The sequence below is a fragment of the Python bivittatus genome, unplaced genomic scaffold, assembly GCF_059951505.1.
Source record: "Python bivittatus isolate LINGU-HERP-01145 unplaced genomic scaffold, Pbiv_v1 ctg000480_np1212, whole genome shotgun sequence".
Classification (NCBI taxonomy): Eukaryota; Metazoa; Chordata; class Lepidosauria; order Squamata; family Pythonidae; genus Python; species Python bivittatus.
Window position 1 is genome coordinate 83,460,971 of NW_028277075.1, and position 527,109 is coordinate 83,988,079.

At 38.6% G+C, this 527,109-nt stretch overlaps 4 protein-coding genes across 7 annotated transcripts; 1 reads left to right on the plus strand and 3 right to left on the minus strand.

Annotated features, from left to right (window-relative positions):
• Nucleotides 1-1,583: 1,583 nt before the first annotated feature.
• ADCY5 (adenylate cyclase 5) lies at nucleotides 1,584-244,145 on the minus strand. Of its 3 annotated transcripts, XM_088146444.1 has the most exons (23): nucleotides 241,383-244,145; nucleotides 88,474-88,623; nucleotides 85,641-85,762; nucleotides 65,646-65,757; nucleotides 65,377-65,504; nucleotides 57,493-57,651; nucleotides 55,820-55,961; nucleotides 48,462-48,602; nucleotides 43,733-43,755; nucleotides 39,300-39,444; nucleotides 36,545-36,642; nucleotides 27,584-27,671; nucleotides 21,993-22,109; nucleotides 21,159-21,317; nucleotides 19,074-19,249; nucleotides 11,043-11,075; nucleotides 9,319-9,451; nucleotides 8,323-8,586; nucleotides 7,230-7,434; nucleotides 5,054-5,178; nucleotides 4,454-4,529; nucleotides 2,862-2,963; nucleotides 1,584-2,059 (listed from the first exon to the last, which is right to left on the minus strand). In XM_088146444.1, exons 1-22 carry the CDS (start codon nucleotides 242,388-242,390, stop codon nucleotides 2,899-2,901), a joined length of 3,669 nt encoding a protein of 1,222 aa, XP_088002570.1. In that variant the 5' UTR covers nucleotides 242,391-244,145; the 3' UTR covers nucleotides 1,584-2,059; nucleotides 2,862-2,898. The 3 variants fall into 3 exon arrangements, with proteins under 3 accessions (XP_088002570.1, XP_088002569.1, XP_025026529.1); XM_088146443.1 differs by lacking the exon at nucleotides 1,584-2,059 and having other exon boundaries at nucleotides 2,549-2,963; nucleotides 241,383-244,144; XM_025170761.2 differs by lacking the exon at nucleotides 1,584-2,059 and having other exon boundaries at nucleotides 2,549-4,529; nucleotides 241,383-244,143.
• A 12,495-nt stretch (nucleotides 244,146-256,640) lies between these two features.
• On the minus strand, nucleotides 256,641-282,133 carry HACD2 (3-hydroxyacyl-CoA dehydratase 2). Its single transcript, XM_007419937.3, has 7 exons — nucleotides 281,910-282,133; nucleotides 279,091-279,208; nucleotides 278,172-278,190; nucleotides 275,497-275,585; nucleotides 265,158-265,279; nucleotides 262,955-263,133; nucleotides 256,641-259,077 (listed from the first exon to the last, which is right to left on the minus strand). Exons 1-7 carry the CDS (start codon nucleotides 282,068-282,070, stop codon nucleotides 258,995-258,997), a joined length of 771 nt encoding a protein of 256 aa, XP_007419999.2. The 5' UTR covers nucleotides 282,071-282,133; the 3' UTR covers nucleotides 256,641-258,994.
• Nucleotides 282,134-291,790: 9,657 nt separating this feature from the next.
• Nucleotides 291,791-496,715, minus strand: MYLK (myosin light chain kinase). Of its 2 annotated transcripts, none has more exons than XM_025170519.2 (32): nucleotides 496,518-496,715; nucleotides 451,374-451,543; nucleotides 427,696-427,900; nucleotides 425,893-425,941; nucleotides 422,442-422,607; nucleotides 419,371-419,536; nucleotides 413,950-413,986; nucleotides 408,135-408,697; nucleotides 406,641-406,844; nucleotides 405,979-406,113; nucleotides 398,990-399,142; nucleotides 380,786-380,923; nucleotides 377,127-377,324; nucleotides 373,353-373,599; nucleotides 367,704-367,784; nucleotides 366,285-367,336; nucleotides 355,264-355,380; nucleotides 351,213-351,284; nucleotides 336,833-336,883; nucleotides 335,013-335,140; nucleotides 329,953-330,106; nucleotides 320,925-321,227; nucleotides 315,581-315,619; nucleotides 315,404-315,497; nucleotides 312,787-312,990; nucleotides 307,698-307,915; nucleotides 305,189-305,312; nucleotides 300,440-300,592; nucleotides 298,308-298,431; nucleotides 297,377-297,506; nucleotides 295,038-295,169; nucleotides 291,791-294,205 (listed from the first exon to the last, which is right to left on the minus strand). In XM_025170519.2, the coding sequence occupies exons 2-32, from the start codon at nucleotides 451,533-451,535 to the stop codon at nucleotides 293,970-293,972; spliced, it is 5,835 nt and encodes a 1,944-aa protein (XP_025026287.1). In that variant the 5' UTR covers nucleotides 451,536-451,543; nucleotides 496,518-496,715; the 3' UTR covers nucleotides 291,791-293,969. The 2 variants fall into 2 exon arrangements, with proteins under 2 accessions (XP_025026287.1, XP_025026257.1); XM_025170489.2 differs by having other exon boundaries at nucleotides 380,786-380,926.
• Nucleotides 496,716-516,975: 20,260 nt separating this feature from the next.
• Nucleotides 516,976-526,182, plus strand: LOC103061405 (CD151 antigen-like). Its single transcript, XM_007419936.3, has 6 exons — nucleotides 516,976-516,987; nucleotides 517,853-517,927; nucleotides 519,460-519,555; nucleotides 520,949-521,098; nucleotides 525,676-525,759; nucleotides 526,050-526,182. Exons 1-6 carry the CDS (start codon nucleotides 516,976-516,978, stop codon nucleotides 526,116-526,118), a joined length of 486 nt encoding a protein of 161 aa, XP_007419998.2. The 3' UTR covers nucleotides 526,119-526,182.
• The last annotated feature ends 927 nt before the right edge of the window (nucleotides 526,183-527,109 follow it).

The window sequence follows — 527,109 nt, forward strand, 5'->3', positions numbered from 1 at the left end:
GGGCTTTCAATACCATCAGTCACAGTATCCATCTGGGTTGGCTATGGAAGGTGGGAGTGGGAGACACTGTATTACAGTGATTCACTTCCTTCCTCAGGCTCACTCTGTATTGACAGGGTAGAGATCGTGCCTGTGGCCCCTCATTTTGGGATGCCTCCAGGCTCAACATTCCCCCTCTCCTTTTTAAAATCTACATGAAACCACCGGGTGAAGTCATCTGTCAGTTCAGGGTCTGGTATCATCAGTATGCTGATGATGCCCAGTTTTATCTGTTGATAAAACAGGTGAAGCTGTTGATGTGTGGACCCAGTGTCTGGAGTCTTTTCAGGTCTAGCTGGGGCAGAACAGACTTTAGCTCAATCCTGACAAGACTGAATGACTGTGGCTGTTTGTCCCCCACCCCAGGTCAGGGATGATTTCATTGTTGTTTTTGGCTGAGGCACCATCACCACCACCCCTTTGAAACTGGTGTGCAACTTGGGTGCAATTCAAGTTGTTGATCATCACCTATCAAGCCCTTCATGGCACAGGGCCTGGATGTCTGACGAACTACCTCTCTCCAGTCTGATAAATTCAGGCAGAGTGGGTGTGCTCCAGGTCCCTTCTATTAACACTGTCATCTTTGGGGACTGAGGAAGCATGACTTCTCTATCGTGGCCCCCACCCTCTGGAAAAGCATCCCCCAAAAGATAAGGACAGCACCATCCCTCCTGGTGTCCCCCAAAGCCCTTAAGACTTGGCTTTGGTCCCAGGCCTGGGATTCATGTATTTTTCGGGCCCCAGTTGTGGTTTTCTGTTACTTTTATGACTGTTTCAGTCTGGGCTGTCTGTGTTGTTTTGTTTTTAACTGTTTTTACTGCTTTTGGATTTTGTAAGTTGTCCAGAGTCTCCTGGAAAAGGCAGCTATAACAAATTTAAATAAATAAACAAACAACAACAGAGAACAGTACAGGAAACAGCAGTCCATCAGTGTAAATAATGATAATGACTTCAATATCCTGGAAGTATAAATGTTCATCTGAAGCTCACATCCTGGGCACAGAGAGAACTGCTCCTGTCTGTGCTCCTGCCCTCTGAAGATGCCGGTCACAGATGCTGGCGAAACGTTAGGAAACAAAACTTCCAGAACACGGCCACACAGCCCGGAAGACCCACACCAGCCTTCGTATGCCGGCCGTGAAAGCCTTCGACAATACATTCTCACAATTTTTTATTGATAGAGGAGATTGCTGATTAAAGGGTATCTACAAAGTATCTTCAGACACATCAGGCATCTGTATCTTTTCAAAGCATGAACAAAGATAAACTTAATAGGGTTATTTCAAGACATGTTCCCTTCCAGTAGGTACAGTTGAATCTTATGATGACAAGAGATATACGGTCACGTGAATAAGTACTCCCCATTGAAAGTGTTGATCTGTTCAACACATTTCAACATAGAGGCATGCATTTCTGAAGCCATCCTTCTAGTTCAATATATCATCTTGATAAATATTTGGGAGGTCAAAAAATAAAGTCCAGTTGTTATTTTAACACACAACGACAACTTAAAATTCTTAGGGTTTTTTTATGAGCTAATAATGAAAAACCAGAAAAGACTGATTGACAAGTGAAACAGTGTTTAATATAGTTGTTAAATTAAACAGATTGCAATTTCCATGGGAAATCCTAACTGTATCCATCTTGCAAGAGCCAGAATAAAGAGTGCATACCCCCTGAAATGACCATGACACAGTCAACAATCACAGTCAGAGATACAGGCAACTGAAAATGTCATTGACAACACAATCGCGCAAGGCGGTCTGCTCAAATGTTAATGCACACTTCAAAGCAGGAGGCCAACTTAAAAAAATGATCCTATATTGTGCTATTAATTAAATTTTGGAAGTGGTAAATGATGCCAGAAAGAAAAGGTGGAAGGTAATGAACAAGCTGCAGTACCGTGTAAATAAATACCTTTAGAAATCAGTTTTTGTTTAAAGGTTAAAAAATATATAGTACAAGGAGAAACTTGGCAGTTTTCTACAAACCAGGCTGTGATATGGCTCCAGGATGTGCCCTAGTGGAAGGGAAAAGAATGAACATAAGGTAAATGAGATACTACCAAGTTCTTGTTTAAAAGAGCTCCACATGACAATTATGCCAAGCAATTTAATAAATTAAGAACATGGACTTTATTTAATTTTTTGGTCAAAATTAAGAGCCCCTTCTCGCATGTGATAACTGTTAGCAGTAGCCATTCAGCTTATTAACATTACTGAAAGTCTGTCTTGGAAAGTGGAAAAAAATCTGTCAAAAGTTATTAATCATTTTGGAGATAGCCAGGTTTAATATCAATTCTTTTCCTGTGCTAAAATATAAAAATATACAATTTCTATGCTTTAATATTTTAATAAAATGTAAGGGCATTTAAAATTCATGATGAATTCATTTATAAATGCATTAACAGTCCCTCCCTTTCTTAAAAGTTGTTCAACAAGTTAGACCACCCCCGCATCTGCAATCAATTTTGCTTGGTTATAGGAAAAAAAAAAAAACAACGAAACACCTTCCCAAACCCTTTGAACTAAATGCCATGTTCAGTGAATTAAAAGTAGAATTCAACTCCTCACCTCTCCATGACAGCAACATTTCTAGACAATATTCCATGGCAATTCTATATACATTAATTAAATAAACCGTTAAGTATGTTTAATTATTTTTTTTCCTTTTGGTTCTTTGGATATTGGAAATGGCTTTTATCCCAATATCCTTCACGTATATTTCAAAAGCTATTTCAAAATTGGAAATGCATTTTATGTTTCACATTTATTTGGGCTAACTCTTGCTTTTCTTTGTCTTTTTAGCCTAAGGTTTCATACCCTTCATTTCTTTTTAAAATTTTATCCTGGAGCCTCTTTAAAGTATTACTTCTGCTTGCTTCCTGGGCTGTACAGAATTTGAAAACTGCCAAGTCTGCAACTCTGAAAAGAACAAGAAGAACATCCACAATTGTATAGCTTATGTACACCTCCCAAGATGCTGTGCGTAGAGCCACCAGCATCGACACAAAGACGTGTGCACCCAGCAAAAGGCTCCCCTCTGCCTGCTAAATTAAGAGAGAAACCAGGGCTGGAGGAAAGACCTCTCTCCCACTGGTCAGCTCTCAAGGAGACCGAAGGGACACAACCTGGACCCCCGTTGCCCCTCTACCCACCAAGCAGATGATGACAGGGAAGGGAATGTGTGTCAGGTGCAATCAATGATGGTGTGTGCATGACTGCATCAAGATACTTCTTCTCTTGCCCCACCCAAAAGATGAAAGCAGCTGTAGCAAATGTTAAGTGCTTGCTTAGACTGCTAGATGTGAGTCTTCCCTCTTTCTACATTTTCACACAGTGGTTGCGTGTGCCCCATTATAGCAGGTACACAAGCCAATCACTGTTGCACAACTGGGATGAAATTTTAATACATAAAATTTTCAAAATATAGAATTTTGGTATATTTATTAGTGTCAGTGTCTCCCATATTACAAAATACAAAACCTCCCAAACCAATAATCCCAGACGTGTCAGAGAAATCTCCCTGACCAAATACTTTGTGTTAACAGCTAGTCTTTCATGTGTGAACCAAAATGCACCAACAGGAGTGAGAAGGTCTTTTCATTTAATAAATACATATGAAAAATTCTTTTTCCTCACTTTAAACAATTCCTCTGTCTCCTTTAAATATACCTCTCTTGCTAAAATGAGGAATCCTCACATTTGTGTAAGGGTAGGGATAGCAAGAGTACATAACAAGGCAACTTTTCCATTTAAAAACATTACTGATGGCATCATAAAAAAGGCCCTTTGTAAAGAGTTACAGTGGGCAACATCTTTAATTTTAAAAGCCCACTCAAACAGCTAATATAAGAACAGTGGCACATTCAAGGAGCTGACAGCACAGACCAGAAATAGTATGGGAGTGCACAGCCTTTCCACAATAATGCTGTTCGTTCTTGTTTTTGTTTTTTCCTTTTGTTGCAATGAATCATACTTTCCTTCCACCAAGTAAAAACATTGTGTTACTTCAAATAAATACTTAAATAGTTTTAAGTCCTGCGTAGCAGCCACAATGAAGATCTCAAATCCACCTCTTCATCTCCATACTCCATTAAGCATAAATCTTTGGTCAATTCACTTAACGCTTAATTTAGGAAAAAGATCTGCAGCAGTGCTAGGTGACTTCCGAATTGTGTGCTATGCAGCCCAAGCTGTGTTTCTTTTTCCTTTTGCACACAATCCTACTAAAAAGGCATCACATGAAATACTCAACTGTGCCTTGGATTAGATTCACTGTTAAACAGCGAAATTTTCTCCAACTTGCTATTGGGTTTGAATCCCATGGAGCCATTTGTAAGTCTTTCTTGCCCACTGTCGCTAACTTGCTGGTGGGCCTTCATTTAGGAAGTAGGTGGTCATTTCTCCTTTACCTTTGACTTTCACAACCCCTCGGCATTCTAGTTGGTAGTTGTTGACTGTTAAAACCTGATACATATCTGTAGTTACCTGCAGAGTATTCAAAAAGAAGAATCAGAGTTCAGCCCCCTCAAGCCCCTTCTTGTTTAAGTTAACAATTCAAGTGAATGGTTGCACTTACGGAAGCCATATTAAAAGTTTATCTGGGATTATTGGAGAGAAAACTTTGCACTCTAATAGTGTTCACGGTACAGAAGCCTTTGCACTCGCCAACACATTAGAGGGAATTAGGGATTCTTAAATAAGGCATGTAACTGCTGAAATCATGTTCCATTTCTCCATGGAAGCAGAGGTTGAGGAACTGATGCTAGTCTAGTCTACTAGGCTTAAAATCTACTGTATTCAACAGAGCTTAACTACCAAATGCCAGGCGTAAGCATTCAACCTAAACATAGAGTGCTAGAACTATTAAAAGGAAGGTATAAAGTACAGAGGGAAGGCAGCTGCATCAAATGTATGCTGAAGAAGCTTCTCATCTCTTACTATTAAAAGTTATGTAAATGCTCCTGCAAGCAGAGTTTGGAAAGGTAAAAAGAGGTATCAGGAAGACTCACCTGAATCCTATCGGGGACTCCTGTACTGTCCATTCGACTAGCTACATTCACAGTGTTTCCCCAAATATCATACTGGGGCTTACGTGCACCTATGACCCCAGCTACTACGGGACCAATATTGAGCCCTAGAAACAAAGCAGTAAGGAGTTAAGACTTCCATAAATAAACTGCTGCTCAGAAAATCACACCTAGAAACAAAACAACCATCACCAGATTTTATCCCCAGGCCTCAACTGACCAGAGCTAAGTTTTGAAGAAGTCACCTTATAACTTCATGTAGATAAAAGAGGGAAAGGAAGCTGTTTGGTGCACACCCTTCTTTCATTTATTTATTTAGCTGCTAGCTACTAGTGTAATTTATATGTTATTTGTAGATACTCATTTTCCCACAAATATTCTTTAAAACAAATAATTTAACAAAGAATAAAAGGGAGAGAGAGAGAGAGAGAGGAGGAAACAATTTGTACTTTGACATTAAAAATTATAAACACTTGGAAACAAAAGTCACATTCTTGTCCCACTGACTTCAGTGGAAGCATTAAGAATGTTCTTAAATCTTTTCCATCAGAATCAATAAGGACTGGACTCTGGCACAACCCCTAACATGGTGTTTCTGGAGCTAATTTCCCCAAGGGTGCGCCAGTTCAGAAAGGAAATCACATCTTGAGATTCCCATCCTGCCCTTTAGTAGCCTTTAGGTCTCTGAAACGTTCTGCAGCTCTTATTTTTTGGCTATCAGTGCAAGCCACAGGAGGCAAATGTGGAGAAGTATTCTGTAGAAATGTCTGAATTGTAGAGCCATTATTTTTCTTGCCTCCAGTATGTGCCCCAGTGACAGTGAGAGCAAACTATGCCAGCTCTGGAGATCGCACAGTAAATTTCTCTCTCTGGAACATCCGTGTGAAGGAAATAGTATAAAGGGGGACATGGAAAAATGATGATGATGAATGACGATGACGACGATGATAAAAAAAACAATTCAAACAGCTTTGCATTTTTGGTCCCAGTGAAATGCAGGGCTATTAGGGTGCAGTTCCAAACTTACTTACTGTTGTTTGGAACTGCACCCACAATGCGTCCAGCCAGAAGTTAACTCACAATAAATTCAATGGACAAACTCACAAGTAAATTAGTGTAGGACGGGCGGCGGGGTAGGGGGAGAGAAAGAGAGATTGTGGGTTCTCCATCTCTGGAGTTTTTTAAGAAGAAGCTGGACTGCCATCTCTTGAGGATGTTTGAATTCTCCTGCATGTTCTCCTACGTGTTTCAGAGGACTGGACTAGATGCTCCTTCTGGTCCTTTCTAACTCCACAATTCTGTGGTTCTGTGAGAGAGAGATCTACAGCAATGTGGAGAAAAGTGCCTGACTCACATGGTGAAGGACTATGAATGCACAAACGCTCCATATGGTGGATGTAATGCATTGTCACCTTAGCACTACCAGTTAAGAGTGAGGCAACTGCCCTGATGGTTGAAATCTGAGGAACTTCTTTTTGAATATGAATCCCTTACAATACACATTGGCAACTCCCAGGTATGTGGCTTTCAGTCACTCCTCCTGTAGGGTGCTGTTCCCTGGAAGCTTCCTGATTTCCCACCATTGACTGCCTGTTCAGCCATCAACTGAGCAGTGGAGAAAAGATGGCTGTTCTGGCCCTGCCGTTAACAGTAGCAGGATAGGGGTCTTCACGTGGATTAGTACAGATCCTTTGGACACCACCACCCAAACTCACTCTCTACTGTCACAAGGAGTGTCTGCTGTTCCTACTGCAGTGAGGGAACCTTTGTCTTCACACCAGTGTGCACGCTGGTGTGGAATTCTGGGAGCTGAAAAGATTACTGATCCCTTGCCCATCCATCATCTGTTTATTCTTTATTAGATATATCTTTCTATCTAGAATCATTAATGCACATAACTACTGTACACCAAAGAGCACAAACATTTTGTGGGGTGGGAGGGGGGAGCTTTGGCTTTCCCACTGTCAGTTGGACATGTTATAGAACTCGCATAAGCCATAACTGGCAATGCCAACTGAATACAAGGTCAAAAGAAACAGCATGAATGATTACCTGCATTCAGTAGCTTCAGGTAAAACATGGCATTTGCCTTTTTAATCACAGAGGGTGGATTCATGAGATGAATTTCTGGAGCATAAAGTACAACCACAATATTTACCTATTTTCATCTGGAAATTGTTGAACGAATGCTCATTGATGTATTTCATTTGATCCATTAGCCTCATTGCAAAGTCTGCCAGGGCCTTGATATGTGTTTTCCCCACCTTGTCATAGGTGGAGTCGTTAAGGCCTGAAGCAGCCATATATGTGCTGCCTATTGTTTTGATCTTTTCCAGCTGTCGAAATTGGTCTTCACTTATTATCTGCAAAGCCAGGAATAAGGGAGGAACACGTTTATTAAAAAGGAGACGCGTGCAAATCAATCTATGCTCTATAAGTGATCTACGCACAATCCTAGACACTCCATGCATTAACTTGCAGATGACACAGTCCAGCATGGTCATATTTGAAAAGAAAATCAAGAACTATTTGGATCCTGAAGACAGACATAGCGATGGTGGCCCTATATCCACTTCTTCAAAACAACTTAAAAAGCAGCTATGGTTTTGCCTTGGGATATGAAGTCATAGGATCTGATGCAGTATTCTAGCTCAGCTAAAAGAGGCAATTTATATTAAAATTCATGTCTGGCATAAGTACAAATGATGTGTTTCAGTGCTTGCTATCATACACAGATAACTGAGTTAAGACTATTTGCACTTTTAATCATATGGCATAGATTGATTATTCCCTGATACTGTGATTCCTTCCCTGCCAAAAAAAAAAAAAAAAGGTTCAGGAAAAAACATGCTAGCCATAATTAACAGTTTCCTAACAAGCGGACATACATGTTTCAGCTGTCTTGGCCAAATTCCTACTTGCCCCACGCCATGGTACCAGGGGCCAAGTACTTTAAAAAACTATGTACCCATGACATGCGTCCATCAGCTGAAATAGGAAAACTCATTCCATGAACTCTGAGAGTTTTGAGGAGCCCCAAACATACATAGTCTTTATGACTGTAGGGAAGGTTCAACTAATTTTTTGCTTTGATATCTAGGAGAGCAGAAAGTTAAAAAAAAAATTGTCACTTAAAAAACCTGAACCTAGACTCCCAAAGTGTCAACAGCAATATTGTGTGGATCAGGATATTTAAACAGAGATAGCCCCTCAGCATAAAAGAGACCACTGTTCTTCTTTAATTTGCTCACCTCATCAAAGTCAGCAATGATTTCATTGAGGAGCCTCAAGCACTCCACTCCTTCATTGTTGGCCTCTAACTCAACGTAGAATTCTGAGAAGTTGCTGATGGAAGCAAACATGACAGCCACACATTCACATGACTGGTAATACAGTTCGTCATTTCTCCGCTCCTGTGCAAGAAAGTGGGCTGCTACATCCTTTGGCAAGATATTATGGAGAAGCCGTCTGTTGTAGGCCTGCAGCTCCTCCATCTCCTCCTTTTCTTCAGTAGCCTGAGGAGAGAGACAAGGAGGTGGTTGCAAGCGAACTCCGTTTATGGGGCAAAGGGGCTGGAAATAAACATGCGTGAGATGCAATAGACTGGTATCCACAGGATTGTATGTCAAACCTCACTGGGTTCTACGTTTAAGCATATTTAGAAGGCATATTACTGAAATGACTAGCTCTGTCCCCAAAACTGAACTCTCACATATTGGATCTGATTTAGTTTGGTGATCTGATCAACAGGAGTGGAATTCTATGAAGAAGAAATCATCAACAGGTGTTAGTAAAAGCAGCAAATTTTCCAAGATCATTATCCTTCAGACATAATTTAATCATCAAATAAAATCTCCTACAACTTTTGAAAATTACTCCCCCTGAATTACAACACTCTTTGTTTACTCAATTTACAATATTGAGGTAACACTTTCCCCCACAAAAGTTCCTAAGGCAATCTAGGAAATACGCCTGTCGGTATTCTTGATCTAAACTATACCCACTACACCGAGCTAGTGCCTCTCAGCCCCCTGTGGATTACATGCAGCAAGATATCTGCGATCCTGAAATGGAAAAAAAAAAGTTCCCGTAAGTTTCCTCTGAGCTGACAATTCTAGCTCTGATTTATGAGCACAGGAGCACGACAATAACAGCATGAGCAGCAATCAGTTATTCATGATAAAAGGGTACGCTAATAGAATATTAAGCACATGCATGCAAGAACATGTGCATGCAGACATACACACCTGCAGTTTCCAAAGGAAATCGAGCCTCGCTGTGGATTCCACCTGCTGTGCGTGTAGATACACCGCCAAGACAAAGACAGTGATCACAACAGGGGTTACAATCTTCAAAGCAACCCTGGACACGTTGGAAGGACTATACAGGAAACAAAATACACAAATCTGACAATATTATAACGTAATGGTCACTCAGGCATAAAGAAAAGAACGCAAGCAACTTCATAGCTGCTCGCAGGCAACAGGTAAAACAGATGCTATCCGGCTATCAGATGGAAGCATCTGGCTCCCTTCATCTAGGCTTGGAAGCTAAATGGCATGTCATCTGCTTAATATTGGATGGGAGACTACCAGGGAATACTGGGGCTGTAAGGCTCGACTGGGAAGTTTAAAAAAAGAAAATCCTGGAAGAAGGCAGTGGGAAACCACTTTTGAACTGTTGTCAAAAAAGCTGCACAGTTGTGTCCATGAAATTATCAGAAGCTCAGCTGAATTCAAAGGAAGCTTTACATTAAAGGTACAAAGTCAGTAATAATGTTAATACACTATGGATAAAATACTGTGGAGTCCTTGGGGTTCTCTGAGCTTGGTTGTTTCCTTGCAAACGTTTCGTTACCCGGCTAGGTAACATCCTCGGTGCTAGACTGGGATGGGGTTTGCTCTCTGTTTATATTCAGTAGTTTGCCCTGTCAGTGTTGGTGGGGGTGTGGTTTTCTCCTTGGTAGTTCCTTGGTTAGAATGTTGTTTGCTGCTTGATTGTTTGTCTGGTGTTAGTCTTGGTGTTAATCTCTGCTTATCTGGGTGATGACTGCTGGCAAGGAGGTGTTCTGGTCTTTCGTTTTCCTTTTTATTGTCTCTTGTGAATAGTGTGCAGATGTTGCTTATCTCTATGTGCTTGTTGATGGCTGCCTTGTCTGAAGCTACACATATTCTCTTCTATCGGATAAAATACTACCAGGACAGCATCAAGCATCTGGGGATCTATCATATTCTGTGATGGGAAAGCCTCAGAACATCCAAATCTAGGGAATATTCTCTACCCTCAGCCTCCATGGCTCTTCCAATGCAGTAGAAATTTAGGTAAACTCAGTTTTCACTCTTCATTGCATACAAATACCAACCAGAATAAATTGAGAATGAGCCATTAGGGTGTGATCTTTTTTCTCTCTCCTTGTTCTTGCCTATATTGAGCTCAAATATCTTCCGCTTTTAAAAACAATTAGTTCATGGTGGGTGCATGGGGTCAACTATGGTTAATCCTGACCTGTGTTTGAAACTGGGCCCCAAGCTCCAGCAAAGTTGGATACTGGTGAATTATTAGCAGTGGTGCAGAGAGCAAGGGGGGAAAAAATCTTTGTTTATGAAAAGGCAAAGTAATGTATGATTCCCATCCACAACCTTTAGACAGTTATACATATGGACATCTTTGTGTGTCATCCTTAACTATAAAACAATTGAAACAGGGTTAGAGACCCTTTGGTACTCCATGTTGCCAGATTAAACCTCCCAGCATCCCTCATCACTGGCAATGCTCCCAGAGGGCTGGGAGTTCAATTTGTCCACCTTCTGAGCGCCCCTGGTTGCCTATCCTGGTTTAAACAGTGAATGTAAGCTGCTAGAGCTGCAAGTGCAGCATCCTGAATGCCACAGGTCTCCACCAATACAAACGTCCACAGATTCCACCTCATTAATTGCTGAACATGCAACTGCATCGTCCTTCATTAACTCACCATATTCCATTCTCAGTCTCATTGGAAAACACACTAAAAGAACAAGAAAAACAGATTTTAGACAAGCCATAGAGAACTTTACTTTGCCTTTATACATCACTGGCCCCTGCTCTTCCGTTTCAATTTCGGATATCCCGTTCTAGGGTATTGCTTGCACGGATAGGAGTTGGAGTTCTGAGCCAGGATAGATCTCATATCTTCTTTCAGCAACTGCTGTATCTTAACCTTGCCCCCCCCCGCCCGCCCGCCGGCAGAATGGGGATAAACACTCTGGCCTACCTGTTGTGATGCTGTGAAGTTTAAACCCAAAGAAGTGCAACACAAACAACAAGAATTGTTTTTAGCTATATGTTCCCTTCTTTCAGTTAAACTATCTTTTTCTCTTGCATCAAATAAATGACTATATCCTGACTGCTTGTGAGTACACTGCATGTACTTCCTAGCACATGCATGTACTTCCTAGCCACATGAGTACACTGCATGTACTTCCTAGTACACTGCATGTACTTCCTAGCCACACACGAGCACACAACTCCCGTGCCTGGAACCAATTCACCCAACAAAAGAAAACCAAACCAAACCAAACCAAACAGCATTCTTTCCCAAGCCCCATCCATCACACACACAACCATACACAAATTCAAGCAAAAAAGATACCTCTCCCATAAAACACTTGGTCAAAATACAGACATCCTATAAAACATTAAAAATACAAGAAATCCTGCCCCCAGCCCCCCTCTTTTTTTTTTCAAGAAAATTTAAATAAGGGGCTGGTTTAAAAAAAACAAAACACATCCCCAATGAATCATATAATGTCTGGGCCACTCATATATTCTGGGTATAAGGTTGGACAATTGCAACATCAGTTTTTATTCTTTCTAACCCAATAGGATGCTGCAGTGAAATCACATACAGCAGCTCGGAACTGTCTATCTGCCCATTAACAGGGTAACTCCCCAAAAACTGAACAGGAACAAATTTGGGATGCAGGGAGAAGCTGGCAAAAGAGAGTTTGGGTTTGTAAATGGGCCAAATCTAGCTACAGGCTACAGAGAAAATCTGCCAAAAAATAATTCCCCAGGAATCCCTATGAGAGATGCATGTAGTGACTGCTCTATTCTGACCCCCTTCCTCTTCTCCCACCCCCTCCCCCATTCCCATGATCCAGAGTGGGGTGTTCACAACCCACCTCCAGCTTCCCAGGGTACATATAAACATAAATGCACACAAATGCAACACTTCAATACACAAAAGAAAGTAGTGACACTTCTTATGGTCATGGCTGGCAAAAAAGTTGGGAATTATTCCAGAAACCATGGTCTGTATGCTTCCCCTACCTTGTTTTTCTGGAAGCATCCAAAGTTCCATTCAATTTGATATGCAACAAATTAGAAAAGAAGAATACATTTAGCACAGGAGTATAACGTGCAACTGGTCCATAAATAATATCACTTCTTCAGTTTTTCACTTTGGACACTATGGGGAGCCATAACCACTTCCAAAGAATTTGTTCTGTGAGTATGTGAGTATAGGGGATCTCTTCTGTACCTTTTGGGTTTAATTTTGGTTGAAGTGAGGATTCACTGCTTAGTGGGAAGGATTAGAAGGAAAATTACAGAGACAGATAAGATGTCATGTATCTATGCTGCCTAGCAAATCAAGCAAATAATTCCAATGATGAGTAAACCCAAGAATATGTATAGCTAAATAGGCAGGATGTATCAGTTATGAAATATTACATTTACAAAATCCCTTTTAAGGCCAAAGTATTTCACTTAATTATTTGGAAAATGTCATGTGGACCCTTATACCTATCAAGCTATCATCTCGTTCAGTGGGAGAGCGCCTTACAATTTAGTTTCTTCATATTTCAGGGGTAGGAGGTTATATCTTCCTGGAGATACTTCTTGTATCTTGTCACAAATTTAAAAGACTTTGTTATGGTAGAGTCAAACAGCTGTCCCTCCCAGCAAAGGAAATTTGCCATCAAATTAACACCATTATTGTTCCAATTCTTCCAGCTCAAATTAATTTTCTAAGTTTAACTTACTTTGTCTTTCTACTTAGCGTCTGTCTGTCTGTCTGTCTGTCTGTCTGTCTGTCTGTCTGTCTGTCTGTCTGTCTATCTATCTATCTATCTATCTATCTATCTATCTATCTATCTATCTATCTTGCCTGGACCTTGCAGCTGCTTTTCCAGATACAACTCCAAGTGCTTTGTTGTAGGGTTACAACCAGAGCTTCATCTGCATGGATCAGCTTTTCCTTATAATCAGAGAATTGGAAGGGGGCATTCAGGCCTCAAGAGTCCAATCCTCTGCTCAGCGTAGGAAAGGAAGCCTACATATTGAGTAAATCTGTACAAGGACAGAAGAAGAGGCATCTCTATGTAGCTAGCGTTCCCCACAGTTAGGTGGATCAGGAATCCATATTAATCCAATTCATATTAATTCAATTAATACCACTTCCTCCTATTTTCCACATAGCCATCATCCTGTATAATGGTAGTAGTAGCATTTTTTATTTAGAATGAGCTTATAACTAAGTGTGGTAAGACCTCTTTAAGGGATGCAGTGGCGCAGCGGCTTAATGATGCTGAAAGTGCCGCTCAGAAATGTGCCGCTCGACACTTCAGCGGTTCGAGCCCAGCTCCGCGCAGCAAAGCGAGCTCCTGCTTCCTCCCCAACTCCTGCCAACCCAGCAGCTCTAAAACTTACGTGAATAGAGAAATGGATACTCTCACCCTGGTGGGAGGAAAAATGCTAGCGGTGCCTTGCAAAGGAGACGGGACCAGTTGCCGGTAACGTGGAAGCCGCACACGCCCGAAAAAGGTGTGAAGCAATGGAAACCCTGCCTCCTGCGCTCGCCAGCTGGGCTCTGCTCTAGGAAGAAGGCCCTGGCAAACCACTTCCAAAACACCTTGCCTTGAAAACTGCAGGGACTCGTCCAGGCAGTCGCCGCAGAATCGGTAACGATTGAGTGCGGATAAAAATAAATAAATAAATAAGACTTCCCTCACCATAACAAATCTCTGTGAGGGGAGAGAATTACCGGTCCCAAATCACCTAGGGACTCTCTATGCCGGAGGGTGGACTAGAACATGCCATTCCTAGTTCAACAGCTTCACTGCTACACCACACTAGATCTCAATATAAGAACTGGGCTCCCTGGATCCAGGAATAGGCACACCTAAAGCTGTGCCTGGCTGTTCTAAATGCTTCCCACAAGCCACAAATGGCATGCTAAGAGGTGAGTCCTAGCCATAAATGGAGCTTTCAGAGGAAAAATAATTTAATAAGTAGCAACGCTGCAGCTCCAACATTTATTTCTGGGAAAAACGTGCTTATTTACTTCACCTTATTACTGACATCTTGACTGTGAGGTGATGCAAGTAATTGCTTCAAAGTGCTCTACTTTAGCCTCCTCCCAGCTTATCAAAATTCCTTGCACTATAAAATGTCTAAAAGATGGCTTGTTTTCAGATTATTCTTTCAAATGACTGCTTCTAATCTGCCATGGATTTTCTCTTATAGGAAGAGAAAAATCATGTTCAGGTGGATTATCTCAGCAAAGCAATTAAAAACATGGGGGGGAAAAACCCATTGTTGTGATTCAGACCAAGAAAGCTTTTACTTTCTTTTCTTTTTTGCTGGGTTACTCATTTAGAGAGTTCAATCAAAATGGTTATTCAGGGTATTTTAAAGGAATTATGAAAATAATAAGACATTACTGAGCTAAATTATACCAATAACAGTGGGGTGGCTAATCACTGAATGAATCAAAGTTCTGCAGGGTAGAGAGGCCAGCTCTAATGAGTCACTAGTCAAGTTAATGAGTCATTAGCACATCCAGGCAACACAACCCAGTGCAACACAATCCATATTTTTAAAGTAAGCCCCTCTGTGTCGAAGGAGGCTTATTCCCAAGAACTGTACATTTAGAAGGTGTCTTTGCGATCACCTAATGTCAATTGTAAAGAAATCCTGCAAGCCCAGTATCACCCACAGAATTAGAATTTCCACCCCTAGTATTAATGCTGAATTCTTACATACCTGGCATTGGAAACCCTGGCTAGTCCAAGTAACATTTATGGAAACAAGCCTTTCTCTATGGTGCCTTGGGCAAAATGCTGAGACCCAGTCTTGCCTACTCCAAGCTGGCTTGAGAGTGGCGTGAGACAGAGCCAGATAATCAGCCTCACTCCAGATAACTCCTGCCAATGTTATAGGGAGCCATGGGAACACAGCCACGTTGCAGGGATGCCCGCATGACTGCCGCCACAGCACCATCAGATGTCAGTTTCTGAATTGGGTGTGTGCAGGATGCAGCTGTGTCAGTTTAACCAAATATTAGACACTGGGCAACAGTACTCAACTGTCTGCATGTTGGAGACAAATTCACCTTAGGACCGGCAGCTCTGAAGGTCAAAATGTAGGAAAAAAATGTAGACAATTTAACCTTGAATAGTTCATCTCTCAGAGCTTATCTTAAGAACGTATTTCAAAGTTGGCCAGGACCTGACCTGACCTGACCTTCCCTTCCTGAACTAGATATTGCTGGCTGGCCACCAAGCCACCAGCAGCCTTGTCAGACTGCTCAAAATCAAATGGGAAGAAATTAATCCTCAAATGGCAAAACAAGCCTTTTGTAGCCAAGCTCTGGAAGCCACCCCATGCACCAATCTTTCATCACTTCACTGAGAGAAGAATGGAAGGGGTGACCCATATTTTCCATAGTAAACTTATATTCCAACACCCTGCCTCCTATGGGCACTTAATCCCAAGGGTGGTCCCCTTTCCCATACAGTGTACAAGAGCCTGTGGCTCGGATTTAAGGCTAGGGAGTAATTACTTTGCCTGCTCTGCGTCTTACATTCATATAGTTCTCTTCACAGATTTCTTTCTTATGACTCCCAGTGACACATGTCCGCATAAGGACACTGATCCCCACCATGACATTCCCCATGGGTCATGGGGATTCACATCCTTGAGTGGCAGACATCCTAAAGAGCCACTCTGGAGCAGTGGATGATATGGTTTCTCATATGTATTGCCCCATCCCCCCACTTAGTTGCCCTTGGTTTACTAATTGGCATGGGATATGGCCTCCCATACAGTACAGTTCTACATGCAATAGGTGAGCCACTTGCAACATCCTATTCAGGTGGCTGCTGGGGTCTCCTGGACCACTTGGGTTTGGCCTGTAGCTACTGCAGGCTTTCTTGAGAAGCTGCACCTGGCATTTGCATTTGGACTGATGGGATATACCTCTAACAACAAAGTGACAGGGCTGTAGCCTCCCTGCAATCCATATGACAGCACAGAGCCCTTCCCATAGCAAACTGCACAGCATTCCCCCACAGCTCCCCAAGCCAATGATAGCCATATTTTTCAAAACACAAGGATCCAGACTCCCACAGTGTCCACCTCTTGCTAGGCCAATGGGAACATCGGTCCCCTAGACCCAGCTGCAGCTGTGCCTCTCTTGATTCTAGGATATTTGGGATCTCCCTTTAGCCTTTCCATACTCCCTTCCCAACACATCTCTCCTCTGCTCCTCAGATGGAAATGGCAGGCCAAGGTTGCACCAGTATCCTGGAGGTTCTCAGCATGACCATTTCTACAGCATGAGGCAAATCATGATTTAGCTCCAGATTGTGCATCCTCCTTACCATCTGTGAGAATTTGGAGATGTATTGCTGAATAATGCCACCACTTTGTCCTCCAAAGATACCATGGCAGTTGCCATCTGGGTAGGGAGGAGATTTAGACCCTTTACCTGAAAACCTTTGGGCTCATGGTGGAAATTTCCAGGAGGAAACTGTGATCTATCCCTATCTGGCAGAGATCACTGGGGACCATGATTTATGTGTCTCATACAGATGACTGGGGATAGGTGTGGTGTTTCCTGTTTTGCTAGCCATGGCCTGTTGGCCCTGGTTGTGCATCTTGGGCATCTAGGATAAGTCCTGGGTTGAGCATCTTCCATAATTCCATAATTGTCACATCAACCAGTCCCACCCAGTCAGGCAGAGACGGCATGTTGCGGGTCCCATCAGCGAGAGAATGTTGGCTGGCGGGGCCCAGGAGGAGAGCCTTCTCTGCCGTTGCCCCCACCCTTTGGAACATTCTCCCCCCAGAGATGTGGCAGGCCCCTACCCTACCGGCCTTCCAGAAAGATTTAAAGACCTGGCTCTGCCAGCTTGCGTGGGGTAATAACAACCTTACCCAATCCTGGGGGTGGCTAGCGCCTTGACGCTCCCTGAGTGACTGCCAATTATTCTTGGATTTATTTATTTTCTATTTATTATTGTAATTTTGAAATTTTAATTGATTTTAGCTGTTTTGTAAACCACCCAGAGTCATTCAACGAGATGCGTGGTGACAAATTTGATATATATAAAAAATAAAAAATATATTAAAAAATAATTCTCCCTTGCTCTTCTTTCTATAGAACCTTATGCCCATCAAGTTTGTTGTGATTTAAGGAGTGCCTCTCTCCTTTTCTATTCTTTTTCTCCCCCATTAAAATCTTTGCTTTCCTTGCAAAAAGCACGGGTATTGTTTTTTCCCCCCTATGGATCAATTCCAAGGTTGGGGAAGGGATAGTAGTGGTACTGGCAGGGACTCAAAATGCGAATGGGTGGGTAGGTTCTGGAAGCCTGGGAAGTCTACGGGATAGGGCTTGGAGTGAGTGGCTGTGTTCCTTTTCTCCATTTTCCCTCCCTTTCTCGTCTGCACCTCCTGCTATCTGCCTAACCAGTATTTTCCTGGTGCTGGGGGCTCTTATTCCCCACAGTGATGGCTTTTGACTCAGACAGCATGACTGTGTGCTGCCAGAACCCCTGGAAAAAGATTCAAGAAGGTCAGTAGCTAATTGGGTTATGTAAGTTGTGGGAACAGGGCCATTTAGAAAATGCACCCAAAGACTAGAATGAAACTACAGGCACCACAAGCAGCAACCCTATTTACAGAAGTAGGTACTGAGGACTAGTGTCATATTGTAGAATGAAGCAGTAAAAGTCTCTAGCAGAAGGGTGTGTATCACTCCAGGAGGAAAGACTACATTTACGAATGCTTCTATATATTTAAAACAAATCATATGAACAAATTGCTTACAAATAGAAAAAAACAGGTGGCTGTTTGTAAGTTTTGAGGAACTTTTTAAAAATTCCTCATAGTTGTCTGAAGTGACAAATTGACTTCATCACTTTGGGATTCTACCATCTTGTTTTGCGTCTTGGGTGGACTTCCTTACTCGAAATACTCAGAATATACTACTCCATCTTTGATACAAGTAATAATAATTAGTATTAACTATTGTAATTTGTTTTAGTATTATATAAACAGCATCAGTAGTTAATTCAAATGTTGTTACTTGAAATAAATCTACTGGATTTAACCTACTTGTTTTCAGATCAACACAAAACACAACAGTAACATTTAATTAGTACTAAGACATTCTGGGGACAGACCTGTTAGGTATTTCATCTTGCTTTGTCTTATGTTTCTTTTTCAGGTCCCATTTCTTTGAAATAGGACCCAAGACACAGAAAATAAGCTCTGTTAGTAGGTAGAATTAAGAAATGAATCTCCCATTTCGTTACAAAATATACACATTTCATTTTCTTCTGAGAGCCCAAACTTGAGCAAATACAGTAATGGCACAGACATTCTAGATGGCAATAAAACAAAAAACCTGTGGGATGAGCCTTATTAATGTGCAGCGGAGAACAGCATGTGAAATGGTAACCCTGGTTCTGGACTATTCCACTTCAGATAGCAATACTTCTCCATATGTTAAAAAAAAAATTACAACAATTTTCTAAAATATCTGGATTTCTATATGCGTTTTGTTTTTTAAATGGAGTGTTTAGTCATAGGCATCCCTACTTGTCAAACGAAGTGGTTCAGTCAAGATTAAAATTATAATATATAAAACATATCAGTTCACATGCTTGTTTGGGAAAATGACACACCACCAACCCTGGCCACCTTCCCCCTGCCCCCCGGATTCTGTATGTTTACCTACATGGCGTTGGCTGTAACCAGAAGATCTGCATTATCGAAGAGGGTTAGCCCTGGCACTTCCACAATGAGGACATATATAAATTCAATAATCAACATCAAAATGAGTTTCCCAATGCAGCTGATCTGAAGGAACACCGAGCAGGCCAGGAGGGTCAGTAAAACACTGTAGGTAAAGTACTGTGTGAGAAGAGGTTGGGAGGTGAGAAAGGGAAAAATGAAAACAAGAACAACAGAGAGGGAAAAGAACTTCAGTAAACTAAAGGTCAACTGAGAAGAATTGCAAAACATTGTTAAGAAGGAATAATATCTTAGCTGCAAAGGAAGGCTCATCAGTTTCACGGGTCTCTGTCCTAAGGCCAGCACAGGCCAACAAACGGAGCATCCAGGAGGCCTGTGCAACCTGATCTGAGAAACCAAACTGAGTTCACTGGACAGAGAAGACGCCTCTCTGACAACTCCGTGAACAGGCTGCTCCTTCTCCCCACCTGCCCCCACCCCCCTTCCTGTACACACAGCAGGGGAGGCATCAACCTCCAGCATATCCATCTAGGCAGCTGACAAGCGCTGCTGCTGGCACAGAAAATAGGGTGTCTTTTTCTTTTTTCCATCAGTAATCGAGGAAATGACACTAAGATTGTTTTTGAAATGACTTCTAAAACTAATGAGCGTGTACAACTGCAAACAATCACACAGGCAAGTATAACAAAAACACATTTTAGTCCCTAGAACAAAGTAATGAGTTTAGAGGTTTATTTACTCATGTTTTTTCTTTGAAAAAAAAAACAGGCTGAACTGCTCTCCAATAAAATACAGCATTAGCCCATATCGCCAAATGGTGATATAAAGAAATAAGGGATACATTCTTCACTGTCAGAAAAGGGGCATCTCTTTTAAAATCTTACCCTTCAGCTCTGTGAGATATGGGCGTGTCTATACACGTATGTATGCATGTCTTTGTGTATTTATACGTGCATATACAGTACACTGGGTGCTTTGCAGCATGCAGGGACACAAATGCTTCTGCAACTCCTTAAAGCAGCTTGGTGTTGGATTTAAAGGCAAACGTTGCTTTAGACTGCATGTGGATGCAAATGTGGCACCTGCTTGAAGCTCCTTAAACCAACTATGTCTTTTGCTGGGATTATGCAGCAGTTGCAGAAGGCCAACCTATGGTCCCCAGAAAAGATGCAGCTGCTTTAAGAGTTGCAGACAAGTGCTACATGTGTGTCCCTGCATGCTCCAAAGCAACTGCTGTGCGGCTCCTTAAGCCAAACCTAACTTTTCCCAGGTTTGTGCAGAAGTCCCTAAAATACCCTCACACACATGGAATGCACTGGAGTCTTTTTACATTTAGCAGATTGAGACTGCAATTCTATAAGTGGCTATGCATACATGCCCCCATTCTTTCTGATGGGACTAATGCCCAAGTAAGTGTTTGGAGGACTGCAATCTTCGTACACATAGGAGGGAATCTAGCGAGGCCCTGCTGAATCTCCCCTCCCATGGTGAGCTCCTCCCCCCACCCCCACCCTCAACCTCTGCAGGCAGAGATACACAGAGAAACCTCTGTAGTGCAACTGGAAGAGCATGCTGCGTTTGGCAGTGGGTTCTGGAATGGGGATGCCTGAGAGCCCAAGCTCTCCTAGCAATTGTGCTTTTGAACATTACTCAATAATCTTGCTTTACAAAATTATTTATGAATGCATTCAAAGTTACCTAAAAGGGTGCATGCCCTACCACTCAGCAAAGCTCCCAGTTCATTGCACAGAGAAAAGCAGCAATTCAGAAGAGAGCTATGCTAATGCTTTCCCTGTGGTGTCCTAATTTGCGAGGCACAGTCCAATGACATGCAGGAACATTCTGAAATAGGATATTTCACTCCTCGGTCTGAAGATGAAGGTCCTACGACTTCATTCTAGGTAACATTAATGATTTTTCCTGAAGATCATACACAGAGGGATTCAGAGACGAGAGGCAGAGAAAACTGCAGAACTCCAAGCCCTGTTTCAATGAAGGATCCCACGAAGCAGCTGATACCATTTTTACCCAAAACAAATGCACCCACGTTACAGCACAAAGCAAATACCTCTGGAAAGTTACAGTTTGGCTGGGAAGTAGCACAGAATCCTTGGGTGGTTTCCAGGCTATAATTGGAATAGCTAATATGGCACAAGTTCACCTCAGGAGGAGTGAGGTTGTACTCCGCAGCTATACAGTCGGCAAGGTCCACAGTACTACAGGTGAACTGGCAGAAAGCAAGAGAGAAATATGAAACAACGACAATTCCAAGGGGAACCCCAACTAAGCAAAGCAGCTCTTTACCCCTCACAGCCTATGGCTGTCTGCAGAGGGAGCTCTTTATACCAATGCACTTGAGAAATGAGAAAGTGGACAGAGAGAAGTTTTCTTCTCATGGTATTAAAATCTAGGGTCCTCCCTTGAAGGTAAAATGTGGAGAGATGAAGAACAAACAAAAGGGAGCATTTCTTTACACAATGCATAGTCAGATGGAACTTGCTGACATGAAGGTGACCCTTTTTGTGGTTTTAAACAGGGACTAGAGAAGTTTTTGGAGGACTGATACATGGCCACCAGTTTTCAAGAAAGTCTTCTAAAATCAAATCACATGTCAGTTACTCAGGAGAGTAACTGTGGGTAGGGTGCTATGAGGTTTATTCTAACAAGTGCTTTGGGGCAAGGAAGGAAGGTATGTACAAAGCAAATTTTATTAATCTTTTGTCTAACAAACATTAAATCTAATCAATTAAATATACTGTATACAATTATTCTATACTTTTTTAAATTAATAATTACCAACCTATAGCAACTTTTTGAAAAGACTCTCAGGTCTTGCTCTTCAGCTTCTGCGGTACTAATAATTCGCACTAAAGCTCAACCAGGAAAGGGAAATGCAACATACCATGTTGACAAAGGCTGAGAGGAAAACCAGTACAATGGTGAAGATCCCAACAAGGGTGTTATTGGTCCTGGACTGAACAATCTTCCGTGAAAGAGTCTGGAGTGGAACTGGAAACAGCTGAATATAGGGGGGAAAATGGATATTTAAAACTATGGTTTTGTACAAATATCTGGCACCCTGAAAAGCTACAGGCATTAATGTTAATTCCCAAGAATGAATTAATGGTCAACTGTCTCTCTTCACGCCCATGTAATTTTTGGAGCAGGAATGTATAATTGCTTGAGTAACTTGTTATATTGACCTTATTGGTCAATTATTATACCTGATAGATATAATAGCTTTTAGGTGAAAAGCAGAGAATGGCACCCAAAATTAAGAATATTGTATGATCAGGCCTACCCTTGTTTTCAGTATGTGCATCAAAGCCTAATCTCAGAACAGATATATCAACTTGTATATGCTTATGAAATCTTCAGCATTCTCTTTAGCACTCTGTTCTGTTTCCAAGGTTGCAAACTATTTAGATATTTCTTATATAAAAAGGGTGAAGGAAGATCAAGGTTAGGTGGACAATGAATGCAAACAAAATAGTGAATTGATGATATGGATGCTGACAAATGAAAATGCCCTAAAACCTTAGATGTATCTGAGGCATAGAACAGTTAACTAGGATTAAATCTGATAATCCTAAAAATTGATTGATACATTATCAAGGGTACAAAAGTGGCTCAATAATGATCAATATTATCCTGAATAAATAAAGTTCAAGGAATTTTGACAAATGAATTTTGGATCCCTGAAGTTTATGTGTGCTGAGGCTCTTATCCTTGTATGCCTGGACAGTCCTGTTTTCCTTTGGTTCTTCCTCTTCCACTCCCCCACCTCACTCTTTCTCTTACTATCACTAGGTTTTTTTGTTTGCTGTTTTTTTTCCTTCAAATCTCCCACACACATTTTTTAATGTCACAAATCCATGGAGACCAAGCAGATACTTTAGGCCTCAAATGCGAATGCAGAAATTCTATAGAAGTTAAAAGCCTCCCTGCTGAGTGTTAATTTCAGCTCATCTTAGTCCTCTCCGCTGCCATTCCTAGAGAAAAATCTGAAACAAAAGAGAAATAGCAGCTTCCTTATCCATCACTATTATTTCATCAACTAGCTTCTAAGCAAGTTTCCTTTAAAAAGAGAGGAGAAAAACCCACAACAGGGAGAAATGCTTTGTAGAATACTCTTTTAGCAATGACTAACCCACTGACCTCCCCCTTTTTGCTCCTCTCCCTTTTTTTTTGCACTTAGAGAAGGACTTTATTTTCCTTCAGACACAAGCATCATTATGAAACTCCTTTCATCAAAGGAACACTGAGTTGCTGGCAACTCTTACAAACAGAGTGAGAGGGAAACAATCCACAGCCATGTTGACTATTTTTAAGTTGCTACTTTCCCCTGCACCCAGTACAAAGAATGTCCATCTGTTTTCTAGCATAGGCAGTGGGATGGACTGGAAAGGGGGAGTCCCCAACACAGAAGATACAGAAGAATATAATATAATAAGATACAACAAAATGCAGTACGAAACTGATTATGGTGATGATGAAGATGACGATAACAACAACAACATCTGACAATACTCTTGTGATTAAACTAAGAGTGTAGCACAACAGCTCTTACTGTTATGGATGAATCACAGTGAAGTGCCATTTTACATTGGCAGAAATAAAATAAATCATGCACTGTACTGAAAGCAAAATTATTATCAGTACTCCTTAAAAGTACTGATAACCTCCTTAAGTATAGGAGTACTTTTAAAACCTCATAAGTCTTCTACAATCTGGTGCCCTCTAGATGTGTGGGACTACAACATCATTGCCCCCAAACCACACGCTATGAAGAGTGCTGCTCTTCAGACTACCACTGAACTCTGAAGCAGGTCAAATATGAAATAATGGATTAAAAAATCAATAAAAATACTTTTATTTATGATTCTTGCTGACTGATGACATTTGAAAACATAATACTTCAAACCTGGAAAATAAGTCACTCTTTACTTCTATCTGAGAACCTAACCGCTTATCATTTGATCATTTGGTGATAATTTTTCAAAATTGCATAACTGGGCAGAATACATTAGAAAAGAAATATGAAAGCAGTTTCATCATACAAATCAGCATTTTATTGTTCTGGAAGTTACAATGAAGGAGAAGTCTATTTGCATGAAGCACTAGACCATGCAGAGAACAATGATAATTTAGGATGGGAATGTTTTACGGAAAGGGTTAAAACGCCAGTAATGGATTCCAAGGTTTGGCAGTGACTGATTCAAAGATATGGAAAAATATGCAAGAAGAATGGAAGGAGAAGAAACATGAAGGTAGTAAACAATGAGTTCTGCAGCACTGAGGCAGGGTGCCACGATTCTGAGACTGAGATTTTGTCTCAGAAACGTAGGACCTAAATCAGAGGGGGTCACCATCAGGACTGTCTATATCAGTGTTGTCCAAACTTGGCCACTTTAAGATGAGTGGACTTCAACTCCCAGAATCCCCCAGCCAGAATTCCCCATGGCTGGCTGAGGAATTCTGGGAGTTGAAGTCCACTCATCTTAAAGTGGCCAAGTTTGGACAACACTGGTCTATATCAAAATGCTTCTGGATACTCAGACGATAGTTCAGAGTCTAAGCATTTAAGTTAACATGCCAAGGAGCTGTAAAGATCATAATTTTAACTGTTAGGTTTGTCACTGGGTGTTTCATTAGCAATTATTAGCCAGAGTTAACAGTTTCCCACTGACTTTTTTCTGTTTGTAAAGAAAATAAAAAATTTCAAGTTCTGGCTGTATTCTGTATAGCAGACGAAAGGGAAGGGACTGATAGCGCCTGCACTGATCGCGCCTCCCGCTGATGCAAATATTTGTATTTTTGGAATGATTTGGAAGGAGGGGCCACTTTGGCACCCTAAGCCAATGTCTACTTGGCTTTAGCCTGAAGCCTGCCATGCTGATGGATGATACATGGACACATAGAGCCTCCCCTCTCCCACAACTCCCATACTCACAAAGACACATGGACACATACATAAGTATCATTCCTCACATATACAACCTCCCTCCCTACACATAAATGGAGTGATTTTCTAATAAATGCTTTCATACAACAATGATAATAATATGATATAAAATTAAAATAAAAAAGGCCTGGACATCTCTATTATAAATAAAACAATTCCCCAGAATTTGACCAAATTGCTTTAAAGCCCTCTTTCTTGATTTTTAGTTTAAAAAAAGTCAAAAGTTGGCAAACAACACATATCAGCAATGCATTGCTGCAAAGCAGGTTTAGATTTATCTTTCCAACATTGTATATTTATTATGTTGGCCATTCCCCAGGCACAGTTCTAAATATCCTGACAAATGCCAAATATAATCAAGAAAAGCATATGAATGACTGAAAAGTAATCTTTCAATAAACTTTTGAAGTTATAGTAAAAATCCTATGGATTTCAGCTCCAAATATGGCAACAGTAGGACAACACCAAACCATGTGAATTGATGTTCTAAGAGGATGGACGTTGCTTCTAATCTATCAAACATTCTCTGAGAAAATACTGTTCTCATATATGAGGATAGTATTTTCTATTGTCTCAATCTCATTTGAAGATCAAAAGGAACTAATTTCACATTTTAAAATCAATCTTCTACTAATTTACAAGAACAGGACCTATAATCTCCTATCACTTAAATATTTTCTTGTTTGGGAACATAACCTTCACTCCGCAAAAGCCATCTGCAGAACTGGTGCTGAACTGTGATGAGGTCAGTTATTAAGTACTTGGGGGATAATCATATCAACATATGTAATTAATTAAATTACGCTTAAAATTAATCAAAATTTAACCCTGACTTAATCCCTTGCTTTCCTATTGTTCCTATTGTTTGAAATATGGTCCCCAATATGTTACTCCCTAGCATAGTCCTTTTCCATCCAAACTCCTGTTTTAGAATGAATAGCTAATGGGTCCTGCCAAACAGACCCCTGAAATCACTTTTCCTAAAATACAAGAAACATATCCAAAGATGTTCTCTTTTCACAATTGCTACTTAAAAAAACTCCAAGTAGATGATACTGTTACTTCTACTAAACATTTGCCACATTCATGTCATCAGCCAGTTCTAGTGGTCAAGGAAGAAAGTGACTATATTTTTTAGACACACTTGGTAACATTTACATATGATCACTAAAGAGTATTCATAATTTGCTTTGCATATAATTCAGAGATTTCATCCTTTTCAGAATTCAGCAGTCAAGCTGGTTTATATCAAGCCAGTGTTGCAATAATTACACTGACTGCTAATTCATTTCTTGGATATAATGATTACTGACAAAGTCTAGCTTGCTTAGGTCTGAGTTACCTGCAAAGAGCATGTATTTCTACATCAGGGAGGGGAAAACTTTGGCCCTCCCAGCAGCTGTAGCCAACATGGCCAATTACAAAGGATGGTGGCTAATTTTATTTATTTATTTATTCCTTATTATTTCAATTTATATGGCCATCCATTTCAAATTCATGACTCTAGGCAGCTGATGATGTTAAAAGAACATTTTAAAAAACAGAAAAAAAAACACATAAAAACAGCAGCTGGGGTAAAAACAGAGTCACCAATCACAAGTCAACATAACCAATGCCCAGGCTTAGCTGAGGCTTTTTTATACAGAAGTAGTTTTATAATATCTTTATTTTGCATATTTTCTAAACTGCCTTGAGAACCTTGCTAGTTGGTTATCTATTTATCTATTTATCTATTTATCTATTTATCTATTTATCTATTTATCTATCTATCTATCTATCTATCTATCTATCTATCTATCTATCTATCTATCTATCTATCTATCTATCTGCATATTGCTGTTTTTATTGCCTTGTTACTTTCTGTTTAATTGTTTCACTACTTTTTGTTCACTGCCCTGAGTCTCAGAATTGGAGAAATCTACAAACATTGTTAAACAATCCATTTGGAAACTATATACATATAATCTAAATCAGTTTACAAAACATGCTGCTTCCAGAAGATCAGGCAGCAAACAGCCACATAAAAGACTCATAATTTTATTCTTTTAGCAATAAATGTCCAATAGGTTTAATGGGCCTTTTTTACATTATAAACAACTCTAAATCCAAAAAAGAGGGTAAGGAAAAGGAGAAAATTCCAAGCCTACCCCCTCTGGAAAAGTCTTTGCATTATATCACTATATCACTCCAATGCTCAGCTGCCAAAAAACTAAATAAATAAAAATTTGTGAGTTCTGGATGCAAAAAGATCCCATGTCCCACTCCAAATAAGAGATCTCAAGTATCTTGTAGGAAATGTATTTTGGTTTTCAGAAGTGGTTGAAGAAAGCTTATATAAGTGAACCAATTAATAAGCCTCTACTAATATTAATCTACAGATTCCACCTGAAGTTCCTGGCAGAAGGACAATGAGAAAAATGTAATTTTTTGCAGGAAGTCAGTGTGGTGATTTCATTATATAGTATATCACTAGGTTTCAGCCTCAAAATGGGCAATTAATTAAAACAATGCATAAGGGAGCAACTCACCTTTAAACAGGAGTAAATGACTGAAACAAACACTACTGTGGTCAATATCACAAAACAGGACAGGTAAAACGCCAGCATAAACACTGAGCTGAAACCAGAAAACAAAGTCAGGTGAGATATATATAACTACAAGTCAATTGAATATAGGCTTTTGTAGACAGAGAACTATATATACACACAGCAGCTCCCCTGATCCACATCCCTCCAACTATGTTGGTCTACAGCTTGCATTATCCATAAATCAAATCAAATCTTTATTACAGTCATAGACCAGCATAAGGAGGGTGTGGTACAGTCAATTAAAAAGCATAGAAGATACATCAGAATCTAAAAATAAGAAAGAGGAAAAAAAGAAAAAATATGAAAAGCTAGAAGATATTAAAACAGAAAGAGTGTGTGTGTGTGTGTGTGTGTGTGTGTGTACATAGTCTATAAGAATCTAAAAGAAGGGGTAGAAGCATTAGATGGGTGTCAGGGAGCATCAAAGGTTAGTATGTGGAAGACTATATCAAATTACAGAGCACTCTAATAATGGCAGACTAAGCACTCATTAAGTTTAGTTTGTTACAGATCATCATCTGATGAATTTTGAGCACTGCTGTACAGAACCTGGCAACATTGTATGTTGTAGTGGGGTTGGTATCTGAAAGCCACAGGGAGGTGTAGAATTGTCCTGTGTGCCCTGGGTATTTATGCAATAATGGTGAGATGAGGCTAATACTGATGTCTCTGTGTACAGGCACTGGAGAAGCAAGTGCTCTGTTTCTGTGTGTCCAGAGTCATAGGGGCATTGTTTCTCTGGGTAAGGGATCTTCCTATATTGGCCCTCAAGGACAGCTGAGGAGAGGGCATGACATCATGCCAGGGTAAAGGCCCTCTGGTGTTTAGGGACTTGGAGTTTAGTTAGGTACATCATAGGGAGGCAGAGTACCTGTTGGATTCACTAGCAATAAAGGTTGGGGTCCTGGCTAGATCCAATTAGCGCTCTGTGTCTGCTATATGCTGTTTAATGGGTGCGTTGGCCTGTCGTATCCCATGCTGAGTAGAAGACCTGGAGAAAAGCCCAGGGATGAGATTTCAGTTCCCACTGCCTGTTTCCATATGGATTGAAAATCGTCACTCATAGTTAATTGGGCAAGGCCAAGAGGAAAAAAGGGTAGTCTGAGCCAAAAGTTGAGTATGGTTACCTACACTCTAGCTTCCACTTTCACAAAGCCTGTCCCTAGTCACAGGATGGCAATAGAGACACAGTTTGGGACATGAAGGACTGATCCTAGAAATTTGGATTCTACAAGTACTAATGGTGCAAAATTGGAGCAGGGGCCCAGCTGGGCACCATAAAGAAGTTCTGCTATTGGCTTGGCTGCAAATAATTTAAGTGCTGCGGGTATATAGTGGCCACCTTTTGTCTTAAGGAATTTAAGGATGGCAGATGAGCTCCTCTGTGCATTTTCAGCAACGTAATACCTATGGGCCGACAGAATGAAGGACTACCCCCAGAAATTTGAAACAGGAGACCTGCTCAATCTTGTGGCCATCTATGTTCCAGGAGTGACTCTTGGGCCTTTTGGCAAACGCCATGATTTTAGTTTTCTGATAACTGATGTCTGGCTGGGTCTCCTTGCAGTACTGTGTTAGTGCTTTCAGTGCTCTTTTAAAGCCAATAGGTGTTCTTGAAAGTATTGCTGCATCAGCAGAACAGAGATGTGTCTTCCAGCAAGTTTTGGGGAGTAAAAGTTCATGTTGTGGAGATGGCCCACCATACAGTTGATTGCATTATCCATACCCAGCAAAGCCAGGTTGGGGAAGGTTAGGGTAGAAACCTCAGAGCCAATCACAGACCTTGATAAATTATTAAACCAGTCAGGAAGCTCCATCTTTTATAGGAAATACCATTCTGCTTGGGAGATCACTGTGAGACTGAAATTATATTTTGCAATTTCAGTCCTATTATGCATTTGGCAGTAAGGAAAACCATAAACCTGAATGGCAGCGTTGTAAATTCAATGATAGAAGCATCTGCAATCCAAGCAACATACTCAATTTATACTTCTCTTAATCTTGAAATCATATTATATTCCATACATCAGGGGGAAAAAATCATTCTCTCTCACTCAACTTGAAACTATTGGGAGGCTTTTATATAGAGTAGTTCCTTCCCCTCCCTGATCACCATGAGTGTTTGTCAAAAGAAATGGACGAGAAAAACATATACAAGGCAGTACCAATCATTTCAATGAGTATGAACATAATTCATTTTTACAAAGGGATTCGAAACAACCGGTTACTGTTGAGAGACTGCCTGGGTGGTATTTTGTAGCCAGCCGTACCTACCTTCAGTGAATGCCATCCTATTTCCCCTCCTCCCTTGGATCCTCCTCCTTGCAGACATTGACGGTGTACTGTTTTCGTAGGGTTATTGCTGGCTTGCTTTTTGGTTGCCCCCCTTGCTTCTCTTGGTCAAAACTTTTTTCTACCACTTCCTTTTCATGCATGCCCTCTTCATTTCCAACAGCCCAATCCTGACTATCGTAGCTATCATGACTCAGCACCCAAGTTTCTTCAGAACCATATTACATTTGTATGCTAGAAAGGCTCAGAAAAAAAACAGCTTCTTTTAATAATCTGTCCCTTGTTTAATCTCATGCATGGACTTGGATACAGATAAAACAGAATTTTCTACCACAACACTTGACAAAAAGTGATGATTCAAAGGAACGTTTAATGCCTTTGTGACCAACAAATGTAATACTGCTTCTAGTGCCTGTTTCAAATTCTCTGTTATACACTTGAAGTCCATATTCATGTGGATCTACAATTCTTTGCTTTGCCAGAAGTTCAATTTCACTGATGGGTTGGGAGATTTTCTGCTACAGGTTGATCTTCAAAACATTTTCACAAAAGGATCACTTGGGGAAACTGAGCTGGAAAGAAAGTACTTAAGACTTTCTCTATGGTACCATTTTCCCCACTGCAATGGCTTTCCCCTCGTACACAGGGGCAATTCCCTAAAGATACAAATAGCAGCATTATAATTTAAGAGGATAACCGCTGCATCTCTCAACACAGCTTCCTTAGAGCAGCTCAGCTTTCTGCAGCAGTCTTCAGTTTAAAAGAGAAATAAAGGGGATATGATCTAAAAAGATGGGAAAGGAAGGATAAATTCTGTAATGTAATTAAGAGAATGGGAAAAACTCAGTTCGCTTTCTTAATCAGCAAGAATCAGGTTGGTCATGACAATACCATTTTCCTTGGTATTTTACACGTGCTGTCCATTACAGAGGCATCTGCAGCAAGAATCAAACCAGGGGTAGGAAGCCCTTCAGATGCTGCTGAACTGTAATTACCCAGAAGCCCCAACCAGTATAATAAATGGCAGGGGATGCCATGTTCAATGACACATCCTTGAACTGAAGTGTTGTAGGGGCAAGAAACTTCCCTTTATATATCCTGTTAGACAATACTTCATTGGGTACAAATTCTTTGCAGCAGATGCAAGATTGGACAAGCTGGCAATACTGTATTCCTATTTCCCCATCATTCCTTCTCCCTACTCTAAAAAAAATGCCCATAGAAAATCGAAAGGATACCAGAGCAAAGGTACAATGTGGTTGCGTGCCACAAGTAACTTTGCTGCCTTCAGATGCATTTCTAATGACCACTGGAGCTAAACTATATATTTAATTTTTCTTTAGAGTTAACTGCCATTTCAGTTTTGAACATCATTACTATATATGAGTGTAAATTTTATCCTGACAATTTTTCTGACTGATTATGTATAAAATCCACAAACAAAACAGGCTTACAGTGGGGGAAAAAAGTATTTAGTCAGCCACCAATTGTGCAAGTTCTCCCACTTAAAAAGATGAGAGAGGCCTGTAGTTTTCATCATAGGTATACCTCAACTATGAGAGACAAAATGGGGGGGGGAAAATCCAGAAAATCACATTGTCTGATTTTTAAAGAATTTATTTGCAAATCATGGTGGAAAATAAGTATTTGGTCAATATCAAAAGTTCATCTCAATACTTTGTTATATATCCTTTGTTGGCAATGACAGAGGTCAAACGTTTTCTGTAAGTCTTCACAAAGTTCTCACACACTGTTGCTGGTATTTTGGCCCATTCCTCCATGCAGATCTCCTCTAGAGCAGTGATGTTTTGGGGCTGTCGCTGGGCAACACAGACTTTCAACTCCCTCCAAAGGTTTTCCATGGGGTTGAGATCTGGAGACTGGCTAGGCCACTCCAGGACCTTGAAATGCTTCTTACGAAGCCACTCCTTTGTTGCCCGGGCGGTGTGTTTGGGATCATTGTCATGCTGAAAGACCCAGCCACGTTTCATCTTCAATGCCCTTGCTGATGGAAGGAGGTGTTCACTCCAAATCTCACGATACATGGCCCCATTCATTCTTTCCTTTACACGGATCAGTCGTCCTGGTCCCTTTGCAGAAAAACAGCCCCAAAGCATGATGTTTCCACCCCCATGCTTCACAGTAGATATGGTGTTCTTTGGATGCAACTCAGCATTCTCTCTCCTCCAAACACAACGAGTTGAGTTTAGACCAAAACGTTCTACTTTGGTTTCATCTGACCATATGACATTCTCCCAATCTTCTTCTGGATCATCCAAATGCTCTCTAGCAAACTTCAGACAGGCCCGGACATGTACTGGCTTAAGCAGGGGGACACGTCTGGCACTACAGGATTTGAGTCCCTGGCGGCGTAGTGTGTTACTGATGGTAGCCTTTGTTACTTTGGTCCCAGTTCTCTGTAGGTCATTCACTAGGTCCCCCCATGTGGTTCCGGGATTTTTGCTCACCGTTCTTGTGATCATTTTGACCCCACGGGGTGAGATCTTGCGTGGAGCCCCAGATCGAGGGAGATTATCAGTGGTCTTATATGTCTTCCATTTTCTAATTATTGCTCCCACAGTTAATTTCTTCACACCAAGCTGCTTGCCTATTGCAGATTCAGTCTTCCCAGCCTGGTGCAGGTCTACAAGTTTGTTTCTGGTGTCCTTCAACAGCTCTTTGGTCTTGGCCATAGTGGAGCTTGGAGGGTGACTGTTTGAGGTTGTGGACAGGTGTCTTTTATACTGATAACAAGGTCAAACAGGTGCCATTACTACAGGTAACAAGTGGAGGACAGAGGAGCCTCTTAAAGAAGTAGTTACAGGTCTGTGAGAGCCAGACATCTTGCTTGTTTGTAGGTGACCAAATACTTATTTTCCACCATGATTTGCAAATAAATTCTTTAAAAATCAGATAGTGTGATTTTCTGGATTTTTTCCCCCATTTTGTCTCTCATCGTTGAGGTATACCTATGATGAAAATTACAGGCCTCTCTCATCTTTTTAAGTGGGAGAAGTTGCACAATTGGTGGCTGACTAAATACTTTTTTGCCCCATTGTACATTCCTTCTGCCGTGCAGCCTCATCCATAATTCAACTACAATGATTATCAAGCTCAGTAACATTAAAGCTAACCTTGTGAAAGCCAGCAGGGCTTCACATTTTTTTTTTACTACAAAGAGCACTTCCACTTGCTAATTTATTCACCAGTTTCCTGGCATTCCTGCTGATTATAATGAAATGATCACTGCAATATTTGCTAAAAAATTAAACTTCAAAGCCCCCTTTAAAGCATATTCAGAGCTGTAAAGCATCGATTCCCCTATCGGTTGAGCAACAAACAGTGTCACTCCTATAAACCGTTTTTGGGGCACCGCACTTTGTGCCCACACTCCCTCCTTATTCCTTCACTACTTAGGAAAGATATCAGAGTTTCTAAAAGCAACATTTTATTTTACAACTGACCTGATGTTATATGGCTGAAATATTGCTCACAATAAAGTATAAAGCCAGGTATTTCTTCTAAGAATATAAAACTGGCAAGAGGGAAAATGTAGGTAAAATATTTCTTTCTGGAAAACTCTACTTTATTGGGCAGAACCTCTTAGATCTGAACAGGGCTCTTATCAAGGATGATAATGTTGTTGCTCCATCTGCTCTTAGAGAGCTTTTATACTAATTTAATATACAGTACATACCCTACCCATGGTTGGGAGTGGTACCTCTATCAAGAAGGGTCAGGAATCTTTAACACCTCCTGTCAGTGCCTTTAACAAACCATAGCTTCTACACGTGCCAACTAGAAATCAAGACAGCATCATGGGTATAAAACCAATGCCAGTTTGTATGGGAGAATGCAGCTGAAGAATCTTTCCCAACGATTTACCATTCCCCAAATTCCCAGCCAACTTGGCCAATAGCTCGTATTACTTGAAGTGGCAGTCGTAACATATCTGAAGCAATGCAAGTTGGGGGAAGCCTACTTACATCTTCCCGCCTGCTCGCCTGTCTATCTTCAAGATCTCTTTGAGTCTGGTGCCTGTCTTTTTATCAGGGTTAAACTGCAGTTATTTGAAAATGACTATTTAGGTCATGAAGCTTAAGGTTAAACCAGATATGGCTGTGGTTTGAATGATCTTTGTTGTTGTTGTTGTTCAGCCAGTCAGCTGAACTCTGGCTCTAAAGGACTGGCTTGAAGATTGCAGAAACAGAGCTTGTTTAGATTTGCAGTGCTATCAGTAGTGAATCTGAAGCAGCTACCCTAATCGAATGTCCTACATTTCTCATAAATTCCACTCAACGCGATTGCTGCAGTTCCAAATCTTGATAACTTTTTGGGAAACTGGGAAAAGTGATATAGTGGGACAACTGAAAAAAATCAGCATTTTTATTTAGTTGAATTTGAATAATCCATTACCGTGATTTTTTTTTTTGGTGCCTTCAAGTCAGCCTTGACTCCTGGCGACTGCCTGGACTAGTCCCTGCAGTTTTCTTGGCAAGATTTCAGAAGTGGTTTGCCCTTGTCTCCTTCCTAGGGCTGAGAGAGAGGGAGTGGCCCAAGATCACCCAGCTGGCTTCATGCCTAAGGCGGGACTAGAACTCCCAGTCTCCCGGTTTATAGCCTGGTGCCTTAACCACCACACCAAACTGGCTCTCTATTACCATGATTACTTCCATTTATTTAATATTTTTCTTCTTTATCTAGATTCACATCATGAATTGTGGGCAACTTTTGCAGGGCTCTGAACTAAATCCAGAGCTTTGCAGAGTCTTCCGCATAACCATATGCAGGTATGGCTTCAAGCCCAACTTCCATCTAATCCAGTTATAGGGAATCTTTTACCTCAAGATCCCTTAAAAATTAGTTTTGTTACTTATTAATAAATATATGCTTATTCTGTTTCCATGAAGCTATCTTGTATCTTCTGTTATAATTGCCATGCTATTTTAAAGTCAGACAGGGGCACATATTAATAAATTACCATCCATAAACACATAGCAGTGCAAGTACAAACAGGTGTCTATTTTGTTTTTTGACAGAATGGGTTATGGAAATAAGTCCAAACCTTGTCTCAGCAACAGATGCCCAGGACACATTTCCTGTATTGCATAAGATGGGTGGGAGCACTCACAGGCAAAATAGCAAGTATTCTTGTTTTTGTGATTGCTGGGGCAGTTTCTATAAAAACTCAATAAAGTGCCAAGTCCTGTGAAAGTCCTCATTCGACGGATATCACACATCTGTGATATAAAGGCTCCAAGATGGCTCAACCAGAAGGAACCACTTTAGTCCCTTTTAATCATAGATTCAGTGCAGAGATCAGCCTGAATTTAGCTGCAAGCTTCTTTTAGATTTTCTTTTAGTTTTCCTAGACGAAGCACTCTAGAATGTAAGTGATACATTTTTGATTACTGCAGCATTTTGAACCAGTTCTGCCTTTTCTTGTGCTGGACCTTTTGCCCCAAAGATAAAGAGTTCACAGTGATAGTTAAAGGCCTGTGAAGTTTCATGGGTAAGGTAGGGCAAGTATTCTTGGATACCGTCAGCTTAAGCTGTTTTCATTTCCTCCCAACAACCTTTCCACTTTCCTGGCAACCACTTTTCCCACCTCTTTCCTTCTTCAACACCCCTCCCCTCCCACATTTTTCTCCCTCACCACAACATCTCCAGCGTCCTTAGATGAGGAGGGTCAGATGGGAAAAGGGTTGGACTTGTGAAACCTCTCCCCCCATGACCCTGGCATTCCCTTTAGGAAAGGAAAGAGCCTCTTTGATGTACGACTAATTTATCTCCCTTTCCTGAAACCAGCTTGGAGGGGATCAGTTCCATGCAACAGCATGCCTTCTTCTGAGATGTTTTTTCAACTTTTGATCCAGCCTACAGTGCCAGGATGTTTTGGTAGCATCTGATCCAAGTACTAATCAGGTCTTTACAGCAGTCCCACCCAATCCGAAGCGCTCAAGATGTGTTTGCCTACAAACAGTCTGAATATACAGATGAGGTGACACTAACACAGCTGCTTCTGCCTCATGTATTCAAAATATATATAGATTAATGTCTGCAAGAGACTTCTAGAGAATGTATCTTGCACAGTGTACAGTAAAACTGAACACCAGCCAAGCAAAAGTTCCAAAGTCCAACTTTTTGAAAAGATCTATTTATCAATTAAATGTTTTCAGATGGAAAGATTCCTACAGATTCTAGCCATCTATGACCTGTACCTACTTTTATGGTTCTTGCTTTTAAAATGTAAGCTGCCCAGAGTCATATGGAGTCACCTGGCCTCTACATTAAACAAATAAAAATAAATAAAGGAAGCCGTTCACAAGTATTTTGGCCCTACTCCAGATGGCACTGTGATAGCAAGCATTATCCTGCCATATACATATAAAATGCTAAAATGGTGGGATCCTGTGCTGCTCATTTTGGACAACTGTGCCACTGGGATTTAGCAGCAAAGACAGAGGGGGTTCAAGAACCATAGAAAGGGCTTAGGGGCCACCAGTTGCTACCCAATCTTGCTTTAGTGCAACAAACCCAGAGATAGATAGATAGACAGACAGATAGATGAGAGATGTTAGATTAGCAAAGGTACAAAGATCTACTTACTGTGGCACTATTGTGATCTGAACAAAGCAAATGAAGAGGAAGACTAGGGAAGCACAAGCCACATATGCACCAAATCGATCATCTACCTGTTTGGAATACTGCAATGAAAGAAACCATTCCATTAACAAACATTCTTAAAACTCCCATTCACGGGCATAAATTTATGGCCCACTAGATGTTGTTGGATCCCAGTCCCCACCAGCTATAGAAGATCAATAGTTCTTCATGTTTTTATAGGGATGCTAGAAACTGTAACCTAGCAATTTTAGAAGAGCCACAGGTTGTCTTTTATTACTAGCACTTCTTAGCAGATTTGGCTTGCTCTATTGACTGAGCTGTTAGGACACCAATGAAAAGGTTTCAGATTGATAGCAAGGATTTCTGAAACAATCATCTTTAAAGGCATTTGAACTGCTTAGAAAGAAGAACAAAGTGTATAAGCCAAGTATATCTAATGCAAAACCTCCTCTTTTAAAAACTTTCTGATCATTACCTTCACTGAAAGGAGGCTGTTTGTTGTGAATGAAAAAGTAGTTGTCAGGGCCAATTCTGAAAAGAATAATTTGAACTAAGGGCTAAAATATACATGAAAATAACAAGCCCAAGTCTTGAAATATGTGTCTGCCCAAATCTTGTGGAAGGTCATGATAACTAGGCTTCTGGGTGAGGTTCTATGGCAGATTAGACTTCTCTGAAGTAGTGGAGATGGCGCTGTGACAGTGAACGGTGGCCAGCAGTAATTTCCGGATAAAGGAGAGACCAAGACATCGCCCACCTGCACCCCAGGCAGCTGCTCCTCATGAGAAAACTGCAGGATGGAAGTCTTGCAGTCTTTTCATGAGAATGGCCGGAAGACGAAGGAAAAACGGTGCCTTTGCACACGCAACACACAGCCTTTTAAAGGGCACTACGTTTGACCAAACCCTCACCTTCTTGATCACTTTTGGATATAATCAATTTACAGTTGAAAAGAGGCCTTTGAAAACAGCAGGACAAAGAAAACAGCCTCTGGGCGAGTTAGACTTCCTTCTGAATTAAAGAAAGTAAAATAAAGAAGAAATAATACTTCAAAAGACTTTAAAACAACAGCAAAGAGCTTAACAAGATTTTGACTAAGAAAGTTATAAACGGATAAAGGGGGTTGTATAAATTTGAAAGATTAACATTTTGGTATAAGTGCTTTTGGTGTTATTTGGAATTAATCAAATAAACAGACCAGACCTTCCTGGAAATGTTGGCTGTTTGACATCAAAGGGAAAGACAATTGGTGAAATTTACAAAACAAGGAGATAAGTGTAACATGAGACAGACCATGTCATTAAAACTATGGAAAAACAGATTGGGACTAAAGCTTTAAGTATGTAGAGAAGGCGAATGAGGGGGGGGAAAAGAAGCTTGCCTTTTATTTTCATCTTTGTAATTGAAAAGCTGCAAAGTATGGTGAGGGAAGGAGAGGATCATTAGAACAACTGACAGAAAAGGAATTACTCCACAAATATTATAAAAAGTGTTTGAAGAGATGGGAAAGCAGGTATCTGAATCTGTTAAAAGTGAGATGGTAGCTTTTGAAGTAAGAATGGAAGAAAGGTTTGTAAAGATGAAAGAGAGGATGAAAGAAGAAGTTACCAAAAAAATTGAAGAATCTATAGGGCAACTTATGGGAGAAGTTAAACAAATTAATGACAAATAAATTTTAGAAAGTAAAACAGAAATAATAAATGGAGAGATGGAAAAGTACTTAGACAATCTAGCATAACTAGAATTGAGAGAAAAAGAATTCTGCTTGAGACCCAGAGCAGTTCCAAAGGATCCTGGAGAAGACACCAGAGAAAAGATTGTACAATCTTTAACAATTTTTTTGCAATGGGATGAAGATGATATGGAGACAGAAATTGACACTCTATACAATCAATATGTGATTTGCAAATTAAGAAATGTACTAAGAGACTAGAGATCAAGTTTTGCAGCAGCATTTTACTACCAAATTGAAGATTAATAATGCAGATGAGATTGTACTTAAAGAAATCCTGATCAGAATACTGTGCAAATGAAAGGAGTACTCTTTTTTTAATGACAAGTTCAAACAGAAAGATACCATTTTGATGGGATAAATTGGAAGGAGTGATCTTCACTTTTAAACAACAGAGGTTCAGACTGAATTCAGTGCAAAAAGCAAGAGAATTTCTAGAAAAGTTTAAAGGGGAATTGAAAGAAATGCAAATGGAAGTGAAAAAGAGCCCTAAGCAACTGACACAACAAAAAACTGAGGAGGAGACCACCACGTTAGGTGCTACAGGTATTGACTTTTCTAAGTTTTGGTATAAATATGGATTTTAAATGCCTAATGTGGAATGTAAATGGAGCAAATGCTCCTCAAAAAAGGAGAAAATTATTTCACTATTTTAAAAAAATTAAACAAGATGTAGTTTGTTTACAAGAAAGACACATTAGAAAAAAGGATGCAAAATATTTGATATGCAAAAGTTTGGGTGAAGAATTTATTTCAGCAGGAGTCAAAAAGAGAAATGGAGTTGAAAGTGATCCCTTCTGAGGAAAAAAAAAATCAGTACCATTAGTGAGGTAAAACTGTGTTTTCAAATGGAAGGAGGTTCTATACATTCCATTATGCACCTCTTTTGGACATACATGCAATTAACCCAGAACTATGTTTAAACACACTGATTTGCTACCATGATGACTACTTTGGCCCTTGCTAATGGATTTCACAGACCCATACATCCTTATGGAAATTTACCTTTTTCTCCAAATCAAGCTCCCTGAATGTTAACAGAAATTTGCGAACGTGCTCTGAACGTAGCCGGTCAATGCTTCTTGCATCAATTGCGCGACCTAGAAACTCATCCACCTCATCTTCTGGATTCATGCTTTCCTGGATATTCCTGGACAAGAGAATAAAGTAGAGGCCAGTTAAGTGGTGTTTACACAAAAGAAAGTTTCTCAAAGTTATTACCTAAAGATGATCTGACTAGAACTTTCCAGATGTAACATCCCATCCTCAAGAACAGCTCTGCTATGTCCCATTCTATAATTTTCTGGCTCCTTTTTCTACAGCAGAGACAGAGCACCCAGCCCACTCAGGGGTTGGAAAAAACATGGGAGAAATTCATACAAGAAGCAATAATATTTATAACCAAATTATATAATTTAACATATGACTCCTTTATTCCGACTTTTCTTCCCATGAGTTCTCTTTTGGGGATGTCATTCCAAAACTGACAATGGAGGTATCTCCTCCTATAGGTAGTAATATCAATTTTTTTTCTAGGCCTGCCTCTGGAGCAAGTAGGAGAGAGGAATATCCTGTCTTTGCTGTAGAAAAAGGACCTTCATGATAAATTCAATATACCATTTAATTAATTTTTTTAGCAAACTGGCAAATCATACCTGCAACAAAACACTACAGGTAGTATTCAACTTACAACAGCAATTGGGACTAGAATTTCTATTGCTAAGAGAAGCGGTTGTAAAGTGTGACCACATCACTTAGCAATGGCAATTCCTGCAGTCCTGGTTGCTGTCATTAATGAATCCCACGGTTGTTAGACAAGGCAACTTCCTGCTGGCTTCCCACAACCAGGTCAGTGGGGAAGCCAGCAAGAAGTTGCAATTCCCAGGTGGCTCACCAACAGGCCGGCAGGCAGGTAAGTGGCTGCTATCTGGAGGGTGTGAGGGAGATGCAGAGGCTAGATAGAGGAGGGTGTGCAAGGGTGGGTGGGGAGGTGCGAGGGAGGTGCGGTGAGGCTGAGGGAAGGTGCGTGGGGGTGTGAGGGGGGTTGTGAGGGAGGCATGGTGGGGGTGCACGAGGGTAGTATGGCGAGGGTCAGGGAGGGTTGAGCAGGGCTGCACGAGTGGTGGGGGAGGGGCGACGAGGCTCGGGGAGGGTGCACAGGGGCGCACAAGTGGCCGGTGCAGCACGAGTGCAGAGAGGCTGCGGGTGGGTGCATGGCTATGGGAGACTTACCAGAGTGACTTGCAACCTTCTCTGCCTGGCTTCCCCATTCATTTTCTGCAGAAGCTAGCAGGGAAGGTCGCAAATGGCGATCACCTGAACGTGGGGTGCTGCAACCGGTCATAAGTGCAAGCCAGTTGCCAAGCTCCCAGATTGTGATCATGTGACCATGGGGTTGCTGGGATGGCCAGAACTCCAAGACTGGTTGTAATCACCATTTGTTCAGTGCCATTGTAACTCTGAATGGTCGCTGAATGAACGGTTGTAAGTTGAGAACTACTTGTACAGTGAATCCTCACCCCCTTTAGCCATACCTCCCCCAGGATACTGTAAGCTGTAAAGTACACAAACAGATCAAGGCACTCCAGCACTCATGCACAGTTAAATAATCTAATTAAGGATTTCTGTAACTACTTTTATTCTGAAGACATCTTTTGTCAGGAAGGACAAAGGGTTGGGCAGTCTACATTCTTCACTGGTTTGGATATAGTAGAAGATATTAGAAGGCACATCCATTACACACTGTAGATAATTTAAAACATACTACCTTACCCTTCCATGGAACCTCTAAGAACTACTTTATTCCTAAGAAGGTGGTAATTTAGCGCAAACCACAGGAGGTTTTAATAAATGGTAGCCTGGCTCAGTTCTTCAATTATTCACTATAGATTCCCAGAGCCAATGTAGCATTCTCTACGTTTTTTTTGGCATTTTCATAATTAAAAAAAATGTTTCTAACAAATATCTTTAATTAGGAAGCCACACTTCTGATTATTTTGGAGTTCTCTGTCTCTCTGCCATCCTTCTCCCACGTTAGATAACTAGTCTCTGAAATTTGCCAGCTGTCATTGCAAATTTAGTTGGCACACATTAGTATAGCCAGCAGCAACCCAAACATTCAGTGTGCTGTGTTTATTAAAGTCAGTTTTATTTTCATAAATCCGGATGAAGTAGGTTTTCAGAGAGGTAATCCCAGGTAGAGCATTCTCCTGGGTAATATGATTTAAAACGTGTAAGTCTTATTTTTATTAAGCAAGAAATTTTAATTCAAATCAAGAAGAATGTTCATGTCACAACAAAGATTTTTGGTCTAAAAACACTGAATTGGATTCAACATTGTTCCCTTTGGTAGAAGCATTCTCCGATTTTTGGAAGGCAGGGTATTGCCATAGGAAGGGGAAATCTAAAAAGATCACCTCTTCCTCCTTTCTGCCAGAAGAACTGGTCTATTCAGACACCTTCTGCAGTCTGAATGAGCCCTTCCATCTGTGAACAGAAGACCCTAGTTTTAAGCCAACTTCTTTTTTCAAAATAGAAAAGACTGCTACATTAAGGCAGTCTAAATTGGCATCAGTTCCTAAACAGAGTAAATTTTTAGAGGAATTGCTCTTGTTAACAATAAATTAGCAAAAGAAAGGTATGTTTCCGGGAATGTTTTCCGGGAATTAAAGTTCCTGTAATGGCAGTTACCATACTATTTACACATCTTTTAGCATGAAACTAAAGCAAATGGAGAATAATGAAGGGAAGGGATAAGTGGAAATTTTTTTATTACAAAAAATGTGTTCAAAAATATATTAAAAGGAAAAAATATAACTATATTGACAGTATTGATCCTAAATACACGCTTTTAACTTCCCCCTTTAGTACCATAATTTTGAGGCACCTTAATGTTGTTGTCAAGAGCCAGTTTGGTGTAACGCTTAACGCATCAGAAACCTAAGTTCCACTGTAGGCACCAAGTCAGCTTGGTGACTTTGAGCCAGCCCCCCTCACTCAGCCCTAGGAAGAAGGCAAGGGCAAAGCACTTAAAAAAAATGTTGCCAGGAAAACTGCACAAACTTATCCATGTAGTCCACAGGAATCAAAACTGACTCAAAGACATAAAATATAATGTTACTGTTTTCTTTCATAAATTATATTATGTTTTGTAATCCATCTCTATAGTTCCTTATGCAAACTGTGACTGCTTTTTACTTCTATGGGTAAGCTCATATTCCCTAATTTCTCAACCAGCAGTTTTTGAAACTAGCCAACAATAAGCAAATACAATGATTGGTTTTGTATTCTAGGCTTTTCCAGCATGTCTTGCCAATTATAATTTTGTCAGAGTGCCAAGGATGTTTTTGTTTTCAAATTTCTTTAGGCTTTCTCCATCCAAAACTACACTGCGCCCCCCGCAAAAAAAGAAAAAAAGAGATGCTCTAGTCTTGTGGTGTAAATATGACCCTTGACATTCATGGAAATTAGTATCATGACAGACAAAACAGTAAAGGGGGAGGATCTGTTTATTTAATTTCTTGTAGCACCCTTATTCTCATAGTCACATAGCTCTAGAATCTGGGGAACAATAATTAAATTACTACCCTTCTCTTCCACTTTGATCAGAAGTAGCCCATTTACTACAAGCTCATCATGCTGTCTCCAATAAATTACATCTTAGAGGCAAATTTAAAAACAATTGTATAAATTGAAAACTCCAAGCTTCACACTTCCAAGATGAAATAGTCTTATGCACACCATTTCTGCAGCCCTTTACAGTCTATAATCAACAGTCAAGATGCAGCATGTCCAAATATATAAGAATATGCAGAGAGGAATTCTCATTCTATATGTTTCCTACCCATTCATTCATTTTTTGTGCACTTTGAGGTTGAGCTAAGACTCTAGATGTGTCACAAAGGAGGGATGGAATGAAAGCAAACACTGCTTGGTTACCATCTTGAGATATAGCCTTTAAGCATGTAAAATTACTTAATTTGATTACACCAACCCAAGCTGTATTTTGAAAACCAAACCAGCTTTTTGAAATCAAGATTAGTTGAACAAATAATACATTGCTCTAGTTTAACATTAAACAAAAGAGGGACCAGCATTATTTGCAAAACAAACTAGTAGTTTGCCCAAGGCAAATTCTTTACCACTACTACACTTTGATCTTCCTCTTTTTTTTTTTAATGTTTCCAGATATCAGCCTTTGATTGTTCATGTATTTAACAGATAAATTAAGAATCTGCATGATTAGCTATTAAAGCTACATTATAGAATAGAAGATAAAATTAGTGGCAGGATGATATGATGTGTTCTGACATCTAACAAATATTTAAGGAGAAAGATATGGCAAATAAAGACACAAAAATGAGAAGGTATTCTATTTTGTAGAGTGACAAACTTTAAACGTTTCAATAAAAAAGAATAATTGATGTTTTTTCTCTTACTTGTCTTTTGGATCTTCAAACCCCTGAAAAGAAGATAGGAAAATGCTAATTAGCCAACAGAATGACAGTGAATACATTAGAGTTAATGCAAAAACACTTAGGGGACATCCATTTGTAACATCATGCTGATAAGTGTCTTGCCAAGAGTATGCAGTATTATCCATTCCAGGGCAGGGCAGAGAACTACTTGGCAAACTTCAACGTAATGGAACCAAGTTGCTATCTCAGTCTGTTGCTATGCAACATCTGCAGTTATTCTAAGAGGATCATCTTTTCTCCAAAACACTATACTTCATTTTTTTTTCTTTGCTGTGTGTAGTTAACAGTTATCTGCCTAATGTTAAACAGATAAGAGTATGGATATCCCTTTTTAAAAAATCTGAAATAATCACTAGTATGTCAGTCAACACATGCTGATCAGAACCAATTTAGGAACTTAAGAAAGAAAAGTGTAGTTGTGGTGTACACAGCTAGGTGACAGCACCTCTCTAACATTGACTCATCTCACAAAGATAAAACCTGGTTAGTATTTTGACAAGAAACTACTAAGGCTTCCTAGAACTGTAGACTGGACTGCAAGAAAAAAAAATCTCAGAAGACGGTAATGGCAAGTCATTTCCATAGTTTTCCTTCAGGAAAGTGATTCCACGTTTTGAATGCACAAGGAATCAATGTGGTGTCTAGAGGCATTAAAGAGTAAGCAGACACTTTTTCCAGGGCACCACCCTTCCTAACAAGCACCTTGTTTTTTAACAAAAAATATCTTGAACTGTATTTACTGCCATTCTACTGTTCTCAAAACATTTACCTGACTTCAGATACCTTTCATTTTTATTTTTTGAGACACTACATGTTTTGACCTTATTTTGTTTGACCTTATTAATCATACTTTCCAAGGGACTGCCAGGGTAATAGCCATCTCCAAATTCTCTGTAATCTCAAATCTTGGTGACCTATAGCTTATGTTCCAAAGAATTTATTTTTAAACATTTTATTTTTCCTGGGAAACACCAGTTCCCCAAGATAAACCTCTTCCTTATGTATATATTTTTCTTTCATATGGTTTTCAGGGCCGATTTTTAACATTTTAATCTTAACTTCACTTGTATTATATCGGCATATTATCATTAAGCACACTGAGTGCTATTTTTGATGGAAATAGCTAATTGTACCTAAAAGATAGCCAAAGAAACAGTGAAGTGGAAAGGTGGAGGAAAAAAGCAGAGTTTGACAGTATCAGAATAAAATTGAAAATTCCATAAATAAAATTCCAAGCAGTACTCTTGTTGGAATATAGTTGACTCAGCAGCTCTTCTTTCTCTGGCTGGTGGAAGATGCCAGAACGTGATTCCACTTATTTTTGTAGTATAGGAACCAACACACAGAGTCAAGTGCCTTTCTAGATTTTGTTGTATGCTGATGTGTATTTATTTTGTTTCCAAGAATTAAATTAGTAATCCTTATACACCATACAAATACATGGGGTATAAACTTGCTAATTTATAATCTACAATTGAATGGAGTTACAATATTCAGACATCCAACTTAGCCTACAACTTCTTCCAGCAGTAAAATTCTTCCCATTGCTAACTGGGCAATAACTATATCAGGGCACTTTAGAACTAATAAATTCCTAATGTCAGAAAGAGATAAGAATAATTATTTTTAGCTCATTAGTTTATATCTACTCTAAATGAATGCCTTCCTTTTCTTAAAGCAGGATGGGGGACTTATGACCTCCAGATGTTGTTGAACTCCCACAGTCCCTTAACACTAACAATGATGGCTAGGACTGCTAGGAATGACACAGCAGCAACCACTGGAAAGCAAATGTTTCCTTGTGCCTCCTTTGTAGATTTTCATGGCAATAAAGACAGAAACTAAAATGAAGGAAGGTGGTGCTTTTTATATTTTAAGATAATTTTAGCAAGGTACAGATACTCTTGAAAAATCAATTTGTTGAACAGAACTGTCCAGGAGAGGAAAACTGAATTTAGAACATTATTAGATCCCTTTGTTTAAAAAGAATCCTGATGTTTCTCCTATTCTAAAAGCAAACTCTCACTGTATATATTGTGCCAATCAGTTTGCTGGGTACAGCAAACTGGCTGCATTTTGACTAGCCCTTAAGTTAGTAGTAGAATATCCTAAGGTGCCAGTCTCTAAGTTCCCTTGGAAATAGCAATTGCACTTCTTGAAAGATAATCCTATCAAGTGCCTGGAACTCCTCCATTATTCAGAACCTAACTGGATGCTGAACAGAGATGCTTTGCAGTTCACTGGGAAATTCCCCAAGCACTGTTTGGAAACCTTCTGGAGCTATTAGGTACCTTGGGCAGGCCACTATAACTTGTCCAATTTCCATGTAGAATATGTGTGTTCAGTTAATCCTGTGGTCAGGAGGAAGCTATTTGTCCTTTATAAGGGACTGACAGAAATGTCCCCCAGAACCAGATTATGTTTTAACTGCTCAGAGGTAAGAGGCAGATCCAATATGTAGCCAGTCATGTGGCCTGGGCCAGTGATGACCATGAAATTCTGAGTTGCCACAGACCCCAGAGAGGGGAGGTTGAAATCACCCAGGATTAATATCCTGGCCAAATTTACAGCTACCCCCACAATGAAATCCAAGAGGTTGGGAGGCAGCACTGCTATGCAACTGAGAGAACAGTACAATAGCAGCATCCAGGTTGTCCCTCTGGCCTAGCCTCATAAATATGCTAGCTGTACACCACTGTTCCTCAAAACTGCCAGGGCTCCTGGTCCAGTTGCAGTCACATTGTTTGAAACTCCTGAATTACGATCAGTATTGAAATGGGTTTTGGATTATTTTCAGTCTATAGTCTTTTTTTAATATACAGTTAAAGCTTTTTGCTAAGGTAGGTATTAGTTATTTGCAAGTATTTTGGGATAAACACTTTGTATACTCCATATTGATAAATCAATGACTGAAAAACCCCTTTTGGACTCTTTGTGGGAAACATAAAAAAATGAAATTATGATATATGGATTTGATGATTAGTAAAACTAATAGATAATAAAAATGAATGTTAAGTTGAAATCTTAGAATTTAATGTATGTTTTATATCTGGTGTAAAAGAAGTCAGAAGTCATTCTTTTTCTATATTTCTGTTTCCTTCTTTTTCTTTACTTTTCTACACTTTCGCTTTCTCTCTCTCTTTATTCTTTCTTCTTTTCTATTCCTCCTCTTGATTTCTAGTTCTTGTTAGTTTTTATCTTTTTGTATTTAAAAATTTAATAAAGTTATTATATAAAAAATATCTACTGCAAGGTACAGTGAATATATATCCTGTAAAATCATTTTCTAACCAAATTTCAAAGATGCATTATTAAAAGGGAAATCAATTTATTGGGTAAAGCTTTTATTAATGCATAGTTAATATGCCAAACAAAATGGACTTTATGTGAAATAATTGAATCTCATAACCAATAAAGGCTCTTGTGAAACATTTTAAATTGATCAGACATTCCTTTTTTTTTTAAGACTGTATTTCTGGAAATAAGCATCCTTATTTTGGACAATTCTGCTATGCAACAAGTAACCAGTGGATTTACCATCTTATTTATGTCTCTAAAGAAGGCAGAATGACAACATATTAATATTTTGTGAACTAAGCTGCAAGAGATGTTGTTGCCAATTGTTCTAACAATGATTCCTGAATAAATCATGGATATAGTACATAAGCATATTACATGCCTTCAAAATCAAACAAGAAGTTATCACCCATAAAATGCCTATTTTATAACTAAAGTGCATCTAGCAGATCCCCACAATATCTCAAAGGATGGACTAGTAGATCAGGACTGACTAGCTGTAATGCTAAACACAGTTTTATTTTATTTATTTATTATCAATCAAATTTATACACTGCCCATATCACTATATGAGTGACTCTAGGTGGCTTACAAGTAAAAAAGCGATACAGCTACTAGTTAAAACAAAACTTACTGGGCACAGAAGGAGCTATCTCTAAGTTAATGGGCAATCTGTACACAAGAAAACTAAATCCACCATTTTCTGTTTAATTCAGATGGTTTTCTCTAATTACCTCCTTGATGAGTTGATCTCTAAATTATGATTTCTGTAGTACCAGCTACAGGGTGAGATACGCATATGGTGGATGGTATCTCAGGTGCTTGCCTCTTTGGTTTTTTTTTCAATACCCTAATAAAATCTCTTCTATTGTTTCTTTTGATGCTTTCTTCATAAATATGGTCATTCAAATCACGAACCATACACTTGATGCAATTTACATCTCAGAAATTATTTCATGCAATTAATTTAAGCAAACTCCTCTCAGTCTTAGCTACCCATTTGCAATAGGTGTGATAACTGAGAATGAGTGTGGTTGTAGCAATTTCTAAACTTCAATTTTCAATTAATTGTCACAAGGCAATTTCTCTAGAAGCTCCATTTCAGGAAGCTAGCACAAGGATAGAGATATTGGCGGTTGGGGAGAGAATCACCAGAAGCACTATCTGGCAACTTGCATACATAAAGGTTAGAAACTTTACCAAAATAAATACTTCTTTTAAAAAAGGTCATGAAATGGAGTAATAGAACAGAAACCACTTTAATAGGGGAAGGACAATTCTGAGAAACTGAAAATCAGGGAAATTTTGGCATAGTATTGAGGAATCCATATGCAAGCTTAACATACATTGGTCAGCAGTGGTAGTAATATTCCATAGATCTGAACATCCTTACCATTCTTTTCATCTCTTTAGAAACTTGACTGGTGCTTAAGTGGTTATAAAAGGAGCGATCTACTCCCCAGTGTGGTGGGTTGTGACCAATGGAATTAGTACGTTGGCGATTCATTTTGGCTATTGTTGCTTTCTCATCTTTCTAGAAAAAGGAATAGAGATAAAGAATTAAATTTTCAACCATTACAGTGGCCTATGAGTTCATTTCAAAGAGCTGAAATTCAACACATCTATAGGGATTAATTTGGGAAAAACTGCTAAACTTTGCTTCCTAATTTGTCTTTAACCCCCATCTCCACTATAATGGCCAAGGTCTATAAGACCAGATATTGGTAATTTAGTTTATTTTATTAAAAGATTTATATGGCCACCCATCTTATACACCACAACGCTGCCTGGCTGTCAGCCCTTCAAGGTAGTCCAGACCAGGAAACCAAAATCATGACTACTGTAAGGTTACAGTAAGAGAATCTTGCAAGTCTGAAAGTGCTTCCCCCCTCCCTGCCTTTATGTTCCAGAGAACTAGGGAGTGTCACTTCTGAGATGCCTTCTCAAGTTACATTTCTGGTTTGGACTCAGATATCATTTATCAAACCACTGCCTAGGCTGCAGCTCTTCTTCCTGTCTCTCAAGATTATTCTCATAGCCCATCACATTGGCTCACAAAACAAAGATAAAAACATCACACAATAAAACCATAACAAAAACTCCTGGCACCCCAAAGGCAACGCTCTCCCATACTTCAACATTCCACTTTACTGGGCTCCAGCCTCACGCTACCCTAATATTCGAGGGAAGAGCCAGCTCTTCAAGGCCTTCCAAAATTCTTCTGATCAGATTAGTAGCATCTTATATAGTGTTAGCCAAGTATTTCCATATGATTACCAAATACAACATACATTATTATAGACATATCATAAATCTTAGAATAATGGTAGAATGCTTGGTGGTTGCACAGAACATAATGGACCAGCATGGATGGAAAGGTTTTGCATGCATAACAATATTTCAATTCAACTGAATGCTTTGGAACAATGTAGATTTTTTTTTTTCTGTTTGGATTTATACTTTGCAGAAGAAAGGAAGAAAGGTTTGTTGTTGTGGTGGTGGTGGTGGTTATGAAAGACTAAATGGATCAGAGTATGAAAAATGATTCTTGAAGACTCTACTTTCCACTCAGGAGCTGAGCTTGATTCAAGGAAGTTTTTACCTTGTGTGACTTCAAAATAATTCCTCTTTGGCCTTATCCCAAGAGTTATTATTTCACCCCACTGAAATATTAGTAAGTATTATGATCCTTGTTTGTTCAGGATTTAGTTTTATGCATTCAAGGATGCAAGATACATATGGAAAACAGTGGATTATACCATCAATTTTGATTTTTTATCCATGAAAAGTTTATGTCATGGAATAATACTGGTTTAGAAACTGGTAAAAAATGGAGAGGTGAGGTAAATTAGACCACTCATATTATCTTAAATCAGTTTAGATATGCCGAAGCAGTTTAAAAAAACATCCTAAAATGTGAATTGATTTATCTCAGAGTATTAATTGACCATTTATTCCATTTAAATATGCATATGCATATACATACACATAATTTACTTTTGGTTCCAAATGCCATTGGAACTTCTTAGATTCCATATCTTTAAGACCTATTTTTATGAAATGCTGAAACTGATATTGACTTTTTGTGTAAAGAGCTGGAAATGCTGTTTCTGTAAATTAATGGTAGGTTGTACTAAAATCCGCAGTTCTTAAAATGTAGTTAGTATAATAAGAACTGTTTTGTGATATCTCAAACTATGTTCAGTTCCACCTTGCTGTTAGAGATATAATTAGCATTTACAATAGTAACATGGACTTAGTTGCCCTACTATTTTTGTCTGAAATTCATAAGATTGTCAATACGACTTTAAAGTGATTGCAGTTCATCAAAGACACATATGTTCTCCTTGACTAACTCTTCAGTATTTGAAATTTATCAAGACATCCATAATGACGAATGATTTACACCTGGGGAGAACAACAAAACAATTATGATACATTATTGGAAAACTAAATCCACACCTGCTTGAAATAGCAGATTGCACATATGCACTGTTTCTCAAAATGTGATTTAGTTTTTTTTTTCAAAAGAGAAACAAAGAAGAAAGTTCAAATTATACGTTCAGATTTTTTTGTTAATGAATTTTGCCTATAATATGAATTTCTAGGCATTTCTTCATTTATGGTTGTCTTGGAAGATATCATTTTTTGTTTTCTTTTCACCACAAGTATACTGTTGTTATTACTATTATTAATTCTTTTAACATCCCTTTTCTTGAGATGTCCAAAACATTTTAAGTTTGCAATGGACTGTTCCAAGCTCAAAGTGACTCTGTTTCAAAGTCAAAATAGGGCCATGAAATGGTGGGAACAGCCAGTTTTGCCCTCAAAACGGGGCATTTCAAGCCCAAAATATTTCAAATGTAAAACGTCTTATGAACCCCTAGCCTTGTCTACTACACCAGAAAAAACTTTGTACTCATGTGTACGTGTGCATGAGAGGGAGACTGGGAAGATTCTAAGTAGGGAAAGGAGACAGCAGGGAAAGAGTTGAGAGAACTTTTCATTTGTCTTCTGAGCAAGAGTGCAGTTTCTACAGCTACTTCAAGTTTAAAACAAATGAGATAAATATACATACAGCTAGTTAATTCTCAGTTCACATAAACACTGTACTATACAATATACACAATTCTTGAATTAATTGTGGTATATAGCATATTCTTTACATTTTTAGAGAACAGATTTTAGCTTTGATTTCATAAACACAGCTACATTTAACATTCACAGCTTTGGGTTGGGTTGTCTCTCCAAATCCTGTAATACTGAAACATATTACCATTGCTTCTCTACTTTACAGTATAATATCATGGCCATGGCCAAGGAAGGCAGGATATGTAGGAAAGGGCATCTAAATCAGCACAGAGCTACCTCTATTTTTTGAGATACAGGTAGTCCCCGAATTAAGAACGCCCAATTTAAGGATGACCCATAGTTAAGAACAGCGCCTACTGTAGCAAAATATAAGTTAAATATACAATGATTTGAGTTAACTACACAATAGTTTGAGTTAATTACACAATACTACTTGTGCAGTATTTAACAATAACACCATTCCAGCTTACATACAAATTCGGCTTAAGGGCAGACCTTGGGAACGGAGCTCGTTCTTAAACTGGGGATTACCTGTTTACAACTTGGAAACTTTTTCTTAAAGTACAATTTCTTAATCAAAGTTACTCAGGCAAATTGGAAACTCAGTACAGTACAGACTAACCCAATAATGGTATCTCTGTTGAGTCCTAACCAACTGGGGGCTAGGGGGTGGGAGAGACAGACTGGATAATTACTATTTAGTAATATCTAGTAATAGTAATCTGGATAATTACTATTTAGTAAAACTATCTATCTAAATAGATAGAAGAAATTTGATAATAGGACTATAAAATTTGATATCTCAAATGTTTCAGGTTATAATCCTATGCAAATTGATGTAGGATACTTGGGGATGAACAATCCCTCTAGAGTAAATTTATGTAAGATTACAGTATCAATTAACCAATCTGGGCATTGATCCGATTTTCAAGCTCCTGTTTGCCCAAGTGGAAATATGCTTATGGGAAAGAAAAGCACTGATGTGTGGAAGAAAGGCCACACAGAGCTGGAAAACCTGCACCTCCTGTCTCTCATTACCTTTGTGGACCCACCCTTGTAGTTCAATCAAGCCAGCCCTTTAGAAAGGAGCTCAGCTGTACAGGAGTCATTGGCACTGAAAGAGAGGATCAAGAAGACACAGAGAAGAAAGCAGAGCATGAAGAGGAAAGGAAAAGGAGGCAGAAAGCAGGAGAATGCTGGTAGAGTAGTAGTAATGAAGAACAACATGAGAAAGTTAAAGAATGACGAGCTTCCAGAACAAAGGCCCCAAACACTGGCAACTCATTCAGCAGAGCTCAGACTGCTGGCAAGTACCTGTATTGCTCAGTGGCCAGCAGCAGCCACTTCCACAGGATACAGAACAGAGGTGGCAAAGTTGTATAAAGAGCCTTGGTACTAGAGGACTCAGAAGAAGGGCTTGAGAACCAAGCAACATGTCTGAATCTGAACAGTAGCCAAGTAGCTGAGGAAGAGGATAGGTAAGCCCCTGAATATCCCACTTAGTAGCTGGACTAAGCACCTGACAAGACAAATACTGCCACTTTAGAACAGCAAAACTGCACACATAAGTGATTTTAGCAATGGCTGGATAGGGAAAAGGCAGCAGTGAAAGAGAGTAACTTTAGATGTAGGTAAGAAGTTGAGCTAAAGCAGAACACAGTACAGATTATAGGATTGAGGAGACAGAATGCAGAATAAGGTTTGGAATAAAGTAGTAGACTAAGTACTAGTAAAAGATTCTTAACACCATAATAGGTAAGATGTAGTACTGCAAGTTTAAGAACTTTGTGTCTTTACTACAGAAAGGATCTTGGCAGATCTTTACATTTTCATTAAATTATCAATGATCCAAGCCTTTGCTGTATATGGGAAATCAAATCCTTCCAAATTTATGGAAGGATGGATTTTTGGTGTCTCCCGCTAGCATACGATTCAGGATAATGTAAACTATTTCTTTGTTTCCTATGTTAGAATCTGGAGGTACTGAGGTCTTTAGAAGGGCCAGGTTTTTATAGTATGTCTATGTATTACTTATGCAGATGATGATGATGATTTACTTTGGAAGTACTGTAGGAGAAACACCAGAACAATTTCACCTATGGCATACTTTTATTAAAATAATCTAAATGTGGCCACAATAAAACAGTAAAGTTCCAAACAGCAATTTACAGAAAATCCTAATCACACCTTTTCACTTTTGTAGCACTGTATTAGAAGTACTGTCTAATCTATAACAGCTCCAACTGCAGACTACTTGTGCCAGAAAATAAGAAAAACATTGGACAACCACCAACTTAGAGGTTTGGGGATTCTAAAAATACAATAATATGAAATCACTTTTAGATTATGTATTTGGTTAACTTTTTTTTATGTTGAAATAGCCACAGTGATTTATTTTACATTCCTAACCCATCTATTTCTGCCCTCCAGCTAAAACTGATTCTAAATCTACACATTTCAAAAATATATCTCATTAGATGCCAAAAAAGGAAGCAAAAACAAATCACTATTCTATGACTGAACACTGTTTAGCCAGGCATTTTGCAACCAGTATTTATATAAAAAATCTGAAGCTTAAACACTACTGATTGCTTGCTTTATGTAATGAGAAATGGAAAATGGGGAAGCTAGTGTTAGGAAGGGAAAAATCCCTTACTGCAAATCTATGTTTACTGATTGTTCTTATACGGAGTGAAACTAAGACAAGACAAAACCGGGGAGGGCAGGGGGGAAAGGCTCACGTATGTTGCTATGGTAAAATAAGAGAATAACTATTCAAGCTAATAAGAAAAACCTTTGCATGTTCTGGGTCATGAATGGCTCTTGGTGTACTTGGTCTACCACTCAGTCAATACACTATGGGAAAATGTCTGCAGCTTGTGCAGGTCAAGCAGCTTGCACTAAATAAAACTCACTCTGCAAACTTGCCAATGTTGCTGGGAATTGTAAAACTTGTTTGCAAAAGCCTTTTCAAAATCAGTTGCTGACAAATGTGTTCATAATTCCCTTGAAAAATGTAGTGCAGTCCCCTGTAGCAACTCATTTTGTCCAGTGTAAGAATTAGAATTTGGAAGCTTACTTACTCCAGTCCTAAAACTGATGTCACCTATCTTTTGAAGAGGGTACTGTATTTAGGACTGAGAAGTCAGTTACTTCTATCGGAAAATGGTAGCGAGTTTCAGTCTGGACTTATTGCTGTGATTACCAAGATGCAAAATCAAATATATCAGGTTTATCTTTAAGTGTTTGAAGAAGTATCTGCTTTAAGGACTTCAAGTCTTTTCCAACATAATATTGCAATATTTATAAAAGTCACAGTGTTCAGACAGATTTTTTCCTCCCTTATACAAAGGGAAGGATGCCTTCAAAAATTCTGAATAATTTGCCTGGTAGCTTATAAGTGCCCAAACTATTTATGAGAGGAAACGTAGGATGCCATCTAAGAAATGTTTTCACATGCATCACTGAGAAGCAAGCATGGTTGAGAAAAAAGAGTACACTTTAAGCAGGGCCCAGAGATCAAGGAAGGCCCTCACAGCTTACAAACCTATACCATTAGGGAAGCAACAGAAGTCATGCTTGAGGTTATTTATGGAACTTCTTTTCCTCTACCTATGTGCCTTTTGTCCTATCTTGGGAGATTTCTTGGAGCCAGTCGTATTATGGTAGAACAAGTAACATTCAGAGTAGCAAGTAGCCTTTTTTCTTTTCCAGAAGAGACTGAACATGCACATGAAACTAAATAAGGTCATCACTTTAGAAGAAAGATTTATATATTGTGAGGCAATGTGCTTGCTCAACAACTAGAAGTCCCAGAATTCCAGAACATAAGATTAGCAAGTGAAAACTCTGTCAGAGATAATGGAAGCTACAATTGCTGGTTCAATTTATATTGGCACTCAGTTTATGTAAACATCTCATGCAAAAGAATTGTCCTCTATTGTGTCTGCAAATGAATCACAATCTTTATACAAGAAGAATGGGGGGGGGGGGAGGAATTGTAGGAAAATATTATTTATAAAACTAAATAAAAGAACACAAATTTCTCCAAACTATTTGTGGGTAACAAAATAGGGATGGAATGCTTTGTCAAACACTTTGAGAATGTAAATTTTCCCAACAATAAGTAGGAAAAAAGGAATATATTTTTAAAAAGTATAATACATATTGACTCACTTATTACTGAATTAAACTATATTGCTCATCTTTATTGGTTGATGAATGTTTTATACTAGATTTATAACCCTACAAATTGCAAAATAAGACCTGAAATCAGAATGATTTGGTTTTAGAAGAGATGATTAAAACTGGAATGAAAGCTTAAAATTTCACCATAAGGTGTCACATGTTTAAATAATTTAAAGAAGAATGTCAGAGCTTTCCGCTTTGAGAAGGAAATCTCTGTAAAATAATATAAAATATTAAGTCCTCAATTTTCTTGGGAAAGGTGAAGATTGAGGAGTTGAAATAAAAATTGCCTAGGCTAGATGGGATTTGTCAATTTGCTGCTCATCCAGGGGACACAAGTTTCAGAAAGGATGCCCCATCTAAAAAGACTCATAGGGACATATACAAAAACTTGCTATAATCACTCATCATTTAGCATGCCGCCACGTGCAGTTTGAGTACAACTCTCAGACAACCCTGCTTGGTTCTTACCCGTTTTTGGCTGCATCGGACAATGAGGAAAGTCTCTATACTATGCTCCTTGAGGTAAGCGTTGCGTTCTCCTCCAAAGCCCAGCTCCACCTCATAATCACCATTCAGATAGTTCAGCGTAGCTTTTGTTATGTGGATTCGCCTTGATTGCAGATGAAAGACAATCACATTGTAACATCCATTTGTTAGTAAAAGAAATCAAGTAATAAACATTTTAGAATGGGGTAAGATTGTGCTGAATTCCTACACTGCAATTACATATTTTTTTTACCATGAGAATTTTTTTTCATGGTAGAGGGCAAAACTCCTAATATGGGCAACTTAAAAGAAAACTTTAGAGCTACATTATTTATTTGTGTTGGTAAATTCTTCTTCATGGTAAAACACTTATATTTTACAAGTTCAACCTAACACTCACCAATACATATCAGCGAATCTCATATATAATAATCAGTGGTTGACTGCCATTTGTAACATTTTCTGCTATCTTGTCAGGAAACTCCTAAACCTGTCTTCTCTACCAGGTCTCTTCCAGATGTCCCGGACTTAAACTCGTATTAATCCCTAGGCAATACAGCTTCTGCAGAGCTGTAATCCAATACATCCAGTGGCTGCCAGGTTATAGAAACTTGGTCTAAACCATCAACCAACTTTACTATCCAGCTGATATATCTATGAAACCTAGGAGCAACATCATCTTGGTTCAATTCTGGTAGTATGTCCAGGGGCGGTCTGCCTGTACCTCACTTCAGGTTTTCACAGAAAAGGTAGATCCATTTTTTTTTTTTAAAGTCTTAATTGAAAAAAAAACTGAACTTAATTGAATTTTAATACATAGCTTCTCTGTATCCTTTTAAGTCCTTTGAGTTTTGAGCCAATTTTTACTTTTCACACATATTTATTTCTTCATTTTACTGGCCTTATAGGTTGCTCTGGTCATGAATTACTCCAAACAGCATACATCCAAATGTACTAAATTGGGTTATAACAGAATATATATCAAAACAGCTAGTGCTGAAATGAAATAGTGTGCAAGTATGATAACTTTTTGCAAATGTTTTCACAAAAACATCCATTCTGTTTTTGTGTTTGCTTTCCTGTATCTATTCAGCCTGAGTGCAAGGAACATTAGTTCCTGTTGAATTTGAATTGTAACTTTACACGTGGTTAAATCTGGTTACCTACATGGCACCACTGCATTCAGAGTAATGCCTGATTGGTTGGAATTGCTTTACTCTGACTGAAAGAAAAAAGATTGAAAGAGTAGATCAGAGAAACAAGCTACCATAGGTAAGTAACTAAGTGAGCAAGTCAATTTTTTCAAACAAGTAAACAAATCCCACATTTTGCCTTTTGAATGCCTTTTGCAAGGATATTCGAATGGGAAAATGTAGCACAAATCTATGTTTCATGGAATGTTTCTCCAATTAAAGGAAATGCCTGAACTGCTGGTTTATAAAGGGCAACTCTGAGACATGTGTTTCAGTTTCCTTAATTTAGTAAGCAGAAGATTTAGAAGATTTAGAAATGGGAATGTGTGAAACCGTGATTTGGTCTAGCAATTCTTCTGAGTGGACTTACACTGTTTGTATACAGCCAGGTTTTCCTCTCATCTGATACATGGACAGATGGGAATATTTGCACTGATCTGCATTCTGACCAAGAGTTCTTACCCTGCTTTGCCACCGGCTTCCATGTGATTGGCTAACGTGACATCATTTGACCACACATCAAACTGCCATTTCCTGAGGCCCAAGACTCCACAGTGAACTCTCCCGCTGTGGATTCCAACTCGCATATTCACATTGACGCCCGTCACTTCTCGCACTAATCTGAGAAAAGATGTAGGGATAAAGAAAGCCCATTCCTATACAAACAAAGGAATGTAAACATTTATAATATGCAATTTTGCCTGAATATGCTTAAAGGCTGCGATTCAACTAAATCAGGCAGAAAAAATAGGATGGCAGGCTAGCTAGACAAGCAGGAAGGAGGTGTCCTCAGATGAAGCCAGTGTGCTTTCAGCTGGCAGAGTCAATGGTTCACAGGGGTGGCAAGGATGAAGCAAAAAGCACACGCTAGCCTCTGGTTTCCATTTCAAAGCCAGACAAAACTCGCCTGTTCTAATGAAGTGTAATAGCCATGTTGCAAAGGCAGAAGGAAAGTGATCACAGAGCTCTATTTGTTCACACAGCCCCAGGCATCAAACTTTCCACAGATGAAACACAATGCATATGTGAAATATTTGCTGCAGTGTGATATATTTGGAGTTCTGTTATAGTCGACCAACAATGATTTCTTCTTTAGTTGTTCCAACAGGCTCCAACGTTAAAGAGCTCATAAGGTTGCTTCCAAAATTATCATGGGCAGTCTTTGTGGGATTTTGTTTTTGAGGATAAATGTTTATTAGGAGGAACACAGCAATTTAAAAGAAAATTACATCTCAGGATTAGGGAGGAGTCCGTTAGGATGACTCTTGCTCTTGGAAGACCTGCTTAGTTGAAACTGCTGTATTGTATTGGCCAGTGCTAATATTGTGGGACAGCCCAGGGTGTAACAGTCCTTTTCGAAGGACAAAACAGATCTCGTAGGCCAGATTCTTTAATTAGTCAAGTATGACAACTTTGTGACCATAAACTGTATCCTTACATTCTCTCCAGATCCTGCCACCTTCTTGCAATTTATTGATAGAGAAGACATGGGAGTTTAATGTTCCAGTTCTTAAGCCACAAATGGAAAACTTCTAGACCCCAGAAAGCATATGACCCCCATCTTTTTTTTGACTCCCAGGACACCCCAAAAATGTTCTGCCAAAATGTGAATGACTTTGGGCAGTATTTTTCCCTTAGAAAAAGGCATGAAAATAAGTGCTTTAAGCTTCTGGTAGTCTTTACACATAAAATCTTTTTATGTATATAGTTGCCAAAGAGTTAAGCATAATACAGTTTGCTAAAACAACAGGAACAACTACAAACCCAATCTCCCAGAATGGCCTAAAGAGGCTCAAAAATGTTGCTCTTCCTTCTCCTACAATGATGCTCTTTCACTGCTAAAGCTCAAAAAGGCCCCCCAGGAAAAAAAAAACCTTAAAAAAAATCCTTGACTGCAAAAAGATTTTGTGATCATGCCTTAAACATTTCCTATAAGAATTTGGGGCAATATAGTGGCTAACAGGGCAAACTCAGAATTTTGTACAAATTCAATACAGTGAGCTCCCTTAGCGGCCATGACCATTTCAAACATGATGGGTACATCAGAGGAGCACGCCAGCTTTCTTAGTCTTAGGATCTCCAACAATGCATCAGTTATTGCTGCAAATGCATTACACGAAGCGCAAGTCCTTGCAACGATGGGATTATAGGAACTGATGCAACCTACCTTTGTGCTTCTCAGTTCAGAGAGGAGGCGCAAAGACAAGCATGTAAACCAAGAATTCATAGCAGGTCCCTCAAACACAGCTTAATCCTCTTTTCCCCAACTGCGCAATTTGAAAGATAGCTATATACACTAGTGACCGCTGGTTTAATTGTTAGTTTCATGCTTCGGATGGATGATCTTTACCCATTAATGCATTATCTTATTAATAGCACAGTGACACTTGAATAATTTTGAAGATAATTTCTTGGTGACATTGTGGCTGCCAGCCAGTCCCTGCTGTGCACTGGCTTCTGCTCTGTACTCCAAGCCCCATGTTTTCCAGAATGCGGATCTGAAAAGGAAATCTATGGATGAACTGAACACCACAGAATCACTTCCAAATGAGCTATTTTCATTGTCACAATATGTTCTTCATGTGAAAGAATATTATTATATTATATATTATATATATATTATATATATAATATATATATATATAATATATAATATTATATATAATATAATATAATATTCAGAATGGCTAGTGTATACAGTAAAAAAATGGTGCGAATTAGTCTTTGATTATGGATAGATGGGTGCTCCTTGTTTATTTGCTGTATTTGCATGAGCAGAGAATATTATTATTACTGCTATTATTATTGTTATTAATTTATCGCAGACCTTTTGCATGAACAAAAATAAAACAGACTGGGAAGAAGCAGAAAAATCAGGGAAATTATTGGCCACTTGCCTGAAACATGTGCAAAAGTAATGACTTTAATGAGGGATTGTTTGGAAACAATTTACAGTGATTATAATGAAATTAATCCCCATTTTTTTAACATTTTGAATGTTATTAAAAATTGTGTTTTGCAGATGTTGATATAGCTAGTGAGCAGATTTTTTTTTAATGTAACAAATCTTCAAGAAATCTCAGATGTGTTGTCAGGTAATTGAGTTGCACCCCAAACAGTGCAGGAAATCTGGAAAGGGTCCTGGGTCATATAGAACAACAATAGAGTTACATAAAAAATTAGGGAAAAAGTATCCCCTATACCTTTGGAGATATTTCAAGCATTTTATGAAAATAAAGGTCTGCCAGTTTCATACTATGATGTTTACATCACTGTAATTTTGAAAGCTGGCAAGGACCCTATCCATTGTACAAGTTATCATCTAGAATCTCTGTTAAATGTTGACACTAAGATTTCAAGAGTTACATTGGCAAGAAGATTACACAAAGCATTCCCTCTAACAATTCATCCTATACAATCTCACGAAAAAGCATCATGCTTCAAATAATACAGTACTTGGGGTTTAAATAATAGCTTTGCATGCTGAGAAATGTGCATCAGCTGGGTTAGCCACACTGGATGCAGAAGACTTTTGATTTGATTCAAATCAAGTTTTTGGTTCAAATGTTGCAAAAATTGAGATTTGGATTACAATATATTATTCTAATCCATCTGTTTATATAATTACTAATGGGTGCATTTGGCCAGTAATTAAAATATATCAAATATGTCCTTTATTTCCTCTAATTTTAATTTGATGCTGGAATCCTTGGCATGCCTAATAAAACAAATTGGTGAAATCCAGGGAGTCTAAATTTAAAGGTAAAATGTTATATGCAAATGATCTTTTTCAATGATGATGAAAAACTTTAAATGTATAATTATTATTCTAGGTAAATAATACTTGGAGTAAATGAAATATTATACCAGCTAGCAACAGTTTCTGAACAAATATATTTTGTTTGTTGTCCAGAGTCTATTACATACCTGGACATTATCTCCTGGAAAATATCCTGTTTAGGGCATAAGAATATTTCAATATTATTACTCAAATGAATGAGGATATTAAAAGATGGACGAAAAATACCCAAAGGTTTGTGTGGAAGAATATTGTGAAAATTAATTTTGCACCAAGACTGATATATTATGAAAGGAATGCCTATATTCCAGTTAAATATTTTAAATATATTAATAAATTAATGACCAATTTTTTTATGGAAGCAAAAAAAATCTGTTCAAGTACAGCTGTCTTATAATGATTGTGCTTTTAATTTTGTAGTTCTAAATAATGCCACCAGGCATATTTGTTAACCACAATCAAGTATTGGAATGAAAATGATATTAACTATTTATCATTGTGGGCTCAGCTTGAGTGTTACTACTAAACACCCTTGTGATCCAGGAAAATTCTTGGTATTAATCATAGCAGGAATTTGGTTACTGTTCCAGCAATCAGACACATTTGAGCCTTATTGGGCAGAAAATTTAAATTTGATATTTTTTCTCGTGAGAACATGATACTCTGAAGCAATTCTTATTTAAAAATAGCTGGCAATGCTTTTAAAAAAAACATGCACCAAAAATGGAATTTTTACCCTTAACCAACTTTTACTAATGGTATCTTTAGCATATGAGATTTTACAAAAGGAACACAATTTACCTAACACAACAGAATGGCAATATATATAGATAAAACATTTGATGTTCATCAGCAACATTGATAGGCTCTCATAAAGCAGCACTCTTAACATCCCATCCCAAGTTCTGCTCCTTTGGTGTGCATGTGATGTCATGATGCATATAGAAAAGGGGCAGGGCTTGTGTCAAAATGCTGCCTCCATCGCCCAGATCCCCATTATGTCCTCTATGAGTTGCTGCTTATTTTTGAAAACAAATAATCTGTGGATTGAAAAACATAACCCCCTGCCATGGGAGCTCTTCTTAAACTACAGTTATAGCATACATTTGTCATTTGAATTTTTTGTCTCCCAAACAGAAAATTTAACCTCAAGGTTTATTTTATTTGGTTCTATGCTTTTCCTTTTTTATCCCAAGGAGCCTGAAATAAATAGTGTCTTGCAATCCCATAGCTATGAGGACAATAATCTCAAATAAAGATCCAGTTTGTGCACTTGGCCCACAATGATCTTGCCATTGTCACTGCAGAGAGACTTCAGTAGTTAGTGGCATGATTAATCAATGAATTAATTATACTGTTCTCCTGTCCACCGTTTAATTCAGGTAACAGAGATATAAGAGCTTCCTAGATATGGCAGTATATCATCTGAGTATTCCTCTCCCTGCCCCAAAAAGGCAGTGGAAAAAACTTCTCACAACAGAGCTGTAAGTACATCCTACTTGCTATGTATTCTAAGATGGAGGAGAACTGTGCCAATCGACTTCTCAACACGGCAAAAGAATCATCAGCAGGTGACAGTATAAAATAGACTTTTGACATTCAGGGGACACTTCACCCTCGTAAGGCATCGTTTCTTCTAACTTGTAGAACAAAGAAAGAAATGGGCCTGCTGGAAAAGTTATTGTTAAGTCAAAGGAGGGTCAAAGGAGACTGTAGAATCCATCTCTCTCTCTCTGCTCCACTATGACCAAATTAAATAAGATGCCTTCTACATATTTAGAAATTTTGGGAGATGCATCTGATCAAGCCTGGCCCTAAGACAATGTCTTGGCTTGCTACACAATGCAAATGTCTCTGTAGTTTAGGGAGGCTGTTAGTCAAGTTTGTGGCATTTGCAAAGACTTGCACTCTGTTTATAACAAGAGTTGGAGACAGGTGTGGAAGAGTACTCCATTCTTTGTTTACAAATTGCCCCTTGTCAGCTTTCAAAAACCAGGTTCCCACTTTGTGTGGGATGAAAAGTATTTAACAATCTTTACCTCATTTCTAAATCTGAAGTGAGAGACTTTCTGTTCTCGCTACCTCCTCCGTCTTCCCTGATGAAGAGAGAAGGCTTCTCAGACAAACGAAGGCAATAAAGACTAAAAAGCTGAAGTGGCAAGCTTTATAATTGCTGGACCTTTTAGGAAGCTCTTTATGCTCTTGATAAATTAATGCAGCATTATTTTGCCTTGTAAGCTTTCAGCAATTAGTTGATAAAAGTGTAAGGATTTAGAAAGCTATCAAATTTTCTTTGAACAGAAACCTACAATGTACCCTGAAATAATGGGTGCAACAATCTGGGTGCTTCCACATCCTATTAAAATGGAAAGTAAGCAATCAAATGCTTGTATTAGATTAATTTCAAGGTACCTTATGATATCCAATAGCTTAATAGGTCAAAACAACCCTAGTGTCTTCCCCAGGTGATGGAATTGCAACTCCCTGCTAGTGTGTTTGTATGTGTGTGTGTATACACACATACACACACACAAACCTTTTGAGATTCAGCATGCACAGAGGACATTCTAACCTTGAGGCAAATTAATTGGGGGTACCCTATCATTACAGAGGTACCCACCTGGAAGCCAGACTATCTGCAGTTTCTCTAACTCTGCTTTCAGAAGTAGATCAGACACCTGAAAATGTTGAATTAGTGTGGCTCATGCAAAGTGGAGCAAGTTGTCACTTATGCAAACCCTCACAGCTCCAGCTAGTACAATTTTTGCTAAGTTTCAGAGTAGAGGGGAAATCTGGATACTGAAGTGGAAGAAGGTTTTAATCTCACTGTGATCCGGATTCAGACTGGCATCTGAATTATATCTATATCAGGAGGGAAGCTTCTATTGGTGACAAAGTTGTTACCAATGTAACATTTGAAGAAATGGATATGAGGCAAGATCATGATTATTATTGATATTAGGACTTTTTTTACATTTATATCCTTCCTTTCCTCTAAGGAACACATAAGTAGTCACCCCTCATTTTTATTTTCATTATAATAATCTTTGGAGGTAGGTCATAGTGAGCTCCAAGTCATCCAGTAAGATCTATGTTCAAGTGAGTTTTCTCCAGCTCCAATACATCACTTTAACTGCTACATCACATCACTGTACAACATTATGGAAAATAGTGCCAACACCCATTTGCATTGTTAATGAATCAGCATTCCAATTGATGCTGCTATTAAAGATCGGTCTATACCAGTCCTCCCTAATCTGGCGCCTTATGGTGTGTTGGGCTACAACACCTAGAATTCCTACCAGGCATAGGCATTGCTGACTGGGAATTTTGGAAACTATAGTTTCAACACATTTGGAGGGTCCTGGATGTTCAGTGCTGGTCTATACAAGTATATTCTGGGGTCAAGTCATTTTTTTCACTCAGCTATAATAGCAGCATGCATCTCCCTGAAACCAAAACAGAAAAAAGAGGATGATCCCAAAGGGTAAAAAGTTAAATGTGACACCTTTAAGATGCACTGGTAGCCGGTGTGGTTCCAGGTGCAATTCAAGGGACTGGTTGCAACCTTTAAAGATCTTCATGGCTTGAGACCTGGTTACTTAAGGGTCTGTCTTTCCCTGGTTGTTTCTCTAAATATTTCCTTTATAGTATTAATATTATGATTAATGGATATACACTTCAAGCCAGACCTCATCACACTGATAGTCCAATAACAGTTATAGGTGTGGAGCCAAAACTGCAAAGCTTTTTGTCCATGTCTGGGACAATGCTGATAAGGTCACTTAGAGGAGTGCAACACTGCTATTGCATGTAGAAACAAATGACCATTTTAGTGTGACTTTTGTCATGGCAGTGGAATCAGGAAAATTGCATCACTACCAGAAGGGGCCACTTAGGGCTGTGCAACTCCCTACTCATGCAGGAATCAAACTTAAAGTACAGGTAGTCCTCACTTAATTATTACAATTGGAACCAGCAACTCCATCACTAAGCAACGCGGTCATTAAGCAAGACATCACATGACTGTGACTTGCGATTTTATTGCCTACTTCTCCATTGACTCTGCTTGTTGGTAGCCAGTTATGAAACATGCAAACGACGAACACATGACTCTGGGACGCTACAACTGTTATAAATGCCCGCCGGTTGTGAAGGGCCTAAATGTTGATCATGTGATCGCGGGGGACACTGCAATGGTCGTAAGTATGAGGACCACTCATAAAGTTACTTTTGCAATGCCGTCGTAACTTTGAACAGTCACTAAACAGGGCAGTCAATAAGCGAGGACCACCTATATTCTAAACAAATTACTGTCCAGTTCTTGCTTGAACATACCTACAGAAAGGGAACATAATAATTATTATAATAACAGGAGGAGATGAGTGAAATATGATGAACTTTGTTCCATTGTTTCACCTTTGCCGTTAAATGGCTTTCTATAACAGAGAAGTTAAAATGATTTACACAATGTAAAATTAATTTGGCATACACAAACACTCATTTGATATTTGGTCATTGTTCCACCTTAGGGTATGTGTACTTACGAAATGGCCTCTATCATATCCATTCCCATTTCAACACAGCAGTGTGCATGGTCTGCTCTGGCCTCAGGTAATCCAGATACACAGTAATAGCAATCACCTAAGATTTTTATACGTAAACAGTGATTCTCCTGCAAAACAGGGGGGAAAATGCAGTTTTATTTCAGGATGCAGGATGTTGACAGGCTGCCTTTGCAGACAATAGATAATTTGCAGTAGATCAAAATAGGACACCTCTATAATTGAGGAGGAGAAGGATGAACCCTACTTACAGCGGCAAGCTTATCAAATCTGGCAAAGAGCTCATTCAACGTCATGACCAGCTCCTGAGCAGTACACTGGGAAGCGAGACTGGTAAAACCCTCAATGTCTGCAAAGAGGATGCTGTGGGAGAAGGAATGGGAAAGAGAAGAGGAAACACAGACATGGTTCAATAAAAGATACTTTTCTACTCATTTTTATAGATTCTCCTTCATCTCTAAAAGCACAGATCTGGTGTCTGATGGTAGTTCAGGAGGGACATTTATAATGTATATAAGCCTCCTGGTCAATGCATGCTTTATATCTGATGCAAACTCTGTATGTGAAGAAGTCTCATGGTAGGAAACAATTTGCAGACATTTGATTGATAGAATTGGTTGCAGATAATGGAAGGGCAGTTGTTTGCTCTTTGCTGTACAATTTCCAGCCTAAAACAGTAGGGATGCTCAGCTTTTTCTAGATGAGGGTCGCACTTAGCTTTGGAGGGCATTTGAGGGGCCATATTCCAAAAAATAGTTTGTTAGGCCAGAGCACAAAATTAAATTGATTGTATTTTATTCTCATTTATGTTTTCAATATATATAGATATACTTAATTGTTTTTGGCCTCTGTCACATTAACAGTTACAATTAATTAATAATTCTGGAGGTTTCTCAAAACTGCACCCAGGGTTTTCATGTGTGGCTTGCATCCCTGACTATACAGATAGACAACATATATAGCACACAGCTTCAAGACAAAATTTTATACATTATCTCCAAATTCTCTGCCTCATATGAAATATACCATATACACCCACATATAAGCCCATCCACAGATAAGATGCCCCTCAAAATTTTAACCAAAATACCATGAAAAATGCACCAACTGTGAATAAGTTGACCTGCATTTTTCATGGTATTTTGGTTAAAAATTCAAGGGTCTGCTTATCCACGGATGGGCTTATATGCAAGTATATATGAGATATATGAGGACTTTAAAAATGTATTATCATATATACTTATGGATAAGCCCATCCATGAATAAGCCAAACCCAATTTTTGGGGTGTATTTTGGCATCTAAAATTATTGGCTTATCCACAAGTATGCAGGTGGTCTTTGCTTAACAACCACTCTTTCAGCAACCGTTTGAACTTACGATGGTGTTGAACGAGTGGTAGTTACAACTGATCCTTGTACTTACGTCAGTCGCAGTGCTCCCACAGTCATGTGATCGCGATCCAGATGCTCAGCACCTGGCTTGCAATTATAACATCGCAGCGTCCCGCAGTCACATGATTGTCATTTGCGACCTTCTTCAGTTTCAGTGCTTTATTCGTCATCATTATTATTAATTTAGCCTTTTTATCTTTGTAATGTCTGGTTTTTATAACTTTTAATTATGTATTTTTGATTTTAGTTTGTTGTAAGCCGCCCAGAGTCCCCCGTTGTGGGGAGATGGGCGGGGACAAGTCTATTAAATAAAATAAATAAATAAATAAATAAATAAATTTTTTATCCATCCACCCATCCATTCAAAAGCAGCAAACATACCTAATATTCCTGCCTCCTATTTTCCCCACAACACCAACCCTGGGAGGGTGGTTGGGCCAAGAGAAAGCGGCTGACCCAAAGTCACCCAGCCAGTTTTCATGCCTAAGGCGAGACTAGAACTCTCAGTCTCCTGCTTTCTAGGCCAGCACCTTCACCAATTGTCCCTGTCTCTCATGCCACAGCAATCATCATCATCATCATCTAACCCTAAATTTTTTATCAGGATTAGGGAAAAAAAGTCATGAGGAGGTATAATGCAAAAAAATAAATAAATAAAATCACCAGATTTTAAAGTATCTTAAAAGCTGTTGTAGACACTCTCCCATAATGGGAATTTCTCTGTTTACAAAACAGCCACCATAATGGAAAGAGCCAGGCACAAAACAGCTATGTATTAGCAGCCAAGTCAATTGGTAGTATCCCATCATCTTTTCTATTCTTTACTATCCCAACTTATCTTTGACATTTTTCTGAATAAGAAATATATTTCTGGGCTGCAATAACCCACTATTTTTATTAAGAATGATGTTGCAGCCTATGTGATCCAGAAACATTCTTCTGAAATAACAATGATACTTGAATCTCACACTTGTCTTTTCTGTATATCAGCTTTACATTTAATCTTTGTCCATATTTTAAAAATCTTAAGAAATAGTCAGAAGCTGTGGTTATCAAGATCAGTACTTGCAGACACATAGGGAATTCCAGCATTATATAAACACACATTTTGGGAGTAACAACTCATTTTTTACACATTATCAAAATACAAAATTGCTGTACATAGAATACAAGCATAAATAGATGTCACCACCATCCAGCAGAAAGTTAAGGTAGATGGCTAACATAGCAACATAGTATATTTGATATCTGATTTAATAACATTAACTCGAATATTATGTGCAGCTACAATAATCCGGATAATATTAAGGGTCAGAAAATAAAACTCACCCAACTTCCATTTAAGTGACTCACCTAACTGACCACCACTAGATTCTTCAATACCCTTTCCACTTATCACTGAGTCTACAACGTGAAGTAACACTTAAACTTGCAATTCACAGGTTAATGGATAAAACAATTCCACTCATTCTTTTCAGAATAGTTATTATTTCTAGTGAAGTAATTCTCAGGAGACTACAGGTAGAATTTATCCACAGAACAACAGTAATGTATGCATGTATGTATGTATGTAATATTTCTCCTGTCCTTGAGATGGGAGGAAAATATGTTGATATGAAAACCACTGCCCCAGAGCCTATTTTTATTGCACTGCAGCAACAAGGCTAGAAGTGTTTCTGCCCTTAAAGAATGCAACCTAGGGTACCATCAGAACAGAGATTGGTGAAGTCCTTTCTCTTCCTACACAAAATCACATATTGGCAGGAAAACCAACCATTGACAGCTAGTCTGAACATATGGTAGGGAAGATGTTTAGAGGCTGAGCAACCATTTTTCTTTTGTAGATATTTTCTCTTAACAATTCACAACATCCTTATCATGGGGAGAAGTCAGGCCACCTGGGGACCTGACCATTTGTCTTTTTAGGGGAGCTAGCAAAAGCCCCAACCATGGGGATATTGACCTCTTGAGGGGCTTGATTTAATTAACATAATAATGTAATAGCTCAGAATATCAAAACAGTGAAATATTTTATTTTAAAGATTTGTATGGCCGCCCATCTTAAAACACAGTGGGTGATTCACAACAACTGGACCATGTGTTTTCAAAAATACAGTGGGGCAAAAAAGTATTTAGTCAGCCACCAATTGTGCAAGTTCTCCCACTTAAAAAGATGAGAGAGGCCTGTAATTTTCATCATAGGTATACCTCAACTATGAGAGAGAAAATGGGGGGAAAAAATCCAGAAAATCACATTGTCTGATTTTTAAAGAATTTATTTGCAAATCATGGTGGAAAATAAGTATTTGGTCAATATCAAAAGTTCATCTCAATACTTTGTTATATATCCTTTGTTGGCAATGACAGAGGTCAAACGTTTTCTGTAAGTCTTCACAAGGTTCTCACACACTGTTGCTGGTATTTTGGCCCATTCCTCCATGCAGATCTCCTCTAGAGCAGTGATGTTTTGAGGCTGTCGCTGGGCAACACGGACTTTCAACTCCCTCCAAAGGTTTTCCATGGGGTTGAGATCTGGAGACTGGCTAGGCCACTCCAGGACCTTGAAATGCTTTTTACGAAGCCACTCCTTCGTTGCCCAGGCGGTGTGTTTGGGATCATTGTCATGCTGAAAAACCCAGCCACGTTTCATCTTCAATGCCCTTGCTGATGGAAGGAGGTGTTCACTCAAAATCTCACAATACATGGCCCCATTCATTCTTTCCATTACACAGATCAGTCATCCTGGTCCCTTTGCAGAAAAACAGCCCCAAAGCATGATGTTTCCACCCCCATGCTTCACAGTAGGTATGGTGTTCTTTGGATGCAACTAAGCATTCTCTCTCCTCCAAACACAGAGTTGAGTTTAGACCAAAACGTTCTACTTTGGTTTCATCTGACCATATGACATTCTCCCAATCCTCTTCTGGATCATCCAAATGCTCTCTAGCAAACTTCAGACAGGCCCGGACATGTACTGGCTTAAGCAGGGGGACACGTCTGGCACTGCAGGATTTGAGTCCCTGGCGGCATAGTGTGTTACTGATGGTAGCCTTTGTTACTTTGGTCCCAGCTCTCTGCAGGTCATTCACTAGGTCCCCCATGTGGTTCTGGGATTTTTGCTCACCGTTCTTGTGATCATTTTGACCCCACGGGGTGAGGTCTTGCGTGGAACCCCAGATCAAGGGAGATTATCAGTGGTCTTGTATGTCTTCCATTTTCTAATTATTGCTCCCACAGTTGATTTCTTCACACCAAGCTGCTTGCCTATTGCAGATTCAGTCTTCCCAGCCTGGTGCAGGTCTACAAGTTTGTTTCTGGTGTCCTTCAACAGCTCTTTGGTCTTGGCCATAGTGGAGCTTGGAGGGTGACTGTTTGAGGTTGTGGACAGGTGTCTTTTATACTGATAACAAGGTCAAACAGGTGCCATTACTACAGGTAACAAGTGGAGGACAGAGGAGCCTCTTAAAGAAGTAGTTACAGGTCTGTGAGAGCCAGACATCTTGCTTGTTTGTAGGTGACCAAATACATATTTTCCACCATGATTTGCAAATAAATTCTTTAAAAATCAGACAATGTGATTTTCTGGATTTTTTCCCCCATTTTGTCTCTCATAGGTGAGGTATACCTATGATGAAAATTACAGGCCTCTCTCATCTTTTTAAGTGGGAGAAGTTGCACAATTGGTGGCTGACTAAATACTTTTTTGCCCCACTGTATCAGAAGAGAGAATGCACCCAAAAGAAAATCATTCTTAAAGAAAGACAAAAGCCTTCTTATTTCAATGCACTTTATTGTCCTAGCATAGTTTTAATGGAAAGTAAATTCAGAGAACTAAGAATCTAAAGAATTAAAATAATTGAGTCATACACTTTTCATTAATCTATTTCTTCTTTGGGGATTTGTTAGGTCTCAGCAAGAAGTAACAAAATCTAATAATAGTACTAGCTTCAGAAATCTTTTAATAAAGTAATAAATACATTTGGAAGAAATTGTTTATTGTTATAAAGTCTTAACTTATCAGTTCAGGAACAGTCCAGACATCTCAGTCAATGGGTTGGAGCTTTGCAAAGGACATTTCCCCACTAGTGATTTAAAATACCTTCATAGTATCACCCAACACATATAAAGTGGGTCTTCATTGCTGTTATTTTGGCATAACAATTATTAAGTTAATTGGACAGGATCTCCCCTCACCTGGGAGTGTTTGGTTTTGAATGTGAATGTTTGATTGGATGGAGGGACCTTTGCCCTGGATCAGGGACTCCAAGGGCCTGGAGGTATTGGGGCCTGGCACCCCCAGGGACGATGCAGTGGGCTACACTATCAAGGTGGTGACAGGTAGGGGACGATATGGCGGGAGCAGGATGGCGGGCCATCTTTGGGGAAGACTCCCCCGGTATGTGCTACCGGTGGTATGTTCTGGCCCTCCTTGCTCGCTCCCAGGCCCTGACCAGCAGGTTCATAGGGGCCCTGGCCTCCAGCTGCTGCTGCTTTATGCCAGGTCAGTTAAAAACAAGGCCCCCCTCATATGTGACTTGATCACTAAGGAGGGGGCGGACCTGGCATGTATTACCAAGATCTGGCTGGGGCCCGGGGGGGGTGCCCCTCTCAGAAATGTGCCCAGCTGGATTTACAATGTGGCACCAGCTGAGATGCCAGGGCAGGGGAGGAGAGGTGGCTGTTGTCATCCCAGAGTTTCTGGTGGCCTTCAGGGGCATTGCTCCACAAGTCTCTGCCTGTGAGACACTGTTTCTTAGGTTGGGCTCCCGCAAACAGTTGGGAGTGCTGCTACTGTACCAGCCTCCCTGCTGCATGGCAACCTCCCTGCCTGAGCTGCTGGAGGCCATCTCGGGGCTGGCGGTGGAGTTCCCCAGGCTTATGGTTCTGAGGGACTTCAACTTGCCATCCCTGGGACGGGCCTTGGAGGCGGCTGGGGAGTTCATGGCTACCATGGCAGCCATGGGCCTGCCTCAAATTGTGCGGGACCCAACCCGAGACAGTGGCCACATGCTGGATTTAGTTTTCTTGTCGGAGCAATGGCAACGTGATCTGAGGGGAGATTTACAGCTTTCCCTGCCGTCATGGTCAGATCACGTCCTGGTAACCCAGAGTTTCTCCTATGCCAACCCCCTCCGCAGGGAGGCAGGACCCATGTGACTGGTCTGCCCCCAGTGCCTGATGGACCCGTCAGGATTCCAAAGGGAGTTGGGGAGTATTCCCGTGAATCTGCTGCACGGTCCAGCAGAGGCCTTGGCTGCTGCTTGGAACAGGGAGGCAGCTGGGGCTTTGGACAGGATCGCGCCTATGCAACCTCTCTTGCCACATCGGCCCCGACACTCCCCGTGGTTCACAGAGGAGCTGAGGGTGCTAAAGAGGGCCAAGAGATGTCTAGAGCGCCGCCGGAGGAAGACAAAGATCGAATCCGACCGAACACGTGTTAGAGCTGCTATCAAGGCCTACATTGTGGTGATAAGAGCAGCGAAGCGCCAATACTTCTCCGCCCTTATCGCATCTACAGAGTGCCACCCAGCAGCCCTGTTTGGGATCACTAGATCCCTCCTTGGTAAGGGGGATCTGGAGATTCATTTGCAGGGCTGCATGGAGGAATTTTCAGAGCACCTGCAGGATAAAATCACTCGGATTCATTCCAATTTAGACTCTCAGCATGGCGCAGGGTCTGGGGAGATACCAGGGGATCATTCTTGCCCAGTTATCTGGGAACGGTTTGATCCTGTTGTTCCTGAGGAAGTGGACAGGATCCTCCAGACTTGTCATCTGGACCCACGCCCCTCCTGGCTGGTGAAAGCAGCTCGGGAGGTAACATGTGGTTGGATCCAGGCAATAGTTAATACATCCTTGCAGAAGGGAGTGTTTCCAGCACCCTTTAAAGAGGCGTTGGTGCACCCACTCCTCAGGAAGCCCTCCCTGGATCCTACCATACTGGACAATTTCCGTCCAGTCTCCCACCTCCCCTTTTTGGGGACGGTGGTTGAGAAAGTGGTGGCTTCACAGCTCCAAAGGGTTCTGGAGGAAATGGATTACCTGGATCCTTATCAGTCAGGTTTCAGGCCCGGTTATGGAACGGAAACAGCATTGGTCGCACTTATGGATGATATCTGGTGGGAGCAGGATGTTGGAAGTGCAACCATCCTTGCTCTCCTTGTGTGATGGAATGGAATTATGAAGGCCAAGCTCAAGGAGACAAACATTTTCTTAGCTCGCCAGAACCGCGTGGGAAGAACAAGAGGATGAGACTGGCACCTCCCTGAGGAATTCACATTGTTGTGGCTGGAGGACTTTGGGAACTGGGGTTTTAGTCTGGGTAGATTGATGTCAGGCCTAGGAACTCCAAGAGACAATGCCAATTCAGTCCAGCTATGTTTATTAGCTACAACCTCTAGCAAGAATCTTCCCAGACTAAAACCCCAGTTCCCAAAGTCCTCCAGCCACAACAGTGTGAATTCCTCAGGGAGGTGCCAGTCTCATCCTTTTGTTCCTCCCACGTGGTTCTGGTGAGCTAAGAAAATGTTTGTTTCCCTGAGCTTGGCCTTCATAATTCCATTCCATCACACCTTGATCTCTCAGCGGCTTTCGATACTCTCAGTATCCTATTGAGACAGCTCAGGGAATTGGGGGTGGGTGGCACAGTCTTGTGCTGGTTCACCTCCTTTCTTCAGGGCCGATCCCAATCGGTGGTGATAGGGAGCGAGAGGTCCCATCCTCGGCCCCTCCTCTGTGGGGTGCCGCAGGGTTCGGTTCTCTCTCTGGTCCTTTTCAACATCTACATGAAACCGCTGGGTAAGATCATCCGTCATCATGGAATGAGGTATCATCAGTATGCTGATGATACTCGATTATATATCTCCATCCCTGGTGAGGTAAGTGATGCCGTGACCGCCCTCTCACAGTGCCTGGAGGCTGTAAGGGTCTGGATGGGGAACAACAGGCTCCAGCTGAACCCTGGTAAGACGAAGCGGCTGTGGGTTAATGTATCCGGGACTTTGTCATTGTTGGTGCTGGATGGGGTAGCACTGCCCCAGACAGACCCAGTGCGTAATCTGGGGGTCCTCCTGGACTCACGGCTCCTGCTCAAAGAGCAGGTGGCAGCCGTGGCCAGGAGGGCTTTTGCACAACTTTGGGTTGTGCACCAGTTACACCCTTTCCTGGATCGGGATGCCCTTCGAACAGTCACTGATGCCCTTGTTATCTCCCAGATAGACTACTGCAATGCACTCTACATGGGGTTACCCTTGAAGAGTATCTGGAAGCTTCAGCTGATCCAGAACGCAGCCACCTGAGCTATTTTTGGAGTCCGAAGAAGGACCCATATAACACCATTGCTCCGTGAGCTGTACTGGGTACCGGTTTGCTCCCGGGTCCAATTCAAGGTGTTGGTTATCACCTCTAAAGCCCTACATGGCCTGGGGCCAGGTTACCTGAGGGACTGCGTCTCCCCTACAACTTCAACCCGTCCCACCCGATCACACAGAGAGGGCATGCTCTGGACCCCCTTGACAAAAGAACTCTGACTAGCGGGGTCCAGAAGGCAGGCCTTCTCTTCTGTAGCCCCCGCCCTTTGGAACATCTTGCCCCCAGCGGTGAGACAGGCCCCCTCACTCCCGGCCTTTCGGAGGGGTTGAAGACCTGGCTCTGCCATCTGGCCTGGGGTGGGGAGGGAGGTCATCAGATGCGGGATTGGCTATCCCCCTAGAGGCCTGGTGTTGCTGCCTTGAACCATCGGCCTCCTGGATTATTTTCCTTTTATTTTTGTAAACATGTGCTGTTATAAATTTTAATTCTATATCTATTTATTGTTTTAATATGTTGTGAGCCATCCAGAGTCCCTCATTGGGGGGAGATGGGCGGGGACAAGTTAAATAAATAAGTAAGTAAGTTGCTGGTGGGAAATGACTGGCAGGACAATGGCTTTCAATACATTTATTCTCTCAGTAAAGGATTTAAAGAAAAGAAAGACACTGGCTAAGTTCATTCATAATTCTTATTCATAATAAGTCAGGTTGCATTTAACCATGATTTGTTACAGAAACCACAACTGGCTATAATTATGCAACACCCTAAGATAAAGCAAAGCTGTATTATATCCCAGTAAGATAGGTGAAACCAATCACAGAGTGACAGCCTAACCCTGTGTATAATTACTTAGAAGCTAGTCCCGTTTTATTTAATAAGGCTAAAACCAGGACAGTGTGCAGTGAAATGCACACTGAAGGTAAAACTTATAGAAAATGCTTCATTTATCTTTATTTGAATTAAATGTTCATTTATCTTTATTTGAATTAAATAAAATCAATAAATTATGACTATTACTTATGTGTTTAATTATTTTTCCTGTTACGTTAAGAATTACAATTTAACAGCAACTTTGAAGGGATTTTCATGCTGTACTTAAGTTTTTCAGGGGCCACATAGGGCCCTAAGGCATCAGGACAGTGTGCAGTGAAATGCACACTGAAGATGAAACTTATATTTTGAACTCCTTTATTAAAAATATGTCAATCACTTCTTGTTTACATAAGCTCTATTCAGCTTTCATAAATAAAAGCTTCTAAAGACTTATAATCTATTAATTCGTCTCATCTTTTTAAAATCCATCTAACTTAAAAACAGGGCACTTAAGACATCTATAAAATGTATTTTAAAACCCACCAAAATCAAAAAATGGTTCAGCAAACAGTCTGAAAATCCTGGGCTCATCCTCTCTAAGGACAACCCAGCATCACTTTCTGCCCATAAGAACCTCAGCAGCTACAGTAATAATCATTTTCTAAAACTGTAGCCTTAGGTTATAAAAATATTGCCTGCGCCCCGTTGTCCTAGATAGCAGGACAGATCTCTAGCTTTGTTCAACACAGCTTAAATTGCCTATTTACAGCTATTAGCCTATAAGGCATATTTTATGCACAGCAAAGTAATAAATACATAGATAGCTGCATCAATAGCCTCATCCTGTAAATATATCCAGCAATATACTTGTGCAACATCAGTTGCACCATTTTTTGGCTATTTTTTAAATGACACAGAATAATGATCGGAGGGAGAAAATAAAACAAAAAGAAGGAAAGAAAAAACAGTAAGTTGATCTGGAAAACTGCTTCGGCAGGCTTTCCAGATTGATGTCAAGCTCTTTGAGGTTTGTAAACTCAGGAAAAAAAAAAAACAGTTGGGACTTCTGGAATGATTTTTATTGCTAGCAGGTTAATGTAACTTGAAAGCTTGCCAAAGCAATTCTCCAGATCAACTTATACCTAGTGTAATTAAGGCAGAGTTACTCTGAGTTGCTTTATTCCGGTTCCGCCTCTCCTCCCCTGGATTAAAGAATCTTTTCTGTAATGGTCATACTTCCTCCTCCATGTTCGCAGGATCTGTTAGACATTCCATTATGGTTATATGAATGAGCCCTAAATCTTGTCAAACTGACTTATCTCATATTTTGATAGGGTAACTTCCTTAATAGTTGGTTGGAATGCTGTAGATGCAATACAGTGCAATGCAATGCAGTGTGTCTGTGTGGGTGTGGGTGTGGGTGTGTGTTTATAGACTAGAAACTAAATACTATGAAAAATTATTGAAGGAACTGGGATTGTTTAGTCTTGAGAAGAGAAGACGGAGGGGTTTATGAGAGTTATCTTCAAATACCAGAAGGGATGTCACACACAAGAACTTCAAACCTATTCTCCATTCTTCCAGACATGAAATGGATTTAAATTAAAGAAAGCCAGATTTTAAATGTTAGAAAACACATAATAAGAGCATGAGCTACTGAACAGTGAAACCAATTATCTATAGAAGTGACTATCCTTCATTGGATTAGTGCTCTCAACAAGACCTCTTTCAGGTCAAAATATTGCAACTTGCATTTTTATGGATTTCAGTAAGGCTTGGAACATAGCAGAATGTCTTTTCCAGTTGAACTGAACATGCTCTCAGTATGTGTTCCCTAATGAGGGTACAGAGGAAAAATCTTGTGCCTCAACTATTATTTTTAAGCAGGAAATCTGAGGAACAGAAGGAAATAATAATAAAATAACTTCTATTCTTTACTACTGAGAAGGAAAAAGCAAACAAATCACTGGGCTCATATGGTAACCATTCCACATTCTGTAAAAATTTAGACCTGAAGTTGTTGATCTTCTCAAACCCAAGTCATCTGGTGAAGCTAAATTTGGGAGAGCAAAAGCTGTTAAAAGAAGGGATTTCTGCATACCACAAATCTTTCAGCGGTGGAATTCTCAAGATATAATGATAGCTACCAATGTGAACAGTTATACAAGGGGATGAGACAAATTCCCAAAGGGTAAGGCTATCAGTTATACTAATATGTTACCTTCACGACTGCTGGGGAAAGTGAGAGGACTTTACTACCCCATGCCTTGCTTGTAGGCTTCTCAGGTATTTGATTGGCAACTTGTGAAAACAGGGTAAAGACTAGTTGGACTTTGGTCTGATGTATCCAAGTTTTATGTTCTCACATGGGTAATGGTTGTTGTCATTCCTCAATTCTTATCTGGTTGATCTTGCCACAACAGGAGGGAAGAAAAACGGGCCCCTGGCCTCCCAATCTATCCTGTCAATTCTGAGAAATAAGATTGCATCAGTTCTTAAACAAATTCACCATCTAAAGCCTGATTCTATCAAAATCCTATTGAAGCCAGATTTTATCAAACACAGCCTGCCCCATTCAAGTAAAATGTATCTGAAATACTCTGTAAAGAAGCAAAGGGCCAACATCACTTCAAGGAAAGAAAGAGTGCCGAAGAGCAAATAATTCTGACTGAATAACTGGCCCAGTTTCCCCAATAATACCCTGAACAAAAATAGAAACCTATTGACATACTAACGCTAAGAGTTTTATTTAGAGTGCCAGAGAACAACAGAATCCTGCCGATTCAGCCTTGGTTAAGCAGCTGAGTGTTGTGGAAGTACCTTACACCTTTCTTATTCCTAGTGCTGACAGGAATAGTGTCAGCAGTTTCTGCTCTTCTTTTTTTAAAGACCTGCATGGTAAAGCTAAAAAAGGCTGTTAAACAAAGCAAGGACTTCCAGAGTGGGCTGCTTGAATCCTCAGAAGTGCTGTGGATGCAAAAACAAATGTACCAACAAAAACAAAAATAGGACCTAGGTTGCTCAAAGTTAAAGGGGGCGGGGGGACAAAATGGGCAACATCTTCCCACGCCTTTATTTTCCATTTCTTCTCCACAAGGACTGTATTACACAAATACTTTGTTTTTCAGAACATTTGTATCAGGGAGAAGGAGAATGATGAATCCAGAGGCTCAAAGTTCAGTTAATAATCCAAGACACTTCTCAGAATCAAGACACAAGGGAGAAAAAAATGTTCTTTGTCTAGGCTTCACTTCCATTTCCATGCCAAGCCTGAAAGGTCACCTACAGTCACTCACTCTGGAACCTCCTCTCAAGGACAAGAGGTTGTCTTAATTATTGCAACTGATATTGTCAGTCTATTCTTGCCAGCAAGAGTGGTTTCAGCAAGAAAAATGCCAGAAAGAAAAGGTCCATGACAAATGCCCTCTTGACAAGGAACTCTGAGCATGGCAGGAACTCCACTTCACCTAAGGTCACACAGGAGAATCCTAGCAGACCCTTTTCTCTTACTGGGTTCAAAGAAGAAGCTCTTACTGGGTTCAATATCACTTTCAAGCAATGATGCACCAAGTACAGCCTATACTCTTCAATACAATTGCCAAAAGTGCTCCCGCTTTGCTGTTGTTTAAGTACGCCCCTAAACCCCCCAAGCCGAAGCCTCTCTTTTCTCTGATGGATTGTATGCTAATCAGACAGTATGGGAGTGCATTATGTACCTGTTCTCCTCCACTGCCATTCTTGTGAAGAGGGTGTAGGAGACAACCCACAAGGGGCAAAATATAACCTAACTCAGTTCTAGAATGATGATGCCTGAGATGAGAATGGCTTTTCTAAAGGGTTAAAGGGCCAATTCACACATTGAATTAAACGTAAGGGAGTCATGAAAACTCTACAAGGGTAATGGTCTCTATGGTTGCAGAAGATAAAAGATCAGAATATAAGATCTGTCTCGAGACCTTCTGAATCTGAGCCTAAGGGACTTTTATTGAACCACACAGATATTCTTTCCACTCAAAATGTCACACTGAGCTAGGATTTAATTTTGTTGATTTCTTTGTCCAATTATCTGCTTAGAAGCAAATTATTTTGAAATTTAAGCTTTTGAAAGCAATCTGCTCACATTTGGTTTGATTCATCTTGGTCTTTCTGTTATTCAATAGGGGTATTTGACATTTAAAAGCCCGCAGAATTAGCCAAATTCTACCATCCTTCTACAACTTTTAAATTGAAACAACACCACCACCATTCTCAGGCCAGGAGCCCCTTCCAAATCTTAATGACCTCAAACCTGACAGATTCGTTTTCCCCCTGACAGTTCTTTGCTACCATTCATAGTTAATTCACAGGTAAAAATGAAAGAAAAGCTCTCTTGCGGCTATATTAGTGGAAGTCACAGCTCCTGCATTTCTGCAGCAGGGGTGATTTAAAAATAAAGCAACTCTCTGACCAGCCAGCAAAGTACCAATCCTCTTGTTAACTGCAGTATTTCTCCTGTTCATAGCTTGTCACATCCAATTCTTCAGTTCAGTCACCCCAATAATTTCTTTGTCTTGCCACTTACCCTCTCCCCCCCGCCTAAGTCCTTTTTCATTACTATTTTTACATGTATGAGAACCACTGCAGTCTGTATGCTTCCAATGCTATGCTATAAGGTCAGAAGATCTATGTCACACAGCAAGAGACAATATATTGATTCACCATCTGGGGAGGCTTATGTTGGCATAGTAGAAACAGACATTTCTCATTTTCCAGTATTACCACCTTTCATCTTCAAAACACTTTAAATTTCATGTTTATTATTAATAATCAAATCTATTATTGTGACATTCACAAACTTCACAGACCATTGTGGGTGAAGGACATTGTGTGAAGGACAGCTAGTGCAAATTATATTCATGGAGCCTTCTTTAAAAGCTGCTGGATTCCTGCATGACCACCCAACTCTGATATATCATCACTTTGCACTTGATGTTATTTTTACTACAATCCAACACTTAATAATTTCCTGAATATACAATTGTCTCTTGCTTACTTGAAGGTCTTAGACCTCTCTATTAGAATCAAAGTCATGGGAAAGACAAAGACAAAAAGGCTCATATATCTGAAGGCCACAAAATTCATACAGAGAAGAAACTGCAACACCAGTTTCTATTAAGATCCATGTGCGTGGAAGATAAAGTCCAGTTTGGATACTGCTGTTGGTACTAAGTCTATTCTATCAAAACACATGCCTCCACTGCTTGGATAAGTTCAGTGTGGCACATCCATAGGATGTTGGAAAGGCTATTATTGATACTCAAATCTTTTTATTGGGGTGGCACAGTCCAGCCAAGACTGTAGTAATACAGTCTTACTTGGCGAAAAGGTCCAATACTGTATGTATCTTCTTAAAACCTATATTTAGATCAAGTTTTAGATTGTATCAAGACTTAGTCATATTTAGAATACAGGTAGTTCTCAGGGTATTATTATTATTATTATTATTATTATTATTATTATTATTATTATTAATCAGGTAGTCCCCAGTTAACAACTACCCTATTTAGTGACTGTTTGAACTTACAACGGCACTGAAAAAGTAGGTTTATGACCAGTCCTCGAACTTACGATGGTCGCAGCATCCCCACAGTCACGTGATCACAATTTGGGCACTTGGCAACTGGTGCGCATTTATGATGGTTGCAGCATCCTGTGGCCATGTGATTGCCATTTGTGACCTTTACAGCCAGCTTCTGATGAGTAACATCAATGGGGAAGCTGGCAGTAAGTCGCAAGTTGTGGTCATGCGACGTTGCTCTTAATGACCACAGGTGATTTACTTAATGACTGCAGTGGAACTAACATTGTAAGTCAGGCGTGGTCATGTGATGTTTCACTCAATGACCATGTTGCTTAGTGACAGAGTTGCTGGTCCCAATTGTGGTCGTCAAATGAAGACTACCTATATATTCACTGGAACTTAGGTCTGTCAAGAATAATATAAGATCCACTAATTTAAATCTATCTACTTTCTTTGGATATACCTCTGTTTTAGTGAAGAATCAATATCTGGAGATAAATAGGAAGACAACTGGGATAACAATTCATCCAACCTATTTTTTCCATTTTATTTTTTCAAATATATGATTGCAGTTTTCTCTCTTGCACTTTTGAATACACATTGATCAGAGCAAGCTATACTAAACTCAGTTCTTAGGAAACCAGAATGGGCATTGAGAGGGAACATTTATAAAAGAAACTGAATTGCAAGTGCTCAGGGATCATGTCTGCTCTAAGTGTTGCGCTGCATTTTAGGAACTGGATTCCCCGTTCAATTTTTTCTGGAGCTCATTGTTAGCTAATTAACTATTACAGCAATCTGTATGCTTCCTACTCATTGGACTCTATGCAGCTTATAGTATTAAAGCATAAAAATACTATCCATCCATCTATCCATCCACATCTTCTGCTACTACTGTCTAGGAAAGGCCCTCCATTCTGAAGACCACACAAAAAAGGTCTCTTTTCATCCTCTGCCTAAATAACAAAAGGGTAGAGGCCACAGTGACCTCAGGGGGCAGAGGATACCACAGTGAGGAGACTGCTGCAGTGCTCCTGCTCCCTTGATCTCTCTGGAGGGTGGATATCCATAGTGCCTCCTCCTGGCTAGACCATGCTCGGCTGGCAGATTCTGTCTGAACAGAAGGTAACAAGAACTCAAGCCATATACAGAGTTTTATAGATGGCCACCAGTACCTTCATTGGGTTTCTAAGCCTACTAAAATAAATAAACCAGTTAGTGCCATTTAATAATCAGGCAGCTTCACTCTGTGCCAGCTACAACTTTTGAGTCATCATCAAGAGGGGCCCATAAACAATGAATTGCAGTATAACTGTGAGATGGTTAGGGGATGAGTCTTCAGAATTTCCTGGTTCAGGAAAGATTGCAACTGAGACCAGGGTAACACTCAGATAGCATGCCTGGTCCTTCAAGAATAATGCTATCCCGTCAGTCCAATAGATGAAACATCCATGGATCCAGAAGGCACCTGTACCAAAAGCAATTCCATTCTGCTTGGGATTCAAGCGAATTCTGAGTCTGAGTCTTCTCTACCCCATCCAGTCCCTCACAGCCTCCAAGCATTGGGTAAAGTCTTCCAATGCTTCTTGTGACAGCCTTGATTAGAGATGTAAAGCTGGATAACATGAGCATAATGATGACACCTGATCCTAAATTGACCGGTAATCTCCCACATTGCTTCCTAGAGAAGTTGAAAAAAATGCAGAAGATAGCCAAGCTCTGGGATATCCCACAATGGTGTGCTTGAGAATTCTCTCTCTCCTCTGCCAATGACATTGAATAGAACCACTCCCTCAGACACTGCCAAAACACTGACCCCAAGCCTTGCAGGTGGCTTAAAAGGATGCCATGGCCAATGATACTGAATATACCCATGAGAGATCTGAGAGGACAAGGAGGGTTGTACCATTCCCATCCACAGATCATCCACAAGAATGACCAATGCTCTTTCCTTCACATGGCTGGTTGAAGGGCAGTCAACAGACATTCCTCCCAGAGGAATGTCACATGTTATTTTTTTCCCCAAAGATATGTCATGCTTTTTCACAAATGACTTTTCTTCTCATAAATGCTTTCTATAATGTCATGTAAACTCAGGAAGCAAAACTCCGGCACCAGCACTACTCTAAAAATGCTTCCTTTGACAGTAGATGGTTCTTCATCTTCTTTTAATAAACCTTTGAAGCTCCTTTCAAATCTATTATAAAGATTGCTGTTAGGTGCAGGTGCCCTTTGAAACAATTTTCTCTCAAAACTGTTCAGGGTTTTCTTCCATCCCCTTAAAGGGAAAATAAGGAGCAGAACCAGTGATTTCAGTGAAGACTATCAGGCAAGCTATGGCCTACAATGTAAGGTCATAATTATATGTCCAAGCACGACGGAGAGCTGCTGCAGAATGGTAATAATTATAAAAATGTTAAGGTACCTTTAACTTTCCCTTTGAGCCTGCCTGGAATTTAAGTTCAGTGCCAGAGATCCCCCTTCAGGCACCTTCATCGGCAGAGTTAAGATAACTGGCACCCAAAGAAGGGCCTTTCCAGTGATGGTGTGCTGGGGAAGCACATGGGGTTGTGATGCATCACCTAAAGTCCACTCACCTGGGGCTGGATACAGCCCAGAGCTCCCACCCTGGTTTTGCTCTTGTTCTACTCCTCCATGCATAGGAAGCCCCTGTTAGAGTCAGTGAGCAGAAAGAGACACTTATTCTGCGCTCTCTCAAGTTTCTTCTAAAAATGCCTTACCACACAGACATTTTAATTATTTCATTTTGTAGCTCAGAGAAGAGGAATAATGGCTGTAGAATTATGTCTGAGGAAAGCAAAGTTGGAGCAGAGCTATGGGTGTTCAGAGTGCAGAGTCCAATCTTCATGTAGCATCTGCTCTGGGATATGATGGGCCAGGGCCACTCCCTATACAGGCGTGGGCTTCATAGCATTGCTAGAGAACTAAACTAAGGGCATATATTTAGCTTGTGTCATTCATTCTCTTCCCAAGGTTCAGAATTCCAAACAAATCACAATGCTTTCACAGAAGTAACAACTGAGAAGAGAAGAAATGATGAGTATGTGGACAAACGCCTGGCTTCTGAATGTTTGCTCAAGCTGGTATCTGTTTTCCAAATTACTGGGAGTTACTACTCTAACAATTCAAAACGTTCCTCTGAATAAAAAACTAAAACACGTCTTCTACAAAAAATAAACTGAACACTGAGTTTTGTTTGTACTGGATAAACTGAATTTCTGAAGAATCATTCATACCTCCCTGCAAAGAAAGCTACTGAAATTGTAAGCAGATAAAAGTTCTTAAAAGCCTATGTTAGTTCTTTGGGATACATCAAAGCCTCTAGGGGAAGGAGGATGAAACTTAGGATTTTCTACTTATATGCTGACTGCCTCATAAACAATCTTATGGCAAGTTACAAATCTGCATATGTAGACTAAGATAAGCACACCATGAGCAAGAATATCTATTTACTTTACTTGAGTTGTAAATTTTATCCTTTGGGTGGTTAAGACTCAAGCATTTTGTAAGAGCTATTATCTTACTGTTAGCATAGTTATCTAAATATAATAAATGATTTCATCAGTTTATAATGAGGCCTTTGTACTGGCTTATATTATCTTTCTCAGCTATCTTCTTTCTAATGTCCTATGAATGGCCATGTTCTCATCTCTGCTTTTCAGTAAGTTCCTCCTTTTAAAAGGAGTTGTTTGCTTGCCTGGCATTCATAAATATGATTTAAATGCAGTGAAGGTGCTGTCTGAAGGCTCTGATGTTGGTGGCCTAATTTCAAATCTAGCATAAAGATGCCAAACAGCTGTCAATCTGGCATTAACCACACCAATTAGGGCAGGCTATTTCTAATTCAAAAGCATAAACAGTAACGCATGGATGAGCTGTGCTGTGCTATTTTGACTTCAGCTGACTTCTTTCCAGTCAGTTTGATGAGACTAAAACAGTAAATTCAAGCATATCTATTTGAAGAGTTTGAGTGCTGGTACAGAGTTTCTTCATATGCCTCTTTGGAACCTGGCCAGTTAAAACCAAGCATTCTAGTTTTAGCATTTTACAAATTAAGATACTCAGATGGATAAATGATACAATCACTGCTTGCTAGGCAAGGAAAATGTCTCCTGAACACCGCCCAAGTCAAGGAGATTCAAACACTTAAAAAAAAAACAAACTAGCTATAGAGTCAGGTTTTTCCTTTCTACTTCTTTCATACAGAAATTCCTCAGTGCTTCACATCTTAAGTTCTGTGGATTTTGCGGGTTAAATGTATAGGATAAATAATGGACTATAAACCACACAAATGTATGTAGTTAAATGAAATATGCACACCCTGCACCTGTGTGATCATTCACATAAAATTGATAGCAACAAAAGTTCTGTTTCCCCAGGTCCCCCCCCCCCCACATTTCCCCAGTCCATGAATTAGAGAAAGAGAAAGCTAGTAAATGCAGCACCAATGGATTCAACTCAAAGCCACCAGTCAGAAATTTATGGTTCAGCTTGATTTTAGCTTAGTACGTTGTACTGTATGAACTCAGCCACTGTAGTTTGTAAACCATAGTTCATGGTTTAACACCATATTTGAGCAAAACTAACCAGGGTTGATCTGGTCTTCCCATGCAATTTTTCCATGCAAGAGATATCTTGTTCTGAATTGTGATTTATAGTTTAATACTTGTAACAAGTCAAGAGATGTCAAACAAAGAGGAACTCTTGAAATAGCTGTGCCTACCTCCTACTTTGGAATATAAAATATGCAGCCTGGGAATGTCCAACCTGAAGCACCAGGGCCACAGACATTCCCCCAAACACTTGGATGTGGCTATCCAAGGTCCTTTTAAAATTCCTGACCAACTTGTAATTTTTAATGTGACAGAAGATGGAAAATATTAAACACATAGGAAGTAATCACATTAAATGTACTTTACATGGTTATGTTTGTTCCTGTCCCTATCTACTTTTTAGAATGTGATTCCTGGCATGCAACTCAAAGGCCACGTGCAGACACTCTTAGTGTGTGAAGAGTTGTGCACTCCTGGGATGGGATAACAAAAACTCAGCAGAGGACGTGCATGTTGTTTGCCCCCATTTCCTTCCTTTTTACAAAACTGCTATGTTGAGTTATGGATGCATCCCACTCCTTTCCCTCTGCACATACCTGACATTGTCATGCTTCTGGATATAAATTTTATGAAACATCATATCTTCTTTTTTGGCATTAATGTCAGCTTTCATCTCCATGGCAACATGGCGAGGCAGTACAGAAAGCAGGAGACGCTCCTGTGGAATCAGACAAATAAACCAGTTAAAACACCTGCTCCTGCTTCCATTTACAACACAAACATGCCTCTCTTTGAAGATCATGCTAGCAAAATGAAACTATTATTTTGTGATAGAAACACAGAACCAGATGTATTCCCATAAAGCCTGTACTTATCAAGTCATCTAGGATTCTGCTCCCATCAGTCAATAAGCAACATCAGGGATGTCATACAGAAAGGAGTTTCTTCCAGTTCCAGTTAGGATGGCCAGCTGGCCCAAGCCCCCAGCTCCTATGTGAAATCCAACTTTCTTATGTGGCTGCAAGTCCAATTCCTCATATTTGTGAGGCCTTATCTATACTGTATATACACAAGAATACAGATAACTTCAAGTATTATGAAGAAGAAGCAAGTCATTACTTAGGTCCACTTCTTGAATTTATTGTGTACAGCATAAAGCCCAAAAGTCAACTCCTTGCATAGTGAGATGATTATCAAACAAACCATGGGATTACTTCTTTGTATGCTATAACATATAGTCACCTTCAAAAGTTTAGGGACTCTTCATCAAATTATATGTTTCAATGGATGAATAGAAGCTGTCACAACCTCTACAAAGTTAAACACAGCATCTTTCTGCAAATTTGAGTACTGACTTACTATGTATCTGCAATTGTTTACAGAATCAAAGTAAGAAAATAGCAAAAGTTTGGACACCTTACAGTCAGTATTTCATAATACTCGTTTGGCAGAAATAAGAGTTTTCAAAAGTTTCTTTTAGCCAGCTTAGAATCCTTCTGTTCTTGATTTTGAAAGCTTTTCCACTCTCCCTTGCAAATTTTTTTCCAACTCTTCCTTGCTAGCTCAGAAATGTTCTCTGGCCTCCTTGCATGTGCTCCTTGTTTGAGAACTCCCCACATCTTTTCAAGAATGTTCAAGCCTAGGAATTGTGAAGGCCATTCCAAGACCTTTATGTTTCTTTCCTGTAAGTACTTCATGTTTGATTAGAAGGTATATTTTGGATTTTTGCCTTACTGAAATATCCAATCTCTTTTCCATTTCAATTTCTTCACTGACTGTGGGACCTCCACATCTAGGACACATTGATACTTTGAATCCAAACCATCACTGAATCCATTTTTCCTTCCAGCTGCTCAATATTTCTTGCGTCACTGGCTGCCACAAAACCCCACAACATAATAGAGTCCCCACCACCACCACCATTTAATAGGTGATAAGGTTTCTTGTCTTCAAATGCATCTTGCATGGTTGTGGGCAAAAACAATTTTGTTTCATCAATTCAAAGCACTTTTTCCAAAATGTTTCAGATTTATCAAGATTTTCTTTTGAATGCTTTAAACAATGGCTTTTGTGATAAGATAAAGGAAAAGGTTTTGTCAACTCTCCCATGCAGATCAGTGTTTTATAAGTAACACTGTACTGTAGACCCGTGGACAACTATTCCAGTGTCAGCTAAACCTCCCAGAAGCTTGTTTGTAGTGATTTGTGGCTATTATTTTGCAGATCTGACCAGTTCTGGCACATATTTTTCTTGGTTTTCCAGATCTTCCCTTGATTTGAACAGTTCGATGTAGCTTCCATGTCTTAACAATATTTCTCCCAACTGAAATTGCTAGTTGGAAGTATTTAGACATTTTTTATAGTCTTCCCCGGCTTTGTAAGAGTGAATTATTTTTATTTTCAAATGCTCAGACAGCTGTTAAGAGGAGCCCATGATTGTTGAAACCAGAAAGAGAAGCAATCCAACCTGAGAAGTTAGAAGGGTCAGAGTATTTATTTACCTGTGATCTGGCTAACTGTAGGTTTAATGACTAAATCACCATTTTGGTTCTCATTATCAGGCTTATAGTACAGAAAAAAGAGCACTGAATTAACTGGAACAGTGTCCTATTTCTTCTGTATTCACTGTTTTATTATTTGGAATCCATAAAGAAGTGCACCTAAACAGTAAGTATGCATTCAAATTTGAAGAAAGACTTTGCACCATGTAGAAGTTGTGTCAGCTTCAGTGAAACATACAATTTCATTGGGGTAACCAAACTTTTGCATGCAATTGTAAGTATGACGAGAATCTGCTCCCTATGCTACACTATAACTATCTATGTCCATGGCATCTTATACTCTATGATAGCTTGTACTGGCTCACAAGAGCCAATTGTTAAATTTTCTGAAATTTGGAGAGCTGGTTGAGAGCACAGCTGAACCACAACATTTAGGGCGGAGCAGTGCTGTGGTGGCAATGGGGCTGGCAGAGCCGGTTGTTCTATGCTTACCAGCATGCTACTGGCCACAATCCAGGAATGTGTTTTGGCTAGTCACCCAGCACGGGCATCTACAAGGGAGGTGTCACAATCTGCAAGATGGTAGGTACAGTATTGTGACAGAAGACCCACCCTTTTTGTACACATATGCTATGCCAGTTCATCTACAAGAAGAGTGGGGCTTCCATTGCCATGTCATACCCAGCATCTTGCAGAGTTTGACACCTTTCCTCCCTTTGGATACTGCTGGCACCCAAGGCTGAATCCAAACTTCACACTGGCCACCTATCCATGTAGTTGACTGTTCTAATCTGGTAGGGACATTAAAGTTTCCAGGTCTAACTTGGGCTTTGCCCATGGAGCCTATAAACTCAGAGGCAGACTCTAGAAACTTCACATTTTCACTGTTAAATGTATCATCATCATAATCATCATCATCATCATTTACCTGCTGCTGGTTTTCTCTCTGAGAATGTAGGCGAGCTTGAATGCATTCCCTTGTTTCCTGAAAGGCCTGTCTTTGGGACACTTCAGCTGGATAGTGAGTACACACTCCTACAATGTTTGTGCAGATGAAGATGAGGATGTTGGATACCAGCTGCAAGGGCCGTATGGGTAGGGGAGAAAGACAAAACAAGTTATGTTTTATAAACCAATATAAGAATAGATACAATATAACTCTATATCTTTTTGCTCTGATAGCTTAAGGGAAGGTGGACTGTATATACCATTCTGATAGCCTCTATATATCCCTTCCTGCAAACCATTGAGCGCCAGGACCCAGATAGCTCCTAAAACTAATGCACTGTATGTAGTCAGCCAAGTGCAAAGGTCTGTGAGTTCAATTCCTGCTAGAGAGATTGAACCCCATTGAGTAACATCTGGCTACTCATGTGTTGGATTCCCAATAAAGATTCAAATGGAAATGTGGTGCCTCCTAGTGGTCAATGTAATCTGTTCTATTGTATATTATTGCTCTAATTGCACACTGCTTAGAGTTGTTCAAGCTGAAGCAGCATATAAAGTTTATAAATAAATAACAACCAACCTACCTACCTACCAACCTTTGGTATTATCACACCTTTTTTCTGATCCTTATGACCCAGATGAATTTTTTCAAATCTATCAAAAATCAGCAATAAAATGTGGGAATTAAGGATGCCCCAGAATGTGGATGGAACAATGGTTAAGGATGTTTTGATCTATGTTTTTCTTTCAGTTAATCTTAATTCCTCACCTACGCAGAATCTGGAAAATCCTATATTATGATTCATTATTGCTTAATCAGAAACTAGGGCCTTGCATTTCAATTGTTCCAGTACAATATAGGGCTAAATGGATGCCCTCTTACAAAATCTTTCAAAATCACTTTACAGAGTCTTATGCCCTAGAGATAATTTCTTTGTTGAAGTGCCATTTTAATTCAATGTTCCTTTGTTGATCCTTAGAAATATATTCAATACAGTATCATGAATATACAGCATATCCTTAAAATGCATTTCCAAATACCACTGTTATACTGGCATTTTCTGGAAATACTTCAATCTTGGCATGCCTAGCAAACATACATTGTCCACTACTGTGTCTAAGACTGTATATCCATTTCCACATGATGACCTGTAGAAGTAAACACACTAAGCTTCTGATGAATGACTCCGATTAGTAGAACTTACAAATATCTCTATATATGGCACCAAAGTTGTAAATGGATCACTTCTTCCTTCTCTCCTCTGCCTTACATTTCAAGATAGTGTTTCAACTTTTGTGAAGAGCTTCTAAATTTAATTTCAAAAAAATAAACAGAAAGTTGTCGTACTGAGATTCAGCTACTCGGTCACATTAATACTGACCACAGATTGACCTGTGTGTGTGAAAACCAGTCACTGTGGTTTTAAATCATAATTTATGACTTTGTATCCTACATGAACCTGAGCAAATATGATTTATTCAGTAAACCATGATTAAAGTACGGCTTCAGGTGGCCTGTTAACTCAGTCTACCAAAGTATTAAAGCAACATAAACAGATGCTAACAAAATTATAAGTAAATTAATAAATTGTCTATTTGACATTCTCTCTGCTTAAACACTTTAATTTAATGTAATCAATCTCCTGAATACATTACAATGGGAACTAATATATTTAAAATAATATTGCATGTTGATGATATTATATATTGCTACAATCAACATCCTGAAGAAACATTATTTCAAGTTATGGCAACCATCTACCAGGCTGTAATAGTTACAGGTCAAAGACCTGTATATTCATTTTTGTTTTCTGCAAATGGTTAAAAAAAAAAAAAAGACAAAGATGAACATATAGATATTGCTATTAACATAACATGGTTTTTCTTAAATGTTCAAAAGTTAAATGTTCAAATTTGAAACTTTCCTGGTCTAGTAGAATTGCTGCAATTAAGCTGTTCTCTAAATTGTTTATCTTAGATCATACCAGACAATGCTATTTTCCATAATAGTGTGTTTTATATTGTATGTTTTTAACAGTTTTGTACATCGCCCATGGAAATATATTGTCAAGGCAGTTTAGAAATGTAATTAATAAACAGACTCTAACAAAATTAATAGCTGTTATTTATAGCTGGTGTAACTACTGAGCTTTATTTAGGCCATGAACAAACCATTGTACTTTGAATCTGGCTGCAACCCCCTGCTCATTTATCTGGGTGTAATCCTGCAAAATTCAACATTGCTTACTGTATGTGTAAGTAGTATTGCTTTGTAAGTAAATGTTCGTTTTAATCAAGTTTGACTCTTACTGAGTTCACGGTCATTTCAGTGTTCTTCTCTTGGCAACAATACTGAAGTGGTTTGCTATTGCTTCTTCAGGGATGTTTTGTTGACTTTCTAGCCACTTCTACAGTACTGAGATTTCTGGCAGTCTCCCACCCAGATATTAATACTAGGGCTAAATGTTGCCACTTGGTGGAGGGAGTTTCAAGAACCTTTCTTAGATAACATATGTTGAGCCCTCCTCCCCACTAGAGCCATCTGTGCTCCACAAAAGCCTCTCTAGAGCTTGAGGGCCTTCCTGAACAACTTGAGATGGAAGGGAGTGGGCTGTTGGGAAAGGGAGAATATTTCTAAATACAGCTATCTTATGGATCCCAACTATTAAGTATTTATTGAATATTTGGACATTCAAAGAATATTTGAATAATATTTTTCTTTAAAGATCCACAGCAAGCAATGTCCTTAAATGGTCATAGTTAAAGTCTGTAGCTTTTTAAATGAGGTAGAATGCTTTTTGAACTCTGTTAATGAGGAATACACTTTTTAAAACCAGGAAGCAGAGTCTGAAACGTACAAGATGTCAGAACAAATTACTGACTGCGCTGCCTCCTTCTGTGACCATTAATAGCAAATGGTGTACTACTGTCTTTCAAGATGCATGATCAGGTTTTTAAGCTGACAAAAAATATTATAGTATGTTTACTGTAAATCTAAGTTAAAATGCCCCATCTTTTTCCACTTGTAGTTTTTCCAGCCTATGAATTTAATTCTCTGGAGCCCATGTATTGAAGGGATCAGGGAGCAATTCCATAATGCGTGAAAGTGTCGGCAAACCACCTCATCAACTCAGCAGTCAATTATGATGAATTCTTCCTGGCTTTAGAGCATCATTGAAAAACTATCCTCCATACAACTGAATGTACAATTCAATGTACAATTGAAACCTGAGACTTCTTTTGGGATTAATGGACAGGCAGCTAGAAAAAAGCCATGGAACTTCGTTTTTATATATGACAACTGCAGTGAGATTATTATATGCTCAAAAGTGGAAATGTTCTATGCTACCCACAATAGAGGAATGGTTGGTGAAGATGATGGAACTTGCAGAGATGGCTAAATTGACTTCCTTGATTAACGAAAAGATAACATCTACATTTATGGCTGACTGGAAACCCCTTATAGACATTTTGCATGAAACAGAAAAAAATGCACTTATGACTTGTGGTTTTGATGATGAGAAAAAAACTAGATAATAGAAAAAAAAGTAAACTTTTTTGTAATCATAGAGTAAGAGATAACTTTGTAATCATGCATTTGCTGCAAGGGAAATTGGAAGCTTCTTCTATTTCTTTTTATCTTTTCTCTCTGCACTTTCATCTCTTTTCCTTTCTCTTTCTTTGTTTTTTAATTCTGTATTAGTTTGTGTTAGTTTGTATGTTCTTTTTAAAACTTTTAATAAATTTTTTATTAAAAAAAAGAAACTATCCTCCATGCCTCCAGTCCTTTTTATGCACCAATGAGAGCAGCAATTATACAATATTTTAAATATATTTTAAATATAGTATTTACAATATTATAATATACAATTTTTGCACCCTATTCCTACCCTGAAAGCAAGCATAACTCTTTACTAGAAGGGAGTGGAATTCAATTGGGAAACCAAAAGTGAGCTTCAAGTTGATTTCTAACTCATGTCAAACATACCTATGATCAAACATGTTCCAGATGGCCTGACTATAATACAGAAACTGCTCATGAACTAGAAAAAACAGGACTAAAAATTAACTCTACAGGCATTTCTAAAAATCACCCAGGGTAGGTTAATGTTATACATATGGTAGTTATAATATTGCACATAAATTATTACAAAATGTGATCCTGGCATATTTCTACCTGTAATCCTCCATTGTCCAGTTATTCTGTTTATTTAGCTGTCAAAATGTCTCCTGATCCCTGATACAACGCAGCTCTTTCTCTGTTGCTCAACCTTCATCCTGGAACTACCTCCCAGAACAAATTGGAGAAAATATTTCTCTTCCTTCTTTTTTCATATCACAAATACTTTTCCAGTACACCTCTGGAACAATCCTCTAAAACAGCCAGCACACTGACTGTGAAATTGTGGTAGAAAATACCAAGAAAGAAAGCTCCTCTAAACAGTGTTTGGAAATGATCTACTGTATTGTGAACTGCAACTGATTTATAACATATTTATCAGTAGGATGCAGAATGAGAATCAAGCTTGTGTTTCTCTCACTTTTTCTTTCATCAAGTAGGAAAGAAGATCTTGAAAACCAGAATTGTTTGGCAAGTGGATCCTGGAACCCAAAATTATTAATAAGTTTGGAAGTTGGTCACTTCAGAATGGTGGAAAAGCAATGCCCTATTGAAATCTATGCCTGAATACATATAACTGAAATCAGTGGTGTCTACAGTGGTCAAAAATGTCAAGATGGCAATTGCCACAATGCAATCAAAGCTCCACCATTTTATTTACATGCAATGTTGGCACTGACAAATGAGCAGGGCTTTAATCACGGTGCAGCAACCTCTGCCTTGCAATATTTCCCCCAGAAAGCAATATCAGTGGAATCAAACAGGTCTGATTTACAAAAGCAATGCTGTCCTGCTAGCCCTGCTGCTTTTTAAAGTGTGTCATAATGTCACACACATGTCCAAAAAGTGGTAGACTTTGTAGTGTGCTAGTGTGACACCGCTTTAATCATTTTGACAAAAGCAGCAGGACCCTGTGGATACCCTTGATGATGATGATTACTACCAATCTTTCTCAGCAAAACCACTCTACCCTATGTTACCAATCAGGACTACAAAATATATTCCACTGTAATTGTGATATCATAGAATACTCACAGACTAACTCATCCTATTTGTGAAATTTCATTACAATCTAATATCTGAAATATAACTGTGTCCTTGTGTACATATTTAGTAGGGAGAATTTTGGCCTCATGAGTATTAGTTATATTTTGCCCTAGTTCATTGTAAAAGTGAGGGATAAACCTGTCATTGTTTGTTGTGTTTGGTGAGGTAAATCTTGTTTAGATGCCTTGGGCAAGAATGTTTCTGTCCTTCCTAGGATACATATGGTTAGGATGCTTCTGCTCATACTAGGGGTCAATTAATAGAAGCGTCAATCTTCTCAGGAAAACTGGGAGAAAGGAAAATGCTCTCATTGTTCCTGGTACTTCAAACAGTATTTTTAATTATATTTTTATTATCAGTTTGATCTACATTTCTCTTATTTTTCTGTTTAGGCTTGCACGCAGTTGCTTGTTCATATTTTAGAGGTAACTGTAGAATTCCAAATAAAAAGTGTTTGATATAATCTACAATTTATTCCAGTGTTCTAATCTCATTTTAATTGCCAAAAGCAATATATTGTCAGAATTAAAACATGCTCACAGTATAAAAAAAAGGGGGGGGGGCTTCCTTATGGCATATTAATGTACCTTCTTCCAGACCCTTTGCTGAAAAAAAGTATGTCAATGCAAAATTACACTGCCCTGATGGCTGAGGCTTATTCTGCCACAGTGACAAGGCTAGATACTTATTGTCTTTTCAGTTTTAATGCAGAAAAATTTAAGGGCAGGGATTTCCCTGACTGCAATAGTAACATTTCTGTTATGTCAGTATGCCTTTCTTAACCTATTGCTATGTGTGTAGTTAAATTCCACAAAGGTTCCCCCAAGGGCTTCAATTACAATTTAGCTGGAAAACTTTCATAGTTAGTAGAACTTTAATAATTTTCTTGGGTCTTTGAATCCTCCTCCCCGTCTCTGGGCGCTTGTACTAGGTAGATTGATCCAACATGATCTTCCTGCATATAACCTCTATGCTGACTTCTCTTCAGTGCTTTTGAATCACTAAGAACCTGCAATTCTTCACTAGTCTGAAACCGCCTAATCCCATTTTTGCTTGCTAGCCTTTCTTTCCTTCCTTCTTTTCTGAGTCCAGCAACAACATTTCTTCCTGTCTGCTCTTTGTACATTTCAACTTTTGTTGTTCCCTCTCATGAGAGACTGAGTGTGTGAAAAAAGCGAAACTGTTTTCTCCCAGGTCTTTCCCATCTTCAGGTTATCAGCCATAACTATATTCTAGAGATCATGTGATAGGATGGCATGCAAATATTTACTTCTCCATTCTGTCACACTAAGGCCTTATCTTAACCACATATATTTTACCTTTTTCCTAAATCATTCTACAAGGAAAGATTTGTATTATACTTTCATGTTTTGAGGCACAGTAGCTGTTGCACCTCCTTATTTTCACATAATTATTTTGATTTCACCTGAATAAAAGCTGCACAAACAGGAGAGGAGAGAGATAGCACATTAGGGCTATGCAACTGTCAGGCAGGATTCAAAGGAAAAAAACATACTCTGGAGCATGCAGGGACACACAAGTAGTCCCTATCTGCACTAGACTGACTCAGATTCAAGTGCACCCTCAGCCATGAGCTTTTAGCGGCTGCCTTTGGGCCAGTCCTTCTGCTCATCTCAGGTGACTTCACAGGGTTGCTGTGGGGAAAAATGTGAGGAGGGAGCACTACATATGTCTTCTTGAATTCCTGAAGAAAAGGTGGGAAATAAATCTGACAAATAAGCAAGAAAACAAATAAATTCCAAATAAACCAAGCAGGCAGCCACAGAGGGGTGTAGACAGAGGTGCTTTCATATCTGGACTCTGAAAATTACTCCTTTTTTTAAAAAGAACTACTTCTGCCCACTTCCCTTCAAAAAGCAAAACAAGAACAAGAAGTCACTGAAAATTCTTATCTGATGAATATATACAACAAAAAAATCCCTCTCACCCTTATGGGTGGGATGTGTCTTCCTCAGTCTCGGGTCCTCTACCAGAGGCCTGGGGGTTTGAGGCTTCTGCGCACTATCTTAGCTGTTCCTAGCACTGCACTCTTCTGGGCAGAGAGCTCTGATGTTGCTCCTGGGATCTGTCGGAGCCACTGTCCCAGCTTAGGAGTCACAGCCCTGAGTGCTCCTACCACCACTGGGACCACTTTGGCCTTTACTTTCCACATGTATGTAGTTAAATTTCCCAAATTTATGAATATACATTTATGAATATATGTATATATACATATATGTACATCAATATATATATAGTGGTTGGATAGAGTAGTGGTTAGAGCACCACCCACTGACATAGGAGACCAGGGTTTGAATCCCAGCTGGTACCTACCTTACCAGTAGGGGTCCTTGCGCAAAGACCCCCAAATACTTCACCTGCTTACTGCAGAAATGAGAGTGACATGAACTAAGAGAGTCATGCCAGCTCAGATGTCACCCGGATTAACAAGGTCTATGCCAGATGTTGGGGAACCAGGACAATCTGACAATAAGTGGGCTACTAGAACAAACTATACATGGATGAGACAAGAGAACCTGGAATTGATGGAATGCTACTACGATAATAGACCTAATGAGAGGGGATATATGAAACGTATGAGGGAACTATGGGTGGACAGAAGACCTACATCCACACTAACTGAGAAACAGCTAGTTACCCCGCGCTTTGACATAGTGAACAGGGAGCTGCTCTCACAACTTGAGATATACCAACTCCACATTACAACCCCGACTCAAGCAGACCCAGAAGAACAACTGGATGTGCAGCCAACACCTGAAGCTGGAACGTCACTGCCATCCCCTCCATTACAGAGCACAGCAGCTGATATGAGGCATAAGATCATGGATAAACTAGCTACAGTCAACCCTTGAGACTGATTACCAACGCTCAGTGGAAAAGTAACATCAGATATTATGTTAGAAGATGCCAATAGAGACCTCACAACAATCTCTACCACCACCATAACTCAAACCAATGAACTGGCATGTGCTACAGCCACTGTAATCTTAGAGATGCTTGGCTACATGATCAAGAAGAATAGCAGTATATCTCCCCCCCCCCCCCCCCGAAAATGAGGTTGGAGCTAAGATCAAGGCAACTTGGAGAGAAGTTAGCCTGTGGAACTACAGAAGAGTGTGGATTAAGGATTAACTCCTCTACCAGAAAAATGCAAGGGCCTGAAAAAAAATACAAGGGCTACTGAAAAAATACAAGGGCCTGACTCCATCTGAAGCTCTAGAGAGTGCTAAACAAAGGCTCACAGCACTGGCTGCCAGGCTAAGGAGATACGCTAGAGAAGCAGAGGCCAAGAAGATAAATGCCCTGTTCTCCAAAGAACCATCCAAGGTGTATTCCCAAATGCAGTGCAACAACAGAGTAACAGCAGAGCCACCAACAGCAGAAACTGAACAGTACTGCAAGAACATATGGGGGAAAGAGAAAACACATAACACCAGTGCAAAATGGCTGCAGGACCTGAGAGCAGACCACAGCAATCTCCCAGAACAGGAACCTTGAGTTGCTCTCAGGTCTTGGAAGGTGCAAGGTGCAGACCTTGTTAATCTGGGCAACATCCAGCTGGCACGATTCTCTTCTTTGTAGAGAACTCACTTATGATTTGCATCACTCTCATATCTGAGGTAGGCAGGTGAAGCGTTAAGGGGTCTTTGCCCAAGGACCCCTACTGGTAAGGTAGGTACCAGCTCGGATTCAAACCCTGGTCTCCCATATCAAAGGCCGGTGCTCTAACCACTATGCTATCCAGCTGCTCTGTGTGTGTGTGTTCCTTCATTCATTCCCTCCCTCACACCTGCATCTTTGGGAGATCAGTTAACTCGAGAGAGACTGAAAGCCCAACAGCTAATAGTAAGTAGACTGACACAATCTATTAGACTTGGTTAAAATGAGGTTGTCTGGTGTGTGGATTAAATATTGCTTGAAAATGAACCATTGTCTCAGCATGTTTGAGTGAACCAGGTCATTACATTAAATCAACATGTAGTTTATTGGTTTGGGCATTTCATGTCATGTCAACAAAACAATTATGCTTTGTTAATTCAAGTTTAGGGTTTAGCTCTCCTCAGACCTCATTACAGAAACACACTGATTCTCTGACTGATCTTTGTAGAGAACTCACTGTATTGTTTTAGCAGTAAGCGGGTGAATCACTAAAGGAACATTTATACCTTGTTTAGTTTAGTGAGCATTTTTTCCCACTTCAAAACTAGAACTCTCTGCAATGTTGTCTATCACTTAAAATCCCAAATGGGCTGGGTAGTAGCTTTGTACGTAATTATTCAGAGGAAAGTCAGCCACCACAAACAGAGTGACAGACCAGCTTGTGTCAATATGCTGCTCCACTCTGTTGCATTTCTATTTCATTATTCAAACACCAGATGCCATTCAACAGGCAATTACAGGCAGAAATCATGCTAAAAGAGAAATGCTGTCAAGATAACCTCTGATATTTCCTTGTCATGACATAACTAATAATGCAGATCATCAATTGGAGAAAATGGGGCAGAAGCAAGGATTGTTTTATTTTTAGAGTAGTATAATATTTTCTGTGTCTTAACCACAGGCAAGTGTTTATTCACTGTGGACTGTACTTCATTTGAAGAAGCAAAAACAAGCATGTTGAGAGAGAAGAATGGGGAAAAAATGGTGGGACCTCGTAAAGCTAATTCTGAGAATGGACTGAAATAATCAGGAGCGACTCTATAGCTGTTCAAAAGTTAAGAAAGAGGATAACTATCTGCAATCGCTGACAATAAAGCAATATCCCATAATAACAATCAGTACCATAACTGAGTTGTAATTGTTGGACCACAAGGGAAACAAATATGACAGTGTTATCACAGGAGAGCCATTCTCACTGCATGACTTCTTCCCCAGTATGAATTGCAAATTGTTTCCAAAAACTACAGATAACTATTACCACTTGTAAATGCAAGTGTACAAGGGCTTAAGTGATCTGTGACCCTTTCCAGTCCCTGTGTTCTATGATTCTGTGGCTGTTTTGATCTTCTCTCTTTCTACACATACTCAGTCCAATTTAAAATATATGGGTTGCAAAAATCCAGGAGATTATTAGACAGCAACAAAGAATGTTATATCTAATCTACCTTTCTTTATTTGAAGCCATCTTGTGTTCATCTGGATTTTTATGGCTCAGATCATTACATAAGAACCCAGTTAACTATGGTTCAGTCAATAAACCATACGTAAAAACTCTCAATATATTGGAAGAGCAAAATAATATAGGGGATATGGATACATATGTTTTGGGCCTATCTCACGATTGTTCATGATTCTGTTTGCCAGAAATAAGCTTTTTAAATGCAGTGTTCAACTATATGCTAAACATTGGTACTTACCAATGTTTAAAGAATTCTGGATTTACTGTGCATGGACTTAGCTACAAAGACTGTTTTACTTGGTTGCAAATACTCTGCTACACCAGATTTTAAATCTTGGATTGATATTTGCTCACTCTTTACCAATAAACAGATTTAATAACAAGATTTATCTATACTTTCTGTTTCGTCAAGGTATAATTTGCTGTTTAAAAACTGACTCACTCCTTTTTTCTTTATATTCTAACATGTAGATGCAACTGGTGTTGCCTATGAATTTGTTTCATTTTTTCCTTTCTTTATTTTAATTTTTTATTTGTTCTAGTGTCTTTTTGCTTCGTCTCCTCTTTTGTATATTAAAAGCAATAACAAACTCCATAGTTTAGTTTATGTTAACCTGGATATGCTGTTACCCTATGAATTCAACAAATGTGGCATTAGTTTAAAATCTCTGCTGTTTGTTCTTTATAAATGGCCTGAACTTTTTGGTTAACCTGAAATATTTTTTTCCAGAACAAAAAAGCAAAAACTATTTATGAGTCTGCTTTTCCTAGGAAAATACCTCACTTAATCAAATGACCAGGTTTTCAAGAAAAAACAAGACATGATGTCAAATGTAGTTCTTAAGTAGAGAATATAACTGTGCATTAATTACAAACTTAGACAATTGGAAAACTTCAGAACGCCACCATAATAAATGACAGGAGACTATTTCATTTTAAAAATAGGTCCCTAGAAATAATTATAATTTTGGAAAATGAGGAAACTTTCCCAGTTAAAATAAAATATGTCTTCCCGTGCCTCAGGTGTTTAGTATCCCAGTTCTCTTCCCATACCTGGTACTTTCCAGATATGTTGAGACTCCCATAATTCCAGATGGCAACTAGTCAGGATGGCTGGATTTTCTAGGAACTGTACTTCCACATACACCTTAAAGGAATCCAACTGAGATTGGTTGTTCTGCTCCATCTTGTACAGCAGAACCTACTATCTAGGATCAGGAAATTGATTTCTTAACAGTGACAGGATTACATATGGCATGGTGAATGGAAATCTATGGTACTATGAGAGCTTTTTGTCTCATGATTCTCAGCCATCTGGAAGATTGCTCTCAATAAGGTAATTTCAAACCAGTTTCCCATTGGGGAACCTAAGATGCTTACACTTGGTTGCTGTGACTCTGAGCCCTGTAAAATCCCGGGATTTACAGCCTGGGTGATAATATTGGCATATAAAAAATGGCTCTGCGAAAGTCACCATATGCAAAGCACTTGCCAAGGAATCCCAAATGAACAATGGAGAGCTCAACACCACTCTTTGGAGATAACCATATGGCAGCAACATGTTATATCTACTCAGCAGAGACTGATACAAAAACTGATTAAAATTAATCTACAAAGCCACACCACTTAAATTCATGCACACTTACAATCTGTAAGTTCTCTGCCATGTTTGTTGATGTTGCTGAAGTCATCAGCTGCTTATGATACAAAGGAACTAATTACAAATACACATCAAAGCACTTTACTTCCAGAGCCGGATGTGCAGAGACTGTTCAAAACAATAATCTTGGATGATGTTGCCAACAAAGATTCATACAAATTGCTTTGCAAGAATTAATGGTTTTACAAATTTCATGTCCTTCAGGATTTCCATTAGTGAGAGGCTTGCTGCAATTATGAATTCCACAGGCTTTCTTTTTGTACCACGGGGGCACAGCTGTCTAATACCTAATAATATTTTTCTTGCTCAGAATTTATCAGCTATAATCAGTATATCTCTAACTGTATGGGGAAAAAAAGGACTGATGGAAATGATCTAATGCCTTATGGACTGGAGTTCCTATACTTTGGCAAATATCTGTGCTCACTTTGAAACCAAATGAACTTATAGTAGACGTCCTATGCACTAAAATATAGTCCAATACATAATTGCCTAATTGTTAAAAAGCAGATGACTGCAAGAAGAAATAACATGTCACAGCATGAAGGCTATTTATCAGCAGAAGCCAACATTTCTGAAAAAAAGAAAAGAGAAATGTGGAGGTGGAAGAGAAAGGTGAGGCAGAATGAATTTGAAACAAGGAAGGGATACAGAACTTGGTCTCTGGAATTTTTCCCTACCTCTTAACAGCAGCTCCACTCGCGGTCACATGACCAGGAGGGAGGGGCCTTAAGGATGGCAGAGTCATTAATATTCTGAACCACTACCCATGGCCTCTCCCATGGGGATACATGGGGAATTCTTTTTCTCTGCAGCCCCTAGCCGGATCTGATCATTTTCAAACTCAACTTTTCTTCTCCAATTTCCCCTTCACACACCGAATTTGGTCACACTACATTCTGTTTTTGGAAAGTCATCCTGTTGATGGACAACTGACAAGACTCTCAAGGCCCTTTATGTAATTCCCTTCTGACATTCTGTTGAGTTGGAAAGATTTGACAAGGAGGAGGAAACCCCTCTCTGGTCACTGTTCAAAAGATTTCTGCTCTTGGCCAAATTTCAAAAGCTCTCTGCCATGTCATCAGTTCACAGCAATGGAAAAAAATTATGTGTCTTACATAGCCCATTGGGTACAGAGGCAGCGTGGGAGCAGTGAGGGCTGTTAGAAAAATATCCTCTGGCTAGGGGTCACTGTCCTAGATGTGATCTTAGGTGTCCATTACCCACAGCGTTGTCAAAATGTTGAAGCATGAATTGTGGCATCACTACACAAGTTCTGTCCTTTTGTACCTATGATGTGATACTTTTATCAACATTACCCTTGCCCATCTCCTTGGATGTCTAGGGGTGTGATACAGCCTGGTTTTCCCCAGTTATCATCTTAGTTACTTGCTCTCTTCTTTAAATATCTATCAGGCAAAAAAAGAATGCAGGAAACAGATCATTTCCTTTTTCTTTCTTTCAAAGTAATAATAGTAACAACAACAACAACAACAACAGAGGTCATCCAATTTTCTGGGCTACCTAACAGCTCTTACAAAACTGTTTTTAAAAGGAAAAGAAAAAAGAAAAAAAAACCACTTTGTCTTTCTCCCCAACTGGCCTCTTCTATCCTTAGCAAATGGCAGAAACTCAGAGTCTTAGATTTTCCTCTTCCTTTTATTACAATACTTTTTATTCTGGGTTTATGACAGAATAAAGTTTCAGTTTTGTTCTCAACATTTTTGATGCCCTTTATATGAAATTGCCAGGCATGTTTGTAATTTGTTCAGACCCAGGTCTGTAAGGAAATATTTGAAACGAAAATAAATTTGACTGTTTCTCTTTCCTAATATTTAAGAACTCTGGACTGGAGTGGATGGATGGTGATACTGTCGGCCGCTAGCAGGACCATCAAATTTTGCATATTGTTCCCCCAGATTAAAAGAATGGTTAATCATTATGACTTTTTGCTAAGTTTCAAATTCCTAGAGATAGAAAATAGTTTACAAGAATGATGCATTTTCATTATCAACAATATTCTCATTTCTTTTTAGTCATCTTGCAAATTTACTAATAGCAGAATTTCTGTAACTATGGCAGAGGTCTCTCTGTCTGAAACTTTTCCTTGGGCATAGGAGCTCCAATTAAAAGCTCAAATATACAAGTACCTGTGATTAATAATGTAAAAGGCAACCTCAAGCTCTCTTTGGTCTTAAATCCATTTTCCAAATGCCCATTTATACACTCAATCTATGCTAAAACTCCACTCATACACAATGAGATATTCTCGGTGCGCTTGCCCATTCGGTAGTATATGAGGGTCACTGTGAGAGCTCTTTTTCATTTTCTTGCTGATGTCTTAATCAGTTTGATAGAAAAATGTACTCCTACTCCCATTTGCTTTTCAGGGGAAAAGTACACTGAAACAGTCAAAGCAGATGGATGAGGCATCTTGCTTCAAATGTTCTCCAAGGGGCCAGCATCTGAAGGTGCTATCCATGGAATTAAGAAAGAAAATGCTGGCAGCAGGGTCAGAGCTGAAGTAGGGTTGGGGTAGCTGATTTGATAAGTGGGGAGAATCAAAACAGAGTATTATTTTAAGAAGATGCCCTTTCTAGTATGATCAGAATGCTCAGGAGAGCTGAACAAACAGCTCATACAACGCAACAGCATTGCTCACAATCAGGGTTACCATCATCCCCTCTGAATGGCTGTGATTCTCCAGAATCTCTGCCTGGGAGGTGTCAAGGACTAAACCTGGAAGAACTCTCACGGAATCCAAGTGTTCTACTAATGTTATGGCTCCTCCCCACTAAGTGCTCCACCGATCTCCTCCCTTCATCACAGCAACTTCTTACAAACTGAGTCACGTAATTTAATTTTTTGCACTGATTGGATGGAAATTAGATGAGATACTGCAAATCGGCAATTGCCTCTCATCTTTGCTAAATTTGCTAAAGACAACTGTGGAGATCCAAAATCATATCCAACCTGGAAGTATGGATCAAAGACTTCATTTTTCTTCTTACATCCCAGTCTTTTCACTATTAATTATATTTGCTATTAGCGCATATCCTTTAAAATCTATAATATATTTTATGAATAGATCCTGAAAAATAAATAAAGGGTTTGAGGTAGCTGCTCTGAATACATTATCTTCATAGATCTTCTTGGTCATAAGATAGCCGAATAACTTTGTCACATTAATAAATTGAATAAAGCCCACGAGAAGACAGAGCAAATCCTGCCTAGATTCAATTTATGTATTTTACGGAAAGCAGCTGAGCTCTTCAGAAAAAACATAGTCAAGAGGAGCGTCTTTTCATATGCTTGCTTATTTTACACAAAACGCTTTACAAAAATCAACGGTGGCTGTAATGGTATGTGGGAATGATTCTGGGAAACAGGACCAAGACCTGCAACTCAGGGAACAGTCTGATAAGAGGCAGCTCAGTCCACAGGTGGGGGAAAAGCATGGGAAGCATTTCAGAAGGAATGCTTCCTAGTTTTCCAGAGACTAAAAAGAGAGGAGGGGAGAAATACTTTCAGTCTTGCAAGAGTCTGTTCATATAACCTTACAATAAAGTAGGATTAGTTCATCTGGGTGTGCGTCTTGTCTGGACTACCTTGCAAGGCTGGCAAGTAAGTTAATGAACTGCTACTGCTCAAAAGAAACTGCCTTTTATAGAGCTGGCTATCTATGCCAGTTTTAAAGAAAATTGAAGAGGAAATGACAGAAGCTTCAATTACCTGTGATTTATTTTGTGGGGATGGGGGAAGAAATGATCATCATTTGACATATTGATGAAATGGTTTCCATCAATGGATGGGGTCTGATTTTCCCCCTTCCACTTCTGTGTCTCGTAAACCTCAAAATCTGTCCTAGAGGTTGTAGACTCTCCAGCTCACTTCTGGGGTGACAGAAAACAGGAAGTAGGGGAGAAGAAAGTCTAGCTGTAGAAAGGAAGTTATGGGACACTGAATTTTGTCCCTTGTTAACGAAAGAGATTTTGCATGACTTAAGTGTCACCAAAATGACCTTTGGCCACTTCAGCACATAAAATAATATTATTTTATATACTTCTCTGCATATTCTATACTACAATGAAAATGGATACTCAAAGTTCAGTTTTTACTTTGGCTGAAGAAAAATTTGACCATACATGAACAGAGCATCTGCACTCAGGATTTTAATCCAAGAAAGATAGGCTTCCACTAAGCCATAAAGCTCTCTATTTGATTATTAGCCAAGTCATTATCTTCTATTCTAACCTTATGCTTCGTTTAGTTGAAACAATAAGACATTCAGATACTTAAAAGCTGTTAATAAGCTTTGAATTCCATAATACAAAAATGTTCTATAATTCTAAGAAGACCTTTGCTCCAGCAGAAACTTCTACTCATTGAAGGCAGGGAAGAAAGATTTTCTGTCAACTCCCCCTCCACTTTGCCATTATCTTTGCCATTATACTACCTTTTCTACTATAGGATTTCCACATATATGATGGAAATAATTTTGCAGCAGTACATAAAGAGCTGAGTAGGTAGGAAGAATCAGTCAAAATCAGTATAAGTCCATCCATAGGAGTTTAAGCCCCATCCTTTTGTTCTTTAGAACAGCAGCATTGAAATCAATGTTTGAAAAGGTTGGCATTTGACGGGAGCTATTCATGCGTATACCACTCTGAAATGAAATTTACCTGATGATTAATATATTAAAAGGTTAAGGCTGCAATTTATGAATTCATCATAGCAGAAGCTGCAATACCAGAATTTCCTTCTTTATCTGAATCTTACAGCATTTAAAATAGTGTTGCCACAACATGAAAGCTCTTTGAAATCAAAGGCTGCCCCAAACTGTTGTGTTTGAGCAGGCTACTGAATCCTCTGGTAAGCAAGGGAGTGTGTTTCCTGTCTGATCATAAAGGAGAAGGCTTGAACTATTAAATTTATTCTACAATCAGAGTGTCTCTCATTACACAATAGTCTCACAGATGTACCCCAGCCTCACTACTTTTTCAGACAATCCTGTAAAGAAACACGCAGCAAGTTCTTAATTTATTCTTTTCTTTGAATTATCAACATCCAGGTTTTGGAACTACAGCCCTCAGAGTTCCCATCTAGCATAGTCATTTGGTTGGGAGTTTTAGAAGTCATAGTCCCAGCCTATTTAGAGCACAAGAACTTGAGTAGGATGAGCCAGAATGAAAGAAAAAAAGTCAGCATTAAGAAAATGTAGTGGGAAGAGTTTCTTGTAGAGACTGAGAGCTTTACAAGGATTCTTTGCCACCTAGCTACAAGTCACCCAGATACTTTGAAAGTGGCCATACGCACAAATGGTATTTGCAAAACAAATATTATTTGCAAACACTGAATGGTTGTATTCCTATTAAAATGTTAGGGGTAACTACTTGCATCTTTTCACTGGAATAGAGCCCTCTCTCTCTCTCTCCACAATTTGCTACAGATTTCATTCAGAAACCAGAGGTGACTGCTGTAACTATAGCTGGTGAAAGAAACAGGTATGATTTAGTTTTTTCTTACTTTTGTTTTCCCACAGATTTAGATCTAGCAATATTTACAGTTTCATTTGCAACCTATCACATAACATGGTTACTTAGACTCCTTCCATGTAAGTATTATACTACCTAACTATACTGATGGGGAATAAGTATTTTTGTGAGTAGTATTCTTAGGAGAAATAATTGACTTGAGGAAAGGAGACTGAGAAAGAAAGCAAAGAAAGAGTTCTGAGAGATGATTGGTGAGGTTTTTTTTAAAAAGAGAACAGATATCCCTCCAGAAGCAAGGAGAATGACTGAAAACAAATAAAAGTTATTCCTGAATGAAATGAATAGTGTAAAGGCAGACTATTAGCCAAAGCTCATACAAAGCACAAGCCATGTATATAAGATATATCAAGAAGGGGGATGTGGTTTATTTTTTTTCACATGTACTGGTTCTAGGGGCTTTCATCTCTCATTTAACAGCTGATGCTCACCAGATAGCCCAAGCCTGGTTTAACTTCCAGCAGCAAAAATTCATAGCAAAGGAAACTAATCACAAAATTGTGTGTTACTGAAATACTGACAGAGTTTGCTTTCTATGCATGAATAATAATAATAATGATAGTAATAGTAATAGTAGTAGTAGTAATAATAATAATAATACCACCACCAAAGACACAAAGATCTTTGTAGGTTAAGCCAAGGATGTACAAGACAACATCTTTTGGGAACTTTTGGATTCAATACCATCAGCTTCAATCAGTATCTCAACAGCAAGAGCTTGTGGAAGTCGTAGTCCCCCAAAAATGGAAGGCTGCAGAATGCCCACTGAGGCATTAGGTAATTTAGTCGAAATGCTTAGCGGGGGAATAAAATGCTTGAATGCTCAGAAATTTCCAAATGCAATCTGTTTACAGGGCTAGAAACATGTTCTCAGGGTAGTGAATTTTTGCACTATTATGGTAAGGGTTACATAGATTTGAAAGGCAGGGAAGATTAAAATAAATATTATACTTGTAATAGTTAGAAACTACAAATCTGATATTTCATTGCCTTGTCAGGAGATTGTAGAGAAAGGTTGAACAAGGCTGTGCTGTGCTGGCTGCCTTTTCCAGTCATATATAAAAGAAACTAGCATTGCTATTAGCATCTGTTATCTTGGGTAGCACTGGAAACTGAAGATCCAAAAATGGGAGGGGTAAGACAAAAGGAATGCATTGCTGAAGGTCCTTTTGCTCCATGAATTGCTTTTTGGCCTGCGTGATTGTTCTTGGAGTGACAGGCGCTTTCCAATAGACGTATTCTGTTTTTGCTAATAGTCTTTTCTCTCTCAAACACTCAAAGAAACACTTGCAAAACCCAGTTTATTTTCAAGATGAACACAGAGATGTTCATGTGTCTTCCCGGAAAGCTAAAAGAAATTGTACAGAGGGTGTTATGGTTAATTTACCACACATGGATCTCACTGATAACTACACAATTTCAGGTGTATGTGTTTTCTTTTGGTAAATATATCTGTTATACTGTTCCCATCCTAAGGAGAGACAGGCATACTTTCACCCCAAATAAAGCAGGTACAAGGAAGATGCAGCAAACCTAGAGAACCTTTTCTGCCAAAGGCTCTGTGTAACAGCTGTAGGTGTGTGTGGTCCTGACTTCCCAGCCTACAGCCAATGGAGAGAAAACTGATAGTTTTCTACTGTTACAGAACAAGTCCTTGCTGGCAAATTTCTGCTGGTTTTGGCAGCCTTCCAGAAGATTGTGGCTTCTCCACTCTTTGTGTTATATACTGATGTATATATAAGAATACAATCCTTGAACAAGAGTCAGATGTAGCCCTCAGAAGTTTACCCAAGCTCGTCATACAGCAATATGAAAGGGACACCTTTTGAATTTCACTCTGTTGTGCAAGAGTTAAAAATCCAGAGCCAGTGACAAAGAATGCTACTTTCCTAAAAGTAGAATCCGTTTTACAGATCTAGCCCAAGGCAGCACTTGAAATAATAAAAAAATATAAATGTTTACACATATATAACAAACACCATTACATAATGAATACATCCAAACACAAAGAGACATAAAAGCCTTCAAACTTAAATAGCTATTAATGTCTTCAGTGCAAATGCTTTACAAGAATATCATTTTTGTCCATAAATAAAACAATATATTTTGAATGATTCTTCATACTGAATATTATTTTGTAAATGAACAAATGCACCAAATTTTGCTGCTAATGCAAAATGCCTGGTGTCCTAGATTCAATTTGAAATCATATTAACATTAATTACAGCCTAATTTAAGTGGCCGAGTCCATGCAGCTAGCTAAGCCATAATGTAGTTTGTTTTGATTTGGCTTTATCCGTCATGTGACCCTAGCATTTATAATTTGTAAACCATGGTTTATAGCTTAATGTTATTGAATATATGCTTGTGACTTACTGCATTTAGATGCAATAATTTTTGTAGCTGTCAACAACTGCAATATTAAATCCCTATGCATGGAACATGGAGTGGATTGCAAATGAGAAAACAAAAATTAACACAAACATGGTTGGCTGAGGATGATGACAGCTGTAGTTCAATACACCTTGGAAGCCTCATGTGGGAGAAGTCTGGTTTAAAGAAACAAAAATATCACAAGGAATAAATATAACAGTAGAAGTAATAAATAGTATGGATTATACTGCAGGAACAACAACAAAAAACCTATATGGACACAACATCAGAATAACTCATGAGATTTATTAAAAAAAGAGAGAGAGAACAGTGTTAAGCATTAGTTGGTATATGCTATAAATGGTATCATTTCTCAGTAAAATTGTCAGTATCTTTTTATCTTGAGTATTTGTTTCAGAATACTGAATACTTTTCAACTGAAAGTCCATCTCATTGGTACTATCATATCCTTTCCAATATAGCTAGCATGATAAGTTTATAAATTCTTATAGGGTATAAAATTTAGGCTGGCCTAAAAATACTAAGTAAAACCAGTTTTGATCAAAGTACAATCACTCTACTGAAGCTGGTGCTAAATTAACAGTCTAGTTTCCAATAATTTTAACTGTTTCATAATTATAGCATAGCAATATGGTATGACAATTTAGCATTTAGGTGACAGCATACCAAACACTGGGTCCATTTTTGCTCCATATTTTTAAAAAATATTTGAGGGGAGTAAAGTGAGTCAAAAATGTCTTCCTCATCCCAAAAAATATATTACATCTTCAGGCATGGCTGAAGGTATTCTAAAGGTATTTTATAGGTCTCTCTCTCTCTCTCTCTCTCTCTCTCTCTCTCTCTCTCTCATAATTCAGATAAAATACAAGCCACTAAAAGCTTTTAAAAATCCCTTTCCCCCATCAAGTAACTTGAAACCATTAGCTTTTCCCAAAGGAATGACACCATGTGACAATATGCTTTTTGTTCAAAAAGCAAATTAAACCAAACTACTCTGTGGTGGAAACTTGACTTTTTAAAAGTAATAAAGATAACTACATTCTCTTCCAGTTATTTCAGTGGTTCTTCTCTAGATAAAACTAAGACTGGCATTATTTGGTAATGTATGAGTTATTCTGCACCATTCTCAAAGCTGGTAGGGACAAATAGTCTAAGGTTTCACTATCCCACATTAAGAAAAGTATTTAATCTGAAATATCTTGAACAGTTTAGGTTTGTCCACTTAAACCTTCCTACCACATGATCATGCTAAACAGGTGGTCCCTGTCATATGTCATGAAAGTCTGTTTTCTAATGGAATAATAATATAAAAGACCACTCTAATTTATCAAATGCATTATCTGCATCTAAATGAAAGTTATAGAAATGTGTATTTGGTTATTAAGCTGAATTATATTAGAACTCCTCTATCTAAACAGAATTATCTTTAAAAAAAATAAATCTGTGAATGAAAGTGTCAGTATTTTTTGTTGAAAAAGGATTGTGGCCCTTTGACTATGACAAGTGGTCTTTAATACCCAGGAAGTAGAGAAATGGCAGGAAATTATTAGATTATATGCAAATAGTATCCCTTACCCTTTCCTAATGAAATCTTTATATTCAGCTTTGTTGATTTGCAACAGTGTTTTTATTTGTACCACTCCATGCATAAATACAATGGGTTGTATCCAGATTAAATTAGTCACCTTTTAGTATCACTGATTTTTTTATGTTCTAAGGTTTTTCTGCATTCAAGAAAACAGACAGCTGTCTGTTTCTGGGCTTCAATGCTCCTCTCTTACATCAGCTGTGCTAACAGTATTCAAAGGGGCACTGACATCATATGCTTTCATGTTATATAGTAGGATAAGATTAAATCCAGACTGTTAATTAATTGGGACTGAACTTGAAAGAGTATTTCAGGCTGTGACATCAAAGAACATCAGTTAGTTTCTCTCCCACCTCCCCCAAAAAGCAGGGTGCTTCAAAGTGGTCTTTTGAATAAGAAGCATGGCAGGAAATGCAGAATGAACAGCTCAATGTTCATTCATACTGTTAGAAATTATATTTGGGTTACCACTCCTCAATCCTTCTTTCTAATCTGCTTTAATATAAAAAGCTAACAAAAGAAAAACATTTAAAAACCCAAAATATGATATCAGGTTTTTGTTTTTTGGGGGGAGGGTTGTGAGTCTTTTTTCTCTACTAGTGGCCAGTTTAAGCAACCTAGTTTTCCATCTTCCTAAATTAGGCCAACAGCATATCAATTCACTCTTATGTGCTGATGATGTGATTTTGTCCTTAACTTTTGTTGGCTTTAAAAGAGATTTGCATGCTCTTTTATTTCACTGCAAAAATGAGGACCTAGTCATAAACTATTCTAAGATCTTTGTATTTTCCACATGTCCCAAGTCAGGCAGCTGGGAAATAGAAGGGCATACTGTCAAGCAAATTAAAACCTCTAAATATTTAGGGGTAGTTTTCCAAGCCTCTGGAGCCCCAAACACTCACTGGGACTACGTATCAAAAAGGGCACAGGCTCAGCCTCAATTATACAAGCTTTCTTTTGTAACTGAGACATACAGTTCATCCCAGCTCCTGTTAAGTTATTTACAGCTAAGGCTTGTGCCCAGTTATTGTACAGGACTCAATTAGGCCATGCAGTGATGGCAATATTAAAAGAAGTTCCATCTAAATTCTTGACCAATATTTTTCAGGTCTCTTGTTGTGTCCAAATATTGTGTTTGGCAAGAAGTAGGAATCACTGAAGTCAAATATGGCCTTTGCATTATTATCTTTAACTTTTGGATGAAATTATTATATAGCTCAGCTGGATTGGCCCATTTAACTATAGTAGATGATTTTGAACCCTCCTGGAAAAAATCCATTTCCGGGAAATTACATTTATATGATTTTTCCCAGGGCCCTCTTTTGCCATTGGGGCTAAAGCAAGCCAGCTCAATTTTGAAATGAAAGATTCTAGATGTAGAAGGCCAATTGCGTTGTTCAGCTTGTTCCTGTGATGTATTTATTAACAAACAGTTTCCAAATTTTAAATCAGCCAGTTACCTGGACTAGATCAGTGTTCTGAAATTTAGAAGAGTCTTATCCTTGTCCTATTTTAATGCTCTCCCTACAGCAGTGTTGGAAGGGAAACCCCCATTGCTAATTAACGGTGTCCCTGTGATGCAGATATGATAGAAATTACAGCCCCTGCTTTGTTATTCTGCCAGTTCTACAAGGACTCTCATTTGCTGTGATTTCCCCTCTCCTTTATAAATTCCCAGGACATTCTGCTTTATTTTACTTATATTAGTTATTAGACAACAATGACAATTCTGTTTCTTTAAATGTTGCTAAGTCTTGTTATACTCTGTGTAAATTCTGCCTTACCATGCTGTATTTTCTTCTTCTTCTTCTTGTCTGTGATCCTAATAAAGTTTATCTAAAATTTATCTATTATCAGACATGTAGAAAATATGTATACATGTAGAAAACAGCTCCACTTTTAAAGAATCATCTTTAAATTCAATGCCTCTTCCCAAAACCATATTAACAAACAACATTTTTCAATTTAATGTGAAACACCATTACTCTTAAGGTTTAAAACATGATTTAAAATTCTAAATGGCTTTCAAAACCATACATTTATCGTTGTCATTTGTTCTCAGATATTGAGCGAACTAGAAAGTTAATTTTATACCCTCAAGAACAGTGCTGACAATCACATGTTTTCCTACCTGCTCATTAACTTGTCAAATTTTGCATAATAAACCTTTCAGGGATTTATCATATGCACAAAAGACTTATCAAAGGAGGAATGGAAAGAATATGACAATTATCATAACCTGCACAAGCTGCAACTGGGTATAACACTTTAATTCTTTTGTATTAAAGACACTCATCTCCACCCAGAAATGTTCTTTTTTGCGTGTATGGAGCCTGCCTGACTAGTTTATTTCTTCTAACATGGACATCTATGCCTGCTGCAATTTCTGGCTTAGAGGGCAGGATCACACTAGAATTTGATCTTAAAAGTTAGATCTTTGAATGGGAAGCATGTGCCTTTTCACTTCAATACATAGATGATCAACCCCCAGCAGAAAATAATACTTATCCATTCCTTCCCAATATCACTAGTTTTTAATTGCTTGGGTTCTGCTGAATGCAGCTCTTCTAGAAGAGTCCAGTATGAAATGAAATCTTCAGCTGAACAAAAGTTAAAGTTCAGTTGTGCATTCTTGTCTATTACTTACTTCTCAAGGCCCAAATGAAAATGGCTCCTGCTTTAAAACCTAAATATTTTAAACTTCAAATCTGGAGTTCTCAAAATGCTACAACTTTGAATGCTTAGTTTTCAATGTGGGTTTTTTTTTACAGTAATATGACAATGTTTTACATGAGCAAATAAATCAAATTGATTCTAAAGACAGATGTTATATTTATACTTGAAACATATATAAATATATATATTTGATTTCTAGCAGTATTTTGTATTACGTTTATGTATTATGCATTGATTTATAGCATTTATACACTGTACATTTTCCAGGTTCAAACAGGTGTCATTGAATGTTATACACAAAGCTCTACATTTCAGCATTTTGCACAAATAATACTTAATTTAAAAACAAAAGTGAAACAAGAATTTCAAAATTAAACTAAATCAGAACCTGGAGGCTTAGTTACAGCAGAATCATTATACAGTATGTCTATGAGGCACAGTACTTGCATGTGAAGCCTCTGATAACATGGAAAGAGCCATCCAAATGTTCCTTCTCTTTTCTTCCATTTAATTTAGCATATTCATGTCCATGAATACTTAATGCAGGCCAAAAATCCACTGAAGGAAGACTTCCTGTCTTCTATATTCAGCTGTATTATAATAATATACTTGCAACTGTTCTAACTTTTTGCAACTTTCCTAATCCATGATATAAACTCTGCTATAGTGAGCTTCAGTAATGTCTAAACTTTCTGAAGTAATGTAGTAACCCTTCTCCTAAGGGTTGGCCCAAGTGAGTTCTTGGATGGGGGACCATCTGGGAATTACAGGGCTATTGACTAGACTTGGCAATTGAAAAATATCCCCAAAGCGGGGAATGGCATCCCTCTTTGGTAACAATAACAAAAGCTGCACAATTTCCAGCCAGGAGATGAGCTCACCTTGAAGCACTTTTATCTTTTTCTAAATTATCTTTTTCAGCTTTCTTTTACCATTTAAGTTCAACAGGTAAAGTCCATTGAGAAGAGGTTCATTTTGATTAGCATTCTTATGAAAAATAAGCCAAATCAGAGTATCCTCAGAAAATAGGGAGAAGAAGATAGGTGTGATGAGAAAGTAACAGATAGCAAGGTAATACATAGAAAGTTTTACCAAATTTGATACTTTTTCTGTGTTTAACTATTCTTGCTGTTCTAAATGTAAAGTGGTTGTTTTTATCCTAGTTGTTTTGTCATATGGAAGATCAAACAAAGATGGAAGTAGTATACTGACATTCTGTACAGTAGAGATGTCAATATCCAAGATAGCTTAAAGAAGATATTGCATACTTACAATAACCTGTAGTACTAGAAGATGAAATGAGATCAGCACTGCAATCATTAACTTATCAAGATGGGAGGCTATAGGAACTGAGAGTATCTACAGAAATATGGCAACAAAGAAGAATAAATAATGGTTCTAACCAAACTATGCCAGCTAATCTGGAGAATGACACAGTGACAAACAGAGCTCAGTCTACATACCAATTCCAAAAGAGACTTAACAGAGTGTACAAACTATTGTACAATATCCTTAATTTCACATGCTAGCAAAATAATGCTTAGGATTATCCAACTATCATCCGTGTAGGATTAGAGCTCTACACGGAAAGGGAAATGTGAGATGTTGAAGCTGGCTTTAGAAAAGGCAAAAGGAAAAAAAAGCCTTGATACATTATTACTGGTGCACCCTGGATAACTGAGAAACCCAAAGAGTACCAAAAAGAAGTCAGTATGTATTATATTTAATAATCTACTGTATTATAGAAAGGCCTTTGATTGTGTAAATCATATCAAGCTGTGGAATGTGCTTAGAAAAATGGGAATCCTAGAGCATCTCATTGTCCTCATGCAAAATCAGTACACAGATTATGAAGCCACACTCCAGATGGAACATGGTGAAACAGAATGGCTCCAGCTTGTCAAATGAGTGAAATAAGGCTGTATACTCACCCTTTAGTTATTTACTCTATATGCTGATTATAGGAAGCTGGACTGGAAGAAGATGAGTGTGGTTTTAAGATTGAAGGAAGAAACATCAGTCACCTGTGCTATGCTGATGACACTACTCTGATAGCTGAAAATGTAAATGATCTGCAAGCTCTGGTAATACACTGTAAGTCAAGGAGCATAGTGAAAAAATGGGGTAAGATTAAATATAAAGAAGACCAAACTCATGACAACAGGTACAGCAACCAGTCTTAGAATTTACATTGAAGATATTGAAGTGGAGAGCTTCTGCCTTTTAGGATCAACTATCAACAGTATAGTAAAAGAACCAGCAATCAAGAAATATGCCATAGTCTAGCACTTGGTAGGGTAGCCATTAAGGCCTTGAAAAAGATATCCAGAATTCAGAATACATCTATACAAAGATCAGAATGGTGCAGGGAATGATTTTCCCTATGACAGTCTACAGAAGCAAAAGTTGACACTGAAGAAGCAGGACAGGAAGAGTACTGATGTTTTTGAACTTTGGTGTTGGAGAATCATCCTGAAAATACTATGGATAGCCAAGAAAACAAACAAATGGATCACTGAACAAATCAACCTAGAGTTCTCACTCAAGGCACAAATGACGAAGCTCAAACTATCATAATTCGGATACATGATGCTAAGATCTAGCTCTCTGGAGAAGTACATAATACTGAGAACAGTGGAAGAGAAGAAGAGGACAACCAGCAGCAAGGTAGATGGGCTCAATTACAATGGCAACGGGTACACTGCTGGAAGACCGGAAGACCAGGTTGGAGACAGACCATCATAGAGAATATCTATGTGGTTACTAAGAGCTGACAGATAATCAGTCAACCAATTTCATGGATTATAACCAACCCTGAGAGCTTTGGGATACTGAGCAAGCTATACATGTTTAAATAAATAAAGCAGTGAAAGGCAATACAGTGAAAAAAAGCATTTCCATGGGTCCACTGACTGCAAACCATTCTGGAAAGGTTACACTTACAAGCAGCACACTTATCAACTACACAGACGAAGATATTTTAAATTAAGGACGCAGTGAATATTTTCACTGTTTCATAGAACATCAGTTTTCAATTACAGTTGTAGAATACTTAATATGCATTCAATTCTATACATGTTTTCTTGGGAGTTAATCCTACTTCATTCAGTAGAACATACCCCCAAGTATGTATACACAGGAATTTATTTATTTAGTGCCTTTGAGTCAGTGTTGACTCCTGGTGACTGCCTGGACTAGTCCCTGCCATTTTCTTGGCAATGTTTTCAGAATTGGTTTGCCATTGCAAGCTGTTATAAACATGGGGGGTGGGGGGAGAGGTGGAACACAAATAATTATACTGAACTGCAGTTTTCAATATATAATAAAAAGGCTATCTATACCTAAGCTGGGGCTTAAATGTATAATGAAATACATGTAGATATTCACATAGCTGGGGAGAAATACTATGTCCAAACATAGCAAAGTAGTATTTTAGGACAGACGCTGCTAGAGAATGCATAAGTAATACATGGTGAAATACATATTCAGGAGAGCTGAGTTCACGTACTTCTTGAATTATTAAATGAACTCACAATTTAAAAAACAAAATGGAATGATTGGAAAAGAATCCCCAAATAGTAAAGCCAGCATTTCTTTGAGCAGACAGTCATCTCAACAGCCTTGGCATGTGCCAATGGACAACTTTGCTGTTTTTATCTGCTCAGTTGACTCCCTCTAACTCGCAACTCTAACTCGATTTATCTACAGCAAAGATGTGTTAACGTTATCTGACAGTTACTATTAAAGTATCACAGGCCTCTGTCTTGTTTATACAGCAACTTTACTGAGTCTTTCTGCTACATCAGTCATTTTAAGCAAAACACCCAGAAAAGAACATGTTGTATACTGATATCAAGCTGAATACAGTAAAGATCCTTATGTGGTAAGTCAACACTCCACTATACATAAGAGAGACATCTAAGTAGCAAGGAACATTGTGAGATATATATTGAAAAAATAATTAAGAAGTATATCCACCCCACCAAAAAAGTTTACAAAAAGTAAGCATGCTGAAGTCTGACAGAATATGGCTAACTATTCAGAACTATAAAATAGAAAATGAAGGGAGAAAGACTGCAAAATATTTTGAAAGAGTATTTTGAAATACATCTGGCTGGCCTTAGTTACAAAGTAAGAAGCAAAAGTCTTCTCCTTCCCTCAATCTGATTTGCAGTATAACTTACAAATCACCTCAACAACCATTGTGGTGATATGGCTGTATAGTGCTCAGAGCAATTTTACCCAGCCTGGTGCCTCCCAACATGTCAGACTTCATGTTGACATCGACTTGTCTGGCTGAGATGATGGCATTTGCTTCCCAGTACATCTAGAGCAGTGTTTCTCAACCGTGGCAACTTGAAGATGTATAGACTTCAACTCCTAGAGTTCCCCAACCAAGTCCACACATCTTCAAGTTGCCAAAGTTGAGAAATACTGATCTAGAGAATAACTTGCTATGAAGGCTAGATTAGATATTTGCACTAAGAAAGCAAAGACTCCCTTAAACCAAATTTGATTCCTGGTGTGGAACTGGTTTGGCATTGCTTTCTTTCCTGATTTTTCTAACTTTCTCGTTCAGTACACATTCCTAGGATTTGCTGGTGGTCTGGCATCTTTCCTTTTAGTATTATTCTGGGCATTTCTATTAGTTATATATTAGAATACAATAAAATAATAAATGTAAATCAGGATTAAGTTGCAAAGACAAATTAATCTCATGCCTGATTTTGCAGTTCCAATGTCAAGAGTTTTAAAGAGCCAGAAAATGAAAGAAATTTCCTTGGGAAAATTGGACAAGGTGGAGAACTTCAGTAGTGTAGGAATCCAATTTATTTATTCAACAACATTCAAACAATGAAATTTGTGTTTCATACAGGTTTTGGGACTATGATAAGAATGAAGTACTGAATAATGTCTCAACCTCCATTTAGAACCTCTTGGATACATTTTCTATAATTGTTAAAGAATAAATCATCCAGAATAGGGCCTAGTTGCAATCTTAACCTTTTTTTATTGGGTTGGAGACTACTTCAAAGACTGAGCTGTTCTCCATGCAATCATATCAGGGGTGTGTTTCTACTGAGATCATACAGAAGTGCTTTACATATGAACCAGCTTCTTGTGTGTCTAACCTATAAAATCATTTTTGGGATGACAGAAAATATTCCAAAGAACATGATGTCCTAAAATGATTTGGGCATTAATTACAATCTTTCTTGAGCCTGTTGGACTTGTGATAGTTATCTAGCTCAGGTTACAAACTGTCTTGATACAGTAATGACCTCTACATGGGGCTACCTTTGAAAACTATGTGGAAATTGTAACTGGTGTGAGAGATGGATAAAATATGTTATTATTGACAAATAGTAGCTTGAGCATACTAAGAGGGCAGCTGTGTGAGAGATAAGGAAGTAGTGTTAAGTGTTATGGTTATCAAATAGTGGCAGATGGAGAGGAAGTCGTCTCCTTGTGTGGGACAATGTAAATAAAAACTAATTTAACCTGGGGCAGTCTTTATCAGTATAATGCAATTAGCTGAAACCTTGAGCAAATTACCATAGACTTGCAATGGATGAGGTGGGAGGGACCAGGAAGAAATCATAGAGCGGCCGGAAAGACTGTACACCCTGAGTACCTTAGCCAATGGGGAAAAGGGGAGGGACTTGCGATCGGGAAGGTATATAATTAGGCCGGAGTGTGTATGTGGGTGTGGCTTCTTATTTGCAATGAAGCCCACGAGCCTTTGCAAACGCTTCCAATAAAACTTTACTTCTGACTAACCCAGAGAGAGATTTGTGGTGCTTGTTTCGCACACTGGTCACACCACTGGTTCAAAGCACAGAGGTTATATGCTACCTGTAATGAAATGCCTGAACTGTCTGCCAACTTGCTTTTGAGGCACAATTTAAGGGGCTGGTGTTGAACTTTAAAGCCATAAACAGCTTAAAGCCAAGCTACTTAGATCAACAGGAGAAGCCTTTTGCCAGAAGTTCAGCTGTCTGCTCTGGGGGAGGTATCCTTGGCTTAGACTTTGCTAATATTTAGAAAAACAGCAAAGACCCACTTTTTCACCAGGTTTTAATTCTGTTAACTGATTTTTATGGCTTTGATTTTATTGTCATGGTACACATTATGCATTTTGTTTTAATTGCTTTAACTGCTTTAAGCTGCCTGGAATGCTTACATAAGCAGAAAGGTAAGGCATAAATCTAAATAAACAAAAACAAACAAATACAAGAACATTGCTAATAGAAGGCTTCAATCAGTGGACAGGGAAAAGAAACATTTTCCCCCTTTCCTCCAAAAACGTTTATGTTCCCATTTGAAGCAGAGAGGGAAGAAAGAGAAGAAGCAACATTCTGCAAAGGCAATATGGGATTCCACTTTGAATGATCTATGTTTCATGCACCAGCTGAACAAGTCTTCCCCAACTTCAGACTCTCTCAACATGTTAGATTTCTATTTTGATCATCCCTAACCAATACACTGATAGACTGGTGAACACCAGGTTGGGGGAAGCTGAGCTAAAGAACACATATGTGGTTAGGCCATTAAAAACAGCAGTGTCATTAATGCTTTTAGATGAAATAGCTAGCTTAAGATAATGCAAGAAAAGTTCTCTGAAAACATTAACAAATATATATCACTTGGTTTAACAGTTTAGAAAAATCTACTGAGTATTTTATTAAGTACTTTATACAGGCAATATTTTCAGAACACTTGAGATATATGGCCCAGAATGTTCCCGTGTTACAGCAATTCCATAATAGTTTTCAAGTAATAAAATATATTACTAATTAAATAAGGAGGCAGCCAAGCACTGCAATATGGACCATGGATACCAAAAATGGTAGTTTCTGAATTCTTTTAATAATGCTGCTTTTGTTTTGTTATATACAATTTAATTAAGCAAAATATATGAAAACAAAAAGAGAGGATCAAATATCAGCTTACATTATGGACTCCACTCTAAACTGGATAATATTGTTTTACATTTGTATTGAGTTGGATAATTATAGTGCAACTATGAACAACCCTTTTGACCAAAACACTGAGTTTCATTTTTAAAATAAATTATCTACATTGTTAATAGAGAATCCTACAGTTATTCAACTGGGGTATTTAAAAGAGATTGTGGAACATGTGAATATACAATTTAAATTAATTGTACCATCAAGAGCTAAAATAAGTATTGCACAAAAATGGAAAGCAGTAGCACTACTTACAATTATGAATTAGTAGAATAATTAACATTGCTTGTTGAATTAACAAATTCTGTAAGAAACCAAGAGAACTTAGACAATCATAAGTTTCTATACAAATATTCATTACTTATAGCTTCTTTTCATTGATAAATCCCATGTATCTTTTTTTGTTGAAGTTATGATGTTGGGTTTATGCTTTATTTTAGTTTCTCTCATACTTTTTATCTAAGAAAAAAGAATGTCTACACTTATAAAAATGAGAAATTGATTAAATAATTTACAATTGAGTAAACTTTGACTGATTAATCAATTCAATATAAATAAATGTGTATATTAATCAAACCTTAAGAGTTATAAGATTCCAGGACACAAAAAGATTATATATAATTGTAAAAATAAAAAATACTGAGAAGAAAAGTTCATCTTCAACATTTGATTTTAAAAACTCCTTTTACAGTAACATATTAGAACTAAAAAGTCTCTAAAAATGAGTTAAAGTACCACAAAAGTCAGCACAAATTAAATTTTGCAGAGCATTAAGAAGTGTTTCTGTGACTTGGTTAGAGATTCCTTGGGGAAAACAATACATTTAGAAACAAGAGAGCTCTGCTGTACAGCTGTAAAAAAAATCAGGGAGAACAGCAATATATTTATTCAAGAAGACTACATCCTTTCCTTGAAAGGCTGGAAGGAAAAAAATGGATAAAACACAATTCAGGGGATAGCCAAACTGGGTCTCTCCAGATTTTGACCACAATCCTGTTATTACGTATGCATGCAAATTACTTGAACTCAACAGCATTTGACTGAAAGTGCCAGTCAGATCACAGCTCTCACATTTGTGCATGGAAATACAAATAAGCCTAGAGGCATAAACTAGTAATGCCACCGCATTACACAGTCCAGGTTTCTAAAGCAAGTTAACCTGAGTCTACGCTCCTTCCCCCATAGCCTTTCTCCTCCCTGAGCTAAATTTAACTTTCCTCCTTCATTTCTTCAACCACAATTGAAGAGTTCATTGGAGTTGAACCAGAATTTGAACACACTTCAAGCTAGTTAATTTTCACTGAGTTAATACTGCTGCCAATGAGTTGCTTCATCACAGTTTGGAGGAAATTTGCTGGCAGTGGAGCAGAGTCTGCAGAAGCAAGCTACAAATCGGTTTGCCTAATATTATAGTATTATAATTGTCCCTGTCGTTGTTATTCCTTAGCAAAAGAGATGATGGGCTCTCTTTTTTGTTGGAGATCTTAGATATCGATTTGTTTAGGATTTCCTGCATCAACAAGTTGGTCTAGATCAGTGTTTCTCAATCTTGACAACAACTTCATGCTGGCTGGGGAATTCTGGGAGTTGAAGTCCAGACTTCTTAAAGTTGCTAAGGTTGAGAAACACAGCCATCCAACTTTAGATGGCTCAAAAGATTTTCTCCAGATCTTCCTCTATTCCTCTATATGTTTAGTAAGGATTTCGATGAACAGGTGCTGATAAAACATATAGATAATAAAAAACTGGCAAGACTACTTAAAGCCATAGAAAATTAAAATAAAATTCTAAGCAATCCTGACAGGTTGGCAAAATGGACTGTGAATAGTAGACTGAAATTTAGCAAAGAGAAATGCAAAGTTCTTCAGTTAAGAAACAAAAATAAAATATGCAGATAAAGGATGAATGATATTATTACTGTTTGGTAGTAACACTTGTGAAAAAGATCTTGGAAAGTGGTTGACTGCAAACAGCGTAAGAGCCGAAAGAATGATTTGACTTCAAATACAGTTTAGACCACATGAAAAGAAATTTAAGTTTCAAATCATGGGAAGTAATTATTCTACCCTTTTCTGATTTGGACAGACCTCGCTTTGAGTACTATCACTTTAAGAAGAATTCAGAGAAATTGAAATGGATTCAGAAAAGGACAATAAAGATGATTGAGGGACTTGAAACTAAGCCCTATGGTGGGAAAACTAAAGTGCTAGGTATCTTTAATCTTGAGAAGAGCTGGGTAAAGGGGATGCAATTGCATTTTCTAAATATCTGAAAGGACACCACATAGAAAAAGCCTGTTATCTCTCATTCCAAAGTGCAGGACATGGAATAATGGATTTAAGTCACAGGAAGACAGATTTCAATTGAATGTTTCTGAACAGTAAGAATGGTTTGACAGTTAAATCAATTATCCAGACAGGTGGTGGGCTCCCCTCCACTGGATGTGTTCAAGCGGAGGCTAGATAGCCATTTGTTTGGGATGCTTTAATTTGGATTCTTGCAGCGAGCAGGGGGTTGGACTCAATGATTAAATGACCCCTTCCAGCTCTAAGTTTCTGGGATTTTATAGCTGCTGCACAGCCCATCTGAACCGACATTTACAAGAAGCCAAATTAATTCTGTGAATTCAGACCTGAGGAATTCATTGCCTACATACATTACATATTGTTCTAGGGCACAGAAATAAATTACTTAGTTAATAAGAGCACATAACATCCTTTTTGTATGCAGGACCTCAAGGTTGAAAGCAAAATGGCTGATGTCCAAATATCAATCACGGAACCAGATAAGAACTTTATTACTAGGCAGATCCTCTTCTACAATGGAATCCACACAGTACAAGGCATTCTCGGACGTTTTGTTGTGTTGTTCCTGCAAAGTATAAACACATGAAATGACTTTCAGGTCTCGCCCTGTGTGTTCTGAACCCATCAGCTGTACTGAGCTTCATCTGGTGCCTGTGGAGAACAGAAACAATCCCAGGGCCAGGATTTCTTGAAGAAAGGGAGGGAGTCGGCATGCATGAGAGGGAAAAACAAAGAAGTTGGCTCTAAAATGCTAAAACATAGATGGAGTTCATTCCTAGACTTGGCTCAATAAACAAACACATTGAAATGCACTCTCTTAAAATAACGGACTTTAGTACTCTAACAGCACCCTCTGGGGAAAAAAATGCAAAGAGAAATCCAAGAGTTAAGATGTTGGCTAGGAAACAAATTATCTCAGTCTGGATGTTTGGCACTATTATGCACGTGTTCCTATACTCAGAGCCCAGTTTTGCACATGCTGACCCCCATGTATGCAACATGACACTGGGAAAAAGGTAAATTAAGTCCAAAGATGCCTGTACTTCTAACAATTGTGAAGAAAACAGAACTCTGCAGCTCACCAAGTAAAGTGAAGGGAAATCAACTGATGCAAGATCCCTTCTGTTAAGGCAGGAGGGAGCAACTAGCAGTCCTACTACTGTGTTCCCCAGAGGCCCTAGAGATCAAGTCACCAACATTCAAAGGCAAATCCATTTCTCAGACATGGTTTGTACTTTCTTTTTTCCAGTGAAATTATCTCTTTCAGGCTTTGGATACCCATTTGAAGTAAAAGCCATCTCTCTCTCAACTCCCAGCCCCCCACCCTTCAGAACAGGCTGAAATGTCAGACCGTCACCTCCCATGCTATCACCACATACTTGCAAGGTTCCTATTGACTCTGAAGACCAATTAACAAAAAAGATCACCCATTTCCATTCCCTATCCTGTTTCCTGACTATATGGCATACCTGGAGTCCTGTTGGGAGATTTTAGTGTGGTTGATAGTTCTCCAGCTTTGTGATCTGGCAGCTATAATGAGAACCATTTCTTTCCCCCTTTTTATCCTACTGTCACAGACCCTTCAATAATGTCTGAAGCCAATTTAGTTGATGGGGAAGACTGCCATCGCTGAACAGAGATTTGCCCATTAAATGGCAGCATAGTAGGTGAGATCAATCACAAAACTCTGTTAATTAGACCAAGGGGAAGATTGCTCCCCACCACTCCAGCTTTTCTTTATATTCTGGGCATGCTTCTTAAGCAAGCGTTGGGCTGCAATACTGCACCATTTCTGTTTTCTAAGGATATTCAGGTGGCCTTTGTGTGGCCCCAAAGCATTCATCAATATAAAGGTGATGTTAGAAATAGATGCTTTTCAGCATGCCAGCTTTTGATTTATTGTTCACATTATTGATTTAAAAGAATCTTAAAAATGTAAAAGCCAGGAGGAAGGAGAAGGATATTGACAGGCATTAAAGGAAATATCCATACATGGGTTTCTGGGAGGGGGGGAACAAGGAGGAGCAACTGATGAAATGTTTGTTGTGACATCACAACACAAGCTCTATGACTTATGTATTTGTATCCAATGTCAGGACTCAAGTGCAAAAGGCTGGAGTTTGTCTGTAATGTCACAATACACAATTTGTCACTTTTTCCCATCACTTTGGTTTGTAACAGATGTCTATGGGTACACAGGTATACAACCTATCCCTGAGGTGTAGCATTAACTATTAAATGCCACAGGAAAGGAAGAAAAAGTTATCTGAAAAAGGAAATTCCAAGGAAATGCCAGAAATTATAAAAAGCTTCAACATTAAGAAAAATATGCTCAAAAGCATGCAAAATTCTTGAGGAAGATCTATTTACTTGTGCAGAAAAACTACATGGAACGCTGTTTTGCATCAGAAATAGTTGAAGTAAGCAGGATGGCTGACAGGCATGTATATAAACAAAAAGTTTCAGAACGAAAGCTTAACCAAATTAACACATTGAGAACTTAAAGATTGCAGGAGTGCAAAATACACAGGCTGCTAACTGGGCTGTGAAAGTTTACACACAATCTAAATATACTTTACACTTGTAAAATCATCAGTGCATGCATATTAAACAAACACTGTAAATATAGTATTTCTGCAAAGATATTCCTGGCTCAAATTAACAAACAAGTACATGGCCAAGAAGGTGCACTAGGTAGAGCACACAGCTTAATTTAGGACCCAAGTCCGGTTCAGTTTGCCTTATATGTGAGAATAAAAAGACAGAGGTCCAAGATTTGTTTCGAGGAATCTATGCAGGTTTGTCAATAAATTTTAAATAAATATACCAAAGACAAAATTATATATATATATATACACACACACACACACATCCCCCTCCCTAAGTGACTGATAGCAACAAAAAAGAGGACTACCTTAAAAAAAGGTGCAGTAACAATTAGGTTGACCAGCCAAATGATTCTACCTTATTCTGAAAACTCTGCTCAACTGAATGAAGAACCACCACAGTTTGGGAACTGCTCTTAGCAGCCATGTGGAAGGTGCATTTCCCTAAAGGGTAAGTACAGCTGAAAAACCCGCCACTCCCAGTAGAAGAAGCTGGGCTGTTTAGAGGGTTCTAAACTGATCAGCTAGCTGAACTCTAGTAAGGCACTTAAGGTGGATGCCATTCCTCCTGAGTGAGTGATGGGCCCCAATTCTGGCCTCACGTTTTGCATAAGCTGGCAGCTCAACTAACTTTCTGAATGTTAGAGCCCAGCGATAAATGCTTTTATTTTTCAGGAAGGGCAAACAGAGATCCCCTGCCAACTGTGTATAGTCAATGGAGTGCAATCCCTAAAATCTGTGCCAAACATCAGTTACCTAAGAAAGCATCCTGCCAAAAGAACAAGTTGGCTTTAAAGCCAGTCACATTAGAATTGATTGGTAACTAATATTAGGTCATCCAGTGAAGAAATATACTAAAAAGCCCCAGTCTGATCTATATGTAGCTTTTGTCCATTTCAATCAATCCACCATATATAAACCAACAGATAAAGTTGCTTCCTGTAATTTAACACACTGTGAGAATATCTGTAAGAAGCAATTCAGCAAGGAAGAAGGGGTTAAACGAGGATATGTGCTTGCTCTATATCTATGTGACTTTTATATCAAGTGTTAACATCACAGTCATGAGCCTCCATGTGGGAAGCGGGGGTAAATGATAAAACAATCACGATAACATCATTGTGCAAATGCCGTGACTTACACACTACAGACCTAACTCTTTATTGTTGAGAACAATTGCTTCAAATAAATATTGATAAAACAAAAGTTTTATATATATATATACACACACACACACACACACACAGTGGGGCAAAAAAGTATTTAGTCAGCCACCAATTGTGCAAGTTCTCCCACTTTAAAAGATGAGAGAGGCCTGTAATTTTCATCATAGGTATACCTCAACGATGAGAGACAAAATGGGGGGGGGGGGGGAAATCCAGAAAATCACATTGTCTGATTTTTAAAGAATTTATTTGCAAATCATGGTGGAAAATATGTATTTGGTCACCTACAAACAAGCAAGATGTCTGGCTCTCACAGACCTGAAACTACTTCTTTAAGAGGCTCCTCTGTCCTCCACTTGTTACCTGTAGTAATGGCACCTGTTTGACCTTGTTATCAGTATAAAAGACACCTGTCCACAACCTCAAACAGTCACACTCCAAACTCCACTATGGCCAAGACCAAAGAGCTGTCGAAGGACACCAGAAACAAAATTGTAGACCTGCACTAGGCTGGGAAGACTGAATCTGCAATAGGCAAGCAGCTTGGTGTGAAGAAATCAACTGTGGGAGCAATAATTAGAAAATGGAAGACATACAAGACCACTGATAATCCCCCTCAATCTGGGGCTCCATGCAAGATCTCACCCTGTAAGGTCAAAATGATCACAAGAATGGTGAGCAAAAATCCCAGAACCACATGAGGAGACCTAGTGAATGACCTGCAAAGAACTGGGACCAAAGTAACAAAGGCTACCATCAGTAACACACTACGCTGCCAGGGACTCAAATCCTGCAGTGCCAGATGTGTCCCCCTGCTTAAGCCAGTACATGTCCGGGCCTGTCTGAAGTTTGCTAGAGAGCATTTGGATGATCCAGAAGAGGATTGGGAGAATGTCATATGGTCAGATGAAACCAAAGTAGAACGTTTTGGTCTAAACTCAACTCGTCGTGTTTGGAGGAGAGAGAATGCTGAGTTGCATCCAAAGAACACCATACCTACTGTGAAGCATGGGGGTGGAAACATCATGCTTTGGGGCTGGTTTTTCTGCAAAGGGACCGGGACAACTGATCCGTGTAAAGGAAAGAATGAATGGGGCCATGTATTGTGAGATTTTGAGTGAACACCTCCTTCCATCAGCAAAGGCATTGAAGATGAAATGTGGCTGGGTCTTTCAGCATGACAATGATCCCAAACACACTGCCCGGGCAATGAAGGAGTGGCTTCATAAGAAGCATTTCAAGGTCCTGGAGTGGCCTAGCCAGTCTCCAGATCTCAACCCCATTGGAAAACCTTTGGAGGGAGTTGAAAGTCTGTGTTGCCCAGCGACAGCCCCAAAACATCACTGCTCTAGAGGAGATCTGCATGGAGGAATGGGCCAAAATACCAGCAACAGTGTGTGAAAACTTTGTGAAGACTTACAGAAAACGTTTGACCTCTGTCATTGCCAACAAAGGATATATAACAAAGTATTGAGATGAACTTTTGATATTGACCAAATACTTATTTTCCACCATGATTTGCAAATAAATTCTTTAAAAATCAGACAATGTGATTTTCTGGATTTTCCCCCCCATTTTGTCTCTCATAGTTGAGGTATACCTATGATGAAAATTACAGGCCTCTCATCTTTTTAAGTGGGAGAACTTGCACAATTGGTGGCTGACTAAATACTTTTTGCCCCACTGTATATTTCATTAGTCATTGCCCATCTCACTCAATGGGCAACTCTGGGCAGTTTACAGTAAAAACAAAAATACTGGTTAAAATACTGATTAAAATACAATAAACCAATGTTCAATTAATAAATAACATCTTCCAAGGTAATTGATGGTAAGTGACGGTTGTTAACCTGCAGAAGCATCTTCAAGGCACCAGCCATGTTATTTATAACATTAAAAGAGCTTGCCTGGAGTATTAATGATCTGCATATAGAGCAGGTGATGTGCCTTAAACAACTGAGGGTGATTTTTCATTCACTGGGTGAATATAAAACCCACACCACTTACAGGACTCAGAATGCTCTACATTTATTACATCCCAATGGCAATTCAGTTTTTTGCTACTAAACAAATTCAAATCTTACATTGTATGGAACTTGTACCATGTGCCATATTAGCAACCTATCAGACTCACTGGTCAAAATTTTCAACAAAATGGTTTTAGATGACCTGTCTGTGTCCCCAGTGTGGCCCTGTGAATAGAAGTGGGTTTACTAACAGCGGAGACTGATGTATGCTTTAGTAGCTTTAATATATGGTTGAAGGTAAGTATCTTTCCACAAGCCCAATTCACTTGATATTTGCTGATGGTTTTACATCCACATGGAAATATGAGAACAAATTGAAAATGGGTCAGCAGGTGTGTTCCCCCACCTTCCAGTTTGTTGTGTTAATTTGTCTATGACCAACTAAAGGTTGCATGAAAAAAGAGACTGGTACATGTTAATGACCAGTCAGACTGAGGAATAGCAAATGATAGAAGAGCTTAAAAGAAGATGAGAGGATATTTATGGAGAAGAAAGCATTTGGAGATTTTAGCTTGTGCATCTGTGCCTGCTGAAATGATCTAATGATATAAAAGGTTATTTCTAGGGCTTATATTCTAGCCAAATAACAGCAGATAACGAGATTATCAGTATGAAAGACTATGAAAAACAATGTACTTTACACATGCGGAAAAAACCATCTACCTGTTTGTTCAAATGCCACAGGGAGAATTATTTTCCTTGGGATTGTGACATGGGCGGAGAGAGTCACCTTTGCTTCTCAGCAGTTGCAATCCTGAGAAAGCAACATTTGGAGGAAATGAAAACATTTCCTCACCTTTCTCTGTTATGACACCCAGTGTAGGGATTGAGATAGGTTGTTAATTATCTTAGTTACTGCTTGAGGTCAAAAATCAAAAGTCATGAAAGGAGACAAGGAAAGTAAATAGCAGAGGGGAAAGCAGTGTTTAGGAAAGTGGTAAAAACACATATCTCATTAAGCTTTAATTGTTAATTATTTCAAGGATTCATTTTATTTTAACTATATTAATCATTTCTGTTTTATAGTTCATAATTTCAATAGAAGAGAATATATGTAGCTCAGGGATGAACTGTGGGGTCCTTGGTGCTTTCTGAGCTTGGTGGTTTGCTTGCAGACATTTCATTACTCAACTAGGTAACATCATCAGTGAGAATGAATGTGGGGTTTGCTCCCTTTTTATATGCAGTAGCTTGCCCTGCCAGCTTTGGTGGGCATGTGGTTTCCTCCTTGGTAGTTCCTTGATTAGGGTATTGTTTTCTACTTGATAGTTTGCCTGGAGTTAATCCCTGCTTATCTGGATATTGGCTGCTGGAGAGGATGTGTTCAGGTCTTTTTGTTTCCTTCTTAGCCTTTTTATTGTCTCTTATGAATGGTGTGCAAATATGGTTTATTTCTATGTGTCTATTGATGGCTGATTTGCCTGAATGCCAAGCTTCCAGGAATATCCTAGTATTTTTGGATTTAGCTTGGTCTAGGTTGCTCAGTTTCCCAGCTGAAACTGTTTGAGTCTGTCCATGTATTGTGAGATTAAGGCGTTTTCATTGTGTCTTCTGACTGCTAGTTAGTGTTCATGGACACAGCATCATCATAGCACCAAACCAACTAAAGCCCTCCAAAACATCTTAAGTAAGCCAAAAGACCCAGTAGTCCATGAATTAAAAACAGTAGTCATCTACAACATACAGTGCAAAGACTGTTAACAACCACTGTGTAGAACAGACAGGCAGAAGACTAGCAGAGCGCATCCATGAATACCATGAACATGAAATATATTCATCTACCCAGGAAAAAAAAGAAAGATGTAAGCTTAGGGTAGTTGAGCATCCTGGGGACAACCTCAACAGTATGTCTTTGACTTGTCATCCCCAACTTTGCAATCCTTGATAGCCATATTGCCAGAGCACCTAATAATTTTCTAAAAATTCCAAGTACATTCAGTCCCAAAGGTTGTCTAAACCTGAATTAGAAGACACATTTGCAGTATAGTCAAAAAAGCACTGTTTTCAGCAACTACAAACAAACATAATATATTCTTTCAAACACTGGCTGAAGCTGGTAATTATAGAGGCTTGCTATATTGTATGAGGAACAGGTATAATCAGCCTGTATCACATTCAGTGAAAGCTTCCATTAATCAAAAACACTCTCTTAGACATTATATCAAAATAATTTACATTGTTTCTTAATGGTCCGATTCTGAAATCAATATACAAATGTTGCATGAAGAAAAAAAAAATCTCAAATTACTCTTTGTGGTCTTGAACTTGATTTTTCAAAAATAAAATTTATCACCACAATTTCTGGGTTGTGATTTCATTTAACATTTAACTTTTAATACATAGCTTAAAAATTAATTTATATAAATGTTGTACAAGGCTGAAAAAATTAAACCAAGCAGAAAGAAAGGGACGTAGAATGAGAGTCTCGGTTTTGTGGGTTTTTCTCCCTTTTTTAGCCAAGAAATCATTGGCTAGATTTTATTATCTTAGACCAACATTTATACAAAGATTTTTAGCTTCTGGAGTTACATAACCTAGTTGTTAAGTTGTTCATAGGATTTTGCCTCCAGAAAAGTGTACTTAAGTAAATTTCATCAACCCAGTGCTCCAAATAACTCTTCCAACTCGAGAAAATTAATTTTGTCACAAGCCTAAGGAAGCAAAGATTCAGCTCTCAGCTTTTTCCTGATGTGAAATTATGGTGCCACCAATGTCTCCATAATGTGAGCTGCCAATAGTCTAACAAATAAAAAGCAAATGCAGTAAAATATTTTTTTAAAAAATGGGCAGGACAAGTATTACACAAAAGTAGCACAGATATTGCTTAGTTTTATGGGACCTTTTGTCTGCAAAAATGGGTGTTTATAAAGACAGAAGGTCATGTGGGAGAAGAACTACAATATGCAGGTAGTTCTCACTTAACGATGGTAATCAAGACTGCAATTTCTGTTGCTAAGTGATGCGGTCATAAAACCACAATGTCACGTGACCATGCCAATTAGTGAGAGAAATTCCAGCACTTTTGGTTGTCATCCTTAAACAATGGGTCGTTAAGCCAGGACATCACATGGTCACCATTTGCAACCTCCTGCCAGCTTCCCCACTGACTTTGCTTGTAGCCAGCAAAGAAGGTCACAAATGGCAATCACATGACTGTGGGATGCTATGATGCCATAATTGCTAGAACCAGTCATAAGTACCATTTGTTCAATGCCATTGTAAGTTCAAATGGTTGCTGAACAAGTGGTTGTTAAGCAAGGCCCACCTGTATCAGCCAGAAGTATCTGCACAATATGGTTAAAAAAAGTCAAGTTGGTGACCATGACAGTGTGAATGAAGCTCCACCCATTTTTTCTTTGCAACCCTGATTTCAGCAAAACCCATGTCTTGATGTGTGGATTGAAGATTTCCTTCTGCAGTTTCTAATCCTTCCAAACCCCAGTAATCTACTTTTTCTTTCCTTTACACAAGCAGCAAACAGGGCACTCTGTGGTTTGATTCATACATGACACTAAAACCATAAAGCGGTTTCTTTGTATGTAGCTAAATGTGATGTGTGAACTCAACTACTATGGCTTAGTGGTGCTTTTTAAAAAGCTTAGACTAGATGGATGAGCCTAGTCAGTTTTACCAGAAATCCTTAATTTTGCTCTTTGCCCTTGTACATCCCATAATCTCCATTAAGAGAGAGAGAGGGAGGGAGGGAGGGGGAGAGAGAGAGAGGCGTGCTGCAACAGAAAGAACTGATCTTTTCAAATTAGTTGATAGCCTAATCCTGGGTTCTGTTTTTTCAAGTACAGTGGCTGTCTACCAAATTTGGCACCTGCCTGGTGTGTTCAGACTGTAGGACTCAGAATCCGAATCTACAGATCAGATCAGATCAGATCAGATCAATCTTTATTAGGGTAATTAACCAGCACAAAGCAAATCTAACAGAAAGTCTAAAGAGAAACTAAAAGGATTAGAGTGACAGACAGCAAGTATAAAACAGTAATTTTAACTAAAAGAGCATTTTAAGATAAAAAGCTTCACTTAACAGTAGCCTTAAGGGTAAAACTAAAAGGATTAGAATAAATGACAGTGGATAAGTAAAACAGTAATTTTAATTAAAATAACTTTAGAGAGAGAAAAAAAGCTTCACTTAAAATGCCAGCACTTTTGGCTGGTAAAAAGGTAATAATCCTAAATTCAGCTTTAGAAATAAGCCATATCCAGCAGACCCTAATCAAACAGGTCCAGCTGCTTTTACTTGCTATGTGCCTTATTTTACATGTAGCCATGTAGAAATTGGCTGTAATGTCTTGTCTTGGGGTTTGCATCAGATAGCAACAACTGTGGATTTTGTGCATGGTAAATCCTACAATATTATTGGGAAGTGGGTCACTCATGCCCTGGTCATCTCCCATCTGGATTGCCACAATGCACTCTACATAGGGCTAACCCTTGAAAAGTATTCAGAAGCTACAGCTGGCACAAAATGCAGTGGCACAGACAATCTTGAACACCCTCAGGGTGGCACATATAACACCTCTGTTACACGAGCTGCATTGGTTGCCGGTATGCTTCCGGGTCCAACTCAAGGTGTTGGTTATCACCTTTAAAGCCCTTCATGGCACAGGACCAGGTTATCTGAGAAGCCGTCTCGCTCCCATTATATCTGCCCGCCGCACTCGGTCCGGCAGAAGGGGCATGTTGCGGACTCTGCCAGGCAAGGAATTTTGGCTGGCAGGGTCTAGCAAGAGGGCCTTTTCTGCTGTGGTCCCCGCCCTGTGGAACAGCTTGCCAGCTGAGGTACCAGCTTCCCCCACTCTACTGGCCTTCTGCAAAGGTGTAGAAACATAGCTATGCCTGGGGGCCTGATGGGGGCTCACATTGCTGGAACTGGCTCGTGGGATGATTGATACTGCTTCCCCCATCTTCTTGAATTGTAGATTGCTTTTATAGATTTGTTATTTGTGTTTTAATCGGGGGAATTTATATTTTTATTCTTTTATTGGCTTGATTTTTAATTGTAAGCCACCCAGAGTCACCCTCTGAGGGAGATGGGCAGCATATAAATTAATAATACGTAAATAAAAATGTTGCCTGCAGTGATTTAGTGTTCTCTGTCAAACACTGCTTGTTCATCATTGCTGCTTGTTTGAAGCCCATACGTAGAGAATAAGAAAGAAGGTGAAAGCCCCCAAAGTAAGAGTTTACTGGGAACAGCTCACTTCCACCAAGTTTGAAATCTCTTCTCTTGTGTTAAGGGGAAGGAGTGTCAGTCTGAACCAGTAATTTAAAGTAGCCTCCCATATTCTGGCCTCCATTCTCACCATTCCTGCCTCCATACATAAGGTTACATTAAAGACACAGCAGGGAACTTGGAGATTGCACTTAGAAATTTGGACCAAAGGTGTGCACCATTTCCCAACTTGGCACTGCTCAAACTTGTTCGGTGGTAGTAGTAGTAGTAGTAGTAGTAGTAGTAGTAGTAGTGCTACGGGCTTGGCTCCAAATCTACAGGATTAAAATTAGTGAGGATAGAGGGAGAGATCTGGACAAGGTAAAATGTTTGTTTTCTGAAATGCCATTGCTGACTTAGAAGAGAATTCCCAGTGTACACAAAATAATTCTGTGGCTGTATGATGCCTTCTTTGTTTCAAACTTCTTTTTGAAAGTAGAAGCTATAATTTATAAAATCTCAGGTAAACTGCTCAGTCCAACTGAGAATTATTTTTCAATCCATGCAGATATTTTAATCAATTCAGACCAGAGATATGGACAGGCCACTATGAGCATGGATTACCAGCTGGCTGATCCTGAATGATGCATGTCAGCAGCTCAGATGGTTCTGCTCTTTTCACCTTTTTTTTTGGCTGCTGTTGTTGCAATAGGCAACAGTGCTAATACTGAGATATTATACAGTTATAATCTCTCTAGACTGAAATGGGAGATTCAGCAGATCTTCTTTACTATATTTAAGGCAAAGAGATGAAAAAACTTTGATAGTCAGTGTGGTACAGTCGTGAAGGTTCTAGGAGCAAGGAGACCCAGGCCCAAGTGCACCCTCAGCCGTGGAAACTCAACGGGTGACTTTGGGTCAGTTACCCTCTCTCAGCCAACCCACCTCCAGGGTTTGTTGCTGTGAGGAGAAACTGGAGGAGGAAATTCTAAACAAGCAGCCTTCTTTTCCTGAATAAAAAGCTGAAATCTACACCAAATAAGTAAGCAATTAAACAGACTAATAAATAAAGACCACTTGAGAAGGAAAAAAAAATCCCCCCAATCACAATCCGAGAGCCAGTTTGGAGTAATGGTGAAGGCACTAGGCTAAAAACTGGGAACTCTAGTCCTGCATTAGCCATGAAGCCAGCTGCGTGACCTTGGGCCAGTCACTCTCTTTCAACCTTAGGAAGGAGACAAGGGCAAACCACTTCTGAAAAACCTTGCCAAGAAAACGGCAGGGACTAGTCCAGGGAGTCGCCAGGTATCAAGACTGACCTGAAGGCACATACACAATCAAAATCCACAGAAAATATCAGGGGGAGGCATCCTTCTTTTGTTCCTGGGTTATGGGTCTAACTCCTCTTTCTGCTTTAACTGAACTATGACATTATAACATCACTGGAATGGATGGATCTTTTTTTCTTTTCTTTTTTTCCCCCCTTATCTTGGACAGGATGTTAACAGGCAAAAATCCAAAACTTTTTCACATGGAATGTTGATGCATAAAAAAGAATCCATGTATCTGTGAAGGAGACAAAAAAAAACTGGGAAGAAAGATCCTCTCTTTGCCAAGTCAGCTTATGCATTGTCTTGTCAACATGAGAGACAATTCAAGCATTTTACAACCTTGGCTTATCTCGATTCTAAATGGCTAAACCTATCATAAATTTTACTGTATTGCATTTTTGAATATTTACAACAGTTTTCATGTTATGCTTAACTTTATCTTGGCACAAAATCTGAGAGATATGTTATCAGAGTCCAAATCAGACTTACATACTTTGTGTGGCTAACTAACTTCAATGTAGTATGATCATATCCAGCTTTCACAATTATAATTTCTATAGGAATCTCATCACCAGCTGATTCTGGGTTGCTGTCAGAAGTGAAACAGTTTTTTTGCACACACACAAACATCTACCAATGAGATGACATCATTACAAAAGATTTATAAGATTCCATAGTTTTAGTAGAAAAACATAAATTCTCCCATTTCCTTCTCCTCCAAAATGAGACCAAGCAAATTGAACTGTCAATGTGTAAATAAGTGTTTATATCAACCATACAGCTAAAACAGCCAAATTTTTATCCTCCAAAAATTACCTGCACCTAATTGTAAAGGGAAGTGTAATTAAAAGATGAGTACATCACAATGAAGACACTTATAAAAGAAACAGACATGTTTACCTACTTGTTTATTTAGCCTGTGATATTTTATATAATTACAGACAGTGCAAAGTCATCTTTAATTCAACCAGAATGCTGCTGGAATATTTCCAAAATGTTAATTCAGTTGCATTCTATAACCTTATGCTTTGTTCTGAAAAAGCACAAACCGTAAAATATGCACCAGTCACTATCAGAAATGGGCCAACAACTGGGTCTGTCAGAGACAAACTGTAGTTTAGCACCAACAGTTGCATTCCATAAATTTCTATATATTGCCAGAGACAAAATAGTTTTTTAAGTCATTATTCTTAATTTGTAGTTACTCTCTGTGTGCAGCTGTTGGGATCCTATTGAGAAATTAGTTAAAGGTAAGTCAAATTCTCCCTTTCTTTATAGAAGTGAAATTCTTCTTTATAGATTAGAAGCAGGAGCAGGAAAGTGTTTTGACCAGGTAATTGTTGAAGACACCATATATGCTGATAGTATTGCACAGCATAGCATGATCCAAATGAATAAAATAAAAGATGACCTACAAACATGCCATTTTCAAACAATAAGCTTACTGCTCCATTGGATCATGATAGTTAGTTCCAATTACAGACCAAACTAATTTCCATTGATTTGCTGTTGCTCAGCGTGCTGCAAAACTAGAGAGTAGATTTATGGATTCCACTTTTGTGGATTCAAGAAGAAAAGAGGGAAGTCTAAATTATGCTTTCTCAAGAAGATGTATAGATCTGATTTGGCCACAGTTTTTCCATATGACTGCCATGGCCATTCCTGCAGTTGCCATATATATTTGGTGTACCCACACCTATAGCCAAACCTGTTGTAGGGCCACAGTTTAGGTCAGTCTTCTCCAAGTTGCCTTTCTTTAGATCTGTGGGATTTCAACTCATCTAGGAATTATGGGAGCAAGTCCAATATATCTGGGACCTTAATAAGCAATGCAGATTCTCAAAGATCTTTCATGATTTCATTATTAATATTTTTATAGACAAAGGAAGTACATCATACAGCACCTGCTCTGCAATATACAGGCAGTCCCCAGTTTAAGAACAAGTTCTGTTCCCAAGGTCTGTCCTTAAGTCAGATTTGTATGTAAGCCAGAATAGTATTATTGTATATTACTGTATAAGTAGTATTGTGTAATGAACTCAAACCATTGTGTATTTAACTCAAATTTTGCTACAGTAGGCTCTGTTCTTAACTAAGGGTCATCTGTAACCTCGGCATTCTTAACCAAGGGACTACGAGTACACAGTATGTATGTGTATTTTCAGCATTGCAAATTCTTGTAGTAGAAAGTATGGGTGCTAACCTATCAAAAAATCTGAGAGTTTTGAATTTTAATTTTTTATTCAACACTTATTTTTGATATAACACCAATACTGAAGCTTTTTGTTCCAAAATGCACAAGGTATATAGTACCGAGACAAATCCATATTTCTAGATTTCATAAGCAGTTTTGTAATAATCTATAATTCTTGCATTGCAATTGACTTCTAATCTGATGTTTTAGAGTTATTTAGAGAAAGAACAACTGAATGTGCCTAAGATACCACTGGCCTTTTGAAAAGTCATTTTTAATTCCCACTGTGACAGACAAGCTTTCAAGCAGAGAAATGCCAGATGGAAAATTTGTATCTGCTTATTAAATATTTTTAGAGAATATGAAACAATGCCTTCATCTTTAAAACATGCTATTTAATATTTCCGCACATGAATCATGTCTTCTTTGAATAACAATTCCAATTATAAACTGGAAGTAAACTTTAAAAAAAATTCTGAACAAGTTTGAAGGCACTGCAAGATGAACAAGGGTGCTACTCAAATATTCAGGACCCCAGACAGAGTTTTGCATTATTGCTGGCATGTTTATATTTTGGTCAGGGGAAAAGATGCATAGTTCCTACATGCATTTCCGCTTCTAGTACTGCAACAGATATTACACTAGACACAGTCAACAAAGAGTGGTAAGTGAAATATCCATGATCAGCTAAAACAAAAAAATGATGAAACCACCAAGAGCTTTTGGCCACTCTGTGAATGTTCTGACATGTCCTATCAGCCGTGAGAAACAGCTTGCCAATACCCTGAAACATGGAGTCAGGAGCTGATGAAGTGGTTTTTGTATCATTGCACCATAAATAAAATAATTTCCCACTGATTCTGGGAACTGCATTCCCACTGATGTCATCAGGATCCAGTTTGCTTCACATAGTTCAGCATAAACCAGTGTATTTCCTCATTTGGGGCAGGGGGTGTTTTACCCATTTCTAGATCAAACTGTTCACTGCAGCTTAATACAGTAACTGTGGAGCACCAACAATTATTTTGGTCAAGTAGACAATGGTGTGTGGAAATCTTGGATGGAAGACATAGTTAGGAGAGCTCGTCCAACCAATCTAGTAAAGAAATTAAGCAAGGATCAATTGAAAGCATCAAACTTCCTTATAGGGTAAAAGAAGTCCGGAGATGCCAAATTAAATCAATTTCATTTCCTGACAAGGGAAGAAAAGAGGAACAGGTGTCTTAGTGTGCTGAACATACAAAGGGGCTTGTAGTTGTGTTTTAAGAATGGACTGGTTATTGGTATGATCAATGGATTGGTTATTGGTACAGCAAAATCCAGCTAAACTAATTGTTCTATTCATGTAAATTAATCTTCCCTTAGAATGTGAAACTTCATGAAATGTACTGGGAAAAAAACCTCCGAAATTATTGCTTTGTTTGAATGAATCCCTTTTGCTAGCTCATCCCAATTCCTAGTTTCAGAAGCCACTAATATTATTATAGAAAAGATGGAGATACTAGAAGCAAGGGAAATAAATTATTCCATTTGTTTTTACAGCACTAAGTTCTTGGGCAGGATACTAGAATCTCAGTTTTCCTAACAGCCTTTCTGAGCACTGAAATTTCTATGACACCTCAGAAAGGCTCCTAAACACATAATAATATTGAAATAGATTGTACTTATTTAGATAATATTCAAAGTTGGAATGCAACAGACGTCATTGATTCAGAACTAGAAAGGAAATAAAGAGCTGTTTTTTGCAGCATTTCAGAAAAAATAATTCTGTTTGAACAACCTACTTCTAAATGAGTCTGGAGACAAACAATAAATACTATTTATGACCTATACAAATATCATGTAATTAAACATTGGTTTGATTTCCATGATTTTACATACTTTGATTCTTTGAGTACTAAGGTTTCAAAAAACTTTGCCTGTAAATTTTCAAGTTTATATTTACACTCTTAAGAGCTGGAAATACGGCTTTATTTAATAGGAAGGATGCTAAGATTTGTATTCCGTAACAATTTTTATACTTCTTTAATAACATCACTTATGCACTAACTGTATCTTCATAAAATATACTTTAGAGGAACTTGTTATATCATACATTTAAGCATGATAAGATAGAAGGAAAAATATCCATGAAATAGCCACTCTAACAATTTAATTTACGGAAAAGGCAAATCCATTTTCAAAACAGCTGATACTTAGGCACTGCTAAATTTTAGGCAGGGCCAGCCTAAATCTGGTATACACAGTTTCAGCCTTCAAAAATCTCAGGAAAAGCAAATGGAGACTACCCATCAACTTAAGGGGGAAAAAAGGAAGCCTTTAGGTGGAGGGTTTTTAAAAAAAGTGCAATATGTTTTGGAATAAATTCTTCTAGTTCAAGTCACAAGAGTAGTTCTACACTGATTTATACAGTCCTTGAAAACTATTAGCAAGCAGTGCCCCCAAGAAAAAATTGGCCAAAAGAAACCAAAATGCCTTGGTCCATTTCTGAACGAATCCAGTACACAATTACAAAGTAGTAAGAAGACCTTTCACAATATTCCTAGGACAATCCAAGGCATCGCTGGCATATCTAGCTGTTTATTGCTTTAACTATGCTCCCCCAATTCTTTGAAAATTAAACGTAATTGAGTGTAGAGCTGATTCATGTTATCATTATCTTGCACAAAGTCTTTAGACTGTACATTTCTTTAAACTATTTATTTCAGGTTGTAGCAGCTGGGGTATAGCAGGATTATGTAACTGGAGGAACATGACATATTTTTACTGTTTTGAGAGGCTGAAGGTTCTCCCTCTCTTCTATAGAAAGGTTAAGCCTATCTGATGCAAATCATTTTCCTTTTTTCCCTGCTGAAATCTGAAAGCATAATTTCAGAAGCAATAAGGACCGTTATCTCTTGTCGTGCCCCCGCTGCATATTTCTGTGTGAAGTACAACGATTGTAGAGGGAAGAGGGAATGGCCTTGAGGGACAGGAGGAAGATCCACTGCCAAGGCAATGGTCAGATAAAAGAAACCTGAGTCCAGGGCAGGATGGTTAACATGCATATAACTCTCAGACAAGCCCCTCCCTAGTTCACATGAAGATAAAGGGAGGGAGGGGAGAGGCATATTCAGACTTACAAGATTCTGTTACTACAACTTTACTATAATAGTAGTATTGGCTTACATGGTTTCCTACTCCTGTCTAGGAAGAGCTGACAAAGACAGGTGCAGAACTAGCATTATCAGGCATCTCTTTACATGAAATTTAAGAGCTCACCCTAAAAGCACTTAATTACTCTTCCCATGTTTCAACATTTTGTCTCATAGAAGAAAAAGCAGTGCAGCAAACACACATGCCAAGAATGGATAACAAATCAGAAAGATGAGGAATATGCTCTATACTGTGGCATGCTTTGGGAAACAGCTACGGCTGTTTCAGTTAAGAGCTGAAGCCTGAAAATGTAGTCAGAAGCAGGAGTGCTAAATACAGCTCTCTGGCCCCAAGGCAAACCTCTCAGAGGGACCCCTCTGGTCCCCACCAATGGTTAGGGATTCCAGATGCAACTGAGGGTGAGCGGAAGAAAAGGAGGAGAAACCTCACATGGATGTTTCTTTCCCGATGCTGCTGAAATATTCCTGAGCCATGTGAAGGTCTCCACTCACTTCTCAGTCACTGCCAAATACCCTTCCCTACTCCTGCTTGATAGTAGAGACTCCCCATGTGGCTGCCTGAAAGTCTTTCCTTTTAGGTGTACCATATCCGGGCTGCAAAGACCCCAGTGATCACTAGATGATAGCAAAGGATTTAGAGTCTTATGGATCTCTTTACTACCATCTAGTGGAAACCTATTGTCCATGCTGTCAGCAATGGCTGACTCAGGAGTCTCAGCAGAGGAGGAGAAAATCAATAATCATGGTTTTCCTTTCACTGGTTACCTCTTTCCTTCTACTACCATTTTTCTTCTGTGACTCCTATTGGGTCTTTGTGCTTAGACAACTGTGTTTAGGCTCCAAAAATCTGGATGATTCCTATACATAGCAGCCTGACACATTTGAACTCTTTGGATCTCTTCCAGGCCAAATAAGGTACCCTGAAATCAGGTTTGTGAAAGGCACAGAGCAAGGAGGAGCCCAGTGACACCCCCTATCCCTGTGGACTACAAGATGGCTACCTCTTCTGCCTTCACAATATTTGCAGCCCAGCATATCCAAGGAAACCAGCATGGATAGTTGTGTACTGGTCCTATTGGCTACCTATCCATATCAAAAATGTATACGAATTCTGGACTAAATTCCAAACATTTGAGAGCTATTTGTCGATGAGTGAATGTACAATGGCTTAAAACATAGCCCAGGATGATTGATTTTATAATTACTAATTTGGGCATTTAACGTCAGCAAGTCAATTGATTTGTAAAATTATGGTTTTCTTCTTTCTTGTGGAATATTTCCTTTTTCCTGTGGATAATATAAAATTCATACAGCATTTTTTCCCCAATGCACATGATAGAATCAAATATCCTGCAAACAAAAAGGGTTGACAGATGAAAAAAGGCCTTATAGTCAGTATATTTTATAATAGCTCTCTGAAGTTGCCTGATGAAGACTGATAGGAAGAAAGGATTTCCCTCCTTTGAAGCTCAGTTCATTATGCCAGAACGACACAGAATTGCTCCAGCCCTTTAATCATGTCTGTTGTTGCTTCTGCTCCTCTCCCAGCAATACCCTTTGTGAGATACCAAGACCAGAGCTGTGCAACAGATTGCAAAGAATACATAGCTGCTCCTGAGATTGTCTCAAGACATTACTACTCTGACAGCTTTATCTTCAATTTCTTTCCTAACTACCACAAATGTAGAAAGTGGATTGGAACTTCACTGCAGACAGAAATAAAACTATTCAAAATAATCGAGTGCCCACTGCTAGTGAAAAGATATGACTTTCAGAACCTTGATACTTCTCAGTTGTTTTTCCCTCCTTTTGCCTTACCCGCAAATTAAGAGACTCACCGTGGTACACAGTGGCCTTGAAACCAAGCAATTATTGCATGTTTACCTAACAGACATCTCTGGCCTAAGACTCATTGGCCCCCATGTGAGTTTTCACAGAATTTGCCTTTTTCACAGCAGTCTTTTCTCATTATCTTCTCTTTCCTGCCTCAGTTTTAACAAAAAAATTGCCTCTCTAAAACTGCTATTTGAATATCAAGAAAGGCATCCTCTGGCACTAATGGAGGTTCCCCCTTGAAATAGAGACAGAGTCTATTTCAAGTGCAACTACTGACCTAAAAAACAGAGATACCAAATATATTTTTGAAATTACCTGGGCCCTGAAACACCCTTGTTTCTGTAATTTCAAGAAGGGATGAGAAGTATTATTTCTCACTGATGTCTTGCCAATGATTCCTATTAACATAATTATATTGACCTGAGCTATTGAGAAAAATGCTGGACTGATTCAGAATAAAAACTTGAAACTTCCAGCGTCTTATGGATACCATATGCAAAGAAAGATTGAGACCAGTGCCATCTATTAACCTCTGAGGAAAGGTTAGCTTTTAGGTGTATCTGTACTTTCCTTCTGCTGAATGAGTGACAGCTGGCTAAAAATGTTACCAAGAGGAAGCATGAGCAACTCACGCTTTGCTGTTAGGTCTGGTATGGAATTAAGGGTACCAGATGGGATTTTTAAAATCTGAAATTCCCAGAAAGAAGAGCAGAAAGAATGTACAAGATTCAAAGCTGCTCTGAGAGCTGCACTGTGCATTTCATTTATATCTACCCTCAGCAAAGATACATATTTACAATTGTAGATCATGTTATACGGTTATTATATAGGATATGTCAGGAATCCAGGACTGATGGAAATTTCTTTTCCTTTGCACATAGTATATTGAGTAAAGTTTCCATTCATGTGTTAAATTACTTTAAAAGCAGCTATTTATGAATGTTACAAACAAACTTACACAAAGTTATACCAATCTCACTGTGATGGACTGGAATGATGGGAGGGGAGTAAAGTATGTGCTCTCATCTCCAGAGGAGCGAGGAAGAGATAAGCGGAGGAGACTGGCACCTCCCTAAGAAATTCCATCGGTGTGAACTGGCTGAGCCTGGGAACTGGTTTCATTCTGGGAAGATTCTTGTTAAGGGGTTGTAGCTAATAAACCTTGCTGGATTGATTCTGCATGGTCTCCTGGAGTTCCTTGGGCTAGGCCCGACACCCACATTTGAATTAAAGTAGTATAGTAATAATCACTACTACTATTACTTCTATGTGGTTATTAAAGAGACAATCAAAGCCTCTAAGTAGGTTAAACTGTAAGGAAAGGAAATTCAGAAGCGTACTATACGGACGAATTAGAACATTCCTGCAATAATCCTGTGGTTCAAAAAACAAAATACGAGCTTAGTTTTAAGCGTGTGCAAAATCTGTGCAGAATCGAAAGCTTAGAAGCAAGTGTTTCCTCAACAGTGCTCAGTCAAAAACCATTGTTTGAAATGTGCTTTTCATCTTCACCACACCTGTTCCATCTGTTTTAGCTGCCTAAATAGCTCTCCTGTAAAACTTTTCTTTAAACAATACACATTTATAGAACGTAGCAGGAAGTGTATGCGATAAATGTTTTTGCTATAAAATATTTCTAAAGCACAGATGGGGCAGCTGGGATTCATGAACCTTGGAGAAATGTGCATAAATCAATGGACACAGGAGGAACTCCACACTGTCTAGCTAACCAACAACAATCACTGGTACTAGGATTGTGGTTATTGGCGCTATGCACGACCATGGTTCTGACCTTTCAGAATCACAGCTGTGTATCTTTTGCCCTGGTTTTCTTGCCCTGCTCTCAGGACAGATTGCTAGGCCACTGGAAGGAGGATGCCCTGCATCTCCTCATTATCCACGCCAGGCATGAGTGCTAGGAATTCAAAGGAAGACCACTGCTATGGCCTTGGTGTTCAGAGTGCTTATCCACATGATGTATCAAGGCAAAAATCTACAACCCAACAGTATACAGTACCCCTCATGTGGTTTTGTTTTGAACCAGGCAATGTCACCAAACTGAATATTTCCCATTCCATGGCCAGGGAGATACTAAGCATAACCCAGTCGCATTATGTGTCTGCTTTAAGAGAGAAAGCCCACCAGCAGTTCAATGTTTCTGATTGCATCCTTCCTTGTAATGTTTTTTATGAGTCTCACAGACAGCAAAAGGTGTGTTCTGACAAAGTCAAATAAATTGGGCTACCCCAAAATAGGTTTGAGCAAACGACCTTCAGGTGTATACAGACTCCAATCCTAGGATCCCCATCCTGCATGGCCAAAATTGGCTGAGAATTTTGGGAAGTGTAGTTCCAACTTGAGGGGACACCACATTGGGGATGATTGGGCTACAGCACTTCTTCACCACAAATTGTTTCCTTTCTACCTGAACTCCAATATTCTTTGTTGCTTTTGCTCAGGAAACCTATTGCCTAAAATAACCAAAGTCCATTTCTTTTTTTAATTAAAGCTTGGCTCCCTGCTATTAGACCTGACTTAAATCAGTAAGTTTGGAATGGGACTGCAGGGTGAATGCCTTGTTTTTCATTCATAATTAACTACTCTGCTTATAGAAATATTGGTATTAAATAGACAATCACATTTGTGAAAGGAATAACATTTCTATTGGATTAATATGATAGGTTACAAAAGGATTTCACCTTTATCTTTATAAACTCTTTCACATCAGGGGATATTTGGTGGCAAAGGCAAAATTAGGGGCAAAACAAAACAAAGATTGGTATCGTTAACAATGGGTACAAATTAATTAAATTTAGCAAACACACCTTATCAGAAATGATTGGGAAATTCATATAATATATAATTATTATTGTAAATCTGAAAGGCAGGAGTCTAAAGACATGAAAAAGTGCTTTATAAAATTAATATCCAAAGTGTTTTGGCCTTAATGAGGAACTTTTTCATAAATAATGTTGTTTTAATGTTTTATTAATTTGTGATATTTTCATTATGATTGTTGTATAATTTACAATATTGCCACATGGTTGTCTTTCATTGTTCACCCCTTTATAAATGCTGAAACATATACAGCTTGTTAATAATTTTACAGAATATTTTGTCACACCTTGAGACTTTTGTTTGTTTGTTTTAGTTGAATGATGGCCTTGTGCTTTCATGAATCTGTTCACCCAACATTCCAGTGCATTTTATATATTCACTCTCTAATATAAAAATCCTCTGTATAGATATTTAAATTGTAAAAATGTATTTTGCAAACATGTAAATAAATTTAATCTCAATGTGCTAGAATTTTATATTATATTGTATGGTGGTCTTTAATTAGGCATGCTGGTTTAATGATGAAGTTGAACTTGTTTCCTCCTAAGCCTACAGTTATATGATAATCACATGCTACACTGAAATAAGAATTTCAGTGACAAAAATCCTAGACAGGCTTCTTTTTGCTTATATTGGTACCCAACTAAGACACAGCTTCCATCTTGTTTTAATACTTAGGCATTTTTTTCTGATTCAAAAGCTAGTTGTGCCTATAAGTCATTTCTACCTGTAGTGAAATGTCTAAACATTTATGCTCCTTTGAAGAAATATGTCAGTAGAGCAATGTACGCTACAGAAGAAAAACATATTAATAGCAATTAATTGAAAAGGCACATTCTGGATAACAAGTTCAGGAATAGAGACTTCATTTTATACATACGAGAAATGTTCTGGATTTTTATCTATTCTCAACACAAACTTTAAAAAAAAAGTTCCTCTTTTTGGATAACAAAGCTATAGGTGGGATAAGCTTCTCTAGGAGCTTTTCCACACTGTAGCTTTCAGTTGCTTGTCTCTGGTATGTAAATAGCTGGAAATGAAGCCAGCTTAAGAAATCCCTTTTTGAATTTCAGCCTCTTCCTCTGCTTTGGTCCCACAGCAGCCTGATGTTTTGTTTGGACCATATTTACCATGGCTCCCAACTGGTGGATTCCTCTAATTCTTTACCCCTCCTGGACTCTTTTACCAGTTTTCCTTGCACTTGGACTAGAAGAGGAAAGTGGCAGAATTGTCAATTTCACCTGGTTAAAAAAACAGAAAAAAAGAGGGGCCCATAAACCATAAAAGGCAGCACCAGTGACTGGAGAGGAAGCAGTATTCCTGCCACAGTGCGCCATAGCCAACTGGCGCGGAGATCTTTGCTTACAATAAAATGAAGTGCAGCAGACGAACCAGACAGCATCACTTGAGCCTGCACAAATCAGAAAACACTACTTTTTATGTGTAGCAGAAAAAGATGGGTGAAGTCTGCCTTCCCAGTGGGCTGGATGCAGGCAGAGAATGACATGCTGTATTCCTGGTCTTGAGAAGCGGCCAGTGGTCCATACTTATGCTGGGGCAAGCTGATCATGAGGATCAGCCCTTCATTCAATAGGATAACGTTCTTTACAAAATGATTCATGATGACAAAACATTAAGACTCTTAAAAAAGAAGCTGTCTATATACCTGTCTCAGACTAACAGAGTCTCCTTTGCTAAGAAATTTGAAAATTGACTGGAAACTTCTCAGCCTGCAGCATAACAAAATAAGAAGAGTCCTGTTGATTCAAAGCTCCCAGAGCAACCAACCAACTAGGTGATGTGAAAAACACATAGACAGGACATGAGGGCGATAACACCCTCTTTCTTGTGTTCCCCAGCAACTTTATATTAAGAGGGATGTTGACCCAAACAGAAGGCTATTGATAGATACCATGACATATAAGATTTCATCATGATATCTATCAATAGCTTTCTGTAATCCCTTTTAAAGTTGTTTAAGTCAGTGACCATCACTCCCTGTTATGGTATTACATTCTAAGTTTAATTATGTGGTATGTCAAGGAATACTTCTTATCTATCCTCAATATCCCACCAGCTGGCTTCATTGGATGACCTAATTCTATACTGTAAAAAGAGACAAACCACTGCCTACTGACTTTCAGCACAACATGTAGTTTTATACACCTCTGATAAGCCTTTCCCTTCCTCACCTGTCTTCTAAGTTAAAAAGCCCCAAATATTGTAGGAATTAATTGCTTACTTAGAGTTTGTGAGTGGTTATCTATGAGTTCACACACATCTGTGCCACATTCAGAGATAAACTTTGGTAGGACCCTTGCCTCTATTTAGCACATAGGCCTGAGTCCTGAAATCCCTACAATTTATCTGACTGCCACACCAATCCACAGAACCCAAGGATCCACCTGAAGCAGGTAAGTGTAAATTCAGATAACCACTTGGAGAACCTGAATTTATCTTCATCATGCTGTTTGTATGGTGTGAATAGCAAGCTTATTTTCCTTAAAGCTGAGTTCAAGTGAACAGGAAATCAAGGAAACAAAAATTGTTCAGTTAAAGGTTGCATCTCCCCTAGAGTGCAGTATCTTCTAAAGGTGGATGGTGCATCCTGATTGCCCCTTGACATATTTCTGTATGAAAACATGATGAGATGCAGCAGGCTAGAGATGGCTGTGGTGGAATACCTTCTGGTGACATCAGGTCAGGAGACTGGGTAACTGGGAGTTGAGTGTGACAACTGCGCAACAGAGAATACATGGGGATTATACTGGGAAGTACTAATGATGTCCTGCATAGCAAATGAAGAGGTGGGAGGATTATGACCTGGAATACTTTTGGTCTTGGAAGAGATTTGAGAGAAAGGAGGTAGAGCGGTTGATTCATCCAAATTAAAAAAAAAAAAATCTGTATCTGCTGCAATACATTTCTCATTGTTGGTTGAACTGGGAGACAAAGAAGCCTATTTTATTTTTATTTATTTATTTAATTTCTCACCCGCCTATCTCCCCCAGATGGGGGAACTCTGGGCGACTCACAACAAACATTAAAAACATAAATATATATAAATACATAAAACATCAGTTAAAAGCATTACTAAAAAGGGGAAGGAGAGTCCAAGAAGATGAAAAATCTGGGGCTGAAGACAGGAGGCCTCTATGGGGGTAGCCATCTCCATGCTTGAGGTATACCCTCCTCACCCCAGGCCAAGTGGCAGAACCAGGTCTTCAAAGCCTTACGGAAGGCCATGAGTGAGGGGGCCAATCGCACCTCCAGGGGCAGAATGTTCCAAAGAGTGGGGGCTACCGCAGAGAAGGCCCGCCTTCTGGACCCCGCTAATCAAAGTTCTTTTACTGAGGGGGTCCGAAGCATGTCCTCTCTGTGTGATCGGGTGGGACGGGTTGAAGTCATAGGGGAGAGGCGGTCCCTTAGGTAACCTGGTCCCATGCCATGTAGGGTTTTAAAGGTGATAACCAACACCTTGAATTGGACCCAGAAGCAAACTGGTACCTAATGCAGCTATTCTGAGATGGCCCCTTTAACCAAAGATATTAGGAAGGCTTGACCTATTGAACTGTCTTCCACTGTGATTGGCCTATGGGGCCTGACTTTTGGTACACCCTGTATATACATATCTATCTACAGGTAGTCCTTGTTTAGTGACTACTTCGTTTAGCAATTGTTTGCAGTTATGATGGTGATGAAAAAGTAACTTTGCGACCAATCCTTGCATTTATGACCTTTGCAGGTATATAAAGCAAAGGAAAGCTGAAGTAAGACAAGAACAGTTGCAGTTTCGCTTAGTGATCACTTCACTTAACAGCCAAATTGCTGGTTCCAATTGTGGTCGCTAAACGAGGATTACCTGTATTGCCTTTATAGCTTGACCTGATTATTCAATTCAAATAATATGTATTTTTTGTTTTAAAAATCTCTTAGCTCTCTCTAATGTTCTTCAGAAGTTCAAAAGATAAAACACAGAATGTACTACAGTACAAGACAGGTTACTGTTTTTTTTTTCTTGTCCCATATTATGATACAATTTATGTATATTTTCATAAAGTTTACTTCTCCCATTAAATTACAAATTCCCCATTTAGCAACGTCAGTTTGTTTTGTCCTCCAAATCAGATTAACAATATATCATGAACATTATAGCAGTCCAGCCTGACAACTGGTTTGACGATACAGAATTGCCAGGGGGCGAGGGGGGGGGATGAGGGAAGACAGTTTGTGCTTTTGGCACAGGTAAGCCTAGTTTAGTGGATTCAGACAAAAATGCAGTCTCTTTTATTTTCTGACACTAAACATTACTTGTACTGCAAAACAGGCTTTTTTCCCCACTGAGACACGATCAGTTGCACTTCTAACACGCATTGGCACACATTCATTTTTAAAGAATGATCTAATGAGTTGACAGCCACACTGCATGCAAACTGCATTTTCTAAGTTAAAGATACTGGTGTATGGGAATAAACTGTGACCCAGTTTACAGTCTAGACATGAACTCTAGGGTTCTTTAGATGGGATGCATCTTCAACTTTCAGAATTGTATAAATCACAAGTAAACTTTCCTCTGCAAATAGGGTAGATATGGAGCAGCCAGGGGTGGGGGAGGGATAGAATGATATCTGACAGCTGCATTTTCAGGATAATGTCCTCTAAATGTCCCTGGGAAACATATTTGTTATCTGTCTGGAGAGTGCAGTTAGTTCCATTAGCAGTGGATTGATTCTTATGTTTGCCAATTAGCTAATGGAAAAGTATTTCACTCATCTTATAAAAGTAGGGCCCTTTCTAGGGAAGATATTAAAAAAAAAAAAAAAAGACTTGTGTAGCGGGTATTAACAGATGGGAGCATGCTATTCAACTCATGGTCCAGATATCATTAAAATTAATGGCAGCTTGGAGAGAGATGTACCAAAGCCCACAAATCATTATTTTTAAGACTCAAAAAGCCATGCATATCCTGAGGAGCTGGCCCACAGGACGCAGCTCAAGGAAACTCCTAAACCTTAAAAACCTTTTGTTTCCAAAAATTAAAACTAAAAGGCATGCCTGTGGAGTTTGTATTGTGGCAGATATATATTTATCATTGCAACCGTGAGAAGGAAATCTTCCTCCCTGCCATGATCAAAGTAAAAGGTGAGAAATTACAACTAGAATGGGCCAAATACATAGATTAAACTGCAGCGAGAGACGCCAAGCTAATAACATTCCTTCCTAGCTGAGGTTTAACAGGAGATCTCTTTGATCAAATAAGGAGGGATCCTTTCCCCCTAGGAGATTACCATTTCAATCAACAAATGCTAAACAAGCAGAAAAGCAACTCAGCAGCGTGCCTAACTGCAGAGGGATCCTTCTTGGAATGCCGGCTAAGTGCATTTTCTTGGAATTCCTGAAGGGCCCGCTTTCAAGGAACAATAGCAAGGCTTTCTGTATATAAAAGGCTTAAAGAGAAAAGCTCACTGCTACTACCTCGGCAGCTGACTCTGTATGTTTGGTCTGGGAAATAAGCTTCATCTCTGTTTTCAAGCAACTGCCTGCACATTTTATTCCCAGCTTGGAAATGAGCTCAGTACAATTTCTTTCCAATAATTTGGTGCCCCTGAAGGGACTGTGAGACTAACTGGGTCGACAGATCAAGCCCGGGCAACTTCACTTACCAGCACTGGACCATTTGTCTGGAGGGTGCTGCCCTGGGGTCTGCCCACATCGGCACTGGCAGTAAAGGAAGTTTTTGGTTTTGAGCCAAATGGTTGCTTGAACCTAAGACTTCATAGTCAGTAAGTACCCGGCACATTTTATGTCTTGTGCCCAGTGTGTGTGAGATTCCCCTTTGTGTTTTACCCTGATTGTTGACTGGGGCTGTGTGTCAAAGTCAGTTTTAGCCGCCTCTAGACTTCTGTTAGTCCATTTTGGGCAATGACCAGAAGACCCTAGAAAGCAAGGGAAACTGAGAAAGACTCGTGTGCCCCAGCAAGATAGCAAAAGGTTGAACGTTTGACTTTACCTGAGCAAATACCAGTCTGCTTTCTACTCCTTTCTTAGTCTGGGACTAGGTTGTGAAAAGGAAGGAGTAGTACTCCTTTAGGAAGTCTCCAGGTGCAAAAGAGCACCTCAAACCTAGGCTGACATATGTGTTATGGTTAGAGACAGAAATGGGTGATAACAAGTTGAAGGTCTCCCCAGCTTCCCCTTTGGGAAGGATGCTCATTGCCTGGGACAGCGTCATGGTGGGCTCAGAGTCAGAGTCAGAGGCTGGTGAGCAGTCAAGCTCCAGAAGTGCTGACAGACAATGAGCCATTAGCTTCAGAGGCACTGGACTGCCATCTGAGCAGTCAGAGAAGGTGAGACTGACCAGCAATCAGCAGACACAGCTGCCACTGCTCTCCGAAGATGAAGGAGAGGAATTACCACGCCCCCAACACAAGAGTTCATCGAACTGCAAAGAGATTACTCACAAGGAAGGAGTCTCGCCCCACTAAATGAGCTACATGAGGGCTGCTTTTATTAAAATGGAGCAGTAAGTTCAACTTCTCTGTTGACAACAACCATCCATTTAATTCCTGCTCTGTGACATTGATTCTGAATCTGGAAACCTCAAGACCTCAACACTAGGCCTGGACTGGCTGATGAAACTTCTACCCAGTTTTGTCCTTCAGACTTCACCTGACTATTCTCTCTCTTTGCCCACTCCTTTCAACTGTACTCACTAAGGCAAGCTCACTAAGCACTGGGACTTGTTGCTTTACTACATGTGTTGTGCGTTTGCACTCATATTTACTTTACCAGCCATTTCTAGTAAAGTGTTGCAATCACCTCTTTGTGCATGTCTGTGTGTATGTTGGCCTGGAACAGGACAGATGGATGGTTATTGCCTGTACAGGCAGGTATGAGGAAAAGCCATCCATGGAATTTATGTCTGGAATGGACTAAGCTTACTGAATAGTAGTAGTATATTTTATTGATTAATCATTTGACCATATCAAAACATGGGCATCAGCCAGAGTAAGATACAATAAAATGGAGTGAAGTGAGGTACAGTAAAATAGGATAAAATAGACTACAGTGAGATAAAATAGATAAAATATAGTAAGGTAAGATAAAGTAAGGATAAAAAGTAGTATAAAATTGTATAAGATAAAATACAGTGCAGAGATACATAATAAGATGAATACATTAAAAATTGAAAACAGTATGTGTTCAGGTAAATTCATCACCTTTGCATGCAACCCCAATGTGTTCTATAAAATGTGTTCTTTGCTGGACAGCCCTAACCATAAATTTGACAGTTCCAGTGGCTACATATTTGTTTGTGCCCTGAAGGAAATAAGATAATCTTTTGTTAGTCCCAATATATAGTTCTGTCAAGTAGTGTCTGTAAGTACTGAGCCTTTATTGAGGCATATAATTGACAGTTGAACAGGACATGAGCAATGTCTTCAATTTCTGATGCTCCACAAATACATATTCTCTCAGGATATGGCACTTGGTGGAATCTTCCGTATTTGACCATAGAATCTAACTGCTCGAATCTTGCTCTGGTAAGAGCTGTCCTATGGTATTGAGTCAAACCCACTGTCAAGTATTTTTCTGTTTGGAAGGACATTTTATTTTTGGCCAGCCATTTCAATGACCTGATGTTTGCAAGGGACTCAATATTGGTTTGGGCATTAACATCCAGAACTCTTTGTTTGAATATTGCTTTGGCCTGATTAGCTGAGAATAGATATTGTGTTGAGAAGCCAAGATGGGAGATGATTTGGAGAAGTTCATTAATCCATGTGGTGGGTTAAAGTGTGGCCATCTGTTCCTCAAGGCACATTTTTGGTAGTCTGTCAGGTTCCACTGAGAAGATCCTCTACCAGTAATTAAAGACTTTGATTACTGTTAGGCTATAAATGGAATAGATGCCAGTTTCAGCTCTTACTGCTGCTGCAGGTGTATTTCTGTCAGTCCCTAAAATAATTCTTAGAAAGGGTGCTTGATTTTGTTCCAGTAAGGAGGCCTTTGATAGTCCCCACAAATCTGCACCATACAGTCAGGTCCAGAAATATTGGGACATCGACACAATTCTAACATCTTTGGCTCTATACACCACCACAATGGATTTGGAATGAAACAAACACAATGTGCTTTAACTGCAGACTGTCAGCTTTAATTTGAGGGTATGTACATCCAACTCAGGTGAACGGTGTAGGAATTACAACAGTTTGCATATGTGCCTCCCACTTGTTAAGGGACCAAAAGTAATGGGACAGAATAATAATCATAAATCAAACTTTCCCTTTTTAATACTTGGTTGCAAATCCAATGCAGTCAATCACAGCCTGAAGCCTGGAACGCATAGACATCACCAGACACTGGGTTTCATCCCTGGTGATGCTCTGCCAGGCCTCTACTGCAACTGTCTTCAGTTCCTGCTTGTTCTTGGGGCATTTTCCCTTCAGTTTTGTCTTCAGCAAGTGAAATGCATGCTCAATGGGATTCAGGTCAGGTGATTGACTTGGCCATTGCATAACATTCCACTTCTGTCCCTTCAAAAACTCTTTGGTTGCTTTTGCAGTATGCTTTGGGTCATTGTCCATCTGTACTGTGAGTTCCAATCCAATGAGTTCTGCAGCATTTGGCTGAATGTGAGCAGATAATATTGCCCGAAACACTGCAGAATTCATCCTTTTGTCAGCAGTCACATCATCAATAAATACAAGAGAACCAGTTCCACTGGCAGCCATACATGCCCACGCCATGACACTACCACCACCATGTTTCACTGATGAGGTGGTATGCTTAGGATCATGAGCAGTTCCTTTCCTTCTCCATACTCTTCTCTTCCCATCACTCTGGTACAAGTTGATCTTGGTCTCATCTGTCCATAGGATGTTGTTCCAGAACTGTGAAGGCTTTTTTAGATGTCGTTTGGCAAACTCTAATCTGGCCTTCCTGATTTTGAGGCTCACCAATGGTTTACATCTTATGGTGAGCCCTCTGTATTCACTCTGGTGAAGTCTTCTTTTGATTGTTGACTTTGACACATATACACCTACCTCCTGGAGAGTGTTCTTGATCTGGCCAACTGTTGTGAAGGATGTTTTCTTCACCAGGGAAAGGATTCTTCGGTCATCCACCACAGTTGTTTTCCGTTGTCTCCCAGGTCTTTTGGTGTTGCTGAGCTCACCAGTGCGTTCCTTCTTTTTGAGAATGTTCCAAACAGTTGTTTTGGCCACGCCTAATGTTCTTGCTATCTCTCTGATGGGTTTGTTTTGTTTCTTCAGCCTAATGATGGCTTGCTTCACTGATAGTGACAGCTCTTTGGATCTCATCTTGAGAGTTGACAGCAACAGATTCCAAATGCAAATAGCACACTTGAAATAAACTCTGGGCCTTTTATCTGCACATTGTAATTGGGGTACTGAGGGGATATCACACATCTGGCCATGGAACAGCTGAGAAGCCAATTGTCCCATTACTTTTGGTCCCTTAACAAGTGGGGGGCACATATGCAAACTGTTGTAATTCCTACACCGTTCACCTGAGTTGGATGTACATACCCTCAAATTAAAGCTGACAGTCTGCAGTTAAAGCACATTGTGTTTGTTTCATTCCAAATCCATTGTGGTGGTGTATAGAGCCAAAGATGTTAGAATTGTGTCGATGTCCCAATATTTCTGGACCTGACTGTATGTTATCATTGGTACATTTTCCGCCTTGTGGACCTTTAGAATGGGGAGCAGAGAACTTGGGTGGCTGTAACTAAGTAATTTAGTTAGCGTTTTGGAGCTTGTCGTTGCCTTTATAGAACTTTGTTTGAAGTGGTTAGCCCAAGACCCTGTATCTGTAAAAACCACCCCTAAATATGAGAAGAAGTCTATTTGTTTTATAGGCTCTCCATCCAAGTGCCAATTGTATTTGGGCTGCCTTTTTCCAAAAACCACCCCTTTGGATTTAGTCTTGTTAATATTCAGAAAGTTGGAAGTGCAGTAGGCGCCAAATTTCCCCATCAATCTTCTCAGGCCTACATGACTAAGCTTATTGATGCAGCTGATAATTCAATTTGACCTGAAATGGGCACTTTCGACTATGCTATATCAAAATCTCTAAGACCAAAATTAAAGCCTTTCCATCTGCTTCATTGGTACTGGTGGGCAGAACTTTCTAATCCCACGGGTGTGACTTCTAATTCAAACACACCCAGCACCCCTCCGACCCATCCTGAGTCAGATGTCTTAGATGGGAATACTGCAGGAAAATTAATGGTGCCTTTATTAAAAAAAAACCCTATACCCGGCTGGGCATGAGGTGATATAGAATATGTTTTGACCCACATGCCTTTCTCCCTGTCTGATCTGGTAATTTGGAAGAAAGATGCTCCTCCCTTTAAAAAGGACCTGTAGACGATCATTAGGACCTTGCGGTCAACTACTGAAAGCCATAATCCATCTTGGGGAGACATGATGCAACTGCTGAATGTCTTTTCTTATCAGAGATGAGATTTTTTTTTTTTTAAGAAAAACTTCTTGAGAAAACTGCTGAGATAGCCAGAAGACCTGTCTGCCAGGGTCTGTCAGGCCCAGCCCAAGAACAACAATGAAATGGTCCAGTCAAGTATAGTTCCTTTATTTGCTTATACCTCAAAGACAGAATCTCGCCAAACTAAATCTATACTACAGCAACTAGTGGATATACCCTGTGAGATTCTAGGGAGTGGCTACCTGAACCTCTTACTCTTCCCATGTTTCCCCTGCAGACTTTGTTGTCTTTTGTCTCCTTTCCCCTGCTGGAACGCACCCCCTCCTTCCTGACAGCCTTGATCTCCCACATCACTCTCCTCCTCGTAGATGCATTCCCTCACATAGTCCCAATTCCTGGGCGAGCAGTCCCAACCCATTTTGCCTGGCCAGCAAGCCGCCCCACCTGACTTTAATCACTGGGACAAATACACCAGGGTTAAGGAAAATCTATTAGAAGCCCTTCAAGGGGGGGACACAAAATTTTTCCAGCCAGCCCCAGACATGTCACCACAACAGACCACCAGCAGCACCATTTTCCAAGTCACAATTACCTCCTTTGGCAGCAGGCATCCCAGCAACACTCCCAGACTACTCCCCACTTGTATCCAACCCTGCCGGAGGAAATTTTGGACTCTAGTACCCAATGACTAGACCCTGGGATGCCCAGAGTGACCCATCCTTTACCAGTCTCTCCATTCTACTAAAATGGGGCCCTGAAGGTGAACTTTTACTAACATTTACCATTGGAGACAAGCCTTATGATTGCCTCACTGACACTGGTGCAACCGCTTCTTTAACTACCCATCCCCCTTTCAAAGGTTCCACTGTATGTGGCGCTTGCGGTAACATTATTAGGGTGGGAGGTAAATTAATTCCAATTGAATTCACTAATGAAATGAGGGTGGAAATGGGACCTCTGTCTTTGGATCACTCTTTTACTGTCTGTCCTCTATCACTTTTGTCCCTAATCGGTAGAGGCTTACTCTGCAAACTTGGGGCCATGATAAAATGCACTCCAGATGGGCTGGTTCTGGATGTTCCCCTGACTCACATGCATTGCTTAACAGCATGTGTGCTTTCAGCAAACAAGCCACACTCTCTCCCTCTAAACTTACAGGATTTGCCTGCCTCTTTATGGGGATGGGGTTCCATAGAGGTAGATTTAAAATTGGCTCAGAGTGCATCCAAGCCATCCCATGCATGAAGATCCCAACAACCAAGTGGCGGGTGCAAGTCCTTTTAGGAGTTTTAAGCTTTTGCAGACCCTGGATCTCCTCCTTTGGGGAGCTGGCTCAACCACTTATCCAGCTAACCGATAGATTTCTGCTTGGTGGGGGGGGGGGAATCAGTTGGGGACATGTAACATTTTGTCTTATAGGATTAGCCACCCACAGTGCCTGCAACATCAATAGTTTATCCTATGCAATTGCCAAAGGTCTTAATGCCACCTCTGGAGCCCTAGATGCCCTAAATCAGGAGCTAACACAAGTCTACAAAGCCGCATTAGAAAATTGGGCTGCAATTGATTATTTGCTCCTATGACATAATCATTGGTGTTAAGAATTTAAGGGCATGTGCTGTTTGAATCTATTTGATAATTAATTCCCGGTTAACAGAAGGAAATATACAGGATTTAAAGACCTTGGTCCACAATATTGGCTACAATCAGAGTTTCTTTGATTTCTCATGGCTTATCTCCTGGTTACCGAACTTTGCCTGGTTAAAGACAATATTTCTGAGGATTGTGGGCTTGGTGGTAATAGGAATATTTGTCTGCTGTTTTGCTCAATGTTTACACCCTTGTTTAGGTTGTTTTAGGGAATGCTTCTCTGTCCCCAAACGAAAATCAGTCTCTCTTCCTCCCAGGAATATATCTTTAATATTGATGCAAATTGACAAAAAGTACAAACTGGATTCACACAGTTTGGAATATTTTATTTTTTGCACAAAAGGGGGATTGTGTGAAGGAGATCTTCCTCCCTGCCATGTGGTCTTCCTGCGGTGATTGAAGCAAAATATGAGAAATTACAGCTAGAATGGGCCAAATACATAGATTAAAATGCAGCGAGAGACGCCGAGCTAATAACATTCCTTCCTAGCTGAGGTTTAACAGGAGATCTATTTGATCAAATAAGGAGGGATCCTTTCCCCCTAGGAGATTACCATTTCAATCAACAAATACTAAACAAATGGAAAACCGCAACTCAGCAGGGCGCCTAACTACAGAGGGTTCCTTCTCAGATTGCTGGCTAAGTGCATTTTCTTGGAATTCCTGAAGGGGTGCTTTCAAGGAACAATAGCAACGCTTTCTGTACATAAAGGGCTTAAAGGGAAAGGCTCACTGCTACTACCTCTACAGCTGACTCTGTATGTTTGCTCTTGGAAATAAACCTCATCTCTGTTTCAAGCAACTGCCTGGACATTTTATTCCCAGCTCAGAAATGAACTTGGTAAGATTTCTTTCCAACACAACATTCTGAACTGAAGGCATGATACAATGGTTTCTAGGCAACCCATGACAATTATTAAATGAAGTAAAGGAACAGCAACAGCTGTCACCACCTGAGTTGGGAGAGCTCTGGTTTGGTTTATCCTTTGAATGTTAGAATTTACTAAACCAACAGGACTAGTTTTGCCCAGCATCTGTCTGCAGGAGAAGACAGGCAGATGCCTTTGAGAACTTTTAAGGAAGGCTGGGCAAGAACAGCTCTGGTATCTGGGCCCTTTGAACAAGATATGTTTGTATATGCATATACATTACTTGGTAATTCCACCTCCAGTGTTTCTTTATTCAGTGTCTCACAGATAAACTACTTCCATTACAGAATACTAGGTTTGGGGTGAGGCAACAGAAAAGTATCAAACTTTCTGTTGAGTTGTTGTTTCTTGAGTGATTGGATGCTACCTTTGGCAAAACGTATTTCACTGGCTCTAGGATATAATGCAAGACACTTAAACTTTGGTCTTATATTTTTAGCCAATGAAAATGCACTGATCCTTCCATCCAAAGAACATTCAGAAAAGATCTTACCACTTGGCATCTTGGTGGTTCACTGAGCTTGCTTTTCTTCTTGCAAACATCACATGACCAAACTAGATAACATCATCAATGCTTTGACACAAAGAAGTAGGGTTTGTGGCTCCCTGCGGTATGTATGACAGCTTGCCATACCTCTCTTGATCAGGATTATTATAGTTTGTGTGCCTGTTTCTGATTAACCTACTTGGCTTGGTTGGCTATAGTGTCTCATCTTAGATTGTTCCTACCTATTGTGTTGGTTCTCCCTTATCTATGTGTTTGTTGATAAGGGAAGATTTGCCCTGGGGTATTTGTTTCCTTCTTGAGCCTTTGTTTGCTTTTGAATAGTTTGTAGACCAGGTTTATCTCTATGTGTTTGTTAACGCTGATCTACCAGAATGCGAGGCTTTTAGGAATTCTCCTGCATTCTTGGATTTGGCTTGATCTAAAATGGCTATAGTTTCCCAGCTGATTTGTGGTTAAGTTTGTCCATGGTTTGTGAAGTTAAAGAACTTTCATCATGTCTTATGACTGCCAACTGGTGTTCATGTATGCATTCTGATAATCTTCTGCCTGTTTGTCCTACATAGCAGACATCACAGTCTCTGCATTATATGCTGCAAATAATTCCTGTTTTGTCTTCTTTGGTTGTTGGATCACTGGGTTTGCTTAAGATGCTTTGGAGGACTTTGTTAGTTTGTGGGCTACTGTGATGCCTACCAGCTGAGGTTATTTCTGATACATTTTTTATGTATGGGAGAATTATTCTTTCATGGGTTGTGAGGGCTGAATTGTAGTTGGCTGCATGGAAAGACACTTTTTAATGAAGTTGTATAGGTACCCATTGTGTTGAAGGATTATGTAAAGGTAATGGTTTTTTTTTTCTTTTTGGAGTTCTGGGGTGCTGGGTTTGAACTTTTCTGTGAGCAGTTGGATTGTTGCTCTGATTGTCCAGTACTTGGTTTGTATGTGTTGGGTGTGTGTGTGTGTGTACACACATACATGGATATACATATACATACATACACATGCACACATCTCTATCTCTATATCTATCTGAGTTTGAAGTCTGCCATTGTTTCCTTTGCTGTTGAGAATATTTAGCAAAGATAGACTGTTATTCTTTTCTTCTCTTCTGAATTTGATTCACAAGATGATGTTAAAGATGTAATTATGCTGCATATGTTTTCTAATTGTCCTTTTCTGATTATGACAAAAATGTCACCCACATAATGGATTTATATTGGGGATTGTATGCGTGGGAGAACTATTGCTTTTAGATGTTGCATTAACTGCCTCTGCTATGAATCTTGAGATGAGTGATCTTACTGGGGTTTCTCCAATTAATCTGTATATCTATCCATCAAACTGAATGTAAGTGGTGAGGCAAACGTTTGTAAGTTCCATGATTCTAGGTATAGCATCTATACTTTCTATATGCTTGGCTAGGTTTGGCGGTTTGTATAATTAGGCTCCAATGGATCCTTTTGCTAGATGTGGATATGTGGATATGAAGAGTGCTCATCAAATGAGACCATGATTTAATCTTCCTCAGTTTTATTTTTTCAAGGCACTGTAGTGGTAAATTAATGGGCATATTCACTCCCACCTGTGGGATGCCCACGTTTTGGGGTGAGTTCTTTGGCTAAGTTGTATGTTGGGGTCCTTGGCAGTGATACAGTTGGGCAGAGTGGTACATCTGGTTTGTGTATTTTGGGGCATCCGCGGGAGGACTTCACAACTTGTCTTCATAACTTATTAGAAGGCACACTGGACTTTACATGAATCCACTTTTTTCAAATGTTATGATCACAAGTAAGTACAGCAGAATTTTAGAGGAGGGCTGGCTGGTGAGCAAGAGGGTATCATTAGGCTACTGTCTGAACAGATTATCCGACCTGTATCATTTCATAGATCTAAAAAAAATCTGAGAGCATTACCTTGTTGATAAGGCAGGAACAGAATGTATTATTCATTAAAAAGGGATCATCACAAAAAATGGACTCCCCTTCACTACTTTTTGGAGGTATGTGAAAAAAAATTTAAGAGCCATGTTTGGGAGAATGGTAATTTGCACACTCAAATGTTCAGTGAAAGAGAACTTTTTGTTGAGTGGCTAGGCAAATTATATAAAACCTAAAGAGCTTCTCTGGTTTTCATCCAAGGTATGTGCTCTAATGTCAGGTCAAAGACTTCCAAATGGCTCATTTTACAGCCTCAGAGAAATGTTACAGAGGATACAAATAAGGAAAGGTACAGTGCTTTAGGAAGAAGAGCTAGATAATTGCTTGAACTTGTCTAATCCAGCTCAGGCTGAATTAAAAATTAGGGAGCTCCTCCAACCCTTCTGACAAAGCTAAACAAGGCTTTAGGATTGTGACAGAGTTGTTTTTAGCTACATAAACTCAAGAGCTTCCCCAACGTTAGTAATTCCACATTTGTTGTGTTCACTAAAGTCACATCCATGCTCCCTCCTTAGACCAAGCTATGAGATGATCTGCTTACATGTCCTCACATATGAGGCTTCATCTTGGGGCCAGTCAGGTTGAAACCAGATCAAGATGTTCTGGCAGGAAACTAGGGTTTTCATCAGAAAATAGGACAAGAATTGACTATGAGAACATACTGATTCATACAGGGAAGGAGCCTGAAGCAGACTGGCAATCTACAGGGCTTCAGTTGACCTGCTGCAGAATCATTCTCTCCCATCAAGCCACAGGCTTGGTGACTCCATAGACATTTCTACTTTGGCTGCCAGAGAGAACAAGCCTCACTTGTCAGCCAACTGCTTCTTTTGGGTCAAGGGAATATCAACCTCACAGAAGACTTTCTGTGAGGTCAATATTTCCATTTCTGCTCTCTCAAAAATATTAATGGGACTGGGTTGCCCTAAATGGGTGGTGGGAGAAAAGGGCAAGCATGAAGTCTCTCCCCCTGGCCTTTCCCTCTTGCCATCAAAGATAGGTTGGTTGCTTTACTATTTTGCTGCTTGGGCTTGAAAAGGCAGGAGTGCTGCTACTTGGAGGGTTTTCCCTTTCCAGACAAGTTAATGAGACCAAAGGCTCAGTGGGTTACCTGGTAGTTTGTAATTGACCCACCATCAGAAGATAGCTTGCCATAATGGCAGCTTTGGATTCAGCCAACTGGAGCGACTCTCCAACCTTACTTCCTTTGGGCCAGACCTACATCTTCATCTCGGGGGGACACAGTTTAATTTATTCATTTACAATAAATAAAAGAACTTAATATATTTAGAAACTGGAATGAATTTACATACAAGTAATGAATGGCAGAAACATTATCAGACTTTCTCACAATTAGAGTGAGGTATTATTTTTAAAATGATTACCTAAAAAACCCAAGAGATATACAAGACTATTTCATGATCTGCATTCTAGCCCCAGGGAAATGTTTCTTGCATTCTAGGTTATTAACTGCAAAATTAATTGGTGGGTAGAACTAATTTGTAGCTCACTGGCATGACATCTTAAAACCACTATTTTAAAATAAACATCAGGAAAACTACTAAATCTAAAATGGAGTACATCAGTAGTTTTTCTGGTAATCTGTGCTGACTGAAAGATGAAGTTGAAGCTTCTGCCTTTCTCACTGAGCACCAATTATAAAAAGTTCAGTCAGTGAAGAGTTGTCTGTGGAACCCAACAGGCTTAAGTTCTCGTCTCACTCTGGGGAAAACCTCAAATTATTCATCACTAAGTTTGGTAATTCTGATTTATATGGGCCTTGGCTGAGAAGAATGTGAATGAATCAGATGCTCTTTGCTAAACAATAAAGCTTCAGATATGTAAATAAAGCAGCAACCTCCGGAAAGATGGACTCTTACCAGTCCTTTTTTGTGCCTGACACAAACAGTTACAAGAGAAATTATTCAACCTTACAAAATGAGCCACTGACACATTTCCCTGTTACTATTGATTTTACATTTCCCTATTGATTTGCTATTCTGACAGGTAAAAGCATGAACCTTAAATAGAACCGACCCAGTTCTCTCTAAACCTTTCAACAAGGAATGTTATCATTTTTCACATTAATCTTCTCCAACCTGGTATCCCTGAGATTTCTTGCAATCCACAAAGGACCAGAAATTGGACTATCCAATGTTTGGGGCAGTTGCAAAGCACCATTTTTTCTGCTACCCAAAGAGACACATTTCCTATATTATTTCTGCAGAATGTACTATCAAGGAGAAGGAGAAGGAGAAGGAGAAGAAGGTCTAATACGCTGCTGACCACTCACCTGGAACATTATTCTGAAATATCTCCTATAAACTCAGACCAGACTCGGCATAAACACTTGCTCAGTTGTCCTCTGATTCCTGTACTGGAAGAGGAATTTCTTAGCTTGAACAAAAAATATTTGATTATCATTTTTATTGCTATATAAAATCAGATGAAACTACTGCAATCGTATCTGTTCTGATAATGTATTCACACTGTATCCCCCCTCACATTTATTACTAAAGTTATTTTAGAATGTTTAGTTATCCTGATTCAAAGAACAACATTAACTCAATCAATGCAGCAAGTTGTCTTAAAGAAGAGCTTCCTGTCATCTTTTGATGCAGCTCTTCTTGAACAGCTACAAGGTAGAAGGTAAAAGAGAAGAAGTCAGCCAAATAATTTCCAGGGAATGCAGTGCTTAGTTTCCAGGCACTGCATCGCAGTGCATTTAAAATCATGCAAAGCAGTGCTTTAAATGAGGTTTTGGCAAATATACTGACTTAGAGACTCATTGTGGTTCAGACAAAGCCACAGGAAGCAAACTAAAACTTCACCTGCAGCACTGCATAGGTGCCAAAGTTGAGGTTTTAGACTTGCTAGCTGCTGGAGAAAGGAATGGAAACAGAATGATCACGTAACATGGCAGCCAAATTAACAGAAAATGTGCTTTTTCCCTTTCAGCAGGTGTTCAGAAAAACAGGTAAATTGGTCAGGAAACAATGGCATTCCAACAATGCACGGCAGAAACAGTAAGCAAGAGAGGCCTATGCACCCAGGTGATTATGCTGCCTGCATCCAGCGTTTTGTCTGCAGGGAGACAAAGCAGCCTAGCAACCAAGAGATGTCCTATATGTACTTGGATATTTTATCTCACTTGCAGAAGAAAAATGCAATTAGAAAGTGGCTTGCATGGCTGTGTTCTACTCAACACATGCACACAAACACAGTGTTTCCCACTTAAAGAGCAGGTCTATTAAAAACCTGAGTCATAACAGGAAAGGGGAAAAAAACCACCAAAGATTTCACCAGGCCCGTGCTTTGTTGCCATCTTACTCACTTCTCTCCTGCACTCCAGGAGAACTCAGAGAAATTTAAAACAGCTGTTTCCTTTCCCTTAGAACAAAGCATGAACATTCTTGCTTGGCTGCAGAATTTTTCAAGTAGTCAAGGAAAGCTTAGAGGAATTACAACAGAATATGAATAAAGTTCATTATTAGCCAACTCAATTATTGTGGTTACAAAACAATACTTCTCCACAACTACCACATCCTCTTCAAGACATCCACAGAAGCTTTTCAAAGTGCTTCAGATCTTTTAAAATCTGGGCAAAGTGGTGATGTCAAAGAATCCCAGTAGATTAATGCTATCATAGATTTACAAGACAAAATTTAAACAGTAAGAAGAACCCTTGTGTCTATCATAAGACTTCACCATTGGTGCATGCATGGAACACGGACCACCGCTTTCTGGTCCTTTAGTTTTGGATGATTTTCATTTTGTGGCATTCAAGTGCATAAACAAAATTTGATAGGATTTGGCCAACTACATCAGCCCTTGCTTTTTGTGGCTTATTATGTCTGACAGGGAGCGTACAGTTGGTTGGGTTCAGGAGATAGTCATATCTACTTTAAAAGAAGGTCCCAGCCTGTTTAAGGTAGACATGATGTGATGATGATGTCTAAAGGAATCTTTGTTGACTCTAAAACCTGACACCTACAGGTACCAGTGTGCCTATGGAAACCTCTCTTGGAATCCCAAGCTGTATAATCCATCTGATTTTATTTCTTGTTAGATTCTTTTAATTAAAAAAAGGTGGAAGCTCATATATTGCAAAGCAAAGTGCTAGCCTCAAGTGTGAACTTGAGTTTTCTCCAAGGGTTTTCTAAGAAAATAAAAATTACAGGGAGCTGCTCTGTTTAGAAATATGTCCACCCCACTGTGCCCCGCCACCTCCAAAACAAAACAAAACACACCATCACAGAAATAAGCTGGAAGGCTAGAGAGGACGGGGAGGACAGACCTCATCAGTTTGCCTTCTAGTACATGGATGTTTTGTGTCTAGCCACACAATTCATGGCAGACTTTTTGTGTTAGTGCTCATAACCATAAAGGAAAACAGTGATAAACTTGTGAAGGTATGCAAGAACCATTAGTAGACAGAAGAGGCAATAAACAACATCTCCACCCTGGGAAAGGAGGGAATGTGAGAAACTCAAGATATTGAACTTTGATTCTCTATGGTATAAGAGGGGGCAGAGGGAAATTCTGGCAGGCTTTCAAGATTCTGTTATTATATTCTACAACAATAAAGATGAGTTCCAATAGTCCTGTAGAGTCTGTTTCCTGACCTGGCCTACCTCAAAGGGCTGACAATAACATATCCTCAAAATTTAACTGGCCAAAGAAAACTGGGAATCCCACAACTATAAGATTTAGATAAGCTGGAGGCAAACATCCCCTTCTTAAGACGTAATAGTTGAGTATGTAATAGAAGATATTCAGGCTGTTTTAGATGAGATTGATTTTTGTAGTCTATTTCTACTAGAGGTGAAGCCTAATTCTGGCAACACCATGAGCTTCATTACTCTATGGAACATCCTTTGTTGAAAAGTAGAACAGGGTGCATAACATAGTGATGCATATTATGTATAGTGCATGTTATGGGAATCTCCAATTATTGTGATGCCTTTTCTGTGGATTCTTTTGAAGATGGTACTGGCATATTTCAGTGCTTTCTTTTCTCCAATTTTATAAAGATATTTTGGGGGTGCTAATTATGTCCCTTTTAAGAGATTATCCAGGCAAGGAATCTGTGGTGTTTCCTCACTCCTATCAACCCAAAGGCTGGGCATCTCCAGCAGGAGAGAAAAATTCTATGCAATCACTTGCTTCACAGGTTGCCTGAACAGCAACATTTCAAGTGTTCAACATTTGGTAAATGATTCTGTTTCCTAACTTCGGTTTTGAGTTCTAAAATACATATATCAATCATTTTACATCATGAATTTATCTGTTTTTTCAATATTTGATATGCTGATCTTTGACTGTTACAATAGATTAACTAACTAGCTAGCTTTTTTCTATCTGTAGTAAAACAACAACAATTTGTTAGAGTCAATGTCAATTTTATACAGGACTCAGTAAATATTTATATATCACATTTTAAAGAACTCAGCACCTGGGATTTTTTCCAGCTTGACAACATATTATTATTTCATTCTCAAATTGTTTATGAAATATTTCCTACGCACACACACACACACACAAAGTAATGGAATATTGTAATAACAACCTGGTGCTTAGTGACTGCCAACATTTATAGATAAAACAATTGTACAGGACGATGTAGCAAACAAAAGAAATCTTTGATCATAAGCCTTCTTTTTGTCCTTAATAGCCATGGGTACTAAACGTCCATTAATTGTAAATGAAGTAGACATTTTGATATTTACTGAGTACTTTAGTTAGCCTTGACGTTTTTACTGATAACTTTCTTTCAGCAGAGCAGATGGGATGAATAGGGAAGTGGCTGCTAACAAAATGGTCAAATCTGTTGCCCACATAGATTCTTTCTTATCCATCAGAAGGAAGGGAAATGGAGAATTCTCATTCTGCCTGATAGGTCAACAATGTGTAGCACGCCTACTAAAACGGGTGGTAAATTGGATAAACATTTTCTATATCATTACAGCAAAATCAGGCACTCTTCTGATGGCTGGAGGCAATATTTCATTTTGGGAAAGCCAAGGGCAGCAGAAATAAAATGAGGGCAGTCACAAAGACTGCAGAAAGGGGGCTTAGGGGATGCAGGTTGCCCAACTACTCACTAAATCATGGCTAAGCACTAAATGTACAAACTAATAAGTTAAGTCTTAGGATCCTGCATTCTCCTCCCTTTCTATGCTCCTCTGCAGCTGGGAATAAACTAAGATTGTTTTTTGGCCCTTTCTTGATCCATTGTTAGAAGCAAAGCAATAGACTGAGCCTAGCAACTGACTGATGTTTATTTTAAACAAGTTAAAACTCCATATTATTTAACAGGATTCCAGGTTACAGGGGCATCTGCGGGGGGGGGGGGCAGGAGGGCAAATGATGAACCATGCTTGACCACATCATCACATGAACGCTACAATTTATGTACTTGCATCAGACATCAGGACACATGTACATACGGTGGCATTTGTGCGATGACGTCAATGCACGTGCATCGTCAGGCTGGCATCACAATTTATTGCAGATGCTGCTGCTAGGTTCACATACTATTATATTATCATGCAAATCGGCTAAAGCAGCACAGAATTTTAGTTTATTTCTCCTCCCAGCTGTACAGAACAGAGAGCATCTGGAGATTTGTTCAATTTTCTATCTGCTCAAGCTCATATGAATTAATATTATGCAGAAACATAGACAATACCTGTATTTATATTGCTACACAGTATACAACATTCTTAATTTTTCCAAATTTAAAATTCTACAGCTGAATATATGTCATTTATTCATTAATTATTTTTATCCTGCTTTTGTACTTAAAAAGCAGAAAAAGTGACTTTTAAAGTTAAGTTTTATGCAGCTAGCTTCATAACATGACACATAACTTTGGGTCAGATAAACAGAACCAGCAAATAAGGTTTATGACTAGATCCAATTCATCAACAACATACCTAATGAAACATAAGAACAGCTGGCAAATTGGGCACACAAACCGAAATGTATGGAAGATCCAAACGATTATGAGAGAATCATATTTGCAACAGGCATTTCCCAGACATGTATGATTACTGCAGTAAAATGCTTTATTTTACATTAAATCCTTGTGGTTCTCTATATATTAGGTTGTTAGTTATACTTCAGTCTGCAAATGGGCAATCCAAATCTTACAGGAGGCAGTCAAAAAACAGTAAGTACTGTTACCCCCAAACCTACCCAGATGGATCATGAAGTCAATAGGAATCAAACTTGACTCAGCCCAATTCTTAAGCCATCTCTGCACTTTTCAGATTTTTTTATCCCGCCTTTCTTATTTTTTTTATAAATAACTCAAGGCGGTGAACAACTCCTTCCTCCTCCTATTTTCCCCACAACAACATCCCTGTGAGGTGAGTTGGGCTGAGAGAGACTGACTAGCCTAAAGTCACCCAGCCAGCTTTCATTTGACCCCACCCATGACATAAATATATCTGGGCAACATCTTTTTTGTCCTCATGGCATCACCTTTATTTTGTCTCAACTCAAGAATGAGACAGGATTAAGTCCTCTTTTGCTGTAACACTGTTAAAGTAATATTTCCCCCTTTCTTGTGAAGTTGCACCTTATATGTAGAGCTGAGTATATATATATGGAAACCATTTCTCTACCCTACATTTATTAACAATGATTCACAAAACTGCAATAGTAACCCCTCAATAATTATGCTCAAGGACTACTCAAATTTTCATTACACGTTGCCTGCTTAGTGAGTGTTTTCTCCGACTGCTCCAAATGACATTCATTACTACCTAGCTTTAACATTTCCCTCACACTATAGCAAGCTGTTAGCTGCCATGTACTACAGATGAGGTGGGCGAAATGAATCATACTTTATATATAGATCTGTGGTCTATATTTTTTTTCACTACTATTTCTTTAAAAATTGACTCAATCTAAGTTTATGCACTTAATATGCTAGTACTGATTTGAATTTCTGCTTTGCATAGACCCAGAAAAATAGCATTGTATTACTTTTATGTTTATCTAGAACAAGTATTCTACAACAAACTTATGCCAAAAAAAGGGGGGGGCTAGGCCTAATTCAAAGGAGTATAACTATTATTAATCCCTTCTTTCTCATACCTGACACAGAGACGTTCAAGCAGAAAGATCCCTTTGTGATGCAGGAGTTGTGATGCACAATTTCATTTAAATTTATACCCTGCTCCTTTTCAATATTTTTTTTAAAGGCAGTTTACAAGCAATAAATAATAATACAAAAATAAGTTCCTGAGCTTTCTCTCAGATACAGGCTGCTATTTCCTTTGCCAAAATGTCCTTCCTCAGAAATAAATTCATAGGTTCTTAGTATAATGTATTCTGGGAAAAAATGACAAGCTAAATTTTCACTTTCAGGAAAAAAGAAACCAGTGATATAAACAAGATTCCTTTTCCACCCCTGCTGCCCCAAAACTGATTATATATGGTTAATCACTACTTAGTTAACATTTACATCTTAGCTGATGACATAGAAAAATACTGTACAGGTGAAACTCGAAAAATTAGAATATCGTGCAAATGTTCATTTATGTCAGTAAGGCAACTCAAAAGGTGAAACCAATATATGAGATAGACGCATTACATGCAAAGCAAGATATGTCAAGCCTTACTTTGGTATAATTGTGATGATTATGGCGTACAGCTTATGAAAACCCCAAATTCACAATCTCAGAAAATTAGAATAGTGTGAAAAGGTTCAATATTCTAGGCTCAAAGTGTCTCACTCTAATCAGCTAATGAATCCATAACACCTGCAAAGGGTTCCTGAACCTTTAAATGGTCGCTCAGGCTGGTTCAGTAGGAATCCCAAGCATGGGAAAGACTGCTGACCTGACAGTTGTGCAGAAAACCATCATTGACACCCTCCATAAGGAGGGAAAGCCCCAAAAGGTAATTGCAAAAGAAGTTGGATCCCAAAGTTCCCAAAGTGCTGTATCAAAGCACATCAATAGAAGGTTAGGTGGAAAAGTGTGGTAGAAAAAGGTGCACAAGCAGCAGGGATGACCACAGCCTGGAGAGGATTGTCAGGAAAAGACCATTCAAAAGTGTTGGGGACTTTCACAAGGAGTGGACTGAGGCTGGAATTAGTGCATCAAGAGCCACCACACACAGACGGATCCTGGACATAGGCTTCAAATGTTGTATTCCTCTTGTCAAGCCGCTCCTGAACAACAAACAACGTCAGAAGCGTCTTACCTGGGCTACAGAAAAAAAGAACTGGTCTGTTGCCCAGTGGTCCAAAGTCCTCTTTTCTGATGAGAGCAACTTTTGCATCTCATTTGGGAACCAAGGAGCCAGAGTCTTGAGGAAGAATGGAGAGGCACACAATGCACGATGCTTGAAGTCCAGTGTGAAGTTTCCACAGTCTGTGTTGATTTGGGGAGCCATGTCATCTGCTGGTGTTGGTCCACTGTGCTTCATTAAGTCCAGGGTCAACGCAGCCGTCTACCAGGAGATTTTGGAGCACTTCATGCTTCCTTCCGCAGACGGGCTTTATGGGGATACTGACTTCATTTTCCAGCAGGACTTGGCACCTGCCCACACTGCCAAAAGTACCAAAACCTGGTTCAATGACCATGGGATTACTGCGCTTGATTGGCCAGCAAACTCGCCTGACCTGAACCCCATAGAGAATCTATGGGGCATTGCCAAGAGAAAGATGAGGGACATGAGACCGAACAATGCAGCGGAGCTGAAGGCCGCTATTGAAGCATCCTAGTCTTCCATAACACCTCAGCAGTGCCACAGGCTGATAGTATCCATGCCACGCCACATTGCGGCAGTCATTGCTACAAAAGGGGCCCAAACCAAGTACTGAGTACATATGCATGCTTATACTTTGCAGAGGTCCGATATTGTTCTATTTCCACTCCTTGTGTTATTGATGTCATGAAATATTCTAATTTTCTGAGATTGTGAATTTGGGGTTTTCATAAGCTGTACGCCATAATCATCACAATTATACCAAAGTAAGGCTTGACATATCTTGCTTTGCATGTAATGCGTCTATCTCATATATTGGTTTCACCTTTTGAGTTGCCATATTGACATAACTGAACATTTGCACAATATTCTAATTTTTCGAGTTTCACCTGTACTTACCTAAAAGGAAGACTAGTTTTTTTCCCCCTCCCGAATAATCTACCTTTAAAATAGAAGGGTTGTGTTAGATATGCTAAGAATACAGTAAAGTAAGCAATTAGATTTTTAAAAATCTAATCTTCAACAGGATTGACTTAAATCTGGATTGCCTTCCTTTTGGGCAAATACAGTACATTTCAATTCTAGAATATAACAACCTAAGGATTCATTTAGCCATTCCTTGTGCCATGATTTTCCTTAAGGTTTATATTTTAAACAAACAGATGTCTTACTGAGTTATGCTGATAACTTGTAGCTAGGAATTCACCATGAATTGAATTAGTAAGAGCCACAGAGCAGTGGGTGCAATAAAATGCTTGAAATCTTGTGAATGATTTCACCCAACATTTCATGCCATTTTAGGCAGGAACTGGAAATCTCATGAGATTTCATTCATTTTTATATAATTCTTTTTACTCCCACACCATCATGCAAAATAATTGCTGGAAAAAATGCCAGCTCTTGCCATAGACAACTCCCTCTAGGGATTTACTTTCCAAATTGCTATTTAAAAACTTTTGAGAAGATCTACTATTGTTGTTTCCCTTGGGTACCTATGTTCAGGCTATGTCCTTCCCTTCCCTTTCAGTTCATAACTGAGAAATAAACACATTCCCATTTTACCTAAATTGTTCTCCCCCGAAAATACAATAAATATTTAAGAGTTTCTATATTTGTCCCAGTTTTGCTGTTCCTAAGAATTGCTAGGATTAAATACAGTGGTACCTCGGGTTACAAACGCCTCTGTTAATGAACTTTTCGAGTTACGACCAGCTCCGGCTGCAACAATTTACCTCAGGTTGTGAACTCACCTCGGGTTACGAACCGGATCCGCGGCCATTTTCCCTGCTGCCACGCGGTCGCAGCTTCCTGTGGGCGAGATCGCGGTAGCAAGGAAACGTTTGGTGAGGCTTGTGGTGTGTTTTGTGGTGTTTTGGAAGGTTTTTGGTGTGCTTGTCAGCATGGCAATTTCATTTCCGGAGGGTTATGCAGTGCAGGAAAAAACAACTGACTTTAGACAGGTTTTTCCCCAGAACTGAGCCTGCAGCTAAGAGGCAAAGAAGAGAGGAAACCCCTGAAGGAGATCTCCCCGATGTCCTTTTGGAGGGAGACTCTCCCTCCAAACAATAACTGCCTCCCCACACCATTCTCCCTCTTCATACTGTGCTGTACTGTACTTTTTTTTTTATGTTTTTGTGGTTTAAAAATAAAATGCATATGTTTCAGAACGGATTAACCGTATTTACATTGAACCTTATGGGGGAAATTTGCCTCAGGTTGCGACCAAATTCGGAGGGCAGGTTAACCTTATTTACATTGAACCTTATGGGGAAATTTGCCTCGGGGTGCAACCAAATTCGGAGGGTGGATTAACCGTATTTACATTGAACCTTATGGGGAAATTTGCCTCGGGGTGCGACCAAATTTGGAGGGCGGAATGGATTAACCGTATTTACATTGAACCTTATGGGAAAATTTGCCTCGGGTTGCGACCAATTCGAGTTGCAACCAGAGCCACGGAACGGATTAAGTTCGTAACCCGAGGTACCACTGTAGAAGGCTGCCCGAAAACAACACCCTCTACTATACTTCCTAACTGACTTTTCCCCTATTTTCTATTGTTGCCAAATTAAAAGACCTAACTTAGATACATTCATTTATTTCACTTTCAGCTCTTGTGTGCACAGATCCTAAATAAACGTCACCTATTAGGGGCTAAATTCTTCATGAAACAGTGGCTTGCTTACCTTTCTTAGGATTGAGCAGAAATATGCAAGTTCTCTTATTTTGCTAGTAGTAACTCCGTATTTGCATACTCAAGGGTATTTCAGAACAGCAGAATTTGTCAGTTAGGACTACACCGCTCTTCAGAAATAATTCAGAAAAGGCACTGTGATGTACCAGCATAAATGCAGCATTTGTCTGCAACTCTTTAAAACAACCATGTCTTTTCCTGGGATTGTGTTCTATAATGATCCTGGGAAAAGATGCACTTACTTAAAGAGTTGCGGACAGGTACTACATATGCATCCCCATGTGCCCTTTTTCAAAATTGAATGTGAAACACTGCATAGCCTTAAATATCTATGTAATAATGTGAAAGAAAAACATGCACTTAATACAACTTTTAATACAGCTTTTCCCACATATTTATCTGTAGTCATTACGCTCATTCATCATTTATGTATTATTTGTTATTTTTATAAGCCATCTTTTCTGTAAGAGCACAAAATGATCACAGCCACTACACTATACTCACTCAGGTGATTCTACACTATTTTGAATTTGCATCTGCCCAGCTAAGGGTTTTATGCTTTCTTCACAAGGATAGACATAATTGGACGTGGTTCAAAGAAGAGAAATAAGGATGGGGAATCAATGGAAACACATCCTATTGGTATATTTAGTTCAGGAAAGAGAACCTGGGTAGATGTGATAGCATTCTTCCAACAGGGCTGCCCCGTAAGTGACAGCAAAGACTCTGCTGCCAAACTAGTAAAGAGTATATCTCATTAGGACAAACTTCTTAAGGATAAAAGCAGTTGGACATTTGCACAGGGGATTTCTGCTCTGGATTTCTGGTTACGAATAAGAAGTTGGGTTAGATGGCTACAAGCCCCTTCTCATGCTATGATATTAGGAAAAACAAAATGCCCTTTCCATACCATAAGATTCATAAAGTAACAGCTTCTTTACTGATTGTACTGGTTAGCTCCTATTCATTGCAGAAAGGTGTAGGAACACCTCTCAATAAAGCAATAATGAAAAGCCCTGACAAAAGCACGCAGACTGTGAAAGCTAATATTTGTTTGGTACCAAAGAGCTAATGGCCACATTCTTCTCCAAGGCCTAGATGCCTCTAGATGTCTTGCCAGTGGAACAAATAGGCACTGTTGATTTCAAAACAAAACAACCTCCAATGAACTATATTCCTAAGCTATGTATTAAAAAAAAACATTAGCACACAATTTTCTTATAAACAATTTGAATCCAAGCTATTGCTTGAAGTCACAGCAAACAAAACATTTTCCACATTATATGTTCAAATATTACCTTCAAAGAACCTGATTTAAAAGTAATAAATAAACCTCACTCCTAGAGGCATGCTTCAGACTAGTAAAATGAAGCACAATTTCTAGCTATCAAAAACTAACTTAAACAGTTTCAATGTATTGTCGAAGGCTTTCACGGCCGGAATACGATGGCTGGTATGGGTCTTCCGGGCTGTGTGGCGTGTTCTGGAAGTTTTGTTTCCTAACGTTTCGCCAGCATCTGTGACCGGCATCTTCAGAGAGCAGCAGCACAGACAAGAGCAGTTCTCTCTGTGCCCAGCTGGCGAAACAGATGCTGGCGAAACGTTAGGAAACAAAACTTCCAGAACACGGCCACACAGCCCGGAAGACCCACACCAGCCATTAAACAGTTTCAGTTTAATTTTATTTCAGTTTCATTTGATTTTATTAGCAGATGGGGTTGGGACTTAGTAAGTCAAAGACTTTGAATTATGTAGTTCTTGGTTGTTAGAATTTCACTTATCTGTTATACTATTTTTAAACTAGTTTTTTAATCACTTTATTCATTTCTGTACCTTATCTTTAGGCTCTTTAAATAATACATACTGAATAAAAAATAAGAACTAATAACACAGCGCCATTAATAAAGCTAAGAGACTGGTTTTTAACCAGTCATCCAGTAATCAATTTGCTAGCTCAGAAAGTCTAAAGTAGATATGCCTAACTGATTGCCTTTCTGGCAAGAACAGAAACAGATCACTCATAAACATTTTGCACCCCATTTGGAATAAGGTTAGAAACAGAATTGCCAAAAGAGAATTAACTTGAATTCACTTCTTTTACTTTTAACTTGTATTCACTGCTTTCATTTTAAAGGTGTGTTTACTTCCCTCTTTCGTCCTAAAATAAATGAAGTTATGGATTGTTTTTATTATCTTTGTACTATCATATTAGGATGTTTTCCTTTGTAAAATACCAAGAGTTGTATGATTGGGCAGTTTAAAAATCTAACAATTGATTGATTCCCAAGATTAGAACCTTTTTAGCCCATAATATTTTCTGGTACAGATACACAGTTAAAAAAAAATCTTTTCTGGTTCTGTCTGACTGGACATTCTTGGTATAATTGGAGGGGGAAATCTGTACTTCCTGCCTGCCTTAGGCAGCCTATCATTTCAAGAGAATAGGAACAAATGACATTGTCCTTGGACTGTCCCTAGCCTACTGGGAAAGCTACCTCCACCCAACTTTTCTTGCTTCACATTGAAAATAGCGCTTTTCTCTCTCTGAGACATCCAGCTCTGGTGGACATCTCTCCCCATCTCTCTTCTCTATCTTCAGTGGCTATTTCATACTTGGGTGCTCAGTTCCTGTCATGAAAGACCAGATCTTTGCACCCACCCACCCACCCAAGTAGTGAAGTGGCAAAATGGTGACAATTTTCTCTTTCCTTGTCTTTTTAATGGGCTTAGCAAAGGAATATATTCTTATTTTTTTCTTTTAACTGGGTAAAATTGAGTTCTATTGTACCACGCTTCCCTTTCTAGACTGTAAATCTGTGGGAGGGAAAAAAGGGAATCCACTAATCAGCTTAACTGCAACCCAAACAGAATCCTTGCCATTACTGTGGCCAAAGAGGAGTTTCCAGAGCTGAAATCTGGAAAAGTGTTTCTGAAACCAGCTTCATTTCCAGCAAGTTTATGCATGTGAGATGAGCAAGGTGAAGATTGCCATGTGGAAAAGCCCTTAAAATAGTTACGTAAGCTTTTGAAAAGAGAAATACTTTGGAGTATAATTATTTGAAGTAAAGCTTTATGGAAATATAGAACTGCAGGGTCTACCATGGAATAAAAAGATAAAGGCTAATTCTATTTTAAAATAGGAATAGAGTGAAGATAAGTGTAATAGTAAAAACTGCACATAACTGCAACTGAACTGGAAGCAAAACTGAAATGCTAGTATTTGGTGATCAGCTGAATATGGGTAAAACTCTTTAGAACAAAGTGCAGTTTATGCATGTGAGATAAACAAAGTAATGGTTGCCGTGTGGAAAAGCCCTTAGGTAGTTTTGTAAACAGACCTCATGTGCAATGTGGGAGTCCTCCTAGACTCATGATTTCTGCTCAAAGAGAGATGGTAGTCGTGGCTAGGAGGGCCTTTTGCTAAACTTCATATTGTGTGCCAGTTGTGCCCATTCCTGGATCAGGAGGGTCTGCTCACAGTCACTCATGCCCTAGTCATCTCCCAATTGGACTATTGTAATGTGCTCTAGATGGGGCTGCCCTTGAAGAGTATCCGGAAGCTTTAGCTGATGCAAAATGTGGTGGTGTGGACAGTTATGTGTGTTTCTAGAAGAATACATGTTACATCTCCGCTCTGCAAACTGCACTGGTTACCAGTCTGTTTCCAGGGTCAATTCAAGATGCTGTTTTTGACCTTTAAAGCCCTACATGGCATGGAACCAGGTTATCTGAGGGACTGCCTCCCCTGATTATATCTGCCCATCCTACCAGATCCAGCAGAGAAGGCATGCTGCAAGTCCCGTTGGCTAGGAAGCTGCATTTGATGGGGCCTAGGTGATGGGCCTTTTCTGCTGTGATGCCTGCTTTATGGAATATCTTCCCCTTGAAGTGAGGCTGGCTTCATCTCTTTTGACTTTCCAGAAGTCCCTCAAGAACTGGTTTTGCCATCAGGCCTGGGGACCCCAAGGGACTGGTGAAATAGTGAGGTGGCTTCATTGTCATTAATATCTGCTCTTCCCCAAAATTTCTTTTTTTTTAGCTTTGTGCTTTTTTATAGTTTTAAAGTTTTTAAATAATAATAATAATAATAATAATAATAATAATGATGGGCGGCCATATAAATTTGATGAATAAAATAAATACATAAATAATCTTTGAAGGGGGACGTGGTGGCGCAGCAGCTTAATGACGCTGAAAGTTGCCGGCCAGAAATGGTCGACGCTTCAGCGGTTCGAGTCCAGCCTTCGCGTTAGCAGGGTGAACTCCTGTTTCCTCCCCAGTTCCTGTAAACCCAACAGTTCGAAAACTCACGTCAGTAGATAAATGGGTACTCTCACTCCGGTGGGAGGAAAAATGCTGGCGGCGCCTTGCAAAAAAGGAGTCGGGAGCAGTTGCCGGTAAGCGCGAAAAACCATGCGCGCCCGAAAAGGACGCGAAGCAACGGAAACCCCGCCTCCTGCGCTCGCCAGCTGGGCTCTGCTCTAGGAAGGAGGCTCTGGCAAACCACTTCCGAAACAATTGCCTTGAAAACTGCAAGGACTCGTCCAAGCAGTCACTGCAGAGTCGGTAACGACTGAGCGCAGATTAAAAAAAAAAAAAAATCTTTGAAACTTACTGCACCTGTTCAGGTAAGAGCAGGGGTATGGCAAATGCAGGGCACAAGTTGCATGCAATCCCAACACCCTGTCTGTGGTCCTCACGCCAGCATCCTGAAATTGTGCCACTGAAATTCAAAATGGCAAAGTCTGGCACCAGAAATTTGTTTTTTAAAAAATTCAGGGTGGAAAAAGGAGAATCCCAGCTATTTGGGAGGTTGACTTGATCTCATTTTTGTGATTTTGAGAGGGTTAAGAATGGGAAGCCATTGGAAGACAAACCACTCCCATTCCCACTTTTAATCCCACCCTAAGCACTGAACACCTGGACTAAAAACAGGATTCCAGACAATTTTCAGAGTTTGGGAGAGTTTACAGATGGGAATGGATGTGTTGTGATTCCTAAAGGCCTCCTGCTTGCAAATCCAGGGGGAAAAACATGAAAGATTTTTGTCTAATCCGTTATAGAAGTGTCATTATTGTCATTGGATGGCCTCCTATGACCTTACTGAAGGTTGGGAGGCTGAGTCATAGCCCCCAATTCTCAAGTATTACTCATCCATGTTTGAGGGAGTTGCTGTGATTTTGAATCAGAGAGTGATGGCAGAAACCTTTTATGAATCTGCATAGACTGGAAATGAAATTCACTATTTATTCAGTGTAAAATATACTGTTCCTTTTTTTCCCCATTGTGAACATTCTGTTGCATTATTCAATCCATAAAATGAAAAGACAACAATTGAAGAAAACGAAACTTGGTATATATGAAATCTTTGGTCAGCTCTCAAAGCACACCATGTTGGGTGGATATTGGATGAAATTTGAACAAATACAGCAATTGATACATGCTGAGACCCAGGAGGGGAAACATTTTATTTATTCAAAAATAAATAAAGACTCTGGGCAAGTTACAACATTTACTTGTACATTTGGCCATTTAAACCTTGGTTAAACATTTAAGTCAGTTTTTAGCTGCATGCCAAAGTAAAAGTCAGAATTTAGATTTTTTCCCCCCAGGCTTTTTGCTGTTTATTGGGTTGTTTATTAGGCCATGACTTCCCATTGCATCATTTTGCAATACTCTGGAAAAATGTCTGGTTCTTAAGGCCTCCACGGAATATTGACACTCAGCCTTAAGTCTGCCTTCCTCAAAAGCAGGGAGAAAAATGGCGGTGCTTGAAGCCCTGCCATTTGTAGCTGGAAGAAATGCCATTTTTAAATCCATAATAGCATTACAGGCTCAGCAAAGTCTTTACAGCTTATGTTGTAAGGTTATTAAGGTTATTAATTTCCAATCTGCTGGCTTTCTGAAGCAGGAGTGGAATTGGAATGAGCTTAATTCTATCATTTAACCTGAATTTTTTTTCTTATAATAAATACATGATTAAGTAAAGCTATGTATGAATTTGAATTCCCCCCATTGGAATACTCATTTGCTTGAGAAGTTGTTTCTCAATTTCAGATAAAACAGCAGTAACAAACAATAACAGTAAAGGTAGAAGGATGGAATATAATACAGTCCTATTTGTTGTATGTATTCAGTCTCTGCACAGTCCTATACAAAGGGTTCCACAATTATGAACCGCAATCTCAGGCTAATGAGAATCCATCAGATTATGTACTTCTCTGAATATGGTGACACAGCTCATGGTAGTCTATCAAAATATACTTTTAATAATTTTTTTTTAAAATCTCTAAATTAAATGAAGACTTAGAAGAGGGTTTTCTTTTAATCCACAATTAGTGCAGACATGGAATGAGGGATAAACCATTTTGATAGTGATACAAATGAGAAATATGTCTGCCTATCTCATTTGCCCTGAAAAATTGCATGGAAAATAATGCCTACTATCTACGTATGTTCCTCAAGGCAAATAGCCAGCGAAGTGTGACTTAGGTCTGTTTAAAAGAAAATAATTTCTACGCTTAATGTTTCTATAGGATATTTTATGTGACTGCCTATCAGGCCATTTAAAAGGTAGGTCATTTACAGGGAGAAAGTTCCCAGAAGAAACGTTTGGGTGTCACTATAGTAATAAATTAGCAGCCAGAAGCACACCTGCCTTCAAAGGCAAACATAAATATCTGTACAAACATACAGCACGTCAAGTGAGAAAATGGATCATGAGCATACAGAGAATCCAAAGGCAAACAGAAGGCTTTGAAAGCAGCAGAAATAGTCTACTGTCCTTCCCCACCGCCACCCCCTTTATCATATCAGCATAGTGGAAAAGCTGGTTGCCCACAACAGATGGAAGACAACAGACAAAACACAAAGAGGAATTCATAAAAGTCAGTCTCTCTGATTATAAATGAGACAACTGGCTGCCTGACTCTCCTGCATTCTTTTGATTCCATGACTTAAGCATTCTGAAGACCTGGTTCTCTGCTCAAGCCTGGGGCCCCGGGTGTGTGACGGAGCCCGTTTCCTGGCTAAGCTGTGGGCTTTTAATGGTTTTCCAGCTGCTCTGCGTTTTATTCCTCATTTTATTTTGTATTTGTACATATTTTTATTTGTTTTAATGTTCTGAGTCACCCAGAGACACGTACCGAGATGGGCAGCTATATTTATTCATTTATTTATCACATTTGTATAGCTATATACATTGATTAAATAAATGAATAAATGAAGTGAAGTAATATAAGCTTCTAGAAAGCCCCAAATACAATTAAATTATCCATTGCTAACAAATTCTGTCACTTTGCTACTGAATTTCTTTTTTAGTGAATTCTCTTAGAAGGTCAACTCCGCCAGTCTCCTGAATGCAATGCCGAGATGAAGGCGAAGCTATGCTACTGATGTATTTACTCAGAGTATTGCCACTGACTGCTGCACATGGAGGGACAACTCTTAAAACAAGCTGCCTCTGTCCAGAGCACTGCACCACAGTGTGTAAGACTGAGACATAAAGTGGACTAAACAGTGTGCATACTAATACAACTCTGAAAGTGAGAGGGCTTGCTTTTATGTACCTCAAATGACACCACCATGCATAATGATGTGCAAGTCAATTTATATCCAGCCTGTGTCAGTTCTGTGTGCATTTAACTCTAAATTACTTAAATTTCTAAATCGCTTTTCCATTAAAAAAAGAAAAAGAAATTCTGAATTAATTTTCATATATGGATTTCCCCTAATATTTGCATTTATTAAACAATTTCTCTGCTTGAATACTGCCAGGCAAAGTCTGAAAAAATGGCATCCAAAGGATAACTGCAATAGTAGTTCAGGCAACAAGAATTTGATCAGTTCACTTGAAAATGGAAACTAAATTAAATTTTCTGGCATATCTACGAATTAAGTCATATTAATGAAAAAGCTATGGTTATTGGCTGGAATACTAAACAGAAGTAATCTATTCTGCAAGTCACAGATCCCACATATATTTAGTTTTTAAGTCCAATTTGTTCATAAACTGTGCACATTAATTTGGAGGTTGAGGTAGAGAACATATGTCTCTCAGATTTGCTGAGTTTGGCTCTGGCCTTATTGCAGGTCCAGGGGAGATGCCTGGGGAGGAGTCTTGCCTAGTTATCTGGGAATGGTTTGAACCTGCTGGGGCTGAGGAAATGGACAGGGTCCTTAGGACTGTGAGCTCAGCCACCCGCTTGTTAGATCCATGCCCCTGGCTTATCCATGGCTTGTTAAAGTGGCCTGGGGGGTGTCGTGTAAATGGGTTCTAGCAGTGGTGAATTCTTCTTTGAGTGAGCGGGTTGTTCCTTTACCTTGGGTCACTCCTTCCTCAAGAAGCCATCGCTGGACTCCATTATACTGGACAATTTTCATCCAGTATCTAACCTCCTCTTTTTGGGGAAGGTGGTTGAGAAGGTAGCTGTGCAACAGTTTCAGAGGACCATGGATGAAGCAGATTATCTGGATCTCTTTCAGGATTCAGACCAGGATATGGAATGGAAACGGCACTGGTTGCGCTTTTGGATGGATGATCTCTGGCGAGGATGGGATAGAGGTTATGCATCCATCCTGTCCCTACTTGACTTCTCCGCAGCTTCCAATACTATCAACCATGATATCCTCTGGATTGGCTCAGATGATTGGGGGTGAGCGGCCCAGTGTTGTGCCGGTTCGCCCGCTTCCTCTAGGATTAATTCCAGTTGGTGGTGATTGGGGGGAAGAGATCCCATCCCTGGCCCCTACTGTGTGGGGTGCCACAGGGATCGGTGCTCTTTCCACTCCTATTCAACATTTACATGAGGCTGCTAGATGAGCTCATCCATCGTCACGAGGTGAGGTATCATCAGTACGCTGATGATACCCAATTATACTTCTCTACCCCTGGCAAATTAAGTGATGCTGTGGACGTCTTATCCTGGTGCCTGCAGGCTATTAGTGTCTGGATGCCCCAAACAGACCTGGTGTGCAATCTGGGGGTCCTAGACTCACAACCTTACTCAAACAGCAGGTGGCAGTCGTGGCTAGGAGGTCCTTTGCACAACTTCATATTGTGTGCCAGTTGTGCCCATTCTTAGATTGAGGGGCTCTACTCACAGTCACTCATGCCCTAGTCACCTCCCAGCTGGACTACTGTAATGTGCTGTAGATGGGACTGTCCTTGAAGAGTATCTGGAAACTTCAGCTGGTGCAAAATGTAGCAGCATGGGCAATTATGTGTGTTTCTAGAATGCCACACATTACACCTCTGCTCTGCGAGCTACATTGGTCACCAGTTTGTTTCTGGGTCCATCCTTTATGGAATATCTTCCCCCTTGAAGTGAGGCTGGCTCCCTCCCTGTTGGCTTGCCAGAAGTCCCTCAAAACCTGGTTGTGCCATCAGGCCTGGGGCCCCCAGGGGGCTGGTGAGACATTGAAGTGGCTCCATTGTTATTAACATCTGCTCTTAGCCTAATATCTGTTCTGTCTTAGCCTTGTGTTTTTAAGTTTTTAAAAGTTTTTAATAATAATGTTCTTTATATATTGTTTTTAGTCTTGTACGCTGCCCAGAGTAACTTGTTTGTGAGATGGGTGGCCATATAACTTTGACAAATAAACAAATAATATGTTTGTCAGCTTAGGCTGCTAATTTTATATTTGTAAGGCATATAAAAAATGAGAGAGAAAGAGAATACCTGGATCTTCTCACTCAGCTAAATCATGGCTCAAATAAATTGTAGAAATACGATTCAGATACAATGCTAAGACACAAAGCAATGGCTGGTTTATAACCAAACAAACCATATCAACTTAATCCAATGAACTGAACTAGCTGCCCTGTACTAGCTAATGCAAAACAGAAAACTGGAAGTCTTATACTGCCATGTTGTAAACTTCCCAAAAGCTGCCAGGATAATTAACTAGAGAGAACCTTGAAATCTGCATCATAAGCTCTGTACCTGCAGGAGAAAAGCAGAGGCAGAGCTACAAGTGTGGTCTGTGACAAACCAGGGCTTGGACACCAAAGAATTACATGAGCCAGTCCAAAGGTCAAGCCAAGGTTCTGAGTGCAGAGCAAGGAGCAAGAATGACAGAAATATCCATGTGGAGTTGGAAAGTTGTTTCCCACAGAGATGCAAGGACCTAGAGGCTGCTTTTATATAGCTCAGGTATTGGTGTGGCTCAGTTAGGAACACTGCCCTTTCCTCAGGAGGTGTTTGTTCTGCCCTTTGTAGCTACTGGGATGTTATTGGGTTGGGCACCCTGATCCTCATTATCTGAATCAAGTCCCACCTAATCAAGCTCATTGTTTCCTAGAGTTACTACAGTGTCTGCCTATTGACTCTTCAGGCTGGCAATCTGTCTGGTCTGCCTGTTCAGCCTCTGACTCAGAGGGTTCAGCCTCTGACTCAGAGGATTCAGAGGAGGCCATAACATCAGTCAGTAAATATACTTCCTGAAGATTATGGGTTGGAAGCCTCCATTTTGAGGCAGGCTGGTCTATGGTATCACATAAACGTTAGCCTTGTCTTTACCTAATTAGCACAGCCCCACCAAGAGGACATTAAAGGACAGCAGGTAGCATGACTATGCCAGAGGAACATGGTTTCTTCCTTTCAGCTCATGCTTCCTCAAAATTTTCTCTTTTGGAATCAACTAATTATACCCATCAACAGGACTATGAATAGGTAGTGTTTGATATATCAATGTTGCAAGTTTAACTTTCTGTTTATGGCCACTGTATCTAAGAACCACATGGGATGAATTTTGACTTTCAGAAAACAATGTTCAACTGAGAAGAATGAACACTGCACATTGACTTTCACTTTTATTCCTAATGATTTTTGGAGTTCTTTACTATTAAATCTGATGATTATCTTAATTTTCACTTCTGTTAATGGAATTCTTTGATTGAAGAAGAAACAATTCAATTGATGTGCAGATTGTCTCTCTCCTCTGTTTTCAAAAGACATATGGGAAAAGTTTTGATTCAGGTGGGTGGATAGTTTTTCAAAAGATACTTACATAATTAATGCTAACTTTTTTTAGAATGAGCAAGTTTCATTTTTTTAAATCAAATTATCTTGTTGCCCACTTATTTTCTGTCATAATCATTGCAAACTGCAAAATGCTGCATGATAAATTACCACTCAAAGAAACAGGAAACGAATGCTTTCACAACTCTGCTGAAATTTTGGTGTCTATTATTTCTTCGTTGGTTTCAGTGGCATTAAATGTGCAATGTGTTTATTTTTCAAAACAAAATAAAAAAAGAAATATTCCAGAATATTTCCTTGTAGCTTTGGAAACAGCAATCTGATGAATTTCTTATATTTGTACTGTGGAGTCCTTGGGGTTCTCTGAGCTCTAAGCTCAGAGAACCCTAAGGACTCCACAATTCAACCCAGAGCTACACATATTCTCTTCTATTGGTATATTTGTACTTTCTATCTTCTTCCAAAACCCCTCTAGAGTAAGAACAAACACATGGATATCACTAACTCCTCTGATCACAATGGCTGTTATTCCTAAAAGCATCATGAGTCTGGGGAAAAACTTCTCAGATGAAGAAGAATAAGTATATTTTCCTCTGGACATCTTACTATGAAACCAAATCTTTTTGGATTCGTTAAGAATTTTGCAAACAAATTCCAAGTTACCTGAAAGCTCTTTGTTGTGCCTGAAAGCAAGTTGTTATTAGTTCTATTACTTAAAAAAATAATTACTGAATTGTTACAAATGAACCAGCACACTCTGAGTCAATGTGATTTAATAGTTAAGGTGATGGATGAGCACTAAGCAAATCTCAGGAAATTAATCCACATGGGACCTAGTGGGTATTTGGGGGCATGGGCATCTCTCAGTCTAGCCTTTTTTCAGGACTGTTATTAAGATTAAATGTATGCCATCTTAACTTCCGGTGGAAATACTAGATATAAATGGAGTGATTATAAACACTATATATTTATTTTAGTAGAAGTCACAAACAGCAGATCCAGTTCCATACACACTGTCAAAGCTGTAGGTGCAGCCCTCAAACCCCTTTCAATAGTTACTGCCAAATTATTAACTGAAGGGGGAAATTATTCAATGCATGGGAACTAAACTTCCTTTAATGAATTTAATTAGAAAAAATAGAATGAACACACATAAACCAATCCAACATTTCAAAATCTACTGGAAAAGTCAATTAATTTTACTTTCATCATAAAAAATCACTTTTGTAAGACATGAAGAATCATATGAATAAACTCCTGGCAGGAGGGAGAATGGAACTACTGTACAACAGAGTTTGAGTATTGGGGGAAAACGCCTACTAACTGTTGTACATGTGACTTATCATCAGTAATTCAATCACAAGTATTTTTTAAATAAAGTACTTGAAAAATTTTAAGAACAAGAAAAAATTGTTCTCAATCTTCTTGGCATGGTGCCTTCAGATACTTCACTTTGTCAGGATTGGGTGACCTACTGAGGAAAGAAACACAAGGGCTGTGAAAAGATTCAAGATCTGATTTGAATGACATTCAATCAAATCTCCACACTGCAGTAATTTTCTGAATAGGATCACTAATTCAGATCAAACAGTCTAGCTGAATTTCTTGCCACTGAATCTGACGACCTTTTGCACATCTACAGAATGGTGTTTTTTCACTAATTCAGTTCAAAAATCCAAACAATTGATGTTTAAAATCAGATTTGATTCAATCTGCATTCCCACAGGTAGTACAGGTGAAACTCAAAAAATTAGAATATCGTGCAAATGTTCATTTATGTCAGTAAGGCAACTCAAAAGGTGAAACCAATATATGAGATAGACGCATTACATGCAAAGCGAGATATGTCAAGCCTTACTTTGGTATAATTGTGATGATTATGGCGTACAGCTTATGAAAACCCCAAATTCACAATCTCAGAAAATTAGAATATTACATGACATCAATAACACAAGGAGTGGAAATAGAACAATATCGGACCTCTGCAAAGTATAAGCATGCATATGTACTCAGTACTTGGTTTGGGCCCCTTTTGTAGCAATGACTGCCGCAATGTGGCGTGGCATGGATGCTATCAGCCTGTGGCACTGCTGAGGTGTTATGGAAGACCAGGATGCTTCAATAGCGGCCTTCAGCTCCGCTGCATTGTTCAGTCTCATATCCCTCATCTTTCTCTTGGCAATGACCCATAGATTCTCTATGGGGTTCAGGTCAGGTGAATTTGCTGGCCAATCAAGCACAGTAATCCCATGGTCATTGAACCAGGTTTTGGTACTTTTGGCAGTGTGGGCAGGTGCCAAGTCCTGCTGGAAAATGAAGTCAGCATCCCCATAAAGCTCGTCTGCGGAAGGAAGCAGGAAGTGCTCCAAAATCTCTGGTAGATGGCTGCGTTGACCCTGGACTTAATGAAGCACAGTGGACCAACACCAGCAGATGACATGGCTCCCCAAATCAACACAGACTGTGGAAACTTCACACTGGACTTCAAGCATCGTGCATTGTGTGCCTCTCCATTCTTCCTCCAGACTCTGGCTCCTTGGTTCCCAAATGAGATGCAAAAGTTGCTCTCATCAGAAAAGAGGACTTTGGACCACTGGGCAACAGACCAGTTCTTTTTTTCTGTAGCCCAGGTAAGACGCTTCTGACGTTGTTTGTTGTTCAGGAGCGGCTTGACAAGAGGAATACGACATTTGAAGCCCATGTCCAGGATCCGTCTGTGTGTGGTGGCTCTTGATGCACTAACTCCAGCCTCAGTCCACTCCTTGTGAAAGTCCCCAACACTTTTGAATGGCCTTTTCCTGACAATCCTCTCCAGGCTGCGGTCATCCCTGCTGCTTGTGCACCTTTTTCTACCACACTTTTCTCTTCCACATAACCTTCTATTGATGTGCTTTCATACAGCACTTTGGGAACATCCAACTTCTTTTGCAATTACCTTTTGGGGTTTCCCTCCTTATGGAGGATGTCAGTGATGGTTTTCTGCACAACTGTCAGGTCAGCAGTCTTTCCCATGCTTGGGATTCCTACTGAACCAGCCTGAGAGACCATTTAAAGGCTCAGGAACCCTTTGCAGGTGTTATGGATTCATTAGCTGATTAGAGTGGGGCACTTTGAGCCTAGAATATTGAACCTTTTCACACTATTCTAATTTTCTGAGATTGTGAATTTGGGGTTTTCATAAGCTGTACGCCATAATCATCACAATTATACCAAAGTAAGGCTTGACATATCTCGCTTTGCATGTAATGCGTCTATCTCATATATTGGTTTCACCTTTTGAGTTGCCTTACTGACATAAATGAACATTTGCACGATATTCTAATTTTTCGAGTTTCACCTGTATATGCTCATCCTGATTGTTCCTAGGTTCCACATTCCTTTGAAGATACCACTGGAATTTCTTTTTGTCAAGAAGCAATGCTTCTAGAAATTACCACTGAGAAGGAAACTACCCTTAAACTTTGCAATTGTAAAAAACTACTATAAAACTCTTAATCAGCTACTTTGAACAATCATTCTGTTTCCTGACTTTTTAAAAGGTCATTGAAATGCATTACATACTGACATGGCCAATTATAAGGGTCAGTTTCATTTGCTCATGAAAGTATTAAGCAGTTAAACTCAGAAGAATGAGAGGTCACATTAAGCAATTTCCAATTCAATTAAATCTCTTTTTAAATGACAAAAAATGTGGTAACACTTTTGGACTGTGCTTAGAAAAACTGAAATAGTTGAGCATATGAACATATTTGAAAGATTGCAAACTCAGGAGCTTTACACTATGGTTTTAATATTTTGTGTTTTAATGTTTGGAGTCACTTTGAAAGGCAGCATTTGAAGTGAGATGTTTTCATTTTAAACACATGTCTTGCTTCCCTTCTTCCGTATCTTCCAAAAATTGCAATACCTTCACCTGTATACAAAACTCAAAATTGTTCTGCTTAAATCTTCCAGTAACATCACCACTGGTTGCCAGGCAACCAGTTTCCCGGCTGTGTTACCATCTAACTTCCAAGATAATTTCAACTTGTTTACTTAAAATCTATTTGGAAGGTGGGGGAGTGAAAGAGACAAAACTACCGGTGTCCGGCTTTTACACCATCTGGGAAAATGCATGGCCAATTAATAAGTTCGCTTGCTCTCATCATACACACAGACTTTAAAAAAGCAGAATGGAGTTATATTCACAGATGTCTCAGAACAGCTGGCATATTATATTATTTCATCAAGAGCCTCATCAAGGGTTGGCAAAACTTTTAAAATAAAGCCAAGGGAAACCCAAGCAAAAAGTCTCTTAAACTTTAGAGATGATGATGATGATGATGATGATGATGATGATGATGATGATGATGATGATATTTTTCAGCGTATGATGCAAAATTAATTATAAGCAATTGGCAGCTTACACCTATATCTGTCTACTAAAAACTAAGCCCCAATGAGTACAATGAAATTTACTTTCTGAATTCAGAACTGCAGCCTTCTCTCAGCTTTTTCAAAATCCTCCTGGTAACTGCAGTCAGAAACATGAATGAATCCTTTCAATTAATGTTCTTGTGCTTCTCCCTAGGTTTTCTTACTGAAGCATAACTTTGGCATTTTATGTTCCAGTTCTTTGCCTTTCTATCACATCGGCCTACCCTGAGGTCTGCAACAGAAGTAGTTGGAATTGATGTTGAAAAAGACCCAGCCTTGATTAAGTCTTAATTTCTTGGTGTATTTTAACATTAGATATGTGCTGTGCCCCTAATTGTGATTGTAAAACAGATACTACAATTATGTTCTGCTTACATAATTTTACAGGTTGTTAAAATCCGTTAATAAATTAGGATCTGACCAGTATTAAGAATTTTTCAGCAGAAATACCAGCCACTCTCGCCTCAGATGTCAAAACAAAGTGGAGCAATCAGGAAGAAGAGCTATGCCATCAATGTCAGAGACACATTACAGTACAAATATTCCTGATGACAGAAAATGAACCCCTTAACCAAACTACCATTGTAATCTCTCCCTACTGGCTGGCATATATGACTGAGAAATAAGATACCTCTGATCATGACTGTACAGCCTTGAATGAAGTATTTTGATCAAATTATCTGCAAAAATTGCCTTATATATTCAATTTATGTTAATAAACAGAGTGAACAGAGTCTCTGCAAAACAGAAGGATCGTTAGTACTGCTAAAATCATCTCCTGCGGGCTCTTCCTGAAATCACACAGAGCATTCTTTGGCCCACTAACTGTTTGCAAATGTACTGATGTCCCACAAGCTGAAATCACAATTAGCAACCCAAAGAGCTGTCTTACTGTCTCCTCAAACTTGTCCCCTCCCCCACATGGCATTTAACTACAATGGACAATGGCAGAAATTGCAGAGCTTCTAAGCTCTAATTGCAGAGCTTCTTTACCTTCCAAGATTGTCCCACCATGCCTCTATTTTCATACCTCACGCTCTCATTCCCCAGGAATCTTGTAATTCAGCCCTTCTGTCACATAAGAAATGGCAATACAGCTGCAACTTTTAATAAAGCTCTCAAGATTGCTCCCAAAGCTTCGGGAAGCTGCATGAGCCCTGGAATTGGTGCAGCTGGTGCTTCCTTGGCACAGAGGCTGGAGCCAGTACGGATAAGTGGAAGGGATTTCCACTATTGCACTGATGACAATACGATGTTTCATTCGCTGATCTAGATAACAAACATTGAAATGATGTTTATTAGTGGTGGGTAAATTAATGCATATTGTTAATGGCACAGAGGTTGGAATTCCACAGAACTTTTACTTAAGCAGAAGCTTCATGGGGATGGACAGGATATGTTCACTTCCCAACGCCACTTTCTAGTAAGTGTGCATTTTCACATTGAACCTACCTCTTGTTTCTATTAAGTATATATGCAAGTGTAAAACCTGCACTGGCCAGAACCTCATTCTCATTACAAATGCCTCTTCTCTGCTTTCCTTTTCACTGCCACAAGAAGTGAACAAAAAACACGACAGAGGCTCAATAGACTTAGAGTATATACATCCTTTTGTTGAAGGTATATACTGATCCCTATCTATCTTTACTCCATGGGCAATCTAAGCTCTTCAGATATTGTTGAACTCAAGTTTGCTTAATCACTGATGAGACATGACCACCCTGGTATATTAATACAAACTTAGAGTTAAGTTTCTGAATAGAAAAGGTTGGGCAGAAATAGGATATAGAAAGAAACAACATGTCTCCCTTGATTCATTTTACTCTGGAATGCTGCCTACATGTGTCCGAGTTCTAAAAGCTAGAGTTCTGAATAAGAAAGAACCAGATTTTCTTATAAGGGTTTCCCTCTCTTAGAACTCTGGCACCCCGACACACGTAGGCAGCGTTCCAGGAATGGAATGAGAAACCAGTCCATATATGCATAGGAATAGATCCATATCAAAAGCAATTTAAAAGTCAAGAGAAAAATAAACCTCAAGCTCACTTCGACAGCCATCAAATCTCCACAATATAGAAAATGCCAGGTGATCCATTAAAAGGGAACCCCAAGGAGCTGAAAAGGCCTCAACCTGCACCCTGGAAGACTGTAGCCAATCAGATTGGGTCAGAAGACCCAAAAAGGGAACTTGCTGCAAAGTGGTTATAAGTCAAGTGTGATTTTGCATCTACCAAACGCGAAGCATCTCCTTTTGCTTGCAGTTCTAGGTAGAGCGACAAGGAGAAGAAGGGCCGCTACTATTCGTAATCAGCAGCACCAGGAAAACTTTTTAAAACGTTCTACTGCCTTTCAAAGCAAAGCTATTTTTGCCATGCCCATAAGAGCGGGATCTTATGAGTAGCTCCCAATTGTTTCCAAAATAGTGATAGGCCTTGAATCTCCCATAGGAGACTAAAAATATACTCGCAAAGATGTGAACGGGGCCACATGCTCGCTTTCTATTATTAGCAAAATTATTTTCTGCTCTCTGCATTTCTGATTTTGCTGCGATTGATATAGGAAAAAATTGGGAGGGGACGAGAGCTCTTTAGTTTCTCATGCAACTCGACATGTAAACTGAAATTGGAAAAAAGTAACTGCACAAGCTGCATGTTGGTACACAGGAATGTAACCCTCCACATTCTACTAATGTTTACTGTACAGAAACCAGAGGAACAATTGATATTTGTACAGCTAATAAAATCAACATAAAACAATGCAATTGATTGTAACTAACATCTCTCCCTCGCAGCCTGAGAGCTCTGTCATTTCTGAATCCTAGTCTGTAGATTTCAACATTACAGTACTGAGTAAACGTTAGAATCCTATAAAAAGTGGGACTCAGATGCATGGCGCAGGCCAGGTTACACTCACTTCTTTTCTCACACTCTAAGATCTAATATAGAGCAGACTCCTCTCTCTTTATATATAAAGGAAAACAGGAACTCCCAAAGGAGGAAATAGCTTTCATAGGTCCTTATTCACACTGGCTCAGTTTCTGGTTCGCACTCCCATACTCAGAAAAGAAGGGAGGGAAGTTTACATTGCTACGAGGCTGGCTTACCAGGAGATGAATCAATAGCAGAAATTGCTTTAGCTCCAGTGAAAATCCCAAGGAAAAAGTCCTTTGAAGGTGTCAACCTAGTCTAATTAAGATGATTATTCTGCCTACTGATTATATAATCTTTTTTCAATATGGTTTGAGCCATAGTTCCCATAAGTTCCAACCAGCATGCTTCCAGATGTGCCAATGTCTATCACATCAAAAAGGTTCCAGGTTGCAGAAAGCTAAGCTAATTTTTAAAATATGATTCAATGGGTCTTTCAAACAGATATTCTCCATGATGATCTGTCCCTAAACTGGTCCTTCAGCATTTCCAACGGTGCACTCATCGCTACTGTAACTGAATCTATCCACTTTGCTGCTGGTTGTCCTCTTCTTCTCTTTCCTTTTGCAGTCCCAGCATTAAACCCTTCTCCAGACAGTTATGTCTTCACATAATGTGTTCAAAGTAGGATAATTTGAGCCTGTGTTCAGACATACACAGCTCAAATAATGCAGTTTGGAATGTGAGATCTCACTAAATATTCTCACTGGCACAATCGTTTCCTCTTCCTGCTAATGCCTCCTCTCCTTGATCCCTCCTCTGGCTGCCTCTGGAACAGCAGGATAGGGAGAAGATGACTCATTTGCAAGGGAAATCAGTGAAAATTCTCTTTCTGCAATTTCTTTCTCCTTTGAGGCAATGGCTCTTCCATGAACAAAAGGAGCACTTCTATTTATGGAAAGGCAATTTGTCCTCCAAACTACAGAACTTTCAGTTCCCAAATATTTATTAGGTCCTCAGCATTACTTGAATAATGTTTCTTCTCAGCCTCAAATTGTATATTTATAAGAAAAAGGTACTGAATTCTATAACACTGAACAGAGCGTCAAGGTCTTATTCGGTTTGTGATGAAACAAATCTGTTTGATGACAACAAGTGCTTAAACCAATTCTATTTTAGCAGAAAACAATTGGGGGTTAAGGGAAACAGTTATAAATACAGCATTCAGCAAAGCTTAACTGAATAATATCTAAAAGATTTAGCATAGTGTATAGTGGGGAAATTTATCAGCTGAACTTAATTTTAAATTGGTTAATATAAGACAGCATATATAGTAAACTTCTATAATTTATATATTCAAATTTAGCAGAAGAACATACTATTGTATTAGCTTAATTATATAGAGCAATGGTTCTCAAAGTGTGGTCTGGCTACTGCTGGGGATCCCCAAGATGCTTTCAGGGAGTCCATAAAGTCAAATAAATGAATATTTTTAAATTTCTTAGTTTAAATTTCTAATATAATAAATATTGATAGATATAACCCACATAAACCAAAACTCTTTGCGGCTCTCAAAAATTTTTAAGAATGTAAAGGAGTCCTGAGACCAAATGTTTGAGAACCGCTGATATTGTCAGCCCTCCCAGGTAAACCAGACAGGAAACAAGACTAGATGAACTAATTCTACTTTATCATAAGGCTACATTAACAGTCTGAAAGCACAAATCTCCTGCCCTCCCTATTTACCGCCTGAGTAGTTAGGGCGGGTCTTTCCTAAGTTTCTTTCTCTGGCTGTTACTCTGTTGTGGACTCCTTTCACTTTTACCTAATCACTCCCTAGGCGGCATCTCTTTCCCCCATCTTCCAAGGCCACCCTCACATTCCATCACAGATACAGAATACACCTGCATTTTTCCAAACAGGCCTGGGGAGACATCCAACATAATTGGATAATGAGATTTCTCAATCAATGTGGAATTTTATGTATATGGGGAAATATTCCAGAACATTATAACAACTGCAAAAAGAAGGTTGTTTACATACATGTAAAACTGACTGATCACAGATCTAATATGCTTAAGATGTGTTTATATGCTCAGTTTATATGTAAAACTGAGTAATCACAGAGAGAGAATTTTCATATCATTCCATATCACATCAGGTAAATCAGAACAGGAAGAGTAAATCAACACAGCTGCTTCATGAATGGAAAGTTGTATTCATCCTTCTCGCTAAACCCTCCTAAACTAGAGGGAGATATTAAGTGAGGTGCCAAAAGGATTTGTCCTAAGTCTTCTACTTTTCAATATTTTAATTAATGATTGGGATGAAGAGGTGGAGATAATGCTTATCAAATCAGCATAAAATTATACAGGATAGATAATACTCTAGAAGACAGAAATAATATTCAAAATAGTAATAAATATTACTATTAATAAAAGTATTCCCATTAAATTAATTTCTATTATTTGAAGACCTTTCTCCTTTGTATTAATGGAGACAAGTGCAAAGTTTTTAACTTAGGAAACAAAAATCTTAGGAAATTTAATTTAGGAAACAAAAATGCACAGTTATGGGATGGGAATGATCTTGGAAAAGGAGTAGATTACAAACTAAATATGAGCCACCTACATGATGTGGCTATAAAGAAGACAAATACAATTTTAGGCTGCATCAACAGAAATATAATATCCAAATTAGAGGGAAGAAATCATTCCATTCTATTTTGCTTTGATCAGACCACAGTACTGTAGGCAGTTCTGGGCACCATGTTTTAACAAGGATCAGAGAGACTGAAACGGGTTCAGAGAAAGGCAGCAAAGATGATCAGGGGTCTAGCAACTAAGCCTCATGAAGAAAGATTAGAGGAACTGGCTATGTTTATCTTTGAGAAAATGAAACTGGTCTTGGGGAATTTGATGGCACACTTTTAATACATGAAAGGATGTCTCCTGGAAAGTCAAGACCTGATCCCAGATCAGATCCCAGATCCCTTATCCCAGACTTCAGGATATGGAGCAATTAATTTAAATTGGAAGGACATTCCAAGTGGATGTTAAAAAGCTTCCTAACAGTAAGAGCAGTTCAGTGCTTGGACCGATTACCCAGAGAGATGGTAGGCTCTTTTTCTTTGGATGTTTTTCAGCAGAAGTCAGACAGCCATCTGGCTGGGATGTTTGCATTTGAATTCCTGCACTAATTACAGAATTTAACTTGTTGGCCCAAATGGTTCCTTTCAGCTCTAGGATTCTAATTAATGTGTCCTTAATTCTTCAGTTGGGGAGAAATCCTATTATGGAGTACATGGTTCGACTAAAGTCCCTCTCAGAATCAGGCAGTCAGCTACAATTACTTCCCAGTTTTCTCTTAGTAACCCATAGTTTTTCACTGCTACAACCAATTCTATTCAACCAATAGAAGCCACAGAAGAAGTCTCAGATTCACTGAAGTATGCACATCAAATTGAAGCAAAAGACTGTTTAGCAGGTAAATATCAGGTCATCTGTTTGCTCAAAGTAGAAAGTAGGTGTGTACTTTTATGATTTTTATTTCCTCCCGTATGCCTATTTTATAAATAAACAATTTTCAGAAGGCTGGGAGATGTAAAGCAAAAGTAAAGATGACCATGTGAATATTTATACATTCTGTCCAAAACATCAGAAGAGAATCCCACTAATAGTAAGATTTCTGTAGTTGTCTACAATAAATATATTTTATATATGTAGAATCATTATCTCAAATCTCTACATCAAAGCAGTTTAAAGTACATTCTCCTACTGAACAGACTTTCCACAGTTACTAGCTTTTTATCTTTCCAAACAAACAGATAAAACAGGCATAGAAAAGCATCTGAGTGGTGATTAAGATGGCATCTAAATCAGGAAGGTCAAGAAAGTAATCAAATATTGCTTTGATGGCATGAGAAGTCAAGAGTTTTGTGCATTTTTCACATGAAGTCTCCATGACAGACTATGAAACTTCTTGGGTTTTACTCTGTTTTGAACTGATGTGCACCCAAAAAAATTCCTCTCTGAAATACATGTAAGAAATCTTCCAGGAATTCAACTCACCAATTCTGCACCCTTATGTAGGAGAAGACAGAACATGAAGCAAGTGAAGTCCTCAACCTCCATTATTACTCCATTCTATGGGCAAACAACTGTGTCAGACATGCTGGTGTCATTCTTCACAGGACCAGGTGATTCAAGTCAAGGCTAAGTTGTTCTGTGCTTAATCTATCAACATCCAGCGGCTACTTCTTTACCATATGGGCTATTCTTGGGAAATGCAAATCTGGAGCCTGCCGGAGGCATACTGCCAAATACTCTGAAATACTGCAAGAGGGTTCCACAAAACTAGAATATTTGCTGAATGAGATGGATGTTTAGAAGACCAGCACATCATGGATGCTGAAAGCAGTTATCAAGAAGTCTTAGCCATACTGTCTTCCTGTTTTCCTGCATCTGCCCCTGAGCATTATTCAAAAGATAATACTCTTAAACAGAGCTATTGATTCTTTAGCTTTCAAAACATATCAGTTTAAAAAATAACAAATATGTGCATAAGATTCAGCTGCCTCTCTGCTGCTTCTATTGTAATTTATCATTTAAGTTTATCATTATCCGTCCTCATGACAGCTATGAATAGGACACAGCAACTCATCAGAGTAGCTAATGACTAATAATCCAATATTCAGATAGCAGGAATCTGTCTTGAGACAACAGCAATGCTTTGCAAAACCAATTCAGAACATATGAAAAGGTTTATCCACAGCTTGTTCATTTCATTTATATGTATAAAGCATCTCATTGCACCCTTCCCAAATATGATGCTCTGTAGATGTGTTGGATTACCTAGACTATAGAACATTTGATCATGCTGGTTTTGGGGGTCTACAATGATGGAAATCATAATCTGAGTCTCAGCGAGAACATCAAGTTCAGGAGGCATCTGTACACGGACATATTCTGATCAGATATGACAGTGATGTGTCAATGTTCCTTTTTAAGCCAGCCCATAAGCAAAACAAGGACCTGCTCCTTATATCTTCATTCATATGTACCCCCAATCTGTGCTCCAAAATAAAAGGGAGGGAAGAAACAGGTTCTACTAGGCCCTATTAGAATCCCAACTCTGGATATGTCCAGACATCCAATAAGCAATGCCAAACCAATTTCTCTTTATTTGAAGCTACAAACCCCCAGCAAGATGGATAACACAGCTACTACCACATACCATTATATTTCCCTCATAGAAGCCGTACAGTAGACTAATACAGAGACAGATACTACACTAAATGGATTGTTGATTTAGCTTGATTGGAGAACCCTTGTATCTCATTAATCAAACAAAGCACAAAACTTATTTAATACCTTTTAGCTAAGATAAACTGCTCCACCACTGAGACTGTAATAGAACTGCTTATGGAAGTGTTTGTGCACACCCCCCCCCCAATCACATCATACATGTGACAAGGCAATCCAAAATGTAGCAACTTAATTTGGGTACATTATTTATTAGAAACAGATGTCTCTGAGTATACATACACACAATCACATATGCACTGCCATATAAACACACATACATGGAGACCTGTGCTATATGCTTATATACATGTATATACACATACAGAGACACACACAGACACACAGATAAAACCACCACCACCACCACACATATGAGATGCTGGACTATTTTACTGTAGTGTTTCAATAAACACAAAGCCCTTTTCAGATGTTCATCTGCACCCAATCAGCAAAGGTTTCTAGGGAAGGAACACCCGTGTCCTTTGGCTCCACCCACACATCCCCAGGTGACAGACTTCTTCACAATGCTGCAGACTAATCCAATCTGGCCCGGCTTTTCCTTTCATATCTAAAACTGCGTAATTCTAGAGCAATTTTACAAAACATTTTAATCCATCAAATTCGCAGCAATAAATTCTCATTCCCAGGAAAATATTTGTACCACCTTGTAATACCTTTTATAATGCTTAATTATAGTTGGGGAAAAAATGTAAGCCTCTAAGCATCTAACCATGGGGGTTCTTCAAAACCTTTATTTTAAGGTCACCAAAATCCATTTACTGTGGCTTTTTAATATTATGCTATAAAACAAATAGTAAAATAAGCATTTTAAAACATGTAACATACAATACAAAAAATATTTTTGCGTATGTGTGTGTATATATGTGTGTGTCTTGAACTGAATCAGTTAAAGTGAAAATCAGGCAACCCTTTTCAGCATTTAATTGGTAATTAGCTGTTGGTATTAATACAAGATTTAATACACAGAAAATAGATTCTGCATATTATGATATAGATAAATTATTACATTATATATTATGATATCATGCCTGGATAGCAGTAAAAAAAAATTTTCTGTTATTCTGCAGTGTGGAACACGCTAGCACTAAAACAAATATCAAAATATCAAAATATCACTGGACAAAAGATGCCTACATACATTTAAATATGTGTAATCTTTCTCACCAAATATTTTTGTAATTTCAGACATCACTTCCCTACTGTAAATTTATAAACCTGTTTTTCCATTTCCAGCAATGCTTCATGAATTGCTACTTTGTAAAATAACATTTTGTGAGCTATAAGATTCTATCTTGATATTCTTTTCAAGCTCTCTAATATTCAAAGATACAATTTGAAAGATTACATCCATATTCTTTGTTCTGTGTCTGCATTCTGACATAATCTCAATTCTGTATTCTGACATAAAATAGATAATATCCTCCTTTTATTTGCTAAAAGGGTTTAAAATGAATAATTTGGTCTTTAAAAAAATCTTATTCCTGACTCCAAATGTTTAAAGTGCCTACATTACTCCCTAGGGAAATGTAAATCTGCAAATTCTTGCAAATTCTTCTTTAAGGTATTATCCCAATTCTGTTCATGTTGTTACAGAACTTATATTTTTATTTCTCTGTTTATTATAACCATTTTCAGGTTTAACCCTCCCATCTGAAAGCAGACTGCAACACTGTAAACTAGTCCAAAATGATATATCACAAACATAAAGCCATAAATTGAAACCCAGCATAAACCAATGAAAAAACTGTGTTTCCAGAGGCAAAAAGACTTGAGATCTTTGCCGGGAAAATGCCCACTCAAGATGTCACATGCAGTGTTTATTGTGTACAGTCCTGCAGCCTCCCTTCTCTTACTTTGCCCTGCTGCTTCTATCTTGGTACCGGCATTTCTGCTTCACTAGCCAATGAAGACAGAGCACCTGCACCTGCACCTGCTGCTCCTGAGCGCACAGACATCATTGTTTAGTGGCAGGAAATAAGAGGTTATACACAATCTGATGTTTGTTTGTTTGTTACATATAGGAATAGAAATGAACCAAACTGCTGGTTTCATATCTCCTAAGACCAGGCTCATACATTATGTTAGTCATGATTGATTGGATTCATATAACTTGCTAAGCCATAAACCATGCCTTATAAACCACAACATATTGGTTTTGGCTTAGCATATTATGTGAGCCCAACAAGTTACACAGCGACATAACGGCTTAATGGTTTGATATCCCTAATTACAGGAGATATATTTAAATCTAGATGGTGAGCACGCACAATAACTAAAATGAGCCTAATAATCATATTGCAAAAGACTCCCTAACTACTGAGAAAAATACAGAGGTTGCACCCACAAAATATCTATATTCTCTTACTTATTCCAGTTATAGATGGGCCTTTACCAGAGCACACTTTAACTTTTTCCCTTCTGATATCTTGGAAGACGCATTCCCAAAGATTCCAGTATTGCAGACGCAATGCCTGTATAGACCAGGACTGACTAGGTTAGCAGGTGTGATCAAATCTATGGAGCATGCTAATTTATTTTATTTGTGATCTTACTGAAATTATTTAGAAATACAATTCTAAATAAAATAATGGTGGGATAAATATTAGGCACCATAAATAATAATAGTGGCAAATACTACTAGGACAAAAAATAATATGGGCTAGTGGGAATATACTACATCCATTTGCTACTTGGTGAATGATTTTTTCATGATAGCTAATATATTGGGTGTAACCTGGTTCAGAGGTTTTTAAACTTTTTCAGGCCATGAAAATATTTTAGTAAAAAAAAATTCCTGGATCCCTGATCTGCAAAATGGCAGTCCTGGCATTTTTCCATGGGAGAACAAGCCCCATCCTTTCTGCTGTAGCTTAGAGAAATTCCTGTGGATGACCCAGGTTGCTTTTTGAATGAATTCTTTTTTTTTTTTTTTTTTTGCCCTTGGGACCCCATGAAGTCTTCTCAGAACCCTTGGGTTCCACAGAAGACAGTCTGAAGACCCCAGCCTGATTTGTAAGTCAGGGCATCTCCTTCTCATGAGATACATTTTGTAAGGGCATGGATCCCTTATTCTGCAAATGCCAAATCTGCCCACAGGCCCAAAACAGAGATAAGGGTTGGAATTTGAGACAGAGATGGCCATTAACATGGTCACCTTTCAAGGGGGATTCCCTAAATTCACAGAGGATAAAACTCTCAGTGGTTATTAGTCAGGATGGTTATATATTTTTGGAGGCAGCGTGCCTGTTCAGTATCAGTTGCTGAAAACTTAACCAGGAACCACACCTGCATTCATACAATGCTTATGGGCTTCTCCTCCTCCTCCTCCTTCTCCTCCTCCACACTGGAAACAGAATCTCTGACTAGATAAACAACTTCGCTCTGATGCAACAAGGTTCTCGTTTTCTTCTCTATTCTTTCCTGGATTATTCATTACAGAAATAATCATGCAAACACAGACACACAAATATGCACACACCCCTGGTCATCTTGAGGCAGGATTGAAAAATGGCAAGTGTCATACTTAGAGTAAGATTTCCATGGAAACCCTGCATAGGCAGCTCAGCGCAGCATGATACTGAAATGGGTTACTTTATGAGATATAATGCTTTCCTTGGGAAAAAATAAATCAATACTTTGCATCTGCCTTTGTAAGTGTGTAATTCATGCTCATGAAGGAAAATAACAAAAGGACATGTGAGACACATAAAACCCAGGTAATGCCTGCAAAGGAATTGTAATGCAGATGGTTCTTCCAGTGCTGATGAATCTTGTCCCACTGATATAGTGCAACAGAAGGGAAAACCCTTCTATTATTGTGAATGATTTTCTACTTCCCTAATTATGGGTCAGCGCCTTTACTTTCAAGCATATTTAGGTTCAGCAGTACAGATGTCCCTAGTCTCTCCCTCTCTTGACCAAATTGTTCCAAGCCTATTGCAGTCACTCTTGGGAGAGCTAATTTGGCTTCCTCAGTTTTGCCTGATTTACAAAGCCTTTTTCCTGTTGCTGCTGATAAATGTTTGTCTATTGACATCTGTTTATTGGCAGAGATACTATTCTTCTGGCTAACAGGTCTGGATAAAATGACAAGTAAGGTTTGGCGCACATATCCTGGAGCTCACGTTTAAAACAAGTACCAGCTGCTGATGACAGGAATCAAGTGAATTCTGTATCTGAAAATGTAAGTAATTCAACTTCCCAGGGCACTAAATGACAGGGCTGTGTGAAGCATTTTAACAAAGTATTTCCCTATATAAAGGAGTGTGAACATAATGGTTCTATGGTACCTCTCTATAGACCACAGAAGTAGCTGCATCTTTTGCAAGGCTGCACATTCACATGTCACTGCATATTCATGCTCCCAAATACTGTGAAGCACCTCATCTGGATGCTTTCCACAGCCCCATTAAGTGATCTTCCTCCCTTCCCTCCCTCTCTGTTAGATCCCCTGGAAGGGAAAGTCAGTGCAAAGTAAAAAGAAAATAACAAAATTACATACATATTATGCACACAGTCACTCATATAAACCTTAGCCGATTCATCCATCTTACAGAGCCAAAAGCAAGTTAGTTACACCATAGCATAGTATGAATCCAGGCACACGTTTAGAGCCTCTTTAAAATACACTGTGAAATTTAACTGTAGATTTCAGAGGACAGAACTGGGGGCAGATTTATTACTTTTTTTAAAACTTTGGACTGAGGGTTATGGGTTGTTGATCTGTAATCAACAAAAACCAGAAATTCCCACTAATATGTCCAAGTCAAATAGGACAATATTAAGATTTTCCACTCATCTCTAGTATCATATTCCAAACTACAGCCTGCTATCAATATTACAGTAGTTTAATTTCTAAGTTGTTGAACTTTGAGTTATTAAGCAATATACAAACAGAATTTCTTAAAAATACCATTCGCACATAACATGCTCCATTATGTAATTTTTTTCTTGACAGATTTTCTAATGCATCAAGCAAATATATCAATCTATTTCTGCCTTGAAGGCAATGCTTGGAAATATGCTTGCGTGATTCATAAGCAAATACAAAAGCAGCTACTCCTCCAAAATACACAGACACATGATTTAAGGCAATGACAATTTTCACAGTATAGCTTTGACCTTTTACATTCCCATTCATTTGACCAGTGACTGAAGAGATTCATTTTATGATACATATAATTTAGAGGATGTAAGCAAACATGAGGCATCTCTTGCCACACAATTTCTAATCTCTACTTGAGTTTCCATCATAAACAGAATCCGATCTGTTGCTGGCTGATAAGTAAAAATCACAAAATGTAAGTCACAACAGCTCATTAAAAACCGTATTAATGAACTGAATTATTTAAATTCTGCTGTCACTTGAGGAAAAATTCAGACATAAATTAAACCAAGAAAGATAACTGAAATACAATGCAACTTGTCGTATAAATCCTAGAATTCCCAGCCAGCATGGTCTTTCCTATACTAACAAGGAATTCTGAGTTGCAATTCCAACATACCTCAAAGGCTTTAGGCTGGGAAATGCTGATCCAGATCTCCAAAACTCTACTAGATGAGTACTACTATACTCATCCCATGATGAGATACCCTCTATGCTGCATTAGTACATCAACAGTACAACTATTAGTTTTCATTCAGATACTCAAGTCAAATTTGTCTTGGATCATACTGATACTGTTCTTAATTTTTTTCAGAAATTTACAAATTTTAATTAGCCTCTTCTGGTTAAATAATATTAGAGATCTGAGATCAAGGTAAGGGATTCCATATCCATAGCAGCATTTCCCAGCCCAGTGCTTTCTACAAATATGAATGCTTGCACAGATGTGAGCTAGCTACAAAAGATGCCCAGAGTTGAAGCTCTGTCACCTGATCCAACTGGAAATGGTCTATTACCAGTCACTAAGAAGAAGAAAAGAAAGGTAGGCAATTCCCTCTTGAGAGGCACAGAAACTGTCATTTGTCAACCAGATCTTTCGTCCTGACATGTATGCTGTCTCCAAGGTGCCCAAATCCAGGATGTGATGGAAGGATCAAAAAGGCTTATCGGACCTGCTGATCACAAATCACACGCTATTAATCCATGTAGGTACCAATGGCACTATAAAACATTACTTTTAGCATTTCAAGAGTGGCTTTCAGGAGGAAGGAGAAAGATCTTGGGTGCAGATGGTATTCTCATCAACACTTTCCATTGAAGGCAAAATTCCAGCAAAAGAAAGGAAAATTCCTAAGTAAACTTTAAGTAAACTCCTGGTTGCAACACTGGAACAGGGTTGCTTAATAGTACAGACTCAAAGAGAAGGGGGTGCTTTGCTGAGATGGACCTAAAGTATCTCTTTAGGTGATGGCTGGTTAACCTGGTTACTAATGCTTTAAACTAAAATACAAGGTGACAGGAGTCATAAGATCATTAGTGAATAACAAACTGGCAAATTATGGACTGAATGCAGCAGCAAAGTGTTTTGGAAGTTACTGATTTAACAAAGAAACAAAGGAAATACAGGCATAAAGAAAAAACGAGACTGAACACGGGAATCTAGCCCATTATCTCAAATTTCTGTGTATTAATGCATAAACAAGATGAACTAGATGTCATAAGGCATCACGTCAAGTATTCCACAGTACAGAAACATAGGTGGGATGAAGTATTAGGCATGATGAGTACATAACATTGTATAACACATGAAGAGTGATATAACATTGTAAAACACAAAAGAGGAGGTGGTAAAGCATGTAGAGAAGTCCATGGGACTGGTGGTAACCCAAATGTTGAAAACATCTTGGTTAAAATAGAAGGGTAAGCTACTAGAAGGGATATTATCCTAGGAGTCTGCTACAGACCACCAAACCAGTCAGAGGAAGTAGATGAAGATTTGTATAAGCAGGTAACTGAAACCTAAAAAAACATGAAGTGGTTGTGATAGGAGATTTCCACTACCCAGATATCTGTTAGAAGACTAATTCTGCCAAATACAAAATGTCAGATAAATTCTTGACTTCAGTGGATGATAATGTTCTCTTTCAAAATGTTGAGGTCGGCACTAATGAATCTGCTACCTTGGATTTGGTCCTTATTACAGGGAGGAATTGACTGAAGATATTTTAGTGGTGGGAACTTTGGGTGCAAGTAACCATACATTTTAAAGTGTTTGATTCTAACAAAAACCTGGTTAAAAAAAAAACATACACACCATGGATTTTAGAAAAGGCAATGTAATAGATTAAGAGAAATAGTAAGGAAGATACAACAAGAAGAAAATTTTAAAGGTAAAGATGTTATAGCCAGCTGTGACATCTTGAAAAGGAAATTTAGCATAGTGCAGTGAGGAAGAAAACTAGGAGATATCTAAAGGAGCCAATGTGGTTAAACAGGCAGCTCGTGAAGGAAATCAAGAAAAGGGATACTTAATGGAAATATAAGGAAGAGCTACTGACCAATGAAGTTTACAAAGCTTCTACTTTTAGTCGCACAGACTGGAATGAACTCAGCAGGGGAAGATGCAGGTCAGTAATGACATAATAAAGGAACTTCTAGGTAATCTGAATGCCTTCAAATCCCATAAACCTGGATGAAATACACCCCAGAATACTAAAGGAACTGGCCATAAGACTGTTAAGATGTCCATCAATTATCTTTGAGGAGTCCTGGAGAATTTGGGAGTGCCAAAGGACAGAAGAGCAAACGTAGCCCCTCTGTTCAAGAAAGGGAAAAAAATAGGATCCCAATAATGACCACCCTGTGACTCTAACATTACTCCCTGAAAAGATGTTACAGCAGTTAACAAAGCAGGCCATTTGTAAGCACCTTGAAGATAGTGCCATGACGACTAACAGTCAGCATGGCTTTGCCAAAAATAGGTAATGTGAGACAAATCTAATCTCTTTCTTTCACAAAGTACAATAACTACTTCAGTGGACAAGAAGAATGCTGTTGCTATAATTTACCTCAATTTCAGCAAAGGTTTGACAAGGTTCCATAAGAAATTCTCTTTGAAAAGCTGTTAAAGTGTGATTTATATGGCACTACAACATGGTAGTTCCACAACTGTATGGCTAACTGCACCCAGAGAATCAGCATAATGACACTACATTGAGCTGGAGGCAATAACAGTAGGATCTCACAAGGTTCTGTCTTGGGAACGGTATTACTCAACATTTTTATTAATGACCTTATTTATGAATTAGTGGCTGGTACATTCTCAATACTGGTTCCAGTGCAAATACCTTTATCTTGTCATTACAACTGATCTAACAAGATGGTAATTAAATCACCATGGGGGGCTGACCTGTCCTCAAAAGAACAGACTGCTTGGCTTTTATTTTGTTTTTCTCTTCATGTGAATCTGCTTACATTGCAGTATAAACATTCAGCAACCCCGTATACTTTTCCCACCTTCTCCCATAACCCGGTGTCCTCCCAATGTGTTGGAACTTCAACTCCCAGAATTCCCAGCTAGCCTGGAGGGCTCTAGGTTGAAGAAGGCAACAATATACTCCCATACAGTTTCCCACATGTGCCTTTTGTCCAATTCAGTTGATATATGGCCTAAAAGTTTGCAATAGTTTGTAATATAACACAAACTATTCCCATTTCCACCATGTGAATGTTTGGCACCATGCTTTCTTTTTTTTCTCTTCAAGTCAGTTTGACACATTTGCTTAGAAATAGATCTAGGCTGAGTTAGTACACAGTGTACCCTTCTCAGTACCTTTTTCTAATATTCTTACTTCGATTGCACTGCAGATATCCAAAAGCAGGACTGGGTTGTTTTCCCAAAAAAGCCGACCAATAAAATGCAATGGACTAAATTAAATTAGTTGAGAACAAGACAGTAGAGCTTGTCAGTTTTTTTTGTCCTAATTTACCTTTGGGGGGTAAATTAGAGAGAAAAAAGTTAAACTCAGGGTCATCTCTCTTTTGAGTAAATATGGTTTTCAAATTTCTAACCATTTCTTTTTAAATTCATATATGAACTGGTAATAGTGTAAAATTTTCAAAACTTGCCTAGAGCAGCTGGTATTTGTTTTCACAGTTGCATTTCCACCTAAAATACTTCACGGATAGAAACTTTTTTTTTTTTTATGACAAATCTGAACAAAAAATCCAAACAGCAACATATGCCTTGAATTATTACTAAACAATCAACAAAGCCAAACAACAGTTATCAAATGATGAATTAAAATAGGAGGTTTTACAAGGGATGCACCAGTTTTACACACCAAGAGCAATGCAGTGTGTTGGGGGTCCTGCTCAAAAAGTGGGCAATATCAGGGAATTAACAGGCCCAAGGTATAATTTCATTTACTATGTATTTACTCATTCTTTACTTCTATTACATTAAAAATTACAACTTAGTAGAAACTCTTGGAAGATATTTTGGGGCCCTAGCTAGGATTATGGGAGAATGAATGTAGCCCTAAGGCTACATGTTATTTATTCAGGTATTTATTGGTTAGGTTTATACTCTTTTCCCCCCCAAAGTTCAAGGAAACACATAAAGTACTCTCTCCTTCATTTTTTTCCAGACTAAGCCCTGACTTAGGTCAACCTGAGAGCAACCAACTAATAGTCCGGGGGCGGGGAGAGAGAGAGAGAGAGAGAGAATAATTATAAGCCTCCTTAAGTGATTGCATAAACAGAAAAGCAGGATATAAAACCAACTATAAATAAAGTGTATGTATTGTGATGGAACTACAACCTTCCCACATATCAATCACCCAGTGGGGGGGGTCTCATGTTCAAGTAATCAGAAGGACCTAGTAAACCAAAATGCAATTTATTTGGTTTTGACATAATATGTTACAGGAACCTAGGTATTGTGGCAAATCAACAAATCCTGCTTTAAAAAATCATGACTAAGCAGAGTTTTAAATTCAGCCAAACAAGTGTCCTGAAACAAAATAAAGACATTTTAAGCAACTTCTTCTGACAGCACTTTGAAAATAATGAAACATGTATTTTCCACCAGATAGGCAGAAACATATGTTATCTCAAATTTCATGAGATAACATATTTCCATGTAAAGCCCTGGATTTAGATAACAAATGGAAATTATTTGCTATTTTGGTAGTCCTACTACAAATACTATTAAGACTTGGACTAGTAGTTTGAACTGTACTTTTGTTCCCATCAGGTTGAGGGAATAAAATGGGATGATCTATTTTGCACAACATCCTAAATTCCCTGATGGAAGAGCAGGAGGCACACATGCTAAACAAAGAGTAAATACGTTAAAAGAAATGCAGCCTTGCTTGACAATTCAGTTTGACATTCAATGAACCACTTAATAACATTTTTGTCACCTATGGCAGCCTGCTCAATTCACAAATCATGATTTAAAAGTCTTAATGTGTTTTGTTTGGTTTTGACTTTGTGAGTTGTGTGAATCCAGCCAAGTGTGACTTATTCAGTAAATGCTGATTAAGTAAATTGTGAGTTATAACGTGTGAATTTTCTCTTACCCTCTCTGTCTATTAATCATGAACAAAATGCATTTTTATTTTACAAATTGGAATCATCACTGTGGCTTTCAGATTGCTGATTATATTTCTGCAATCAAAAATATCATTTGATTTTTGAAAATTACATTGTCCTTCCTGTTGGCTGGATTTTTAGAATCTAGGATTGCTATGTGAGAGAATATATATGATAGGATATGAAATATCTCTCCATACATGGATATATTTGTGTGTGTGCGCGCTTAAGTGTATGATATGAGTTACAGAATCAATTTAATTTACTAAAAAATAAAATTACTTTGAAGTGGAAGGGCTTTCATTATTTTAGAATAAACATTTAAAAAATTATTCATTCCTACTCTATTTCCCTGATCTAAAATGTATTTAAATGAGTTACTTTTACATTTGTACAATAAAATATTTTTTTAAAAAAGACTTATCTTACTATGTTTATATTTAATATTTGTTAATATTTATATTTACTATGTTCATCTTTATTTCAGTTCTCCTTTTGAACATTTTAATATATTTTATTGTTAAAATATTGTAATACAAAAGTATTACAATATTACAAAAGTAAGAAAAAAATGAGATGAGATAGAACAAAAATATGACTGCTACTTTCCACTAAAAAGAAAAGACATAGGTAAAGTTTTTGATGAAAGTTCCTCCCCTTCCCTTCTATTTGTGTCCCCAGCCACTAAACTGTTTAAATATTTATACTTTCCATCAAACATTAGTGATTACTGTTAATTTCTATTTAAGTCCTAAAAACCACATTCCAGATCTAAATGTATCTTGCTGGTAATATGTTGTATGTAAGAGAGCCATTCCTGCTTAAATTTGGTTAAATTTCTATTACAGATATATACTGTCAATTTTGCCATTGCAGTATATTCTCTAATTTTGGTCTCCCAGACTGATATTATAGGCAAAATACCTCTTTTCCGATGTTGTGCAAAGTTTGTTCTTGCTGCTATCAACATGGTAAATTAAGATATTTTTCCAGATAAATTATCTTGGTAAATTATATTTTTCATTTATTGTATTAGGAATGATACCTAACAGAAATATCTGTGGTATCAGTTCAATTTTAATTTTAATTTTTTAAAAATATTTTGGTGTATTTCTTTCTAATACTTTTTTAAATTTTTACGTGACCATCACATATGGCAGAATGTTCTTTCTTTGTTATGGCATTTCAAATATTTGTTGTATGCTTTAACTATCTTAGCAATTGTTGATAGAGCTCTACACCATCTGTAAAACATTTTGTGCCAAGTTTCCTTAAATGATAGCTTAGAGTAAATTTTATTGAGTTTTTCCATAGCTCTTCCCATTGATCCACTGTGAATACTTCTCTCAAATTCTGCATCCATTTTATCACAAAATTTTTAATTTGCTCTGTCTTTGTATAATTTATTTATTCCAGTTTTCTATTTAATATGTCAGAATAACTCACACTGAAAACAAAACACATGTTATAATATAGCATCAGAATTGCATTAAAATTTTGCACTACTTGGTTTGATTGAAAATAGTAACGGGAAAAAATCTTATATATCACGGGTGGTAAGATTCTTCAAGCTTCCAGGGAAATGCAAAAGAAGCCTAAATACGGTATGTTTTATTAAAAGGACTTTAGCATTAACAAGTTTATTAACATCTTGATTACCTATCAGGTCAAACTTGCATAAACAGGCCTAAGTAAAACTAGAATTGCAGCTATTCAAATAACTAGAAAAATCCAGGTAGTAGGTTTATAAACATTAAATAAGAGAAGCCTCTTGTTGGAATTGGGAGAAGACACAGAAGAGCTTTGTGTCTGACTACTCAGCCAGTCTTCTACCAAAAAACAGATCAACAAAAAAGTAGCAATAATTTTACATCAAAAACAGCCAAGCTAGAATGGTAGAACTGAACAATAAAAATCAGAACTACAACACTCTACACACCACATTTAATACCCCTCTGAATTATTTCAAACATTTACCAATTTATTACACTGCCATGTTCTTAGTGTACTAACCTAATCACTCTGTACAAATGAAAATGTTTTTCTGGTCTCCATGCAGAGCTACAACAGAAGTCAATGTTAGTTATAAATATTGGGTCTGTGCAATAATTTTAAGTGTAAGGAAGCAAATGACAATATGTATGTCATATTCAGTACTTTAACAATTAAAATAAAAGCAGTTGAAAATTAAAATTTATGAAAAGAAAATGCACAGCATACTTGAGATTCCAACTTTGGAATTTCAACAGTAGGAGATTTTAGCTACTTAACCAGCCATTATATTCTATTTTCTTAAAATAATGGACATATTGCATAACTTTATTAGACAAATAATTTCACTACTACCTGTATACTATAATCAGTGGGAAGTGACCACAGCAAATCATTTGTACAAGTGAACCAACATTATGGGAAGGGAACATTTACGATGAGACTTTTCTTCACTGATACGTATTTTTTAAAAAAACTACTTGTGTAATGTGGTATCACATCAATGAATTAAATGTGAGTTACACTGTATTGCATACTATACTGTAATGAGAATAAAAATACATCTACCAGTTATCAGATCTTGCAAGATTTTAATATAATTCCTGATTAATAAAAAGTCTGACCATTGCAATAAACTGAATAATCCTTATAAGTAACTGTTCCCCTATTTCCAAATTTTGGATCGTTTCAAAGAATTTTCACATCAGACCACGAAAAGCATTCAAAGGGTCAGTGTACACATAGTTGCATAAGCAATGTCTATCTTCTGCACAACGCTTATAAATCTAGGTGAGGCCCTACGTTTTGCAAACGTTCCATTGCCAAGTCCTTCTGTGAGCAAGTATTGTCTTTCTTCTGCCGCACTCTGTAATCTGTTTGTAATTCCAAATAAAGTATAATTCGAGTTTGAGACCCAGCAGGTTTATTGTCCAACATGAAAACAACTGAAAATGTGTGAAACAAGCCCTTGGGTTCAAATCTGCTCATTCTTATGTTAACTATACCTAATAGAATTGTTGCGAGGATACATTTGGTGGTGAGGAGCATGGATGGCTGAGGAATTCTGGGACTTGAAGTCCACACATCTTCAAGTTGCTAAAGATGAGAAACACTGATCTGCATATTCATTCCAAAAATATCAGTGAAATTTTCACAGTACTGGAACTCACTTGTGGTCTTTGTTCCACTATTCAAATGTTGTAAAGCATAAATACAGTGATACCTCGGGATACGAACGCCTCTGCTTGCGAATTTTTCGGGTTACGACCAGCTCTGGCCCCAAAATTTTACCTCGGTTTGCGAACTCCGCCTCGGGGTACGAGCCATTTTCCGCCCGTGCCACGTGGTCCGCGGCCATTTTCTGCCCGTGCCACGTGGTCCGCGGCCATTTTTCCGCCCGTGCCACGTGGTCCGCGGCTGTTTTTCCGGCCCTGCCGCGTGGTCCGCGGCCGTTTTCGCGCCGCGCCGGGCTGTTTTCGCGCCGCGCCGCGCCGGGCCAGGCCGTTTTTGCGCCGCGCCAGGCCGTTTTCGCGCCGCACCGGGCCGTTTTCACGCCGCGCCGCGCTGCACCCGGCCATTTTCGCGCCGCACCACGCCGCGCCCGGCCGCTTTCCGTGTGGTCCGTGGACGCCAGAACGGATTAACGGTAATTACATTGAACCTTATGGGAAATTGCCTCGGGTTGCGACCAAATTCGGGCGGAGGGCGGAACGGATTAACCGGATTTACATTGAACCCTATGGGGAAATTTGCCTCGGGGTGCGACCAAATTCAGAGGGTGGAACGGATTAACCGGATTTACATTGAACCCTATGGGGAAATTTCCTTCGGGTTACGACCAACTCGGGATACGCCCAGAGTCACGGAACAGATTAAGTTCGTATCCCGAGGTACCACTGTAAAGGGTGGCGAGGCCTCCCATGCATTCCAGCCTTTCCACTTACAATCTTCCCAGAAGATTTAAATAGAAATATAACTGCATTTGGCTGATCAGTTACAGAACTCCATACAAGCACCAGTATAAACCCAGGGGCCCAATCTTGTGGAGATAAGTAAATATAGTTCTATTTCCAACTCAGACTTCCATAAACTCAAGGAGAACCAGAACTATACTGCAGCAAGTATCTTCAGCGCCTTCCTCCTGTACAAATAGTGAATGTCTGTAGGGGACCTCTGCTTTTACAATAGCTATATTCTGATTGACGGTTCAACATTCACATGTTATGCCAGTCCCTATTTTGTATTTATGCAGCTTGAAGATTGCAGCATTCTTGATCTGATGTACTCTCAAACTGAAGCGTGCAAATCAATAACCGAGATTTAGGCCTGCCTGAAAAATGCCAGATGAGGCAATAAATCTGATTTGAAACAATACCAGATTGCAGATAAGATCAGCAGACATGATGAACTGGTCTTCCACCAAAAGCAAAAAACCTAGCCAACTTAGCCAACATATAGCACAGAAGGATGCTACAAATCTTTTTTTTTTTTTAAGGTTTTATACAGAAGACAAATCAGCTTTTTTGAACCACTCTCTGAAGCCTGAGGTGAGAAAATCATTCCAGATATAGATTTACCTTCTAGCCTGCTCCTGGTGATGTTTTTCTATTGCTTGTGGCCCAGGAAAACAGAATGCAAAAGACTGGATGCCTGCACAGTATGAAAGTTATTGTTTAATCATGTTTTCCTTCTGAAAAGAAATGAGGTTTGCCCTGGAACAGCTGGCTCCAGTCTGCCATGGCACACAAGCCAGAGCTTGACAGTTTGTTGTGACCTAGAGCTGGGCAGAAAATGGTGGAAACAGAGGCTGAATTATATTACAAGGTTAATTGACGCTGACTTTATTTTTTATTAATTGAACAGAAGAACATTCTTCTGCTAATGTTATTATGCCTAAATTGTTCTTCAAACAGACCAAGAAAATGGATAAACTAGAAAAATAGATACAATTAACAGCAGAAAGTATCAAGAAAAATACTTGCTGAAGAAGATGAAGAGAACCAGTTTTAGGTAGTGGTTAAAGTCACTGGGCTAGAAATTAGGAGACCATGAATTCTAGTCCTGCCTTAAGCACAAATCTCAGCCAGGTAAGGGCAAACCACTTCCAAAACCCTTGCCCAGAAAACTGCAAGGACTTGTCTAGGGAGCCACCAGGAATCAAGACTAACTTGGGCATCACCACCAAAGGGGAAAAAAGCTGACTGATAAATGGGTGAATGAGAACCATTTTAAAAGGAGAAAGCTGAAACTTTCTACACATTTATCAGGAAATATATAAATACAATTAAACTCAATGAGGCTTACTTTTGAGTGGATCTGTACAGATTCTACTACATGCAATATAATTTAAGAAATGGGGAAAATTAGAGGAAAAGCAGTCACTGGGCAGAAATGATGAAAGGTTACACTGAAAAGATAAAGAAATTATAGAAAAATGCAACAAAATGAGACAATATGCAGTTACTAGAAATAAGCTAATTAAAACAAGAATTGAATACATTGGTACATTGGTACTTTTAATAAACTGAAAGCTTGGGCAGGATTATTCAAATCAGAGAAATCATATGAAATTAAGAGGAATTCTTAGAAAGATTGAGGATTTTTAACTTGCAGTTAGCCCAGAATGTGAAAAAAATAACAAAAGCAATCTATAGATGTAATCCCATTTTTAATTGTATAAAAAATAAAGGTATTTTAGAAATAAAAAAGTCTAATAATACAAAACTATCTAAAATAGTCTGGACTAAATTTAAAAATAGAAGATAAAATTAATTACCGGGGAAATATATATAGATAGACGTAGATATAGATAGATATATAGATATAGATATATTACACACATGCATGAACACACACACACAAACAAATAAGATATTAATTTTGCTGGAATATCCCTTTAATTGTGATGAATAAAGAGGAAAACAGAGTTCATAACTATTGAGTCAGAAAGGTAATTATTAAAACTGATACACCCAAGTAACGGTAACTAAATCAATATTGGTGTGGGGCTGACAAAGTAAATGCTTTCAATTGGATAGGCAACATATGCTATGAATGCTAAGATGCCCAAGGACATCTCACTTGGACTCTGTCAAGTACTTTGGCCCACCGCTTGTTAATTTTTTCAGGTAAGGTTGGAACGCTGGCTGCTGTAAAGCAAAGATTGGTGTCAAGAACATTCTTTGAAAACAAACATGGGTTGATAGGTAGTTGCAGTCCACCCAACGGTCCTTTGTTCAGAAATCTGCCTGGATGAAAAAGTAAAAACTAAACTAAGATAGTGAAAAACCCCTGTTGGAATAGAGGGACAGTTGTGCGTACTATCCCAATTTTCCATCTGGTATGTGGGAGTTTTATAATGGGCCACATCAAAAATGGCAGCCATTTGTCAATAGGCAACCTGCCTCTCCACAGCTCCTATTTTGTGAGAAAGCAACCAAAACATCAGCTGGAACTTCCAAATATGCCAAAAAGCTAAAGAGATGAAAGCTACTGTATATCTGCATTAATTGGTGTAAAAGAAGGGGAAAATCTACATGGGGGAGCTGTCATCTTTTTGCAAGAAACTATACAAAGAAAGGACTTTAACATCTCTTAAAATTAAATTATTAAAAATACATTATTTTGCCTAGGTGCTCAAAAAGATATGTCAGTTTACCTGAATACTCAAGATGACAAGTGAAAAACTGCAGATTCTCTCATTATTCATCTATCATCGACAAAGCCTCCAACGTGTAAAATGTTGCTATAATGGGAAATATGTAGGACAGGGTTCTCCAAAGCGGTCAGTATCGACCCCCAAGGGTCAGTGGGACTATCCATTGTTGTTGTTATTTGTAGTACTGTTAGTTAAAGTAGTATTTATTAAATTATTTTCATATAATAAATGTTTGGGGATCTATGAACAATCTGAAACTTCATGAAGGGGTCCATGAGCTGAAGAGTTTGGGGATCCCTGGTGTAGGACAAATATGGAGAAAACTGGTGAGAATTGATATCGAATTGCAAGAATATGCTATAATACAAATACATGTTATGTTATGTTATGTTATGTTATGTTATGTTATGTTATGTTATGTTATGTTATGTTATGTTATGTTACAGAGTTATTTAATCATTCATAAGGTTTATTTATTTTTGTTTGAAGAGACAGGACCAGCCTAGGATCTCTTGTAAAAATGTCATGTTGGATATGGCTCATAAATAATGAACACTATGTACTGAAAAATGCATTGTAACTTTGCAAGGAGAAAGCTCAGCCCAACTCTTGTGCTATGATCAGATGCAGAACGGTAGGCCTGACTCCCATTGCACTGGCCTGCAGTAGAGGAGAACCTTCTCAGTGCCAATATCCCAATGATGGAACTCATTCCTCAGAGAAGCACATCTGACTCCCCTAGCTTAGGCAATGGAGGCACGTCAGTTCACCTAGGCATTTACTAGCTGCTCCAGAATCAGGCTCTCCCTTTTGCAAATAAACTTTAAATTAATTTCTGTACTTTTGTTATCTTGCTCTAGGAAATGCTTACTGTTATTTTATTCTTTTTTTATGCTGCTTAGAACTCCTGTAGGAGAAAGACAAAAGTACTGTTGTGGTTGCCATTGTGTTATTGTTATTTCCATCTCCTGGAATAATTCAAAAAGATGCTGACTTTTGATAGGCTCCACTGGTATTTGGCAGAAGTAAATAGAGATATGCTCAGATTTTTGCTTCAGTTATCTGCATCACTATCAAAGTTCACAGTGCCTTTTAAGATGAAAGGAATTAAAGAGCTTCCTACTATATACCACTTGGTCTTTCAGACATGAAGTATTTTAAATAACCAAATATGTAAGAAGCAGAGAGGTTTCCTGCATTTTTAATAGCAGAGTGAAAAAGAGGATTTCAGAATGTACAGGACAGGAATGAATAAATTTGAGCAACCAGGCCCACAGCACAGCTCCCCAAATTTCTGCAACAAGTGACTTCTGGCAGAATCATTCTTTTTCTTTTTTCTTTTTCAAATTTTCAAACACTTCCCTCCACAACACAGTTGAAACTACATACTTGAAATTCAACCACCTTCAGCAGCTCAACTTTGGGCTGCTTTGAAGGGTTTTAGGACTTTTAAGGGTAAATGTGGGAGCAATTTCCCTCCCAGAGGCCTCCCGCCACCATCTCCAGCTTTCTTAAAGCAAACAAACACATGCTTCCATAAAGCAGCCATTTTGCTACTCTACTGAATTTCGACAGTAAAATCTTAGATTGCTGGCAGTAGGGCACAGATTACTCCCCACTGGTATAAGGTGACATGTTGCTGAAATTCTTCTACACAAATATTTAAAAAAAGCAGGTGCCTTACCTTGTTTTGGCTTCTGTGTCACATCTCAAGAAGAAGTTAGCTTAGTCATTGTTTGACTGGCTGCTTATTTCACTAAACCACTATAGTTTAATCACTAAACCACTACTCTAAAAACTTAACCACTAGAGTTTACCACTTATTTCAATAAACCACTTCAGTTTAATCAGTTGTATGAATGGTCCGTGATGCCAGCAACTTCCACACGCAGATGCTGTAAAGTTTTTGGACCTGTGTGAGATGCCCTCTGGGATCTACAGTGTGCCACCCCCGATTTCCTTCTTCCAGTATTCTTTTCTTTCCCTCTCCCTTCATACTACCAGGGAGCAACATTGGGAAGGTGTCTTTTCTGAATTCGTCATTATTAAATTTAACTTTATTATTTTCAACCCATTTCTATAATCTATTCAGATTGTTTTTAATTTTAATTCAGTCTTCTAGAGTATTTGCTATTCCAGTCAACGTTGTGTCATCTTGAAATCTGGTAAGTTTTCCTTCCATTTTGCCATCCAACTATTAATAAAAAAAATACTGAAGAATACAGCACCCAGGACCAAAGCTCACGACACCCACTCAATGCCTCCTTCTGGTTTGATGAGGAACTGTTGATGAGCACTCTCTAAGAACAATTTTCAAGCCACTTATGTATCACTTAGTGCATCCAGCCCACATGTAACTAGCTTGCTATCAAAATAGCAACTTTGTCAAATGTTTTGCTGAAATCAAGATATAATATATGGCATTCCCACAATCAACTTACCTATAATCAAGCTACCCAACCAGAAAGTGTGATAGGCTTACTCTAGCAGTGTATGAACTCACCTGCAATTCTTAGTTATCCAACGATAAATAAACCTATCAGCTGGGCTAATAAAGCTGAGTGGAACCTCAATGAGTATGTTTCTGGGCCAAAAAAGGCATAATACAGAAGACATCTCAGACAGGCTCAATGTTTCTGCCTTAAGTAGCTTCTTACTCAGAATCACCCTTTGTATAATGAGATGCAATACTTTTATCAGTATCTAGGTGACTATCCAACCTGCTTTTTCAATAGACTGACACGAGTCATTAAACCATGGAAGCTGCCTGAAGCCAGATAAAGAAAGTACCCAATGTTGCTCTTGTAATTTAAATTAGCCCAATGGATTGAGAAGGCTGGGCACAGTGACACAAAGCAGGAGATAATGACTGCAGCATTATGTTGGATGTTTTCCTTTCTCCCCTCTTTGCCTCATTTTCCCTTCCCACCCACAACTCTGAAAGGCTTCCTTCATTCAGAATAAGTGAATGCATGATTATAATGCAAATTCTATTTACTGAACTTGGCTTTCTCATCACTCAGATGCCAGAAAGGTTAGCACTTGAGCTATTACCTTCTGACACAAACCCAGCTGCCATTTAACAGGCAAAGATAACCCACACTTCAGGTCAAGGCCTCCATTAGAAACAATAATGAATAATTAAAGCCCATAGGATTCATCAGTTTCTGAGGAGAGGGGGTAACATTCTTACCCGTTTCCCCCTACAGCAATCACAGTTTTTTGTTTTATTAGGAGTTGGCTGGAGGGGAATATATTTCACACAAACATCCAGAAAAGTATAAGGTCTCCAGGCTGAGCCAACCTTCTTTGGGACAGATTTGTATGGAAAATATAATCCATTAGATCTTGAAGAAGGCAGATTGAAGAGGCAGTTAACTATTTTTTCCATGCAAAACTTCTCTCCTGCTTTTCCCTTCTCCAAGGAAGTAACAAAAGCATATAACAGAAATATGAAGACAACACAAACATGTAATTAATAATTCCACATTAAAAACAACTAGCACACAGCTAAAAAGTGAACACAGCATTTAAAAGGTGGATCCAGGAGTGAACCAGAATAGAATTAAAGGAATACGTGAATGAATAAATAAATTATTTACTGCAACAACTATATAAACGTTATCTATTTTTTACTTCTGCCTCTTTCATTATGGTCCTGAAAAGAAAGTAATAAGAAGACTGTTACTACAGTCTTACAGAAAACTGTTATATTCTAGAAAACTCAGTAAAAGCAGTTAAAACTACGTAACTAAGAACTGCAAAGGCTATTTGTTATGAGGCTTCTCCTTTCTCTAGAGCAGATATAGGAAAAATTATAGCTGTCCAGATGTTGTTAAACAACAGTCCCCAGCATGTCTTAGATTGTCCAATATACTCTCTCTCCCATAAAATGCATCAAGGAAATGCACCACATGGTGGCAGACTGGATCAGCTGCACAGACATGGGCATCATCAAATTGTACTGACCTTTGGGAGCCCAACAATGAACTTCCTAGCAACCCCATTCAAACACAAGGTCAAGTCATTCATCTCATGCTTCCCAACCCAGGGGGAAAATGGGCCACTTGACCGAAAGATCAAATATATGCCTTCCCCTAATTTTCACTAATCCCCAGACTCCTGAGAACCATATGAAACTAGAGATCAGAGTTGATACTAATCACTCCCAATTGGCCCAGGAAACCCTGGTTCTGGGACTCAGTCACTCTGTTGACATCCCCACCATAGCACTTCCTGCTGTCATTAAATCTGCTAAGTCAAGGGGGATCAAACTACACAGACCCCAGATGATTACAACTAAATGCTTGGAAAATGAGCAGAGCCTTCTCACAATAACAAAACAATACAGACCATCCTAGTATCCCAAAGAGTTTGTGGTGACTCTAGATAGGTCAGACAAAATGGAACTTCTCCAACATCAGTCTTCAATCTTAGTCCTGTCTTTCCTTCAAGCAGGCCATAACAACTCTTGAAAGCCTTCAAAATAAGGCACCCACCACAGACAGGTATCAGTTCTGTCCTCATTCCTGTTACCAAGAGATTCCTAAGGGGATCTCCCTAGTAAGAGCCATTACTATGCCAAGGTATTCATCTTGGGATCTTCAGCTAGTATTCCAAACTCTAACCCAAGTCAAGCTGCAGCCCTTGCCAAAGTCAGCCTTAGAGCACCTGACAGCCATAACTTTGGCCAAGCAGGTATCTGAAAGAGGGATTCTGTCAAGAAAGAATTTTGCATCATCCAACCAGACACAATCATTCTGTACCCAGTCTTCATGATTAACATAAGCTCAATCTTTCACAGGGCCAGGATGCGATCCTTCCTTTCTTCTATTCCAATCCCAAGACCCACTGCAGAAACTGGATGTCAAGAGAAACACAAAGGAGAGCACAAACAGCCTTCTGGTCTCCTGAGCTGCAAACTTTACCAACCGTGATCTCCAGATGCATCAAGGTCTGTATCAAACTAGTCCACAAGACACAAAGTAAGATTGCCTCACAGGGAACTGAGGGCCACTCCAGTAGAGGTGTAGCCACCTTGGCTGACTGACACTAATACTCTTCTAAGAAACATCTGTTGGACTGCCACATGATACTCTCCTTTCAAGGCCTATAAGCTTAAGTCCTATGCCTTGGGTGAAACCTCCTTTGGCAAGATGGTGCTGCAGAAAATAGTTCCTAGTAAGATCCCACATTTAGGAACAGCTCTGGTATGTCCCATTATAGAACGACTAGCTTCTCTGTAGGGAAATGGTACAATGGATTAACCATGAAGATCCATTTTCTACAGTGGAAAAAGGGCATCCCATCAATTTCAGACCCATCAATTTCAGCCACCAATTGTATATGTTTCATATACCTATCTTTACATTAACCTTTCTCAAGTGAGCTTCCTTTGAACTCCTCGCTTCTTATTCTGAAACTAGGGGTGGAGTTATATCCTATTACAGGAAGCACCATCAGAAACTCCTAGCTCTGCCACTGTATAATGCCATCTCCACTGTAGAAAAAAGGGCCTTCACGGTAAGACCAATGTATCACTCCCAAACCACATTTTGAGCATTTTTTTCACATCTGCAACACAAGCTTCCAAATATGTCCTAATCTGTCATTTCCCCCTTAACTTTACAGCAAAACATCTGTAGAATATTTATTGAATTTATTGAAACAGCATTTAATGTTTGCTCAGAAGCAAAGCCACAAATCCAAACAAAATATAATTTATGAAAATTAAATCCTACCGCCACTGGCTTAATAGTTGTCTTGTTACTAGACTTATGGATATATTGAATTGCCTGCTTGTTGCCAACACAGCCCACAAAGTAGGGTGGGGAGTCTCCTTATTTGTAACTATTGAATTAAATACTCACTTTTTTATTATTCTGTGTGAAGAAATAAATCAGTCTCATTTAGAATGAGAGCAAGACACAATGTATCTTGCATACCAGTTCTCCATTTTCTGTTTCTTTGTCTAGATTGCATTCTTTGTAATGAAATATAGTAGTAGATAACACAACCAAATTATTAGACCATGAGGACTTCCTCAATATGTACACTAAAACAATGCCTTCAAGTAGACTGGCAGTGACTTCAACATGTCCACCAATACCCAGGATTTATTTTGGTATGGTGCCAACATCTGAGGGAAAGAAGAATGGGAGTCCCCCAGAATAACTATTTCTCCTGAAACAATGATACATGCAGGGAAATCTTGTACTCTGTTTACCAGAGAGACCTGGGATGAAATGGAATCACTTTTCTCAAAAACAACATTGATTATGGTTAATGTTGAAGTTCTAGGTTAGGACTGTATTGAGGGGTATCATGTTTTAAGGCATGACTCCTTGGAGCCTTCAGATATCCTAGCTAGGAATTTTGGAACTGAAGTTCAACAGATTGAAGCACACTAGTTTGGGGAAGTTGTTTTAAGGTAATCCAAATCATGACAGAGATAAATGCAGACTTTAAACTGTGAGGAAGTTTAATGTCCAGGCTGTTCTGCTTACAGAATGTCACGCAAGAAACATTACACTCCTTTCTCTTACAAATTGTTTGAACTAGAGCAATGTGCCCTGGACTGTCATCCCAATGATTCATGTGTCTGGCTGGTGAATGGGTTTGCATTGCTATTTGAGGAAACTGGGGATGGCACACTCCTTCAGTGCTTGAGTACAGTTTTACTTCTTTAATACACATCCCTGTTCCTTGTCCTCCCACCAGCAATACCACTTCCATCCTCTAGAAACAGGAAAGTTAAAATTGTCCTTTCTAGCAAGCCCCGAATTGCAGTTCTGAATTTCCAGGTCATGATAAATGGATATGGATTTGCAGCACAGTTGCCTCCATCACTTCAATTAAACAGTTTCAAGTATAATACTAATTGTTCAAAGCAATTAGAATTTGTATTTCTTGTCACTGGGTTATTTATTTATTGCCTGATTCGTAAACTGCCAACTTCAAAGCAACTCCCAGTGGTTTACAACCATTAACACAAAATAAAATCCTAATATCATAAAATCAGCATAAAACAATAACACATTCAGAGATATGAATCCCCACCCACTGTTTGAAACCACACAGTTCACTGTACCAGTTCATTCTGCCCTACGTGTGTGTATGTATATGCATGTATGTATGTACGTAGATAAGTTAAATCTAAAAAATACTCTGCATGGAGACCATCGATTTCTCTTTGCTCAAATTCTTTGTTGCCAGGATCCTGATGCACAAATTTCAATTTATATATTTTTAAATAGAAGCTAGTATTCAGTGCTTCCTGCAAAGTGCAACCACGCAAATACCACATCATGGGAGGAGCAGCCATTCATACCCCAGGGTCAAAAATAGCCATCTCAACTGCCATCTACTTACAAAGTTGTCAGCAGGGGCTGTGGGAAGGAGGGGAACGTATCAAGAATACTGAGAAAACTGTGATGTCCAGTGCTCAAGTACTCCTGATATTTAGCTGCACTAAGTACTAAAAAAGGTACAGAAAGATATTCTATATTAGATTACTTTTATTCATATATTATCATGTGACATAGTTAATTATACTATAATTAAAGATATGTTAATTAATAAATTAATATTAATTACTTAATTAATTTCCTGTGTCCTACAGTAAAACACTCGCTTTTCTTCCTCTCTCCCAGGGTGAAGTTGGAGCAACTTCTGCTGTGTAAATGGTTGAGAAGTTGAAAGCTAATAAATCCAAAGTAGAACAAGGAATCCTCCAAGTTAGCAAAACGAATACAGTAGTAGTAACCCAGTGTTAACTTTCAGCCACCTATTACTAAGAGCAAATCATGAGCAATATCTAAACATCCTTTTCTGCCAAAGACTGAGACACAGATTTTAAGGCCTTAGCTCTCCATGTTCCTTTAACATTTCACCTATTAAAAGATGATACAAGTATTCAAAGCAAACATATCAACCTGAGAGAGATAGTACAGGTAGTTCTTGCTTAGCGACCGTTTGAAGTTATGACAGTACTAAAAAAACAACTTAGCAACCAGTCCTGCCATTTATAACCTCCACAGCCATCTGTCTGCTCTTATTTTCACTTGCTTATTTACACCCATTCCAAGATGTTCTCAAAGAGAAAGTGAAAGAACCCCAGTTCAGCTGAAGGAAGTAGCAAGAAGCAAAGGAAAACTGAAGTAAAATAGTAAGCACAGTTGCAGTCATGTGATTTTCACTTAGCTACTGCTTCACTTAACCACCAAGTTGCTGGTCTCAATTGGAGTCGCTAAATGAGGACTACCTGTACCTTGTTGCTTTACTCATAACTAAAAACATAACTCCAACAACTTGCACCCAAGCGCTTTTCAATCCTAAAATGCATACCAAGTTCAAGGATATGCAAGGCAGAGACTGAGGCAGTCATATATGAATTACAGCATTTTGATAGCACTTGGTTTGATTTGGATTAACTGATAAATTAACTTCTAAATTACATCTCTGGATGTTTGATATTCTAATCTAAATCAACAATGACACTTCGTGCTGTAGGTAAATGCTCACAATGAATATTTTTCTTATAATTTCTAAAAAAACCTTTCTACATAAAAACCTAGACATGTAGAAGGGTTATATCCTGGCTTTCTCTGTAACTGGTTAGTTATCAACATGGATTAATCTTTTCATGAGGAGATCCCACTCAGTTTCTAATGTGGCAGAACCCCAAAATAAATCAGCCCATTCATATTGGTATCCTACTGGCTGATTTTAGAACATCTTTCCAATTCTACAGCAGTGTTTCCTGACCTCTGGGCTCCTTCCTTGATGTGTGGCCTTCCACCCAACATAACCACACAATTCTGGGAACTGAAGTCCACACATCTGGCAGTTGCAAAGAATGGGAAATACTGCTTGTGAATGGTCAGGTTTCAGCTCTGTACTAAACCAGTTGGGCAGAAACTATCAGTCACAAACTGTATATTCTCCTCCATGCCCAAATGGGCATGTTAGCTTGTAAAGAGCAATTGATTGCACTGGACTTTGAACTATAACTATGCAACTAAAAGAGCAATTAAGAACAGACAAGAAGCTACCTTACCCGTGTTTTACAAGGCTTTATAGTTACTTATGTTTTCCCCTTCAGGAGAGCTATGAAGAATCCCTTAACTTTTTTCATTCAATTGTGAATATTAAGAAAGAAAACCTTGACTGATGTCTAGTCCTATGATAATTTTGTATGACATTAAAACTTTTCAAGTAAAAAACCATGGCTATCTGCTTTCCTCTCAAGCACTTTATGACACTATTAACTTTGCATATTTCCCTGATTCCCAAATAAATATTTCAACAGTATGTTGAAGGTTTGTGCACACACACCCCCTCAGCCACAAAATAGAATTTACAAGTTTTCATTTCTGTTATTAACTCATTTTCTCTTGACTTGTTGGCAACTATCCATAATCAAGGCATGGGATATAAAATTGGTTTGTTTCAACAACCTGTGGTTAATCAAAATTGGAAGCAGAAATTTCTAGTTCTACCAAGCAAAGGGGGTAGGGATAAATGGCAAACCAAGGCATGGTCCCATCACAGCCTGGTGTCATCTAGATATGTTGGGACTAAAGTTCCCAAATTCCCAGCCTGCATAACAGATAGAGAGGGCAAGGCTACCATAAACATGATTTATATTGATGTCTGAATGTGACTTATGATTAATGAGGGTGGAGCTTGTCAGGAAAGAATGTACAATGTTATATGCAACGTTCAGCCAACAAATGTACTTTCTATAATATCAAGGAATGGACTTCGAAGTTTTTTAGAAAAACATATCAATGCACGTTAGCTAAATTTGGAAATCCTTTTTAGTGAGCAAAATGAAATCATGAGCAACTATTTGATCAGACCTGATAAGCCATTTTGGATGAGCTGTACAAACATGGATATATTTTGTTTGCAAATTGTCTTCCTCTCATCTATCTAATTTTAATATGAGCTGTTATTAAATGAGTACATTAAATGAGTACATTTAATAAGGCCTCTCAACTCTTGGCCCTGGTCATTTTTTGAAGCCAGTTAACTTTAAACATCTATATTCACGGGTGAATGTAATTAGGTGTTCCAGCATAAATATCACAAAGAGAACAGGGTTTTATCTTGAGAAGTTCAGGAAGCATCATAGCTCCATTTTAGACTGGAGTGCTGGTGGCTCTGGAAGGTGAGGGGTTACCTATGGAGATTCATGTGTGTGGAAACCTCACCGTGCCCACCAGGCTTCCTATACCACCTGACTTGAAAGCTTTTCAAATTTTAAACTTAAGGGTAACTGCCATGCTACAAAACAAGACTCCAGCCCCAGCAGCCTCTTATTTTCTGAGGGGTTGATCCTCTACTTACTTCTCCAAAAGCATTCTTTTTAAAAAATGCTGTTCGAGAAGTAACAACACTGTTTGCAGCTACTGCTTTGCATGGAAGCAGAACATTTGAACAGAAAATTGGCAGAGATATGTTGGGGTGTCTTAGTAACAGGATGATGAAGGCCCAAAAGGAGTGGCAGGGAACAAATTGACCAGTTTGCCCTCTGATCATTGGGGGCTTTGTGATTGGCCACATCTTCTGTGGAAGCCATTTTTAAGAGCACTCATGACATGTTCTCAGTTGTACCAGTGACCTTTGGAGGAAGAGAGCTGTGTCAGTCTGTGGTGGCAAAAAAATCAGGTGTCTGGAACACCTTTTCTGATTAACATACTTTATTAAAAGGCATGAGTTTTGTGATCTGCAGCTCACTTCATCAGATGCATGGAGTGGCTAGACTGATATAGGATTTAAATTTGAGTGTGGTGGGGGGAAAAAGGGAGGAGAAGATAGGTTGGTTATGCAGGTGCAGGTTATAGGTGAGAGAGATTACAAATATCTTATCAATTAACAATTTAAAGTATTAAAAACCCATTGTGTTTGTTGAGATCTTCTGAGATTGCCTGAAACCCTTTGATGTGAGTTCAATTTTTCACTATTAAAGCCCCACTATTCCAAAACAGTCACTTAGAGGTCTGGCATGGAATGTCCTGGGAGGTCGAAATGCTCTGATATTACTCAAAACAAGAGCATCTGGCATAACAAATAAACCCTGTGGACATATACCTGTATTTCTTCATGTCTTATCATTGAATTTAACACAGGTATCTGCAGGGAAAGGAGGGGTCAAAAACTTATGCTACAGCTTATACATACATTTGCTATTTTGCTAAGCAGAACTCTATTTCTTATAATGTTCCTTCTTCTTCCTTCATCTATTTAATCCAGGGCCAACCCAGAGAAAGTTATGCTGTGTAGTTAGAAACTTAGAGTAGTTTTTGCTATGTATTTTTATTGGGGGAGTATGTGAACATTGTTTTCTTCTACAAACTGACAGTACTTTCCAATAAGCTATGATTTCTTGGACACAAAGAATCCACATTCCTATGTTTTCTACTCCACTTCTTCCACTGGTCTGCCTTTCTGCCTTGGCTTCTAAGTCACAATCACATCAGTTTTTCATTGTACATATTATACCATGGTTTCACGAGCCAGGATTTAATTAACTTAATTCGCTGGATACTGTCTTTCTGTGGAGTTGAGCATGGGCTAAAAGAACATCTTGTTTCTGTTTTTTCATATCAAATTTAGCACTGTTGTATCTGGGCTGAAGTACACCATTCTTTGACACAAAATTTAAAGCTCTAAAAGCCAAGTCAAGCTGTGTATAAGGATCTCTGCTGCACCCTTTGTCTTTCCAATTTACTTTTATTCAGTGAACTAACAGTGTGGGAAACTCCCAAGCTGACATATTCTCTAGTCAATAGGGAAAACATGGCTTTAACCCAAGCACTCAGAAATACCTGTCTATGAATAGTACATAAATAAACAGCAATTTTTTAAAAAGGCACTACATATCAATAGTACAATTACTGAAGTTGAAGGTGGAAAATATCACTGTGGGAATTGTTTTCACAATGTATGACAGGGTTAAAGCAGCCACTTCTGCTAGGCAGTGAGCGTAAGCAACATTCATGGAGTAGGAATGTCTAATGCATTATTATCTTTGCAACAGAAGCTGATACACTACAAGATTAAAAGGGACTTGCTGAGATTCGCACAGCACTCTGCTGTATTGCCCATTCTTTTGGCTTATCTTATACTCTTGTGTCCATTAGTCAACACTTTGACAAAAGGATGGACACTAGTTCAGAACCTTTGTAAATCAGAGTTACTGAGATGATTCCACCAAACTGGAGGCTCAACTTGCTGTTATATCTCTTCACCTCAAGTCTTCTCGTGTCAAAGTACATGTACAAAAAGGAATGATGGAAATCTCCCTGCCCCCCAGAAGCAAATGAAGGAAATAATTAACCTGGGAAAATGGGGAACAGCTCATTGTTCCATAGGGAGCATAGGGAGCATTGTTCCATAGGGAACAGCATGCAAAAGGGCTCAAGTTTAACATCAGGGATTCTGAGTTAAAGGATGGCAGGTAGCAGAGCTGAAATTATGTCATTGACAAAGCTGACTTGAGGAGTATTTATACAAACAAAAAGGTGCAGTATAAATTTAAAATCTTCAACAGCTGCTGCCTCTTAGGATAGGTAGCAGTGGACCCCTACCTGGGCATCTTTGGCCTGATGACTAGAATTCTGGAAGTTGAACATCCATACATCTGGAAAGCACGCAGTCTGGAAAGGTTTGGACTATATTGTCCAAAAAGGCTTAATCTGTCCACAGGTTATTTCAGCATGCAGCAAGCAATACAAAAGAGCATGATGCTAATACTAAAATTCATGCATATTGTCAGGTTCAGCCCAAGAACAACAGCAAGACAGTCCAGAACAGTTTGGCTCCTTTATTAGCTTACACCTAATAGACAGAATCTCACCAGACTAAATCTATACCACCACAACAGTAATTATAACCATGAGGCCCCTAGGGAGGGGCCAGTCTCATTCTCTTGGCTTTCCCACACTCCAGCTGGGGACTGAGGAGGTGCTTCCCCTGGAATGTCTCTTCCCCCTCCTGGCAACCTTGAAGCTCCATTCCAGAACCTTCCTCGCTCATGCCTTCCATCACACATATGGCTCAAAGGCTAGCCCAACATGTGAAAAAAATCCATAACAGATCTTAGATATATTACCACCGGTCATATTCTAAAACAGCTTTCTTGAATCTACTGTCTGCCAGATATGTTGACAAATTCCCAACATGCATGGTTTTGATGCTGATGGCTAGAAATTAAGGGAAAAGTCAACATACTGGAGGGATCCAAGTGGGGAGGGTGGCTTTAAAGTCTTGGTGAAGAACTGCAGGCTCCTATCTTACTCATTCTCATGCTGCTCATCTTTTATAGGCTGAACAGAAGCTCCTTACTCAAATTTGCTTTCATTTCCATGAATTTGGAAATATAACTTCCATTTCCAACAAACCCCATTCTTTATCCTTCCTGTCCTTGTCCTTATTTGTCCTGTTCACCTTTTAGTTTGATTGGCATTGTGATCTTACAGAGTTTTCTGATAATATTGCCACACAGTATTATACCTGATTTCATTAACATCAGAGATCCATTACAAAAAATCTCAGGTAGTTGCCTGTGTCAACTGGGACAAAGGAAAAGTGCTGCTGGAAAAAGCAAACAGATAAAGGTGTAGAATGAAGAAGTTTCAACTTGAAACCCATCAAAATTGTCTCAAATAATGCAGCCTTTGGCAAAAAAAACTATTTTGCAATTACCCAATTTAAAGCTAGTTTCTGATTTTGATTAGTTTCCAAGTAGCTAGCTATAATTCCCAGTTCATACTTCACAAGAATCTATGTTCAGAGTCAAATCCTGGATTGTTCTGCTGTCAGTAAAAGGGAAGAGCAAACTCTCATACGTATTGCTGAAGCAAATTATTGCAAAAATATTCATTTAACATTACAGGCTACAACTGCCTTTAACATACAAACACTCTGATCACAGGACTCAATCAGCTGTCGTGCCATGTACCACCCATAAATCATGTATTTACCCCAGGACTTTCACCATAGGAAATACCTAAATAATATAAACTAATTCTAGTTAATCGCTCTAATAGTCATGTGCAAAATCAACGTGGTGCAAAAATACAGTTGAGGGGCAGCAAAGAGTGAGGAATTTCTGTAGCTCTTTGCCAGCCTCTAGCAGTCCTCCAGATTTTTGCAGCCATTTATGGTAGCCCCAGTCATGTGATATAACAGGAATTGTTGTTGACACCTCTACGGTACTGTCAATACAGCAAAAATGCTCATGGAAATCATTACATACACACTGTACAATTCAAGAATTTAAGATTTCATTCAGCCATAGAAATATAATACGACCCTTGGGGATTGGACAATGTGGCAGATGGAAAAAAAACTCAACTGCTAATTTTCCTAGTTCTTCTTTTTCAACTTTATTTTTCTTATTGTGTTTTCAGATGTTGTAAATGATGGGAAGGAATATAAAATCTTTATACACTAGAGAACTGATGTGATATGTTGGCCTAGGACCAGAGAGAACCAAGATTAATTGTTCCTCAACACTGTAGTGCAGTGGATGATCTTGGACCAACACTCTCCATTAATCCAACCTAACTAACAACACTGTGGTTGCTGGAATAACACAAGGGAAGACTCCCATGAATGCTGCCTTGAGCTCACAGTGGAAAAGTAGGACAGACGTATAATAGTAATAATTACAAAACAAACAGCTTTCTTATAAGATCTTTATTTGCATTATTTATTAGATTTGTATCTTGTCTTTCCATCTAACAAGGAGCTTAATCACCTTACACCAAATTATATTAAGAAGTTAGGATTTTTTATACACACAGAGACACATATACATACATACATACATATACTCCATCTTTCCTTCAGGAGTTTAAGGCACTGTACCCATTTTTCCCACAACCCTCTAAGGTAGGTTAAGATCTCACCAGAGCTAATCCAACACTATATTCGCTGTACCATTCTGACAAGTTACACAATTACATATAGCCTGTTAAATGTGAAAGTAAATCAGCACTTATAGACTCTCACCTGCAGAAAAGAAGTGGATATTTAATGAAATCTAAAATTCAATTGGAATAATTAAAAGTAATTAAAAACATTAAAGCAGTTCAGAAGGCTAGGATGAAGAGGTATGGCTTGGTTTCTTTAAAGCACTTTCCAGAGGAACACATCCACAGTTTAGAAATGACAAAGGAGAAGGCACTTTCATGTGTATCTAACCAATGGACCTCTTCTGTAAAGGAATTTTTATACTGGCCCTTTCTATAGATCTTAGTGTCCTAATAGGTTCCTAATGAGCAGCAGTCCCTCAGATAATTAGGCTTTAAGCTAAACTATCAGCTTAAAAGCACTTACAAAAAAATGTATAACCAGTAAAAATCTTTCAAAATCAAAAGATCTAAGCTACACTTATAGAAATAAATAAATGTTAGAAAATACCATTCAATGCTAATTAATTTCATATAATTTGAGGTGTGTAATAGACACTGAGAGCAGGGAACAAATCACCTGTCCATTCCTCTTAAGCCAATCATCACGCCTTGTTCACCTAATTGGAAGACCACTGTAAGGGAGAAATAGGGGAACCCAACTTTGCCTGCCAACTTTGCAGGGATGTGACAAAGTAAAAACAGTAAAACTTACATGTTTCTGTTTTGGGGTAAACCCTGGGATCTTATCACAATATTCCTGCAATTAGATGAGGCTTAGCCTACGTGTGGTTGAGCAGTTGCTGCTTTTTTGGGAAGCGCAGCTACAGAACTGCCAGCTTTGATTGCAGGAAAGAGAATTAGCAAAATTCTCTTTCAAAACAGATGGCAGCACCATATTAAGTGTTAGACAAACTCAATTAGTATTTTCAAAATAGCTCCTTCCTTTGAGACCCTCCTTCAATTACAGTCATTAACAGATAAGGGGAGAAAGGCATTAAGAAGCCAGAATACACCTGGGCTGCCTCCACTTGCTATTCTAATGACCACACTGGGAATATAAATTGTTCTCAAGTACACTAACACAGGCCCAGAGTTACTCTAACCCTGTGCAGAAAATCAGACTAGTGTTACTCCAGCCACATCATCCTACCATGCTTAATTCTGTCCAGCATTCTCATCTGAAGATCCAATTTGCCAAGATATACTGCTGTTTTTTAATTATGTGCCATCAAGTCATTTTTGACTCCTAGCTACCACATAGATAGTTTTTCTCCATGATGATCTATCCCAAACCTGGTCTTTCAGGTCTTCCAATGCTACTGTGAGGGAATGTATCTACGAGGAGGAGAGTGATGTGGGAGATCAAGGCTATCAGGAAGGAGGGGCTGCATTCCAGGAGGGGGGAACAGGCAAGAGGCAACACAGTCCACAGGGGGAGCGTGAGAAGAGAAAGAGATTCAGGATAGTAAGGATGTTGCTCAACTATATTTGATACAGAAGTTCCCCAATTTTGGAATACTCTCTATAAAAAAGCAGACTTAGCTTTTATTCTTTTGGTTGTTGGCAAGGAACTCTCCTGTATTTGATACTACTTTTTCAAATTGCCTTATGACTAATTTTTTTTTTCATTTAATCTCTAAATGATGTTGTAGACCAAAGCTAACAGAAAGCACAGAAATCTATGCAGTACACTACAGTATCTTCCTCTGGACAAATACAGCATCTTCCTCTGGACAATTTCCCAAACATATTAAAGATTCAAGGAGAGAGCATTTACCTTGGAAGTAGAGAAAAGCAGCAGGCAGGCTGCCTTTCCCCTTAAACAACACTGTTCATTTAGGTGTAAAACTAATTTAGTCTCTCGTACAAGTGCTGTTACTGTCACAGGCATACACAACATCTCTGAACTCTGTAGCATGACATCTCTTGGGTGTCAGGAAAGAAAGAATGAAAATGTTTCATCTCTCTCCTGATGCCTGTTTTCAGCCAAAAGATTTAATTACAAACCAGATGGGATGGAAAAGTGCAAAGAAAGATATGAAAAGAATGCAACATTTTTGACAAAAATTAAAACCAGGTCAGCAAGTTCCAATTATAATTGAGGACATATGTAGCTCAGTTCACTTTCCTTAGCAGAAGAAATTTGCCCCATGGCTCTGTGCCTCCAAGAATTCCTTATTACATCTTTTCTCAACTTTGCCACTCAACGATCCTGTTCACCTGCTCCATCCTGATTCCATTTACTGTACAGAAGCTTCTCCTATCGATCAAAAGAGTTAAGTTGAACTTCCTGTTTAGGGACAGTATATTAGGAAAACACGGAGAATTCTGATAGCCTTAAAACCTTCTACAATCTATTCAAGGTATTTTGGTGATTGTGTCTGAAGCACAAAGTTGACCAGATGTGTGTGTGGGGGAATTACTTGTAATCATGAGCATGGGGGAGGACAAGAGAGGGCAAATGATGAAATGTGCATAATGACAGCATTGTGCCTTGTCTACTTGTAACAACATTCAGGACACCCGTATATAATAGCAGCACTTATGTAATGACACCATGGCATATATGGCATCGTTCTGGTGTCATCACAGTTTGTGATGTGGAATGGAAGACTACATATAGATCCAAATGTCTAAAACAACACACACCTATATACATACCAGTATCAACTTTCCTTTAGTTAATGCACTGTAGCACTTTTCATAAAGGGGGGGGGGATTTTTTCCTTTCTTTTTTCCCAGTGCCAGCCTTTAAGTAGGTGAGAATTATGGGAAATGATATCAGACTACAACATTATGAATTTCTTTCAGTTTTATACCATTTGCCTAAAGAGTACTGAGAATTACAATTTGGTGAGGGTATAAAAACGTCTGCAGCAGAAATTCTGAGCAGCAACGTCTTGCTTCCCTGACAGAACTACAGCCTTCAGGATTCCCTAGGGGGATAGAATGACACAGTCTTTTTCAGTATTTCTCAATAGCAACTGAAGAAGATAACTGGGCTAGCATGGAATTGACTAACTCTCAAGAAAGTCTGTTGCTTGCAATAGCCAGGAAGACAGAGCTTCTGCTCTCCAACACTGGCATGCTTCTTTTATTTTTAGAGAATAAACCTAGGTATAATGATAGCCAATCTTTGAGGCAGCCTTCTCCCACCACACAAAATATAAGTTCTATGATTGTCAGTGAGCTTGAAAATGATAGGACTCTAGCAATCAGGCAGCATATAACAGGCAATAATAAATAAAGGGAGAGTTGAAAATGCTTTCTAAACACCTCCAGATCTAAATTGCTTAAGACTTTAGAATTTACAGTAGCAGAGGCAATTGGGTGCCCCTAAACCTCTGAGAGTTCCCTGCTTCTAAACTCTGAGTCACTTGCTGCAGATGGTTTGCTAAGCACCTCGAGGGGAGGTTACTTGCATCTTTACATCGGGGAAGTGATCTGATTCCATTTTGGGGGGATTTGTTTCACTTTCTGAGGATGTAAATATGACAGTTGCATCTGTCTATCCAACTAAATGTATGCTTGACTCTTGCCCATTCTTGCTATGAAAATCAAGCAGAGGATTTGACAGGGCGAGATCAGGGAGTGGTAGATGTCTCATTACACAGCAGAGGATGGTTCCCCAACCTCATCTAGTTTGGATGTTGCAATGGGATGGATGTGGGTCAATAAACTGAGAAGGAATCCTGATAACAGGCACAGGCATTATGGAATAATGGCTTACAAGTCCAAGAACTTGATAAGACTCTAACTACAGTTGATTTTTCATTCCCCATGAAAAGGTATGACATTTTGGTGTCCTCATTTATTCACTTCTATCACTTGAAGCCCAGGTATCCTTGGTGGCCTGGAGCGTATTTGACCAGCAGTAGTTGGCCCATCAGCTGTGACAGTTCCTGGACAAGGATAGTCTCCTCAGATTATTCAGTGTTTAGCTCTCTTCCCTCAGAGAACAATCAGAAACTGCAGCTGGTGCAAAACATAGCAGAGGCAATGGTGTCTGGAATATTTCTTAGAATTTATCTAGCATCAGTGCTAACATAACTATTCTGACATGGCCTATATATTACTGGTATTTCCACTGAGGGAGATGCATTAAGTTGGAATAAGGGAAAGTGGTTTCTCTGTGATAGCATACCAACTTTGGAATGTCTTCCTAGAAGGCCACTGCCAACTCTTTTCATTGCCAAGTGAAGACCTGGTTTTTAATCCAGCATTCAGAATTTACCGATCATAGTGGGCCATAACTTATTGTCCCTAGTAAAACCTGTGCCTCTTTCTTATTGTATTATAAGTTACAGTACTGTTGTTTTAATCTTTTAAAATACTATTTTTATTTCACTTTATCCAGCTTTAAGATCTGTAGGGTGAGCTAAACATGTTTAAGTAAATAAATAAAAGAATACCCACTGCAGTTTATATGCATCAATAAAAGAGCAGCTGCAATTTGGATTTGCTGAAGTTTCAAAAACATGTTCAGCGTGTAGCATTTTAAGTAGTAGGATGAAACCTTTAAATCTACACTTAAGCAATGTAAACTTGGGCCTTCTCCAAAACATGTTTGTTTGTTCTGTTTCCTTTGGGGAAAAAAGAGCACTGAGCTAAAACAGCATTACAAAAATTAATAATTCTAGCTTAGAGCACCCCACCTATAAGCAACAAACTTTTGACTAGTTACGGGAAGACATATATACATACTGGCACTGTCACAGGATTGGTTTTATTGCTATTTCCTCTGAAAGGCAACAATAAACTGAATGGACCAGAGATCCCATTAATATAAAGCAAAAAAGATAAACAGCTATGCCAGTTGTCAGCACTATGTCCCACAGAACTTAAGTAATTTGGCATCAGGCACCAGTTAGTATTGATCAACCATTCAATAGAAAGAGATCTCATTGGCCAGCACACTGATTTCCCAAGTGCATTTACATGTTTTATCAAATATGGCTTTTTTATGACTAGGGAGAAACACTGTATGTGCACCAGGGTGATTTTATCTCTTTGCTTCTAGGAGGAGGAACAGATGTCATCACCGTTCTATAAGAAAATAATCTTGATAGGAGGAAAGGAAAAAGAGAGGAAAAAGAAATAAGAATAGCATCCTAGAAAACTTAATCAAGAGTTAGCATGTTATATAAAATGAGTTTTAAAATAAGAGTGTTGCCAGCACTAGCAAGAGAAGGGAAGGGGAAGAAGCAACATAATTAAGGAAAAGGAGGCACATTTTATTACAGACCAAGGTGTCTGAATCCTCCTCCTCAAAATCCTCCCAGGTGATCAGGAAAAAAAAAATTATTAAGTTCCTCATCAGCTGCCAGATGTCCCTGAGCTTGATGGCTTCTGTGTATTGCATAAACACACATCTGGATAATATAGAATCTGTTCATTTTTAGGTGATAAAAATGCCCTTCTCAATCCTACACTATCCTCCAAAAATCACCTAATTCTTTGAACATTACATGGATAAATGGATAAAATTAATGGATAAAATATGTATTTTCTGCATTCTACAAAATTTTGGATGGTTCACACATTTATATAACTGAGTTTTATGCTACTCAGAAAATGAAAGGTGAGCCTGTGAGAATTCTCCAAAGTTTATAATAAGTCCTTCAAAGAGATCATCACCATGCTACAGCCATTCCAATAACTGTCTGATTCAGATGAAAGATTACCCCTCCCCAACCTGGCATGTTAGGCTCCTGGAGTTGGAAGGGGCCATTTAGGGCACGTCCAACCCCCTTCTCAGTGCAAATTAAAGCATCCCCCACAGATGGCTGCCTAGCTTCTGCATTAATGCATCCAATTAAAAGGAGCTCACCAGTTTCACTATGGGAATTGAGCTCACTGGGGAATTGATTCTACTGCCAAACTGTTTGTATTGTGAGGAAGTTTCTTCTAACATTCAATCAGAATATGCCTTCTTCTAACTTCAATTCATTATCCATGTCCTCCACTCTGGAAAAGTGAATTGGTCATGACCTTCCTCTAATGAGACGTCTTTCCAGGTCCTTGAAGGGTGCTGTCATATCTTCCCTCAGTCATCTGGAGACAACACTTCCCAGAAACCCACCCCATTTGCCATGCTGGGGGAGGACTCTGGAAGTTATGGTCCCAACACCATTAGAAGACATTAGACTCATGAAGAATAACACCAATAAACAGTTAGAGACCATGAGCGATAAGCAGCCCTGCCTGGATTTTGAAACCCATAAATCTTTTAGCACCACCTCATGAATGCAATCAAGAAGCCCAACAGTTTGGTAACCAGTAATGGGTCCAGTCTGTGACCAAATAAACTCCACAATGTTTACTCAGCATGCAATTAACAGCTCCAGTTAATGGCAAAGACTCAAGGCATTGCTGTTGACTCGACCCCAGGAGGAATAAAAATAACATTCCAGAAATGTTCCAGCTTTATAAGAAGAGCCAGGCAGGCTACAACAGATAACAAGTTTCAAGTCACTCCCAGTTTACAAAGTAAAATAAGAAGGCAAATTATATTATTAGTTTAACCCATCTAAGAAATGCCTTGATAGAGAAAGTTCACATTCCAGATGTGTAAACACCCCATGATCATTTGCCTTTCTACTCCCAATCTTAAGCCATTTCATCACTAGTGCTATGTAACAACTTCTAGCATCATCAGATCATCACTGTACTGTATCACCTCAACGATGGCCAGGTAACCATGGATATCCATTTGGGGATCAGGGTGAAAAGATCAGAAGTGATTGATAACATCATGCAAATGCCACAACTTTCATACATTCATTAGATGTCATGACAAATGTACTTAATTGTGGCATTGTGTGATGATGTCATCATGTATGTGTTGCTGTTTGGACATCACTGCAGTTTGTTACAAATGTTGCTGCATTGTGGGTGATGCTAAAGCACACTCTAAGCATTCATGAGGAAACAGCCTTAGCATGGCTATGTATCTTTGTGCTTCAGCATGAGGAATTCACTGTTCTCCAGGGCATGATCTGGATCCTTTCTATTAAAAAATGTCATCCAGTGGGATCCAGAAGACATGTTTTCTCTGTCAGTACACCTGCTCCATAGATCCTCCACCCCCCAGCCCCCACCCCCACCCCCGAGATCCAGATAGCCCTGACCTTGTCTGCTTTACATAAGGCCTTGAGATCTGGGTTTTCCCAGGCATTGGGTCAGATTATTTTGTGAACTTGTCTGGACTGCTTGTTTTTGATTGCTGCATTGCCTCTGGTGTAATTGCTTTATGTCATACTATATTTTTCTTACAAAAATCTTACTTATCATTGTTAAAATTCTGCAGAATGGTCATCTAAAAAAGGCACAAACTTAGATTTTTATGCCTACTGCCACTGGTCCTACAATTATTTTTCTTTAATCTTAAAACATTTTAAAAGACAAACCTTGTCCAACAACAAACAATTCAATGGTCTCTGCCTGATATTGTCCATCTGTGAGAGGAGCTGCATCATTTAAAAAAACAGCTCTTTCTCTCCCAAGGAGAATATTCATTTTATAGGTATCAATCCTAAAATTCATTATTGCATTGAATCAAGCAAACACAATATAACCCGTATACATTGTCACCAAATGAATACAGCATAAAATAGTTTGAGTTGGGCTTACAGAAGTGAGCTTGCATTTTTCAAAAAACTCGAGCAAAGAAGAATCACATCCAAAACTTTTGTATCTAGATAAAGGCTCTACAAACAGCTGTTAATTTACATTCTCATTTTTCTCTGCGAACTTAAGGAGGCATATGTGGTCTCCTTTCATTTTATTCCCACAACCACTTTGTGAGGTAAGCTAGGCAAAGAGATAACTGCTGGATCAAAGCCACCTCGTCAAGCCCATGTTTGTATGGGTTTGAATCACTATTTTGCATTTGTTCTATTGAACGATACAGAGAAATTTAAATATGGAATACTATCCCCTTTTAATGATTTGGTAAGTATGGAATGGATGGGTTCTCACCACATGCTAGTCTAGGCTAAAACAGGGTTAGGTAGATGATAGCTCTGGCACCCAGAGCCATTGTCTGAACGTGTTGTGTGACTGAGACCATTATATTAAGCAATAATATGGTTCATTAGTTTGGGCACAGCGTATTATAAGAATAGCAACTGTGTTTTGTTAATTCAGATAGAGCTTCAGCTCTTATGAGAACCCAGCCAAGGTTCAGCATCTAAACTAATCCAGGTCAAGTTTTAGTAGGTTTGGTCATTTGGCCATGAAAAGATAATGCTTAGGTAATGCAATTAAGTAATTACCAACTATTTAAAAGAACTGACTGACCAAAATATTAATTGAAGAAGAATTATGAAACAATGAAATTAGATTCTTGTGCATGATTGTTTACAGATAGTAATATACTAATATAAAAACAGAAATTAATATGGACCAACCTCTGATTGGTCAACTATGAATTCTACTCCAATACAACATGCTAGTACGGGGTATAAATTATCTTCAAGGTGTGTGACACCATGGGTGTCTGCAGCTGACCACACTGATGAAAAAAACCCAACATGCATGTGATGATGTCCCACTGTAAACCCCACCTTTACATACTGGGTCATGATACTGGTATTTGTTTTGGAACCACAAGCATCACCCAATCACAAACTTAGTTTGGAATACAATAAAAAACAGTTTAACAAACCAATTTAAACAAAAAGTGGTTTGAATTTCCTTGATATGTCAGCAACATTTCTTCCAAATTCCTAATCCAGGAGCTTCTTATTTGTGCCTCAACTACTGAATAAAATTAAGATCAAATAAAAGGCTGTATTTTTTATAAGGCTATTCATTGCTAAACAATTTAATGGTCAGTTGATTAGCATCCCACCCACCCCTACTGGCCCAAGGCAACATTTATTTTACTTTATTTATTTAACATATTTATACAGCCGCCCATCTCACAAACATGTGACTCTGGGCGACATACAACACAACAGTTAAAAACTCCATAACAATCTAAAAACAATTAAAAATAAAATAAACAGATAAAGTGAACAGATAAAATAAACAGATAAAACCTGAGAAAGCAAAGAGCAAACATCACTTAATCTCATAGAGCCACCTTGCAGAGTGTCCCTGGGATCCCCAAGGCTGGTGAAAAAACCACGTTTTAAGGGCCTTCCAGAAGGCTAACAGAGATGGGGCTGACCTCACCTTGGGGGGGAAGAATGATGCTCTAGAGGGCAGGGGCCACAGCAGAAAAGGCACGACACCTGGGTCCTGCCAGATGGAACTCCTTTGGAGACAGGACCCGAAGCACACTCCTCCTGCCTGACCTGGTGGGATGGGCAGATATAATTGGGAAGGGGCCATGTAAGGCTTTTATATCTTTTATATTCATACTGATACTGATAAAATCTGGCGAATGGCTTCAACTCAGAGAGAAAGTCAGGCTTGGCGTTAAAACTCTGTGCTCCTTCTTACTTTGCATACCTGCAGGACAGTTGTGGCTTCCAAAGCAGGTGTTTTTATGAAGCAAGATCCAGGGAAGAGCTTATTTTACAACTAGTAAATGGCTTACACAACAGCTTCCATACATTTCTCCTATCAAAGGAGCAAGAAGCCGCACTGCTCCCTTCCAGCAATTGCAGCTGGAGGGCATCCCAGGGCTACAAAAAAGATGAAAAAGAGACTCAGATGCTACAGATAGTCCCTGGAGTTTCTGGGTACTCATATCTGGGATGGAAGAACAGCTCCATCATATATGGAAACAAGACTTTAGCTCCAAAATCAGCAGAAGTGCTATGAAGTTTACAATCAGCTAAGCAGCATCCTTGTATTCTTAAAAGTTATCTCTGGCATTAAACATGCTCTATTTCAACTCATTTAAAAATACATGCGTGTTGTTTAACAGGAATCTGGAACATCAGGTGGGACCAATCCTACCAAAAAAGAAAGTGAATATGTTGAAGGAGGGGGCTTTGTGCTATGTGGCCTCTTAAACTATTTTGGAGAATATCTTATAGGTAGTCCTCGACTTACGACCACAATTGGGACCAGAATTTCTGTTGCTAAGTGATGTGGTTGTTAAGTGAGCCATGCCTGATTTTATGGCCTTTTTTGCTGCAATCATTAAGCAAATTACGTGGTCATTAAGCGAATCCAGCTTCCCCCATTGATTTTGTTTGTTGGAAACCCCTGGGAAGGTCACAAATGGCAATCACATAAACCTAGGATGCTGCAACTGTTGTAAATACATGCTGGTTGCCAAGTGCCTGAATTCTGATCACATGACTGCGGGGATGCTGCAATGGTCATAAGTGCAAGGACCAGGCACAAGTCACTTTTTCAGCACCATCGTAACTTCGAACAGTTGTTAAATGAATGGTCATAAGTCAAGGACTACCTGTACTGGTGCCACTTCAGCTGTCAATCAAGTTGATGGAAAACCAAAAAGGGAGGGGCACCATTTTATTCTCTACCTGCTCTAAAGTCAGCTTACATTTTATTTGAAAAGGCAGCACTGCTCGTTTAGAAAAGACATCATGTTTTCTTGCTGAGAAACCATAGTATACGCTACATATACACACACAGGCTCACCTATCCACTTCAGAAAGGGACAGGTGATCTTTTATTACACTCTTTGTAATCTTACAACTAGACTGAATTAACATAGACTGTAGGCAGAAGAGGCACCACACTGTACTTGTTCTCACACATGAAAAGCCAAGAGCACACTGAAGGGGGGAATTGTTGTGACATGGGCATTGGTAAAAGGTCTAAACAGCTGAGAAGCTGGCTTGGATAAGAGAAGAGTTACAAAATAGAGAACCATGATGATCCAGCTGTTTCCAAATGATGCTATCAGGCTGTGCTCAGAAAGAAAATGCATTTGAATAAAAATGCAGGAGTTGGAAGAGAAAAGTGTAGTCACTGTAACTTCCCAGATCACCCAGTCAGCTAACACTAGATTAAAAGTACAGTATAATTTATAGATCTATATATGGTTGAGACTCCTTGGATATTGCTTCTACTCTCTCTGGATCTCTCTATGATGCATTGTACATTCCAGGAAACTGTATAATCCTTCTGTTTTTCAAGATCCATGCCCAAATCCAATACACTAAAAATAATCTTCTAAAAAAAGTACAGTATTAAAGCATACATGCCTTAGCATCTGCAACATGGAACATTTGGTGGACACGCACAATCGTAAGTAACCTTACCTCTTACTCTTCAGCAAAATGAAAAATTTAGAGTTCCACTGAAATCTCACCTAGAAGAAAGTTGGAAATGAACTTGGAGATCCTTCCTAGGATAGGTTTTTGAAGGTAGTCATGATAAAGTGATTGGATGATGAGTTTTCTAGGCTTGGAAAGCCAAGATGTGTGAATTACATCATAATGCATAATTAAGTGTAACCATTTGTGAAATAAAACAGAATGTTTTTGGCTTTATTGTTCATAGTAAATGCAGTGTGAGCAAAGCACCTGAGAAGCACAGAGCAACTCAGGCTATGGCTATGAAATCCAACAGAGGAGGAATTCCTGTTGACAAAACTGCTTCCTTCAACCAACACAGCTGGGGGAGAGAGAATGACCCCCCCTTTCCATCTGGCAACCCCCTCATAGAAAATGTGGAATAATTTGGAAAGCCTTAATATTGAGGCTACTGTGGGAACACCACCAGAGAAGCCCACTAAGGCAACAGAAGATTTCATTCACCAACCTTATCCCCATGTGATGCTATTAGTTTATTGTAATAGTAAATTATAGTAAACTATTAGTTTACTACTGAGCTCTTGTTCCCAGGAAAATAGGGGCAGCCTTCTGGCCCGGGTCACGATTCTGCAAATGTCCTCTCAATATGGATTTTATTATGAAAGAGTGGAGTGAAAACTCAGCATAACTGAAAAGCATTAATTTATTTAGATTTGGTCCATTCCCATGTTTCCTACCCCCCCCCCGCCTTTCTTATTTGGAAGAAAAAGGAAGGATATGCATCAGCAGGGCAGTGTCAGAGAAAAATTAGATTTCCATGGTAACAAGCTACAGTCTAGGTAATAAAAGGCCTGTTAACAGTTGTGAGGCAGTTGCCAATTTAAATTTTAGTATCAGATGGCTCTAAACATAACCTCCATTTTTAGCTTGAAAGACATTTTAGACTGGGTATCAACTCTTCTGACAGAAAGAAGAAAAGATATGAAGAACTAACCCACAATTTAAACTAAATTAAAAATAAACCTAATTGTAGTACAGATGGCTTGTGGAATATAGCTGGCTAATGCTACATCTAAAGTTTCAAGCCTTACAAGCACTTTACATCCTGGGTCACTTCACAGTTAAGCCAAACTACTAGTTCGACATAGTCCCTTTTTCTTCATGCATTCCAGTTCACTTACAATTTCCCATTATATCTGTGAAACTATTGTTTCAGTTCAGGTGTTAGTGCAAATGTGATGTGCACTAAACAGGAAAATAAACAAGTGAATCAGATAATGAGATCGGAAGAAGCACAAAATTGAGGCTCAATCAGCCAGTTAGCAGAGAACCTACAAAACCATCCAACAAAGTAGGCAAGAATTATCATCTTCATCTTGCTGATAAGCAGGGGGAAAATCAGGGACATTTAAAGTAAGTAAAACCTCAAAGTGAGTTGTATCATAGTAGCAAGATTTGAACCACAGAAGTGCTCTGAAGCTGAAAGAAGCTTTAGCAGAGTGCTTCTAAATAAAAACAAAAGACAGTTTTGGAAAGATTTTCCAAATTAATTTTAAAAGATGGAGGTAAGATATGATAGCCCTCCTTGCTTTCTGTAACAAAGATGGAAGTGTTACAAAATTATGAAATGATCTGCTGAAGTGATACTTCAGCAAACTTAAAACTGTATAACCTGAGCAATTCCCTTAGTAAGTTTCATGTAAAGTCTATACATGTAACTACAGATTATTCCACGAGCTGGTTCTTGCAAAAATATTAATTAAGCTGTTACATTACTGTTACCATTTAATTTCCATGCTAACAGAAGAAAATTAAACAAAACCATAGTCATACCTTTAGGAATCTTTCATAGCATATCTTAGGGCTGCTCTATCTGGATTGCAAATATCTGGATGTACACTAAATGACAGTAAAATGATATGGGAAAATCTAATATTTTCTAATAGCTATTAGGATTTTTGCAGCAGCCATGGTATACTTGGTATCAGTTCCCAAATGAAAGTACTGGGGTGGGGTGGGGTGGGGGGCAGAGAGAGTCAGTAAATATGCATGCACAAACTGAGATGCAGAGTTAGAACACAAAGCCCCTGCACATAAAATACAATCCTGTATAACACATTCAACTGAAGCAACGTCAAACATTCTCTTTAGCTATGAACCTATACTCCAGAAGAATCTAAGCAATTGATCCTTATCTTTGTGAAAGGTAAGTCTACATAAAAGAAGATATATAACATTTAAGATGAAAAAATGTTTTACCCTCTGGTCTTGACAATAGTGACACAACTATAAACAAAACCCTTCATACACCCACACAAAGAGGAAACTGCTTTTTTTATCAGAAAGAAAATTTCCTTCCAGAGGAACAAGCTAATTTGGGAGGTTTGCTATGCAATATACTTATTGGAAGCATTTTTCTTCTCCTAAGCTTTGTAGAAATTCTTCACTGAAAAAAAAAAAAAAGTTAATTCTGACAACTGCCATACAATAATGCAGTTCTTTGGCTGTAAGTATGCACTATGTGTCATAGTAAAGATGCATTTCCAGACTATTTTCACCTCTTTAATTAACAGCACCAGAGTACTGTAACAGATCAATAATTGAACCCACAGAGTTCTATATTTCTTTCCCATTGGTCAAATAATCCATACTTTAACCCTCTTTCCAAGCTTTCAGTCAAGGTCAACTAGGCATATAAGAAAAAGAAATGCAGGGAAATTAAATTAAAGGAGTATCAACAAAGACAACTAAGCCTGGAGCCATTCACTTCAGAGTGATCTGTAAGTCAGGCCTTCCAAAAACAATCCCCAGGTATTTCAAGTTCTCAAACTGAATTAGCAGCCACACATCTAACATCTCAGCCTTACCTGTTTCAATAAGACCTTGTCTTCTGCATTGATTTTGAGAGAAATGGCCAGGTGGATGGCAGACAACACCACACCACTGATGACTGCCGCCCTCATCCTGATGGGTAGCAAAGTGTAGATGCTGTAGATAAAAAAGATGGTCCACCAGATGCCCTCTGAGGCACTTCTGGGCTGCATCAGCAAGCAGCCAACCACTTGCACAGCTAACACCACAAGGATGACAGAGTAGCACATGAGCCACATGTGGTCCTGGTGGAAATCATTACGGTTGCAGACGGCCCCCAGAGACACCATTAGTAGGATGGCCAGGGAAAGCACCACCACGTAGGGCACTTGATAGTGGCCATGGACAGTGTGGAAGAGCAGCATGACCAGGCACACCAAGACTAGCACTGCCATCAGCATGGTCAGGCTGCTCTGGTTGAGACGGAAAAAATAGCGCTGGTAGAGGTGCTCCAGCTTCTCTGACTGGAACTTCTTAGACCTGAAGATCTGCAGCAGGCTTCCACAACAGCTGCCCATTGAGATGATCATCTCGGACCCCCCTTCATCACCCCCCTGCTCCTCCTCTTCCTCCAGCTCGTCGATCTTGGCCTTGATCCGTTTCTCCTCGAGTCCCAGCTCCACAGAACGTGGACGTACCTCGCCCTGCTCGCTACCATAGTGCCTCGGACTTGGGGCAAGGGAGGGATCTCCCGCCCGACAGGAGTGCTGGCTGTTGTCTCCACTACGATCCTGCCAAGCAGATTTGGACCTGAAGCTCATCATCCTGCAGCCACTTACCCCATGGTTCCTGCTACTTGGCAGATCATACTCTTCCTCATTCCTCCACCTGCTTGCCACTCTGGAAGATTCCTTGACTGAGGCCCTGGTAGGGAGAGGGTAGGAGTAGCCATTGGCTCTGGATTCAGCTTCTCCCCAGGCAGAGCGATGTGGTTCTGCCCCTCCACCCCTGGGCGCAGCAGGAATTCCAAACCCCGGAGGGCTCACGCTATTGGAGCGGGACATGCCCTGATGGGGCAGCAGAGGAAGGGCAGGAATTCCAGGAAACCAAAAAGTGAGTGGGAGGGAAATCAACCAGAAGAAATTGGGTGGTTCATGGCACAGGAGCACCAGATCTTCCAAGCAGCATCTCTCCACCAGTTAACAGGAGGGTGGCAGCAAGGGCAGGAGACCAAATCTCAAATCCAGATCCAACAATGTCCCCAATGATATTGAAATCTTTTAGTTGCCAGCTGGAAAGCCACTTGGATCTCCTTCCCTTCCCAGGAGTCAAATGTTTCCTCATCCAGGATTTAAATAGCTACACAGAGAGCTGGCTGGGAAGCAAGTTTCCCTCCCCTCCTGGGGGAAGGTGGGCTCTCTGGCAAGGATTCCCCTTCTGTCATTTTCCCACCCAAGTCCCTGGGGTTTTAGCAGTTCGCTGGCGCATCAAGAATTCAAATCCACAACACTGGCATGCATAGAAAACGGAGACAGAGGAGGAAAAGGCACCTGGAATGTTGTGTTTTTTCCCCTCTCGCTTTAAGCCAAAATCACTCTCCAACCAGAATGCAACTTTATAAGATCATCGCTATGGAGCATCTTGGCATGTCCTCTTTTTCTCGGGATCTCCTCCCCGCAAAGGACCTGGCTGTCAAAAAGGAACTCCAGAGGCAGCATAATTCCCTCAGGAAGCGGAGCAAAACCTTCCAGAATCGTCATTTTTAACTTTGCCTAGAGGCAACTGCCTATGCGTTGGTCATCTGGGCAGATGTTGCAGAGGGTAGCCCCAGAGGCAGCTCCCGCATCTGGCAACCGATTGGCTCATTGTCCGATCCCCTCCAGTTTCGAGAAGGTGCCCTACGGATCGGCCTGAGGAATCACAAGCAAGGAAGCCGCCTCTCCGAAGCCCCTCTTCCCTAATTCCTCCTGCTCAAGGCAATAGCGACATTGCTGCAGTGGGGAAGGGGAAGCAAACCAACACAACCCCGGAGCCAGCACTTGAAGCGCGTTTATTGGAAGCAAAACGGCGGCCGGAGCGCCTCAGGCATCTTCCGTCTCCCTGCTCGAGGGAGCCAAATGGGTGGGATTGCTGACGCTGCCGGGACGGCGCTGCTATTTGCCCTTGGGATAATGGAGCCCGAAATCCAGCTCCGGTGGATCAAGGCATAATCACGCAGGGCCGGCGGGGAAGAGAGAAGGGCGGAGAAGGCGAAATTCTCCTTCCTTAGACCGCCGCTTCAGCCGGCGGCAGAGCCGCGCAGGGAGTTTTTAGGCAAAACGCCGACGCTGCGCGGTTGCCTCCGTGCGAGGATGCGCCGTCTCCACTGCAGCGAGCAGTCCAGTAACCACCAGCCGTTCACAAGCTGTAGCAGCGCGGCAGAAACGCATAATCATAGGCTAATGGGGGGGCTGGCGGGGGAGAGGCAGCACGCAGGGACTGCCTTCGCGCGACTTCTTCGGAGACCACCCGCCCGCCGCCGCCGCTGCCGCGCTAGACCTCCGTGCCTCGGCGCGCAAGGCGCTGCGGTGCGCTGGGGAGGGGCAGCCTTCCCTCCGACAAGTCAGCCAGGCAGCCGTTGCCCGGTTCTTTTTGCAAGAGGAAGGGCCCTTTCCCGCGTGCAGCTGCCTCCCTGGCCTCTTCGGGGCCACGCCGGAGGAGCTTCCCTCCGCTCGGCTACGGCTGCCTCTCCTCGCCCCGCGTTCGCACGCTCTTCTTGCAGGGAACGGCAGCCCGCCCCTTTCAAACCAGCCTTTGTACAGCCCCTCTTCCACCCAAGCTACCGCCTGGCATAGCTCCGCCTCAGTCTCGGGGCTATTGGCTGGTGATCGGCCGCCTCAGTGTCTGATTGGCTGCGGTGGGAGCTGATCTGCTGGATTTGCTTCCCATCCAATGGGTGGCTTAGGAGGCGGGCCGTGTGGAAGCTGAGGGAACAGCTGGTGCCTGCTACACATTACCACCACCGCCACCATCAAGGTCTAACATGGTTGTGGTTGAATTCTGGAACACTTAAAAAAGATGAGGGAACAATCATGGCAGTTCCAGAACCAGCCCTGCAACATCACCAAAACCAAAAGTGAATGCATTTCCGACAACACCAAAAGCCAACTATGTAAAATTAAGGGTGAAACTGGAGACCATCTCATGGGTGGCTGTAGTAAAATTGCTTAGACAGTATAAACAATGCCATCATGATAGGATTGCAAAAATTGCCCACTGGGATTTACATAGAAAGTCCTGTTGTACTGTTTGCAAAAACTACTTTGCGGGACAATGTGCCTGAAAAAGTTCTGCAAAATTAGGTGATCAACATTTTGTGGGAGTTCAGAATTCAAACTGATAGGCAATTAGAACACAGTACACCAGATATTACTGTTACAGAAAAGAAGGTAATGTTCACTGATGTGGCAATACCTTTAGACAGTCAAACTGATTTAAAAACAAAACAAAACAATGGGAGAAAAGAAGAAAATATGATTTACAAATTGAGGTTGAAAATTATGGAGGAAAAAATTGATTGTCATACCTATTGTAATTGGAGCTCTTGATGCAATATTAAAAGGATTCAGCAAATGTTCAGAAATTTTAAACTGATTGGATTTGACACCACTAATTTTGCATCAGCACATATTTTATGTGATACCTCCATGACTCTCAGGTCCTTGGTCAGAACCCAAATCACTGGAATTAACACTAAGTAGATTAGGCTGTAATAATCATTTGAAAGATGATGATGATGATGATGATGATGATGATGATGATGATGATGATGATACCAGCAGGGTTATTGTTTACTCCTTCAGGAACCTCACTGCCCAATTAATTGGTTTGCTGTTGTCACAGCTTCACTGTTTGTTTCATGTATGCCTGTTTATCTAGAAAGTAGACCAGACCAGAAGTGCCTAAAACTACTTTTATTAAGATTGGTTACAGTAACAGAGTCTTGCAAGTCTGAATGAATGTCTCGTTTACCTTCATGTGAATTCGGGGGTGGGGTGTGTGTCTGAGATGCTTTCTGACCCTCCCGGGCTTGTGCAATGTTTATCTGCTTGTTGCCTTGGTAACAGATCGTCCCTCTCTCCATCAAGCTCATCCTCTTTGCTCTCTGCAGGTACATGGCACCCCTAGGCACCTTTGCCTGATGGCATCGCCTCCCACCAATGTAAAGATTTGCATTTTTAGAATGATTCAGAAGGCGGAGTGGCATTGGCACCCTCTAAGCCAGGCCTGGGCTAGCAACCTTGTGAGACTTGCCAGGGTTTCTTGAAAGCTGAATGAATTCACTGCCACCAGGAAGGATCCACCACCACCTCATGGTTTTTTGCAGCCACCTCTGCCCCAAAAGACACACTGCCAAGCACCTCCAACGCCTCCAGACCTCACTGACACTGCCAGCTCCAGCGCTACTGCGGAAGAGCTGCCGAACAGCTGATTGGCGTGCCAACTATTCCTTTGCAGGCCGTGATTATTTTTTCAGGTATCAATGTGGCCCTTTTCCCTCTACAAGTTGTTCAGGCCTGCCCTAAGCTTTGGTGCTCTAGGCCTTAGCCTCAACATGGCCCTGTGCCTATCTTAATGGCAAGCAGATACTCATATAATTACAGCTGATGATGGATTCATAAACAGGGTTTTGTGTGGCAAAGCTGAAAAAAGTAGGAGAAGACCAGGTTAAGTTGCTGGACAGAATCAGAGACATTACTGGAATGTCCCTGGAAAAGCTACAGATTGTTGCTGTGGGGACAGGTTGCAATTGCAAGCATTTATCCTTGCAGTATCGGGGTCAGGCCCCACTTGAAGGGCCATAACTAACTTAATTAATAATATAGGGCCTGATTATACTTATCCACACCTAAGTCTTTTCAACTGGGTTCACATAACTTGCTAAATCATGGTTTACAAAGAGGCATCAGGGCAAAAACATCAGGATGGTGGCTGTTGCTGCATGTTAAAAAAGAGGTAGAGTTTCCATCTCAGTTATAGGTACCCTCTTGACTTTTTTGACCCCCTGCAGATCCCCCTGCTGACAAACCAGAGCAACATATTAAGGCAGAGGCAAACAATCAACAGTATGGCATAGCATAATGTGGGTCCACCTAGCACAACGAGGAAAAGTCCTGGTTCTCATCTTTTAAACTAGGGATGTCAGAAATTCAATCCACATTTCTGCCACTGACTTGTGGTTTTTCTGAAATCCTGACAGTATTACCATGTTGTGATTTTTCTCAATCAAGCCAATATTCTGGATTCACAGAATATCCTGAACCATAAACTAACCACAGGGCCTGGATTCACCCAATAAAGTCAGCAAAAATGGGGCTGGATAGTTTATGGTTCAGTTTGTTATGCAAAAACAATCCTTGAGTGACTATTGTAGCAAGGACTTCTTGGGATCTTACCAAGGACTATCTGAGATTTTCACATTATGTCCTGCAGCCTTCCTCAACCAAAAGTTTTCCTTATGTGTTGGACTTCAGTTCCTATAGTTCTTTTGGACATGCTGCCTGATGTACATGAGAATGGAAGTTCAATACATACGGAGAGCATCAATAAGTTTGCACCATGCAGTAGCTGTTTACTAACTTACATGTCATATTATATTGCCTAACCGTTATACCTTTTTCACTCTGGCTCTCCCAGATATCTGATGATTTTTTAATGGCAAACACACAACCTGTTAAGATGGTAATGTTACTTAGTAACCTTCACTCTAGCTGGCATTCCTCAGTTGGTTCTATCATCAGAAACAGATTTAGTAAGGACAAAAGTTCCCCAACTTTGGATCAGATCAGAAGTCTAGCAATTCAGCATCCCAGTTATCACAACAGCTACAGGACCTACAGGGCTCAGGAAATCTACACGCTGGCCATAAAAAGAATAATCATTCTTTTTGTAGTTCTAAGCACCATATTTGCCAGGTTGTATTGATTGAGCTCAACCTCCTCCTATGAACTGTCATTATGTCCATAGAAACTAGAGGATCCATGAAAGACACAGCTGTATAGTTCTTTTTTATTATTATTTTTGGCGGATAAAATATTGCAAGTATTTTCTAGATTTTGACATTCTCATTAAGATTGCAGGCAATTTTTTAAAAAGGGGAGTACTTGGGCTGTTGTAGCTACAATACTAACAAATTACTACAGCTAATACACACATTGCTTTAAATCAGTGTTTCCCAACCAAGGTAACTGCCAGATGTGCGCACTTCAACTCCCAGAATTCCCTAGCCAGAAAAAATCATTGCTAAGAATTGTGGGACTTAGTCCACATATCTGGAAGTTACCTCAGTTGGGAAACGCTGCTGCAAACCATAACCAAGAGACCATCTTATGGCTGAATGCAGTCAGTATGTGAACTCTGTCCCAGAGTATACTGTTGGGGAACAGCTGCTGTATCCTGGGCTGAGGAATTGACTTACTTTCTGGCCTGTTTCTGTAGAGCTTGTGGGGTTCCTTTGTTGTCAGCTGCAACTGCGATCACTAACCTCTACAGATCAGGTCACAAGCAGTGAAGCTGCCACTATCTAAAGTCCCTGAGTTGGCTTTTTGATAAATGCTCCATATCAAGTGAGCCAACCTAAACACAAGTACATATCTAGTATTTTGAATCTGTGTTGTTGTTTTTTTAAAGACAGCTTCATCTCAACTGGACATTCTCTGAATGTTTTGAACCTCCTCTGGTATATTTTATGTGAAATGATTCACTACATAAAATGCTAATGAGAAAATACTGTGGGGGTGAGGAGTTAGCCCAGCCATTTCCAGCTTGGTGCCCTCCAGAAGTTTTCAGCTGTGGTTTCAATACTGATCATGCTGTCTGGAGAGAATGGGAGTTGCAGTCTAATTAGATGGATGCTAGATTAGATTGGGGAAGACAGGGAAAGTAATTCATTTTTATCCCACTGGTCTACTAAACAGGACTCAGAGCACTCAGTGTGAATGTTAGGAAAAGCACCTTAACAAAGACAGAATTCAACAGTGAACCCATTACCTAGCAGTGGGGTAGGCTTCCTTTTGCTGGTTATATTCAAGTAGGAGGTAGTCAAGCATCTGCCATGGATTCTTTAATTTAGATTCCCTGCACTGAGCAAAGCGGGGTGAGAGGGGTGGTATGGACTTGAAGGCCTAAAAATTCCTATGAGCTCTGATTCCATGATTTATTCAGTGATTCAAATTGGTTAAGAGAAAGTATGAAAAAGCACAACTGAACAATACCGTGCCCACTGAAAACCAGCGTTTTAAAAATCCAGTCTGTACATTTTAAAAAGCAGTTCATTATGCAAAGCACCAGCATTTTTAGACTTTGCTTCATTTATTATCCTACAATAGTTAGTTCCTGTTTCAGAAGCTGAACTATAAAATGACTTATCTCATAAAATGAATTAGGAGATACAGCCATCTGACTGCCTTTAAATCATTTCACATCATGCTCATGGTGTTCATTTCTGTTTGATTATATTTTATTTATCTGAAATTTAGTGAAGATTATCACCTCGATGGAGTATCTCCAGGATCAGTGTTCCGTAAGCAAAGTGGTAGAACAGAGAAAGTTCTTTCCCCATTTTTCATGACGTTTACTTGAGTCGGCTGAATACTTAGAGAGCCTTCAGAGGTGACTTCAACATACAGAAGGTTGATATGGAGAAATATTCCTGTTGATAGGTAAATACCATCATTTTCAATTGGTCCTAGAAATGGACTTATATTATTAAAAGCTTTGTTATTACATGGGCTTTTAAGAATTGCTAAAACATATTCCAACAACCAGTTCTAGTGACATCTGTAACGCCTGCTTTGTTTCCAAACATGGAAGGTCTTTCTGTCCAAATACCACGCTCTGTTTAGCAAACATCATTTTAGACCCTTTCCCATCAGACAATAGACTTGGGATTCTGGTAGGCTAACAAAACCATATGAAGCCACCACACTGAATTGTTATGGGAAATCAAGTATTTTAATCTATTCATGGGGTAGAATCAGATGCCTTTGAATTACTTTGAGGGCAATTGAGAGATTTGATAAGACTTTCTGGGGCATTTTGGCTTAGTAGAGTCCCAAAACACTATTGCTACTTTCTTTCCATGTACAGTATGGACATGGCTCAGTAGGACTGAGTTTCAGCCATGCAATGAGGGATCTCATATTGACATCAGTTGCTGACCAGAGTTTTCTCACCTTTGCAAATCAACCATCTCTCAGAGTGGTTGTCAGAGTGCTGCTCTTCTATCTGCTAGAATTCTTCCCTTGGAAGGCAGTCTATTCTGATGCTTTTCAAAAACAGAAATCTGTTTTGGTTTTTCGATCTTTCTGCAAATCCTTACCCTTTTATCTTTATCTTAACTTTTTAACCCTAACCTTTCCTTATGACTCAACTGAGACTCAACTCAATTTGTCTGACCTGTTTCTGTGCCGAATCTGCCATCACTCCTTCAGCTTGTTTGGTCCCTTTTTCATTCTTCCCACTCCACTCCCTAAAATTCAAACAAAAGCAAATCCCGTTTTCTTTGGGCTAATTTAAATCTGTCTTATCTTGTACTGAGTGATTGAACCTTCATTCTGTGGGTAAGTCTGAGGTAATATGCTTGCTATTCAGTTATTAAATTTAATACTGACTCTTCATATTGCAATGCATTATCTATTAGGGCAGATACACAATCCTGGGAAAGGAGATAGCTATTTTAAGAAATTTGTGAAAGGTAGAGTATAAGCACCCTCATATTTCTGAAGCAACTTCCCCCCTTCAAATCCTAAGCACTTTACAACCACATGAGTAGTGATGAAAACATACAGATCTCACAATAAAAACATTGTTATACTAACAGTGTGTAGCACATATTTCCCAGAAGGTGGTAACCTTGTTAACAAACCACACCTATGGACCCTACACTCTAATAGAATGGGACCAAGAAAAGTATCTTTATACCTGTCAAGTATTGATTTGTCATCTTGTCATGTTGAAGAGCTTACCTTTTGCCTGGCTACATTCCTCCTCTTTAATTCTTCACACAAATAGAAAGGGTTTTATCTATGTGAAATCAAGGAACTAGGCACAGTTGCATATGTATTGCTGCACCCTGCCTTTTATATGGACTACTGTACTGACCTTTTAATAGTCCTTCTGACCAAATGTGTTATTAAGATGAAGAATGACCATGCAGTCCATCGACTATCAGATCCCAGGTTGCTAAATTCTGTTCCATTGACATAGGTTTAAGCAGAAGTCTTAGTGGTACAATCTTGATTCTTTGCTAATGCTTCAATATTGATGTGTAATATGTATTACAATAATCCATGTGAACAAGATTGTCACCAGAGAAAAGCAAATTATTGGAAGGTGGTGGACTTTTTTCCATTTTTATGACAGCATACTTTTAAAATATTCCTTAGTATTTAAGGTGGGAATAAAACACTTTGTACATTGGTTCTCTATGCAGATACAACTTCTCTGTCAACTCTTTGCTGAACAATTTGGAGGCTCCTGCAATGTCCTTTTCTCACCACTACTAGCTCTGCCTTAACTTAAGAGTATTAATCTTAAGATTAATTAAGAGTGTTAAACTTAATCTTAATAGTAGTACTTTTAACAACCATTATAGTAAAAATGCATTCAGCCAGCTGCCTGATACTTGGTAGATGGATGATTTCTATCCTATTCTACCCCCCACAAAACCCCCGAAGCAGTTCCATGCATTTTGATGCTTCTCCATGATAGCATATGCTTAAGTCTCAAATCCACTTAAATCAAAACTTATTTTACCATCCTTAAAAGATATATAAACAAGACAGTATCCTGAATTCACCTCTGAAGCTAATTGGCAATATTTTACTCTGAAAGGCTAGATTTGACCAATGCCGTGTGTTTGTACTTTGTACTAGCTGTAGCTTTCATATAAAACTTCCAAGAGTGGTTCCATATAGATTGCATTACTATAGACCTCCAAATGTGAAAGCTGTGCAACAGTGACTAAATCCCTTTATACAAGGACAAGAATAGGGTGATTCAGCCAATGCTGACTAACAGGCAACTACAGCCAGCTATTCCAGGTAATAAGGGATCTCAGAAGCACTTCTGAAAATACTCCGGGGGGGGGGGAGCATGGAGAGGTTAACTTTACCCACAGCAGGCAAGGGGCAAACTATACTTTGCATACACATTCATATAACAAAGACCCTGTCTCTTTTAAATGCAAAGTAGATGCAGAAGGCAGAGATGTTCAACTGAGTAGCAGTAGCAACAATGCATAGATCAGATATTTGACTGATTGATTACAACTCTATATTTAACTCTGCAAACAAATATCTGAAAACATTCATAGGAAAACCATCTCAGGTTCAAGGATGATCTTAAGTAGAAAAAAATGGTTCTACATATGCAAATAATAATTTACAGCAAATTATTCCATATCTGCTCAAAAATACAAAGGAAAAGACAACAATGTAATTGTGTAGAAGAAATCATCCATACGAATTAGTATGCTTAAGTTAATGTATTTGTCCTAGGTTAATTCAGAGCATTTTATTTAGATTATGCTGCTTCAATATCATTGGTTAGTACTCCAAATTCAAGCAGGTATCATTACTTTGATACTACAGTTCTGAGTAGAAAATTTAATCAGCCAACCATTTCACTACACAGCAGGTATGAAAGAATGTCTTTCAAACATGCATACATTGTCTCGCAAAGCGTCAGGTAATATTAAATTTCAAAAATATTTGAAAACATTTACACTGTAAACTATTTATTAGAAAATTACAATTGTATTTTTCACAACATTAAAAAATTACAAAAGACTACCATTTCTATCAAATTCTGTTACAGGAATATGGATTAAAAATCCAGTTGTATATCAGTAATAAACATGTTACTTGAAGCATGACAATTTTATAAACAGGGCTACACATACATGTTCCAAATCTCTGTCAAATGAAGATATTTATCATAATCAATGGAGATGAAATCACCATCTCTAAGTCCAGTTTAAGATAAAATCAGAATTTAAGATACAAACTAGAAATCCTGTTTATACTATCATTATATACATCACAAAAATTATCATAAGCACATGGCTTCTGCTGCAGCCTTAATATACATGCAGAAGCGAAGTTTATAAATATATGAAGAATATCCTAGACTAAGGGGGGGATCCTCCTAACAGAATCCCATAAATAATTCACTAAAATATACTTCAAAAGACATAATTCAATAATTTCGAAAAACATAGTTCAAACAAACTTCATTTCTGATAACAGAGAAACTAATATTGAATTTGCAACATGGTCAAAATAAAATGCATTTTAGTAAACCAGCACTGCAGCTTAATCCAGATTCTATAGATTGTCTTTACAAGAATTGAAAAATAAGGCAAATTTGTCTTAAAATCAAGTCATCTTAACAGCCATCTGGTCAACTGAAATATTAAAAGGGTATTAGATAAGGATATGAACACTCAGTAAATTCTCATTTGGGACACATTAACCTTGCATGCAATTATATGCATATATTTGGATGTGGTAACCACTGTGGTTTTTTCTTCTTCAAAGCAGCATGCATCATATAGACAATCTAATTAACTCCTTGACAGAAATAAATCTCTCCATTCACAAATACAATGTGCCTAACTTCAACCCTCCACAAAGTATTGTGCATGTAGAGCCCTGGTTGCCATTTAAGTTAATAAGCACAGTGTCCAAGCACAGCACTAACATGTCTGAAGAAGTCATACTGCATTAATTGATCAACTGGGTAAGAACAGAGCAGTCCAGCCTTCCCCAGCCTGGCGTCCTCCAGATCCCCTGGGATCCCAGAATTCCAGCCACAACACTTCCAGAGGGGATTTAGTTGAAAAAGTCTTATTTACTGCATTGTTGTATCTTAAGTAAATAGTATCAAAGGCACTGATTAGCTGTTTTTGACTTAGCTCACTAAGTAAATCATTCAAGTCCTAATAGCAAGTCTGTAATGGAAACCAAGGTACATAATTTAATACATTCTCCTCCTTAGTGAGGTTCTTGGACAACCTGGCAGTTCTCGTTCCTGTGGAATGAGAAACATCAGGCTAAAAAGCAAGTGTTTAAATATATAGTACAGAATCCATGCATTTAAGGACATAGGTTAAATGCAGAACTCATGCAAAGTTCTTTCTTTCAATACGAAGAGGCTCAAATGTTGCACGTTTTTGGACCAAGAGCAAGTCCACATAGGGACTCCACATGGGTACCTACTACTCTCCTGCTTCAAGGGGAAAAGATGCTTGAGGGTTATCCCAAGTAACAAAATAGCTGATAGCATGGTTCCTCATCTTTGAGTTGGGGCCCCTGGCAGCATCATGAGTTTCCTAGAAAGGAGTCCCAATTTTTTAAAAAATTAGCCTGAGATATGGAAGTCCAGCTCAGACTTTTGAGTATTACCAACCCCGAAATGAAATAATCAGTTGCACTAATTAATTTATAATTTTAAGGGGTCATGGTATCCTAAAGTTGGGGAACCACTGGCATACAAGGTAAATGTTAACAACTCTACACACCATTCCTCCTACTGTAACAGCTACCTTCAGAGAGTGGTTTCCTTCCACACACAATTAACACTATTTCATATATCTGCTTGTATTTTGGTAGTGTGATGAAATGTTGAGCAGGAAGCTTTGTAATAAAACAAAGATCCTTTGCTGTTTTTTGAACAGCCTTAGTGACAACTCAGCTTTAAACAATACCACAGTCGGTAGCATTTATTCACTAATTACTGGAACACATGGACCATAGCTGAGTATGTGGAACCAATGCATAGTGTTAGCTTCTAAATGATGGGTCCTAGAAAACCATTCTAGTCTCCAATTCTTGCTCTAGTCTTAGAGATTTTATTTCCTGTTTTGTCCTGCTTCTACCAAGCTTTGGTATTTGCCTAGTGAAGACGACATTCTAGCAAAAGTGCTCAAGCAATTGGTGGACTAATTTTCTTTAGTCACAGATTAGATATCCCCATTCTTTTTTCCATCCATCCCTTTATGGTAAAATCCATCTGAAGTGCCTGGACACGAGTCTATCAGAATCTTATCCAGTAAAAGTGAATCTAAATGTGGGAGTTAAGTGTTGGATTTCCCTCTCCCCCAAGAGGAACTTTCAGTAGTAATGCCCTGAGGTAACAAATGTGGTAGCTGAAAGTAAATATTGCAGAGTAAGGGTGCAGAATATATAATCCAAATTAAAAGGCTACTGAAGATAATCCATAATTTTAGGGCAAGGCAGACAAACACAATTTCTATTCTTTCTGTTTCAGAATTATGTCTACAGCAATACTGTCTTTGAATACACCAAGGAAGGTAGATGGTTTTATATCATGGAAAGTAAAAAGCCAGAGTCACCTTCCTATGTCATATTTTTATGACCACTACAATGTGCTGTTCATGTGTTCTAGAAGGGCCTCTTTGATATCACATTTAAAGGGCCAGCGAAATCTGTATGGGTCATACAGATATATAGTTCATTGTACCTTGACTATGTTGGTCAGGTAAAAGTCTGAAATGGAGGCTCTTTAGCCTAGACTGGTAATATAAAAACACCACAGGTTGAAACCATAGGGAAGTGGTCTGAAGGGTACTGCTGATGATCCACTGAGGGTATCTCTATCTTGCATTTCATTCCAAACATTCAAAATATATATATTGAAGGATCACGTATTTATATATGATTATACAAAAATGTGTTTGCCTCTCACAATGGCTGTGGGTACAAAGTATGTAATTAACAGCAGACCATCTACTCTCTTTTAGAATAGTTTTCCATATACGGTAATAACCATCAATGTCAACATGTTTTTTACCAGTAGCTGGGATCAAATGACCTTCAGGATTGGTCTTTGCATCCTGGGAATACACAACAGAAGGCAGACTGGAGAATGCTAGTAAGAAAGGGGGGGGGGGGAAGGGCTAAAAAGGGCATAAAGCAAATAGAATTAAAAGTCTGCAATCCAGTGAATGCTTCAGAGGAAAGAGACACAATACTTAGAAACAGACTGTAGTTATTTTATAAGAACACGATTCTGTAAAAGCTTTACAGAAACCTCAAGCCAGACATGGCCACTTCTTAACAGTTTCAGAAAGTTGTTCTACCTTTATTAGAAGTTCAAAAAGTGGGTATTAAAAAGAAAAGTTTCTGAACTGGTTTTGTTTCCTAACGGTGGATACTTTTTTCCCCATCAAGAGCTTCAGAAATAATAAACTTGGCTCTGGAAAAAACAGTAAGGACAAACAATGGGATTTGGGATATATTTCACCCAACTAGTACAAGAAGTTATTCTATAAAATTTTAGAGCCAAATGTGTTTAAATCTTTCCTCTCGTGGCCAGCCTTTGTTTTGCAACGCCAAGAGACCCTAAAATAAACTCAGTGTGCCCATCTTTTGTTTAAAAAAGCCCCAGTCCCACCTAAATGGAAGTCTGTAAAATCTTGTCCTGCTTTGTTCAGTGGCATCATCACAACATGGTCATCTCCCTTGTGGCTCTTGGTTGCAGTACAAACAAGCAAACAAAAACAGAGTAGCTCTCAGCAGCAAAGAAACTACCATTCCCTGCTGTAAAGTACCAGGAAAATTTTAAAGCAGCTTACAAAATAGCCTTATTGAGCCTATGCAAGCAAAGACGTGACAGAAGGAATGGCAGCAGAAGCACAGCAGCTTAAAGAAAATACTATTACGGATCAAGTAAAATCCATCACATCAAAACAATATGTATGCTGCCATATAAGAGTAGATAAATCTGCTTAGGAGACAGGACTGACCCATCAGAAATAAAACATTGGGCTGTTGTCTTGGATTCAATTTGGAAGAAGAGCGATGGAATGAATATGTAGAAACGTTGCTGCAGCACTTCTCTGTAGTTCAACAGCCATGTCAGTTTCCAGGATCATAGAATGTAAGGATTGGAAGGGTAATCCTGGAGATTATTTAGTCCATTATCTGATGCAGGAATCCATCAAGCAGCAGCTATGCAATCCAGGGGCAGATGTAACTGCTTTCATGAGTTGCAGGCAGGTGCTGCATAGACCTGTATCACACAATTGCTACCCCATATCATGTAAAGCAGACCTTAAGAACAGCAGCAGAGATTTAGAGTTGATTTGTACTGTCTTGTGCCAATGACACAAGTACTTGACCAGCAGCTACAGCTGACGGAGGTAGTAAAGTATTCCATGTGCATTCTTTTCCTGCAGAGATGTATGGTGAGCTGAAAAAAGAGACTATGCAATATTTGTTAGGCTCCTAAAGCCCAGAAAAACATTTGCATGGTCCAGATGGACTCAAATTATAAACTGCAACTTGTGTAATGTCCAAGCTGGCAAGAATGTACCATTCCGAAGTTAATACAGAAAGCATGGTCTTCATAAGACAGCCTGAGCCTATGCACAAGGAGAAAACTGAACCAGAGTGTGATAGAATCTTCTTGTCAGTTATGAATACAAAGAAATGGCCAACAGTGTGCTAAATTTGTACCTCAACCCCCTGAATCAGTGAATGTGGCTACTTTGTTAATGTCCAGCTGGGGATGTAAATGGCTACCAAAAATTCTAAGAAAATGCATGCTATAATTTAACAATCCTGCAAGACATGGAAGTGGCAATGTTATCCATTTCAATGTAGAACAGATGTGCTAAGCTGGTAGTATACAAAGGGAAGAATAGAGTGATCTTTGCTACAGGCTTAGAATGATCAGATGGCATGACTTGCTCTCAACCATAAGCCATCGTATTCCCAAAGGAAAGACTGTCTCATCAGCACACCAAATGGATAATTGAGGAATGAGCTAAGTGCTGTTCTTCTTCCAAACTTCATTCAAATGTATGCTTACATTTTCTGTATAAATTCGGCTATGAACCATTTAATACAAGCTGCTACTTGATATGAAGTTGTTACAGACAAATCAATGAGACAAACTCTTTAACATAATGCAGTATGTGCCTGATTGGGAGGAACTAATGGGAGTCAGTTGCAAAAAAAAATCACATTATACAGAATGATCCTCAAGAATGCCAAAAGTTTCTAGATGGCATTTTTCTCCCCAAGGCAGCAGAACAGAAGAAAAATGTGGCAGTGTGATGCAAAGTAAGTTACTGTGATGGAATAAAGAGGGAATAAGGTGGATGCACTTAGACTATATGTGAATGTGCAGAAATTTAGGACTAAATGTATATGGCGGATGAGTAGCACTAGATATTGTAATGAGTCTATGACATTTTCCTTTGGACCTCACTTTCACAATGTTTTGCACTACTTTAAAAAGTATAATTTTTTAGCAATAATAAAGTTTATCTCCTTTTCATTATGGCTTCTAATTAAAAAGTATAAATAATGATTTGCATTTTCTTCAAGACTATCAAAGCAGTTATTTAATAAAAAGTATTCAAAGATTTCTTATCAGTTTTTGATATAAAATGTCAATTTTCCAAACAAGATAGCTTTGAAACACATTAAACTCTCCTGCAATAGCATCATCTTTAGGACCAAAATTAATGGAGCCATTAAAATGTTTTGAATTTTAAATGAACAGGTTTAAAGAAAAGTGTCTTCAATTTCCCCAAATGCTTCTTTTTTTAAAAGAATCAAACATTTTCTTAACAGATTACAATTGGATGAATTTGGAGAACAAATTTAAAGCCATAACAAAGTTTTTTTTTGTCAATGCCAGTCACAAATTAGTTAAAGCTAGTATAGTAGTTAGGAATACAAAGGAAAGAGAGGGGGAAGATGTCTCACTAAAAAGTAATTTACTTTTTCTTTTTTTTCACTATGTTTTCTTTAATGTAGCAGTCTTTTTTGTTTGATCTTGTTTTCCTATCTTTATATACTTTATTTGTATTTCAACATTTGGTTTTTTTTCTACTTTCTTTGTATTTCAACAATAAAACATGGATTGTAAAAACAAATTAGCTATGTTGGGTGCATTTTAGTAAAATAAGGTTGGGGGGAAGCATTCAATAGCAAGAGAACATCCAAGTTTGAGGTATTAAGATTAAGTTGCATCTTTAGAACACTCAATTCACTCTTGTGCAACAATGCAGTATTTTAAGGCCCCACTCCATAAAAAAATCAGTTGTGCAGCTTATGCAACTGATTACAGCTATTATCATGGTAATACTGTCTCTTTGTTTAGGTTTGTGCCTCAAATTCCAAGGAATATGATCTTGTCCTGGATCAGGATCAGCAGTCTTGGGAGGAAGTCCTTTAGTAGGCTGATGGCAGTTTAGGCAAATGTTTAAAAGCATTCCAGATAATATTCTTATAATGATGAAGTTAAGTATCTGACATGCAAGTAAATTTTGCATAAATAAAAAAATAATCCTAATCCAAGAATCACGCCAATTTATCTATGACCATCAACCCAAGCATGTGATAATGGTAGTTCTTAGCCAATAGATTATAGGTACCTTAAAAAAAAAATAAACAGGTTTCACTATAACAGGACATGCTGAAAATGCAATTTCATAGGGTAATGATTTTACTAAAAAAATTACTAGTGTTGATTACTTTAGTTTCTCAACCTAAATATTACTCTGTATTATTTATTAACTTGGATTGAGTGTACATGTTTGGGTAGGTTTCTGTTTGCACACATATATGGGCATAGCTCTAAGAAGTTGGAGTTACTCAGATTTCTTGTGTTCTTCAGTAGCGGAAAGTATTTTTCTCCTCTGATGTAGCATGTGAAAATACAGCTGAGGGAAGACTGAAAAACAGAATAGAATTGTGTCATTAAAAGTCAGGAGTTTTATCTGTGCACATTTCAATTACTTTCATATATTCAAAGTCTCCCCCAAAAAGATACTGGTGTCTCAAAACATGTATTTTTGGTCTCTTTCAATATGCTAGGAAAAAAAACTACTCAGAAAATACTAGTTGCCTAAACATTTTTTCGTGAAGTCCTTGGGGTTCTGTGAGCTTGGTTGTTTTCCTGACGTTTTGTTACCTGGCTAGGTAACATCTTCCATGCTAGAATAGAGTGGGGTTTGCTCTCTGTTTATATACAGTAGCTTGCCCTGTCAGTGTTGGTGGAGATGTGGTTTTCTCCTTGATAGTTCCTTGATTTGGCTGTTGTTTACTGCTTGATTGTCTGGTATTATTTCTGGTGTTAATCCCTGCTTATCTGGGTGTTGCTTTCTGGAGAGGAGATGTTCTGGTCTTTTTGTTTCCTTTTTAATGTCTTTTAATGTTTACCTCTATGGGTATTCAGACAAGTCAGCCATCAACAGGCATATAGAGATAAACAACAGTTACACACTATTCAAAAGAGACAATAAAAAGGAAACAAAAAGACCAGAACACCTCCTTGCCAGCAATCAACACCCAGATAAACAGGGATTAACACCAGGATTAACACCAGAGGAACAATCAAGCAGTAAACAATACCATAATCAAAGAACTACCAACTCAGACAGACAATCAAGCATACATACTAACAACATACTAACCAAGGAACTACCAAGGAGAAAACAACATCTCCACCAACACTGGCAGGGCAAGCTACTGTATATAAACAGAGGGCAAACCCCACCCCCTTCTAGCACTGAACATGTTACCTAGATGGGTAACAAAACATCTGCAAGAAAACAACCAAGCTCAGAGAACCCCAAAGACTCCACAATGCAACCCTGAGCTACATATATTCTCTTCTATTGGTAAGCATTTTTTTCCTTTGGACAGCTTTAATTTCAATATTCAATTTACCATAATTTTTCTCTATGGCACACGGTATGCTTAAGGTACGGGCAATGCCTACCCAGTCCTATTATACCCCCCAAAAGTTCTTTATTTAGTTAATAAAACAAAACAAAGCCAAAATAAAATTATAGCTACTAACTTATATATTCAGAAATTAACCACTCTTTCCTCTATCTCCTTTTCTTTCTATTATTCACTTTTCTTTGGGCACTGTAAATCTGATCTTCTTTCAAACAAATCAATATCTCACACAGGGGCAGCTATCCCATTCTTAATGTAACAGCTACAGAAAGTTTCTGTTCAAATAGTTACTGTTCTTCCTATGAAAAAACATTGCTTTGGTAAGATTTATGTTCCAACTATAGCACAATACAATAAAAATGGTGGTTGACTGATATTTTTTCTCCTCCTCCTCCCCTTCCTCCCTTCGTCAGTCTTGACTCCTGGCGACTGCCTGTACAAGTCCCTGCAGTTTTCTTGGCAACGTTTTCAGAAGCGGCTTGCCCTTCCCTCCTTCCCAGGGCTGAGAGAGAGTGACTGGCCCAAGGTCACCCAGCTGGCTTTAAGGTGGGACTAGAATTCTCAGTCTCCCACTTTCTAGCCTGGTGCCTTAACCACTACACCAAACTGGCTTTCTTCTTCTAGACACTAGAAGATACAGAAGATACTAGATACTACACATATCTTCTAGTAATAGCAAAATGAAATTTGCAGCTTTCATTGTTCAATCGGTGTGCCAATTATTACTTTCTAGTTCCAGGCAAATTAGGCACACTACTTGACAATGGGCTCAGCCACAAAGCTTCCTGGCCCTGGCCCTGAGATGGACTGCTTACTGTTTACTAAGAGCACATCCTCACAACACTGTTCCCACCTTAGTGCCAGCTGCTTCTGAAGCAGGCTGAAGCTGGATCGAGGTGATCCAGCAGAAAAGTGACATTCCAGGAGGAACAAGACCTCCTATCATGGTGTCTGCAGCAACTGAAGGTTTTGTAAAATGATAGTGCTTGTGTCAGGACATCACAAGCTCTACAAACTTGTGTATGAAGTCATAATGCAAGTACAAAAGAAGTGTGGCTTGTACTGCAATGCATATTTTGTCATTTGCTCCCATGAACATTTGTGCCCCTCCCATGAACATTCTGTCACATGGAAGAGAGCGCTTTGGAGGGTCAGTGACCTGCTGGGCTTCAATTTATCCACTGCAGTGCTGCCCCTTCCAATCCAGTGTAGGGCTCTAAGTTTCCTTGGCTATTTCCTGGGGCTGCCAGAAAGGCTGGACACCTCTCTTGTGCACCTTGCCTTTCTCTTTGTTTGGCAGGGGCAGACTGGTCTACCTACTTCGTGGAAAACCAAGAGCAGGTTTCTCACGAGGTGTTTTTCTCCTTGATAAGCTCTGCACAGCCCACTGCTGCATTCCACTATGTCAATCTCAGGCTCCATGTAGCCTGTCCACACCTCCCACAATGTCAACCTCTTGCTTTCCTCTGCCACCCTCACTGGAGCAAGTGCATGGATGAGAGGTGGGGGAGGAAGAAACAGCTCTAACTAAAACTACAGGGAGAACAGTCTTGCAAAGCTGCTGTTTCTGGAGAACAACAGAAGACCATAAACATCCTGAAGTTTATCCCCTAATCAGTTCAATAGTTATAATCAGTACAACATCGTAAGTTTATATTAGCTTTTATTTAACTTGGTATTTACTCCATCATACCAGGATGGCCATGAGTGAGGGAGAGATTCTTGATACCAGCCAGAAATGGGTAAGTACTGCCTTCAGTAGCGGCAGCAGCTAGCTCCCACTGGCCTCACCCTTGAGGTATGGGGTAAAAATAATACTGTGGGGGGTATCAGTTTTGAAAATGACATGCTTTCCTGCCTTCTCAATGATGGCAGGGAAAAATATTAATGTGACTGTGAAGAAGAGCCCAATGTGAAACCTGCATACACCAGCTAATGTGGGAAGCTGCTAGAATGATATGCAGGAAAGAGGGGTTTAGTGAAAAGTTTTGTATACAGGTAGTCCTTGACTTACGACCATTTGTTTAGCGACCCCTCAAAGTTACAACAGCACTGAAAAAGGTGACTTACAACCGGTCATCACACGTACAACCATTGCAGTGTCCCCACAGTCACGTGATCATAATTAGGGCACTTGGCAAGAAGCATGTATTTACGACAGTTGCAGCATCCCAGGGTCACATGATCACCATTTGCGACCTTCCCAGCTTGCTTCCAACAAGCAAAATCAATGGGGAATCATGTGATTCACTTAATGACTGTGCGATTTGCTTAACAACTACCACAAAAATGTTGTAAAATCGGGTGCAGTCACGTGATACCTCACTTAACAACTGCATCCCTTAACGATGAATTTTCTGGTCCCTGTGGTGGTCATAAGTCGATTATTTAGCAAATGTGTAGATTTTCCATGCAGGACTGACAGTTCTGAGTTTTAGCAGATGATCTTCATCATAACAATTGCAGCATAAGCACCTTTATAGATATAAGATCTGTACATTTAGGTTCACTGTTGTAATCTTAAATGTACAGAGCCAGGGTGGTATAATGGTTAAGGTGCAGAATTAGGTCTCGGGATACTGAGGTTCTAGTTGACCCTCAGCCAGGGAAGCTTACTGGATGACTGGATCAATCAGCCTGTCTACCACACAGGATTCTCTTATGGGAAAAGCTAGGAGGAAGGAGCACAGAATACATTGCTTTCAGCTCCTGGAAGAAAGGTCTGAAAATAATCCTGCCAGGTTTTTTGCAAGCTTATTCTGGAATACCAAACACACAAATCTTTAACACCAAAAGATCACACCGTTTTCAAACCATTTTAGATACAAACAAGGCAATAAAAAATTATTTGAGTTTGCACTTACTTGGAATATAAGATATCATAACCAGGATCAGAAATGTGTAATAGTCAAATGAGAAATTATATTTGTTAGGTAAACTAATAGAAAATAAACCAGATCTCCTGACAAAGGGCAGAGCAGCATATATCGTGAGCAATTCTCCAGTAACTCCCATTGGATATAGTATGATGAACAAAGTATACCTACAAAACCAAAACAAATATTTACATAGGGATAAAAATCAAAGAAGCAATTCTAGGCATATTTATCAGGTCGAAATCCCAATGACCTAAAGATGTGCACATTTAATATCCAAATTAATATAACATTGCTTATAATGGATTAGTTATACTGTGTTTGGGGATAAAATATTCAAAGTCAAATTTAATAAACTGCAAATTTCTCATTTCTAGGAACTCAGGCTGTAATCCAATAAACATTTACTCGGGTAAAGTCCCATTAAAAACAATGGGACCATCTAGACACCACAAACAGAACTGCTTTGTAATATAAGTATAGATTGTTGCTTCAGTAGGATTCTGCAAAGGATTTCCTGGACGTTTCCTTAATCAAAAATAGCAAGACGGTTGAAGGAGGGGACAAACAAAAAGGGGAAAGAGAAGCATGGAGACAAATGAAAGAGCCATTTGACAGAGAGGAAAAAAAAAGGAAAGGAAAAGGAGACAGTATATAGAAAAGAGAGACACTGAGAAATGCAATGCAAAATAAGTATGGAATACTCTTAAACAGCTTATAAACTATACTAACAGTCTATATCATTATACGCTATACTAATTGTTACTGTTATATAAAAATGTAATTGTTCATCATCAATTAGTTCTCTGAATATATGAGAGACAGAATATAATGACCCCCCAATACAGGTGTGTAATCTAAATTAAGAAGCAACCGATTCCAATAACCAGTTGCAACTTCTCTTCTCCCCCCAAACATTTATGTACATGCCTCATTAAGCAAAACTGATCCAATCCTATCGTCTTTCTCCCGCCCAGCACAAAAGATCAGCAGCAATCCTAACCTCCTATAACTAACTGTGAAAAGACTGAAAGGGGACCAAAAAGTCTTTTGCAACCCAATCAAAACGCAACTGTTCTAAGTCATACAGCACCTAGGTGTTTCTAATGATTTTCAAACCCAGAGCAATTCAAATTCAAATCTAGAGAGAGCCAGTGTGGTGCAGTGGTTACCTCACCAGGCTAGAAAGCAGAAGAGAGTGAATACTAGTCCTGCCTTAGGCATGAAAACCAGGTGGGTGACTTTGGGCCAGTCACTCTCTCTCAGCACAACCCACTTCACAGGGTTGCTGTTGTGGAGAAAATAGGAAGAGGAAGGAAGGAAGAGGACAGAATAGGTATATCCACTGCCTTGAGTTATTTATAAAAATAAGAAAAGGGGGATTAAAAAAAATCTTTAAAAAAAAAATCTAATCTAAATTTAAATTCCAAGGCAGCCAATGCATCCCCATCCCAACTTGCTAGGGGTAATGCAAAACGCTTTACATACAAACCATTTCAACTTCAAAACTCCCCATTTCAAATACTAAATAGGCTGTTTCAATCCTTTTGGAAATGTTTCAGATTTGAAACAGACCCACTCTGAATACCAGTCGTCCTTGGGTTATCATGGGAAATGGGACTGGAATTGCTGTCGCTAAGCAACATGGTTGTAAAGTGTGATGTCACAGACCACATCACTTAGTGATGACACTTCCAGCAGTCCCAGTTGCCGTTAAGTGAAGACCTCATGTGACTGTGACTTCTGACTTCCTGCTGGCTTCCTCATTGACTTTGCTTGTGGGAAGCTGGCAGAGAATGTCAGAAATCACAGTCACATGACTGCAGCTCACTGTGAAGTTATACATGATTGTGGAGATGCTGCAATGGCCGGAACTCCGAGGACCGGTCATAAGTCCCCTCATTCAGCACTGTTGCAAGTTTGAATGATTGCTGAATGAGTGGTTGTTATCTGAGGACCACCTGTAGAAGACACTCTGCCTCTGACCTTAAAACACTTGCAAAGCATTTAAAATATTCAAACATCTGAAACAGCATTTTCATGCTCAAAATAGGTGCTTCTAATTCCAAATGCTTTTCATGCCCCTATTAAGCCCTTTCCTTACACGAAAGGCCTGTTTCTCTCTTACTCTCCTTCTTCACTGAGATACTGTTTCTTAAACTGGTAAATATCAATTATTTAATCACCTTACCTGGCCCACTTGATAAGATAAGGAAGGTGGTTTAGTAAACTAAAGGTGTAGAAAGAGTAACGGATGATCTCTGTGACTGTCCAGGCAACCACAAAAAGGAGGATGCTATCTTCACTTTGCACCTATAAAAGATAAATGCAGTGTTGAAAGCTGAAAATAAATTATATATACAGGTAGTCCCCAAGTTAAGAATGCCCAGTTTAAGGACAACTCATAGTTAAGAACAGAGTCTATTGTAGCAAAATTTGAGTTAAATAAACAATGATTCAAGTTAAATACACAATGGTTCGAATTAATTACACAATACTCCTTATACAGTATTATACAATAATACTGTTCTGGCTTACATACAAATTTGACTTAAGGACAGACCTTGGGAACGGAACTCGTTCTTAGACTGGGGACTACCTGTACAGGTAAAATATCAAGCCATGCTTATATTCTTCCATCCCAAGCAGGTGCCATACCATATGAATCAGGCAACATGAGGCTTAAGGATAACTGTCATTCCAATGACCTTTGCACATACCATCACACCAATTCATTATTCTTTATTTTTTAAAAGCCACCTCAGTTCTTCCTCCAGAACAGACTACTGCATTTCATTCTAAGGGAAGAAGTTAGAAAAGCAATCTTCTTATATCTAAATAATTAAGCTCAAGACAGGTCATTCAATTACTTTTTTCAGTGCATACATATAACCAGAATAGCCCAAGTCACATGACACTTTTTAAAAGTATCTATGACTAGATTCTCAGCTATGACTACTTTGGGAAAAAGTTCTCTTTAGCAGCCATTATTTAACTTATTTATTTATGCTATTTATAGACCACTCAATTCCAAAAATGTTCTGAGTGGCTTATAATAACACAAGAGTAAAATGGAAAATATTAAAAGAAAACTCCTCCAAATTCAGTAGCAATCAGTTTTCTTGCCACTGACACATCGAGGAAAAGAGTTCTAATACAGGCAGTCCTCGTTTAGCGACCACAATTGGGACTGACAACTCAGTTGTTAAGCAAAGCAGTTGCTAAGTGAAACTGCGACTATGCTTATGACCTTACTTCAGCTTTCCTTTGCTTTACAGACCCGCAAAGGTCGTAAATGTGAGGACTGGTCATAAAGTCACTTTTTCATCACTGTCGTAATCTATTGGTTGCTAAACGAGGCAGTCGCTGAATGAGGATTACTTGCAGTAACCAACTGTTCAAATATGCACAGCAGAATAATCCCCTTGTCAGATCAGGATCTGGGAACTGTCATACCCTAAACCAGAAAACAGGCAGCACCAGGTTTTGAGTAAACACATGAAGAATATGAGGAAATAAGAACAGGTTTCTATATTTCTCAGATTCTGGCCATTGTAAACTGTACAGAATTAGTCTACAATCACTGTATAGTCTTTATCACAGTTACTGATACTTCTGTGTGTCTCTAATGATGAGCACCAACATGCTTACAGATTACATGCCTTGGTGCTTGCTAGGCCTACTGCCTCATTCTACTTCTTAATTTTTTAAAACATTGATTTAAAGAAAAGTAATATAAGAGCTACATGCTGTAAAGCAAAGCACCAGCCCTCACAATTAAATTTAATTTAAAAAACGTTCATCAATTTGACAGTGAACATATAGGTATTCTTGAAAAGTAAGAATTGTGACTTCTGTAACCTTATATTTCATCTGGAAATGTGCCACCCTGCTCAGAAAAAAGGCAAATGTAAACTGGGGATTGATAAAGAGGGCTAGAGAGGGTGGCAAGAAGTACACACATCAGTTTGCCTAATGGAGAATGATATTTATCCACTGTGAGAACCATTTCTGAATGGACAACCCCTTCTATGGTAGTCTTTTCTCTGATCATCTATGACATGCTCCCAAAAGATAAAATGACCCCAGTGATTCCCAAAAGGTGGAGATTTCTGGTCTATTGGTACTCATGTGACAGCAATGTCATAAGAATCAGAGAATAAAGGCTCCTTCCTGTGCTACCACAATAATGAGAAGTCCTGCCCACCTGGATGGAGACTATATTGTGTTTATTTCTCACACTGGAGTTTTCCCTGCTAGCATGAAGCTTCCTCACATGACCACAACACCAAGCTGTTATGGCTTCCATACCATTAGGGCAGCAAAAATATTGGCCTTTTACTTCTGTAAAATGTAAAATAGTTGTTTTGTTTACAACTTGATAGCCCTAATTGCAAAACCAATGCAAATACAGAGAGTTTTGCTAGATAGTACATACTGCAATGTTTCTTATATTTATATCCCCCCATTTTTATGAATAGAGAAGCAGTAAGTACAAACCATGCATCGCTGGAAGGTAAATTAATTTAAAGCACAGGGCTCTTTCCTCTACCACATTTGGGGTATGGAACTTTTTTCCATATATATCCTACAATGTCTATATAGAGAGCATGACAGAAGGGAGGCAGCATTTAATGGTTTCACTTTTATTGTCACTATAATTGTTTATTACACTACTGCTTAAAAGCATAAAGTTGTTTCTTTAAAGGGGTACCACCAACTTAAAATGTTTTATAATTTCATATATGTCCTGTTTCTGTAGAAGTGGAAATTTTAATTAACAATTTAATATTTTCTCTTTCTCTTCTGTCTCTAGAATAGCATGAGTGGAGTTGCCAGGCATATGCCAATTTTACACCCATCTTACATTTGAAGTGGTGGTTTTAAACTGATTTTGCCTCCCCCATCTATCAACACTGAAGCAGACTCTTTAGTGATTAACTATCTGATGGTATATCTTCTTCTGCACCTTCATTTTTTAAGCAACATCTTAGTATGATGTATTTTAATTTTAGAAAATTAAAAATGTTGCACATGTGAGTCTTTGTTTTTAAAATGTGAACTTCTCATCTGTGTTATTATTCTAAAGTGAAATAATTAAAAGACAGCAAATGCAGCACAAGGAAGGAGTCTATGTAATGTATTGTAAAGAAAGTATTCAAATTCTGGGTGACTTCAGTTCAACGCAGTTCCTAGCTCTACCAGTCAAAAGATACTGTGCTGCTATTCTCTCTTTGCTTCCTTAATGGATTTTCTATAGTAAGAAAACAGAGAAACAGTAGGTGAATAAAAGGAAGGTTCAAGTGGAAAACATTCTTAAGAATCCCTGTAAAACTTTCTATTAGAGGCAATTCTATAATAAAAACTTCATCTGGAATCTATTTCTGTCTTGTCTTAAAGAAAAGGATGAAGATTAGGAAAATGTTACATCTTTGGACCAGAAATCAGTAAAATTTTCTGTCTTTTGGGAATTACTGCACACTCACATGCAATGGCTCAGGTATAAAAAACAAAAGAACTGGTTGTTTACCTGTAACAGTAATTCTTCAAATTATCATCTGTGAATTCACATATATTGTACTGTGTCTGGGTAATAACCTATCCAGAATGTTCCACGGTCTAAGAAATTAGGAAAGGAATCGGATCCTGTCCCACAATATATGTTAAGTAAAGGCAGAACTGCCGTCATTTCTCTCAGTTCTGAAGTCTGCCACTGCATACTGAAACTCCCCTGCAAGAAGGGAGGTAGGGCTGTATGAACTTACAGGTCACCACTTGAAGAACTGCTGTTCTTTACTGTAGTGTCTATGATTCACTCATACGGGTGATCAGCAAGCTAACACACCAGAAAGAAGGGGACAGCTAGGAGAGTAGCTGAAAAAGAAGGGAGGCTTGCCAATCGCATCTTGTTGAGATTGAAGATTCAACTGATAATGCCAAATTAATTAGGAAGGAAGAAACTAGGAAACTGACAGATCTTGGACAAAAGGGGTCCCTCAAAAAGGCTACTAAGGTGGCCAAAGCCTATGTGCAGTGATGCTTAAAAGTCTGTGAACCTGTTTGATTTTTCAATATTTCTGCATAAATATGACCTAAAATGTGATCTGTTTTCTGCACAAGTCCTAAAATTGAATAAAGAGAACCCAGTTAAACAAATGAGTAAAAACATTATACTTGTTCATTGATTTATTGAGGAAAACGATCCAAAGCTACATATTTGTGTGTGGCAAAAGTATGTGAACCTCTAGGATTATCCGTTCATTTGAAGGGGAAATTAGAGTCAAATGTTTCAATCAATGGGATGGCAATCAGGTGTGAGTGTGGGAGATCCTGCCTTATTTAAAGAACAGAATTCTGGGTATTCACTATCAAAGTCTGATCTTTACAACACAGGTATGTGGAAATGTGTCATGGCTCAAATAAAGAAGATTTCTGAGGACTTCTGAAAAACAGCTGTGGATGCTCACCAGGATGGAAAAGGCTACAACACTATTTCCAAAGAGTTTGGAGTCCGCCAGTCCAATGTCAGGCAGATCATGTACAAATGGAGGCAATTCAAACCATTGTTCCCCTCCCCAGGAGTGGTTGACCAACCAAGATCACAGCAAGAGCAAGGTGTGTAATACTCTGGGAGGTCTCAAAGAACCCCAGAATAACATTTAAGGAATTAAAGGCCTCTCTTGCATTGGAGAATGTCAGTGTTCATGAGACCATCATCAGGAGAACACTGAACGCCAATAGCGTGCATGGCAGGATTGCAAGGAGAAAGCCATTACTCTCCAAAAAGAACATTGCTGCCCATCTACAGTTTGGAAAAGACCACGTGGATAAGTCAGAAGGCTATTGGAAGAACGTTTTGTGGATGGATAAGACTAAAATAGAACTTTTTGGCTTGAATGAAAAGTGTTATGTTTGGTGAAAGGCATTCCAGCATAAGAACCTCATCCCATCTGTGAAACATGGTAGTGGCAGTATCATGGTTTGGGCCTGTTTTGCTGCCTCTGAACCAGGACGGCTTGCCATCACTGATGGAACTACGAATTCTGAATTGTACCAGCAAATTTTACAGGAAAACATCAGGGTATCTGTCCATGAACTGAAGCTCAAGACAAAGTGGGTCATGCAGCAAGACAACGACCCAAAACACACAAGATGTATGACCAAAGAAATGTTAAGGCAGAAGAATGTTAATATTTTGGGAAGGCCAGTCAAAGTCCTGACCCTATAGAAACAATGGTGGAAGGACCTAAGGGGGCAGTTCACATGAGGAAGCCCACCAACATCCCTGAGCTGAAGCTGTTTTGTAAGGAGGAATGGGCTAAAATTCCTCCAAGCCAATGTGCAGGACTGATCAACAGTTATCGGAAATGTTGCGTTATTGCTGCCCAAGGGGGGCACCCCAGTTACTGAAACCAAAGGTTCACATACTTTTGCCACACAAAAATATGTAGCTTTGAATCATTTTTGTCAATAAGTAAATGAATAAGTATAATGCTTTTGACTCATTTGTTTAATTGGGTTCTCTTTATCTAGTTTTAGAATTTGTGTGGAGAACAGATAATGTTTTAGGTCATATTTATGCAGAAATATTGAAAATTCAAAAGGGTTTACAAACTTTTAAGCACCACTGTAAAAGTCCTTGAACACCCATAGTCACTTAGCTAGATCAAAGAAAAGATTAATAGTTGCCATCATTCTTTTTAAAACACTGAAATGAAACTGAAGTACCTTGCTTTGTGCTAACATAAGAAATGAACAAGTGTGGATTCTTAAAAAAAGGATATGATGCTGCTGATACAAAATGCAACAGATTTCCTAATGTCAAGGGCATGAAGAAACCGCTCAAGGAGAGCTGTAGAGTATTAAAAATCTGTGGGAAGAATCAGTTCTTGATGTAGATGAAACTCTGACACTGTTTTATGCAAAAAGGAAACAACTGGTCATCTTGTCCATATGAAAAAAAAGTCAAATAAGAGTTGTTTGAACAGAAGGAACAAGGTTCATTGGTACTGTATGTCATTCCAACATGGAGGGAAGGTAAAGTACAATCAGGCTTGCATGTTTCTGTTATTTTATATCAATAAAGTATCATTCTTGTCTTCCTGTGGAATCCGTTTCCTGATCTGATCTACCTCGTAGGGTTGACATCAATCTTGCAGGTCTGATTGTGCTTTACTTCAGGAGCCTGCCTGAGTATCTTCCAAATATAATCTTGTTTCCCAGGGATTTAGGGACCGTTTCAGCCCTATTTACTTACATAATGGTTCTTGTCTATTTCTTTCAAGGTGGTCTCACTGACTCTCTTACAGAAAAATACTTATTCTAGAAGCTTGGTCAAATAGCTCTCCCTCTGAAATAGATTCAATACGGTGGATATTTGGGTAGCTGAATTTACAGCTGGCTTGTCTCACCAAATCATTAGGATAGTACAGAATAAGAGGGATGGAGGGATGAATTGAGGGAGGAGCAGTATCGCTTGGTACCAATACAATAGAGCTGATGAGGAGTTTGTTCTAAGGTAAAAATCCGACAATGCAGACAAGACTCCAATACATGGACTTTATCAAGGCAGAGAAGGCAAATGGAATGCTTCTGAGATGGATGGGACCTTATCACCACAGTTCTGCTGCTTCTTTTCTCTATGAAAGAATAGCCCAAATGATGTCACCCAAGTAGCCAACTGGTAACTTCTGAATAAAGAGCAATGCTTTAAGAACAATTTCAGTGCTGGGGAAGAACAATCAGTGATGCTACCACTGTGATGGTCAAAAGAATACTCTGCCCTAAAGTAATCAATAGTTACTCATGTTGCACATGGCATTGCTGTTAACAATACAAAAAGAAACTGACAGAAAATTCAGTTTAAGGAGACACCCGCATTTTCAGAAATGATATGTAAATTAATAAATTACAGGTTCTAATTTTTTGCAGTATTAAATACTTCAATTGTAGCATCATTGCATCAACTTTGCATTGTATAGGGAGGAGAGATTTAACTTCCCTGCCATAATCTTAATTGATGTTCCTCACATTGCTAGTAATTACTGGAAAAAAAACGTTTATTTGCACTTAAACTTCCCCTCTGTTCTATTAAATTTTTAAAAACTTCATACAACATTGCAGGTAGTACATTTCATATATGTATTAGGCTCTTATTATAGGATAATTTGTTAAAGTAGTATATCTCGTTACCTACTGCCATCTACTGGGCACATGAAGAACAGTTTTACATTCCATTCTTCTGCTGACGAGTAATGAACTAAAGAGTGGATACTTAAGACAGCCTAATGACTGGAAAACCATTTTCAGCATCATTCAAAACTAATAGAGTATCAGAGTTATTAGAAATAATTAATGCTATTACACTGACAACTCATAGCTTAAAACGAAACACAGCCATCTCTCCATCCACAACCGATAGCTAGCTTTGTCTCTCCCCTATGCCAGATACACAAATATGCTTTCTTTCAAAAATAGTCATAAGTAGGGAATTCATTCTTCGCTGTGGCCAGAATAATGAAAAATGATAAATCTATCCAAACTGAAACATTTTTATTTATTTTATTATTTATTTTACTTATTTCTATCCTGTCTCAATCAAAAAGACACTTGGCATCTTACACAAGCCAATTAAAACATCCACAATACAAACTTCACAGTAAGAACAATAAAACAGTACCCACCAAACAAAAGAATGAAAACAACAAAAGTAGTAGTTAAAAACAGCGTGATAAAATCAAGGGAAGGGTCTCCAAAACAACTTTGTCTTTAGTAGCTTCCTAACCAGAAAGGGGTTAACCTGCTCTCTACTGGGAGGCTGTTCCACAGTGTTGGTCCTATCACAGAAAAGCAGAGCCTTCCCACTCCATCCCCCCAAACCTCCCCAAAATGTGTGATGAATAACAATTTCTCCCTTTTTAATTTGATCAGTCAGGCCAGTACTGGCTGGAGTAGATATCTGGGCACCAAGCCATAAAGGGCTTTATAGGTTAAAACTAGTACCTTAAATTGTACCAGGAAAACTACAGTATTGGCAAAACTGGTCTTATCTGCATTGGGAGCCAGGAAGTATGCAGGCTGCTGCATTTTGGACCAACTGCAGTTTCTGAGTAGTCTTTAAGGCCCAAGTAGAATGCATTATAGTAGTCCAACCCAATTGGGTGGCGATGATGGCATAAGCTATATCCAGGCCCTCCTGCTCCAGGTAGGGTCACAAATGGCACACTAGCTGGAGCCATGAGTCCAGAAGGACCCCAAGTCATGAACTTGCTCCCTGATAGATTGTGCTTGCTCATCAAGGAACAACTCTGATCGGTTATATAAGAGAATGACCAATGCTGCCTCCATACCAAACCTGGACCAGTACCATGAATGAAAAGGTCCAGATGATCTACTTCATCAAGGATGCTGCAAACTTGTTCTGCTACCATCAGCTCAATAACCTCCCCAACAAAATCTCATCAATAGTCTATATTAATTAGAGACAATAATCTTATCATTGAAAATTATCAACATGTGTAGCCACGATTGGAAGTTTTAATCAATGACATCTGAAAGGGAGACTCACTTCATCTGCCTTTTGATGAAGCAATACCAAGTAACTTTTTTTTTTTGCTAAACATATTAGTTGTAAAGGTCTAGATTACAGCTAGACTAAATCTGTAAAATCTCTGTTCTCAGTTTTTAAAAATCATAAAGTCTGTTGGGTTCATTCTGCCCTATGAATCATAAATTGCCCATCAAACTAATACCTAGAAAGCTAATGACATATTAGTGTTCAGAATAAGAGCATTACAGTATTGGAAACTAAGCTTCCCCCACTCCCCGCAACTAAAGAACATGAGAAAATGTAAAGATCTGAAAGTTAAGCAATACCTGACACTTCAAGAAAACAAAATATAATCAAACCTGATTAACTACTACTATGTAATACCACTGAACCCTGGCACATTGCCTTCAATCTGGCATGACATAAATTTTTGGCTGTATTTCACATGCCTGCTTGCCAATACTGATTTAAAGGGAAATCACACAAGGCACACCCATCTCTGAACCATTTTTATCCTCCCTAATGAAATGTAAGAAAGCAGGGTTTCAATTAAACCTTGGTACTTTTCTTGAATTTCAAGTTTAAAAAAGGAAAAAAAGACAGAACAAGTTAACAATGTTATCATCTCAGTAATAAGAGCAAGCACATTCTTCAAACATCACTGGACTCATGCAATTAATATTAGGAGCTAAATATCAGAAAACATTAAGAACAATCTGCTATCATATATTTGATACTGAAACAAATAATCCCTTCATTAGACTGACAAAAAATAAATGAAGATAGCTCGCCTTGTTTGAGAGAAAATTATATTCAAGAGAAATCTGAACAAAATTATTAAGTGTCTCTCACTAAAGGACTTGAAAAACACATGGAAGATTTAAGTAAGAGCTGAAACACACTCCTCATGCATCGAGATGTATCTTACAAAATCCTCAACAGTTGAACTTGTTCAAAGAACTCGGTTGTGTAGACAGCCTTTCAAAAAAAAAATGCAGAATATTTTTATAACAATGCAAGTAACTATTTTTTCAAGAAAAATAGTATTTATTTGCCTTTCAACTAGCCTGGACTGCTTAGGTAGTCAATCAATTAGATTCAGTTCTACATATATAACAGCTACAATTTTAATTTTGGATGTTGGTGTTCTACAATCCAGTTCTTATTATGCTACAGTTAAGATATTAAAATTATTTCTAATCACATGTTTAAGTTATATTAGTACTAGAATAGTGTATTCCAACATATCTATATTAAATCTGCTTGAGGTTTTGAAAAACAGATCCCCTCTCAATTCTTCTAACAGATTTGCAATTCCTTTGAGCCAAAAAGGGCAACAAAAATGCTACTGAGAAAGAAATTGTAAACTTGGTAACATAAAAAGAAATTGTAAACTTAGTTACTTAAAAGATATTTTTGCTTTTATACAGCTTTTTTATTGTGAGCTGCCCAGAGTCACTTAGATGAGATGGACCCCATACAAATAAAATGATGATGATGATGATGATAATAATAATAATAATAATAATAATAATAATTATTATTATTATTATTATTATTATTATTATTATTATTATTATGGGGACACAGTAACAGCCCAGTGAAACCTAAGTGTAAAATTTAACTGTTCATGGGAATGTTGATTGTTTTGTCCTTTCCAAACAATGAGTTGGATAATAAGACCCCCAGTTCTCTGCAAGCCTATTGAATCTCACTTGAGATATACTAAATAGCAACTGGAAAATGGCTACCAAAAAGTAATGGAAACAAGGAATTTATTCCAAGTTGTATGTCCAAGGTGTTGAAAAAAATGTTAAATAGCAACAGGACTGAAGAGTTGATTTCTTTACTGCACATCATATTCTACATACACATCTGATACCGGCAAAATAGTTTATATAGTGATGTCCACAGAGAACACAAATAGCAGGCTCAAGGTAAAGGAATAGAAAACTCATAAAACAGTTCAATTTCAACTCACCTCTTTTACACTGTGGGTTATAGCCCATGTCAGAAAAACTCTTGACATGATTTGGAAAGCAGTCAGGACAACAGAAGATGGAACAATCCCTGTAAAGACAATTTAGGTTTGATACATATCCTCAGCTATGAAGCTAAATCACCCCCCTCCTTACAGTAACCTGATTTGGAAAGGGACAGTGTTGTGAAAATAATTTTAATATTTTTAATATTAAAAGATTATTAAATGTTCTTTTATTGGTTTCAACATTTTCCTCATGGCTGAATTTTGGAGCAGAGAATGGAGACCCAAGGTTGCTATGGCTTGACCTCATAATGTGCCAAACTATGATCTTCATGTAATAAAACTGATAAATGCTTGACTAGTTTCCCTTCTGAATATCAGATGCCAGAGATAAAACAACAGAGGATATTATGTCCTGCATAACATACTTATATGAGATTCCTAGATGCTGGTGCCAAGCACAGAAGAAAACAATCATCCAGTAAGACAATTACAAGAACGGCATTAACAAATGACATTTTTTGCTAAACAGCTAACTCTTGTTTAGGAAATAGCACTTATCTCAGATAGTAAAGGGACAATGTCAAATCTGAATAAATGACTAGTGAATATTCAACTGCCTTTGACTAATGAAAGAAATATGGTTTTGTCCCAGTAATTTTATTTTCATGACACCAATACAATGACTGTTTAAGGGACTATAATTAAAGTTCAAAGGCTTCCACTGAAATGTCTGAATAGCATTAACTAATTAATAACTCTAGAAAAGGCAATATATGAAAGATTTTTCATGTGTAAAACTTGTGTTTGTCTATAAATCAATACAGTTTAAGACTAGTAAAGGGGTAATATCAGTTCTCACCTATAAACATTTGTGTATACAAAGACACTACTTCTGATTTTGATTGTACTTCTCTCCATCAACATAATCAAATTTTGCTTTAGATTTTGTCATTAGTTATTATTTATAGAGAGACAGACAGACAGACAGACAGTACATTTTTGTATAATAATAGTAATAATAATAAAGCAAGAATTGAGAAGACAGCAATAGACAGCAAATGCTGCTTCTGCAAAGAAGCTGAAGCCTAGTTAGCTGCTGCAAGAAGATTGCACAGACTGACTACAAGCAATGGCATAACCAAGTAGCAACAATGGTGCATTGGAATATCTGCAAGAAATACCATTTGCCTGCAAACAAGAACTGGTGGGACCACAAACCAGGCAAAATAAAAGAAACTGAAGAAGGTAACATGCTCTGGGATTTTATAATTCAAACAAACAAGCACCAGACACACAACACCCCAGACTTAACCATTCTTGATAAGAAAGACAAAAAAGTCTGGATAGCGGACATTGCAATGCCTGGAGACAGCAGAATAGAAGAGGAAATACTGGAGAAAATCACAAAATACAAAGACCCACAAATAGAACAACTGTGGCAAAAGAAAGCAAAGATAGCACCAACAGTAATAGGTGCCTTTGGTACAATCCTAACACACCTGGAGCACCATTTGAACACCATCAGCATTGACAAAATCACCATCAGTCAATTGCAAAAGGCAGCTTTACTTGGAACAGCTTACATCCTCCGACAATACCTTTAACACCATCAAACAACAACATCTGCTTATCCCAGGTCCTTGGGAAGGACTCAATAGGTGGATAAAAATGCCAAATCCGGTCTAAACATCTGCCTGACTGTACAACCAACAATATAATAATATATTTAAATTTATTGGCTGCCCAACTCCATAATCATAATGGAACTATAATCATGCTTTCCAAAATCTACGCAGTTGGGTTTGGCTCCTACTCTGAGAACTGAACAGCACAGATCTGAGAGGGTGGACAAAATGCATGGGAGTACCAAGAGGAGAGCAGACTACTATCCAATGAGTCTCAGCTGTGGACTGGGTAGAGATTCAGCAAAAAAATTTATTGCACTACTTCCCTTTGGACAATGCTGAGGACAACTTACTTAAAACTCAGCACTTGTCTGTGAATATCCTGACCTTGACTCTTCCTTCTCTTCTGGATTCACCATCTTACTGATTTCAATCCCTGTTTGACCCAGGAGAATGATCTATCCTCAGAGGTCCTGCAAAAGAACTTTTTGCTCCACCAGCTGCAATAAAGCCTAAGCTTGCTTATTTCTGGCCTGTGGCAAATTAAATAGCATACTCATTTAAAGAAAAAAAAGAGGGGGGATCATTTTGGCTTTCCTGTGATGACGCTAAACAGAAGATTGGACCAAATTTTCAACTTGGAAGTAAATTGTTTCAAAATGCTGCGTTTTATTTTGGCAAACTTTAATCTTTATACCAAACAGCTACTTCATAAGCAGTATGAAGTAGAATTAGCCCAACAGTTTCTTATTAAGTTAACACCATAACAATGGCTATATCTCTACGTGAGCAATAAATATAACATTTGGAAACAACTTCTTCTGTTACTCTGAACATGTAATACTTCTGAGAAAACAGTTGTACATTTGCATGTTCAACGCTGCTTTTTAAAACGGAAAAGAAAAACCAAATGCTGAGAAATTGGATGTATACCAATGCTGTATATAGCTGCTATTCCTTTAAATAACCGAGCAGAGCATACTAGCAGAATTCTTTCCTTGCCTTCCCATATGGAGATATTAAATATTTAATTAAAAAACTTACCTACTGCGCAGTGCAGGATCTAAAAAAAAAAGTCAGCAATAATTAAGACTTCTGACATTTGTAACACTTTTTTCTTTACTACAAAAACATCTTGTATCATGACTAAGAACACTGTTTTTAAATAGCATTGCCACCAGCCATTTTTGTCATAATGTGCCTCTCTCATCTGTTCAGTAATAATTTTGTGCAACTTTCATTTGTTCTAAATTTCTAACCTATAATTCTAATTTCTCACCTATAATTCTGCTGTGTGGGAAAGCCACCTTTCAGAAAACTAGCTGTTATTAGAGGAAAACTGACTTTTATCTCTTTTAAAGAATTGTTATTCTTTAAAATATTCATTCTTTCTTGGGAGTGTTCATGAGAAAATGGGATCATAGAATCTTCCATGAAATAAAGCAATCCCTCCTCTGTGTGCATTATTGGAAAGAGAAGTGAGTGACAAACTGGAAAATTTGGCAGCTATGTGAATTACTATTAAGATATCAGAACCACCTTTTAAAATAATTTAATTTTCTCAGGTCATATGAACTCTCTATAAAGATTTCTTCTCTTCTTTATGCTGTAATGGAAAAGCATGAAGGGTCTCTAATTTAACACTTTTACCAATTATGTAAAATGCCTAAACTTTAATTTTAAAGGAAAACACATTCACTTGAAAATAGTAATTTCATCATTTATCAATCTTTCTTTGTTGCAAGTGATATGCTTGCTATTATGCATATGTTATTCTATCAAATAAAAATGTACACTTTTTCATTGGATAGAATAAACTTTGACTTGCACTTGGTCCATGCTTAATTACCACGCTTAATTACCAAGGGATAGTAATTAATTCAGCCTCACAGTACAAGAACAAGATGAAATGCCTAGGGGTGAAGTAACATTGAGAAAGACACTTTCCCTGTGATATACGTACCTCAAGCAAAGCTCCAGTCTGGAAGAATTTCAAAGGCCTTTCTATTGAATGATAGAGATTATGGTAGCTACCCTTTGCAAGGTATGCTCTGACTAAACCAACTGCTATAACAAGCCACCTAGAAGAAAAAGAGATAGGAACACACTGTGATGTTAATGGTTTTGACTGAGAGAGGTCTATATTGTTAATACAGGCCAAACTAAATGGTATTAACCTTTCTTTCTTTAAATGCCAGTATTCTCCATAACACATGCAACAGATACTATAAAATTATTATTTTAAGAGCAAATGTGTATGGAGAAAAACTTGCATTTCCTCCTTACATAAAAACTTCTTAATCAGCTATTTAGCATTATATTCCACTGAGGTAGAAATATACTTTACCTGTCTGGTTGCTGAGAAAAATTGTAGATTACAGTCTAACAGTTACAACTGCACTGCTAAAAACGAGCTTCTTTTAAACATTTTAAATGGAAGTAAGCAGCACCTGTATTAATTAACCTGTAATCTCTTGACAGTTAAGTATAGACAATTCTCACCCAGTTTGTTTGAATATTAGTTGTATACAGTTGTGAAGCTGATAAAACTGATAATATAGAAGTAGAAATAAAAAATTGTCAGAGCACTCTAATAGCTAGATGCTTTCACTTCACCATCTTGGTCCAACCTCTTGTTCAACCAGTTCTGAATGGGATTGCACTCTCTCTGAAAGTTCTAGATCATCATTTGCAGGCCTGGCAGGAATTATCAGAATTGTGGAAGTTGCATGAGAGCTGTGATAATGAACATATTTGTGGACTTAGGCCAGGAGGTCACTAAGGTGCTTGCAGATGTTTTCCTTTAGTACCTTCTGGCCTACAATTATAATCTGTCCATGAAGCTTCATGTTCTACCTTCTTTTACATTTTACTTAAATAAACTGAATGGAAAACTGGCATGCTGCAAAGTAAAGCACTGGCTTGTAGATTTATCATTTAACGTGCAATTTCTGCATTGGCATTTTTACAAAATATAAAAAAATGGGAGCAACCAGTCCTAAACTTGGTTTGGAAATATGTCCAAAATAAGGCAAAGATAATCAGATAATGGATGAAAGGAAAGACTCTGAGGAGAATCATTGCTCATGATCAGGTATTCTCACTGTCACTCTTTCTCCAAAAACTCCCACTTAGTTTTTATCCTATGTATTACATGCCCGGATTAGAGAGCAACAGCATTAATTGAGAAACAGTATCTGCTGTTTCTCACTACATGCAAATACATCCAAATTAATTATGCCTTAGTTCACAATAAATATAAGTTCTGAAATGACAATGATCACTGAGTATCCTCTGGCTGTTCTCTCTCTTTTTATGTAGTAATAGTAGAAGAAAGTGATAAGATCCAAAAAGTGGTTGCAAATGCCACTGGTTATGCTGAAAGACAGTCTGCTGGCATCCAGAACAGACACAAGAGTTCAAAAACCAACCCATATATACTTCCCATATTCCAAATATGTTTTTACTACATGCACGCTCAATCCTGGGACCCTAGTGTTGCATGCACTGTTGTAACACAGAAATGTGTCCATCCCAAATATATCAGCTTTCAATTATTGTTTTATTATGATTACAGTCCAATAACCATTTGTACTGTGCAATTCCATAGGCAAACAGAAAGAACAAATGCATTTTCATAGACAAACATGGCACATGCATATCTTACATTATTAAAGTGAAGTTTTAAGAAAGGTGGTGGATGAAATATTCCCAATCAATTTAAGGAGCTAAAGAAAAAGTTATTCTCTAGATAATCCAAAACATCATCAGCATTTCTTTGGAAAATGCCAAATGGTCAATGTTCATCAGCACAGTGCTATCTGGGAGACTTCAAATGATTAAAAAAAAAATCAACTGCACTATTTACAATCATGTCCAGCTTTGTTACTATAAAAACCTCCTGATCTTTTTTCCACCGACCAAAGGTGTGTTTTATCTGAGGATGGTTCTATCCCTAACAGCTGAATTCTATATTTCTAATATGAGAATTGTTGAAGGCTCACCATAGGTACAAGCTGAAATGATCACAGCACCTTATAGAGCCTAATCTGAATGCTTCAGCCTCCATGATTTCCTCCGAGCACTAAATGCACACTCCAGACCTTGAACATTCAATATTACCTCATAAAGACATTATGATACCTGACAAACCTCTTTGGAGAAGCAAATGCTTGCATATTGTTGGGCGCCCTTTGACTTCTCCCAAGAAAAGTTGTTTTTTTTTTAATCCATTCAATCGTGTCTCAGAGACTGCCTGGACAAGTCCCTGCAGTTTTCTTGGCAAGGTTTTTCAGAAGTGTTCTGCCATTGCCTCCTCCTAGGGCTGAGAGAAACTGACTGGCCCAAGGTCACCCAGCTGACTTTGTGCCTATAGGCAGAATTAGAACTCAGGGTCCTCCGAGTGTTAGCCTAACCACTACACCAAACTGGCTCTCTCCCAAGAAAAGTATTTCCTGCTAAATCACCAAACAGGGGTCCTCGGTGCTCAGCCCTGATCATCGGAAAGGATCCAAAAGGCAAGAAGCGCTTGCTTATAGGGATCTCCATCCTTTGCCCGGGTAAAGGAAAAGGCACGTTCAAAGGAGCGACCTTTTCGCGAGAGGAAAGGCTCAGCCATTACACGGAGGGGAGGGAAGCGAGAGAAGCCCCGGGAGGCAGAGGGGTCCTGGTTTCCCTCAGAAGCGGCCGAACCCAGCCCAACACACGCCCTCCGTCCGTGCACCGAAGCCGAGCCTTTCCTCGCGCCCACCCTCCCGCCAAGAGGGCGCCGGCGCTGCTCACCCAGCTGTCATGACCACGTTGTAGATGACCAGATAGGCCGTCGCTAAGGCGCCAGGGCCTTTCCGCCGCCGGCCGCCGGCCTGCTGGGGCTGCGGGCTCCTGCTCCCGGAGCTGCTCTCTGGCCGGCGGCCGCTCCCGCTGCAGCTCCCGGAGGTCGCCATGGCTCCGCTTCACCTGCTTCCTTGTGCAGGGAGGGCGCGAGCTGTGCGCGCGAGGCGGGGCTTGAGCAAGACGGCCGCCCAGGCTGGCCTCGCCTTCCTCGGCGTCACGCGCGAGGCTCGCCCGCCCCCCACCCTGCCCACCCCCCGCCCCCCACCCTGGGACTGCTGGCCATGGCCAAAGGCTGCGTGGGTCCATCGGGAGCTTGCACGAAGAGTGCAGCGTAGCCAGCCGCAGCAGCGCCGTAAACCCGCGGTGTGCATTTTGGCTGGCTCAGCAAACACTTCTTCACCCCAGCCTGACTCGGATTCGTCCCTTCTAACGACCTTTCTGGAGTCCGTCATTGGGCAGTATGGGTGGACCGGGTTCACCAATCAAGCCTCACCAGATCGGACTGTGTTTTAGGACAGCCTTCCCGAGAAGGCGTAGGCAAGATTTCAGTTCGGAGCTCTTAATTTCTCCAGACAGCATGTGGGATAAGGATGATGGGACTTGAAGCCCAATAGTACACCGAAAGGGTAGTTTGGTGCTACTGTAATCTTCAGATCCTGAATATAAAGACTTCCATGGCTTCTCGGAGGTGTTAGATTGATTCACTGAAAAGCCAGCCATTTTACACAGCACTACTATAAACTACACTACATTCAAGATGTAGTGAACATACAACCAAGATGCATTGCAGTGTATCTGGCCAAACCCACGCTCCTGTGATTATCCCCCTTGTATGTGGTGTTCTTTAAAATATCTGACTTTTATATTTTCTCCATGTGTTGGGGTAACTGCCACCCTTTTGCAGTACTGTATAATGCATGAATGAGCTTCTAAAAGCACACTCGGGGCGAGGTTCATGCATGCTGATAAACAGAAGGCAAACGTGCCTCATTATGGCTCAGCACAATTATAAACAAACCAATGATTAACAATTGAGCCAAGCTATGATTTGTTGAATAAGCCCCAGTTGGCAGGGATCATGGGATACATCCAAGTGAGCCACAAATGAGCCTTGTATGGATTCTCATTGCACTAAGCTTTAATGTCAGGTTGGGTTTCCTGTTACTGTATAGGGAACCCACAAAGCTGTTGCCTTTCAGAATGGCCAGATCTATAATGGGGAGAGGGAGAGTTTACGAGGGCATGGGGTCCTAACTTCAAAAAGGCGGAGAGAGGAGGGTTGATTATACAAAAGACACACACCTTGTTTTCCTCCTGGTAGAAAAAATTGAGTTCAAATCTTGGGGAATCTGGGGACACAGGTCCGTAGTTTTCTTAATAACAGTTATGAAAGGGGGTTGCTATGGTGTCTTCCAGGATTTTTATTTTTACTTCCTAGTCTAATATCCTTAATGGAGTAAATGGGATTGGGAGTCCATCTCTTACATGTACTGTATCATCCTAGGAAACTTTGAGTAAGCATAAAATAAGAGCTCCTGCAAGTCAGTCTAACATGAGACCTTATCATTTCCCTGGAATTTCAACTGGAATCATATGACAGCCTGATTCAGAATATATGTTAAGACCATATTTTCTCAGTATATATGTTATTTTCTCAGAATATATGTTAAGACCAGGTTTTCTCAGTATGCAGAAGCATCAGTTATTCCATCTAGGCCTGTCCCCATTTAGGATATTACACAGTTGTGTGAAAATGCAGCCTCTGTTTGCTTCAAATACTAAGTACATATTTATTACCACCTGCTTGTAAACATAGAGCTTTATGTTAGAGAAGTGAATATATGTGGAAGTTGTGCATGAGATAGAAATGGGAGTGTTTGAATAAATCAGCTCTGCAGGTGTGTTGCTTTCCTGTCCTGCTGTGATTCTTCGTTCCTCCCCAGCTCTTTCTCTAGCTCTGCTTATTCACAAGTAAGCCATATTGGTTTCATGGGTATTACCTTCCAAGTACGTACAGGTAGTCCTCAACTGACAACCATTAATTCAGCGACCATTCAAATTTACAGATGCACTGAAAAATGTGACTTACAACCGGTGCCCAAAGTTACGGCCGTTGCAGTGCCCCTGTGGTCAAGTGATCAACATTCAGGTGTTTGGCAGCTGACCCACACTTACAACTGCAGGAGTGCTTCAACTCACCCCATCTCCCCCCCATCTCCCCCCCATATATGCCCGTTTGCCCCCCTACCACCCTGCATTCTGCTGCCCCAGCTAGCCTGCGCCGACTTTTTGCTCCTGCTGTGTGCCTGGCCTGGCTGCTGAGCCGGGCTTTGGCTGTGGAAAAAAACCCCCAAAAGCAGCCCCAGAGCTGTGGCGTGTCAAAAAGCCCCTTTGCACTGCACTCCTGGGTGGGGCTGGTCTTTTAGCTTTTTTTTTTTTGCAGTGTGAGGCAAAAGCCAAAAGCCTCACCCTGCCTCTGGGGCTGAAAATCCAAGTGGCTCTGAGGCCCTCACATGCCTGACCCGCACCACACCCCTGCACACCCTCCCTGACCCTCCCACACACCCTCTCGCTCCCCCACCCACCTGGCAGTGCCTGGGGCTTGCAACTTCCTGCCGGCTTCCCCACTGACTTCATTGTGGGAAGCCAGCAGGAAGTTGCATCACCTAACAACCCACAATGACAGCCAGCAGCACCAGGATAGTAATCACTAAGCGAAGCGGTCATGTGATGATTTGGTTGCACAAGGCAGAGTCAAAAGTTTGAGCAAGGCTGCCCCAGATGAAAGCAATAGTTATGGGAATGTGGAAACCTGCCCTACAGCAGCTCGGATTTTTTACTTGCCTATATAGCACAGTTTTTTCTACAATGACTAGCAACAGCTCTCTATGGTCTCTGGCGGTATTTGATATCAGAGATCTTAAAATCAGAACACTGACTATGGAACCTGGAATCCTTGGTGTGCAAAGCTTGGTGTGCTTAGCTTAAAATGCAATTTGTATATGCAGGTGATTTCCTAATTATAAAAGATATGGAGAAACAAGACAAAAAGGGCTTTGCACCATTGAACATTTTGAGAATCTTGAGCAAGCTAAAAGAGAGGAGTCCTAAATAGATCTTTATGAACTCCCCTATGAGAACCCTGAAGCCTAGCAGCTTTGCCCTTCTACAGGGATTAGACCTCCTAGAAAGACTGGGGACAGGGAGACAGAATGGATTAGACTGCAACAATAAGATGTATACTGATAGAAGAGAATAGGTGTAGCTCAGGGTTGAACTGCAGAGTCCTTGGGGTTCTCTGAGCTTGGTTGTTTTCTTGACGTTTCGTTACCTGGCTAGGTAACATCTTCAGTGCTATAAGTGAGTGGGGTTTGATTTCTGTTTATATTCAGTAGTTTGCCCTATCAGTGTTGGTGGAGATGTTGTTTTCTCCTTGGTAGTTCCTTGATTAGGCGGCTGTTTGCTGTTTGATTGTTTGTCTTGTGTTAATCTTGGTGTTAATCTCTGTTTATCTGGGTGATGATTACTGGTGAGGAGATGTTCTGGTCTTTGGTTTTCCTTTCTATTGTATCTTTTGAATAGTGTAGATGTTGTTTATCTCTATGTGCCTGTTGATGGCTGCCTTGTCTGAATACCAAGCTTCCAAGAATTCCCTTGCATTTTCGGATTTAGCTTGGTCTAAGATGCTGATAGTTTCCCAGTGGAAACTATGGTTAAGTCTGTCCATATGTTGTGAGATTAAGGAGTTTTCATCATGTCCTCTCACGGTTGGTTGGCGTTCATGGATGCACTCTGCAAGCCTTCTGCCTGTCTGTCCTACGTAGTGGTTGTTACAGTCCTTACCCTGTATGTTGTAGATGACTCCTGTTTTTTCTTCTTGGGCTGCTGGGTCTTTTGGTTTACTTAAGATGTTTTGGAGGGCTTTAGTTGGTTTGTGTGCTACAGAGATGCCATGTGGTTGTAATAGTCTGTTGGTTATTTCTGAGATGTTTCTGATGTATGGCAGTGTTATCCTTTTCATAGCTGGTATTGGTTGTGTTGTAGTAGGTTGAGTGGTCAGGCACTTTTTGCTAAAGTTACGTGGATATCCATTTTGTTGGAAGATGTTGTATAAGTGGTCTGTTTCCTTTTTCTGCTGTTCTGGGTTGCTGCAGTGCATTTGCACTTGTTTGAATAATGTTCTTACACAGCTCCTCTTGTGGGAGATTGGGTTGCTACTTTGGTAATGGAGTATTTGGTTAGTGTGGGTTGTTTTCCGATAGACTTGTGTTTCTAATTTGCCATAATTTCCTCTGCTAATGTGGATATCCAGGAAGGGTAGCGTGTTGTTGCTTCCTTCCTCTGTAGTGAATTTTATTCCTTAGAAGATGTTGATAGTTTCATGTGTCTTCTCTAGTTGTTCCTTTTTTATTATAACACAGGTGTCATCTACATACCAGATCCATACTTTAGGATTTATGCACGGAAGAACTATAGTTTTGAGACACTGCATTGCAATCTTTGCTATGAGTCTGAGAGTGGTGACCCCATGGGGGCACCTCTGATTTGTTGGTATATTTGTCCATCAAACTGAAAATAGGTAGTGAAGCAGAGGTTGATGAGGTCCATGATTCTGGGTATTTTGATCTTGATGTATTTGGTTAGGTTGGGTGTGTTGTGTAGTACTGCTGACATGGATTCTTTTGCTAGTTCTAGGTTTATGGATGTAAAGAGTGCTGTGACATCAAATGAGACCATAATTTCATCTTCATGTATTTGTACATCTTTGATTTTCTGGAGGCACTGTAGTGGGAAGTTGATAGAATATTCGCTCCTCTGTGAGATGTCCAAGCTTTTTTGTCAGTTCTTTCACTATGTTGTATGTTGGAGTCCCTGGTAATGATACTATTGGTTGGAGAGGTATGTCGGGTTTGTATATTTTTGGTCATCCATAGAAGACTTGTCTTGTTGTCTTGGGCAGCTGCCAAGTGAATAATCTGTATGTAAAAAATGCCAATCACGCTGCCATTAGTGCTGGACCGGTGGGTACATTCTCTGCTTCCCCAAAAGCACAACTGTCACTGGGATTTGCCAAAATGAATTTTTCTATTTTTAGCTTCAGAACAATCCCATAAAGCAAACCAATTGATTGGTAAACGAGGAATACTGATTTTTTTTTTTTAATTCTTGTTGAGATCTGGGACATCTATGCCTTCTTATATCACATAGCTTAATTAAAAAATGTATATCAATAAAAGAGAACATATATATAAAATTAACATCATATTGAATAATTGTCCATTTGGTAAAGCAGGAAATAAACTTTATGGCAGCAAGGTTGTAGAATCTGGCTGATTAAGCAGCTGATTACCAAAACAGACCAACAGTTCCAATTTTACTGTTCCCAATTAATTATAAAATTATCAGCATTTGATGACTGCAAACACTGTGGTAATACTCATTTGGTAGAAAATTATTTGAGGAAAAATATAGAAGAAGGAATCAGATACACCTTAGAGACTCAGTTAATGGGCATTTAAAAAGTTAGTGATGTGACAGTAGATTTTCAGTGAGGAATGTACTATTCCAACAAAAAAGGGGAAAGATATTGCTATTCTTACAATCCCAATCTTTCTTTAACATGGTAGAATTCTGAAACTTTTTGTTTTGTATTGATAGTCACTGTCAGTCAATTTCTGTTTCTTTCTCAATTCATGAACACTTTCATGGTTTCCAAGATGTTGGTACTACTGGAAGGAAAAGTTATTGCTATTGATCATTTAATGGCAACACCTAACTCCCTACTTCTGGCTGATTGTGCAACCTATTGTAGGCAGTACTATTTGAATTCTTATTTGGGCACATAAGATTTCAGCCAGCCCCCAGAGATTTCAGCACAGAGCTTTTTCGGCATCTCTGGGGCTGGCTGAAAATGCTGTGTGTCAAAATCAAAGCAGGATTTTCAGCCACAGAGGATTAACAGCTCCAGAGTGGAGAGGTGTCAGAAGCCTCCTGACTCTCTGGCTGAAAATCCAAGTGGTTCTGAGGCCCTGGTGCACCTGACCCGCACTTCACCCCCATGCACCCTCCCTGACCCTCCCACGCACCCCCTCGCTCCTTCCCCTACTTGGCAGCTTCTGGGGCTTGCAGCTTCCTGCTGGGTTCCCCACTAACTTGATTGCAGGAAGCTGACAGGAACTTGCCTCACCTAATGATCTGCAATTCTTGCTTAACGACGGCAGCCGGGATTGCAGTCGCTAAGTGAAGTGGTCAGTGATGACTCACTTAACGACCACATTACTTAGTGAACTAAATTTGGGTCCCAATTGTGGTCATTAAGCGAGGACTGCTTATATTAACATAAATTGATTGGTTGCATTCACATAATGTGCTATATGAAAATTATGGCTTAATGCAAGACTCTGATTTATACAGCCTGTAAGCAGCATGGCAAGATTTCCACAACTTGCTTTAGACTAATCTATTGTGTTGTGCTAAGGTTTTCTCAGTGGTTCACAGGTATCGATAAAACAGTTTGGAACTGCATATGCCACCTTGTACTCCTGAAAAGCAAGGAAGAGTGGAAATAACTTTGTGTGGCAGTAATGAGGGAGAAATGGGAGAGGAGAAGAAATCTTGACCTCAAAATTGTGCTGGGCATTTTCCACGAGGAAGTCTTGGGATCTTCCCTTCTCTGTTTGGGAAAAGTTACAGATTTTATTTCAGTGCATGTTTTTGAAAGGTGATCCAAGGGAGCATGTCTTTCAGCCATCTTACAAAAATAACTGGTTTCTATATGTTTAAAACTGTAATTTTGGAGCTGAACAGTCGGTGTTTTTTTTTCAGAAGCAAGCCCTGTTCAGTAAGGCTGCGGATAATTGGGTGCGTGTGTGTGTTTAGGAAAACTGTGACCTCGCTCTTATCAGAATTCCAGACATGTTTGCTGAGGAGCAAAGTGCTGTTTGTAGTTTTGCATTGGAATTATGGGGTTGCAGACCTAGCTTCTTAGTTTCTTCTAGAATTGTATGCTGAAGAGGAGGGTCAGGATTCCAACCTATAATTTACTAAGAATCCAACACTGCGATTGTATTTATCAGGGGGAAACTTTCTCCTATTTCTTTTCCAAATGTGGGTTTAAAAGTACTGCTAGTGGAAAAGTCAGGCCTCTGGAATGAGAGTTTGGTGTCCTAACAGTTAATCTCAGATCACATTCATGTTGGGAAATTTTGACACTGAACAAATATACATGACATTTCCTTGTTCAGTCCACTGCATGAATAGAAATACTTTTCAAGCACTTGAGCATTTTGTCTTCCAAAGGATACGTCTTTCCTTACACATTAGGAATTTCTGAAACTAAACAGAAGCTTTCATAATTTCCTAAAAGGTAAAACCGCACAGAAGCTCACTCTGAACTAGTTGCAGTGAAGATGTTTGGGTGAACTTTTACCATTTATTCCCTAAATAGAAATGCTGAACGGACTTTTGATCTGTACTTTGTATATGTTCCAAAAGAGGGACATGCAGTTGTATAATCTTCGAACTCCAGTTCTGAATGGAGGAAAGGTATCAATGGTGTAGGAATCAGTTTAAGTCTCTGTGCATGTATATGTAAGGAAATGCTAAAATTACAGTGTAACTGCAATAAAAACTGAGTTTGCATAAGAATGCCTATAGATGGCTAACTTAATCAAAGTTTATTCAGTTTACCTTCATTTCAAAGTTTGCATAGCACTGACTGCTCTGTAAGCTATTCATGCAGGGTGGATTTACATATCATCTTATAATACAGTGTGGAAATAACCTTTTTCTCTTCCCCCACTCAGCCTAACCTAGAGGGATATTGTGTAGGAAAAGGGAAAACTACATCCAACTTCTCTACTTTTTGAAGACGGAACAGTTGGGAGTGGAGAAAAGGGAACACTTCTACCATACTTCTTAATGAAGTATCACAAATAAAATTCACAGATACACTACTATGCAGAATTGTTCTTTCTGCTTTTCTGACCTCACCTCATCAAGATTGAACACTCTGCAGATATTAGCTATTTTGCAACATGTTCACAAATGGTAAATAAAATGGATGACAAGGGGAAGTTTGGGGAAGAGATTAAGCATTTGCATCCACAAACATTGTTTTTGTTTTATAACTTCAGAAAATACATTGATTTCTGGGGGAAATGACTCATTAAAAGCAGCATATACACACAGCGTGGGGGACACACTTTTTAAAAATGTTTCTTTCCCCTCCTCTGCACTTGCTCATTCCTTCACAGTGCTGGATAAAAGGAAGTTGCACCAATCAAAGAGAAAGCACAAGCACATCCTTTTTTAGGCACACAGAAGCTGGTGCGTTGCTCTTGCCATCCTCCAGGAGGCAGTAATGTGGGCTGCATGGGAGGGGGAGGGGGAAATGGAGGAAAAAAGAACAAAAAGCCCAGGGGAGGGAGAGAGAAAAGAGGTACTGAAGTGAGTGAGGAGGCAGCAGGCAAAGAAAGGAATCACAGAGGACCAAGGAAGATGGGTAGCAGAGCAGGTCACCATTTTGAGGCCAGAGTGGCTATATTTCCTCCGGCAGGGTGCCCCCTCTCCCTTGCCTCTAGCATCTGTTACCGTCACCATCTTCCACTGTTCTTGGGGACCTGCAAATAGCTATCCAGGAATCAAGGAAAGCCAACTAGAATGGGTCTCAGCAGGAGGTTCAGGTGTTATTTTTCTCTCCTGATCTTTAAGTTTTTTTTTTTTAACTAAGCATGTGGAAGGAATCTCTTTTCTTCAAAAATGGTTTTTTTAATTAAAAAAAAAGTGCTGTGTTTGCCTTCAAGCAAACATTCCATTGCTTATAGATTTTTTTTAAAAAAGAGAACTGTTAGTAGAACCAGTCTTTTTTGCAAAAAACACAACCACTTGTTGTAGTGGCATTGCAGAAGACCATTGTATTTCAAGGAGACTAACATCTTTGAATTTCTCCTTCATATTAAGAAGGTTCTAGAAGCTTAGAGGTCATTCTGGGTCATAATCTTTACTGGCCGGTTTTTCACTTTTGCTTGGGAAATAAGAGAGAAGGGAAGAATCTTCACACAGTTGCAGATGATTATCTTCAAGGTTATCTGTACAGTTCCCAGGCACTTAGTTCACATTGCACCATCTAACCAAGGTCAGGTCCTGCAATCCCGGTACCATGGAAACAAGGTCATGAGGTTTTAGTGCCAGACTTTGACAAAACCCTGGGATTGCCACTACTTGGGGGTGAGGGGAGCTTCAACACAGACCTAGAGCTGGGTGCTGTGCCACGTGGCCGTTCTGGGGTCTCTCCACTGTTGTTCCACTGGGGCTCCCAACAGCTGAATGGCGATTTGTCGTCATCTTGCTTGGTATGTTACACTTTTGTGTTTATGTTTAAATCTGTCTGCCAGAGTTTTTGTGAGATGGGTGGCCATATAAATATGAGGGAGGGAGGGAGGGAGGAAGGAAGGAAGGGCAAGCTTAAAATCTCCTTACCTACTGGTGTGTTTATTGCTTCTGGATCCTAAAAGAACCAGTTGTCTGGCACTTGGCCACTACTTGGCACTTGGTAATACGCTTGTATGAATTAAAAAGATTCATGAGCCAAGAGGAATCATTCAGTTTTCAGCCAAACATGAACAAATTCACCAAATTCATATATTTTTGCAACTCAACCCCATTGTCTAGGTAGAAAATTATATTAAACTGGGTCATGGAAACAGTGTATCTAGAAATTTATCAGGGAGGGGTAAACTAATGCAACTTTCACTATGGATTGAGAATGCAGTACTACAAGAGAGAGCTTAAATTGCCAGACAGGAGTGAACAAACGGTCTCTAGCATGCTTTGTGATATGTATTTATTGAAAAACTGTGAGTAACTACAGCTGTAGTGTTCTCGAATATTCCCTCTCTGTTAAGACACCAGAAAACATTAGCATATTTTTAATTAAGATATACAAAAATACACCCCATTGTTTTCTTAACACATTGAAAAAATGTGAGAAAATGCTTTGTATGCACTAAATAATATTAAAACTCTTGCCTTATAACAACGTGTGGCAAACTGGCAATTACTGTGTTTTATTATAACAAAGGTTCCTCATCCACTTAAAAAGAAGACATGCTGGTAACCTCAACTAAGAAACAGCAAAAGCAGTAATAAAAAACCCACAGCAATTGTGAGTAAATGTCATAAATGGAATTTTGAAAATCTGCATTCAAACAGGCAGACAAGCGAATACAGAACATGTAAGACTAATAAGATCAAACATTCTAAAGATACTGTATGTATCTGTATTGAAATATACTTAATTTTCCTCTTCTGCCTTGAGAAGCTAATGCAAGATTTGTTGTCTGTGTTCTTCAACAAAGCCAATGGTTACATTGAAAATGTTTGCATCTTGCACAGGAAGTGGAGAAAAGTCTCACAGTTGGAAAGATGTACTAAGTGTAGACAGGTACTGTTAGGTGTTCATGTGTAAAGTTTCATGGCTTCTGAATGGCAGCTAACTGTGAAAGGAAAGCAACATGGAAAAAATCTGAATGTGCTGATCAGTTTGGAGGAAGATACTTATTTTCTTTTTACCATTAAGTGTCTCTCTGTGTTTGTGTGTATATGTTTACGAGTAAGGCATCAACCTCACAAATACTGAGTTTGTGGTTTGTTGGGACTTGTAGAGAACCTTGCAATCTAACTCTCTTTTCTGACTATCCAGTTTCTAGCTAACTGTTTTAATAAGCGCAAAGTAATGATACAAATCAGCCTGAGTTGCATCACACAAGCACTGACTTTTCACAACATACTGCTTGTTTCCAACAAGCCTACATTTCAAAACCACAACCTTTCACTTTGTTCTGATAAATATAGTGACACGTTTTCCTTTCGGCATTCAGAGCAGTGGTGCAGGCAGAAATCTGCAGCCAGGAAAAAGAACGTTATTTATGATTTCTTTCTGTCTGTGGGGAAAAGCCATTCAGCATCACGTGAGCTTATGGTGAGGCAGCCAGGAATGCCAGGGAATTCATCTTTCATCACAGCAGAGTTAATGTAGGATTGCAGCCAACACACCAAGTACGGTGCTAGCTGACTTGGTTGCAAATTGCACCTGCAGCTTTTTTGCTTGTTTGTTTGACCTGTTATGTGATGATCACAATAGCACGCAATTCACTAAGAAAATCCACCGCTCAGCTCAACTGCTGCAAAGAAAAATAGGGAAAAGGTCTTTAATTTTCTAAACTGGGTAATTACATTTAGGTTGCAGTCTACAGAACTGTCAAGCTATTTTGCCTGGATTTAAACTGTATTTGTTTTCTTATTTTCCAGGGAAAACTGTAATGGCTTACTCTGAAATTGAGGTTTTCTGATCTGAATTTACAAATAACATTCAAGGGGAAAGCTGAATGCTTTTAATGGGAAATCTGAGATGCCACTGGTGGAAAAACCAAAAACTAAATTTTGTAATATGTTGCAAGATGCCATTGGGATAATAACAGAATATATTTGTGTATCTGTTTGATAAGAGAAGCCAGCTAGAGTCATCAGGAAACCTCCTGTGTTACTCCTGTATTTCCAGTGGGCTTCACACAGGTAAAATTTTACTGTTGGATAGCACCCCATGTTCTCCAAACGTACTTGATTCATACAGGCTTCAATGGTGCCACAGAGCACCAAAGAAACATTCTTTGCTAGCTATGCTGTTTGATGAAACAATTAGTATAATTATCCAGTTCCCCTCTCCTGATCGTAAGTTTAAGAAAGAAATTGTTGATTCTGGAAGATTAGCTTCACACGGTGTGTTCACATTCGTTGTCTGAGCTATGCAACTGATGCTTTAACTTAAACTAAATCCAAGCACAACAGCCACCTAAAGTGCTTGCTAATTCAAGTTAATGCCCATAAATAAAACAAACAGGTGTCAGCCCATGGTGCTGATGAAACAAACCAAGAAACTATGACCTAATGTCACACTACATGAGCATTAAAGAGTCTTCAACTGAGTGATTTTTCTCCTCTTCAGCTGATTCATTCTTCTTCCTCCTCTTCCTCTTCTCCCATCGTTTCCACAATAAGTTCTGCCGTACAAGTTGATTCTCCCAAACAGTTAATTGCCTTGCAGGTGTATTTGGCATCATCATCCCCACAAACTTCAGAAATAGTCAAAGAGCAGTTGCCATCTTCGTCATAGTCTATCTGGAAGTGCCGGGATTCCTTGATAGATTGGTCGTCTTTGTACCAAATCACTTCCGGGTCAGGGTAACCTGAAAAATACCAGATGCCACAAGTGAAGTATTTTATTTCTAAAAATGTTTTAACTTATTTTTAAATGATTAAATGTTGAACATAGAGAAGAAATAAACATTCACTTGAATTTGCCATAAAAAAAAGTGCTGTGGTGGTCTGGAGATGTGGATGTGCATCTATCAACTAAGTTATCCTTAATAGTGAATAATATTTGTCTAGTATAGGTGCACAAAAAGTGCAGTCCGAACAGAGATCCCAGAGCACGTCCAGATCTGGGAAACTGCAGGCCAGGTAAGATGGCCCTGTGGAATCTACATAATCCAGAAGTCCCTCTTTAGCACTTGGCTCCCTTCAAACTCTGCACAGTTCATTAGCAGATATGGGCATAAACTAAGTAAAGATAAGATATCTACCATGTGAAATGTAAACTAGAATAGATGTATGGTTGGCTTTAGAGCTACTACTATAGATGGTTTTAAAATGGCTAATAGTGCAATCTTATACCCACTTATCTTTTACACGTCTACTCAAGAGCTCAGTCACTGAGTCCAACAGACATTATTCCAGTACCCAATTAATTTGAAATATACAGATGAACACACATCATCATCTTTTCATGGCAGCTCACTCAAGGTAAAGCAATAATTAAAAGCCAGACTTTGCATTGATGACCTGAATAAAACTATTTTTAAAATCTTATAGCTCATCCAGAAAATGAGAATTAGAATTAATCAGCCAATTGGCAGATAAGATACATCATATCACAAGAAGATAAAAATACTGAAACACCAAAAAGAAAATGATGGGTAGAAAGCTGAAGATGAAGCCTTCTACATTTGTGAAGAATACCTTCAATTTTACAGTCAAATCTAGCAGCACTGCCTTCCACAACTTCTATATCTTGAATTGTTTTAGAGAAATAGGGCTTCACATGAGTTCTTTCTTCATCAACTGCTTCTAAGAGAGAGCTGGCCGTGTCATCTAAGGAAAAAACAATACAGTTCTGGTTTATCATAAAACAATTGTCTGATAATGATTCTTACAGCCTACTAAATGTCAAAGCTTTTCTTCCAGCAACACCATAGCAGCTCACAGAAGTCTATTTTATGTTCCTTCCACAGTAATCTGTAATGATTGCTAGTTTAGAATTCAAAGAGGAATACTTTATTCATTTTGGGAGAATATATGTGATAAGGCACCATGATTATTGTGGACTGCATACATCCATGCAGTTCAGATATCAATTGTGGTAAAAGGACAATGCAGGTATATCATAGACTTGGAAGGAGTCAGATGATTATTGAAACTAACTTCCTGCTTAATCCAATCCCTTGTTTTATGCAGAACTCTAAACTGAAGTATCCTAGACAGATGATTATCCAGTTTTGTTTGAACACAGAGAAGGGGAGTTCTACCAATTCTCTGGGTAATTGGTTCCATTGTCAAATTACTCTGTACTATTAGGATTAAAAAAAACGCAACCTTAATCAGGATCTCACTTCCTGCAACTTAAAACCATTATTGTATCTTGCACTTTAAAGGACAAATTGGAAACTTCTATATGACATTTCTTAAGATACTTTATAAGTGCTATCATGTAAGTGTTTTCATAGCATCTTCTCAAGGCTAAACATTCTCAGTTCTGTCAATTTCTCTTCACAGGACTTAACTTCTAGTCCCCACATCTGGTTGCCCTTCTTTAAACTTGTTCCAATGTGTGGTATGGTTGCTTAGAACTGGAGACAATATTCGAGATAGGATCTGACCAGTAGTCATAAAATAATATTAAATTATTATTTCCTGTGATTTGGAAGTTATATGACTGTTGACACAACCTTAAACAACTTTTTTTTCAGCCACACCATAGAGATGATTTATATTCAGTATACAGGTAGTCCTTGACTTTCGACCATTTGTTTAATGACCACGCGAAGTTATGACAGTGCTGAAAAAAGCTAGTTACGACAGGTCCTTGCACATATGACCGTTGCAGTGTCCCTGTAGTCACATGATCAAAATTCAGGCTCTTGGCAACTGGCATGTATGAATGACAGTTGCAGCATCCCAGGGTCATGTGATCGCCATTTGCAACCTTTCTAGGGGGCTTCCAACAAGCATAGTCAATGGGGGAAGCCAGATTCGCTTAACAACTGCATGATTTGCTTAACAACTGCAGCAAAAAGGGTTGTAAAATTGGGCACGACTCACTTAACTGCATCGCTTAGTGTCAGAAGTTCAGGTATAATCAACTACCATTTTGATATCTTTTTCACAAGTACTACTGCCAAGCTGGTGTTCCCCATTTTACATCTGTGTTTTTGATTTTTCTTTCAAATTTCCTTTCAATCTAACATATTGGCTATTCCACCCAGTTCTGTGCCACCTGCACTTTTGATAAGTATTTTTTCCACTTCCTCATCCAAGTCATTAATGAAAGCATCGAAGAGTACAGGGCTCAGAACTGATCCTCATGACATCCAATATGCCACTACATTCTAGTTTGTTAAAGAACTGTGGATGAACATTCTTTATGGAATAACATTTTCAAGCATCTATTTAACTGTCATGCCATACAGCCTACACTTAAATAATATGGTAATCAGAATGTCATGGAGTGCTTTGTCAAATACTTTTCTGAAAACAATATATGATAGCCTACAATATTCACACATATTTTTGTGTCCCATCTGCCTGACATCATTAACTGTCTGTGAAGCTAGTCACGTCAATTTTCTTATTTCAACTGAAAATTGAAATGGCAGTTAAAGACACTTCTAGGAATATGGCATGGTAATTCTACTGCTCAAAGGATTTACGTGGCAAACTGTGCCCAATATTAAACTAGTGAATGAATAATCAATATGCAGAAACAGACTCAAGTATATTTAAGTTAAATGCAGACTGGCTGTTAACCTGGGCCACAGAAGACCACAGATCTCTGCAAAACAGTGATTAACATATATCCAAGTTAAGAAAACACTGGTGATGACAGAAGAAAATGAACCTTAGATTTCATATGATTCATGAACTAATATTGAAGTTTTGGAAGAAATGGAATCAGTGTTCTCCAACCTTATGTCCTTCAGATGAGTTGGACTTCAGCTTTCATAATCTCCTGCCATTGTGCTCAAAGTTGGAAAGACTATGGTATACCACTGTACCTCCACTTCATATCAGAATTTCCATACCTTCAACTTCAATTTTTTCTGCATTAACAGGGCTGGTTGGTGAACTTGAAGAGGACTTCCGTCCACTTAGGCCAGAAATCATTGCCATAGAAGACAGCCTTCCTATGGCACGAACAGCATTCCCTGTTTTCTGTAACATAACCAAGAAATTCTTATGCACTCATTCTTACCATACCTTATTTTCGACATATTTGTAAAATAAGAGGTAGAGGGACTGAGAAACATACAATGGTTCTATTTAGCGCACTGAAAGCAGACTCCAGAGATGGGGGTCCAGTATAAGTTGATCCAGTGAATGGAGGGGTAACAGGTCTCTAGTGAAGATGCATTTCAACCATGGGACTCTTGGGCAACCTGCATTATGGGCTGGCAAGGAAATCTGTGAAGCAGATGGGTTTTTAGGAATTTCTCCTCTCATGGGAACAGAGGAAGGAATGAAAGTCAGAAAGGGTAAATCAATATTGAGTACCAGCACAAATGAAGGAAAAAATTCTAAGCCACATTTCAGAATGGTGTAATCACTACACCTCTCTTTCCCCTTTCTAATGTGTTGCTACAGCCTTATTAAAATACTGAAAAATCTTATTAATTTGTTTAAAATAACAGATAAAAATCTTCCTGAGTACCTCCACAATGATCTCAGGGGAACTTTTTTATAAGCACTATAAAGATACAAATTTGATCAAAGCCAACATGATCATAAATCTGTTATAGTTAAGTTACATGTATTTACTTGAAGGACATGGGATTGGAGTAAGACAACTAACAAGGTCCTTCCTGTATCCTGTAACAGCTTTCCTGCAGAAGATGCATTCTTATTCTTTTTCTTAAACAAAAGGGCCTTTTATTTTCATATCCCTTCCAAACTCATGCACTTCGAAGATAGAATATGCAAAGGATTTGTTACACATGTTCTTGATCACTATATTACCTGCCATTTTCTTCTAGCCATGTATTTTTTCATCCTATCTTTGGAGAGTTTTTTGGCTTCCATGTGTTTGGTGTCTTTTTTCAGCCATGGATGCTGTAGGCACTGCGTACAATCCAAGCGGTCCCTATGAGTAAGACAGATAAAAGGTATTTGCTATTTACTTACATAAAACTTGGATTTTATTTAGTTCTATATTTGACAATATGGCTCACGGAGTACAGATTTATTCAGTTGCAATCTGGTATGTTTTGTTTCAATATCGGACATGGGAATTTACTTAACGAACACGTGAAAAAGTGGAAGAAATGGGTATATTTTGGTTTCAAATTTTTGGTTTACTTTTTCAGATGTTTACTTTCTGTTTTAATTTGGTTTTTAATGATTAACTAAGCTTTTGAAGTGTAAGATTAAAACAACACCTCATTGTCTTAGGTGTTTTCTTTCTAGCATTACATTAGGAAGACTAAACAGCTGTTGGCTTGCTTGAGGTACAATCTTTTACACTGGGATATGGCTCTCCAGAGCCATAATGGCCTCCAACGTTCCTGATATATGCTGACTTTTGCTGTGCAATGCTGGGCAGAGAACTAGCTTAGGTAAGCCATGAGATGGGCTCCTGTAATATTAATGATATGTCAATAAGTTATCTTTAATTCACAGAGCTATAAAAGATTTATGTCTTTGGAATATTATGATTAAAAAATGTAAGTCTAGTCCTCAAAAACCTCTGCTGCAAAGTATTTGAATATTTCATTATTGTGTTTCTTATTTCTTATTCAGATGTATTTCATTACCATTTGATATCTTTGGAGCAATAAAAAACGGCAACAGCCATCTTTTTCTGGAGTCAGCCTACATTTGTTATCTATTAACACATTATTTTTCATTAACTGCTATGCAGAAGCAAAGAAATCATGTAGTGAAAAAAATATCTATTATTCATTCTGAAAAAAATCTTACATTCTAGATTATATCATATTTTCCTACTCCTAGATCAGGGGTGGGAAATTCAAGATTTAGCATCTATACGCAGCTTCCAGCCTCCTTTCTATAGACCTCACAGATTTTTTTGGATTATGCTGTCAAAATTAAATGGCATTCATTTCCAAGCTATTTTGTAACCTCCACAAATCAACAACAGCAGCAGCAGCAATGTAGGGAAAGGGAATGAGGGGACATGAAAGTTTCAGCCATGCATCCAATTGTCCCTAGAGGTTTGAAAAAACATATTTATCCAGAATGGTCAATGCAACGTGCACACAGAATAAATATCACATTTCATGGATTGCAAAAGACCTTGGGGTCTTCTAGTTCAACCCCTGCCTAGGGCAGGAATCTAAACTAAACTTATTAAACTACATTTAATATGTAGTTACACATATTAGGAATAAAATCATTAAACTACACATTGGAACAAGCATTTCTTACGGAGGATACATCCATCTGCATATTTCTATGCTGATCTCAGTAAAAAAAAGTTACAGTTCTCCTAAATAGGTACTGTTCATCACTGGGCTGCTTGTGTGGAAAAATGCCAACTAATTAGTAATCTGAGCAAAATGGAAATGCGCAAGACATTTTTTTCTAGAACAACTTGCCTCGCTTTACAAACTGTATGTGGGCTTCAAAGTCCAGATGGAGGAATTATGGGGCAAGCAACTATTTACAGGAGCAGCCTAAAGCTACTAGAACTTATCCCTTTCCCTGACCGGCTACTCTGCAAATCCCACACCAGCCACTGTTAGCCAAGGCTGGGAAGGAACTGAATGCTAATACATCTGGGAAGCAATGGACTGGAAGAGGAAATTTAAAAAAATATTCATACCTTAAGAGTCATTAGAAATTTATAGGACTTGAATTTATTCAATGTATTTATTTATTAAGGTTTATAGGCCATCGTTTGGTAGTGGGATTATTAGATCAGTTCTGAAAAGGCAAAGTGAGCATAGACACAGGTCCTTCAAGAAGTTCATTCATCTACACTAAATGAGTGCAGAAGTACCACAATAGGGATACCTCTTATGCAATTACGCTTGGGGAAAACAGGGTGTAAGAAGTCTTTCTGGGAGGATAGTCATTATGCATTCATATTTACAGTAGCATGCAAAGCATTGTATATGGTGTATATTTACTTCATATCTTTCTTTAGAAGGTTGCTTATGAAGTTTTTAGCATCATTTGATATCTCATCAAAAGCTTCGTCATCAAAATCCCAGGTGGCTGAGGTAACATTGGCTAAGGTTTCATTGTCATTATCACCCATGAAAGGGGAAAGTCCACTGACCCTGAAGTTTAAGATAAAAACAGTGAATGTTAACATTAGTTGAGAGGGTTGATACCTTCTGAAGGCAAGGAATACATTATTTGTAAAAGTATACATGGTTTGCAAACGTGTAGATTCAATGATTCCATGCAAGAAAGCATAACTTTAGACATAAGTTCTCAAAAGAACTGAACAGCCTGATAAACCAAATATTTGCTATACTTGAAGCAGAACTGATCTCTAGTGATCAACGCTCTGTGAATGCCAAGGAAAAAATAAGGTGGCAATGTTTTTGAAATCCATAGAACCAATAAACAAAATGAACAGTTCCATTATGTAGCCATTAGAGGGAGCCAGTAAGCTAGAAGTCTTTTAAAAAGAAAATGATTTTTTTTTAAACAGAGGAATTACAGTATACTAGTGAAAAGGAGCTTCTGATCCAAGTTCAAAATAAAAACAGTAATTTAGAATGTAGCATAAATCCATGTCACAACTGGCAACCTTGTGTAGTGATGATGCTCCCATGACTGAACAGATGTCTATACTTAAGTTGGTTTCATTTGCAGAATAGTAGTTGTGTTAGTCTTATGGAATATACAATACAAATTTAATTCATCAAATCATTGGTGAAAGAAGTATACATGCTCTAAAATTACAGTGCAAATTTTATTGCACAGATTGAAAAAAAGTCCAATTTCAGTTCTACAGTATATGGTTATCACAAATGCTATTAAAAAGTAGACTTTCACCATTTTACTAACTGTGTAACATTGTCTAGGAAACCTATTGAAACAATTAGGCTGGCACCGTAGATGAATTATGTAATAAACAACCGTATTAGAATTTTGTCTCAGAAACACAATTGATCAGGAAATTGCAAAAGGTATTTTCTGTGACCATATTCAAGTGTAAAAATTCCCATTCTAAATGGGCCCCTCTCTCTCCTTCACTGATTTCTCTTTGACACTGAGCAAACTTTTTCCCCCTGATAAGCATTTGATCTCCTAAATTGCTAAGCTCACTTCATTTTAATTGAACTCACTGCTATCTTATCTTATTAATACATTTTATCTCAGCCATTTTGAGTGATTTTGAAATTGAAAAGCTGGAAAATATACATAATATAATCACTGCTAAACTTCATTTCAAAATGTGAGTCAAAGAATGCCCCATCAGCCCACCCTGGGTCTGAAAGGCCATAGAAAAAGAATAAAGTTTTCAATTAATTGCCTTGAAAATCTAAGAAAAACAGTATTCCATAAGTACTTTGGGGAGGAATAAGGAGTTCAGGAATGGAATTTGCTGGCATGCTTAATGCAGTTTATCTCTGGAGTGTCTTCACTTTTTCCACAGATCTCTTTAACTTTGATCTGTCATCTCCATTTTACTCAATAGTGAAACAGAAATCTAATAGTGAAATGGAGTAGTATTTGTTTATGGAAACAATTTCCTTTCTGCAATGTCATTGTCAAAGTGAAAATGAACAGCAACCGTGAAGGAAAAAGTAATTTGGAGATGAAGTTATGCAGTTACTTAGAGCTAATGTTGAGTTGTTTACTGGAAAGATTTCTTCAGCTACTTAAACTCAGCATTTTCTTGGTATGCATAAACTCAGGCATACCTTAAAAGTCTCGGACGATTCCACTTTTACAGGACAATTACAAAATGATGTGTGCCTTTCAATAATGCTAGAATGAATTCAAGGGAGCCTCCCTATTTACCATTACTCTCATTTATACTATCTGAGGATAATCATCTCCTCCAGAATGGCTTACCGAGAAACGTCTCAAGACCTAAGCAGTGGCCATGTTCCTGGGCTTTCAGTCTGGCACTCTATATAGTCCATAAGCAACTGTATGAGAAGTGTCTCAGAAGGTGTGGGTACCTCTTCCCTATAGGACAGTCTACTCTCATGTCAAAAGATCACTGTGCAAAATGTGCAATCGATAGCAACTCTTGATCTGTATAAGCTTGTACAAGCTCATTGCAAACTGAAAGTTTATACTACTCTTATTTACCAAAAATATTGTTGGTTTGGGAATCAGTCTATCTTTGCCCCAAAAGCAAAGTATTTATAATCCCCCACCCCCATCTCTTCCCTCATGTTTCAGGAAATTGTCCCTCTTTCTTTCCATAGACTTGCACTACATAAATTATGTGGGAAAATTAATACACATGTTTGAGCAACCGCACAGTTATTGAACCCTGGATTTTTCCTCATTGAAATAAAGTAAAGCAGCTTTACTTCTTTGATCTCCCTTACCAATTTGCTGATCAATAATATTTGCTTCTTTATATCTTATCCTTGAGCTCTTCAGCTCTTCTAAGTGTGAGCTTCACTGCTGTATAAGCTATTTTTCATCCAAAAAACATATAATGGCTCATTACATGCTAATTGAATATCTAGATGTGGTTTTCTGCTAGAAAATTCAGAAGTACTTTCCAATGCAGGGTTCTATGGAAACTGTACCTAAAAGTTTCTCTCAAGGTAGAAAACCAGTATTGGTTTAAATAATTTTAATTCCTGAATTGAAGGTCCAGTTATCTCATTTTCCCCAACGATGATCTACATATTAGAAAGGTTTTCAGTAGGAGTCCAGTTCCTGCCATCCACCTCATGAAGCTGGCTCCAGGAAGCAACAAGTTCCTTCACCCTTTTGCATAACAAGGCCAGTCCCAAGTAGAAATAGTTGGGAGGATAAGGTAACACATACATACGTTTATACGTTTTATTAAGAACCTGAAGAAAAGTGGTCCATCTCAGTTCAAGGGCATTGAAAATAAAGTAGATGTGTCATTTAAATGGAATACACACTTCAAGATTCAATTACTTTACCAACTTATCAACCAGCACTTCAAAAAGCATTGATGAAAGAAAATTATTAATCTTGTCCTGAGTCTCAGAAAATCATAAAATTATTAATTATTAATTAATAAAATTAAGATTTTAATGATCAGAATTAACAGTGAGCCTCTTAGCTGAAAAGTGATAAGGAAACTGTAGAACAAAATATAGTCCCCTACACTGCCACTGACTATTGCTTGGAATTTGCCTTAATCATAAACAAACAATGCCAGGACACTAGGATTACCAGATGTGGGCTGCAAAAATCCACTCAACCACTAGCTAGCAGAAGTAGATGTTTCTGTATCGTATACTGCCATCTAATGGTCATCTATAGTATTGCAGCCCAGACCTAGTACCCTGCAAGACACCAAATAAGTAAAGAAACACCAAATGAAACCCAGTGGAAAGATTCAACATAGAGACAATAGAGAAAATCTAAAGCACAGGTAATCATGAGGGAACTAGAAAAAATTGCTTATCTGTAATTTTACAAAGTACTGGAAAGCACACTTGAAGAGCAAAGTTGAAAAAAAGAGTATTTGCTAAATATTATTCTGCAAGCATATCTTATTATTTATGGCCCCAACAGCACATTCATGCATATATAAAAATATCAAATCACTGAAAGTACTAACATAAACTTGAGAAGAGTGCCAAACAAATGAAAACAAAAGACAGAAAAATAATTTAAAATTAACAGAGACCAGAAACAAGAAAAGGAAAACAACTCTCCATTTATTGGAAAATGATGGCATGAGCTATGAAATATAAATACATACTTAAAAATATAGAAATATGAAGAAATAAAATACTACCAATAAAAATTAGCAGAAACTGGAAAAGGCAGACAGAAGATTTTTTTATCATGCCATCCACCCACCCACCCACCGGCGGCAAACATACCTAATACTCCTTCCTCCTCCTGTTTTCCCCGCAACAACAATCCTGTGAGGTGAGTTGGGCTGAGAGAGAGTGACTGGCCCAAAGTCACCCAGCCGGCTTTCATACCTAAGGGAGGCCTAGAACACACGGTCTCCTGGTTTCTAGACCAGCACCTTCACCACTACACCAAACTGGCTCTTATTTAAATAATAATGCATTCATTAAGAACAGCTGATGGTCTGCTGTGATTTAATAATGAAATACAGATTTCATACCCCCATGCTCTCATACATTCAGTTTAAGGAACTGCTTTGCAGATACTGATATAACAAAAGGAAAACCCTAAATAAATAATTAAATGTCTTAAATATGGAATTGTGAATCAGGAAAGATACATATGTACATAAGAATGAACAAAATAATTTGGGGTATGAATGGTTAATTATTTCTATTATCTTGTAATATTATTTCTCAGCAATCTCACAGTGATTAAATGAAACAGTTGAATTTTGGTATCCTTGAAGACAGCAGGATTCAGGCTCATCTTAAAGGCAGTTTTAGGCAACTGTGGGATTTGATTAAGACTAACTGGAATAATGTAGGTATTATGACTAGGATAACAGAATATATCCTTCTCTGAGTCTTAAAAGGACACTAATGTGCTTATAAAACCGTGATCTAATTAAGTTTTTATATTCTGGGAAGTTTCAGTTTTTAAAAAATGCATCTGAAGAACATGAATGTACATTTAAGGGGAAATAATTCCAAATAAAACAGTTCTGCTGGATATGGATATGCTTAGATCTATATGTTATCAGAAAGTAAGGGTTCAGAATGTAAGCAAACAGAATGAGACATTTGAAAGATATGAATCAATAAATTACTTACAAGATGTAACAGATGACTCCTATGCTCCACATGTCAGTAGCATACCCAATAGGCTCATAATTTATAACTTCTGGAGCCACAAATTCTGGTGTTCCAAAGAGGACCTTCAGAGAACCTGCATTTTCTAAGGTTACAGAGAAGGAAAATATCAACATAGAAGACAGTGTCTCTGAAGTTGCCTTCGGAAGTCTAAGCAAGCTATTCTCCCCAAGTTTCAGAGGTAACTTAGAAAAATAATTTGAAGGCAGTCTAGGTGAAGTACAAAGGCAATCAGGGATGCGAACCTTTGCTGGCTATCCCACACTTACAACATTAGCCCCTACATTACTCCTCTGCTCCTGAACAGTTTTATACAGAGATCTGGAAAGGCAAGAGAAGATTCCTTTCCTCTTTCTCTGCCTGGCCTCCCCCTCCCCCCATAGGATTAGCCTTTCTCCCTATGCAAAATGCTTCTAGTCCATTAATATACTATTTCTGCACAGTGTGTGTGTGTGCATGTATAAGTATATCCACCCACCCGCCCATACACTATTATGAATGTGTATATATTACAGATAAAGAAGCTATACATCTTCAGGTGTTGTACAAGTCCCACTGTCATTGGCATTGGCCATGCAGGCTGAATATGGGAATGGAAGTAGAAATAAAAAAATATTGGAAAGTCATAGTTCCTGCCCTCACCTCACCCAGTAATAATCTAAAATTAGTCACATGATTCTTATTCCAAAATAATTCTGAATTCCTAAGTACAATAAGTACAACCTATACTGGGCACTTAATCTTGTGTAGTGACTAGTTGAGGAGAGCCTAAATGCAGGGCTGAGTTCAAAAAGGTGAAATGAAAATTTAATTACTCTCTGATAAAAAATTAGTCTGGGAGCTGTTTATGAACTCACTGGGATCATAAATTGTGCTTCCTTGATTGTGCTTGAGGTTACTGGAGTGACTTATGGATTTTGCATCCAACACAAGCTGCTGAAATATATTTCTATGGACCTGGACTATTGTGAGAGTCAGCATCCCTGTTGCTTCAGTGCAAGATTTGATGGCTAATCCTAATCAATTTGTGTCAAAGCCAGAGCTGAGACCTCATTACCATTTGCATGTAGCATAACCAACAATATATATTTTTAAACTAGGCTTTTCAGTGCACTGTGCAGAACAAATCAATTTCTAAAAATTATAAAAACAAATGGTTCAGCAAAACATCCCAGAAAAATATTAATACTAATACTCCTCACATGCAACGTCCTAAATATTCCAAAAAAGGTAAAGAAAAATATCCTCCTACATGGTTGACATTCCCTGACAAAGTTAATGTCTACAGATATTGACCACAAAAGGATTACAAATTACTGCTATTTTAAATTATAGCAAAGGTTTAGCTGAGAGTTTAGCTGCATGAGTTTTCTAATGGCTTTAAATAACGTTTTTTGGTTAGTGAAAAAAAAGTTCAGAGTCCTCTCTGGGTTGTCATCCAGAGGAAGGTAGACTGAAAAAATGCCTGAAATGATTTGATTCAGCATTTTCTAACAAGCTAAGCTCAGAGTCTGTGACCCACTGGTCAGGATGACAGCAAAAAGGACAAACAGGGATTCTAGCAGCTTCACCAAACTAATACTAGGCAGGCTGAGAATTCTAGGAGTTATAAGCCCAGCATATCTGGGCCTACAGAGTTGACACCCACCCACTCCAAACTGGGAATGGCCAGATAATACATAGCACTTGGCTAGAAGTAGGAGAAAACTAGTCTGCATTCAACCAAGAAGCAACCTGAGTGAGAGGCCATCTGTCAGTGTTATATCTCCAAGAGAATTTGGGAGATAATAAAGTATGGTGAGTGGGACAGTTTCTATAGGAAACTGCATGGAACTGTATTGACTGAGATTCTAATCTATTTCCAATTAATTTTACACACTTATTCATTCATCATTATGCTCCATCTTATTTCTACATTAATCTGTGATTTTATCAAAACATATGCATTTCTGAACACCTGTTTCATGTTCTTTTTAAAACACACGTTGGCACAGTTTTTGAGCTGAGCACCAAAAAGTTCAAAAAGGTGAAATTAAAAGGTAATTACCCTCTAATCAAAAAGTAGTCTAAGAGCCATTTATAAAATCAGTTCTCAATGGGATCATAAATTCTGCTTCCCTGATTCTGCTTTAAATTATGGTTATTTGCCACAGACATTCATTTCAGCTTGTGAAATCTAGACATCAGGCATTATTGTTTGGGGATCAGGCAAAGCTAAGGCTTTCACAATGACTGCTCTGAAGCTCTAGAACTTATGGATATAAACATCCTCTGATTGATGATGGAAGGCACTGCATTGCTCACTGCCCACTGCTATGGACTTCTGGCAAGCTACAATGCTAACTAAGCCATATGGAAAATGGGACAAGCCAGTTTTGAATTAATTAGTGGTTCCAAGTACTTGCAACAAATATACATGATAAAAATACACTGTATCTTACAGCTGTTTAAGATAACTTAGAGATTTTACCCAATCTTCTTGCAAGTCCAAAATCAATCAGCTTGATTCTTGTACCAGTTTTGTTGATACACATAATATTTTCAGGTTTCAAGTCCAAATGAACAATGCCTTGCTTATGAATGAATTGTACTCCTTCTGAGATCTGTTTCATGTATTTAATGCATTCCCTCTCTGTCAGTTCAAAGTCTTCATCAATGATTCTTTCGAAGAGCTCTCCTCCAGAAACACTAAAACAATATTACAAAGAGAAAACAGATTAGATGGAAAACACATTCTCTACATAAAGGTAAGCCAGATCACCTAAGTCTACTGATTATTCTGGGGGAAAATGATGGGATGGGGAGTAGGAACAATGTGATGTATCCATGCACAAACATTCCTTTGGCCCAATATTCAACTTTCTGTTTTGCAACAGTGAAAGAGTACTGTGGTCTCTTCAGGAACTCATACTTCTAATGTTTAGATTTCATTTTGTTCATATTATCCAATATACTTTTAAATAAATTTTAAAAAAGAAAGTCACAAATTTGGATAAAACTTTTAGAGAAAAAAATACCAACAAACAACACATTAAAAATGAATTTAAACAGTAGAACAAATTGTACACTTTGGGACTAATATGTAACCAGCTTAAGAAAAGGACCATAATAACATGGATTACATATGAGTGCAAATGGTGAAAATATGCCTTATTAAACTGAAAATCTTTATTTCAAACTTATTTACTTTTAGGAATTTTTAACTTTCATGACAGTCTGAACTTCACTGATTTGATATTTCACAATATTTATTTTTGAAATAAAATACATTTTAACATTCTGGAACAAAAGCACAACAGAAACAGTTTTCTCAAAATTCATAAACTGTCAGGGCTGATTAAAAGGCCTCATTTTTAAACAATGGACTCAAAAAGTATCTATCCAAATATATCACTTACTTATACATCACCCAGCAACTGATGCAACTACATATAAGAATCCTAATGTAAGAGCACAACCAATATATTCACTGAAGTGTGGGATATGATTCTTGCCAAGTCAGTAGGATCAACTATAGACATATAATAATGTCATTTTAGTAGTTCTAGTAGAAGCAGTGATGTTAAGTTTGTATTGTAACACAAAAAACATTTTTTTCCAACATATGGTATTAAACGTAAAAAACAGCAGTAGTAAAAGCTGAGATCTGAAAGTCACTTGTGCAAAAAGGAAGAGTTAATGAATCTAGCTCAGTAATGTTTACACTAAATAAATTATTTATTCGTTAAATGTTTATCCCTCCTTTCTGTTATAAAATACTCAAGGAAGCTGACAGCAATTGGACAGGGAATTGTGAGTAGTCAACTAACATGAAAAGAAATGAAAGGCTTTCTATTAGCAGTGCTTTAGCAAACAGAAGTAAAGACAAGAGTTTTGGAGTCCTACCCTGAAACACTTGCAGCATTTGTGTTCCTGCCCAAACACAACCTAGAATTTATTTGCGTTAAGTGGTGCCTGAAGAAGTATGATGATTAGAGTAATAAGTGGACACATTTCAGATCATAAGAGAGGATGAAAGCTCATTAGATCAAAGGATGTGTTACAACAGGACATAAAAAAAAAACAGTTCTACTTAAGACAGTCAAAGAACAAGTTAAGCAGATGAAAATGACAACTAGAGACAATGGATAAAGAAGATATTCAGCACTGCAAGAATTCAGAACTACTTTCAGATTCTCACAGTAGAAATAGGCTCTGAGCCTGCAAAACATGAAAAAAAGATACTGCTAAAAGGAGATAGGGTGGATCCCTGAATAGCACAGAAGATGCAGGTTTGCAAGAAGACAAAGAAATGAATTGAAGTAATTGGTGACTGACTCTCCAAGAAAACAAACTTATATCAATTGGACCCATCAACTTGTGAAATATGCTGATCAGGGATATGACAGATAAACTTCAAAGACCACTGATAGTTACCCCTTCCTGCTAACCCAAATGGGGAAAAGTGATGCTGCCAAGAGCAGCTATAAGTGTATCATCATGGAAGATCTAAGAAGGAAGTTCAAAACCATGGTACTGTAGTGGTATTCTCATCCACCCTCTCCATCCAGATGACAGAGGCTTAAACAGTAAATAAAGAGGTGAATGGAAGATTTTTGAATTCTCAGAACAGACTGAGTTTTTGAATTATGACTACTGGCATGAAATGGCCTGTACATAACAGGTACTGGACAAGTACTATTTGGCTGAAGCATGGCAAGTTAACTGGAGGTGCTTGAAACTGAATCCAGGAGGCTGAAGACTAAAACTGATGTAAAATTATCAGGTGCAGAACTGTACACTACAGAAGGATGTCAGAGTATTGCTTTAATGGGACCTATTAAATCATTCAGGACAGGAAGGCCTGGCGCGATATGGTTCATCGGGTCACGAAGAGTCGGATATGACTTAACAACTGAACAACAACAACAACATTAAATCATTCAATTAAAAAAAAATTCAGAACATTGGCTCATGAAAATCATGCCATTTGTTGTCCATGTATTATGGGGAATAAATAACATAGCCTCAAACTACTCAGGAAGGGAAATATGACCTAATACGAATAACAGATCTAGTGGAATGTTTCCTGCAATTGCAATATACCCACTTCTCGTTTAACAATTACTTCGGTTAAATACCATTCCCAAGTGGCCAAATTTTGTACACCTGACAAAAATGCATGCCAGAGTGAGAATAACGCTGGCGTAGCTATATGAGAACATTATCTGAATGAGATGGCAGCAACCAGTGATCTTTGAAGTGTCCCTCTCTTTCTCTCTGTGTCAAGTGTTTACTTAGCAATCATTTCGCTTAATGACCTGGTTGTGAGACTGGAACCTGGTTGCTAAATGAGGAGTGGGTGTATAGGAATTGAAGAATACAATTTGTGCAAAAAGAACACAAGCAGTAAAAAGGGAGGAGTTGTTAAAAATATTTTTATCTATTCAGAAATCTAAGCAAATGACCTCGGCAATACAATATAGAGCACATAGGTTAAAGTAAGTGTAGGAATGAATAAAAACAATACTTTTGCTAAGTTTAATATTGCATGCCTGAAAAAGGAGCAAATATGGATTAGGCTTTCCAGTAACAAAATGCAGTTTATTTTACAGGACAAGTAAGTTATTTTTCCCTCCTCATCAGCCAGGACCACAGTTATTTGTACATTTTATTAATACAATCTCCATGTAGTTAACAAAACAAAAACAAAAAAAACTTGATAGATGCAGTGTCAGTGGGCTGACAGGTTATTATCTATCTATCTATCTATCTATCTATCTATCTATCTATCTATCTATCTATCTATCTATCTATCTATCTATCTATCTATCATATTTGTATAACTGCCCATGTCACAAAAAGGTGACTCTGGGTGGTGTACAACACTCAGTTAAAAAGAAAACCAATAAACAAACATAAAACAGTCATTATTAAAACTATAAAAACTATAAAAAAGCACATGAAACAAGAGAGGACTATGTTAACCACAGTAAGGGAGCCATTGCAAAATCTCCCCAGTCCCCTGGGACCCCTAGGCCTGATCACATAGCCAGGTCTTAAGGGACCTGTGGAATGTTAAGGGAGATGGGGCTAACCTCACTTCCGGGGGGATAAGATTCCACAAGGCAGAAGCCACGGCAGAGAAAGCCTACCTCCTGGGACCCGCCAAATACAAATATGCCAAATACAAAAACAGGTTATACTTATTCCTTAAATTTATTATAGCTTCATCCACTCCTAATATGAAAGAGAACAGACTTTTTCATTAAGTGATTTGAAGGAAAATTCATAATGAATTTGGGATTGCAAAAAGATATTTCCAGGTTTCTGAACTATTAAGATATTGTGTCATTATCATTTAAACCATAATGCATTAAAAAACATCAAAATAAAACCTGGGGATTTTCAGGATTGATACAGCTTGAATATGCATAAAATTATTAGCTTTCATCTGTCCACCAATATTCTAGAGCTAGAACATAATAATTCTTACATTAAAGGGGAGAATTAAAAACTTGCTTAGATTCATATAATTTCAAATGAACTCAAATGAATTATGATGGGATAAATCAAGTTTGAATAGCTATTTTCAGAGCTTTCATTTGCAGTGCTGTTCTTTCTGCTTCTGGGAAATACCAGATTGAAATAAAAGATAAAACAGGAAAATGCAGTTTAATCCAATTCATTCTCCACAGAAGTTGCCCCATTTTGTTCAGTGAGGTTTATTCCCACATAAGCCTGCAAACCATGGAAGTGCTCATGTCTGAAAAACATCTTGGGATTGGACAGCAATCACCTTTTATTGCTATATTTAAATGGAATTAATATTTAATTGTTTAAAAATAATGATCTATTGTATTTTGTAGAGCTGAATGAAGTATTCTAAATTGCAAGATGTTGCTTAAAGTACAAGTAGTCCTAGCTTAATGATCGTTCATTTAACGATGGTTTGAAGTTACGACGGCCTTGGAAAATGTGCTTTATGACCTGTACTTGTACTTACAACTGTCACAAACCGTTGCACCACCCCTGTGGTCACATGATCACAATTCGGGTACTTGGCAACCAGTTCCCGTTTACGACCAGTTGTAGCATCCTGTGGTCACATGATTGCGATTTATGACCTTTTTTGCTAGTTACTGGCAAAAAAGTCCATTGGGGAAGCTGGATTTGCTTAATGACCATATGATTTGCTTAATGACAGTGGTGATTCGCTTAACATTCATCATAAAAATGGCCGTAAAATCAGGTTTGATGACTCACTTAATGACCACCTCACTTAATGACCAATTTTCCAGTCCCTATTGTGGTCATTAAGTGAGGACTACCTGTAGTTGCTATATTCAAAACTGGAGAATGTAGAAAGTGACTGTGCTGTTCCAATGTAATACTGAGGTGTACCTTTATACTACAAGTACAATCCAAGTAATCCCCTTTGGAGCATAGGAAGAACTTACTGGAAAATATGCCATTTTAAAAATTAATAAATAAACAGGATTTTCAGGTTTGTTAGGTAATTAAGATGATAAAAACATTAACAATGATATTTTTGCTACCACAGTCAACTTTATACTTACAGTTCCAATACCATGACAACATTAGCTTTCTCTTCAAAAGCATCTACCAATTGGACAAGTTTTGGATGGTGCAGACAGTTCATTATGCTGATCTCTTGCCTTATGTTTTCTTTATCCTTAGCTGAATATGCTTTAAAAAATTTTCCTGCCCAAACTTTTCCAGTTTTTTTCTCAACAAGCCGGAAGACTTGTCCAAATTTCCCTCTGAAAAGTATAGAAAAATCCCCATGAAATGAAATATATAATAGAGGAAAACATGCTTTCTGAATGCCCTAGTTTCTAGGGATTAAAATGATTAATGTGATTCTTATGCTCAGCTGACAGGCACTTAGTCAAAACCAACAAGTCTGGATTCACAGGCACAGACATGTTAAAGAAATAGTTACAGGAATGTGAAAACCTGCCCTACAGCAGCTCGGATTTTTTACTTGCCTATATAGCACAGTTTTTTCTACAGTGAATAGCAAAAGCTCTCCATGGTCTCTGGCAATATTTGATATCAGAGATCTTAAAATCAGAACACTGAGTATGGAACTTGGAATCCTTGGTGTGCAAAGCTTAGTGTGCAAAGGTCTCCCATTAAGCAACATTTTCTTCCAATAATAAAAGGAATAATTCTGCTTTAAAATGCAATTTGTATATGCAGGTGATTTCCTAATTACAAAAGATATGGAGAAACAAGACAAAAAGGGCTTTGCACCATTGAACATTTTGAGAATCTTGAGCAAGCTAAAAGAGAGGAGTCCTAAATAGATCTTTATGAACTCCCCTATGAGAACCCTGAAGCCTAGCAGCTTTGCCCTTCTACAGGGATTAGACCTCCTAGAAAGACTGGGGACAGGGAGACAGAATGGATTAGACTGCAACAATAAGATGTATACTGATAGAAGAGAATAGGTGTAGCTCAGGGTTGAACTGCAGAGTCCTTGGGGTTCTCTGAGCTTGGTTGTTTTCTTGACGTTTCGTTACCTGGCTAGGTAACATCTTCAGTGCTATAAGTGAGTGGGGTTTGATTTCTGTTTATATTCAGTAGTTTGCCCTATCAGTGTGGGTGGAGATGTTGTTTTCTCCTTGGTAGTTCCTTGATTAGGCTGTTGTTTACTGCTTGATTGGAATATACAGGGCAAGCTACTATATATAAACAGAGATCAAACCCCACTCACTTATAGCACCGAAGATGTTACCTAGCCAGGTAACGAAATATCTGCAAGAAAACAACCAAGCTCAGAGAACCCCAAGGACTCCACAATAAGAAGCATGTCAGGGTGTGGATCGATGACCTCCAAGGAGACCCACTAAATCTTTACCTTTCTCTATGAATTATTAACAGTTGTTTCAAAATAGCTGTTTATACATTCTCCTTCCTTTAAGGGAAGAGAGATTGCAACTATGTTATGACAATATAACTGCTGGTTATGGGGGAGTGTTTAAAATTCTGCACTGGGTACTTGGAGAGTTTTTATGGCTGAGGGTAAGAGCAGATGTCAAAGACCATGTTTCATCTTGTCATGTTTGTCACTGGCCTAAGTATGTTTCTGAAAAGCCAACTAGCTTGCTCTATCTAGTCTGTGCCTTCCCTTTTGTACTTGGGAGTACACTTCTATGGATTTCATTACTGATCTTCCCTCTGTGCAAGGCATCCAGGTTTTGGAAGCCTCTTCCAGCTACCTGTATTAGTCATTAAGATTCATTTGTCACCCTCAAGAGCATCCAGTCTCTAATGGGTTGATGGGTAGAGTGAACCAAATGTTAGAATAATACTCAATGTGCTATGTTTCTTGTCAACAGGACAACTGGACTGAACGGTTGCCTCTTGCAGAATCTCCTTGTAACAATTCAGTGCATTTCTCTGTATGCATACGTCCCTTTCAGGAAACCTACAGCTAGGTGGCCATCCCAGTACACGCCGTGCAACAGAAAGGGAGGAGGGACTCTCCAGCTCCATTTGACAATGCACAGCAAGACTTGTCTAGTTGTCTTGGGCAGCTACCAAGTGAGTAATCTGTATGTAAAGAATGCCAATCACGCTGCCATTAGTGCTGGACCGGTGGGTACATTCTCTGCTTCCCCAAAAGCACAACTGTCACTGACATTTGCCAAAATGAATTTTTCTATTTTTAGCTTCAGAACAATCCCATAAAGCAAAACCAATTGATTGGTAAACAAGGAATACTGATTTTTTTTTTTAATTCTTGTTGAGATCTGGGACATCTATGCCTTCTTATATCACATAGCTTAATTAAAAAATGTATATCAATAAAAGAGAACATATATATAAAATTAACATCATATTGAATAATTGTCCATTTGGTAAAGCAGGAAATAAACTTTATGGCAGCAAGGTTGTAGAGTCTGGCTGATTAAGCAGCTGATTACTGAAACAGACCAAGAGTACCAATTTTACTGTTCCCAATTAACTACATTTGATGACTGCAAACAGTATGGTGATATACTCATTTGGTAGAACATTATTTGAGGAAAAGTATAGAAGAAGGAATCAGATACACCTTAGAGACTCAGTTAATGGGCATTTAAAAAGTTAGTGATGTGACAGTAGATTTTTAATGAGCTAATGTACTATTCCAACAAAAAAGGGGAAACATATTGTTATACTTACGATCCTAATCTTTCTTCAACATGGTAGAATTCTGAAACTTTTTGTTCTGTATTAATAGTCACTGTCCGATAGTTAGTTTCTGTTTCTTTCTCTTCTAGAAATTAGTACAAAAATACTAAATTACCAAAAAGCTATATATATTACAAATCCCATATTTTGCAATAGTCAAGGTCTTACCATCATCAGACCCTTCAGCTTCTTCTTCTTCTTTAGGACCTAAAAACAAACACACACACATATATGTTATGTATATGCTTCTTTAGAGTCATGATCCAGCGTTTCTCTTTTCCCATTCTTTATTTCATATCCCCTGTTGTGACAAATTATGCATACTGAACTTTTCTAAAGTCAAGATGAACTTTGGAAGTATAAAAATATTGTTAAATTGCTTTCCTATCCACTGTGATCTGCTCAATGACCAATTCATGTGAACACTTTCATGGTTGCCAAGATGTTGGTACCAGAAATACTGGAAGGAAAAGTTCTTGCTGTTAATCACTTAATGGCAACACCTGACTTCTGGCTGATTGTGCACCCTATTGTAGGTAATACTATTTGAATTCTTATTTGGGCACATAAGGTTCGTATGCTTGATCTTTTTTCTCTCAATATATGCTTTGCAAATTGGTTTCCAAACTGAGTTTTTCTTCTCCCATCATCCCATTTCTTATTATATATAATTTGTGTGGTTTTATCAAAATAAAAAAAAAATAATGTAAGCTATATTCTATTCCATATATTATTCCTCCACTCCAATCAGAGACATTTTATGGCAGCTTTATTAGCAACATATTATTTGTTGATTTTTTAGTGGAAAGCTTTTGGATTTAATTTCCTGTAAACGCTTTTGCATATGGTACTTGTTTTTAAAAATCTAGCTTCATTATTGCAATTCTCATCCTACTTATATATCCCCCAAGGTACCATTTTCGGGAAAGGGTTTCAGCACAGTGATAGAATAGCATCTGATTTGTATACAGTCAGTCTCAGGTTCAGTTCCCTTGCAATCTCCAGTTACAAGGATCAGATGGCTATTCATGAGAAGAGCTCTGTTTGGGACAGTCAGACTAGAGAGTAATGATCTGATCTAGCTTAAGGCATCTTGTGGGATTGCAGACCAAAAAACCTATCCAAATTCTTTGTGAGGTCTATCAATTAACATTTAGTAAGCTATGCAAAAGATTTATTTTGCTAAGTGTTATAAATATAAAATTGAAGTTGTCGTGTAGAGGACACCTGAACCACCTCCACTGTTCTAAAAACTTCTTTTGTTGCCACATGTGGTCAATCTTCATGCCATTTGCATGTCTGGCAACAGTACCTAGCAATAGTGTAACTGACATTGACATGGAAGTTTTCCATGTCTTCTTGAGGTTGATCAGTTTTAAGTTTCAAACGACCAGTTGTCAACAAAAGCATGAGGAATCTTGCTCTCAGTTTTGAATGCAGGAACTAGTAAATTCTACCCAATCAGTATCTTCTCAAAGTTCAAATGTTAATGTAAAAAATTATATATAAAACTCATATTCTCTAACTTGAACACTTATTTTACTTTCAGCTATCACAGATTGTTGTGCTGAAGCAGAGTTATAATGCATGACCTCCAAAGAGGGCTGGATTCAGATTAAACACATGCCTGAGGCTTGCATACAAAGTATAATCACATTTATTATATTTCCTTTTATAACTTAAAAAGTTCACAATGTTTTTTTCTTCCAATGACAGGGTTGAGGGGGGATTGCAGCACAGAAAAATCATTCCTCTATATGGGCCGTTCTTTCAAACAGCTGTTTTCCAGCTTTTCCATTGCTTTCTTTCTTGAAGGGAACACATTGTTGACAGTGTGATTATACAGTAAGTATTTCAGTCTTTAGAGAGATGCCCTTAATTAAATCCTGAGTGATAAAAAACTGAAAGAATCCTACAAATATAGGAACTAAATATTAAATAGCTCTAAACTACTGCAATGTTTTATTCTAAAATAATATTATGAACTATTTTATTTGAAGTCAATTAAATCTATAAAGAGTGCATATAGAATGTATTTTAAAACAGGAAAAAGGAATTGAAACACATGACCCCATGGGCTGAATGTAAGAAAACATGATGTGGGGTACCTTATTTATTTTCTTAAAAAAACAAAACACTTGTTATTTCAGTGCTTAAACCTGGCCGCCATGAATCCAGTGCTCTTCAGATATGTTGGACTTCCATCATCAACCTCCAAATGGGGCTATGCTGGTTGGGATTTTTAGAAATTGCTGTCTAAAACAGGCTGAGGAAAGCTAATCTAAGATACTATTTAGGAAAGAGGTAGCCTTGATTTCTTTATTACAATACAGAGCTGTATGAATCCTCAGATTTTGGAAGCTGGATCCAGTGCTGGAAAGGATGAACATGCAACTTTTAAAGAACTGAATAAACTCTAGAGTAATACCATGTGATAGACTGCCGCTGATTATTTTCTATTTTTTTGAGGGATCTTAAAAACCATTGGGTTTATTGTAGCATTTTTTTTTCCTGCAGCAGAGGGACTAGAAATTGGGTGAACTAGGTTTTGGTCTTACCGAAGTTTCTACTGCAAGAAGTCCTTTAAAGTGACGGTGCCTCAAGAAGGCCTTCAATAAGACAATATAAAGCTGCTAAGAAATACAGGAGCAGGCTAGTATCCATCCCATTCTATTTAAGTCTAGATATAGGCTTCTCCATTAAGAGGACTGCGCAATGGAGAATCCTTGGCTTACTCTTTCATTCTTTCTAAAATAACACTGCAAGCACTTCAGATAGAAAGTATATTTTACTGAAATTTGGAGCAAACAGCTTAGAACTGTGCACTTCAAAGAATGAAGAGCAATTCATAGGCTGAGACGGGGATGACAAAAATCTAAATCACATATAACATTCAATACATGCCACTGGCAGATGAATAATATCAAATAACTAATAACAAAATGACAGTCTCAAGAGAAGACATCAGGTCTACATAAAGCATGCTGATAAGAACTGTACGCTTGCTGAAGTGCAAACACAGGCTTTAGGAATAGCAGAATATGATTGGAAATAGGATCACCCTGAGCCAGACAAATTGTCCAAGACCCCCAATTTCAGGAAAATATGATGATCCGTCTCAGAATTGGTACAAACAATGTGGCAGCTAGGTCCACATTTTCCAGTTTTAACCACTCGAGATTAAAGAAGCAAAAATAGTTTGATCTTTGAGTCAAGAGACAAAAAATGCAGAAAATGTTTCTAAAGACTAAAGTATTTTTTTTCTTGTCTATAGAGGTATAGAGACCAAAAGGTTGTCGTTGTTGTAATTTACAATATATCTGGTGAATAATCAGAAATCCTCTGGCTGAAAGGAAATTCCATTTAAATATATGAAGGTTGATACTAGATTGGTAAATCAGCTCTATGATCAACTCTCCTAAAATAGAGGAAAAATATTGCCTAGGCTTTAATTATATATGTTTTTCAATACTTCAGTTGATCCATTTAATATGCTCTGTTTTAATGTACTCCTATACCCTTACAATATAATCTGAGTAGGATAAAATCATTACGTTTCTCTGTCTTGCCCTTTACTAATCCTTCAAAATACAGGATAAGATTGATTATTCCTGACATGCAGCCTTTGTTTTGGGAGTGTATTATCTTTATTCAGCAAGTCGTAGGATAACAATCCTAAATACATTTGGGTATGATTGAAATTTCCGGAAAAGATGAAATCTGCATCAAATGTTTCTTCTGCCAAAAGTCTTTTATGGCACAGGACTGCATTTTTCAATGTGCAATGGCCACTAGCATTTGCAATAATATTCTGCTTCTCATCTGCCAGAAAAATACTTTAATCAAATTGGTGAGGAACTTCATTATGAAATGAATGTGAGATAATAAGTTTTTTTTATGCTCCTCATGTTTTCTATGGTCCTTCCTCTTCATTGTTCATTTTTGTTTTACTGCACACTTATAATGCAGTCTTACATAGGTAGAGGATTGAAAGAGCTACTGTAATCCTAAAACCTGAACAATATGAGGCTGAGGTATCTGAAAGCTAGGCATCTGTTGTAGAATATAAGCTCCAGAAACATTCCTTGCTCCATTTAACTTAGGCAGCAAAATCTTGTTGGGCTTAAGTTATTGTGTTGTCACTAATTTTAATGATGTCTCCTTTAATGTATAAGGTTTCTTGCTCCAGTGTTTGATGGTTTTATTTTAACTTTATCATATACTGACCTTGTAAGCAGGAGGTATTGTTTATACACATAATAAACATACAAACAAAAACATTCTGTGGTATTTGTTTCCTCTGCCATGCTGCTAGATTATTTTCTAAATAATGTTTTTTAAAAATCTGTTTTCTAAGTGACTTGAAGTATCATTCTATAGATATAGTATTATATTTTCAACTAAACTGCGATACCTTGCCCTCAAAAACAGCTATTATCTGTCAATTCATTGTTGATGTACATATAAGGAAATGGCACAGTCTGTACCACATCCTGGTTCTTATAATCTAAAAATACTGCAATTCATAAGTCTCCCTCCATCCCAGTATCAGAAAAACAGTCCCTTTTGATAGATTTATATACCCTTTTCCTTAAGAACTTAAAATGCTTGATTCCTATTATTTCAGTTACATATAACAGACCTGTGAAGTAATTCAGAACAGCATTTTAGAGCTGGGAACTCAAGTTGCAAGGAAGAGTGGCTTGCCTATTATAAGATGCCTTATAGGCAACTGCTCCATAAAGCTCTGATCTGTCTTCTCCAAACAGTAAAGTGCAAACCACATAACCTACTAACTAGGTATGGTTCAACCCCTTACCCCAAGCAATCTAATAACTCATAGCTAGGCTAATGTATAAATCATGAATTCCCAGGGAGAAGGCAATGATCTGAATTGTTGCACTCTACCAGCAAGTCTCTATTACTTTGCTGAACTTAAAATAGAAAGATAGCAACAAAGATTCAATTATAATTCATAAGGCAAAGGCAAACATTTTTTCCCAGGACAATAAAGCTCATTTTCAAGTATTCATTATCCAACCAAAAAGTTTGGATCACATTGAGATAAAAATGCATAAGACCTCCATTTTATAACTTATAATTTTATTGGATTTAGAAGTCACTTGGTCCCAAATGACTCTGGGCAGCTTACATCTCAAAAGTAAGAAATAATAAAATGAAGGAAAAAAGACATACACTTCTGGGGGAAAAAAACCACCACACCAAAAAAACCAAAAACTAACAGAGGATCGACGACCACCCTAACTCCAGGCCTGGGAACAAAGCCAGGTTTTCAAAAGATTTACAAATCAACTGCAAGGTGGGAGCCATACGGAACTCGGATGGGGGCGATACTGTTCCAGAGGGCAAGCCCTGCAACATTTTTGTATGTGTTCACATAACCCACCCTCACTTCCTCATCTTGAGTAAAGGGATTAGTTGCGCTTACAGCAACTAGCATTCCAGGGATACAGAAATATTCCAAAACATAATCCTCATGTGGTAGACTTACCTTCTTGTTTCTCTCCTACTTTTACTAGCTCAGATTCCTGACTTGGCTCACTGATCCCGTACACATTAGCAGCTCGCACCCTGAATTTGTACTCCCGGTCAGCTAGAAGATCTTGTACATTGTATGAAGTGCTGCGGCAAGTAGTGAGATCTGTCCATTTCTTGTCCACTGTGTCCCATATTTCCACACTGTAGGACTGCACTGCACTCCCACCATCATACGAGGAGCCATACCACGAAAGGATGAGGGAAGAACTCCGGATGTCTGACGCACAGGGTGTTCCTGCTGGAGGATCAGGTTTATCTACAGATAGGGAAAAGCATATGCAATGTATTACATCAGGAAATCCATTTTCCTATTTCTCCCCCAGAGAAATGGTTAAGTTTGAAGTAAATTTGGGAAATTTTGTTTTTTTCAAGACAGCAAGTCATACTTTAAGGCTTTACCTACAGCCATTATATGGAAACAACTGTCAGATGTTGGTATGGGACACAAGCTCAAAGTTGGGTCTGAAGAGTCCTGGAATGTTACTGTAATCCTGCATCTGTGATTTATTTAAATCATGGATTCAGCAAAGTTATTTGATATGCAACACTCCTTACTTTTCATTTATCATCCTCATTTAGAAGGCAGTAAGAGACAGAAGCAAGAAGTGATTTGTCAGCAGGAGAGTCTTTGGTCATGCAATTATTATCCATCATAGTAATTTATGCTATATGCCAACACTACGGGATCATTTTTGGCCAAGGCATTGAACTGCTACAAATCAGCATATTAGGGTCTGCGTTCCATGTAGGGATGTGCAACTCCTTATATTTGAATACAAAAATCATCCATACTCCATTAACACAGATTTCTCAAATCACACTCACATTCACAACACACACACACATACAGTTCCCAGCTACCCTCTCAAATGGAGGTAAGCATCTTCTTGTCCAGTGCTAAGAGAACCTTTCCCTCTTTCTTTGATGGCTGAACAGGTGTTAGCACAATTAATACTATTAAAACCAATTCAGTGTGCTTCAGTGTCTGAAAATGAATGATTTGGGTCTACAGCAGGCTTTGTATCCTTCAAATACCTTGGGATTTCCAGTTTATACATATAAATGAGGAACTGCTTTGAGGAACCAATTCCAAAATAGCAAATGACACAATTGTGGTACTGCTGAGTACGCAACTATGTCTGCAGCAAAATTATTTTATTCTCAGCTTTGCTAAGGTTTTCATAGACACTTTAAACCCCCCTGAGTAGTCCATTTATTAGATGCAGGGGCCACAAATGATAAACTTTTGCACCCAGTGCTTTAATTGTATTTGGCTCCCTACTTTACAACTTCCCTCCTAAAAGTTGCAAGCATTTTAGGGTTAAGAATTTTCTGCAACAGAATATTTAAGGCCGAGATACAGTGTTACAGTAGTTGCTTTGTGCAGTTAAAATATATTTGTTTTTTTCAGCTTTTTCAACAAAAGCTAGCCATAATTTAAAATAAAAATTCAATTTCCAGGACTGAAGATTAATGTTTGGAACCCAGCACAATATATAATGTAAAAATAAATCAATTTTAAAAAAGCATAAATCTCCCATTATTTGTATTGATGTACTAACAGCAAAAGAGCAAACCACTTCTGATCCTGACAAATTAGGATGTTTTCCAAAGAACTGAATAAAATGCTTCCATACATCAATAAAAGCTATGTGACTAAGAAGTACAGTCCCAAACATATTTACTAAGTTAATATATGTGTTACATAACTTGATTGCCCATTGATGAACCCACCACTATTTGTAATATATTTTTATTCTGTTTTGTTTTTATGTTTATTTTAATGTGCTTCTATTTGTAACTCTGGTCCATGACCATAATAAAAATTCTATTCTATTCTATTCTATTCTATTCTATTCTATTCTATTCTATTCTATTCTATTCTATTCTATTCTATTCTATTCTATTCTACTCTAGTTATGTAACTCCTTGAATATTTAATTTTTATATTGGACTTATAACTGATCTATCATGAGCTAAAATTACTGGGTCAAAGCTCACTGTTCCTCTCTTACAAAAACAGCTTTTTAAATGTTCTTGCAATCACAGCTAAATCACCCTTCTCAACCCTGCGATTATGCAACAGACTACAAGTCCATCATTCCCTGATTTATGGTCCGTATTGGGAAAGTTGGACAAAGTCAATAAGGGTGTAGATGCCATCGGGTAGAGTAAATGAGAAGAACCCGAACAATGGCTACTATCGAAGGCAATCTCCAGATTTAAAAGCATCATGCCTTGAAAAAACATGCTGAGAGAAACAAAGATGAAGTTTTGCCTTCTTAATGTGCTTTCCAGCAGAACTGGTTGGCTGTTCTGGAAAGCAGCATGCTGGATTTGGTGAATCAACAACTAGATCCAGCACAAAGCTCTATTTTCTTATGAATGAACTTCAGATACCACCAACTTCAATGGAACTGGTTTCCAAGTATATGTATTTGGCTGCAGTTTTATGACAAATGCTATTAATTGATATCAAAATTAATGGATTATGTTCATGTTCAGTAAGGAAGAAAAAGATTGGATATGTATAAGAAGTGATATTACTTACCAAATGTACTGTGTATATGTGTGTGTGTGTGTGTTTATACACAAATATATATGTATATACTGTATATATATATGTGTGTGTGTGTGTGTGTGTGTGTATGTTTGTGTATAAATGTTAAAACTTTCTTAAGGCTAGGAAGAAATCATTACAGCTGGAAATACTGCAGTAAAAAGATTTATTACGATTGATACAATTGCATCTTATTCATACTGTAGTGTAGTATTAATAAAAGCCCATTACTGGGTCTGTCCCTTGTGTTTTACAAACAATGGATGCTTTCTTTCTTTCTTGGCATGAACTGGTTAGTTGCAGTAGTAGGATTCACAACTAATGTTTGGGTTTTTATTTAAGAAGTTTTTATAATTCTAAAGTACCAATATGCTATTACTTTTAATCTCTAGTGCAATGTCAATAGCATTATAAAGCATTTGGAAAAGAAAAAAATGCAGAATAAATTTCTCTCTCCACAAATTTGTATTTAATTTTGTCAGCATTATTATGGCACAGAATAGCCTGAAAAACATTTGTGTATGTATTTGTTATATATGTGCAAGCTTGTGTCCTAGGTCACATTCTCTAGATTGCAGGGAACTCTAGGAGTGGACACAAAGTATTTCTGTGCACACTGAAAGTGTGCATATGCAGATGGATATACTTGCACATAATTACTCTCAGAGTATGAGAACACATACAGGTCAAGGGTAGGATGTAACTGTTTTAGTTCACTGCAGCCAGGCCACCAACTGCTTTAATTTTTTCTCACGAGCAAGTAAGGATAAAGTTAGAAGATAACATACATGGGCATAACTGAGATAGGAATGTCTAAGTCCTTTCTTCTAATGATCCTGGTAGACTTATTCTGTCTGTCCAATGAATGGCCAGCATTTACCAGACTCAGCTGTTTCCACAAAGAAGTAGAACTACGTCTAAATAAATTCTACAGCCTTCCAAACTCTTAACTGGCTGATCTCCTTGGAAGTACAAGAGCTAGTTTTGCTATGCCATCCCTCATTCTATATAATTACAGCCTGTTTATTTTTATTATGCATTTATTTCTATTTCTATCCCACCTTTTTGCCCATAGAACACTTTGTCCCATTATAGCAGCAGGGTGAAACCAGGGGCACACAAGTAAAGCCTGGACCCAGCCACAGATGCTGTATTAATTCTAGTCTACTTGCTTTGGAAATACTTAAATTATTGCCAGAACTTTCAGCAGCTTCAAGCAGATACCATAGCCTGGAAAGGTTAAGCAAACATTCACACTGGACTTCACACTTAAATGCTCACATCATGCCAATCCTGGGCTTCTTGCATTCCAGGTTTTTAAATAAGTATTCCCATGCATTCACAATCTGCCATACTTAATTTCCTGTGGTGGTCTCCGAGACACAGCCACAGTATGAAACAGAAGGGACCAACTATTGAGCTTATCCAGCAGTTTTAAAGCTAGTCATGTTTATTTGGCTTATTCAAATATTCATAAGGGCTGCAGTACACCCTAACAAATACGCAGGAGGACAAGTATTGGACCGGATGCATCTTATCACTCCCTCTTGACTCACATCAGGAAGAAGCTTTAAAGCTTCCTCTTCAATACGCTTTGCAGGTGTTGATATTACTACATGCTGTGGCACACGGCTATTATTGCATTCTTAAACTGGCTCAGATCAATGGAAGTGCTGTTTATCTGCCCTTTATAGGGGAGGCTGAGATCTTTGAGAATCCCTTTTGCCATAATCAAAAACACATTTGGTGAAAATGTGAGAGGGTCTTTCCAGCAGCTGCTTCCAGATTCTGAAATGCTTTGCTAAGGATGGTCAAACAAGTCTCCTTTCTATTTCTTTTTAAACAGTATGCAAATATTGTTATTAAGGTAAATTAACTACTACCTAAGATAATTTGCTAGGTGGTGCTGTTTGAGTTGTCGTGTTTTCAATGATGTTTTCACTATTTTTGAAACAGTATGGGTTTTTTAAAAATTTGGTCTTAATTTTGTTAGTTGCCTTGAACACCAGTTGCTGGTGGAAAAGCAGGACACAAAATAAAAACCAAATAACTCTGGACAATAGTAATACGGGATGTGGGTTCTTCCTTCTGCATATTCTCAAAATCAGCTAGCAGAAACTGTATGGCATTAGCTTTCATTCCAAAATTCTAGCTTAAGATTTCTAATAGCTACCCATAGACTGTTCTCTATTCAGGATGGAAGCAGCATCTTCTCTAGAAAATTCTCTTTAGATACCTTGGCTCCTTTTTAATTTGGGTGATCATATTACCATTCCATACTATTATTAGCTATTGAGATACTTGCCTGCCAGATAGAGAGCAGGCAGAAAGCAACAATTAATTCTTTTCCATGGGCTTGTCTGTTTAGCCAGAGAAGGTATTTAATATACTGCTAAAGCTGGCTGGACGATGTCCATGCCGACATTGCTGGCAAAGGCTGCACTTGAGATTCATTTGTGGGAGAAAAATGAAACCATAAAAGGCTATAACTGAACTCTAAGTTACTGCTCTCAGGGCTTGGGGGTCACTATAAACCTCTCTGCTTTCACTGGAAAAAAAACACTGTGTAGCTTATATTTCCAAGGGAGGAAAGGACTGTAATTTAAAGGCATTATTCCATATAGATGTTAATGAATTCTATTTTTAGCAAAAATTTGGATTTAGAAAAGAAATGGGCAAGTTTTATATATATAAAAAAATCTTCAGACGTATTTTCACCTAGTGAGCAAGTTCCACAGTAAACAGAATTTCCTCCTCATAAAACTCGAAAAAGAAGCTGAAGTGAACTTCACTTTCACCTTTAATTCTCTATGAGAGCTTCTGTGCATTATTTCAATGAGCCACTTGACCATGTCCCATCCCTTTTCTTAAAAGAAAAAGAGAAACAGGTAAGAACTTTTTTCCACCATTAACAGGCATTTCTCATATTCTACTTAGCATAACCCATTAGAATTAGACTTTTAAAGCCAAAAATGTAAGATTTTCTGGACTGTGTATGTTCATGGACTTCTGGATTCTGCACAAGTTAATTGTTTGTGAGTGCACATATGTGCACTTGGTAAGAGTGGAGATAGTAGGAACCAGAATACAGTTACTATGGCTGAATACCTATATCCATTAAGAAGTACTAGACATTCAGATGATTAGACAAATCATCTAATGTGATATCTTTTTATTATGTTATTTTACAATATTTTCTCTAAGTCTTATAGCTAAAATTAAGAACGTATGATGATATTAAATCCCAATGATTTCTTATGCTTTTGTGAGAATCTGGGAAATATCTTTTTAATCCTTAAATATGAGAATGAATTCTTTTGTTCATTATATCTTAGTACTTCATCTTCTTACATTACTACATAACTTGCTTTGATAATATTTAGAAAATTGTTAGCGCTGAATTATAAACTGTTCCCAACTTCAACTGCAAAGGTGGGGGACAACATTTCAGCAAGGCTCAGAAGGGCAAAAAGGGATAAACAAAATGAGATAAATACTGGATAGCTTTTTTAAAAAAAATCCCAAACACTAATGTAAGAACAAAATGCATTGTATTTGCAAATAATATTAGTATCAGAACCATGAAATAGAAAATGGTGGCCAAAGTAAGTGGTGGCCAAAGGCAGTTTCCTAAAATCTTTTATTGACTCCCTTGAAGTTACCACCTTCAAGCCAAAAATTCCTGAAAAGAACATTTGACTTAGTAATTTGTAAATCTACTCATGTCTTTATGCTATCAGATAACAGGGACCAAACTTTATGAATTTAAGATTAATATTTTTTCCAGGGAAACAACCTCTCAACTTGAGTAAAAGGTGTCAACCTCCAGATCCATCTGACAAGCCATTTGCTCTTCCCTTAAACAATTTCTTAAACAATTTAAATCACTCAATTTTTTATATTTTGTTTCTCTGCCCTTGTAGTCCCTCCATATGTAACCTGAAATATCCCAACCCTACTATTCTTTTCTCAAATACAGGGTTATTTCCCACCTTTTCTGTCTATACAGTTTTTCAGATCTGGAATAGCCTGAACCATGCTCAGCTGCAGGCAACAAAAAGAGGAAGCTGTCCAGTACCGTTAGTCAATCAAGTCACCTAGCCTAGTATGGCTGCCATTAACGCACCTTGCTTTCAATTTCACATTTGAAAAAAAAAGATGGTCATAAATGACACAAATGGTTATTATAAACAGGTATTTATAGCTTGCACTTGGTCCTGAAATCTAATTGTTTTGACAGCTCACACTAATTTTCCCAGTATGATGGTGATGATGATAAAAACCTCTCAACAACAACCTGCCTTAACTATGAAAAGATGTTCTACAATAAATTATAGCCATGTTTAAAATGGTAGTAGGTGGTTGTTGGAAATATCAGGTGCAAATTTATGCACCCCTATGAGAGAGATACAGATATGACATAAGACTGCTGATAAGGGAAGTAATATTCTCTGTTGTTGCGCTTCTTGCTAACCTTCTGACCTTAATGGCTTAAATGTCTTGGGGTCCTCATTAAAGTTGCTCCTCACACTGGCAATCTTCTTGGGTGCCCTGTGCAAAGTGAGAATGGTGATGCCCTTTCCTTGTCTAGGCATTCTCAGCAAACAGCTACCACACCATCCTAGCAATGAACAAGGTCCTGATACAGGGACAGGCCTGTCAATCAAGACAAAGAAGTGCAGAAATAAACACTGAAGCACTTGGGCTTCCATTTACCCTGTTCTGTGTCATGGCAATAGCTGCTTGCAATATATTTATCATTTTGGGAGAGCCCAATATAGGTGATTGCTATATACCAAGTTAAATATTTCTACGGTAGGCTTCTAGAGATGAATGAAAATATTTGGGTGGGCTAGGACCAGGCATGATTTTTTTGGAATGGGGTGAGGGATGCAAAATAGATAGGGTCACTTTACACTGTGTGAGTTTGGGCTTTAGGGGGAGATTTGGGGTTTTCAACTCTGGTATGCCTATTCTAGGACTTGTATTTCTGTTTTAATCCACTTCTCATAACAAAATAGTGCAAAATGTTGCTGGCAGTTTTTAGCAATCACAATCAGAATGAACTCCAAGAGGAAAAAGGGACCCTGTGGCCGTGGGTGGTCCTGAGGTCCCAAGTTGTTCATTCCTGCCCTTGAGATACCCTCTTAAACCAGGAATACTTCACTGAAAATGACCTCATTCATGTTTACTCAGTATAGTAGGAAGCTATTCAATGTGAATTGAGGGAAGGCTGCTCATAACAGAAGCTGCTGTTAAAGACAGTCAGAAGAAAGGTGAAAATGAAGGTGTAAAACTACTGCTGCTGGTAGTAGTAGATGCTTCTGAAGATTAGCGATCTTGTCTGCTGTATTCTAACTCATTTTGTAGCTCTTAAGCAAGGTTTCTCCCCTTTCTCTTTCTTTCTCTGTTCCAGTTACCTCTCCCCAATACTCATCCCCATCCATCTGTGTTGCTTCCTTTCTTGCTCCTTTTCTTCCTAATATAGCTGCCCCTTCTTACAATATCACAATTCTGGTTTTTTTTCTTTTGCTGTTTCTACTGGAAGGGAGGGAAGCATGTGTGTTTGGGTATCAGTGTGATTAATGAGTGTAAAGTGAAATGGTATGTTTATGCAGAAAGTATACCAATTTTGCAAATGGGGAATTATTTTATAGGTAATTCATTTTAATTAGTAGTTCTTAATTACTTTTACTTATTTACATGTTAGATTTGGATCCTGTCTTCCATTCAGGAGCTCAAGGTGGTGTATGTAGCTTCCTCCTCCTATTTTTCCCAAGTACAGGTAGGCCGGGTTGAGAGAGAGTGAGTGGCCCAAAATTAACCAGTGAGTTCTCAGGGACTGAGGGGGGAGTAGAACCTGGGTCTCTCAGCTCTTTGTCCAACACCTGAACCAATGCACTGCACTGGCTCTCTTTATTAACCAGGCCCTGCCCTTTTACAGAGTATGATTTCTGGTATTTGTCTATTTATACAATTTTTTATAAACTACCCTATTTCCAATGACTCAGTGTGATTTATTATACAACAGTAGAAACAAGTAAATAAGAAAAGTTCAATACTAAAAAATTATAATGGCAACCCAGGTCCACCATTCACACTAAAAGCATGTTGGAACAGAATAGTTTTAACAGCCTTACAGAAGGTGGTTATAACTAGTTAATGCCAAGACAATTTCATTCTACAATCTCTATATATAGTCAACAGAAAACAGTATTCCAACTTCCTAATTGAAACCCTTCTTATTTGTTATATATTAACCATTTTTCTTTGAATTTGGTTTGCTTTTTTAATTTGTAACATCAAATTATATATCTAATTATCTATAATTAGATAATTAGCTCAAGTACTCCAGATTAAAATATAAACTGATTCTAGAAACATTAAAAACAAACATAAAACCTTAATTTTTTGTACTTACCTACAACTGTAAGGTTGACTTGGGCTTGCTTACTACCCAGCTTGTTTTCTACTACTAAAGTATAACATCCACAATGTTCCTGCTTTGTGAAGGAGATGATTAGCTTACTGCTGTTCTCAGCATTCTCAATTTTGATGTGTTCATTTTCCTGGAGCTGCCAAATTAAACAGGTAGATTAATACAGATATAATAAAAATATAGTAAACCAGGACTTTACAAGCTACATATATTAATAGGAGGGGGGTGATAAAGAAGTATGTTTGGGTAGTTGTAACACTCTCTCTTTTCCTTAGATCACCTCTCAAGGTGTACTGTATACTCTCATGTCATATTAAATTCATTTCTAGTCAAGAAAAGCCTGGGAGAAGACATTGCTATCACACTTTATTTATTTTAATTTCTATAGTCTTGTAGACTCCCAACCCAATCTCGTCTAAGAAACCTTATAATCAATAAACTATGAATAACAACATCCCCACCCAATACTTTCAAAAATTAAGACTATGACATAGGGGATTTTTTGGTATCAAAGCAAGCCATATCCTTAAACAAAAGTTACTATTAGTCCCAACCATGTTTCGTATTGGAAACAAGCAAACATTTTTTTCCTTCAGCAGTTTCTTTCAGTAGTTCCGGCATATGGTTTCCCTAACAACTCTGCCATGTTTTAGTACTGGCATATTTTTATGACATGATTTCCTAATGATGCTTAATGACTATTTTAAGGAGGAAGGGGAACAATACTTGGATGGAATGACTTCTTTAAGTCGCAAAGGTGTCAGGAAAGAGCTCTGTTTTGACATGAATTGTAACAAAAATAGGCTGGGGGGAGACAGCGTGGTAGTTACATGTGACCCATTACTAGGCAGATTTAAACTCAGCAAGTAATTATTGCCAGGCACCCAGAAAATGGTTTGGCAAAAGAGTTCTATTTGTTACTATCAGCCTAAGGTAGATCAGACCAAGAAATAGACACTGTGCAGACTTAAAGTTACTTTTATTAGAACTGCTATAGTAACAGAATCTTGCAAGTTGGAACGTGCTTCCCTTCCTCCCTCTTTTATCTTCATGAGAATTGGGGTGGGGCTGTCTAAGATGTTTTCACAAATCACTTTCTTGGCCTGGGGTCAAGTTTCATTTATCTTGTGCCTTGGTAGTGAATCTTTCCTCTGTCCTTCAAGGCCATCCTCTTTATTCACTACAGTTACTGTCCCTGTATCTTGGTGGAAAAGATTCTGATCAGGCTGAATATACGGTACATTACAAGTCACTGTAAGTTTTTCTATATCAACTATAAGCCACTGTTCCAAGATGTGATTTATTAATAGATCACAATAACCATTTGGATTTGGTTCAGCATCATATTGCTTTTTAAACCAATTAATTATACTCAGCAAAAGCAAGACTGACTATAAATAATTTATGAATTAATACCTAATATTAAACAGCAAAAAGCCAGTTTTAAATCACACATACAAAAAATTAGCCCTAACATTTAATAGTTTACTCATTTAAATACTGTGACTTTTATCAAAATTGCACGAAAATATTCATTCCAGCCCTTAAAAGAATTGGGGGTTTTGTGCATTTTATTACTTCATTTCTTCCTTTATAGATGATATGGTCAATAATAACAGGTGAACCTGGAGCAGCTGTGCTTCTTACTCTTCCAACTGCAGAAATGTCCAGTTGTGAAAATTCTGTGTCTGCTTGAACACATAAGCTTCTTTCCACTAGTTACTGAAATCACACTAGAGATTAAGAAGCTCTATAGTATTGGGAACAGTTAGGCACTATTGACAGAATACACTAAAATAGCATTACTTCACCCATTACCTCCTAAATAGTGTTTACCAGACTTGAAATCAGCCCTTAGTTTTTCCAGTTGGAACTGTTGGTCTTCCCAAATCTTGAATTGGATTCCACTACCTCAGATGGGGAAAAAATACCTATTCAGCCTCATTAACTGAGCTTCACACTATATGCAGGAAACATGCCTGTTAAGGATACACTGGGGCTTTCTAGAGGAAATACTTAAAACATGAAAAAAAGAGTCAGGCTCTTAAATACAGTACCTGCATTCACCTTGTGGCAGCCCAGTTTAATTAGCGTTTACAGTAGCCACATGAAACAGCTCCAATAATTACTAAGTAAACCACGGATTTGCAAATGCTACACTTACATTATTATCTTGGTAGAAGAAACAATACAGAATAAAAATAAATAGCACTAAATAATAATCTGTACATTCAGCTGATGATTTAAAAGGTCACAGCAAATGCAGCAATTTCCCAAACTGGACAGAATAAATAAAACTGGACTGATGCATGGAAAGGAGTATTTACATGTTTTCAGAAGAACAACATCCACGTTTGCTCTGTATGTCTGTCAACATACCTGGAACCATCTCTTTGTACAGTCAAGATGAGTACTGGGACATAAAATGTAATCGTACTTAGAAATTGGGTTTTAAAAAAAATATTTTATTAGAATTTTTCAATACAATAAAAGTATAAAACATTAAAATTGTATTTATTAAAAATGCTAATAAAATATTTTAAAAAGAAATCAGTATGCATAAATAGGGACTAGCAAAAAGATATTATTTAATTATAAGTGTACAAAGAAAAGCACAGTGTTTTCTAGATGTGAAAATATTTGTGTCAATGGCTTTCTTGTCACTCCATCAATTTCTTGTTAGAGAATAGTTTTTCCAGTTCATCCATCGAGTTTCATTAAAAAATAAAGGCTATTTAGTTTGGCTTGTCTTTCCATAACTTTTGAGAAAATAATAAAAAAAAATCATGGAGATTATAAAGCCTGTTTTGGCAAAACATCAAGCTGATCCTGCAGTACAAGTAGTAAAATCACAATTATCTTCAGAGAAAAAACGGTAGTATTTTCAGTTGTCAATTGGCATTGTCTTTTCAACTCCCTTCAGTTCTTTTACTAGCACTCAGCAAGCATCCCAGATATGGAATCCAGATGTTCCATGCAAGCAAAAACTAAATACATGTATTAGGCAGTATTCCATTTCCAACTGTGCATTAATACCATTCCTATGTTAGGGAACTTCTGCTCAATGAAATTATTGTTAGTGAGTATGGTATGGTGATACTGTCAAATCCTAGAAATCTTTGAAAAAGGTATTGATGAAAACATTCAACATTGCACGTTTGATTCATAATAAAACTGATGGTTAAGGTCTTAAGACCACTGGAAATATTAGGGTTACAAAGAGGATACTAAAAACTATTGACTTGTAGTATTGATCTACCATGGGTGACCTAGGACAAATCGGGCTTTGTTAACCTTCAGACTTTCTTCTTTCTTGTTGAAGCTGTTGGGATGTTTGTAGATCTCAATAGGCTCTCTGTGCAGGTGTACGTAATAGTTTGATGTTGTTGACAGCACTTGTGTATCCCTGAATTGAATTTCATGATCATTATGGTGCAGCACAATTTCTGCTACTGATGATTTTTTGGGTTGTCCTAGTCTACAGTGCCTCTCGTGTTCCTTCAGTCAGGTGCAGAAACTGTTTTGTGGTAGCAATGTACACCTGTCCATAGCTACAGGGGATGTGATAGACCCCGGATGCTGTGAGCGAGTCTCTGCTGTCCTTGGCTGATCAAATGATTTCCTGGATTTTCTTAGTCCACCAAAACAACCAATCAGGATCAAACACAAACAAAGAACCAATCAGAGACCAGCTCTCACCAACCTGCACCAGTCAGAAACCAGGTCAGCTAAAGACCTATCAGTAGTCGGGTCACCTGGCTATAAAGACAGGAGCCCAGTCAGTCCCTGCTCAGTTGCCTGTGGTCTACATAGCAGGCCACCATGCCTTTGAAGATGCCAGCCACAGTTACCAGCAAAACATCAGGAAATCTGTCTAGACCACAGTCACTAAACCAGTACTACCCAACAGATTCCAGCCATGAAAGCCTACACCAGTATAATGAAGAATATATAGATAGAAAGAATATCTATCTATTTCTATCAATATAAATGTAGCCCTAAGGGATAGAGCAGCAAATGAAAATTAATGATGCATAAGCTTCAAAATTCAGCAACCAAAGCATACATTTGGGTTTGGGACCTGTAACCTGAAGCAATAATCAAACATTTGTAGGCTCTCTTCCACTGTCTCCATAGCAGGCTGAGTTCAGACAAAGTTACATCCATTGTGCTCTGTGGGAGATCTCAGAAGAAGTTGGGAGAGGATTTATTTTATTTGTGTAATTATATGTTTATCTCTAATAATGTACAATACTGTCAATGCAAATAGACATTACATTTTAGAAGCAAAAATAAAAAAGGCTCTTCTCCAGTAATTATTGTAAGGAGAGAAATGCAATCAATCAAGCTTTTTTTGGTTTGTTTAAAATGTTTTACAATGAGATAAAGGGCATCTGATAACCATATACAGATAGTTAAGTGCATTATTTATAGTTCAATGAATATTTTTTAAATAACGAAGTGATCAGAATCAGGATAGGGATTTTCTAGGTCACGGTTAACATTTTTCTTTACAGTTGTAGAGTTTTTTATTCAGTCTACATCTTGTGGCAGAATAAAAAAATCTAATCTTCCTACCAGCATATCCAATTTTCAATCCTCAGATGTGGGATTGTTGTGCCTACTTTCCTTAAAAAAAAAATCTCATTTTTTAAAAACAGAAAGTGTTCACATAACTACAAGCAACATATTTAATGTCAAGTATAGTTTGCCCATTTCTGCTCCCCAAAAACCAGAGATATTAATTACTTTAAAATATACCACAAACACTTCCTTTACCCCAAATGCATTCCTGGCTGGGGTTCAGAATAATATTGTGCATGGACAAAGAAGCTGCAGAGTTATTGTTACCAAAATTTCATAGCTTTAAAGGATTTTGCCCTTCCCAATGTACATTTGTTTACATGTTAGGCTTTTGACTGCATGTGTAAGAAATTATTCTCAGCCTTAATGAAAATTCCATAGATGCAAACATTTTTTTCAGATTCCATTTTCTATTATGTAATTTAGGATTAAGAGAATAGCAGCAAGGATTCTATTACCTGCTTCCGAAATTTCATCCAAGTACATGTTAAAGGCATGGTTCCTGCTACTTTGCACAACAGCTCTACTGATTCACCAGACCGTACTTTTTGGTCTTCTGGGAACTGAACAATCTGAGGAGGAACAGCTGATAAAAGAGGAAATACTTCTGAGGATCTTTTTCAGAGATAAAAAGTAGGAATATATTGAAGCAGATATGTAAAATAGAAACCAGTTGTTTATTCAGTCCAAAGCTATATCTAACAAAAATCCAGGATTTAGCTCATGGGTATGATAATGGAACGTTTCAACCTCTCCTTAGTGGTTCAATGCCTGCTAGCAAAATTTGTATCCGAAATAAGGATGTTGGTAAACCTCTTTTGAGTCAAACTCATAAATGAATATCAGTCAAATTTCAAAGGACAGAGGGAGCTTTATAAATCTGTGCTGATAAATCAGCGCTGGAAAAGAACTGCCAGTTTCCTTGGCATACAACTGGGTATCAAGGTCTTTCTTGCCTGACCAAAGCTTGAATGCACTGACAACTTTGTCAGCCTGTACAAATCTTTTCCTGCTAAAGCTGTAAGCCCAATCCAACTTCAGAGACTCTTTACAGGGGAAAAAGTATTCCAGGGTTGTACTGGCTACTCTAGCAATCATCCCATGCAAAGTAAAGATGGAAAGGAACCCCACTTCCATGGAGGGTTCTCTTGGCCTTTGGATCTCCTTGATTTAGATCCAGGGAGCCTCTTAAATTCCCTGCTTCAGATTTTAAGAGAACAAATCTGTTTTAAATTAACCCAGGGCTTGGAGGAGTTCATTTATTCCTTTTCCAGTGGTTTTGGTAGAACAATAGACCCCCCCCTTTTTTTTTTTAGTTTCTTACAAAACAGGTTGGCCATACTATATGGCTGTTTGATTGCGTTTGACTTGGTAGGTCATAAGTTGTTCAGGTGTTTAGCTTAAGGACACATAGGTAAAAATTAGGATGGAAAATTCACTGTATTTTTTTAATGAAAATGTAAGCACAACTTGAATAATCTTTCAATTTGTTATCTTCTTCAGTCTCCTTATTTTGATTAATCTACTAATCTGATACCACTAATATTCCACAGGTATTTGTATTTTTTCATAGATAAATTAACTAAGACATTTCAGCAGGATATGGACAAGGGAAGGATGGGGGAAAGGGCCACCATTCCAGGTGTTCTGCTGAGTGATTAGCTGCTTCCTTCTGTCACTTGAAATTCTAGTCACTATAAGAATTATGATTAAACTTAAGAACTTTGATATTTTAATTCTTACTAAATTGATTTTGGTAATATTTTTTCCATTTATTAACATGTGTTTATGTGTGTGCATAACAGTACAATACAATACAATACCATAGAGACTTCAGTACTAAGTACTTAGCTCAAAATCAAAACCTTTACTGTACAACAAACAGTTTGATATAATCTGCCACAGTTTCTTCTATTCTAATGTTATAATCAATTTGGTATACAAAAGTCAAATAATTTTATGCTAAATACTCTAAATTGTAATATTCTCAATATAAGATTTTCTAATTAATTAATACTGATATAAAAAAGAAGTATGATTAAACTTAAGAACGGAAGGTTTGCTTTTTAACCTTTTCCTCCCCATTCCTTTGTCTTTCTGCTATATAATTCAGACTGTAAGCCTCTGGACAGAATCACATGAAAATCTTTTTAACAGAATATAGAGTTTAAACATTTTAAATAAACAAATGCTGTCCTGAGCTACCAACTCATGGCTCACAGTCTTCTCAGAATGGTGACAGTCCCTGCATTCTGTATTAATGCTGAGCAATCAATACCTGCTTTGGGCGGAGTCTTTGGAGCTGGTTTCTTCTTTACAGTTGCCTCACCTAGTAAAGAAAAAAAGTGCAGCTAGCTCAAATGTGAGGTTCATGTGCGTACTGAGACTCTTTTTTATCCAACATATTTTATTTTAGGCAACATCTGCTTACAAATTAGGTTTGAAGGGTAAGGACACTGCCACCCAAGAAGAGGTTCCTAGTGGGAAGTAAATGCATGAACAAGTCACTGTAATGAGATAACAAAGCCAAACTACACGTTATGATGAAGCTCCTAAATATGATTTCACTTTTGTAGGAACAGCTTCTAGAGGTCCTGATTTGGATAGGGTTAATGGGATAAGGAAGATCTAACACCTCTTCGTATTGAGGACTTTCAAATCCACACTATCTTCTTAGGGCTCTTCACCAGAGTGAAATTTATGCATTTAAAACATGAGGCTGCAACACTTTCCTCACCACATCTAAGGAGAAACAGAAATCTTGACCATGGCCTTGGGGCATTAATAGAAACATTTAGATCCCTTTCTTGTGCCATGTCTCCTGTTCAAGCTAAGGGAAGGAGACATATTTGCAAAGCAAACAAAAAACAGGATAGGATAGGATAGGATAGGATAGGATAGGATAGGATAGGATAGGATAGGATAGGATAGGATAGGATAGGATAGGATAGGATAGGATAGGAAAATAGCATGAGATACGTAAGGAAGATAACAGCTTCATAGAAACCTGAGCCATGACAATAAATGGTTTCACCACGTAATGTAATAATGGGGTAGAAAGGTGATAATGCCCCACATAAATCTTGCTCTTAAATGCTGAAGTGTGTCCATTTCTGCAACCAATAGATTGAGCAGGCTGGCCAAAACATCTCAGCAGTCAGTTCCTTTTGATGGCTTGGGAAAAAAACCTCTGATTAAAAACTGTGAAAATTGTTGAAATTCATTACCTTTCCATATTTTGTGTTGGAAAATAGCATTTAAATTTATGTCCTATAACTTGTGCTTTCCAGCTATGTTGGTATTAAGTCCCAGGTAATGTCCAATGTAGTTGGAAGTTTATGAAAGCTCAGGAAGGATGTAAAAATTGGGGAAAGCTGGACCACGGTCCAAGGATCAATTCGAATGCATCTCAGACTGATGCAGGGCATATTTGTGGGATATTATTAATTTGGTAAATATATTTTTCTTTCTCTCTCTCTCTTTCCCACACACACTTTATCTTCCTCTCTTATAGGATCTGGGAGTGTCTGCACATCTCCACTGATGTTGGTCTTTATACTCATGGGATATTAGGACAGAGTTGAAAAAAGGCTTTATAACACTAATAGAGGACAACTATCTACAATGAACATTGCATTTTCTCTATCTACCCTGATGTATCTGATATATAGAGATAACACCAGCTTGATTGGCTTTCATTTATCTCTCCACAAACCCTACCACCAGCTGCATTATTTTTCCCCATCAGTCCAAACTTCAGAAGCACCCAACCTCTCACTATAAGAAAATAGCCTTATATCAGTTAGCCGATGTGATGTAGCAATTACAATTTCAAACTAGGAGTAGGAGCTCCAGCTTAAAATCCCCATTCTGCCATGAAAGTCACTGGATGCTTGAGGCCAGATGATATCTCTGGCATAGGTTACCTTATCTTAGCATTGTAGTTATGTAGGAAATATTGCGGGATGAACTTTGTATGTTGCCTTAACTTTCTAGAGAACCTTAACATGAGCAGAAAATTGATATCTGACCCAAGATCTATTCTGAGAAACGGTATATCTCTGTGGTCTCAAGACAGAGGTCTTTCTTGTCTTTTGCTACTTCTCAACCCAGAGTGCCAGGGATTGGATTTGGGAGTTCCTGCAGAAAAACCATGGGCTCACCCATATCTGACGCTTTTGTCAAAACAACAAAAGCAGCCTCACACCAACATACTGCAGGTTTTGTCACTTGCCCTTGCTTGGCTCCCCGGCTCCACCACAAAACTACGACTCTAAGCTGAGTCAGGTATTCTACTTTAAATGGTTGATTCAGGGTAGGCATTTACTTCCTGTTAAGAGGAGGCTTTGATGAAAAAAAGAGGACAAATATTTCAACTCTGGATCGTTTAATGAATCAACTATATAAAACTTCATTTTAAAACTGCATGTCATTAAAAGACTGCGGTTTTAGCCTGAAGAAAAGTGCATACCATGTGTGAGAAAAATGCTCCTCCTTGGGCTTACAGCTATGAAACTTTTGTCATGCCATTTGCATAGTTCAGAAGCTACAGTCCCATAAGAAGAGATGTTCAGAAGTGCCTGTGTTTGTTCCTGTCCCAGTCTCCTTCTCCTGTTTCCCTTTTCAGGCATTTTACTAAAAATAGAAATGCAGAACTCCCAACTGTTCTAACTTCTCAATAAATAGCTCTCTGTGCAGTTCCAGTCACAGCAAATCCACAAAAATGGAAAAAAATCTCATGCAACTGCACAGAGGCCATCTGCATTCACGTATCCTTCAAACTCTGTCCCACTAAAATTGCTTCCCAAAGACAAAGGTTCACCTATGGCAAGTCTGTGCCGTGAATGTATTCTGCCCTATGTACCATGCTGCAGATGTACTCTTTCACTACCCATTTCCATTTCATGCAGAAAAATGACAAGGAGGTAGTTCAAAGGCAGCTCAAGTTGTATGTTCAGAGAGCATCAGCGTAACAATTCCTTTTTGAAAGGATTTACCATCCAAGCAAAAGAAGACAGAGGTGAAAGTCAGGATAGGAGGAGGAAGCATCTGGGTAGTAATATGAGAAATAGGATGCTACCTGAGTAGCTTAGCAGTAAAAATAAAAGAGGGTTCTTGACACTGATAGCATGAGAGAAGCTGCTATCAAAGAAAAGGCCAAGATTCTGGAGGTGCAAATGATATTTTTTTTATTTTCCCAACCAGCCACTTATTTTAGCTACTATCAGACCCTCACAAGTTCTTTTCTTGAAAAGGGAGTTCTGGGAAATGTATTGCCCCAGAGGAAGATGTAGCATTTATAAGCCAGACTGAGTGAACATACAAACAACCAAATTACCCAGCTGAAAAGAACAATCACATTGCTGAATCTATCCTATCTTGCCAGGTAGTAAGAGAAACTCTTCCACAAAGTGTCTGATTGCAAATCATAAAATCCTAATTATTGTCACCTATAACTCCTAATTTTTTATCAAGGCAATTCTTCCTCATACACACACACTTAATTTTACATGTTTCTGTTTTTTGGTGTGGTGATACATTATTATCCCACTCCCCCATTATATAAAGTGGAAATAATCAGAACAAAATAACAGTGAAAATGTATTTTTTTAAAATACACAGAACAATTTAATATTTCAGTAATGATCAATTGTGTTGGAGATTCTACTACAAAATATCAGATAAAGGTAAAGACTTGGGGGGTTGAGCTTCATTCCTTGTGACCACATGGTCATGTCCATGAATTTTACTAAGCAACAATATGGAAATGGTTTTCCATTGCCATTTTCCAGGAGGGCTTTTTCAACTCCTCAGTCTAACTATAGTCCTGGGATTTTGTGGTAGTTTATGTTGTTGTTTTAAAACAACATAAAGAGCTACTGGAAACCATACAACAAGATGGACATGAGGGAGAGGATAGGCTTAACCAGTTCGCTTCAGGCATCCACCATTTCCCTCCATGCTATCAAAAATTTCAGTGAAGCCAAGTGGGACGTATAGCTGCTCTTCCAACTGAGATATCCAAGCTGCCTCACTCAGTGGAATGTTTAGGGGATTCCAAATATTCAAAAAGCTCCCAATGCATTGAGGGCAGGAGGGAATGGAGGAGTAAAAACAAGGGAAAAGCTAACTGTAGCATGAAAAAGCGACTGCGTTCAAGAATTTGGTTAAATATTTTGTATCTTTACCAAAACTTTACTTTAAAAAGCATGTTAGGAACTATTTACTGAAAGATGCTGCTTCAGTTTCCAGATGAAATGACTGCTGTTACAGGAAGCTGTCTCTGAATGAAGAACTCTGGTGACTCAAAAACCAGACTGAAGTCTTATAAGATCCTTAATTAAGGTTAGCCAAGATGTCTTGATTTCAAGTTATTTGCCTTCTCCCTGCAAACTGCTCCCCACACTCATATATATTACACTCTCTACCCCGAGAACACATGTATGTATTGCTTAAATGTATTGCATAAGAAAAGGGCAAAGTCTTCTGGTTAAATTAGCAAAACAATTTTCATGAATCCCATCCTGACCATATTTTCTTTCTTTCTGCTCTCAACACAACACCACAAAACTCACCTGGTAACCCCTGTTCCCCAACTAACTTGCCAGCTTGCCTTTCTGGATTGCCCCTTTGAGTCCTCCTATTTCAGTGGCCCAAGTTGAATGCAACTTACTTCCATTACCTTGTTTCCCCTGACATTATAGGAGGCAAGAAGTGTTAAAGGCAGCTATTTAAATTTGTATGGGAATGGTAGTTCTGTATAATGAAATAATTATCAATCACTTTGCAGGAAAAAAGTCAACATCATAGCAGAGAAAAAACAGCTTTAACTGAAAATCAAGTAAGGAGGGATGGACAGGCATTGAGCAAGATCCAAATTCCACTTCCCAATCTTGCACAGAAAGAAGAGTGTGTAAAAGGAGGAGAGCTGGCAGGGAGAAGCTTAAAAAGGAAAGGAAACTGGCGTATACAGGCTGCTTCTTCCACCACTGAAAATAGGCACATAGAATAGTGAGAGGAGGACATGTTGCTCCACGTCTTTACCATTTCTATTGTCAACCACACGTTGACCACTTGTCAAGGCATGTATTGACAGGGTTCTACCATTCCTTAATGAAACACCTAAATTCCCAGTTTAAATCACAGGCCTGGGACAGCCACGTCTGAAAATAAAAAAGGACAGAGAAGGAAAAAAAACCCCTAACCTGAGCTATTCCTTGGTTATTGCTGTTCCAATCTCCATAGCAGAGACAGGGAGTACATATCATACTACATTAAGGAAACTCAGTTGTTCACATCACTTCAGCAGAGATCACACAGGCCTTTCCTGGCCTCCAGCAGCAAGAGGTCTAATCTAGGAACTATTTGAACTACAACAACCATGTCACATGCTCTGGAGCAACAACCATGTCACATGCTTTGGAGCAGTGTGTGAAATTTAGAATCACAGCTGCAGACCTACTGATGTAAGATCTTGCTGATGTCCCCAGAAACTTGGAATCCTTCACTCCATCAGAGATAAGTGTCCTAATCACTTTTTTTAGTCACTCTCAGGTTTTGGCTTTAAGGTTGCTCTATAGGTTGGATACAAGATCACCTGATGAACATCAGAAGGTCATTAGCATGGATAATACATTGAAAATCTTATGCAGCACTGAAAGCCCACGCTGAGACTGCAGCAACAGGCAATGGGACATAAATAAAGTAATTCAGAGCAATTCATAATGTATATATAAGAAACAGATGTGCAGCAAAAATAAAATCAGATTAAGATGTGTTGATACTGTTGAAGGAATATTTGCCAGTGAAAGAACATCACAATTCATTTTAGAAGGGTCTACTGAAAGGATATTATGAATAATTTGAAAATTATTTTTAAAGTAGCTGTTGCATCACAAATGAAAAAAGAATAAAGTTCGTTAGTGCAACAGCAAAAAACTTATGTGCTTTGTGTACACCACAGATAAGCTCTCATGATCTACTTTTGTATGTGGCACTCAATAACAATCACTCTTTCCTTCTGACTGTCCCCAGATAGCAATGCAGAAAATAAATTGTAAATAAAACCTTCATGGAAAATTCTACTCTTTGCCAGTATTAACTAAGTCACAGCTTGTGTCCGGATGGCATAAAGTATAAAGCATAATAATCTGGCTGAAACTCAATAGCATACCTTGCAGAAGCTTTAACTGGGTGCCAAGAAGGCATGGTTTGTTCAACTAGAACATTCTCCCCATTGCTCTACACATATTATAAGTGGATTTATGCTCTACACATATTATAAGTGGATTTCCACTTGCACACCATTAGTCTGAAGAAAGTGCCTAGCTGTAAGAAAAAGCCATAAGTACACATCTTCCAGAATGTCAGAAAGGTGATTTATCTTCCAAAATCAGGTTTCTCTCTGACAGCATGAAATTATACACTCTAATTGGAATTAATCTTTCCAGGCTGGAGGTGGTGTTGAAGTCAGATCTTCTTAGAGTTACTCCAGGCTCTTTCCTTCAATATTTGTGTGTGTGTGTCTTTAATAGCAGTTTTCCCAAATATTTAAGTTCTAATATACCAGATTCTGGAATTGTACCAATTCTACTTTTTTCCCAGCATATAGGCAGAAGAGGAATAAATCAGAATTAAATTTTGATTTAGATTACTGCTTATCAGTATGGAAAACCAGGAACTGTGTGCCAATCAAGTTCCTTTTAAATTACAGAGATTTGATTAGCAATAATACAGTAAACCACAATTTTTAACTGGCACATAATAATAAACCAGTCCTGCAGGAACAATGCTAAATGCTGGGGTTATTGCTTTTCTTAGTTTTACGGAGACAAAGGATGGAGAGTGACTTCAAATTCCCTTCTGAATGGGTGCAAAGCACTAAATTATTGCTTCTCTCTATGTAAACTAAGTTGATCAAACTGCTTTATTCAACCTATCCATCAATATTTAATTTTTTTAAATAAAGCCATCTTCTAAATTAGAACATTTCTGTAATTTTCTGGATCATTGAAGACAAAGCTTAAACAAGGCTCAGATTTCAAGATTTGTCAGTACAACTCATCATTCTACTCATGGCTTGCTCTGGGTTGTGACGGATTTCAAATGGCATTTTGATGTATGATTCTTTCCAGCAGGTTTTCTGTTTCTGCTCATAGAAATATGTAGAAATATAAATTAGCAGTTTTAAAGGTGCAAAGACCAGAAAGAAAACAAATTTCTTCAGCGTGTCTGTGTGTGTGTACATATATGTATGTCTGTGTATATGAATTTGAATTAGTAGCAATTTAACTCAACTTCTGTGTATGTATGTATGTATGTATGTATATATGTGTGCTATATGTATGTATGTATATATGTGTGCTATATGTATGTATGTATATATGTGTGCTATATGTATGTCTGTGTGCATGTGTGTATATGAATTTGAATTAGTAGTAATTTAACTCAACTTCTCATACATGAAGCATGCATTTGAAAACTCTTATTAAAATTTTTGCAGTAGCTGACTCTTGTACCCACTTGCGTGTTAATCAAAGAAAATGAGAAACGAAAATCCTGTTGAAGGAGCTCTTTACTCAAACACCTTTCCATGTTGCTTTGGAGTTGAGGAAAGGCAAAAGCGAAGTACTGACGTTTCCAACGACCTCTCCTAAAAGAAGAACTACAAAGCCAGGCAACTCTAACACATGCTCAGTTAGCTGGGAACAGAGGCAGTTACTTGGGTTCTAATTATGACATCAGAACATGCTTAATTCTTTTATGACTGGAACGATCTCTTCCTGAATCAGAACTGAAAAATGAAAAATAAATTTAAATACCTGATGCCTTGGTTGCGTATCATCTAACAGAGATTATCTAATATAAAAGGGTCTGGATGGGGAACAACAGGCTTCAGCTGAACCCTGGTAAGACGGAGTGGCTGTGGGTTAATGGCTCCTCTGTATCTGGGACTTTGTCATCTTTGGTGGTGGATGGGGTAGCACTGCCCCAGACAGACCCAGTGCATAATTTGGGGGTCCTCCTGGACTCACGGCTCCTGCTCAAAGAGCAGGTGGCAGCCGTGGCCAGGAGGGCCTTTGCACAACTTTGGGTTGTGCATCAGTTACACTGATCCTTTCCTGGATCGGGATGCCCTTCGAACAGTCACTCATAGCCTTGTTATCTCCCAGATAGACTACTGCAATGCGGTCTACATGGGGCTACCCTTGAAGAGTATCCAGAAGCTACAGCTGGTCCAGAATGCAGCTGCATGGGCTATTTTTGGAGCCCCAAGAAGGACCCATATAACACCATTGCTCTGCGAGCTGCACTGGGTAGCAGTTTGCTTCTGGGTCCAATTCAAGGTGTTGGTTATCACCTTTAAAGCCCTACATGGCATGGGACCAGGTTACCTGAGGGACCGCCTCTTCCCCATGATTTCAACCCATCCCACCTGATTATACAGAGAGGGCATGCTCCAGACCCCCTTGGTAAAACAGCTCCAACTAGCGGGGTCCAGAAGGCGGGCCTTCTCTGCTGTAGCCCCTGCTCTTGGAATATCTTGCCCCCGGAGATGAGATTGGCCCCCTCACTCCTGGCCTTCCGGAGGGATTTGAAGACCTGACTCTGCCATCTGGCCTGGGGTGGGGAGGGAAGACATCAGGTGTGGGGTTGGCTAGCCCCTTAGAGCCCTGGTGCTTGCTGCTCTGAACCATCGGCCTCCTGGACTCTTTCTTTTTTAGTAATTGTTTTATATAGCTTTTAGGCTTTATGTAATTGTATTTTTATTTATTGTTTTAATGAGTTGTAAGCCGCCCAGAGTCCCCCATTAGGGGGAGATGGGTGGGGATAAATTTAATAAATAAATAAATAAATAAATAAATAACTTTTATAATATAAAGTGACAGTAAAGAAATCACTTTTCCCTCTCCCTAGTAAAAAGTGCTCTATATATCTTTTCCAATGTGGAGTAAAATATATATATATATATATATATATATATATATATATATATATATAAAGCACTGGCCATATTTATTTTGATGATAATCTATTATACTATTGCTGTAGTATTCTACTCAAAATGCTAGGATTTAACCTGGGTACAAAACTTCCCATTCTTCACAAGATAGGGAGCTGTGTGTGTGTGTGTGTGGGGGGGCATTCTTGTACATCTCACAGAATACTCAAACTTGCTGGGCCAACTACTTCAGATCAGCATTAGTTGAGTTCCACATTTGTTCTGGACAAGATCAGGAATGACATATATTAACCACTTTCTCTGGAAAAACAGAATAATCAAGGAAGACAGTTGTTTGACATAAAATCAAGATAGATTTTATGCAGTAGCAGGCATGAGGATCTATTTCCTCAAGGATTCCAAATACCACAAAAACATTGTTTTGTTTTGTTTTTTAAATGCTGGAAGAAAGACAGAAAGAGAACTGCTCCATAAACTCACAGCTGACTTTTTCACTGAGCAGAGAAGGGACATGTTTTCTGTGGAACTTAGTATTTGGGGTTTTATGAAACATTACTTTAGTGAAATCTTAGCAAAAGATGAAGGGAAGTATAATAAAAGAATAAGTGGAGAACGTAATGGGCAGCAAAAGAATGAGACAGTATCATAGATGAAGTTCAAAGTGATAATTAGAGAATCTCATTTGAGGAGGAAGTTAATAAGCAGAGCTACTGAATGACAGAAATAAAAGATTCGGGGCCAACAATACTGCTAAACAGAGAATTATTTAGGCCAGGTTAGGTTATTGGATAGAACTGTTTAAAAAGTATCAAACAATTACTTTGGCTATTATGTGCCATAAATACATGTGTGGGTTTTAAGCTACCTATATTCCTTTCTTTAGCCTGGTTGGATTTGTGATTAGCACCCCACATGTTGGTGTCGAAAGCTAGAGCTATGTCTGTAATAAGAGAGTCCTGCTGCTTTTCATGACTCAAAAGTCATAGCAGCAGTTGTTCTGGGGAAGGGTAGAGTGGGGGCTGTCTGGAATTGCCAAACTGGGTGACATCCCTAATATTTTCTAGGGTCCCCTAGAAAGACTAGAGAAAAAAGGATGGATATATGTGTGGAATTTTAACACTGAGCTTAAAGATAACTTGTTCAGGGAAGAAAAAAAATCAGCAAAGAATTATTTAAGTGGCTGGCAATGTTTGAAAAGAATGCCAGAAAAAGACCTGTTTTATCATCATCATCATCATCATCATCATCATCATCATCATCATCATCACCACCACCACCACCACCACCATCATCATCATCATCATCATCATCATCATCATCATCATTATTATTATTATTATTATTATTATTATTATTATTATTATTATTTTCAAAAGTTAAAGGTAGCAGGAAAATCCTTTAATGGAAAGGATCTGATTTGCAAAATATGGCCAGGTAAAAAAAGACAGACATCTCCAGTAGAAGTTCCATTTTCTTTCCACACTAATTTTCATTCTAAATTTTCCTGTCCATACTTTTGAAGATATTGTAATACTCTTTTTCAGGAGAGTTACTGGGAAAACAAAGACAGGAGAAAGGGGAAACATAAATGGATAAGGACAATGTGCTGATTTTCCATAAAATGTGAATGAGATACTTTCCCTAAAGCATTTGGAGACAGAATCAATCCTTCATTTTTGCTAATTCCTTGTAATGTCCAGGACTTGGATGAGAAATAAGATAGCAATTTCAAGGGTGAACTTGAAAACACACTGAAAATTATTTTGAAAGCAGCAAGAACAAAATATTAAATTCTGACTCAGCATCACTACTGAATATTATGTATGAGTGAACTTTCAATGACTTCATCAGTCTTTTGCCAAAGCATTGTAAAGAATATTTCATACAACAACCTGAACTGCATAAAAAATATATTGAGAAAGCAGGCTGCACAATGAGGTTTTATGTTTATACTAACTCCAGAAAGACATCTCTTCAAGGATTTTAGTAGCAAGATAGCATAAACATTATTGCCAATATGAAATTCTCCACTCATACCAAACTGAAGAATAACATTTAATAGCACATTTTGATTCAAATATAGACACACTTAAATTTGGATAGGAGGGGTTTTTTTTTACTTAAATGTTTTTTCCTATTATTTTTCATAAAACTGTCATTTAAATGAACTTCTTTTTTTATATACTGTATAATTTTTATTGAAGAATTTTTTTTACAAAGTTAAAAGCTACAGAAAAATAAAGAATATAGAAAAGCAAAAAAGATATGAAAAGAAAAATAGGAAAGAAAGAAAGATAGAAGAAAAAGTAAATAACAGTATAGATCCAGAAAATAAAATATTTAAAGAAGCAACTTCCACTGTTCTTTGCAGCAGTTATAAACACAGTTAATACTGTTTCTGCCCTCCCAAATTACATAACATAGTTCCATTCTTCCCATACATAGCCCTTTTTAATCAGTAAATCCAGAGATCACCAGTATTTATTTATTTATTTATTTATTTATTTATTTTCTCCCCCTCCCATCTCCCCCCAATGGGGGAACTCTGGGCGACTCACACAAAACATTAAAACCATAAATATATATAAATACATAAAACATCAATTTAAAAATATTACTAAAAAAAAAGAAAAGGAGAGTCCAAGAAGATGGAAAATCAGGGCGGGGACAGCCGGCCACTATGGGGCTAGCCATCTCCCTGCTTGAGATGTTCCCTCCCCACCCCAGGCCAAGTGGCAGAACCAGGTCTTCAAGGTCCTTTGGAAGGCCAGGAGTGAGGGGGCCAATCGCACCTCCGGGGGCAGAATGTTCCAAAGAGTGGGGGCTACTGCAGAGAAGGCCCGCCTTCTGGACCCCACTAATTGGAGTTCTTTTACTGAGGGGGTCCGAAGCATGCCCTCTCTGTGTGGTCGGGTGTGATTTTTATCCATTTTCAGCAAAAAGTCCATACAGGGTTTCCAGTCTTCTATAAAAGTAGCTATTGTCCCTTCCCTAATCAAACAAATCAATTATTTAAGTGAACTTCAGTCAAAACTGATGGTAAGAAGTTGATCAAGGTACTAGATTAACAACTGTATCTCATATTCTCTGTGTAAGTTATTTGCATGGATGAAAACAATTTCTTCAGAAGAACTTAAAACTGAGTGATACAAATGGATCCTTGAGGAATATGCCTTTAACATTAACAAGAAAGAACCCTATTTGTTTACAAATGTATATTTACCATGTTGGCGGGTGTGGAATTGCAGTTCAAAATATTTGGAGTGGCTCAGGTGGGGAAAGGCTAATGAATACAGTGCCCTGCACCAGGGACAGGCAACCTATGTCCACCATTAGCTCCAGTTAGCAGAGGATGCATTCTAAAACACCTGAAAAGTATCAGGTTAGCAACTGTGCCCTACACATTTGGGTATCTACACTTGAGCAACCATAAGAAGTATCTTTCTGAATGGCTCCTTTCTCAATAACATATGGCTCCTAAGAACTGTGGTCAACAGATATGTCAGAACTGGCCAGCATAACTAGCATACCTTTACTGCACCTATAACGGCATTTGTGCAAAGATCCTTCTCTGTTTTATTTTCAAAATTATTAAAAGTTCTTGGGAGGTCTTGTAAAACAATACCCTTACAGAACAGGTTGGGCTACAGAAGGCAGGACAGAGCATTTATTTAGACTAGTAACATAAAAGTCAGTAACTAGCAGGTTAGTCATTTTTTTTATGTATTACACTCATGATTATGAGCACATCCTGCTTACCATGGCCCAAAGATGCATCAATAGGCATTTTTAAAGGACAAGTCCTCATAATGTCAATTCTGTCTCATCCCTAGCCTTCTACAGAAGATTCTAGAGTTATCTTTAGTTGTTCTGGTGTGAAAAAAGTGTTTTCTTTCTCCTTCCAACACAAAACCTGCTGTAAAGACAATATAGGACACCTCATGATGAGTACAGGTATAATGCAGTTAGGGGGCAGTAACTTATTGCCACTGTGTATTAGCTGTGAGGCACTCTGAACCCTTGCTTGCACAGTCTTTTTTTTTTTTTTTTTTTAGGGAAAGTTGATTTCTTGGAGGATCAATGCCTCACAATAGGGATCACAATACCTATGAAACCCCTGATTAACAGTTTCATGCTAGTACTAAATTCCTCCCCATGCAGCGTTTTCTCAATATTAAATTAGGAATCAAAATTAGATACTTATTCAGCAAATCACAAGTTTGCTTTTCCTGAGCCAACTCCAATGCCCCAAGCAAGCATTCACATTTTGATAAGGGGAGAAAAATATCAGCCTGTGACATAATTGCAAACTGAAAAGGGAAAAGAGCCATCACAAAAGTTAAGCTATATACCCCTTGTTATATTATAGCTGCAAAGTATGTGCAATGGCTATGTGATCACATTGGATTGTCCTCAACAACATATGTATGCCAAGTCTTGTTCTCATCATAACTCTCACAGCTAGTCAATGTGTATGTGCTGCTTTGGCAGCATAATGCTCACTGGGCTGGATCACTGGAAAGTCATGAGAAACTGGCAGGCACTGAAATTGTTCAGAAGAGCAAGGATATCCAAGAACTTGTGCTACATGTACAATAATTCTATGGTAGAAGATAAGAAGCAATTTCCTTGATTTCTCCCTTTTGCTTACGAGTCCTTGCACATCTAAAAAATTGTGTCAGGTAATATATTACAAATGTGTACATCATTTAGGCTTCATATAGTCCCCAACATCCCCTTGTCGTGGCCCTTGGAGCACCCAGGGTTCAAACTGCTAAAATTCAGCCATAAACTGCCAAATTACAGGAGCATGATTTCCTGTACATTTTTTACTTTGAATAAAGTACATACTGTATGAGCTTCAGATTGGAATTATACACCAACAAAAGAAAAATAAACCCTAGTAATCCTCTCTGTCTCTATAAAACAATCTATCCCATAATTTCTCCTTGCCCACTGCTGCAATGTCATGATATCACTGTCACCCCCCTCAAAAAAGAAGAGAAGCTGAAGTTGCCAAAAGGTTGTCCATTGTAGGATTAGAGGTGGTGATGAGGCTGTAAGGGGAACCTGTGAAAATTATCTAATTGGAAGGAGTCTTTTTTGGGGGGGGGAGGGGAAAGGACCCTTTGGATGGGTTACATCTATGGCTTATCTGTGGATATCTGACAGTGGGGAGAAGCAATGGGGGACAAGGCTTTCTGCCAGAATAAAGGGATGGAATTTGTACATCACAGGATCTGAGCCATATTTGAAGACAGTATCTCCTGTATTTTTATCACTTTTGCAGGTTCAATATAGAAAAGTTGATACTGAGGCAATTTAAGTAGGTGTAAAGATTTCTGCCCTTGTGAGATTCATCCAAACAACCTATTTACATAGTGAAAATGATTACTTTGACATTTGTTGTTTATCTGTTGTACAAACAAAGGAAAAACCACATGGGAGAATTCTAAGGCGTTGGGACCCATGCAGCAGCGCCAGGCGACTTTTTTGGTCTTATTATATAGCCAGACTTTCCTAATTGGTCACCTCAACCAGTTAGGGAACTCCCCAAATCCCAGTCAGGAATTTTTTAAAGTTTCAGTTCCAATACATCTGGAGGAGACCATTTAAGTCACAGTTACAGCAAACTACTTTGAAGCACCTACATAATAACTTCAGAAAAAAATGAAGAAAAAGCAAAGATACATACTCTCTGTTCCATGCACAGAACCCAGTGAACTCTTCGGCTTTTTGCTCTTCTTTCCCGTTGACTTTAAAGACGCTAAAACAGGAAGAAGGTGGGGGGGGGGGAACAGTTAAGAACCAAATCATTTTGAGCTAAAGAGCAATAATCACAATGAAAAGAGAACTCTAATTTGTGTTTAATTTGATTCTGATTGGGCTAGAAAGCAAATGGAGATTGTTGGCTCTTATGATGTTTAAACAAGGTTTATTGCATACAATGTCTTGAACAGGCTAAATTTTGAAGAAAAGAATGAAAATAGTTTTATCTGCTCCCCAGGAAATGTTACAAACTCTTTAAATCTCTAAATTTTAAACATCCATCTTAATACTTTAGACAAAGCATGCATGCAGGTTAGTTGGGTTATGTCCCATGTGGAAGATTGTTTGCTATAAAAACATAAGAATCTGCTGAACAGGACTTAGAACGAAGGGAGTTAGGAAAAATAAGTCTATTGAGCTAATGCTGAAAGAACTGATCAAGTTTCAGTTCTGGAATAGAGCCACAAGGGCCGATACCAGGCTTTTATGCTAGAGACTTAAACCAAGCCTTCAGGAAATTGAAAACTGTTTGCAAGAAGATCATTGCACATTGGGTATATTCTACTCATAAAAAAAGATTTTTGTATCTTTGTATCATTGTAAAAAACTTATTTAACCAGAAGTAATAGTGAGACAAACAAAATATGTACATATATTATTGGAAGATATATTCAAGCAACATTAACATTCTTCTGGCCATCAGCTACGTGTTCTGTCTTTTGTAGTAATCTCACACATTTGAATCCCGTAAATAGTCACTGGACTGCTTACCTGTGGCAAGTAAGCATCAATTCCAAGCATTCAAAACAAAGCAAACAACAATACAACACTCTACTGGATAGAAATGAGTAATCTAGTACATGACTGGTTAAGCAAGTTACTAACAAGGGCACCTGCCGCAATAATCTTGATGAACATGAACTGATCAAATATTATGAAAAGAATGGACTTGTGAACATTTAATAAGGGAGCAGAAAACTCCTATTATTAGCAGCACTTCATTATATTGGCTGCAGTGGTGTCTCATAAATATGAACCCTTGCTTCTTTGTAAGATAAGTGACTACCTAATGACCTTATGATAAACTAAAGAAAACCAGAGAGTGGAGTGCCGTGGTACTGTCCTAATATCATTGTGAGTAAAGGTGACTGATATTCAAAACAGATTCCAGTTAAACAACTGCAAGAGCTAATTTGTTCTAATGATGCAACATAACCTTATAAAGACATTAACAATCTTGTAACACATCTTGCAAAAGTTTGGTCTAGTGGAGAAGGCACCAGGCTAGAAAGCAGGAGACTGTGAGTTCTAGGCATGACAGCTGGCTGGGTGACTGCACCAGTCCCTCCCTCTCAGCCCAACTCACCTCACAGGGTTGTTGTTGAGGAGAAAACAGGAGGAGGAAGGAGTATTAGGTATGTTTGCTGCCTTGAGTTATTCTTAAAAATAATAAAGGTGGGATTAAAAAAAATCTAAAAGAGAAAAAAGCTTGGCTTTTATCTAATGCCCTTTGCCAAGATTTTGAATTATCCTCAAATGGCTGAAGAGCTACATGTAAACAGAAAGATCAGCTGGGGGCACTAAAGAAAGAACAGTGGGTCAACCAACATTCCTGTGACTAATAATTGGATACTGAGAACTGACATTCCATCAATGTCTTTGGAATTTAGCACATGGCTGTTCACTGTCCAGTAGTGAAGTAGATAAGTACCTGAAGTAAAGCAATTGTGCAGATGATGAATGGAACAATTCATTTTAAAAAAATCAGGGATTCATATCTGTCTTGAGTGCTGCCTGCACAATTCCTCACAAATCAGACAGAACGTCTGAGGAATGTAAAGTTAGAGGATCTTGGTGATGGAAATTTTAGTAATTTAGAAGATGGCTTAAAGAATATTTCAAGATTCTCTAGAAAAAATATGAGGGAAAACACACTAAACTGCATAATGCATAAAGTGAATAAAATAGGATGGTATTTTAGTGGTATTGTTCTACACACAGAATAGCCTCTGCTGACGTAACAATTTTTCCCTCACCTGCCGCTCAATGCACTTCCCAAATCTGCATTGCACAGAGAGAGCTGAAAGAACCTCCAGAGCAGGTTTAGGAGGCCTATAAGGGTTGTTGCTAGAACAGGAAATCTACACGAAATCCCAATGTATGAGCAAAAATCTACAGGTAGTCCTCATTTAGCAACTGCCTCGTACAGTGACTGTTCACAGTTACAATGGTGATGAAAAAATAATTTCGCAACCAATCCTTGCATTTACAACCTTCGCAGGTCTGTAAAGCAAAGGAAAGCCGAAGTAAGATTGTAAGCACAGTCTGGTTTCACTTAGTGACCACTTTGCTTAACAACCGAGTTGCTGGTCCCAATTGTGGTTGCTAAACAAGGACTACCTGTACTTGAGTAATGTTGGATGTAACCCAACAGATAGAATTTTTTCTCTTCTTCCTGTAGTCTAAAACTAAAACATTCTATGATACTGTCAGCAAATTCAGAACAGACAGTCCTTCCCCAAATCTGTAACTAATTTAGAGTCCAGTGCCACTGGATGTGGTAATGGATTTAAAAACTAATTAGGCAAACACACAGAAATGTTTATCAGGGGCCACTAGTTATGATGATGATTATACAGAACAATCAGATTTAGAAAGAATGAGTTATTAATTATAAATTTGGGGGAAGTTATAGGGGAATTAGGATCTCATATTGGGATTTACTTGGTTTTGCATTAGCTTGTTATATGAACCCATATATTATGCTTTATAAACCATGGTGCATAACTGAGCATGATATCTGAATCCAGCCGCTGTGTCTTATTTGAAAAACTATATCTTGGTGTGATGAATCAACCCAGTCCAAATACTAATTCTGACACTGATAGAGTAGCCATGGCCAAACACACTCAGTCTAATGTACCCCCAAATAAAAGATGAATGAAAATGTCAGGCCTTTGAGGTAAACCAGGTCAGGAAAGAGACACCACATGAACTATTGGAACTCTATTGTTTTAAGGTATAACAACAGAATCTTGAAAACCTGGCAGAGATTCTTTCTCTTCCCTCTTACACTAAAGAGAATCAAGGCAGGGCAATCTTAAGTGTTTTCCTCACCCCCTCCTATCTATCTGGGCTAAGCTGAGGTTCATATAATGGCCGCTGAATTCCTTCTCCAAGGTCATTTCTATACTCCTCTGTAGAAAACAATAATATACACTGCTCTAAGCAAATGGGCCAAAAGGTAGGATTTAAGTAAAATACAATTAATACGCTGACTAAATAAAAGGAATAATCCATGCAGTCACAAAAAGTCACATGTGCTCTGAGCCAAGTTTGAGCTGGGTTTGTATTCCTGCATCCATGGCTGTGGATGAAAACTAGCTAACAAAAATGGCTGCCCAGATGATGATAAAAAGAATAACAGAATAGCACAGGCTCTGTTCATTACTATCTTGGTTGATAAATTTCTGTCACAGTTCCAGCGCAACAACCACTAAAACAAGAAACATGTCACTTTTTGTTCTTTACTTCACTTATGTGCTATCAGTTTGTTACAGTTAAATCCTATCTTGCCTGCAGTAGCTCACCATTTGGTTAAAATGCTCCCAAGGTAGCTGTTTCTTTGACACAGAAACAGTCTCGATAGTTGTATTCCATTGTTATATTGATAATATTGAGAGGGTTTTAAAGCCAATTCAGATTTGGCAAAACTTTGGCAGCACGGCAGGTCTTTAACTGAGGCACAATGTGGACACACTGTTTGGCTGGTTCACTGTTCCCTTCAACAGCTGATTTATTACAGAAGGAATGTGGAAGAGAAAGAAACTAATAAGAACCTCTGCTTTTTTACATAGTTTTAGAAATGGGAATCAGATAGGAGGGAATTAGAATTTGACATAAACAGAATCTGAAAGTCCTTAGTACCAGCTAAGGACTTTTAAGTAGAGTTCTCAGATTCAGGTCAATTTACTTACCTTCCACCAAGACGCTGCAAGTGCATTCTGACTTCCCTGCAGTATTCTCAGCTATGCATTTGTACTGGCCCTCATCCTCAGGAAAAGCCTTGTCAATGGTCAGGGAGCATCGTGAGCCTAATAGAAAGCAAGCGATAAGTCACTGAAAGCGTAATAAAATGAACTCTACTCAAAGAAGCATTGATAAGATCAAAACCATCATATATTCTAAATTTGCATAAAAAGAAGTTCCTAATATAGGAGAAACTTTGTAGTCGTTTTCTGTACACCACAACGTTGGTCTTACTTGTGATTCAGTGAAGCCTAAATTGGATGGAAACAGGCTTTTCAGAAGCTAAAGATGGTGATATGAGAGACATCAAAGTCCTTAAGGCCTGCCTTTATCTCTTCTCTTCCAGTGCAATCTCAAGTCAAACAGCCTGGGTATAAAGCTATAGATGTTCAGCCAGAACACAGAAAGATATAAACAATTAAAACTGTATTCTTTGCTCTGGTTCTCTTTAAATATGTTGGGATTACAGCACCCAGAAATTTCAGATAATATTATTATTGGCCATGAGACTTTTCCTATAGGTTCTGTTTCTTTCTAACTTTATCCATGATATTGATTCAAATGGAAAACACATGTCCACATCCTACTGTGTTTCATTGGAGTTTATTAACCTAGTAACTTCCAGATTTGTGGGAGCATCCCTCAACATCAGTCATGCTTCCTGGGGCTGCTAGGAATTATAGTTTAAGAACATCTGGAGGACCTTAGGTTTCCCATCTCTATTTTAGAGGAAATCGCTTGAACAATATTTTGTCATGTCGAAACTTTGATAAAAGTAAATCCTCCACCACTCAATCTAGTTTGGAAATTAATAGGGCCAAGTCAATTCTGATTGCACACAACAGTACAAAAACAAATCTCTCACTTCAAAAGCCATGGCAGAGCACGCTAGCTTTAGAAATAAAAATGTCTGATGTCCCAGTCTTTAATCATACACAAGTATTTTCCTTAAAGTTCTTCAAGTAAACGTACAAATGAAAAGCAAAGCTGGCTATGTTTACTGAGGACACATTTTCCAAAAAGTCTGTGACCTAGGCAATTGCTTCATTCCCTGGGCTGGGAGACCAAATGTCTCTCAATGAAACATTTGGTATTTCCTCCGCAAAAGCCCTTGCTGACCTCCAGAGATGAGATTCTTTTCTCATAGTTCTGAGAAAGCTCTGTCTGATGACTCCGGTCCGGAATTCTTAATTTCTTGGCACCTTACAAAATAAAGTCCCAGGAGAATGAACAACAGGATTGCTGCAAAAGCTGACCTACCCCCTTCCCTGATCTGTTTATATAGCTGTCAACCAACTAATAGTGTGTTATAAAGTTTATATGTCTGAAACAAGCACTGCAATGTTTTGAATCAGCTACTCCAGTGCATTAGACACAACATGGCCAAAATGTTTATAACTGGGACCATAGTGGAACATGTTTCCCAATGCTGTGGGAATGATCCAATCTTCCAGAGTCTTTATAGCATAGGCTATAGTCTCAAACACTTTAAGACACTCTCCCCTGAGTTTTGGACTTATTTGAAGAGGATGTTTGGTTTAACTGAAATAGCACAAACTTGGCAAAGGATTTCCAGTTCTTGCTAGCTTGATAGTCAGTGATCTTCAAAACAAATATGCAAAGCATCAAAACAGAGTAGCTCTTGTGTTTTACTTTCCTATCTTGGTCAGCAAAACATGTTCCCTCTTCCAGCTGTAATAACTCAGGCTATGTACCTCGAGGAGTTCTGAAAAAGAACAACTGCTGAAAAGGATACTGAAATCTGAAAGCCAATTAAGGCTGAGGCATACAAGTAACCAGTGTTGAGAATTTACGTTCAGCTGTCTCTTCTCTCTTACAGTCACATTATGCACTCCTGCTGAAGTATGCTACCCTTATTTTAGCATCTACCTAGAGTTATCTGACGCAGCTATAGACCTATTTTTACAATACCCATTTTTTTGTTGTTTAGTCGTTAAGTCGTGTCCGACTCTTCGTGACCCCATGAACCATATTGCGCCAGGCCTTCCTGTCCTTCACTGCCTCCCTGAGTTTGCTCAGTTTCATGCTCATTGCTTCAGTGATGCTATCTAACCATCTCATCCTCTGCCGTCCTCTTCTCCTTTTGCCTTCAATCTTTCCCAGCATCAGGGTCTTCTCCAAAGAGATCTCTCTTCGCATTAGGTGACCAAAGTATCTGAGCTTGAGCTTCATTATCAATCCTTCCAATGAGCAATCAGGGTTGATTTCCTTTAAGATGGAGAGTTTCCATGAATTTATAAAGAAAAATATTTTTCACAAGTAAGATTCCAGGTCTGGACACTAAATATGGGTAAGTTTTTAAAAGTCAAATGTTCCTTCTCCCATTTCTCTCTTGGCTTTTTGATGGTGTTTGCAGCAGATAAAGCACTGGAATTTTACTTGTTACAAGAGACTGGGAAAGAGAAGATAAAATAAAGGAAAAAGGAGCAGCAAATGAGGCAACCTCATTTTTCACATTACTGATGCACTGAGAAGAGACAAATCTCTATTCTCCAAATTACAACTTGGTAATCATAGTAAAGAGAGCCAGTTTGGTGTAGTGGTTAAGGTGTCAGTCTAGAAACCTAGGCACAAAGCCAGCTGGGTCACCTTGGGCCAGTCACTTTCTCTCAGCCCTAGGAAGCAGGCAAGGGCAAACCATTTCCAAAATCTTGCCAAAAAAACTGCAAGGACTGGTCCAGGCAGTCTCCGAGAATTGGACACGACTGAACAGATTAAAAAAAAAAAAATCTTAGTAGCAGGCATAGCTTATATTTGTTCTGTATACTGATTTCTGCTATAACATGGGAATCAGCTGGGTCAACTGTTTCTCAACAGAGACTATTCCCAAATCTACCCACCCACTTAGATTATGGGGAGGAACTCTTAAAAAACTCTCTCTCTCTCTCTCTCTTTTTTTTGCTAATTCTAAAATACTTCAGATGAAGGACAGAAACATCTGCTCAGTAAAACTAGAAACATCAAAGAAATTAGAAAATTATGATCCCAGCTGGTCAGGAACCATAGCTACCCCAACTCCCACTAAGAAAGCATCTGGCAATGTAAGCAGGATCCTGAGAACAAACTATTCATCATTACATGTGTCATCCAATGTTTCTAAAATAATTGTGAGTTTCCAAATGTGTAGAAACCTTACTATTAGCAATCATTCGTTCTTTTAGAATAAGTGCTATGATAAAATTGATGCGGAAATGCAGAACAAAAATGCTATTTTTAAGACTATTAGACATCTCTTGGTATGTGGTTTTAGAGAAAACGGATGTACAGAATATAGTGCAAAGTTTGCACATAGAATAGATCCTGTTAGAAACTATCAGCATTGGAAATATAGCTACTGTACTGGAATGTCTTCAAATACATTATTTTCCCCCTTCCCCCCCTGCAAAAAAGCAAAACAATACAGGAATATTTCTAGATAATTTTTGAATAAGAAACATCTCTCAGATAATCTTTACATTTACTAAATGGTGTGAATAATTTATTTTTATTCATTTAAAAAATGTGTATGGCCGCCCATCTTAAAACACAACTCTGGATGGCTCAGAACAATAAAAAACCCAAACTATAAAAACCATGAAACTGTAAAACACAACCAAAACCCTGAGCCTCAGTCATTCCCTTGGAATGCCTCAACAACCAACCCAAAACACCCTCACTCTACCCCAGCGCCTGGGTAAAAAGCCAGGTCTTGATGGCCTTCTGGAAGGCTAAAAGGGTGGGGGCCTGCCAGATAGTCAGGGGGAGGGTATTCCATAAGGTGGAGGCAGCCACAGAAAAAGCACGCTTCTGGGGTCCCACTCAATGGCAACATTTCAGGGAAGGGACTTGGAGCAGGCCTACCTTATCCAATCTGGTAAGACGGGCAGACACTCTCAGAGAAATTGAATAATCACAGCAGAATAGAAAATATAATTCTAATTCATTAATTATTTCTTTTACCCAGAAATCATTCTGCAGTTACTGACTATTAGAACAGTTATTTATAGAAGAAATGTGGCTAAGGAAGAACTGGCACATGATGATTGATTATTCATTGGAATTGGATCAAATTATGTGGGTCAAACAGTATGGGCTTTGCTATAAACTGAATATCTTAACTAGTTAAGGGAATATCTTCTTTTATAGATGAAGACAGGATCTATTTTCTGTTTGCTTAGAATCTATCTTAGGTTTCTGAATAAACTGGCAAAGCAGAATCCTATGTCATCTCCATAAAGATACCCCTAAACAGATATGACATGGATAGGACTACTTCATATTTTGTACCCTAAATCCCAGAAATATTGTAATTTACTCAAGATGTAAACTCCCTCTATGATACAATTAAATATTAAATCAACAAGCCCAAACCAAGGAATTCCACAGGAGCACAACAGTATTTATTTATTGACTTATTCTTTTTTATTTGCCACTCCAATTCCAGATACAGGAGTAAGGTTAAAAATAGTAATAAGCAGGAACAAAAAACAACTATTACCTATAACTACTTCTACAACCTCCTACCAATGTTCCTACACTTCAGGTATCCTTCCAATTGCTCTCCAGAAGAGCCACATTTTCAGGGTTCTTTGACAACTTAATAGAGAAGGGACAGTTTGAATACTGGAGAGAGATTATTCCGGCGGGGGGGGGGGCATCACTGGAAAAGTTCAACAGTGAAGATGACATTCCTTGCCAGCAGATCTCACTAGACAAGAAAATTCCACTTAGAGCATGCAGCCTCAGAAATACCCATGCCTTAAGCCATGTAGGGCTTTAAAGGTGACAACCAGCACCTTGAATTGAACCCAGAAAGCATCTGGCAGCCAATGCACACCAATAACAATATGAGCCTTGCACATTGGACTAGTTGTAGCTTCTGAGTGGTCTTCAAGAGTATCCCCATGTAGGGCAAATTGCAATAATCCAGAGATGAGGCAATAAGGGTATGAGTCAATATCAGGCAAAACTTCCTGTTACATAAATGGCTGCAACCAGCCATGTAATGGTGCAAAAGGTTTCTTGGACATGGCGTCCAGCTGTTGTTCTAGCAGGAGGTATGAATCCAAAAGGACTTCCAGACTGCAAGTCCACTCTGTCTAGGACAGTGCAACCCTGTGCAGAGTAAAATTTGGGCTATACCCAGAATCGGTTAGTTTCAAATCCATAGGCAATCCATCTTGCTCTGATTGAGCCAAAGCCTATTTTCCCCACCCAGACCTTAACAGCTTTCAGGCACCAAGACAGGAGTTCCACTGTATCTCCTCTAGAATATGAATCACATATTGATGACATCTCGCCCAAAGACCTTTCTCAGTGGCTTTGTGTACATATTAAGCTGAAGGAGGGGAAGGGCCAAGCACTGCAGGACCCATAACAAAGCACCCAAGGGCTTAACCTCCCCACCCCAGACTCACCAGAAGGAAAGCTGCTGCAACACAGCACCCTGTTTTTACCCCTTGCAACTGTCTCAAAAGGCTACCATGGTTGATGGTAGTGAAGGCAACTGATAAGAATAGAAGAAGCTGTTGAAAGGAAGAACTCTAGTCATCACTACTGAAAAGTATGGATGTCTTTGAATATTAGCCATTGAGAAGAGCTGGTCATCTGATAAATTTAACTCATTTTGTGACATCTAAACAGGACTTCTTGCACTTTTTTCTTTCCTTCCTTGCTCCATTATGTTTTCTTCTGCCCTCATCTCTGTCTAGTTCTGTTCCCCCACTTACTGTTTAGATCTCTTCTTAGTGCAGTTACCTTCTTACTTTAACTCGTCTCTAACCTGTTTTTTTCTGCTGCTGGAAGAAAGGAGGGGAATGTTTGTGTGTGTATACTGGGAGTGTGTGAGAGAGGTTTGTTATGTGAGACAGCATGGCTGCCAAATACAGATGGCAGAATCACATAACTTTACAGGGAACCATTTTACAGATAATTTTAATCAGTTACCATCATCATCATCATCATCTGTCCATACCTGCTCTCTTTTGGAATGCAGCATTCGTTTTAAGCATGGTAAGACAATTTCTATCTGCTGTTTTATCAATCTTGTTTTAAACCTTAATTAAAAAAAAAAACAAAATCTCTGCAGGGCTAACCAGTGAATTGGTACACAATTGGACTGATTAATTACAGCCCTAAAAAGAAGTAAAATCTCAGAATGAAAACTAGTGTGTGATAATGTTACAACAAGAAACAGTAGGCCTAAAGCTTGATTCTGATTACTCTTTCTACTATGGATACTGGATACAATCAATGCATTGGCAATTCAAAAACAGCCTTGTAGAAATTTAAATCCATTAAGGTGAGTTAGCTCCGAGTAACATTAATGCACCCTCTCCCTACTACACTAGACTGCTTAAAATTTGAGGCCAGGATTAAATGCAAAGCTTATTGAGAGTTGCTACAGATTGGCTGAAAGAATAGTTATACAAGATTGGGCATACTTTTTTTTTCCTATACCAATCCTAGGAGGTAAGTGGTGGGCTGGAAACAGTGGGTTTTGACTCACTGATTTACTTGCATTACTTTACCAGGTTCAAATTCTGACAACTCTGTATAGGGACTGGGAAGCAATCGGTAGAGACCTAGATGGGCCAAAACTCAGAATTAGAAATTTCCTATGTAGTTGATGCAGATGCATGAATACCATCCAGTCCAGTCCACCATCTCCTTCCATGTTTCTTATATTTTTAGTTCATTAGCCTGAGTACAGGGTTGTCTGATTACTGATTTTTATAAACTGCCTTTTTTTGGCTGAAGAAGTGGGTAAAAATGATAGAACTATGCATATACCCCCAATGCATTTAATCAGGATTCCTTATTCTCAGGAAAACCAGTACAGGAGTGATGTCTTAAAATAACTAAATTATAATCTTACTTTGGGTACAATACTTATCATCTGAACTACAAATGTCATCTCAGGAGAAACTAATACTTTTTCTACTCTCATCTGTAACGGAACAAAAACTGAGGTTGCAGAGCCAAGTGAGTAACTGTGACACAAGAAAGAAATTACAGTGAGAACAAGGATATAAGTTGAGGGATTAATATAGTTATTAAAACAAACTCAGTTATTGTCTTTTATATATCCACACACTCATATAGTAAGTAAATAGATAAAACCAGTGAAAGAATTATGACTTCCTAGCTTAGTCAAATAAATATTTTACTGCTTTCTTCTACTGTAGCTACTGCATGAAGTGAATCCCAATTCATCCTAAGCAAATTTATGGTTTCTTAGAATAAGATGGCTCAACTAGAAGACAATTGCATCAAATGTTCAAAATTACTCCAACCTGCACAATGACAACCCCCTGCACACTTAAAAGCAAAATGAATAGCTCTAAATTGAAGCATTATTGAATGAATTACTTTTCTGGATCCTACTTCTTCACTCTGTACTACAAATTCAGTATGTTCAAAAGTTGCCTTTGGTTAAGGGACTTATTAAAGAAAAAAAAATCAAAATCTCCTTACTTTAGAGATGTACAATGATATTTTATTCAAACCAGATTAGCAGAAGAGAAATTCTTCAGAAATTTGAACAGGAGAAATTTAACTTCATTTTTAATTATAGGAAATAATGGAATATGTTTTAATGAAAAAATTAAAATTGCTATAACACAATAATTCATCAGCTAAATGTTTAAGAGTGTAAGACTGATAGATTCTCCATTCTCCATAGTGATTAAAATTAATGTTAACTGTAAATTAGAGTTATTATTTCAGAGTGCATTTGCAAGATCAGGTATATGACACACGCAAAAACAATCTAGCTAGGGAGAATTAATATATCCACCATGTTAAATATTTATTTATTTATTCATTTAAAGAATGTTGGGTCGAACTCTTAGGACTAACAGTTCACTTGATTTTCAAGGCCAATCTGTTGTAAACCATTATCAGCTTGTGATACAGATGTATGGAAATTCAGGCTAGAAAAATCTGTTCACAGTATATTTTATGAACAATGCCTTTGAAATGCAGGGCACAACAACACAAAAGAAATAGCTATCATTAACATTTATTTCCATATCAGTTTTCAGGAATGGCATTATCTCACTCTCATACACATGTCAGGTGCAATTCACTGACCGATTGCCCCAGGCAATGGATTGGATTTTCATCACTGAAGCATTCAATGCAATGGAGCTGCAAACCAGGAGAAAATTTCCTTTGCCTGTCCTTGACTGGACTCTTCTGGGTTCTGCTGTATCAGCATTTTAATTTTAGAAAGGTTGGGAGTTTAAGATGCTGGGAGCTGTAATTTTTATCAACCTCCTCTACAATGGTTTTTGTAATATATGCCATCTTAGCTGGGCTTGAAAGGAAGTCTAGTGATATCATAGTTAATGGCTTGGTAATATGGTGCACACACTGAATGAGGTAGTATGGGTACAAAGCTGCCTAGAGAAAGCCCAAGACCTGAATCTTTGCCCTCACTAGCTCAGTGGGCTCTTATATGATGGAATTATCCTCTCAACAAAACTAGAAAAGAAAAAAAAAAGGAAAAGGAAAGAAAAACTATTATGTAGGTACCCAAGGGAGAGCCAGTTTCAGGTAAGTGGATAAAGGCACCAGGATAGAAACCAGAAGACCATGAATTATAGTCCTCTTCCACTTCCAGGAATCAAGACTGACCTGAAGATACACTCACAAGCACAAGAGAAGGGAGCCAAGGACAAGGTCAGAGAAACAATTAGGCTCAACTCTTGTTTCTCATATCTAGTAAGAAAAATGTTTTGTATAGAGGAGCATTCCATTCTATGATATACAACCCTGGAGTATGAAGTAGCAAAGCCTAGACTTCACATCAATATACAGTGATTTATTAAAATAAAGAATTAAAGTAATATTACAGTTAAGTAAAGAACACCATTAACATTACAATTTCAGGGATGACTGTTTTCCTGATTAATTATTAAACATTATGGGGAATTTATATTTTAGGAGATTTGTTACCAGCAAACTATGCATAGATGAATGAGAAAGAGTTTATTGCTATATGTCCCTGTAGGTAGTATCTCTGCCTCCTTTTAACTGAGAGAAGTGCAAGTGCAGTAATGAGAAAAAAAAATTGTTTGCTATAATATTAAAAATTGATTTCATCAAGTCAAACCCCATATCTAGCTCATATCCTGTTCTGGCTTACTTAATCACGGAATGTTGAAGTCAACATGGTGGCCTGTAGGTAGTCTTGAAGATTCACACCCTCTAAAAGGCCCCACTTCTGAATCAGTCCCAGCTCTGTTTTTTCTCCTCAAGGTTTTTGCCCATGTGCTTGTTCACCTGTCCTTTTGGTACAGAATGGATGGGCACATGAGTGGCACTAAGGAGGATGAACTGCAGCCAGTGCTACCCTTCTGCCTACGACTTCACCAGCTCTCTTTCTGACAAACAGCCAGCTGTTATGGTGGTGAGAGGACAGAGACCCATGGAAAAAGGAAACCCCCTTTGATCTTACTTTTCCCAAAGATTATCCTGATCGTTAAGGTTGAGCTGTGGCCAATATAGGGAATCTGTGGCTGTTCAGTTGGTATTGAACTACAGTTCCCAGCAGCCAGCCTAGCTAATGATGAGGGATGACAAGTGTTGCTGCTCAGTAATAAATGGAGAGTAATAGGCTCCTGTGAAGAAAAAGTGCTTTATCTATCTTCAAAAGCATGTATTTACTTTTTATTTTTGTTAAAATAATAGCAAAGTAATATTACAATTTTTCCTTTACATCTCTGTTTGCCACAACCTGACATATACCATTAGCGAATGGCAATTTTAAATATGGATTGCAGAACGCAAGTAAGATATTAAGATGAATCTGATTTAAAAAAAATCCTGTCATTAGTTCATGGCTTATCACCTGAAGTGCCTCAATATATTAAATCTCTTCTGGGTGTTCCAATCCCTTTTGAGGCAGTACACAATCATTTCTCTCTCTTTCCCTGGACATATATATACATATACAAAGCCATTATGCTATTACCTTTCAGTTGGTCATGTAAAGTCCAGAAATGGAGTAAGAAATAGTAAGTCAAAAAAATGAAAGGGAAGAGATGAGGAAAAGAAATATAACTAGAACTAATTTACATCAAGACCATTCACATCCATCTTACTTAGTATGTAAAATATAATATGTAAAATGGTCTTAATTCAACCTTCTTCAGTCCAGGGCCTTTCAAATGTTAACTTCCAAAATTCCCAGCCAGCATGAACTTCCAGGGGCTCCCAGATAAGTAAAGATTCGTCTAATGTTTGGTACAGAATGTTCTGACTTCTGCAGATACAGCTTGGCTGGATAACATTTATGTTATAATTTAACCTTCAGGTTTGGTGGAAATAGCATATTCTCAGTGTTTAAACATTATCAATAATGCTATAACATCCTTATAGTGTAGTAGAAGCTAAATCATCAAATAATATCAACGTGAATTAATATTTAACTTGAGCAAATTGGGAGTTAAGTTCCCTAAATTTTATCTCAGATAATTCTGGACTGGAGAACACATTTAAACAATATAAATCTCAAAGCTATTTCCTTACTTTCTGCTGTTTCAATTTCAGCAAGAAGGCAAAAGTTTTCATTTAATGTGGAAATTATACCAGGATTTAGATACTGAAAATGAAAGGATCCAATTGCTGTGGAAGAGTTCCTCATCTGAAGTCACATTTTGATTCTTAAAGAATTAAAATTAACAACCTTAAGCCATATTTAAATGAAACAGAATCCTGAATTTAAAGACATTAAGTTGTAATAAAAGATGTGCCTGAAGTTGCTAGAGGTGAATCTGCAGGAAACATTTTAATAAGACTATGCTTTGCTTCTTGCACAACAAAAACTGGCGAATTTGGAATCAATTACAGGGACAGAACTAAAGTATAGTGATATATGTAATAAGTTAAGAATAATGAAATCAAAGAATTAGGCTGTAAACAGCAAGGCAATGTGGCTGCCTTACTGTTTACATCAATTTACCTTCTTGGGAGAGAACAATAAACTTTGATGATTTGATGACTTTCCCATCCAGAGTCCAGACGACAGCAGCAGGTGGATCTGAGGAAACCTGACATCGCAAGACTAATTTTTCACCTTCTACTACTTTGGTATCCTGTAGCTTTTCTGTAAAGGATGGTGCTGTTCCCTTAGGCTCTGTTTTGTTGTCTTCTCCTTTTTCTTCATTTATCCGTCCATCAACTGCTGGCAGGCAACCACCTTGGCAATTACTGTCATTCTTATCCTCTTTCTCTCCTGATTTAACATGTGGTATTTCAGAGCTGGAGTTAGTAACCTGGTCTTCATTCTTGCTACCAGCATTCTGTGTTTTATATCTAGAGCTGGTATCCTGGGATTCTGAAACGGTGCTGGTCTCTGGTAGTTTAGAAGTGGCATTGGTAGCATCCAACTTCTTGGATGCCACAGGATCCTTAGAGGCGATGCTGATACCTGGCACTTTAGAGCTGGCGCTAGATTTCTGCACTTCAGAGTTAGCATCCACATTCTGGACTTGAGTCCCGGGTCCTCCATTCTCAGTTGGTGCTTTTTTCTTTGCAGCAAGCACAGATCTAAAATCTGGGGTGGTTGGCTTTGGAACTGCTGCCTTGTCTAGTAAGGAAGGTTTGGGAGTGCCCTTTTTTGCCAGTACTCCACGGAAGTCTACCTGTTGTGGAGCATGGACCTTCCTTTCTTCTTCTGACAAAGTTTTCGGCTTGACCTGCCGTTGCAGGGTACCACGGAAGTCCATTTGTTTGGCTGGGATTTCCTTCAACTCCTCCTCAGAAAAACTTTTGGTGTTAACTTTCTTTGCCAGAATGTCCCGGAAGTCAATCTGCTCAGCCTCCTGTTGCCTCAGCTTCTCCTCTGTGCTCTCTCGTGTTTCTACTCGTCTTTTGAGCACTCCACGGACACTCTCCTGCTCTTCCTCAACTTGCTGGGCCTCCCCAGTATTCCTCCTGAAGGAGCCACTGATGCTTCTGAATATCAGTGCATCATCCCCACAATCAGCCTCTTGCTGTTCCTTCTGCCTCCCACTGTAAGCAGAGAAGGGTTTGAGAGGGAGAGAGGAAGGGGCGGGAAAAAAGAAAGAGGGGGAGCAAAGAGCTGGTTTACAGAATCAGAGGGGGAATCACCCCCTCAGAGCTAGGACAAAATATGTTTATAGAAGGGAAGGCTGATTAGAGGAATAGTTTATTGCATCAATGATGACTTCAAGAACCATATAAGGGCACTAAATGTTTAAAAAAGTGCTCCACGTTGTCAGCTGTATGATGAAAACAGCTTGTTGGGTCACATTTGGGGATTAGATTGAACAGCAGCCAACCCAAGTCTACGAGGAAAGAGAATTAGCCGAGCAAAAAATAAAACCCACCCACGTAAGTCCCTGGGAACTGTACTCACTCTTTCTGTGTTTCTTCTTTGGAAAATGAACTTTCTCTCAGCGCCAAAGATACCTGACAGCTGCATTCTCCAACTGGGTTTCTAAAAAAGTACAACAAACTGAGACTCAGCAAGAAAAGTTGCTCTCTATTAGATAGTGTGCAGAACAGATCAATCCTTCACTATGCTTAAATTTTCCGTTCCCCAGCCAAGCATCACAGTAGTAGATAGCTACTCCATCATTGGCTAGAAAGAAACATTATTCCCCACCCCCCAAATTTTTCTCTTCAAAATAAAGCCACAGGTGGGAGTCAGAAGAGAATACACCTCTACACAACTAACCTAAAGGAAAATAAGTAGCAGAAAGAAAAAAGAGCTGCTTTGCAATGCCTGAAATCTTTCCAATCCTTGTCCCAGTGTTTGTTTATACAAGACCAAGCTTTTAACTTTCCTAACACTAAGACATTAAAAGCAAGGTCCCCTTTCCCTGCTCCTTTTTTTCCCTCCCCCATCAAACAGCATAATCAACCCGCATGGATTGTTTCAGCTTGTGCATGTTTATATTTAAAAAATAATAATAAAAGTGTCACCATATATGGTGCTGAGCACTTATTCTTCCTTTTGCAGAGGAATGCCAGAGATGCCTGCTGAAAATGACTCCCATTAAAGTCATTAAAATACTTTCCCCTCTTCCCACCCGCCCCCAATACCACGTTATGCTTCACAGCAGATACATCTTCAAGTGGTACATCTCCCCAAGAGTTGCAAAAAGAAAAAAGAAAAAAAGATCAGATTGTTTAAACACTGCTACCACATCCTAAGCAGCTTGCCATTTTATGAAAAAAGCTTTCTTTGCCAACTGTTGAAGAAGAGGTGGACATTTTATCAGTTGGATTTTCAAGTTTTTGCTACCTCAGAACTAGGTCTAAAAGTGGTCGGTTTTTTAAACCAATTTCATTAAGAGAAATATCTGAATTGTTCTTTTTCAAATAAAACCTGTTCTACTTTCAAGATGGCTGTACTTTAACAACCTCCTCAAAATAGAAACACAAGACTAAAAAAAATCTTTAGATTGCTACATCTATGTATATAATCAGAGCATAATTTCTAAACTAGGAGTGAGAAATTTATTTCTGCGGAGGATCATATTTCCAGTTGAATGCTATCAGAATTTGCATGCTAGTAAAGAGCTGGGGCAAGTTTATAGAAATGTGATTGTGAATAAAAATATTAAAACCCTGTTTGTTTACATACTATCCTTAACTTGAGAATGAAGTTAATAGGATGATCAATTGAATGAAAGAGCCAGAAAGAAAGGAAAAAAAGTATTTTGTCCATTTTTGGTTTGGGCCAAAACTGAACTCCCACCCAAATACTTCCATTGCCCAAGAGAATTTAGCCTTTAACCCTGAAAAAGGTTTCAATCCTAACATTACACTCTTAATAAAAAGGTTTTCTATAGTTTTGGACCCATAGGTATTTATTGCAATATTGGGAGAAAAGCTGTTGCGAAACAGGTATTGATGGGTACTAGTTACATTAATTATTCTGAGAAGATTTAGCACAGCTGACACACACAGCTCCAAGTTTTATTTAAAAAGGATCAATTTTCATTTTATGAAGTTCTGAAAACATGAGAGTCCCAGCAATAGGTAATTTTCAAGTTAAGTAATCAACAATTATCCCACAAGTATCCCAAACACTGAATTAGATTTTGAAGCAGTTGCTTTTAACTTTGATTCAAGCTTCTGTCAGTGCTCAGCTACCATGAAGAGGTTCACATGTTGTGCTAACCATGGTTTGTTTAATCATGGTTTGAATAAACCACAATTGGCTATGTACACACAACACCGCAAGTCACTAACCATGACTTACAAATAGCAATAGCTGGCTTCACAAGAGACACCTAAACAAAGCCAAACAAACCACTTTATATCTTAGCACAACGTAGACCAATGAACCCTGTGTTTTAACATACAGAAAGCAAACAGATTAGCCAATTTACCAAGATGATTCATATGTTATAAGTGAGGTAGTTGTGCTTGCAATGAAAAAGTTTAGTGAGCATATTGTAAAATATGGACCCACAAGCAACTGATGCTTAAAAGTGAGAGATGTTGCAGTTGTGCAAATTGCTGGATAGCAAAGTCTCATAAATCCATCCAATACTGCTAAATATTAAGCAAAGTTCCATAATCTACAAATTATAGTCATGTAGGCTTCTAATATGCATATAATCTATAAATATTTTTCATTTTAGCAATAAATAATTAGAACCCTTAAAAACTGTAGGCTAGTGTCTTCCGGTCCTTACTTCTTCCCAGGGGGGACTGTTTTCATCTCTCATAATATTTAAACCCTCAACTTCGGTCCCAAAATATTTCTATATGAAACTTAACCTGATCCCAATCCATGCAACACATCTGTACTTTTATGTTTAAACCACAAGCACAGTGAAAGCCTATTGCCACAGCAACTCCACTTATATTCAAAATAAATATAAAATGTGAAAATAATAACTTTATTTCTTTATTGCTATGATTTACATTCCCACCTATCTCACACAAGTGACTCTGAATGGCTTAAAGGACTAAGACCCACAAACCCACCACACATAACCTCCCTGGCACCTAAGGATAAACGATGACCCCATTTACCATAAATAGTAACAGCAGCAATATTAATAATCATTTGAATATTAACTTTAATAAAGAGAACATATAACTGTGAATAGTAAAATTTAAGGATTACACCGAAGGCTGCAAAACCAGGCACCCTTATCTTGGAGTAAAGCCTACCAAATATAGTGGAACTTACTTTCAAGAAAGTTCCATTCATAGGTTTAGGCTGTGAAAGAAACCTTCATTCTGAACAGTTTGATAATCAAATTTAAAAAGTAGCATATTAAACCTTTTGTTTAAAGTATCTCAGGCCAAAACAGCAATGTAGGTCAAACATAATAAATATTATTCACCGAATAAGGAAATACATCTAAGTGCAGTAAATAGCATGTAATGATATTATCAGTAAGAAGTTGTGCAATTATGTTTTTTAAGACCATACCAGGGAATATAGTTTTATATTTGATCAGTCTTGCCTGGAAGGAAAAATAATCTGATTGTTTTAACTAGTTAAAACATTTCATATTTTGAAAGTATAATTTTAAAAAGAATCTGAATTCAAACTCTATAGATAATCGCTGTGTAATATTATAAATGCTTGATAAGCCTCTTTCTAAGAGTACAAAATCTCTGATTGAAAGTCTAATTAACACAATGCATTGTTATGTATTTGGCAAATGGGGCAACCAGCTGTCCTAGATGGGGTTGTAGCCGCTTGATAAAGTAGATACATAGCTTGAAGGTATTCTTAAATCCTGCTTTCTTTCAGCTCCAGCCTTTCCTTGACTGGGAATCAAAAGGGTGTCAGTAAATGTCTGGAGGTCAATAGGTGGTCAATAAATTATGGAAGGTTGATTGGGGTCAATTAATCTTTTGGGGTCTCTGTAGAGCTCCATGCCAGTCCCTAGTCCTGAAGGTGAAGTGGCTAGCAGCGAGACAGTGTTACTCAGGGTTGGATGGTCAGCCACCAGCGAAAGCAGCCTTAAGTTGTTCCTGTCAGCTGTGTGTTGTTACTGGCCTCGTTTATCTATTATTATTGTTATTATTATTATTTGTAGTACTATTAAAGTAGTATTTATTAAAGTGTTTTCATATAATAAATGTTTAGGGGTCAATGAACAATCTGAAACTTCATGAAGGGGTCAATAAGCTGAAGAGTTTGGGGACCCCTGGCATAGACCAGATAATTTCACAGTGGTCCGGAGTTGGACTGAAACTTATTTTTCAGATGTTTTGCTCTGGAAACAATTTTGAATGGAGCCATCTTGTTCTGTCCAAAACACAGTTGTTCTGGATGGCAGCACTTGAAATGTTTCATTTTGTTTTAGCCACTGTGATTAGAAGACACCATAGGAGGAGAGCCATGTTAGTATATGATGGCAAAAAATCAGGACTCTGATAGCACCTTTTCTAACACATTTTATTAAAAGACATGAGCTTTTGTGAACTGCAGCTCATTTCATCAGATGTATGGAGTGATTAAACTGATGTAGGATTTATTCTGGAATGAGGTGGGGGGGAAAGGAGGGGAAGCCTGATTGATCCTACAGAAGCAGGTTTCATGTGAGATAAGATTACAAGTACCTTATCAATTAACAATTGTGTTAAAAAAAATCTTAATGTGATTGGAAGGCAAATTATCTCTTGCAACTAGGCTGTCTTCTCTTGAATTAACCTGTCTGGACCAGCACAGCAGGAGGGACTGATCATGTTCCCACCACTTTTGCTTTCAGCTAGGTGGGAGGAGATCTGGGTAGAATTCTGGAGTGAACTAGCAGGCATTTTAGCAGCACATGCCACAGTGAAGGAACCATTCTCAATTTGACTATCTTTGGAGAAAGACTGACTGGGGAATGTGCTACAGAGGAAGTAGCTGTGCTAGTCACTATGGAAGCCCAGGAAAAACCACAGCTCCATTAAGAAGCCAACAGGTACAGCAAGAATACCTAAGCCAGATCTACAGCACCCTTGTCTGGTTCAGATCCAAATATGGCACACCTCTAGTCTTTATATAAAGTATGAAGTATCTTCATCTCCAAAGGCACTCTGCAAGCTCCATAATCAATAGGACAAAGGAGTGTGCACAATACATGAGCAGCTAAACTCAGCAAGCCATCATCAACAGAATTTGATTACTGTCTACTTCTCAAAAGTTCTACACTGACAGCTTACTTTGGTTGGTCAATTCATTTTGCAGTTTTTGCCTTTGAGTGCATTTGAAAAGCAAAGAGTAACTTTGACTGTTGGTTCTTGGGGTTTTTTAAAACTTCAGTGTCATTGTTTATTCATTCTCTTGCATTCTGCCCACGGCATTCTCTCATGCCCTTTTTGTTTATGGAGACTTCAAAGTGCACTTAAAAATACAAAAAGTCTCTCTACTGGTTGGCCTGTTTAGCTTAAATGTGTACTAACTCTGTTCAGGCTGTGGTGTGCTGTTGTTGAAATCCATGGTATGGCTTATAAAAGCCAGTTTTAAACTAGTTGATTTGACATATTTGTTACAGTTCTGGCCTTTAGCACTTTAAGTGCAAAAACAAGAGATGTTCTGCTGAGCAAGGATATATGCATGACTTATGACTCCTGGTTACTCTTTTGCTCTGAATGCTACTGAGAACGTCCATTTAAGATGTAAATGAGAGAAGCCAGGGGAGGGATGTGTGTGTATGTGTGTGTGTGTGTGGGGGGGGACAATCCCTCTTTTTCTTTTCTTTCATAATGTTCATTCTATCAGATAGAAAGCGTTATCCTTTTTTTGCAACCAACTAGAGAAAAAAAAGGTAAACCTTTAAATACTGGGGGAGAGAGAGACAGTCAACATTCCTGACTATCTACAAGGTTCGGTAAGGCATTTCTGCACTCCAATTCCTTTTAGTTTGAATACTTATACCCCCAGTTGCTCCAAGTTCTAGGTAAGTGAGGCCTAAGGCTACCTTGCAGATCTCCAGCCAACCACTAAAGGGTGGCAAACAGAGAGTTCTCTATTATTGTTCATGTTTAGGTGACTAAAAGAGCTACTCCTCCTATAAATATATACTTGCACTTGGTGTACCTGAGTTGTATTTCATACTGGCCAGCTTGATGGGGCTCAATATTCCTTATAATCAATGTAAAGATGTCTTCATTTTGTAGGAATTCATAGCCTGCTTCTGTTGTTAGTTCCTGTCCATCTTTGAACCAGTGAACTGAGGGGAATGGATCTCCGGCAATGGCACAGGAAACAATGACATTCTGTCCCACTACTGCTCTCACTGATTGTGGTTTGCTAATGAACCATGGCTGAATGCCATCCTGAGGTTCTGCAACACAAAGAAAAAATGGTAAGAGAGGCAGAGAGAAAGCCTAATAACATTGGTGGGATCACTTGTCCTAAATTTCAGTTGGGTCTACATATTACTTATGACAAACCATCTTATGGCTATTATCCTTTGGATGCATATTCTGAACCGAAATCCTACTCACAATATTCTGGTCAGTGCAACAGCAGGAGGAATAATCTTTGTCAATTCTCTATATAGCAGAAGTAGGCAAGTAGGCAAGAAGTAGGCAAGATATAACCCCAGATACTTCCCTCAATGCTGAATTGTGTTCTCTACTTCATTTGACTTTTTTATAAAGATTTTTTAAAATAAAAACAAATAAACAGGAAGCTAGCACGCTGCAATATATATTTACAAAAATGCCTTTGACATAAAGTCAAAGATAGAGAGATAGAGAGCATCTTCTGGAAAATGGGCTTATCTTCTACTAAATGGGTGCATTGTGACTGGCCATGCCTACCTCAGCAGCCATTTGTGAATGTGCAAACAAACCTATAGAAATGCTGTGTTCTGAAGCATGTAGTAAGGGATCATGCTACTTCATTTAAAATTTTATTTCATCTTTTTGCATCACGAGTTAGTAGGTCCCTCTTCAAAATGAATGAATGAATGAATGAATAAATAAATAAAAAGCCCATGCCTGTAACAGTACTAAAAGTTTAGATTCAGACTTTATCATAAGCCACTCTGCACAACACACAGAAAAGTTGCACATTATGTACATATCCATCCATCCCTTTTCCTGGGGAACACATCAGGTAATCTCCATCTGAATAGTTATTATTTGCTGTAACAAAAGTTTCCATCATAGCTACAGCAACAGCATGTCCAGTGTGCTTACAACTGGTTCAAAGAAAAGGAAAAAAAACCAAGCAAGGTGGTCTATAGATACAGAAGGAATGATAAAAAGAAGGAAATTAAAAAAAAGATAAGTGAACACATTATTTTTTCTAGGGTGAAGAGATGATGGCTTAGCATTTTCAAATTTGTTTGACTCTAAAAAAAAGTTTTCCTGAGGATCTCCATGTTTCTTTTGTTCCAGAAATCGGAAGTCTTTAAGACAAAAAGCCAGAACCCAGATGGTACACAGTGTGTACTTTTTAAAAAATCTGGTCTGCTGTGAGCTGGAGAGAAGGGTAACGTTTAAGCAAACAAACTGAAGGAAGACAACTTTATATACCTAGACAACTGAAGAATGGGAAGATGAACTCTTGAAATGTCCAAAAAATCAGTAACTGGCATCCTAAAATTCTGACTTGAAACTCATAACAATTAATTAATTAATAAGATTTGAGACAGCTTTACATACTCTTAAGTGAGGAGAGCAAGGGATCTTAGCTAAGGGTAACTCCCACATAGAGAACAATCTCAGGAGGAGGTATTTGTATTTAGAGATATCTTTGTAGCTGTTAACTTGCTATTTTTATAGTCCTAGTAATAAATAAATTCAAAAGAATATCTGACTTCTATACAACTTTTCCAAAATCCTGAAGCAGCCCTCTTCAACCTAGTGCCCTCCAAATACATTGGATTAGAATCCTCTTATTTCCCACGTGGGCTGAAAACTATGGGATTTGTTGACTAACATACCTGAGGGTAATAGGTTAGAAAACACTAGTGTACAGTTTCATTAACAAGCTCTGAATCTTTACACAACTTAATTATATTTAATCATAACCCAAGTTGGCAAATTTTCTGATTGCCAAAATCTCTCTATAAACCCCAATCAGCTTCACACCAAAATAACTCTGTGCATATAAGAGTGATTATGCAGGAGTTTAATTATTAACCCTTTCTCATCTACTGTGAATCTTGGGAAATGTATGCATATGTATTATAAGTACAGTTATAATTTAGTTGTGCTGATATTTTAGGGCAAAATTTCTACAAACTATGTTAACTGTTTCATCATTATTTACTCCATCAATATTTTCTGGAACAGGAACGAGGAGCTTGCAGCCCTAGGCCTAATTTCATCAAGTTCTCGGGCTATTGACCATCCCTTTAAAAGCAATCAATCCAGACCTGTGGCAGAAGCTACCTGAATATTGCCTGACAGTCTGTGCTAGGAAAGAGACATGGGGAGAGAAGGTGAAGGGGGTAGCCAGAAATAGAGAAACTGAGAAATGGGTGGCAGAAAAAAAAAGGGGGGGAGAGTGGGGAGAGAGCAAAGGGAGTGGTTCCATTCACTTTGCCTTGGACCTCTACTCCCATGCACGGGATCCCTAAAAGAACGTGGACCTTGACAACAATAAAAGGCTCCCTATCCCTGCCCTAGCACATAATGTACGTGGGATGCACAGGCCTAAAAAAGCAATCCATGCCTCAAAGAAAGCGTCTGGGTGCACTCTCACCCCAATGTAAGTTTCCATATTCTCACAAGCAGCATCCATGCAGCTATCTTTTGGGTGACTCATTCTGGCTAAATAATGTTTGCTTTCATTATACTTTTTGCTTCATTCTGCTCGCAAAGATTCACTGCCCTCATTCACTACACTCCCAATGGTTGGGCTGGGGTTCCTTTGGGTTTAGTAGCATGGGCTTAGCTAAGGTAACATTAAAGCTCTTTTTGAAAGTGCTGCTCCAAGAAGCAGTGTTTAATAAGCCTGTGCAGGACTCCAGATCTGAAGGGTAAAAGTGGTGCTTCAGGGGGCACTTGTACAGCACCCACTGGGAATCTCTTAAAGTGGAGGTGGCGGCGGCAGCGGCAGCAGCAGCAGCTTTTCCCAGAACTGCTACAGCGCAATTCTGGGAAAAGACATGCTTGGTTTCTGGAAATGCTAACAGACGCTATGTCTGTGTCCATGCATGCAACATATGGGTTTCCTCCCTCTTTGCTTGTTTAGATTACTCAAAGCCATTATTTTATGGCCTGTAGTTATCTAAACACATGACATGTCCAAATTAGGCCATTGTGTACATAGGAGTAAAAAGTACATATATTATTGCTATTTTAGTAAATAGCAATTTCTATCTATAAACATAATTTCTATCTATAAATATTCCATTCCATCGGTTGTTCAAGCAAATAAATGTAACTGCTCAGGATTATGCCATATTACCATTGTTTCATTCATAAGTAAGAAAACAATAAATAGAAATATACTGATTGTAACTTGATCTTAAAATGTATTCATCATTAACCAAGTTTCTGAGCTAAATATTCAGTCAGACAGTCATATCTCTACACTTCTTACCTCTGCAGAAACACATCATAACCTTTTAGAAATCTATGTATTCTCATTTAATACTTCAATATTCTTTTCTGGATATAGAAATCAGAGTGCATTCTTCCTAGTGAAGCAGAATGAACTATATGGCCAAATATCCATTAAAAATTGTATATAAAGTGAAATGATAGAGTTTCAGAGAGACAGAGAAGTTCTCAACTTTTTGAATACTTTCCTGTGTAGCTGTTCAATCATGCAGAAAATGGTGTGTGGGTGGGTGGGTGGAGAGGGAGAGGGAGGGAGAGACATATAGATACATAGACATAAATACTTTACCTTGTACAGTCAGGGTTGCTTTAGTATGAATTCCTCCTAAGTCATTCCAGGCCTCACAGGTGTACTCTCCTGTATCTTCAGGAAATACCTCCTGGATATACAGGCGGTACACATTGCCCTTCTTCTCAAAGTGAAAATCCTCTGTTTCCTGGATTTCTTTACCATTGTGAAGCCAAATTATTTCAGGAGGTGGATTAGCTGAGCCACAAAACAAAACAGAAGTCTTTGAGATAAAACAAAAGCAGCAGGGGAAGTCTATGAACTATTCTATTAGGCCAACTGCAACCCTAAGATAAGGCGGAACAAGCAACTCACTTCGACTTCCTGCTGCCATGGTAATATTAAAAAGATCTATTCTGAGTAAAATATAGGGTTATATTACAGAACATGTGCATGTTGGTGAATTCATATCTGCACACACATGCATGCACACACAAGTTCCTTGACTTTAGTCACATTAATGCACCTGTGCCTGATCAACTATTATTTTATGGGTCCTTATCAAGAGCATAACATGCCCAAACATACATATTATGTCCCAGAATTAGTGGATCTGCACCATTATCTGTCCTCCCCCACCCTTTTTTCTAACCTTCTGAAAATGTCTTTTGCAAAATAGATGTAATAATTTATTCAAATATGCTTTGGGCACTTTTCTCATTATGCGTTTTATTGTTTTGCACCCCATTTAATCCAACTATTCAACAGAGAAACTGAGTTTTCACAAATCATTTCTTACTCTTCCATAGATCTAGACGAAGGCTTCTATTTATTTGTTTGTACTACAATTTTTATAGCCTAACCCAAATAGGCTCTGGGCAAGCTACAACAAAGTCCAAAGAAGTACACAAAAAGCATATAATAAAAATCAACAATGGTAAAGCTCAACGTATGAAAGGTACCACTCGGTTAACCTAAGGGCCAAATGCCCACCGGAACAGAACTGCTTTAGTTTGTTTTCGGAATACCTGCCAAGTAGGGGCCATCTCTATTTCCAGGGAAGAGTATTCCATAAAATGGGAGCTACCACTGAGAAGTTGCATGAAAACGTCCTAGCTTTTTAGCCATACCAGACATGGATTGCTTTTAACTTCCTTTCTTCAAATTTCAAGCACTTCTTTATTCTACAGTGGCAGGAGAGCCATCTATTTATCTTACACTCTGTTGGCTTCCCTGACTTCTTTAATGCTAAAAAGTTAAAAAAGAAAAAAGGGGATAAAGAGAAAAAGGTAGCAGCCATGAACCAAAGGCAAAAAACCTTTGAGAGAGGGAGCGTGATAAGGGAAGGGGGAGTTGGGATGACTAACCACTGTTGGCGCTGAGAGCAGATAGCTGAAGTGCCACAGGGGCCCATTCCCCCCCAATATTCCCCCTTGGTCTGAATGATTTATGATATGGTGGGCCCCTTAGGGCAGAGGCCAGGAGGGTGGGTGGAGGATCACCTTGGGCGATTCAGGGCAGGTATTCATGTGGTGATGGGCATGGGACATTATGACAGGAGCCAGAGGGCAGGCCCCGATGTGTTATACCGGTGGGGTGTTCCAGCCCTCTACAATCAAGCCCAGATCCTGGTCAGCTGACCTACAAAGGCCTGGGTTTTTGGCTGCTGCTGATGAATGCCAGGTTGGTCAATAATAAGGCCCCCCTAATACATGATCTTATTGGGGAGGAGCAGGCTGACCTGGCATGCATTACTGAGACCTGGCTGACACCAGAAGGGGATGCTGCCCTTTCGGAAGTGTGTCCAGCCGGGTTTAGGGTTTGGCACCAGGTGAGACCCCAGGGTAGGGGAGGGTGTGTGGCAGTGGTCATCCGAGAATCTCTGCTGGCCTTCAGGGACTCTGCTCCACAAGTTGCTGGATGTGAGACCCTGTTCCTGAGGATGGGCACGTGGGATCAGTTGGGAGTTTTGCTTCTGTACCAGCCTCCTGCTGTGTAGCAAACCCCCTGCCTGAGCTGCTGGACGCCATCTCAGGGTTGGCAGTGGAGTTTCCCAGGCTTATGGTCTTGGGGGACTTTAATCTGCCATCCCTGGGGTTGGCCTTGGAGGCGGCTCAGGAGTTCATAGCTACCATGGCAGCCATGGGCCTATCCCAGGTCCTCCATGGCCTGACTCAGGACAGTGGTCACACTCCAGACATGGTTTTCTTGTCAGAGCAGTGGCAGCATGATCTGGTGGGGGATTTGGTATTATACCCTTTGTCACGATCAGACTACTCCCTGGTGGCCTTGAGATTCTCCTATGCTGCCCTCCTCTGCAGGGAGGTGGGACCTATTCGAACAGTCTGCCCCTGGCGACTGACAGACCCACAAGGGTTCCAAAGGTTGCTGGGGGTTGGTCCTGAGGCCTTGATGCATGGTCCAGCGGAGGCCCTGGCTGCAGCCTGGAATAAGGAGGTGGCCGGGGCCTTGGACAGGATCATGCCTGTGTGGCCTCTCTTGGCCCATCGCCCCCAGCACTCCCCATGGTTAACCCATGAGTTAAGGGTGCTGAAAAGAGCCAAGAGACGTCTAGAGCACTGCTGGTAGAAAACTAAGGACGAGTCTGACCGAACATGGGTTAGAGCTGTTATTAAGGCCTAACTTGTGGAGATAAGGGCAGTGAAATGTCATCATTTCTCTGCTCTTATTGCATCCACAGAGTGTTGCCCAGCAGCCCTGTTTGGGGTCACCCGGTCCCTCCTGAGTAGGGAGGGCTCAGAGGACCACCTACAGGGCCATGCAGAGGAATTTACTGAACACCTGACAGATAAAATTGCTTGGATCTGTTCCCAGTTGGAGGCCAAAAGTGATGCAGGTCCAGTGGAGATACCCGGGGAGTGGACTTACCCAGTTATCTGGAAATGGTTTGAACCTGTTGGACCTGAGGAAGTGGACAGAGTCCTCGGGGCTGTTAGTCTGGCTACCTGTATTTTAGATCTTTGTCCCTCCTGGTTGGTTAAAGCCACCAGGGAGGTGACATTAGGGTGGGTACTGGCAGTGGTCAATTCATCCTTGCTGGAGGGGGCATTCCTGAAGCCTTTTAAGGAGGCCCTGGTCTGCCCCCTCAAGAAACTATCGCTAGATTCCATCCATCTGGACAATTTTCATCCAGTTTCCCACCTCCCCTTTTTAGGAAAGGTGGTGGAAAAGGTAGTCACATGACAGCTTCAGAAGATCCTGGAGGAAACAGATTATCTGGACCCCTATCAGGGGGTTTCAGGCCCGGTTATGGGACAGAAACAGCATTGGTCGCACTTTTAGATGATCTCTGGCGAGAGCAGGATGGAGGTAGTGCATCCATCCTTGCTCTTCTTGACCTCTCGGCGGCTTTCGATATCATCGACCATGGTATCCTTTTGGGTCATCATCTTGACTGTTTTAGTTTTTTTATGTATATAGTCTTTCTATGTATATAGTCTTTTTATATAGTTTGATTTTTTAACTAAATTAATGTGAATATTTATATTTTTAACTGTTTTTGAGGTTTGATTTTAATTGTAAGCCGCCCAGAATCACCCTCTGAGGGAGATGGGCAGCGTATAGATTTAATAAATAAATTTTAAAAACTGCTTGATTACATAGCAGAATATCTGTTAAAATTCAGAACAGTTATTTGTTATTTAGTTTTATTTCTATATTGCTTTTCCTCCCAAAGACTAGAAAACACAAACACTTACCTGAAACTTCCACCGTCATAATCACTTGGCTTCCATCCATCACCTTGAGGTCACTTAGGCCTTTCAGGAGGACTGGAGAAAAGGTTTTGTTGGCTGGAACTGCATGTGCACTTTCCAGTTTGATTCTGCTCCTCTTTTCTGCTTAAATAAAAGACATAATTGTTACCCATAAGGAATTCTTGTATAAAGGATTCAGTTACTCTTATCAGAACACAATTTAATAGGATAGCACCATTTCCAATGTGCAACAACTATTCTCAGCACTACTCAAGTCAGTGCCTTTGCTGAAATCTACATGAAAAAATATAATTCTACATTTACAGATTATTATTACTAATCAAGTATTTTAATTCAAAATTGTTTTGCAAAAATTTCTGAAATAGTTATAGAATACATAACACCCATTTTATTATTTACATATCTTTACTAAAGATAGAAGTAAAAATAATAATAAATCACATTCTAATTTTGGGTATTGAGAAATTTTCTAAAAGATCTTTTCCATTCAATTTTTTTCCTACAAAATTTGTATAAATAGTGAGAACAATTATTCTTCTAGTTTAACCTCTGCCTAAATATGCCATTTGGCTCAAACGTATCTTATGGCAAATTGTTTTTAGTGAGTGATTATCTAGGAGATTAACAAAGCTTCTTTGCAGCTATTAGTGTAAGAAATGATAAAGACAATAAAAATTGAAGCAGGGGGGAGAGGACCCACAGACAAGAGCATCAAAGAGCAAACCTTTTATAAAGAAGAGTGAATGGTATTTCTGAAAATAATCCACAAGGTTGTTTTCATACTATATGATGTACCTTGTACTATATTTACATGGAAGAATTATATGTTGTGAAGAAAACTCAAGAAAGATAGATACTGTTAGGAAAAAGCCAGTTCCATGATTACTGCAATTGGTGGAATCCCATCATGTTCGTGAAAATCATCTTCAGGCAGTGAAATTGCCCTTAGGTCAGGATGCAGAAGGAGTGGCCTAGGAACCACATGCAGGTCATCAGCATCCCTTCTGAGCCTCCAGAGCGCTCCTTTTATTTGCATTTTTTGGAATTTTGGTAGTAAACTGAGGGGCAAATATCTCCAGCTTGCAAATAAGCCTTATGTCCACTTAAGACCCAAGACCTGTTTTAATCTCATCTACTTTTAGGGTACAACCACAGACATGCCACACAAAGCCTGGTCTGATCCTTGTGCTGACTGAAATTGGGAACTTTTGTTTTAGTGAAAGGAAATGGTTTAACAAGCTGCTTTTTCTCCTCTTATTTACAGGAAGGAATACAGCAGAAGGAATAACCTGATCTAAAACTTCCGGAACACAACCTCAAACAAATAAGAACATCTATGTAATTATTTCATTGCATATTATTCTCATTTAACACTTAGCTAGTATTTAAAATAAGCATGCATATGGTATGTTAGGCTCATTGGTATGTCTTCACTAGAATTTCCTGGATACTTTAATCAGTATGGCTTAACTGGACTCTTGGCACACACTCATCTTAAGGCTGCAAGACCAGCCATATGGCATGTCTAATTAAGAATGTTTATTGCATACTAGAAGAAGCCACTTAAATGATTCATTGTCCTTTGTCAAAATGAAGGTACAATCCTCTTTTTATACACACTGTAATTTAATTCCAGAAATTCTTTCTCCTAGCCCTCCTATTGTTCAGTGGACTTTTTGCCCTGTACTTCTTAGCTTTGAAGCTGGATGATTGGTGGTTGTTGACATAACTGCCATCTCTACTTTAGAAACTGTGGCTCTCAACACCCACAAACCAGTAATAGAACTAATTTGGTTCTAATCTTTATAACCTTCTTAATTCAGGAAGAAAAATTATGAATACTTTACATTCACTGCATAAGCAAATACAGAAGCTTAAGAAATGAAGCTTACTTTACATTTTTTTAAAGCTTTAGATATTCTATGGACATATAAACAAACAGTGTTAAGTGGTGCTATTATATATTTTTATCTATCTCAGTCAAATAAGAATGTCGAATGTGCATCTGTGCATATTTCTTTTCTCTTTATCCACCTAGCTGAGCAAACCTTTTATCTGATCAAATGGGCCACAAGAATAAATACACTGGTTTTTAAGGCACTACAAGACGCTTTAACTTCTACTGCGGCTAGCAACAGACAGGCTCCTTTGAAATTTATACTGAAGCAAGTTTCCATTGCAATAATACTTTTCATTATTCCTTAGCCCATCTAAACATATTAACTAAATGTTTTCTTCTTGTTCTGTGTAGGAAACTTTTTTCATTGAAGAATTGATGAACTTTGTCATTAAATTCCCTCTTTTGGTCAATGGAGCTTTCTGTATATTATCATCAGGTCATGGTTATATTAAAGAAATGAGCAAGGCAATTATAAATGTGCAATCAGAGTGACACAATCTAGATTCCGAAACACATCGCCCAAGAACCAATTCAATGATAACTCACCAGTAGTCACTGAGAACTGATGCTGAGCATCTATATTCTGCTTTTGAATTCAGTACAATTTACCTTTGAGTAGAAAGGTACAACATAGTGGAATAAAATAGTTTGACAAGAGATTAGGAAATATTAACCCTAATTCTTTTTTTAAAAAAAAATTCACATCCTGTAATCGTACAATGTGTCATTAAATATGAACCCCCTCCCCCCCAGCCACATTTATATGTGTGTCTCTTCCTTTCAGTTTTAATACTTTGCACTCCAACCTTGGGAACTTACAATGGCACAGGATGCAGATTCCAATGAGAAAACAAGAAACAGCCTCTCCAATTACCAACCTAAAAATGGCCATGCTTAGTCTGAATGGTTAGAAATGGAAAAGGAAACTTCCAAATCATAAAAAGCATTTTTATTACATATAAAGTTCAAAAATAACTTTCCCACAGCACTCCTTCTTACTTAATAGAGCAGCTTGTTCATGAATGAAAAGGGCCATCTTTTATCAGCATCCCAACTGTGAGTGGCATACAATGCTCCTCAAGTCGGCTCCACAGAGATTTAGGTTCAAGTGCTTCTTCCAGAGAATACTTTTTTCAGCATGCAGAAAGTACCCTCTGCTCTGTCTTTACTTTCTTCTGCCCATATGACAGTTTCCCATGACCACAGCCAAAACTATCAGGATATTGAAAGGATATTAATTCCTGTGCCAACTTCAAGATTCTACACGATCCCTTCTGGGGATTGATGTATTAAAACAGGAATGCACTAAAGTACCTTCCTAATGTTTGTTCACTTGCTTGACAATACACCTCAAGAGCTCAGATTAGTATGTGGCTGGCAGTCTGATTCATCCAGGAATGCAAATAGGAGAAGGCCCCAATCATTGCTGCTAGTATCTCTTAGCCAATTAATGGACTTCTACTTTTCTTAATATTGCCCTCTCTCATCAAGATTTCAAAGACCCATTTTTTAAATTCCCCCTCCCCTTTTCAACTTTCAGTATATCTTACATGGGTAGTTCTTAAATGTAATCCCTCATTCATTTCTCATATGGCCATGTTATGTTAAGTGCCTCCAAATGTAATCAAAGTATGGGGGAGGGGGGCAAAGGAGAGAAGAAAAATGCTATATATTTATAATATATAGATATATCTCCTTCCCAACACTCTTTATTTATTATAGACAAAATATAACATGGTTAGTGTAATGTGGAATGGTGTCTCAGAATAGACTGAGAAAAATTCTCAGCTTTTTCTTAGATTTGAGGAATTGCCTGTTGTGCCCAAGAATGGCCAAATTTCTATTCTTAGTTTTCAAAAATCTCCTATGAATATTGCTATCACCCCAAGTACTTTTGTTCTCAAAACTTTATCAGTTCCCGAAAGCCTGAGAAACTGGACTTTTTTGGACACACTCATTTTTGTGGAAAACTCTGCAGCCAATAATTGAGATATTGAAATATAAAAGGAAGGGTAGGTGAGTGCATTCATTTCTTAATATCTAACTCTTGTTCACAATTTTCAACACTTTTTTTTTTTGTCTTGGTTCTGGTGTTTGAGCTGACAGTGATACCTATTTGCCTGTGCATCAAAGAATGATTATCACTTCACAGAATGAAGTAAATAACTTCTCTCCCTTTATAAAAGAAAACCCACAAGCAGGCTAGTTTAAAACTAACCAAATAGTGGTTTTATTTTCTCATCAGTAAATTCTCATCAAAATAAACTAAATCCAAATTTAGTACAACAAGAATCATAATCCCTAATGTTTAGTTTCAGGAAAAGAGATTTAAATCTGCCAAAGGAGTGTATGCCAGAGCTTTACAATAAGGCAGCCAAATAATGCCTAGCCTGAATCCTTTGCAGACACACATGCTCAGCAATACTGACCATTTATGGTGATTAAAATATTGTGTTGGCTCCCAGTCTCATAAATCAACTGAGCTTCAGAAAAAGACTTAACTCTCAAAGTGCTAGTTTGCTAAGCATGCAGAGTAGTAGTCACAAAAAAAAATACCACGTGGCCAAATCACTCAACCAGCATCTTTCAAATAAGATGTTCCACATTAGACTTCATCTCCATTCTGGTTTACATCCAGACTCCACTTAATTATGCTTTAACACTGTTAATTCAAGGGGAAGAAATAAGTTTGCTGAACAGAAACCCAATATGCAAAGTCATTCAGTTTCTATTTCTCGCTACAAAATGTATTTTTAAAACTGCAACCCCACAAACACAACTTGAAATCAAAAAGGTGTGATATGTGCAAGTCGTATTAGAATCAACGTAACAGTCATTAATTTGTTTTCATTAATTTCCTTTCTCTTAATAGCTCAGCCTGGTGTTCCCTTCGACTGGACTGACTGGTATTTTTAGGACTGTCAGGGAAAGCATCTATTTTTGCTATGTCTGGAATTGGATAAAAGGATGAGACTGAGAGAAATCAAACCTTCTCAGCAATTCATTTTGTATATACACAAGATGACCTATAAGTATAAATCAGGAGCAGCCTAATGACTGTGAGATGACTTTTTCAATCTAGCAAGAAATAGATACATTGCTTATCTACATAATTGGGCAATCCAATTTTGTCATCCCATTGGCTTAAATCAAGAGAAATGCAACCAGTCCCAGATATGGTCATGTCAGTTGCACCAACTCTTCTAGACATAAATAAAGCAGCTTTTCTTTAGGCTGAAGTGTTTTCAAGGCTCTGTGATAATATTTAAAGATAATACAAAATATGTTATCCAGCAGCAATTCCGTCTCTTTAAAAGCAAACCAACATTCAGCACTCTTTTTTCTTAACTGCAGAATGGGGAAGGTTAATCTAAGATGTTATCATATTCCAAGGTTGATAATAATTGTTTCTTGCATTTATAACAGCTTACTTGAAGGATCTCTATACATAGTAAAAAGCTCATTCAAATCTTAATTTGCATAACAGAGACTTGGTCAGGGAGGTAGGTGGGCCTTCCAAATAGGCCACCATATAGTACAACAAACCAAGCTGAGTAGCTGGAAAGGGCAGCACTGGTACTGGAAACCCTCAGAATTGGTGCTGGTTGACCGCAATGTTCACTTTGATGTGGCTTGTTGGAGCAACTCAGGAGTTCAGAGTAGCTGTGGCAACCCAGATTTGTCAGAGGGCCAATATATGATGCAGTACACATGATCAATTTGATCTTTGCCTCAAGTGTTCCCATTGTCAAGACTGAGCTACCCTCTTTAAGACTTAGTATGCAGTTGTATCTCAACTTAGTAAATGTAGAGTTCTCTTCAGGATAATCTGCTGAAAAGGCTATTGGATCCAGGTTTCAACTGAATTCTGTTGATACCCTAGTTGACATATGGAATGAGGAATTTGCTAGGGTAGTCATCAAAATTATTCCTAAATACTTTCTCTAACCTACTTGAAAAAAACAGCTATGCAGTATTTGCCTGAACAGTGTGTAAGTGAAGACAAAGCATAAACCACATCTGAAGACTTACTGTATTATTATTATTATTATTATTATTATTATTATTATTATTATTATTTATCCTGCCTTTTTTATACAAACTCAAGGCAGCAAACATACCTAATACTCCTGCCTCTTATTTCCCCAGAACAACAACTCTTTCAGGTGGGTTGGGCTGAGAGAGAGACTGGCCCAAAGTCAGCAGCCAGCGTTCATGCCCAATGGAGGCCAACAACTCACATTCTCCTGGTTTCCAGGCAAGCACCTTCACCAGACTGGCTTTCTACTGTAGCAATATCCAGAGGAAATAAACTGCGGAAGGGTTGAATTTAAGGTTGCATAAGAAATGAACTTGGCAAGAGTGCCACCAAAATGCATAACAAATCTGTGATGGGGTAAAGAAAGGTCTTCTTTGAACAGAAGGTGTGAATGCACACAGAAACAAAGCATTTCTTAATCAATTAATGAGAGTCATGTGTACCATATAGGAGGCCTTTTTATGGAGACTTGCATGGATGAAATTATAATAAAACTGTAACAAAGAAAAATGTTCTGAAATTCTGAGAGGCCCCTTCAGATTATGAGACCTTAAACTATAGCTTGTTTAGCTTATATCTAAATCCAGCTCAACAAGCCCTAAAAAAAAAGGTGGCAGATGAGAAGAACAGAATAAAAACCTCTGTGACTCTTGGAAAGGAAAAAAATCCCAGCTAGTTTCCTGAATGCTCTAGAATGTGGCTGCTACTTTAAAGGATAGCTAGCAAACCTCTTCTTTGTTGGAAACAATTATTCATCAACCAAAAGCACCTAAGTTTTACTTATGCTTCTTTGACTGTCTCCTGAATTTACTATAGTTTCTGACCTTATCTGATTTCTGTCTACTCTTTTTCCTGAAACTTAGTTTCTGTAAATCACTTCCTGACTCAGAAGGTACACTTCTGGAAATGGATGAAACACTCCACAAATTAAATGTTCCAGAACATACCATATTCCAGAAAAAAGATCATACCAGTTGGCATACGACAGGACCTTAATGACTTTTTTCTTCAGAATGAAAAGACTTTCCTACTGTAAGATACTTTAATGAACCAGAAAAATAAGTTCAGGGCAAAGTACAAATGGGTAATGTAGCTTTAAGTATATGTACTGATATGTTAAAAACATACTTTAGGAATATACAGAATGGACATCAATCCTAAATAGTCACATACTTTAGGGGGGGAAAACCCTAACTCTTTAGGGACTCGTTTTTTGGGGGGGGCATAACATGGACATCACTTAACCATAGTGTCTTGCGTATTCCATTGCAATTACAAACAAGGCAACTTCATGTCACTCTTCCTTATCATGTGGACTGATTCCATGATGTAGCATCTCCTGCCAAGGATATTCAGCCATGGCTTAGAAATTCTCTAAGTAATGTGCAAGAATCATGTGAAGAACACACTGAATTTTGAAGTGGCAACATGGGAAAATGTAGCACAAATACATTCAAGGAGCATCTAAGGAAGAGTAATATGGCTATAGTCTTTATTTCATCTGCTGAGACTGTACCTACACCAATATCTAGTCTGCCCTCCAAAAGTATTGAGATCTGTACTGTAGTTTGTAAATGGTGCTGAGATTGTTCTAGAATCCCTAATAAATGTTTACTGAGCAATTATATGAACTGACTTCCGGGGAAGCAATGGCGGACTGAAGACAGCTTCACCTTTGCGGACCTGACCACCGCAGTAGAACAAGGAGCTGACAAACAGATCAGCACCTCAAAATTTCTCCCTGGATAAAGGGGAGGACCTAGGATTTCCTATAGGGCTCCATACAGATGCTCCCCATGACGAGATCCCATGACAGCGGTCTCCAGTGGGTTTTAGAGCTTTGGGAGATGGGAGAGTCAGCTTTGCCCATGCCATGGTTTGGTGCCTTCAAAAGGACACTAGGTTCACCTATTTCCTCTCTTAATCATTTCTGGATGGCTTGTAAATTGCTTCTTGAATATTAAGAACCTTCAGAAGCAATTTACAAGCCATCCAGAAATGATTAAGAGAGAAAGTAGGTGAACCTAGTGTCCCTTTGAAGGCTCCGAAGCCTGGGTGATTCTCCTTCAATCCTCAGCGAAAAATGTTTCATATAAGTTTAATGTTTAAAGTTTAAAGAAAAACATTTTTTATTTGGAAATAAGCAGCAAAAGGGTGATTAAAACGTTGATTTTGGAAAGTTAATGAATGGACTAAGGGCCAGACTGACTGGAAATAGGTTTTTGAAACTAATCATAAGAATCCTTCCTGTGATTTGTTTAAAATCCTATTAAAAATATGAAGATTTTGAATCTAAGTGTAAGCAATCTTTCAATGGGAAATGTTGTGGAATAGAGAAAAACATGATAAGAGGAGGCCTCGAAGGCTGATTACTAGAGGCAACCAGAAAGAACTAAAGATTACATTTAAAGGAGAAGACCCACTAATACAGAATGGAGAAAAGTATTTTAACTCAAGGATATTTGGCAACAATGCACTCAGAACTTTCTTTTAAGATTGTCTGCTACTATAAAAATGGGTTTAAAAGAGGAGATAGAAGAGGATACAACTGAGAATCAGGCTGTTTTGGATATGGATTTAAAAATGACAGGCTACAAGACACAGGACATACAAATGAAGCTGGCTGATGTTTTAATAACTAAAAGGGACACAGAAATAATAAACCAGAAGAGTGACTCAGATGTGTGAAGTTCATCTCAGAATAACGACTTGAACAACTTTCTTACTTTGGATTTACAAAAGAGATGTGTTATACTTATGAAGGAATTCCTGAGAAAAGATAAAGAGAGAATGAAAAGAAATCAGCTTTAAGTATAAGGAATACATATCAAGACTTTTAAAAGCAAAAAGAAGGATTATAAAGTTGGCGTATTTGATCAAGGTTAAAATATATATGATTTTTTTTCTAGTAGCTTTTAATGGTTTTTTCTTGACCAGGACTGAATAACATGACTTTAAAGATTTGTTTATAGATAAGATATGGGAAGAAGAGATTTTTTTTGTTGTATTCTAAAAGAAAGTGATAAGCTAAGGTGTTAAAATTGAAAGAAAGTGTTAAACTAGGGAAGGAGTTTCTGAGAGGAGACAGAGAAAATGATTTTTTCTAGTAGCTTTTAATGGGTTTTTCTTGACCAAGACTGACTGATAAGGCTTTAAAGATTTGTTTATAGATAAGATATGGGAAGAAGAGATTTTTTGTTGTATGTTTCAGAGAAAGTGATAAGCTATGGAAAGTGTTAAACTTGTGAAGGAGTTTCTGAGAGGAGATGAGAAAAATGATAAGAAATTAATTTTGGGGATATTATTTGAAGGGATTAAAGATCAAGATTTTCAATAAGTTGTTTCTGGTAGCTCAATGAAATTTTTATTGATTAGGTTTGAATGACAAGGCTTTGAAGATTTGTTTATAGATCTAAGATATAGGAGGAAGAGATTTTTTTTGTTTTTTAGAGAAAATGATAAGTTACTGAGTAAAGAAAAGGAAAGGAATATGAAATTGATTTACTTAAGGTTTGTTTTTATTTTTTAAATTATTTTTATTTATTTATTTATTCCTGGTAATTCTTAATGGACTTTTGCTGATTAAGATTGAATGATGAGGCTTTATTACAGTGGTACCTCGGGATACGAACTTAATCCGTTCCGTGACTCTGGGCATATCCCGAGTTGGTCGTAACCCGAAGGAAATTTCCCCATAGGGTTCAATGTAAATCCGGTTAATCCATTCCGCCCTCCGAATTTGGTCGCACCCCGAAGCAAATTTTCCCATAAGGTTCAATGTAATTACCGTTAATCCATTCTGGCGTCTGCGGACCACGCGTCAGGGGCGCAAAAACGGCCGGGCGTGGCGCGGTGTGGCGCGAAAACAGCCGGGCGCGGCGCGAAAACGGCCGGGCGCCATGGCGCGAAAACAGCCAGGTGCTGCACAGCACAGCGGAAAAATGGCCGCGGACCACATGTCAGGGGCGGAAAAATGGCCGCGGACCACGTGTCAGGGCGGAAAAATGACCGTAACCCGAGGTGAAGGGGGAAGTCATTCCTTCATATACCTTTTTTCTTTAGACTTTTTTCCCTCCCCCCTTTTTTTCTCTCTTAAAAAAAAGGGGGGGCAATTATATGAACTATGGCATAATGATACTGTAATTTTGTACTACAGCATTCTAAAATCACTATAACTGCAATTTTGATTATTCTGCTTGAGAATTCTAAGAGTCTTAGCTCCAACATATCTGTAGGGCATCAAGTTATAATGGCTATTGGAGATACAGTATGCCTATTTTCCATTAGTCCTACAAACCTGAAAGCAGCAGATACATTTAATTTTTTTTTCTAAATTAAACCCTCTCAGAAAATTACAGTTTATAAGGATTCCAGGAATGAAGAAATATCTGCAAAAATCAGTATAGTTGGTGGTATAGTCACATTTTAAACCAGCAAAAGTATTATTTATACTGTCTTTAGCATCCTCAAAGTTTAGATATAAATTGATTAAAGACTGTAATAAAATGGAGTTGCTATGGTAACATTTCTATATGTTTATAGATGTTACAGCCTTGTGTTACTGTTAATTTTGGTTCTGTTAAAACAATTTGCATAGTTAATGGGCTGGATCCAAATTAGTTTGTATAAAACAGACCTATTAAAATCAATATGTCAAGTTATGAAATAATACATGACTGTTGCAAATGTTATTAATTTTAATGGGTCTTTAAGTAGGACAAAATCTAAATCCAATCCAATCTATAGGAAGGTCTTTCTTTTGTCTATCATTAGGTAGAGTGAAACAGCAGAATTTGAGGGGCAGTTTGAGCCTACTTCCAGGTTTTGCAGTATTTCTAGAGTAGCTAAACCAAATTAATGACTAGGGTAGTGCAAGAATTCAGAGGCCCAAGGTTGCTTTGAAGTAGAAAGGGAAAGGGCAGGGAAAACTTTACAATCCCAGGAAACAGCTCAACTGCTTTAAGGAGTGGTACTCAAGTGTACATTCACAACTCCATATGCATCAAAGCACCTTTTCACTTTCAGATCCACAGCTCTGTTAACTACAACCAGCAACCTCCACTATCACAATTCCCAAATGGGCTAGAATATACAACTCATCATTGTTACCCAGCACTGTCATAAAGTGCCGAGTTAATGGCAGCATTTTCCATGGCTATATCACTTTTCAAAATATTTCTCAGACTGTTCTGCTTCTGGATATGCTCGAGTATTACTGGACAGGAAAAAACAAAACAAAAACAAAATGACAATGAAATACTCACACAGGTGCACACACACATACACACAAGCATATCCTTTTATCTGCAAACAAAAGAAGATATTTTCTAAAATGCAGCCTCTTTTGCTATATTAATGTTTTAATTTTGTGGGTACATGACCCGAGATCCTTTCTGAGAAGAAACCATTGAATATTATTTTTCTAAAATAAAGTAATAATTTAGACAAAAGAACTCATCCATCTCCCAAAAGTTTATGTATCAAGCAGTGTTATGCTTAAAGATACCAACCAATAATTAGTGTGTTACTATCACCTTTGCTTTAACATTAATATCTACAAAGTGAGATGTTTATGAATTGATAGCCACAACAAATAAACATGTCCTCTTTCATAGTAACTGGAAGAGAATCCTACCTGGGATCCCCAAGATGTATTTTGCAGCCAGCATCTCTGTGTTGGGATAAACTGTTCACAGCAGCTGCTCTAAAGAGATTTCAGATGACTCTAATCTGCTAGCCTGCTGATCAATGAACGGCTGCTGTAAGAAGATTATGAGGACTATGGCTACCCAACACAAACATTTAATGATGAGAAGGCTGTATGAATTATCTGTAGATAAAGATACTAAATTTCTGTCATGAGGAAGGAGTACTAACTGAAAGCCTAGGTATGTGCTGTTGACTGCTTGACTTTTCACCAAGTGATTAAACAAGCAGATTAATCAAAGTACTGTAAGCACAATCTTGCAAATAATAGGATGTCACATTAAGTGAGAATAAAAGTAAAACATTGGTGCATCTAAACCCCATCTTTCCAAGATGTCCAGGAGGTAGGGAAATACCTCTGCCAAATCATCTAGTTACATATGAGATGCAAACAAAACTTCTGCTTGATACTAATAAAGTTCCTCATCAAAGGCTCTTGAGTAAACTTAGGAGATGTGGGGAACTTAGAACTTGTCCTTTTATGGACTGATAACTGGTTGAAACAAAAAAAAAGCAAAAATAGGAATAAATGGGAAATTTTCTCAATAGAGGGACATAAGAAGTGGAGGTCCTCAGGCATCTGTGTTGGGACTGGTACTTTTTACGTTATTCATAAATGATCTTGACTTAGGCTTAGACTTAGACTTAACTATCAAAGTTTGCAGATGATACTAAACTATTCAGGATGGCAAAAAAGTGATTGTGACAAGCTCCAGAAATATATTTTAAAAATTGTTGAGTAGAGAACCCAGTGACAAATGTGATTCAATTTTAAAAAATGGAAAGAGATGCACACTGGGGAACCCCTAACTTCATGTATACACTGATGGGATCTGAGCTATTTGCAACCAACCTAAAAAAAGATATTGAGAGCATATTGCATAGCCCAGTGAAGATGTCAACTCAGTGTGCAGCAACTGAAAAAAAAAAAAGGCGCGAATCCCATGCTATCCCATTAGAATAATTAAAATAAAAATGTCAATATTGTTATGCTCTTATATAGATCTATGATACATCCACATCTGTAGTTTTATTTATGCAGAATTATTTATGTTTAGATCATTCTGGTTATAGCACTTGAAGAAGAATGTAGTAGAACAAGCAAAATTACACTAGAGGATAATCAAAATTATATGTGGGCTTAAACACCTTTCTTTCAAAAAAAAAAAGGCTAGAATATCTAGTTTGGAGAAAAGGTCACTGAGGATCAAGGTGTATAAGATCATGCATAGCACAGATAAAGTGCATAGGAAGAAGTTTCTCTCTCTCAAAACACTACGACTAGGAGTCAATCAAGGTGACTGGAAGGAGTTTTAGAATAGGCACAGGATATTATTAACCTAGGAATTAATTACCACAAGATAGACGATGGCCATTAACTTGGATGGCTTTAAAAGGAGATTAGATACATTCACAGAGGGTGGATCTATCAAGAGCAACTTGTGTGGAAGATTCAGTGTTATCTTCAGGTTGAGGACAATATGCCTCCAAATAGCAGTTACAGGGAAACAACAGTATCTGTCTCCTGTTTGCAAGTATTCCACAGCAATCTGGTTGGCCACTGTGAAAAACAAAATGGAGAGTCAATGTGGTATAGTAAATAAGGTACTGAATTAGGATCAGGGAGACCAAATTCAAATCCATACTCAGCCATGGAAGATTACTGAGGGACTTGGTGCCAGTCATTCGCTCTCAGCCCAACCTACTTAATGGGGGAGGGAATGCTACAATTGCTACCTGAATAGTGTTAAGTGTAACCAGTGAAGTGAAATGAAATGAAATGAATAAAACACAACACATTACAATAGATAATGCTGGACTAAACTGGGCTTTGAGGTGATCAAGCAAGGCTGTTCTTACAGTAAAAAGAAAAACTCCTGTGTCCCAAGTCCTTTTAAAAACATACAGAGTGATATAGCATATGTAGTATAGATGATATAGTTTCATATTTTTGTTCAGCAGATAAATTCTAGGAATGTGCAAAACATTCCATGCACAGAACAGCCAGATTGGGGCACAGCTTTGAAACATGCAGGTTCAGAAATGTTGGGGAATGGGAAATGAGAAAAATGCAAGGCCATGAGAGGAAAGGATTAAGGAGAGGTAGAGAAAAGAAGATGAGGGCAAATCAGGATGAGGGGTAGGCAAATTGGCTGCACATACCATGCTTGAATTGAAGAGCAGCAGCTATGGGAGAAAGAAAGGTGCTGGAAAGATCAGCTGGCAGGCTGGTGTACAAGTCATGCAGAAGAGGAAGGGAATGAAGAGCAAGGCGCATTAGCCTTGTCCTACACATTCTGCAAGACCTCTCTGGAGTTTGTTTCTGTCAAAACTCAGAATAACCAAAATGTTTCAGGTTTAGGTTTGCTAGATTGCAACCTGTCTAGAACAGTATGGACAGAGTTCTGAGCCATAATGCATTTGTTTCAGGCAAAAGCAAAGCATACTCTTCCTTTTTTGTTCACACACCTAATAAATTCTCAAAAAATGAGTATCTCCTATTCAGTTCAGATCTGTGAAGGGTACATTCTTTAGCCTGTGTAAGGTCTGAATCTGGAAAGCAGTACCTAGCAGTTCCCAGGGTAGAGAGGACCATTATCTAAACACGTCTGAACTGTCCAATGTCACCAAGTGAATGCATCCATTAGCTCAGAAGGGTAGGACAAAAGAGCCTAAAGCCTAAACTTTGGATTACAGACCTATATAAAGATTGTGATTTCTTTACACTGCAGAGGGCAAAAAATCTATCTGTATATGGCATCATTGTTGTCCACAATAGAGAGTTTAATCTAGTTGAGCCATACCTGAGAGTCTTCTACCAAGTACACCCATTCCTGAATAAGGTTTTAAATGTCTGGAGACCTGAGATTTACAGCCAAGCTCTGATATGAAGCTAGACCACCTGGGAGCACACAGTAGAAAGCTCTGGGGGGAGGGGGGTCTTCAGAAGGGACTCCTCTGCTAATCTAAGTAATGGAAAGATTCATAGAGAAAGAGGCAGTCCTTCTGAAAATAAGGATCTAAACTGTTTACAGTATTAAAGGTCAATGCCATCACTTTAAATTGAGCCCAAGAGGCAATAAGCAGCTAGTCCAGGTCTTTCAGTATAAACTTCATGTGATCCTGTACTCCAGTAAGCAGCCTGGCTGTGCATTTTCCACTAACAGCAATCTCCAGACATTTTTCAAGTCTAGCCCCACATAAATTGGATTGCACTGAAGTAATAGAGCCGGTATGTGACTACTGCTAAATCTGACCAGCTCAGAAAGGATTGCAGCTGTTGCTTCTGCAAATATGATGCACCTCACTATAGTTGCCCCCTGCAAATCCAATGGCAGCTGGAGGTCAGGGAGCAATCCTTAACCACAAACCTACTCTTACAGGAGAACACAACTTCTTCCAAAAGAGGCTTCATCTCAGTCCCTGAGAACCCATTTTTCCTCTTACCAATAGCACCTTCTTCTTCTCTGGAAGGCAAGCTTAACATACATGTAATGTAGGGCGGGCTGTATTCCCAGGAGTAGCAAAACAGGAGTGGGGAATGTTCTATATTCAAGATATTTCTATACCCAGTTGACAGAACATCTCTTTTTGTGCTGATAATATGCTTTCAGTTTTCAAACCTGATCACATAATCCAGTGGAATTTATAAAGACATGCTTGTCTCTCTTTTTTTAAATGTAATTTTCCATTTGCTTTACAAGCTGCTTAGATAATCCTTTCACAAGACAGTTAATGTCAAAATCGCTTGGTTTGGTTCAATAGTTCTTGTTCTCTTTAATAATAAAATTTAAAGAGAAAAGCTCCAAAGGATTTCTGGAGAAAAGGTATGTGGGACCACTTTAAAGTCATTTAGTGCCAGGTAACCTTCCTCAGATTATTTGCTTCATCATAACCTATTTGTTAGGAGTATACAACCTGGTGTTCTTCAGAAGTGTTGAATTTCGATTTCTATCATCCCCAGCCAGCATGGCTGATGAAAAGGGGTTATGGGAGTTGTAATCCAAAACTTCTGGAGGACATCAAATTGTTTATCGATGCTATCTTGCATCATTAGTAAACCAAAAAGGTAGAGATAGAATGGACTGCTTACGTGAGACAGCTAAATAGGAAGCAAAAGATTCTATATGTTGGTCAGAAGCTTCAACCAGTGCAAAACATGGAATCATGGGCAGTTATGTGTGCCCCTAGAATGGCACACGCTACACTTCCGCTTGGCAACCTGCATTGGTTGCTGGTTTGCTTCTGGGTTCAATTCAAGGTGCTGGTTTTAACCTTTAAAGCCCTACATGGCATTGCACTAGGTTATTTGAGGGACCACGTCTCCCCAGTTACATCTACCCGTTCCATCAGATCTAGCAGGAGGGGCATGTTACGGGTCCCATCTGCTGAAGACTTCCATCTGACGGGACCCAGGAACCTTTTCTGCTGTGGTACCCACCCTCTGGAACATCATTCCCCCCGAGGTAAGATTAACCCTGACTCTATTGACATTTAGGAAATCCCTCAAAACATGGTTCTTCAATCAGGCTTGGGGATCCCAGGAAAATAGGGAGCCTGCAAGATGGTTATACTGTGTGTAGGATGCTGGTCCATTCTCTCACTATCTTATTTATATTTGTGTTTAATTTGCTTTTAATTGTTGCTTTAAATTTGTTTTAACTGATTATTTTATTGTACATTGCCCAGAGTCACATCTGTGAGATGGGCAGCTATATAAATTAATTAGACAGACAGACAGACAGACAGACAGACAGACAGACAGAGAATGGCTCTAGTGAACATGGCTTCTCTGCAGATCTTACAACTGGAGAAAAGAGTAGGAAATGAAACTGATAAAGATTCTGGCTCTGAGTCCCCCGGCTCTTCAGCTGGGGACAAACTAACTGTTTGGAGTTTTTCCCAGCTACTGCCTTGTTGACTGAGGATGCTATCAATTTCATCTGTTCCCTTTTTGTGTGGAGTAACAGGATTTTGATTGCCTAGTGGGGTAGGGAGAAGGTCTTGCAGCAAACTTCAACATCCTGTTCCTGGTAGTTGTCTGTGGGTATTGTTTAGATTTAGAACTTATTCCTTTTCCCCCATCTTAACTACTGATGCAGCCTGCAACCATGAGTAAAGACTTTGGTGAAAATGCCCAAATACAAAATTAATAGCATATCATGCCACAATCATGACTCTCAACTGGATTTTCAATACAGTTTGACAGACAGACAGTTTTATCTGTTACACACCCTCAGATTTACTTATTTATTTGGTGAACGCGCATAACATGTACTAAAAATGTGGCAGTGGGAGGTGCTAGAAATATATGTTATTTGTTTTTTGCGTGGACTGGAGGGTTGAAGGTATTTTTGTTGTTCTTGGACCTTCAGTAGCTTGGAGCAGTACACTGAAGAAATGATATTTTTGTATTCTTCTACTGGAGAAATAGCACTGATTGGCTAATGATATTTCCTAGCAATTCTCTGTATTTTGAGATCTGCAGGAGTAAAGCTAATAACACGAAGAGCTTCAAAGGGATTTGCAAAGTTTGAAGAATGGTGCTATGTGCAAATGTCTTTAAATGAGATACTAAAACTCTATTATTTTGCTAACTCCTGATCCACTGCTTTGTTCTGTTTCTTCACTGGAGCTATGTAGGGAATGTACATTCATTCAAAACAGCAATGGATAGTTGGAATCATAATTAAAATAGTCTGAGTGTATGTTACTTTGCAATATTGTTGAAGCTAAGCAGATTTCTGCCTAGACTGAGTCTGGATGGAAGATTGCCTGAAGATTAAGATATACGTGAAATTAAAACTTACTGTGTCAGCCCACAGAATACAGGAATTTTAAAAGAGGACTTGTAAAGGGGTTCATTAGTTAGGTCTTCTCACCTGGAGGTGATTCATGCTTCCTTAAATTATCATTCCTATCTCTCTCTTCTGTACTGTAATTTATCCCTGCAGAATAAACTTCTTCAATCAGACACACTCTTGTATAACTGGAGTTGGAGTTACAGCTTCCAGAATCCCTAGCCAACATTGCCAAAGGCTGACTGGAAATTTGGGGATTTAAAGTTCCAAAATAACTAAAGGACATCAGACTAAGGAAGTTTGCTATAGAATTAATCAGCAAGGGAACCAGAATAATAGTAGAGAAGGAAACAATTCCAGTTGAGGAAAACAACTGTGGTTTCCTATAATTTACTGATACATAACTCATTAATGTTTTTCAAACTGATTAAAAGATATCATGCTACTAAGGAAAGCTCAAACACATGGGTAGGGGCTTTTTAAGGCAGTAGGACACATAAAACTTCTCACTCAGCTCAAATATGCCTCTTAGTGGATAAGCAGATTAAGACATAAGAAGATATATCTATCAAAGATAAAACAAGATCAGTTTATCAATGACCACCGATTGTATTTCCATTGATTAAAAGGCATAGTAAAAAAAAAATTCTCATCAACAAAGAGAAACTAAAGTAACTAAAATTTCCAGTTCAGTCCTCAAAGGGTAGATCAGCTAAGCATTTATCTTCATAAATACTTACCTTTAACAGTAACCTGAGCACAGCAGGAGGCTCTTCCAGCAGTATTTTCTGCCAGACAAGTATATACTCCATCATCTTCTGGTAAAGCATCTTGAATAGTCAACTTTGCAATTCCATCTTCAAAATCAGAACATGCATACTGAATTGGTTGATCTATAGAAAAGAGAAGGAAAACCAAGAAATTTGCTGAACTTCTCAGTTTGCACCCACAAAAGTGTAATGAAAGAGTTTTCCTCAAGTATTGACCCTTTCTGAGCATGAAACTGAGCAAACTCAGGGAGGCAGTGAAGGACAGGAAGGCCTGGCGCAATATGGTTCATGGAGTCACGAAGAGTCGGACACGACTTAACGACTACACAACAACAAAATTGACCCTTTCAAACTAAATTTGTACTATGGACATTCACCATTTGATGAAGGACTTACAACAATCCCAGCAATAAATTATTATGGAGACCTACAAACTAGGCAAGCAGATTTAAAAACAAAAAAAGCACAGTGAATTTATACATATATCAGGCTCTTTGGCAGCTGCCTAAAACTGAAAGTGATTCTTTCCAAGCATGATTCTTATTGTCTATTTAGCAAGATTTATTGAAAAAAAAGGATGGCATTTTAAGAACTCTAGCAAGTGGACTTTTCCCATTTAGAACCAATGTGACAGAACAGAGAATTTAAACACTGTCTGCCATCCTGTCACATGATCTCCCAGACATACAGACAATACTTGCAGCTGATAACTTGAAGATAGGAAAGAGCTGGGGAAAACAGATAAGGCTTTTATACAGAACAGGGAGAGAAAATTAAATGGACTGCAGAACTGGTAGAAAGACAGTTAATGTTGAATTCAGAGAAAGAAGGGAAATGGCTAATAAGCAAAAATGGGAATAGGCAATCTTAGCCTGAAGGCATGAAGTTTTCTGGGTGATTCAGTATCACTGAAGGTGAGTCAGCATGGATATTGCCATGAAAAAAGAAGACATGGCATGGGGTCATTCTATCCAGAACAGATGACCAGAAAAAGAAAAAAGGATCCAAAGACCCAAGAAGAAGTTCAAAAATATTATGAATAAAGACAAATTTTGAAATGGTTTACAAGTTCCTTGCATGCTTTGTTTTGTCTACTGGATCCTGAAGAACCTCCTTGCAACCAATGTATATTTGGAGAGATAACTGATTTTCTAACAGCCTTCCTGTAATGTGATGGGGAGGCGGGTCTCCAGTGATAATGGATAAGTTTGTAGCTGGCTGTTTACATAACAGTGTCATAAATCTTTATCAGTCCAGGAACCATTTATTACAACAGAAATAAATACAGATAATAATGGCATAAGGGCACTATCACCACTACTGTTTGTCATTGCATTGATTCCTCCGTCAAAAATACTGAACAAGTCAGGCCATGGCTATTAAACATCAAAAACATCTGCCAGGTTATCCCACACCCTTTATGTGAATGATCTGATGCTGTATAGAAAAACACCAACTGAAATGGAATCGCTGCTCAATACTGTCCAAATATATAGCCAAGATATTGCAATGGAGTTTAGACTGGACAAATGTGTCACCCTGACCATCAACAGGGGAAAAATAGTGAAAGGAATCAAGATGCCCAATGGAAATAACATCAAGAGTCTGGATGAAGATCACTACAAATACCTGGGCATCCTTCAGGCTGACAACATCAAGAACACTGAAGTCAAGAAGAAGGTTAGTAGTGTATACATCAAAAGAATGAAGAAGACTCTTAAAGTCCAAACTCAGTGGTGGAAATATCATGAAGCTGATTAACACCTGGGCAATTCCAGTCATTAGATATACAGTGGAATAATGGACTGGACTCAAGCTGAACTAAAAGTCCTGGATAGGAAGACCAGAAAAATAATGACAGTGAATCATGCCCTTCATCCATGCAGTGACTTTGCAGACTTTACTTACCAGGGAACATGGGCGGGCATGGAATGTTACAAGTACACCAGACAGTTGAAGAAGAAAGAAGGGCATTGGAAGAGTATCTGAAGGACAGTGAAGAAGAGGCACTTTAGCTAGTACACCATGAAGGCTTACTGAATACCAAAGAAATCAAACTGGCCTATAAGAAAGAGCAAATGAAGAATAGAAGAGAGACATGGCAAGGCAAAGTATTACATGGCCAGTAGGCAAAAAAACTAGCAGACAATGTCTAAAAGCAGGAAAGTTGAAGAAAGAGACAGAGGGGCTTAACTTAACTGGGAACAGGGAGATTGTTCTAGAACTCCCAAGAGGGAGGCTTATTATCTGTTCTTCTGTTAGATGGCCAAAACCAGTTTAGGAGGGCTCTGGGAATATAAACAACTTTACAAAATGATAAGTGTTTTCATCTGAAATGCAGCAGCACTGATTTCATTATTGGTGACTGTATAGCTGATTTAACTGCACAAGACCAAGCTTTAAGAACAAATGCATACAAAGCCAGAATTGAGAAGACAGCAACAGACAGCAAATGCTGCTTCTGCAAAGAAGCTGAAGAAACAGTGGACCACCTAGTTAGCTGCTGCAAGAAGATTGCACAGACTGACTACAAACAATGGCATGACAAAGTAGCAACAATGGTGCATTGGAATATCTGCAAGAAATACCATTTGCCTACAAGCAAGAACTGGTGGGACCACAAAACAGACAAAGTAATAGAAAATGAAGAAGCTAAAGTGCTCTGGTACTTTAGAATTCAAACAGACAAGCACCTGCCACACAACACCCCAGAATTGTTAATAAGAAAGGCAAAAAAGTCTGGATAGTGGACATTGGAATACCTGGAGATAGCAGAAGAGAAGAGAAAGAACTGGAGAAAATCACAAAATATAAAGACCAGCAAACAAAAGTAGAAAGACTATGGCAAAAGAAAGCAAAGATGGTACCAACAGTAACAGGCACCTTGGGTGCAATCCCAAAACATCTGGAGCACCTCTATGAAGACCATTGGCATTGACAAAATCACCATCAGTCAATTGCAAAAGGCAGCTTTACCTGGAACAGCTTATATCCTGCAACAATACCTTTAACACCATCAAACAACATCTGCCTATCCCAGGTCCTGGGGAAGGACTTGATAGGTGTATAAAAATACCAAATCCAGTCTAAATATCTGGCTGAGTGTGTGACCAACCACAATAATCTTGCCTTTTTGATATATAACTCAAGGCGGTGAACATACCTAATATTTCTGCCTCCTATTTTCCCCCAAAAACCCTGTGAGGTAGATTGGGCTGAGAGAGAGTAACCGGCTCAAAGTCACCCAACTGGCTTTCATGCCTAAGGCAGGATTAGAACTCATAGTCTCCTGGTTTCTAGACCAGCACCTGAACCACTATACCAAACTGGCTATCAAAATAATCTGATTACATATGACTCCTTCCAAATAAAGAGACATAACACATAGCTGAAGAGCTATGTTTTGTACACATGACTGGCACCAATACCCTCGCACATATTTCTGTTACTTCTGCTTGTGTCTGATCAGTTTAATAGAATCTTTGACAGAAGTAAGGAATTTTTTGAAGAGCTGAAAACACTGAGGGATGATTCTTTCTTTCAATAAACCCTCAACATGGTTAACAAATTGTTCTTGACATTGTTAATGTTTATGCTGCATGTTGTTCTTATTATTTGAAAATGTATATGGAATTATAAACCTAACTAAGGACATGTTGTGAAAATTGGTATAAGAACAATATCAACATAACTTGGAAAGAATTTAAACAGGGAAGGTGCTTCTATCCCAAGTCATTTAACATCTACAAGTCAATGTGAGATGTAAAGTTGCATCTTAAGAGGTTAAGTTGTTGGTGGATGAGTGGGAATATGTTGTGTGTTGGGGCACCAAGTGTCCCTGTGTGGATTTTTTTTTTACTGTTTTTGTTGTTGTTTGTGAGCCATCCAGGGCTATGTTGCATAAGATGGGGGGGGGCTATATAAAAAATTTTAAATAAGTAAATAAATAATCTAACAATTCTTATTTGTGACTGAGCTCCACTGAATTAAACTGAATGCATTATTGACTAAGCCTAATTAGAATTACATTAGTAATCTTATATATTTCCTTGAGGCTATTTTGACTATACCCTTTTTTGTGCCTTCAAGTCATTCGTGACCCCTGGCAACTGCCTGGCAGTTTTCTTGCCAAGATTTTCAGAAGCAGTTTGCCAGTGCCTTCTTTCTATGGCTGAGAGACAGTGAAAGGCCAAAAGTCACCCAGATGGCTTTGAGCCTAAGGGAGGACTAGAACTCACAGTCTCCTGGTTTCTAGCCTGATATCTTTAACCACTGCACCAAACTGGGTCTCTGACTATATATAGGCCTCCTCTAGAGTCTATTACCTTCCTCCGATTCTATGGATCCTGGCTTTGTTTACAGAACTCAAACCTGGACAGCTATTTAGTTTTCCCTTACGTTATATGTCTTTAATCTTGTCTCCTAAACTGGAACTTCTAACAGACACTTCCTGGCATAAGTTCAAAGAGGTAGTTAAGTACCATCTGTGTACTATGGAATCTTCTTTAAAAGCAACTCAAGGTTATTTGAGGCTTGAGAACCACTGGATCCATGTTTGACCCAATATGGAAGTATTCTAATTTGTAAATTCCAAACATCAAGCTACAGCCTTCCAACTGAACAATATCATCTTAACAAAGTACTGTCCTGAATTGCACACTAGGCAATATACCATCATTAAGCAAGTTGGGTATTAGCAGTCACGAATCAGGAATGCAATTCTCTCCTTTATTTGGTTACAGGCAGCTATCCTTTTCTGCAATGTATCCATCCTTTACTGAATGTAATAGATTGTTTGCATTCACAAGGATACTGTAATTATCCAACTTGATTCTTAAATAAAATTGTCAAATGTATGTTGAGAAGCTGCATGAACTTTCAGTGTTTGACTATAGTTTATAACCTAAACCAAGCCAGGGCCAAATGATACATAAACAGCTGTGCATCTTGATCAGAAGTGAGAAAGATGAGTTATTTGTGCTGGAACTTGGGAATGAAAGTAACATGTTTACCCCTTGCAGATAAAACACCATGTCCCCTTTTCACTTCATTATTACATATTCCTTACACTTCTGTTAGGCAAAACCATCTTCTGTTGGCTTAGAATTAGAATTCAGGCTTTAAGTTCCAAAGCCCTAAATGGCTTAAAAGTTAGTGTTTTTTTTTTTTTTTTTAAACCTGACTCTTCCTCCAGGTTCTTTGAATGAACACAGTTCTGAATGTGGCATTAAAAGAGCATGAAACCTTGCATGAAAGAAAACTGAGAAGCACTGAAGTATATAGTCCTTGTAGGAAAAGTCCATGTAGGTTCTTCAGCAATGCAATTAATGATGTTGATGTTCAGAGATAAAGACATTCATTTATTTATTGGGCTTTTTTATTTCTTGGCTTTAGATACTGCTCCAATCATTCTCAACTCTGAGTGGCATATATCCCTACCTGTAAATCAGGCTTCAAAATGCATTTTAATTATAATAAATGCAAGGCTGGCCCGGGAATTCTGGGAGTTGAAGTCCACACATCTTAAAGTTGCCAGGGTTGAGAAACACTGATCTATACTATAGTATAGATTATCCCTATTGTTCCTATTACAAAATAGAGGAAAAACCAGAGTCACCTAAGAATAGGACTGAAATCACTGGACAAAAAGCCCCTTCCTCTACGTAAAAGCAGGCAACTGAGCCACACATAATATGTATAAATTAGCATAGATATCTGCAAAGAAGCATTGTGTATGAAGAGTTACTCACATGTAAGTGACCTCTAGCAGATACCCCTGCTGAGTAAATGGCCATGGAGGAACATGTCCAGTAGTACTACCCTAATTTTTCACCTTCATCATAGAGGCCTCTGAGAGGAATTACACATGAAAGGGGATTCTCTTTCCCTTATTTCAATAGCATCCCACTCTCATGAAAGCTTGATGCTTGAGAATTACAATTTTCAGCCTTCAGAAAAAATAAAATGAGGAGAGTAGAAAAAGGTGGCACAATGTTCATTTGGTTGGTAATTAATTCACTGTTCAAAATTTAAAGCTTATCACCTGAAGTCTATCTTCTACTGCAATAAAGCCTACTCTTTGAAGCCAAGAACATGAAATGCAGCCTTGTCACTAATGCTCCCTGCTGGACAGCTTTTAAAAGAATAGCACAGCTACTGCCTTTTTTCCCTTGTAGAATGCCCTTACAGATCAGACTCCACACAGAGGAAGAAATTAAGATACAGGCAGTCCTCATTTAGTGACCACAATTGGGATCGGCAACTCAGTCATTAAGCAAAGCAGTTGTTAAGTGAAACTTCAACTGTGCTTACGATATTACTTCAGCATTCCTTTGCTTCACAGACCTGCGAAGGTCATGAATATGAGGATTGGTTGCAAAGTTACTTTTTCATCACTGTTATAACTGTGAATGATCGCTAAAAGAGGCAGTTGCTAAATGAGGACTCCCTGTATGTGACAGTCTTCACATAATGGAGGTGATTAATTTATCTGCTGTGCTGAGTTCCTTAAAGGCGTTTCTTATGTTTATTGTTAGGGGCACAGAAAGTAGCCTTTTGGTGAGTCTCAGAACCTGGAAACCCTAGAGGAGCCCATGAATCACTCAGTGGACTGGGGTGAAACCATTATGTGGCTTGTTTGGTTTTAGCTTAGTTAAAATGTTTGGTGAAACCAGACACTGTAGTTTGTAATAAATAATTTATGGCTTAGTAGGAAGTAAAAACTCTGACTATAGCTTATTAAATAAATCATGATTAAGCAAATCATGGCTCTGTACATTCCTATCAAAAGATGGGGCATCACAAGCCTTTTCTCCTCCCTGCTTGCCTGTTCCAGATAATACACAAAAGTGAAATGAACTGTCCATTTGTAAAATGTGAGGACAAACTTAGATAATTTGCAACACAGCTGGTTCTTCATGTGCATGTACCAGTTTTCTGATAAAAAAAAGTGACCTTACCATTAAGGAGCCAGGTGACCTGAGGCACAGGTGTCCCCTCAACTGAGCACCGAAGAGTAAAATCTTGCCCTTCACTCACGTGGCAGGATTTCAAGACCCGGGGAAAATGGGGAGCTACCTCCTTCACTTTTGGCCCTACAAATCAAAGCAAGAGGCCTCTAATGAAACTCAGTGCTAATAGTTGTTCTCAGAAGAAAGTATTATAGACCAATGACAAAATTATTCCTTAAAGAGAAGAAAATACTGTAGCAGGTGTTTTACTAATGCAGCTGGAACTTAGCAAAGCTAATTAAAACTTTAGTTACTCCTAGTCAAGAACCTCAGAAACAATTCCTATGAACTGAATTTATTCTAAAATTGAGAATGCAAATTGATATCTATAAATTATTTCTTATTTGTTCATCATTCACATTTCTAAAGTTGCCTACTTCTAGGCAGCACATAAATTTAAAACCAAAAACACATCACAAAGGAACATCACATCCCACCCTAGCCCAAAGCTTGGGGAAAGAGCCAGATCTTTAAAAGGATGTAGCACTGGCATTATTTAGTGTATTTTATACTATGAAAGAGACAATCCATCTTTTTCTTTTCACAGATTGAGAAAATACTATGTACCTAAACAGTCATCTGAGGATACTTTGCAGCTAAAAGATGCTTACTTTTTACAGTTAATAGCCACCTGGTTGAAGCTTGGCCTCCAGGGTTGAAAGCTTTGCAAGAATAAAATCCGCTGTCTTCCAGCTGGTTTTTTTTCAGGCATAAACAATGGACCCCATCTTCTTCATATATCAGGATGCTGTCTCCTGTTTCCAGAGGGGCTCCTTCTTTGAACCATTCAACATTTGCCTTAGGCTTTCCTGAAACTAGTTCATCACAGGTAGATTAACCATGGAGACTGAGCTTTGAAGTTTATATTTTCACAATGTCCCAGTATTTTTCTTGGCTACCAGCATTTCCTACTCTGCCCTTTAATGAGTACCCATAATTTTTGACACTGCTAAAAAGTTAGTCAGGTCAACAAATATAGTTTGGATTTTACGGTCATAGTCTTAGTTGCAAGAATATGATATGACATGTTGTTTGGAGAAAGTTGAATTTGAAAACTTTTACAAGAAAGAATCAGAGCAGAACATTTTCTTGGCTCACCTAATTGATCTCAGTCAGCAGACTTAAAAAGATTTTACGTGGATCTAAAGGACAGTACTGCAGAATGAGATACATTTTGCAAGTTTTCCTTCAGATTTTTTTTTAAAAATGAGTGTAAATGAAAAAGTAATGTTATATTATTTTTCAGTTTTTAATTTTCAAAGTTAAAACAAGCCAATATATAATATCAAAATCCACTGAACTGTGCTTGAATTTAATTAAGAGAGTTAATGATATAAAAACATTAACCTCTTTGTCCTAAAAAGTTAAAACATCTTCCCTCCTGTGAGTTTGCTATCTTTGTCTAGCCAACATGCAGTAGCAGGAGGGATATTTTTGACCGCTTCTCCATGTAAAAGAACAAGCGTTAGTTGTAAACTAACTCTCTGCTAATTCTCCTAGATTCCTACAGTACTTTCTTTAGAACATGGAAAGGCTGTAATAGATGTGATTCTCTCTGTGAAGTCTAAAGTAGTACAATCCAGTCTATTCTATTCCCTCATGCTTCTACATGCATACACATGTGTGAGTAATATGTCTTTCGGATTTCATCATCAAATTCAAAAGCTGAAAGCAGGGGTGTTATCTAGCCAGTTTGATCTATGTGATCTGATTGTTATTTTTTTTTTTTTTGGCTCCTCCTCTTCCTGAGGAGGCAGCATGTTGGGTGCCGGAGCTGACCACGTACATCACTCTAGACAGCCTGGATACTGTGCTTCTTACACTTCATCTACTTTTTGCAGAAGATGAAGCCTCACGAAGGGAGGCTGGTGTGCTGTGCAACTTGAAATAATCATACTTACCTTATAGTTACAGTAAGTGAGGGAAATAAAAGGTCAACCCATTATTGCCCATGCTAGGTAAAAGCCCTGTCTGGAAGAATCTCAACCCCTGTCAATAGTAAAACAAAAAACAAAAAAAACCCCACCCTTTGATATCTCTGATGAAATGGCCATCCAGCATCTGTTCAGAAATGTCCCCGGAGGTATCAGTAAGTACCTACTTACCTCTGCACCTAAATGTAACCTCTTCTCCTTCTAGGGTTTCCTGGCTTTGAGGCCGACACTCAAATTGAGGAGGGATCCTCTGAATCTTTGTATCTACTGTGCTCTTCTTTAATTCAGTATGATCTTCCAGTTCTTCAGTGGTCAGATTATCTGGCTTGGTAGAAGCAGCAGCCTGCCATCCTGCTGCTAGTAATTGCTTTGTTTTTCCCCCATTAACTTCCTGTTTAGAGGAAACTGCCTTTAATTCTGGTTTGGGTCCAGGTTGTATTTTCACAGATCGAAGAGTTATAGTGCTTGATGTTTTTTGCAGAACTTGATGGCCTTTAGGTGGTCCTCTGGGTTCCTTCACTGGTTGCAATTTATTCTCTCTGGCTTCTTTGGGTGAGGCAAGGTGAGACTCTCTCTTCACAAATGGCCTTTCTTTGGGTTCAAGCAAAAGCTCTGTGGTAGTTGATTTGAGTTCTTTAACTATCCCATTGCTAGTGGGCTTTTTGAATTCTGGGGTTTCAATAGCTTTGGTAATAATGGTGGATTTTGTAGAGGCACTGGGTTTTGCTGATGTGCTAAAGAGAAAGTATTTTCTTAAGTCAAGAGAACAATTTATAAAAGTAAATTTAAATTTTTGTTTAATGTTTTTGAACGTTAATTTTAGGTAGATCATTTGATTTCTGTTCCATGATATTGTTTCACATCAAACAATAATATTGTATAGCATTTTATGTAAAAGGAACAGAATTTCAATTTGACATGCTACTTTTATGTGAACAAGATGATCAGAGAAGGATGAGGTAAGCATTTAAAGATTTGATCCTACATCTTTAATCTGAATGGTACAAGCCACCCATTATAAGACCAATGCATATATTATGAGGCAAAACCAAGTAAAAATCCCGTGTCTGGTCTTCAGTATCTTCAGTTAAAAATTTTTCATGAAACAAGGCTTGAAACATTCAGTTCCACTGTAAGTTTAATGGGTGAGCTTTTTAGGAATAGGAACAGAAAACCTCTACAACAGCATACCATACTTTTTTGCCTACTCAGCTAGAGATATCCTTGCTATCAAGGTTACAGATTTTTTTTTTTTTTAATTGACCTATGTTCCCTAAAGCTTCAGATATGATGGTGGATGTTATCACAGGCTCATTAATGTCATCCTGTGCCATGCATTCTGTGGCAGAGTCACTTTAAATTTTAAAGTAAGTGCTGCAAGATCACTGAAAGGGGCAGTCATTGCCACATCATCATGGCAAAGTAGCAACTGTCCAAGACCCTTTAGATAGCCACTCATCACTATTTCATCAGTTACAGTTGGGAGATCTTGCAAATGTCTAGCCCTCTCGGAGGGTCACTGTTAACATTCTCTTCCGCTTCTCTAATATGTGCAGTCAGGGAATAGGAACTCGGATACTCCAAGTAAGTTATGTCTTGTACGATTCAGATCCATCATATTCAAACAAATGCAAGGCAGCCAAACAAAGCACATTTTATTCACCTACCCATTGTGGATTCAAATTTAGGCTGTGCACACTTCAAAAATTACTAGGCACAAGCACTCTGAATCTTGCACAAGAGTGAGCGCGGCACCTCTTAGCTATCCATTAAACTGTATATTTAGTAGACTTCTGTATAAGCCTGAAAGAATGCTGGTGCTTTTAGAGTCACATTTTTGCTGCTTTAATGATTTATTAAAGCAGTTGCAGCTTTTTTTCAGGCTCCCAAGAAAGCTTTGATGAATAGCAGAGAGCTAGTGTGCTTGCTTTAGGTCTCAAGCACCACTTCTTAACCATGCACAGCTCTACTCCAAATGCTTTACAATTGGGGTCAGCTCCCTCACTGCAAAGTTTAAAAAAGAGCCAAAATCTCAGAAGTCAACTAAATTGCAAGACCTCAGTTTTCTCACTGGAGATCTCAATAGATTGGGTCACTTCTATTTTTTTAAAATTATTATTACCTTTAAAAACTTTTCTTGGGCCTATAATATTGGGCAAAATCACGTAATGGTGCTCACTGACTGAAAGCTGTAATCCCTGTTACGTAGTGCTCACCCATTCAAAAGCTGAAATACTCCATTGCAGGAGCCCCTCTACAACCATACACCACGTTTGGATATTGCAGATTCAATGATGTAAAGAATTCATTGTCATTCATCAGGTAAGCTGAAGTTTTAAACAATAATAAATTTTGTTATCTATATAACCCAGAGACCTGGTTTGGGGTGCAACCTGAGGGGCAGTCTAGGTTGTCAATTCTAGCCCCTACAGCCTATGCAGAGAGGGCAGAGGTGGGTGGGGGTCCCTCCTGTGTGTGAGAGTTGGGCTGCTCCTCTCTAGTGTGAGAGACAGGGAGGGGAGCCCAAGAGTGAATGTATAGAGTGCGAATGAGGGTTTGAGTATTGTAAGGATACTTGCCCCCCACCCTGAGAATCAGGGAGCGAGGGGAAGTGGATTGGGTACCCCCTCCTGACTAGTGAGAGAGGCAGGTGAAGGGGGCACAGTGGGCGGTAGTGAGTGGAGGGGTTGGGGGTTAGGGCTCCAGCGCTGAGAGCAGTAGCTGAAGTCCTGAGGAGCCCACACCACCCTCTGATTGATTGTGGTGTGTGTTGGTGTATGGCTGGATGGAGGGCCCCCTAACCAGGGGAACCGGAGGCTGGAGATTGGGGGGAAGTGGAGGCTCTGGGGTGGTAAGGGTGGGTTATACCATTCAGGTGGTGACGAGGAGGGGGTGTCATGACAGGAGTCAGAGGGCGAGCTGCTCTCAGGGAAGGCACCCCCAGCATTTGTTACCGGTGGCGTGTTCTGGCCCTCTGGACTCAGACCCAGGCCCTGGACAGCAGATCCATGGTAGCCCTGGCTTTCGGCTGCTGCTTCTTAATGCCAGGTCAGTTAACAAGGCCCCCCTCATATGTGATCTGATCACTGAGGAGCGGGCCAACCTGGCATGTATTACTGAGACCTGGCTGGGCCCTGAAGGGGGGGTGCCCCTTTCGGAAATGTGCCCAGCCAGGTTTACAGTTTGGCACCAGCCGAGAACCCAGGGCAGGGGAGGAGGGATAGCGGTTGTCATCTGGGACTCTCTTGTGGCCTTCAGGGGCACTGCTCCACAAGTGGCCAGTTGTGAGACCCTATTCCTGAAGCTGGGTTTGTGAGAACAGTTGGGATTGTTGCTTCTGTACCAGCCTCCCTGCTGTGTGGCAACCTCCCTGCCTGAGCTACTGGAGGCAGTCTCGGGGCTGGAGGTGGAGTTCCCCAGACTTATGGTTCTGGGGGACTTTAATCTGCCGTCCCTGGGATGTGCCTAAGAGGCAGCCCAGGAGTTCATGGCTACCATGGCAGCCATCGGCCTGTCCCAGATTATTTGCAACCCGAGAGTGGCCTCACACCGGACTTGGTTTTCTTGTCTGAGCAGGGGCAATGTAATCTGAAGGGGGAATTACATCTGTCCCCTCTGTCATGGTCTGATCAAATCCTGGTGGCCTTGAGATCCTCCCATGCCACCCCTCTGCTGCACAGTCCAGGAGAGGCCCTGGCCGCCACCTGGAAAAGGAAGGTGGCCAAGGCCTTGGACAAGATAGCACCTGTGCAACCTCTCTTGACCCAATGAGCCCGATGCTCCCCATGATTTACGGAGGAGTTGAGGGTTCTGAAAAGGATTAAGAGACGTCTAGAGTGCCACTGGAGGAAAACAAGGACCAAATCCGACCGAACACAGGCTAGAGCCACTATTAAGGCCTACCTTGTGGTGGTAAGAGCGGCAAAACGTCAACATTTCTCCGCTCTTATTGCATCCGCAGAATGCCGCCCGGTGCCCCTGTTTAAGATCTCTCAATCTCTTTTGGGAAAGGTGGGCCCAGTGACCCACCTACAGGGCCGTGCAGAGAAGTTTTCTGGGCATCTGGCAGATAAAATCGCTCGGATATGTTCCCAGTTGGATGCCAACCATGGGACATGGCCTGTGGAGATGCTGGGGGTAGGTACTTACCTTGTTATCTGGGAACAGTTTGACCCTGTTGGACCTGAGGAAGTGGACAGGGTACTCCGGGCTGTAAATGCCACCACCTGTCAATTAGATCCATGCCCCTCCTGGCTGGTTAAGGCAGCTCGGGAGGTGACATGTGGGTGGGTCCAGGTGATGGTGAATTCATCCTTGAGAGAGGGAGTGTTTCCAGCAGCCTTTAAAGAAGCGGTGGTGCACCCCCTCCTCAAGAAACCATCACTGGATCACACCATACTGGACAATTTTCATCCAGACTCCCACCTTCCCTTTTTAGGGAAAAAGGGAAGGTGGTTGAGAAGATGGTGGCATTGCAGCTTCAGAGGATCCTGGATGAAATGGATTATCTGAACCCTTTCCAGGTGGGTTTCAGGCCTGGATTTGGGACCGAAACAGTATTGGTCGCACTCTTGGGTGATCTCTGGTGGGGGTGGGATGGGGGTAGTGCATCCATCCTTGCTCTTTTTGACCTCTCAGCGGCTTTCGATACCATCGATCATGGTATCCTTTTGGGTCAGCTTGGGGAGTTGGGGGTGGGTGGCACAGTTTTGTGCTGGTTCACCTCCTTCCTCCAAGGCCGGTCCCAATTGGTGTTGATAGGGACCAAGAGGTCCAGCCCCCAGCCCCTCCTTTGTGGGGTGCTGCAGGGTTTGGTACTTTCCCCACTCCTTTTTAACATCTACATGAAACCGCTGGGATGAGGTATCATCAATATGCAGATAATGCCCAGCTATATATCTCCATCCCAGGTGATTTGAGCAATGCTGTGGCTACCCTTTCGCGGTGCCTGGAGGCTGTGGGGGTCTGAATGGGGAACAATAGGCTTCAGCTGAACCCTGGTAAGACGGAGTAGCTGAGGGTTAGGGGCTCCTCTGTATCCAGACGTTTACCATCTTTGGTTCTGGATGGGGTCGCACTACCCCAGACAGACCCGGTGTGTAACCTGGGGGTCCTCCTGGACTCACGACTCCTGCTCAAAGAGCAGGTGGCAGTCATGGCCAGGAGGCCCTTTGCTCAACTATGTATTACGCCCTTTCCTGGATCGGGATGCCCTTTGAATGGTCACTCAGGCCTTAGTCATCTCCCGTATAGACTATTGCAATGCACTCTACATGGGGCTACCCTTGAAAAGTATCTGGAAGCTTCAGCTGGTTCAAAACGCAGCCACGCGGGCAATTTTAGGTACCTCAAGGATGGCACATGTAACACCTTTGCTACATGAGCTGCATTGGGTCTCAGTTTGCTTCTGGGTCCAATTCAAGGTGTTGGTTATCACCTTTAAAGCCATACATGGCATGGGACCGGGTTACCTGAGGGACCATCTCACCCCCATTATATTCACCCATCCCACCTGGTCAGGCAGGGAGGGTATGCTGCGGACCCCGTCGATGAAAGAATGTCAATTGACGGGGTCCAGAAAGAGAGCCTTCTCTACTGTGGCCCCCACCCTATGGAATACTCTCCCCCTAGAGGTAAGGCAGGCCCCAAATCTCTCGTCCTTCCAGAAAGCAGTCAAGACCTGGCTCTGCCTACTGGTATGGGGCAAAAAAAGGGGCAACCAACCCTGGGGGTGGCTAGCACCTCCCATATGTTAACATCTTACTGACCATCAACATCTTGGAAGATATTATTTGTGTATGTGTTTGGTTTTTATTCTATTTTTATTGTATTTTATATTGTTTTTATTGTATTTTAATATTTATTGCTGTTTTATTGTGAACCACCCAGAGTCACTTTTTGTGAGATGGGCGGTATCTAAATTTGAAATATAAATATTCTTTTTAAAAGGTAAAAAACAAAAGAGAAAGAAATGGAAAATACATACCAAAGAGATTGAGAATATACATCCCTTTTTACAGGACCTGAAAGATTAAAAAAAAATACTAACATTTCAAGCTGAGGTACAAACTGCAGTTTGCTTTAAGATAGAATTGTACTTCCTGATATTTGGCCTTATGTTAATTTGCCCCTGAACATAGGTATCTACAGGGAAGAAGAAAAGGGATCAAATGACAGCACTTGTGTGACAATGCCATTATGCAAATGGAATGATTTTAACACAAGTACAAAATAACAGCATTTGCATGATGCCAACATCATATATACACAATCATTTTTGTATCATTGCAATTTATAGCAGATTTCCAGCCACAAAAGCATTTGCCTGCCCCGTCTAATTGGTAAGATGATCACAAAAGAAAAGAGGAAGAAGGCTCCAGAAAATAAATGCCACATTAAAAAAGCTAAGTCTGAGCGGCTAAACTGACTCTTAAAATCCTAATTAGTCCAGAACTTGGTTTCCTAAAAGACCATTTACCTCATCTGTAGCTCCCCAGGCTTTAAATTACCATTTTGGACTTTATTATTTATTTATTTATTTACACATATTTATACCACCCTACTTCTCATGACTTAAAGTAGTTTTACACAAATGCTCAAGTTAACACCACTACTGTGCGAGCTACACTGATTCCCAATAAATTGCCAGATGCAATTCAAGGTGCTGGTTGTTACTGATGAAGGTCTTCATAGCACAGGGCCAAGTGATTTGTGGAACCATCTGTCTCCAATTATTTTTCTGTCTGTCCCTCAAGATCTCACAGGGTTGATATATTCTGGGCCTTCTTGACTAAACAATTACATCTGATGGGACCTAGGAAGCCTGCCTTCTCTGTTTCTGCTCCTGCCTGAGATTCAGATGGTCCTGACCCTGATGGATTTCTATAAAACATTAAAAACTTGAATTTTTCTCAGGCATTGGGCCAGGCTATTCAGTGACCTTGTTTTTCAGGTGGTTGTGGATATCGGTATGTGTGTTGCCTCTGGCATGTTGTATTTTAGGAACTTTCGTTGATGTTTTTATTCTTAATTTTAATTGTTGTTCACCATCCAGAGTTGTATGTTGAGTGGGTGGTCACATGAATTGAATTGAACTGACTAAATAATGTTTCTATTTAAATCAGACCCTTTTGATGAGACAGGGTTTTTTTTATGATGTCAACTAGACCATGGGGCTTCTACTCTGAGGAACCTGTGGCCTTTCAAATATTGTTGGATTCCAACTTCCATCAGCTGAAATTCAGTAAAATCCGGAGAGCTTTGCATTGCCTATCCTTGATAAAGTTTTGTCTCAAAGAACTCCTAAATGACCTCTGGAAACGTAAAAAAAAAAAAATATCCTGGAAAGCTTTTCCTGAGTACATTGGCTTCCTCATATATTTTAAAAAGCACAATAATTTTGCAGATTATTTTAATCTTCAAGCTTATTTATGGAAAAAAATCTAAAAGATATCAGTATATGTATATAAACAAGGAAATACATATTTAAAATATAACTTCAGCCAGTAGTGCTCACTGGTATCCTGAAACATTTCCCATTTTGATGCTTGTTTTTGCTTCCCATTTCTATTCACAATGAAGGCCCCCAAAGCAACCATCAGTTACAATATCAGAGATAATTACTGCGTTCTTAAACATTTAACCTGCATAGTTTTATGAAAAAGAACCTGTATACATTCCAAAGAATATTCTATTTGCTTATATCTCCATTTCTACTTCTGCACACCTACTGGGAGGTAGCTATTTGCAAAAATTTGCAAAGGAGATAAATCTTCAGATAGGGATGATCAGTTTCAGTTCAATATTGTGAAAACAAATATAGTCTTTTAAAATGGAAGACTAGGCCAAAATGGTCTTTCCAACCTGGAACCTTCCAGATGAGGGTTAGCATTAAATGAAGGTTAGAAGGTATGGTCACCTAGTATGCCTGGTGAATTCACAGTTGAAGTAATAAAGGCAGTAAATTTAATTTATTTAATTTATTTATTCACCACATTTATATAAACGTGACTCTGGGCAGCATGGTATAAAAAACAGACCATAAAAGAAACAAATATTAAAAATTATTACATAGTAAAAACATTAAATATTATTTAAAAAGACTAGGAGAGAGCATCTTTGATGTGACATACAGGGTAGCCATCTCACCAGTTCTCCATTTCCCTGAGATCCCCAACCCTGCTGACATAGCCAAGTTTTGAGGGACTTCTAGAAGATTGGCAGAGTTGGGGCCAATCTCGCCTCAGGGGAATGATGCTTCACAGGGTGGGCGCCACGGCAGAAAAGGCATGTCTTCTGGGTCCTGCCAGATGGAATTCCTTAGCAGACTGGACCTGCAACATACCCCTTCTGGCGGACCTGAAGGGATGGGCAGAGATAATTGGGAAGAGGCAGTCCCTCAAATAACCCAGCCCCATGCCATGAAGGGCTTTAAATGTGAAAAATAGCACCTTGAATTGGGCCTGGAAGCAAACTGGCAACTAATGCAGGCCACAGAGCAGAGATGTAATGTGTGCTGTTTTAGGGGCACACGTGACTGCCCACACCACTGCATTTTGTACCAGCTGAAGAAATAGTTCTCTTTTCTTGACTTCCTTTTTTAAACAGGAGATTAATCTTAGAGAAGAAGACAATGACAAGAAAAAAAACATGAAAGATAAGGGTATTTCTATCTATCTATCTATCTATCTATCTATCTATCTATCTATCTATCTATCTATCTCTCTATCCATCCCTCCCTCCCTCCCTCCCTCCCTCCCATAATGTGGAGCTGGAAAAGATGGACGATGTGAAATAAGGAAAGAAAGAATACAGATTACTTTGAACTATGGATGTGGAGATGATACCATGGACTTCAGGAAAAACCCATCATTTGGTCCTGAGTGAAATAAAGACCGATGGCATCCTTGAGGACATGATCAGAAAGCAGAAACTCATGTGACTGGGCATTTGATGTGAGCACGTCAAGGCTAGGAAAAACAAGTATGCTTGGCAAGGGTCAGGTGCGCAGAAGAATGGAAAGATGACTGGTAAGGCAGATGAATGAGTTCAGGAACAGAATGAAATATTCTTGAAACTGTTGTTGAGATAAAAATGGCAGGAATTTGTTGGAAACAACACTAGTCCCTAATTAAATAGTTGGCATATAGCTAACAGGAGAAGGAAATCAAGTGTCTCTGCAGATATATGTTCTTTTACATGATGTGCTTTGGCCTTCTGCAATGCACTCGCTTGGCTGCTGCCTTTCATCCTTAATCTCCTTTGGCTAAGAATTGCCTTCTTAGTTTTGATCAGATTTGAAAAGCTCACTGACTCACATGAGATCATGACTCAACCCTTTTATGATTACAAAACAAATGTTCTGGTGCTTTTATTCCTAGCACAGACTTGGCCTAACCTTCCCCTTTGGCTTCTGCTTCTTCCTGTTCCAATTTTAATAATCAATGCCCAATCAATGTCTGTAAAAGAGAATGTATACTAGGGAAAGCTACTCTACAGAGTACATTGAGACTCTGCACAGAATTTGGTTCAGCAGTGAACAAGCAGTGGCATACTAGCATTCAATTCTCCTCTCATGCCACTGGTTCAAGGGGATGCAGCTAACAAATTATAGACAGTTTGCTTAGCATCCCATGAAAACAAGCCAATGTCTTTGATTCACATGGCAAGCTTAACAAAAGTGGTCAGAGCAATCCAATGTTCTTTACTGCATATGGCCACCTAAGAAGCCAGTAGGTTTTATTTTAGCACAGTGTGCTTCCACACTGCTTGTTCACTATTAGACCAAATTATAGTTTAGCATAATGTAATCATTGTGGGTTGGGAACAATAACTTTATAATGAGGCTGGTCAACAGAAGACAGCAGGGCAGGCTTCCTTCAAGTTCAGTCACCACACAGAAAATACTACTGCAGGAATCTCCTATACAACTTTCAGAGGTGCGGCAGTTCTCCTTTGCATTTTGCCATCCCATGCTGACTAATTGTGTAGTAGAGAAAAAAATCAGTCTTCAAGCTTCTCAAATGTTGAACAGAATAAATAAAAATCTTACCTAAGGAGAAAAGAACTCCTCAGTCCACAGAGACTTTAAAAGCATTCTAGCCTAGCAAATTTTTGGAAATAATTATATTTGCGGGGAGGGGTGCTAGATCATAGCTGAAAGATGCAGATCAGATTGAGAAGAAAGCTTTCAACTCTGTAATCTCTATAGATGAAGCTGCATTAAATAAGCTTATCAACTTATGGGAAGCATCTGCATGGGGGGGTCAAACTTAGAAACCACTTATCTAGAGTTCTACATGGTTTTACTTAAACTAACAATAATCCTGGTTGTGGAACAATTTATTTTATTATCATAACATGCAGGGTAAGAAAGTAGCTTCAAATGAGAACTTGAAGCTGTGAGTTAATTCAACCAAGTATGTTAAATATATAATATCCCTTTGTACAGACAGCTTTGGGTCTGAGATTTCAAGACCCTATAAAGTAGAAAGCCATACAAACATTACTGTCAGGATGTATAGTGAATAAATAGTGTATTGGAGCTGGTTTGAGAATATTTGGATCCAAATACTTGCACAAAGAGAAGAAAAAGTAGCAGGAAGAATCAGTGTGCACAGTACCAGCCTCCTTTTGTATTTTTTTTCCCTATAGACATGAAACAAACAAGTGGAACTGTGATGGTGTAATGAAGTCTTTCACAAGCTACATTTTCCAGATGACCAGATTGCCAGATTTCCAGCCAGGAACTAAAGTGAAGAAGATCGGCATAACAGTAACAGCTAACATAGGAGACATGGTATATTTCAGAGAATGTTATCTACATCTCCCATAAATCTAAGTAATTATTGCTAATGGCTCAAGATAATGGAAGCTGTAGGACAAAATCCCCAGAGGACACCAGAATGCCTACATATGGTTAAAGTGATTATGTAGTACCAGACCCAGGAGTCAATCATGGGTCAGTCTCTTAGTACAACCTAATTTACATTGTTAGGGTGAGGATAAATGGGAAAATCATACTCTTTCAAGAACCATCACTCCTTTGTATGAGCAAAATTACAGTAGCAGCAATAATAATACTAATGTCATCATAATCACCATTACCACCACCACCAATTTCACTCACAAGATGTCTTCAACTTTTTAAACGTGACTAGGAAGAAGAGAAAAAAGCCTGGATCTCACTATAGCCTGTTTCCAATAAAATAAAATGCAAGGGTTTTTTTTTGTTTGTTTTTTTAATCTGAAATCTGACCTGCATGTTTGGACCTTCATTTAGAAGTCACTCTGAAAAAACAGGAGGATGGAAAGAGTTTTGGAGAATAAAAGAACAACTGGCCCAACTCTTGGAAAACTTTGAGCTGACATGTCCGCATTTTTTCCTTTTGGTCTGTTTTAACCATACCTTGAACCATGAGTTCTGCAGTCACAGAAGCCTTCCCAGCATTATTCATCACGGTGCAAGTATAAATTCCAGCATCAGCCAGCTGAGCATTTTGGATTTCCAAAAACTGGATGCCTGCTTTCTCAAACATGTTAAAACGATCATTTTTCTGCACCTGAATTTCATCCTGCATGCATCATGAAATAAAATAACATTTCTAGATGTAGTCATCAAAGGAGAAAAAAAGATACCTTTTAATTTCATGCTTTATTATTTTCTCTGCTTTACAATGAAGTGTTTTCCTTGGCATGTGCATATAATACTAAGATGTTCCTCAAAAAATAAACCACTCCACTGTATACCAGAAACATTAGCATTTTGGGCTTAGTGTCTTTAACCCAGGTCAGGACCTTCTAAATTCTGGATCAGAAGACATTTTTATTCAAATGCAGAGAGTTTGACTTGTCTGAGCATCACATTCTGGAAGGTAACTTCTAAGTGTTTACCTCTCCTAGCTTTATCTGTTAGGCTTCTCAACACTAAAGCAGGCTAGGACTGGAGGGCAATGAGAGTGTAGAGTGGCCATGGTCTATAGGAATTCCATCTCACTGACAAGATGCTTCATCCTATACTCTGCCAATTTTGAGTGCATACTGTTATGTTTAGGTGGCTGGGATATGTAGGGATATTGTTAGCCACCATCTACCCTGCTACCTATCTCTCTTCCTGAGCTAGTTGGGTTAATCAGAGGCATCTCACTGGACCAGCCTATGTTCCTTGTCTTGGGTGATATCAATGACCATCCTGAGGTCATTAACCATGACCTCAGTATGGGAACTGATCAGTTAGAAACTTAGTATGGGAACTGATCAGTTAGAAAGTATCTGGCCCTGTGATTACAGCATGGCACATGTTGGATTTCACTTTCTGTTCAGGTGGAACTGGTGATTTGAAGATGGAGGAGCCTTGTGCTACTTCATTATCATGGACAGATCACACACTCAAGAGTTTTATCCAGGCAGCTGGTATAAACCTCTGCAGGGGTAAAGGACCAGTACTTGAACCCAGGCACCTGATGGATTTGAATGGTTTCTTGAATATGCCTGGGGAAATTTCTGTATTATTGATTAGCAATGCTGTTGATGGAAGTGGTCTGATAGTTGATACTATTGTTCCTAAGCATTCTCTTCCTTCTCACAGAGCCACATCAGCCCCTTGGCATACTAGGGAACTAAAAGTGATGAAGTGGATGAGACAACAGTTATAGCAGAGCAGAAGAACTCTCAGGTGAAGTCAGATTAAGTGAGTGAGGCCCATCTGAAAGCTCATTTCAATTGCAGTGGAGACAGAAATAGTACCTACTTCTTTATCTCCAATGCATCTGCACTGAACTAGCCAGCACTGCTTTTCCAGACTATATGACATCTCCTTTACCATGATGTTGAAAGGAAGGAGCTGGGATAATTGGTATTCATTGTGAGCAATGTACACTGTTCTTTGTAGACAAGGAAATTAAATCTATCTACATAGTTACATCGGGGCAGATCACAGAGATATAACCTTGCCAAGTGCTTATCTTATTATTATTCTTTTTTGGCTTGTAGATCTCAGGAATATGGACAGGGTATGTGGAGAGACCAGAGCTACCATCTGCTTAAATAAGCCAGTGCAGGACTGGCCTCATTAAGTGATCTATGCCTCATCATGGGAGGGATATGTTCCCATGGAGGTAATAGGATCTTTACTCCTCATTTGAACCAGTAGACTTGTACAATTATAGGACAATTTCAAAGGTTTTATTTCTGGGAAAGATAATCAAAAAAGTGGCGACCTCACAGCTCCACATACATTTGAATTACAATGATTTTCTGAATGCATTTCAACAGAATTTTGGCCCAGTCCTCGTTTGTATTGCTTCAAAACTATGATGTGCATTTCCAGGGGAGTGGCATTTGGGTCCCAACTCTCTCAGCATTTAGAAAATCTGTAGAGACACATTTCTTTCACCAGTATTTTCACTGTTAAATGATTCTGATAACTATTTTGTTAATTTTAATGTGGATTTTAACTTCACTTTGCACAGAGATGAGAAATTATCTGATCATTTTATATCATCACAAGTCTTCTCAAACACTCCAATCTGATGTAAAGTTCCCATCCATCTGTCCACAAATATCCCATATGTCACTCAAATTGTTGAGCACATGTTCGCCAACAATATTTTCAGTTTTCTGGGCCTCCCCTCAATCCCATATATTTTGGCCTAAATATGTTCCCCACACTATAGCTATAGGTTTGGTCAATCAGTGGAAAAGGGTACCTGTCACATTGTCCTTAACAAAGCTATACCTTTTCTTAGGTTCATTCAGCAGTGAGTTAAGGAGGCATCTTGCCACCTCCTTAACTCAACCTTTAATCCTTGCCTGCTTCAGATTCAAATATTACAGACCACTAACATTAGAATGCTTTGAGATGGCAAAATTGATGTATTTGATTAGGGAAAAGACAATAACTACATTTGTTAGTAACTGGAAGCCCTTTATGGACTTTTTGCTGAAAACGGGGAAAAAAATGAACTTGAGATTTATGTGTTTGATGATTAGAAAGGGTAGAATATGGAAAGAAGGGAGCCATGATGTAACCTTAGAGAGAGAGAGAGAGGGTAAAATATAAATGCATTTATAACTGCTGTAAAAAAGATCAGAAGCCACTTCTTTGTGTCTTTCTTTTTCTTTTTCTCTTTCTTTTTTCTTTCATTTCTTTTCTATTTACTAACCACTTTTCTTTTCTTTTACTTTCTTTTTCCTTTAAATTTGTGTTTTTATTTTGCAAAAAACTTAATACAAATTAATTAAAAATAAAATAAAATTAGAACACTTTGTATATAAGTCTGTCTTTCAATGTCCCTAATAGAATAAATGTAGATAGGCCAAAACACAATTTTATTAATGATGCAAATGGGGAAATCTGAAAACTTTTTCCTAGATATAATACCAGACATAAGGAAAAATGAACCATGGTTGAAGATCCTCTCAGTATACATGCATAAACAACTCTTTAGAAAAACTGAATAGTCACGCAAACAATTATACCTTGAACCAGGTGACCTGAGGCTGAGGTCGCCCTGTTATCTTACAGGAAAATTTACCAGTCTGTCCTTCTCGTACAATGACCCGGTTGGGTTTTGTAGCAAACTTGGGTGGACATTCGCCCCAGATGCTTGGCCGTTGTTCTACAGGTAGGACAGCAGGTCGACCCCTGGACATGAAATAATATTATCAGGGACTAATAAGACAAGTCATCAAACATTATTATTGAATCATGCTTCTTAATAAGTTGCAGAGTATTGCAGGCAATATGCAGTATAGTGCCACTCACGAAGTGAATTCCATATATGTATTGTCTTGGAATGCAACATGTATCTTCAAGTATTAGGAAGCAAAGGCTTGCTTTTTTCCCAGCATTACTAGGAGGCACACATGCCAACCTTTGAATAACTGGTAAATTTAGACCTGGCACAACAAGCATACACTTTGTCTCCCTGAAAGGTCCAAATAATTAAGAAGAAAGAAAATTATGTGTATAAAACAATGTTGGTGAGTGCATCATGGGAGTGCAAGTTCAATAGATGTACAAGAAAGATCTTTTTTTTTTAGACTTTTTATCCCGCCTTTATTATTTTTATAAATAACTCAAGGTGGCGAACATACCTAATACTTCTTCCTCCTCTTATTTTCCCCACAACAACAACCCTATGAGGTGAGCTGGACTGAGAGAGGGTGACTGGCCCAAAGTCACCCAGCCAGCTTTCATTCCTAAGGCAGTACTAGAACTCACCATCTTCTGGATTCTAGCCTGGTGCCTTAACCATTAGACCAAACTGGTTCTCTCTGTACTCTACATTTCTCCTGCAATTAAATACCATTTTACCTAATGACTTCATCCAATATACACACAAATGCAAAAACATGCTATTTGACAGATCTAGCTGCAACAAATAGTATAAGCTTTCTTCTTGGTCATTTTTTTCCCTGAATTGTTGCCCCATTCTCATACCAAAATCACCACCATCTGAGTCCAACTCAACTATGATTTTCTGTTGTGAGCCTTTGGAAGAACTATGCAATCTTGTACAACCTTAAATCAGGTAAGTTGCTCAAAGCTGCCATTAGTTTAAGATGAAAAGTATCAGAGTTATTTTCTCCCCCAAGATAAAATGTAGGTAATATTTCCAGTCCAAGGGCTTGGAAAAGATTACCTAGTTCAGAAGCCTTTTTCTACCTGTAAAACTACTAATAGAAAGACACCATTGTGATAAAAAAGGAAAGCCCCTCTATTGATGATATCCCACACTTGGCTTTGACTGTCACAGAATATTCTCCCCACAACTAAATGAACTCATATGACTCTATGCAGCAGACTCTGATGCATCTCAGTTTGTGAGAACTGGAATTATTTACCACATATGATTTCTGGCAATTCATCTAAAAACACTAATTACGCAGTTAACCATGGGGCCCGGAAACAACAAACTTCTACAGAAAATTCAGAATCTGTTTTGCAAAATCATAAGACAACCATTCATTTTAAATAAATACTAAACAGTTAATACTTTTTGATACTCAGGTTCTACCACTTCTGACTGGTTTCAAAATTGTAAAGATGACAGGATTAATAAGCATGTTGTATGGGAGAGATAAACAGAATGTATTTTGTTTTAGGTACATGCTGTAAGCCTGTCACTATTTGACTTGGCTACTTTTTAAAATAATTCCTGGCATATTAGGGAAGGTGGGGACAAAACCCCTGCTGTTTATGATGTTCTAATCAATTGATATATTAACTATCTTATGAGCACTCCCTTTAAAATTTAAGAACTAAAAGTTATTTTAAAAAAGTAATCTCAAGAAGCCTGTAAAAATCCTGTGCTTTGAGAATGAGCAGCTGGGCAACAAAGTTAGTTTTTAATCTTTTTTCCAAAATTTAAAGATAATTATTAGCATATTTCCATAAATATTCCAGAACAAGGCATTTCTAAAGAAGACCAGAAAGTAGTCTTTGCTATATGCTGCTATGTTAAGATGAAGAATTAAATTAATTATATTATACATTTTTGCAATGTTAACCAAGCTCTGCTTATATTTCAGAAATTCAAAGGCCAAATAACCAATACCAGTTCAACAGAGTTCAGTGAGTTCATCACTTAAAACCATGATAAAGAGCCATGAAATAAGGGACAGCACTAGAACATGCAATTTACACTAAGCAATACCTATTCAGCCTGGTTCCCCTCCAGCTCTGGTGGACTTTGATTTTCATAAATGCCCCAGCCAACATATTGTTTGCTGAAATCCAAAAAATGTCAAGCATGGCACATTAGGGTTAAGATTAAGGGAAGTCTGGCTCACTTTAATGGCAAACATCACAACCACACGTATTAGTAGTGAATCGTCAACAGTGATGAAAATGAAGCTGTGAGTTTCAAGCAAACTTTGGAGTCATGGTCATGTGTACTGCACAGAAAGCTTACCCATAAGCAAACCAGTTGTGCTCATCTTCTGCAATGTATCAGAATACTAAAAGAAACCACATGTGATCCCAGCCCAAGAAGCAAGCACCATATTATAAAGACTGTAATATGGGGAAACTTAATAATGTTGATTAAAGTAAGGTAATAATGAAGTGTTAAACCAATAGCTAAAAATATTAAAGGGCAAAGGAATTATAAAAGTTGGGCCTCACTTGACTTGTCTCTATTTCTTTCTTTAAAAAAGAAACAGCAGGTTGATAATATAATCTGTACTTCCCAGTGAAATAGTTAAGAGTTAAGAGTCAAACTAGAAAATACATGAAATTAATCCTCATGGGGGGAAAAAAAAGCAATTCAGCTCCCTGAATCTGAATCAGGATCAGACAAAAATCTGGAACGTGGGGTGTAGAAACAGCTAATAATAACCCCAGAAAGCAAGTTTCTATTGGCACCAATAGAGATATCCTGACTAGATCTAATAACAAAGTTTAAAAGAAATTAACAAACTGGTGAAAGGATGACATATTTCTTGTACTGTCAGTTTCGTTCAAAGTTTTGTCAGCTGAACAGAGTAAGCACAAAAGACACCAAATGGCTTAGACACCTTAACAGTACTGAATAATGTAGAGAGCAAGCAAGATGACCTTGACAGAAATATACAAGAACTGTTACCTAGGCAAAAGGGGCCAAAACATTTTTAAGCCCAGAAAAACAAGATAACACTTGGAAGTGGTTCAGGCAAAGGCCTCCCTAATTCACTAGAGTATAAGAAGGGGAAGATGTACAACACAATCAGATTTGCAAGACTAATATCAATTCCACTAGGTAAACCAGACAGGAAAATATATTGACATTGTCATAAATACATGGTTTCAAGAAATGTTTTGAACACAGCTGAATTATTACTATTGAAGTCAAACAGAAAAGCTTGCCTTTTTCAGATATTTCAAAAGCTGGGCATGTTACATGATAGATATCTGCTCTAAGTATATAAATGCCACTCAAACTCTTACCCAGAACTTTTGACACCGGACGGCAAATTGTATTTCTTCAAAACTTTTCCTAAAAGAAAACAGAAAGATGGTCAGACATAAAAATATTTTATCAGGACTTCAAATCATTGGAATCTTATTGGAATTCATGGATTTCTCTGTCTCTATATATTGCAATAAAATATTTGCCTATGATTTAAAAAATATTATCAGAAAAGACATTATTTGCTTCTCCATTGGCCCATTACCTGAAAAACACACATATTCAAGCTTTGCTCACTTGCACCTCACAACAGAGGTGGAGCAATTGCAGTGCATGGAATCAGCTGTTTGCTGTGGAGTGCTTTGAGGAGCACTCCAAACTAGAGTCCTATACCCCCAAATGAGAAACTTCTATTGAAAACGTGGTTGTACCTCACTTGTCCACACATACAAATAGAAATGCTTAATCATTTTTGCCATTTCAAAAACTGCCCACAGACTTGCAGTAGGAAGTTTTTATTTACTTCCAAGTGTCTAGCCTGAAGCCATGTTTGGCTCACCTGCCTGTATCTATTATCTTTTCCTCAATATATTTAAGATATTTCTACAACACATTCCTATGCTGAAACATCATGACCAAAACCTTGCTTTACATTTTACATAGCTGTTTCAAGTCAGATGGTCAGGATGCAAGGTATTATCCCGTGAGACTGCAGCACCATCTACTGGATATGAGCAAATGTGTTTATAAATTTAAATGAATGGCAAATACAGCTGGCTTCTGCAAAATATGGGAGGCAGCATAAGAGATAGAAAAACGTTAATAAAATGCGATGTAAATTTCCGGAAATAATAATTTATTCTTATTTCAACAGAAAAATAAAAATCATGGTGGCTAAGCCAAAGATTTTAACCAAAATGTCCTCAGATCAAATCCTTCCAATATCATGGGCTTCTTCTAGAGATGTTTAGGCAAGCAGTAGGAGGATAGCAATGTTCTATCCTTAAAAGGAATTGTTATATATGACCTAGATTAAACTGCTTTGAAACATGAAAGCAGTCTTCCCATTTGGTATCCTACAGGTGTGAATTCTGTATAAGAATAGCCCTGCTGGATCAAGTCAAGGCACACCTTGACCCAGTATTTTGTTCTGGGGTGCTTCTGGGGTGCTCGCTTCTGGGGTGCTCGCAAGCAGAGATACCGACAACTGCCTTTTTGGACAACTGGTATTTGGAGGCATGCTTCTCCCAATCTTGGAGGGAATATTGAGTATTCAGGATAGATGGTCTTCAGCAGACTTGTCCTCCATGAATTTATCTAGTTTCCTTTCAAAGCCACCCAAGCTCCTGAGGGCAACAGGTTCAAAAGTGTTGTATCTAGATTAGGATGAGGAAACCTGTAGCTCTTCAGATATTGAAGATCTACAGCTCCCAGAAGCCCAAGTTACACAGCCAATTATGAGGGATAGTCGTTTTCTGAAATCATAGGTCTATTGTTCCTGATCTATATTGGTGGGGTCATTATTACTATAATGTAGAAAAACAAATGGCAACAGGCACAGAATCATCCTCAGGGTGTTTCCACGTAACTGATGGCCTTGCCCCTCAAACTCTCTGTAGCAGGTTCACATTACAACTTGTGTATCTTCAACTGCTGGGTTCTTTCCTCCCACTGAGTTAGCCGGGGCATAAAAATGGCAGCCAGCTGGCATTCTGTCCTCAACTTTCCACATCTGCTTTTGCAATCAGGAAAATTAAACAAGGCCGTGGTGGAGCAAAGGCCATGGTATAGAAAATTTAGCTTCCAGAATGGAACATGTGCTAGACTGCTAACATTCTTACCTTCCACTGTTAATTCCACAGTCACCTGGCGAATCCCACCAGCATTTCTGGCCTGACACATATACAGACCACCATCTTCCTCCTGCACCCCTTTAATCGTCAAGCTGAAAACTCCCCGGATGCTGCAGTCTGCTACACAACGCTCTCCTGTAACAAGGTGGTCATTTCTGTACCATGTGATCTGAGGTTCTGGGTTGCCTCTCACCTAAAACAGTTCCATGTAGAAATAACCAGAGGGGAAGAATGGGGGTTGAGGGAGGAAAAAAACAGAAAATGATTTTATCTGGAAGAAATGCAGAACACTTTGCAAGCCAGTGGAAAAAGTATTTTCTGAAGCAGTATCTGCTAAACACATACAAATCACCAAGAGCCAAAAGGCAAAAATCTGAGCAGAAAGAAGAGAATCTACTGATGCATCAAGCTGTTAGACTAGTAATGTTGATCCAAAAACCTCTTCTGCCTGTTGAGGTTTAAAAGCCAAAATTGAGAAATCTTGAGAAGCAGTTTCAGAAGATAAATCTATTACACCACATTTCAATATGGTATGGCAGACCTATGACAGCATAAATTAAAACAACCATATGTAGCTTGAAATTCACAGGATATAACTTCCTTTATCAGATGTATTCCCTTTGAAAAGTGTTCAGAACAGCATTGCTCAGATAACTCTATATAAACCAGCTGTAAAATAAAAAGTAAGGGTAAGTAAGTGTACTAAGTCTGGTCAACAACATTTTTCACACATGAGAATCAGATCCCCCAGATAAATTTTGTAAATGTCTAAAAATAGCAAATTTAACTATTTTTCCCCTTTTGGATAGTGGTGAATACTGAGGATGGCCAAAATGTAGTGGTTATTATCTGTGGATTTTTTAGGCATTCACATTAATCTGAGATTGAAGAAAAAATATATTTGAATGTTTACATCTGATTTTCAAACATTCAAAGGATATGTATTTTCAACAAGATAAAATGGGAAATAATTTATTTGATACACTGTGCATATTGATGTTAGAATATGATGAAAGGTATATTAGGAGACACTCATATTTATATTACTCCAGTATTTTTACTACAGGTAAGTTTTTATATTAGATTAACGGGGCTGAAAATTAAGGGAAGATTTGTTTACATGTGAAGGTATTTTGGCTTCTGCATTATGTTTTTCATGTTTTAAACTTCCAGAATTCCTTAATAATGTGTTATGTGGAACTCTGCACAAAGCTATCCAATGACCAAACAACAATACATAATTCCAAATGTTCAATGAGAGACTCAAGGAAGCAATAAATCTAAGCCTGTCATATGTATCCTGTTACCCTGAATTTGTTACACTGAGCAGCAAGTTAAGCTCAAAAATATTTCTCAGTATATTCATTCCCTTAGTAAATTACTTTGTTAGCCCCAAGTCCCATGCCAATGCACAAATATTACATTTGCACTTATAAACATTCACTTTTATTTATTAGTCAATCAACTGTATCAAAATACAAAACAATATCAAAAGGTAAAGTGCAAAGATACAAAGATATAAAATGAAGTACATTCAAATAAAATAATCACCTTTGCATACTACCTAATCTCTTTTATAAAATGAGTTCTCAGTTGAATAGCCTTAACTATAAACTTGGTCCTACAAGTAACACACAAGTTTACACCCTGGAGAAAATAAGGCAATCTATTGCTAGTATCCATCCTGGATCCATCCATCCAATAGGCCATCCTGTCAAGTAGCAGTACTTCACTCTTACTGAAGCATAAAATTTGCAGTCAAATAGAACATGTACAATATTTTCTGCCTGAGGCTGGCTTCATTCATTCATTCATTCATTCATTCATTCACTCACTCACTCACTCACTCACTCACTCACTCACTCACTCACTGTATAGGGCTGCCCATCTCATTTGCATGTGACTCTGGAGGGCATACACAGTTAACACACTTAACACACATATACATTTTCTTTCATACTATGGTGCTCAATATAATCTCCCAGGTTTCACCATAGAATCAAATAAATCAAATCTCACTCTAGTAAAAAGTGTTCCTTGGTACTGTGCCATATACATAGGTATTTTTCTATTTGAAATACCTTTTTATTCTTTGCCAAGTATTTTAAGGGATTAATATTTGCAAGTGAATTAATATTGGTTCAGGCACTTCAGGCAAAATCCTCTGTTTAAACATTTTCTTGTCCTGATATTTAACTTAAGTTAGATATTGAACTCATAAGCCATACTGCAAGATAACTTTGATAAGTAGTTAAACCCGAGTGGTGGTATGTGTCATACTAATCTGTTTCTTTGGACACATTTTGGGTAATCTGTCAAGATCCATTAAAAAATCCTCCAAAATAATTAAAAATTTGATCATAGAATAACTTTGTACAGGATAGATGCCTGCCTCAGCTCTAACTGCAGAGACTAGAGTTTTCCTTCTTAAGCATCTTAAGAAACAGGTCTGAGTTTGAGTTTTTCAACCTTTTGGCTAATATCAAATTTAGTATAAATAAATACATTACACTAAGATGTTGCTTTGTGTACATTTAAATTTTAGACAGAGATACTGTTTTATGTGTATTTAAATTGGTATATGTAGACTGGCTTGAAAAGCACTAAAAACAGCTGAAAAGGGAAAAAAGATGGCAGTTATAGAGTACATGTTCCAGTTCAAATGCAAAGACTAATCCTATGGTTGAAAACTGGTAAAATGTGAATGCATCTGTAAAAGGGATGTTACAGAACTACAACTTGACGTAGGAACACTAAATATAGTCAGCAAAAACAAAAACAAAAAACACACATTTCTAAGACAGATATATCAAGGCACTTTCCTCCTAGAATTAGGCAGAAGAAAAAAACTTTTCACAGCAAGATATAGTATTTGGGATCTCTGTGGAGAGCATTATTATGGCAAACTTAGAGCTGATTTACAGCTCTGGTAATCCACCGAAAGGGGACATATATCCATCACTATGCAGAATTATTACTATCTACCTCTTGTTTTGTAATTTAGTACAGGTAGTCTCCGGGTTAACAACGCCCAGTTTAAGGACGACCCATAGTTAAGAACAGAGACTAACATAGCAAAATTCAAGTTAAGTACACAGTGATTCGAGTTAAATACATAATGGTTCAAATTCATTACACATACTACTTATATAGTATTATACAGTAATACTGTTCCAGCTTACATACAAATCTGGCTTAAAGACAGACCTTGGGAACAGAACTCGTTCTTGGGGACCACCTGTATTAAGAGGCTGTGTTTCCTGAAGTTCATGGAAACCATAAAAATTGTCCTCCAGGGCTATTCATTTCCTTAAGCAGGGCTTAAGTGAGGGCTCAGCCCTATCCAGATGAGTGTCTTTGAATGTTGGTATCAGTACAAAAGGTGTCACAGAAATGCAGGCCAAGAATATATATGTAGATCAGAGTACCGTAGGTCAAAGTATATCAATTGTGTTTCTAAGAGAATGAAGTGACTTAACTAAACTTAGTGTTGGCTTGTTCCCTATAGGAATTCTCTTATAATCCAGTCTAGCTTTAAATGACAAGGCCACAAACCAATATGCCTTTCCTCTGCTAAATGCTATTTCCCAAAAATGTATTAGTTTTCCTTTGAGACCAAAAGTATCATTCTAACCTTTCTCTCTCCTTTGCTACAGTGGTAACATTGTACACCGATGGGTATATGTCCCCTTTCGGTGGATTACCAGAGCTGTAAATCAGCTCTAGGTTTTCCATAATCATGTCCTCCACAGAGATCCCAAATACTGTATCTTGCTGTGGAAAGTTTTTTTTCCCACCCAATTCTAGGAGGAAAGTGCCTTGATATATCTGTCTAAGAAATGTCGGGGGTGGGGGGTGTTTTGCTGACTATATTTAGTGTTCACTGAATTACATGGATTTCTTTGCCTATCACTTGACCCTCCCTCACGTATAAGCTAAAGTTCCATTTTTTTCTCCCACATGTTTTTACTTAGCTAACATCAAGCTGCCAATCTGAGGGGAGAAGCCAGTCAGATGTACCTAAAAAATAATCAAACTATTTCTAAGAAAATTAGAAATAAATTGATGGTTTAGGAACTTAACTGTTCCATTCTTTGCACCTTAAATTGTTGATACAGTGCTTGGGAAACTGGAATAAAGAAATAAATTATTCTGCTGTAAATTTTGCATTTAAAGTTGGAGTTTGGAATACATTTCAGACAGAAGAAACTCCCCACACTAAAAGAGATTGTGACTCTGCCATAAAAGTGTCGGGTGATTCTAAGACAAGGCACCATTTACCCAGATTTGATGCCAATTGACCCATTCCAAAACTGCAGTATGTTTTCACATAAACTTAAAATTAATTATTCTGGTAAATCTTCTTGGCTCTGCAGAAACATCTGTCTTTAATAATATATCCAGCAATGGTTGGGTGATGGATTTATTAACTTATCTAATGCTATGCAACATAGAGCTTTAACCCTTATCTGTTTTTCATACAAGCACTACACATTCAGAGAGAATTCAAGAATTCAAAGCAAATAAAGATTTTAAATGTATGGTATATGTTCAAATAGAAATAAGTTCATGTCACTTGATTAATCATGGCTTCAATGAGGAAATTCTACTGATATTGAAGAAGAGGGCTTTCTGTATAAACATATGCATATTAAGGACTGAAGTATATTGAATTATCTTCCTTGAACCTCCTGAGTTTGCAGTTCATCATGCTTCATTCGCATATAACAGAAGAAGTACAGTAGCTATGGTTATATTTAAGATTGTACTCTAAGGACAAATTCACACACAGAAAAGCATTCTCAAGAAACAACAGCTTTCTCAAGGATTATTACATCTATTCTATCTGGTAAATGACAGCATTCAGGCCTTCTGTTTATAATCTGACCAGATGAAGAAGGAATCCAGATACATTTAAAATCCACAATTAACACTAATTTTTTATCTAACTCTGAAACCAGCAGAAGCTTTTCCAAGATCTCTCTAAAATACATGGGCTATGAATTTCTGAAAGAAAGTAATTGAGTGTTACGGCTCATAAACACATAGTTAAGAATAACAGGACACTGTCAGGCAGCAAGTCCAACATATAAAGTCAAATCACTGTTGTATTTCAAACACTACAAGCCTTTTAAATATCACTCCCAAACAATAAAATGATCCCACCAAAAAAGTACTGTACTACAACATGACCTAAAGTGTAGAAGATTCTTCATCATGCTTACAGTTTACTTTATAATCTCAAAATAACAACACCTTTATTCCAGAAGTCAGTAATTCATGATTATGAAGCAAATCTTTCAAAGTTAATGCCCCATCCTCATGGATAATGAATAGCCCTAATAAATTTTTGCCTAACTTGGTACCCCTGACAAAAATGTAATTTTAGTAGTTCTGGAGGCTACTATGCAGTAGTACAGTACAAGGCAGATTTAGTAGATTGTGATTTTCAGTTCTTAGGATTTCTGCCTCAAGAATTTGAGAAATTATCCATTTAGGATTAGCAAAATGCTAGATTTGTCTGGCAAAATAATCACTGTTGCCTTTCGATAGTGACTGAGTATAGTCAGAGTTCACTTGGCAGCCACCAGAAGGGGAATTCACAGACTTTTCTCTGAAATAGGAATGGAATTCAATAAAGTATACTAATCATGGAGTATAACATACATTATTTAACTATCAATTCCAGTTTTGAATCAAATTTCAGCAAGAACAGTGTTATACAGGTAGTCCGCAGTTTAAGAATGAGTTCTGTTCCCAAGGTCTGTCCTTAAGTCAAATTTCTATGAAAGTCAGAACAGTATTATTGTATAATACTGTATAAGTAGTATTGTGTAATGAACTTGAACCATTATGTATTTAAGTTGAATCACTGTGTACTTAACTTGAATTTTGCTACAATAGGGCCCATTTTTAACTATGGGTTGTCCATAAACCAGGTGTTCTTAACCCAGAAACTACCTGTATAAAATAAAACACCATAGGTGCAACATGTTTACCAGGAACAGACTATGCTAATGAATTCCAAAGAGTATACACAATGTTTGGTCTAGAAACTTAGATGGCTTATTAACTAATAATAAAAAGATTAAATCAAATTCATTAGAAACTACTCATGCATTTCAAATAATCAAATGCAAGTTTCAATTGCAACACAAAGCTAAACTATCACATTTTGAAATTCCACATCTGGTGACACTTAGGTTCTTATCCCATTTGCCAACAGTACTAATAAATAAGTTATTTTGGAATGATCCCAATAATCTATTATGCAAGGACAATAGGCTTCATATTTACAGCAAACCCCCCTCCATGATCCAAAACAGCAAGAAAAAAAAATCCAGCAATCAAGAATGCTTTTCAATTATCAGTTGACTCTGATAATTTAACTAGGAACCTGATCTTACACTTAGTTACTTGCAGAACTTTTCAGAAATAGAGCAGTGTATAAGTCCAATCAATCAATCAATCAAACTTCACTGGACCAAATATTTGTATCCTTACCAACAGTGTAATGCAGTGGCCAAGGTACTGGACTGGGACCAAGGAGTTGCAAGTTCAAGTTCCCACTTGACCACAAAACTCACTGAGTGTATTTAGGATTTAGGCCAAAGGTTGGTCAGTCAGTCAGTCAGTCAGTCAATCTGTCTGTCTCCCTCTCTCTCCAGCCTACCTTATAACATTGTTTTTGTGAGAATCAAATGAAGGGAGATCTTCCCCCTTCCTCAATATGCTTCCCCCTTCCTCAGTATGCTACTGAGCTCTCAAGATAAAAGATAGGATATAATGCAATAAATAAGTAATTTATTTTATCTTTAGGAATTCCATGTTATCCCAATGGTAAATAGGAGCAAGATGTTAGCATATTAATTTGTCATCCCATGACAAAAAGAAAAAAAAAACTTTCACGATACACAGATTTATTAACCAGATCAATTAAACAGAGCGTTTATCAGCCCTTTGAGGTAGTCCAGACAAGAAATCAAAACCACGAGTACTAGCGCTATCTTTATTTTAAGGTTACAGTAATAGAATCTTGCAAGTCTGAAAGCACTTCTCTCTCTCCTTGTTTTTACTTTCCAAGGAAATTGGGAGGGTCCCTTCCGAGATGCTTTCCACGCCCCCATTCCTTCTGTGGGCTGAAATGTCTCTTATCTGGCTGTTGCCCTGGCTGCAGCTCTTCCTCCTCCTGTGTCTCAGGGATATTCCCACAGACCATTATAACATCCATATTGGAGGAACCATGCTAGTGGTGAAAAAGTATTGTGAAATCCACAAAAAATGGAGAGATTACACTCTGCCATTACAGTTCTTTTTAATAACCACAATTCCACCCCCAATAAGTGTGATAAATTATATGTCCCTAGTTTCCTGACAACCGCCATTTTTCTCCAGATAGAATTATACAATCATGCAGCATCACCCTGAAGACCAATTAAGAAATAGTAGCAGCAATCACATCTCTTCCTGCACAGTTGAGGCACTCCCAGAGGACATGTCCCTCCCGCTGCCTTCAAGTGGTACAGTATAATAAGGTTGTGTAGCTGAACTTTAGTAAACACTGAAGCATAATTCAACAGGATGAATTTTTAAGAACTGTGGGTAACTTTAAAAGATAATGGAATATATAAAAAGATGTTCAACTGCTCTTAAAAATGAGCCTAACAAGTCTCCATAGCTAGGGATATTCTTCAGGTTTGGTACTACCATCAAGAAGCCTCTCACTTTTTCTTAATTGCCAGCTTTGTGAAACAGGACAGAAAGCAGTTTTCCAGTGGCAATCAAGGCAGTTTCAATTAATTTCATAAACATAACTTAATTATTCTGATGGAGACTGAGTACCAGAAAGACTCTATTAACATTAAGTCTTCCTCTTCTTATGGCACCACCGTATGGCTAATTTTATAGAAGAAAACAGTCCATATAGAGGGTGGGATACTTCCCATTGCTGCTGGGGAATGTGTTAAGCCCCTACTCTTTCACTAGGAGAACTTACCACTATCTGTTGTATGTTATGTGTATTCCAGAGCATATCAGATAACTGTGTGGCAATATAATCCAGTGCTCTCACCCTTCGATTTCAATCCTTCCCCACATGAAGTAATGAAGTCTTTAAATCATTAAACATGGTAAGAGTTGAGAGAAATGGCAGATGGATGTGGACAATTATTATTCTTGTAAAGCGCATCTGGGAGTACTAAACAGTTAAAATAATGAACCAGCACTATGGAAGCGATAGCTTTTCCACACAAAAAACAAAAAAACAAAAACTGCTAGCAAGGTTGAGTGAAGAAGCGCAACCTATTTCATATGCATGGTATTTCCACTAGAAAACTGTTCACGACTAATTTATAAAAGACAAGGTCCAGTAACAAAAAAGCAGGCAGCAGCTGCAAACCATACTGTTGACAATTATCTAGCTGTTTTTAATGTATTTTTGCAAAAATCCAGGAGGACTGTTGTGCAGAAGTCAATGCTACCATTTGTCATCACAACATATTAACTTGAATTCTTTCAGGATCTAATGTAACTTAGTACATACACTTTGAATTATTTCTGCTCAGATAAACTGGAGTTTTAGTGTTATTCTCCAAAAGTTCTTTTTCTTTTTTTAATGATAGAAAAATTACCACAAGTTTCAAATAAATTACAATTGACATTACAGGCACCATATTGGAATGAAGTGGGAGACAGTTCCAAGTAACACAACCTAGAAGGATCCTGGCACTGTGATGTCTGGCCCACTAAAAGGCACACCACACACTCCCCAAAACTTAAAAATCCTCAGAAATGCCTTTATGGTTTTCAAAAATGCATTGTGATGTGTCTGTGCTATTTTTTATAACATTTTTTATAACATGCTACTACTGATTCAATCATTGATATGATGGGTATGGTTTCCCTCTTTTAGTATTAGTTGGTGTGGTGACTAACATTCCTACCGGATCATTTTCAGTGTATAACATAAATTGCAGGTGAAGCTGTACATAGCTGCATAAGTAGGCGCCTGAGAGATACTAGAAAATAAAACAGTTGCTAACCATATGAATTCCACCTACAATCATACATGCATTTAACCCGCTGTAAAAGTTTGAGCTCCACATGCTAATGAGTATTCATTACATACACTGTTGTAATTCTGCAGGGATGCATATGTGTAGCAATTTTCAAAAATGGGGAAAAAACTATAATGTGGATGGTTGGATGCACTCGCAGAACAGAAATTGCAACATATGTGACATTTCAGTTATGGTCACTAAGCAATTAAAGATCAACACTTATAGCACCTCACTGCATTACAAAGACGTAAGTTGTTAATCAATATTTCTACACATTATAACTCTTTAATGGTTTTCCTTTTCTTAGTAAGATTCAACTCTGACTTCAAACACATTTTTTCCCATTTAAAATGAAGAGTTCTTTTGGTTTAATCTCAGAATTCTGTCAAATCATATATAACATGCCTTAAATCCTGTTGCAAAATGACTCGTGGAAAATATGGAGTGCCTCAGACTGAATGTGAAAGTTGTGGAAAGCAAATAAAACTGTCTTGATGTTTTGCCTCATGTGGCTGAGGTAGCATTCAGGCAAGCCCAATGACTTTGATTTGCAGTAAAAAAAAAAAAAAGTCACTTTTGCACACGCACTGCACATACTGCATACAGAAACTGTTTTCTATGAGCAGAGTGAATATGCACAGGCACTCCACTTTGCTTTCCCTCTCAGAAGCAGAAAGTCTGCTCTGCTTCATGCTTTTACCTCAAGGGGCTGCTGCAGGGGTAATATAGTATTAAAGACCAAGCTATCCTAGACCAAGCTAAATCCCAAAACACTAGGGAATTCCTGGAAGCTTGCCATTCAGACAAATCAGCCATCAATAGAGATAAACACGTTTACACATAAAGATAAACCATATTTTCTCACCATTCAAGACAGACATAAAAAACTAAGAAGGAAACAAAAAGACCAGAACACATCCTCTTCAGCAGCCACACTCAGATAAGCAGGGATTAACACCAGACAAACAATCAAGCAGAAAACAATACCCTAATCAAGGAGAAAACCACACCCCCACCAACACTGGCAGGGCAAGCTACTGTATATAAACAGGGAGCAAACCCCACACTCACTAGCACTGATAATGTTACCTAGTTGGGTAATGAAACTTGTGCAAGCAAACAACCAAGCTCAGAGCACCAAGGACTTCACAGTTCAACCCAATATTCTCTTCTATTGAAAAGTACTAAAGAACTTTTTTTTTTTTTTTGGTGCCTTTGAGTGAGTTTCTTGACTCCTGGCAACTACCTGAATGAGTCTCTGCAGTTTCCTTGGCAAGGCTTTTCAGAAGTGGTTTGCCGTTCCTCCTTCCTAGGGCTGAGAGAGAGTGACTGGCCCAGGGTCACCCAGCAGGCTTCACGCCTAAGGCAGAGCTAGAACTCACCACTTCCTGGTTTCTAGCCTAATGCCTTAAGCACTACACCAAACTGGCTCTGTAAAGAACTATCAGCCCTCAAACTTGTAGTTATATAGTATGGCACTAGGGGTGAGAGACAAGTCCCAATTCTAGAAACTTAACTATCCCTGCATATGGAAAGTAAATTTGTAACATCACTGTACACATTTCCTCAATCTAGATTCTTTACCATTCACACATTCACTGCCCCATTTCTCAGACTAGCCTCTTAAGTTTCTTGGGGAATGGGGAACACCGACATCCTAACAGTCCATCCCTCAACCTCAACATTATGTATAGGCTCCAAGTTTGCTACACTGTTTTTTCTTAAAGTTCCTTTTCTTCTTTCTACTGGTTCAGCCTTGCATCAGCATTGTGTACATTTACAAAATCTTTTCAACCATTTTTCTTTGGGTCTAAGAATATTTTTCTTCATAAACTATTTTAAGGAGCTTCCCAAGAATGTAGAAACAGCAACCTTAATTTCTGCTAACATATACTTCAGAAAACTTCAAAGAGGAAATCAGTTTCAATTTACAGTAAATTTGTCTCCTTTTGAAATAGACAATTTAAACATAATATCCTTATTGGAAGTTTGATGAACCAACATGCTACTTCTAACAAGTACATGTCCAGCTAAAAAACAGAAATAGCATTCTTACCACGCCAGAACTCAGTTTATACTTAGCTCTGCAAGGCTGAAATTATTACAACGTTATTCAAAAGGGAGAAAGATTTTAAATGGAAATGGTAGTTGAACACATCTGGAGGGCATGCTGAGACAGCGTACTAGAAATTTCCTTTTTTGACTGCAGCTTACCAGGGATACAGTTTGTGGTCTTTTTTAAAGTTGCCACTTGCAAAGTAATCATAGCTGTTTAGCAAGAATGAGTGCCGTGAGTGTTCTGGAGTTAGAAACATTAGGATTTACCGAGTCATTTATTTATAGCTACCCAGTATCAAAACTCTCAGGGCAACTCATAAAGTATAAAACAATGAGGAACTGTGCTCCTGAAAACTGTAAGTTCACTTGGACAATATTTTTGATAAACTCCCCAAAAGACAGTAGGCTGACTATTATGGATCTTCACCTAAACATTTAAAAAATCAAATCAGTAGCTATGTAAACCACACTTGCAGGGGGAGGAGAGGTTAAAAAAAAAAAATCACGATGGCAGTTGCATCCATGGAATGGAAGTCCTGCCCCAGGAAAAAAGGGGTGGAGTTTGGATCACACACTCACAACTGCTGTCTTGACTTTTTTGTCCCCCCTGCAGACACCACTGACTATAAGCAATTATGCACCCATGCCACAGAGAGATGATCTACAGCAAGCCTGCACAATATGTGGCCAGCCAAACAGGCCTGCCAGTGTTTTTCTTTGAAAAATAATCCACTGCCTACAAACGTCACCACCATGAGGAAGGATCTGTTGCCTCCAACTAGGTTTTTGCAGCCATTTTGACCTGAAAGACACATTGCTAGGCAGCTCCAATGCCTCCAAGCCTCACGGACACTGCCAGCTCCGACCCTGACACCATGCTGCTAGCCACCAAACAGCTGATCGTCATGCCAGCTGTTCTTTTGTGGCCCGCAATTATTTTTAAGCTATCAATCTGGGCCTTTCCCCTCTCGAGTTGTGTAGGCCTGCTATAGCCTACGTAAAAGCATAAAATCAGATGCGGTAGATACTTTGTTGATTATATAGCTTTTTTACCAGCCATTTTATATTTTTTGCTTTTGTTCTTAATTTAATTTGTGTAAGCTACCCAGAATCATGTTTGCAAGATTGGCCGCCTAGTAAATTGGTTTAAACAAATGATCAAACAATAGGGGAATGCACAAAACAGGAAAAATATTTTATTCTGGATGCAGAACGAAACTATACTATACCAGAGATTCTGCCAAATTGTTTCAGGCTAGCCATGCTTCAACTGAACGAAAACCCAGATTGTTTTACAGGTAGTCCTTGACTTAAGACAATTTGTTTAACGACCAGAGTTACAACGGTGCTGAAAAAAGTGACTTACGACCAGTCCTCACACTTATGACCACTGCAGCATCCTTGTGATCACATAATCAAAATTCAGGCACTTGGCAACAGGCATGTATTTACAATCGTTGCAGTGTCCTGGGGTCACGTAATCACCATTTGTGACCTTCCCAGGGGGCTTCCAACAAGCAAAGTCAATGGGGGAACCAGATTTGCTTAACGACCACATGATTGGCTTAACCACATGATTCGCTTAACAACTGTGGCAAAAAAAGGCCATAAAATCGGGTGCAACTCACTTAATGACCACATTGCTTAGTGATGGAAGTTCTGGTCCCAATTGTGGTCCTAAATCGAGGACTACCTGTAGGTTTCAAATGACACAAAATTCAAATTCAAACAAGACAAAGCTAGTGAACATTGCCCCCTCTTTCTCGTCCTTCCTTCAGCCCAGCCCAGCATGGCCCATGCCACTAGCCCTCATCACTACCATCTTTCTAACAGATTCCCTTCTATTAACCATTGCCAGGGTATCAGCTCATTGTAATCCCAACTTTTACATTTCTGTAATTCAGATACATACATTTACTTATTCTGCAGGAAGGAAGGCACACAATGAAAAGCACCCCAGTGTTAAATCTGGCATTGTGCTACTGTTTCTTAAACAGAAACAGTTCACAGATACCTTAATGCTACTCTTTACTGTTTTTGACAAATATGATGACATTTTAAAGATTTTGGCCCTTTTTTTAAAGAATAAATAAACCAACCACATTAACATTTTGGGGAAAAAACCAAACTGTATGTCAGTGAATGGAATTGAAGGGGGGGAAACCCACCATATATTCATTACCTTATCTCATACAGAGAGACCATTGGCAGTCTGTGAAAAAGTCAAAATATAACAGGCAGCCTCACCGTAAGGTACAATTCAGAGCAAGTTAAAGTTTCCCATTTCCTGGTAGACATGAAAAGAATGCCTGTGTGTAAAGCTGGCTTTGTTCGGTCTAGCATCAGATTTACAGAGAGTCAAGGCCATCACCCATGCCAGAAAGACTAACCCAGAAATAAATGAGGAAAATGGAGGCTTTCCAAGCAAAGTGCCTCAATGTAATGAATGATACCTTTTCATACTTCCATTCTAAATGATAAAAATTAAACTCCTGCTGATTTTTCCAAATACTTTCACTGGAGCAGAGTGATTTTTTCCTCAGATATCAGACTTATATTTATTTTGTTTTACACAGTGAGCATCAACAATGCAGAGAAGAATGCACCACATTGATCAGTTTTATGGGAAACCCTCTCCATATTGATCCTTCAAACGATCTCTGTCAAAACAAAGTAAAAGGGTTCAATAAAATTCTAGCTAGTTGGCAACCATACGTGCTTAATTTTGCTTAAATGAAATATTATAATATTAACCCAAGGAAACACAAATTAATTATGTTGCTTGCTCTTACGATGACTAATCACTGCTTTGTCACCTAGTCATTTGTGCTAATATTGGGAGATAATGAGGCACAGTTGAAAGCCTATTGTTTATTATGTGCTGACACCAAAACTAGTTCAGAATCAGAGAATTTTTCACAAATAATCCATCCTCCTTTTCCCATCAGCTAATATTTCACAACTTTTGTTGTCTTAGTTGCACAAACCATGCAATGTTTTGGAATGATGTATTAAGAGTCCAAAATGGATAATCCCTAGTATCCAAACAAAAAATAAATCAGCTGAGTATTATTATGTACCCATATGTTCCTGAGATTTCAGTACCAACAGATTCCACTGCCCTAAAAAAAACAAGAACTTCACATGTGGAAGAATTACTGTCAAAGGAGGCCTGCTGATTGCTTCTTTTTCATAACAGAGTTAAAGTATTTTAATGTGGAAGAATCGAGAAGGAAGCACTATTTTTTTAAATACATGGAAATTATGTAATATGAAAAGGGTCAAATAATCAATCTCAGCAGGGGCTGGACCTATGAAATCCAAAAAATACCAGACCACTTGATTCAACTGCCCTTGATATATTTCTTGAACATTTTTGCAAATTTTGACTGATACTTGTCGGTGGTCTCTTTGATTACTAGGCCTGCCCACTCTACCCAAATACTAAAGATAGTCAGCAATTAATGCTTTCTGCTGGTATTTGCTGCACCCAGAAGTTACAGGAGTTTGTAGAAAGGACAAAAGAAGGAAAATTTTGTTTTTTCCTTCTCCATAGCTAGGTGCCATTTCCAGGGAAATTTCAGAAGAATAAAAGCCTCTAGCAAACTCCTCTCTTGATATTTAATTTTAACCACAGTGTTAATTTTCTAGAGATAGAAAGGATTCACCTACAGGCCAATTGTGGGCATATTCAGACTTAATAGTATCTCTAGAAACTTGTATTTCTAGAGGTGCCCTTTACACCCACCAATTTTGCAAACAATTTCTCTTATGCAAGAGGATATATAGAGAAAGGCTACATCCTACTCCATACATGTACCTTCAATTAATTTTTGTGAATTCAAAGCATTTTTCTTTACTGACACCATGCTTCATTTTGTATTTTAACACTCTCACAGCTGTTTTTTATGACAGTAGCCTAGAAAGACACACTATACATCTTTGTATTAGTTTGAAACAAAAACAAATGTGCTCAGAAAGATGTGGACTTTTTTCCCAAGTGTAATTAAATACTTTCTCTATTTCACTTGCTATGAATTTATGATGTGACTTTCTACAGCTCCATCTTTCTTTTCTTATCCAAAGTGCTTTGCAAGCTTTTTATACATATAGGAAAGAATAAAGCATCTCTGACTGAAGTATTCTTAGTAGATACTTTTAAAAATGAAAATACAAGATCTTCACAATATTGTCCTTACTTCCTGTCTTGGAATCTCAAAGTGTTTGTTCTTTCTGATTAGATAAATTCCAGTGGGGACAGTTCTTTAAAAAAAAAAATTTTCTCTAGCCATTTTTTTTTAAAGTTTTAATTCAAGTATAGTTTAATATTTATACTGTATGATAAAAGGCAAATATCTGCCTGTGTCAAAAATTTATCTTAACATTCATTTATGGCTTCTAGATAACTGAGAAAAAAACTAGAACTAGACAGAAAAAAGTCTCCCTCATCAGTTTTTTGTTATTTTTGTTTGTAAAAAGAAAGAGAAGGAAGGAAGAATATTCATAGAAAGTTTACAAACTGAAGACATACAATTTTGAGAATGGAGCAAAGATAGTTTTACATTCAGCAAAAGGTGGGAATTGCATATTGGGGGCTTCCAGGGTGAGTCATGGCTGACTGAAGACATCTATGCAAACAAGTGGAAATGACAGCCACTGTGAAGAAAGAGACCGGTCCTTTAAAGCCCTCCGGAGGAGAGAGTGGGAGATCGCCTACCAGCACTCTGAATGGCAGCTCCTCACAAGGAGACCGTAAAACAGCGCTCTCCCGTGGATTTGAGCACCAGGAGCCAAGGTAGACGACATCTTTGCTCTCAGCAACAGTGGAGCCTTTCATAAGGACACTAAGCCAACCAAACTCACTTTCTAATCTCATTTTGAAATGTTCAATTTAACCACTGTATGGATATTAGAGACCTTCAAAATGGCAAGTTTAATTTGACACCTGGCAAGTTTTACTTTCTTCTTTGGATTTAAGGAATTTTAAATAGTGTCTTAAGAATTTAAAATAATATGCAATTGGCAAAATAAAAAAAAATTTTTTTTTTTGATTTAAGAAAGTTTTAAATAGACTGGGAAACCAGAGAGATTTGGAATATTATTTACTTTTGCTGTAAGATTTGAAAAACAAGTATATAATTAAATAATATACTTGTGGGAAAAGACTGAAATGGAACTAAACCTGTATTAGGAATTGAGGCTTGATGAAGGTTGCAAATGGACAGTAGAGGGAACTAAAGGACCAGGCAGAAAAGAGTTAAAATGGCTAAGCTGGCTATAACTTTTTCTTATCTTAAAGAATTTTTTGAAAACTGGACTGAGATATTAATAACTAATACCTCAGAAAGGATACAGATTTTTTTTCTGGTAATTTTATTAAGAATTATATTAAACATTAACAATTTATCACTGTCTCTTAAAATACAAGCAAATATTCATTCTATACCTCAGGCCATTTTCTATAAACTCATCTCTAAATCTTCAGCTCTCTTTATTAATCAGCAACAGTTAAGTAAAAATTAACAGAAATATCTAACAACTTAAGTATATATTCCCCCCTTCCATTTAATCCAAATCCCCTTAATTGGTGTCTTTAGTAATCAAAATCTAATCCCAATTAAACATTAAACATTACAAAAAATTAAAGACTATTAAACATTGCCAGAAATAGTAACCCCTTATTTACATATCAAAAAATAATAATGTAGATATTGCAAACTAATCCATTACACCCAATTAAACATTTCCAAAAAGAACTATCCAGTCAAGATAACCATTAAGCATCACCAGAGATAGCAACTCATTATTTAACCATAATCAAATAAACCAATTTTGTATTTTTTTTCTTCTTTCTCCCAGCAATCCTTAAATCCCATAAATAAAGTTCTAACTTCTGCTTTCTTACACTATCCTTGTCTTTTCTCTCAGAGGTCTTGTCATCTTTATCCAAGTCCATTTGTAATTTCCATGTAGTAACTCTAGTAGATCTCTTATATTCCAATATAAGAGGTTAATCCACATCACTCTTTTGATACATTATTTATATGTCTTTTTTAATTTTTAAATGATCATCCAATTCCATTTGTAAATCCAATATTTCCATCTCTTTCTTATAGGGTATAATTTTTATGTCCACCTTAAAGTCCATTTCAGTTATCTTTAAAGGGACTTGTTTCTCTTCAGTAACAACTTTTGGTTCCAGTATAGAGTCAAGCACTTCTTGAGCCAACTTATAAAATGTTTCCTTTAAAGTAGCCATCTGGTGCCCTCTAGTAATCAACCTACAAGATCCTGTTATCATCTTGGAATGTAAGTAAGAGAAATGTTCCCATGCAAGAGGATCTTTCTAATTAACTTCAATGTCTTTTTTAAATCAATTTCATCCGAGCTCTTAGCATTTAAAAACTTTCCAAAAACAACATTATGATCACCCTTTTGCTGTGTATTGCAAAAAGCAGGGATCTTACAAAGCTAGAAACATGTAATTTTCTTTCTTTTTAAATGGATTGAAGAGAGACTCACCCAGCTAATGCTAAACTTGCAGTTCTGAAGGTTTTTCAATCTTAAAGAAACAAAACAAAAAACAAAAACCTCCAAAGCGATTAAAAAGATGAGGTTTGGTCAAACCTTGAGTCCTTAAAAGGCTGCATGAATAGCTCAGAGCATGATGGATGTCCAGCTGATCATAAGCAGCTCCAAAAACATCGGTTTCTGCTGTCTACTCACAAAAACAGCTGTCTGGAGTATATATGGGTAATCTCAAGATCTCTTTTTGATCCAGAAAGAATTTCAGCACTCTGGATCCCGCAGCCAGCTACTTTTTTGACTGTAATGCCCCCCACAATCTGTGGAGTGGAAAAAATGTGGGCCGTTAGTTCTCCATTCCTCACCAGAAGTAAGAAAGGATACAGATTTTGATGGATAAATTTTTAACGGGTGATGAGAAAAACTTTTAAAAACTTCTACTGACAGGCATAGAAGACAACAAAATTGAGATTACCAAAATGGTAATCAAGAAATCAAGAACACGATCTGGACATGGGGCAGCTGCAACAAGAAATCCTGGACAATGTCTCTTTATGAGATTTACAAAGTAGAAGAGTGATAAAAGATCAAATCCTGTGATGCCATTGGAATGATTTAAAGGTCAAGATTGTGAACAGCAAAAAGAAGGAATATAAAGTTGAACTATTTAATCAGGGATAAACCATTTGTTTGATATTTCTGGTTAACTCCTAATAGACTTTTTGCTGAACCAGGACTGAAAAAATGACGATTTCTGGATTGCATATAGATAAAAGTTAGGCTATGCAGAGAAGAGGTTTTATTATTTATCTAATATTTAAAAGAGGGTGAAAAGTTATTATATTGGCTTATGCTCAGCGTGATGAAGGTTGGAAGCCACTTCTTTATTATTGTCTTTGTTGCCTTTTTCTTTTCTTTTCTTTTCTCTTCTACTTTTTTCTTTTTTTCTGCACCTTGTGAACTTTTCTTTCTTTTTTTTTCTAGTTTAGTTTGTATTAGTTTTTACTTCGTTTATTAAAAAAATTCAATAAAATTATTTTTTATAAAAGGAATTGGATATTGGGCTTTTCCTCACTGCTGTGTTAACATACATATCTTCAGTCCTCAAATTGGCAGAAAAACATATTGGCATAGACTGTACTGCCTTGAAGGTCGAGCCCTATTCTGCCTTGGTAATAAGGCCAACTCATTGACTATGCAAAAGCCTTTGATTGTGTGGATCACAACAAACTGTGGCAAATTCTTAAAGAGATGGGAGTACCAGACCACCTTACCTGTCTCCTGAGAAATCTGTATGCGGGCCAAGAAGCAACAGTTAGAACCGGTCATGGAACAACCAATTGGTTCAAAATAGGGAAAGGTGTACGACAAGGCTGTATACTGTCACCCTGCTTATTTAACCTATATGCAGAGTACATCATGAGAAATGCCAGGCTGGAAGAATCACAAGCCGGAATTAAGATTGCAGGGAGAATCATCAACAACCTCAGATATGCAGACAATACCACCCTAATGACAGAAAGTGAAGAAGAACTAAAGAGCCTCTTGATGAGGGTGAAAGAGGAGAGTGCAAAAGCTGGCTTGAAACTCAACATTAAAAAAACTAAGATCATGGCATCTGGACCCATCAATTCCTGGCAAATAGAAGGGGTAGAAATGGAAGCAGTAACAGACTTCATTTATTTGGGCTCCAAGATCACTGCAGACGGAGACTGCAGCCATGAAATTAAAAGACGCTTGGTCCTTGGGAGGAAAGCTATGGCAAGCCTAGATAGCATATTAAAAAGCAGAGACGTCACCTTGCCGACAAAGATCCACATAGTCAAAGCTATGGTTTTTCCAGTAGTAATGTATGGCTGTGAGAGCTGGACCATAAAGAAGGCTGAGTGCCGAAGAATTGATGCCTTTGAACTGTGGTGCTGGAGAAGACTCTTGAGAGTCCCCTGGACTGCTAGGAGGTCAAACCAGTCAATCTTAAAGGAAATCAACCCTGATTGCTCATTGGAAGGATCGATAATGAAGCTCAGGCTTAGATACTTTGGTCACCTAATGCGAAGAGAGATCTCTTTGGAGAAGACCCTGATGCTGGGAAAGATTGAAGGCAAAAGGAGAAGAGTACAGCAGAGGATGAGATGGTTAGATAGCATCACTGAAGCAATGAGCATGAAACTGAGCAAACTCAGGGAGGCAGTGAAGGACAGGAAGGCCTGGCGCAATATGGTTCATGGGGTCACGAAGAGTCGGACACGACTTAACGACTAAACAAAATAAGACCAACAAGTAGAGATTTCTTCCAGTTAAGCCAAGAGATGTTATGAAAACCGATTTGTAGATTCCCTTAGCGTCATTTCCCCTCCCACCTATCCTCAACTATCCACTGCATTCCTCAAAATATGGTAAGACATTGTCAGGCTCAGCCCAAGAACAACGATGAAACAGTTCAGTTCAGTACAGTTCCTTTATTTGCTTACACCCTCTAGACAGGAATCCTGCCAGACTAACTCTACACTACAGCAACTAGTGGATATGGCCCGTGATACTCTAGGGAGGGGCTAATCTAAACCTCTTCTTCTCATGGTCTTGCTGCGGACTGAGAAAGTGCTTGCCTTGTCCCACTTCCTGGAATGCACTACTTCCCTCCCGACAGCCTTGATCTCCCATACCAGTCTCCTCCTCGCAGATACTTTCCATTACAGACATGGTTGGATCTGGTCTCAGGAAAGTGCTCTCTATGGCCATTTTGGCTCTGATCAAAGGATCAGAGAATTTAATGGGCTATATCATCATATAAAGGACTATTCAAGGAAGCATATAAGAATAGACTGGCCCAGGGATGAGAAGACAGTGATAGATGAAGACCCACCACAGAACTGAGGACATTTTGGAACAGGCATTCCTCAAAGGCAGAATGGTTGTGAAGGCATCGGCTTTGGGCCCAATGTTCATGAGATAAGGAGAGCTTCTAGATGGAGAGTGAGATCTTAGCAGAGGTCTATCATGAATGTCTTTCTCTGAAACTGTGTCTTCAGAAGAACTCAAAGGAGAGTGAACGGCCTGAATTGGCAAATCAAGAACTTTGCAAGATAAAGATGGAGGGACTGGCAGAGTGAAGGATCCACAGATATGGGGCCAATATTGGGTAGAGGTATGAAGGACCTGTATTCTTTTTATTTTTGCCCTAATCAAAGCTAAGTGGGTCAGCTCTTTTAGTAGTTTCCTCCTGTTTAATGAGCGATTTTCCTGATACCAATAACAAAACTGCAGAGCCCTGGGAACCACGAGCAAGAGAAGGGGATTGTGGAGAGCCACAGAGATGACCTTGGAGACACTATGTGGCGACAATTACAAAAACATGTTTTAAATCCAGGAAACAAAGAAAGCTTTAGAAAGAAATTCAGACTGATTCCGCCTTAACTTCCTGGGTTACAAGAGAGAAACAAAAATGCAGTCAGGATTTCAAGATTCTGCTATTATAAGACTACATCAATAAAGTAGAATTCCAGCATTCTTGTGGTGTCTGTTTCCTGACTGGGTCTACCTCAAAGGGCTGACTGGGATCCTGAATGGCATCTTTTGAGATATGAGGAAAAACTTTGGATGAAGTTAAAAGAGCCACTCCAAGAAATTATTCTCAAAGCATGACACACAAGTGAGAGAACCAAGTACGTCTTGTTAACAGCTGATAGTGCTTAGAAGAATCCAGAGACGATCCCAAGATTTTGTTTATCCAAAAGGTGAAATTTGCTACCACAATGCTAACAGTTTTGAAATGAGGCCTTCAGAGTCACATGGCTGAGGCCAAAAGAATTGAGTAGCTTGTGCCCTACAATCCCTCATGCATAAATGAACAAAAGAAAAATAGATAACCTAAAATGAAATTAAATAAAACAGAAACTACACCTCCCAAAAAGGACAGAATCAGGACAGAATAAAAATGAAATTTACATTAACTGAATTAATAATGATTAATTCACTTTAAGAGAGTTAGTTTGATGTAATGGTTAAGACACCAGGCCCGAAACCTACAGTCAGGTCCAGAAATATTGGGACATCGACACAATTCTAACATCTTTGGCTCTATACACCACCACAATGGATTTGGGATGAAACAAACACAATGTGCTTTAACTGCAGACTGTCAGCTTTAATTTGAGGGTATGTACATCCAACTCAGGTGAACGGTGTAGGAATTACAACAGTTTGCATATGTGCCTCCCACTTGTTAAGGGACCAAAAGTAATGGGACAGAATAATAATCATACATCAAACTTTCCCTTTTTAATACTTGGTTGCAAATCCGTTGCAGTCAATCACAGCCTGAAGTCTGGAACGCATAGACATCGCCAGACGCTGGGTTTCATCCCTGGTGATGCTCTGCCAGGCCTCTACTGCAACTGTCTTCAGTTCCTGCTTGTTCTTGGGGCATTTTCCCTTCAGTTTTGTCTTCAGCAAGTGAAATGCATGCTCAATGGGATTCAGGTCAGGTGATTGACTTGGCCATTGCATAACATTCCACTTCTGTCCCTTCAAAAACTCTTTGGTTGCTTTTGCAGTATGCTTTGGGTCATTGTCCATCTGTACTGTGAAGCGCTGTCCAATGAGTTCTGTAGCATTTGGCTGAATGTGAGCAGATAATATTGCCCGAAACACTGCAGAATTCATCCTGCTACTTTTGTCAGCAGTCACATCATCAATAAATACAAGAGAACCAGTTCCATTAGCAGCCATACATGCCCACGCCATGACACTACCACCACCATGCTTCACTGATGAGGTAGTATGCTTAGGATCATGACCCGTTCCTTTCCTTCTCCATACTCTTCTCTTCCCATCACTCTAGTACAAGTTGATCTTGGTCTCATCTGTCCATAGGATGTTGTTCCAGAACTGTGAAGGCTTTTTTAGATGTCGTTTGGCAAACTCTAATCTGGCCTTCCTGTTTTTGAGGCTCACCAATGGTTTACATCTTGTGGTGAACCCTCTGTATTCACTCTGGTGAAGTCTTCTTTTGATTGTTGACTTTGACACACATACACCTACCTCCTGGAGAGTGTTCTTGATCTGGCCAACTGTTGTGAAGGGTGTTTTCTTCACCAGGGAAAGGATTCTTCGGTCATCCACCACAGTTGTTGTCTGTTGTCTCCCGGGTCTTTTGGTGTTGCTGAGCTCACTGGTGCGTTCCTTCTTTTTGAGAATGTTCCAAACAGTTGTTTTGGCCACGCCTAATGTTCTTGCTATCTCTCTGATGGGTTTGTTTTGTTTCTTCAGCCTAATGATGGCTTGCTTCACTGATAGTGACAGCTCTTTGGATCTCATCTTGAGAGTTGACAGCAACAGATTCCACATGCAAATAGCACACTTGAAATGAACTCTGGGCCTTTTATCTGCACATTGTAATTGGGGTACTGAGGGAATACCACACACCTGGCCATGGAACAGCTGAGAAGCCAATTGTCCCATTACTTTTGGTCCCTTAACAAGTGGGAGGCACATATGCAAACTGTTGTAATTCCTACACCGTTCACCTGAGTTGGATGTACATACCCTCAAATTAAAGCTGACAGTCTGCAGTTAACGCACATTGTGTTTGTTTCATTCCAAATCCATTGTGGTGGTGTATAGAGCCAAAGATGTTAGGATTGTGTCGATGTCCCAATATTTCTGGACCTGACTGTAAGTCCCACCTTAAGCACAAAGCCAGCTGGGTGATTTTGGGCCAGTCCCTCTCTCTTGGCCCTAGGAAGAAGCAAGGGCAAACCACTTCCGAAATCTTGCCAAGAAAAGTACAGAGACTATTTCAGGCAGTTGCCAGGAGTCAACACTAACTCAAAGGCACAAAACAACAACAACAGCATCCCATTAAGTGCCTGTAAAACTACATACTATTCTCTCTTCCTCTCTCTTGCACACACACACAGATGACTCTCATACATAGAAACACAAACAGATAGATACACACTTCCCCTGCTCTCTTCAGACTACCAGAGAGCAGATTGTAATATAGTATAGTATAGCTCTGGTTACCTGTCCTTCAAACTTTGCTGTGCCTCCAATTGGCACTTGGATATTCCGTGGAGGTCGAATAAACGCTGGTGCTTCTGTTGAAGCTGGAGATCTTAGAGAAGATTGGTTCAAAGTCAAGGTGGCTTTGGAGATCTGAGTAGATACCAGTTTTACATCCCCCATGTTAAGAGCTTCAGAAACATAAAAAAAAAAAAAAGAGGATGCAAATATCAGCATAACAGTTTATAATAGTTCTGTTAGAAGTACAATCCAATCACTTAAACCTAAAAACTATTATAGATTTAATTAAAAGTAAGCCTTGCTGAATCCGATGGGACTTTCTTCTAAGAAAGACATGCATGTGCATAAGAAATTTACAAATAAAATTCCATTTATTTAAGTGGGAACTGAAATCACTAAATTTTATGACTAGATAATGCTCAATAGTAAGATAGTGAACTTGCAAGACAGTAGCATAATTACTCAGAGCCTTCTTTAATTCTGGTTATTTCTGGTAATGTTTGTTTTTTAAGTGGGACTGAATTTTGATTATTTGAAGAAAGGAAATGGGGGGATTTGTTTAAATGGAAAGGAGGGGTTCAGTTTGGGTGTAATGGATATAATATGTAATATTTGTGTTGTTATTTCTGATAACCTTACTGGTCTTTTGCTGTTTAATAGGGAGAGATGAGGTACTAGAGATGGGTTTGTAGAAACTGGGGTGAAGTATGGATTGAAGAGATGTTTGGTTGTATTTTAAGAGATAGTGATAAATTGTTAATGTTGATTATACTTGCTGAGGATGAAGAGGGAGGTTTCTTTTTCTATTTTTCTCTATTTCCCTTTTTTCCTTCTTTTTAATTTTCCTGCACGTTTTTTCTTAATTTTAAATCTTTTTTTAAATTCATTTTTCTATTTTGCAGTTGTATAAGTTTTATTTGTATAATATAATTCTTAATAAAATTATTGGAAAAAATACTGTAAGTGAATGAACAAAAATCTAGATTTCAAAATAGTTATTCAGAATATTTTCTGTATATATTGACTTCATAAAATATGACGGCCAAGATACATGCATCAAATGTAGGAGAACTCCACTTCAAGAAGTCCAGACACAGCAAAGCAAGAAAACTAGTGACGTCCTTCCATGAAATGTGTGGTGAAAACTAGAGCCCAGGAAAATCAAATGGTGAGTAGCCCAGAGGGTGGGTTTCCCTTCTCAGGTGAGCTTTTGCAGTATGAATGAAAGTCCAACTTAACTAGAGTTCTCAAATGAATTCTATATTGTAGTTACTGTTCACAAAAATAGGCACATGTAAGCAATGGTTAAGGGTGATAAAAGATACGGACATGAATACCAAAAATGGGTTAAGCAAAGCAGCCTAAAATCTTGCAAACTTATTCCTGTTGTTTTATGTTACTGACCCTAAGCTGTAATTGTTTTGCAGCACTGTGCCCATATCAGAACAGTGCTAACTTGATAACTGGCTACAGCTAGGTCCCGATTAGTGTGGATAATGAATCCCACGAAATGGTCACATTATTCAAATTCACATTATTCAAAGTGACATTTCTATGGAAAACATGGTAATTGGTTCCAGCCTGATGGAAATAGGCAATAAAATTTTTAAACATAAATGTTTATATGTATATTAATGAAATATTAATATTGATTGTAATCCTCAATCCATACAGTTAAAAGATGCTCTGTTTCTATCATTGTAACATTTCTATTCCTTGTAAATATTTGCAGACCACAAAAAGCTGATGCAACTTTACCTTTTTCTTTTATTTCCCCTGCGTGTTTCATAATACTGCGTACCATAGATTCAGGCATTCCAACATCTCGTCCTATTTTAGCATTGTTATGACCATATTCATGTTGTTCAGATTTTTGCTCTAATGTAATAACAAGCCTCTTCTTTTTTGATCTTGTACTGTTTTCCTCTGATGGAAACTTCCTTTTCTCCATTTTGCACACACGACTGGCAATGTCTAAAACCACAACCACAACTACACATGCAGCCCTACATTAATTGAAGTTTGGGTTACATTAAACACGACCTGGTATCAATTTACAATTTGCACTAAACTGAACATTGCATTATTTGAACTTGCATTAATCGTGACCTAGATGTATATGGCAATTGATAATCTCACACTGATTAAGAGTAAATGCCCAGCAACTCTTTAAACTTTTGAGAAAATGCTTCATTCACTGTAACATAAGAAGGAAAATCAGTGAACTTTTGATGAGATTAGATATGCTACAATTAACAGGTAGTTTAAGGTTCATCATCAGCAACTGGACTATTTCCCTGTCTTCTCTCAGCTGACACTGTAGTCATCAATACAAAAGTAAATAATTAACTGAGCATTCCTATCATGACTAACAGATAATTCTAGGCAATTTTCAGTTGATAAGAGAAGGACAAAAACATTAATTATAAGGAGTAAAGTGTTGTTTAGTAGGGATATATGTCTTTATTCAAGAAATTAAGTTCCTTTTTAATTCTCTGATAAAATAAACCTGGATTAAGCTAATTGGTTCAAATGATGGGACTATCTCCAAGAAACTGGGAAATCCATGTTCATTTTATTAAATAGAGAGTGGCTTCCATTTCATATGAGTCCCTACATATGAAACATATTCCAGCCTGCCAAATCATGGAAACAGAAGCCCGGCATTTTGTGCGATCAGTGTTACCTTCTGCATCTACCTGAATCCACATACAGTTACACCGCTACAAGTCTTCAGGCTTTTCTCCATGCTACTGGCATGTAGGAGCATTAAGATTCTGTAACCACAAGTATTTCATGCTAAGCTATTACAGAGGAGATATTCAGGGGGAGGACAAGCATGGAATGTTAAAAATGGAATAGAGCATCTGGCTTAGAGCCTATAGGCAAGGATGAAAAAGGCACCAGGATTCCATTTCAAGTTCTCCATGACACCACAGCATTCTATGTAAGAGATCGCTTCCTTCCACCCATCTTACTATGATTTTAAAAAAAAAAACTACGTGTATGCTTGAATAGGAGACCTCTGTCATTAATGAACCTGTATCGCAGTAACAAAAGCACAATGCCTCAAGACTCTCAATGGACAAAATATCTTAAAAGCAGAAATACCTCAAAGCAATAATTCATTGCTTTTTGAAGGATGGAAAATATAAATACTCATAGTCTTAAAAGTAAGGGGGTGAAAGTGAGATGCTGTAGGAAAGATGGCACATTTAGCTTCCCTGCAGTTCTGCCAACCCTAACAAGTCTATTACACTATTTACCACCCCAACTCACAATAGCCACAAACGTTGCAAGTAAAATCAGTCAGAAATGAAACAAGAAGTAATTAAGGATTACTAATGGACTCAAGTCACTTATTCCAAAGTAGGTTTTATTTCATTACTTCATAAGAGGCGCATGGCGTAGTGCTTGACAACCATGTCCCTTAGCAATGGAGTTGCCAGTCCCAATTACCATAGTTAAGCAAGGACTACCCGTAGTCCTCTTTCCTTTTATTCATTGACAATAACTTGCATTTATAGCAGAAGATCAAAACAAGTATAAATTGCTACATATTTCACCCCAAATATATATATATTTACACCTTTCTTGATTAAAAAATTGGGAGACTGTGATCATTTTGTTTCCAAAAGCTACCTAGGGTGTTGTATTTACTTTATCCTGTTGAAGTTGACATTTTTAAAAAAGCAGATTATATTTGCTTTCATCCAACTATTTGGATTACACATCTTCAGGCAAAGAATAATATAACTATGATCACAGTGCAGAACATGGTATCTTAATCATACATTTAAATAAAAAAAAAAAAGGCCAGATAAACCACATGTGGCACTTATCGTACTGATTTCTCTTACAGGTAATCCCTGGTTACAACAGCAATTGGGACTGGAATTTCTGTCACTAAGCAATGCAGTTGTACAGTGCAACATCACATGACCACATTGCTTAGCAACAGCAATTCCAGCAGCATTAAGCAAGAACTGTGCAGGTCACTGAGTGAGGACCTCACATGATCACAACTTTCAACTTCCTGCCAGCTTCCCCATTGACTTTGGTTGTGGGAAGCCAGCAGGGAATGTTGGAAATTGTGATCACATGACCGCAAGGACACCGAGGTGGCTGGAACTAAGAGGATCCATTGTAAGCATCACTCATTCAGCGCCATCGTAAATTTGAATGGTCACTGAACAAATATATCAGCAAAAGCCTGCTTCCATGTACATTGTTACTGCTTCCTTGCTGTAATTTCACCAAGCATGTAAAGAACATTAACATTCTTTACGCATCAATCCAGCATCAGAAAAGGCTCCTGATTTTCCATGCTGGGTTGCTCACATATAAGGAAAAAGGTTTACTAACCTCCTGTTGAAGGATGAATGTGACACATAACTTATACCTTGAATACTTGATAAAATAAAAATGGAACAAATAAACAAATGATATACTGAGAGCTATATTTATGAAGCAATGATAAATTTTCTATCATCATGTATGAAGCAATCATAATCAATCCAATGAACTCATTCACTCAACAGTTCTAAGAGATGGGCAATTCTCCCTTCCATCTATAGTCCCTCATACATCTTCAAAATCTGCTCCAAAAGACTGGAGAGGGGCGGAACACGTTTGGGAGGGCACAGAAATGATGAAGAAGAATAGATAAATGCAATGTTTGTTTCTGGCTACTATCTAAACTACTGCTTTCTAAGAACAGTTGTTTTATATATTAGTTTTCCTTAGCTAAGTTAATGTGTACTGTTAATATTTCTGACAAATAATTATTTAAGGTTATAAAATAATTGAGGTTATATGTATCTCAGTACAACAGATATACTATAGACATACGAAAGATTCCTGCAAATGAAAGTCCAGTGAGGAGCAGAGAATTCAGTTTGAGAGTGCCACTTCACAGAATTATAGCACTGTTTCTCAGAAAAACAAAATGATTTTGACACCATTTAAAGTACATAGTGCATAGTCTTGGTATATAGAATGAAAATCAAACTACGGAAACCTCCTGGTCAGAATCTACCATGATAACTGGGGCATCACCTAGCCGGCTTATCTTGGATTGTTTTTGGCCTATGGAGTCCAAAGAAGTTGATAATGTATAATAAATAATGGATCACTGGTATGATCCTGGTCACTTGAAGGCTTGATCTTTGTGCCTCCTGGAACTTATACAGGACCGTGTGTGTGTGAGAGAGACGACCTGGCTTTGAGAGATAGGTAACTCTTCTATTTAGGAGCTGGTGAGGCCAACAGCCTTGAATGAGGCTATGGTGCACCCTGTCCTTAATAGGCTCTTACTGGATCTAGGGATTTTTGATAACACTGCCCAGTGCTCCACCTTTCCAGGGATGGTTGTTGAGCACATGGGGGGTTTCAGCCATAGATCACTCTAGGGAAATCAGATCATCTTCTCCCTTTGGCATCAGGGTTCAGACTGGGTCACTCTAGTGCAGGCCTGCACAACATGCAGCTGGCCAAGAAGCCTTATGCGGTCTGCCAGTAGTTATTAAAAAATTCAATAAATGCACTGCTACAAAATGTTGCCACCACCAAGAAGGATGTCACTGCTGCTGCACCAAAAGGTGCAATGCCTAGCACCTCCAATACTTCCTCATCAACACTGCCAGTTCCATTGCTGCTGCTGCTGTGCTGCTAGCCACCAAACAGCTGATCAGTGTACCAAATATTGTCTGTGGCCCACAATTATTTTTAATTTATCAATGTGGCCGTTTCCCCTCTGAAAGTCACGTAGGTCTGCTCTAGTGCACAACCTTTGTCAGGACCTTCAAGTGGACTTTTCTTGGTCTCATTAGACCTCTTGGCAACTTTTGATATCATTGATTATGGTATTCTCCTCAACTGTCTGCTGGAATTGGGGGCACCGTGTTACAGTGGTTCAGTTCCTACCTCAGTGAGCAGTTTCAATCAGTGATAGTACAGAACGAGGGGGAGAGGTCAGCCTTCCTTGTGGGGTTCCACAGGAGTCAATCCTCTCTGCCTTGCTATTTAACATCCACATGATGCCTCTGGGAGAGATCATCTGGTAGTTCACGGTGCACTACCATCAATATTGTAAGATAACTCATTGAGACTGAGAAAAAGAATATTTCAAAACATCACTAACAAAGAGTGGAGAGATGTTTCGATGTCAGGCTTATCTGGAAAAATGGTAGTTAATCTTTCAGCATGGAAAAAAGATGCTCATACAAGTCAGGGAATCCCACCTTAATTAATTCACTCATAGATAAGGATGGGATTCTTGCTTATTCAGTTTCCAAGATTCTGTATCCTAACCCCAAATTTCTTGATATTAAATCTATTTAAAGAAAATCCATGTGAGAAATGACTCTCTGGACATACTCTGCTGTAAGGGCTTGACATTAATCTTGGAAACTTGGTATTCTCCTTTAGAAAAGGGGCTACCTAGTTTCATGCTTTAGACCTAGACTATGGCAAGTGCTCCACAGGTCCCTGATGCCTTATTTCAACACCAGCAACAGGTGCATATATTACTAGCTTGAATAATGCTGTTATTCAGATGTTACAGAAAATGGATCAAGTCCTTCTGTTCTGGCTCCTCCAGCCTTATTATTTCATTCTCCAGGATTTCTACTAGAAAGTTTAGTGGAACTCAAGATCCTTTCAAGGTTTGCATCTCCCAGTGTAAGCCATATATGCCCAGGAATTTTCCATGGATCATACTGAAGTAGCTTTGTTTCATGGATTTTTGACAGATGAAGCTACCTAGTGGGCCATTCCAATCACAGGCAACAATGATCCCATAGTGAACAACTGTGGCATTATTATGTGGAAATGTGGCTGTGGCTGAACTGATGTTAGTAATGACACTTTTAGGAGCTTAGACCTAAAGTCACATTACGTTTACACCATGGTTACTGTATTAAATTTTCATGATGGTGTAAAACCACATGCTATTCATAGCAATTACTTCAGTCAGTCACTGATGCCCTAGTTACCTCACAGCTTGACTACTGCAATGTGATGTACGTGGGGGTGCCCTTGAAAACTGCTTGGAATGGTTCAGAATGCAGAACTGTGGGCAATGATGGGCATACCTCGGTATGCCATGTGACATCTCTGCTTTACAAGCTCAACTGGTTGCCAGTATGCTTCCAGGTATGATTCAAGGTACTCGTTAGTACCTATAAAGCCCAACATTGCATAGGGCCAGGCTATTTAAGGGACCACCTATCTCCCATGGTGTCTGTTCAGTCAATATGAGCCAACAATGTTGGCATGCTCCGAATTCCTTCAATTAAGCAGCACCATCTGTGAGGATGCTGAAAATATGCCTTCTTTGTTGCAGCACCTGCCTTCTGGAATGATATCTCCCTGGAAATCTGTGTGCCTCCTACCTATAAACCCTTGAAGACCTGGTTGTTCTCCCAGGCCTTGTATTAAGATGGATGGAACATTTTGTTGAATGTGTTTTTGTCTATGATTTTGTACAGTATCCAGATCCCATTTTTTGTTTTGTATTGTGTTTTCATTGTTTGGTCTATTATGAGCTATCTAGTGTTTATTATAGTGTGTGGTGTGTGTGTAATTAAAGAGAAAGATGAGGCAGTACTATCAATGTAGAAAATCACAATGCATAAATAAATGCAAAAACAATGCATAAATAACTACCACATTTAAATATACTCAATAAGATACTCAGAGATACTGACATGGATAATCTGCAGCATTTTTGAAAACTATGTTTAAAAGATAGTTTAGTTTCCTTTCTTTTGTGTTCTTCTTTACTATTCCTTGTTCATGGGACTTTGATCACCAGTTTAACAGCTTTGGGTGAGCATATGCAAGAAAAGAGCTGCTCCTTAGTTATATGGTCTTATCTATTCTTACAACATTGCTATAGAAAAACTTGGAAACATTTGAAAATAAATTGCAAAGAATGCTGAATATTTTAATAACCAGTCTCAGTTCTAATAAACAATCCATTCCACAGAAGTCAGAAAAAATAGAAGCATCAATAAATCTGGCTGCTGTTCCCCTCAGCTTCCACTATTAAATGCTTCGGGTATACAGCATTCCCTTTCTAGGATTTTATCTTCAATACCCCCAGCATCCCTTCCTGTAATCTGGGATGTGCGTTATACTAAGCACAGTTCAATATAATGAAATCTATCACAGCTTCACCTTTATATTTGTTTTTGTGCTTGTAACGCAATTGGAGTTTTGTTTGCATAAGTATGATTGGTGTTGGTCTGGCACCATGCATCAATATAGTGGTGGTACAAAGAAATAATAATCACACACCCAGACATGTGAAATATCTGTATGTCTTGGGTTAAACATAGGTTCTGGATATGAACAACTTCCTTAACTGAAGAAAGTATTTAATCTAGGTTTTATAGTATTATTCTGGCTTCAGCAGATAGTATCACCTATTTCTGAGCAAAATCTCAGAAATTAAGCATGATCACCCTTGGTTAGTACAATATTTGGACTGGGTATTGCCGGAAAATTCCAGGGCTGTTAGTGAAACTGCTTTGTCAGAGGAAACCATGTGAAGACAACGTTTTAGCAAACTCTGTGAGAGCAGCTTTGCAGCCAAACTGAATTTGTGTGCTTTTCCCAACAGAAAGGATCACAGCAGCATGCTATTGAACTGGGAAGGTTGAGGGACTGTGTGGGAAGATGATTTTAAGCAATGCATAAAACACTAAGCAGGAGCTGGGAGGCAGAGGTACAGCAAGCATTTCCTCTGGTGGGAAAACAAATGCCTATCAGCACAGCCTATCAGTTGTAAACTTCTTTTATTCCTAAAGAGAGAGAAAAAAATCACAAACAGGTTTTCTAAGAATGAAGAAGAACCAGAACTTTTGAAAATGCAGCACAGAACAATACTTTCATAAATACAGTATTGTGCAACTGACAAGGATGCATTCTGAACAAACCTCAGGATCAAGTTAGCAAGGTCAGACCTCCATCAATTCTTATTTTGTGTAGCAAAATGCCATTATCTATTTACTCTCAGGGGCTTTGCTTCGTGAATAAATTAGGTTGCAACTAATTATTACTCCCCCTCCCACCACTACCAACAAAACTTTTAACCTGTTTTACATTCTTCATTCTCCTTCAGGCTGCAAAACATTATTTTCAGGAGTGGTCAGAATTCTAGCAAAGCATGGCTTCTTAATGGGCTTTACGCAACCAAAGCTTATCCAGATGTTTCCAATAACATCATAGGTTAGATGTAGGAGACGGACTGTTCAGGAACAACATGAATAGGTTTCTTCTTGGATACTGGACAACACATAAAATTAGCTTTGTACTGATAAAAGGGTGGATACAGATACATAAAAATACCAGAAGTATGTAATTTGCAGCTTCTCTGGGTTGCTGCTGAATGCAGTTTTCTTTTAAGTCTCTGTAATGGATAGAATTTAACATTTATGAAGTAACTATAACTGTGGTTTTCTTCACACTGCTGCTGCTGTTGCAAACAAAAACAAAAACTAGTGCCCAACTCTGAGTATTTGTGATTGTACATCCAATTAAAATTGAGGCCTGGAGATTATTTTTTCCCCAAATCGAAACTGTGTGTCTGAGAGACCCATTATTCCAATTAAAGGAATGTGGTCTCTATCAAAGATTATAAAAGCATACTTTTTGCATATTGAACATGTTTATTAGAGACAGACTTTAGATTCTTCATATAGTTCAAAATTATTTTCTAACCAAAAAGGAGTAATAAGAGTAGATGGGAATAAATAGAAGTAATGAGACATATACGCAGAGAGTAAATCACAGGGGAATTCTTGGGTTCAGCCATCATTAGTCCTGGTTGTCCTGATAACAAGTACCTACTCCTGAGAGAAATCTCATGAAGGGATTTGGGTGAGGCAAAAAGAGCGAAACCGAAAGAAGCAAGTCAAGGAGAACTTTTTAAGGCTCTACCATAAAACCTCAGGTGGTAGAGAAATGTAAAAAAAAACTTGGGATTTTCCCTTCCCTTTGAGGTTTTATGAGCCCAGGCATAAATCTATATTCTGATTCTCTGTAAACCATTTGGTTGTAGAGAAAGCTAAGGAGACAAACCCAATATCCATGCGGTGCATACAGTAGAAATTTGCCATGGCAAGAATGTATTTTAATGGTACAAACAATACTCTCTGGCGAAGTTTTTAGAAGAGCTTCACCCAAAAGTCCCACCTTCACTTTAGGAAATGGTAACATTCAATATTGCAGTATTCAATGTTTAAAATGTCCTGGTCAGTTGCAGTGCAGTACAAAACTAGGAAAGGCACTGGAAACAAGCACCATGAATTGTGCATTGCCTCCCTAGTTCCAAAAACAGATCCTCAAAAATTGTATAAATTGCTAGAATAAGTGAAATGAGCACTGGAGTGTCTACATTCTGATGTACAAAATACCAAAAGCCAAGCAGATTTTAAAAATTTTAAGAAGTATATAAATGTAGAATCAGACTAAGACTAATGGAACTGAGAAGTTTCCCCATGCACAAATTTTAAAAGGCAAAAAATGTTCTCTGTATACTTCCATAGTTACAAATGGAACTAATTCCGATTACAATGAAATACTTCTGATGCCAAGAAGGAATCCATCATATTATAGAATTTCCAGATCATATATACAAAAAACCTATTTCTTTAACAGTTACGTAAAGAGAAAAATGTTGGCACATGCAGCTTCTTTCATCAGAACACTTTTTTTATTGGACAGTTAAAAGGCCCAGAACTACTGAAATAAGCCAAACCTGCCATCTCCAATCATATTCCATAATTAGAGATAGCACTACAATCATAATAAATCCCAAACCTTTGGCTCTACCCACTTTTGCTTTAGGCTTGCCAACAAGCCTCTGATTCGTCCAGCATGGCATGTAACATTTGTGTGGACAAATTCCAAATTCCATCTGAGCTTTCTTCTTTGTTTCTGGGATCAAATCTGTCCTATTAATGCAGAAAACCAAACTCTTTCAGTTAGGCATCAAACATGTTAACTTTTTAATCCCTTATTCCAAAGAACTTATGTACAGGATAAATGTACACAAATCCCATGTTCACAGGCCACCTGCAGGTTCAAAACATCTGGGCCTCATTTTGTTCTTTTAAAAATATAGCTCTTTCTGTATCTTCCAGTATATTAGATTCAGTTGGAGAGACCTCCATGGCAATATTGAACATATAGTATGCAAAGGACCAAACCATTTCGTCTGCCTTCTCCTACTTCAAATTTCTTTAAATATTTTATGCAGATTTAGCATTGTTGTATTTAAACTAATTTTAACTCTTTGTTGGTCTTCCAAGGTATTGATGGAAGCCATCATATAGGCCGAGTTCATACATTCTCATCAATTATGTGTGAATTATGATTTATAGCTTAGCATGTTGTTTCGTTTTGCCAATAAACCATAATAATGCAAACCATACCTTTCCATGATCTATGAATCCATTAATTGAATCATCAAGAAGAAATGAAGTACACCTTGTTTGGCTCCCAGCCTAAAGTAAAGCATCACCTACCTAAAAGCTGCTTCAGTTAGTGGAGTCATACCAATATCTTCCTCCTTAGACTGATCATATTTATTTTTAACTTCTGAAAAATATTCATGTATATGAAAATATACAAAAACCAAACTTGGTTTCAGAAAAAATATAAGAGATTTTCAGAAAAAGAAATTCTTTCCAGCATTATAAAAATAACAACAACAGTCCCTGCTCTGTGAAAAATGAGGATCCAAACTACCTCTCAGGCATCTCTGCTAGGTGGCTTCCAGCTCTTCAAGATTCCACTCCCCTAAGCTAGGAAATTCTTAAATAGCTGAGCTCTTCTTATCAACAGGATATGTTTAATATGTAACTTAAGCATAACCATCTGTACTTGAAAGCTCACAGCTTGCTGTCTTTTCCACGTTGGAAAACAAAAGCAATTCTTTCCTTTCTTCCTAACACTCTTTTAAATGAAGAAAAAATTAACACATTTCCTCAAGACTTCTAATTTTTGTCCTTAAATTAAATAGACGTCTTCCTCCAAGTTGCCCTCAAGTTTTTATCCTTTTCTCGGTTTTCAGTTCAATGTTTTTCCATCACAATCTTTCTAGAATTGGAGTACTAGAAAAAAAAGACTGGATTATCACCCCTTTTTGTGTACGGTGGCTATTTGTAAGACACACTTATCTATCATTAACTTAGTCATGGTTTATTCAGCCCAATTTTCTGGATTTACATGATATACTGAGCAATGAACAAGTCACACAACATACTTGGCTAAAATGTGATTGGATAATTGGTGGCTCAGTATGCCGCTGAACCCAGCCAGAGAAATTTGGTTTCTTGCCTGTCATTATTCTACTCCTATATCACGTACCTGAACCCTTATGAATTCTCTCAAATTTCTGATAAGACAATAGTTTGCAATAGTGTGTTCCTACTGCTTATCAAATTATAAAAATTCACTGGTAACAGATATAGGGTGCAGAGTGCTTCAGTAGAATGAATTCTGAAAGGGCTGATATGACACTCAGCTCTGGAGATAAGTTAGTTTCTAAATCGTTTCTCCAGCATTAGCATTATGCCTAATAGACCTTTCTTCAGGCTAGATAGATTATAATGACCAAATACATATTACTCAATATATATTATCAGAAGCAGCTACTTTAATATTAGGGCTGTGCAAATGTCAAAAATAATATGGAAGAAGTGCTTTAGAATAGCAGCACTTCTCTGCTACTCATTAAATAAGCCTGTCTTTTTTCAAGCTTCTGGGAAAAAAAAGCTGTGAAATTTAAGAATCAAGTTATGAATCAACTTAAAGCTGTGGCATCCTGTTTCATGTTTACACGGAAATCTGAAAAAAGACATACAGGTAGTCTTAGTGACCACAACTGGGACTGGCAACTCGTTAAGCAAAGTGGTTACTAAGTGAAACTATGACTGTGTTTATGATCTTACTTCAACTTTCCTTTGCTTTACAGACCTGTGAAAATTGTAAATGTGAGGATTGGTCTCAAAGTTGCTTTTTCATCACTGTCTGTACATGGCTTAATGAGTAGCATAAGAGGTGCATGTGAGGTCCAAAGCACTTCTAAATCACCCTTTGAAGTGTGCAGGACAGTGAAAGATAAGAAAAGTTGGACTTGGGGCCTAACTGGCCCATTCCAATTCTGATTCTAAGATGAACAAAAGGCATATTTCTGTAAATGTAAGGGCAGGGATGGGGAACCTATGGTGCTCAAGAAGTTCTCAATCTTACTAATACAGGTCCCCATGCTATTGGCTGAGATTGCTGAGAGTCTCCACAGAATCTCGATCACATGTTTCTTATGCTTGATTTCCAGTGTGCAGGAGAAGACATGTTGATCCTCACTCCTGGTTGTTGCACTGCTTTTCCTTTTACACCAAGATAAATTAAACGTGTTTAAGCCTTTTACCTTTAGTGTTCAGTACTTCTAAGGATTTACTATAGGTCACACCCATTTTAGTTAGCTATTAGTGTCAATTTGTTTGGTTGACTTAGCACATTGTGATATGTAAGTCTTATTTTATGGTTTAGTGTGATTAGGGCTACCATATCTGGGCTGCAAAAATCCAGATGACTACTAGGTGGCAGCAACAAAATGTAGAAAAGTTTGCTGCTATCTATCTGTCATCCAGAATTCACCAGCCCAGATCCGGTAGTCCTAAGCACAATATGTGAATACAAGCAATGACCATTTACTGAGCCATATGCAAATAGCAGATAAATAGCAGGTCCTCTAATACTTGTATTTTTACTCCATGACTATTGGTTTTAAACATCATTAAGTGATCCTTGCTAGTATATACAGAATATTTGCTCTAACAGAATTATAGTCAGATGGACAACATACAAGAAATAAAGCCCATTCTCTACTGCTATTGAAATGCAACTTAAGTAACTTCCCTGTTTCAGTGAGGACATGAACACCAGAAAGTGTGTTTGTCTGAAAGCAGCTAATTCTTACTGTTAGTTTCTCTAAAATTAAGTCCTTTAGGTGTGAGACTGCAATGTGCCTACTCTAAAGGAACTCCCTTGATAGAGTTTTCTTACAATATCCAGCCCCAAATAAATTGAGCAGCACATTCAAAAAGGATCAAAACCCAAAAAGAATGCCAGCAGAGTTCTGCATGATATACTTCAGATGGAACATGTCATTCACCAGACAAGCTGCTTTTATAACAATGGATCAAATAAGACAAGCAAGAAATCCTCCAAATATCTCCAAGAGAACCACATCCGTTAACTTCCCATACAAAGAGAATCTACTTACATATTGTTCAAGTTACCTCTGCCTTTGCACCCAACATTTTAAAACTGTGTGCAGATAATTAAACAAAAAGTTTCTTAAAACCAGACAAGAATATAATGTTGACCAGATGTTGGCCAAAGAGGCCAAGTACTCTAAAAGTCGTACTTCAAATATAAGCTGAACAAAAATGTTAGAAAAACTTTCATAACTTAAAGTACTATTAACTATAATTACAAGAAGCATATCCATTTATAAGGATATCAATGATGAAATAAAACATTTAAAAATTAGGAAGATTTACAGTGGACTGTGTTCCTTTCATTCAGCTGGGGAGCAGAGGGGATCATCCATTTTTCTACTATGCTGCTTTTCTTCCAGACTAACTTTAAAAAGCAGAGAAGACAGCACTCTGTCATATCCATGGACATAAACAATGAATTGCAAAGTCCTCTCTTACTGTAATAGTATGCGTATAGAAAACCTGAAACAGTAGTAATGAAGGTTCTTCAGCAGATAGCATCTGTCTAGTCCAGACAGAAATGTCAATGATATATTAGCCTCAGAAAATACAAATGTTAGAAGGTGCAGATTAACTGCCTTAATTTATTCCTGACAGTGCACTGAAAAAGCAAAAAGGCACCATATTTTAATGTTGATTTCAAAGCATATATTTTATTTTTAATAAAATGGTCTCAACAAAAATAGTTTAGTTCCCAGTTATAGAACACAATGTTTCCAGTTCAGCAAACCCCACACATACACACTTTTTTTCCTTGGGGAAAATCTAATCCCATAATAGCTTTGTTATGGCTGTCTGTCATCTGCCTATGAATTTTCCATAGTACAAAGGGACATTTTAATGTACACAAGAACTGCTTGTATTTCTCTTCTTTATCCACATTCTAATTCACCCTCTACTCCAAAGAATTTAAATTAAATGGAATCCACTGGGATATATAGGTTATAAAGTCAATTATTTCTAATACTAAAAACCATTGCTGTTGTAAAAGTGAAAAACTGGCAAGTCAAAGAGACAAATTGTTCCTGAATTATGTTTTCAGGGCTCTACATTAAAGCAGATCACTCCTTATCTATGGCTATGTTCCCATAACATACTTAACTGGGCCAACAAGGAGGGGTGTTAGTGTAGGAATTTTAAAAAAAAAATTAATTGACCCAACTAATTAAACCAAAGCAGATTAGACCTTGCCCTAAATTGGCCCAATCTTGCATAGGGTTAAACTCATTCCCCATTAGATGACAGCGAGGTTAACAAATCCTTAACCCCTCCTGAGACTGAGAAGTCCTAGAAAGGTCCTGTGAAAATGGGGCCTCTCTAGGTACTCCTTCCCTATGGCAGCCACAAGCAGAAATAGATGAGAGGTGTATCACCCATTGCCCCCAATTTATATCCCTACTGCAACTCTTATCCCTATTGCAACTCTTTTCCAATCTTACCACTACAAACCTTTCTTTCTTTCTTTCTTTCTTTCTTTCTTTCTTTCTTTCTTTCTTTCTTTCTTTCTTTCTTTCTTTCTTTCTTTCTTTCTTTCTTTCTTTCTTTCTTTCTTTCTTTCTCTTTCTTTCTTTCTCTTTCTTTCTTTCTTACTTTCTTTCTCTCTCTCTCTCTCTCTCTCTCTCTCTCTCTCTCTCTTTCTTTCCTTCCTTCCTTTCTTTCTCGCGCTCTCTCTCTCTGTCTCTCCCCTTCCTTCCTTCCTTCCTTCCTTCCTTCCTTCCTTCCTCCCTCCCTCCCTCCCTCCCTCTCTCTTTCTCTTTTTTGGCTTGTGGAGAAAGACCCTGTGCTAGAATGGGAGCCCAGACCCTTCAGTTGGTTATTGGCTGCTTGGCTTTGGAGTTTAGGTTTCCCATTAGCTGTCTTCTTTTTCTTCTTGATATGTTCTCTTTTCTTTTGTTTTGTTTTTTATCTGTAAGCTGTCCAGAGTCACTACGGAGGTGGGTGGCCTCAACATTGAAATAATAAATAAAGAGAAGGAAAGTGGAACTGTCACTCTCCCAAACCCCTTTGTACCAGCCAGGACAACTTCAAAAATGGCTCCTGCAACAGAGTCCCAGCCATTCCTGATCATGTGCGGCTGGTAAATAATAGTCAATCTGTTAATTGGGAGAGGAAACAATTAGGTCAGTCATCCTGTGCTGAAAGAGCCTTTGAATTATTTTCTATGCCACAGGCAATAACATACCCACCATATCCAGATGAGGTCCAGAACCAAATGCATATGTTTCTAGGAGTTCCTCTGAAACAAATTTATCATATATACTTGCAGATAAGCTAAGAATTTTAGGTCCCAAAATACACTTTAAAAATTGGGTTTGGCTCATCTGCAAGTATATACGGTAAATCATCTTAAAGCCACTTAAAATCCAAAATCGTGGAGGTAGATTTAGACCTGAATTTGGTTCCACTTCAATGAGTGAATCACTGATTGGGTTCACACATTTGATTAAGCCATAATGTGGCATTTTGATTTTGGTTTATTATATTGTGGGAACTATGATTTCTGGCTTAGCACAAAGGGTAAAACCAGGCAATTATAGTTTATTCAGCAAACACGGGGGTCTATCAGCCATGATGGAAGTGTAGCTGCCTCTGAAGGCCATCTGCTGGGAAACTAATGGCCTTCCTTGTGAAGTTAGTTGGCCACTGTGAGAACAGACTGCTGGACTAGATGGGCCAGGGGTGTGATCCAACAAGGCACTGCTTACGTTCTTAGGAAGTCTGAAGAAATTCTTCCAAATCATTTTCAAAGCATCAACAGACCTTTTTCATATATGAGATAAACATATCATTATTGCAGACTCATGCTGGGAATGATGTTGATGATGACGACGATGATGATGGAAGCAAGCTCTTTCTTAATACATGGGGGATTCACACCTATAGAAGCGAATATGTGTAGCTCAGGGTTGAGCTGCGGAGTCCAAGACAAGCTATGAAAAGGATAACACTGCCATACATCAAAAACATCTCAGAAACAACTAACAGACTATTACAACCACATGGCGTCTCTGTAGCACACAAAGCAACTAAAGCCCTCCAAAACATCTTAAGCAAACCGAAAGACCCAGTAGCCCAAGAAGAAAAAAACGGAGTCATCTACAACGTACAGTGTAAGGACGGTAACAACCACCATGTAGGACAGACAGGCAGAAGGCTTGCAGAGCACATCCATGAACACCAACTAGCAGTCAGAAGACATGATGAAAACTCCTTAATCTCACAACACATAGACAGACTTAACTGGGAAACTGTCAGCATCTTAGACCAAGCTAAATCCAAAAATGTGAGAATTCCTGCACGCTTGGTATTCAGACAAGGCAGCCATCAACAGGCACATAGAGATAAACAACATTACACACTATTCAAAAGAGACAATAGAAAGGAAAACAAAAGACCAGAACATCTCTTCACCAGCAATCGTCGCCCAGATAAGCAGAGATTAACACCAAGATTACTACCAGACATACAATCAAGCAGTAAACAATACCCTAATCAAGGAACTACCAGAGGGGGAAAAAATAAAATAAAACAAAACCCACAGCCCCACCAACACTGGCAGGGCAGGCTACTGTATATAAACAGAGAGCAAACCCCATTCCATTCTAGCAGTGAAGATGTTACCTAGCCGGGTAATAAAACATTTGCAAGAAAACAACCAAGCTCAGAGAACCCCAAGGACTCCACGGATTCACACCTGCCCCCATATATGTGGGCTGGCAAGCAGTTCCACAAGACAAACCATTTCTGTGAAGTCACTACAACAATTTGCAACCACATTAATATTTATTGTTAGTTACGTGGAAATTTGAAAATTACCAGAGCCTTATGGAAAGTTTCTCTACCCAAAAACATACTGTGCAATATAAATTGAACCAGTGTCACTGTGACCCAAACTGTTAGCCCCATGGCAGGTTGGCTGCCTGGATCATTCAGGCTTCAGAAAGCAAGGATCAGAGGAATACTTGCTTGAGGTATCATTTGGTATCCTCTCAATTTTGTTTTAAAATACAGCACAGTGAACCATAGAGGCCTATTTCAGAAGCATTTTGAAAGCAGGACACACAACGTAACAGCACTGCTAATAGGAACATTTTTTTTAAGATACAGACAGACAGTTACCACTTGCCATTATTTGGTATTGTGGCTGACTTCCCATGATCTTCAAGCTATCCATTTACAAAGAATTCAATAGAGTGGTAATGATTTTGAATACTGGAAAAATACACTTAGTTCTTGGAACTATACAATGTGTTCACAGATTTTTCTGCCCCTTGGAACCCTTCACTTCTCCAGTACTTTTAGTATTTAACAGCACGTTGACAATTGCATCACCCTGTTCAGCAGAGAAACAAAATTCACTTCTGGGTTGGGGGAACGCTGGCGACAGAAGTACTTAATCAACGAAGTTAAATTAAAAGCATGGTGTTTTTATCATTTTGCACAGGCTCCATTTTAAATGTTGAGAGGGAACTAAACGCAACTGCTGGGCCTCCACAGTCATATACACATTCTTGTTTCTGAAGATAGGCAAATCAGATCAGGAAAGAGAAGATTAGATTCATATCATAATAAAATATATCCAACATATCTCAAGAAATAGAAAATAGTATTTCATGGCAGATATAGCTCAGACAGTCTTGGCTTGATCCACTGTATTGTTCTACAGGATAACATGTTTTTTCTAGCTTCAAATATTACACTAAGGGGGGGGGTGTCAACTTTTTTTAGTCTGATGAATAATTTGGAAGTTTGCACATCTGACTCTTGCAAAATGACTGTCACTGTTGGCACAGCTCCTCACAAAACATCCAACGTCAGGAGGCAAGCTGACAAGATTATTTCCCAAAACCTTGCACCAGCACTTCCCCCAACATACTTATAACTACAAGGACCATATGTCCTTTATTATAAAGGACAGTCCTTTATTTCAGAAAGCTGTCCTTTAGATTTATTTTTCAAAAACTCACTTTTGTCCTTTATTATCATTTAACTTTTACCATACAAATAGTACCACTTAATGCAGTCTTTCACATTCATCTGAAAAATATGGAAATTGAATAATCTTTTTAAAATAAATTTACATATATTGTTCGATTGTGGATATTTTTGTTAGAATATGTGTTTTTGTAAAGATTTTCTTGGTTTTGCTCTTGAATTTTCATTTGTAAAGCAAAGTTATAAACCTCTTTCAGATCTGCCCCTCTTTCAGGTTTGTCCTTTATGTCTTCCATGAAATTACAGTCACCATATCTATACCTTCATTTATCATTCATCTTTTTTTAAAATGGGCAAATAGGGAGACCCACAAAGCACTAGGTTATAACCATCCATCTTTTTTATTTTCAAAGAATACCTTTGGAATCTATGCACGTAGAAGAACAGAAATAAAAATGTTGCTCAAGGCTGGTACTTCACTTTTCAGTATCTAATATTTTTTACTAAAACAATCTAAACATAAAATAGGTAGAGCATGAAGACTGCCCAGTGCCAAAGAAGATGTCTAGAGCCATGGTGTCATGGTCTTAGCCATAGTGTCGTTTGAGTTTGGCTTAGAATGTTATACTACCCCATCACTGTGGTTGTAAATTATGGTTTATTTTATTACATTAATCTAGCTAACTGTAATTTATTCAAGAAATGATTGCTTAATAATGGGTTCACAAATCATACTGTTTTAACCATGGTTTAATAAGTCATGACATCTGGGTTCATGTAGCATTGCTAAAATAAACCATGATTTATAAATCATAATGACTTGTTCTCCTAATAATTAACTAGAATTAACTGAAGTTCAGAATTTTAGAAATAGACTGAGAACTACATGAAATCAGCCTCAAAGTCATGCAGGATGGATGCTCAATCATATTTCTGTTTTAGGAGCGTGGGGACTGGGTTATTTATATTAAGTCAAGGGCTTACAAATGGTCCAACTTCATTGAGCCCTTTGCATATTGTTCTTTTTAAAAAAAAAATGATGCTGAAATTACACAAATAATTGAAGGTTGGCAGCTTTAGGCCACACCAAAAACAGGTTCCTGACATTTAACTCATATCCATGGAGAATGATGGGTACTGCTTATGATACTGACACATCTTTCTGAGCAAAGTTCAGTGGACCAAAGCACTTTCACCTGCTGAATCCATGTTTTGTTTTGTACCCCAGAGCCATAAAACTTTTAAAACATCAGGTACACACTGTATTCAGAAACTCCACACAGGCCACACTATGGTCCTGTTCCCTCAGTCCTAGATTCTCATGTTACATCCCCTGGCAACATCACAGGTCATTACATGAAAAAAGACCGATCGACCTTCTTTAAAAACCACAATCCAGACAAAAGGAAACATATCTCACAATGGAACAATGTGCAGAGTCAAAAATTATCTTTGTTCTGATAGGAATCTTTCGACACAGTAAGATCAAACAGTTTGCAAAACCTTTGATGGCAATTTAATTCCTTTAAATATGCACAAGGTAATTGGGAACACATTTTAGAATACTTGAAATTATAAAATGGTAGATCTGCAGCTGGGTAGAATAAATAACACTGAAATATTTTTCTTCTGCCTTACATTCTTATGGGTTTATAATCCAACAGTATCTTGCCAGTGGAACAGACACCATTGGCAAATAAATTTTTCCTCCTTCTCTGCAACTCATCTTCAAATCTCCAGATCTGCTTGAGAGAGTTCAGGGATGCTATGAAGTATACTTGGGGGCATGGAGAGAAGAAAAGAAGGGAAAGGGAACTTCCACTGCATGAGCAGAAGTTCATTTGCATAACATTGCACTTAACTGGAGGCAATTCTCCATTACAAATTAAATCTCATATTAATAGACTAGCCTTCCCAAGCTAAACACACTCCAAATATGTGTATTTCAGTTCCCACAACTCTTAGCAATGGCCACGGTGGCTGGGAAACTTTAAGAGTTGAAGACTACAGGTCCTGGAGTGCTCCCAGGTCAGGAAAGTCTGAAGTAGACTATTTACAATAACCTTGTTTTATTCACACTGAGGTCGCAGTACAATGTTCTTCCTTTGTAAGAAATTATCAACTGGAATTTAAATATGGAATATTTTCATTGTGACATGACAACTGCAAAATCTGTTCTCAAAAAGGCCCATTGCTATTTAAGAGAGATATAGACATTAATTCAAATTAATATTTTAACTAATTACTGGATGTGACTACTGTTACATACTTTACCTGGCTTTATTGTGAGTGCAACCCTTCATGTCAGACAGGCTCAAATGTACCCAGAGCATATATTCTTTCAAGCATGATCTTTGGCATGTAAGCAAAGCACAGAATTACCTCAACCCCTCCCTCTCCAGGAGGAGGTGGTGATGTTCTTTTGGAAGAGGGCAGGCAATTCTCTGGGGAAAGGGAGAAAAGCAAGAAGCAATATGCTGGTCAGAGAGAAGCAGAAAGCTGAGGTCATGCTCCTGTAGCTCCTGATTAAAGCCTGGAATTGCAGAAAAACAGAAAGTCCAGGTAAAACCAACCAGAAGAAGAATTTGAGGGTCTGGGTTTTTAAAAAACATTTAAATAAATAAATGTCTAGCTGGAATTGACATAAATTTGATCTTTGTTTTGATCTATGTGCACTGCAATCATTTTACGTGTCTGCATAATATAAGGATATCGTATTTTTTGTCATTTTGAACCCAATCCTTATGGAATCAGCGGTACTGATCTCTTAAAAATTAGTTTTCCCTTACAGGTGGTAGATCAGCACCATTTTAAGGTCTGTTGGAATGCTTATGTTTATTTTTCTATATTCTGTTGGATCCATTTTTTTGGTTTGTTCTGTTCATTTGTACTCATTGGATATGCAGATCGGAACAGCACTTAATTTATCTTTTCCAGAACTGATTATCTGCAATCTAACATTTAAAGCTACAATGAGTTTTTCTACAATTTAATGTTTTTTTTTTAAGAATTTAATTTAGTCTATATCCAGGGCAATTAATTTATCTCCATGACAGAAGAAACAGCTATTGGCCATACACCTCAATGCTATATGGCCTGGAAATAGTTCTAAAGCCATCATTTTTTCCCCACTTACATAGTATTTGATAGAAAGTTACACAGAGCATGATAGTCCTCTCTCTCTCAAATAAACTAAAATACACACACACCAGGGCTGAGAGAGGATGACAGGTGGCACACTCCCTAGAAGATAGGTGGTAGTCACAAGAACTACCAAACTGCTATTCCAAGGGGCAGGAACAAGGTGTGAAGACCCAAAGGACTTCTGGAAGAGGAAGTCTAAAACCTCTATTTTTCCATTTTAAGGTTCTGTCATGCCACTACAATTGTATATTCAAATTATGGCTACAATTCAAAGGACATACAAACTACTGCATTACACAGAGGAGGAAGGAGTCATACTTCCACCTCCTTGAGACCATCTATTACCTCTTAAAGAATAGTTCCCAATGACTGAGAACATGAGGGACTCCCAGCAGAAAGGAAAATGGCAACAATATGGTTTCTTCTCATATTGCGCTAAGCAATGTTACTAAACCATGATTTGATAAATAAATTAGAGTTGATTATTTGCACAACACACAAAGAAGTAAATATGAATTATGAACCACAACAGCCAGATTCACATACGCATAGTCAAAAATAAAAAAGCATATTTTAGCTTAGGAATAATGTGTCACTATATCCCCCCAGAATAATTCTGTCATGAACACAGACTTCTTTGAATCTAAGCCTATTATTTCAGCCTTAGTCACTTAGTCATATAAAACCATAAGAGAAAAGATGCATAAATAACATACCATTGCTTTAGAAAATATGAATTCATATTCAAGGACCTTAACCTTGTTTATGCTTAACAAACTGGCCAGATGCTTTTTTAAACAGCATTAATTTATTTACAATAATTATAGTACAGTATATAATTGCTTACAATCCTTTATCTGGTTTTACCTAGCTGCCTGATGTATTGCTCAAGTACTAAATCTGATTCAGCCAACGCACTTTCCAATCAAGTATCATCTCCTCCTGCACCTATTAACTAGGATCACAATTCACTATGGAAATCAGTTTTAGCAGGAATGGGGAATAATCAGTGATACTGGGATAGCACACAAAATGTGAATTCTTAAATTGCTATTCTCTAATATAAGCTCAGCAAAACACAATTCCATAAAAACCAATTTAGGGAAGGGAGGCAAGATTATTTCAAGGATAATATAAGAGAGAAAAAAAAGGTAAAGATGCTTGGCCTCTTGAAAGAGGTGTGGAAAAAATGTTAAGTTTAATTATATATAGCTCTTTTGTGGGGGGACTGCAGGGACTTGTCCACTGACTCGAAGGCACCCCCCCCAAAAAAATTATGGAGGAATGAGAGGGTGAAAGAAATGAAAATAGAGATATTAGAGATATCTGAATACAGAACAATTTAGATTATTTCCAACCTATTACATATCTACAATTAGAATGATTAAGGTTTGGAACTTGATGTTTGATACAAAGGAATGAAATTTCTTAGGTCACAACCAATGTTCAAGATGGTAATTTAGAGAGCTATATAATATCATGAAATATGTGAAAAGTGATTTCCTCAAGGACTATAATTCCATAGAATAATTTTATTTATTTAATTATTCAAATTATATCAAATTTATATGGAAGGAAGGAAGGAAGGAAGGAAGGAAGGAAGGAAGGAAGGAAGGAAGGAAGGAAGGAAGGAAGGAAGGAAGGAAGGAAGGAAGGAAGGAAATCAGTCCTTTATATTTAAATGAAAATATTTTATTTCTGACACTGGATATTTAAAAGTCAGCAAGAAACCCACTCTCTGTAAAATTAGCAGTCACATGAAAGGCACAAACTAAAGGTCAGGTACAGATAAGCACCCTTCTTTGGTTCTAATTCTGCATCCAATTATGGTGATGTGACACAGGAACTGGGATTATGTTGCACTGTGTGATTCAATTTGCTTGGGTTTCATATGCTATCTGAACGCATCATAGTTTTATAAACTATGACTTATGGCTTAGAGTTATGAATTAATCCAGATAGCTGTGGCTTTTTCAATAAATTGTGGTAAAGCAAATCTCTAAAAATATATTAATTTAGCCAAGATCTTTTCTAGAGTTTATCTATAATGACTGTCTATATAATGCTCTTTTGGCTGTATTTGGATAATGCAAGAGAAGTTCTACCCAAAGGAAAAAATATGGAAATAGATACGAGTCGTATTTTTACTGACAATACAGACAAGCCTTACTGTTTCAAATGTAAGAGAAAACCCAAAATATGATGGACCTGACACTGCATGGGATTAACCTGCTGTTTCCAGGTGGAATCATCAAAGGATTTCAAGTTAGTTGCATAGGAAGCAACTTAGAAGGCTTTTGAAAATCCAAAGTAACTTGTTATATCACATTCCCCAGAGAGGTTGGGGAACCAAATTCTCCAAGTTATGGAGGGAATCAAGGTATGACTGGAAGACATGTCCCTGATGGATAAAGAGGTCAGGTTCACTCAGAATCTACTGATGTACACTAGATAGACCAGCTGCTAGAGCAACAAGGTAAACCACAGCTGTCATGAGAATGCAGTTAGTTAAACTCCTATTGATCTTTGCCAGGTCAGCAGGGGAATAGCCAAAATGTGTAAGCAGGGTTCCTTTCCAGGAAAAAACAGGAAGGCACTGCCAAAAGGTGAAGAGTTGTAGAAGAGTACAGAGATGGCCCTGCAGAAAATTTGTAACAGTAGTCGGGAAAATATGAATTTAGCCTGGGAGACAAGGAAGGTGTGAGAAAGAAAGTCAATGTTGTCCTGCTTCTCTTTAGTATAAGAGGGAGGGAAGGGGAAACACTATCAGGCTTCTAAGATTCTGTTAATACAGCCTATATCAAGAGTTCTAGTATTTCTCTGTTTCTCAACTTGGTCTACTTCAAAGGGCTGACAAAAGTTTCTCTCATCTCTACTGTAAAAAGTTAAGCATTGCTTGCTGTCCCGTGATGCACACAGATCAGTACTGGAGCTGCCCCAATGGTATCTGCTGTGTGTCATGAATGATAGACTCAGCTTTCATTTGTGAGTAACCATTCAGGTATCTGAGCTGGTCAGTGAAGATGTTGTCACTTTCAGATATACAGATTGCCAAGTTGAAGTGGCAGGCATACCAACATTAAATCTGTAATATATGGTACAAAAGGGGGGCAGATTTTGTGCTATGTTGTATATGTACCAGACTGTCATGGTATTGGACAATGTAACCTATGCTTTCCAAACTGTGGGAAGCTGAAGTTTGTTGATGTGTCACAATGTTTTGCACGTGGACTAACAACCTTAGATGAGAGGATTTAGAGCTGGCTCCTCATCCAGATATGGACTGGTCACTGGTGAGGGACATGCAGTGGCAATAAAGGGGAGAAAGGAACACCTCCAGTGAGACTGCCTACAATCAGTCAGCAGTGGAAGGATTTCATAAATGAGGACAGAATCGAGAGGAAGAGCTGTCTTATGCCATGCTTAGGGAAGTAGAATAGTGGCATTTGTACGAGGAACATCTGAAGACAGAGCAAATAACTGACATCATAGTTACCAAGAATTAGATTTTCTTTCTCTCCTAAAAAGCTACTCCTAAGGTTTGAACAGAGAAGAGGGACTTAGATTATAGTGCTGTGCAATGCCTGAGCCCAAGCCAAAAGAGTGCTTTGGAGCATGTGGAAATACTCATGTAGCACTAGACCATAACTCTTTAAATTAAATGCTCCTTTTCCCAAAAAGGATTGCATAGATGCAGAGGACAGCTATGCATTATTGGGGGGAAAGGTCCAGCTGCTTTAATAAGTTATATAAATTACTAGGTGAATGCCCCAAGTCATTCTACCTCTCTGCAACACAACTCAAAATAAGGGCTAGATTCACAAATCACATGGTTATAACATGGTTGTGGATTATTTTGACTTGGCATGCTATGCAGCCCATTCTTGTTTATTCCATAAAGCACTTATTAAGCATTACCAAGTACCATGTGTGAACTAGTTCAATGAGAAAACTCTGACTCAAAGCACACTTAAACTTCCTAGTTATACTTTCTCTTTTCTCCTCTTTTTCTCTCTTATGCACACAGGAACTTGCAGTACCGTCTCTAAAGCCATAGTGCAAAGGATATGGTAGCAACTATAAGAAGAAAGGAAACTTCTGTATATTTATAAATATTGCAGGGAGGATGAGATTTTGGCTTGATCTATTCACCTTTGGATAGTCTTTGATTCTTCTAGTTAGTTACACGAGTTACACAACTGGTGTTATAAGACCAGGCACAATGTTTATTTTATCGTACTTGTCTGTTTCTGATTACAGTGACAGAAATGCAACCTAATCATTGAGCCTATGAAAAAACAAAGCAGTGGCAAATATACACTTCTAGTGCTTTTAAGTACAGGTAGTCCCCAATTTGAGAACGAGTTCCGTTCCTAAGGTCTGTCATTAAGCTGAATTTGTATGTAAGCTGGAACAGTATTCTTGTATAATACTGTATAAGTAGTATTGTGTAATTAACTCAAACCATGTACATGAAGAAGTAATAACAAATAGTTACATTTCTACTACTCTGTGGTTTTGTTAATATTCATCTGTTTATTCAATTGGGGTGCTTGTTTGGGGTCATGGTGGTCGATAATCAATGCTTATAATGATCAGAAACAAGAGGAGAAATAAGATGGTTTCAGACTGAAGAAAAATCAGAAAATTACAAACATACATGAAAGATGCTTTCACTTTTATCTTTATGGCAGGCTGATATAGAATAAAAATGGTAATAAAATGACTAAAATCTAATGCCATTTTGTCAGAATTAAAGGTATTTGAGACCCAAGCATAGCCAAAGTAACAGCAAACAGCAAAGCCCCCCAAAACTACAACCAACCTTGATTCTAAAACTTAGGAATGTGAAACTGTTTTCCCATTCTTAAAGGAGAATACTGCATTAGTCTTGAATTATTCCATGCTTTCAACTAAGAAATTATTTGTAACTAAAAAGTTAACCAAGACAAATTCAGGACCAATTGAACTGCTTAGATTACTTACAGACCAACCATGATAATCTTGACTACAAAATAATTAAAATCAAACCACCTGTGGTTTGATATTCTAGTGTTTTGTTTAATTAACTAGAACTGGAATCAATCTAAATTACAGTACAGAGTTAATTTAACAGGAAATTGAAACTGTCCTAACAAAAGCAAAATAGAAGCTTTTATTGCTAGAATCACACATTGTACTAAGCCACAGTGCGGTCTGTTCATTTCTGGTTTAATGTAATATATAAACACAAGTGTTATGCTGTGTAAAACCTGGCTTATGGGTCAGCATCAAGTGTGAACCCAGCTGCTGCTTCCCTCTCATGTGTGAAGGAGATGAAATGAACCACCATCCCAAGCAAGAATCTAAATTATGATTTTGATTATAATTTGAGACATAATTTTCCATCACAGTCTGTTCATCTTCAGATCTTCAAAAGAAAGGCATTGCAATTTAGTGCTCTGCACATTTCCCTTGGTATGTTCCCAGCTTCCTGACGCATTTGACTTGTAATTTTAAAGAATAAACCTGTTGCAAAGAAAAAATCCAGTCTGAGCATCATCTTTATTTATAAGAATGCTTCTGGAATCCACATCACCCCCTAAACTGGTTCACAAATCACACTAAAATATGCCTATTTCAATTAAAATATACATCTAGACCAGTGTTCCTTAAACCTTTTGCTCTCAGGGATCCCTTCCCACTTTTAAAAATTATGGAGGACCCCAAAAGAGCTTTTATTTATATGGGTTATGTTTATCATATTTACTGTATTAAAAATTAAAACTGGTCCATACATAGAATATTTATTTATTGAATCATGTAAAAATAACAATGTTAAACCCATTAGATATTAACATAACTAAAATATTTTTCATGAAAAAAGCCTATTTTTTTACAATTTTTTAAAACTGAGAAGAGTGACATCGTTTTAAATTTTTGCAAATATCTTTAATATCTGGCAAATAATTTTGATTTCACGGACTGCGGAAAGGGTCTTGGGGGACCCCCAGGGATTCTCAGACTGCACTTTAAGAAATGCTGATCTAGACAATTTCTCAGGTATTGAATAGAATCCAAAGGTGCTGTTCCATTCATAGAATGGCATATGATCAAATAGAAGGTTTCTTTATGTCTCCTTCCCAGTACAATGCGTTACACCCCATGACAATCAGGGTCCCTTTAAACTTCTGGAACAGTAGCACAGGGGCAAAGAGGAAAAGGGAAACAAAGATAAATCTTTTTGTCCTCTTACCTTAGCAGAGGGATCTGCTGGATCAAAACTTACTAAACAAGAGGAACAGCAGCATTGTATTCCATCCATTAAATGGGATAAAACTAGAAAAGCTAAAAGAACTAACTATGCTCCATCTTACATAAAAGGTGGGATGAATGCTGAATGTCTGCATTAATCCCAAGAAGTAAGTAAGGGGTATGCATGAAAAGCTCAATCAATCTCACCCATGATTCACAGACCATATACTTCTTGGCCTCTGTACAATAGAAATGCATGTAAGGTTTCTAAAATAATGCACAAATAGAAATATTCAAACTAACTTGCACTGGTTTTCTGAAGAGTATGGCTGTCAAAGTGAACTATTTACCCATCACCTATTCCACATCACTTACATATATCCAGTTGAAGAGACCTCACAAGCAAACAACAATAAACTCAGCTTTACGCGCACGCACACACACACCATTTAAGATTGGAGATTGTTATAGAGGATATATTCAATGGTCTGTTAAGCCTCTGTTTGAACAATGTTGCTATGGAAGCAAATCACTGATGCCCTGCACTTTTATCAACACTTCTCTATTTAAATCTTCTTCTTGAATTTTCAACAAAGCTATCCACTGAACCTTACCTAATCTAAGATTCTGTTCAGATTCTCTCTCTTCTTCCCTAAGTATTCAAAAGACATTTTCCCACCATTAGTCCTACAGTCGTGACACACATTCATACAAAATTTGTTCCTTGTTTTTTCAGGTCTTAACTCAAGATCTTTACCACTTCAATTCCTATTTCATAATCAAAACTGGCAGGATTCTGAATTTAAACAGTCATTCTTCAGCAGCTGGCTTTTCACTCCCTATTTTTCAAATGGTTGGAAACAAATATTTATCTCATAGCTCTATGTCTACACTGTTTAAAAACCTGTAGCTGATATGTTTGTTTTCTTCCTCTAATTCAGTTAAAAAGCTTTCTTGCCCAATATAAATTCAATGCTTGTGATGGTAAAATGTGAAACACTATCTGGTTGTGTTGATATGTTAGCATGGAATACTCACTTACCCAGGAAGCAAAATAATTTACAGTACAATCTGTAGAAGGGAAAGAAAAGCTATCACTCTGGTTGGCACTGAACTTCAGGGAGGACCAGGAGAAGGACCAGGAATAGGTCCTGACATGTGGAGAAGTCAGACGCAAAGGAGCAGAATAAAGTATGTATAGTAATTTTTTTTAAATCCATTCAATCATGTCTCAGAGACTGCCTGGACAAGTCCCTGTAATTTTCTTGGCAAGGTTTTTCAGAAGTGGTTTGCCATTGCCTCCTTCCTAGGGCTGAGAGGAAGTGACTGGCCCAAGGTCACCCAGCTGGCTTTGTGCCTAGGCGGGACTAGAACTCACAGTCTCCGGGCTTCTAGCCTGATGTCTTAACCACTACACCAAACTGGCTGTCAGGTAAGTCCCCAGTTTAAGAACAAGTTCCATTCTCAAGGTCTGTCCTTAAGTTGAATTTGTGTGTAACCCAGAACGGTATTATTTTATAATACTGTATAAGTAATATTGTGTAATGAACTCAAACCATTGCGTATTTAACTTGAATCACTGTGTATTTAACTTGAATCATTGTGTATTTAACTCAAATTTTGCTACAACAGGCTCCGTTCTTAACTATGGGTCATCTATAACCCAGGTGTTCTTAACCTAGGGACTACCTGTAGCATGAAATGGGCTAAGAAGAAAAAAACTGAAGGACAGATAAGTGGCCTGAGAACAGAGGAATTAAGTATCTGAGGCAAGGAGCTAATCATAGATAATAATGCAAAGCAACTTTACAGTGCTTAAGGACAAGAAAGACTTCATTCTTTGCAGGTGACACAGAAGATAGCTATGTTTATTATTTTGTTCAAAGAGTTAAGATTCTGCTGCTAATGCAACATTATGATCTATCATGTGAAAATAAGCAAGACGACTTAATTTAATTGATTGACTCATTAATTCAACTCAATTCTTCAAATACAGATTTCTAACTTTTGTGGAAATCACTGTTCCTTACACTAGAAAGAGAATTTATGCTGCTCATAACTAATTACAGAACTATTAACATTAATATCACTAGAATAATATAATCCTACAATTGGGGTTGGTTCATTGTTTCACTGTACTAATCTAACAGCTATTCTATATTTCCGTAAATAAATATAAGCAGGTTTCTTATGTCTTTTAATACATTATTTGCAACAATAAATTATATATTTAATTCATTAAGTCATTATTTTCCAATTATACAAAATAAAGCGTATCTTTGTCAGAAGATTAAAATAAACAAAAATCGGTGGAATTACCTCTAGTAAGTTGCAAATTCTACTAAAGTAATTGTTACCTGGCATGCCTATAATTAAGTACATTGGATAAACAGCATTATACCAACTCCTTGGAACACAACAGGATTACTAGGTTTGCCAGGAGAAAGGTTCAATAAATTTAAAAATAAGTGGCTACCTTCCTAAAAGCAAAAATTATAATTTTATTTCTGTCTTGAACATTTGGTGTTGTAATTAGTATTTTACAATAGGTATGGTCAACATATAACTAACATGTATACTTGACATGCAAATTAGATTGAGCAAACTCTATCACTAGAATTCAACTACAGTGGTACCTCTAGTTATGAACTTAATCCATTCCATGACTCTGGTTGCAACTCGAGTTGGTCTCAAGTCGAGGTAAAGTTTCCCATAAGGTTCAATGTAAATACGGTTAATCCGTTCCGCCCTCCTAATTTGGTCGCACCATGAGGCAAATTTCCCCATAAGTTCAATGTAAATACGGCTAGTCCACCCTCCGAATTTGGTCGCACCCCGAGGTAAATTTCCCCCATAAGGTTCAATGTAAATACAGCTAAACAGTTCTGAAACATATGCATTTTATTTTTAAACCTCAAAAACCTTCCAAACGCCACAAAAACCTTCCAAACGCCACAAAACATACCACAAGCCTCACCGAACATCTCCTTGCTACCGCGATCTCGCCCACAGGAAGCCGCGACCGCGTGGCAGCAGGGAAAATGGCCACGGATCCGGTTCGTAAGTAGAGGCGGAGTTCGCAAGTAGAGGCAAATTTTGGGGCCGGAGCTGGTCATATCTTGAAAAATTCGTAAGGAGGGGTGTTCGTAACTAGAGGTACCACTGTAAAGTGCTGATTAAAAAAAAAAAAAAAGATCACCCACACTCCAAGATTGCTGTTTTTAAAAATAAGTGAATTTCACAGGAAGTTTTTGTTGCATCTCTGCATCTCGATCATGAAAAAACCACCGTTTGTATTTCTGTGTTTCAAAATCACAGATTTTTTGGAAATACAGCAGCCCTGCAGGGAGAAAAGGGTGGCAATTCTACATTCCAGCTCTCTTATTTGCAAAAGAGAATTCTAAAATTATATCATATAGCAATACATTCTAAAGTCCTAGGAACCATTAAGGCAATAAAGACAAAACACAGGATACTTACACATCTAAATAAACCAATGACGAAATCCTCCTTTTTTAAGAGGAAGCCAGAATAAATTTAGTACAATATTGGTTTGATCATATTAAGCCCCCGTGTCTTGTGGGGTTTGTGGGGCTGACCCAAGGTCTTTTTACATTTAGAGACAGCAACCCATTGATATAGAGTGGGCTTTTGTTAGTCATTACCAAATGAAACCATGTTGATTTTTATCAATCTGCTCCAAAGAGAAATGAGAAGGGAAGCAAACATATATTTCAAAGTAAGCTTAAAATAAGTTTTACTAAATAAGAGTGACTAGCCAACCATGTGGTTTGGCTTAGCTGCCATCACTACATTTCTATGCACGTAAAATAAGTGGATTCTGCATAACAGTCATTGCCTCCCTATACCACACACCTGGTGTTCATTCCATCTTCAACACAGTCCCCATTTCAATCCACAGGCACTCAAGTTTCACATGCTTTTCTTTTTTTCTTATATAAAAACTCTAGAAACCTTTCCTATATACTTAAAGGAAAACTGAGATTTTTCACATTTTCATCATAAACCTGGCAACTTCTGGCTTAAAAAAGAAAGCAACCAACCCCATAATCATTTTTGATTCTTGCTGTTAAAAAAAAAGACCTAGAAAAGTTGGCTTCTCTGCACACCACAAGTATATATCCTATACCATGAAGCTAAATATTCACTAAGCGTGCTGAAAAATAAAGAGGCATTGCATTTCAATTTCTAAGAATTAAGGCAGCTTTTATCTGTGTTATGAAATCATGCAACTGCTAGGTCTTCCAATATATGCTAGTCATCTGTAAAGTTAAAAATTACTGCAAAGCTACTGGTTTTTAGCATGGCAATACTTGGTATTGGTTTTCTGGAGGTACCTTTTAATAAGCCACTTTATTAACCCTCCACCATATCTATATTCCACAGACAATTTGCCTGCCAAGTAGTCTTAGATATTGTAACTCCACATAACAGATGGGCACTGACACCTTCTCCAGCACATTAATCAAGCTGTCACCAGTGTTGGAAGGCAAGCAGGCAAGCAGGCAGGCAGGCAGGCAGGCAGGCAGGCAGGCAAAGATAATCAGTCAGTTCCTAGAGTCTACTTTGGTTTAAATGAGAAAAATATCTCTCAAAGCAAGAGAAACCAATTACGGATCAAAGTGGTGGGCTCCCCTTTATTGGATGTCTGTTGCCTGTGATGCTTTAATTTAGGTTCCTACTTTGTATCTAAATGTAAATCTGATGTAGAATTCAGTTTAAACTGGAAGTCATTCCTCAACTATAGCTTAATACATAGATTTGTACCACATCCAAAATTTGGGTTTCTCTATGCATAGAGCCCATATTTCAATTTTACAGGGTATCTATATTAGAACAGTCCCTTAGTTATACGGGCTTAATTTATTGCAGCACATAATCTTAGTCAGTGATTTATACTGTGTTGATCATGGTTCTTGTTAGCCATGTTTAGCTTAGAGCTTAATAGTCACCTTTAGATTTTTGAAGCATTATAACATATTCAGTTATTTGTAATTAATGGTATACTGGGAAATGTAATCTCTATGACATTTTAAATCCCTTGTTTATTCATCTGCATTTTATTCCTTTTTTTTTTCTTGCTTCTTTTTTATGTCTGTTTATATATCTTCTTTAAAATGTCCAATAATAAAAGGCAAACAATTATTAATAATTTGGATTCCTGTATTGAGCAGGGCACTGGACTGAATATCTGAATGGGGCCTTCCAACTCTATGATTCTGTAAAACCTCTTATAGCATTTGGGCTTGACTTACCATTTAAAAGCATTATATGTGTGTGTGTGTGTGTGTGTGTATATATATATATATATATATATATATATATATATGTATGTATGTATGTATGTATGTATACATACATATACACATACACACTGTATTCATACGATCTAAATAATATCTAAATCTTGTTTGTTGTTTCCTTTGCTATGTTATTTTCTATATAATAAGCTTCTAATCTCACCAGCACAAGTTGTGCAGTGACACAGATATTTGTGGTGCTATATAAACAGACCATTAAAACGAACAAAGCAAAATGTGATGTAAAACACTTAAGAAAGGCTACTGGTTGCAAAGGGAAGGTCCTTGACCTGATTCTGTTACTGACAGTGCTGACAAACAGTAAATGAACAACTTTGTTCGTATCTTCACATATTCCCATAGGACAGCTGCTACCTCAGTTTTGTAATCACTGATTTTAAAAAACCCAGATCAGACCCTGAAACCTGCCAGCAAATCCCATGCTCTAACCTAAAATATCTTCCAGTAAGGTTGTGCCTCTGATGCCACAAAATAAGTTGCTCCTATGGAAACAGAAGTAGTTTCAGACATTTTGGTAAAGTGCTGAGCATCATTATTTATAACTATACGACCATGAAAGGATTTGTTTTTTCCTACAAAGCAGAGCTGCTAGCAAGAATAAATTGCCTGAGAGTGTCAATAATTAACCAGAATTAGCAAATAATAACTGGAGATGGGGAAATTGTAAGGTCTTACCTCTTCAGTGCTACTGTGAGGACCCAAAAATTGGCTGAATTATGCCAAATTACTCAATTAGATATTTTGAAACTGTTATCTTATGCACCCACAGACCTAATCATCATTTTTTATCTAATCAAATTCCACTATGACCACCTTCACCTCCTATCCAATTTTCCTAGTTTTTTTTCAGAATTCCAACTTACACTAGTGGGCAAATAAATAAACAATTTTTTTTTAAAAAAACCTGCAAAGCATGAATATTCTACGTTGGTCTGCAAGAGGCTTAAAAGTCATTTGAAGTATTACTTGCCATCCCACAGAACGTACCCTAATTTTTTTGTCCCCCTATTTCTGCTGTTCAAACAGCTGCTGGAGACTTGCAAACCCTGCAAAACCTATTTCCAAAAGCTAAAGTGGACAATATGAGCAGTAATCTCTCTCCCAACCTTCCTTCAACTCTCTCTCTCTCTCTCTTAAAAAGAAAAAAATATCTGGGGTAGAATTACAAATTATTGATGCTTCTTAAACAATGTGCTTAAACTAGTGGGATTTGTTTAGATGGGACATAGCAAACTGCCTTGTCCTCTAGCCCTACAATGCAATTATAAATTTGTCCTTCCAGATGAACCTCCTCCCACTGGCAAGCCACGTCCTCCTTATTTTAATCAGCCATGGAAGGAGGATGATTTTTAGCAGGACATTATCTACATTAATAACATATTCTGGACTGGGGTTCCTCAATTCTTAGGGGGAAAAAAATTGGCCCTTTTAGACACACATTGTACTTTGGCTCTTAATCATCAATGCATCTCTCACATACCCTTTAAAAGTTGGATTAAGAGAGAGAAATATAGTGTAGAATCTGGCCTAATGATTCTAAACATACATGCTTTCACCTCACTCCTCAAACACCAATTGAGCTATTCAATGAGCCCTTAGGTTAAAAATATTCAAGAAAAATAAACATAAGGCTCCACTTCAGATGAGAAAGCATTTTAATAAGAAACACAGAGAAGCCAAATGCATACTTCATAAGGCTAGCAGCACTGGTCATCTTATTTCTGCACCCTGTTGTATAGGGTATAATCCCAAACACATTTAGTTGATACAAAATAATCTAACCAGAAACCAGTTACATATATGGTTATCTTTAGATACTGGCACATATTTCAAATGACATGCCAAACTCTCTAGTCACACAGTTTTAAAGTATGGGCTACATGCTGCCACTGTGTGATGGTCTCACAAATGGCTGAATGACCACACCCAAAGAGTCCAACTTGGACTCTGTGCTGTTCAGCATTTCCATAAGTAACCAGGGTGAGGGAATTGAGGGGATGTTTAGCAAGTTTTCAGATGGCACAAAACTGAGAGGAGTGGCTAACACTGTAGAGGAATGTAGAAGAAAGAGGGAATGGCCTTGAGGGACAGGAAGAAGAGCCACTACAAGTAGTCCTCGCTTACTGACCATTCATTCAGCAACCATTCAAAGTTACAAACACACTGAAAAAAGTGACTTACAACCAGGGCCTGAAGTTACGGTGGTTGCAGTGCCCCTGCAATCATGTGATCAAAATTCAGGTGCTTGGCAGCCCACCCACACTTACGACCGCAGCTGAATTGCAACTCCCCCACCCACCTATTCCTGCCCCCTCATCTATGCGTTTTTGGCCCCTTGCCACTCTGCACTCCATTGCCCCAGCTGACCTTGCCATCTTGCTCCCGCTGCTGACAAGGCATGGCCAGCCTGGTTGCTGGGCGAGGCTGGAGCTGGCTTTGACTGCGGAACAAGAAAAAAAATGCTAAAGGCAGCCCCTTAATGGCAGCGTCCTAAAACGCCCCTTTTTGCAGCACTCCTGGGTGGAGCTAGAGCTGGCTTTGGCGGAGCAAATGAACTGCTTTGGGGTTTCTTTCCTTTTTCCACAGCCGAAGCCAGCTCCAGCACCACCCAAGAACTCTTTCAAAGGGACTGCTTTGTTGTTGTTGTTTTTCCTTTTTGAACCCAAAGCCAGCTCCAGCCCTGCCCAAGAGCTCTTTGCAAAGGGACTGCTTTAGGTTGAGGCTGCCTTTAGCATTTTTTTTCTTGTTCCACAGCCGAAGCCAGCAGTGCCGGCAAGAAGACGGCAAGGTCAGCTGGGGCAGCAGAGCACAGGGTGGCAGGGGGCCAAAAAGGCACAGATGGGAGGGAGATAGGTGGGTGGGACTGGGCTGGGGTGGCTGCACGGCAAGTAGCCCCAGAGCCACATGGTTCTGGGACCGGTTGTTGCCCCACAAGGCAGGGTGCAGGGCAGGGAGTTGGAGGCAGTACCTTACTTTACTAAGGCTCGGGGTTGGGAGGGACCAAGCCTGGAATGGCTTGGTTGGGGTAGGTCCTCGGCTAAAGACTGGTAAAATTTGCTTAATGACAGCAAGGGGGAATTGCCAGGATTGCCATCACTAAGCAAAGCAGTCATGTGACATCTCACTTAACAACTGTATTGCTCAGTGACCTAAATCTGGTCCCATTTATGGTCATTAAGCGAGGACTACCTATACCAAGACAATGGTCAGATAAAGAAATCCGAGACCAGGACCGAACTGAAAAAGCTTCTCATACAAAACCCATCATAAATCTCACAAAGATAAAGGGAGGATGGGGGGAGGCACATTCAGACTTGCAAGATTCTGTCACTATAACTTTACAATAAAAGTAGTGGCCAACACGACTTTGGTTTCCTAGTCTGGGGTACCTTGAAGGTCTGACAAGAGAGAAAAGATTTAAAAAGGCAGGCTTCAGCACTGGGCTGAAATTAATAAGGAGATATGCAAAGTTCTGCATCTGGGAAGGAAATCTGAAAGGTAAAATACAGGAAGAGGGAGACTTGGCTTGGCTGTATCATGTGTGAAAACAATCTGACCTTGCTGACCACAAGTCAGACATGAGCCAGCAATGTGATGCAAATGTGATGCAAATTTAAAGGCAAGTGTTACCTGGGGTGCATTAACAGGAGCATAAAGTCCAGATCACAAAAAATTATTGTTCTACTTTTTTCTGTCTTAGTAAGAACCATTTGGAGTACTGTTCTGGAGACTCACATTCAAAAAGGACAGTGACAAATTGGACCAAGTTCAGAAGATGGTGAAAAGTCTGGAAGCTAACCCCTATGAAGAATGGTAAAAGGAACTGGGTATGTTTAACCTACAATAGAAATAACTGAGGGGAGGTATGATAGCAGTCTTTAATATCTGAAGGACTGTCATGCAGAAGGAGTGGGCTTATCCTCTATTGCTCCAGAGGGCAGAACCAAAACCAGTGGGTTAAAATAAGAGTAGGCTTAGGCTAGACATCAGGAAGAACTTCCTAACTATATAAGCTGTCAGGCAAAGGCACAGGTTGCATCATAAAGTAATCAGTTCTCTTTCATGGATGGTCATCTGTCAGAAATGCTCTAGTGCAGTGTTTTTCAAACTTGACAAGTTTAAGATGTGTGGGCTTCAACTCCCAGAATTCCCCAGCCAGAATCCTGGCTGGGGAATTCTGGGAGTTGAAGTCCACACAACCTAAAGTTGCCAAGTTTGAAAAACACTGCTCTAGTGGATCCTCTAAGGTACCTTCCAACTCTATGATTCCAATTCTTTATGTCTGATATAACAACAAATCTGTATGAAACTGTAATTGCACATGCTAATATATGATATAAACTGTTACCAGATACCTACTAACAGCATTTCACTTTTCAAAACTCAGCATTTTACTTTGAAAAAAAAATCCAAATTCGGGTTTTTTATTTCTACTTATGAGGTAAATAATGTTAACAATTTCATCAATAACTATTTCGATCTATCTTCCACACAATTCTCAATATCCTAGATATCCCTGTTTCTTAATAAACATTTCACAATGGAATGCAGATTAATAACAAATTTAGCTTTCTTCTAATCAAGTCCCAACAGAGATAAATGTCCCTTTAAAAAAAGAAAAGAAAAATCCACCTGAGTTTGACTTGAGCATTAAAAGAGTTGACTAGGTTCTGACTCTTTTTTTCCTATTGAAACCTCTAGACAATATCCTTTGATCCCTTACACTGATCTCACTGACTAATCTAGAATTATCCAAACAGTCTTGCAAACACTGCACAATGATAACTCTCCTCTGGACATCCCCAATGCCCAAGGGAAGGATGGAGAGAAACACCTTCACAATTGTGGTGTTCCATTGTGGAATAGCCTCACCCAACATTCATGTTGCTAGTTCTTCATTGCCACTTTCCCTGGCTTTAAGTATAGCTGCCCTTGTGATTTTTAGAAAGATACTTTTCAACTGGCTTTTAATTATATTTTTCCCCAGGCCTTTTAACTGGATTTTAATTCATATTGTTTTAGTTTTCAAATGACCATCTTGCAGCTGCCTAGTGTATATGGTGTTTTTATTTTGCATTTTATTGGATATATTTTTATTCAAATTATATTTTTAGTGTTTTTTATTGCAAGCTGCCCAGAGAGCTTCAACTATTGGGTGGTTTTGTATGCTTCCAAGGTATACAAAATCACTGCTTTTGTATACCTAGTATGGTGTATACATACACACGTACACACACACACACACTTCTGTAATTCTAGAAACTTACAGTTCTCTTTTTCAGTCCCAAAGTACACCAAAACATGCCAAGATATAAGGAGGAGGAATAAATTTGGTACATGAGGAACTTTAAAAGAGCAACTTCCAGGGATATAAAAATACAGAATCTTGACTGTGATTCTCTTCAAGCATATTCTAGAACCACAACTGGGAGGACAGCATCACAACAGCACATTTTATTCCAACCTACGTATTACTGAAGTACCCAACCTTCTGCATAATTTGTAAATTGAATATGCTTTTAAAAAAAAAAAGTAAGGGTTGGAATTAATATAATTGTGAATTAACACTGTACATTAATTTGAAAGTATCCAGGCCATAGCTATAAGAAGGTTAACTACAGGGACTAGAATGTGTCAAACTATTTTCCTTAATGCTTAGCTTTCATGTTTATTTGCAAGCTTCCAGTTTTTATGGAAACAAAATGCAAAATTTCTTGTTAAGAAAAACAAGCTTGTTTCTCCCACTATTCCGGCTTCATTTTATTTATTTATTCTTGTATTTATTTAGAAAGCTATACGGGCACCTCTCTTATACATGATAATCCTAGGCACCTCACAATAATATTAAGTAAAAACAGAATAAATAAAACCAACCCAATTCCATGACCACACCATATATCCCAACCACAGTGTTGCAACATCCAATAAACTCTACATTGACACTTGCATTTGCCAGAGTAATGCACTGGGGTAACCAAAAAATACTTAAGGCATTTTCAGTTAAGTGTTGTTTTAAATATATTTGGTTATGACCCACAATTTGCTTGCCGGGCAGCCATACCTCAATACAATCTCCTTATCAATAACTTGAGCAGCACAGAATCACACTAACTGCAGCAAAAATCACAATTTTAGAAACCCAAAGTTCCCACCTAGCTTCTGCAGGAAGTACTTTATATCACACAAGCCATTTCACCAGAAGAGATCCACAAGGCTTCATGACATCACTAACTACTTCCCCATTGACCTGTCCAGCTGTAGTAGGCATGAGTTAACTGTTGCAGCCTATTAATGCTTGAGATATGCTCTGTGCATTTGAGCCCTAGAAGTTAGTTCTGTTAATGGAGAGATTTGCTATTACAGTTTTCCTTCTTTCAGCATCTTTTCTCAGAGGACTAGATAGACAAAACAAGCCTGTTGACTAGGTTTAGGTTTTCCATGCACACTCAGAACTGCATCCCAAATCACCAGTACACAGACTATAAACTTAATAATTTTTTTATTTTACAGACACCCATTTGGTAGACATAGGATACAACAGACAAAATGTACTTCATGCTTCATCCCCAAATAACAAAGCTGGTGTTTCTGAAGCAATCCAGACCATTGAAGAAATTGACATAATTCCCATCAATTTCCATCAATTATGTAATTAAATTGATTAATTCAATCTATATAAATTGACACAAATTACACCCATTATGTAGATTTGTATTTAATGGGTACCTTCCCCCCAAATGGTCCATTAAATTGAGGATTTACTACAACTGCAAGCATAATGAATTTAAAAACATATACTCCTTCTGGTGATCAGATGGCCTTTTTTCAGCCACTGGCAAGTTGGAAGACTTTGTGGTTCTTAACCCAGGAGAAGTTGGCCACCCTGGATTAAATCCTGATTAAAGTAAACAACAGCCAGTATGTTTAGGATTTCACCCAGTTTCATTAAATAATACACTGTAAGATTCTAGAGACCCTCTGAAATCATTGTGCTTTACATTTTGGTGAGAAGGGAACTCAATCAGACTCAATATCACAAGGAGACTAGCAAGAGTTGCTTTGATCAAAGATAGCCCTTTGTCTCCAGGGAGGTACAATATGATAATCAATTGGAACCTGCATGGAGAAGCTTGGGTATAAAGACAGCAAGCTTCAACCATAATTGGTGAGGCAAGTCACTGATGCACATGTTCAGAGCAATGATTTGCAACAAGGTGCCTCACAGGAGCTACAATATTTGTTGCATCCCAAATTAATGTCCAGGTCCTCCAAAACTTTAAAAAAATTATAAGTAAATGGCTGAAATCTTACAAGAGTGACAAATTAGATTCCTATACAAGATCTTAGCATTCCTCTTATTGAGGTGATATTCTGGACAGTTGTAGGTTTTTTTGGAGGCACAAGGGTCATCACAGTGAAAAGGGTTACTGACTCCTATTCTATTACTTCCTATTAAGCTACTACTTTTCTTTCAATTAAAGTGTATGTGCCTAACATGCCAAACTGAAAAGGCTCACTTAACAAGTATGTACACAGACACTTTAACAAAACTTATGGTATATGGTATGTTTGAACCCAAAATAGCTATCGTTTGGGGCTTCCAGATAACCAAAATGGTGGCCATTTCAGGATCAAAAGACATGGAAAGCTGTAAAACCAGGATAAAGGGAATACATAATCATGATTTAACAGTGAGCTTATTATCCAACTGTGAAACTTATCACCCACATTTCTTGGCTTAGTATACTATATAAAACCAGCCACACTGTATTAAGTTAAGATTTTTAAAAAATAGTTTGAAGAAGAAGCCATAGGAAACTAAGCCATCACTGAGTTCACAGTTCTATACTAAGGCAAAGTCAATTCTTCTTAATGTGTGAGACTAACCATGTTTTACCACAAGTGCAGCTTACGTGATTTTTTTTAAACTATATTTTTAAAATCATCTCTTAGTTAATGATTCAACTAAGTAAAAATATTCCACTGAGTAGTTATACATACATGCACACACAGAAACACATATGTAGCTCCTACTCTCCAAAATCATTCTGCTTCTGCAGACTAACTGAAGATAAGACTTTTTATATTGCTCAGCCATAGCTACTGGCTGGAGAAGATACTAATTTTAGAATCCCTTATTATGAAGAAAAGGGTAGTCAAATATAAAAGGCCTCCTTCAAATCAAGGTGTCAACTCTTGGTAATTTCACAGTTACATCCAGCTCATGTTCTTGATGCAACACAGAAGTCATTTGCCATTATGTGTGTGTGTGTTGTTGTTGTTTTTTATTTTCACCCTAACCAGCAGTGTGGGATTTTCTGGTGATTTTTCCTCATAGCACAAGCTAGGTCTGATCCTGCTTAACTTTTCAAGATCAGCCAAGGTCAAGTAAATAACAATTCCTAAATTTTATCAGAACCTCTGCTGTATCTTACAGCACTGCTGCAAAAGAATGCAATCTTTTAAGAAGCCACAAATGGCAAGATGGTTGAGCTCCTAAGCAAGTAAACCATGATTTGATCATTCCCAGACTGCTGTTTAAATTTTATCACATGCCTGAATCAAATATGTTGCAAACCAATGACTGATTTGTTAAGGTGCGACCAGAGCCAGCTTCAATCATTGGTCAGAGTGTGGCAACAATATTCAAGGAAGCAGCAGCCCCATGTCCATTTCTCTCAGTTCAGAATAAAGCTATATGTATTTGCTTATAAATATAATGGTCCTGAAAGCTAACTAGAGTTAAAACTTTTAAACCATTTTTAAAAAGTAAAAGATTATTCACAGTGAAACAAAATAGATTTTTAAAATACAAAAAAAAAGCGCCATTTATACTGTAGTCGTTTCTAGGTCACATGGAATAGAAAGTGTTAATATCCTAGCTAAATGTTAAAAAGATGTCAGATGTCCAACGATACTTGGAGATTGCCGCAGTCAGAACATCACTATGACAAAGGCCCTATCTTTTGCTCTACTTTCAAGATGCAACAACCAATCCAATTGTAAGACTCAAGCTAAAAGGAAAGGCAGGCATATTTTCTTTTATGTGAGGCTGAAAAATATCTTGGGCTATTTTTGTATGGGACTTATGCATCTAGCAGTAGATTATTTTTTTTTAATACATCTTAAGGCAGCCTTCCTAAGCTTGGTATCCTCAAATTCACCCAGCTTCAACTCCTTTTATCCCACAGACAGCAAGACCAGAGGTCAATCCTTTTCAAATCTTTGGATTTCAGTTCTCAAAATTGTTAGTAATTGCCATGCAGCTCAGGAAATTCTGGGAGCTGAAGTTCATATATCTGGAAGTTGCTCAATTTGAGGAAGGCTGACATGAATTAATACTGTTTCAACCTGGTTCAATGTGTCTGGGAGCACCAGGTTGTGAAGATTGTGTTATGATGTTTCTCTGCTCCTTTTTGCATGACTGCGGAAAAAAAACTTTTGTAACAATAATATATGGTGCATCACTTCTAAGCACCACATATGATTTCATATTAAAAGTGTCCACGAACTTTGATGCAGACACTTTGCCTTATGTGTGTTGCTGACTTATTGATAAACCACACTTATTTTGGTTCTGGGTTTTGTGTGTGTGTGTGTATGTGTATGTGTGTGTGTGTGAACCCAGCAGATGTGGTTAGTTTGTGCTGTCATGCAAACCCAGCACTTAAGTGATAATTAAGTAAACTATGGCTCAGTTAACTATGTCAGAGAAAATCTGAAACTTGGATAAAATGCATTATGGGGAAGGGTGAGAAACGGCATTGTGCACACACTTATTCCCAAAGGTGTTTTTTTTTCCACTGCACTGTGAGTATAAGGTCTTTGGTTGGGGGGAAAAAAACAAGAGCATGAGGAAGAATTGTGTTCATGGAGCTGGTGTTCATTAAAAATGACATGGGGAAAAAATGACATTTCTTATCAAAAACGTATGCTTCTGGCATTTGCTGGGTGGGGAAATCTGGCTGAGACTCATTCGAGTTCCACCCTCTGCTGTTAGCATCAGCCTAGGCCAGTGTTTCTCAACCTTGGCCCCTTGTAGATGTGTGGACTTCAACTCCCAGAATTCTGTTAGCATCAGCCTAGGCCAGTGTTTCTCAACCTTGGCCCCTTGGAGATGTGTGGACTTCAACTCCCAGAATTCCCCAGCCAGCACAACTGGCTGAGGAATTCTGGGAGTTGAAGTCCACACATCTTCAAGGGGCCAAGGTTGAGAAGCACTGGCCTTGGCGCTGCCCTTTAAAATAGAAGTAGCAATTGAAGAAGGCCGTTCAGAGGATTCCCACATTGAGGTAGGACTCGGCGATCCTTTCAGAAGGGGAGGGAAACATGGCAACCGCAACATAAGTTGCACTTCGCGAGGAAAAAGAAGGAGGCTGAACACTGACCTTCGATTTCTGACAACAAAGCCAGAGGCTCCAAGGAACAAAAGAAGAAGCGCTCCTTCGCCCGGGATATACCAACCACAGTCCCCCGCGCTTCAGTGCTTGGCTTCAAACCCTCCCCTCCAGTTACGCTAATTCCCCCTCGCTGCCTTTTTAAGCGCAAATCACCTTTCCAAGGTAATCCGCAGGTCGCACTCCTGTTCTCTTGCGCCACCAAGCCAAGCTAACACGAAAGCCGCGGGGGTTATGTGAGAATGTGACTGCCTGCTTGGCTGAAGCCACTTCGGCACCCATCTTCCTCCTGCCTGCGTTTGCATACGGTCTCCTGGCTCCTTCCTATTTTTAATTAGGATTGCGGGAAAATATATTTTTGGATGAGAAGCTGCCGGAAGTTAAAATGCAGTCTGCGAAAGCGATTCTCAGGTACATCTACCCCAGAGAAAGTCCTCCTCCAACGGGACTCTAGGCGCCCGCGCAAGACCGCACCCAGCAGTGCAATCCTAGGCTTCTTTATTCATTCCCGCGGGGCTCAGTGGAACTTACTCTTAAGTAGGTGTGCACTGGATGCCCCTGGAGGATTAAGCAGACCTCGAGGGGACAGGCGCGTACATACACACAAACAAGGTCTGCAACGTGGAAAGAGACACGTCGCCTCCAGGAACCTGCTGCTTTTGCGCTTTTAATCTTTTTCCGAATCCTGCGGTCTCTCCGAGGCATTGACGACAAATTAGTAACCAGAGCTAAATCGAGAAAAGAAAGCACAGCGCCTCAGGCAGTGAGAAAGGGGGGAGGGAGGGAGAGACTCACCGCGATCTCTCTTGCGCTGCTAAGCAAGTTAGAAACTCCCGCCGGATTTCAAGCTCTCTTTGCTCGCGAAGTTTCTCAGCGGCACCATCCGAGAACACCGGTCCCTTTTAATTCCCCCGGCTGCCCTTTAGAAACGTGGGCTGTTTAATACCTGGGAAGCCTTATTAGGAAATGTTTGGCGGAGTTTGAGCCCAGGCGGGAAGCCGGGTTTTGCGCGAGTGCATGTGGCGGCGGGGGGAAGGCAAGCAGGCAGCCGCCTCCGGCGCGGACCGCTTGCAGTTTTGACAACAATGCTGGTGACCTGCAGCCAGTGAGAGGGGAAGAGTCAGCCTCGAGGCGGGAGCGGATGGGCTGGCTGGCGGCGCAGAGAGGGAAGGGAGACCAAGGCGACGGCCTGGGGAAGAGGCAGCTACAGTCGCCGCGAAAAGCAACCCTCCGCACTTGTACGGCCGTCGCGGGGTCGCTTCAGACACTGAAAATTCCGGAGTGAGCGAGCGAGTGTCCTCCCTCACTCCGGAATCGTCAATGTCTGAAGCGACCCAGGGCTAACTAGGTTGTGCTTTACTCCCTTCACCCAATGTTCTCGGCTCACACCGCACGTTAGGCTTCCGCTTTGAGGACCGTGCGTCACCCCCGTGTCAACTATCTTTTTTTCGGGTGTGACCTCTGGCTGACAAAATCTTGCCCATTCCTGTTTTGATATATTTTGATGTGTGGGTGTTTTTATACCAGGACAAACAGGTATTTGTTATTTATTTATTTATTTAGATTTGGAAGGCAGCTTACAGGGTTAAAAGGGGAAAAAAACAACACTGGAAAAAGAAACGGATACACCTGAACAAAATCATTATTTTGCAAAAGAAAATTGGGGCTCAACAAGTGTCAGCCCTTTGAGGTAGGCCAGACAAGAAGCTCCAAACCTAAGTACTAACATTATCTTTATTGTAAGTAACAGAATCTTGCAAGTCTGAAAGTACGTCTCCTCTTCCTTACTTTTACTCTCCTGAAAACTAGGCAGAATCCCTTCTGAAATGCTTTCTCCACCCCACCCACCCCATTCTGACACAGATTTTGTTTATCAGACTTGCGTAGTCCCAAAGTCATTCCCACTTACCATTACAACAAGCAACCTAAGTCCAAACTTAATTGTTGTACACTGCCCAGAGTCACTTTGTATGAGATGGGTGGCTATATAAATATGATTAATAAATAAAACTTGAGGGCAAAGCCACATTTTCAAAGACTTCTGGAACCTTTGTAGGGTGGAAGCTGTGCAAATTTCCAGGATGGCGGGGGGCGGAGGATGCAGTTTTAGAGGACAGACACTTTGACAGAGAAGACACCCTTCTGGGGTCCCACTAGAAGACATTGTTTGATTGGCCCTGGAGCACTCCTACTCTTCTTGATCTTGCTGGCCAGGTAGAAACCCTGGAGACAGGCAGTCTCCCTCAAATAACCAGGCTGTATGCCATGAAACGCTTTACAGGTTACAACCAGCTCCTTGAATTGCACTCAGAAGCCAACTGGCAACCAATGCAGCTTGCAGAACAGTGATGATACGTGGGCATATTGAGGTGTGTCCATTATTACCCATGCCACTATTCTGGGCTAGCTGTAGCTTCTGGGAAGTCCATGTAGAGTACCTTACAGTAGTCCAATCATGAGGTAACTAGGGCATGAGTGATTCTCTGAAGGGCTTCCAGGTCCAAAGGAAGGGTGCAACTGGTATACAAGCTAGACCTGCAGAATGGCCTTCCTGGCCACAGCTGCTACCTGCTCTTCAAGCAGTACTTATGAGACCAAGAGGACCCCCAAGTTGTGCACTAGTCTTGAATGGGGAAGTGCCACTCCATCTAAAACCAAATAAAAATTGTTAGATCCAGGGGGACCCAAACAGCCGCATCCACTTGGCCTGTTCATCCCCATCTGGACCCAAACGGCTTCTAGACACTGGGTCAGGACAAGATGTACAATTGGGTATCATTTGCATACTGATGATACTGGACCCTGAACCAACAGATAACCTCACCCAGCGATTTCATGTAGATATTAAACAGGAGGGACAAGAGCTTTAAGCCATGAGACACCCCACAAATGAGGGGCCTTGGACAAAACCTCCCACACTTCTGTCAACACCAATTGGACCTGGCCACAGAGAAAGGAGAAGAACCACTGCAATACCACTGCAGTGCCTCCCAGTCCCAAACCCTGCAGTTGGTCCAGAAGGTTACTGTGGTTGACAATATCAAATGCCAATGAGATGAATGAGCACCAGGATGGACACACTATCCTCCATCCTGAGTCTGCCAAAGGCCATCAACAAATGTTATGATTATAAAGAGAGCTATTTACAAGCTATTTACTTCATATCTGGTGTGAAGATTATGGATTTATTTCTACATCCAAATTTCAAGATAAAATTGGATAGGAAAAGGAGTGTGTCACCATGTGTGGCTCCCATTCTGTCAAAAAGGTCTTCCCACAAAACAGTTGAAGTGTGGCTGTATCTGTGCAGTCTTTTGCAAGCTATTTGTCTACTGATGTAATTGCAAGTAAATTACATCAGTGGACAAATAGCTAAAGACAAATACTGAAAACCTTAAACACACAGAAGTTGTAGCTTGTACCAATGGAATACTCTGACTAGTAGTATATCTTCTTTTAGTAGAGTTTACATTCAAACTTCTTTAATGTAAGCTCATGCAAACAGTGTGAACTCAGGGTAATTTCTCCTTTAATAAAGTAGTGTTTATGTTCACATGATTTACCCATAGCTATGTTAAACATAATGTATTATCTTGGTTTGTACAACACACTCTGAACCGTAAACTAACCACATGGGCTGGATTTACACAGAAGTCCAGTCACAGACCAGGAGGGCAACTTTGAATCTAAAAGGGCAGGGGGGAAGTGGGTGGAGCAGGGAAGCAGGATAATATGACAATTCTAGGTTGGATCCTTGTTTGATCCAAACTACCCATAGTTTTGAATGGACATATAGGAGAATAGATCCCAGACTGGCTGATTTAATTTATTAGTGAGTTCCAGAAAGGAGGTATGTTAGTATTGTAGTAATGAATGCTTTCATGCATTTGATAAAGGAGGGTGTCTTTTCCACTAAAATGCATGCTGTTACAAATCTTTTAATCCCTAAGGTGCCATAAGACTCTGTTGTTTATTCATTACCGGAAAATTAAGTGTACAGGATGTAGGGCTTGGTGGTGGATTCTAATATATGATATTGTTCTTAACTGGTCATTCATTGTTTTGGAAGCTGTAAATCTCTTTCAGACTAGCTGCTACAGAGGCATTTTTAGGAAGCAGAGTCTGGAGAATGGCATACACTTTTTCCTGAGATACTTTTTTAGCCTAACCCTACATTTAGACTTGAAGTTCTCCAAAATTATGTACTACAACCCTCTGAAAGTACTTTTAAATCAACTTCTATAGAAAACAAAAAGCAGGATAAAGTTACTGATGTAAGGAAGCAGATGTTTGAAGTCAAATAATAAAGAACGCGGTACTGATTATTGGAAGATTAGGAGCAGAGCTGCCTCTGTGAGTTGCAGTAAAATCTAGTAATTGGTAAGGAAGAGTGGGAAGTGGGAGAAGAGATAGATGCTATGAAGAATCCTTTATAGAAACCAAGAATAAAGAATGTAAAGTCATTTTTACAAATAGCCATAATTGACAATGCCACCATTGCTATTAACTTTTGTACACACATGAACACACCTATCCACCCACCCTCAAAATAAGTACAAATGTGTTTGATAGTGATTATGATACATTTATGTTTTCATTATCAAGGGCATTATATACTGTGCATTGGAAAGTATTCAGACACCCTTCACTGTTTTCAATTTTGTTATGTTGCAGCCTGATACTACAATCATTCAAATTCATTTTTTTTCTCATTAATCTACACTCAGTACCCCATAATGACAAAGTGAAAACAGAATTTTAGAAATGTTTGCAAATGTATGAAAAAGGAAAAACTGAACTATCATATTGGCATAAGTATTCAGACCCTTTGCAACAACACTTGAAATTTAGCTCAGGTGCCTCCCGTTTCTTTTGATCGTTGCTGAGCTGTTTGTATACTTTGACTGGAGTCCACCTGTGGTAAATTAAATTGATTGGACATGATTTGGAAAGGCACACACCTCTTTATAGAAGGCCTCATAGCTGACAATGCATACTGTATCAGAGCAAAAGCCATGAGGTCAAAGGAACTGCCTGCAGAGCTCAGAAACAGGATTATTGCAATGCACAGATCTGGGGAAGGCTACCAAAAAATTTCTGCTGCACTGAAGGTTCCCAAGAGCACAGTGGCCTCCATAATTCTCATATGGAAGATGTTTGGCACAGCCAGGACTCTTCCAAGAACTGGTTGCCTGGCCAAACTGAGCAATTGGGGGAGAAGAGGTCGATGGTCACTCTGACTGAGCTCCAGAGATCCTGTGTGGAGATGGGACAAAGTTCCAGAAGGACAACCATCACTGCAGCCTTCCACCGATCTGGGCTTTCTGGCAGAGTGGCTAGACGGAAGCCTCTCCTCGGTGCAAAACACATGAAAGTCCACTTGGAGTTTGCAAAAAAGCACCTGAAGGACTTTCAGACTGTGAGGAACAAGATTCTCTGGTCTGATGAAACCAAGATTGAACTGTTTGGCCTCAATTCTAAATGTTATGTCTGGAGGAAACCAGGCACTGCTCACCACCTGCCCAGTTCCATCCCAACAGTGAAGCATGGTGGTGCCAACATCATGCTGTGGGTGTGTTTTTCAGCAGCAGGAACTGGGAGACTGGTCAGGGTTGAGGGAAAGCTGAATGGAGCAAAGTACAGAGATCTCCTCAATGAAAACCCGTTCCACAGCGCTCAGGACCTCAGACTGGGTCGAAGGTTCACCTTCCAACATGACAACGATCCTAAGCACACAGTCAAGACAACACAGGAATGGCTTGGGGACAACTCTGTGAATGTCCTAGAGTGGCCCAGCCAGAGCCCTGACTTGAACGCTATTGAACATCTCTGGAGAGATCTGAAAATGGCTGTCCACTGACCGTCCCCATCCAACCTGATTGAGCTTGAGAGGATTTGCAAAGAAAAATGGCAGAAAATCCCCCAATCCAGGTATGCAAAGCTTGTCGCGTCATACTAAAAAAGACTTGAGGCTGTAATTGCTGCCAAAGGTGCTTCAACAAAGTACTGAGTAAAGGATCTGAATACTTAAGTACATGTGATATTTCAGTTTTTTCTTTTTAATAAATTTACAGACATTTCTAAACTTCTGTTTTCACTTTGTCATTATGGGGTACTGAGTATAGATTAATGAGAAAAAAATGAATTTGAACGATTGTAGTATCAGGCTGCAACATAACAAAATTGAAGTGAAGGGGGTCTGAATACTTTCCGAATGCACTGTACATGCTACTTCTAGAAAGTCTTCCTTCCACCAGCATGTGTTCACCTCTGGCATTAATTGGAAGAAAACTTTGATTCCCCTCCCCCCGTTAAATACATTATATCTGGAAAGAGATGAAAAACAAGCAGTTCATTAAAGGATTTTATAGAGGCTTCTAAATAAATTAATATTAATGTAATTTAATAGTAGTACAACTAATTGCATCCTAAGTTGCTGCACTCAATAATGTTAATTGCTGGAGGACAGATAGTAGTCTCACTTCAACACAGCTTAATCCCAAATCAAAGTGCATAGCAACCTATTGCCCTCATTTACCTCCCAGTTTGCCACCAGAATCCTGTGGTATGGTTTGCTACCAAATTTGGATGAAAATTGTATAAAGCAATGCTTTTATTTTTTTGGGGGGGGATTGATATATTAACTTATCTACTTAATCTTTCAACAGCTTTCTTCTACACCTTCTGAGCAACAGCACGTTGCTACTGTTGGAGTTGGCATATATATTTTATTAAATTTTAATTTATATCCTATTTTCCCCCTTGACTACTTTCTCTTTTGGGCATGGACTGTTAGTATATTTTATGAGGCTGTATGGGGGTGATCAGCCCAAAAACATTGCCTACCCTGGACTCTATTCTGGAGTCAGGGGTGCCAAAATTGAATTTTAAAATATTATTACTACTACTACCACTACTACCCTGGTATGATTTGATTGTTTTAGTATCTGATTAGTACAATTTAGTTAACATTGCAATTTATCGTATTTGTTGAATGTATTAGCTTTTTAAAGGAAGATTGGGATAAACATTTTTGAAATCAATAAATATCTATTTGTAGACTATTTAATAGAACAACTAATTGGCACACCTGTTTTACTTACATCTTAGTCATTATTATAATAGTGAGAGCAGAGGACAAATCAAAGTGTCCAGCACAGAGTGGTGATTCTTATTCATATTATTTGTTTCAAATAAGGCCTCCAGCTCAACTAAGCATTGCAGCATGGCTGAAAATACCCATCAGAAATATCTATCTGCACAGAAGATAGATATCTCTTGCTGCAAATATGGAAAGTGTGCACAATTACATCTCTGACATTTGCAGGAAAAAATAGGTATAGCCCCTGTTTCTAATAGGCTGAAGAAATTTATGGTAGAATTGGTTAAACTGTAGGCATGTGGTCTACTGGAATTCCATTTATAGAATTGTTGAAATACTGTCACGTATCCCTGTAACATAGCTGAAATTGACATATGCCAGTGTCACATATTTTAAACAGATCAACTATTAGGCTAAATCATAGCAATAACTCCAAATTATGGTCTGGGTACTGGGTGATGTCTTTAATGCACCCTTGGGCTCCAGCTAGCACCCATCCTGTCCTTTGGATACCATGATCTCTCCTTGTTACTGTCCATGCAAAGTCCAGTAAGGTGTACGTTAGCATTTTATTCCAAGACTGTGACATATTACTTATTTGTGCTATATACAGCACCCAATTCTCCTGGTACTGTATCTTCCATATTCTATTTCTTCTCCAAAATACATTTATGTTGGCTTTGCTGAGGACTGGCCATGACTGCAGTTTCGTTATGCTTACCAAATTATATCATTCCGGTGTAGGAACATTTTAACTCTTACTTGTAAGGTATCTTACAGTTTATGTATTTTTTTTTCATTACTTAGGCTCAGTTGTAGCCAACCATAAGTGGCGAGCACTCCACCTTTGTAATAAATGTTGAAACATACAAGAAACAACATGAACAATCCTGATGCACCAGAAAACACTTTCCCAAATCAACCAAATGCCACCTGCACTTTACTCCCCAAAGGCTTCATTTTAAAGTTGAAGAACCTCTGTTTCTCATCTTCTCCTTTGATCTTAGGCAAAGAAAAATACAGGACATTTATGGTTCTTGTTCATTCATTCATTCATTCTTTTTTAACTATCCAGCTACAGGACTGTACTATGAATAGCACCACAATTTTCACTGTATTTTTTAAGCCTGCATTCGTCTACAGAATTGAAAACCAGTATCATTGGAGACAAAACTAAATCTTTGGACTCATTAGATCTACTGGGGAGAAGAAACTAAACTTAACTGGAATCTGTTGTGGGCTGCTTTCCTGCATGATTTTGGAGGCACAAAGGCAGTTTCCAGACTTTTTTTTTTTAAGCAATCTCTGCTCAGACTAAACACAAATGATAAAATACGTAAGATGTTTTCAATTTCACTGACATTTCCTGCAATTAAAGCATTAAGCAATAAGGTACTAGATCACTTCATTAACCCAGCAGATACTGCATTCATTAATGGGTCCATTGCAAAGCAGTTGCATTTGGAAAACATAATCAGAAATGAAAGATGCTTCAATGCAAATGCCCAGGAAAAGGAGGGAATCCTAGTGGAAGATGGAGTCCTTAAAGGTGCATTAATGTAATGCTGAATCATGGCTTTGTATTATGTCTGAAAGTGTGTCAGAAAGAAATCAGTCCAAGTACCTTGAAAAACTAGCAAATTCTGTTACAGATAAGAATGATGCATGACCTTCTATAATTTTTCCCCTGTGTTAAACTTAAAAGCAAGTTGCAACAGTCTCAAAAAGGAAAAAAAATCAGCTTGCCCCACTTTGACAGTGCTTGTATGAAAATGTGTGGGCTCTTTGGGAAGGAAAAATATATTTCACTCAGCTGGGATACCCATTCCATAGAACTCCCTTTTCAGCCTCTTCAGCATTATGAAGAGGCCTCCCTGTGACTTCAAGTCTGTTTTGTCCCACAGCCAAAGCCTGCATCTCATTCTGACTGGGTCCATCAGTTTCTTCTCTCCATCTGAAAAACAACATACAAAAGTGTCTGTGCAGGAAATAGGATTATATTTATCACTTTTTTTAAACAAGTATACATACGGAATATACATATAGTCCATGTGTGCACAATCATCATGGTGCTATTCCATTTGGGTAAGCAACATTATACAAAGTACAGAAATGGAGCTAATAAATAGTAAGCCAAAGAAATTAAAGCCAAGAAATGAGAAAAGAAATGGAAATACATACATTAGTACATTCATCTAGTTTACACCCAAACCATTCACTATACTTCTCCATACATTTCTATTCTTGCAAACCGTCTTTACACCTACGATATCTATCCACTGATTTATACATGGCCTTTTGTTCTTTAAACTTATAACTTCTCTCATTCTGAAGATTTAATCAACTGCATTCACTCAAATTTTCTTGGTTTTTTCTTTCTTTCAACCCATTCACTCTTCCTTTATAGATGCCTTGTGATTTGATCCTCATTCAGTTTCTCTACATGATCAGGCCACCTCCTTGTCTTCTTTTATACTGATCAGTCACTTTTGTATTCAGTCATACTTATCCTATTCCTTGCTCAGTATAGACTTTTTTCCATTTATTTTCACACATGATTTACTTACTTACTTCCATCATATACTGCTCTTATTACATTGAGCAACCAAACATCAGCTCCAAATCTCTGCAAAACATGGCATTATTCAAGGCTGCTTATTTTATCTTACCGTTTCTTTCATTTTATTTATTTTACTGTTTTGTGTTTAATCTCCCCCCGCTTTCCCCTCTTTTTTTATTAGATTTACAGGTACAACCAAAGGAAAAGCCAGGGAAAAATAAAACAAACCAAAAGTAGATAGAAATTATAAGCATTGTAAAATGAACCAAAAACATTCAAAATGACATTGATATAAATCTACATACTAGAATATCTTATACTGATTACCTCTTCTAATATTTTTTTCATAATTTTTATTGAAAGTTTTTATTACAATAGTAAAAGCAAATACAAACTAAACTCAGAAAAAGAAAAATAGGATAAGAAGTGCAAAGAAAGAAAAAGAAAGATAAAGAAAAGAAATATATAAACAGTTCTAATCTTTATCACAAGTATAATCAGATTTGATAACTCTTCACTCCTTATTAGGTTTCAAACAAATCTCTTCTTCCCATAACCTTCCTTTATCTATATGCAAATGTATAAATTATCAACTTTTCATCCTGATGCCAGCAAAAAGTCTGTAAAGGGTTACCAGTGCTTTATAGAAACTTGTCTTATTTTAACCATGGTCAAACAAACCAACTTTATATTCTTTCCTTTCAGTTCTAACAATCTTGACCTTTAATTCATTCAGATGTTGCCATAGGATTTGGCCTCTCTTCATTTTTTTCTTTTTCCCATCCCAAAGGCTTCTTTGAGGCTTTAGCAAAAGCCTCTTTTGTAAATCCAATAAAAAGTCATTATCCAGGTCATTCTCTTGGTTTATCATTTGTAATTCTACTTTGATTTTCAAAGCTTTAATCAACTTCTTTTGTGTATCCAGTAGAAAGTCCTTAGGGAAGTCTCTTGGCTCGTCATTTGTATTTCCACTTTAGCTGCCTTCTCTATCTTGTAATCCACACTTTTTTTGTTATCCAGTATTTCTGGTTCTACGATTTCTGCATCAGGTAAAATTTGTTTCGCACCTGTCATTCCTTCATTACATCTTTTGGACATAGTCTATCCATGGAAGCAGTCATCACTGTTGACATTGCTGACATTGTAGCTACTAATTTCTGGCCCCATTCTTCGAAAATCTCCTGAAGTACAGTCAGGTCCAGAAATATTGGGACATCGACACAATTCTAACATCTTTGGCTCTATACACCACCACAATGGATTTAGAATGAAACAAACACAATGTGCCTTAACTGCAGACTGTCAGCTTTAATTTGAGGGTATGTACATCCAACTCAGGTGAACGGTGTAGGAATTACAACAGTTTGCATATGTGTCTCCCACTTGTTAAGGGACCAAAAGTAATGGGACAATTGGCTTCTCAGCTGTTCCATGGCCAGGTGTGTGATGTCCCCTCAGTACCCCAATTACAATGTGCAGATAAAAGGCCCAGAGTTCATTTCAAGTGTGCTATTTGCATTTGGAATCTGTTGCTGTCAACTCTCAAGATGAGATCCAAAGAGCTGTCACTATCAGTGAAGCAAGCCATCATTAGGCTGAAGAAACAAAACAAACCCATCAGAGAGATAGCAAGAACATCAGGCGTGGCCAAAACAACTGTTTGGAACATTCTCAAAAAGAAGGAACGCACCGGTGAGCTCAGCAACACCAAAAGACCCGGGAGACAATGGAAAACAACTGTGGTGGATGACCGAAGAATCCTTTCCCTGGTGAAGAAAACACCCTTCACAACAGCTGGCCAGATCAAGAACATTCTCCAGGAGGTAGGTGTATGTGTGTCAAAGTCAACAATCAAAAGAAGACGTCACCAGAGTGAATACAGAGGGTTCACCACAAGATGTAAACCATTGGTGAGCCTCAAAAACAGGAAGGCCAGATTAGAGTTTGCCAAACGACATCTAAAAAAGCCTTCACAGTTCTGGAACAACATCCTATGGACAGATGAGACCAAGAGCAATTTGTACCAGAGTGATGGGAAGAGAAGAGTATGGAGAAGGAAAGGAACTGCTCATGATCCTAAGCATACCACCTCATCAGTGAAGCATGGTGGTGGTAGTGTCATGGCGTGGGCATGTATGGCTGCCAATGGAACTGGTTCCCTTCTATTTATTGATGATGTGACTGCTGACAAAAGCAGCAGGATGAATTCTGCAGTGTTTCGGGCAATATTATCTGCTCACATTCAGCCAAATGCTGCAGAACTCATTGGACGGCGCTTCACAGTACAGATGGACAATGACCCAAAGCATACTGCAAAAGCAACCAAAGAGTTTTTGAAGGGACAGAAGTGGAATGTTATGCAATGGCCAAGTCAATCACCTGACCTGAATCCCATTGAGCATGCATTTCACTTGCTGAAGACAAAACTGAAGGGAAAATGCCCCAAGAACAAGCAGGAACTGAAGACAGTTGCAGTAGAGGCCTGGCAGAGCATCACCAGGGATGAAACCCAGCGTCTGGTGATGTCTATGCGTTCCAGGCTTCAGGCTGTGATTGACTGCAACGGGTTTGCAACCAAGTATTAAAAAGGGAAAGTTTGATTTATGATTATTATTCTGTCCCATTACTTTTGGTCCCTTAACAAGTGGGAGGCACATATACAAACTGTTGTAATTCCTACACCGTTCACCTGAGTTGGATGTACATACCCTCAAATTAAAGCTGACAGTCTGCAGTTAAGGCACATTGTGTTTGTTTCATTCCAAATCCATTGTGGTGGTGTATAGAGCCAAAGATGTTAGAATTGTGTCGATGTCCCAATATTTCTGGACCTGACTGTATTTTCAATATTGTAGTGTTTTGTGTCATTTTGTAAATCCCTGAAAGGTAAGTTCACACTTTTTTTTTTCCTTTTCCTTTTCTGCCTGGAATCTTTAGACCCATCTAGTGTCCAGTTTCTGAAACCATAAAGTCTCAAATTTCTGTTCTGACTTAAGATAGACAAAACAATTTGGTTCCCACGAAAAGCTATTTATTTTATTTAATTATTTCCAACATCTTGAAGTAAAAGTCTCAATATTCCAAATTTGTCTGCACCCTTTATTTATATTTTTTTTTTTATCAAAATCTTATTTAGCTTTTTGCTCTTTATTTCCAATTCTTTAAGTTCTTAAACTTATGGTTAATTTTTCTTTTGTCCAAGAAGGAAGGTAAACTCACCTGGTGGCTTTTCAGATTTATCATTCCGAAGATCCCTAATAGCCTTAGAATACAAGCAATTTCCAAAAGTGATTAGAAAGTGAGGCTAGCAAACTCATTGTCCTTTAAAAGGCTCCGCCGCAGTTGTGAGCAGGATGGCTGATCCTTTGTCTCTTGGCACAAAACCCACAGGAGACCACTGTCCTGCAGTCTCCTTGCAAGGAGCAGCCGTCTAGAGCACATATGGATAATCTCCCATCCTTTCCTGGTCCAGAGAGATTCTGAAGAACCGGTCTACTCGCCCATTCTTAGGCCTTTGCCACAGTCGTCATCTCCGCTCTTTCGGAGATGTGTAGTTTGCCATGCCTCCCCTGGAAGTCCAATTGTCTCTTTTAATCTTAAATATTTCTTGCTCTGACTACATTGTTTGCAACTATCTTTTTCTCTTTATACACATTAGACAATACTTTTCTCATATCTTCATTTTTATAGCAATCATTCTCTTACATGCACTTCCCCTTATCCATTGCTTCTTTCTACTCCTCATTCCATAAACATCCTTTTTCATACATCTCACTAGCATAATTCCACACATTTCTGTGGCACCTTGTAACTTAATTTTCTTCACTGTCTCCTGAGCAGCTTTCACTTACATCCAGTTTTCTTTAGTTCTGCTGGAAGATTAACTTATCTTTTGATACTGCCTAATACTGTTTCATGCAAGATGCATACTTTCTCTTCCTGGGTTTTCTGCTTTCACTGTGATTTAATGTGACTTCTTTCTTTTCCTTCCATGTCCATTTTTTCCTAAGATCCATCCTTGAAACTACCAAAAATGGTTTGTACCTGATTCATAGGCTCTCATCAGAACAGATATCACCAGATTAATGGCTTGATTATGTGCCACTGAGTTGTAGTCAAGTCTTAGCAACCACATAGATCGATTTCCTCCATGACACTCTGTCCCTAACCTGCTGTTTCAGGTCTTCCTGAAGGGAAGACCAGAATCCAGACTTGTGAAAGATGGTGATGTCCAGTTTTCAAACCCACAAAAGGATTCCTTTCAGGTCTAGACAACATGGCCAACTGCGAATCTGAATGAAAAGATGAGCATGATGGAATAATATGGCAATGTGCTGTCATTAACTGAACTTTTCAGCTGAGCAGACTATGAGAATGCTGCCACTGTTTTCTTGCCTCTTTTCATGTGACCACTTTCCTCCCAAAGGAAAAGGGCAAAATTAAGTACTCCTTTTCAAATCAATGCTTAATTTCAAGTGTTGCTGCGCCTCAAGTCTCCTTCTTTGCTTAGCCAGCACTTGTGGGTTATTTCCAGATGGAGGACTCCTAGCATTACAGTCGGGGATCACAGTGCAGCTATTCTTTGTCTCTTTAATTAATTTTCTCTGAAAAGAGACAGGAACGGAACAAATGGAGGACAAAGTAGACTGAACTCCTTGTAACAGTCTCTGATTAAGAGGGGTGATTATGCAATAATAGCCTCATTTGGAAAATCCATGGTCTGTCACAAGATTGAGAGAGTATGCAAAGTTCCAATTTTGGTACAAAAATGTTCTTTAGAACCTCCAGCCCAAAGAATGTTGGGGGTTGAGGGACTAGTCACTTGCCAGGACTATCTATAACTTGTCAGCCACAAAAAAATTGCATTTCAACACTTTTGCATGGGTTGAGCTCTGCAAGCTTCAGTCATGACAGTGATAATAATAGTAGCTTTGTAGATTTGCTCCTGCCAAGAGCATAACTGCCAGGTTTTGAATATAACTATTACTGCTTTGGTTCACACACCTAAGAAGTTAGAGCCACGGGCTGGGACACAGTGATAAAACGCTGGGAGCTAGTCCATACTTAGAAGCAGAGGAAAACGGATTGCTGAGGCTGGCAAGGGAGAGCCAGTAATTTTTCCATGCAGGTGCTTATGCTGCTTTTTAAGCAATCAGGTTTGAAGTTATTCCAGGATGACCTGTTGTTTACTGAGGAGGGAGAACTGCTAAATGGAGAACTTTGGAATCTGTTTTTTGTTTAAACAAAAACAAAATACCAATAATCTCTATGGTTTGAGTTCAACTGGAATTTAATCTTTAAAAAAATATTTAAATTTGGCCAGGATTATTATTCTCAGGATTCCACCATTTCATATAGTAGTCACTAAGCCATTATCTTTCATCAGCCAGAACTACTCAGTTTACATTTAAGACAAATCAAAAGAAAACACGGGGCTCTGTGGCTTTAATAGTCTTAGTTGCATCCCCTGCCGCCAGGAAGCCAAATGAGCTGAGATGTGTGTAGGTTTTAGATACTTGGGGGAATGTTTTCTTGCAATATAATTCAGACTTGGTCCATGAAATATCAGATGAGGCTGGTGCTTCAGTCATTTTTAGAGCTACACACAAGCATCACCGAGTTCAGCAGAACTTACCGTGACCAGTCTGTCTCAAGCAGGTTTTTTTACAAACTTTGCAACTTTAAGATGTGTGGACTTCCTGCTGGCCAGGTAATTCTGGGAGTTGAAGTCCACACATCTTAAAGTTGCCAACTTTGAAAAACACTGGTCTAAAGCCTCTGCTCCCAAACCCATTTTTACAGTCCTCAGAACCAAGGGACAAAATTAACCAGCAACATTTAATTTTTGGGTGGCACAGTTTTGTTTCTTTTCGGGAATGTTAAATCGGGGAGGTGATAGGGCAGTAAGGCAATCGGCACCAGAGGTAAGCCTTTGGGAGGCTTCACATACTGAATTTGTCCAAACAAACCCCACCCTAGTCCATCTCACCCCACTCGGAAAACCCACTCCCTTTCTGGCTTTCCGAGATGGGGGGGTGGGGAATGAAAAGGGAAGCGCAGCCTCTAGGAGCAAAAAGTTTCCCTCCTCCTGATCAAAATAAAAAAGCTTCAGGACAGTGAATTCAGAACTTGGAAGAGTTTATTTGATAGAAGTGAAACAGTCTCCATAGATCTGAAACAAAGCTAACAGCAGAGTCCTCAGGACGCACAGAAGCTGAATACTATACTACGGTGTTTCTCAACTTTAACAACTTTAAGATATGTGGACTTCAACTCCCAGAATTCCCCAGCCAGCTATGGGGGGTTGAATTCTGGGAGTTGAAGTCCACAGTTCTTACTTAGTTGCCAAGGTTGAGAAACACTGCTATACTGTATCAATACAATATGCTAAACCTGTTCTATGCTCTGTCTAATGCTAGACAATATAAAAAAATGAACTCTTAATTAATTCTGCAGCCTGAGCAACCTGTTGCTATGTATTCAAGCTTAACAGAGAATTTAACTTGGTCTCCTCTTGGCTGTAATCCCCACCTTACTTATTTCAACACCACCAGCTCACATTAAAGTGCTTAAGTACATAGGTACGATGGAGAAAAAAACTCTTCCTCTACAGGTATCATTCAGGTTGCAGGTTTTGCTTTTTAGCTTTTACTTGGCTAATGTCTTTGTGCAAGTTTTGATTTTGACATTAGCACTTCTAGGCAAAAAGTTCACTTAACAGTTGTGTTTGCACAACTTATTTATATATGGTTAACTGAATCAAGGTTAGTAAAATAACCCAATTTCCTATGTCTGTATGACACACTGAACCATAAACACAGGCTAAGTTAGATCACAGAGTTGGAATTTGAATGCCATTGAGTCCAGCTGCCTGTTCAGTGCAGGAATCTGGTCTGTGCATCACTAGATCCTCTTTTTTCCGTTTTTGAAATATGGACAACATTTACTCACCATAATTTGTTTGGTAGTTCAGCCATTCTCCAGGATTTCTCAAAGGTTCAGAAAGGTTCAATTGAATAATCAGACTTTTTTCAATTAGTTTTAAAGCTACAGTTCATGTGGCTTTACAGATTTGAAACTCATTCAGAATAAACAAACACCCCATTATCATGTTTCTGTCAGTTTCAAGTTTCAATTCTATCCTTTCATCCTGCTCTTCACAATTCCTTGGTGAAACACATACCGTTGTTGGAGAAGACTACAACAAAGTAGTAGTATAGCTCTGCCTTTTCTTTGTTACTGATTTGGATTTTGCCATCTTCACTGAGTAGCTGGTGTACTGATTATTGTCTCTACCTTTTATTTTGAGCATATTTGAAGAAGCTCATTTTATCAGAGCCATCCATTGAATCCGGAGCTTTTGTAGAATGATAAAACTTGTGTTGTGACATCACACCACAAGCAATAACCCTTATGTGTTTGTGTGCAACTGTGGAGCACGCAAAAGGTCTGTGCTTGCACACATTTCATCACCCACCCCACCCCCACTCCCGTTCTGGTTCTTTTGTTCTTGGTATTCTTCACCAACCTCAGCTCATTCTGAGCTTTGGTTTTCAGTACTTCCTCTACAGTTCCAAATAACTTATCCATATTCTTCCTTAGTGACTGTCCCTCTTTCTTTCCACTTCATTCATGCATATGACTTCTTCTGCTTGTCTTATGTTACTTTTCTTAACTGGAATTGTTTGTCATAGTGCCTTTAGAGTTTGTTTGGGGTTTTTTTTTAGGACCCCCCACTCATCTTTAACACTTTCCCATTAGGTTTTCTGCCATGGAATCTACTTATAATTGCTCTGAGTTCATTAAAAGCTACTTTTTGAAGTCCAAGATAATGCATTCTCTGAAAATCAAGTACTCCAACAACACATGATCACCTCCTCTTAATGTTGCTGCTATTCTACATTTTTAACTAAATCTTCCCTGTTGATTGTTACAAAACAGCCTTTCTCAGTTGGGATTCCATGGTGGCAATTGAAGAAAATAAAAACCATAGTTTATAAACAGCTCATTGCTGTGTTCTGTAGATATAATAATTTTTATGCAAAAACTATTTCAAGGGCTCCTCCAGGGTAAAAAAAAAATTGAAAAAGACTGGTATAACGAAAAATAGCTGATCCTTTTAGGCCTTCATTCTCTGATGGAGGAAGCTGTCTGCAAGACAAGTCTAGAATTTCCTGTAAAAACCATGTTTGTTTATCTCCCAACAGTAATTTGAGTCCTCCATCATTAGTACTATAAACTCTATGAAAGATTTGCAATTTGTTTTTGGAAAGCACCTTCTGCATCTTTTCTCTGATTGGCCAGCAACTGGAAACACCACCAACAATATTCCTTTCATTAATTCATCCACTTAGCCCAGATGCTTCCTACAATATCTTCAAGTTTATTCACCTGGAGTTTTGGCAGCTGTGGATTTAATATACAGTGTAACTCTTTTCTTTCTACTGCTTCTGTTCCTTTTAAACAAATTCTATTCTTTGACTTTATATCCCAAACATAGGGGTCTTCCACTAGGTCTCCATTATATCATTACTTTATATTTGCCTTCCGGTACTAAGAGTTCCAGGTCATCTTGTTTAATTTCTGAAATTCTAAACATTAGTGTGTAGACAACAAAGACCATGAACTTGATGAATATAAATACTTTTTAATTTTTACTGAGTGGATTAATTGTCCCCATTACTGCAACTTTCCCACTATCTACTACAATACCCAAGATTTTCATATTAGTTAAAGATTCATTTGAAAGGCCTCCTGATAAAGCTGTCTGTATTTCAGCTGAGCCGTTTTTAACCAATCTTCACAAGGTGTTTATTCTGAGCCAGCGGTCCATGATCCAGGTAATTCAGGCAATGGATCCAGAAATAGAATCCCACCTGTCAACATGATTTACATAACCAATCATTCACTATTCTTTCCCTTTTCTGTCCTTATAAATGAAGATCATCCGAGGTTCAAGTTTCTTGGGTTTTCCTTCCTGGTCTACAAAATCTATGGTGATACAGTTGTGGTTGTTGTTTGCAATATTGTTGGTCCCCTGTGGATCAGCAGAAAGGAATAAATATCTAGGGACTTGATCAGCCTTGCCTGTCAAATCCCTGATCCATGCTCCTGGCAGATAGCACACTTCATAGGCAGATGGCCCAGCCTGGTCAGCACTCACTATATCAGTTCAAATAGAGGACTCACATATAGTACTGAGTCACTGGCTGTCACTGCTCCTTTTGTTGTCCTCTTGCAGGGCACAGCTGTTTCCCCTCCGTTCTTTCTGTAGGAGTCAACCATCTTGTCTTCTGTCCTATATCATCTCTTTTTCTTCCACTAAAGGCTCAGAGCCAGCCTCTTCTGCAGAACACACTGAACTGCAAATTAGTCAGCTACATTTTAACCTAGAATGTCCTGCAAACCCACCCACTGATTCCAGGCAAGAGCTCATAGTGCATATATAGATCTGCTTCTTCTTACTACTCAGCATCTACTGCCTGGAATGCATATACTTCACTTTGCATAAGAATAGGAACACTAGATAGGAAGAAAACTGATTCATTCTCTCTCTCTGTATGTGTACTGTATATAATTCTTTCTCTCTCTGTGTGTATATATACACACTATGTGTGTGTGTATATATGTATATATATTGTATAAACACACACACACATATAGGCTGCTATGGTAATATAGTACACTGCCCCTCAAATAACTTGCTTTATGTGAAGCAAGTTATTTCAGGAGCAGTTGGCTACAATACCCTAGCAGCCTGATTGTGATTTAGTGAGACTGCTGAAAGAAAAGTGGTTTGGGAATGTTAAGAAATCTATTCCTTTATAAGGCAATGTCACAAGCCATAAATAGAGTTTTTGGTTGAAACTGGTGACAGCTGTAACAACTGCAAATATTTATTGGAATTGGGCTATTGATCTTCACAAGTGGTCTTCAAGCATTGTAGGGTAGCAAGCAAAATGGAAGCAAAAGGAACTATTAAGTGGGAGAGATGTATTAAAATTTCGTTATGGCTGACTGTTTTACTTTATTGGGTAAAGTATTGGTTTGTGTTTTTAAAAAAATCTGTATAAGTATATTTAGATCTCACTTTGTATCCAGAGTATAAAACCTGTGCAGTCACAAACTATTTAACTTTTTTTTCATGTTTTTTCCCCCCTCTTGGACCAACTTCTCAATTCTGTTATGCTGTTGTAATAGTACAACATTTTGTGCTTATAATAGGATAACTGGAATTATATTAGTTTAGAAAGTGAACTTATTTTAACAAGAGTGTGGTTGTGTTTGCACAACATGCTAAATCATAAAGCAGTATTTCTAAATCACAGTGGCAAAACAAAGCCCCCAAAACTGCATTATATTTTTGCAAGTTACATGAACAAGTTTATCATATTAAGTTACAATGTAATTTGATCATTCTGGCTTTGCTTAAATAAGTGATTGTGGTTTGTTAACTGTGGTTTATGGTATGGTATGTTGTGTAAAAAAAGCATGTGTGAAATGTAATTATTTGAGTTTTTTCAACTTGCATAATTTAGCAATTAGAACTTTTTATGAGGCCATAAGTCTTCTACAACATAAATTAATTCTTTTTAAGCAAATTACATTTTTTCACTAAAAACTTTTAATTTTAAATGCATTGATTTAAATGTTTGCTTCCTTATCCTGTAAATCATACACTGTTTTAACCATAGTTTGTTTTAGACATAGACTAAGCAATATATAATGGCTGAGTTTACTTTGTACTAAACACGGGGCTTGTTTCTTGTTTCTGAATTTGTGTGTTGTGTATACACAGCCATGTGTGTTTTTTTAATAAACCATGCTTAAATTAGTGTAGTATAATGCTCAAGATCAGTCTTGAGCATTTTACAAACAATGGATTGCTTTGCTATGATTCTCATAGAATATTTTCCTAGAAACTTCCAGAAATATTTGCTTTATTACTTTACTGCTATTTTTCAGAATTAAAAAAGCAAGCAGTTTTTTTCTTTTAAGAATATAGTAGCCTGCTATTCTTCTACACTACTAATGATTTATGTGTGAAATTCTAAATATCCCTACTGAAACTTTAAAAAAGTAAAGGGGCTGACATTTGCTATACCATGCATTGTTTACTAAAGGTTTACTGAATAAGCCATGAACCACATAACGGCTTAGAGACCAAACAAGCCACGTAATGGCTTAGTGCGATGTTTTAAACCCAGCCTTGGTCAGAAAGACTTAACTCTGCTATGATCCTGGAGCAATGTCTGTGCAAGTAATAGTGAGGGTTTTTATCTGCATGTCTGTCACTTCTATCACTTTGAACATCCATGTTATGAATAGTTTTAATTTAATTTGACTAAAATAAATTTGCCTTCATGAAGAATAAACTATTTTTCTTAATGATGTTTGAACATTCAAAACTCTAGGTTTCTGGAGTTGTGTTAATAATCACAGGCGTGTCTGTTCAAGTGAGACTCCGTGATACTTTTGTGGTATTAACTGAAGCTGCTTCAGGAATACCTGTGATCGTAACAGTAATTGGTGTGCTTATCATCCTTTTATCTGGCTTTGGCGCAATTGCTTTACTCAGATCAAACACAAAGATGATCAAATTGGTAAGTGCTATTCAGGTGTTAAACGGAATACGGAACATGCTTTGAGTTAAGCGTGGTTTGTTTAATGCATCCAAATGTGGTTGTTAAGACTGAGTTAAACCTCAGTCTTTTGAGTTGCTAGATGCCATAGCAATATCTGTTTACAATTGTGATGCTTCCACAGATGAGCTGTTAATGTGGGTTACATAGTCTGACAATTCAGACTCCATTCATGTCTTGGGACTAGGCTAAACCTATTGCAATCATGAGATCATATACATGAAAAAAAAGTATCCTATTGGCAAAAATTAAGCTAGCAATCTTGTATATGTCATTTGCCCATCACTGAGTAACTACACTAAACCAATGTTAAAATGTTTTCATTTGAATTAAATTAGTGTAAAATAGTTCTACTTTGTAAGAAGCTACAATTTTGTCAGATGGCTGTATGCCATATTAAATTCCAGTTCTGTTAATGTGTCTGATTATGGCGCTTGTTGGTTTTAATGCTAATATGCCCCAAAATAGGTTGGCTTGGAAATGTATGCATATAGAGCAGTTACTATATAATCAGGGCAAAGATTTTACCATGTATGGTGCTGGTGGCTCTACTTGGACGCAATCAGCCACTCAGTTTCAACCATTTCTAATGGTGACTTCATCACCTCTGACCTATTTGAGAAGATTAATGACAGCAATAATGGATGAATGTTGAGTTTGGCGTGTCTCGGAGTCAGCTTGGCGTATAAGAATTGGACCTCTGAATAAGAGAGCCAGAGATAGATACACAAGGGTAAAAACATAATGCTATGTTCTCAAAAGCAGTTCTGATACTCCTCTTTGTAAATCACTAGCTTTTAAACTAAGCGGGACTCTCTCTGATTAGTTCACAGGTTTATTATTGGTGCTCTTGATCACTGAAATCATAGTTGGTGCCACTGCCTATGTGTACAGAGAAAAGGTGAGGTTTGAGAGAGAAGGTTTCTTGTTCAAAACAAGTCTTACCTTGAAATTGGAGGGGAGAGAAAAACTTTCACTTCTTAAGGCATGCATTCTCAAGAGGGATGGAGAATTGCCATAATGGGAACAAATTCTTGATTTCTGCTAGCTTATGTACAGCAATCAGGACTTTGCCATTTCCCTAATAAGGAGGTACTTTTTTGTCTTCTCTGTTACACTAAAATAAAAGACTTGAAAGAAAGGAAATGGGTAACAAGCTTTACAGAAACAGTGATTATTTGGTAGCTTGATATTGCATAAGGACTTGTACATTGAAAGGACAAGCCATGATTAAACTTCATTAGCTTTCACTGACAGGATCAGACAGCCACCCTTGATAATCTTTGACACCATGAAAATGCAGTAAATGGTTACCTATCAGTGACAAATATCTTTTTACAGCCAGGTAAATGGCTTTGTAGAATTTTCTGCCTGATGCCTAAATCACTTGGTTGGTAGATGTCATGTACCTTGATTCTGAGAGAGAGGTGCCATTTATTGCTCCTCTTCCAGTGGCCCAATGTTGTGACCTTGAGTCCAACACCATCATAGATACAGTTTTGTATCCTATAGCTGTATGACCCAGCTACCCACCAAGTCACTCTGCCAGAGGAGGCAACTGTAATGGAGCAGGGCTTGACCTGATGTGTTGTTTGGTATTTAACTGATAATAATAGTCCTATGCTAAAAAATACAAAATAGAATCTGGGAGGGGGGCAGTGTGAAAATATAAGTTGGCTGCTTTTTCCTAAACAGTTAAGTAGCCTAATGTTGAAAAACAATTGAGTAGATCTAGAAACCGTACAAGGAACACCACCGCCAATCATGTCAGGATGGTGTTCACAGCCAAAGAGAAGCAGCAGATGAAAGACAGACATCTTTAACACTATTGATTTCAGAGGAAATAATTACCTTCTCTCCAAAATAATTAGTAAGAATAACTGTATCCATTGCTGTTAGCAGTTCAGTGAGTAAGTTTTACAGTGAAATGTTAGGATAATCAATATGTCAATTGGGTTCAGAGCAAAAAGGGTCTATGCAACTTAGGGTTGTCCCTCCCCCCATTTTGTAAGCATCAAAAAGATTTTGAAAAGTTTATATTTGGAATATCCCAGAATCCCCCTTTCCTTTCCTACCCAGCTGCTGAGAAAAGGGGGGGAGGGGGTAATATTTAATCTCAATTTTAAGAATATATTTAGTTCAGACTTCCTTAATACTAGAATATTACAGCTCCCAGATGTTTGGGGAGGCCGAATTGATTCTCTATTACCTACTAAATCAACTTGCCTCAGCTTAAACTTCCAATACTACCTGTGGAGTAATAATAAAGATATAGAATCCACTTTAATAATGGAGCTTCCCATATATTGGGAAATGATTCCTTTGCTGCCTTTTTCTTTGCTTCCCCCATGAAAGTCTACTGGCCTTCTCTCCAAGTAAGGCAATGCAGAGGAAAACTTCCTGTTCTACCTGCTTTGTCCTCTACCACCACAGTTACACCAGACTTTATCAAAAGACTTTGTGAAGATTCTGAACAAGTATAGTGGGGAACTGCGGATCACCAAGGGGGTGGATACGCTTCAGACAGAGGTAAGCAACCTTTTTTTCTAGGAACAATTGAACTTTAATTTAAAACAAAATATGTATTAGTGAATTGCAACATAATGGATCTAGTTAAATAGGCTCAAATGTTTAGAATCTGGGCTGCTGCTGCTGCTGCTGCTGCTGCTTCAGTTTTGTTATTTTACATTTTAAAAGTTTGAACTACAGACTTTTGTTAGATTACTGATGTGTATTCAGAGGCAGGGTTTATACAACCCACTAGGGTAAACTGTGGTTAACTACTGTGTGGCTCACTGGCCTTGGTCTCAAAGTACACTTCCCAACTCAATTAAAGATCCAGTCTATTCTGCAGCCTGATGATTGCTGGGTAATGTTCAAAGAGTTCTGTAGGGTAATTTAAACTCACCCTTCTCAGGATCCCTTGTTTTGTTCAAGCTTGGAAGTGAATGTTAACTCTAGGTTACTCCTTTTTGGCTTCCAGACACAGAGATAAGAAACTGGAGTGATCCTATAAAGTAGAACTGCTCCAAGTAAATCACCTCTGTGGATTTTTTTCATGTCTGGATATGTGGGGGGGATGATATGGGCTTTGAACCTTATTGGCCTCTGTGGCATCTAAGAAAATGTATTTTCCCCAAATGTCATTTCCTGTTGTTGTTTTTTAAAAAAACAACTTGCCAGAACTGCAAAGCTTTCTGGAGTTCTGTCCAAGAAGTCTGTTCCCCATTTATCTACCATCGATGCCTAGATTGTTACTTACCTGTTGTTTGGACCAGACTGGACCAGTTACGTTGTGCAAATGTAACCTGCATATCTAGTTTATGGTTCAGCGTATTTTGCGAGAACCAGAAATAATTGATTCAGAAAACAACAGTTTCAGTTAACTATGAGTTATGTATTGTGTGAACACCACCACAGACTGTCAGGTTCAAGCCAAGTAGATTTTCCAGTCAGAAATGCATGTGTCAGAACTCAAGATAGTATGAAAGATATTGTTCAGATTTGGGCCGTTCCATCCCCCTTCCCTCCCATGACACGTATAACTTCTTCTAGCATCATCCAAATTTCATTGAGGCAATGCAAACCAATATTTTGATGATTCTAGGAGACACTGTAAATGACTAGCAAGGATGATATCTTTCTCTTGTAGGAAAAACTTGGAATGATTTATAATTCCAAAATCTGTTCGATTAGAGTTAGTAGGGAAACAAAGAAAGGAAATACCTTCTATGATCTGTGCTGATTCCATCATGTCTTCTTCACCTTACCACTGTGAAGAACTTTAAGAAAAGTTTAAGAGCATGGCTAGACTGTGAGCAGGAAATCTCTGCATTTAGTTAAGGAAGTGGAGCTCTAGTTACTGTCTCATAGGGCACTTTATTCTCTGTTACCAACTCAAATGCTTTCCCCCCTACTGTAGTTTCAATGCTGTGGTGCTGAGAACTATACAGACTGGCTAAACACAACATTTGGATTGCTCTCCTCATCTGTCCCCAGAAGCTGTTGCAAAGTACCTGTGGAAAGCTGTGTCACTGATCTAAGCAAGTATATAGTCGGCATTAATCAGCAGGTAAAACTCCACATTGTCATCAAGTGCACTCTTGTTTGGACCAGACAAACAAGTTCCTACTGTTAAGGGAAGGATGCATTTGAATCTGAAGAGCTTTTAAGATGGCTACAATTCTCACTTGGGGATATGTTGGTAAGTGGACTAAGTAAGGAACCTTGGAGTTAAGGATGAGTCCTTCCTAGTCACTACATCTATGTTGCAATGACAGAATCTCCTCTTATGACAGATCTTTGGTTTTAAATGGATTCCTTTGCTAACTCTTCCTGTCCTTCCCAAAGTGCTGTTGGATGGGACAAAACTAGGTCAGGCGTATGGTGTGGTAGCTACAATTGCCAATTAAGTGTCTAAAAGACAAGGATCACCTTTTTCTTAGATCATAGAAATATTGCTCAGCCCTGGTCACTGGTGCTTGCAGAATGATCTCTTAGTAATGCAAAAAGTTAAGGACTTTCTAGTTGGCCTTTACATGGTTTTAACTGGAGCCCTGAAAAGCTTCATGTTTGTAGCTGTTCCCTTTCTGAGATTTTTAAAATCGACTTGTTCTTGGCATTTATTTATTTAATCACATTTATACCCACTGCCCTCCCATAGGACTCTCAGTGGTTTCACAATAATTCAAAAATTAAAACAGCCACAATTCAGTAAGATCCAAAGGTATACAATGCACAAATCAAAAAATCCACCCCCCTCCCTAAATGCAGGAAAAGCAATTCAGAAAAGACAGGCATCATGTCCTGAATACCCTCCAGAACAGTTCTGTCTTCATCTGCTTCTAGATGACAGGTAAAGCTGAGGCTAGCCTAACTTCCAGCTGCACCCATTCAAGATGGCCACCACTGCTACAGGCACTGGTCTCAACAACCTCACCAGTATAAACCAGGGTAGCAATGTAAAGCTGAGGGCTATCAGCAGACTGATGATTCCCCACCCCAAACTGATGGATGAGCTCACTAGCAATTTAGATATGAAACAAATGGGGAGGGACCAAACTCTTTGGCACCCCATAAGGGAGCAGCCACCAAGTGGAATTCTCTTTTTCTACCATCACTGGTTGGAACCAGTCACTGAGGAAGGAGTATAACCACTGTAAAACAGAGCCCTCAGTCGCAAAGTCAGTCCAAAAATGTTATGGCTGATGGTATTAAAAGCTGCTGAGAAATCTAAAAGGATCAGGACAAGAACAGTATCTCCATCCAGATCTTGACTGAGATCATCCATTAGTGTAACCAAAGTGTCTCCATCCCATGGTCAGGCCTGGATCCTGACTGACAAGGATCCAGATAATGTTTCATCTAGGGCAGCCTGCATATGGTCCTCACTACTTTCTCAAGAAACTTCCCTAACAAAGGAAGGCAGGAGATTAGATGGTAGTGACTGTATATATCCAGAGAGGGCCTCTTAGGGAGGGGGGCGCCACAGCTTCCTTCAAGGCTGCCAGCAACACCCCCACCACAAGATGGCATTGACAAACTCCTGGATCCAGAGAATAACACTTCCCTCTGATTACATGAAAAAGCCATGGAAGACAAGGGACCAGGTCCATGGGTGGCAGAGGTCATCCTAAAGCACATACTATCTATTTTCTTAGAGGTTATAGGCAAAAAACAAAAACAAAAAAACCAGATAATTTGCCAATTCCAAATATCCCAATCACCACTCTAGATCCTGCCAAAGTAGAGTCCACAGTTATGTGAATCTGAGTTACTTTATCAGTTAAATGCTGTGCTAATTGATCACGGTGGCCGGGGTAAGCTCTAGCAATTGGCTCCTTCCCTGAAAAGGCTGCTGAATTACAGCCAACCAGGACAAGTGAGAAGTAGGAATGCTTTGCCCCTCCTATTGCCATGGAGTAGGCCTAAACCCCAGCATGTACCTAAACCTGGTCAGTTTTATTCTTTGTCATACTCCGCCTATGCTTTACATGTTGCTTCTGTTGCTTTATCTCCCTGAGGTCCTCTGAAAACCCAGGGGCCACCCAGGGTTGGCCACAGAGACAGTCCACTCAGAAGCGAACTTGTCAAGGGTCCAAAGTACTTGACAAGGAACTAGCCACTTAACAGATTTTGCCCATCAGGTTGTCAGGGAAAATCCCTAACAGGGATTATTTTTAAGTCTCTGGGGTGGAACATCCCAGAGGTCATGGGCAACTATCAGTCACAGCTTGACCAGGAAATGATCTGAGGGTGACAAAGAGTGGGGACAATACTCTTTATATGCATATAACAAGACTACAGCAATAAATGGCCACCTATGTCTGTTGGGTTTGAGATTACATGGGACAAGCCCATGGTAGTCATGGAGGCTGTGAACTCCTGGGCTCTCCCAGCCCCCATTGCATGGAGGTTGGAGCCTCCCAATGTCACCAGGCAGGTGAACTCAACCACCAGTGAGGTTTAGGAGCCGTGGGAGGGATCTAGATGGGCAGCAAGGGGCCCAGTACACTGAGAGGACACCTAGCTTGTGTCTTTAGCCCAACCTAACACTGTTGGTCATAAACTGCCACTTTAGAAACAGTGACCCTAGCTGCAGATATGGTCTCACAATAGAGCAATGCCACCCCACTTCCGCTACCATGGTTTTGAGGCGGTGCGGGACCAAAAGCCACCTGGGTAGATTTCTGAAAGGGCAACATCCCTGCACTCATTTAGCCAGGTATCAATAATACATGCAAGATCTGCTTATTTGTTTACCAGATTATGAATGGACACAGCTTTCTTACAGACAGATCTAGCATTTACCAGCAACACCTTGAAGCCAGGTTTCACAATTCCAACAGTGTAACATAATCACCCTCCTCCAACTTGCACATTGGGTCAACAATCTGGCAAATCACTCAGCCAACTCCCTAACCTACCATTACTGTGCTCTGCATGTCAACAACCTTAAACATACTCTAATCCACTTGTATGATGTGGCAGAGTATACAACACAGAACCAATCCCACTGTTCCTGACCAGTTCCAACCCCCCTGGCCTGCACTGTCAGAGTGGATCAGACCGCCCTCACTCTCCTTGGTGGTCACCCCACTTCAGATTTAGGGGAACACCACACACACAACAGCAGGATGTCACCAGCAGGTTCATCCAAAGCATTGGCATCAAAGAAGATCCCCAGGAAACTACATCTAACCACCATAGCCTATAACACTGGACCACCAGTGAATGTGGCCCCCAGGCCCTTTGCCTGAATTTCCAGCAACCTAAATGCCATATACTTCACTGTTGACCGGCCACTCCATAGGGATCTCTGTGGCTGGCCCAGGCAGATGGTCAGGGACCTGAAATTTAATACTTGGATCCTTTTCTATCTGATGAATTTCTATCTGTTGGATAGTTACCTTTAAGGCAACTTGAATTGCATTAGGTGATCTGCCTCTTTAACATCTATGATGGTCCTCTTAGGGACAAGCAACTATCTGGGGACCAAAGGCTGCATTTAACATCTGAGAGGTACTTGCAATCTGCTGTATGTGGGAAGAGTTGGGCAGGGTCACACTTTACTAGGGAGAGTTTTGATGCCTATTTTTGTTACTTGAAGTGATGTCAATTGTATTCTATGGCTTACGGCATTGTTTTTATGTGTTTTCTGTCTCAAAGTGGCAGAACACTGCACCATCTATTTTCAACTATCCTGATCAGAGAAGGACTTGGGGGCCTGAAAAAAAGAGTGTAGGGTTACCCCTGGCTTGGTGATTGTTTTTGGGAAAAGGTGAGGGACATGATTTAGCAAAAACTGAAGAGGCGTGGGCCTAACATGTTTCAAGAAGGAGCCCTAACTTTTTCTTCCAAAATCTTAAGAAGGCTGTCAACACAGCACTTAAAGAACAGAAGCTCTGTCTGAAATGGGAATCTAGTGAAGGGCATTATTTTGATACACAATTTTATATTCTATATATACACAATTTTATAACTTGCTTTTGCTTTGTAAAGAGCACTGGTTTCTTCCCCCACCCCCTTATCTCTTTGCTGAATGCCCGATTGTCTTCGAATAAGCAATTAGCCAGTACAAGTTGTTTGTTGTACCAAGCTTTTGCAACAGTTGTGGGGCCCTACATTCCAGAAAAAGATAAGAAAAATCTTGTATGCCATTCCCTTGGTAACCAGAAGAAAAAGTTACATTTAAGTTTACCTTCCTAAGAACCACCTTTCACTTGCTTAGACCGTCCCAAAAATCCCTTGTATGGGTATGAGGGGATGTACTATCTGATTACAGATTTAAATGTCTATAAAGTCTTTGATGTTTGTTTTGTGAGGTGTGATTTCATCAACATCTTTTGTTAATGTGTTGAGTGGGGTCACCCAGCTGTGTCTTGATCAAAATACATCTGTTATCTTAAAGAAGCCTCGTCTCAAGTCTCTTTATTTGGCTTTATTGAGACTTGGGAAATAAAAGGTGCCATACACTAGGGATCCCAAATTAAGCATAACTTCTAAGATTTCTAGTCTATACCATTAGGTTCTCTCCCTAAGCTCTCTAATGGTTTATAATTTTAAATGTTTGGCTGAATTTAGTTTTAATTAGTTTCTAAGAAACATCCACTGCAATTATTAGAATGCAGCTTTTCCTTTCTTTCTCAGGGCTGTTTTCTAAAACTGAAGAACTGGATTGAAAGACACATTTCTGCATTTGGAGGAGTTGGGGTTCTTCTTGTATTCGGTCAGGTAAGCATAAAGGTCCTGGATAAACAGCTACAGTAATAGCATTTGGTGCTTGGTTGGAGAGACAAATCAGAATGTCCAGACTTTCAAAGTAAAAAAAACAATGCGGGCTGGTCAGTTACATTTGGGATCCTTAATACTGTTTCTCTTGTACAATAGCAGCTCAATCTATTGCTTTCAATAGGGCTTAGAGCTAAATGCCATCTAACTGGAATGAGCTGTTCTATTTTCCTACTCCCCGTGCATCAGAATTAAATAACTTTATGTATGTATGTTCTGTGCTTTCTTATCAGCTAACTGGGATCCTGCTTTGCTATATTCTGCTGAAAATACTAAAAGAAAACTATGCCAGCATTGACTAAACTTAAGAAGCTAGTGTTCATTTTATGGCTGTAGTTGAAAGACAATATTTATGGTCCTTTTTTTTTTTTCTTTTTGTCTTGCTAACTATGTAGTACACAAAATAAACCATAATTCTAACAAATGATTGTTGCGTTGTTATTATTTTTCACTCCTGTTATTGTGGCCTCTCTGGATTCTACCTCTTAAAAAGGGCAACCTGCAAATATTTAAGTTGCTAAAACGTAAAGATCCTATTTCATACAGTACAATTCCACTCAAGTTTCCATGCAGATAAGTCTCTTGTATTCAGTATGGTATTATAGGATGACAATCTTTTAAAAAAAGTGTGAGTTTAATACACTCAGCCAACTCAGTGTGTATAACAATTAGCAAGACGAAGCCTGGTTGGTCAGGTAAATGAATTTATGGTTTGGCAAGGCACTTGCAATGAACTGTGCTAGTCATATAAATAGCATGGGAAGATGGTAAATCATAACATACTAAGTAAGAAGTAGAGCCACCTTCAAGTCAAGCTTACCTCCTGGAAACGTACATGGACATAGCCATGTAATTTTCTTGGAATATAGAAGGAGTTTACCTCCTCAAAAATTTCAGCTATGGCACTTGTCTTTCAGGCTTGACTCTTAGTTTTCTAGATCAATCAAAGTTGGCCAGATGTTGCATAAAACGCTTCCCTAATGTAAATACAGCTAATAAACAGAATATTGACATATAATTTATACTCAGTCTTTAGATAGCACCAACGAGAGTTGGTTAATGAGAGATTATCTACCCATCCAAGCATTGGAAGAAATGATTAAACAACCCTCGCACCCCCAAAAACAAAGTACAATGCAATATGTAAATAGTATAGGAAAGATACCTAACCCATTCTTGTAATATAGTGCAGATACTTAAATTTAGAGTAAATATGAACTATAGACATTCCTTTTCCTTTGTGGAAACAAGGTCAGCTACCTCTCATGTTAATCTCTCTGAAATTAAGCCAGA

Excerpts from the sequence above, each read along its gene's own strand:
- ADCY5 (XM_088146444.1), bottom strand. The coding sequence starts at position 242,390 with ATGTCCCGCTCCAATAGCGTGAGCCCTCCGGGGTTTGGAATTCCTGCT. Across the intron at positions 36,643-39,299 it reads AGCTTGATTTGGAGAAAAAG|TATTCCAAACAGGTAGATGA; the intron begins GTAAATTTCCAT and ends CTTTCATTGCAG. Across the intron at positions 21,318-21,992 it reads TCTCAGCCTTTGTCAACATG|TTCACCTGTAGTACTGTGGA; the intron begins GTATGTTGCATT and ends GCTTTCTGCCAG.
- HACD2 (XM_007419937.3), bottom strand. The coding sequence starts at position 282,070 with ATGGCGACCTCCGGGAGCTGCAGCGGGAGCGGCCGCCGGCCAGAGAGC. Across the intron at positions 265,280-275,496 it reads TAACCCACAGTGTAAAAGAG|GTGCAAAGTGAAGATAGCAT; the intron begins GTGAGTTGAAAT and ends TATCTTTTATAG. Across the intron at positions 263,134-265,157 it reads TATCTTATCAAGTGGGCCAG|GTATACTTTGTTCATCATAC; the intron begins GTAAGGTGATTA and ends TTGGTTTTGTAG.
- MYLK (XM_025170489.2), bottom strand. The coding sequence starts at position 451,535 with ATGGGGGATGTAAAACTGGTATCTACTCAGATCTCCAAAGCCACCTTG. Across the intron at positions 380,927-398,989 it reads TGCTCAGGTTACTGTTAAAG|CAGAAAAGAGGAGCAGAATC; the intron begins GTAAGTATTTAT and ends CTTTTATTTAAG. Across the intron at positions 295,170-297,376 it reads AGAAAAAATTGAAGTTGAAG|ATGACACGGCCAGCTCTCTC; the intron begins GTATGGAAATTC and ends TTTTTTCCTTAG.
- LOC103061405 (XM_007419936.3), top strand. Across the intron at positions 517,928-519,459 it reads CCTATGTGTACAGAGAAAAG|TTACACCAGACTTTATCAAA; the intron begins GTGAGGTTTGAG and ends CTACCACCACAG. Across the intron at positions 525,760-526,049 it reads TTCTTCTTGTATTCGGTCAG|CTAACTGGGATCCTGCTTTG; the intron begins GTAAGCATAAAG and ends CTTTCTTATCAG.